This window comes from Pelodiscus sinensis, chromosome 14 (assembly GCF_052426305.1).
Source record: "Pelodiscus sinensis isolate ZL-2025 chromosome 14, ASM5242630v1, whole genome shotgun sequence".
NCBI classification, from domain to species: Eukaryota; Metazoa; Chordata; order Testudines; family Trionychidae; genus Pelodiscus; species Pelodiscus sinensis.
The window spans coordinates 38,330,423-38,836,656 of record NC_143065.1 but is presented as its reverse complement, the minus strand read 5'-3'; the positions used below and the strand labels follow the sequence as shown (position 1 = coordinate 38,836,656).

The following is a 506,234-nucleotide window of genomic DNA, read 5'->3' as shown; positions in this document are numbered from 1 at the left end:
GAGGAGTGCAAATGATATTTATACTTCTTCTAAAGCAGAAGTACAACTTCTTTCGCTCTGACTTTTTTTTACAAAAAAGCTTTTGTATGGAAGGGTCTGGTATTGAGAATTTAGTGGAGATAGCCAGCATCACCAAGAACTCAGAGTGTACCAATAACTGCTACACTACTGCTGCTACTTTTGCATGTACTCACCAGACCATCCCAGTGCATTCTGAAGTCTCCCTGAAAACAGAGTACTCTTGTAATTGAGTAACAGGCAATCTCCTGTGCTCACCTGTTTACCGAGAATCCAGGAATAATCCATCCTTGTACATGGTTGTCCAAATTCATTTGAGCTAAAGGTTAATAACTTTGGTAGATGAGCTATATTTATTCTGACCATAGATCCCACATTTTCCGGGACAGTCCCAATTGTAAGTCTTCCGTTCCGTTGTCCCCATAAAGCACTATCGTGTCCTGGAAATTCCAATATTTCAGCAGAGCGGGGGGGACCGAAAGGCTCCCCTCAGGATCCGGTTTGCAGGGAAGAAGCGCAGCTAGAAGCCACTGCATGATTCTGTTCCCCTTTTCTCTCCCCCATCTGGAGGAATAGGACCGCAAGGACACTTCCTGAAGGCTTTTCCCACTGCTCTGGAATCCAGCCAATAGGAGCAGTGGGAAGCAATGCCTGGGGCACAGTGTTGGGAGCCACGCACAAGCAAGTGGCCTTCCTTCCCTTATGCCCTGACCTCACACCTGCAGCCCACTCACTCACCGCCTCCACCAAGACCCCACACTAAGGATGTAAGAGGTGCAGTGGTCTAGAACCTGGTACAAGCTGGGACTGCTGAGTCCCGGCTCGAACCAGGTCTCCTGGTGCACCTCTGCCTTTTAAATGTAGTAAGAACCAGGCGGCTCTTACTATATTTAAAAGGTAGAGGTGCAGTGGTCTGGGGCCTGGTGTGACTGGGACTGCTGAGTCCTGGCTCGCGCTGGACCTGGATCTACCCCTGCTGAGGCTGCAGTTTAGGTCTAGTAGGAGCCAGGCTGCCTCCGTTCCCAGCTTCTACTACATTTAAGCTGCAGAGCTGCAGCTGGGCCCCTTGTCGACTAATCATGTACTCGATTCAAATTGTATCCAGTACACAGATAGTCGGTTACCCGCTTATTAACATCCTTACCCCGTACTCCCAGCCTGCTCACTCAGCCTGCTCATCCAAGCCCAGACCTCGCACTCCCAGCCTGCTCCTGCCTCTTCCTTTGCTCCTGCATCTGCCCCCTGGCTAGACACCCTATCCACCCCCAACCTGCTCCTCCACCCTACCTTGCTCCTGCACCCTCCTTTCTGGCCAGACACCCTACCCCCATCCAATTCCTGCCCCTCCTGTCCAGAGTCTGCCACCCTCATCCCCTCTTGCATTCTCCCTCCTGCACCCCTATTCCTACCCACTCACTGGCAGCCCTGTCCTGCACACTTAATCCTCATTTTTGACCCTACCCCGGAGCCTCTGGGTAGGGCACAAAATCCACTAACTCTGGACTCCAGAAGAGTAAATCTGGCCTGAGGCCTTGAATGTCAGTTCTCTTTGCCCCTCCCCACACCATAGGGCTGGAGCACCAGGGAGTGAGGTGTTTCAGCTGGGGGCCACATGAGAGAGGGTTGGGGTTTTTTGGAGGGCTGTTGGTGAGTGCAGTGGCAAGAAGGGTGGGGGGGGCCACAGCTCACTAGTTGTAAAATTTTATTTTAGTGTCAAAATGAGTGAAAAGGGCAAGAAAAGAGTGATTTAACAAGGCTTTGCAAAAAGAATATCTTTTTTTTTTTAAAGAAGCGTGACAATCCATACGTAACATTTTGCACCTAAAGTAGTCAGGAGTCATGAGGTAAATATTGCTCACGGTGAGAAATCTGACATTACTACACATATTCAATCAGAGAGACATCAGTTAGCATACACTAAATTCATTAGGGAGATGGCAATACTATGAAACAACCTAAATTCCTTCAAGAGGGAGTTTTAGGGTGCATCTACACAGCACAGGATCCTAAACTCAAAATAAGATATGCTACACAAATTGAATGTTATTTTGATTACTTTGTGAAATAGCTTATTTTGCAATTTGGCGTGTCTACACAGCGCCAAATTTTGAAATAATGCACTATTTTGAGACATCCCTCTAGCCCTCATGGAACGAGGGTTTCAAGGATGCCGAAATAGCACACCTGTTATTTCGAAAAATATTTCAAAATAATGGGCTGCTTGTTAAGACGCGGATTAGCTGTTTTGGGATACGGTATCCCAAAATAGCTGCACAGTGTTGACATACCCTTAGTGTTTCATTTTAAACAGTTATTTATCTTCCCACTGTTTATTTTATGTATGCATAAGTATCCCCAGAAAACATTCCAATCTGGTGTGAGAAGGGTCCTTTGTATGTTGGCTGAAATTAAAATCCACCCACATATTTGGTCTGCTGCTGCGTGAGGTGCAGGGGGACTGACCACTTCCGCCACCCCACACCAGACACTTCCGGTAATCCCTGAGGCCATGTTTGCTTGAGGGACAGGGCTTGAGGAATGGAACAGACAGCCACCCCACTTCCCAGGGCTACTGGGACAGATTTCACAATTTCTCCAGCAGGGGGTGGCCCGTGGGCCAGGAGTTTGAGACCTCTAGTCTATTTAATACTCATTCAGTTTTGCTGTCTTGAGAAAACTATTCATAAATGATTATCTGATTGTAACCTTAACTATTATTAGCTTAGTGAACTTTGCAACTAGAATAATATTAAGGAATAGTCTCTGTAAGTGCTTAATTGGCCATGGCTTAAGTCACCTCTTTTGGACAATAATATTGCACTCTGCTTTTTACAAAAAGAACATAGTTTGGTGTACAGGAACAAAAACAGAGTTCCATCTAGATTAGTAATTCAATATCCAGCCCTGTAGTGCAGCTGACTTTTTAAAATACTTTATCAAGAGATGAATGGCGTGAGTCTGGCTGTGAGGCATTAAAGTTGGATGCCACTCGTCACAAACATTAAAATTAAAGGGGTAAAACTATTTTGGCATGTTGGTTATTCCTGGGTTCCTGTTTAGTAAATAGCTGATCTGAATGGGATTTGTTTTATATATTAAAAAGATGAAGGAAGCTGCTCTCCCCGGCCAGCTGGCCGAAGTTGGGGAGGCTACAGGTGGTTATCAGTGCCAGGAGCTGGAATTGATTTGTTCTGGTTTTGAGACTTGTATTGGAGCAATAAAGCAAGCCATGAGGTAAGAGATGTGAAAGGGCTTATAGGTGGGACTTTTCTTTTTCTTTCTCCAGCTGATCATTCTGTGCACTGGCTTAAACTGTGTGTGACTAAACTTTTCATTCTTTAGATGAGTAGCCACTCCTTTATTTTATAAAAGCATTTCTGCTTGCTTCACTAACACTGTGGCAGTGCATAAAGTAAGTCTTTTCCATCAGCAGTACCTGAAATGACTCTTTTTTTCTTGTATGTAAATTTCCTTTGGATTTTGAGTGTGTTCTTCAATAAGATTGTTAAGGCTGTTCCTTACTCTGGCACTTTGAGTGCAGAAGGTGGGGCCTGGTAGGAGACCTTAAAATACTTTGCCCCTAAAGGCTTCTGCTTAACCTTCCCAAGATAAGATTCCCTAACTTTGTGTGGTACACTGTCACCACCCAAATGCAAAAAAACCTTGAAAGCCAGGAAGATGCACTTGGGAATGTCTTCCTGTGGGGTAACCCCAAGCTCTTTACCCTCCCTTAGAAGAGAGCTTGAAAACAAACTGTAACCTCTTAATAGCTGACTTTCAATCTCAGGCATACACATAGAACCACCTGGTTCTAGGACACAGGAATCAGATGTATAGTCTTACAAAGGTGATTTTGTTAACAAAACAAAGATCTATTTGGTAAAGCATACTTGGCTGTTGCAGAGCAACTGAAAAAAGGCAGATGTTTGTTTCCTTGGGATTCAGTTTAAAAGTTAGGGTATGTCTACACTACCCCCCTAGTTCGAACTAGGGGGGGTAATGTAGTCATCCAGAGTTGCAAATGAAGCCCGGGATTTGAATTTCCCGGGCTTCATTTGCATGAAGCCGGCCGGTGCCATTTTTAAATGCCGGCTAGTTCGGACTGCATGCTGCGCAGCTACACGCGGCACGAACTAGCTAGTTCGGATTAGGCTTCCTATCCGAACTAGCTGTACGCCTCGTGGAACAAGGCGTACAGCTAGTTCGGATTAGGAAGCCTAATTCAAATCCCAGGCTTCATTTGCAACTCCGTATGACTACATTACCCCCCCAGTTCGAACTAGGGGGGTAGTGTAGACATACCCTTAGCTACCTGGGTTCAGCACACAGTTCACAAACCAGAAAATAAAATATCCTGATCATGTCTGTCTAAATAATCCCTGTTCTTCTTACATCTCTGTTATTCCAGAGTTTAGAGATTTTTTTCCTACATGTGGATATTGCTGGATAATCCATGCCTTATTCCTGCCTCAGTCTATCTCTCTTCCAGTTCTTACACTGAACTCTTACACAAAGGAGACTGAAGTAGGTGCAAAACCGGTTTCATTTCAAATTTGTCACACTCTTCCCACTAGTCTGGGTTTAACCCTTTACAGGCAATTTAGGCTATGTCTAGACTGCAAGCTTCTTTTGGAAGAAGCTTTTCCAGAAGAGATCTTCCAGAAAAACTTTTTTCAAAAGAGAGCATCTATGCAGCAAAAGTGCAATGAAAAAGCAATGTGCTTTTTTGAAAGATAGCATCCACATCGATTGGACACTATCTTGCATTTATGTTATGATTACTTTTGATGGAGTGGCCACTAGGGCACCTGTGATTTTTTTTTTTTTCCTGGAGGCCTTTTCTTTCGAAAAAACACTCTCTTCCGTGTCCACACATGCCTTTTTCCAAAAAAGCTTTTTCGGAAAAAGGCTTCTTCCTCATAGAATGAGATTTATCGCCGTTGGAAAAACCCCTCCCTTCTTTCAGCTTTCTGTTGAAAGAATGCAATAGCAGTGTGGACGCAAGTATTGTTTTTCCAGAAAAATGGCCATTTTTCTGGGAAAACTCTGCAGTGTAGACATACCCTCCATTACTGAATGCTGGGATGTCTAGAAAATTGTAGCAAAATGCAGGACAATGTAGCACTTTAAAGACTAACAAGATGGTTTATTAGATGATGAGCTTTCGTGGGCCAGACCCACTTCCTCAGATCAAATAGTGGAAGAAAGTAGTCACAACCATATATACCAAAGGATACAATTTAAAAAAATGAACAAATATGAAAAGGACAAATCACATTGCAGAACAGAAGGGGGATGCGGGGGGGGTGGGAAGGGGGAGGAAGGAAGGTAAGTGTCTGTGAATTGGAAAATTGTAGTTCCCCTCCCATCTGTCATAAAGGTGAAATAGATTTTTTGGGGCACCTATTATTTTTTCTCTACCATCCACTGCCTAGTCTCTAGTAATCTTGTGTACTGCCTCATCCATACACATCCAGATTTTGGTAAGCTCAGAGAGCTGATAGGCAAGGTCCCATGGGAAACAAGACAGAGAGGAAAAAAGCTGAGGAGAGTTGGCAGTTTTTCAAAGGGACATTATTAAGGGCCCAAAGCAAGCTATTTCACTGTGTCGGAAAGATAGAAAATATGACAAAAGACCGCCTTGGCTTAACTACGAGATCTTGCATGATCTAAAAATAAAAAAAGAGTCCTATAAAAAATTGAAACTAGGACAAATTACAAAGGATGAATATGGGCAAACAGCACAGGAATGCAGGGGCAAGATTAGAAAGGCAAAGACACAAAATGAGCTCAAACTAGCTATGGGAATAAAGGGAAACAAGAAGACTTTTTATAAATACATTAGAAGCAAGAGGAAGACCAAGGACAGGGTAGGCCCACTGGTCAGTGAGGAGGGAGAAACAGTAGCAGGAAACTTGGAAATGGCAGAGATGCTTAATGACTTCTTTGTTTCAGCTTCACCGAGACATCTGAAGGAATGCCTAACATAGGGTGTGTCTAGACTACCTAGTTTTGTCGACAAAAGTGGACTTTTGTCGACAAAACTATACCAGCGTCTACACTACTGCTGAGTTCTGTCGACATAACGTCGACAGAACTCAGCAGTTTTGTCGACGCTGGTATACCTCATTTTACGAGGCATAACACCTTCTGTCGACAGAACTCTGTCGACAGAAGGTGTTATTGCCTGTAACGTTGCGTCCAGACTACGGAGTTCTGTCGACAAAGCAGCTTGCTTTGTCGACAGAACTCAATGTGTCTGGACGCTCTTTGTCGACGGAAGTTTTGTCGACAGTATCTGTCGACAAAACTTCCGTCGACAAAACGCGGTAGTCTAGACGTACCCATAGTGAATACTAGTGGGAAGAGGATAGGTTTAGAAGATAAAAAAGGAACAAGTTAAAAATCAACTAGAAAAGTTAGATGCCTGCAAGTCACCAGGACCTGATGAAATGCATCCTAGAATACTCAAGGAGCTGATAGAGGAGGTATCTGAGCCTCTACCTATCATCTTTGGAAAATCATGGGAGAAAGGAGAGATTCCAGAAGACTGGAAAAGGGAAAATATAGTTCCCATTTATAAAAAGGGAAATAACAACCCAAGAAACTACAGACCAGTTAGTTTAACTTCTGTGCCAGGGAAGATAATTGAGCAAATAATTAAGGAAATCATCTGTAAACTCTTGGAAGGTGGCAAGGTGATAGGGAACAGCCAGCATGGATTTGTAAAGAACAAATCATGTCAAACCAATCTGATAGCTTTCTTTGATAGGATAATGAGTCTTGTGGATAAGGGAGAAGCAGTGGATGTGGTATACCTAGACTTTAGTAAGGCGTTTGATACGGTCTCGCATGATATTCTTATCAATAAACTAGACAAATACAACTTAGATGGAGCTACTATAAGGTGGGTGAATAACTGGCTGGATGTCCGTACTCTGAGAGTAGCTATTAATGGTTCACAATCCTGCTGGAAAGGTATAACAAGTGGGGTTCCGTAGGGGTCTGTTTTGGGACCGGCTCTGTTCAATATCTTCATCAACGATTTAGATATTGGCATAGAAAGTACGCTTATTAAGTTTGCAGATACCACCAAGCTGAGAGGGGTTGCAACTAATCCGGAGGATAGGGTCATAATTCAAAATGATCTGGACAAATTGGAGAAATGGTCTGAGGTAAACTGAATGAAGTTTAATAAAGACAAATGCAAAGTGCTGCACTTAGGAAGGAACAATCAGTTTCACACATACAGAATGGGAAGCGACTGTCTAGAAAGGAGTATGACAGAAAGGGATCTAGAGGTTATAGTGGACCACAAGCTGAATATGAGTCAGCAGTGTGATGCTGTTGCAAAAAAAGCAAACATGATTCTGGGATGCATTAACAGGTGTGTTATGAGCAAGACACGAGAAGTCATTCTTCCACTCTACTCTGCATTGGAGTATTGTGTCCAGTTCTGGGCACCGCATTTCAAGAAAGATATGGAGAAATTGGAGAGGGTCCAGAGAAGAGCAGCAAGAATGATTAAAGGTCTAGAGAACATGACCTATGAGGGAAGGCTGAAAGAATTGGGTTTGTTTAGTTTAGAAAAGAGAAGACTGAGGGGGGACATGATAGCAGTTTTCAGGTATCTAAAAGGGTGTCATAAGGAGGAGGGAGAAAACTTGTTCATCTTGGCCTCTGAGGCTAGAACAAGAAGCAATGGGCTTAAACTACAGCAAGAGAGGTTTAGGTTGGACATTAGGAAAAAGTTCCTAACTGTCAGGGTGGTCAAACACTGGAATAAATTGCCCAGGGAGGTTGTGGAATCTCCATCTCTGGAGATATTTAAGAGAGGGTTAGATAAATGTTTATCAGGGATGGTCTAGACAGTGTTTGGTCCTGCCATAAGGGCAGGGGTCTGGACTCGATGACCTCTTGAGGTCCCGTCTAGTCCTAGTAGTCTATGATTATTTGATTCTATGATCCTTTCATAAGGCTGTTGTTACCAGTGGCCCACTTCTGTTTCAGCTGTGTTTTTTGAGATACAAAAATTGAGTTAAGAAAATGAAGCCCTTTCTATTTCAGAAAAGAAACTGCCCGTGCACAGGAATTACTGGCTGTCATCTGAAAAAAGCTGCAACTTCTTTCCCAAGCATGTGCTCACTAAAGTTGAAATGATGCCACACTAGTTGTGCATGCCAAAAAAGGGAGAAGGTGTGATCAGCCCACAGAAACAGTGCCAAGGTAGCATAATTATTGATGTTTGTATAACCTCCTCATAACCTGGCCCTATGCAATGCTATATTAGTCTATTACTGAGCCAGTTAGATTAACAAAGAAAGCAGACATAGTCATATCTCCTGATACAAAGAGAATTGGTTCCACAGCAGAGAATTCCTGGGGTTAGCCAAGAAAGGCAATATGTTTATATATATGCTCACTTAACGAAAGTGTTTGGTGATACTATATGCCTCCTAAAATGTCATTGAGAACAGCTTGCTGTCATAGGGTATGTCTACACTGCAGGCTAAAGTTGAGTTAAGCTACACAACGTCAGCTACTTTAATTGCGTAGCTGAAGTCGAAATAGCTTAACTCGGCTTTTGGCTCTGTCTACACTGCAGGAAGTCCAAGGAAGAACACTCTTCCTTTGACTTCCCTTACTCCTCGTGAAATGAGGGTTACAGAAGTCAGAGCAAGAAGCCTGTTATTTCAAAATTGTATTGAAATAATAGGCTTGCTGTGTAGACGCGCACTCTATTTCAAAATAACATGAGTTATTTTGAAAGAAACGTGCAGTGTGGACATAGCCATAGTTAAAACATCACAATACTGGACTTCTTTTCTGATAGCATGAGATATAATTGTGTTTCTGTATTTATACAATTTGTCCTTTGCACTAGGTGCAATTGAAAGCCCTCTGAGTCCTATTGAAGAGAACAAAACTACATTGAATGTATAGGAATGTGCAATTAATTTAATAACCTTTTCCTCCCAAGGGTTTATTTTATGTAAGTTTGTAATTAGCACATATGCTTGGGGATTTGGTATGATCAAGCTTTATTTCTTCACATAATCATTACACCATCATGACTCCAAGCAGTCTCTCGTTTCCATCTTGCATGCCCTGCCTAAGTAACTAAAAAATATTTCTTTTAAAAACTCCCAACTGCCACATCTGATTGCACTGTGGTGAATAGGAAAATTGGAGAGAGGCATTGATTTCACTATGCTCAGATTCCAAGTTTTATCGTCAGCTATTCATGTGAGAAAAATGATTATACACCGAATTTACGCATCACTTGCAGAAGCATGGTTGCTGTCTTGAACTAAACAGGACTGATCTATTGTGTACAGAATGCTGTCAGGCTGTATATGATAGAGGTCTATAAAATCATGACTGGTATGGAAAAAAATGAATAAGGAAAAGTTATTTACTTATTTACTTATTCACACAATATAAGAACTAGGAAATCAACATGGTAGTTTCACCACACCTGCATTCCGGCCCCACAACAAATGTCTTTGTCTTGGCACACCACACATGCAAGGAGAGGACAGTGCTGCTGCACACAAGCACAAGTTGCCACTTTGGGCAACTGGTGTTCAAAAGGGATGTGGAGGCCTTCTCTCACAGGCGGTGGGGCAGACTGAAAGATCAGTGAATAGCTTTGCCTAGTTGATGGAGCTGGCTTAGAATTGAGCTAGTTTGTTGTTTAGGCAATAATAACTTGATTTAATGTTGTAATGTAGTCCAAATTATTGTGGTGAGTGCTGTGGCAGCCGAGAAATGCTTTAAAAAGTGTTTAAAATTGATGTCTTCCATTTTATCTACTATATATTTGAGAGAGTTTGTCTGTCTGGTCAAGAACTCCTCCTAAACAGCAAGGCTGCGTCTAGACTGCGGAAAAACTTGCCAGCTGTCTACACTGGCCGCTTGGATTTGCACAAGAACACTGACGATTTAATGTAAGATTGTCAGTGTTCTTCCGCAAATACTATGCTGCTCCCATTTGGGGAAAAAGCCCTCTTGCGCAAATGTATTTGCGCGAGAGGGCCAGTATAGACAGCTAAAAGCTGTTTTGCGCAAAAAAGCCCCGATGGCGAAAATGGCGATCGGGGCTTTCTTGCGCAAAACTGTCTAGATTGGCACGGACACTTTTCCACAAAAAGTGCTTTTGCGCAAAAGCATCCATGCCAATCTAGACGCTCTTTTCCGCAAATGCTTTTAACGGAAAAACTTTTCAGTTAAAAGCATTTGCGGAAAATCACACCAGTCTCGACATAGCCCAAGAGTTAGGACCACCAAATCTGGTATGCAGCTTCTTATCATAACTTAAGGCAAGGTCAGGGTTTGGTTGTGCCAGGAAAATGGGATGTGCCTGGAATGGGAATGCTTCTCATACAACCATACAGAAAATAGACAGAATCATCAGATGAAAGGGGTTGGCTGGGGGCAACCCCCCTATTTGGGACTTCCCCAACCCCAAGCCTCCCACCCCCCAGGGACCCTTTATGAAGGGCAGGGAAGATGCAGCTTCCCCTTCCTGCCTCCAATTTGTACAGAAACATTGCTGGCTGCTCCCCTTCATCAGGGGGTGAGGTGAAAGTGCCCGCTTTGCTGAATTCCTCACTCTGGCTGGGGAGCGCAGGGGACAAATGAACCTGGACCTGCCTCAGCCAGGGGGCATGCACCCCTGTGACGGACCGGACTGGGTCTGGGCACGGCTGAGGGCATCGGCTCAGGGCAAATTGCTCAAACTCGGGGCTCCTTACAGCCCCTGACTGGAAGCCCTTCCCAAATAGGCCACAAACCAATCACACAGAGCACTTCAGCTGCCAATCTGGACAACAAGAAGCCTCACAAGCAAAACCCCTCTGACACCCCAGCTCTCCCTGTGCCCCAATCAGCCCCAGGCCTGCACACAGGTGAGGGATTATAAAACCCAATCTCACCTACCCCAAATGGGTTCTTCCGGTCCCAAGAAACCAGCCACAGGTCCCGATCAATTTACACTCTGGCTCTTACCCACAAGATCACGCTGAGCCAATCCTTTAGAATATAAAATCTAAAAAGCATGAGAGTAAGGTTGTTAAGAGATAATACATTATGCGCATCAAATCACCCAGTTCTCGATGCAGACTCTTAGCAGAGCTTTTATAATCTGCTATCTTAAAAGTGTCTGGAGTACATCCTATGTCAGGATGGGTCCACGGTTCCTGCTGGCTCGTTGTTCCCTGCAAGGCTGCATCTGGGATCAGGAGCAAAACTGAAGACCAAGATGGAGGGTGCCACGTGGCCCTTATATACCTCTCCCGGCATCTTCTTGGCCACAGCAGGTCACCTGGTCAGTGGCCTATCCCTGTGTCCCATGCTGGTCCGCAGGTATCAGTCACATTCCTGAGGTGAGTATTGGCACCTACAGATTCATTGTCCCCTTACTAATTAGCATAGCCATTGGCTGAGCATTCTTTGCCCATTGCTTAGCCACCGACAGAATTTTCTAGCATCCATACTGAGTACATGTTTATAACTCCACATGCAGATATTATACCGTTACATGAATAGCATATACAGAATCAGTAGAACAGAAGCTTTCATGTGACACCTCACATGGCCCCCTTTGTATACATTTGGGGCAAATACCCCCCCCCCCCCCCAGCAGTGCAGCAGTGATCTGGCTACTCTCCTTAAAATCCAGTAACATGACAACCCCTCCCCCAGCTTTGCCCACTGGAGCTGCAGTGGCCATGGAGAGGCGCTTCTCACTTGGCCCCAAGGTGCTGCAATGAGAGATGCCTAGGGTCATTGTCTCTCCATGGGGCAGCCTGGATACTGATCCCCTCCCCCCACCCTCGAGCAATGATTTAAATGAAGCATGGGCATTTTCATTTCATTTTCCAAGAAACAAAAATTACTTGGGTTATGGACCTGAGCAATGCTGGGTAAATCTTCTAGTTATCTATAACAATCTTGGCAGAATTTGATTTGTATTTTTTAAAATGATTTCAATGGATATTATCAATGTTTATTTTCAAAGCATTTTTTTAGATTTTTATCTATTTTAAATGTTCATAGTTGTGGGAATTTTAGGGTGGCACTGTCATTCAGAAAATTCAAGCTTTATCAACAGGCAATACACTCTGTCAACAGCACAGGTCAAAATATACAAAGTAAATATACTTACATCAACAAATCTTGCCTGTTTTTACTATTCATTCACTAGTCCGTTTGTAACAAGCCATATTTAAAACACTAGATTTGGATTCTCATAAGTTCTCACACCTCATTTTCTCACATTGTCTAGTGATTCATTTCAATTATTCTAGATAGAAATTTTTTTTTTGTTTACGACTGTGAAATCAACATTTACCAGTAAAAATATAATTCTCTCAAGCTTATCTAAAAGAGGCTTGAATTTCCTTGAGTCGAGCACAGGAGTTTGGGGCAAACGAGAGCAACAGCGAGGAGGTGGTGAATCAGGACATCACAAGTATGCCAATGACTATTAAATGAAAAGCACTGTGGTGACCAAATGATACATGCATCAACTTGCTCCATGCTTGCTTCCCTAACTGGGAAAGCGCCCTTAGATGTTCTGTTTGGCTCCTGGTCATGGGTTCAGATATGGAAAAAATTAGAAATAATTTAAGTTGCACAGCAAAGTTGCCTTTCTAGAGTAAACCTTCAAGTTACATGTTTCAGTACTGTTTTAGTTGGAATACTGCTCCCGGCTTTTTTTATAGCAGGACTGAAGAAATGAAATGCACCCAGCTCATAGAGGATGCTGTACCCCTCCCCCTCAAAAAATGGGGTTATAAACTCTTTGATCCAAACAACCCTGAGCTTTGGAGACATTTAGACCCTAGTCCAAATTTTGTGACTGTATCACATCTGCCTTTATTGCACTGAATGGGTTATTTTATTTTAGCTAGCAGAATTAGGAAGCAGAGGGAGAGCCTTCCAGACTCATTTCAGAGTCCAAACTCTGGAAGCCACAGGGTCCCAGTCCTTATTCCAGCAGGAGACGATGGTGCCTTTAAATTTCCAGTGATGCCATCAGTTCCAGATGCTGTCAGCTGTTTTGGGGGGTAAGTGGTGCCGAATGGTCTTTGACTGCCCTCCTATCCTAATTATAACTAGTTGTCATGTTTAAATGTTCATTTGAAGCAAAACCAAATTAGTAACAACATAAACATGTAGAGCTTGGTCCTCAGTATGTGTAAATCTGCACAGCTATGTGAATATCAATGGCAGTTTGTACTGTCAGAGCAGCTAGCCATTTGTTTGCGTATCCACTTGACACTGAGACATGAAATGTTCCATTATAAATATAGAAAAGGGAGTCCTTTCCCCAATTTGTATGTTCAAATCCACCCTGGAATTAGAAGAGCGGAGAGAGAGGCTCACAGGGACATCAAAATAGAACCTTTCTCCCTTTACTATGTTGAAACTAACAATGGAGAATACATACTGCATTACTACTCAAAAATTGCATCCGGTGGTTTTGCACAACATCAGGATTACCATCAGTCAGAAATCTTGAATTGCAGCTTTACTGGGTGGGTCTTTGAAGAATTTGAAGGCGTTCTGCAGATGGGGCGTGTTTACCTTTGAGAAAGTAGTCAGCATATGTACCTGTTCTTTGCTAACACACTAGCACCCTCTTTGACTGAAACACTGCAAAGGTAGGTAGGCATTTCTTCCTTTCACACTGAATATTGAGGATTTGAGCTATTAGCAGGCACTGGTTTCTAACATTGTCTGGCTCATAAAGAAAAACTGCAATTCTAACACAACTTACGACAAAGTGTTTGAATGAGCCAGATGTCTGAGATAAGTTTTAGCAAATCTTTATTTGAAAACCTTTTTTGTATGTTTTATGACTGATTCATTGGTCATGGTGTTCATATTTTGCAATAAGTTTTCTTTTTAAATTAGAGTGTGAAGGTTAGAATGGCAGATTTTGCTTTTTCTCCTATCTTACCAGTCTGATCACTATTTCATGAAGTTTTAATTGAACAATGTCAAATTATTGAATCAAAGAAGTAAAAAAATGCTTTTAACAGGAAAACTAAGTAAGCTAACTACACAGAGAATTCTGTTTTTCTTCTTGTATGTTTAAGGAAAATATTTGTATTCAAGTCACATGAAAAAGGTGGCTGATTTTTTTTGGAAGGGGTTGGGGGTTAGAATGGTAAAATAATTAAAAATTGTTTCACAGAAAACTGAATTTAATATCAGAACATGAGATGTCTGTTCTATATTAAGATCATTCTGACCAAAGAGCTGAAACAGGTGTTGCCAGACATTTCACATTGAAACAAGTCACCACAACTATTACTTCCAAAGTGATGGTATCACACTTCGCATGCTCTTGCAGAGAGCTCTTCATGAGGAAACACACATTTTTTTGACCTGTACCTTTTTTTTTTTTTAAGATAAGATTTTGTAATTTCCTAGCCTCAGTGTCAGGTCCTCACCTGGTATAAGCTGCCATGGTGCCACTGATGTTCTTGGGATTACACTGATTTACATCAGCTACAGATCTGGCCTTCAGCCCGTATCTTGATGTGAGGCAAGAGCTGGGAGCCAGTTGCTATGATGTAGATGGAAGGCCAGATGGTTGCATGATTATTATACCCACCGTGTTCATGCTGGTTTTGGTGTGGGTGGGAGAAGTATTGGCCGGGGAGAGGACAGCCAGCAGGAATCTGCTCTCATTTTGGTGTGACAGAATCTGTTGAAACGAGAGCGCAAGTCTGGGCAGTAGCCATAGGTAGCTGTCAGGCTGTGGGTTAATGCTGCCTGAAGCTCTTCTCCTCCTACATGCATCTTTGGGCAGCCTTAGTATTATTATTATTTTCTTGGTATTATTGTATTCATTATTGTTTGTCTAACCCTTGCTCCACAGAGCTCTCCGTGCAAAGGAGTAGAATAAGGCAGGCCAAGGAGGGAGGGAGATAATAGGGAATGAGGTTTGGCGGAGGAAGAGGTATACCTTATGTTGTATCTATTTTGTTGTACGTAGGAGCATTTCCCTCCTCTCTTCAAATTGCACAGCATGTTACTCCTTTGCTTTTGCATATGTTTAATTGGAAAATCATGGGGTGGAAACCTGTAGCCACTGCCTCCAGTAGGGCTAGAGTTGATTGTGGGTCTCGGTTCCAGCATAAAACTCCATCCAAAACTCTCCCCTTGTCACTCATCCCAAGGTTTGGCCTGACAGCCATTTACTGACTGGCTCAGAATGGAGGAACATGTATATCTTTCATTTCACTGCCCTCCTTCCTACTACTCCCCTCTCCAAATCAGGAGCTAGACTGGTGCCTCTCTTCTAGCCCTGTTGACCACTCTGTCGGACCAATAGCACTCCCACTCTGGTTTCCGTGCCAAGGATGCCTGCTCCAATAATCTGGAGTAAGATTTTAAGGATCCACCTTCATCTCCTTGCCGAGTAGTATTTTTGGAATGTCCTAGCTCAGGGGTGGACAATAATTTTTAAAAGGGGGCCACTTCAGAAATTTCTGAAGTGGCCCCGGACCACCCTGGATGGGGCAGGACCTTGGATGGAAGGGGCAGGGCCTGGAGACTTCTTGTGTTTCCCCCCCCCCCCCCCATCCAGTTGGCCTGGGGTGGGAGAGCGCAAGAAGTTTTCCCTCTCCCTGTTCCACCCTGCCCCCTAGAGAGTAACGCCAGCTGTTTTTAAACAGCTGGCATTCCCTCTAGGCGCAGAGTGGGAGGAGACCTCATGCGCTCTCCCTACCCCCAGGCCAATCAGGGCCTGGGGGTGGGAGAGCACGCAAAGTCTCCTCCCCCCCACAGTGGCTAGAGAGACACACTGGCTAAAACAGCCAGCATGTGTCTCTAGCCACTGTGTACCCCTAGCAGGGCGGGGAAAGGACGCCAGAGACTTTGCGTGCTCCCCGCCCCCAGGCTCTGATTGGCCTGGGGATGGGGGAGTGGCAGGGTGGCCATGGGCCGGCTCCACCAGCTTGGCAGACCAGATCCGGCCCACGGAGGGCCCTTTGCCCACGCCTGTCCTAGCTACTATATGCTGCTTGGGCTGCTGTGTTTTTGTTTTCTGTCACACTGGAGAGCAATCAGTGCTTCCAAGCCCTTGCCTTAAATCAGGAGTGGAGATCAAAAAGTTACACTTGTCTGCTTACAAAGCTCCCAAATTCCACTTCAAAAGTAACATAGACATTGATGGTCATCAAACACTTCAATGTCATAAAAATGGGGGGGGGGAGTGAAAAGTTGTCCTGACATTTGTAATGGGGCAGGGAGAAGGCAAGCCTATTTTTGACCAAAAAAACAACATCCACATTCACCCATTTCTTTTGATTAGAAATGTTGACCAACTCTACTGGTCGGCCCGTGAACCAATTTGCATGGATTTCTGGGGCTGTCCAAACATGGAACACTAGTCATGAATCTGGCCCTTCTGTATTGAACCACATTTTCTGCAGACCGTGCAGTTTGTATAGTCATAACTAAATGAATTCAAAACTAGTTCAGAGGTTGTGTACAATACTCCTTAGCCAGTATTATTTCAAATTTAAAATAGTAGCTGTTTTGGGCACCAATAAGAACACCTAACAAGAGTTGATTCCCCCCCCCCCCCACACACACACACTTTCTCAGCTAACTCAGTAGCGTGGATACAGTCAAACTTGCAAGAACAATTCACCTTTGGGCAGAGACACAGCTAAAAATGTTCAGTCTGAATGGTGACTCTTTCAAAAAGCTTTGCCCATGACCCAGTCCACAGAGGCCCTGCTGCTCCCCTGTCTCCAGGCCAATTAGGGCCTGGGGGGGGGGGGAGCAAATGAGGTTTCCTCCACCCTGTCAGGAGCACGCAGCTCCTGGTAGGCTGAGAGGAGACTTTGCATACTCCCCTGCCCCAAATCCTGATTGACCTGGGGGCAGGAGGAGTGCACGAAGTGTCCTCTGCCCTTCCCCTCACCCTGTGAGGAGCATGCAGCACTCAGAAGCACCACGCGCTCCTGGCAGGATGGGAGGAGACTTCGCGCACTTTCCACGCTCCCAAACCAATCAGGGTCTGTGAGTGGGGAAGCAGGGGAGTATCTTGGCCCTGCCCCTTCTGCTTGAGGCCACTCCCCTTCCAGTGCAGCCCAGGGCCACTTAACAAATTTCTGAAGTGGCCCCCAGCAAAAAAAATGATTGCCCACCCCCATACAGAGACATAAAAATCTTCAGATTCATAATTAAATGAAACAAATAAGAAGATGCTGCTGTTCAGATTTTATACCTATTTTTGAGGAAATTTGGAGTCAGAGGGCCTACAGCAATCGTAACTCAGCTCTGCTGTTTGCGTATTGCTTCATTCTGTTCCCACCATAAGAGATGCAGCAAGTTTGACAGTTTTACTCGGTTCTGCCACCAGTTGTACTTGCATATTCCTAAGGGTGCCATACATGCGGTGGCATAGAGCCCATGAGTGCAAAATGCAAATGGGACATAGTTACTACATAGTCAAGAACATAAGAACGGCCATACTGGTCCATCTAGCCCAGTATCCTGTCTGCTGACAGTGGCCAGTAACCAGGTGCCCCAGAGAGGGTGGACCGAAGACAATGACCAAGCAATTTGTCTCCTGCCACCCTTCTCCAGCCTTTGACAAACAGAGGCCAGGGGCACCATTCCTTACAACCTGGCTAATAGCCTTTTATGGACCTAACCTCCATGTATTTACCTAGCTCTCTTTTAAACTCTGTTATAGTCCTAGCCTTCACAGCCTCCTCTAGCAAGGAGTTCCACAGGTTGACTGTGCGCTGTGTGAAGAATTTTCTTTTATGTTTCAAGGAAACATGATGGGAGAAATGGTTTGGTTAGCACCCACCTATCGCCCCACATTCCAGCACTTCAAGTGTTAAAACATAGTTCAGACTATGAACCTGTCAACCAAAAAAAGACCCTTCCAAACCTGAGACTCCTGAAGCAGGTTGGGCCATGTCTTTATGGTGGACAGATGCACAGGACTTATCACTATCTAAGATTGAATTTGATCTGCACTGTAATGGCTGTTGGGAGTATATTTTAACATAAAACCTTATCAGTGGTTAAATTAATTTTAAAAGTGGAACTCCTTGCCAGAGGATGTGGCGAAGGCTAGAACTTTAACAGGGTTCAAAAACAGGCTAGATCCGTTGGATCATCAATGGCTATTAGCCAAGATGGGTAAGAATGGTGTCCCTAGCCTCTGTTTGTTTGGAGATGGGTGACGAGAGGGAGCACATGAGGATTACCTGTTGTGATCCCTCCCTCTGGGGGTATCTGGAATTGTCCACTGTTGGCAGACAGGATACTGGACTAGATGGACCTTTGGTCGTTCTTATGTTCTTAAGTTCTTAATGGTGGGAGGATGTTGCAGTGAAACTAAACATCAGTGAAGGGAAAGCATCTATAGGGAGTGAGTTTAGATCACGTGGAACTGCTCTGCTCTAAGACTTAAAAAAAACCAAATCATGGGAAGATTTCACTCAGGGGTTTAAAAAAATAGTCACACTCGTAGGGCTTGAACTTGTGCTTGTTGAAGTCAATGACAAGATTCCCATTAACTGCGGTAGTGTGGCAGAAATGATTGCTTGCAAAGAAAATCATGGAAGCGTGAAACGTAAAGAATCAAAGGAAGCTAGAAGAATGGATCATCTTACTTTCACTATCTTTTTTTTTTAGGCCAATCACATGATTTTTACAGGCTGGCTTACATTTTAGAAAATGTTTTTGGTGCTGGCAATGCTATTGTGAGCTCTGCTTCGGACATCTCTCCGTGATACATGTCATTTCAACAAACAGCTGGTTGGTCCTAATGGCCTCCCAGAATTTTCAAGCCCTGCTCATTGCTCAAAGCCAAAAGTTTGAGAGACACTAACCCTTATTAAGCCTTTTGAAAAGGGCCCTTTAATACGCCATGTGGCAGCCAGGCTATATATTGTCCTGCTGCTTTGGAGCCTCCTATCTGAATGATTAGATGTGGCCTGTGAAGTCTGGGGGATTGGTGTGGCTGGTTTATTGGAATTGCTCCTCCAGACGAGGCAGACAAAACAGTTTTAATCTTCTCATGATTTGGTTTTTTAGATCAGAGCAGTTAGAGCAGAGCAGTTCCACATGATCAAATCACTCCCGATAGTTGCTTTGCCTTCACTGTTGCTTACTTTCACTGCAACATCCTCCCATTAAATTTAATAATTAATTTCACCATTGATAATGTTTTATGTTATGGCTGCCTCATCAGGAGGAGCAATTCCAGTAAACCAGCAGCTGTGAATGACGCAGAGAATTGGGGTGAAAGTTTACGGACCCTGCTAAGCATACCTCACCCCAATGGCTCCCGAGAGTCCTCTTAGCTCACTTCAAGCAGCAGGACGCTTATTCTGTCTGAGGGGAGCACAAAATGCTTTATGCTACCAGGGATGTGGTGGCTTGCCTCATGGACGAGAGAACCCAGTGATGAGCCAGCACATGTTACAGGACGAAACTCGGCGGAGAAGGATCAGGTGATTCCTGTACAAAAGGAGCCGGACGTGGCAGTGAAGGAGAAAAGCCCAGCAAATGGTGGTTCTGGCAGTAGTCACAGCTAGAGTGAGGAAAGCTCTCTAGGAAGGGAGGCACCTTGTAGGATTGCCAGGTATCTGTTATTCACCCGGACAGACTGGTATTTTCAGCTCCTGTCTGGTAAAAAAAAATTCAGAGACTACCAGATACCTACAATGTCCGGTATTTTCTGAATTTTTCCCCAGCCAGGAGGCGAAAATGCCAGGCACCTGGCAACCCTACAAACACTCAGTGCCCGGCCTCCCCGCCCCCGAGTTCCTTCCAACACCCCCAGCCTCCTGACCCCAGCCCCCATGCTTACCTGGTTCCCCAAGGCTGCTGGCACAAAATAGCTGCTGACCAAAAGACCTAGGGAAAGCAATTCCCCTGAGTCTTAGTGCTCAACCTCTCCCCTGTTCCTATCCCTGCGCTTAAATGGGGCATGCTGTTTTAATGCTATTTTATTTACATTTAAATTAATAAGTCCTTGGAGTCTTTTTTTTTTTTTGCTCAACAACTTTGGTCTCTCCCCCCCCCCCCCCCTTTTCTTCTCCTTCAGAAGAATTTTTTCCTGGTGTTTTTTTTTGGGGTGGGGGGGGGGGAGTGTTTGGTATTTTTCTTTCAACCATCTGGCAACCCTATGTACAACAGGGGAAAGGCTGCAAAGGTCCAGCTGGAAAAGCCTGTGGAGAAGGACAAACTACAGGCCTGAGGTGTTTGGAAACGAGAGAGTCCCCCAGGGACATGGGACTGTGCCCTGCTGCACCTGAGATGAAGACTGAATTGGTGTTTGATTTGGGATGCTCACTAGTGAGAGAGACACCAAACTGGAGTTGGAGCTTAGGGCAAAATTCAGTCAACCTGACCCCAGGAGAGGAATGGTTGAATTATCTTTGGATTAAGTGAATTCTTAAAGGGCTCTGGAGATGGGGAAAACAGAGGCAGGGTGCAATAGAGAGATCCCTGACCTCAAGGCAGCACCTGGGAGGTAGCTACCTACCTCGCATGGTAGGTCTAGCATTGTTGCGTGTAGAAATAAAGCTTCTATTTAACAGGTGAAAGGTAAAGAGGATTTGGTGCAGAGATGGATAGGGTTTGTAAGGGCGGGAGCTGGTCTGCCAGGGGAGCCAGTCTGACATAGTGTCAGCAACATGGGGTGGAAGCAGCCCCTGTCCACAGGGGGTTAGAGCTCCTGCAGACTGATGCTGGTCCATGGCAGCAGCTTCTGTTCATGGGGAGCTCGGACCCCCCCAACATGAGCAGGGGCTACTGCCACAGATCATCCTCTGTCTGAGGCGGGCCCAGGCTCACCGCAGACCGAGGCTGCTCCGTAGGATGCCAGAGCAGCCTCTGTTTGTGGGGAGCATGGACTCCCCGCGGATGGGGGCTGCTGCCGTGGACCAGCCTCTGTCCACGGTGAGCCTGGGCTGCCACAGACCGTGGCTGCCTCACAGCAGCTTCCCCTTCACTCTGCCCCCGCAGATAGAGGCAGCAGTCTGAGGGGGGGCAGGCGGCACTGTGGAGCTGGTGCTGGGGGAAATCGGCTTTTAAGTTGGCTCCTCCCAGCCACCGGCTCCTGCTTGCCCCCACTCACTGCCTCTGTAGGAAGCAGGGGACGGGCAGACGGGCCCACAGAGCCGGCGCGTGACAGGAGCCTGCTTGAAAGCTGGCTCCCCCTGTGTATCGGCTCCAGACTGCCCTTCTCACCCTCCATGCTGCTGCCTCTCCAGCAGAGGAATAAACTGGAGTAAATTTCCTGTTGTGGTATCTCCATCATTGGAGCAGGTTAGACAAACACCTGTCAAGGATGGTCTAGATGGTATTTAGTCCTGCCATGAGGGCAGGGGATTGGACTTAATGTCTTCTTGCGGTTCCTTCCATATTGAGGAGGGTGTGGTTTTTTTTATTTATTTTTTGGTTTGGTTCAGCAGAAGGTTCACTTTGGTCTCAGGAGCACAACTGTCGACCATGGACTTCATCCTGCATTTTAGGCGACCTCTTAGATATGCTGGGCCCAAGGCCTTCCAGAAAAGGAATGCGTGTTTGTACTTGACTCGGTAGCCTATGGGAAGCCCATGGGAAGCCCATGAAGAGAGTGAAGAACAAGTCAGATATGCTCCTAGTAGCTAAGCAGACACTGCAGAGTTCTGTACAAGCAGGAGATTCCTAAGGGCTGATGGTTTTGTTTCTAGCTATACTGCGTTGCTGTAGTCCCGCTTAGGGACTAAACTGTAAAACTGAGGCCAAATCTTTGTCAGTGAGGATGGGATGGAGCCCTCTCTACTAGAAATGGTAGATAGTGTTGCTTGCAGATTCTGTTATGTGAGAGCTTTGTATCCAAGAACCACAGACTGAATCGACCCATGAAGCATGTAAACTGTGAACCAAAGAAAGCAACTCTGTTTCTGTGAACTCTCCAAGCACTTTTCTCTGCCCACCAGCATCACCTCTGTCTTGAGTGGATTCAGCTTGCATCAAAAACAATGTTCCGTTTCACTTTTTTCCATCCATGTGTGGAATAAATTTTGTTATGTGCACTGAAGCATATGTGGGCATGTACCACCAGTAGAAACACATGCTGCCGGCTGTGTGTCCTCTGCTTATCAGCTGGGTAGCATTGGAATCTCTCCTGGGTGGCCACCCAAGTGCACAGCTTACAGGGAATGCTGATCAAGAACATCCTTAGCTACTCACTGGGGAAAATAATGTCCCATCTATAGAAAAATGGTCTCCAGAGTCAGTGTGCAGCATGGTGGGGGAGGCAAGGTTGAGGACTGGTACGAGAGCATAAACGGGGGGAAATGAGGAGCAGTTCTTTAAGGGTGTCGTTTGATTGCAGAAAGAAGGGTGCAGTCACAGGTGTTGGCACCGTATTGTCAGGGGTAGTTAGAGAAGAGGTCTCTGAAAGCCTCAGAAGCTGATTGACTGGAGATCATGAGATGATGATGATGGAGTGCCCATTAAATGAGTCCAGAGTGACTTAGACAAATTGGAGGATTGTGCCCCAAGAAATCTGATGAGGTTCAACAAGGACAAGTGTAGAGTCCTGCACTTGGGATGGAAGAATCCCAAGCACTGTTACAGGCTGGGGACCAGCTGGCTAAGTAGCAGTTCTGTAGAAAAGGATCTGGGGATTACAGTGGATGAGAAGCTGGACATGAGTCAACAGTGTGCCCTTGTAACCAAGAAGGCTAATGGCATATTAGGTTGCATTAAGAGGAGCATTGCCAGTCGATCCAGAGATGTGATTATTCCTCTTTACGCCTCTCTGGTGAGGCCACATCTGGAGTACTGTGTCCAGTTCTGGGCCCCCAGTTACAGAAAGGATGTGGATGCATTGGAGAGGGTCCAGCAGAGGGCAACCAAAATGATTAGGGGGCTGGAGCATATGACCTACGAGGAGAGACTGAGGGAGTTGGGTCTATTTAGTCTGCAGAAGCGAAGAGTGAGGGGGGATTTGATAGCAGCCTTCAACTTCCTGAAAGGAGGTTCCAAAGAGGCTGGAGAAAGGCTGTTCACAGTAGTGATGAATGACAGAACAAGGAACAATGGTCTCAAGTTGTGGTGGGAGAGGTCCAGGTTGGATATTAGGAAAAACTATTTCACTAGGAGAATGGTGAGGCACTGGAATGGGTTACCTAGAGAAGTAGTGGAGTCTCCAACCCTAGAAGTGTTTAAGTCTTGGCTTGACAAATCCCTGGCTGGGTTGATTTAATTGGGATTGGTCCTGCCTTGGGCAGGGGGCTGGACTTGATGGCCTTCTAAGGTTTCTTCCAGCTCTATGATTCTATGAAATGGGAATGGCCATAAAGGACTAGTGGAGAAAGAGAGAAAGTGGCTGAGATGGCGAGACTCCCCAGGGAATGTCAAGCCAACAGGTGAAAAAGAGGCCATGAGTGGGGTATGAAGGGGATCAGCATGGATGCTGAACGAATTGAAATTAAAGGAGGGGGAGACTGCGATGAGAGAGGGAAAAAGGGAGGAAGCCAGAAGAGAAAAGGAAGGAGCCAAGAGACCATGTATGTTAGTGGTCTGGAAAAGAGAGGAGAGAAGAGCTGGATGGAGAGGGCTTCAGAGAAGGAAAATGTTGGTAGGAGGGAGGAGAAAGTATGGAAAAGACAAGGAGCATGTGGAAGACAGACACTCGGGATCAGAGAGAAGCTCACCCCAGGATTGGGTAACTCTGAAACCCTCTGAAGGAGATAGCTTATTTCGGTGTGTGGTCCCTGCTTCTTTATCCTCCTCCTCACTGGCTCTTTGGACATGGGGCATGAGTTCTATATGGAATGACAGTGGGAGGGAAGGAACCAGAGAGCAGAGAGATGGGAATAAGATTAGCAGGGAGAGAACTCCAAGGGGTAGCTGATGATAAAGGAGCAGACCTAGGAGAAGTACTTGTGTGGAACACGTACAGCCAGACAATGGAGTGAGGACAAGAATGAACAAGCAAGGGGCAATCAGGAGAGGTGGTATGGCTGCAGTGATAGGAGAAAAGAAGGTAACAGGACTTGTGGGAGCAGACTGGAGGGCAGGAGGGGGACTGTAACAGGTGAGAAGGATAAAGTAAATAAAGAACATGGACAACATCTGGAAGACATGGTGGGAACAAAAAGACAATGGTGCAAAGGAGTTACCTTCATCCAGTAGGCCAGCACATTGTAGCTTTAAGTGCTTAAGACACTGCCTCGCACTTCAGCAAAAACAAATCTGAATTTGCATCATCCAGGTTCATGCTTGTTTTGGGAGGTGTTCGTATTCTCCTTCTGATGAACACCAGGCGTGATACGCGATTTGTTTCTTTCACGTTCCCATGTACCATTGTGCCTTTGAAACACTTGAGAGTGAGACATCAACCATGTCAGAACTTTCCATTATGTGCATACTGTCCAGTCAGCTGATTACTGTCAACACACACTGCATTAATAATCCTGAATATTTTCTAAATGCCTTTGTGTTTAGCTGATTAGTTTTTAAAGGTACCTATTTTACATAGTGCTTTTGCTGCCCTCAGTAGGATAAGCGGCTGTATACTCTCACAGACTTCAGTTTGGACAAAACAGTTTCTCTTTTTACCTGAAAAGTGCTTGTATTCAGGAATCATAAAGGGAATTAACAACAGATCCTGGGATTTTCCGCTGTGAAAGATGTACTCTGGTGTGAGTAGGCCACAGTCTGCTGCTAAACCCCACAAGCAGCCTGCTTGTAGCCTTTGTTGCTTGTTCTTAAGCAGCAAACCCTGGGGTTGATGAATCTGTGTGCTATTTAGTCTTAGCCTCCTCCTCCCCCCCCCCCCCAGCCCTTTCCCTGTTTAGCATGGATGATTAATAGCTTGGAGTAACTTCACTATCTCACTTAACATCTGGGAAATACCAGTCACAGCTCTAAGTCACTGTACCAGGTTTTCCAGTCTTGTCACATAATTTAACCTCCCTAGTTCTTTTATTAGTCTGTGTTCTGCTGGATCTGTTCTGTCTCTGTCTCCTATTGTGCCCCACGGGCAGTCTAGCAAGATCCTTAGAGAAGCCATGTCTTTCTGGCCATGCTCAGGCAACCCCTGCATTCTCTGTGGCTTCTCACCATGTTAAAAGCTTAGGAAAGACACTCTTACCTACCCTTCTCCCAAACTCTGGTTTGGATACAGTATCACCTACCCTGAATCTGGTTTTGGCTTTGCAAAAGAAGAATAGCTCAACCAAGATTTTTGTAAAGCCCTTTTGATTTTTGTGGGAAGAGGACAACAATCCTAAATCGTCTTCTGTACTTTCCCCCGAGTTTGGTGGCCCAGATGCAATGGACCTTGGTTCCAAATAGCACCTAGATTTTGATGGGAGAAAACCCAACCAGTTAGGCTAAGGCAAATCGAAATTTGGTCTCCTTTGCAAAATCTCTTAGAAGCACAAGGTCAAAATGTTTTAACAGACCATCTCAAGAAGGCTAAGAAATAGATCTTTAAAATGAGCATCACTGGAGTATTCTCTGACTTACGTGTGTGCTTCAATAAGGGCACAGCAGCGTGAGTCTGAAATTCCTCCACCCATCAGTCCTGATTTTCCTGTCTTTGCAGCTGGTCATTAAAACGTGACTGAACAGGCCGGAGATGTAGGTCTTTCACTGGCAGTAGTGAATGAGTTTCCCTGATAGAATGGATCTAATGTCTAGGATTCAAGGGAACTTTTCAGCTTCCCAAAGTTTGTTTAATTCAGAGATCATGCTCTCTAAGGGCCCTGAAGTCAATGGCAAAGTGCTCAGTCCTGTCACTGAGCAGTAGGATTGGATTTATGGAGGTCTTTTCACAGGGGTTCAGCAGAGCCTAGTGCATTTGGCCTAACTTAATCCCACACCAAACCCCTCAGTCTGTTTGGTTGGTTCTGTTTGGAACTAGGAGAACAGAATGTTGAACGTAGCTTTGAACAAGCAGACTGTTCTCTGGGCATGCTTTCAAGATTCATGCAAGAGAATCAAGCATCTTGCGCTTAGCTGCTATAGGAGCAGGTTTGGGACTACTGTGGAGTGTGGGGGTGGGAAGTGTGAGTTTGATGCAAACAAAAAAAAGTGGACTTCCTTGGATGAATCAGATTCTGATCTCAGTTCCACTGGTGTAAATCCAGATACATTCCAGTATAGCTAGTGCAGAGACCTTAGATTTATGCCACTGTAACTACCTTGAACAAAAGTCAGTGGGATGTATCCATGTTTACACTTGTGTGACCTGCGAGCAGAATCTGGCTGTCACAAGTCCCATTCAGTCGCACATTTCCAGAGTGGCAGGTTGGATGGCAGCCTGAAACAAGCTTGTTGTGAAAGCCGTGCGACCAGAACACAAGTGCAGTCAAAAACCAGCAGGCCTGGGGGAGTGTGCTGACTCAGTCAGCGAATCCTGGGCTTTGTGGCCTCACAGCAGGGTTTGCCAGCCTCTCTGAAATGCTGGCATTTGGCAGTGGCCAGGTTTTTGCTCTGCTATATTTAGGGTTGGAACATCTCAATTCTAATCTTCTTAAAGTGGGTGTTTGCAATGGGTGCTCGTGCAAAGTGCCAGGTTTGCTGTCGTGGGGAGGGCCGTGCTCTGTCTACGGAATGCCTACAACTTAAGTATTAGTAGGGCGAGTGTCTCCATTCTTGCTCTGGCAATGTGCCTTACACTTGACTTGGACTGTTGTCCAGACATAGGGTACGTCAACCCTGCACTCCAAGGTGAGACTGCATCACGGGTAGGCTTGCACTAGCGCTGGCATGGCTAAAAATAGTAGTGTAGTGATGGCAGATGAGCTGTAAGAGCATGCTGGGAACTCTGGGTATGTATGGGCGCTGCTAGGATGGCAGCGTAGACGCTCTCATAGCTTGCTTCATTGGAACGCCTGGTGGAAGAGAGGCCTCAGCAGGCCTCTTCCATCCTCCTCACACGGGGCATCCAGAACAAAGAAGTGCGAGTGAGGGAGGAAGCAAGTGCCCCCCCAGCGCTGCTCCAGGTGACAGTGGGGCATGTTTGGATGGGAACATGGCCGTGTGCCAGCTTGTGGCTGCAGGGGTGGGAAAGGAGAGAAGTGCAGGCAACACCATCCTAGAAAGTGTCACAAGAAACACTGCATGTGCCCTGCCCTGTCCCCAAAGAGCCCTAGAGGCAATGGTGCTAGCTAAGGTGAAGGGAGTGCCCATTTTCGCCCCGGCTTTTCGCAGCCTTCAAAGCCAGAGGTTAGTCTTTGCTGGGCAAACATTACCCAGAGTGACTGGCAACAATAAAGCCATCAGAATACTGACCTGACGTAGACAATGAAGAGGATCGCCATTGGTGGGGAGGGTAGGGGATGTGAGCAAGCCTCAGGCTATGGCGGTGGTGGGCAACCTACAGCCCATCAGGGTAATCTGATTGTGGGCTGTGAGATGTTTTGCTGACACTGGCCATCCGCAGGCACCGCCCCCTTTGCTCCCATTGGCTGCAGGTCACGTTGCCAGAGCCCTGTGTGAGACAGGGATGTGACCTCGGGTGGCGGGGCAGGGGCAAAGGTCTCTGGGTTGCATGTGTAAACAGTTGGTAACCTATTGGGCAGGCACGTGGAAGCCCTGGCCACGCCGGAAAAGTATGCGTAGCTGGCAGCTCACAGGGCACCAGCCGGGGCAGGACCGTCCAAAAGTCAGGCGGATCGTGTTTGGGTGGGCCTTGCTTGCGTGTGCATGGGGTCCATTGACTGCGTGTGTCCAACATGGGGAGAAAAGAGGAATCTCAGTAGTTCTTCCTCCTCCAGCATCGGAAAAGTTGTATGCGTATTTGTTTGGCATTATGAGGCACTTCCTAGCAGAATAAGAGAGTCTGCACTTTGTTCGAATTGTGAGGCAGACATGGAGAAATGGGCCAGCTGGGATCCCATTCGTAGAGGCATGTTCCCATGGATGTGGGCTTACCGAGAAGGAACAGAGCCCATGAATCTTCTGCTGTGTGGCTCTAGCAGCCATTGCTGTGAAACAGGAAAACAGGAGCTGCGAGGACTACAGCGGAAGCCTTCATATCTGTAGAAGAAACTCCAAGAGATTGATTGTTCTGCTGCACAGCCTGTTTGGGACTGGACGAACCCTTTGACTTCCAGTGGGCAGAAGCCCCCAGAATTGTACTCACGTCTGGTGTCTGTATGGGTGTACGATTTAGAGCCAAGGGCCGGATCCAGAGCCCGGTGAAGTGAATGGAAAGATTTCCATTCACATCAGTGGGCTGTGGCTCACATCCTTACACGCTAATTCAGAAAAAGCATGCAGGCATGTGCTTAAAGGCTTTGCTGAAAAGGAATGTATTGCTGCATCTGAACCGAGCACAGTAAAATTAATAAACACTGCAGAAGCCGTAGTATTGGCACACAGTACTAGAAGAAAGAGATTTTAAAATCCCAAGAATCGAGTATAAAGATACATGTTGTCCTCAATATTTACATAATATTATACATTCCTGCATAAAATGGGTGTATTTAAAATCCTTGCTCCATCATTCGAAAGGTGTGTGAAGGACTTAGGTGCTCTTTCCACTGTATTACATCAGACTGGTCTCTTTTTACTGTGCATTGAAATCATTACAGCTTTTGACGGTTTGCAATTCAGTCTGTTTTTTAAATAAAACAAGGGAACATGACTGTATAATAGTCATCTTAGACTGCAAACATCTACGTCTGACCTAAAATATCAGGGTTTAAAGCTCTGCTTCATTATCATGAAAAGTCCCATTATAAATCCCTACTTCTGGAGGTTTATAATTCAGCAATAAAATTTTGCTTTGGGCCAAAGCTCAGCATGCAAGGTCCCTGCGCAGGAAGAACTGTGATTCCCCTCCCCTTTAGTTTGTACATATAAATATATACCTACACAATCTATGTAGTAGATATTTATAATCCCCTTTTGCTGTTTAAAAATACTAGAATCATAGAATCATAGGACTGGAAGGGACCTTAAGAGGTCATCGAGTCCAGCCCTCCGCCCTCAAGGCAGGACCAAGCTCCGTCTACACCATCCCTGACAGATGTCTATCTAACCTGTTCTTAAATATCTCCAGAGAGGGAGATTCCACCACCTCCCTTGGCAATTTATTCCAATATTTGACCACCCTGACAGTTAGGAATTTTTTCCTAATGTCCAATCTAAACCTCCCTTGCTGCACTTTAAGCCCATTACTCCTTGTCCTGTCCTCAGAAACCAAGAGGAACAAATTTTCTCCTTCCTCCTTGTGATACCCTTTTAGATATTTGAAAACCGCTATCATGTCCCCCCTTAATCTTCTTTTTTCCAAACTAAACAAGCCCAGTTCATGAAGCCTGGCTTCATAGGTCATGTTCTATAGACCTTTAATCATTCTTGTCGCTCTTCTCTGCACCCTTTCCAATTTCTCCACATCTTTCTTGAAATGTGGCGCCCAGAACTGGACACAGTACTCCAGCTGAGGCCTAACTAGTGCAGAGTAGAGCGGCAGAATGACTTCACGAGTTTTGCTTACAACACACCTGTTGGTACTAAATGGGTGAATTATTAACGTTTCAATACTGGTCACTCTGAATGGCCAGTAATTTCATTAAAAGGATCTGGATTATCACTGCTCCATACGACACAGTCCTGCGACACACAAGCTTTTCACAGGTCTGCTGGAAGGCTCCAGAAGAGATCATTCTCTTTTAAGAATGCTTCTCAGATCTGGACTAAGGTCTGAATCTGGAAAGTTGGCCGGGGTATGCTAGGCGGGATGTTACAAGCCAGTGCTGGTAGAAGCTACATGTGAGTGCAAAGTTAAGAGCTATGTGGTGTCTGCTGTACTGATTGATCCTTTACTCACGATTGGACAGAGAGAGTAAGAAGAAGGAATGGGCATGTCTGAGGAAAAGTGAGCTCACAGGCAATCGTCAGCATGCACATAAGAGGATAAACTCTTAGCACTCAATCCTGCACACACTGAAGACGGAAAACCACACTGTGGGGAGAAAGTACCACACTGTAGGTAGGGTTGGTCAAAATTTTCCCAACAGAGCACTTTCTGATCTGAAAAAGCACATTCAATTAAACTGATACAGTTGCTGCTACATTTGATTCTGGTGAAGGAAATGATGCATTTTGACCTTATTCAGGCATTCTGTGTTAACTTTTTTTTTTACTTCAAAACAATATTTAAATCTATTTTGAGCTATCATGAAAAATATTGGGGGAAACATAATGCTTCAGATGACCCAAAACAACATTTTTCCAAACTTTTAATTTTGTGGGAAATTGTGTGTGTGTGTGTGTGTGTGTGTGTGTGTGTGTGTGTGTGTGTGTGTGTGTGTGTGTGTGTTTGTTTTGGGTTTGGTGTTTGGGGCGGGGGGCCATTTCCTTCTTATTTGGAACTAAGGCAGATTTCAACATTGCAGAATTTCCCATTTAAAAAAAATAGCCAGAGTTTGGAAAGCTCTCATTTTATGGGGTTGCTCTCTGGAAATATGATGTATGGCACCCTGGATAGCTGTGTTTGCAGAATTAGAATCCAAAGTCTTTTGCAATCAGCCTACTAAGTAGGACTGACTTGGCAGCCAAACATTAGTACCCTCATCAATACAGACTTGGGTTCCCTTCTGCTCCATCTCATCTCCTTTTATCTTAACTTAATTTAGATATGCAGTACTCTGCAAACATGCTGTCCATCTCATCTTTGACTATTCATGTGGATTCAGTAGATTTGACTGATGATTAACTAAGCCATTAAAAACTGAAATGAGCCAGCACAGAGAGAAAATGGTAGCCAGCAAGGTCTCTTCCCAGAGGGACAATCCTTGTAATTCAAAATAAGCTCACATAAGGGGGACTTCAACTATCCAGACATATGTTGGGAAACTAACACAGCGGGGCACAGGCTATCCAATAAGTTTCTGGACTGCATTGGAGACAACTTTCTGTTTCAGAAGGTTGAAAAAGCTACCAGAGGAGAAGCTGTTCTGGATTTGGTTTTAACAAATAGGGAGGAACTAGCTGAGAACTTGAAAGTGGAAGACAGTATAGGGGACAGTGATCATGAAATAATAGAGTTTATGATCTTAAGGAAAGGTAGAAGGGAGACCAGCACAATTGAGGTAATGGATTTCAGGAAGGCAGATTTTGATAAGCTCAGAGAACTTGTAGGTAAGGTCCCATGGGAAGCAAGACTGAAAGGAAAAACAACTGAGGAGAGTTGGAAGTATTTCAAAGGGACGTTGTTAAGGGCCCAAAAGCAAACAATTCCGCTGTGTAGGAAAGACAGAAAATATGGCAAAAGACCAGCTTGGCTTAACAAGGAGATCTTGCATGATCTCAAAATAAAAAAGGAGTCATATAAAAAATGGAAACTAGGACAAATAACAAAGGATGAATATAGGCAAGCAACACGGGAATGCAGGGGCAAGATTAGAAAGGCAAAGGCACAAAATGAGATCAAACTAGCTACAGGCATAAAGGGAAACAAGAAGACCTTTTATAAATACATTAAAAGCAAGAGGAAGACCAAGGACAGGGTAGGCCCACTGCTTAGTGAGGAGGGAGAAGCAGTAACAGGAAACTTGGAAATGGCACAGATGCTCAATGACTTCTTTGTTTCGGTCTTCACTGAGAAGTCTGGAGGTGTGCCTAACGTAGTGAATACAAGCAGAGAGAGGGTAAGTTTAGAAGATAGGATACACAAAGAACAAGTTAAAAATCACTTAGGAAAGTTAGATGTCAGCAAGTCACCAGGTCCTGATGAAATGCATCCCAGGATACTCAAGGAGCTGATAGAGGAGGTATCTGAGCCTTTAGCTATGATCTTTGAAAAATCATGGCAGACAGGGGAGATTCCAGAAGACTGGAAAAGGGCAAATATTGTGCCCATCTATAAAAAGGGGAATAAGAACAACCCAGGAAACTACAGACCGGTCAGTTTAACGTCTGTCCCAGGGAAAATAATGGAGCAGGTAATTAAGGAAATCATATGCAAACACTTGGAAGGTAATAAAGTGATAGGGAATAGCCAGCATGGGTTTGTGAAGAACAAGTCATGCCAAACTAATCTGATAGCTTTCTTTGATAGGATAACGAGCCTTGTGGATAAGGGAGAAGCGGTGGATGTCATATACCTAGACTTTAGTAAGGCATTTGATACGGTCTCGCATGATATTCTTATTGATAAACTAGGCAAATAAAACTTAGATAGGGCCACGATAAGGTGGGTGCATAATTGGCTGGATAACCGTAGTCAGAGAGTTGTTGTTAACGGTTCTAAATCCTGCTGGAAAGGGATAACAAGTGGAGTTCCTCAAGGGTCTGTTTTGGGACCCGTACTGTTCAATATCTTCATCAATGATGTAGATATTGGGATAGAGAGTACGCTTATTAAGTTTGCAGATGATACCAAACTGGGTGGGGTTGCGACTTCTTTGGAGGATAGGGACATAATTCAAAATGACCTTAGCAAGTTAGAGAAATGGTCAGAGGTAAACAGGATGAAGTTTAATAAAGAGAAATGCAAAGTGCTCCACTTAGGAAGGAACAATCAGTTCCATACATACAAGATGGGAAGCGACTGTCTAGGAAGGAGCATGGCGGAAAGGGATCTAGGGGTCATAGTGGACCACAAGTTGAATATGAGTCGACAGTGTGATGCTGTTGCAAAAAAAGCAAATATGATTCTAGGTTGTATCAATAGGTGTGTTGTAAGCAAAACTCGTGAAGTCATTCTGCCGCTCTACTCTGCACTAGTTAGGCCTCAGCTGGAGTACTGTGTCCAGTTCTGGGCGCCACATTTCAAGAAAGATGTGGAGAAATTGGAAAGGGTGCAGAGAAGAGCGACAAGAATGATTAAAGGTCTATAGAACATGACCTATGAAGCCAGGCTTCATGAACTGGGCTTGTTTAGTTTGGAAAAAAGAAGATTAAGGGGGGACATGATAGCGGTTTTCAAATATCTAAAAGGGTGTCACAAGGAGGAAGGAGAAAATTTGTTCCTCTTGGTTTCTGAGGACAGGACAAGGAGTAATGGGCTTAAAGTGCAGCAGGGGAGGTTTAGATTGGACATTAGGAAAAAATTCCTAACTGTCTGGGTGGTCAAATATTGGAATAAATTGCCAAGGGAGGTGGTGGAATCTCCCTCTCTGGAGATATTTAAGAACAGGTTAGATAGACATCTGTCAGGGATGGTGTAGACGGAGCTTGGTCCTGCCTTGAGGGCGGGGGGCTGGACTCGATGACCTCTTGAGGTCCCTTCCAGTCCTATTATTCTATGATTCTATGATTCTAAGTGGAAAAGTAAACAGAAAGGCCAGTCTAAGGCCTCGTTTTAGTTCTGTGATCCTGAACATGGAGCCCAATTTCCATCTGCCATCTCTGTCTTCCAAACAGCCATCTTCAGAGCCTCTGAGCAGGAGGCGTGCTAGGCCACAGTTTACCTCTTTCTTGCCTTGAACAAGGAATGCTCTTTCAGCTGTTTCATACAGACAGCCAGTCAATTCCCAGTTGGTATTAAGGATGTCAAGTGGCAGTCAATTAGGTAATCGTGTAGTTGATACAATTGGTATCAACTACACAATTAGTCGATAAGGGAAGGCGCTACCCTCGCCGTGGCTCTGCAGTTTAAATGTAGTAAGAGCCGGGAGCACAGGCAGCCCGGCTCCTACAACATTTAAACTGCAGAAGTAGCTCCTGGACCCAGTGTGAGCTGGGAGTGAGACGGGCTTGCTCAGTCCCGGCTCATGCTGGACCCAGCAACCCCTGTCCCCGGTGGGTTTTAGCAGGGAGCTGGGACCCTCTCCCCGCAGACAGGGACTGCTGTAGAGCAGCCTCTGTTCATGGCCATCCCAGGCTGCTGCAAACAGAGGCTGCTCCAGCAGCAGCCCCTGTGCGCAGGGCGGCGGGGAGTCCCAGTGGGGAGCTCAGACACTCCCATGGACAGGAGCTGCTGTGGCAAAGCAGCTCCTGTTTGTGGCAGGTCCCAACTGGGATCCCCTGCAGACAAGGGCTGCTGCCAGAGCAGCCTCCCCTGCCTCCCCCCATGCTGCTGCCTCTGATAGACCGGCTTTTAAGCTGGCTTCCCCCGCCCCCCAGCTCCTGCTCCTGCTCCCCCATCCTTGCTGCCTCTGATCTAGGCTTATTGGGTAGTTAACTTATCAACTATTCTTCTACATCCCTAGTTGGTATAAGTCAGCACAGAGCCATGGAAGTCATGGGGTGACATTAATTTGCATCCTAATTTTTCATTTTCCATTTTTTATTAACCTTAGTCATCTACCCTAAACAATGTTCAATATGTTATTTGCTATGGAGATACAGGTGGTTTCTCTTTCATATCAGGACAAATTTGAAAATATTCTTCTACCTGCTTAGGATGGCATACATTTTGAAGACACTCAACAGCTGGTTCTGGTGGGAGAGCTTGTGGATGCCTGCCAATTGCACATGGGCAGATCTTGAAGACCGTGATGGCCTTGTCTTTCCAAAGCCATATCAATTATATGCCACAATACCATTTGCTTTTGTGATGCTGATGGCCCGATTCTTGATAGAAAGGTAAGAAATGTGCATGACATTTTACTTTGCTCCCTTCCCATTGCTCCAAGGATATTAGCAAACTAAAATGTGTTTAGATCTGTATGCAAATTATTTCAGAAAGATGGTTTAGCCAATAGTCACATTAGAAAGGTATATTACAGATAACACAGGAGATCAGAAAGGAAGAATAAATGGATAGGAGTTTTGCCATTATTGGAGTCATGTGACTCTCCACCACCTGCAGGTTGACAGTTTGAATCCTGCAGCCCAGTTACAGAAGTGGGAAGTGAATTTTCCCTAAGGTATGTTTAGAGACTAGAGTCTGTGAGTCTTAGAGGAGACCATAATTTCCTCCCCACAAGATGAAACCAACCCATAAAAAATTCTGATGCCCTTTACTTACCTCACATTGCCCTCCTGTTCTGGCTCCCCCTTCTTCTCCCTGAATCTTCAGATCAGGTGTATAGGACTGAGATATCCCATGTGTGCAAATCATAGCAAACCTATAGGTGCTGGAGGGCTCACAAAGTTCCATGTGAGCATTTCATGCACTTCTAGTAAAAATAATTACCAAAAAAAGATCTGGCACTGAACGTAGAACTGTTGCTGCAGCTGAAATCTTACAGGACAGATTGTGATTGGTCCTGTGAGGCTGAGACGTTACTATGATTTTGATAACCAATTCAGGGGAAAATGGGGATATTTGGAGAGTTGTATGTTGGACAAGTTTAAGACAAAATCAGAGAAACTCACTTGTGTTCAAAATAAGAAAGAATTGGAACAATCTGTTTATAACAATTCAGAGTCTTATTCTCCTGAGCAAATGCCTGCCCAGCTGTGCCTTGATTCACTGCTATTTTGAAGCTGCTCATCTGCTCAGTTAACCATCCAGCTGTCCAACAGTGCAGCTGATTTGAACAGGGACGAACCAGACCACTGTTCTGGTGCTAAGAACTCACTTTAAGCAGGACACCAGCAAGGGCGAGAGGGGCTTATTCCAAGCAGACCAACCTAAGTAGCTTAGCCATACTGGCAGCACATTCTGCAGCTGGGGGAGGTGGAACAGAAAGCAGCTGTTTCTGCCCTCCATTCCTGTGGGAGATGCTCTGTCATTGGTCAGTCAAATCACACCCACCACAGAAAACGTCAATTGGCGGATGGTGACCCGCCTAATAAACAAGGTGCCTTATTGACTTGAAGGGCCTAGGAGACTGTTTTGTAGAGGATGATCCCAGCTCTTTGTCACCACAATAGCTTGGGACCAGGTGAGAAGTGCTGTCCATGGCTGGTACAACTGCAGTGGGCACAGCCAGCCAGCCGCTGGGGGACAGACAAACTCTCTGAAATATATAGTAGATAGTTGTCCCTTTCTCCCACCCCTCCCCCCTGCTGCCCCAATGGGATTAGAGCTATCTTAGTCCCCATGTCTGGCTACTTATTGCTCCCCTGTGTTCATTCTACAGTATAACTATCCTTCCTACCAGACCCCTCCCTTTCCAATTTATGAGAAATAATCACATTCCAGGCATATCCCATTGCCCTGTCTCAACCAAACCCTGTCCTTGCTTTAAGTTATAAGGAGAAGCTGCATTCCACATTTGGTGATCCTAGCTCTTACCATTTAGGAGGAGTTCTTGGACAAACAGACTCACACATGGACAGACAGACAGGCACACAACATTCTGAAATATATAGTAATTTCATTACCATATTTAAATGAAAACCACCTATCAAGCTGTTTCACAAGCAGTAACATGCTGTTTTCTGCTGAATTAGGCTTTTGCTGTATGGATACTATTATCTTTTCTTAAGACAGCTCTGCTGAAGATGCACATAAATCTTCTACCTCTCTGATGGCAGATAAAAAAGATTTTGGGTTGAATTCCTTAGTATCCTCGTGGGTTAGGTGAATGCCATTAACCGTTGTGCCTTTTGAGAGATCTTTCCCATTGTGTCTTTTTTAGATATGTTGCTATACCTCTAGCAAAAGCTTTAGGTTTAAAGAACGTAACACGAGTGAAGCCTCAACCAAATGCTGTTCTAGAGAATTATTTCCGAAAATGCACAAAACTTCCATCCCAAGTAAGAATTTCAATTCTTTTAAGGTGCTTTGGGGGATGGAAAATCCCAACTCTTAATGTTTCAATCAGCTATCCACAGTGACTTCATGTGTCCAAGGGATGGGTTCCAACTGATCGGTGCATGATGTAATTCACTTGGATTTGTTTTACTACTCTGCTGGCAGGGTACACAGCATCCAAAATCTAAACTACAAAAACTAATAAAATAGTTTAATTTCTTGGCTTGTTATTGTAGGTCAGATTGTTAATGTTACTTCTGGTGAAGATCAGTAATCCATCACTGCACTTGGAGAAAAGCAGCAATGGACATCTGTTGGTTAAAAACAATATTATGCTATCCTTTAAGGGGGCAAAATTGAAACAATAGACTGCAAGCCTTCTGGTTGGCTCTTAGGTGTTTAGTCATAGGCTGCATGCAGGATAAAAACACCTTTGATAATCTGTGATTGGTTTTGAAACCCAAACAAGAGCAATTAAAATAAGATGGCAGCATTTTGCAAATGCAGTCTGTTGGTGTTCAAAAACACAGGGGGTGCATCTAGACTGGCAAGATTTTGTGCAAAAGCAGTTGCTTTTGCGCAAAAACTTGCCAGCTATCTACACTGGCTGCTTGAATTTGCGCAAGAGCACTGACTTTGTAATGTACTTGTGCAAGAGGGCCGGTGTAGACAGGCACCTTAATTTTTTGCGCAAGAAAGCCCGATGGCTAAAATGGGCATCAGAGCTTTCTTGCGCAAAAGCGCATCTAGATTGGCACAGATGCTTTTGCGCAAAAGCACTTTTTACGCAAAAGCATCCTTGCCAATCTAGATGCTCTTTTCCGTTAAAAGTATTTCTGCAAAATCATACCAGTCTAGATGAAGCCTAAACTTCTAAACAGCTCATGGCCAATGATTATCTACTTCCTAGGCCTTGGAGTGAGGAGTAAGGCTAGAACCACAACTGGTCTATTTCTGATTCTACCACTAGTTTACTTTCTCTTTACTCAGGTATGGCCAAAGATGGGCATGCTTATGTGATCACACTTAATTGACACATGCAAACTCTTCTGCCCTGGGCACATATCTTGACTTCTCTTCTTCATTTCCCCATCTGTACAAAAAAAGATGAATCCCATCTGTCATCATGGGAATGTGATTGATTAAAGGTAAAATTAATACAATGTGGGGTTAATTAAAGCTTAAAAAATTAAAACTGGGCATTTTATCTCCATCCAACAGATGAGAAAAGTGAGGTAGAGAAGGATTAAGATTTGCCCAGTGTCATACAGCAACTTTTTATTGTGAAAAGAATCCAGATCTACTTTGACTCCGAGGCCAGTGCCTTAACCACAAAAACATCCTTCCTCACTTTATACTGCATAACCAGTTCTCATTGGCTAAAGCCACTTTGTGGCTTCTAGAGTGTCAATGAGTAACTTACGTGGCACTGTACCAAATCCTCCCCACTCACATCTCATTCATAGCAGTAAATGCTTCAGTGATGAAAACCAAATGTTAACGGCCCAGATCCTCTGAGGCCAACAGAAAGACAATTGTTCTACTTCTAGGCCTATAAATCTCACATCTGCTTCATTTATATGAATGAGACCGAAGGAACTTGCATCATAAAACTGCACACTGTGTCCATGGTGAGGGGCAGATCATTGTGACCTTTATACAGAAACTAATTGACAGATAACATGTCAATGATGAATGTCCAAAAATTAGATCCAAAAGCTTTCAGGCAAACTGCAAATAGATCATATTAATTGTTTATTTTTAAATACATTGACTGGTCTTTAAAATGCCAAATCAGCAAAGCTAATAAACTGACGTAGATGTATTTTTTGGCTATTAACATTCTTCTCTCCTTTTGCAGTCTGAGATTCAAGGCCTGGCCAAAAAGTGTAACTGGACAGTTCATTTGGTGGAAAAGTGGTTTAGGAGACGACGAAATCTTGAGCTCCCAACGCTGCTTCGGAAATTCCAGGAAGCTTGGTAGGAAGAGAAAACTGCCTATTTTGATACTGGAGGCCTACATAGACTCATAGAATTGGAAGGGACCTTGAGAGGTCATCGAGTCCAGTTGCTTGCCCTCATGGCAGGACCAGTCACTGTCTAGATCATCCCTGACAGGTGTCTGTCTAACTTGCACTTAAATATTTCCAGTGATAGAGATTCCACACATCCCTAGGCAATTTATTCCAGTGTTTAACCACTCTGACGTTTAGGAAGTTTTTCCTAACGTCCAGCCTAAACCTCCCTTGCTGCAATTTAAGCCCATTGCTTCCTGTCCAATTTTCAAAGGAACTACTTGATTTTGGGTGGCCAAACTGAGTTCCCCTTAAAGTAGACGAACTTGCTGCAACTGCCCAGATATTTTGACCTGTAAGACGTGACAAGCAAAGCACTTCTAATCACTAGTCATTTTTGACAGTGTAGGCAGTACAGCTTTGGGGATCCCTTTAACACAAAGTATAACTTTGATAGGCCAAGTTTACACTAGGGGATAAGTTCGAATCAAGATATACAACTCCAGCTACGTTAATTGCTTAGCTGGAGTCAACGTACCTCAATTTGAACTTGGACACCGTCCACACAGTGGGTGGTCAATGGGAGAAATGCTCCTGATGACGCCCATTACTCCTCGGAAGGAGTAGGAGTACTGGTGCCGAATGGGGTGCCATCAGCATTCAATTTAGTTGGTCCTTACTAGACCCTGTAAATCAAATGCCAGAAAATTGATCTCCGGAGCATCAATCCATGGGTAAGTATAGACATGGCCTCAGATTGAGACGTTTTAAAAAAGAAAGGTAAGAATCATCCCCATTTTACATCTGGGGACATTGAGACATAGGAGAGTGAAGGAACGTAGCTAAGGTCCCATAGCAGAAAATTGATAAAGCACATAAAATCACCCCAGTCCTTTTCATTTGCGTGCTGCCAATGATGCCCAGATGGTTGGCATCACTCAGTTATTTTTGCTGCCATGGCAGTTAATGAAAGATGTATAAGCATTAGCATTACAACAAGTGCTAAGTAAAATCCTATTTCTGTCTGACATGTTCCACTAAATTCATTGGGCTTCCAAGCAGGATTTAGAGTGACCTTTTAATCTTAAAATTAATTATATGGTAGAATATTGCGTCTTCATTAGATTTCAGTAGCAATTTAGATTTTTTTTAAAATTCCCAACTCGGTAGGTCCTTTTTTCACGATGGATGGGATGAAAACTTGTATTCTGACTATGTTAAATTCTGGACTCCTCTCACTGAAGTTTAATTATCTTACCAATGACCATTTAATATACATATTTTACTTTACTTAGGTATGGCCAAAGATGGGCATGCTTATGTGATCACACCTAATTGGCACATGCAAACTCCTCTGCCCTGGGCATGTATCTTGACTTCTCTTTTTCATTTCCCCATCTGTACAAAAAAAGATGAATTCTATCTGCCAGCATGGGAATGTGATTGATTAAAGGTAAAATTAATATAATGTGGGGTTAATTAAAGCTTAAAAAATTAAAACTGGGCATTTTATCTCCATCCAACAGATGAGAAAAGTGAGGTAGAGAAGGATTAAGATTTGCCCAGTGTCGTACAGCAACTTTTTATTTTTGTGAAAAGAATCCAGATCTACTTTGACTCCAAGGCCGGTGCCTTAACCACAAAAACGTCCTTCCTCACCGCCAGGGTAGTTCCTAACTGTCAGGGTGGTCAAACACTGGAATGAATTGCCCAAGGAGGTTGTGGAATCCCCATCTCTGGAGATATTTAAGAGTAGGTTAGATAAATGTATATCAAGGATGGTCTAGACAGTATTTGGTCCTGCCATGGGGGCAGGAGACTGGACTCGATGACCTCTCGAGGTCCCTTCCAGTCCTAGTATTCTATGATTCTATATTTGTGTGTTTTCACATGCACTCAATGCTATTTAATATCAGTTCTCTTAATTAATAATTTTTTATTATTGAATCGTTACTGAAATGTTTAGCAAATAGTATGTAACATAACACAATGGTACAATAGTATGTACCATAACACAAAAGGGATTTTAAAAAGTACCTTTCTTATCAGTTATTTTAAGCTTTTAAGCAAATTGGTGTCTTCTGTTCTTCTGTCTCCAGAGTGGATTGATATTTTACTTCAGCAGATACTCTTCTTTCTTAAAGCAAGTTAGAATTCACCCTGGCATTTCACTGAAGTTTTCTGCTTTATTCTTCAGTGTGCTTAATATTTGTTTATAGGATTTAGCTACAGCACTCGCTGTCAATGGCAGCTTTCAGAGAATAGGAACAATTTTTCATTTGCAAAAAATGTTGATGGAAAGAGACATTTTTGTTAGTCCTTTTTTCCAGTGTGGCTGCTATTAGTGAGAGTATGACTAATGGATGCTCATGGGGAACAGGTTGTGAACATAAACTGAAATATGTTCACATCAATCAGACATTAATAAGTAATTGTGGGTGACAAAAATGTTCGTAAACAACAGAACCTGTGTGCACATAATTGCAAGTCAGACAAAGCATTTAAGGGTGAGATTTTCAAAAGGACAGACAGAATTGTCTACATTAGAAACTTTTACTGCCTTATCTATGCTAGTATAAGTGCCCAAAACTCCTTGGCTGCAGGTATACTAAGTAAAATGCTTATAGCATATACTTTATACTGGTTTGGGAACCAAAATAATGTATACCTCAATACAAGCACCTCTATGCCTATATAGCCCACATTCATATCAGGGCTGTTACTGGCATAAATATTTTAGCAAAAAGATTAGTTATGCTGGTAAAACTTGGCTAGCATAGACAAGTCTATAACATAAGAATGGATATACTGGGTCACAACAGTGGTCCATCTAGCCCAGTATCCTGTCTTCCAGCAGTGGCCAATGCCAGATGCTGCAGAGGGAGTGAACAGAACAGGTAATTATCAAGTGATCTCTCTCCTTTCCCAGCCTGACAAATAGAAGCTAGGGACACCATTCCTATGTATCTTGGCTAGTAGCCATTGATGGACCTAACCTCCATGAATGTATCTAGTTCTTTTTTGAACCCTGCTGAAGTCCTGGTCTTCACAACATCCCCTGGCAAGGAGTTCCACAGGTTGACTGTGAGCTGAGTGAAGAAAAATTTCCTTTTGTTTGTTTTAAACTTGCTGCCTATTAATTTCTTTTGGTGACCCCTAGTTCTTATATTATGGGAACAAGTAAATAATTTTTACTTACTCACTTTTTCCACACCAGTCATGATTTTATAGATCTCTGTCATATACCCCCTTAGTCTCCTCTTTTCTAAACTGAAAAGTCCCAGTCTTTTTAATCTCTCTTTACATAGTACCTGTTCCAAACCCCTAATCTTTTTTGTTGCCCTTTTCTGAACCTTTTTCAATGCCAATATATCTTTCTAAAGATTAGGCAACCACATCTGTATGCACCATTCAAGATGTGAGCGTACCATGGATTTATATAGAGGCCTTTTTGAATAATTCCTAACACTCTGTTTGCTTTTTTGACTGCCACTGAACATTGAGTGGATTTTTTAAGAGAACTATCCACAATGACTCCAAGATCTCTCTCTTGAGTAGTTATAGCTAAATTAGTTCCCATCATTTTCTATGTATAGTTGGGATTATTTTTTCCAGTGTGCATTACAGATAGTCCCCAATTTATGAACGAGTTACATTCCAAGCATTTGGTCATAACTTGATGTGTTCATAAGTTGGGCCCCATTCATTTCAATGGGACCACGCTGCTCGAACGATAATCCGCACTTACGTAAGTCAGGGCTGCGCTTAATGGGAGGTTGGTGCCATAAGTGCAGCTGGTCGTATGTCGATGCATTTGTAAGTGTGGGACTACCTGTACTTTACATTTATCAATATTAAATTTCATTTGCCATTTTGTTGCCCAATGACTTAGGTTTATGAGGTCTTTTTGACACTCTTCGAAGTCTGATTTGGTCTTAACTATCTTGAGCAGTTTAATATCATCTGCATATTTTTCCATCTCACTGTTTACTCCTTTCTCCAGATAATTTATAAATAGATTGAATAGGATTGGTCCCGTTACGGAACCTTGGAGGGCACCACTTGTTAGCCCTCTCCAGTCTGAAAACGTACCATTTATTCCTACCCTTTGTTTCCTGTCTTTTAACCAGTTATCAGTCCATGAGAGGACTTTCCCTCTTATCCCATGACAACTTACTTTACTTAAGAGCCTCTGGTGAGGGACCTTGTCAAAGACTTTCTGGAAATCTAAGTTCACTATATCTACTGGATCCCCCTTGTCCACAAGTTTGTTGACCCTCTCATAGAACTCTAGTAGATTAGTAAGGCATGATTTCCCTTTACAGAAACCATGTTGACCTTCCCCCAACAATATGTTTATCTATGTGCGCTTTTAAAATATTGGCATCATATTAGCTGTCTTCTAGTCCTGAGGTACAGAAGCTGATTTAAAGGATAGGTTACAAACCACATTTAATAGTTCTGCAATTTCACATTTGAGTTCTTTCAGAACACTTGGGTGAATGCCATATGGTCCCGGTGACTTGTTACTGTTAAGTTTATCAATTTGTTGTAAAACCTCCTCTAATGACACCTGAATCTGGGACAATTCCTCAGATTTGTCACCTAAAAAGAATGGCTCAGGTTTGGGATCTCCCTAACATCCTCAGCCGTGAAGACTGAAGCAAAGAATTCATTTAGTTTCTCTGTAGTGACCTTATAGTCTTTGAGTGCTCCTTTGGCATCTTGATTGTCCAGTGCCCCCACTGATTGCTTAGCAGGCTTCCTGCTTCTGATACACTTAAAAACATGTTGCTATTACTTTTTTAGTTTTTGGCTAGCTGTTCTTCAAACTCCTTTTCGCCTTTTCTTATTATACTTTAATTTGACTGAGTATATACTCCTTTCTATTTTCCTCACAGGGATTTAACTTCCACTTTTTAAACAATACCTTTTTATCTCTCTCTGTTTTTTTTTTTTACTTGCTTGTTAATCCACGGTGGCACTTCTTTGGTTCTCTTACTGTGTTTTTAAATTTGGGGTGTACATTTAAGTTGGGCCTCTATTATGGTGTCTTTGAAAAACGCTTCCATGTAGCTTACAGGGATTTTACTTTTGTCACTGTATCTTTTAATTTCTGTTTAACTAACCTCCCCATTTTTGTGTGGTTTGCCTTTCTAAAATTAAATGCCACAACATTGGGCTACTGAAGAGTTTTCCCCACCAAAGGAAAGTTAAATTTTATTATATTATGGTCATAATTTCCAAGTGGTCCAGTTACATTTAACTCTTTGGACCAGATCCTGCATACCACTCAGGACTAAATCAAGAATTGCCTCTCCCTTTGTGGGTTCCAGAGCCAGCTGCTGCAAGAAGCTGTCATTTAAGATATCAAGACATTTTATCTCTGCAGCCCACCCTGAGGTAATGTGTACCCAGTCAATATGGGGATAGTTGAAATCCCCCAGTATTACTGAGTTTTTTATTTTGATAGCCTCTCTAATCTCCCTTAGCATTTCATAGTCACTATCACTATTCTGGTCAGGCGATCGATAATATAGCCCTGCTGCTATACTCTTATTATCAGAGCGTGGAATTACTATCCTTGGAGATTCTATGGAGCATATTGGTTCATTTAAGATTTTTATTTTATTAGATTCTACATTTTCTTTCATGTATAGTGCCACTACTGTGTCTAAGTAACTTAGGAGCATAAATAACATTGTCTTTCATTTGAACCTCTGGATGAGTTTTGCTTTGGGTTCTGGGATTTGTTCCAACTCCAAATTCACTGTGGGGAGTAAATTGAGACTCCGGTCCTGCAAAGACTGGGGATATGTCTAGACTATATCCTTCTGTTACCAGAGGGATGTAAATTAGACATACCGACATTTCATATAAAGCGGGGATTTAAATCTCCCGTGCTTCATTTGAATAAAAATGGCCGTCGTGTTTTGCCAAGTCAGCAGTTTATCGGCAAAAAGTGGCTGTCAAGACGGGGATTGGGTAACAAAGAAAGCCTTTGTCGGCTGATCCCTTATGCCTCATAAAACGAGGTTTACAGGATCGGGCGACAAAGGCTTTCTTTGTCGCCCAATCCCCGTCTTGACAGCAGCTTTTTGCAATGTCGGTATGTCTAATTTACATCCCTCTGGTGACAGACGGATGTAGTCTAGACATAACCTTATGCATGTGCTGTCCCACCGAAGTTAGTAGGAGAGCACACATGCCTAAATCTTTGCATGGTCGGAGTCTAAGAGGTCAGTTCTGCAAGGTGCTGAACACCATGGCCCTGTGCAGGAATGTGCCCTTTGACTCCCTCAGGGGACTGATGGGCAGGATCCCCTGGGAGGCTAATATGAAGGGAAAAGGAGTCCAGGATTGCTGGCTGTGTTCTAAAGAAGCCTTATGTGCAGCAAATATGGCAGGCAATCAGCTTGGCTTAACAGAAAAATCTTCAGTTAGTTTAAACACAATCAGAAAGCTTATAAGAAGTGGAAACTGGTACAGATGACTAGGGAAGAGTATAGAAACATTTCTCACGCATATAGGAATGTAATCAGGAAGGCCAAAGCACAAGTGGAATTTCAGCTAGCAAGGTATGTGAAGGGTAACAAGAAGGGTTTCTACAGGCATGTTAGCAACAAGAAGTGAGGGAAAGTGTGAGACCTTTACTTACTGAGGGTATGTCAACACTAGAGAGTTTTGTCGGAAAAACAGCTTTTTTCTGACAAAACTTGAGGAATGTCCACACTGCAATTGCATTCTTCCGCAAGAAAATAGAAAGAACAGAGGGGGTTTTCCGGCATTGATAATGCTCATTGTACGAGGAAGAAGCCTTTTTGAGAAGAGCTGCTTTGAAAAAAGGCATGTGTGAACAGGGAAGAGGGAGTTCTTTCAGAAGAAGAGGAAAGAGGAAAAAGCACAGGTGCCCTAGTGGCCATTCCGTTCATAGCAATCACTGCTTACATGCAAGAGAGCATACATTCAATCTGGATGCTCTCTTTCGAAAAAGCAGATCAGTGTTTCGATGCACTCTTGCAGTGTGGACGCTCTCTTTCGGAAGAAGTTTTTCCAGAAGATCTCTTCCAAAAAAAGCTTCTTCCAAAAGAAGCCTGCAGTGTAGATGTAGTCTGAGTGGGGGAAAGCAACCTGGTGACAGATAATGTGGGAAAAGTGTTTTTTTTTTGTCTCCGTCTTCACAGACAAAGTCAGCTCCCAGGCTGCTGCACTGGGTGCAGTGGTGAAAAACAGGTTAAAGACTATTTAGAAAATCTTGACATGCACAAATTTATGGGGCCAGATCTAATGCATCCCAACATGTTGAGACAGTTGGTTGATGTGGCTTCTGGGCCATTATCTTTGAAAACTCATGGCAATCAGGGGAGGTCCCAAAGAATTTGAAAAATGCAAATGTAGTGCCCATCTTTAAAAAAGGGAAGGAGGAGAATGTGGGGAACTACAGACCAGTCAGCCTCACCTTGGTCCCTGAAAAATCATGGAGGGGATCCTCCAGGAATCTATTTTGAACCAATTGTAAGAGAGGAAAATAATCATGAACGTTCAACATGGATTCACCAAGGGAAAGTTATGCATAATCAAAATAATTGCCTTCTATGATGAGATAACTGTCTCTGTGGATATGGGGAAAGTTGTGGTCATGATATATCGTGACTTTAGCAAAGCTTTTGATATCATCTTCTTGCTAGTGGTCTTCTTCCCACAGTCTTCTTGCTACTAAATTAAGGAAGTATGGATTGGATGAATGGATTATAAGATGGATAGAAAGCTGGCTAGATTGTTGGGCTTAACAAGTAGTGATCAATGGCTCAATGTCTAGTGGGTAGTTGGTATCAAGCTGAGTGCCCCGGGTACCTGCTTTGAGCTGGGGTTCGACTAGATGACCTCTTGAGTTCTCTTCCCATCCTAATCTTTTATGACTAGCCAATCATAAAACGGGATTTTCAGGTCTCTCCTCCACCTTGGTCTTCTCTCCCGAGCCTCTAGTCTTGCTCCCTCTCTTTCTGTCTCCTCCTACTGCCTCCCCCCCCTCTCAGCTCTCCTCTGCCTCTCTCTCCGTCTCTTTCTTTCTCTTCTCCCCCTCCTGCCTCTCACTCTCCCTTTCTCTTCTCCTCCTCCTCTTGCCTCTCTCTCCCCTCTGTCTCTTCCCTTTCCTTTCCTCTTCCCCTTCCCCTTCCGCCGTGACGCTCGGCTGAGTGCTGCCTGCTCAGCTGGGTTGCCACAAGAGAGGGGGGTGGGGCGGTGACATACAAGGCCAGGGGGCGGGGCCGTGTACATCACTGTACCCTCCCCCTTGCCCTTCCACTGCGGGGGGAGCCCAAACGGCCCCTTGCACTGCTGGCTCTCCTGTGGCAGCCCGGCTGAGGGGTGCAGCACTCAGCTGAGTGCCACAGCAGGAGGGGAAGGGGGCATCACTGCCCCGCCCCCTTCCCCTCTATCAGTGGCGGCTCGGCTGAGTGTTGCACGCTCTGCCGTGCCACCGCGGAGGAGGAGGGGTGGGGCGGTGACGTGACGTACACGGCCAGGGGGCGGGGCCGTGTGCGTCACCGCCCCCCTTTCTCTCCCCCGTGGCAGCCTGGCTGAGGGGTGCAGCACTCAGTACCACGGCGGGAGGGGAAGGGGGGGTGGGGCGCTGATGTACACGGACAGGGGGCGTGGCCGTGTACATCAGCATTACAGACTCACAGACATTGGGCTACTAATTATATAATTTTTCTGATTCTAAAGCATTTAAGCACAGAAATAAGGCTATCAAAGTCAACAGGACTATCCACATATTTACAGTTAAGCACTTCACAGAATTAGTTACCAGCACCTTGCATGATCTGACCTGCCATGGGCTGAAAACTAGGGAAAAAAACCAACCCTTGTTATGAACTCCTGCAAACTGCATATGCTGGCTCTTTGGCTTCACCCCTCAATGGCTTCACACTGGATTTGAGCCAGGGCAGTGCAGATCAAGGTCAAGCTGCCTTTGTTCACACAGGTCTCTCATCTTGTGCTAATGTAAGTGAATTAGTATTAGGAGAAGACCATAGTCATCTTCTCTGTGTATGTCTGCATGAATTCTAGTGTAGGCAGCTTTCCTGTCAGGAGTTTATCTTGTCTCATCCTCTTCGGCATGTCAAATCTGCGTGATCATTCTGCAGCACTGTTTCTTCACAGCATTGTGAAACACTTTGTTTATTAACCAAATTTTGGGTCTCGTGTCTATCTTTACTCCCACTCTTGACACTTGAAATCAAGGAACATTTTCATGCTGGCTAATGCCACGCCTTGGCCATCCAGAGTTATTTTGGGGCAAGTTGGGGATTGAGTCAGCAAAGAAAATTACCATAATGTATTGCACTTCCATCATCTTAAGAAATAGGCATGGAACACCTCTGCCCAATTCTTGTTATTACAACAGTGCTTGACTGACTGGAATTTGTAACATCTCTTTACTAAATCTGTAAGGAACAGTACTGTTTCAATTGACTTTCAAGCTTTGTTCAGAGATTTCAGTTAATGTGTACATTGGTTTGGATGAAAGCTGTTTAATGGCCACCAAATGCCATGTGATTGTCACTCAAAACCAAAAATCAGGCTCATCAAAATGTTAACCCACCTGACCCAAGGGTCAACCAACATCAGGCAATGAGACATAAACTTGCTCACTTTGGACAGTTCTGCTGTTTTCTACCTTTTATGTTAAGCAATGAATAGAAGTTAGTTTGATTTTGAACTAAAACAAGTTAGTTATTGGTGCTCTGAATGCCACATAGATTTTCGTAGTAGTTAGTGGGCCTCACCACCTTGCAGACATAGAATTACGAGGGTGTTAGGGTTCAAGCTACCCCAGAGCACCCCTGTGGGGTTAGGAAAGATTTCCCCTCATTTGTGGTATAAAGAAGTTTAGTCAGACTTTCAGGTACTAAAGAATGTCCCCTTTGGAGGATCTCATGTATTAACAGACAAGGCCAGTAAAATCTTCATCCCCAGTATTTTAGCTGGGAGACAGAGTCAGTCTTAGTTTTTATCCCATCTGAGTCCATTGCTTTCCTCTGTCCAGGTCCTTTAACCATCAGGGTTCTCTCATTCTGTTCCTGGAGTCCGGTCTCTTGCCGCCATCTGTGAAGAATCTTTCCCCGGAGCCAGAGATCTGTGGAGACTGGCCAGCCACAGCTTTTTTCAGGGACAGCCTGTGATTTCTGACAGGCTGGCCTTCCTACCACTGTTTCGAGATCCCTTTCCTGGGACCAGACCTTCCTTATGGCCTTCTAACTGTAGCTCTCCCTTAGGGATGTCCTCTCTCTAGGGGCATACCTTGTAGGTCCTTTCTCCTGTGAACTCCCCTGACCAGCTTTCTGTCCCTGAGAACACACATCTCCTCTGTGGAAGACTTCTCTCTAGGAGCACCTTCTCCATGAGCGTATCTACCTTTGCTGAGGTAACTTTTACACTAGGCTCAGATGTTCATTTCCTAATTGTTTAATTAGACACTCAGGACAGTGAGTTATCCCCATTTTGGTCTTCAGAAGGCAGCTGCAAGATGATTGAGCTCTGAGTCCCAGAAAAGGGGCCAGTTACCCCCAACAAGAAAAAGTTCTTATTGAAACGTGACTATCTGGTAGTAGTGTAGAGAGACTATGCAAAGGGAAGTGTTGGGCAAATTTAACATAAGGCCGTGGTACCAGCCTCAGCTATAACAAATATATGTCACTTCAAATTGAATTGCCAGTTGCTATGGATGTTCATTTCATCAACATTTTGCCATTGTGAAAGACATTCTGTAAAGCCAGTTAGAAGAGAGGAGTTACTTAATCATAACAGAGAAATGTGCACACTCCTTCGCCATATCGTGGTTATGTAAAGCCCCATATCCTTGTTAATAATAACTATTAGCTAGCGCAAAGAGAAATATTTGCATAATGACAACTGAGAGATAATCATATGGTGACTGATAGACACAGCTAGGAGATTGCAGGGAGAGATAAAGGTGCATATGTTATGGTTCACTCCTTGGGCAGCCTCCAGACACACTGATTGGCTGCCACTATTTCATTTCTGGATAATGTCTCTGAAGGAGCAATAATGGTTCTGATTTTTGTTTTTTGTGTTGCAGCTGGCGATTTTCATTTTATCTCACATCATCCATTGCTGGATTGATATTTCTATATGACGTAAGTTAATTTAGGGGAGAGTTTTAATTCTTATCACTCTTTTTAACGAAATAAGGACATATTCCCAAGGCCTTTGTAGTCAGTGGAAGGTTAACCATTGACTTGGTTGGGCTTTGGATTTAGACCATAATGCTGTTTTTATCAAGTATAATAATCTATATTACAAACCTACTCTTTTCACTCTGATTTTTTTTACTTTTAAACTTACTGCAGGTTGAACCTTCCTAGTCTGACACTCTCTGATCCAGCAACATCTGTGGTCCAGTATGATTTTAGTTAGCTTGAAGTCCACTTATGGCTGTGGCCAAGTTTTTCACGGTCCCATAAAGTCTGTTTACAGCCACCAGTCCTAGCTCTCATTGTTTGGTGCTGTTATATAGCTCTAATTTACCTCTAAATGTCTTCTAAAAGCCCAGTAAGCAATGATGCTAGTAATGATGCTAGAAAATATTGACCTCCCGTGGTCCAGCAAATTCTCTGGTTCAGCATTGTTCAGGTCCCAAGGATGCCAGACTAGACTACGCTTCAACCTGTACTATGCTTTCTCAATAAAATGTAATTTTACTCTAACCAGCATTTTAAGGAAGAACTGCAGAAAGTATTTGTTAGGCAATGTTGTGTTCTTTCATCTCCGGGATGGAGGTCGGTGATGATTTTACAATGCACCTCGTTGATTCCATGTAATGTGACCAGATTTTTAAAATTAAAGTCCAGGAGACTTTTGATGCCACATTTTTTACAATCAGATTCCTATAAAACTCAAAAAGCCACTTTTTAAAAAAATGGTCACTGAGATTGCTGTTGTCAATAGGCAACATCAGCATGGGTGGTGTTCTTGGAATAGCGGATTTTCCCCTGTAAATTAATGTTCTGAATAGGTTTCCCATGAAACCCTGAACACATGTAATTCACATTTATTTTGAGCAAAAGAATAACTTTGATAGTGTTGGTGCCTGTTTGTTTAGCTTTTTTCTGTGCTGCAAGCACAGTACATCTTTCTGACTGCTCATTCCTCTGGAAAGTTTGTGCCTGGTAAAGACTATGCAAATTCTAATCACTGTAACAAGGCATCTTGAACAAACTGTATGTATAAAAGAAATCCAAAGTCTTGAATGATAAAATGGAAAACTGAAACATTTCAGATGCCCCAAAAATCTCCCAAGACATTTGGGATATCATATGAAGAACTGGGACTGGCCTATTAAAACTGGGACATGCTTTAAGGTACAGTTGGTAGAGAAAATGCAGTATGAGGAAATAACTGATAAGCCTGTTTCATCCAGAGCCGTTTTTTAAATATTTCTGAGCTAAGATTGACTAACTGCTCTACTTCTCATTCTTTGCATGGTTCTGTCTTTCACAGAAACCTTGGTTTTATGATATATGGCAAGTGTGGGCTGGCTACCCGTTTCAGGTGAGCTCTTGCAAACTGTTGCAATGATCAGCAGGGTATTTTTGCTGTTTTCTGCAGTGAGGGAAATAGCCCTTTCCGTTTGGATAGATGCATGGGCTTATCAGATAAATAAGTTGCTTCTGTGTCAGTTATCAGACATGTGGAAATGTTAACATTTCAATTTGTAAATAACAATGATGGGCTTGATTTATTTTCACTGGTTTGCACATAAATGCACGTGCGCTCTGCATACAGAGCAGCGAACTGCCAGGGAAAGCATGCTAGAAACTGGAGGTGGAGCCGCTAAATAACTGGGAGTTTTGCCTGAGTAAAGTATGAAAGATTTGGCTTTCAGAATATTTTTTTCCCCTTAATAAAGGTCAGAACATTATTTCTGTTTTCACATGCAGATTGAGAGGAAGGGCAAACACAGTATAAATAAACCCATGGTATTTTGTACTCATCTGTGGCAATGCATTGAAATGACTAGAGGGGAAAAAAAAGAAATATTTTCTTTCTTTACAGTCCTTGCTACCATCCCAGTATTGGTACTACATGGCTGAGATTAGTTTTTATTGGTCTCTGTTGTTTACCCTGAGTACTGACACCAAAAGGAAGGCAAGTATCTATGATTATTTGCAAGCATAATCTTTGATTCTCTTATGATTTATACCCTTCTGTTAAGGAAACACTGTGGCAGGTGCTGAAATAATCAGTGCTTGAACCTTTATGTCAGAAGCTAATTGCTGAATATGATATGGCCACAATGTCCCCAGACATTCTGTGTGGGGCGCAGTATGGAAGAGCCCTCATCCCTATAACAAGAAGAGGGGGGAAGAGGTGAGTAATGTCTCACCCACATAATAACCTGTCTGTGCCGCCAGGAGTAAACAACACCTCTGTAATATTCTCTGTATGGTGTGGGGGGGAGGCAGGGAGAAGGGACAAGGAGTAACTCTGACCCCTGTAATGTGTACTAAAAGAGAGAGAGAAAGAGAAAGAGAGAGAGAGAGAGAGAGAGAGAGAGAGTGTTTTGTGTATGCCCCTGCAATAAACCAACATCACAGTTAAATCAAATGCAACAAATAGGGGGTGAGACTAAAAGCTTGGTCCGTCCACTCCCAAGCCACAGGCTTCTTTTTATTCCTAGCTTCTGTAGAATTCCCACCTCTGGAAACAGTAACCAGTCTCATAGCCTCTCTGTGGGGTCAACCACTGGATCAGGGTTTCTCTGCCCATGGCTCTGGACCCAACAGTGGGTCACCAGAAGGTTTCAAAGAGTCACCCAGCAGCTCCTTGTGGCTCCTGTCCCAAAGGCTGGCTGGGCTCACCTCCCTGCCCCTCTGGGGTCCAAGGGCTATCCCAATTTAGTGCAGCTGGGTGGGCCAAATTTGAGTGAGCGGCACTGCCACCCCAGAAGCCAGGTCATAACTCCACTCCCGTGTGTTTGTTCCAGCCAACACAGCAGGGCCAAACCCCAGAGGTTGCATCACCCAGAGTGGGGAGCCAAGCCCAGCCCAGTCAGCCCCATAGCATAGGAGCTGCAGGAACTTCCACTGTTGGCTGAGTACTGTGCTAGGCAGGGCCTAATCTCTCCCCCCCTCCAGGGGCCAGGATCTGACTGAAATCACTTCAGGGCCTCCACCCCAGGCTATTAACATTGACAAATGGGTCCTGAGTCGGGACGTGAGGAAGCGTGTAACTTGGTAATCATGTAGCCAACAAAAATTGTATTGGTTACACGATTAACCGATAAGCGGCTCTACATTTAAAGACGCTTGAGAGCCAGCAGGTAGGCACACTGGCTAAATCCCAGCTCCTGCCAGGTCCCTGAAGCTACCCCCGCTGTGGCTGCAGAGCCACAGCAGGGGTAGCTTCTGGGATCCAGCACCAGCCAGGACTGAGCCAGTGTGCCTGCCTGCTGGCTCCCAAAATACTTTCAATGTAGAACCGCGGAGGTGGAGGGGGTTGCGTATAGCTGGTAGCATTAACTGATCGGCATCTGCTTATCAGTTAATTGTTTAACCAGCAACACTATTACATCCCTAGTCCTGAGTCCAGAAAGGTTGAGAGCTATTCAGGGCGGTCCTTATTTATGGGGCCCTACGCAGTACTATTAAACTGGTGCCTCTATGCCCAATGACACCCTGGGGAGGGGAGATAATTTTTTTTAGAGGTATGCTTTTATAATCTTCAGCAACACACTGATGAAATAGTTTTAAGGTAAAATTTAAACTCAGCTTCTGTAGACTGGCACAGTAAATTCAGAAACTGTCAGTATATACCCAGGGTTGACAAATGCCTGTTAAATGGCTTCATTACCACTGGAATGGCTCTTTCCTAAGTTCAGTGTTGGGCTAATAGCTCTGTCAGGCTTTTTCACTTGTAAGTTAACTAGATCCTCTCAGGAGAAAGGAGAGCCACAGAAGAGGAACATGAAGAGGCGGGTGGCCAGTAAGAACCAAGGGTGCCCCCAATTTTCAGGTGCCCTACACAGCTGTATATTCTGTGTATGGGTAAAGACGGCCCCTGGAGCCACTGACGGAAGGACAACATCACTCTAGAACTTGTACACCCAAAGCAAGCTTGTTGAATGCACTCTGTTCTTCTTCGAGTGGTTGCTCATGTCCATTCGAAGTAGGTGTGCGCGCTGCGTGCACCACGTCTTCCGGAGCGTTTTCCCTAGCGGTACCCGTAGCGCCGGCGGGGCGCCCCTTCGAGTGGCGCCGCCATGGTGGGGCATAAGTACCCCTGCCGGCGCTGCCCCACCTCAGTTCCTTCTTACTGCCGTGACGGTCATTGGAGCATCTCTCTCTCTCTATCGAAAAAGGAGCAATAGAGGGGGTCCCTCCGCATCTGCGGGGTAGGGGGTTTTACACCCGTTACTTTGTTGTTCCGAAACCAAAAGGGGGAGTTCGTCCTATCCTGGACCTGTGATACTTAAACAAGGCGGTTGTAAATCACAAGTTCAGAATGGTGACTTTGGCCTCGGTCATCCCAGTACTACAACTGGGCGACTGGTACTTGACTCTCGACCTAGAGGATGCCTACTTCCATGTGGCAATCAGGCCAAGTCACAGGAGGTTCCTCCGGTTTCTGGTGGGCCGTTGCCACTTTCAGTTTACAGTACTCCCCTTTGGGTTATGTACAGCACCAAGGGTATTTACAAAATGTATGGCTGTGGTTGCCGCCTTTCTGCGCAATCGAGGGGTACATGTGTTCCCGTACCTCGATGATTGGCTGATCCGAGATTACTCGTACAAGCAGGTAGAAGCTCACGTAACACTCATAAGAGCTCTCTTCTTAAGGTTAGGGCTAATGATAAATGTCGAGAAGTCATCCCTGATTCCCTCCCAGAGGATAGAATTTGTGGGAGCCCTCCTCGATGCGAAGGTGGCAAGAGCGTTCCTGCCCCACAGCAGGTTTCTCTCCATAGTGGAGCTGATCTCAGGGCTAAAACAGTCTCCCATCACGACACCTCAGGTCTGCTCCAGGCTCCTGGGCCATATGGCAGCATTCACATACACGGTGCGCCATGCCAGGATGAGAATGAGACCTCTGCAGGCGTGGTTGGCGAAGGTCTTCTGCCAATCCAAGGGTCTATGGGACTCCATAGTTACAGTGCCCCCGGACATTCTGGACTCCCTACTCTGGTGGACCCAGGAAACCGTGGTGCTCAGCGGGGTTCCCTTCAACGCCCCTCCTCCCTTACTGACGCTGGTCACCGATGCGTCTGACCTGGGATGGGGAGCACACCTTGAGTGCCACAGAACTCAGGGCCTCTGGTCCCTTTCCAAACGGACCCTGCACATCAACGTCTAGGAATTGCGGGCAGTGAGGAGGGCCTGAGAAGCATTCCTGCCGAGGCTCTCCCACCGCTCGATCCTGGTGCGTATGGACAACACTGCAGCGGTTTTCTACCTCAACAAGCAGGGTGGGACATGTTCGCCACCCCTCTGCAAGGAGGCCCTGCGTCTCTGGCATCTGTGTGTCACCCACAATATCACGCCTCAGGCGGAGTACCTCCCCGGGTGCAAAAACCTGCTAGCAGACACACTGAGCAGATCCTTTGGAGCCCACGAGTGGTCGCTCAAGGACTCTGTCCTCAGGCAGGTTTTCCACAGGTGGGGCTATCCCCTCCTAGACCTGTTCGCTTCGGCACGCAATGCCAAGTGCAGGAACTACTGTTCCTTGCTGGGGCTGGGGAAATTCTCCAGGGGCGACGTCCTAACGACCACGTGGCCAAAGGGCGTTCTCTATGCTTTTCCCCCGTTTCCCCTAATTTCCAGGGTATTGACCAGAGTGAGAACTTTTCGGTCCTCAATCATCCTCATAGCCCCCAGGTGGCCCAGACAGTTCTGGTTCCCCATCCTGGTGGACATGCTGACCCAAGACCCTATAGCACTCCCTCCAGTTCGGGACCTGCTAACTCAACCTTGGGATGGGGGGATAATGGTTCACCCGGATCTCCGGTCTCTTCACCTAACGGCCTGGTTTATCCATGGTTGAACCAACCGGAAAGGGAATGTTCCCAACAAGTACAGATGGTGCTCCTTAGCAGCAGGAAGCCCTCTACTAGACGGTCGTACGCTGCCAAGTGGCAGCGCTTCTCGTCTTGGGCGTCCTGGAGAGGAGTACACCCGTCCTCGGCCCCTATTCCAACTATTCTCGACTATCTCTTTCAACTCCGATCTAGTGGCCTGTCCTTTTCTTCTATCAAAGTCCATGTGGCATCTCTCTCCGCCTTCCATGTTGGTATGGCAGGAGCCTCTCTTTTTTTCTAACCAGGTGGTTAAAAGGTTTCTTACTGGTTTGGAGAAATTGTACCCCTCGGTGAGGGCTCCGCACCCTGCCTGGAACCTCAACCTGGTCCTACACAGGCTTATATCCCCTCCTTTCGAGCCATTGGCTACATGTTCATTGAAGCACCTTTCATTGAAGGTTGCTTTCATAGTAGCCATTACGTCTGCTAGAAGGGTATCAGAGCTAAGGGCGCTAACTATAGAACCACCCTACCTTGTTTTTTCGCACGATAACGTAAGGCTACAGCCTCATCCGGCCTTCCTCCCGAAGGTGGTTTCACCTTTTCACCTGTCACAGGAGATTTATCTACCGGTGTTCTTCCCTAAACCCCACGCCTCCCCTAAGGAGCGCGTACTACACTCCCTGGATGCCAAGCGAGCACTGGCATTCTATATTGACCGAACCAATCCCTTCTGTAAATCCCAACAATTGTTCATTGCGTTTGGGGATAAGGGGAAAGGTTCGCCTATTTCTACGCAAAGGTTATCAAGATGGGTGGTGCAATGTAAAGCAGAGTGTTATCAACTGGCTGGTAAAACCTCACCCAGGGTGAAGGCGTCCTCGGTGGCTTTTGGTGCCCAGGTTCCAATAACAGAAATTTGCAGGGCAGCCACGTGGTCTTCCCTCCACACATTTACAGCGCATTACGCGCTATCTCTGCAAGCTAGGGAGGATGCAGGTGTGGGTTCTGCAGTCCTCGAGTCGATACTGTAAATAGGTTAATAATGTCCTGTTGCCATTGTTCTAAATATGTGCCTTATAAGTGTTGGATTGTTCAAATAAATCAGTTTTATTGTTCACTTCTCTTCATGACTCTGCTGGTATGACTGCTCCGACCCCTCCTCCATGGGGTTAGCTTGGTAGTCACCTACTTCGAATGGACATGAGCAACCACTCAAAGAAGAAAAGAATGGCTACTTACCTGTAACTGTTGTTCTTCGAGATGTGTTGCTCATGTCCATTCGACTCCCACCCTACCTCCCCTTCGTCGGAGTATCCGGCAAGAAGGAACTGAGGTGGGGCAGCGCCGGCACGGGTACTTATGCTCCGCCATGGCGGAGCCACTCCAGGGGGCGCCCCGCTGGTGCTACGGGTACCGCTAGGGAAAACGCTCCGGAAGACGTGGTGCACGCGGCGCACACACCTACTTCGAATGGACATGAGCAACACATCTCGAAGAACAACAGTTACAGGTAAGTAACCATTCTTTTTCCAATGCACCCTCTCGTTTGGCTGCAAGCACTGCTGTGCCACGTCATGTTTTAAATGTCTGATTTGAAAAGTGTTCTGCTTTTAAGTGTTGTGATTTATTTCATTTGTAGGACTTTATGGCCCACGTCGTTCACCATGTGGCGGCCATTGTTTTGTTGGCCTGTTCTTGGTGCAGCAATTACGTTCGTATTGGGTCCTTAGTGATGATTATACACGATGCTGCAGACTTCTGGCTCGAGGTAAACCTGGCATTTAATTTTACTGGTCAGGTTTTGTTCAGTGGCAGGTTTTTTGTCACTCTTTCCCCCCTTTTCAACCTCAGTAAGAAATGTTTTCATAGATTTTTAAGGCCCAGGGGACCATTAGATCATCTAGTCTGATCCCTTGTCATTGAATAACTTTGGGCAGTTGAAAACAGACAGGAAGAGAAATCCCGTAGTGTAAAACTGGGGCTAAAATTTCAACTGTGTGCCTTTGATTGGTCTTCTTTTGCAATTAGACTGAAACAAAATAGGTCAAACTTTGGGTAGTTTGTAGTGATGGGTAAATCTCAAGAGGTTTGGTCTGGATTAGCATCTGTAATGTTATCCAGATTCACTTAACTTCTTAGGCATTTACCCCTGTGGGCTGACCCTTAGTGCTCTCTGTGTGTGGCATGTCTATTGAGTTCCACTAGGTGAAACTTGCCCCTTTGCAGCAGAGCCAGCACATAGTGGTGCTTTCATTGTGGAGTTACTCTAGATTTACACGTGTGTTACTAAGAGCAGAGGATGGGCCAGGAAGCTGTGTCTGCCCTTGGGAGCCCTGATTCAGTTATCTCAGGCCAATAATTGGGGTGCCTGCACTGGTTAGGTGTAGATCAGTGGTTCCCAAACCTTTTGGCATCATGCCCCCTTTTTGATTTTTGAGAAACCCTCATCTCCCCCCCCCCCCCCCGCAGCAAAACTTGTTGATCAAAAAAAAAAAAAGAAAGAAAAGGAACTGACTGGGGCCAAAAAAACAAAAATAGCAGCACAACTTGGGCGGGGGGGGGGGGGAATTGAGGAGGGAAGGGCTCGTGCCCCCCCTGGAATTTCTTCACACCCCCCAGTTTGGGAATCCATGGTGTAGACAAAGGCTAGCTGAGGCTTCATGAATGAGACAAACCTCGATTAATTCAATCAGTGGGAGACCCAGCTTTGGCCACTACACTAGATTGAACCAGAGGCTTCCAGCACTGAAGCATAAGCTCTAGAGTGTGAATTAAAGAGCCAAGCTGGAACATATCTTCTGTGCATCAGGCACTGAGGGAGACACATCAGCATGCCCTTATCCAAGGTAGCTGACAAACTTCGCTGGACCCTTGGCACGGTGCGGGGGGTGAGTCTTGGACCTGAAAGGGATTCACCCTTAGATGAAGGGGCAGGGTTGGGGGCTAGCTTTCCGCAGCCAGCTCTTCAGTACAGCCCAGGGCTCCAGTGGTGATTTAAAAGGCCTGCTGTTGCCGTGGTAATGGAAGCAGTGTCCAGGAACCCTGGGCCGTTGTAAATCACTAGGCTCTGGGACATCTCTCTCCTCCCTCATTGGCCAGCTCTGGTGCCACAGTGCTGATTGCTAGCCACTGATGGCTAAATAAGGGGCTGTTCCTGAGTTTGTAGCAGGGCCTGTCTCTCCCCTCTCCTCCCTGACTGCGGCCCCTTTAAATCTGGTGCAAACCTTGGGAATGGAAGGTCTTGCAACTAACTTAATGTTCTAACTAGAGAGTTGCTGCAAGGCCTTAGGCACAGAGACCTGTTCTTTGCAATGTTTGGTTATTGTTTTATCACATAACATTAAAACGGTTGCTTTATTTGTCACAAGGGATGGGAAGTCTCTTTAATCGAAACCCTTATTGATCAGAACTTACATAGGAACCTGTGACTGTCTCTGAACATGTCTGGTTGGTTTTTGTTCAATTTTAGTCAGCCAAAATGTTTAATTACGCTCGATGGGAAAAAACCTGCAATGTTCTCTTCGTCATCTTCTCTGTTGTGTTCTTCATCACACGGATTGTCCTTTTCCCTTTTTGGTAAGTACCATTTGGTTCAGTCACACGTCCTCGCTCATTTTCTCTTCAGATGGAGGTTGGGTAAGGTTTGGACGGGAAGGAAAAGGACCTGGCTGGGTTATGGCTTCAGGAGAACATCTTTATAATTCATTTTCAGAGGTCAAAATAGCAGCCATTAAATGATAAATACAATGGGGACAGTACCTAATCTTGGCTCATTAAAATTCTTAAGATGTGCATCGTAGCTTGAGTTTGCGACAGTGGATTTTTTCAGGGACACAAGATGGCTACAGGGTCGCCAATGGAGGAGGAGGGCAAAAGGAGCAACTGCCTCGGGGGGCCAGCAATTCAAAAGGGCCCAGGGTTCCCACTTGCCACCACCGGTACAGTGGCAGTGGCTGGACTCCAGGCCCTTTAAATTGCCATTAGAGCCCTACACAGCGCTCTCCAGGCTGTGCTAAGGGAGATTAATTCCAGCCCTGCCCCTTCTGCCCCAAGCACCACCCCTTCCTGGGTGCAGAGCTGTCCCCCCTCCTGCTTGGTCTGGGGCCTGGTCAGTCTGTTGACCCCACTGCTGGCTATATTAATAATATGCTTACATATTGATTGCCCAACCCTTTCTTAATTCTTTGTCAGTCTGTGTATTTCCAAAATGCCCCCAGCTTTTGTCTTTTTTGTCCTTTTAATTGCACAAGCAGTCTCCAGCAGGCATTTTGCTGTATGGAGTCTTGTGTCATCACTCTTAAGTTTGGAAAGAGTAAGGGAAGCAACTGAAGAGTATAAAAGAAAAACAAAAAACCTAGCTATGAAATAGAAGATGAGGCTCAAGACAAAATAAGCACATGAATTCATTAACAAAGAGACAAATACTAAATTCTTTCTGGTTTTCACTAGAAAGGATTTCAGGATTGGGCCTAGAGATCTGTGGGAATTACCATTGAAAATGGTGGAGAAAATCTTTTGAATAGCAATATGTGTCTTCTGCATACACTTTCCTGTTCAGAGATCATGGAATTTTTAAACCATATTAAAACCATTTTCATGCCACTCTCAAAATGCTTAGCTTTGGAAGACTACTTTAATAGTATACGGTGCATTCCAGTAGAGCCAAGATTTGTTATTGAATATTTTGTGTGTGCAGTTTTAAATATTTTGAGTTTATAGTAAAGTGATTATATTAACCAATAGCTCAGGCACGCACAATGGATTCCTTGTTTTGTAACAATTCTCTTTATTTTTCAGGATTTTACGTGGTACATTATATCTGTGTTCATATTATTCCTCCACAATGGTTATAGCGTATTTCATCTACAACGTGCCACTTTTAATTCTGCAAGGACTCCATCTATACTGGGGCTATTTTGTTCTCAAAATTTTGAATAAATTTATTTTCCTAAAGGTAAGTACTTGAAGCTTCTGTAGAAAGCTGTGAGAAATCCCAGACACTGAACTGTATCTTGTGTAGATTTACACACAGATTCTTACTTTTTCCTTCACCAGGAGGGCCAGATTTTCAAGCAGGCATCTAAATAAGGGAAAGATTTTCAAAAGTTGCACAACATCCACCAGCTCTCACTGTGATATCCATGGCCAGATTTTTATAAGAACTCAGTTCCACATAACCAGAGCACTTTTGGGAATCTGGTCCCTTATTTGCTGATTACATGGGAGCTAAACTTTCTTGAAAATCTGCCCCCAAAGCAAAGCTTTTTTGAAAATGTGGCACCTAATGTAAGAAATTTTTTAGCTGGCTTATGAAAATGAGCAGGTCAACCTTTTAAAAAAATGAGAGAAATAAAATCTTTCAGTGCTGTCTCAAGAAAAATAAGAAAACTTGCAACCAAAGTTCCACAAGTGTGTCTAGCTCTGAGCTCCAGTCCCTACATCTGCTATCCTTACCTATTATAATCTTGAATATTAGAAAATAAAAACAGATACTGCTTTATATCATGACACAGTAAATCCTTGTCTTTGCAACACCCAAGAGACCAACCAGACTAATTTGCCTTGTGGAAGTGCGCTTGACAGAAGGTTGGACAAACATGTGGAAATTGCACGGCTAAACTGGTTGATATAAGACACAACATGACTTACTAGAGATGGTCCTTAGTAAAGGCTGCCTTTTATAACCAGATCACGATTAATTGCCAGGTCTTAAACTGGCATAGTTCCATTGAAGCTCGTAATCTTACACCAGTCAGAGTACTTAGAATGCTGTTACTTATGAGATAAAAAAAGTTTTACAGAGCTCATAATAGGCAAAATTCACCTGTCAGCAGCACCCCAACAGAAAAACAATGCACCATTTTAAGGCTATAAAGTAGTTCCCCTAATAATGCAGGGCTCCTGTGTGAAACAGACAGCAAAGACCACTTCGTGAGGAGCCATGCCTAATACTGGGCCTGCAGCTGCTGTAGCAAACGGCAATCTTTTCACTATCGCCTAAGTAGGAAGAAAAGCAGTGCTAGGAAAAAGGATCTCTGAAGAAATGTTTGCCATTCTACCCATTAAGGGTACGTCTAGACTACAGGCTTCTGTCGACAGAAGTTTTGTCGACAGATACTGTCGACAAAACTTCTGTCGACAAAGAGCATCTAGACTACATTGAGTTCTGTCGACAAAGCAAGCTGCTTTGTCGACATGGTAGTGTAGACGCAAAGGACAGTTTACATGCAATAACACCTTCTGTCGACAGAAATTCTGTCGACAGAAGGCGTTATGCCTCGTAAAATGAGGTTTACCAGCGTCGACAAAACTGCTGAGTTATGTCGACATTATGTCGACAGAACTCAGTGGTAGTATGGACGCAGGTAGAGTTTTGTCGACAAAAGTGAACTTTTGTCGACAAAACTCTGTAGTCTAGACACACCCTAAGGCTAGGCTGTTCTATTGACACTAATGATTTTCTTGAGGTCCCAAATTATGTAACTTCAAAGGGCCAACAGCCTTACTATCTCAAACAGAGTGCGTCTACACTGCAGTATTTTTCCAGAAAAATGGCCGTTTTTCCAGAAAAACAATACTTGCCTCCACGCTGCCATTGAGTTCTTTTGAAAGAACAGAGAGGTTTTTCCAACGGTGGTAAATCTCATTCTACGAGAAAAAAGCTTTTTCGGGAAAAGGCGTCTGTGGATGCAGAAGAGGGAGTTTTGAAGGGAAGAGGCCTTCAGGAAATAACACAGGTGCCCTGGTAGCCACTCCGTCCAGACTAATCACAACTTAAATGTGAGATAGTGTTGACATTGATTGGATACTATCTTTCGAAAAATCACATTACTTTTTCATTGCGCTTTTGCTGGGTGGATGCTCTCTTTTGAAATAAGCTTTTCTGGAAGATCTCTTCCGGAAAAACTTCTTCCAAAAGAAGTTTGCAATCTAGATGTAGCCACAGTTAATGATATGGAACATTTTAGAAGGATAGAAATAGTCCATTCTGATTTCTTTATTATTTTACTTAGAAGAAAAATGTGTATATATGCCATGAATTAACTAGAAATAACTACAGGTTGAACCTCTACAGTCCAGCACCCTAGGGACCTGGCCGGTGCTGAACTAGAGAGTTTGCCAAACTACAGGATGTTGATATTGTAAAGCAGCATTACCAACACTTGCCCTGCTTACTGGGCTCTTAGAAGACATTTGGGGTAAAGTAGAGCTAAATAACAGCACAGAGCACTGAAATCCAGGACTGAGAGCTATAAACAAACTCTATGGGACCCCGGGAAATTTGGTCACACCGATGATAAGTGGACATCTGGCTAACTAGAATCATGCCGGACCACGGATGTTACTGGATCATAGAGTACCAGACTAGCGAGGTTCAACCTGTACTCAAGAATTCTGCAGGCGCAGATGTTAATTAAGAAAGATGCAGAAATCAAATCACTTATAAGCCATGAAATGATAGATGCCGGGAATGGAATACTGAGTGAAAATGACAAGTCAGAGCTGTTTTACGTAATAGGAGAGGCAGTAGAGCTGGAAGTGAGTCTACCAGAGTATGTCATGCGTTCCTTCTATGGGGGAGTTGAAGTAAAAGGAGAAGAGGGTGAAAAAGCACAGCTTTCCATTTTCTATTAAAATCTCCTCTCTTCTCCCTGCATTGGATAAGTACCATTTTGGCACAGCTCCACCTTCCTGTTGGCTGGTGCTATGGGAGGGCACTTCTGGAAAGTGCCCAGGGACAACAGTGATGAGGCTGGTGTAAAACTCTCCATAGAATAGAAGCAGTCCCTCTCTGCTTAACTGCTGATGTCTCTTTGTAAGGGATGGAAGTTTAAGTAACGATTGCCCAGGACTAGCCATCGTAAGCAACGGGAAGGTATCAAGCTGGCACTATTGCCTTGGATTTTTGATTCCTTACCCAGCCCTGTGAAAAGGCTGCGTCCAATGGCACATTTACAGTGGCGGTGGCAGTGCTAGTCCTTTTCAGCCCGGATGACTTCAGCTGGCTTGCATGCGGAGCCTGTTTCCCACAGCAGTGGCAAACCTGGCCGTGAAATCAGCTTGGGCACCCAAAGATGCAAAGCCAACTTTCAAAAGAACGCTGTTTGCAAGGCAGCATGGTGAAGGAGAAGCCACTGATAGAAGGGGCTAATACTTTTTGTAACACATATTTAATAGACACATACACTGTGCCAATAGCTGTTGCTATTTTAGTGGCATACTAGTAAACCGTCGCCCTTGTGTTAGCAAAGGTTTTCATGTCTCTGCCCAAAATGCGGGGGATTCATTCAGAAAACAGGCAGTTTGACTTTTTTAAAAGCAACAGCTTAGAATGGAAAAACAAAGTCACTTTTGAACCAGGAAGAAGCTGTAAGTGATGATCACCTGCATAGGGTGACATACTCTCGTGGGGGGGAGGGGAGCAGGGGAGGAGAGAGTAGGAGTGCTCCACATACCTAGAGCACAAAATGTCTCTAAATCACTTTTGTGCCCTCTGTGATCTGACCAGTTCTATGTGGGCTGGATCCCCAGTGAAAATTATAGCAGCTCCACAGTCAACAGCCCCAGGACTCTGTTCCAGGAACTAGGAATCTACCTACCTTTCGTAGGTCCTTATGACCCCCATTTCCAGCGTTTGAGCCACTTCATGATCTTTCATGGAGTTATTCTCACAGCACCGCTCTGAGTTAGGAAATTGCTGTTATCCTGACTTTGCAGACGGCAAACTAAGGAACAGAGCAGCAAAGTGACTTGCACAAGGTCACACAGGAAATCTGTGGCAGAGCATAGAACTGAAACCAGGTCTCCCAAATTCCAGGATAGCCCCCTAATAGCAGAAGAAAACTTTCTCTGGGTTGAATTGGTTAGGAGACCCTCTTTTCCGTACCCAAAACCTCAGAGCCGGCCCAATGTATGGGCCAGCCGGGCTACCGCCTGGGGCGCCCCACTGTAGGGGGCACCACGTGGGGCTGCTAGGCCGGGCGGGGGCAGCACCGCGCATGCTCCACTAGAGGTTCAAAACAGCTAAGGCCTGCCCAACCCTGGTTTACGCCTTCCTTAATCAGAGAAAATCGCAATGTAAAGTTCTTTTGGATGAAGATTAAGCACAAATCAGATTAAATATAAGAACCCCACATTAGCTCAGACCAATGATCCATTGAGACCCAGTAACATGTCTCAGTTTGCAGCCAGCACCTGAACTTTGGGGCAGTGTACAGAACAGGGCAGTTTTGGAGAGCAATACCTCTGGATGCCCTTCCTGGCTTCTGGCATTCAGAGTTTTATGGCCATCCTGAGCATGGGGTTGCATCCGTAGGCCCAAATTAGATTAGAACGGTTTGATTTTCCTTAGGAAACGTTTTGATATGCTATCTGAAGATGGGCATGGGGAGGTCGGTGAGCTGGTCATTAACAGATCTTTCTTTTACATGTTGAAAATACCCAGTGTTTGCATGTGAATCTACTACAGTTTTCTTGGGAGCTTTCCATCATGTAACAGTCAACTCCAAATTGGACCCCTTTCCTTTGGGGCCAAGTTTATTTTATAGTCTAACGGTAGGGAGCTAGACATCCAGGTCAGAGGGAGGCTCATATTCCCTTTTAACAGGAAATTACTTCCTGATTTTGCCTTTCTCTGATTTGCAATTTTTCCCATTCGGTGACAATAAACAGTTGAGTTAAGACCCAAGGTGTGTCCACAGGATTCATCTTACAGCAGGTGTGGGAAATGTAAGGCTTGCCTGATTCTGACCCTCAAGGCTGGGGGGCCCCCCTCCAGCATTGGGGAGCCTGTGCTGGTGCTCCAGTCTCCCTGCTTCTCACTGGTGTATGGTGCCCAACTGATTTTTCTGTGGGTCAGTGGCCCCTGACCTAAAAAACATTCCCCACCCCTGTCTTACAGGATTGTCAAATTTACCTGCAGGTGGAAAAGGAATAAAATAAAAACAATTAAGACCGATTGCAGGCCCAAGTGGTGTTCATCATGGCTATGGAAATAACAATAATGGGTGCAGGCTGTGTTCTTCTCAGGAAAGCTTATTGCTAATGATAGGATGCTCTGTGCCATCTGATACCCAGGTCTGTACTGCCCCCAGGCCTCCCTTTGAGCACACAGTCCTTGTCGTGGCTCCCTAACACACTGCTCCCCAAACTGCATCATACGAGAGGAGTTTGACTCCACATCCCCTTCACAATCTATAGGTATCTAGGCCATGTTGACAATGCCATGGTCCATCTTCTGGGGTTTGATTTAGCAGGTCTAGTAAAGATCTGCTAAATCAAACTCAGAGGGCACCCCCCATTGAGGCCATTACTCCTGCTCCTCACGAGGAGTAAGGGAAGCCGACAGGAGTGTTTTCTCCCATTGACCTCTCGCTATGTGGACAGTGCGATTTAAAATACACCGACTCCAGCTATGTAATTTACATAGCTAGAGTTGCTTATTTTAAGATGAACATCAGCTGTAGTACAGACCAGGCCCTAGATGGGGAGAAAATTTCTGATAGGTTGAGGGCTCTTTATCTAGCAGATAAAGGCATAAAAAATTCCCAAGGTTAGAAGAGGAAATGAGGGAAATTCAGACTAGAAATGCAGCATGACTTTTTTTACAGCGAAGGTAAGTAACCTTTGGAATAATTTGCCTTGGGATGTGGCAGATTCTCCATCATTTGAAGTCTCTGAAGAAAGCCTGGGTATCTTTCTAAAGATATGCTCAAAGTCAGTCATAAGGTATTGGTAGGGATTTGGGGGCCATTTGGTGAAATTCTGTAGCCTGTGTTATGCTAGAGGTCATGCTAGATGCTCAGAATGGTTTCTTATCTACCCACAACTGCATTACTTTGTCATGTTAATAGCTTTTTTAGGGGACCAGCAGCCAGAACTTTAATACACTTTTTCTGTAGCAGAGGAGAAAAACAAGCTATGTTTCTATTGTTATAGATAGCTCTTTTGAAAACTGCCTTTAACATACGAATTGCAAGAGTAGTTTTTTTGTAGCATACCTTGGACTTGGATTATTGTCAGTTATGCTCTAGCTATAGCTGAAGTTATGCTTTTCAGGTGCTCAAGAGGCCTACACCTGCTTGGGCTAAAACTGATGGCAAAAATGTAAGTCGCATGCATTGACTCTGAATGCTTAATCAAGAAATGGTCCATCTATCTTTGAAATTTATCTGGTGTCCTTTAAAATCAGACTGTATCTCCTTGTTAAGCCAGATAATTATACACTGACTTGTTTCCAACTGGTGTCTGTTCCAGGGTTTCAGATAATTATCTAATTGGGATAGCTCATTTGATTCACCTGAAAACTCTACAAAATCTCACTCCTTCACACCCTCTCTTTTGCTCCCCTCCCTTGCACTAGAAGGAAATCACTTTTCCCCCTCACCTTTTTAAAATGCACAAGACTGTAAATTATGATTCCATGACACTAATACAGGTTGAACCTCTCTGGTCCAGAACTCTCTAATTCGGAAACATCCATGATCCAGAATTATTTTAGTTAGCTGGATGTCCACGTTTCATGGGTTATGGTCCCATAAAATGTATTTACAGCCACTGGCCCTGGCTCTCAGTGTTATTTAGCTCTAATTTACCCCTAAATGTCTTCTAATAGCCCAGTAAGCAGTGGAAGTGTTGGTAATGGTGCTAGACAATATTGACCTCCCATAGTCCAGAAAATTTTCTGGTTTGGAACCGGTCAGGTCTCGAGAATTCCAGACTAGAGAGGTTCAACCTGTACTCTATTTCTGCTCAACCCCTGTGCCAGTTTTGGCTCTTGACTTAGTCTCACCTTTGACTGACAGGGCGACAGGCCTTTCCAAAGGTGGAATTTCAGGAGAGGCTGCTAACTGGACAATTTCAGCAGGCTGGTGTAGTCTCCTTTCTGACTGAAGACTCATGATAGGTTGCTGCTTCATAAAGGCTGAAGAGATTTCTAAGGTGGTTTCTACCACCCAGAGCTCCTTTTGACTGGCTAGCCTCACTTGCACGGGGTACCAGCCAAAAAGCCCACGCCGTAATCTCTGAGTGTGAGATAAAGATTCCAATGTAGTGTTTGAAGAAAATAATTAAGCTGATGCACAGGGCATTCCTGGAGTGCCACGAGATCCTTCTTTAGTAAGCACTTCATGACTGTGCTAGCACCCAAGACAAAAGAAAGATGTGTGATAGCAGGCCAGCATGTCTGGATAGCAGAGGGCAAAAAAGAAGAGAACAGCCTGTAATTGTTCCTCTATTTGTGAAATGAAGAAAGGTGAAAGCTAATTCCAGGCAAAAGGTTCCTGGCAATTATAGGCCTCTGACAGCAGTCTGTAAGAAGAAAAGTAAAGATGAAAACAGAAGTGTCTGCCACTGCTTGACTTTAAAAGTGGGCAAAGCATGTGATTCTTGTTTGGGTACTAAGAATGTTAAATAACTCAGAGCCCTCATGCAGAAAATCTGAGGAAACAACTCAAGCAAGCAGCATGGAACTTTGTACTCCTCCATCCAACAACTCTACAGTGTGAATCCCCTGTAGACAAGCTTTCTTTTTCAAGCTAATCTGGATTTAAAATAGCTTGTCTGCTGTGACAGATCCAGCTTGCAACACCAATCTAGGACACCATGGTAAAGGTTTTGGAGGAGAGGGTTTCAGAGGCTGCCAGGAGGCTCATCAACTCGGCTTGAAAGTTGTCCTCTTCAGACTTTGTTTTCACAGGAACTTTATAAAGACAGATCTGGGGAGTTTGTTCAGAATTCTTGCTTGTCACCATGAAATCCATTGGCAAGATTCTTATCCATCTGTCAAGGACTTCACAGCACAGTCCCATCTATAATAGATTTAACCTATCCCTTGTTTGCCAGCCTGCACTCCCTCTGAATTTGACATGTTCCTCCTTGTTCAAATCTGCAGAGGGAAGTACAGCTCTTCAGTTTATAGTGCAGCCTTCAGTCTTGTACAGGCTTCTTGGTTACCTATTTGTAGATCCATGTAGTAAGAGCAGCTATGGCAAGGAGGGCTTTTCCAGACTGCTACAAGCATGAACATCTTCTAATGTTTACCTGAACATCCCACCTTGCTAACAGGTGTTAAACCAGCTGGAAAATGAATGGGATTCTGCTGGCTGGTTGAAGCAGTTTTTTCCCCTGCTTGGTTATAAGGAGTGATGGGATTAGCTCTCTAGAAGGAAAAACACCTCAGAGATGTGAGTCATATCACTTCATGCTCACCTGGAAGGTGCTTTGATACCACAGTGATGGATGTAGTACAAGAGCCTGAAGACAACAGCATAAAAATTAGGCTGTGAGAGGAGGACCACTAGGAGCAGCCATGCCTGGAGAAGAGATTTGGGCTGGATTTTAAGGTGCTCCATTTTGAATTCCTTCTACGAATAAAATCCAGGAAGAGGGTAAGTTTTGAACTGCTGCTACTTGTATGTTAGGAGCTCACAGGCTTCAGATACGTGTTAACTTCAGAAACACTTTAGGAAGCTCTTAATAATTAGAGATGGTTTAAAAAAATAAACTTCAAAATAGTGAATCATTTTTCACTGGAATTTCAATTTTTGACCAGCTCTGTTAATAACCATCGAATCATAGAACACTAGAACTGGAAGGGACCTCAGGAGGTCATCGAGTCTAGACTATCCGATATAGATGTCTATCTAACCAGCTCTTAAATATCTCCAGAGATGGAGATTTCACAACCTCCCTAGGCAACTTATTCTAGTATTTAACAACCCTGACAGTTAGGAAGTTTTTCCTAATGTCCAACCTAAACCTCCCTTGCTGCAGTTTAAGCCCATTGCTGCTTGTCCTATCCTCAGAGGCCAAGGAGAACAATTTTTCTCCCTCCTCCTTGTGACACCATTTTAGATACCTGAAAACTGCTATCATGTCCCCTCTGTCTTCTCCTTTCCAAACTAAACAAGACCAATTCTTTCAGTCTTCCTTCATAGGTCATGTTCTCTGGACCTTTAATCATTCTTGTTGCTCTTCTCTGGAACTTCTCCAATTTCTCCACATCTTTCTTGAAATGTGCTGCTCATAACTGGACACAATACTCCAGTTGAGGCCTAATCGGTGCAGAGTTGAGCAGGAGAATGACTTCTTGTGTCTTGCTCACAGCACTCCTGTTAATGCATCCCAGAATCATGTTTGCTTTTTTGCAACCATCTCACACTATTGACTCATATTTAGCTTGTGGTCCACTATGACCTCTAGATCCCTTTCTGCTGTACTCCTTCCTAGACAGTCGCTTCCCATTCAGTATGTGTGAAGCTGACTGTTCCTTCTTTCGTGAAGTACTTCACATTTGTCCTTATTAAACCTCATCCTATTTACCTCAGACCATTTCCCCAGTAATGCTTTGTACTTCTTTAGCACTTGTCATCAGAGTAGCTCAAAGCACTCTATAAAAATCTACCAACTTCAGAATGTACATCTGAGTTAGGTATCATTATATCCATTTTATAGGTGGGTGGACTATGGCAGAGTGGCTTAGGGATGAATGTTCAAACAGTTCACCAGAGTAGCAGAGCAGATGGATGACAGAGGATCTGCAGTTGGATGAAGTAACCCTCCATGTTTCATTACACCACATTCATATTTTGCAAGAAGAGTTCTATGCCATGACCAATCCTCTGGCCTCAGCCCAGAAAGATGGATGTGAATGCCCTCAGTGTCTTTGTTTTACCAGCTGTGTCACATATGGAGTCATACAGACCTTTCATAGGAAGTGCAGCAAGCCCAGTTTAGTCTGATGTTTCCAAAGGTATTGAGTTGACTTCAGTAGGAGTGGCAGGCATTCAGTACCATGGAGAATAAAGAAGCATATATTTGTGGCTCTTTGAAGTCTACCATGTGTAAGGCCTAGCCAATTCAGCAGAAGTTTGTTTGGTTGATCCTGGGCCATAAATCAACACAACGCTAGTGAATTCAATGTGTCTGTGCCAGTTTTCTCTAGCTAAGGATCCTCTGGTCCAATAATCATGTGTGTATGTGTCTGTCTGTTGACACGAAACAACTCCTTTTTAATAAATCCCTGCCTGATCTAAAAATTCTCTGTATGTGAAAATTGTCATCCCAGAGACACTTGTTTTCCAAGTCAGTAATTGCCATTCTGCTCTCAATATTCTTTATGCCCTGGTACTAGCTGACAGCTTCAATTGTTGCTCTTTTGAGGGGTAATTGGTTCACTCGTGAGTTTTAATGTTCCAGGAGACTATTTATGAAATGCTCTCTTTACTGACTATATATTTTTAAAACCTATAAATTAGAAAACAGACACCGTCCCCTTCACAACAAACCTTCAACTCGAGCCAGCTTTTAGATCCTGCCGTTTATAACTCAAAGGAAATATGAAGAGACTGGGGGAATTTTTGAAATGTGTTTCCACTTCACAGCAGATAGTTAGGAACCTATTCCTCATATTTCCACATGAACTCCCAGTGAGACTATGCTCCATTAAGCTGAGTAAAAAGAGTTTAGGGGGAACAGTAGTTGTATTTAATTTAACCAAAAAGAAACTTCTCTCTTCTTGAAAATAGAAGATAATGCAGGTAAACTTCCCTCTTTCCTCCCCTCACTCTGGCCACTCTACACTTTTTGACTTTTTGAGTGGGGTGAGGTTTTTTTGTTTGTTTTTTGTTTTGGTCCTGGAGTAATTAGTGTAAAAGTGAGTGCCATGGTAAAACATAGACAGCCGTAATTTAGAATGACAAGGCACAAGCAGGTTGGGTTCCATCTACTACTTAATGTGGAAAGCCATTGTTTGCACCTCTGGGGGTGTCTACACAGCAGGGCTTAACTCAAAATAAGCTACGTAAATTGAGGTACATCAATTGTGTAGCTTACTTAGACATTGGGAGCATCTGCACAGCACTTATTTCGAAATAGAGCACTCTTCCTCCAACTTCCCTTACTCCTTGTATAATGAGGGTTACAGGAGTCGGAGTAAGAAGTCCTCCAACTTGACATATTTCAACATTATTTCGAAATAACTGCCTGCTGTGTAGACGTGGACTAAGTGATTCTGAAATAACGCTAGTTATTTCGAAATAATGTTGCTGTGTAGATGTACCCTAAGTAATTAACATGTAAGTAACCAGAAGCATCCTAATTGGTGTCCACAGGCCAAATAAGAACCCCAAAGTTGTGCAGAGTATTCTATTGTTATCATCATTAATACAGAGGTGCAGCCACTAGAGACCACTGCTTTGTGTATGTTGTGCTCTAACTTGATCCATATGATAATTTAACTTGACACAAGATGAAGACTCTTATATGGTGAGACCGGTAGTCTTGATGGGCTGTATTTTCATCACACAGTGGTAATGATGAGGCCAACTGTGGCAACGTGGGCAAGTATGGATGGCTCTGATATAAGTGCTAACAAAGGTGATTATTTTTGCAATGATCACATTTTGTGGGCATGCAGGGGTTCTGTAAGTATGTCTGTCTCCTGGAGTTGAATGATATGCTCCTGTATTAGGAAAAGCAGAAAGAAAAACATTGTGTAAGAAGGAGGCATTTGTTATTCAAGTGGTCAGATATTCTGCAGGCTTTGAATAGTTAATATTATTACAGGGATGATGTAAGAAGAATGCTCATAACTAATGTGTTGTGTCAGCTACTCAATCTAAAAGCATAGAATATGTTGTGTCAGCTACTCAATCTAAATGTACCTCACTAAGTACAGAAAATCGAGGTGCTGATAATCTGTTTTGTACTAATCAAGCATTCATATAAGAAATAAGAGGGCATGTCCTGATAAAGGTTCACAACACTAAACTCCTTGGCTTCATGCAAGTTTTTGTAGTAGGGTAAAAAAAAGTTCACTTTGCAAAATGGCATCAAAATGCTTATTAGATTGCTCTTTGTTTCTTTGCCAACTGGATTTAAAATTGGAATCATACAATACGCAGTGGGACATTATGACTCACTCAGTACCTCCTGGATTTTTGACATTCTCATAAAGCTACATATACTCCAATGGAAGCTTTAGGTAGTGGATTTCAATAACATAACCAGGGGATTTTATTGAAATGACAGAGAACCTGATTAATTGAAAACAATGGTTTATTTCTTCTAAACAATCAATATATTGTAGCCCCAGTTATGTTGTGCTGAGTGGTAATACAAGTGGTATTTGGTAAGAGAGAATTGATTCCATTATTGAAATAAGGGGCTTACTGTAACAGTTTGGTCTAAAATCTGTTGTATTTTACCTGGTTATTCTTTTCAATATTTGGGGAAGTAATGTAATCATTGTTTTAACTTTGTGCTCTTGGATCCTAGTTTCAGTACACCATGAAAACTCTTAATGGGAATCATTTGCAGTTGATCATGGCATAGAAGGGGAAGATTAAATTAAAGGCACTTTGTGGCCAAAAGATGCTCAACATAATGAGCATAAAGATTCTGCATCTTAATTTGAAAGCAGTGAAGGGAACAGACAATCCATCTTCCTCTGAGGATCAAAATTGGATCCTTGACTAGATCACTGACTACAGAATGATAAGCTGAAAGGAAAATAATTTGTGCAATAAAATCTTCCTTGCTGAAAATTTAGATCAATTTGCTTGAATCCAAATATATAGACTGCTTTCATTCCTGCAGAGACAAAAGTCACATGAAGTCGTAATGTTAGCTGATTTAAATCAATTGAATTATACATGCTGAATTTAGAGTTATGTCGACATTATAGCACTGCTTGTTGGAAAGTTACCCTCCTTTGTTTATTGGGACACGCTTTTTATTATCTCTCATTTTTCTCTTTGCACTGTAAGATGCAGTGGAATGTACTGCCCTTAAATTTAGAAAGTCAGGATCTAGTCAACACATATTTAGATTTTGAAATGAAAAAATGTTCTTAAGATGAAGTTAAAGTTTGAATAGATATCTGTTAAATTCAACCACCATCACTGAACACATTAGTGTTATAACAAACGGCAAACATTTGAAAGGTGGAAATTCATGCATAGAATGCAAATGTCTAAAGAAACATAATTGATTTCTAGTGCATGTGTGACTGACAAGAGAGTGTCTTGTACAGTGATATAACTGTGGCTCCTCTCCTGTACAAAGGTGTGAGAGAGCAAAGGGAATGAGGGTGCTGCCTGCTGGAGACTTGGAGCCTAGAGCAGGTTTGCTAAATGAGCTAACCAGAGATACCTGAGTCACAAGAAGCTAGCTCCTTATATGAGAGTGGAAGCAGTTGTTTGATGGAGCTGACTTTGGGAAGTTTACAGGAGTCAGCTGTGAGCAGGACTGCTGCACGCTGACCCCCTTGGTAGGTCACTAGTGAAAAAGGAAAGGGATTAGATGAAGGAGCCCTTTTGCTCACCCAGACTCCAAGGTAAGAGCTATGCTTTAGGGTAGATATTTGAGAGTTTTACTTTTGAGTTATTGTCTGAATAAACCCCTGCCCCCATAAGGAGAGTAGTTGAACAGGTAAGTGTGTGGAGTCTTTGTAATAGAGCCAGGAAGGAGGAGAAAAAAGTGCAAAGCAGAGGTACACACTACTCACAAGAGGCGGTATGGGGGTAGCCTACTTCTCTGCAAAAGAGTCTAGAGTTGATATGAGCACAATACATGTATAAACAGGCAACCTGTGACCTGGCTCTGAAGTATTAATCACCGATCAATAGTGAAAGAATGAATTGGGTAGGGTTGTGTATGTAGCCATCATTGAAACAGCAGTTAATATCCTGCCTGTAACTAGGTTAGGTTTCTAAGATAGTGGTTCCAATTTTCATCACTCTTAAATGTTTGTTCTTTAACCTTAACTCTAAATTTCTTATTTTAAACTGTGTAGCATAGCGGAATGGGGTAGTGCCCCTTTAAATAGTGTGTGAGCCCTCTAGTAGCCCTTCTTGTTTTCCACAATTCAGAAATGGCCAGAATCCTGCCAGAGAGCAGTATATACATATGTAGCTAGACCTTGCATGCTGTATTTCATTAGTAGACACAGATATTCAGACCCCATTGTGCCCATGTGCGTATGTGTGTGCACGCACACCAGTATATTAGTTGTTTTATAATGAGCAAAAGGCAAAGCAAAATGCAGGAGTTTCGTTTTACTTGTGAATGATGTTGTTTATATACAATCCATTTTAGGGGTGGATGGGTGTATATTTCCTATGGTTATCAATTTCAGGTATTTTAAACTTTATCTGGACAGTTTTTTTTCAGGAGCAGGCTGAATATTGATTCTCTCTGGCCAAAGATGGCCGCTTATGTTTTTGAGAATGATGTATAGGGCTTCCCTGCTATAAGTCCAAGATACATTCATAAACTATATGTCCAAGATACACTACATAAACTAATGTATACCGGGGCGACTTATAGCAGGGATGCCCTGTACCTAGTCTAGAAGTAGGACACAGAGACAATAAAGAACTAGTGCTCCCTTAGCTTTGGACCTTGTCTACATACACACAAGTGGTGTCACTTGAAGTATTCTGCACTACAATGAAAGCTGGATAAACCCCTTAGTGTGGCTGCAGTTATAGCAATATAAAAGTGTTTATGCTGGTTTAGTTCCTTGTCAGAGGGGAAGGGAAATAGCTGTACCGGTATAAGGCATCCTTATACCAGTATAACTGTGACCACACAAGAACTTTTACTAGTATAACAACTTGGCTAAAAAATCCACGCTCTCAACCTCATGGGCATAGAGCAGTCTTTGGGCCTGTTACCTCTACCACATCTCAGGAACTTATCTCTGATCCCAGACAGAAGCGAATACCTTTCTGAGGGCAAGCCAAAGATGGTCTGGAGATGAAATCTTGATATGTCAGAAGAATGAATAGCAGAACTTTTCTTTGGACTTCTCTATTCTGATCGCTTCCGGGCTGTATGAATCAAGCCTTTGTCTTGAAAGGCTGCTAAGACTAGTCAGTTCTTTCTTTTTCTTATGCCATCCTCTTCATGTTTAGGTCACAGATAGGCTGACAGTTTAAGATGGAAGGATGGGAATCTGACAATTTGCAACATGGTTAGGTTCTGTTGGACACAGACTGCCTCTGTAGGGTGGATGATGTACTTTTCTATTAATTGCCCGTACTCTTCTATGAGCTTTGATTCTAAGGCTCCATCATCATTCTGGTATCAGTGTTACTATGAGAGGTTTTTTTGCCTTGCTTACTGCTTTGGCATTGTCTTTACCTTTGCTTTTGTCTCTAGCACTTTGAATATTAGGTAGCAGATACTGGGGTCAAACCCTAGGGTTCATACTCAGACAAAGCTTCCCCAGTGGCTTTGATCAAAGAGGACAGGAAGTAAAAGCACTGCTCTCTATATAGCCGTGTCTGGAAGCACAATGCCCATGGAGGTTCGTAGTTGGCAGGGAGACTACTCATCAGATGCATGCACTTCACTGTGCTACCCGAAGTGCAATTCTGCAGCTACTTACCGATGTCATAGGCTCACTCTGCCCAGACAGTCCTTCACTTACATGGCAGGTGCTGCTTACAACACTCATACAGCCATCCCTTTCTTTCCCCTTCACTATGCTTACAAGCTTGCATCCCCCACCTTGGCTATTCTGGCAAAGGAACTTTAGGAATCAGCTATTCCATGCACTTTCCTCCTCAACCTACTGGCAGCCATAATTTGGTTCTAATATTCTCATGGTGCCTTGTCAGCAGCACCAGGCAAAATGCAGAACTATGAACCAGTTGGCCAAGAAGGTAAAGACTAGGTAGTGCTCACTTGCACTTTTAGGGTGCATCTACACTGCACCGTTATTCTGGAATAATGGCCGTTATTCCAGAAAAACAATACTAGCGTCTACACAGCAATTGTGTTATTTTGGGAAAAAAAACTCGAAATAATGGAGGGCTTTTTCTGATGTTGATAAACCTCATTCCACAAGGAATAACACCTTGTCCGAAAAAGCTATTTTGGAAGAGGGTGTGTGTGGATGCTCTACAGCTGCAATGTCGAAATAGCTCTTCATGAGGTCCATTCTAAGTTATTCCTCCCCAGGGCGTCCTGGGACTCTAAACTGAGGGGAGCCTGCCTCGGACTAATTTTGAGGCTTCCCTGTAGTGTGGATGCTCTATTTCAAAATAAGCTATTCTAGAAGATAACTTGCAGTGTATACATACCCATAGAGCCAAATTCCCATAGAGCCAAATTCCCATAGAGCCAAATTCACGACTGTTTTCACAGCCCTCTCCCTCCCTCCGACTTCAGTGGCATTTCACCCATTTACACCAGCAGAGAATTTGGAATCTGCTCATCTCTTCAGTTGTGGCCTCAGTCTGTTCCTGTGACTGTCCTGTGGGAGTTATGCCATTGGCTTCCGGGGAAGCAGGATGGAGCCCTTGTGGTATTTTATGTTCTTAAATATTTTTTAATGCAGTTTTTTTTCCCAGTCCGGAGGCATCACCGGGAGCTCAGAATGCCTTTGCTCTTCTTCTCAGTGCTAACCAGCTCTGATGATCAACGTGTCTAGAACACTGGTCAGGAGAGCATGTTAATCCCAGCTATTAGATCAAGGGGAAGGATAGTTAAACCACTGCTGACAACATTAGACATAGACATTACACTTTCTGGCAGATTTCTAAAGGAGTGCTTGCCACTCACCTTTCTAATTCTCGAAATGGAGACAATACCCAATATGAAGAAGATCTTTAATCTTGCACAGGAAAGTGTAACAAGCATGAATGGCTGGAAATCAAAGCCAGACCAAATTGAATTATAAATAAGGCACACATTTTAACAGCAAAGACGATTAACCACTGGAATAACCTATCAAGGTAAGTGGTGTGTTCTTCATTTATCGTGGGCTTCATAGTTCATATCAAGACTGGATGCCTTTCTGAAAAATGTGCTTGAGTCAAACACGAGTTCCTGGAATCGTGACAACAGTAACTAGATGAAATTCTCTGACCTGTGTTATACCGTAGGTCAGAGTAGATGATCTAATGGCCCCTTCTGACCATCAAATCTATGAATTTAAGAAACATCCTTCCTAAAAAAATTAAGATTTGGGGGAGGGGAAGTGCTCTTTTCCTTTGCATTAAGTGGGCAAATTTGGCCAGATTCTCACACCGCCGTGGATGGGGAGCGACTCTACATGTTTGGTGTAATCAGGCCCATTGTGTCGGTCAAAGCCCCTTTGCTGTTCTTTTCCTAGACTTGTTGCTAGCAGTTTGCATGATGCAAATTGAAACAGCCATCAAAAGGTAAAGAGCCAAAACTGATTTCACCAAGATGGTTCATTTAACTAAAAGAGGCAGATTGAGCAGCAGGTGGAAGGGTTAAACAAAAGGGAAAAGATTATAGAAATGTGCGGCTTTGGCCTCACTACAAATAACTCTTGGAGGCTTTATAGCATTAGTGTGCTTCTCATAAACTTTGAAACCATTCACCCATTTAGAAAAGATTAAATTGATTAGTCATCCAGAACATAAAATATACATGCCCATGATGTCTGTTTCCCCAAGCCCCTTATAGAAAATCCAGCCAATACGATGAAACTAAAGCATTGAGTGGTGGCCTCCATTCGGATAGCTACAATTTACCAGCTGTTAAATTTTTGAGAGTATCGTAATCAATCCTAGTACAACGGAGACCTTTTCTTTTGAGTTGGAAAACATGAGTATAATATATGATGTGCTGGAGTCAAATAAAGTATCTTGGAAGTAAAGCAGTGGAAGCCTCGGAACTGTTACGTTATCTGTCATTCTTAAAGGGTCAAAGTTAAAAGAAGCACAAATTCAGTTCACGCTATTCTAATAGCTTTATAGGAGTCCATTGTAAACAATCTGAATGCTCGATTATTTTCTAGTTACAGAAGAAGTTATTGCTGCTTAAAGTTCTGTCCCATCTTCACTTCCTGTGCCCTCCAGTTGCTTGCACAACTCTTCAGTACTAAAGAGAGGGTTTCCAAAGGAAGAGCTTTTGAAGTGCAATCAGTTGTTCAGAAAGTATTTGTGTGATTTAAAAGATGCAAAAGGGGAAGAGCTGAATCTATTTCAGTGTCAAAATGAAAGTTTATGCCTTTGCAGTTTGCTTCCATCTGGAGAGTGATCAGAATTTGAAAGGTCATAAACCTTTCCAGAACTGAACAGGCTTGCTCTATAGCCAGTTCTGTGCTTCAGAACATGAAGGAAATGCACTCTTGCTGTTCTGAAATCCTTAGGGTATTATTTCTCAGAGAACTTCATTGTGTTTCTGGATGAGAATTCCGAATCCCATATTTTGCCCTACTGTGCTTAGTACCTTTCACGGAAGGACTTCAAGCACCAAGCAAACATTGATTGATGTAGTATCAGTAATTGTTGCTCTCTCCATTTTATAGATGGAGGAGCTAAGCCACAAGAGGTAAAATGCCTTGCCCGAGTTCAGAATAAGTCATTCACAGAGCTATGAATGGAACTTTTTTTCCCAACTCCCAGTTACATGCTTAAATGCTAGTCTCCACTCCACCCTTGTAGGGAGTAAGAATGTCAGAGTAGATGTAGCTTGCATTTAGCACTCTCCACTGCGAGGTATTCCAAAGCAGACCACAAGCTATGACAGCTAATAGGGGGCAGATGGCCAAGGAAAGTACAGGCAGTCCCCGGGTTACGTACAAGATAGGGACTGTAGGTTTGTTCTTAAGTTGAATTTGTATGTAAGTCGGAACTGGTACATATTGTAGGGGAAACTCTAGCCAAACATTTCTCCAGAGCTCAGTTTTATTCTCCCACACCTCACTTCCCTCAGTCCTTTATTCTCAAGCTGAGGTGTCTGCTGAGAAAAGCCGCTCCGCATCTCTCTGGTCTGCTGGGGGAGGGGGGGCGCTAGCTTCACGTCTCCCTGGTCTGCTGGCGGGAAGCAGCTAGTGCGGGGTTGCCTCACATTGGATCCCTACTTACAAACGGGGTAAGTCGGATCCATGTAACCCGGGGACTGCCTGTACTAGCATAGAAAAGGGCAGGAATCAATGAGGGTTCAAGTGTGGGGTGAAGAGTCTTTGGCCAAGCATGCCAGGGCAAATGAAAAGTGGTATGAGATTGTTAATATCTATGTCCATTAGGAAAGGGCTAGAAAATAAGAAAAAAAATATCATAACACCGCTATATAAATCCATGGTATCCCCCACACTTTGAATCAAAGTGCAGTTCTGATCATCCCATTTCAAAAAAGGATTATGATAGAGGGCTACAAAATTGTGAATGGCATAGAGAAAGTGAATGAGGCAGTGCTATTAACACCTCATAAAAACAAGAAGCAAGGGTCACTCAAAGAAATCATTAGGCAGCAGTTTAAAACAAAAGGATTAATTCATAAAATCCACAACCAACCTGTGGAACTCATTGCCACAGGATATTGTAAAGCCCAAAATTGTAACACGTTTCAAACGTGAATTAGAGATGCTCTTGGGGGATAGGTTCATCAATGGCTATTGGCCAAGATGGTCAAAGATGTAACTCCATGCTTAGTATTTCCCTAACCTCTGAGTGCCAGAAGTAGACAACAGGGACTGGGCCACTCAGTGATTGCCTGTTCTGTTAATTCCCTCTGAAACAGCTGGCATTGGCCACTGTTACACGACAGGATACTGGGCTAGGACCATTAGTATGACTCCGTATGACTGTTCTTAGAGAAGACCAGATCTTGGTGTGTAAGCTTTCTTTCAGAAGATCCCATCCTCAAAGTCCATGATATGGTTTAGCTACCTTGGAAGGATGAAGTCTTGAGTGGAGGAGTTAGACTGATAAGGTAACTACTAGGGATGTAATAGTGTAGTTGATTAACCAATAAGCAAAAGCTTATAGGTTAATCCTATCGACTACATGCATTTCCTCCCCTTCCTCCTGGCCAGTAAATTTTTTAGCAGGATGGCCAACAGCCTATATCAGTCCTGGCTTGCGATGGGTCTGGGACCTACCCCTGCTGTGGATCTGCATTTAAGAGGCAACAGGCAGCTGCCTGGCAACCTACGCTGCTGCCTCTGATACAGAGGCAGCAGGATGGAGTTGCAGTGGGCTCCTCGAGAGTTGGGTCGGATTGCACTGGCTGCTAGCCGTGCCCCCGGGAACTATAGAACAGTCAAGTAACCGATAAGAATTAATGAGGTTACTCGACTATTCAGTTAACCGATATCTAACATTCCTGGTAACTACCTGTCCTATATTTAAAGATGTCTGTTTTTAAACTACTATATATACTTATGGAAAGGCCCCTGCACTATGGATCCTTTAGTACAGTAACATAACTCCTACTGAAGAAGCCTCCCACGGTGCCCCTGACGTAATTTATTTTGGGAAAATGAAGTGTGCTTTTGACTGCAAAGTCTGCAAAGCTATCCTGCTGAGGACCCTGTAGCAAACACTTCAGCAAACCACTGAAGTACATGCTTAATTTCAAGCATTTTTCTTAAGTACCGTTTACCTTCAGTGGGGCATAAAGACACGCTTAAAATTAAGTATAAGCTTAAATGTTTTACCTACATTGACACACAGTCTGGCTTCACCAAATCACATTCTCCTTTAGCATTCAGCTGCATGAGCCTTGATCGAAAGCCTGTTGACATCACTGGGGTCTTTCCATTGACTTCGGATCAAGCTCTCTATCCTGATTTGATTTGTATTTGTTTCTTAACTATTTCTAGTGGCAAAAATTAACCCTTCTGCCTTTGATCACACGTACAAAACACAGCACTAGCAGGAAGTAGCAGAGGTGATCCAAAGGAGATGAAACTTCATAAATTGCATGTGGGGAAAGATTGCTTTTCCTTTACTCTAACTGATGACATGCCAAGTTAATTCTACAGTATTTACACTAAGATTTGTTTGTTTTGGTATCCTTTACAAGTTGCTCAGGAAAGGACAAAAGAAGAGCCCCAGGAAGTTTATACTTTGTGACGAGGCCAGCGGAATGTATGCATTAATTTCTTTTCTAGTCTGATATGGTTTAATTGAAATTTAATATATAAAAGGGATGTAGGATTTCAGTTGCCGTAATGGTCATTTATTCTTATGTATGAATGTACTGCTTGCTGTAGGCCAGTGACAGACTAACAGTCTTGGGGAGTGAAATCATTAGGTATTCACAAAGCGGAAATGGGATGGGCAGAAACAGTGAAATCTCCCCCCCCCCCCATCCCTGGATCCCATGGAGAGATCACTACTGCAACTCCAGGCCTAGTCAGCCCCTAGGCTGAAATTCATAACAAAGGGAACCAATACATAGAGCCCAAATGTCCTCGCTGGAGGAAATGTAACCACGTGGCAAGAGAAGGTGTAGGGAGACTTCAGTGTGAAATTTGCCAAAATATTTCATGTGTGGGAACATAAACCAGGACTCCCTCATTGGGCAACATCTGTGGTCAGGCAGAACCACAGGTGTTCCTGGACCAGGGAGTCCTGGCTGAGAGCCCAAGTGATAAAAGGGCTGGCAACTCAGAGCTCGGTGGAGCTGAGGTTGGGACTGGCACTGGAGCCCCATAGCAGCAGGGGCCGTGGCAACCCCAGTAGCAGGGCCAGGGATGTTGCAGGTACGGTAGCAGAGCCAGGGCCAGAGATGCAGCAGCCCCAGTAGCGGGGCTGGATCCGGGGCAGCCTGAGCTGCTGTGGTCGCAGCAGCATGGCATCTCAGCGGAGGAGGCGAATAGGGCCAGCAATGGGGAGGGTAGGTGGTCTGGGAAGCCGGTAGCAGGAGACCTCCCGTTGTCTGGCAAATTCCCTCGTTTGGGACCATTCAGGTCCCCAGGGTGCTGGACTAGAGAGGTTTAGCATGTAATATTTAAACACATAGAGCCACGAAGAGCCACTATGCCCATTTATTTATAATGGCACTTCTGCCATCAAACATAGGGCTGTGCACTGCACACCAAATAGCTAGGAAACATAAACAGCAGCTTGCTGACCCGATTGCAAGCACCCACTTGCCCCTACCCCGGGACAAAGACCCCTCAGTCAGAGGATGTTCTAGCTCCACCAAAGTCATTACAGTGGTCAGATACTCCTCTGCCGAAACTGTTACGTTAAAAAGGAAGCAAATATTTGATGGTCCTAAACCAAACCTTGAGCCCGACTCCTGAAAACGATGATGTTTTGCTTATGGCGTGGTGAAACAAAACATAGGAAAGGAGTAGTTTTTAGGTATTATGCCAAATGTCATCACATTGTCATTGTATTCAGATGATTTTTGCTTAGCTCCTTTTAAGCCTCATTGTGATGCGGTGCAGCAGATGCCAGGCACCTGTTTTTAGCTGGCAAGAGGTAATTATTTACCAGCTGGCCTGGTTTTGATCATCTGCGCAGGAAGAATGAATGACAAAGTGTTCACCATTCTTCCTCTGAGAAATCTCCCACCCCCAAGCTATTTAGGAACAAAGTCCCTCCCTTGCCCATCTGCCCCTTACTCCAGGGAAGAACCCCTTCCTTTCTCACCGGCCTTTGAATAGTTATATTGCTACTGCACATACTGCAATTTTTCTAATAATAAATCTGGCTTGGTCAATCTGTGTAAGACAGGATTAGGGTGTTGGGGTGTCTCTTGCAAATGAGGAGGTGATCCATGTGCCATGCTGCAAAGAGAAGTATTTTCTGATTACTGCATTTCTAAGAATTCGGTTAACCCCAGGAGACATGGAGATGCAAACAGGAATTCTGGAGCTACAGTAGTTTACACCTATAAGTAACAAGGCTACCTTTTAGTACATGTCTCTTTGTTACAGTGTTGTTAATGCTGAGACCATACATAATGTTTCTTTCACCTTTCCTGCACTTCACCAGCATTAGTTAATCTGCACAATAACTGGCATTTCTTTTTACCATTTTCCTAACAGGAGAAATTGAAGCTAGACACCTGTCAGGCCAGGATTGGTTCTCTAACCTCTGTGAGATCCATCAGGATGAAGGTGTTAGCAGTGTGGGATCTGTCAGGATGAAGGTGTTAGCAGTTTTGAGTGACAAAGCAGCTTGGATACTTTGTAGAGTTTTCCGCTCTTCTTGCCTATTGGGAGATCTGGATGCGAGACAGACTGCAGTGACCTGTGTGATTGCTAGTTTCCTTCTGGTGATGAACACACACAAAATCTCCCTCCTAATTCCTCTAAACATGGCAGCAGTCTCTGATGCCATTGAACACGAGGTGTGCACATATACAATGTCTCCAATTGCTAATCAGCACCAAGGGCTCTTTTACGAGACATCAGAGGGGGTTGGCTTTCTTATGCCACTTGCTGGAAGATTCTGAAGTATTTTGGGTAATTGACACTCAGCCCTCCAGTCTCTCTGTATCAAACACAGATGATCTTTGAGATGTGCCCCCTCTCTTGGAGATGTTGAGGTTAACATGAGTTGGCTGAGACTGGCTCAGTCCACATAAAATGAAAAGGATGCTGGTTGACTCAGGGAACTGACAGGCGATGTTGGTCATCATGTCTACCCTTTTGATGGAGGAGAGTTATCCATTCTTTATTAAAAGAGCTCACAACTCTTGTTCCTAGATGTCCTGATATCTGCAGTGATAGAGAGCACTTTTTCATCTTCACATGAAAAAAGAAGGTTGTGTCCTTTCATATTGGACGGTGGGATGCACCACAGTTTTCATGCATGTATTACATCTTCATGGGATGACTGCACTATGGGTGGTACATGAAAACTACTTGGGCAGCATGTTTATCCTTAGGAGTATTTCATGCATAGTTCACATTATACTTGAGGGCCATATATATCACTAGCTTCCATTCTATTTCCAGGTGTGATCCAAGGTGTTGGTTCTAATCTGTTAAGTCCTGTGTGTATTTGATCCGGTGTCCATTAGGGGTGTCCACACACCTCCTGTGTGGGTTACATTTAGATCAGCAAGAACCAAATCCACCCAGTGGATTTCAATACCCAGTTGGCACTAAAATGAATGAGGCTGGCTTGTCCAAACTCCATAGTCCACTTTTGAAAATCTCAGCCATTGTCCTTACTGCCCGGATATACTTGGTATTTTGTGATAGTAAATATCTGCATGTGGTGATGATGCTTTCTTCTTCTGCCTAGGAGTTGAAAGATGACCGGAGTGATGATGAAGAGGAAGACTCTCTCACCGATAATGAAGAGTGCACTAAGAATGGCAGCAAGAATGGCTGTAACGTGAGCAGACGCCAACTCTTAAACAACAGTCATTAGATCCAAGCCTGCGCCACCTCTGGCAGGGCCGCTTGCAGTGTCCTTAACCCAACCTACAGTAGAGATCTTAAAGTCAACTGACTTATGAGAGTCTGTGATTGATTTATTCCTGGTTGCTAGTCATGGAAGGAAACCCAATTTAGAAGGGGGTGGAAAAAGCTGCTTAAAATGGCTAAAGGTGGTGTTGACCCACTTTCTGAATTATTGCATACAAGCATGTGAAAAACCTCCCAAGACTCTGCAAATCTCTCTTTAAAGTACTCAAGAATTTCAAAACTATCTCAGAACATTTTAACATCAATCGGATTTAACCCTGCATTGCAAACCTGAGAAAAGCCAGGCAACTTTACCCAATAATTTTGGTGGCATTTCCATGTATTTTTAGAAGTGCATAGGTGATGTGAACCTCAATAAAGATCAGAATTTCTCCATGTGGGAGAAATCTATGACACTGGGATATATCATCTAGCATTTTCTGCATGCTGCTTGCGTTTCTGCCCTCATTACTGGACTACTGCTTTGGAATTCGATTTAATTCCCATGTGGCTAAGGGATGCTAATAAGTACACTATGGGGTTATTATTTAAGTTTAGTGTTTGTGCCGCCCTACAATGCCTCCTTCACTTAAAGAAGCAGTTGTTCAAAAAAAAAAAATCTGTTCTTTGAAATGGTGTCCTTTGAAATCTCTCCAGGTATCTTCTGTTTCAGGGGAAGATTTTCAAGAAAGTGGCGGCAAATAAATAAATAAATCCCATTCATTAATGGTGTTTGTAACATTTTTCAGACTGGATTGTGGCACAGAGCTCAGCAGGAGGCTACCCTATCGAGCCACTCAGAAATTGCAACTAGTGCATAGTGCAATGGCTTCCCTCAGTCATTGAGCCTTGCACAAAAAGAGCACTTGAGCTCAGCTTTCCAATCAATACTCTGACTGTCGATCATCTTCCAGACAAAGTTTCAGATAGTACTGACTTATAAAGCCCTAACCTATTTGGGTCCCCTTGTAGAGACTTCTGCCATGTGGTTCTGCAGCCTTTGAATTGATCTGATTCAGTCAAGCTTGTAGCTCAGAAGAGACAAGAGGGGTTACTGGTACAGGGTTCTCATTGAGAGCCTTTCATTCTGAAAAACTCTTCTCTCCATTTGGTGACCTATAGGACATGCTGCAGAATTCACTATTTTCCCAGGCTTTCCTTGGAAAATGGAAGGATGAGTAAGGAGCTGGGATGGGAAATGTTGCTAGAGGCTTAGGCCTCATATTTTCATAGAATTATAGAACTCTAAGGGACCTCAAGAGGTTATTGAGTCCAGTCCCCTGCCCTCACAGCAGGACCAAGCACTGTCTTGATCATCCCTGACAGTTGTCTGTCTAACCCCTCTTAAATATCCCCAGTCATGGCGATTCCACAGTCCACCCCCACCCCCCAGCAATTTATTCCAGTGTTTAACTACCCTGACAGTTAGGAAGTTTTTCCTACTGTCCAACCTAAACCTCCCTTGCTGCAGTTTAAGCCCATTGATTCTTGTTGTATCCTCAGAGGCCAAAGGGAACAATTTTTCTCCCTCCTCCTTGTAACATCCTTTTACATACTTGAAAACTGCTGTCATGTCCCCTCTCAGTCTCCTCTTTTCTAAACAAGCCCAATTTTTTCAGTCTTCCGTCATAGCTCCTGTTTTCTAGACCTTTATTCATTTTTGTTGTTCTTCTCTGGACCTCCTCCAATTTCTCCACATCATTCCTGAAATGTGGTGCTCAGAGCTGGACACGATACTCCAAATGAGACCTAATCAGTGAAGAGTAGAGTGGAAGAATCACTTCCTGTGTCTTGCTCTCAACACTCCTGTTAATGCATCCCAGAATCATGTTTGCTTTTTTTGCAACAGTGTCACACTGCTGACTCATATTTAGCTTGTGGTCCACTATAATCCCTAGATCCCTTTCAGCTGTACTCCTTCCTAGACAGTCACTTCCCATTCTGTATGTGTGAAACTGATTGTTCCTTCCTAAGTGTAGTATTTTGCATTTCTCCTTATTAAACTTCATCCTGTTTACCTCAGACCATTTCTCTAGTTTGTCCAGATCATTTTGAATTTTGACCCTGTCCTCCAAAACACTTGCAACCCCTCCTAGCTTGGTATCATAGGCAAACTTAGTAAGCGTACTCTCTATGCCATCATCTAATTAGTTTTAATTTGTTATAATAAGCTACGGAAGTGGAGGGGAGAGGAAATTTGGTGATGTGGTCATTTTGATCTCTAAAATTATATTTAATTTGGGGGATAAGGAGTAGAGGTCCTTCGCAGCGGATGCTTTATTATAGATAAATGGAATTACACTAGAGAAGGAATCTAACCTAGTGGGTTCTGAAAAGAGCAGGAGACATACCAGGAAAAACATCAGTCATTGGGACAGTCAGTGCTGTATTTAGTGCTTACCAATGCTTGCACTGCTTGGGATGAGTAGCCAGTTATCTCAATGTCTGCTGTAGTCCATTGTACTTATTTGTACATACTGTAGGAAATACCTGGAACACTGCAAGAGATTGTATCTCACTGCCAGTATTTAAGTCACCAGCAACAGCTCTGATTCTGAGCCGTCCTTGTTTATAAAACTTGCGTCTAATAATTTAAATGCATTACAATGGCTTTTCTTAGCAAAATGTAAACCTAGGAAGTCCAGGAACGAACAGGCTATATCGTTTTTTATAAGAGCGGTGGCTAGAGTTATGGTAGGCAAGCTGGTGAGCTATTCTGGGAGATAGCCAGCACATAATTTTTCACTTTTGATTCAAAAATATTTCCTGTGTGCAAAAGAGAGGAACCCTCCCCCACCCCATCCCCAAAAAGAGAGAGTATGCTGAACTCTTCAGAGGAATAAGCCTGAATTTGATGCGAGTTGTTGCCAAACTCTGCCATCCTGGCTTGGGCAAAACTTCCATTGAAATCACTGAAAGTTCATGGGAGTTTTGCCTGGGTAAGAATTCTCAACTGCTCCTTAAGGCATATCTCCAAATTTTCCCAAGTTAGGAGGGACATTCCTCACATTAACCCCAAAAATGCCTCTCTCCCCCCCCCCCCCCTCGGAACTTGCGTTATTTCCTGAAAATTGTTAACACTCCCTGAAGCAAGAAACGGGCCTTTCGAGAATATGATCCGTGCTAAAGAAATGACTTTCACATTGCTTCAAGCTCTTTGCCCTGTCTTTTCCATGCCCCTCATTTTGGATCTTTGTGCCACAGCGTGTTCTGCATTTGGACGTTGGCACGTGGAGAAGTGTGACGTAATGGAGAGATTAACCAGTTGAAGTTGTGAGGATAACTTTGCTATTCTATTTTCTCCACATCAGCATATGAACAGTCAGTAGCACTATAGACGTGTGCTGAAATCCTGGCCCCCTTGAAGTCATTTGCCACTGATCTCAGTGGGCTCCAGATTTTACCCTCAGTCTAAAGTCAATAGTGCCATGAATTCATCCTTTGTTTTCAAGGAAAAAATCTCTATTATGCTGCTTCTGTAGCAGTTATTTAGACAGAAAAAAGATGGCTGGCTTAACCTAGTGTCCCACTTTGGACCAGGGCTGCTGACATCATGGGATTCACTGATAATGGGTCATTATCATGCTCTTTTATGTGATCACCATTTTTATACTTCATGTCGCTACTTTTGTCTGTCAAACATGTTCCAATCGATAAATAAACCTTTTAAAAATGTCTCCAAGTTTGAAATGCTCTTGGGCCTTTGTTCGTTTACCATCATTAGCCTCTGTGAGTAGCTGTTTTCATTAAGATTATTCCGAAATCTTGAAATTGCACCATTGAATTCTACAGCTGTGTGTGTGTGTGTGTGTGTGTGTGTGTGTGTGTGTGTGTGTGTGTGTGTGTGTGTGTGTGTGTATGCACACACACGTGTCCCTCTGCTAAAGCCCTTTGTACTTGGTACATTATGTCATGTTCAAGCATGGCTTTGGATAAGTAAAAAGCTACGGCTTTTAACATGGCAAATAAGTAGGCTTATTTTCCCTTGGCATCTAATAGCTGTAAAAGCTCAGTGGTCTCATGGGGATACATCCTCAGCTGAAGCGAAGCTGCACATCAGTGGTGCTGAGGGGCGTGTGTCTGTGTGCAGCGTGTGACGGACCGGGCCGTGTGTGGGCACAGCTGAGGGCGTCCGCTCAGGGCGAGTTGCTCAAATCCGGGGCTCCTTACAGCCCCCCGACTGGTGACCTCTCCAAACAGGCCACAAACCAGTCCCACAGAGCGCTTCAGCTGCCTGCCTGAAGCCTCCCGAGCAAAACCCCTCTGACACCCCAGCAATATCCGTGCCCCAGATGGCCCTGGGCCTCATACACCGGTGGGGGGTCTTAGAACCCAATCACACCTACCCCGAACAAGTTCTGTCCGGTTCCAAGAAACCAGCCATAGATCCCTGGTCAATTTACCTTCTGGACCTTACCCACAAATCACGCTGGGCCAATCCTTTAGCATCTAACATCTAAAGGTTTATTATTACAATAAAGAAAAGCATAAGAGTAAGGTTATTAAAGAATAGTACATTACATGCATCGAAACTCCCAGTCCTCGATGCAGGCTCTAGCAGAGATGTTACAGCTGCTGGTTTAAAAGTCCTTGTTGCACATCCTAGAATCAGGATGGGTGCACAGGTCTTTCCGGCTCTTCGACCCCTGCATTGCTGCCTCTGGGATGAAGTGCTGAGCTGAGAACAAGATGGAGACCACCACATGGCCTATTTATCCCTCCTTCCTGGTCTCTTCTTGGCTATAGCAGGTCACCTGGTCCACCTTACTCCTGTGTTGCCTGCTGGTAGCCCTTAGGTATGAGTCACCACTCATTCTTTAAGTGTGTCCTTGGCTCATTGAGTGCCATTGTCCCACAGGGCCTCGCTGATTAGCATGTCCATAAGCCGGGCTCTGCCCAATGCTCAACCACATGCAGGGAAATATTCAGTATCCATACAAGTACATGCTTATAATTGCACACACAGGCATTATACAAACACATGAACAGCGTACATAGGATTAGCAGACAGTAAGCTTCTATTCAACACCTCACACGGCCCCCTTTTATACCATTTTTGGGGCCAACCCCCCTCCCAGGGGTGCAGCAGTGATCTGGCTGCTCCCTTCAAAGTCCAGTAACGTGACACAGCGGTAGCTGTGCACTGTGCCCCCAATCTTGCACTGAGCCTGTCCCCCGGCTTGAACCCTTCTGTAATTTGTAGTGGCTGCTAACAGCCTCAAGGGGCTGCTCTATGAGCCAGAGGTTGTCAGGGTGCAAGGAAGCCCTAGACATACACTTTTTCTCCCACTACACACACCATGCTGGCTGTTAAGAGAGGAGGTAGTGTGAAAAACACTGTGGGGGCACCATCGGAAGGGACAGGCTGATCCTCCTTTGGCCAGCTCAGACAGCATTAGGGCAGACTTGCAGGGAAGTATCTGGTTCACTATAGCTGGAGAAGGAACTATAATGTACTGGAGACATTGCCTCCAGCCCTCTGACCAGGACTTTGGACTATCTGGTGAAGACACTGCCTCCAAAGAATCCTCCCAGGATTCCACAGATTACAGCAGATGTGGGGAGTTGCCGGCATGCTCTGTGAATGTGGGTATGAGGAGATGTCATACAGCTCATAGTTATGGACCTCACTATTTTTAAAACAGGGCAAACACCACAAGGAATATTTGGGGAAGTTTCTTCCACATGTGAAAATGAATTCACTGTGGCTGTGATGCTGCCTGTCATTTTATGTGAACATTCCAGCAAGTGACTTTACAGGCAGAGGTGGTGCTGCAAACAGCAATTCTTAATTGCAATTTGTGAATATTCTTCATAATACACCAGAACCTGAATGTTCCAATCAGAGTCAGGTGCCTATTTTACATCCTACTGTACAGTCAGAGTAAATTTCATTCCCAATCCAAACTAACCTACCTCCATGGAAAGCACATTTTGAGCTCTCTGAAATATGAGTACCACATGCTAGAAATCCAACTCTCTCAGTTAGTCATCCAATCAAGGATCAGAAACAATACCAAGTGACCTATGTGTCAAATAAAACCTAACCAATACCATGTGAATTGTGCTCTTCTAATTCTCACAACAAATTGTCTGAGTACCATTTACAGACGACGAACTGTTTGCTGAGTAGTTTTTAATCGCAAGTTAATTTGAGAAAAATCGGGAGCTTAGGCTTTGGCCTTTTTTTTTTTTTTTTTTTAAATTGAGGTAAGAAAAAGCTGTTTATGCAAGCTCCAGCATGTATTCCCTCCACCAGTGAATGGCAGATGGCTGGCCTGGGTTTGTCACAAGGTTTAATCTCTCTAATCTGGTGTACTCTGGTCTGGCAACATTGGTGGTCTGGCGTAACTTCAGTTAGCTGCATCTCCACTTATCATGGGTGTGGCCAAGTTTCTCACGGTGCCATAAAGTTTGTTGACAGCCTTCAGGCCTGGCTCTCAGTGTTCTGAGCTGTTACTTAGCTCTAATTTACTCTCCAATGTCTTCAAACAGCCCAGTAAGCAGTCGAAGTGTTGGTGATGCTGCTAGACAATATTGACCTCCTGTGGTTCAGCAAATTCTCTGGTTCAGCACCAGTCAGGTCCCAGGGGTGCTGGACTACAGAGGTTCAATCTGTACTTCAATGATTTAGGTTCTGAAGTACTTAATATAAAGACCATTTATGAAACTGTACATATTTGAGAGAGATTATAATCCAATGATGTGGTACTGTAACTTTATAAAAAAGCTTCTTTCTAGGAGGACTAACGTTCATACTTAGTTTATAGAGGTTGTCACCCCAAGTCAATAGTTACCATAATGTTAACAGAGATACCACAGTTATTTGCTCTTAGAAATAACAATGTTAACCCTATTGTTCTGTGCACTTCAGCTAATTTACAGAGATATTGACTACTTCAGTAGAGCTCTCAGCTGAGGATCAGGACTGTAATTCTTGTTCTGTCCACTTTTTTCTCCCTAGGCAAGAAAATCATGTGGGCTCTGAGCAGATACCAACTCAAGGGAGTTTCTTCTTTGAAAACACGCTATCCCTGATGACACCACTGCACACCTGGTGACTGAGCTTTGTGATTTTGTTTTCACCCACAACTATTTCCAATTTGGGGACAATTTATATCTTCAAGTCAGTGGCACAGCTACGGGCCCTCACACAGCCCCACAATATGCCAACATATTTATGACTGACAACAAATAACGTTTCCTTGGCTCTCACCCTCTAGCGCTCTTACTCTACTTGTGCTACATTGATGACATCTTCATCATATGGACCCATGGAGAATTCCACAGGGATTTTAACAACTGCCATGCCACCATCAACCTTACCCTGAAACAGTCCATACAAGAGATCCACTTCCTTGACACTACAGTACAATCAAATGACAGCCACATTTCCACCACCTTATACCGGAAACCTACCAACCATTACACTTACCTAGATCTCACAGACAGATACAAATACCTACAGGATCTGTGTCAGGCATTGTTTAAACTTAAATACCCTTCTGGGCAAGTGAAAAAACAGATTGACAGAGCCAGACGAGTACCCAGGCATCCGCTTCTTCAAAATAGACTCAATAAACAAAATAACAGAACACCTACAGTCCCCAACTTTAAACCTCTCCAGAGCATCATTAACAATCTACAACCTATCCTGGAAAACAACCCCTCACTCTCCCATGCCTTGGGAGACAGCCAGTCCTCGCCTACAGACAACCCCCTAACCTGAAACAAATTCTTTCTAGCAACCATGCAGCACACCTCATCATCACCCAGCAACCCACTCCTGCAATAAACTTCAGCGCCAACTCTGTCCACACATCTACACAAGTGACATCATCACAGAACCTAATCACATAAGCCACAATGTCAGAGGCTCATACAATTGCACATCCATTAATGTGAGAGAGGCCATCAAGTGCCAGCAAAGCTCCTCTGCCAAGTATATTGGCCAAACTGGACAGTCTCTATGACCAAGAATTAATGGACTCGTTAATGGATTTAAAGATGGCTATTCTCTTACAAAGTAATTTCAGGAATCAACTAGAGAGAGAGTCTGCGGAACTAGCCTTCATATGCAAATTTAACACTATCTCTCATGGCTTGAACAAAGATATGAACTGGATGGGTCCTTATATTCAACACCCAAATGACATCAACCGTTAAGTATCGGGCGCTTACAGCCCACTCTATTAGCCTCATTTAGCACAGACATTTTAATTGGCATATTGTTTTTCCTCTCCCCTCTTTTTCTGCTTTTTTATTGAAGCTGTGCTTCTTGCTCCATATTTGTCATCTGAAGAAGTGGGTTGTGCCCACAAAAGCTCATGATACCATCTATAAATGTTTGGTTAGTCTCTAAGATGCTACAGGACCATTGTTGGTTTTTTAAGTTTTTTTTACTTACAGACTAACATGGCTACCTCTCTGAAACTGTTAAACTGTGTCCTGCAGTCCAAATAATGAAGTGAGGCAGGGAATTTGGTATCCATCATCTGTATTTATTCACTTTTTACAATTCTGACTAACAACTGGGTTAGATAGAAAACAAATTGAGCAGGAATATGTGAGTTTTGGCTACAAGCAAGTTGCAAACTGTGAAGAAAAATACGTTGTGCTGATTTTGAAAGAAAACGTAGTCTCCACAGGCACCTTCCCTCAGCGGCAGGCACTTAGAACAACAATCAGCTGACAAAAATGAAAGTCCACGCTGAGTGTAAGAACATAACCTGGCCATAAAAAAAGCCACAACAATGACTTGATGATTCACTTATCAAAGAACTGGAAATCTTCCTCTACAGAGCAGCAGAGGAATTGGGAATCTAGTTTTTTGTCGTGTTTTGAAATAATTGAAACCATCACATTGCTTATATGTTCCAACTAGGACCTTCTTTGCTCTGGCTCCTTCCTCTTTAAAATCCAGGCTTGACTACAGCATGGAGGCTAAACCTATAGGGTCAGGTGTTCAGAAGCTGTCTGCATTGGCCTAGCTCTGCTCCCGTTTAAGTGAAGACAAGACTCACCTGCAATAAGTTCTGCACCTCATTGCATCCCATGGACATCCACTGAAGTAAAAATGTGTCCCAATGAGCTTTCCAAGTTCTTGACCCATTCTGGTTGCTCTTCAGCAAATGATGAGAGTTGCTGCAAAGTACCAAACTCCAAACAAGTGGTCTTAGAAGTACTCACAGTTGTGGCTTTTCTTGATTTTCAGCACTCCTACTGGACATACCTGACACAACTCCTCAGGTCGTTTTCTGCTGGCTACCTGCTTCCCAGCTCGGTTCCCTCTGTAGCACTTTCCAGACAACCTCCTGCATAGATTACACTTATTCCTTCTAGGTGCTATTGGTACCAGCCTGAAAAAATGGTGAGAAAGCTGAACTTTGTACCGGATCAGCTGTGGCAAAGCCTCTGTGCAAGTCCTAATGTCCGATCCTGTTCAGACATACCCTCGGCTGCTCAGGGCAGTGTCTGTAATGGTGTTACCCTGGAGAGTCTTTCTACCTTAGCAGGTTGCATCCCATTTGTTCCTTTTTGACATACCTATTGAGTGATTCTACTTGTTCTCAGTTGGTTGAAGGTAGGCAGACGCTTCTTGCTGCACCCCAGGGTGCCTGATATGTATCTCCTGATGTTAATTTAGGTTTGGCAGAGCAAATATACAAAATCTTCTGTCAGTACTCATGCACAATAATTAGCTCTTTCTCTTTCTGAAAAGTTGTGCTTGACATGACAGCTTGCCAGATTCCACTTTTCAACAGGAGCAATCTCTCTATTTCTGCTGGCTACATCTACACTGGTGGCTTCTTGTGCAAGAACAGCTGTTGCGCAAAAACTTGCCGGGTATCTACACTGCACGCGTGTTCTTGTGCAAGTAAAAATTTACAGTCTAGTGTCGGAAAACAGGGCTTCTTCCGGAAGAGTTATTTCTCTCTCCACAGGGAATAAGCCCTCTTGCGTAAGAGAGCAGTGTAGACAGGTGACATGAATTTCTTGCACAAGAAACCCCTATGGCTAAAATGGCCATCAGAGCTTTCTTGTGCAACAGAGCATCCACACTGCCTTGGATGCTCTTGCGCAAAAGCACATCTCTTGTACAAAAGCACATGCCAGTGTAGACGCGCTCTTGTGGAAGACTTTTTGCACAAGAACTCTTCCACAAAACAGTTCTTGTGCAAGAAGCTGACAGCGGAGACGTAGCCCTGGAGTAATGGGCTGGTTTTCCTATGTACAATGGGAACTGGGTCAAGTAGTTATACATATGGTATTCCCTTTTACTTGCAGGTAGCATTAATGTTTCAAGTGACCAAAGGACACCAGATGATCTTTAATGTGTTATGTCTCAGTTACAGTCCTTATAACTATGAACTCCACAAGCATTTGGGCTTCTTCAGATCTCAGTGTGGTAGTTGCAGTGCCTTACATAAGCAATTTTGCACATTGGTGGCATGTGCAATTAGAGAGGAAGCTAGATACTGGAGGGTAAACCATGCGATCTTATGATAAATGGGTCGTTATGCCCAAAGAAACTGGAAACACTTGCTAGAGATCAAGTGTAGCCAAGGCTGTATGTGCTTATTTAAGAACAGGGTGGGCAATAATTTTTGATGAGGGGCCACTCCAAGAATTTGGGAAGGTGGTTAGGGCCACATTCTTCCATATTAATGGAGTAGGGATGGGATCTGGGATGGAAGTTTGGATGCAGAAGGGAGCTTGCAGTAAGGGATTGAGGTGCAGGAGAGGGTGTAGTGTCTGGGAGGGAGTTTGGGTGAAGGAGACAGTTGTGACCTGGGTTAGGGAACTAAGGTGCAGGGATTTGGGTTGTGACCTTGGGCAAGAGGGGTTGTGACCTGGGGAAGGTGACGAGAGTCGGTAGGGGGTGGAGGGATTTAGGTTGTGAGTTAGGGCAGAGGATTGGGGTGCAAGATCTGGGAAGGGATATGGAGGCAGGAGGGGCAGAGGGTTTGGGTTATGTGGGATGGGGTGCAAATGGTTGGGGTGCTAGAGGCAGGCTCTGGCTGGGAGACTTACCTGCTTGACTCCCAGCCAGCAACCTTCTCATGACTCCCTGCCTGCCCTGCCCCCACACTGGCTGCAAAGGCCAGGTGGTTTGAACAGCTACGAGTCTGAGGGGCAGGAGCAGTCTGCTTCGCAAGGTGCCTGTTGACAGCAAGCAGCTCCAATTGGCCAGAAATCGGCCAATGGGATTGTGCTGGGGGCAGTGCAGTGCATGAAGCCTCTTTCCCCTCCTCTGGGCTTCCAGCTGTTCCAACAGAGCCCACAACAGCTGTTTTTTCTCAGCAGAGTGCAGGAGGCAGACAGGGAGTCTAGCAGCACGGACCGTATCTAGCAGCTTGTCAGGCCATAGCTGGCCCATGGAGGGTATTTTGCCCAGGCCTGCATAAGAAGATAAATAGGAGAGAGGAAGATTAAAAACCTGAGTCAAAGGGAGCTTAGAATTTGACACATAGGCAATTCCTTTCAGAGAAGTATTCTATTAGAGCATCGAAGAACACAACAAAGAAATAACCGCTATTGTTGTAGAAAACCCTCCAAAATAATCAGCTGGCATTTTTCAGCTTTAAATGGTAGCTTTGTCGTAGACAATTGACTAAATCCAACTAAGCCTCTCGCTGCGCTGCTGCCATGTAAAATCAGTCTGACACACTCAGCCATGAAATGGCCTTGTTAAAGAATATGATTCCTAATAACAATACCAGTTTCCTCCAACCCTGTCCAGCCAGAAGTTCCATATCCTCTGCAGATGTTAATCAGCCGGCAAAGTAACCAGGTGAAAGGCGCCTTATAAACGTGAGCGAGGGGGCCAATGTTTAGAAAGATGGGCTGGATAAGTAAGGAGAGCAGGAGTTGGCAGGTTTTTTGCAAAGCTCATCCCACACAAACTTCCCTTGCAGCTCTGACTGGACATTCTTGAGAGAAGCAGCCCCACATGATGTAGTCAGAGTGGCTATATTAAAGACCTTTTCACCAACCAAAACTTACATGTTGGCTGCTGCTCCTCCAGCCCAGCTCACAGGTAAAAAGCATATTCTGTCACTCTCCTGTCACTCCCATGTGTGCACGATGTTTCTAGGGACATACGGCTTGCCAGGCTGGATCGGACCAGCGGGTTCTTCTAACTCGCTGCTCCCCTTTATGCAGCTATGAGATCATCTGCCAGTTGTGGGCGTCTGATCCCAGCCTCTCAGAGCGAGAGAAATAGGAAGCTTTGTCTCCTGACAGGTCTCATTAGCGATATTCTCATCGATTCATGTGAATGTCCAACAAAGTTCACGCTAATGTTTTCCATCCACGTGCAGAATAAATTTTATGTGCACCAAAACATGTGTGGATGTGCACCACCAGTAGTGCCAGCTGCTGCCAACTGAGGGTGCTATGCTAATTAGCTGGGCAGCATTAGAATCTCTCCTGGGCGACCTCCCAAGCACTCAGCATAGAGGGAACACTGATGTCCAGTTGCTGTTTGAGTCTTCTCTGTCTGGTGAGAGCTATGTCCAGCATGCCTGAGATGCTACTTCATTCAACTCCAGACAATTTCTTGGTGCACCAACTACCCAGCCCACATGCATCTCAGATCCCTTGATGCTTCATGAATGGTTTGTTCATCTGCACAGCTGTTCAGCCCGGTCAGTTATCTCTGCTCTCTCCCCCACTCCGCATCTCTTCCAAGACTCTCTTGTAGCACCACTGTTCATATGTGCTGTGAGAGAAACCTTCTCTTTGCTAAATTGCAACCTATTCCTATAGATCACAGAGAAGGGGGAAGTGCCATAAAGTGCTATGACTGGACAGGATTAAAAGTCCTTTGGCCAAAAAACTAGGACACTAGGCATGGGGTGGGGGGAGGAATACTCCTACTTTTCATCCTGCCATCTGTGTCAGGATCTTAAGCAGTAGAGAGAAAGAAAAGCCCTGATATTATTCCCAATCAGGGAAATGGATTTGATCAAAAGTGGCCTAGTCTTCACCCCAACTGATCATATAGGACTCCAAGTTGAGCTCTGAGAGGCTTTTTTTTTTAAACTGAAGTCCGCTCTGTGGGATTACGTGACGTTGTTGGCTTGTTAGAAGACAAGGCTGAAAGAACTGGTCTGAGCCTCAACATATGACTTTGCAAATATAAAGTCATAACAATCTGCATAGGATAAACTTGTTGATGTTCTGATAGTCCAGAGATTTATGAAAATACCTTCTGTTTACTCAGCTGGAAACACCCCTGTTCTTCTGGAGTTTTGTTACCCCATAAAGCATTCAGAGGAGACCCCACAATCATTTCAAAGTCAAAAACATTAAGTGGAATAACAAGTAAGTAGTTGTGGCTTTGAAGTCCAAGAGGCATGTCTCATTATAGCGATGGCGTACTACTGTGCTCCGTGGAGAGGGGTGGGGGAAGAACTGGCCTCCAGACTGTTGTTTTAGGTGTAAATGGAAAATCCATATTTTTTATCACTCCAAAAAAAGCTGGCATAAAAAGTCAGATATGAGCAGAAAAACAATTGTAAGGGGCTGCTCAAATTCCGTAGGACTTTCCTTTGACATTGATGAAAATTGGATCACCTCTTAAAAAGTAATCAGGTAAGACAATAACAACAACCCTGCATAAAACTGAGTCTAGCTAGCAGTAACTGCCTTCTTCAGCACTTAGATCTGGGCTATAGGAAATTCTAAAACACTCCCATGTTTTTAAAGTGAGGTACGTGCACAAAATTCCCTCTTATCGTGTCCTAGGTGGTATAGCTTTCAACTGAACACTGTGCTTCCTAGGAAGGTCTTTGTTTCCAGAATCAGGTACCAGTCAGGTCCTAAGGTGTGTGTATCTGGAGAGGGAAAGAAAAAGGAGTGCTGAAGGGTGGGAGTCAGGAAGGAAGTTTGTGGGAATTAGAGGGAAGCAGCAAAAGAGATGCTTTGAGTCAGTATTTGAGTCAGGAGGAGTATTATTACACTTCTCAGGATCTTTGGCAAAGGAAGTGGAGGAGGAGGTGAGAGAGAAAGGATTGCAAGAGAGACTGAAAGGACAGGACTGTGAGGAGTAGCTACACAGGACGTGAGCAGGGAGAAGTCAAGCTGCTTAAAAAGAAAAGAGAACAGCACTGGGAAGAGAGAGAACTTTCAGTGCCAAGGTCAGGGGACCATGGTCAGGGGACTTTCTCCAAATGTGCTGAGCAGAGGTAGGAAAACTGGGGATAGAGCCAACGGTGGAGCCTCAAGGGGGCAGAGAGCATGGCAGGGATGGGAGTTAACACACTCCTGGGATGCCCAGAGGAAACTTTTACCTCAGCCAAGACTAGACTCTCCTCTGCACTGCATCCATGCAGCTGGAGGATGGCCCTGGCCACATGGCTGTCCTGTCTTGAACTTTCTCTCTGCCGTGTTAAACTCAGGTCTTTGCTTCTCTTCAGTATAGGGGAGGGGACTCTTCCTGTGGCCTTTGGGTGACCCATATAATTGGGCTGCTGGGGACAGGGTGTGGGTTTTCTTTTTAATGTACTAACCTTTAAATGTCTAAGGAGTCTGCCTGTGTGTGGAGACAGCAGTTGTTGTGTTTGTGGAGGGTGTGTGGGTGTCCTGCAGAGGTGATATACACACGCTGTTCTTTTCTGGAGCATCCACCCTGGCTCTTCTTTGTCTCATTGTTTCCCTGAGTTTGAAACAATAAATCAGTCAGACAGAAAGGATCTGAGTATGCCCTTGTGTACAGAAATTAAATCGTATTCTCCATGGGTGTCGGAGCTGCGTATCCCTGCTATAGCAAGGCCTAGGAAATCATACGCTGAGGTGCAATGTGGACACATGCTCTTGTTGTTAGAAATAGTTCGACAGTTAATATCAGTAAATGATTATTAAGCATGATAGGCTTATTTATTTATGAGGAATGGGGGATGCCTGAGAAATGTCCGTCATAAACCACTGTGCTAATCGCTGTAGACACAGAACAAAAAGAAGTCCCTGTGCCAAAGAGCTTACTGTAAAAGTAAATGGAGAGAAATAGGAAACAAATCTCTCAAACTCTGATTGCTGCTACCTAGAACCATCACTTAAGCCAGGTCTACAATAGGTCTGGAAGGTTGGCTTAAGAAATGCAACTCCAGCTAGGCAGAATACGTATCTGGAGTCGGCTTACCTTAAGCCAAGGTTGGCAGCGTCCACACAGTGGAAGCGGGGTTCCTCCTGTCCCTCCCTTACTCCTTGTGACTGCGAGGAATACAGATGCCAGCCAGAGCTGCACTCGGCATTCGATTTATGGGTCTATATTAGACCCACTAAATCAAAAACCAGAACATGGGTCTCCAGCGTGGCGAGTGAAGACATGCTTTCTGTGACTTTGCACCATTATAATCTCTCTAGGGCCTGATTCAAAGCCAAATGAAGTCAATAGAAAGATTCTGATTTCACTAAACTTTGGATCCAGGCCATATTAGGCTACACCTCCCCAAGTTCCTGTTCCAGGGCTGGCCTTACCATGAGGCTAACTGAGGTGGCCACCTCAGGCGCCAGACTCTGGTGGTGGTGGGGGGAGCACCACTAGGACCCAGAGAATTGAGACCTTTCCAAGTTTTGGCCCAAGCGAGAAGGTATGGGGGCGTCATTTGAGCTCCTCACCTCAGGTGCCAAAATGTTATGGGCCGGCCCTGTCCTGTTCAGCCAACATTTGGGGAATGGAAAATAAAAGGGAAGCTTCCTGCCTTTGATTGGAAATACCCAGTCAAGTGGGGGAGTTACTGATGCTGGAAGCTCCTTTAGTTAAATGCTGTGAGCAAAGCAAACGAACTCCCCCTGCGTCACAGAGCCCTGGGCATAAGGGCGTTTAAAACATGTCAATACAGTCTTTTTGATGAGTCCAGTAATTTACGTATTGTAATGTGAAATGGACGATACTCTGTCCTCGCAAAGGACAGACTCATAGATATTTAGAGAGAGCAAAGATTAAACAGATCATCTAGACCATCTTGCCTGCCAATGCAAGAGATATTGGGCATGTCAGGAAATAGATTTAGTTCTAGTTATTTAGTGTTGTGAGCAATACACGAGAAGTCATTCTTCTGCTCTACCCTGCGCTGGTTAGGCCTCAGTTGGAGTATTGTGTCCAGTTCTGGGCACCGCATTTCAAGAAAGATGTAGGGAAATTGGAGAGAGTCCAGAGAAGAGCAATGAGAATGATTAAAGGTCTAGAGAACATGATCTATGAGGGAAGGCTGAAAGAATTGGGTTTGTTTAGTTTAGAAAAGAGAAGACTGAGGGGGGAGATGATAGCAGTTTTCAGGTATTTAAAAGAGTGTCATGAGGAGGAGGGAGCAAACTTGTTCATCTCGGCCTCTGAGGATAGGACAAGAAGCAATGGGCTTAAACTGCAGCAAGGGAGGTTTAGGTTGGACATTAGGAAAAAGTTCCTAACTGTCAGGGTGGTCAAACACTGGAATAAATTGCCCAGGGAGGTTGTGGAATCTCCATCTCTGGAGATATTTAAGAGTAGGTTAGATAAATGTCTATCAGAGATGGTCTAGACAGTATTTGGTCCTGCCATGGGGGCAGGGGACTGGACTCGATGACCTCTCGAGGTCCCTTCCAGTCCTAGTATTCTATGATTTATCATCAGAATGAATAGTGAAGATCTGCAGGCTCTGGGGATAATGAAAATATACTTGGTGCCTTTACCTCAAAATACCTATCAGTTTAATCAAACTATTTATAGAGATTCCAGCTAAATTCCACCACCTTATACCTAGTATAGGTGAGTCTAGTAGAGATGAGCTTTCTTTTTCTTCTGACCACATTTATTTTTTGGATCTGATTAGCTGACTGTTGCTAAAACCTTCCACTAGATGGCACTGGAGTGCCATTGCTCCCCCCCACACACAAAAAAGTGGCTACTATAAAGCATATAGTATATAAAGTATATTATAAAGCGCCTACTAATTTTCTCTTCACAACCAAAAATAATGGTTTAGCTTGAGGTAAGAAAATGATTTTTATAGTTGGCAATCACTTGGCACAGCTGTTACTCAAAAGGTACTGTCCAGTAGCTCAGTTCCAGACTGGCACTGCACACTTTGTCTCTACGGGTGGGTCACACTGTGTATGTTTACATCAGGTGTTGTAGATCTCCACAATGTAGGCATGCCCCCTTCCAAAAGGACTCATGCATAGCGACTCTGCTGTCCCTCACAGTGCAGCTAGAGTCAGGAAAGCGTCTCTCTCAGAACAGCTTAGTAGCATTCCAACATTTATTCTCCTTCTCTTTGCTGAGGAAGAGCCGGATTCTGATGGTGATATGTTTAAATGCGTGTCACACAGAGAGGGTTTCAGGATTGAGCTCCTTGTCAGTAGAATTATTGTATCCGACTTGAAGACCTGCAGGGAGCAGAGCTAATAGGCCTGGTCGAAACTACGTGGGAAAGTCGAAGTGAGATATGCAACTCCAGCAACATAAATTATGTAGCTGGAGTCGACATATCTTACATTGTGTTTCCGCAGTGCCCACACAGTGGACCAATGGGAGCAAATGTTCCCTTCAGCTTCCCTTACTCTTGAGGAGCAGGAGTACGGGTGCCGATGGGGGCACCCTTTCAGTTCAATCTAGTGGGTCTATACTACACCCTCTAAATTGAACCCCAGAAGATCCACTGTGGCAGCGCTGATCTTCCATATAGTGGAGACATGCCCATAGTGAGTTAAAAGGGGGCAAAACAGAGGTATGAGCAGAAGGCCAAAGAAACCATTTTACTAACTGTGACTCCGACTTCAACCATGTGGGATTGTCTGGCATGGTGGCAGTAACTGTCTAGCTCCATAGCAACGCAGAGCTGTTTTGCTGATTCTCCCTTTGGTCAGACCAGGGCTTTGGGCTGAGATTTAGGAGACCCACATTGTCTTTTCAGGCTTCACTTCTTGACCTGTGTGATTCAGAAAAATCAGTTTTTCTCTCTAAGCTTCTTCTTTCCTCTGGTCCTTTGTCTTCTATTGAAACTGTAAGCACATCAGGGCAGGGCCTTTTTTTGTCTCTTACTAGCACAAAGGGGCTCTGGTCTTGATTGGGATCTATAGGTGTTACTGTGATGCAGTTAATAATAGGAATCTGAATAGAGATGCAGAGCTATTCTGCTGATTTCCTCCTGCCAGACAGCTGAGGTGATTCCTAGACGCTCCAGCCCAGGAGCTGAATGGCCCTGGCCAAGGTAGAGGGAACGCGAGGAAGGGCAGAGAAGATCCTGCAAAGGTTTGTTGGAATGACTGTTAATAACAAAGGCAAAGTTCAGAAAAGAGGTAAGTTTGGACCATCTCCAGCACGTTTCTGCCATGTCGGTAGTTCTCACCTGTGAGAACAAGAAATGGGGACTTCAATGGCAAACTGTGTGTTCTCAAGTCTGATGGGCAGGGCATTATGGCCTAGCATTTGAAGCACAGGCGAATCCAAAACCCCAGCTTCATGTAAAAACAACTTAACCTCTGAGTGTGTACACACACAACACCACACTCCACGCTCCCAGCCTCAGCTGCATAGGCATGCACAGCACATTTCATTGGGGTGTGCACCCAGGGTTTTTTTTTTAAAAGCGAAAATTTATTGAATACTCAATCATAAAGGACATTATTTTTATTCATCAAACAAACTAAAGAAACTAAAAGTTAACTCAACTTATTTTTTTTAAAATTAACAACTAAACTTTACTTAAAAAATACAAACTTAAAAAATGAGACCCAAAATACCAAATTTTTGCTGTAGTGATACCAGGCATATACAAAGATACCGTCAATTTCCATGATTTTTGTCTTTAACCAGATAATGAGCTAACCCAAATTGACCAAAACAGATTAAGGTTTCTTCATCTTCCTGTCCTAGAGAATGAGACATCGCTCACCAAGTGTTATGGACTTAAATTCCTCAATCACATCATTGTAATAAACTGACAAAGCCAATTCTTGTACAGTGTACAAAATCATGAGTGAGTTGAGACACTGTTGGGACATTGTACTTCTTAGTTTGTTTTTTACATGTGCTAGTTTCGAAAAGGCTCTTTCACGTGAACAGCTTGTAACAGGTAAGACTGCAAAGTATTGAATAGATTTGTAAAAGGCCTGGAACATGGAAGACCGATCCGATTTCTTTAGCCAATCTAACCACTCTCTGGTGGTGTTCGTAGTGCTACCTTTAGGAACAGATCCATCATAACCCCGAAGCAATCTGCTTCAGCTTCCAACTCATCCAAGGACACTTTAAATTTGTTGGCAATGATTCTCATATCACCCCTGCCAATGTCTAAGCTCAGCAGTTTTCCCATTGCAGTCACAATTTTACAAGTCTCCTGTTCAAATTGCTGGTCAATGCTGGTAATCGAGTCTAGGAGTGGATAAAATGAAATTATTCTCTCCTGCTCCTCTTTTGTATCAAAGTGATGCTGGGAATCAAACGCATCATCAATACGAGTGGACGTTTTTCTCTTCTTAACAGGGGGAATCGATATATCATTCTCTACACACATTTTCACACTCATCGCAGCCAAAGAGTTACGCAAGCGCTTCACCGCTGTCATTGCAGTAAGTAAGTTGAGATCTGGAGCTTGAAGAGCTTTACTCACTTTAACCACCATCTGGAGAATAGAGCACATCATGTAAAGGGCAAAGATGAACTTGAATTAATTTAGTTCATGGATAAGGCCCCTGGCTTTTATTTTAGCGTCAGTAAGGCAAGTTGTTTCGCTAATCTCTTGTAAAGCTTGCAAAACGATGGAGTAGTTTTGTTTTACAGCAGCCACTGCTTCTTCTCTGCACGCCCATCTTGTGTTTGATAGTGACTTCAAAGTCTTCAACTGGGATCCTACTTCTTGTGAAATCTTCTCCATTACTGCATGTTGCACAGGACTCCCCTCCATGAAGGCATAAAGCATCTGAATAACACCAAAAAAATCAAAGACAGTTCTGTTTTGTTTACTTGAAGTAAAGCATCTACTAGTAAAGCATCTACTAGGACGAGGTTCAAACAATGCGCATAGCAGTGTACATAGAGTATTTCACTGTTTCTTTCTTTACATTTCATTTGAACTCCCACCGTACATCCAGACATAGCAGATGCACCATCAAAACAGACAGACATCACTGATGACCAGTAAATTTTAAGAATGCCAAGGACATCATTTAACTGGTCAAAAATAGACTGAGCATCAACTGTTAATAGTCTCTGAACAGACACAAAATGTTCAATTGGACTATGTTTTTCATTGTCAAAATACCGCACCACAATGGACATCTATTCATGGTGTCCACAGTCGGTAGTGTCGTCGGCAATTATTGAGACCATTTTTCCATTGAGTGAAGACACAATCTTTTGTTGCACAATGTTGTGCAAGGCCACAGTTAAATCATTTTGGATGCGATTACTCAGATAGGTAGCGTTTCGAGGAGATTGTTGCACATGCTTTGCCATTACGGGATCATATTTTTGGAGTATATTGACAAGATTTAGAAATAAACCTTTCTCAAAACTGTCAGCTTTTTCATTGTGACCCCTGAATGGTCTCCCACCTTTTGCCAAACTCAGAACAATGTCAATCAGTCGCTCCATTACACTTCAGTTATGGCACCGTTCTTCTTCTTGTTTGGACAGATAAGCCTGCTTGCCCTCATCCTACAATACATCAATAGGTTTCCCTTCATTAAAACTTGACCATGAAGAACAGCTCAATACATGAGATTTTGACAGTTGGTGATTTTTAAAACATTCGTTAGCCCTATGTCAGTTTCTGAATCCCTTATCAATAAATGCTGGATCAGTGTGACCTTTGTTTGCTGCATCATTAGAGCAGAAGAAACGGCAGTAAAAGCAAAATGCTGCGTCCTTTGATGGCTATATTCTAACCAGCTATACTTTTCATACCAATCGGACTGAAAACTTCTTTGTTTATTCCCTATTTTACTTCTAGGAAACATACTCAATCTAGGCTGATAAGGACCACTAGATAATCAAGACCGGCATTCTAATCTATTTTTTGGAATATCACAGATCGGGTCATCAGATGGAATGTTTGATGGCTTTGAATAGGAACTACACTGACCTGAACTAAGAGACAAAGTCTATTTCTGTTGGTCATTACTCAGTTTATTGCACGCACTGCAACTGGTGGCAGCATTATCTTCATGTAAGTTTTTAACCAAGGAGTCCGAGGTATTTGCACTACTATCAGCACATTCATTATAATTCAGTTTGTCTGCTCCTTTTCTTATCTTAACAACAAACCGATCCATATTTTAAAATTAAAAGGGGGTATCATACAATTGAATTAAAACGTAAAGCCATGGGCTTGTTATGCTATTTCAGTAGAGTACACGCAACAAAGATTACAAACACTGTAGACACTGCGCTGGCCATGCCTGACGTGGCCGCTTATATAGGTCAAAGAATTTTCTAGAATAGTAGTCGGAGGGGGAGGGAAGGACCAATGGTAATGCGGAACCGCAGTAGTGGGGACACATGCTGCGAGTGAACGCGGGCTTTCTATACATTTCTACAACATCTATATTATGCAATTCGGCGCTTATTGCATAATACAACAATCCATACTTTAGAACTAAAAGAGCGTATCATGTGATTAAATTAAAAAGCAAAGCCACTTTTTTTGAGACATTGGGGTGTGCTTGGGCACACCCGGCATACCCCGTACGCACGCCAATGCTCAGCTGTGCTAACTTGAGGGAAGTTCTGGTCCCTCCCTGGCCATTATTTTGGAAGCCAAAGTGAGATGAGCCTGGAAATTTCAAACAAGGATTCCTTGTCTTAAGAACGCTGTGAATCAGTCTCACGGATGGTGAAATTCACCAAGTGGGACTGAAATGAGCTGCATCAGAAAGTTCCCAGAGTATATGATAATCTTCCCCAAGGGTCCTAGCTTCCCGTTTTCAAGGATTTCAATAACAACCGAAGAATAATTAGTTGGATGCCAATAGAGTATGGGTATAAGGGAGTTTTGATGCTACATTTGCTTTTTACTCAGCTAGGTAAAATGAGCTATGGCTGCATCCTACATACAGGCATCAGCAAGGGTAAACTCTTGTACCTACAGCTCCAAAAACACCACCCTCCACTGTATTGGTGGCATTTTCAAAAATACTTCATATTGGCCTTAGGCCAACACAATGCACTTTTGAAAATACTGCCTGGCTTTAGCCAGCCACACAGAGCTCACGTCTAACTGTAGCTGTGAGTAAGCAACGGACTGTTATAATCAGTGGAGCCACACACACGGTGTTGAAACTGTGTACTGGCACCATGATACCATGGTGATAGGTGCATTATAAATATGCAGCAGAGAGTGAGACCAAACTAAAACCTGAGATCCATAGGAATTTCCCCCAGGGACAATTGGTTGAGACCTTGAGGGGCAGAGGAGAAGCAGCAGAGAACAGTCAGCCTTCCTGGGGTGAAGCAAAGAGTAGAAATTACTCATTAGAACCTGCTGGTGAATCCATGATCAGTTTCCTATGGGGAAGACCTTTCAGATGCTGGTCCTAGCCAACTTCTGCTAAAGGATCCTGGAGGATTTTAAGGAGTAGCCGTGTTAGTCTGTAACTTTAAAAACAACAAATAGTCCTGTGGCACCTTAGGGTGTATCTAGACTACAGGGATTTTTCGAAAAAATGGCCTTTTCGAAAGAGGCTTGCAGTCTAGACGTAGCCTTAGAGACTAACAAAAATATGTATAGTATCATGAGCTTTTGTGGGCAAAACCCACTTCTTCAGATGTGCTTGAGAGCTTCATGCGCATCTGAAGAAGTGGATTTTGCCCACGAAAGCTCATGATATATATATATATGTGTTAATGGCACTGTAGAGATAGGAGGACTCATTGTTTTTAGAGGATTTTATGCTGTGTAAAACTATGGTTAAATCTATATTTAACCATATTTTTTATTTAATAAAAAATAAATACTTTTGATTGAACCCAGAAAATACACCAGGCCTTTTAATGCTGTCCTCAAGAGCTGGCAGGAAAAGGGGAGCTGTCACTGTAAACAAACATCTGTAATCGGTCATAAACAACCTCCTGTGTTATGTCCAGCACAGTTATAACTGGGTAGATCATTGGACTTTGTTTTGCTTTAATGTCAAGATGAAACATTTCCTTGTTTAATCTTTTTGCATGGGGGTGTGCGGGCGGATGATGCTCGGAGACAGACAACTTTATAGTTTGTGTGCTGGCATCATTGTTTTCCATTTCTACATCTCACAAAAAGCTCAAGCTCGCATTCTGATAGTGCTTTTTACTCTCCCACTTTTTACTTGAAACTCCCCGAGACCTCTTAAAAGCCTCTTGCGATAAGGGATTCTCCTGCTTGCAGCACTGCTTTTTTCCAGCACTTGTGATCATTTCTCGTTCAGAGCCAAACACTGGGGGGGTTTCACTCGATCCAGCTGGGGCTGAAGCGTATTTCAGAATAGAGACACAGTCCAGCACAGCCTACTCTTTCAGTCCCATAGGTTTTTAGAGTAATTTCTGTTGAACCCTATTGATTTCACCACTAATGAAATTCCAGCGTTCTTGTCCCAAAGGGGATATACGCCCTATTTGAGCACTAACTGCCCCAGCACATACAGAATTACCTTAATATTGGACTGTGTCCATTTTTGCAATTCTTTTCATTACAGGTCACTGAGTGTAGGATAGATTCCTGACTGTCCGCAGGCGTGATTGAGGGGTATCTCCTGACCATTTCCTGCCCCCCTTCTTGGCTTCCAAAGCAGGAGGGCCAAGAGGAGGTATTGATCTGGAACAGGTGATGCTCATAATTCTGTTATGTATCAAACAAATGATTTGATTGGATGTGCTAAGCCAGAGCTAATTGCGATCCCAGTTGGAAGGAGTGTTGTCTAGAGTTAGAGTAGGAGGGTGGTCTCCTTCCAGCTCACTGTCACAGTGACCTTGTGGATAATGATAATCTTTGCCTTGAACAGACTGAAAAGAGCCATTGGGGTACCCTATTGATTAAACAGTGGAACGTTTCAAACACCAGGAGGGGCAGAAACGTGACCTTCTGCCCGCTGCTTGCTGTAGTGAAAACAGCTCAAAGCAGCCCTAAAGCTATCCTATCAGGGACTAACCAAGAAGTTCTCCTGTTGTAAAGAATTTCCAGGTGTTAAAAAAACATGGTAGCCAGTTCTATGCCATCTACTGCTAGCGCCCTTCTCTTCTGGAGCATTCCAGAGCAGGGCCGGGGTTGGCCAAAGGTGAAAGGGGTGTGTCTGGAGTGCACTGCACTCCCTAGGGAATTGTTCCTGTGGCACAATTTATAGCATCCTAAAGATTGCTCTAAATTATTCAGGGGAATAAAATGGCTTCTGACTGGCCCCAGGATTGAGAGAGAGAAAAGACGGCTTAGAACTATTTTTCTACCACCTTACATCCTGTGGGGAATCCCTGGCATTGTGACTCCAGATAGAAAAGTTGATACCTTGAATTAAATACAAACCTTAAGGAGGACCGCAACCCAGTGATTGTGAGCAGGCTGGTATTTGTTATGGGTGTGGTTATCTAGATTGTGTAGTGAGTTTACTGCCACAGGTACAGCATAAAGGCCAGATTCTGCTGTCAATTGCAACCACCAGTGTGCAGCTTGGAGGAACATTTGCCATTTAATTTCTTGTGTATATAGTGGGAATAATATTTCCTCCAACTGGTGCTGTACCATCATTGGCTGCAGCTAGAAGTGCTCTGAAGGCAAGAAAGGTTGACCTGGTCAGAAGGTGGATGGGGGATCTCAGAGGAAATCTTAGGGCCATGCACTGGCTGTGTGTGGGAAACCGAGATGTTTCCCTTGAGTAGCTAGGCCCCTGGGACAAAAAGGGACATATGCCAGCTCATCGAGGAGACACGTGTGTTCCGGGATCGGAAGGGTGAGGCCACATGTCCCTAGAGTTTAGCTGGCTGGCTGCCTGAAGAGATGCAAATGATTCAGTAGGGTCTACTTCATTTAAAGGCAGTATTGCTCCAAAATCCCAGCTTATTCCTGGGGGCTGCGGTGGTGCTATGTACTGAAGCCCTGGTCTCTCATTGTCATTAAAATATCCTAGGGTTGGTGCTTTGGTTTTGTTTTCCTGGAGCAGGAGCATCAGCCTTTTTCTCCTGGCCAAACTCGGCAGATTTATGGCTGCATGCAGCATAAGAAAAGGGGAAGCAAAACACCACGGAACAGCAAGGGCAGTGACTTCACTAGCTGAAATAAGTCAAAGGGAAAACACAAATGTATTCCCCCTGTGATTAGAACCTTCCCATGCTATTGTGACTTATCCCTTAGGGTATTTGAAGCAAAATGGTGTTCGAGAGTTGTCTGGTTGCCTCCTGGTTATAGGGTATGACCCTTAGGGTATGACTGGGAGGATTTTTCAGAGGAGTGGGTGGGAAAAAAGAAGACTTTTGATTAACAGCCAAGTTAACCCTTAGCCTACTGGCATTTTCCAGGCTCAGCGCCAGCTGCTTGGGAAGATGTAGATAGCATATGTCTGCAAGTCTCCAAAGGGTTATTAACTTTGCAAAAAGTGGCCACAAAGCTTGGTTGGCCCAGGGGATATTTAAAACGGCAAAGAATAAAACATGAGCTTCAAAGCGGGGGAAGGGGGAGGGCTGGTTTTCTAGAGCCTGCAAGCCTGACTCTGCTCTCTATCCGATGGGGAAACGGGCAGGGGAACCCCCTGCGTAGCTGGGATGGCAGAGAACTGCAGATGCCCGGAATGAGCCCAGCAGGCTCCTCTTGACTCATATGTTATTCTTATCTGTAACAATTTCTGAACAGCCCGTGACATAAGGGAATAAGGAAAATCGGCCTCTCCTTCGAGTGTTGTTTGCTTGTCTTAGAGAAACCTCTCTCACTGGTAAGGTCAGTTCTTGTCCAGTAGGCACCCCTGGGAGGGCTCCCTCCTCATTTCCAGTTGCAGCCTCAAGGGCCAGTGCCAAGAAATGCTTCCCGGCTGCCAAGAGTGGAGGCTCTTGAGGCGACCCGGCGTTCATCCCTGCCTGGACTGGAGGCTGCCACTCGCCCCATCTCCCTAATCCCAACCCTATTCCTTAAACAGCTGCATGTGCTGTTCTCTTGCCCGGCCCTGCTGACTGAGGGCCAGAGCCACAATGAGGCAGCCTGCGCCTGTGCAGCCAAGCCATTGAGTAAGACCGTCTGTCAAATAGTCAATTAATCCCCAACACGTGCACCAGAGCCCGGCTAGATTGAAGTGGCTGACTTGCCAAGTGCCTCATTCCTAAGTATCGGGGGAGATAAAACAAATTGAGATAACAGAGAGAAACTGAGAGCAATAAACACAGCACATACCCATACTGAGACCTTGCAATGGCCACATCTATGCTAATTGCCCTAACTGTCCGGCATGCGTTTATATGACCCAAACATTCTGAAGAGTGCTACTCATGGTAGTTTCTTTGTTTTTCTCCCCTTCCTAATTTTGTGGGGATTTCCCCACCTCCCCACTTTTGCTGAGGATTTTGAATTGAATGAGTGGTTGGAGAAAAGATAAAGCAAATTTTTTCACCTAGTCAAAGCAGGGAATTGGGAGCAGCCCCATTGCAAAGCCAGGCCTGAATTATGCTGTCCTCACTGCTTCTGCCCTCAACCGTGTGCTCTGTGGGCTGAGACGCTCTAGGATATTTACCCAGCCAGTTGCGTAAACTAGAGGGAAAACTTGTCTGTCTTTAGAAGGGAAATGGGGGAAGGGAGAGGGAGGATTGTCAGCACTCGAGAGATTTTTTTTTGCCTCCATCCTGACTGCAGAGCAGGCACCTTTGCTCTAATCCACACCTCCTGGAGGAGCCAGCTAGTTAGGTAAAAAACACCTTCAAACTCGGCTTAAGGGTTGTGTAGGGATGGGAGTGGGCTAGTATCAGTGTTCACCATAAGATAAGCACCTGGGTGGCTGCCCAGGAGAGATTCAAATGCCACCCAGCTGATTAGCAGAGTGCCCACAGCCGGCAGCATATTTTTCTACTGGTGGTGCACATCTGCACATGCCTTGGTGCACATAACAAAATTTATTCTGCACGCAATTGGAAAAAATAAGAGGAAACATTGACTAATATTCAGGTGAACTGGGCAGGAAAGAAAAACCTCTCCTGAACATCTGTACACCTGGGGTTGAGACTATTTTATCAATAGCTGCATTCTGAGAGTTAATTCATCTTTTTTTGAGAACTTTGGGTGAGAAGTGACACTATTAAATAAATAATAATACTCAGTGATGTCAGAGGCACTAGACAGGACTAGGAGTTCACTGTCCCAACGTCAGCTTAGCTTTGATCATGTAGATACCCTAGGAAAGTGTTGCACTACAGAAATTACAGACTACGTCCTGTTTTTCTCCTTTTCTTTTTTTTTTGGCATCTCCTCAACCCTCCTTCCCTCCAAAAGCTTAAACGCCTTTCCCTCACGGCATGGGGGCCTTGGCTGTGTAACTGTTGATTACACGCTGAGAACGCGTACTCATGTTGCTCAGAGTTGACGCGAGCCGAGATGACTGGCATGCGCTGAAAGCAATGAGTTTGCTTCACTCTGGCGTTCCCGTTGCTTGGAGCTGCCTTACCATTGCCTTTAATTAAGGGAGATTACGTTGCCTCTTTTAAAAAAAAAAAAAAAAAAAAAAAAGCTTGGTGCTGATGAAAGGCTCCGGATTAACGGCCTTGCTAATCCATGGCCCATGGGATGGGGACAGTGATGACTGCAGCACGACGAGCTTCCGCACGCTGTCCCGCTTCAGAGGCAGCTGGTGGGATGAGGGCTGTTTCTTCCACGTGGCAATTCGGCCTCTCAGTTGAGTGCCAACAGAAGTGCCAGCTATTACAGGGACATTTGTCTTTGGGGGCATAACCACAGGTGGGCCTGAGTGGGCCGTGGCCCACCCACTTTGCATCCAGGCCCACCCCCACAGGGCCCCTGTGGCTCTCCTTCTGCCCCAGCTCTTGCCCTGCTCTGCCAGCCTACCCTGTGCTCCAGCTTGGGAACAGGATGGGGCTCTGTCCAAGTAGCGGGGCTAGAGCACCAGGGCTTAACCCCCACCCTCATCCATTGCTCACCCACACAAAGTTAGCGCCCAAGGTGGCCCCTCTAGCTATACCACTGCAAAGAATTGGTTTGGGATCAACAGCTTACTTCACACAGGCCACACTGAACGGCCATCCCCATGGTAACAACTCCAGTTGATACTGGGCTTGGGGAAGGATTGACTCTCCCAGGAAAATAAGGGGACTGAAATAGGAAGTAGGGGGGTATGATGTTCTGCCCCAAAACACCCCTAGATAAGGCAGGGGTGACCTAGCTGAGACCAGAGAATACAGATATGGGGGTAAAAAAGCCAGAGTCCACTTGCTGTCAGATCTCAGAACATCCAGACCCTGGGGTGCGTATGGCATTCTTAGAGTGACTTACATTCCCTATGTACAATCGGGGGCATTTCCCAGGAAGAGCTGTGGCTGGGGTTAGAAGGGCAGAATCAGTAGGGCCGGGGCAAAATGATGGCAAAGAAAGGCCTGGAGATGGCCTCTATGATTCCAGCTCTTCAGGAGCAAGGCAGTTTGAAACAGCTCTCAGAAAGAGCATTTGATCAGGGCTGCTGTGGTGTGTGACATGACATTCCTGGAGGGGTTAGGACATTTCCCTTCGTCTGCATGAAAATGTCTTTTCTCCTTAGCTGAGTGTGTGTGCTCCTGGCTCCCTCGCCTGTAGCAGCTGCTGAAGTGTCTACTAAGAAAGAACCCATCCAGGTGTCAGGAAATGATATTTTCAAAATCATAACCTGGGATGCTTCCCTTTCTCTGTCGATTTCACTAGGATTTTGTGTACCCAAATAGCTCATAACATGATTTCTTTTTAAATTATGCCTACCACTGTGGTAGAGTGACTAAGCCTGGGGTGAGAGAGCAGGAGCCAGAATACAAAACCCTCTTCCTTCAGAATAAAAAGATGAAATTAGGCAAGTCAGGTGATGCTTATTAATCAAACATTTCAATTAAGAGGATGCATATTTGCATAAAATCTCCAGATTTCTGGGCCTTCAGCCTTAACGGATAAGCAGATTTGAACAGTCCTGTATGTACTAATGTGCCTTCCTGAACTGGGACCTAAATAATTCTGCAGAAAGAGGAAAACTGCAGGACTTTCAGTGGGAATGGTGAGTATATCTTTAAGGGTAGGGCTCGACACTCACTTTTAATAGATAAAGTAGTTTGGGAGGGACCTGTTATGACATCTAGTAAAGGGAATTAGCACTTAATTAGGGAAGAGGAGAACCAAACTTGGATGTATAGTTGGTGCCAGATTTTATCCTTTAATTGGTCGTTTTATGGCTTGGTTTTGTTATTAATAATGTGGAGATTCGGGGGCACAATTTCAGTTTGTGTAGTTCTCAGAGCCAAAATCTGGGCTTTTAATAATCGTGCTTCACAATCACTTTTAATGGTCTTCTGTTTCTTCTTTTCTCGATTTGTGTTTTACTTTCACAAGCTTGAATGTAACACCTCTTATACTGTTCTTTCCCAAGTTGGCAAAAATGATTTCCCTTGCCTCATCCCTTGTTAATTTCAAGTTCTATTAGAAAAAAATATTTTAATTCAGTCCTACTTGTTTGTACATAAGGGATGTCAGGACTACTCTCTCTCTCTCCTCTGTATATTACTAACTGCTGTAGTAAAACCTGCAAGAGTAATTCACACATTTTTATGGGTCTTCCTTTGAATTCTTCTAAGATTTCAGCAACAAAGTGGTGATTTTTTTTTTAACAGAAGTTTGGAATCCAGGAGGCAGATCAACTGGCAACAGTTTTAAAGAAGGTAACAATTTGGGCCTTAGCTGCTTCCTGAGGATTCTGTCCTACCAGGGGCATGAAGCCTGATCTAAAGCCCTGTGAGGGTAATAAAAGATTTCCATTGCTTTTAGTGGACTTTGCATCAGGCCCAAAGTGGCCTTATTGTCAGTTAATGTTATGGGAAATGAGAGCAGCTGCTTGGAACTTCTCTGGAACATCAGAGAGGAGAAGATACTGTATGAACTGCTGATGGTCCTTAGGATAGGAACCACAGAAAACCTTCCCCTTAGTGATAATGCATTTCTCTTACACATTTTCTGTTTTTTTTCTCTTTGTTCAGCATTATGAATATTTTCACAAACCTATAAGCACATTGTCTATACGACTTTGTCGGCTCATGCTCTTTATACCCAACCACATCATTTTGCTGGCAATTCACTGAAACATTATAACCAGAAGATTAAGACGTCAGGTGGAGTATAAACTACAGGAAATTCAGGAACGAGTAATGTTCTTAAGAACTCAAGACCTTGTATATTAATTTTCAGCTTTGCTAATTAAGGAAAGAAAATGCAGAAAACATGGTATGACATCACGAATGTTGACTATGTAATGATAAGCATGGTCTATGTGTACTAGTACCTGATACTTGATTGAATCATTACCAGCTGTGTTTTAGACACTTGATAGAGATTCTTATTTAAAAGTGGCAAAGGACCCGTGATTTGCTGCAAGGAGAACTGAGTTTTAGCCCTGTGATGTTCAATGAGCCCTTGTGTGCAATAAATCAACAGAGGTTAAGTTCTAAGTGGTCCTGGATTTGTTACAACCTTGAAAGGAGGTTGGATACTTCAGGGCTACGTATACACTGCAGGCTTCTTGTGCAAAAACTTGCAGAGCATCTACACTGCACATGCGTTCTTGCGCAAGTATAATTACAGTAAAGTGTTGGAAAACAGGCCTTCTTCCGGAAGAGCTATTCCTCTCCCCATGAGGAATAAGCCCTCTTGCGCAAGAGCTCTTCCAGAAGAAGGCAGTGTAGACAGGCACCATGAATTTCTTGCGCAAGAAACCCTATGGCTAAAGTAGTCATCAGAGCTTTCTTGCACAAGAGAGCGTCCATACTGCCATGGACGCTCTTGCACAAAAGCACATCTCTTGTGCAAAAGCACATGGCAGTGTGGATGCACTCTTGTGGAAGACCTTTTGCACAAGAACTCTTCTGCAAAACAGTTCTTGCACAAGAAGCCAGCAGTGTAGACGTAACCCAGGAGATTGGTAGTGGAATATGGAGCTTTTCACTCCTCCAACATTTTCCAAGAAGTCTTGTAAGGTGCAAAATTACACTTGGATTCAGTTACGAGATACGATGGTACTGCTTAAATATAGTTGCCTTCTGATGTTTATTTGGCCAGTGCAAGTTTAATTGGTGGTCTCACTTGAGTCCTTACTGATAATATGACTACAACAAAAACCAGTCACACACACAAAATTTCACAGGTGCCACCAAGTTGCGTAATGCTGATGGTTTCCACACAGAGATGAAAGGGTGAGTTGGTCTGGAGACTGAAATCCTTTTTTCTACATTGAGGTGGGCTTTCCATGCTGATCTTTTAGGGTGTGTCTACACTGCACCCATAGCTTGAAAAAAAGCTATGCAATCTGAGCTATGCAAATTGCGTAGCTTATTTCGAGTAAATTTTCAAATAGGAAATTTCGAAATTTGGCACTACACAGCAGTTATTTTAAAATAAATCGCTATTCCGAAATGATTGCTATTCCGAAACATTCCTTACACCTCGTGGAATGAGGTTTACCGGGACATCAGAATAGTGAGCCTGTTATATTTTGAAATAATGGGTGTGCTCAAAAGATGCAGAATAGCTATTTCAGGGTACCCCGAAATAGCACTGCAGTGTAGACGTAGCCTTAGAAAAGGGGAAATGGGGGAAAGCTTGGAATCCCATCATTGCTGCACCTCCTCTATGGACAGTTTTGAGAATTGTCCCATCTGACCCTTGCTTATTACTGCATAATCACTATTCTCTGTGTCCAAACTGAGAGAAATGCATGATGTAAACAAAGAGCTGAAAGAGTGATGCATAAATAGAATTTAAAAAATGTCTTCACTTTTTGTAATCTGAGCTAGTGCTAGTAACCTCAGTGAATAAATGTGTGTGGCTACACCATGTGATTTTTTTTTTCAAAGTTGGCAATGGCACTTTAAAAGTGGGGTGGAGTATGAAGTGTTTCTGCTCTACTTTTCCAACATGCGTTTCCAAGAAGCCTTGACATTTTGCCCCATCTACCGAGTTTATGCTGATTTATTTATGAACAAAATCGGTGTCATGGAAAAATGTCTCCTTCTTGCTTCCACGATTTGTTCATTTTTTTCCTTACCTTTTAATTACCTAAAGTTATTTTTTTTAAAAAAACTTCCTTAAAGCTGGGAATCAGAGGTGCCGGGAATGTCTCCTACCCGCTGCAAAAAATGCTTTGCTTACTGTGGCAAACGGACCTTTCCACTTAGCATTCCCCTATGCTCCTTCCAAGCCCCAAACCATCCGTGCAGGTAGCTTCACCTCCATGACGCTCCCTGCAGCCTCACTCCCTGGCGCCACCTGGTGCCAGTCCCCCCGCCCTGCGCACAAACCACGTGTACCTCTCCTCCCCTTACAACCTAGCTATTTACTCCAGTGTTTTAAGCAGGGTGGCCAATGGGGAAGCAGGAGGTGTCTCTCCAGGAGACTGGGCTCCAATCACCACCTGGGACAGCACAGAGGAGGAGGGGCCGGACTTTCACCACGTTGGGTTTGTCCGCAGCGCTAATTAATTTTTCCAAAGGCTGGGAGGGCTTCACTCCAGCCCGGGATCTTGCTGCTGCAGCTGCTGCTGCTACCACCAGCCCTTCGCCTCCTCCTCTTCTGCACTGCACAGACCAGTCGCTGGGGCCCCTCCACTGCAATAAAATGTTTGACGGCTCCCTCCTGCCTCTCTTATTTCCTTTCCTGCTGCTCTGGGGACCGGACACCGCCACAGGTAGTGCTTTTCTCCCCCTTCCTGCCTGACCCCAGCAGCCCCCTCTCCCTGTGGCGCTGACAGCCCCTCTGGCCAGGGTGCGAAGTAGCCGGGACAGGGCGGGCATCCCGCTGCGTTTGCAATTAAGCACCGGGCGCGCGATTGTTCCTGCTGCTTGTGGCACGCAGTGGCTGCGTGTTTGTGGCGTGCGCTTTGCAGCCGCGGGGTCTGTTCCAGGGCTGCGATCTCCGTTTGCAGGAGACATTGCTCCAGGCTCTTATCCGCCCCCCCCCTTCTTTATTTTCCTGCCCTGTCGCTGTAAGGCTTCACGGGGAAAGCTGTTTACGGCTTTCACTTGCTCTGCTTTACCCCCCCTCCTTTTTTTTTCTCCCTGCAAGTTTTTATGGGAGCGGGTGCTCGTGGCTGTTGGAGGGCGAGCGTCGTGCCCCAAGTAGCGTTTTTAGCCTTTGCTTTGCCCCCCCCCCCCTCCCCTCTCTCTCCCCTTCCCTGCACACTCGGGGCTTGGGTCGATCCAGCAACTGAATCCCCCTTTTCCTCCTCTTCGCGCCGCAGCCTGCGGAGAATGCCCAGGGCAGGGGAACCTGCAGCTGAACCCAGCGGGGCTGAGGGCAGGGACGCAGCGGAATGGTGCAGGGTGCAGAAGGGGGGCGCTGCAGCCGAGCCGGGGGGGGTTGGTACTTTAGGGGGGGGGCTGTTTCTCTATAGGAAGAAGTTCCCGGCTGGGTCCCAGCGGCGCTGAGTGCTGGGGTTGAGGGGGTGGCCGGCACGGCTGACGGGGACCAGGAGGCCGAGGAGTGACGGGGGGGGGCTGGAGCAGCACCCCCCCCCCCGGACACTGCTCCCGGCCGGGCAGGCGGGTGGGCTCGGCCCCGCGTGACCCAGCCCCTGTGCTTCTCCCCAGCCGGCGGCGCGGAGCTGGAAGTGGCCATCCCGCAGCGAGTGGCGCTGGACACCATCCACCTGCTGCAGCCGGCCGGGCCCGGGAGCGGCCGCCGGCGCTCGCCGCCCGAGGAGGAGGCCGTGCTGCTCCGCCTGCCGGCCAGCGGCCGCGAGCTCTACCTGCACCTCCGGCGGGACCTGCACTTCCTCGCGCGGGGCTTCGCCGTGGAGCAGCCGGGAGAGGCCGGCGCCCGGAGCCGCCCCCCGGCCGAGCAGCTCTGCTTCTACACGGGCCACGTGCTGAACCGCAGCGACTCCTTCGCCTCCCTCAGCACCTGCGCCGGGCTGGTACTGCGCTTCCCGCCCCGCCCCGGCTCCGGGCCCGCTCTAGGGACCCCTGCACCCCGGCTTGGGGGGAACCCTGGGGGGGGCTGGCTCTAGGGACCCCTGCACCCCCAGCTCGGGGGAACCCTAGGGGGGGCTGGCTCTAGGGACCCCGGCACCCCCAGCTCGGGGGAACCCTAGGGGGGGCTGGCTCTAGGGACCCCTGCACCCCTAGCTCGGGGGAACCCTGGGGGGGGCTGGCTCTAGGGACCCCTGCACCCCCAGCTCGGGGGAACCCTGGGGGGGCTGGCTCTAGGGACCCCCTGCACCCCCAGCTCGGGGGAACCCTGGGGGGGCTGGCTCTAGGGACCCCCTGCACCCCCAGCTCGGGGGAACCCTGGGGGGGCTGGCTCTAGGGACCCCCTGCACCCCCAGCTCAGGGGGAACCATGGGGGGGGCTGGCTCTAGGGACCCCTGCACCCCCAGCTCGGGGGAACCATGGGGGGGGCTGGCTCTAGGGACCCCGGCACCCCCAGCTCGGGGGAACCCTACGGGGGGCTGGCTCTAGGGACCCCTGCACCCCCAGCTCGGGGGAACCCTACGGGGGGCTGGCTCTAGGGACCCCCTGCACCCCCAGCTCGGGGGAACCCTACGGGGGGCTGGCTCTAGGGACCCCCTGCACCCCCAGCTCGGGGGAACCCTACGGGGGGCTGGCTCTAGGGACCCCAGCACCCCCAGCTCGGGGGAACCCTACGGGGGGCTGGCTCTAGGGACCCCCTGCACCCCCAGCTCGGGGGAACCCTAGGGGGGGCTGGCTCTAGGGACCCCCTGCACCCCCAGCTCGGGGGAACCCTACGGGGGCTGGCTCTAGGGACCCCCTGCACCCCCAGCTCGGGGGAACCCTACGGGGGGCTGGCTCTAGGGACCCCTGCACCCCCAGCTCGGGGGAACCCTAGGGGGGCTGGCTCTAGGGACCCCTGCACCCCCAGCTCGGGGGAACCCTGGGGGGGCTGGCTCTAGGGACCCCCTGCACCCCCAGCTCGGGGGAACCCTGGGGGGGCTGGCTCTAGGGACCCCTGCACTCCCAGCTCGGGGGAACCCTGGGGGGGGCTGGCTCTAGGGACCCCCTGCACTCCCAGCTCGGGGGAACCCTGGGGGGGGCTGGCTCTAGGGACCCCCTGCACTCCCAGCTCGGGGGAACCCTGGGGGGGCTGGCTCTAGGGACCCCTGCACCCCCAGCTCGGGGGACCCTGGGGGGGCTGGCTCTAGGGACCCCGGCACTCCCAGCTCGGGGGAACCCTAGGGGGGGCTGGCTCTAGGGACCCCGGCACTCCCAGCTCGGCAGAACCCAAGGAGGGGCTGGCTCTAGGGACCCCGGCACTCCCAGCTCGGGGGACCCTGGGGGGGCTGGCTCTAGGGACCCCTGCACCTCGGCTTGGGGGAACCCTAAGGGGGGCTGGCTCTAGGGACCCCTGCACCCCCAGCTCGGGGGAACCCAAGGGGGGGCTGGCTCTAGGGACCCCTGCACCTCGGCTTGGGGGAACCCTAAGGGGGGCTGGCTCTAGGGACCCCTGCACCCCCAGCTCGGGGGAACCCAAGGGGGGGCTGGCTCTAGGGACCCCTGCACCCCCAGCTCGGGGGAACCCAAGGGGGCGCTGTCTCTAGGGACCCCTGCAGCCCCAGCTCGGGGGAACCCTGGGGGGGCTGGCGCTAGGGACCCCCTGCACCCCGGCTCGGGGGAACCCTAAGGGGGGCTGGCTTTAGGGACCCCCTGCACCCCCAGCTGGGGGGAACCCTAGGGGGGCTGGCTCTAGGGACCCCTGCACCCCCAGCTCGGGGGAACCCTAGGAGGGCTGGCTTTAGGGACCCCCTGCACCCCGGCTTGGGGGGAACCCTCTGGTGGGCTGGTTCTAGGGACCCCCTGCACTCCAGTTCGGGGGGAACCCTCTGGTGGGCTGGCTCTAGGGATCCCCCTGCACCTCCAGGTCAGGGGGCCCCGTCAGGGCAGGCTGGCTCTAGGGACCCCCCTGCACTCCCAGCTCAGTGGGGAACCCCATCAGGGCGGTCTGGCTCTAGGGATCCCCGTGTACCCCTAGCGCGGAGGGAACTCTAGGGTGGGCTGGCTCTAGGGACCCCCTGCACCCCTAGCTCGGAGGGAACTCTAGGGTGGGCTGGCTCTAGAGACCCCCTGCACCTCTGGCTTGGGGGGAGCCCTGTCAGGGCAGGATAGCTCAAGGGACCCCACTGCACCCCCAGCTCAATATGGAACCCCATCAGGGCGGTCTGGCTCTAGGGATCCCCCTACACCCCTAGCTTGGGGGGACCCTAGGGTGGGCTGGTTCTAGGGATCCCCCTGCACTCCCAGCTCAGGGGGAGCCCCATCAGGGTGGGCTGGCACTAGGAAGCCTTCTGGTCTCCCCAGCTCGGGGAGAGCCCTGTCAGGGTGTGCAGAAGCAGTTTGTGACATCCTGCTCTTTGCAGCAGTAGCCTTGATAAACTTAAGTACCGGACCATATGTTTGTCTTTAGCCTATATTCCTGTACTACTCATCTTAGCAGCTATTTAACTTCTCACTCAGTTGCTGGACAGTCACCCGCACTGTGGTATGTGACTGGCAGCTGCTCTGGCCAGCACAAGGCACCCTTAAAAAAATTCTCATGGAGAGGCAGCTCAGTTCAGAACTCAGCCCTCTGCTCAATTGATTAATCTCTGTTCCTGCCACCTGACTTGCTGTGTGGTCTTGATGAAATTGCTGTGTGAGAGCTAAGTCTCATTAGCGGGAGCTTGAGTCTATTAATTTCATCGTCTTGTGGTTGCACTTACCCCTTACAGTGTTTATTCAAAGAGACAACGCAAGTTTGGATTCTTTATTAAACTCCTTATCTTTCCCATTTCCTCACATCAGCCTTTTCCTACCCAGTGCACATGAAATCGGCTTTTCAGCACTGGAGCGGTAACTTAGAGATACCCGATAGCGTTGTCAGTGACAGAATAGCCTGTGGAATAAACTGCTTAATGACACTAAGATGCTTTTTGCACGTTGGGTGGCGGAATTTCTCCACCTAAGGATTAAGTGTTTGTACTTGCTTTTGTAATACAATATTAGAGCATTGTGCTGCCTGTGAAACCTGAGTTAGAAACTGATGGGGGGACTCCTTTTAAAGAGAGGTGCAGAGATAATTTTGGGGCAGACTGATGGCCTGCTGTTTAAGGAGCCTCAGTAATCTGTGGAATACAATTGGCATTGAGCTTAGCCATTCACTTGCCCTTCAAGCAGTAACAAGAATTCTTGTTAACAATGACTCTTTGGTTTCTTGATCTTTTACCTTGTCTGCTAGAGGTTTGAGTATTCAGGTGTGTGGGACACTTAATTTTAATTAGTGCTGGTAACTTTGAAGGTAATGCTGAAAAGTATAAAATATTTATTTGGACACTTTGCTTTGTGAAGCATATAGAAGAACATAATTTGTTGGACAAAAGTCAACATGGTTTCTGTAAAGGGAAATCCTCTTACTAATCTATTAGAGTTCTTTGAAGGGGTTAACAAGCATGCGGATAAGGGGGATCCAGTAGATATAGTATACTTGGATTTTCAGAAAGCCTTTGACAAGGTCCCTCACCAAAGGCTCTTGTGTAAATTACATGGCCATGGGATAAGAGGGAAGGTCCTTTCTTGGATTGAGAACTGGTTAAAAGACAGGAAACAAAGGGTAGGAATAAATGGTAAATTTTTAGATTGGAGAGGGGTAACTAGTGGTGTACCCCAAGGGTCAGTCCTGGAACCAATCCTTTTCAACTTATTCATAAATGATCTGGAGAAAGGGGTAAGCAGTGAGGTAGTAAAGTTTGCAGATGATACAAAACATTTTAGGATAGTCAAGACAGAAGAAGACTGTGAGGGACTCCAAGAAGATCTCACCAAACTCAGTAATTGGGCAGCAAAATGGCAAATGAAATTTAATGTGGACAAGTGTAAAGTAATGCACATTGGGAAAAATAACCCCGACTATACGTACAGTATGATGGGGGCTAATTTGGCTACGCCAAATCAGGAAAGAGATCTTGGAGTTATCGTGGATAGTTCTCTGAAAACTTCCACACAGTGTGCAGCGGCGGTCAAAAAGGCAAATAGGATGCTAGGAATTATTAGGAAAGGGATAGAAAATAAGACCCAGAATATCTTACTGCCCCTGTATAAAACTATGGTATGCTCACATCTGGAATACTGTGTACAGATGTGGTCTCCTCACCTCAAAAAAGATATTTTGGCCTTGGAAAGGGTTCAGAAAAGGGCAACTAAAATGATTAGGGGTTTGGAACGGGTCCCATATGAGGAGAGGTTAATGCGACTGGGACTTTTCAGTTTAGAAAAAAGGAGACTGAGGGGGGATATGATAGAGGTCTATAAAATCATGAGTGGTGTGGAGAGGGCCGATAAAGAAAAGTTATTTATTAGTTCCCTAAATAGAAGAATTAGAGGTCACCAAATGAAATTAATGGGGAGCAGGTTTAAAACTAATAAAAGAAAGTTCTTCTTCACACAGCGTGTAGTCAACCTGTGGAACTCCTTGCCAGAGGAGGCTGTGAAGGCTAGGACTATAATAGAGTTTAAAGAGAAGCTAGATAATTTAATGGAGGTTAGGTCCATAAAACGCTATTAACCAGGGGATAAAATGGTGTCCTTGGCCTCTGTTTGTCAGAGGCTGGAGAGAGATGGCAGGAAACAAATCGCTTGATCATTGTCTTCGGTCCACCCTCTCTGGGGCACCTGGTGGTGACCACTGTCGGTAGACAGGATACTGGGCTAGAAGGACCTTTGGTCTGACCCAGAACGGCCATTCTTATGTTCTTATTGTTTCAAGTATGGGTTTATTGGCAAATGGTTAATCTAAAATGACTTGGAAGTAAGAAACTGCTCTGCATGTGGACTGCACTTCAGCAGGGTCTCATTCTTTCCTTTGGAACCATATGAGGGCGCTGTGCCTCAGGTAGAAGACTGCATCCAAGATATTGAGTACTGGTATATTTATGATTGACACTGTAAACTGAGCTGTGTACCATCAAAAGCTTCTTGAAGTTTAAAACTGATGTCTCTGGTTCTAGCTTTTCATGGACATTGGCCATACGCTATTCTAGTGTAGCTAAAAAGTACAACAGGCAGAGAAGAGAACTTTTTTGAAAGGGGGGAACTAGACTAGCTAATCTTTGTTCATTACGCCACATATATTAGCCATAATATTTCTAGGGCATGTGTGAATTCTAAAGAAGTACCAAAATGACGCCATTGGAGGTAACTGGCATTAGGTTCAGAAAATCAGTAGGGTCTATAGAGGACAGTGATGTGGACATCCCTAGGGGGGAGGGATAGCTCAGTGGTTTGAGCATTGGCCTGCTAAACCCAGGGTTGTGAATTCAATCTTTGAGGGGGCCGTTTAGAGATCTGGGGCAAATCTGTCAGGGATGGTACTTGGTCCTACCATGAGGATTGGACTCAATGGCCTCTCAAGGTCCCTTCCAGTTCTATGAGATAGGTATACAGCTGGTCCCCAAGTTACAAACAGGTTACAGACCAAACACTTGACTGTAACTCAAAATGTTCATAAGTCAGACCACATTGAGTTACATTGCAACTGTGCTCTTCGTAAGCACAGATCACATTTGTAACTTGTGGACCACCTTTATGACCACTTAATGGGAGGTTTGGTCATAAATGCAAATGGTCATAAATCAACCATTTGTAACTCGGATTAAATATATGGATACACAGCCGGTGGGGGCCGGCTGTGTATCCATATATTTAATCAAAATTGCTACTTGTTTACAGGGGTACATTCAGGGGAGTTGCACATGCTTATACCACCTATGCATTCAGTGCTGGGAATGACGGAGACAAACATATTGAGACACAAAGTACATCCCCATACTGTGATTATCTGACATTCCTTTTCACCTCCTTAGCTGGGAGAGATGGAGAGAAGTATCTCAAAGCACTTTGCAAACATGAATGAATTCTGTAGAGTGGGAAACTAAAGCATTTATTTATGTAGAAATTACATCAATTAAATTTGGGTTTAAAACCGATTCACTTGTATTGATGCAAAACCCTGTGTAGACATTTTTATTTAGCTTGAGTGATTTATTTCAGTTGGTTAAACTTGTTCCTGATCAATTTAAGCTAATTTGATATAAGCCAAGTTTGCATCCATTTAAGAGTCCCCACGTGCCTTTGACATTGTTTAACTAAACACAATTTAAAATTGTACCCCTCATTAAACCAGTGCAGCCCTTTGTGTAGACAGTCCGTACCGTCACTAAGAGCATGTGCGACTTGAATTGCCCCAGTTCATACAGGAAGTTATGCCATGTATTAGAAGTCATGTATTCTCAATCTTAGTCTTTGGTCTTTTAACCAGGAGACCATCATTCCAGAAGTTATTTTCAAATTGCTATCTAAACCTCACCTGTAGTAGAAACTAGGCATTTGTAATTTACCAGCAGTTCAGCTCTGTGAATGATGGAAGTTATAGTGTTGATGAAACAGACTTGCTGAGTGCAGGGTTAGATAACCTGGTAGTAACCCCCCTGGCAAGTAGACTACACTATTGCTCCGGGCTTTGCTGGTGCTTACACACCAGTGGGAGTGTCCTGAAAATTGCCAGCATAGGCCTGTTTGATAGGGTTTGTAGATGCTCAAGATGCCTTAAATATAGCTTGAGACAAGATTGGTTTTAACACGGTGTCATTGCCCAACGCTGGCTCTATTTGTGTTGGACTGTGCTATAAATTACATATCAGGTGAGGATAGCGTGAATGGGGCAAGCAGAGAACTAATACAAAATAAAATCCCTCTCATGCTGGGAGAAAACGGAGCTAGAGCTGCATTTTCTGGTTACATAGAGGGCTGTTGCTAGCAGTTTCCCTACTAGTGATGTAAAATCCTATTTAATTACCTGTGGTAAAGTGGGCCCTGCGAGGCTGGAACAGCACCCTGACCACAGTGGGTGGGAGGCTGCTCCAGCTCCTACTGGTTACCTGGAACCATTAAGGGTGAGGAATACCAGTTAATGGTTGACCATTAACATTCCTGTTCCCTACCTAAATTATTTTTGGTCTGTTTATTTAAACTCTGCTTGTGCAGATAATATTAGGGATGATAAAATGCGTTTAAGTAACTGTGTAATTGCTGAAAATGCCAGTGGTTACCTCTGTATCAGAAGCAGCAGTGTGGATGGGGCAAGGGGAGGAGACGGCTCCCTGGGAATTGGTGTTTGCAGGGAGCTGTCTTTAAGCCGGCTCCCTGTGTGTACCGGGAGCTTATGTGTAACCATGAAAGGCTGAATGGTTACACTTTCCCGCCCCTAAACGTTATTAATCCTTACATTATAGGTTGTAACTGAGTTATAGGAGGATGCCAGACTGTTACAACCAAGTTAGGTGGTTGATTCACCTAAAGTTCTGCCTGCACAGTAAAACGTCCCATTTGGAGGCGCAGCTTCCAGCATGGTAGTCCCTCTTCTACTCCCATTCGTGCCTTCAGACTTGCAGCATATATGGGACACGTCTATTGGTTTAGCAGTATTCCTGAAACGTGCTCCCCACTTGGACTTTGCAGGGCTTTTCTGCAACTAGGGAGCGGGGTTAAATACACCCTTTGTTCCCAACTGTGCTGCAGTCAGCGTTAGGCACGAGAGACAGAGGACAGCCCTGGTCTCCTCTAGTGTGGGAATGCTCTATTTATTCATTGATACTGGTTAACTTCCCAGCTTTAGTTCATCTGTTCTTCTTCTGGACTGATCCCAACCCTCTAGCAGAATTTGGCAGAGCAGTGCCTGACTGCTGCCTTCTGGTGTGTGTGTGTGTGTGTGTGTGTCCCTCGCGCGCTCTCTCTCTCTCTCTCTCTCTCTCTCTCTCTCTCTCTTATGGTCGAAGCTATAGTATAGAACAGATAAGGCTTTTTAATTACCTAGCTTTCCATGTGTTTATTGCCACAGTGTCTTCACCGAGTGCTTGCAGGTTTATCAGCTGTACAAGAAAAGGTGTGCCCTGTCTGCAGGTGATTTTCAGTCATTAATTTAACTCATTGTGGCCAGCAGGGTGATGTTTCCAAATGTCTCCATTTGGAATTGGGGGTTTTCAAAAGTTACATTTTAAGTGTTAATTCCTTCCCTTGTGGTTCCTGCCAGCATCGCTCTGAACTGAAAGATTGAGACTGTTCATTCGACATGTGAGTAGTAGGTTTGCTTGCCATGTTGTCACTGAAGTACATACAGGGCAACGGTGAAGGTGATTTGGGTTACACACACCTTGAATTTTTGGCAGTGTTTAAATGATTGTGCTTAGAGATGATCTGAGCATGTCTATGTATTATGTTTTAGACTAACTTTTGGATCTCTTGTTCAAAGTGGTGTCTGTTCTGGTTTAGAATCCAGCCTGAAACCAGAAATCACTGGGCAGGTTTGGCTCCAGAGACTTGTCTATGTTAACCTTTCTTTGGCCCATTCTAAAATTCAGAGGCTGTGATATTTGGATTGAGATGATCGCTAGTTTAAATGCATATATTCCTGGAGCTAAGATGTAAGTGAAAGATTCAGCATTTCCCTCTGCCGGCATCGTTTATCTTCCTTTCCACACTATGTTTCCAGCCCCTTTGAGTTCAAGCAGGATTTTGTACAGCCTCCTTTGAGAGGAGTAGATCAGTGGAAGCAGATTACCTATAGTACAAAAGCTGATACAATGGGGACCTCATGGTTTTTATTCTAAGACGAATCAAAGTAATGGAGGTTACACTAGAAGGAATAAATTAAAAGCTGGGAAACCGTCAAGGTTTTCAAGCATTGTCCTCCATATTCAGTAGAGAGGACTTCTTTTCTTTCCAGCCCCATACACAAAAGGGGAAGAACAGCAGAGCAACAAGGCTGCTCCACCTAAGCTTTGGAGCCTTTTTACATGGGCCATTCTTCTTTAGATGGATGTGGACAAGCTTTGGCAAGTATGGACAAAAGGAGACGCTAGAGTCCAGCTGGACACTGTTGAAAAAGTGACTCAATCTGCATTGTTCTGGAAAGTTGAGTAGAGCACTAAGGGGCCCCAACCTTTGAGGGGTTAAGGATGCTCCACTGCTGTTGAATTCAGGATGAAATAGTCAAGCTACAGTAGAGACCTTGCTAGAAAGTCTCAGTTAGAGAAATGGAAGAGAATTTTTCTTTCCCAGCTTGCATGGGAGGAGCTGCGTGGGTGGAAATAATAAAGCTAAATGTGGCTTGCTATAGTGTGACGGCCATGGCCTCTGAGCAACAGATGAAAAGAAGACAGTGCATCCATAAGTTATCTGATTAGGTAGGAACATTGACCATGTCTCTATCGTTTGCCCTTTTCCCACTCCATGATTTCCTGTTTATTGGCAGACAGGAAGTTGCAGGAGTAACTAAATGCCTTGGAAAAGCCATTGAGTCTGGGTGATAGCGAGGGGGTTTGGTCTAGTCAAGATGCCCAGATGCTGGCTCTGGGGAGCCTAGCCCTGAAGTTCGACATTAGACGTACCCTAGCTGATCTCTAGTGGAGGACAGTGCGATGGTAGGGGGAAGAAGTGATCTATAGGAAATACATGAAAGTCCTGGTCAGCTGGGTTAACCCTTGGTTGTGCAATTGGAGTGACCTGGAGAACTAGTGAAATTAAAACATTGTAGAGAGAAAACTGAACAGTTGGGAAGGGAGTCTGTCAGACTGTTTAAAATCATGCACCCTTGTGTGTAATTAATTTCGTCTGCCTACTGAGCACACAGTGTAATTGTGTGAGATCTCTTCCAATAGTGTAGAGTAGATAAGGGCTTTGGGGTTGTCTGCACCAGTGGTTCTCAAACTTTTTGGCCCACCTTGCTCAATGCAAACCTTTCCGCGGACCACAAGCCAACCACCCATGATGACAATATGGATGCAGGATGGGATTGCGGTGCAAGGTCTGGGCGGAAGGTAGCATGGCAGGGTAAGGGGTCTTGGCATGAGTGGTATGGAGAGGGTGCTTACCTGGCTTTGTGCCCTCCGCTGCTCCCATTGGCCAGGATTCTGGCCAATGGGAGCAGTGGGGAAAAGCTCCAGGTGAGTGGTTTCCTGCACTGTTATTCCCCTAGCTGGAGGGAGGGTGAGTGGCAGCAAGCAGAGCCGCTTCCCGTCCCTGTGAGAGAGGCTCAGGGCTTCTTCCCCCCACAGTGGGAAGCCAGTGCTGGTGCTCCAGCCTCACTGGGGAGGGGGGAGAGGGGAGGTGCAAGGCTGGAGTGCCAGCATAGGGCTATGCTTTGAGAACCACTGGTCTACTCTGAAAAAGCTACAGCTGCACAGCAATGCTGCTGGGCTGCTTCAGTGTAGCCACTGATTATGCTGATGGGAGGGTTCTCTTACTGGTGTAATTAATAATCCACCTTTCCAAGAGGGGGCAGCCAGGTTGACAGCTGAAGTCTTCCAGCACCCCGGTGCACTCTACAAAGGGATGGGTGGGTTTAATTGCGCTCTTTTGGGATGGACGTGTCACACCCCGACTGACACAGTTAAACCAACCCACTTTTCTAATATTTGCCAGCCAGGCCTGGCCTGTAAGATGATGCGTAGATATCAGGAAGGGGATATGCTACTGGTAGCAGTAGAGTAGATTAGAGTGTTAGCAGATGTTTTCTGGCATGAATGATCGGTGTGTGTGTGTATGCAAGCCGCTGGGAAGCTCTGAGTGTGTTTGAACTCCTCATTGGTCACAGAACGAAATAACGGGGCTCTTTTCTGCTGGTGAGCCTTCTTGAGTTGATCAGAGTTGAAAGGTTGCATAGAAAGTAAAGGAAGGAGCCATTTGTTACTGGTGCCTCTTTATTTCATTTGAATTGACTTGAAAGTTCACTTGTGAGGTTGAAACAATTCCAGCCTTGCAGTAACTCCACCAAGTGGTTCTGTCAGTTGTGATGTCCTGTCATGCTAATTGTAAAAATCCAAGTGAGATTTGTACCTCTGATGACCGTGAAGTTCTAGAGCTTCTGTGGAACTGCAAATAAGCCCCCATGCTTTTTCTCTTCTGATCTGATAACTCTCATGTCTCAGGTGTTCGAAGGCAGTCTTCTAACGTCTTCTTGCCTTTCGGCATATCCAAGCTGGGCTATCAGCTTGATGTCATGGTGTAGCTTGTCCTATGTGATTGCTTACATATTTTCCTTGAGAAGAGCAGCAAAAAGACCACAGGAAGTACCTAAGATTGTGATTTTCCTCCCTTCCCATTACTTAGTAAACCAAAATTGACAGATATGAAACTTTATTTAATTGGAACGATTGAAGAGAATTCCAGAGTCAGAGACTTGAGAAAAAAACAGCTCTTAGCAGTGATGTTGCATTATTTGGCTTCAGTAACTCCAGAAGCCAGCTCCTAGTCCATACCTGAGGTAGACAGGCATAAACTGTGCTAAGGGTGGGTTAGTACAGTGTTGCTCTGATGCTGATTTTTGGTTTGAAGATTGGTGCAGTCAGTGGATTTTGGAAAGGTCAATCTGAACAACAGGCCCTGTTGCACAAAACCAAATTAATGGACTGAGTCAGTCAGTAGTCCAGGCACTAGGTCATTATGTCCCTGAGTGAACAGGAAAGCTTTTAAGCCCTCCTTACAGGTACATTTTGGGGGGAATGGTAACTTTCTTTAGAGATACTTGATTGGCCCAATTCTGCAAACTTTCCATGCCTCAAATGCCAGTTAATAAGCTTGTAGGATTAAAATCTATGTTCTTTCTTAACCTGTGCCAGGGTAAAGATGCGTAGCTCTTTCCCTCCATAGCTGAGAGGAAGAGAGTTTTCACAATTCCAGAGCAAATGTGAAACATAAGGACTTTCTAGTGGTTTAAATTATTTTCGTGCTTGATGCCAGAAAGTTGGGCTAATGTTAGGTGGTGATGAAACTGACTTTTTCTTACATATTTTTGGCCCCAGAGAAAATGACTGGCACAGTTTCAGGAGCTCTGGTGTGGTTTTTAGTACCACAGTACCAGATTTACAACCTTTCTCCTATATAATTAGAGCCTATATTTAAAAAGAGAAAAGGGGTGGGTCTTGGGGCTACCTCCCAGCAGGAAGGTTGGAATAAGGAATTCACGTCGTGGAGATCATCATAGGAGAAGCTAGAGTTATTGCTTTCTCAAAAAAACCCAAAAACACCCCAGGCCTGGCAAAGCCTACTTTGTTGTTAAAGATAAGAAGCTTGGCTCTTCTGAAATGCCAGTGTAGAGCAAGTTCCATGAATCTATTAGGTGTTTCGCAGAAGCAATATATAACAATAATTCGTGCACATAAATAAGCGTCAATGAAATTCTCCTTAGAGCTTTCTTTTGAGGTAGGGAAATCACTGCTTTTCCCGTGTAAGGATTGGAAAGGGCTGACTTGGGGCTCTAAGAGGTTTGAAAGCCCATGGTTTTGAAAGTGGCCTCTGGTCTGGGGAGGACACGGTGTGTGCTCAGTTCTTTGTAGCTGAAAGTCCTTGTAGGGTGATCTAGGGCCAGGCTGTGTCACTGCGATTGCTCAGATGTAAGTGAGCACAGGATCTGGTGCAAGTGGGTATATAATGTATGCTATAAATCATATTGGTGCAGTCAGCAGCTGTGTGTCCAGCACTAGTACGTACATGCCAAGTCTTTCTTTTGATGCTTGCCCTGACTGGCATCCAACACATTGGAAAAAACCCATCTAGTCTCCCTCCCTATACTGGAAGTGTTATGTATGTGTGCCCTGCAGAGAGAGAGGTATACAGCCTGAGCCCTTTTTAAGACCAGATGGCATGCACAAAAGGCATGTGTGCTGCATGTATAGGTGTCTTGCAGCTGACTCTAATAGAAGTTGTGTAGTGTACTTTCAAGGGATCCCTACTGGATTAAAAAGTCCTATTTTTAAAACTGTTTCTTTTATCATCAAATTAATTGATGAATCCGTGGAGTGAAAAAACTCTGTTATCTTGGAACAAGATTTTCAATTCACCTGTTTTCTTCCCTGTGTTAATAATCTCCAGTGGGGTTAGTAAAAATGGAGAGTTTTTCAAAAAGATTTAGGTGAGATTGAGATACTAACCTTACCCTGTGCCCTCTGTGACCATCAGAGGCCTGGCATGGCATTAAAGAGCTCTAAAAACATTATGGATCTGACTGGTAGGGGGTTCCCCTGGTGCGGGAATTGTAGAAGACCAATTTGGAACAGCCCTTTGCAAGCCCGGCATAAGGGTGTGTGCTGGTGGCAAGGCTAAGTTTGGAGCACTGCAAAGATTTAGGGCTGTGCCATGGGCCCAAGGGCTGCCTGGAAAAGCTGATGTTCTTCAAATAGGCCCCAGAGCCATCTGTGTTATTCCAGGGGCAGCAGAGAAGCTCATACATGGGGGGAGAAAAAGGTGGTTTAAATCCACCATAATCTCTCCTTCCTTAGACTCAGAATTCTGCGCTGCATCTTGCAGGATCACAGCAGGTAGAATCTCGCCCCTCTTCTACTTCTAGTGTTTGTTGACTTGGTTGCAGTTTGCTGAGCTGGGGCAATGAGAACAGTGGAATAAGGTTCGCTTTTGTTTACAGGCATTTTTGTGTCCTGGGTCTTGCGTGCTAGCAAAGACCAGTCGCTAACAATGCTGGAGAACAGTTTCAATCCAATTAAAATAACTGGTTTCATTGAAATGTTCAAAAATGATCCTTTCTGGTAGTGTCCATACAATGTAAAGTTGGGGTGCAGCACCTCTTAGGAATTATGCTTAACCTGGATTTACAACGTATGTCTGTACATCAATAGGTGGTTCTCACATGTTTTGGTGTCTCCTTTTTGATCTTTTCAGAATAGTGTAGCTATGTTCTACGTAGAACCATGTTCATACGAACTTTTTTGCATTGAAAACAAAGTCCTTCCTCGTTCCTTCTCTTTTCCCTATCTCCCTAATGTCTTAGATGAATTAATAATGTGCGTGATTTGGGGGGGAAAGGGGAATCAGGACTTCCCTGTAGTTCATACGCTGTCACTTTAAGACAGTTTTATTTTTGCAGTAAAATCTCGTGGTGGTTCTTGGCAGACATTCTGTTGACCTTGAGACCTTTGGTCCACCTATGTCCTTGTCAGCTCTGGGGCGGGATCTTTGTGTAGTTAATTTGCCTGGGGAGCAGCGGGGGGGAGGTGTTGGTTAAAACTGGTACTAGCCCATTTAGGGCAGGATATTCAGAAGGACACAGAGTTGGCCTAATTCTGCTTAAAATTACTTTGGAAATGGGAACTCCTTAAATTGAAAAATTTTAATCTTGGGTTTCTTCAGCTTTCATGGCAAGTCATACCTGGCTATTTTCCTTCACTGTGTTCAAAGTGCTTTAGGAAGGTGTTGGGGATCATTAGCCACATCATAAGGATGAGGAAACTGAGGCATGGAACCGCAAAGTGGGTCACTCAGTAGTCCAGTAGGACACTCAAAAAGAAGCCAGGTCTTTTGAGTCCCCGTCCAGTACTCTGTCCACTGAGATGCCATGCTCTATTAAAAAGACTATAGAAACTAACTTGTCTTCTGCAGTGGACATCACCTTAACCTTGTGTTCTAGAAATGAAGCAAAGCGGAATCGAAGAGATATGAAATGGAAGCACATAGACAGTGACAATCACATTTCATAAGAAGGGAAACCCACTATGTCATGAGGGATGGGGGATTTCATTCTAAGGCTATGTCTGGACTACAGAGCTTTTAGACTACGGAGAAAAACTCTGCTGCATCCAGGGAATGCATCTGCTCTTCCGACATTTTTATCGGAAGAGCAGATACGCTCTTTTGGAAGCGTTGTCTTCCTCGTTCCACGAGAAAGAAGGGCTCTTCCAAAAGAGGAGGGTTTTCCAAAATTTGGCCCAACGTAGACGGGCCAAAAAAACCTCTTCCGAAAAAACAATCGGAATAAGGTATGCAAATTATGGAGCGCAATTTGGGTACCTTTTTCTGTTAAGTCCGTAGTCTAGATGTAGCCTGAGTAACAGTAAATGTACAAATTTAGCATTTCAGAAAAAATCCAGGAAAGAAAATCCAATGGAGCTTATTACTACAGTCTTTGGCATTGTTTAAAAAAGAAGAGCCTGTGACCGTCTATATGAGTTTCAGAAGTACATTCAGGTTTACTCAAACTGTAAGAAGCCTCTTCCTTTCTATCAGCATTGATTTCTCAATGCCACCAAACTTTTTTCCCTTCCCCTGGCCTCCTGACTCATCCAACTCTTGTGTCCTTTCCAGTGCTTGGTGATTCCTATTTCTACCTCCCTTCTTAATCTCTAGCAGCATCTCCTCCCCCAGCTATTCCTGGTACATCACTAAATGCTACATCAGTTTTTGCTAGGTGAGACTCTGGCCCTGTATTTATAGTATACTTCGGGCACTCAATTGTTTTTGTCTAGCTCTTCTGAGCAATGTTCCCTCTAATCTTTTCCATCCATGTGCAGAATAATTTGTTTATGTGCACCGAGTCGTGTGAATGTGCAGCACTAGTAGAAACAAAAAACCTAGCTGTGGGCGCTCTGCTAATTAGCATTTGACTCTCTCCTGAGCGGCTGCGCAAGTCCACAGAATACAGGGAATGCTGCTTCTGAGCCAATTTGTTCATCCTAAGACCATATGTCCCTAGTCTGTTTCATCTTTGAAAGGTGTTAGGATTTGAACATTGAATTCTGTCTGTCCTCATCTGCTACCCCAGAGTGGTTCTGTTTGCCAGTACTTTCTCTCGTCTAGTTTTTACCTACTAGTGGAGCCTCCCCTAGCTTTCCCTACCCAGACCCACTCAGCCCTCCTTGCAATTTCTGAACCCTCAGGCCAAAAGGTTTGCCCACCCTTGTTTTAGATGCTACGGGAATACAAATAATTAATACTCATTCCTTCCACTTAAACACAATAAACAATGGGTGAATTTCTATGGCCTGCATCATGTTGATCAGACTAGATGTTTTTGTTGGTCCCTTATGGCCTTAAAATGTTTATACACTCGCAAATCAGCTTGAAAATGCATTCCTATGAAGTAATCTTGTGGGAATAAAAAACCCCAGAGTCAGCAAAAGGAGATATAGGAAATACAAATCGTTACAATGCCAAAGGAACTAATCATTTTTCCTCTTTGTGGACAGATTGGCTATATCCAGATTGGAACAGAACAGCTGCTAATACAACCTGTGAATATCTCTGAGACCTCATTCAGTGGAAGAGAGCACTTCATCAGGCACAAACGATCTTCAAAATCCAGCCATCCTGCTAAGTCCCCCATGCCCAAGGAACACTGCAAAGTCGTATCAGGTGAGTTTGAGAAAATGCACAAAGATCAGCTACGTGAATGCAGTTATGGCCATGATTGTTATTCTGTCAAAGGACTGTGTTCACCTGTGCTCCAGCTCTGAATTTTGAGATAGTAAAAAGTGGTTATGAATGACATGTGGTGATGGATCATGCTGTGACTTCGGAGAGAGTGGGTTTAAATGTGAGTTGCACAAGACAAAGAGAAATAGATTCATGCTGGGTATCATTTAAACACTCCTTTTAAATAGTTAAAAACTAAATATGGTAAAAACCTTCACTTCACTGGGGTTCTTTGCATTGCTCTGTAGCCAGAGAATATGAAGAGCAATTGTAAATGGATAGAGAACCAGGATACCTGGTGTGGAGATGCAGTCGGGGTTCCCCCATTCCTGCACCCCCATAGCAGCAAGAACAGACTCTGCCAGTTGTAGAATAGAGAGGGACAGGGCCCAGGGCCAGAATGCCTCAGACTCTAGGATTAGGGGTCCATCGCTCCTAGGCCCCCAGCTTAGCCTCTTCTCTCCATGCTTCCCCGACAGCCACTGACCCTTCCTCCCAGCCCTGCCCCCCAGGTGTTGGTTTCCGCCTTCCTCCCTTTGTCTCTGTCCCTGGGAGACTGAGCCTGGGTATCTGGGTTAATACACAGTTGGGAGAGTCAGCGAGAATCTCCCATCACAGCGCAGGGGGACCCCGGGTTACAGAGCAGAGAGCCCCCCCACTACGCCACACCTGGCTTCTATGCCTGTCTCCCAACACTCTGACCTAGTGACCGTCTATAGAAAGGGAAATAAGGACAACCCAGGAAACTATAGGCCAGTCAGCTTAACTTCTGTGCCAGGGAAGATAACGGAGCAAATAATTAAGCAATTTATCTGCAAACATCTGAACCCAGACTGTGCTCCTCGTTCCTATCTCTGGAATCCTTATTAGGGATATTAAGTATCGGTTAATTGAATAGTCACGTAACCTCATGAATTCTTATTGGTTACTCGACTATTCTATAGTACCTTGGGGCGGGGCCGGCAGCTAGTGAACTCTGGCCCCACTCCCAAGGAGCCCCCAGCTGCAGTGCGGGGTGCAAGGCTGGAGCTGGTCTTCAAGGGGAGCCAGTTTAAAAACCAGCTCCCCTCATGGACTAGCTGCCTGTCACCCTATGTAGCTGCCTTTGATACAGATGGGGAAGGTCTGAGCCCCTGGATCCAGCACAAGTCAGAACTGAGCCAAGCTGCCTGTCTGCATAGCTCCTAATGCACTTTAAATGCAGAGCCACAGCGGGAGTAGGTCCTAGGCCCAGCCTGAGCCAGGCTGCTGGCCAGCCTGCTAAAAAATATACCGGGGAGGGAATGTGTATAGTCGATAGCATTAACCTATAAGCTTTTGCTTATCCGTTAATCAACTACACTATTCCATCCCTAATCCCCATATACACATACTAGAAGACTTACCTGGTGCTCTCCATGCTCAGCCTGGAGGTGGAGGAGGGGGTCTGTAAAGGCTTGTTGGTGTGGGCCATGCTGGGCAGCCTGGGGGGGATGCCTGTGGGACCAGGGGTTGGGGCAGTGGCCTGCAAGTTGGTGAGCCCCATCCCCAGCTGGCCACTCCCCTCCTGGTGGCGCTACCCACAGTTCTCACTCAGCAGTTCAGCTGTTCCCTGTGCTTGTTGCCTCCAGTGGTGACTGTGCAGTATTGCATCCCTCCAATCAGCCCCTCCCTTTCCATGTTCTGGAAAACAGTCGCATTCCAGGCACATCCCATTTCCTTGCCATAACCGAACTCTGATCTTGCTTTAAGTTAGGATAAGAGGAAGCTGCATACTGAATTTGGTGGTCCTAGCTCTTACCGCTTAGGAGGAGTTCTTGAACAGGCAGACAGATGTCCCCCTCCCCCTCCACCCCAGATATAGATATAATGACTGAATGAGGAGAGATTTTACTGAAATCACTGGGTGATTGGAAAGTTTTGAATTGCCAATTTTTAATAACAGAGCGGGACAATGTTGAAACTATTTTTTATTAAACAAAAAGGATGCCAGCTGGGGATGTAATTATATAAGAAATAAACCCCAAGTTCTCCATTGGGATGAGCACAAGAATCTCATTTAATCGGTGGAACTTGTATTCTTAGCTAACACTTTTCTGCCTGTCGATATTTCCCCGCCACTTTCCTCACACCCCTTTTCCTTTTCAGCCTCCCTAGAGGAATAAAAGCCAAAAGTTTGGGTAAGTGTATCTGCTTGGAGAGTTGTGTCCCTGTGAGCCCCTGCAATTCCTCTCGGCCTTTCTGTCCATGGCAGCTGTACTGAAAATACTCAACAAATGCAGCTGTTCCCGCTGCCCCCCACCGGTTCTATTCTTTTGTTTGATGTTAATAAGAAAACCGCTGTTGATATTAAAATACACTCAGCGATTCCAAGAGGATGTATAAATGGGTGTTTAGTGACCACATCCTGGCATCTCCCATTTTTAAGTCCCAAGGCCAGATCTTCAGCTAGTGTAAATTGATGTAATATTGACTTCAGTGGAGCTCTGGCAGTTTACACTCACGGGGGATCTCTTCCCAAAAAGCTGGATGCACAGTTCTGCAAAACCTGGATACTCTGCAGAACCTGGCCTTGTTTCATAAGTGACATTATGGTCCATGTGCCTCTGTGTTTTGTTCCCCTCATCTCTTCCCCCGGACTCCATCATTCCTGCTCTCCACTTGGACCAGATGAACTTTGTGCTGGGTGGAACAGTGGTAGATAACTGCTCATGTTGTGTACAGTGCGTTGTCGTTGGGCAGTCAGGGAGGTGGTAGCCGTGGGAGTTGGGGGGATGAGGGGAGGAGAGTCTATCAGGAACTCTGGGAAGAGTAGAGATGGTCAGGAACTGGGGTAGTCATTGGATGTTCAGGGTGATGCCTACTGAACCCAGCAGGCAGTAGGAACAGCAGTTGCAATTAGAATGGGGGAGCTGGAGGGATTGCAGTGAGGTTGACAGAGGGCCTCTGAAAGTTTGCATATCCTCCTGTTAAAGGATGCCAAGTTTGGGGATTTAACCTTTGGACAGTAGCTCATTAATTTGGATTCAGCCTAGCCAGCACAGGTTGGTTAATTGTTGACAGAATGCAGTTTAAAGCGGGGGCCCTGTTTTTTGCGTTGTGTAGAGCTGAGCTCTAACCTCACCAGCGATGGTTGTTTGAGGGGTTCAGACCCCAACCCCTTGGCTCCAAACACCCTCAACTAGGAGTTCGGATCGGAATCGTGCAGCTTGGCACTGTCCCTAGAGAGGATGACCCCTCTCCTGCCACAGGTTGCTGTGGCACATCGAACATTTCGGAGCGCTCAGGCTTTCCAGGAACGACGTGACAGCTGTGACGGCAGCTCTGTTACTCGGAGGAAATACAGGGCAGAGATTTTAACTGCAGTATAAAATATAACGATCCATCTTCTTTAAATTGCACTCGTCAAGAAAACAGCCTGTGCTCATTCAGCTACACCTTCGTTCTTATAGCTCACTGAGATGCAGTGGATTGCGGCTGCAACATTAAAGACCGTTCTGCAGGATGTAGCGCTCCCTTCACTCCTTTGCTCCCTGGCAGTCCAGAGCCTTGCAGTACTGGGCTCCTTGTTTATTTATAGCGTGTTGATGGTGCTCGGTGCCGTGGCATCCGAGCTCCTTGCAGACCTTTGGGAAGCTACCCTCAACATTCCAGTGAGGTAGATCAGCCTGATGGAAGTTGCTGTAAAATCTCCCATTGTCTGAATGGGCTTTGAAGTTGATGCAAGGGAACACAGGGAGTCTGCGACACAGTCCCGACCTGTCGTGTATGTTGACCACAAGATGGTCCGTCTGCCTTAGCAAGGCTCATCTTGTGTGTGCTCCCTTATGGCATGGAGTTTGCAAACCTTCCAGGTGGAAATGAAACTCCGTGTAGGAATCTTCTGATCCAAGCTGCCGCCGCCACGAATTGCAGTGTCCTAAAACAATGGAATTGCCCATGGGCCTTCCTGCTTACAAGCAAACTCCTGAATGTTTCTCATTGTTGCAGGAAAGATGTAAGTCGTGGTTAATAGGCTTAGCACACTAAGGACCTAATTGACTTCTGCCCGCTTTGGATTAACTTTGGTGCACAAGGAGTTTAGAAACAGAGCAAAAATAATCCTCCCTACCCTACCGAGGTCCGTTCCTAGTGAAACAGCATGGAAATGATAAGCAAGCGACTTGCTTCCAAGCTTTCTCATGGGAATAAAAGACCTCATTACAAAGAACCGGTAACTAAGGAATTGTCCAGATTTCTGTCAGGGACCTCAGCTTGCAGTGACTTGTAACTTGGCTGTCAGATATCACACAGGCTGCAATTTTGGAATGCAAGGCCAGAGACTGCAAGAAATATGTTTAGACACTATTAATGTTATATATACGAACACCTTGTGGAACTCGTATATTGTGTATACATACCAACACTCATGCGTGTGTAAATACAAATTAAAGGGTTTATTGTTTTAGGCTCTGGGAGCACCATGGTTTTGAATATTTACCAATTCTTCGTTAGGTTCTTAAGAACACAAAGAAAACAAACAACATTACTTTCAAATTTTTTTCCTTCTGAACTTTCTGTAACTTGGCGGACAGTAAAGTGAACTACCACCACGTTTAAAACAAAATAAGTAAAACTTCACGTGATGAGGTTTTAAATAGCAATGATTGTACTTCCCAGCATTTCAAAAGGGTAAAGCAGGATGGGTGGTTCTTGCAGGGAACAGGAGGCCGCTGGTGGGGGAGAAGGAAAGAGGGGGGTTCTGTCTTGGTGCAGGACAGGGGAGCAGCAGCTGGTGCTGTCTCCAGGAAGGGGAAATTGCAACATGAGACATGAGGCAGTGGCTCCCATGCCGTGGGGCTGGCTGGGTTTGTCTCCTGGAGCGAGGTGTTGCTATCTGGTGCAGGGTCCCATTGCTGTGCTGTTCAGGTCTGGCCTGCCCCCCTTCCACCAATGGATGGGCAATTGGGCCAAATTTGAGGGAGTGGCACTGCGGCCTGGTGCACGTAGTCGCAGTGCCACTCCCTCAGATTTGGCCCTGTTGCCCTCCCTTAGCAGGGGCTGAGGCCGAGCCTGAGCAGTTCTGTGACCGTCTGCACAGCGCGGGAATCCAAGCCCAGCCACACTGAGAGGCAGGAAGGAGCCACTTGAACAGGGAGTTTTGAGGGTCAGAGCAGGAAACCCGGGGCTGGTTAGATACAAATTCCTGATCATATGCTTGGGCTCACAGCACAGTAATCAGTGCAAGTAGATATCCCCCTCCAGCCTTGTGATGCTCACGACGGAAAACGTAGCATTTTCTCTGAATTTCATGGCCTTTTCTTTGTGGGACTCTCCTTTTAGAAGTGGGTCTTTTGGGACAGTGTTCCTGAGGCAAGGGCCAGAGATGCTGTGGCATGTCCCGACCTCCCCCTGTTTCCTTCCCTTCCCTAGGATCCATGGGGTTTGTGGGCAGACCTTGGACTCCTCTTCCTCTGACGGAGCAATAGGGGAACTGTTTTTCTGCACTGGGGAGTTAGAATCATAAAATTATCTGTTGCATATTCTTATCCTGGGCCTGACTGTACAGTGTCTAGACACACAATTTGTATATGGAGCAAAACCTTGTTATAATACCCTGATCTGATTTATCCTGTCATCCCTACCCCAGGGTGGATGGCACCATCGAGTGGGCGGCACCAGATCATGGAGCCATTTTTTATTGACATTTTGTTAATGATTTGCATCACACTAGCGGCTACAAGCCCTAATCAAGGGCCCAGTTGCGGTAGGCACTATAATAATGAACAGATGGTCTCTGCCCTCATGTTTCCGTCATGTGCCCACCAAACAGGAAAACCGCAGCACAGCGGAGAAACCATTCTAATGGATGCAGTAAGTCGTAATCTAAGTACATTAGGAACCCGTCTGTTCTGTCATTGTTTAGGGAGCGGCACAGTTCTGGTTTATGAGTTTGTGGCATTCAGCATGGGAAAGCCAGTTGGCTTAAGCAGTAGCTGTCCTGTTGAAATACAGAACAGCCATGCAATGGCATCTCTTTTTAACCCCCCCCCCCAAATGTAACATCCCAGAGAGCTACCTGACTAAAATTAGCTTTTGCATCAAATTTTCAAAGGTCCTGAAATCTCATTTTAAAAAGTGGCTTAGCTCAGGGGTTTTCAAACTTTGTTTGACCCAGTTGAAGAAAATTATTGATGCCGCAACCCAACGTAATTTGACTAGGGTGTGGGCTCCGGGGTGAGGAGAGGGGGCTCTGGCTTTGTGGGGCTGTGGGTGAGTCAGGACTGTGGCAGGAGGAGCTTAGCTTGAGCGGCTCCCAGTCAGCAGTGCAGCGTGGGTGCTAAGACAGCTTCCTGCCCCTCTTGGCACCACAGACCATGCTGTGCCCCAGAAGCAGCCGGCAGCAGGTTCCCAGCCAATGGGAGTGTGGAGCTAGTGCTTGGAATTGGTGGCTGTGCGTGGAGCCCTGTGCACTCTCCACCCACACCTAGGAGCTGGGCCTGCTACTAGCCACTTCTAGGATGCAGCACAGTCTGCAGTGCCAGGACAGGTAGCACCCACAGGTCACCTGATCCTCCTGCAGCAATGAGACCCAGTGCCTGACATTCCACCACCCAGTCCTGAGTCGCAACCTGTAATTTGAAACCCCCTGGCTTAGATGCTGAGGAGCCTATGGCTTGTTTACGTGGTGAGTTACGGTAGAGCAAGCCAGTGATTCTACAGCATGTTGGTGTGCGGTGCAGTTATGTCCTTTGTGGAGACTGCTATGGTGCAGCAAGAGTCCCAGGGTGTGGCTTAGCATACTACAGTAGACTTCCGATAATCCGGAACCTATGGGACCTAGATGGTGCCGGATTATCAAATATGCCGGACTATCAGGAGGTACTATAAGATGGTTATATATATATACTGTATACATTATATACTGTATATAAAGTGTTCTTAACCCTTTTTATTGTACATACTGTATGCAGTATACTGTAATGTATTAGTTTTTTTTAAGCCTTTTTTTTACCCTTTTTGCTCTGTTCAACTGCTGCTGCTGTTTCCTCGTGACTCATTTTTTGCCAAAGCTCACTCACTAGGCTCTTGCCATTTTGATGCCGGACTATTGGAGATGTACTGTACTAGAACTCCCTAGGTAGTCTCATTGACAATCAGTTGTATTTAGCAGCCTATGTCAAAGTGCCACATTTCTGCAGGATGTTGCTTCTTAAGCGCGTGGAACTTTCGAAAATGTTGCCCTTTCCTGTGTGTCACTAGGTATTGTGTGATATCTGAAATGGCCATATGAAATGTACGCCTGGTCTATATGTTCTAATACTTATTTATGCTTTCATTACAGTTAATAGAGAGAGATGGGCAGCCCCACAATCATAACATATTGCATATAATCAGCCAGATCCTGTGTTAGTGCAAATAGCTCTAACTCCATTAATTTCAGTAGCACTAAACTGATCTAGACTAATTGAACACCTGGTTCAAGGTATCTTACATATTTCATATGCCATCAACATTCCAGTGCATGGAAAGGGATTTTCTCAAGGTTTCTTGCAGGATGGGGAAAAGCCCATGTTAAGATAGAATCCAACCACATTAGGAAAGCAAAACAGTATCTCTTAACCAGCCCATAAAATATTCTGTTTCTTTAAGAAATGTTAAGTTCTTTGATAACTTTTCCAAAAGTCTCTGGTGAGGTGACGAGCTTTCTCTATTTAGAAGGGACTTGATATAAAGTGCAGCCCAGAAGCATGAAAGAGAACAGATTGTCTGGAGGAAAGGTGCTTGTTTAATGTGTGTGACACAGACCTCATAAATTATTCCTAAATGCGAGTCTGTCTTAAAACTCGTTGTTCGTCTTAAATGAACCGCAGATTTCATTTAATGCCCACAAATGTGCTACGTGGAGAACAGCAAATAGAGGACAAGTAGGAAAATCAACATTTTCATTGACCGTTACTAACTCAAGTGCACTAAAAATAGAGCGCTGCAATGCAACTGGTATTAGCCATATTAGGAAGTCTTTGCTGCAATATTAACAAGAAGATTTCAGTGATAGGCAGTGCTGAAGGTGTAATGTTGTTAAATGTTTGCAAGTGTTAAAAGCATTTACCCTAGCACTAGCCAGACCCGGCAAACCTGGCGGGTAGGTCGTGAGTTCTCCAGGGCTTTTGCTTTCTGAGGAACAATTCTGGAACTGAAATAAGGAGTCTCTAACCGGATGCTATCAGCCGTAGGACCATTCATCACTTGGTTGGGAGTGTTACTTTCTCCATTAGGTGTGGTGTAGATTACTCGACCACCGATCCATGCTGTGTGAAACTTCCAGCACATGCACAGAAGTTACAGTGCAGAGCAGGGAGTGGCTCTGTGTTCTTGTCCTAGGCTAGACAAGTGTAATAGAGAAGCATCCAGATATAAGCACTGTGTAGAGTCTTTCCCACCCGCTGGGGATCTGCTCAAAGTAGAGCTGTGCTGCTCCCTTGCTTGGCTCCTAGTAGAAGTTAGCGTGAGATTCCATCATAGCTTCACAAACTTTAAACAGGCATTGGCTAATGAGAGAAAAGGTTTGGCGACGTGGTCTCTTTTTCAGGTCGCAGCTGTTGTTCCTGTTATCCTTTGGAATTGAAGAGCAGTCGGATGGGCCACAATGCAAATATTACACCTAGGCAGTAAATCCAGGGACAGGGAATCAGAACTCTTCTGGATTCAAGGCCATTGACTCAGGACCTTCAGCAGATCACTTGGACTAATCTTGAGCACCTCTGGTTTTGAATTGAAAACACTACAAAGTATCTGGGGTGCTTCCCCCTCCCCCCGAGAATCTTAACGGTGGCAGATTTCTTTGTTTGGAGCTATAGGTGCTGGGTCCCCTGGGTGTCTAATATTGGGCACCCCAAAACAGTGGCACTCAGAATCAAAGGCGGTTTTGAAAATTGGAAGCTTGATCTCTCTCTTGCTGAGGCCCAGTTTCCTTGTGTGCAAAATGGGGCTAATAATACAGAGCTGGAAAGGGTGTTGGGAAGCTTAAATAGGCCCTGGAAAGTGGCTTCATAAATTGGCAGCTTCTTTCTCCGCAGATCTGCTGCCTGTGTAATCCTACATCTCCGCTTACATTAGGGATTCAAAATAACTATTACACGAAGGCAGCAGAGCCAGCACGGTTATGCGAGATGAGCTGGATTCACGTCTGGCTTGTGCAGAAGAAGTGTTAAGTTTTGAGGGAAGGGCTTTCCGTTGCATCGCTGTAGCTCCAGGGAAGATAGCAGGGTGGTAGAGTTGCAGTCAAGGCAACCAGACTCTGCCCTCAGTTAGATGTGCAGCCTTTGGTTGGGTGGAATCTCTTCTGGCTCTCACCAGGTGTGATCATAGGTTGGCTTTCAGAGATTGGGATGAGTTTGTAGGGCTGACGCTTGCAAAAAGGCCCTTCGTAAATTAGGCACATTTCTTAAAGGCTCATAAGACAAAATAAATCTGGGACCTTGTGATCTCCTTTTTCCGGTCATTTTTCAAGGTATGTTAATATTAGTTGTAGAAATGTAGCCGTGTTAGTCTGGGGTAGTTGAAGCAAAATGCAGGACAATGTAGCACTTGTTAGTCTTTAAAGTGCTACATTGTCCTGCATTTTGCTTTAATATTAGTTAAAAGTTTTGAGATCCTTGGCTTTGAAGCCTTATGCAAGCACATTATTTATTGAACTACGAAGTCTAGGTTTGATGTTTCATAAGCTAAGCACTCCCAGAGCATCAAATGTTGTTGGTTTTTTTGTGTGTGTGTGTGGTAATAGCTCCCAAAAGCCTCTAGCCAAGATGGTCTCTTACTGCATATTTGTGCAGCAATCGGCACCACATCTGTCCCCAAACAATTTACAGTCCCATTAGATAGCACAGATGAATGGGAGGGGGAAACTGAGCCACAGATAGACAAAGTGACTTTCAGCAGGTCAGTGGCAGACCAGGAGTAGTTGTCCATGGGATTATGCTGCTGTCCTGTGTTAATTTTCACGTCTCCTCTGACGGTGCTCTTACAAGGTGAACTGTGTTTCTTGTTGGATCGAGGCCTCCAAAGAAAAGCTTTGTGGAATAGGAATAAGTAGTGCTGTTCCTCCAACCCTTCATTGGACCATGGAGGCATTGTGCTTACTGAAGTGCTGCTCTTTAACTAGGTCATGGTGACGAGGCCCTGATGGGCATTATGTTGAAGATGACCAGAGTAAGGCTGTTTGCTTTATTGTGCTGCCCGTCGTCCAGCTTGAGTAATCGGTCTCAAGACAATTTCATTTGCAGCTTGAAAATGGATTGCAGTGTCCTTTGCTTCCTGTCACAAACTCTTGGTGCTGCCATGTTCCCCCTCTGTCAGTAGCCAGCGAAGTGCTATGCAGAGGAGGCTACATTTATGAAGTGGTTTGCACTGAAAGTTGCGGTATAAAGAAAAATAGCGTCTTTTGATGTTTTTGGTGAGGGAGGTGAAGCAATTTACTCTTCTAAGGCAGAAGTGTACAGTAAAACAGCAGCGGGTCACCTGGGTTAGCCCCTGGTGGGCTGCTGCCACTATATTTACCTGCACCTCTGCAGGAATGGGCGATCGCAGCTCCCATGCCTTGGGAGCAGTGATCCGTGGGAACAGGGATCCCCATACCTGCAGAAACTCAGGTGACTACAGTGGTGTGGCAGACCAGATCCAGCCTGTGGGCCCCTATTTGCCCACTCCTGTCTTCAGGCCTAATCCAGCAAATTGCTGCCGGCTTAAAAGCTGGTTCGCCCCAGCTTCAGCTCTGTGGGAGGGGGCAGGGGTGCAGCGGCAGTGTTCCAACTTTGACATGTACATTTCAAAGGCGGAACGCTGTGCCAGTCCTTATCGACTAATCAAATAGTTGATGAAAATCCCATCGACTGTACAATTAGTTAATGAATCGAAATTTAACACCCCTAGCTCAGCCCTTTCCCCTTCCCCCCCACAGCTGGCAGGGGAGGGAGAAAGCCCCGAGCCTCACTGTGTGATCCGGCTCTCGGAAGAAGAGCTCTTCCTCCCCTGGCTGGAGGAACAGCAGCACATGCGCGTGGTGCCTGGAAGCTTTTCCTGCTGTTCCCATTGGCTAGAATCTAGCCAATGGGAGCAGCAGGAGGCTGTGCTTTGGAGCTACGTGGGGTGTGAAGGCAAGTAGGTGCCCCACCACCCAGACCCCCACACATCCAGCCTCCTCATGCAACTCCCCGGGCTGAGACCCCGTGCCCCCAGCCTGTTCCTGCATCCTCCCCTGCCCTTGGCCAGATTACCCTCCCCCCCAGCCTGCTCCTGCGCCCTCCCCCCTTGGCAGACAACCTACCCCCAGCCCACTCTTGCACCCACCCTTGCTCCTGCACCCTCCCTCCTGCCCACACACTGCACTTTTCATTTCTCTTGCCCCCTTCCCTGGCCAGACACTCTACTCCCTGCCTACTCCTGCACCCCACCTCCCACCCAGACCTTGCACCGCCATTCCTCTCGCTGACAGCCCTGTCCCACACACTGTACCCCCCATTTTTGTCCCAATCCCAGAGCCTAGCGGGAGTCCACAAAATCCACTGACTCTGGAACTCCAGAAGAGTAAATTTGGCCAATGGGGAGCCCTGAACCTCAGTCCTCCCTGAACCTCAGTCCTCCTCCAGTGGGGCTGGAGTGTCAGAGGGGTGAGGTGTTGGGGGGGGGGAGCACATCAGTGAGGGTTGAAGGTTTGTGTTCGTTTGTTTGGGCCTTGGTTGGTTGGTTATTTTTTGTTTTTATTTGCTTCTCACTTGTGTGGTCCCCAGCTGATTTTTCTGTGAATCAGTGGCTCCTGACCCAAAAAATGTTCCCCACTGCTACCACCTACTATAAATAAAGAAAACATGGAAACCTTTTGTGTTGGACATAAATTAATATTTTACTTTATTTAAAATGAAATTTGATAAACTAACATGAGAAAGTTGAAGTGCTTATTCCGTTTAATAATTTGTCAATATTTCCTTTCTTACTGGTTAAATTTAAACATTGTCCCTAGTTGTAGCACTAGCAAAATGACTTGGGTATAATTATGTAATTAACGGCGAGTTTCCATTAGCAACTGGTGGCCCACAGAAAGGTTTGCATTGAACCAGGTGGACTACAAGCTCAAAAGTTTGAGAACCACTGCTCAGGCTGCATTTTCCCTGCATCTTCTCCAACATTCTTGGCCCTACAGAATTGCATGACTTTCTTTAGGGACAGGCTGTCGGTAATCATGCCTAGTGGTTAGTCAGGAACCTAGAACCAGAGCCGGGGTCAGAGTGAGGTGCTAAGCTAAAGGTGAGAGCTGAAGCCGGGATTAGGGTAGGGTGTCAGAGCAGGACCTGGAGGGAGGAAGGGTCTGGAAACAGAGGACGGTCTGGGATAAGGAGCACAGGAATCAAGAAGGGAGGCCGAGCTCAGGAGTCAAGCGGGTAGCATCCACAGTAACAGCCAGGCAGGATCCGCTTAGTAGCCCAGGCATCTTCCTGGAAGCACTGCCTTCGTACCTGTGGGGCTGAGCTCAGGACCTGCGATCCCTCGTATCCCCTCTGTTTCCCCCCGGTTTTGGTCCTGTGTTATGTGACCTCTCTGAGGAGAGTTCATCTGGGCAGCGTCCACCGACAGCGCAGACACTTCTGAGGAGCGTTGGGTGCGGTCAGGTCTCTGCTCAGCGTCCCCTGGCGGTTCCTTGGTTTTCAGCCTTTGCTTCTTACTCTTGTTTCTGTTCTTTGATTTGTGGCCCCCGGATTCCAGTAGTGGCCCAGGTTCCGGGATTCCACAGTTGAGGGGGCGGCCCCTTAGTTCTGGGCAGGCCCAGCCCTGTCCCAGTACGTGCTGTGGGTGCAGAAAGCGTTACTTCACTTCCTTTTCAGCCAGAGGAAAAGTGCCAAGGGAGCACTTGTCAGGAGTGGAGCAGGGAGGAAATGTGCTCTTTCTTCACGATTGCTGTGGTTTTGGGTGGAAAAAAATCTCTCTCTGTTACTGTGTATGTGAAAACTGCAGCTGCAAGGTATCTGACATGCAGAAGACCTGATAGAAAGCCCAGGGGAACCAGTGGGGATCTTTCCGTTGACATCCCATGACCTTTGGATGAGATCCAGCGTGTATTGGAACATCTGCAGTGAAATTGGAATTCACATCTCTGTATCAGCCTGCGCTGTAACAGCCTTCCTTGTGTCTCCGGTAGAGCAGCACGTGTACTAGGGATGTTAGAGTGTAACCGTTTAAACAGGTAACCAATAAGCATTAGCTTATCGGTTACCCAAACGGTTGCACATGGTTCCTGGTTCGGTTCTCAAAGAGCTGGCTGCTACCCTGTGCTGCTGCCTTTGCACTAGAAGCAGCAGTGCAGGGTGACGTGTGGGGAGCCAGCTTAAAAGCCGACTTAGGGTTAAGAGCCGACTGCTGCCCCCTCTATCCGAGGCAGCTGCCTCCCTGCATACACCAGGCTCCCTGGGGGTGGAGGGTGGCAGCCAGGAGTGCAGTAGCTGCCGGCCCTGCTCCCAGGGAGCCAGAGTGTAACTGTGTAACTGCTAAAATTTTTAGTGGCTATATGGTTACAGTAATAACTATTTTTTAACATCCCTAATGTGTACTGACTTCCATTCAGTGTAGTAACATAGTCCGCTAGCTAAGTTGGGTTCTTTGGAAACCTAGCACAGGAGCCGAGTGAATCCATAGCATCTCTGAATCTCTTGCACTTATAAATGCCAGTAGTTAGGTACCCGGGCTGAGTGACCAGAGCATTGAGTCAAATGGCATTTGTGCATTCAAACATGAGAAGATTAAATCTCTGCATCTTTTGAAAATAAACATCCTCTGTTGTCTTTCTGGCAGCCCCATGGGATTATTTAGTCTAACAATGGAACATGTATTTTGTTTAGACTTTGCTTTTCCTTGTAAGTTTCCCTTTTGTTTTTAGTTCACTTCCCCTCCTGGCCCTCAAGCACAGCACCTGGACTGTCTGGGTTTCAAACACTGCTAGGGAAGGTAAAACCCAAACAAACTCCCTCTTGCCCCCACCTTTCTGTGTTTTAAATGGTTTTCAAAAACTATTTGCTGGATTTATATTTTTTAAATATTATTAGATTTTTGAAAACTTTAATTCTGATGTAAAGTTTAGCTCTAGGTGATGCCTGTATTAACTTATTCCACTTATATTGGATTTAGGACATACATTTGTGGGCTAGATTTTCATCTGTGGTCTTTAATCTTTTGTCCTCACTATTTTAAGCTGTTTGTATCCATGATACTTGGTTTGGGCATTCAGTTCGCATGCAGGTGGGGTACTTGTGCATCTAACTGCCCTAGTTCAACATACAGATGTTGACATGATTCAATTATGCAAGCAAAATTGGTTGCATGTGTGGAAGCAGGAACATCTGGTGAGAGTCCAGTTTGGAGCTGTGGCCTTGTGTGAGGTATGAACATATAAGGGGAAGGCATTTGTATAGAGAGGAACACTGCACAGATCAAAGGCAATTTCCAGCAAAGACATTTGTGGTTTAGTTTTCCCCTAATTTAGGGGATTGCTCTGAATTGTCCATTGGCCACAAAGCTCTTCATAGCTTGACACTGATTCCTGTGTCCCTAATATATTTCATATGGTAAGTTCTTGGTGAGCCTTAGGTGAGTGTGATAGCGTAAGATTCCAGATCTGTGTGAGGTCAGCTGCGTTTCAAGGTGCACCTGGTGGTAGGGGAGATGACATGGGGTTTGAGGTTGTTGATTCAAGTCCCAGCCCAGGCCCGATTTAATAGCAGCAGTCACTTTGAGCTATGGGGCAAGCAGGATCTCCTAAATAAAGAAAAGTTTTTGGGATAGCAAAGTATGTGTGGGGGGAGGGGGTTCTTGACAGTTCATTTAAGAATTCCACAACAGCCGCATCATAGTTGTGTCGCTGGCAAGGAACAAGTGGACATTGGATGCCAAGGGCTTCAGAATGCCAGCTGGGATGAGTGCCGGCTCTCTGAACACAGGATCTATTCCATTTCTCTGGGGCTGCTGAAGCTCACCTTGCATTACCCGGCTGTACGTTTCCTTCCCACCAGCTCTAGTGGGTAGTCTGAAAATCTTTGGGTGCCAACAGGGCTGCTGGCTTGGCATTACTCTTCCTGACTGCTGTGAAAGATTTTGTCATTCCCGGCTCAGATCTGCAGGACCTGGGCATGGGGAAATGAGCGCAGAAGAGGTGGGACAGGAAAGTGGGTGATGGTGGCTGGAAAGGGGCGTGGCCAGCACATGTCCTCTTTCAGCATCTCTTCAGTGACCTCCACGGATGCACCTTGAAACTGCCTCTCCACAGTAGACACTTGGAGGAAGGGCCACCCAGAGACTCCTTTTGAAATCCCCACCTCCACACAGCACCAAGGCTGGTGCAAGGAATTCTACCAGTCTCTGCCAGCGAGGTGATTCTGGAGATGCATTCCAATGAAGAGATTTTTCATTAAAGAGACACAGAAAAGTGTGCTTGCTGAAGGAGTGTAGGAGGAGAGATTAGACCCTCTTTTGCTCTATGAAACAGAACCTTTACTGCTGCTGAGGCATAGGGAAGCATCGGTGTACAGAGAATCTATAGAGCAAGGTATGCCCCTTTCCAAAAAGGGGGCAGAAAAAGGCTGAATGTTACCCAAATCCTTTGCAATTAAAAAGGCACCATAGCTAAATGTCAGCCTCCCTAGCATGTATTGTCTTTGAGTTGAAAGGTGTCTGCTGTCCAGGCAGGTAGATTTTAGGTGTACCTAGATTGTCTGGATTTCATTCTTTATCTCCTATGTCCTGTCTTGTCTTGTGTGAAACATGAGCCCCTCGGTTCTCATCTGTATGTTTAGAGAGCTTTTTTAATTTCATAGATCCTGAGAGAGATCTTTTTTTACCTTACCGGATTCCCTGAACCACAGAGTTGCTCATAACTAGCTCGTTGCTTCTGCATGCAGGAATTTCAAAGGTATTGTATTAAATACAATTTTATTGCAGAAACCTGCAGTCCAACTAATGCTTTATGCAGAAAGTACTGGGTGAGGATCTCTGGCCCTGAGCTATGCAGGCCATCACAGTAGGTGATCATAATGATCTCTTTTGGCCGTCAGATATCTGAATCGAATCCAATGCACTGCAGAGCTTTCCAGCAGTCTGTATTAGCTTCTTCTGTATTTTATGGCAACCATGTAAAAATGTTCTTGCATTTGACACTGGCCCACACTGCTATGTGACTTATATTTATAGCACACTTTAAAAGGAGTGTTTTTAATTTAAGGGGAGGGGGGATTAAAAATGATATAAGGACTGCTCCTGTGAGTTATAAAGGCATAGGGCCAGATTTTTAACTGGTGTCAGTCTGCCTAGCCCAGTGGAGCGAGGCTGATTCACACCATCTGAAGATTTGTCCCTTGAGTTCATTTGGGAATTGTAAGGACTTAGATTCTGTTGGGGAAATCCTGTTGCTTTCCAGGAAGATGCCACTCCCTGGAGGAGGTTCAGAAAGGCCAACTCGAACTTGAAATTGTGTTGTTGGAATAAATCTCCTGCAGCCCTGTGTGTATCGTTATAGGATAACCATTAAAACAGCGATTTTTAAAACTTTTTTTTCTCATGACCCAGTTGAAGAAAATTACTGATGCCCATGACCCGACATAATTAGACTGGAGTGGGGCTCTGGGATCGGGCTGAGGAGGAGAGCTTTGGACTGTAGAAGAGGGAGTCCAGCTTTGGGGGTGTCAGGTCTGGGGCAGGAGGGACTTACCTTGAGCAGCTCCCGGTCAGCGGTGCAGCAGGGGGGCTAAGGATGCTTCCTGCCGCTCTTGGCACCACAGACCATGCTGTGCTCAGAACCAGCCAGCAGCCGGTTCCCAGCCAATGGGAGTGCGGAACTAGTGCTGAGGGCAGGGGCACCCTGTGCACTCTTCCCTCCCCCCACTAGGCGCCAGGACAGGCAGGGAGCTGCCTTAGCACCCCCACGGGTCACCCTGCAGTCACGAGCCCCAGTGTCCGACATTCCACGACACAACACTTGAATGAAGTGTTGCAGCTTAGGACAAGTCTCTCTGGATGGACAGAGAACACAGAAGCTTATTCACTGTAGTTGGATGAAGTCATCTCCCTTTCATTGCTGGCAAGTCAAAGGTGTGCCGCGCTCTCCTCCTTTCTAGGATTCACAGTCAGTCCATTTTATTTTATTTTGCAGCACTCAAGCATGTACAGATTCCCTCCTCTGCAGGCAGTTTTGTAATGATTGTATGGCTTTCGGTAATGGCCATGAAGTCTTTGATACTACAAATCTCTGGAAGGACTTGTTTTCCTCTAGCTGCCAGCGGGTATTTCCTCGTGATTTGTGGGCACCCTGAAATATTGTATACCCTTTTGGCTTACACAGAGGCTCCTGTCTCTCGTGTTATCTGCAACAGGGTATTTCCAAAGTGCTTGAAAAAGACATTGAATGTCATGGCTGTTTTCTTAAGTTTAAAAAAATGCACCAAGTGCTGACAGTTGATGTCTGAGACAAAAGCCCGCGCAGAGCAGTTCTGGAATGACTGCCAGACAACTGGGAGCGCGGCTGGGATGAACATGTGTGAATGTGTGCATTGAGGAGATGGAATGAATGTATGAATGAACAGAAGTGCTGGTGTCAGTTTCAGGTGGGCATGAGAGAGCTTAACAATCATTGGTGTCTGGCAGTCTGAATAAGACAGATTCATTAAGGGGAAACAGACTATTGGGATGCTAGCATATTTACCAGATAGGTAATGTAGGGCAATTCTAGCTGTGTTATGTAAGAGAGCTAGTAAACAGATTCTGGAAAACCAGCATCATTGAATAAACATTGCAGAATGTTGCTTTACTAGGCAAATCCCACAATAGAAAATGCTCAGAAGAATTCTGTTTCTCAGCAAGTAAAGAGAGTTTTACTACACTCTGCTTTGGAAACCAAGGCAGTGTGTTTTTAGAATGCCCTTGCTCTAGGATTTATTTGCAGCTTGAAATGCGTATCCACTTTATTATACTGTATCAGTGCTTTGTATGGGAAGGTAGGGGCAGATTGTGCCACCCTGATGGGAAACTTTACTGCATGGATTGCGCCCATATTCCCCAAGTAATGCCACAATTTCAGTGGAAGTACTCACATGAACAAGGGTTTACTATAATATTTTACACCTGTAGCAATAAGCACAAGTGCTAATAATTTCAGTGAATGCTGGGATTTGGTACCTTGCACATTGCAAAATAAATTGGTTCTAGGGACTCATTTGCTTTTCTTTCATTTTACGGATGAAAACTTGAATACATTTTATGACTGTAATGAGGAATATAACTTTAACATCACATCTGTGCCCAGCTTGTCCCTGATTCATTTGTCAGCTGCTTTATACATCTCTCGCTGAGCTGTGAAATGAATTACATTTCTCACCTGTGAAGAGGGCAGTTTATGAATGTATTTGTCACTTGGCCTTTGCTTTAATTTCCTCGCTGAAGTGATTAAGTTCATACCATATAGTATTTATTTTTCCTTGTATAGTAGCTGACAATTGCTTCATTTCTGGGGTCCCTAAAGTTTTTTGTAGTTCCGTAGAATTTTGGGCCAAAAGGAATCATTCAGTTAATCTAGCCTAACCTTCCGTGTATTTCAGGCCATAAATTTCACACGAGGATTCAGAGCCCAACAATTCATGCTTTTCGAAAAGAACAAATGACTCCCAGTGATGGCAAATCTACCACATTCTGCTTCAGTGGCCAAACAACTATTTAACACCATGTGCATTTTTAAAGTGCACCAATCGTAATACCACAGGAATTTTTTACAACTTCTTTGGCTAAAACAAAACCTTCTGAGGGTAGAAGATAGAGGAAAATTTTCCCCAATGGTCATTCCCTGGTTTAAACTAGGGATGTTAAAATGCGTTTATTTAGGTAAATGTACATGTTTACGTGTGTGTGCCTCCCCGGCAGAGGCAGCAGAGAGGGGGAGGAGAAGCTGCACATAACTGTGAAGATTTACCAATGAGCTCAGGCTCAGAGGTTTACTGTGTACATGTTTACAACCCTAGTTTAATGCTGCCACAGTACTGTCCCCATCCTGAATCTGGCTTGTGTGACCTTTCTTCAGCAGACTTTCCTTGTCTATTGTTTCCTTGGCTATGTTCCATTAAAATGTGCAGATTCTTTTCTTTTTTTTCTCCCCCCTTAGCAGGATTTTCACTTTCTGTTCTTGCCACAGTGAGATTTCATTTCTGGTTCAACTGTAACTTATTCTCTACTTTGTGTTTTTCTTTTTAATTAACTCTCTTACAGTATGTCCATCTTCCCTCCCTCCCCTTGTCTCATTGCATAGATTTTCATGGTGTGATACAAATGCCCATAGACAGTGATGCATGCATCCATAATGGAAACTCCTGACTGGTTCTGCTGAGGGACAAATCACATGGAAACTTAATTTACTTAAAGGTCATTCCAGGCTGGATTTGGAGGGAAATCTCAGCCAGAGTACGATATAAACATGTTGCTGTGACCCGCCTGCTAGACCTAGAGGATTCTTTAATATCTACTTTATTTTCTAGAAAAGAAGAGACAAAAGAAGATGAAACCAGCCAATGACTGGAGGGAGCGAAGAAATGCTATTCGGCTCACTAATGAATACACCGTAGAAACCCTGGTAGTGGCTGATGCTGATATGGTGCAATATCATGGTGCCGAGGCAGCCCAAAGATTCATCCTCACAGTGATGAACATGGTACGTATTCGCTTGGCTCTTGGAGAATGAGCGAAGTGTTCTGATCTACAGTATGCTCCTCCTTGGGCTGATGGAAATCCAGTTGGTTTGAGATCCTTGTTCAGGTTGAACTACTCTTTTCCAGGGAAGCCTCATTCTCCACTCCAAGTCTGGGGTCTCCATTCACGGTAGCACATACTTGTCTTCTGAATATGCAGAAACTGTGTTCCCACACAGATTTGTAAGTGGTCAGAATATTGCTTCCCCTAGTACTTTTCTTTTCTAAACAGTAACGAGGAATAATTTGTTACTGAGTGGTGGTGATACATTGTCTTGTTTGTGCTTCCAGCTTCAGGGCCTCAGTTCATTTTACTTTGTGGATTTCACATCTGTATCACTTGCAAACACCCTCTTAAGACAAGCTGAGCTGCTCATAATTGTGTGTGCCAGTGTATATTACACCCACAAAGTACAGTTGGGCAGGGATGTGGCATAACTTTCTACTTGAGATAAATGTATTTTGGAATGCTCTCACTTTTGGCACTGCTCAGCGATCTCACTGTGAAATGCACACTTGAGAATGTTTTCCTTAAGAGCTTGGAAAGTTCTGAAGCCTTTCCTTTTGTGAGAACATTTTGCTTATCGTGTATTGTATGTTTGCCCTTTATGACTAATAGCATTTTTCCTTAAAACCATTGACACAGATACTTTCACCAGAGTTGTCTTGCTACTGGCAACTTCCCTAGCTAAAGACCTAGTCCCTTTCCCCAGCAGTTTATCTTGTCATCTCACAAGGAAACGTTTGTCTTCAGTTTTGGAAAAAATGAGTCGGGGCGTTTTAAAGAAACTGTTTATAACCCGATGTTTGTTTAGGTGGAGGAATGACGGAACAGGTCTTGAAACTGATCCTGAACCAAAATCCCAGATCCAAACTTTTGGGGATTCTGGTTCTGGAACTAAACTTGGTAGATGTGTTCTGTTTCTGTAATGGTCCAAATAAAATTCCAGGATACAAACAATGGAGAAGTTTGGATCCAGATTGGAAATCTGGGTCTTGGACTTCTATAGAAAGAGAAGACACAAAAATAACCCAACTGGAAATGGAATTTTCTACTGAGGGCAGATTTATTCCATAATTGTCCATTATGGGTTTGTTCTACCATGTTCTGAATGTCCTGGTTCTGGCCATAGATAGAGCTCTGATCTGATCTGCCATGGCACTTTGTGGATTCCCACAGATTTCCATGGATCGTGGTTTTGAAACAGAGTGGTAAACCAGAATAGTAATGTTGGTGTGGCGCTGTTGCCTTCAAACAAGGTCCTGGCCTTTTAGAGACATGGATTATCTCATACCTTTGATTTATTCTTGTAACAAGAATATCTGCTTCCTTTACCACCCAAAAGTTTGGTGACTTGTTTGCAAATTGAAAGCACACTTATTCCAGGTTGGAAGCAGCATTCAGCCAAATACCAGGGGATTGTTCACACTAAGCTAGATGGATGTGGTAGCACATCATAGCCGAGGGAGTTGTATTTCAAGAATTAGCTATTAATCCTGATGAGGTGGAGGAATCAGGAAGAGAAACTTTCACCTCTAAGTTGCTAATTCATATCAAGTGTGGCTATTTGGTGGCTCAGAGTGGCTAGCTGTTCTGGTGGCTTAAGAATTCAGTCTCAGCTGAGAGATGCTTGCACAGCCCCTCACGACTGGTGCTAATTTGCTCTCGAGAGTCAGTGCTCCCAACGGAGGTGGACATGGCACTGCCCACTCACAGATGGCAGGGGTCCTTCCATGTCAGGGTTGAGACATGTGAGCAAACAAGTGGTGGATGATAGCCTGAGCGCAGTTAGTGCAATCTCCCATCAGCTCTGTAGCAAGAAGAGCTGTTAATCTGTCACTTTTTTTTCCTGCTGCTCAAAAAAAAAAAAAAAAACAAAAACAAAATCTGGATGGTAATCTACAAACCCTACCCTCAAAAAGGAAGAGCTGAATAAGACCCATCTCAGTGCATAACCTCACTGCATAGCAGTGGTCTTTTTCTAAACAGATCTGTTGCTCCTTTAACAGGTGAACATAAGAATGGCTGTACTGGGTCAGACCAAAGGTCCATCTAGCCCAGTAGCCTGTCTGCCGACAGTGGCCAGCGCCAGGTGCCCCGGAGGGGGTGGACTGAAGACAATGATCAAGCGATTTGTCTTGTGCCATCCATCTCCAGCCTCTGACAAACAGAGGCCAGGGATACCATTCCTACCCCTGGCTAATAGCCTTTTATGGACCTAACCTCCATGAATTTATCTAGCTTCTCTTTAAACTCTGTTACAGTTCTAGCCTTCACAGCTTCCTCTGGCAAGGAGTTCCACAAGTTGACTATGCGCTGTGTGAAGAAGAACTTTCGCTAATTAGTTTTAAAATTAGGTGCTGATTCCATCGAGTCCTGTTGTGTTATGGAATCTTTGGCTGGTTGAACCCACAAGGAATTTAACTGATATTCCTTTAACAAGCTGACTATTATTATTATTATTATTTTTATTATTTATTGTTATTTCATCTTCTAGCATATTGTCAGACTATTCCCTGAACAAGGCTTCATTGTGTTTGGGCATTTATTTGGCTTGGTTAATAGAAAATGGGTTCTTTCAACAGATCTGATCTCTACCATCCCTTCAATATGAAGTGTCTTTGTTGCATTTCAGGATGTGTTCAGTTTGGAGCATAGAAAGGTTATTCTTCTTAATTCCACCCACAAGCTTTGCAAAGGGTGGGTAGAAACTGTTTCTCTGAACAGATCTATTTTTCAAGCTGTCTTTTGGTTGGAGGCAAACCTAGACGTTTACACTGGTTGAGCGTGATTACTCTCATTGGGATTACTTTAGGGCAAAATCTCTCCCCAGGGTCTAGTACCTCTTCAGGAGCAGTGGGTGGTAGCAGTGTGCACTAGCAGCTCCAGCTGCCCTGCTAAAATCCACTGTGTAATGTGCTGGGGATGTACATTCTCTGTATGGGCACCTAAAATACTGCCATTGCTCCATGCCAGTTTAGCTGTGTCTTTGGCTCCTCAGAGGAGAGAACATTGTTTTGTCCCTTTGTGAACAGATGTGATAGATGAGATGGCTATCTTGGTATTTACTGTATGTTCCTCCCCCATGGGTGACCTGTAAGCATGTCAAATTGCCATCCATGAATCATTGCGCTCTGTAGCGTTCAGTACTCGATGAGATTCAGGGCCAAATCCAACTCCCTGAACACATCCCAAAGAACTGAGTTGTACATAGAAGACTTCCATGAGGCTTTTCTTCTGCTCAAGGAGTGGAATAGCAGCAGAGCCTCTTTGTGAACATCAGATTGTAGGGAGTTTGCTATTCGCTTCACTGGGGCTAGGATAAGATGTCATCACAAGGAGTGAGAGATGGAAGGATGGACATGTGATTAGAGTACTGACTCTCACTTGGGTTAAATTCCAGGGCCTACTGCAGACTCCTGTGTGGCCTTTGAAAAGTCACTTTAATGACTCAGTGTCTCAGATCCCCACCTGTAAAATAAAACTGCCCTGCCACACAGGGGATTGTGGCGTTTTTCTGTGGAGATGGGGACCAGATATTTTCATAGGTACATAGTGTGGAAGATGTTCACACAGCTCACTGGTTCCTCGTGGTCTCTATATCCTACTTTTGGGGCCTGTAAGGCTTTCTGGGTATTGGTCGGGGATAGTATTTACCCACAGTATGTAGATTCTGCTGGTTCAGTTATACTCCAGAATGGCAAGCTGCCTTTAACAGAAACCAGAATATTAATTTTGGCATTGAGTCTCCTATTTGAGCAAATAGGACATGACTGGTCAAGAGGTTATTAGTTGAACTTGTCACTGTAAGACATTATGCTTCCTGTCAAACCATAAAATAAGCATTAAGGAGCTTATTAATGCCTGTTAAATTTAAATCAAGTAATCTGCCTTTAAAGTATTTAATATCTATTTGTGATACAAGAGTTTCTGGGGGGGAGGGGGAAGAGTCAGCATTCCAAAATACTATTTTATTGCCCCCACTGATAAATAACGGTCTTAAAAATATATAAATAACTATGAAAGCAAAAACATTTTGCAACAGGACAAACTCTGGATGATGCTCTCTTATTCTCTGTTATTAACGGCACACAGTGATCCTGCACCTTGAACAAACAATAGATTTCCGCTAAGATGAAGATGGTGGTGGTGGCGTTTTATTTGAGTGTGTGCTCATGTCCGTTCCATGTTTGCTGTGCATGCTCACCAGCTAGAAGTGTTCCCCTCAGCAATAAAGGAGTAGCTCTGGTGACCCCGGCAGGCTCTCAATACATTTAAAAAGCAGAGGTGCAGCGTCTGGGACTGGGCATGAGCCAGGAATCCCGGCTTGCACCCCGTCCCCACCAGCCTCTGCCTCCCTATCTTCCCTGCCCCCGTGGAGACAGTGTTGGGTGGAATTGGCTTTTAAGCTGGTTAGTCACTTCCGACCCCTTTGCTGCTTCTATCAAAGGATGCAAGGCAGGGTGCAGGAGCTGGTACTGGGTAGAACTTGCTTTTAAACTGGCTTCCCCCCAGCACCTACTCCTTCTTCCCCACGTTGCTTCCTCTAATCGAGGCAGCAAAGGGGTCAGAAATGACTAGTTGACTATCTGATAAAGCTTTTGCTTATTGGAGAGCTGACTAGTTGCTTACATCCCTAACTGAGGGCGCAGCCACATGCAGAGCTGTCAGTCCAGTAGCGCCTGGTTGTTGGGTACCAACCGTTTCGGATACAGATTGGGTATGGGACAGGGCTCCATCTCGGTGGGATAGCCTCCCAGAGTCGAGGTGGTTGGTCACAGGGAAAGCCAGGGACAACCTGGAGGTGTCTCCAAAAATAAAGACTCCAAGAGGCTGGACTTCTGCAGATGCAAGATTCATCTAGCCTACAGCTGATGGTGGCCAAAAGTTGTTCTGAGGCTGTGTCCGAGAATGACATTCCAGACTCTTCCTTGGATCCACTTTCTCCAGATTTTGGCAGCCACCTTTCCCGTTTCCTCCCGCTGTGGTCAGCGATAACTTTGTCAATTAGGTGAAGTGACCCGTTTCATTAGTGACTGACAAAATAAAGACCCATGCCTATATGTTATCTTCCTAAAACATCCCCTTACCACCTCCACCTCGTTTAGACCAAGATTGCTGATTCTACATTTATCTTTGTCACTCCTCATCTGTTTGAATCTCTTTACGGATTTCTTCCTTTTCTATTTCAAATTAAAGCCCTTTGGTCTCAAGGCTTTGCACAATGCTCCTGTACTGCGTTTCCTTGCCTCCTGTTTTCTAATTTGCATTCTCTGACTTAATTGCCATGTTCATCTCTTAGGGCATGTCTAGACTGTCAGCAGAGGGATGCAGATTAGGCAGGTGGACCTTGCAGATTAGGCAGGGATTTAACTATCCCGTGCCTAATTTGCATAAAAATGGCCACCGTGTTTTGCCGACTCAGCGCTTTGTCGGCAAAAAGCGGCAGTCTAGAGGGGGATCTGTCGAGAAAGAAAGCCTTTTTCGACAGATCCCTTATGCCTGGGAGGGATGCCGACAGAGGGATGCAGTCTAGACATACCCTTAGTGGGCTGTGCCCATGAAAGCTCATGATACTGTCTACGGCTATGTCTACACTGGCACCTTTTTCCGGAAATGCTTAAAACGGAACAGTTTTCCATTATAAGTATTTCCGGAAAAAGAGCGTCTACATTGGCAGGATGCTTTTCCAGAAAAGCCCTTTTTCCGGAAAAGCGTCTGTGGCCAATGTAGACGCGCTTTTCCGCAAAAAAGCCCCGATCGTCATTTTCGCGATCGGGGCTTTTTTCCGGAAAAGACTACTGGGCTGTCTAAACTGGCCCTTTTCCGGAACAGTTTTCCGGAAAAAGGACTTTTGCCCAAGCGGGAGCAGCATAGTTTTTCCGGGAAAAACACTGACAATTTTACAGTAAATCGTCACTGCTTTTCCAGAAATTCAAGGGGTCAGTGTAGACAGCTCGCAGCTTATTCCGGAAAAGCGGCTGCTTTTCCGGAATAAGTGGCCCAGTGTGTAGACAGCCTATGCATTTTGTTAGTCTATAAAGTGCTACCAGACCATTTTGGGTTTTTTTAAGTTTACCTTTTCATGGGTTTGCTGTGCTGTCTTCTTGGAAGCCAAGTGCCTTCCCACTATCTCTTCTGATCTCCACTTTAAAGTATATTTCTTCAGCTCATCTGTGCTGCCAGCTATCACTGTGTGCTCCTATTCTAGTCTAGTCTGAGCTTGCATTTTTCTCCATTAGAATGAAAGCTCCTTAGATCCTTTACAAGTCCACAGACGAATGTGTAAACAAGCAAAGAGCTGTGTTAGTCTCATTTCACTTTTTTTAAAAGCTCCTCAAGATTTGGGTTCATGTCTGTTTCTGTAACTATGAGACCATTAAAAACAACAAGGAGTCCTGTGGCATCTTCAAGACTAACAGATTTATTTAGGTATAAGATACTGTGGGTAAAACAGCTTCATCAGATGCATTGGAGTGGAAATTACAGAGGCAGGGGTAGAGATATGTACTAGTAATATCAAAAGAAGGGAGTTACTTGAGACCATTACGATTTTGTTTTCTTATTAACTACTCCTCTGTTTCTCTGAGTCTACTCATAGCAATAGCCATTTTGCAGGCAGGTGAAATTCAGCTAGTTAAGGAGGATGGACAGACAGACAGACACACCCCTACACCCTTCTTATAAAAATATTCCCCTTCTTTGTGTTTGGTTTTTTTTTAAATTACCCTTCAAAATAAAATGCCATTCAGGCTAACTGGAGATGCTGGTTCTTTTTGAATGGGGAAACCATAATACAGTAAAACTCCATTGGTCTGGCATCCAATGCTCCGGCACACCTGATGGTCCGGCACCATCAGGAACCCACAAGTGCTCTGGGCAGCCAGACAATTGGAGCTGCTCTGCGCCCGGCTTCCCCGATTCAGCCGCTGCTGAAACTGACCAGCAGCTGAACCAGGGAAGCTGGGTGCAGAGCAGCTGGGGTGCTGCCGGGTTGGTCCCCTAGCGCCGCCCCTCGGGGCTGTGGAACCAATCCGGCAGCACCCCAGCTGCTCTTGGGAATGCCTGGGACAGAGCAGCTGGGGTGCTGCCGGGTTGGTCCCGCAGCGCCGAGGGGCGGCGCTACAGGACCAACCCGGCAGCACCCAAGCTGCTCTACCCCAGGCGTCCCTGATTCAGCCGCTGCTGAAACTGACCAGCAGCTGACTCCAGGAAGGGGGGGCTATGAGGAGTCTGGGGTGGCATCCCCCCCACCCCACCCCAGACCCTTCATAGCCCCACCTTCCAATAGTCCGGCATATCTGATAATCTGGCACCCCCTGAGTCCTAAAGGTGCTGGATTATCGGAAGTTTACTGTAATGACTTCTTCTCTGACTTGTCTTCATAGCTTGTCCACCTTTTCAGAAGAAAATTGTGTGATTAAAGTGATTCTGAAATGCACAGCATTAGAAAGTTTGGAGCTTCTGAAAATGCTAGGATAGGCTCTCAATAGTAATAGCCGTGCTCTGAGCTTTAATGAAGGATCATATGTAGATCATCTGGTTTTTTTGGGGGGGTTTATTAATTTCATTTTGGGGAGTTTATTTTTCGCAATTTTTGCGTGTTATGTGGATGATGAAAAATTGTTCTTTCCCGGGCTTTCCGGATATATTGTAATGAGCCATGCATATATTACTCATTACAGTTGTACATAATATTAGAACTGGCACTACATTAAAGCTCACTAGGGAACCGTTAATGTGCACTTGTAGGGTCTTCATGGACCGATGGATTTACAACGTCTTGTGCACTTCAGAAATCACATCTCCATAGTCTACATTACTGCTCCATGTAGACAAAGCCCTTAGAAACAGGTAACCATTTATGATGTCTTTCTGGTGTTTATTAGATACGCCCGGATATTTTTGTATTGGGAGTGTCTTGTGGTATTTATTGGTTAACAGTTACGCTGAGGTGTACTTAAGGCATTTGACAATCTTCCAGAACTTACTGTAAAAATAAGCAATTTAGACTGATTCTGTAAGCATTTCTCGCTCTGTGGGCAGCCAGCTGTCAGGGGGTTTTAAAAACCATAGCATGGTAATTTAAAAGTTACTTTTATTCTGTAATCTCCTGGTTTCATAAACCATATTTCAGAAGACATATTTTCATTGTTTTTTAAATTTAAGTGCATTTTTGGATTTAGATTGAATGTTGATCGCAAGTTGGTTTTGAATTTGCCTCTTTGTCAGGAAGAATACAGCATGGGTAAGTAATTGTAGTGTGTAGTCTGAATTCTCCTGCAGCTGTTGCTAAGTCGTGTGATTAATGCAAAAGCCTCTTGTAGCAGCAAGCAGTAACATGAAGTTAACGATCCCTTGAATGTTAAGAGGAGGAGGTTTTTATATTGGCCTTTAGGAATAAAACTGGTTTACTCTCTGCAGTGTTCTTTTGGTCTCTGACATGCACAGTTCTCTTTTTTTTTTTCTTCAGAAATACAATCCTGCATTTATGATCTGTATCTTTGTGCCCATTTTCTGGAATATGTGGGCCCAGGAGTTCTCATAGATATTCGGCCACCTTGTACATGCCCTTAAGACCATGATCTAGAGCAATGGTTCCCAAACTTTTCAGCATCACGCCCCCCCTTTCTGATTTTTGAAAAGCGCACACACACCAAAAAAACTTGTTGCGGGAAAAGAAAAAAAAGGAACTGAGCGGGGCAGCAAAACTTGATGGGGAGGACTGAGTCACCTCACACCCCCCCTGGAATTTCTTCACCCCCCCCAATTTGGGAACCCATGATCTAGAGCCTTTTATGATGAGGGCCGAAGACATGAAGGGAACAAATATAAATACGTCACCATCGTCCATAGGTTCCTTTTCCCCTGATGGCTGGAACATCCTCCCACAGCTCTGTGAGAAAGTTTTACCTCAAGTAAACCTTGTAAAGAGACGTGCAGAGCGTTAAATATTAAATGTTTTATAGCGTCGCTTGTAAGCTCAGATTTAGGTGGGAGTTAGATCCCATGGCGCTTTTCAAAACAAGTAAAGGGAAACCTTGGTAACCTGGCTAACACTCTCGCTCATAAATGTGGTCTGACACCCAAAGCTATGCAGGAGCTGCTGTTTGCATGCAGAGCTTTGAATAGAGTCACATGACCCATACTCAGGCTTCGTAAAGTTGAGAACCTACAACACACAATCTCACACTTGTGCATGCTCCTTGGTATCTGCACCTCCCGTCAAGGGAGCTCTGGTGGCGTTTATTTCCTCTCAGTCTAAGTTCAGTCTGTCCGGGCTATGCTCTGTGCACGAGAGGGGAGGCCTGGGCCAGTTGGGCCAAACAGGCGTTTACTTTCAGTGTTACATCCCTGTCAGCCTCAAAGAAATAGGGAGAAACGGAGGCAGTTGTGGAACAGGACGCACAGGATGAGCCGCGCTTCCTGCCCCAGGTGGTTCACAATCTGAGCAAGACGCCAGTGAGATTCACTGGAGAGAGAGAGAGGTGGGGAGACGCTGGTGGAGGGTGCAGCCTTGAAGTGTTGGTGATGTGTAAAGGATGGGGCAGTGTTCTAGCAAACCTCTGACAAGGTTGTTTGCAAACTAGGAATTTGTAAATTACCCGAATAGGCAGAAGAGAAACTTCTTTTGAGACCTAGGTCTTATTCTTTTGTTCTTCTCTTGGTTTTGCTCTGTTCCTTCGTTGTTCTGTGCCTGCTTTTCCTTCTACAGTCCCCCTTCCCTGTGTGCTTTTGATGACTCCTCACGGTGTAATATAATCTATGCTATCATGTGCCGAAAGTGTTCGTCTGCTATGTACATTGGACAAACGTCTCCGACACTTCGCCAAAGAATCAATGTCCACAAAACAGACATTAGACAGGATCACAAAGAAAAAACAGTTGCTTGCCATTTCAACCAGAAAGGACACTGTCTCAATGACCTAATCACCTGCATCCTACTTCAGAAGACTTTCAAATCTGCACTTGAAAGGGAATCCTCTGAACTGGCATTCATGCTAAAATTCGACACTCTCCGCGGGGGGCTGAACAAAGACCCCAGCTATCTTACCCATTACAAAGATAGCTTCCCCAATTATCACCTCTAATACTATTAACTCACAGACATCTACCCTTCCCCACCTCTAATATCATTAACTCACAGGCATTCACCTTCCTTCCCCCTCCCCCCCCGCCCCCCGCATCCCCCTTCTGTTCTGAAATGTGATTTGTCCTTTTCATGTGTGTTCATTTTTTTAAATTGTATCCTTTGGTATATATGGCTGTGACTATTTTCTTCCACTATTTGATCTGAAGAAGCGGGTCTGGCCCACGAAAGCTCATCATCTAATAAACCATCTTGTTAGTCTTTAAAGTGCTACATAGTCCTGTATTTTGTTTCAGCTACACCAGACGAACATGGCTACATTTCTATCACTATTCCTCACAGTGTGTGAGTCAAAAGTGTGCCACGCGCGGGTTGGTTGCTTGTTCTCCCTCGGAAAGGGGCCAAAGGATGAGCACGACCCTCCATGGTCTCTTCTCATCCCTTGTCCTCAAGCCAGTGATTGAGAATCCTCTGTTGCTGTCACCATGTCTTCCTGGGCCTCTCCGCTCCCTGTATTTGCAATTCTGTAATTGCAGACAGTGATTATATGGTTAAAGCCTAGCGTGGTGATTCTTAAACTCTGGTGCCTGGAGCAGTTGCTGGTGGTCTGCAAAAAGCTGGCAGGTTATGTGCTGTTGGCTCTCCTTGTTCCAAACTGCCTGATTTTATTAAAAAACAGTAAAAATACAGGAAATGTCCTTACTTTTCCAGGCCAGGAATGGATGTGGTGGCCTCGGGGGTGTGAGGCAGTCACAGGTGGGTGGGAGGGTGGTCTGGGTTTTCACACAAGGGAAGTGCCCATGAGTCAGTCTCTGTATTAACACGTCGTCCTCACCCTGAGAGAACATGTGAATCTCCACACTAGGAAACCCAATATCCCCACTGTAATTATCTCCACCGTTGGTTCATATTGTGCCTATGGTCAGTCGGGCACAGTGAGTTAACATCTCTGATACTTATTTTAACGGCGGTTTCCCTCAAGGGTTAGGTGATTAAGGCAGAGGTGATGCTTGGTTTGGTATAGAGAAGACTTCCTTCGCATTAAGGATGTTAAATTTTGATTAATCACCTAATCAAGTAGTTGATGGAATTTCCATCGACTCCTCGATTAGTCAGTAAGGGGTGGGCACTCTATCCCAGCTGTGCCTCTGCCTTTTAAATGTAGTAAAAGCTGCCCATTGCTCTTACTACATTTAAAAGGGAGAGGTGAAGAGGGAAACCTAGGACGAGTGGGGACTGCTTGAGTTCCCGCTCACCCTGAGTTCACCTCTGCCTTTTAAATGTAGCAAGAGCACCGTGGAGCCGGTGTTGGGGGGAACCAGCTTTTAAGCCAGCTCCTTTCAGCACCGGCTCCTCCCATCCCCCCTTGCCGCTTCTCTCAGAGACGCAGCAAGGGCGAGTGGAAGCAACTAGTCGCATCCTTAGTCGACTGTCCGATAAGCTTCTGCTTATCGGATAGTCGACTAGTCGCTTACATCCCTGCTATAGATAGCTTGTCTCTGTGAGCATTGTAGAAAGTAGAAAGCCACTCACAGGTCTGAGCTCTAGATGTTTTTTACAGAGTCAATGTGGGATAATAATAATATAAGGACTGGTCTTATTTGGGTTTCTACAGCTAGAACTTCTTAAAGGAAATGTAGCTTCACATATCTGCCCGGTGCTCATATGGCTGGTGAAAAATATAGACTTTCCAGGCTGCTCAGAAGAAGGCAGACAGAAAATACCCAGTGCCCTGAATCCCTCCTTATTGCTGTCTCGAGACCGATTTAATATGATGTAGATTGTAAACTCTTTGGGACAGGGATTGTGACTTTCTACGACTGGTGTGAACTGCCTAGCTCTTCTGAAGCACTCACCAGTAAAATAATAACGAGAGTTCTTCCTGCAGCGCCAAGTCTGTCACATTAAGAGTTCAGTTTTTCTGTCAACTTGCCTGTGGTGTTGCAGCATTTTTGACTAGGAGTTTATTTGTTGGCCATGTTGAATTGCTCCCGTTCTCAGCTACCAGACCTTTGTGGATATATGAGATTTCACCTGCCTTTGGCTCGTGACCTTTCACTAACAACTGAAGGAGGCAGAGGAGGAAGACCCCTGGAGATGCTCTCTCTTCACTTTTGAACTTGTCTATTGGGAGAGAACATTGGAATTTTTTAAATGTGTTCTTCTAGTGTAAGTCACAATGCTGATGTCCTCAGTGGAGTTGAGCTGCTCTAATACACTCAGGCCTTGAGAGCAATGCCTCCGACTGGGAGCTTGCCTGTCCAGAGCTCCCCAGCCCTTCTCTGTGTCAAGAAGCCTTCAGCTTCCATGATAGTCAGGTCCCTTCACAGCTGGAGCAAGAGGGAGAGAGTGTCTCCCCCTCCCCCCTCCTCCAGGAGCCCTTATTTATACACCCCCTGCTGGGCCCTAATTGGCTATATCTGATTCAGCTGCAGCTCCATCATCTTAGCCGACTCCCAGGGCTGGATTTAACCCTTCTTAGGCCATTGCAGGTCAGATGCCCCGTCACAGGGGGAAAGGAGGTTGCTGTTGTTCTTATCTGCAGTAAAGTTTGCGTTTAAATGTGGATGTCTTTAGATGTATTTTAAAAAATACAAATCAAGAAATTGCAAAATGGTTTGTTCTTAATTGTGACTAGGGCCAGACAGAGGCATGGGTGAGCCGGGCAGCTGCCCAGGGCGCCAACCGATGAGGGGCGGCTCATGGCAGCTGTAAGGGGCGTGCGGCGTCCCTTACAGCTGCCGTCAGGAGCCTTGCGCCCGCTCTCGCAGCGCCGGCCAGCAGTGCTCTTCCCCCCACGGCTGCGGGGCCAGTGGCCGTGACCAGCCCGCGCATGCACCGTGTGCCCCAGGGGGCAGGCCCATGCTCCCGGGGGAGGGGGGGCGGGCCTGCGCCCCACAGGCGGGCCTGCACATGCACCCTGCGCCCAGGGGCGGCGCCGTGCTCCTGGGCCCAGGGCGCCAAAAGGGCTCAGGGCAGTCCTGATTGTGACACACAAGGTGGAGAGCCACATATTGGCCGTTCACGCCAATTCTGGGTACACTGGAAATTTCTGACTGGAAAATAAATCAAACCCTCTTGGAGGTGAATGGGAGTCACGACTGCAGATTATCTTGGTGAATCCCAGAACAGTTTGCTAGGCTCCATGCAGGCAAATCCCCTGCCCTCAAAGCCCCTCCTAGAAGTCTGGGGGGAACCTTTTCTGAGCCAGTTGGCCAGATTGGGACATAAGTTTGCCCTCTGTGGATGGAGCACTGGCTTTATCCCTTAGTTTATTTAATGATGTTACAAGGAGGAGGGAGAAAAATGATTCTCCTAGGCCTCTGGTGATAGGACAAGAAGCAATGGGCTTACATTGCAGCAAGGGCAGTTTAGGTTGGCATTAAGAAAAAGCTCCTAACCATCAGGGTGTTTAATCACTGGAATAAATTGCTTAGGGAGGTTGTGGAAACTCCATCAATGGAGGTATTTAAGAGCAGGTGGTTCTTCGAGTGCTTGCTTATGTCCATTCTGTCTAGGTGCACGTGTGCTGTGTGCACGACTTCTGGAAGCTTTTTGCTGTTTGCAGTACCCGTTGGGCCAGCCGAGGAGCCCCCTGGATTGTACCCCTGTGGGCCCCTCAGTTCCTCCTTGCTGCCCATGATGGTTGCTGGAAGGCTTAGCTTGCAGATCTTGCAAGTGCACCCTTAGCACCTTTTCTTCTCCTTAATTACTTGTAAATAGTTCGTTCATTTGTAAATAGATGGTAGTTAATTGAAATTTCAGTGTAGACTTAGGTGTTTGCACTTCCTGGAAGGGGCGGGGGAAATCTGGGGCCTCATGGCTTCAAGCCAGAGGGGTGCCTGAAGTGTCTTGGAGAGGGACATTTCACTGACTGCTGCAAGATTTGCAGGTCATTCAAGCCTAGGATCAAAAGAAAGCACGATTCTAGGCTGAAAGGGCTCTTGATGGAGCCTGCTCTCCAGCCTGTAGCACCGGCCTCTGCGCCGCCTGTGAGAGACGCCCAAGTTTTGGTTCATGAGGCAGGTGCCACACTGAGGCACTCTGTGGCGTCAGGCTGCTCTGTGGCACTGTGTCAGTTCCCAGTGCCGAGAATGTACAAGAAAGCATGGAGAGGAAGATCTCCGTCAAGAAGGGAGCATCCGCCAGGGGAACACCCGAAAGCTCCGTCCTTGCCCAGGCACGATGTTGCTCCCGTGCTGCATAGGCAAAGCTGGCTCTGTACAGGCAAGTAGTCCGGACGTCCAGGACCTGTCAGTCGAGGAGGTCTCCGAACCGTTGACCCTGGACATGTTTGCTATGGCCCATGAGATAATTGAGCTCATGTCCTTGTTGGGCCCAGCACCACATAGGGATGACTGCTGCAAATGGTCCCATACAGTGAGGCAGCCGGCACCGAAGCCTACGGCATGGAGGGCTTCCCCATTGGCACCAGCTGCCGTGCCCCTGACTCCATCGATGGTTCCGACTCAAGGACTGGTACCAGTCCCAGCACCGGTGCTAAGGATACAGAGCTTCTGGCAGTCATGCATGAGCGTGTGTGTGCACCTAGATGGAATGGACATAAGCAACACCTCTCGAAGAACAACAGTTACCAGGTAAGTAACCATATTTTAGATAGACATCAATTAAGGATGATCTGAATGGTGCTTGGTCCTGCCGTGAGGGCAGGGGACTGGACTTGATGCCCTCTTGAGGTCCCTTCCAGTTCTATGATTCGATGATGCTCTGTCTTCATTTATACAAGCCAATAATGTTTGAAAATGTATCACTTATTTCATGTCAAGCTGGAGAATAAATCTACCCAGTTTAACGCTGAGTCTCCATGTGGACCTGCTGCTGCACATGGAAATTGCCCCGGCTTGCTTTGAAATGGGAGTAGATCACAGTGCACTAGGGAAGTATTAGCGCAGAGCACCACAGTCCCTATGGCCAGTTAGTGTGCAGCAGGCTCATGTGGGGTAGATTTACTTCCCAGCTTTCTGTGAAATAAGTGTTCATGTGGACCTGGCCTAAGAGACTGTTAGACACCTCTATAAGTTAGGTAAGTAGGACCAGCAATTGTACGCATGGGTAAATGGGACCATAGAAAAGGAAGGTGAATTTACGAAGATCATGCAGGAAGTCAGAGGGTTAAATGTGGGTTAGTACTGAGGAGCTGCTTGATCCCAGTTTGGGCCTTGCTCAAAGCCACTTGACTTAAATACCATCTTTAGAATGTGTGTAAAATTAAGTCCACACTTGAGTGCTTTCATGAGTAGGGAAAATTCAGGGGTTTGAAAATGTGATCTTCCCCCCAGATATGTTCATCTCATGGGTTCCTTGCAGGAAGAAGAAAAAATCTGGTCTGCCGTTCTGTCTGTAGCCTGAATAACATTTAGAACCAGATGAGATTGGGGAACGAACAGAGCCAGATCTTCTTCTTGTTAGTCAGAAAAATCTCTTCCATGGTTTTGATTTTCTGTTTGAATAGGTCACGTGGCATTTGTCCCAAAGTTATAAATAGTTTAAAATACATTATAATATATAATTCCCCGCTTCCACCTTTTCTGATGTGGTCTAGGCAGAGCAGTTGTGCAATCTGGTGAAATGTAATTCTGGGATCAATTAGAGTCCCTGTGTTCTAACCTGTAAATGAGGTGAACTCTCTGAGCTAGAAAGTGAAATGTGGAGATAGCAGGAAGGTAGTTTCCGGCACTATTTTTGTATTTCCTGAGGCTTGTGTCATTATATGCTGACTTAGTATTATTTTCTTATATAAGATATGAAAACAACACCGGGAAATTGCTTTTCATTCTATTTCCTGAAGTCTAAAACACACCATTATTTCATTTTTGCATTTAGATAGCACAGACATTTTAAATTTTGAAAGTCTGAATTAAGCTACCATTTTTTAACAAGTGTTTGTTTCTCAGGTCTCTAGTTTCTTTTTGATGTTCTTGGAATATATTTCCCTTCCTCCATTCTCCACCATTTCCCTTTGTTACCCTTCTTAAACCACATTGGTTCTGGTTCTGTTTTTTTTCCCAAGGACTTGTTTGTTTTATTGGGTGAATCTGCCCTAGCTGGAAAACCTTGCTGGAGGGGTTGTGTGAAAAATTGTTCAGAGTGGTAAAGCCTAATGATATGCATTAGAGGAAAATGTATTTTATTTGACAGTTGCAGCTGCTGCTATATGTCATATACTTTGGGTTAAAATGGCATCATAGGAGTTCCTTTTGAGAATTCTATATTTGTGTTTAATATCGTGTGTGTTGGATTCAGCCAACTTTTTTCTTTATATTTAGCGGGGTCATAATTTTGGTCGTCATACGTCCTCTCATCTCTTCTAGTTATTTTTTTCTTTTTTGACATTCTAACATGTTGTCACATTTTGACAGGTGTACAACATGTTCCAACACCAGAGCCTCGGAATTAAAGTCAGCATTCGAGTGACTAAGCTTGTCCTCCTTCGAAACCGTCCTGTAAGTTCTTCAAAATGTTTGTACAGCGTCAATCACCAGATAGGCTGGGGAATCAGAAACACCGTTCTCAATTCTGTGAACCCTTTGGGCCTAATGCCCCTAAGGAAGATTGCTGCTGTTACTAGCTGAGGGCGTTAGTACTTTGATGCTGAAAGCTCTGGTGATGCACGTGTAATCACAAGTATAATTTTGAACTGCGTATTTGTCACCAGTGTTCCCTGTAAGCTGTGCGGCCTCTCAGGAGAGATCCAAATGCCACCCAATTGATTAGCAGAGTACCCACAGCTGGGTTTTGTTTCTACTAGTGGTGCACACCCGCACATGCCTCAGTGCACACAAAAATGTATTTCTGTAAAAATCCACACATGGGTGGAAAAGATTAGCGAGAGCGTTGTTTGTCACCTAATAATTGTATGCTACATAGACATGTGTGTCCCCTTGTGTGCTCAATCTTTGTGTCTTTGAATTCCTTTTTGTTTTCTAAAGGCAAAACTGTCCATTGGGCACCATGGGGAGAGGTCTCTGGAGAGTTTCTGTCACTGGCAAAATGAAGAGTACGGTGGAGCAAAGTATCTTGGCAATAATCAGGTTCCTGGTGCAAGAGATGATACCCCTACAGTGGATGCTGCTGTCTTTGTTACCAGGTACAGGGGAACCGTTTTCCACTGTGCTGATGTTTGTCCCTCTTTCATGCTAGCACGGGGCATGCTGGGTTGCATGTGTAAGGCCGACAGACCCAGGTCATTGGCAGTTACAATTGAACCTGCGGGATGAAAGCTGTGTGCCTCCCCTGCATGAGCTGAAAGCTAAATGAGCTCTCAGTTAAGGCTGTAGAGCAGACTTCACTCTCTTGTCAGTAGTCTCAGTGCTTCTGGGTCACGTATGGACAAGACAAAGCGGACTGCAGTGATTTGTCTCGATTTTTTTTTTTTTTTTATTCTTCTCTGTGCCAATGAAAGGTCTCGCTCCTCTTCCAGTGTTTTACACAGTTCATGTTCATCCCTGCTTCCTCTACATAACCCAACAACAATGAAAGGGACAGTTTGTAGGTGACGTGTGTAGAACTAGCACTTATTTACTTGCTTTACCGTCGCATTGATCCACCATTAGAACTTGCTTTCTCTGTTGGTACATGGCATAGATAGTAGTTTCCTTTTGTGACTATAGTGATCAAATACGCCATGCCAGAATAAGGTTCAAACCCCCGGGATGTTACCCATAGTGACCGATGGGACCATCTACAGCTGTATCTAGATTAATTCTCCCTCCTTGTACTTTTTTCTGTCTAATATGAATAGAAAAAATGTTTCCACATCTTCTTCTATTCTTTAAAAATTGCAGCTGTGATTATTAAATTAAAGTATCCGGGGAGAAGAAGGATTTTGAATGTCCATAGAAAGCAAAGATTTGTGACAAAAAAACGGAGGCTCTTCCAGTTCTGTATATGTACAATAGCGTCGATATTCTGTGGGAAATGATTTCCCAGTTTCCCAACGTTTTCAGTGCACCATAATGAATTTGCCTGGAGAAAATCTTCCTGTATCTTTATACATCATGGATCTAGATCTATGCAGAGCTACTTCACCAAAGTCCATGTGAAAAGGCGGCCATTATATAGCAACATCTCTCATGGAACTGATTTAGCCCAATGACAGTGCAAGACAATGACAGATAATAAATCAAGTAAGTAATTTCTCCTGAAAGGGATGCATTTGGTGAGTGCCAAGAGATTAAATGGTCTGTCATCTAAATTCGAACAGCAAGTTAACAGTTAAAAGCACAACTGCAAAAGATTAATTTCAGAGCACATCATTGTTCTAGAGTCTTATCTGCACAGGCATTTATTTCACATGTTTCCCAAACGTTTATGTAAATGGTGTCTCTCATTTATTAACAAGGGCCATTTAAAAATCATTTTTCTCCTCCTTAAAGTTGCTTACACAGTTTGAACATAGCTGAGGAATGAGTATTTTGACCTGGGTTGCACCATATGTATAGGGCTGCTGTCCATGTCAGAGAGCAGTCACAGGGGTGTCTACACAGCACAGTTATTTAAAAATAACAATGTGAGCGTCTAGATGCTTCATGGAGGTTAGGTCCATCAATGGCTATTAGCCAGGATGGGTAGGAATGGTGTCCCTAACCTCTGTTGGTCTGGAAATGGATGACAGGGGAGGGATCACATGAGGATTACTGTTGTAATCCCTCCCTCTGGGGTATCTGGTATTGGCCACTGTTGGCAGACAGGGTACTGAGCTAGATGGACCTTTGGCCTGACCCAGTATGGTCGTTCTTATGATCTTACAGCAATTCCGTTATTTCAAAATAAATTCATAATAACGGACGGCTTATTCCGACTCCTGTAAACCTCATTCCATGGGGAATAACTCCTCTTCAGAAATAGCTATGTTGAAATAGCTGTAGTGTGGATGCTCCACTATTTCTGTTTCGAAATAGCTCCTCCCCAGGGCCATTCTGAGTAATTACTCCCCAGTGTCTCCTGGAGATCTAAATCGAGATTGCGCGTCCACATTAGAGTAGTCTGGCTTGGACTAATTTTGAGGCTTCCCTGTAGTGTAGACACTATTTTGAAATAAGCTATTTTGGAATATATCTTCCGGAATAAGCATGCTGTGTAGGTGTACCTTAAATGAACAGGATTCTACAGTTTGTTTTCAGCAATTAGAGCATTTTTAAGTCCCTCCTGAAAACACTTTCTATTGTTTCTAGAGACAAGTTGAGTATGGTAATCATTTCAAAGTACCAGGGGATGCTAATGATTGTTGAATAAAACTGGGCTGTAGAATATACACTCAGTGATTGCTATGCCCGTTCAGTGGGCTAGTAGAGTTCCTCAAAATATGTCTTTATACAGGTTGACCCTCTCTAGTCCTGCACTCTTGTCTGGTAACATCTGTGGTCCGGCATGATTTTAGTGAGCCGATGTCAACTTAGCATGGGTGTGGCCAAGTTTCCTGCAGTCCCATAAAGTTTGTTTACAGCCACCAGGCTTGGCTCTCAGTGTTCCGAGCTTTGTTTAGCTCTAATTTACTCCTCAATGTCTTCTAAGAGCCCAGTAAGCAGTGGAAGTGTTGGTAATGCTGCTAGACAGTATTGATCTCCTATGGTTCGGCAAATTCTCTGGTTCAGCACCAGTCAGGGTGCCACTCTGGAAGGGTTCAACCTCTATATGATTGTGCAGTTTCCTCTGGAGCTGGTGCAGGATCCCCTGTCTGCTCTGTATTCAGTGCAGTCATTCATGCCTGGATCCAGCAAAGCACGTAAGTATACTCTTAACTTCTTAAGCAGGGTGAGTAGTTCCTTTGAAGTCAATGGGAGTAATACACATCCTGCTTATAGTTAAACATGTGCTTTATTGGATCAGGGCCTAAGTAAATACATAAGATATTTTAAACTCTCATCTGTGCATCCAGTTGTGCTAATTTCCAAGACCAATCTTTTGATCCTGTGTGACACGGTGAGGCATGCAAATCATTCTGATGGGAGTTGAGCATTGGCGCGGAGAAGTGGAGCATTTCGTCTGAGCCCTCTGTCTCTGCAGCTTATGAAATTAAATGCTTGGTGTCGTGCTAAACGAGTTGGAGTCAGAACTGTAAAGATGCTCTCTGGGCTAAATGAATTTGGAAGGTTTTGCTGTAATAATAGCTGGAAAGCTGCAGCTGCCTCTAGTTTGAATAATAGGCTTGAAGAACAGCTGATTGTGTGAGGGGAAAATTGGGCACAGGACCATTGGTGTTCCTCAGATGAACCACATCCATCCAGCACAGTAGGCCAGCAGCATGTAACTTCAGTGTTTTCCCATTCCTGCAGTTCGAACCCATTCCTGTTCCTGCAACATGAAGGTTGCTTGGAAGGTCTCTGATCCAGCAGTTCTGATTCACATAGCAGGGGAAATAAGTTTCTTCTCTTGGCATTAGAAGCATGCATGTGTGTCCCTGGATCCTCCCCAGACTGTGCAGATGGACCAGCCACGGCGGAGATGGAAGCTAGAGCATGTCCAGCAGAAATAGCTGAGCCAGAAAAGCAAAAGTTGGATTTTCAGCAGCTGCAGCTGCTTGAGAACTGAGACTCTTTAGGGTCAACCTCCAACCTCCAAAGAGAACTTTGGTTCCAGCCTGCTGGCTGTGTTTGCGAAAAGGAGCCATGAACAGTTTGCTTCTGGGAATTTACCTTTGCCTGACGACGCAGAAAATAGGTGTTTTTCCCATTTGTACTCAATAGTGAGGGGAAAATCCCTCGAATGGATTGGTGGGTGGCTTCTTACAAAGAAAGGCAGAACAAGGGATCACGTGATGGAAGGAATAGGCAGCAGGTTTAAAACAAACCAAAAAGAAGTACTTCTTCGTGCTACGCACAGCCAGCCAGGAGATGCTGTGGAATCCTAAACGATGACGGAGTTCCAAAAAGAATTAGATAAGTTCCTGGAGGTATTGTCAGGAATACAACTCCATGCTGTGGATGAAGCATCTGACTGCCCTATACTGGGATAGGACAACAGGGAATTGCCCTGTTCCTTCCATTCCCTCTGAAGCACTTGGCACTGGCCTCTGTCAGAAGATGGGATACTGGGCTAGATGGACCATTGGCCTGACCCAGTATAAGTATGTCCATTGTTATGTGCTCTCATTATGAAAGTCAAGTGGTAAGTATGACCTAATGCGGAATGGTTGGATGAAAGGTCCCGTGGCAGAAGGATAGTTTTTGGGGTTTGGGGAATGACCTGCCATGCTGCACATTGCAGATGAAATGTTAGATTTCCTTTCATTGCTTCACTTAAGAGCACCGCCACGACCACAAGAGACCAGCCCTCTTAGCGGTGAGGGATTTTCACCTCCATAAAGTTGGTCATAGTCTGTAAGTTGTGCTGAATTATTTACAAGACCGTTATTTTTGTGGCAATTTTTCCGAGTTGACTTAAACCACCCGGCACCATTCCTGGAAGAACTACAGCGAGCACAAGTGGCAAGACTTGCGCTGCATTATTTGCTATGATAGACAGTCCCATAGGAGAGATTCATTTCTAGTGATGGCCCCATGCCATCTACTAGTAGTTGAGCTATCTGTTGACACAATAGAAGCATCTGTTTGATTTACCAGTTTATATAACATAATAAATCCTTAAATAAACCTCTGTCAGGCTGGCTCTGGGAACTCAAGAATTGTTCTTGTGCCAGCTCGGTCAAGAGCAAATGTCAAGGTGTCAGACAGAGCAGTGCAGCTCTGAAAAATGAAATCCCCAGCCAGGCCATGGTGATGGCTTCCGATTATTATTTTTTCTGCCTGATTTTTAACCCACTGATGGTCGTAGTCATAGCTCTTTTGCCAGGAAATGTAAGCTCGGAAATATGCAGGGTGGTTTTTTTAATATGAATGTTGACAGTTTAATATGGATTATTTTCAATTTATTTATTTATTTATTTATTTGCCAGCTTAAGCTGGGAATTTTTTTTAACAATTTGAACAAAGGAGACTGGTGGTGGCATGGATCCAAGTCTCAGTGACCTGGAAGTTCAGGATCTAACTCCATTATTTCTTTCTGAAAAATCCCCTTTTTACATTTTTATTCCAGCAGGACATTCTCTTTACCTTCTCAAAAGCCCCAAACACACTACCCCACCTGTGGGTTTATTACCAGACACCCACAATACACGCGAATAACTTTTGCATCTACTTACCCTGGCTAGGACAGGCAGTCATATCTGTGACAGGGCTGTTGCTTCCTCCAGACTGAAGGGACTCTTGGCTCCTTATATCAGCTGCGGTACATTTGTTAGGTGCCTCAACTATAAGGCACTGCTCTGGGATAGCTAGCACTCTTTGCACGTGCAGGAGCTGAAGAGGAAAGTTCCCAGAGGGGAGGAGATAACCGTGGAGGTGCTCTGACACAACTAAAATGAGGGTGCAAACCTTATTTTATTTTTTTAAAAATACCATATTGGAAATTGAGCTGAAAAGTTTCTTGAAGGAATATTTTTGTGCTATTTGGATATTATTTAGATTGTAAGCAGTTTGGGGCAGTGGCCATCTTTTTGTTCCGTGTTTGTATCACATCTAGTGCAATCAGGTCTTCGTTTTGATTGAGGCTTCTGGGTTTTACTGTGGTACAGACTAATAATAATGATTAGGTTTCTATCCTTGTAAAACCCAGGTGAGACGTGAAGGTGGGAAAACAAGTTAGTTGAACTCTTTGGACCCTGGCGAATTGCTAGTGTCTGTTTCAAGTCTTGGATGAAAAATCAGGCTGGGTCCTATTTTTTTTTTTTTTTTAGTCCGTTTGTCTACCCTTAACATGAATATTTTACTTGTCTCTCCCCGCCCCCCCGCCCCTTGCTTCTTTCTTTAGCTTTTTCTTTTTTCTTACTGTGACGGTGAAGCAAGAAAACTGTTTCCAGACCAAAAGAATTAAATAGATTAAAAGGGGGAGTATTTGAGAGAGCAGCTTTTATTCACAAGTCACAATAAAAAAAACCCTTGTGAGCAGGTTTCAGAAGGCCCTTAAGCAGGCCCAGCATTAGACTTGCTGGGGCCAAGGCAGAAAGCAGAAGCCCTGCCACGTGGATCCAAAGTCCAGGGCTGAAGTCAACACCCGAACAACACAGCTTTGCATGGGGCCTTGTGGCTTGGGGTCCCGAGGCAGTTGCCCTGCTTCCGACCCTCTGACGCTGGCCCTGGCTTTTATATGCAGAAACCACTTTTGTGGCACAGATGGGCCATAAAGTTTTCACAGCCTGCTGGAGAGGTCTCAGTAAGAGAGAGACTGAGAACCCCTGATTCGGACCCAGCTTGTTCCCTAGGACTCAGTGCTACATACCTGTGTACATTGCCCCTGGATTTCTCCTCCCCCAGTTTTAGACTTTGCTGCGGGCTTGCATGACGACACCTCCTTTGAAGTGCAGTACTGTGTGAAAGTGAGTGGCCCCGTTTTAGTTGAGGGTTGTTGACAAGCTCTGATGTACTAGAAACATGTGGCTTCCTGCTTCCTAAGATGACCTTTCTCTCTTCCATGTCAGATCTTCAGAAGACTAGGTTGGATTTTGAGTGTAGTGAGTGGAACTATCAAAATAACTCTTGAAATAAGTCAGGGCTGTTACTTGCTATTGTTGTGTTCCTACACAGCAGTTAAGGGACCTTGATGTCCCTAATAGCTGGGAATGTTTCAGTGCTTGGGCTCGTAGACCACTGCTTTTCTGTAATCTGTTCCTGGAGCACAGCATACACCTGACTTGTGCTTTTTTTTTTTTCTTTTTAGGACGGATTTCTGCGTACACAAAGATGAACCCTGCGACACAGTGGGTAAGTATGTGCAAGAGGAGGAGTATGTTTTAAATTCCAGCTCTGTATTGAAATGACCAGCTTTCTGGGTGACTTCTTTGACTCTTGGATTTGTCCTTTTGCTTCTGTTGTTGATATGACAATGTGCCCATCCTGCAAATACGGATTAGTCTGCATGGACTTAGCAGCTGACAGACAATGCGTGCCAAGTGTCCTATTTCTGGCCTTAATTGCCTACATAACATTTAGATCTAAATGGCAGTTACTGTATATGCCTGATGCCAGAATTTGGCCAAGTGGGATTTTTTTCTGCTTCTTTTGTCTGTCTAAGATTATGGGACCTATGCCATCTCTGAAGTATTTCATTGTCTCTTCCCCCCTCTCCCGCCCCCCCCCCCCCCCCAGTATCAAAAAGTAATAACACCAGTAATGATATGTTTCTCCTTTCCCAACCTGGAAAAGAAGTGTGTAAGGGGTGGGTGTATCAGAGAGAGTAAAGGAAGAACTTCTCCAGGGAAATCCAGATTGGAGATCTTCTTTCCCACCTCTCACTTCCTAACTACAATGAATTGTATCTCAGCTCTGGTTTTTCATTGGAGGGCATCACTCCCTAGTCCTTGCATACTCTGATTTGCTTAGGTGGACTGCATCTCTGCTCTCCAACTTTTCTCTGGTCACCACAGAACCTGCTTTAGGAGGCATAACTCAAGATGCTGTTCATGATTAGCATATGAGCATTTTGCAGATTTGCTTCAAATCCTAACTGCCTTTGCCTCAGTTTCCTCATTGCAAGTGAATCTGGTTTCGTCGTTCATCCCTGCAGGTCTCAAACTGAGTTTGGTTTCTGAAAGCTGGCGGGAACATCATACTTCATGCTAATGGAGATAAATAGCTGGAGAGGGTTGGCTTGTGGGACGATAACTCTAAACATTCTTCAGTAGGAGGTCTGAGACTGTATTGTGAAAATCACGTCCCAGAACACATAGATTCTTCCGTGTTTGTGGTGTGGAGAATAATCATAGCAGATGAAGGAAGTAAACAGAGAATTGAGAAACATAAACATTCTCTGTTCAGATGTTAACAAGATCTGTGCTGTATCTCCTGACTTTCCAGTGGGAATTCTTCACAATGTACTTATTCTCTCAAAGCCCAATGGAGATGATGCTTCCACTAAGGAAGTGTTTAAACTGTGTACCTGAGTCCGGATGTGGCTTCTGTATAGTACATGGTCCTCTCTGTGCAAAAATAAAGCTGATGGAAGACACATGCTCCTACTTAACAAATGCATACTGTGTTCAAAGCTCGTTCCTTGTTTTAAAGACAGCATTAATGAGGATCCATGTTCAGGAATTTTCTTGCCACATTCAATCTGGCTGAGGAGATATGATGATGACGCATCTCTTCTGTTCTTGCCATATTGGTATAGTTTTTTCCTCTGGCTCATGTGGGATTCTTACAGAGATAGTGGAAGATAGAATGGTGTATTCCACTTTTGTTTCCTAGTCTTTGCAAGTGTGGTGTTTTCCCAGCCCGGTGAAATTTGAACATGCTGTCAAGAAAATGAAGCCAGTCCCATCTCCTCTGTGAAATCATTTCTTAATGTATTTATTGTCCACGCCCCTCTGGGTAACTTTTTCTTCCTCCTCCTGAGAGGGGTATATCCCACACTTTGGGAAATGGTTGTGCAGATCTTTCTAATATTAGGTTCTTCTTTGAGTACTTGCTCATGTCCACGCTACATTAGGTGTGCGTGCTCACCATGTGCACTGGTGTGGAAAGCTTTTCCCCTTGCAGCATCTGTGGGGGAGCAGCTTAGGCAGCCCTGGAGTGGTGCCTCCGTGGTGCGGTATAAAGAGCTGTGCACACTCCTCTCCCCCTCCGTTCCTTCTTGTCGGCAGTGATGGCGCATCAGAATTGCTGTGCTCTGGCCAGTTTGCCTGTGTTGTGAATGCAGTTGTCTTTAGTGTATATAGTTTCTCTCTGTAGTGATAGTTGTTTTTGTTAGTTATAGTTGTTAATGTCTGGGGTGTAACTTTTCTAACTCTGAAGGCCAAGGGGAGGCCTGTGGCCCATCTTGGACCTGAGGGGCCTTAACAGTCACCTGTGGAAGCTCAAGTTTTGCACGGTCTCCTTAGCCTCCATCAATTCTGCTCTGGATCTGGGAGACTGGTATACTGCCCTCAACCTGAAGAGCACGTACTTCACACGGCGAACTTTCCAGGTCACAAACATTTTCTCCATTTTATGGCGAGGCCCGATCACTACCAGTTTACAGTGCTTCCCTTTACCAGTTTAAGTTCTTCTGGAGTGCCCAGATTTACCCATCCCTTGATGACTGGCTGTTCAAGAGCAGCTCCAGGTCCCACATCCAAAGCAATATAGTGGGCCTTCTAGACACCTGTGAGTCCTTGGGGCTCTTAATTAACCACAAAAAGTCCATGTTAATTCCAGTTCAGAGAATAGAATTAATTGGGGCGGTGCTCGACTCGACTTGTGCAACACCATTCCTACCCCTAGATGGATTGCTAGATGGAAACAGGTGTTCCTGTTTCCCCTGATAATGGCCAGGCTCTGCCTGTGCTAATTGGGCCATATGGCCCTGTGCATATTGTGACAGGGTCAGAGCAGATGGGTACAAAAAAGTAGAGGAGGGAAGGTACCTTAAACTCAGACTGAGGAGGTCTCTGTTCCCAGGGTAAAAAGGAGGGGCTGGTCTAGAACCAGCAAAGGCAGTCGGGGCACTTGTGAACACCTGGGGCTAATTGACCAGGCCTGCAGAGTCAGGTGAGCCTGGGCTGATTAGGACACCTGGGGTTAATTAGGGAAAACCAGTTGAAACTGGTTATCAAAGGAGCATGCCTACAGTTGGTGGTGGGCGTGTGCAGCTGAGAGGATGAAGGAAAGCACCGCTGGGAGTAGGAGGAAAGAGACAACAAGTGGACACTAGGAGGCCGAACCGGAGAAAACGAAGGTGCTGGGGAAAGTGTGGAGAAGTAGCCCAGGGGTCCTGGAGCGGAGAGTTCTGGCTGCCCACCTGCCTGGTATCCCTTTATGCCCCATTTTGGGAAATGCAACTCAAGTGGTTGGCTGTGGAGCTGGAAGGGTGAGAGTCGCTTCTCTGGCCATCTGTTCTCCATCTGCCTTGATTAGGATTATCTCATTGTGTTATAATGCAGTGGTGTAGTACACGTTTTGAGACTGCCCCAGTTTTATGGGAGTATCATTTATAAGGCAGAAGTGATTTGAGAGGTTGGAGTAAATTCATCAGCTTGTACTAAAAGGGGTTATCAATACACTGAGTGAAGAAAGAGAGAGTTTCTTGATGGTTTGGCTGCACCAAAGACTCATATTTACCTAGAGATCACTGCCTACGTTTTTTATGGATAAACTTGATCCAATAGTGATTTTTTTTTTGCCCCCGTAGTAATTATATAATATTGGGGGGAGAGATAGCTCAGTGGTTTGAGTATTGGCCTGGTAACCCCAGAGTTGTGAGTTCAATCCTTGAGGGGGCCGTATAGGGATCTGGGGCAAATCTGTCAGGGACGGTACTCAGTCCTGCCATGAGGGCAGGGGACTGGACTCAATGACCTCTCAAGGTCCCTTCCAGTTCTATGAATAGGTATATCTCCATATATACTATAAGCTCCCTTTTTCCTCTCTTCACCAAAAGTGTAGTGGTGTAACTCTAAGATTTGTCTTTATTGGAGAAATTCACCCTGGGTATGTCTAGACTACATGCCTCTGTCGGCAGAGGCATGTAAAATAGGCTACCTGACATAGTCAATGAAGCGGGGATTTAAATATCCCCGGCTTCATTAAAATAAAAATGGCTGCCATGCTGTGCTGGCTGATCATCGGCACAGCGCGCGAGTCAAGACGCGAATCAGTCGACAGGGGAAGCCTTTGTCGACTGCTCCCTTATGCCTCGTGGAACGAGGTTTACAGGAGCAGTCGACAAAGGCTTCCCTTGTCGACCGATCAACGTTTTGGCTCACGCGCTGTGCTGACGAGCAGCTGAGCTGGCACAGCGCGGTGGCCATTTTTATTTTAATGAAGTCAGGGATATTTAAATCCCCGCTTCATTGACTACGTTGGATAGCCTATTTTACATGCCTCTGTCAGAAGAGGCATGTAGTGTAGACATACCCCCTGATGTAACCCATTCTTATCAGGGAAGTTACATCAGTAATTAATTTGTCCTTGTGGTGTTTGTGGGAGGTGCATCAAGAGTCATTGCAGAGGAAGAATAAATTACGTTAACGCTCTTCTACTTCAGTACGAGGCTCACCATTTAAATAACAGCATGTGAGCAGGTGGATGTGTGTGCCCACTGAAAGAAATTCATTCGCTTGAGTGAGCGGGCTGGTGCTCAGGGGTCACAACGCTGCTTCTGTTTGGCCCGGCTGCCCAAACTTGAGTGGCGCTATGACTCCACGCACCAGGTCGCAACACCACTTGTCCATTTGAGTGAAATTCTTTCTGCTGGTGTAAATCTGCTGTGGCAAACTCAATCAAGAAAAGAACACCCCTAAAATGAAAACAGCACAACACCACACACCATAGCCAGCCTCCCTCATGAATTTGGGCTCGTGGCACGTCCCGCGTTTGCCTGTGCATTAGTCTGGCCCTGTTCTTAGGTAAAAGCTTCTTTTAATGAGAGAAGTACCCACCAGTGATCATCTTGGAATCGATCAATGGTCCATCTAACCAAATGGACCCATGCTGTCTTTTGTATGATGCTGGCCTGTATTTCCTAATGCACTACCAGACTATGTATCAGGGAAAAGACTTCTTCCTGCCCTCCGCTGACAGTCAGTTAGTGCCCTGAAACCTGAGGATTAATGCTGCTGATGCAGAGAGAGCAGGGAGTCCAGAGTCTTCACCTCGAATCACTGAGAGACCTTATACAAGGTCACGTAAGCTCTGAATGCTTGAGTTTATCTCCCTTCATGGGGATTTTAATACATACCTCACAGGAGATATATAGACTAAGGATGTGACTGAGTAATCGGTTAGCTTAGTGGATACCAGTTAACCTGTGCCCAGGAGCAGTGGCGGGTGGGAGGCCGGCCAGCCAGCAGCTACCCCAGCACTGGGATCCCGTTTTAGTCCATTAGTCAGCTGAATATTACGTTTACCTAATGTTTAATCGGTTCACTGATTCATCGGGACTTTACATCCTTGGTCTAGACCAGTGTTTCTCAACCAGTGGTACGAGTACCCTTAAGGGTGCTTGAGAGAAGTACGTCAACACAACTGAAACTTGGAGGAAACTGAATTTTTGTTTTAAGTTTTACAGCGCTTTATTATTTTTGTACTTTTTACACCCAAAAATTTCATCGCCTGCTCAGCTACAATTAAGATGTTTAAACAAATGTGTTGCAATGGTAGAAAAAAAATTGTGTGTCTGAAAACTATAGGTACTGGGGGTACTTATAATTTTTTTTTTTAAAAAGGGGTACTTTATATATTAAAAAAAAAATTGAGAAACATTGGTCTAGACTGCTCTCCTATTCTTGATTACAAAGGATAGTACAAGTCCAGAGTACGCTGTTGCCCATCTGTGTTTAAGGGTGTGTATAAAGAGTGCATCCTGTCAAATAAAGTGCTCTGTGTGCTACAATAGGGAAGTGCAGCAGTGTTGATAACAATGGCATTTGAGCAGTGACTCCTTCATTTCTGTATTTTTATTGCTGCTCTAAAAGAACAATTCCTATTTGTGGGGTGGGAGGGAGTGGGCCAATTGGTTGACGATAGGTCTGTGCAATTTAAGCAAGTTACGAGAGGGCCTCATTTGAGCAGGAGAAGATCCAAATACCATCCCTAACGAAAAAGCTGCCTGGAACGTCTTCCTGCCATGCAGACGCAGGGAAAGAGAAAGCAGCAGCAGGAGGTTTGTATTTGTATTCTGGCAGAGGCTCATTGCTCACGCCAATTGCTCGGGGGGGACCGAGTTCAAGTTTTCTTGGCCCAGCTGCTACGGTAGCATCGAAGGTTACATAATGGCTGAAAGGAGCTCAGAAATGGTGAAAATGTGTAGGTACGGCTTGCTAGTATGATACCCCGAGGCTGAATCCCTTTTATTTTGGGAATAGCCTGTTGCAGTTCACTGTCCAGAGTTGGCCTTGAACAGATGGATTTTAAAAGGGGAGGAGGAAGAGGGAAAAAAATAATAACCCTCCCCCCATGCAAAACAATTCCATGAATAGTGTTTGAACAGCCGTGGCTGCTAGCACTGCCAGCATCCTCTGGGATCGAAGCAGAGGAGGTTTGGGTTATACAACACTGCCTTCCCTGTGGACACCAACTACTTCAGCAGTTTGCCGGCTGCTGCGTCTCGCAGCCTTGTCTCTTGTGATGTGACTTTAACCAGGTCTACTGTTTCCTGCAAAAAAAAAAAAAAAAAAAAAACCACCCTCTGTTCCAGCTGAGCTGCCTCCAAGCCAGCCAAACGGAGAGTTTAACGTTTAGCTATTAATATCAGGCTGACGCTTGGAGCCCTGCGCGTTGTCAGAATCCAACCTCTCTGTGACATAAGCAGATTGAGAATGTCCCTTTCGTTGGATATTTCCATCACTCAGTGCCAAAGAAGCAGCTTTCTGGTTCGTTTAGAATGAGCCTGAATATTTCAAACTCTGAAAGCTTTGCATTGACACCTCACCGTGCGCGTCCCCCCAGCTCCAAGTCGAAGCTTTTGTTGACTCAGTTAATAATAAAAAGTGGGGGGAAGGAGAGACGCATGAAATGGAAAATAAGTCTTAAATCTCCTTAGTTTTTCTGATTGAAAATGTCTTTTCCTCCAGCTTGCTCATGTGCATCTCCCGGCCTCTCTCTAGCTTGGTTCTGGAGAGGGGGAGTGTTGTATATGCTCAGTCTTAACACCTGTGTGGCCTGGGGTAGGACTCTGGAGATGAGGATTTCATTCCTGGCTCTGGTTCTTGTTTGTTGAGGGACCACCTCCCCTTTTTGTGCCTTTGTTTCCCTATCTGTAAAATGAGGATAATGATCCTCAGCTCCTTTTTATATAGCGCTTAAAAAATGGTATGAAAAATGCTATGCACATGCTAGACCAGTGGTGGGCAGCCTGTGGCCCATTGGGGTTCTATGCATGGCCTGCAAGACATTTTGTTTACTCTTGCCCTCATGCAGGTTTGCCAGACTGTGCTGGTTTCTGTCTGCGTAGTTTTTTCCCTACTGGTACTAAAGTGACACACTTGTAAAGCAAGGGCTCGGGAAGTAGATGCTGATTGCACACAACATTGACTGTGAGAGCCGTGCGCACACCAATCAGAGTGCTGCCATGGTTCAAGCTGCAAACCTAGCAAATTCTAGGTATGCAAGTGCTGTTAGCAAAACTACCCCATCTTGGAAGATCGTCTTCGTTAGAACAATTGTGCAGCCCACTGCGATGGAGGCTCACTCATTTGGCCCACTCACTGCCCTAGGTTGCCCATTGTGTGCTACATGGTATTGTTCGGCGGAGGGTTTTGGCCTCATCGTTGGCAAGCTTGGCAGGAATCTGCAAGGAGAAGGGACACCAGGTTTAAGCATCGCTGCTCTTCCTCCTCTCAATCACTAGCCCAGCCTAGACCCACTAAGCATTGAGGGGCCAAATGCAATCTTTTTGAGGGTGCACTCAAGAGCGACACCCCAGCCAGCCAGCTGGATCCTCAATGATCTTTCCCTCTACCTCTTGGCCTGTCATGGGGTACCTTGAACCCCTGGGTTCTAGTTAGAGTAGCTCTGGGATCTACCCTGCAGTTCATGGAGGCCCCTCCTTCCTACCTTCCTGCTTCCTCTTGGGCCACTCCTGGTTCAGGAGGTTGACGAGCCCTGCATTTGGAGACCATGGAAGTGGTGGAAGAGGATTCCACACCCAATAATTCCTAATCCTGAAGGCCCAGGAAGGCCTCAACTCAAACATATGCTGGTCCTGTGTGGCCTCAATAAGTCTCTCCAAAAACTGAATCTTTGCATGATTTCCCTGGCTTCCATTATCCCCTTCCTCAATCCGGGGGACTTAAGTTGTGAGCAGCGTAAAGGATGCTTACTTCCATGTCTCCGTATTCTTGGAACACAGATGGTTCATGCATATAATGGTGGCAAGATGCCACGACCAGTTCAGAGCACTACCCTTTGGCCTGTCCTTGGCTCTCAAGGGGTATGTCTAGACTACATCCCTCTGCTGACAGAGGCATGAAAATTAGACATACCGACATAGTCAATGAAGCGGGGATTTAAATATCCCCCGATTCATTAGAATAATGGCCACCGTGTTGTGCCGGCTCAGCTGTTTGTCGGCACAAAGCAACAGTCAAGATGGGGATCAGTCGGCAAGGAAAGCCTTTGCCGACCGATCCTGAAAACCTTGTTGTATGAGGCCTAAGGGATTGGTGTTGACAAAATGTGTGGTGCAGATAGTGGCTAATGTTGAATGTTGGGAAGGTCCAGATCTTTCTGAACCTTGATGACTGGTATCTGAGACAGGTGTGGAAAAGCCTCGATCTGGTGTACTCCACCCACCACGGCTTGGGCCTGTTAATAAACAGAGTAATCCATGTTTATGCTGGTATAGAGCATAGAGTTTATTGGAGGGGTTCTTAATTCCACACGAACCAGGGCCTTCCTTCCAGCACTTTTTCGGGCCATGGTGGAGCTTGTTACCTAGGAACAGACACATCTGATCACTGCAGCCCATACTCTCCTGTGGCTGATGTGCCACGTGGCAGGGACACGTGTATGTGGTCTGGAACATCTGGCTTCATCTGCAATCTCTGAAATGGTGGCTGGCAACAGTCTAAGTTTCCTGCAAGCATCCCCTTGACTCAGTGTCCAACACGCTAGCCACTAGTCACATGTGGCTATTTGGCCAGTTAAGTGTGGTTAGTTTGCTATAGCAGTAGTCATTATAGTAGCTACTGCTTCAGAACTGGTTGGACACCACAGCCCTAGACCAAGCGGTCAAGGTGTTGGACTGAGTCCTCTCGTCCCTGATCTGGTGGCTGGACCCCAAGTCCGTGCTGCAGGGAGTCCCCTTTGTGTCCCCATCAATGTTGTTCGTCTTCGTTTTGGGCATATCAGATCTGGGCTGAGGAGCCCATCTGGGTGAACTCAGCACCCATGGTCACTGAATGCAGCATGACCTATCTCTTCATATCCACACCAGGGAGCTCTGGATGGTGCACCTGTCCTGCCATCCACTTTTGCCCCACCTTGAAAAGCAAGGTGGTGCAGTTACTGATGGATAATAAGGCCGTAACGGTATTACATCAAAAGGTGGAGGGATGCCAGGTCTCTGGCCCTGTGTGAAAAGCATGGGACTTTTGCATACAGAACACCATCCACCTGTTGGCTGCTCACTTACTGGAACCAGGAATGTCCTGCCTCAGCAACGCCCCCTCCTCTTGTCAGGAGTGGTAACCCCTCCCCCCACTCGCAATCCAGTGGTGATTGACGGTATCTTTCAGTGGTGGAGGGCTCGCCAGGTGGACCGGTTGGTGTCCATGCAGAGCAGAAAGTGCCACATGTTTTATTCCCTATATGGCAGGGACAGGGGATTCTCTGCTGGGCACCTTCTGGATTCTATGGAATGCTGATGTGCACTTTCCCGCCAGTGTCGCTTACCCCAGAGGTCTGCGAAAGGTGAAGCAAGACAGCGTGGATCATTCTCATGCTGCTAAGTCTTTCGGTGGCCGACCCGTGGCGCAGTTCCCTCTCCATCCGTATCTGCTGTCCCAGAACCACAGCAATCTGCTGCACCCGAACCTGGCACCACTCCACCTGACAGCGTGGCTTCTCCTTGGCTGAGCACAGATGAGCGAGAGTGTTCCACAGCAGTCCAACCTGGTCCTGCTGGGCAGCCGGAAGTCCTCCGCCAGAGCTATCTCTGGCCAAGTGCAACTGCTTTGGGAGTTGGATCTTGGACAATCACATTTGTGAGGAGGCCTTGCTGCAGGTCATCCTGGACTATTTGCAGCACCTAATGCTCCCGGGCTGCTGCCTGTCTTCAGTCAAGGTGCACCTGCTGGCTATTTCTGCTTTCCACCCCTTGCTTCAGTCTGTCTTTGCCCATCCCATGGTTCCTGAAAGGTCTGGAGTGCCTCTACCTGGGACCTGAATCGAGTGCTCTTGAAGCTCATGGGCCCTTTCTTTAAATCTCTAGCTTCCTGCTCCTTTCCTGGAAGGCATCCTTCTTGGCCATCATAATATTGACATGGCGAGTGTCCAAGATCCGGGCACTCGTGTCACTGCAATGCTATACAGCCTTTTCTACAGGGGCAACGTCCAGTTGGGCCTGTGTCCAGCTTTTCTGCCCAAGGTTGTTCCACATGGGCCAGTACATCTACTTACCTCTGTCTGAGGCTTCATTCATCAGATGAAGAACACCAGTTGCATATGCTGGACGGGTGCCGGCCTTCTGCACTGATAGAACACAGCCGTTTTATAAGTCAACACAGCTGTTTGTTGCAGACAGGTTGAAGGGCTGCCCAGTGTCAGCCCAGAGAATTTCATCTTGGATCATGGTGTCCATTTGTCATGGCTATGAGCTGGCGAAAGTGCCCTGGCCAGCAATCGTGATCTCTCCTTCCACTATAGTGCAGGTGTCTTTGGCGGCCTTCTTTGCTCAGGTGATGATCCAAGAGATGTGCTGGGTTGCCACCTGGTTGTTAGCCCATATGTTTGTGTCGCACCATACCCGGACCTAGCATGTGTGGGATGACACTGGCTTTGGCAGAGCTGTGCTGCAAACTGCATGGCCGTGAACTCTGAGCCCACCTCCCCTGATACTGCTCGCAAGACACCTAAAATGGAATTGACAAGAGCAAGCACTCAAAGGAAAAACAGCTGCCTGCCTTTCATGACTGTTCTTTAAGATGTGTTGCTCATATCCATTTCATTACCCGCCTCCTACCCCTCTGAGTGGTTGACAAGAAGGAACCATAAAGTGAAACTAACTAGAAACAAAAGTGAAACTGACCAGTCTCTTTCATTAAGACAAAGGAAATGCAAAAAATAAACAAGAAGAACATAGCTGTTGGAATACCTGATATAACTCCATTTTTAACCTGTTTTTATAGTCTAGAAAGAGGCAGGTATGCCAGACGAAACAAACTGCATATTTATTGTCAAATGTCAGCCCTTTCCACTGATTTATGTGTAAATGTAACTTGTTGAGTATAGTGCTGACTATTTTATAGGGACCCTGTTTTCTTTTTACTGCTGTGGAAATTAGAGTGTTTGAGCTTCATTTATTTTTTAATTTGTTTTGCAGCTTGTTACTCTTGCTTAGTTTTGTCTTAAGTGGTACATGTGACTGTATCACACCTTCTACCCTTTGGGATGTATGCTGTGGATTCATTTGGATCAGTGCTCAACTCCTTGAAAAAATCAGAGCTGAAATGCAATTCCAATACTACCAGAGTGCCAGAACAGCATTCCGACTCCCCCCAAAAGTGCCAGAACACCATTCTGGCTCCTCCAAAAAAGTGCTTCAACGGTGTTCCAAAGCATTCCAGTGTGACTCAAGCCCTGGTTTGGATAGAGAGACACTTGCTGTTACTGCATGTAACCATGTACAGTCATTCTTGTTTGAGGGGTCTTTCAGAAGCACTGCAGTAGATTTCTATGTAAACCCAGTCAGGCAAATAGTTGGATGTGTAAGGTGAAGTATGTGTGCTTGTCTCCTAGGGTGCTTTTTTTAAATTTTCCTGGAACAGGCAGTTTGTGTACTTTGGATTCACCTGATGGACTGTGAAGAATTTGTAAATTTTCAGTTTTGGCTCCTGGATTGTTCCCTGAATGGATTAACAGTTTGATTAGAGCTGACTTCTAGAACGTTGCCGGAGCATCATGACTTCACCGGCGGCTGCGTTCTATTTCATCGCGATTTAAAGAAACCTGCTGTTTATCTCTGAAAACAGTCAGCTGCATATGCAGTCGGACATGCTGAAGGCAAGGCCTAATTGATGTCCAGCTAGTGCATCATGCCAAACAACTGTCAGGAAGAGCTCTGGAATCACTCCCAGCTACTGTATGCGTGAAGTCGAGAAGGCTTTGAGGCAGATGGAATCAGAATAACTTCAGTACATTAGGTCTGCAGGCAGAATATTCCAGAGGATGGATTCTAACTGCAGACTTTTTTTTAAATTATGGATGCCATTTGTCTCCAAAATTAGTTGGCATATACATAGAAATTGGTCCCTAATCAACAGGACTGGTTTTTTTTTCCGTTGCTTTCTTCAATGGATGGAATGCTGCCATCCTGTCCTAGTTCACCGACCCCTTGCTCTACCCTTATTCATTTCCCTCCTTAAAATTTGTACTCCTTCTGGAATGCTAATAAGTGAATTAATAACATTTAAAAACAAAAAAATTGTGCTTTCCTCCAGCTATCTAGTGCATTTCAACTTCTCTGTTCCTCTTTTATATGGTAAGCCTTTGAAAACAGAGATGCAGTCATGTTGTACAGTTCAAAGCTCGCTGTAAATGCTAATATAAAAGAGTGTAGAGTCTCCAGTTTAGATCCTGGACTCTTTGTGTTGTGCGCTGTACAGTGAGAATGAGAGAGAGTTGCCAGAGCTTGCAGTTGAAATTGGTGAGAGACACACACTAGAAGAGACAAATGAAGCATGTGGAGGTGAAGTGATTTGTCCTAGGAGATGCCACAGGTAAGTGGCAGAGCTAGGAATGGAACTCTGATATCCTGACTTCCATTGCAGACACTACCGTCCCAATTCAAATAATACCTGTTCTTAAAAAAATCTAAATATTTCATTTTATGCTGGTTAGAAATAGAAAAACTCTCTTGAGTAGCATGAACTGCTGATTGTAATGTCCTCTCAGTCTTTGCATGGAGCCATGCCTTCACTACACGAGAAGGTCAAATTAAGATTCATAACTCCAGCTACATGAATTGTGTAGCTGAAGTCGACATACCTTAATTTGAGTTTCTGCATGGTCTCCAAAGAGGGAGGTTGATGAAAGCAAACAGTCCCTATGGCTTCCCTTACTTCTTGCGAGGAGCATGAGTACTGGCACCGATAGGGCACCCTCTGAGTTTGATTTAGCGGGTCTTTACTAGACCCTCTAAATTAAACTCTGGAAGATTGATCGTGGCAGTGTCTATCTTCCACATAGTGAAGACACATTCTAGGTCCGCTCAAATCTTGCACAACAGATTCTTAAGTTCAACACATTAATGATTCAGTTCCCCAGCAAGTCAGTCTTACCTCTGTCCCTTCACACGCTGTCTTTATGTGCATCTTTCTTTGCATGTTTCATTCTGGTCAATCATAGGAGCTGGAAGAGACCTCAGAAGGTTATCAAGTCCAGCCCCCTGCCCTAGGCAGGACCAATCCCAACTATATCAACCCAGCCAAGGCTTTGTCAAGCCGAGACTTAAAAATCTCTAGGGATGGAGACTCCACTACTTCCCTAGGTAACCCATTCCAGTGCTTCACCACCTCCTTGTGAAATAGTTTTTCCTAATATCCAACCTGGACCTTTCCCACCACAACTTGAGACCATTGTTCCTTGTTCTGCCATCTGTCACTACTGAGAACGGCCTTTCTCCGGCACCTTTGGAGCCTCCCTTCAGGAAGTTGAAGGCTGCTATCAAATCCCCCCTCACTCTTTGCTTCTGCAGACTAAACAGACCCAACTCCCTCAGCCTCTCCTCATAGGTCATATGCTCCAGCCCCCTAATCATTTTGGTTGCCCTCTGCTGGACCCTCTCCAATGCATCCACATCCTTCTTGTAACTGGGGGCCCAGAACTGGACACAATACTCCGGATGTGGCCTCTCCAGAGCCGAATAAAGGGGAATAATCACATCTCTGGATCTTCTGGCAATGCTCCTCCCAATGCAACCTAATATGCCATTAACCTTCTTGGCTACAAGGGCACACTGTTGACTCGTATCCAGCTTCTCGTCCACTGCAATCCGCAGGTCCTTTTCTGCAGAACTACTACTTAGGTTGTTGGTCCCTAGCCTGTAACAATGCTTGGGATTCTTCCATCCCAAATGCAGGACTCTGCACTTGTCCTTCTTGTTGAACCCTCATCAGATTTCTTGTGGCCCAATCCTGCAATTTGTCTAGGTCACTCTGGACCCTATTTCTGCCCTCGAGTGTATCTACCTCTCCCCCTAGCTTAGTGTCATCTGCAAACTTGCTGAGTGGGTGAAATCCAGCCCCTCATCCAGGTCATTAATAAAGATATTGAACAAAACCGGTCCTAGAACCGAACCTATCCTGACATTGAGCAGTTGATCACTACTTGCTGGGCCCAGCCTTCTAGCCAGCTTTCTATCCATCTTACCATCCATTTATCCAGTCCACATTCCCTGAACTTTCTGGCAAGCATATTGTGGGACACCATATCAAAAGCTTTGCTAAAGTCAAGGTATATCACATCCACTGACTTTCCCATGTTTACAGAGTCAGTTACCTCATCGTAGAGGCTAATCAGATTGATCAGGCATGACTTGCCCTTTGTGAATCCATGCTGACTATTCTTGATCACTTCCCCTCTTCCAAGTGCCTCAAAATGGGTTCCATGATTTTTCCAGGGATCGAGGTAAGACTGACCGGCCTATAGTTCCTTGGATCATCCTTCTTCCCTTTTTTGAAGATGGGCACTATATTTGCCTTTTTCCAATCATCCGGGATCTCTCCTGATCTCCACAACTTTTCAAAGATAATGGCCAAAGGCTCCTCAATGACATTTGCCAACTCCCTCAGTACTCTCTGATGCATTAAGTCCGGACCCATGGATTTGTGTACGTTTAGCTTTTCTAAATAGTTCCTAATCTGTTCTTTACCCACCAAAGGCTGTCCATCTTCATCCCATCTTGCATCACTTAGCGCATTAGTCTGGGAGCAGACCTTGTCCATGAAGACAGAGGCAAAGAAAGCATTGAGTACTTCAGCTTTCCCCACATCATCTGTCACTAAGTTACCTCCTTCATCCAGTAGGGGCCCCACACCCTCTCTGATCACCTCCTTCTTGTTAACATGCCATAGAAATCTTTCTTGTTATCCTTCATATCCTTTGCCAGTCGCAATTCCATTTGCGCTTTCGCCTTCCTGATATCTCCCCGGCATTCTCGAGTTATACATTTATACCCCTCTCTGGTCATTTGTCCAAGTTTCCACTTTTTGTAAGCTCCCTTTTTGTGCTTAAGTTCACCAAGGATTTCCCCTGTAAGCCAATCTGGTCTCCTACCATGTTTGCTTCTCTTGCTACGCATCGGGATGGTTTCCTTCTGTGCCTTCAATAAGGCTTCTTTAAAATACTGTCAGCTCTCCTGAGCTCCTTTCCCCTTCATGTTAGCATCCCAGGGAATTCTGCCCATCAGGTCTCTGAGGGAGTCAAAGTTTGCTTTTCTGAAGTCCAAAGTGTGTATTTTGCTACTCTCCTTTCTTCCTTTGGTCAGGATCCTGAAATCTACCATCTCATGATCACTGCTTCCGAGGTTGTCACCAACCTCTACTTCCCCTATTAGTTCCTCCATGTTTGTGAGCAGAAGGTCAAGCTGTGCACGGCCGCTGGTCGGATCCTTCAGCACTTGTACCAAGAAGTTATCCCCAACATTCTCCAAAAGCTTCCAAAATCAGCCATAGGCTGAAGGAATCAGTTGCTGTTTAAGGAAGGATAAAGCATTTATATTTGAAAAACAGACGAAGTTTTTTCTTCATGTCAGTCCTACATGGTTCTTATCCAGCTGACTGCTTTTTGATGTCTTTACCCTTTACTGGCTCGAAAATGTGTCCAGTATCTCCCCTTGTTTTCGTACATGCTGTAGCTTAAAAAAACCCTCAAGCTGTGTAAAAAGACTTGTATGTAGCGGTGTAATGAGCAATGGGCATTTATGGAAATAAGTCATGATTACATTTCTCTTAACATGTGTCTCACTAGATAATGAAATCGACGTATTTCAGGTTGCACACATGATATATAATACTAACAGAAGGAAATGAAATACAGTTGCAAATTGTAATTGTAGATTTGTTTTGTTTTGCGGCTGCCAAGATAAATGCATTCTTGAGATTAGCAGTAAGATAAAGGAGAGATGAGATTTCATCAGTGATACACCAGGAAAAATCCATTATGTGCCAAAAGAAAAAAAAAAAGAGTATTACACACCCAATGTAGGTTGGTGGAAAAACTGCTTAGGAAAAGAAGCCCAGAACTAGAATAAGCTGATATTTGTTTTTTAACATTTGGTGTAATACATGTAATAGGATCACATTTGAAAGGCACATATCTTAGGCCTTGTCTACACTACGAGATTAGGTCAAGTTTATGAAGTTCTTTTTTTTGCACCTGATTTTGTAAAGTTGAAGTTGCATGTCCTCGCTATTTGCATGGGTTTGACGGAGTGCATTCCCAATAGGGTGGGTACCTTAGACTCTGACAGTGATGCATTATGCGTAGCTGCTCCTTTGCATTCTGAGGTAGGTTCCCACTGCCCCAAGGTACAAAAACATTGTAGTGGGTGGTCCATAGGGCACTTACTGCCTTCCTCGCCTCTTGCTTGAAAGCAACGGCAAACAATCTTTCTGAACTTTCTCTCTCTTCCCCCCCCCCCCCCCCAGTTATCATGCAGATGCGATAGCAGGGCAAGCATGAACCTGTCTATAAAAGGACACCGCAGAGGGTGCTCTCCAGCCGACCTTGGGGGGGCGCACTAGGCGCCTGAACAGCAGGTGTCATTGCCTAAACTTACAGAGTGCACAGTAGCTTAACTTTGACTAACTGCTGTTAATATTTGTTATATGGCAATAGGCCTGCCAGCTGTTAGTACCTTGTCAACGCGGACCATAGTGCCCAGTGGTGTAACATTGTACTGATCTCTGTTACCAACTGGTAGAGCTTCGCATTTGACAATAAACCTGCTCGACTGATTTCAAACCTTGCCTGCATCTGTCGTTTCCGGGGCCTCTCAGAGATCTCTTGTGTTGACCCAAGTGCACGGGGTCTAACACTCTAGATAAAGGGAGTACCGATTGTTACGCACGCAGCCGAAAGTTTAACAACGGAGTAGAGGTCCTGTCAGGAGCGCGCCAGGACAACCCTGACCAGACGACGCTGACACTGACAGTCCAGACCACCGAAGGTACTGAGGTACGAAAACACCGAGGTACGACACCTGCGCCAGATGCTTCTCCTGTGCCTCCACCAAGCACCTCAGAAGCTCGTGTTTGCTGCTCCACAAGCCACAAGCGGTCGTCCTGGATCCTGTGTTTGTTTCCTGCATGCTTTCCTCTCCTCAAGCTCTGTTCATATCACCTGCCGTCTTGTTCCCCTCTGTTCTTTTTATTGCGTCCTGTTGGTGCGGGCGGACTGCATTTGCTCATCAAATGGGTCATCCTGATTACGTGTTTTTCGCCTTCTAATCTGTGATAGCCGAAGTGCTGGAGGAACCAGGGGAGTGGGCAACACTCACCGTTGTACCTGCTGTAATGAAAAGAGTAAAGGGCAGACCAGGGCTGATTTCACCATGAGCCGAGCTGAGGTGGCCGCCTCGGGTGCCAGATTGTAGGTGCGTGCATGGTGGGTGGGGCGGGACACCACTAGGACCCAGAGTGTAGAAAATTGCGTCTGCTGGTGGCACATATGTATTATCTCTGCTCTAGATGCACAGAGATGGTGGTAGAGTAGAATAGGAAGAAGGCAGAATTGAGACCTTTCAAAGTTTTGGCCCAAGTGAGGGGGGCGTCAGTTGAGCTCCCCGCCTCAGGTTCCAAAATGTTGTGGGCCAGCCCTGAGGCAGACTTTAGAGAAGATATATTGCAGAATGCAGAAGCTAGTCTTTTACCATGAAAGAACATCCGTCCTATGCAATAGGACATGATGCTATGTACAAAGCTGCAGTTTTATGTTTTTAATTGCTTACTAGGCAGATAACACTCAGATCCCAAGGGAGAAGCGGGCCTCGATTTTTGTAGCAAGCATGGTAAGCTACAGGTTGAGGCTTTTGCTCTTTTAATTCCTCTTTGAAAGCATGTTCACTGTGGCTGTAAATTGCAGTTCTCACGCCTAGGCATGCATCTGCATTTGCAAAGGGGGCCCGCAGTCGCAAGGAGTTGTGCTGGACTGTATGTTCTCCACCCCCACCCTCACCCCCATTTGTCTTTTGAAGACTGTACTTGATTTGGTGATTGTCTTTTGGTTTTATGTGATGCAATCTGATTTCAGGCACGTCCCATTTTCCTGGCACAGCCAAACGTTTACGTTGTTTTAAGTTATGATAAGAGGAAGCTATATTTGATGGTCCTATCTCTTATTGCATAGGAGGAGTTCTAGAACACACACGCGCGCGCGTACACTCACCCACCCCCCAGCAAACTCTAAAATATATAATAGATTTTGAGAGCTAAAATACCTAAGAGATTGCAGGAAATGAGATTCACTGTCTGAATACTCTACACTGTACTTTGAATTGGGGAGATCTTTCTGACATCTAGAAGATCTCGGCGGGAGGGGAGGACTCTAAATAGAAATCACTAACATAGGCAGGAAAGAGGGCTCTAAAAAGAAAGTACAGCCTTAGACCCCAATCCTACATTAAAATGTACTTAGGCCCCCTCTGAAATCTCTAGATTTCTATATGGATGCAGGGGCCTTTCTGCACATATTATTTCAGGTCCACTGCCTTACGAAGTATAGCTCTTGGTTTGAAGTAGTTGAACTAATCTTTTGACTTTCCAATAGGATAATAGATGTATGTTAATTTTTAAAGAAAGCAACCCCCCAACCCATCAGATGTCTCTTTCTCCTTATATTTTCTTTTAGTACGGTTTCAGAAATGCTAAATATCTTTGTGTTTGCTTAGCTTGGGATTAGCCTTGTGTTTGTACTTTAGTTTGTGGTCATGAGCAGTCATCAAGTTCAAAACACTTGCTGACTTTGTGTCAGTGCTGTATTGGTGTCATATAGTTTTGTTCAGTCACTTTGACTGGTCTGTTTGCACTAAGTCTCCCTGTGCCTATAATGAGACTGCTGTGTACATGTTAACATGCTGCCGAGCAACTGTTTGGCTGGTTTAGTAATGTAATCCACTGACCCCTTGTGCATACAGTAAAATTAGCATGGTAATAAACAGGTATTATGTTGCAGCTACTTTAAATAATGGCTTCTTTTTGTCTGTGTGGGAAAAAAACTGACAGACCCATATATTCATTTTTAGCTTAAAAAGATCTGCTGTAAAAACTACATTCAACCTTTATGGTTTTCTGATGTGAGGGGAAAAGCCTAGAGATGGAAGTTAGATTTTCTTTAGCATTTATATCTACTGTTGTATGCTAATCCACATAATGTTTGTCCTACCTGATAACTTCTCAATAGTGGTGGTTTCCAAGAACTTTTTGAGAGTCAGTAAATGCATGGAGTCAGGTTTTTTGTGCTTGAACCTAATGGGTTAGTTAATACCCTGCATGGTCCTCTTCTCATGAACATGTTTTATGTGAGAAATTTTCAAATACTTACAAAGCACTCTACATCATCAAGGAACCTTAGAAACTTTTAATCCCCACATCCCACCTGTGAGGTAGAGGTTTAGATTTCTTTTGGCCAGATATACACAGCATTCAGCTAAGCAATTAGTGCCGGTAGTAATGCTTTGATGTGCCATGAATGTTTGGCAGTCAAGTTCAAAGGTGCTCCTGTGTTTTCTCTAGAATCCACAAAAATGTTGAAAGTCACCAGGTCTGTGAGGAGAACATGTGAGCACATATTTAAACCCAGCTGTATTCAGTACAGTGCTTAAGTGTTGTCCTTAATAGAAGTGCTTTGCTGAATATGGGCTTAATGGCTTATAAACTATCTCGTCTAGGAATTATTTGAACTCAGTCAATATGTTGAAACAGTGAGCACTGGCATTAGCTTCTTGTTGTGAACATTTTCTTTTGGGCTGCTGGTTTAGTGAAGTTGCAGTCTTTCATCTTTAGAAGAATAGAGCCAGGTGTAGTTCTCTGTTCGAGGCAAAGCCAGCGTTCTTGGGGTACCTCACACAACACCAAGAAAAAAATGCAGTCAAAGAATAGCCAGCTGGGTTGCCTGAAGACAATGAGTGTAACTCTGGTTTTGCTTACTACTCTTTAACGTGGTGCCAGTCCATTGTCTTCATTGGAGCCACTCATGATTCACGTTGATGCAAGTGAGCTCAGAATCAGGGAATAGGGGGGTAATCAGATATAGTCTGCTCCTTTTTAATGGAGAAGTCCTTGTGCTGTATTCACGTTTATGGGAGAGTGACTGCTTTGAGTCTTCCTTTCAAAAAGGATAAGTTGTTTTCCCTCCCCCTAGTCTTTCATCTGCGTGTGCTAGTCTACATCACTATGGGATAGTAATTGAAATTATGCGACTTCAGCAAAGTGAATGACATAACTGAAGTTGACGTACTTAGATCTGCTTACAGCAGAGTCTTCGCTTTGGTGCGTTGACAGGAGACACTCTCCCATCAGCTCTCCTTGCTCTTCTCATTGGGGTGGAGTCCCGGAGTCAATGGGAGAGTGATTGGCAGTCAATTTATCGTGTCTGTTAGACTTAATAAATCAACCCCTACTGGATCTATCGTCCTGTTGATCCAGATCGTAGTGAAGACATACCCTGTGACTGACTTTAAATAAACAAGCCTATAGAAAATGGAGTCATTCCCATAATCCTGTGCTCAATTTAAACCCCTGTGAGTGTACTAGAGAGAACCATGTGCTCACAGCAGGTGTTGAAGCTATATTTATTCCTGATTGCATTGCTGTCATTTTCTTTGCACAGTAGAGAGCTTTGCTACTTTGAGTCCTTAGGTAAGTGGTGCCAGGAGATTAAGTGGTATTTGGAGGATTGAGTGGTGATTGCTTTAATCATTTATTTTGGCTCCGGTGGGCTGTAATACTGTTCATTTGTGCCAGCGGAGCTCAATTTATCTGTTGCCATTAGATCCCAAATGGCATAGGCTTAGGAACTAGAGCTATGGGCAGACTGGGGGAGGAGGTTTCTGCAGCACTCCCAGTTTTTGATTGAGGTCCCGGCCACCATGCCCAGGGTCCCAGTGCTGCCAGCCCTCACCTGGGACTCTGCACTTGGCCCTGCACCTGGGGTCCCGGCTACAGGACCAGTGCCTGGGGCTCTGTTCCCAGCCCCGCATGTGGGGTGGAGCTCTGCATTTGGAGTCCTGGCTGCCACTGGCCTTGCATCTGGGGCTGAGTTCTTGGTTGCTGTGGGCTCCGCGTCCAGGGCTCTGTTCCTGGCTTCACACCGGGAGTCCATACATAGGGTCCTGGCTGCTGGTGGCCCTGCACTGGGGATTTTGCTCTCGACCTCTCATAGAGGGTCGCAGCTTTGGCTCCCCAGGTCTCTGTCCGCCTCCAAGCCCCAGCCCTACTTCTGACCCCAGCTCTGCGAGATGAGGGCTTGGATGGAAGTAAGGTTGGGGGGGGGGGGAGTTTCGGATGGGAACCACTGGCTTTCAGCATCCCCATAGTAAAACAACAGAAAACAAAGGTTCCAGCACCACTGCCAAGTGGTGGTCAAAGTTCTGCTAAGGTAGCTTTGGGCCATCAGTGCTTGATGAGCTGTGAGGATTAGTGCTCCCTGGAAGTTACTTGGTATTCTTATAAAGCTTGGGTTGTGCAGGTTTGTTGGACGTGCCAAAAGCCTCTTTGGGCTAGCTATGTTCAGAACCATAAAAACTCCTTTAAATAACACCATGAATGTCCCCAAATCCCCAACAGTGCGTGAGAATACATTTGTGTTCTGGTAGTGACTAGAGTCACCAGACAAGCTTAGACACATAGCAAGAGATGGTTCTTGCTGTAAAGAGCGGTCAATCTAAATAGACAAGACAGACAAAGAAGACAGCTCAAAGACTACTAGACAAAAGCTTCAGTGGGGTAGCTGAGTTAGTCTGTACAGGATAAACTTAAAAAACAACAAATATTCTGGTAGCACTTTAAAGCCTAACAAAGCATCATGAGGTTTCGTGGGCACCGCCCACTTCTTCAGATGACCGGAGTGTTGTATGTCCAGAAGCAAAATAAATGGGAGAAGGGAGGGGATGGGAGGGAGGGGAAAAAACAGGAGGTGGGGGGAACAAAAGGAGGCAGTGGGTTTATAAATATCAAAGGGAAAACCGAGCTGGTATGTAACAGGCAAAACTGGTCTATAAGTGCCTAAAAACTGGATAGTTAAAAGAAGTAGATAAGGACCATTAGTTACCAAGATAGCCAAACAGAGGTACAGAGAGGGGAGGTGATCAGTCCAAGATCAGCCATCAGGTCAGTGGTAGATTCTGGTTCTCTTGAGTCATGTAGTTCCCTATCTGTTATATCTTTCTGTAAAGGGAGGTAAACGTGATGTCTGATCCAAATAGCGTGAAACTTTGGAATGCATGACCAAAATGCACTACCACCAGCGGCTGGATCTCAGGACTTTCACCATCAGAATCATGTTTCTTCATGATTTGAGCTCATGGGCTAACTTAATAGATGGTAGTCATAATAGGTCTTATCCTTGATGTGGACCAGCCATTAGAATGAGACGTACAACACTCAACTAGTATGTTATACATAATTCACATCTTAGTTTTCTCATGATAGCCCATCAAGTCTTTATTGGTGGACCCACCAGGAGTAATGGATGCAGGAGTTGGTGGTTAGAGTGCTGTGTATGAAGCTCAGTACAACTAATTTCAATGGTGGCGTCTCTTGGCTGAAAAGTGTAGAACCATTTATAATCTTCTCACTGTCACTTTGGTTTAATATATCAGATTCAGAAACAAAGGCTACCATTTTCAACGTTTTTGTATACCTACTTCCATATTTCTACACCCGAGAAAGTGGACCAATTTCAGAGATGATGAGAACTCTCCACTCTGCTTGGCTGTATTTTGGTCTAAAATCCAAATGAGAAGAACCCTGGCAGACTTCAAGATTGTGAAGACAAGATACAATAAGGAGCGATCAATGGGCATGTTCCAAACCCCACTGAAGTCAATGGAAAGACATCCATTGATTTCCATGGAATTTGGATTGGGACTATAGCGAGCACGGTGAGTGGCACAATCAGATTGAGTATAATACGCATTCAGCATATTTTTTGTGTATGGTGAGAAGTTGTTTGTTGCCATTAATCCAGTGGATTTGTTGGGAAATGTCTGGCATTTCATCCCATGGCATCCAACACACGGGCTACCGCAACTGGACCTATGCAACCCATCCCCTCCAAACCAAACCAAAAGCAAAAATCAAAATCAAAACCCCAACCCTCCATCTGCCTATTCTGAATTTGCAGCTGTTTGATCTGCAAATCAGAGAGGTGCTGCTATCACTCAAGCAGCTGATGGCTTATATGTGGTTTATTCAGAGAGGGAAACTCTGCTGAACAAACAGATCCTGGAGATGGTTTTGGACTGAGGTACGTAGATGCTTCTGTGCTTCCTGAAAGGGTTCTATACCTAAGCATACGTGAATACAAAAGACATTTTACCTTTCTGTTCATGTACATGTGCAATCTGACAGGCTTAAAAATTGGATCTGCTGCTGCTTTTAATGACAAAAGCATAAAGCTGTAGCGGGTGCATGTGTGATCAAACATCTCCTGTTAGCATTCTGCAAGGTATCTGAGCAATGAATTTCCTCTGGTATTATTTACAGGAGCTGTGCCTATGTGAATGTGACAAACTTTATTTATTCTTTTTTTGAGCTTCACTTGCTGTCTTGTCAATAGACAATCTGTTTAGACTGTAAAGGCCTCAGGGCTGGGATTTTGTTTTGACTTGTGTTTAGGGATTCTTTCAATAACAGCAATTATATCGGTAGTCTTTGTCCAAATCTGTGTTTTCTTTTACAGCATCCTGAGAGGGAGCTTATGAGACTTTAATTATTTTTTCATGAAAACAGAAAGTTCTTAGTGCTTCTTAAGAAACTTTCTATCTAATTTTTAAGTATAAAATTATATGAAATCTGAATTTTGTTTTTAAACAGAAGTAGACAACTAATAAATGAGACGACACTTAAAAATATTTTCTTACAAAATCAGACATAAATATGCAAGTGTGACTATATACTATTATGGAAACATTGCTTACTTTCTTATTTTTACCATGTCATTTTAAAATAAATCGACTGGAATATAAATAGTGTACCTAAATTTCAGTGTATAGTGTATAGCGCAATATAAACAATTCAGTATCTGTTTGAAATTTTAATTTGTTCTTACTTTACTAGTGTGTTTTATGTAGTCTGTTGACAAATGGATAGATGAGTTGATGTACCCCCTGGAAAACCCTTTGTGTACCACTTTGTGGACAGATAACACTGGTGTCAAGTAACAGAGGGGTAGCCGTGTTAGTCTGAATCTGCAAAAGCGACGAGGAGTCCTGTGGCACCTTATAGACTAACTGAAGTGTAGGTGGAGAATCGCTAGTCTAATTCTCTAGCGGAAAAGAAGTAGTATCCCCTAAGGCAACAGAATTTTGAAATAAGACGTGATCCACTGGGAAAAGCCAGATAAGCATAACTTGCAGGGGCTGTACCTAAATGGTGGATGTGCTGTACTAGCCTTCAGGGGAAGCCTTGGGGTTCATTTTAGACAGATCTATTCAGGCATCTTTCTCGCTGCTTGTAAGAATCTACCATAGACTTGATTTGTCTTCACTGCTTCTGTGACTAGACAGCGTGTTCCTATCCGGTTGGTGAGCAGTGCTGTGTGTCTAGCCTGTTGTTATCCCCCTTCCTCCGGACTATGAGAAGCTGTCTCATGTAACACAAACCCTTTATGTTTCGTTTGGCCCAAACGATGGCCTCATTGCTCATACCTACCCCTGCCCCAATATGACCAGGAGAGTGGCCATCAATCCTTGAATTTGTCCTTACTCAGGTGAAACTCTTAATGGAGGCAAAGACTGCTGTGACTTAGGAAGGAACAGGTAAACTCCAATGCCAGTTGAGCCTGGGAAGGGTCGTATCTGCACGGGAGCAGAGAAGGGATTGAATTGAGACTGTGTCATGATTCACTACATGCTTTCCCCTTGTGCCAGGGGCAGGAAGCTGTGCCTGCCCTTGTCCTGGTGCAGTTGATATCCCTTTCTGTGCCAGCGTAGCTGTGCTGGCTGGTATATTTGGGGAATGAAGCCAACTCTGCATACGCTCCCTTTTCCCCCTTTTGCCTGCTTGTGAAACTGGTCTCCAGTGCACTGTGTTCTGACGGCTGATGCAGGGAGCTGTGCAGAATGAATCCCTCACTCCCTTAAACAAGTGTGAATATCCACTTGTGAGCGAACCTAGAGGGCACAGTCTCCAGCTGCAGTGAGCTCACACTCGGTTGGGAGGGGCACACACAAGTGGCACTAAGCTACCTTTCCTCCTCTCCTGGTACTGGGGCCAGCTGAGGCTAACCTGGTTCCTGGCACAAACCTTGTCTGGGTTCATTGACACCAGTGTAACAACAGAGCCTGGGCAGAGCTCAGTAACACAGTTGAATGAGTAAAACTGAGTTGGGAGCCCCCTTACGATGTGTATTATTTTACATGGAGAAGGCTGGTTGGCACGCCACACAGACAGCCTCATTTTGCCTCCCAAGACTGCTGTGTGGAAAGAATATCATTGAGATGGTCCTGTTACAGATCCTCCACACGTGCAGAATAATGTCCTCATCCTCTTATTCAGTGTTCAGTGGTCTCTCTACTGATGCCATAAGTGGAATTTGCAAGAAGTGTTTATTTTCCCATGGCTACCATTTCAGAAATCCGCATTCTCTTCAATTCTGTTGCATCATGTCCATTGAGAAACCCAAAGTCTGATTTAATGGAACTATTATCTGGCAGTACGCACCAGGCCTGATGGTCGTAGGAGGGTAGAAGCCTTTAATCAGTTGTTTTTTCCAGATCGGACAAGCTGCTGGGCTAGATCAGTGCTAAGTACAAACAGAGGCGCTGAATTGCCAAAGAGATTTGCTAATGTTTGTGTGTGTCTGTGTGTGTGTATGTGTGTGTGTTAACTGGCACCTTGACAAGTCAAAGTTAGGAGACTAAATGGGTTTGTAAGTCAGGATGTAGGAGATGTAATTGAGAAGTATCACAGAAAAAAAAGTATAGCAACATCTGTTCAAAGTTTGATTGTTACGAATCACCGTGTTGGGCTGGGGAATCTCTGCTCGTCACCTGAACTATTCCTGTTTTGCCACCAGGATGGCTTGGCAGGCAAGTGATGTCTAAAAAATAAAGGTTGCATTAGATATAAAAATCTCTTAAGAAAATTGATTTGTACAGTGTCTGACAATAGTAGGGCCGCTTTGTGCTGTCATTCTTATCCATAAGAACATGAAAATGGTTTAACCAAGACATACGGAAGCTTGCTTGTTGTCAATGTAGCACAAAAGCTAGAACATCTGTTAAGGAATTTCTGCATGTTGGCCTTTAAATGGAAGCCCTTTAGATACGAACAGACCATTGCTAATAGTTGTACACTGTTTAATGGGATTGCAGAAATGGCCATTGCTTAGGTAAGCTCCCTTGGAAAGCATGTATTTTAGTCCTATGGTGTAGTGGCGAAGCTTTTGAAAAGACCCTATTGATTTATCCGTAGCACCTGTCCTTGCCATTTCTTACAACTTGCAATTATTGTATGTATTTCCTTTAAAAAGAGAGACAACTGGAAGTGAATGCTGCATCCTGAGGATGGTGCCACTAAAACAAATGCTGTTTGGTACTGAATCTCCAGATTTTTTTTCCTGATTTATTGCTAAGTCTGACCAGGTATCTTCATTTTGGAAGAGACTTTTAGGGGATTTGAAGCCTTGAGGATTCGTTGCTGGTGAATTCCATGACACACTTTGTTTAGCAGTCTTGTATAAAAAAAAAAAATCTGATTCAACCCCCTTTCTCACTCCCCCTCATTTTTGCCAGCCAGGACATGTTATTGATACAGATGGTCCTGACAAATTGCAAGGAAAAGCTGACAAATTGGAAAGTGGGAGCCACTGAGCTCATCTTACAGAGCCAAAGAAAAATAGTCTCCAAGCTGATTTTGGAACCCAGAGCACTTTGCAAAGCAGCAGCTTTTGGAAGTACTGGGAGCTGTTTTTCCTCTTCTCTGAAGAGTGTAGAGCTTATGGTGAAACAATCGCGAGTATTGTCTATATTGACAGCAGCACCGTATCACTACAAGCATTGACTGAATAACAAAAAGAGGTGTATAGTCTAGTGGCTAGCAGATGGGCCTGTTTCTCCTTTTTTCTTGGGTATATCATGTATCTTTTGCCTCTGTTGTAAAATGGAGATCATGCCCATCTCCAAGGAGAGTTCTTAATGATTGTAATCTGTTCCGAGTGCAAATAACAACGTTGGGCCAGCACCAGCTCCTCAAATATGAACCCTGTTAAATTTCAAGGAAGGAGCTGGGATTTTCATTGAGAATCAGTTTCAAAAGTGGAAGGGCCTCCTTTTTTAGTTTGTGTTTGGATGCTCCTGAAATCTTTCAGGAGCAGTAGATCTCCCAACCTGTCTGCCAGTTTTAGGCTCTATCTTGAGAGAACAGCATATAGTATTTTGGTGCTATGTTGGCCTGATTCAGCTTCACCGCTATGGTTTCCTCAAAAACCAAGTCTGTACATCTTCTTGGCCTGTTCTCCTCCTCTTCCATAGCTATCTCTAGCTAAATTCTGTCATTTCTCTCTAATTTCTCCAAATCCACCCTTTCCTCAGTGTCCCCCTTGCTGAGATCCTTAATCTTTTCTTCCATTAAGGGTCTCCATAATCCTGTTATTAAAAACCTCTTCCCTTCCAGTCACAAAATCCTTTTGCTCTGCTGTTCACCAGGTCTCCTATTGTTCATTCTGCCAAAAGTCCCTGTATGCCTAGAGCAATCTTTGTCTCATCCACTAATCAGCCTCTTCTCTCCTATGCACTTTTCCTTTCAAACACTCTTCCCTTCCTGTCCTCCTCATTTGCCACTGGTGTCATGTGTCTTGTCTGTCTTAGGCCTTGTCTACGCTAACCCGCCGTCAATCTAATCTATGTGACTTCAGCTATGCAAATAGTGTAGCTGAAGTCAACCTACTTACCATGTTGTCTTGTGTGCGGGAAGGTTGGCGGGGGTGCTCTCCGGTTGACGCCGGCTATTCTTCTCATCCTGCTGAAGTACCAACATTGACAGAAAAGCACTTAGAGCTATTTATTGTGTCTAAATGCATGCAGTAAATTGATGGCTGATGGATAGATTGCTGGGTCATGGGTGGTGGAGACAAGCTCCAGGGAAGGAAAAGTCATTTTGTGTGTATGAGTATGGAGAGCGTGCAAACTGTAATGAAATACCTGGATTGATTGTCCAGATTCCTCGGTTGATTGACAACTCTTATTTTCCCCCCTTTTTCTTATTTGCTCTCTTTCTCTAATGAGTTTGGAACCAGAGACAATAGAGTTTGCATTTTAATTTGTGCAGGTGTATGGCTTTATTGCATGCTCGAGTATCTCCAGACCTCCTGAAAATCAGGCACTTTTCTCACATGGAAGAAGATGCCTAGTTTTGAGGCATCCAAGTATGGAAATCTTGGCTTGATTTGCCTTTACCCCTTTAACGTCCAAAGCTTTAAATACAGCAGTAACTGAAATGCAAAGCAAAGCTGTATTTATCTTCTCTGTGTGATCTGCTCTCAGCAGCACCTTGGGCTCCGATTTCTCTGGGTTTGTTAAGAGGGAAGGATAGTTTTGGAATGTGGTGATTAGCACATCAAAGTTGAGTAAACATTCCAGGATACTCTGCTTCCTGTCTTCTGGGTAATTCAGTAATTGAGGGAGTCATACTATCATGTCAGATTGAGTGGATTTATTAACTGGCTGTTGTCAGAGGTCTAAATAGCTAAGGAATACCTTTAATGGAATGGTGGATGGCTTGGTGAACAAAAAGATGTCAAATGGGGGTATTTATGTTTGTCTCTTCACTGAGCTCCTAGATCTCATGTTTTATCCCCAGGAGTATGGCTTACTAATCCCATGAGCTTTTCTTGAATTACTTTTAAAGGAAGGATTCTGCACTCACCCTCATTGTGAGTTTGGTGAATATTTCTTCCCGTGGCCTTATGCATGAGTAATGTAGAATATTGTTGGGAGCGAAGGCATTTTCCGACCCTGCCTGTGCTGACTTCTGGAGCTTTTCAAGGTAACCAATACTGTACCGTTGAGACAATGTTCTGAATAACGTGCTGTTGATAATACAGCATGTTCTGTAGGTGCAGCACTGGTGATCAGTTAGAGATTGGCCTGTGCTTGTTAGAAAAGTTAGGAACTTTAGAACATCCACCCTCCTGTCCTTTCTGCAGTGCAAATGGTACCTTTAACATGACCTACTCATCACCAAGCAGTTGAGAGCGCAGAGCTTTCTGTATTGCTTCAGAGACACCTTCCTCCAAGTAGGAGGCACCTGTGTCTTCCACCCTTATCTAGTTCTCTGTTAGGGGGCATGGCTGTAACAGAAGACTATGGGGTGAGGAAGCCAGGTGTCCCATAAGGAGAACTGTGAAGGAATTGTAAGGGCAGATGGAGAAGACAAAAGCCTAGAACTGATGCCTTTAGCTCAGAGGGTCAGATTCCAGTCTGAGCTATACCAGTGTAAATCTTGAGTGACTCCATTGACTGACATGACCTTCTGCTGAGTTCCAACAGCAGAATCTAGTACTTTGTCCTTAGCTCTGTGGTGAAGAGCACTTGTATTAGAGGCCAGAAAGAGTCCTGGGTTCCGTGCGCCTATAGAATGCCTGTAACATATCGGGGTAAATCATGGGAGACTCCCTGAAGTCAGTTGGTTTGCACAAGTGTACGGCTAATGCAGGAGAGATCAGAATAAGACCTGTGACATTTTGGGGGGATATTTGTAGGTGAGCATGTCTGCGAATGAGCAGGCCAACTGTCTATGGGTTCTGAAAGTCTTATGAAAGCACAGGAGGGAACGGAGGGCAAAACATAGCATTGCTAGGAGACTGAAAATGAAAGCAGGGGAATTTGATCTGGTAGGTGCGGGACTGGCTCCAAGCATTAGACTAACTGGAGTATGATGGGGGCCGTTAAGGAAAAGAAAGGCGTGGCAACAAAGTATACCCATCACCTTTCATAATTGGCACTATCCTTTCCTTACAAGGATCGCTATTTTACAAACATGACTGAATCAAGCCTCACAGAGCTCGTGTCAGTGGAGATGGTTAGTGATTGCCAGGGTTACACAGTATGTCTGAATCTAGCTCTCCTGAACCCAGATCTTGTGATACATACATTGTCTAGGGCTTTAACTGCTAGACCCAGCTTCCTGACAGCTATAAATGTTTCAATCTGCATTTATGGTTCTGTACACTTAGCTATTAAATACAATTTTTTCCCCTTTAAAGTCAGTCATCTCTTTGAACGCTGTGTTCTGAGAGGTATTATACTATCAGCTCTAGAAACATCTGCTTTTTGCCCATAACTGTTATCACTGAACATCAGGAAGAGCTTATATGAGTCTTTTTAAAGTTATGTATAATGAAAATCCCAGGATTCAAAAAGTAACTATATTTCTTTTTTAAACGATTTATTTTTCCTTGCTGGGTGTTCAGGGTTGTGACAGCAATTGTATGTACTGGCAGTGACAGTATTTTCAGGGTTGGAAGGAAAATGAGTGTATTAGGAACCACATGGCAACAGTTAGTCCATAGGGATTTTGCATAGACACAGAGAGTGTGCTAAACGTGGGTGAAGTGCTGGAGATGGCATGGACTTTTAGAGAAGGAGCAAAGTTTCTATGAAGATCCCGTTAAAATGAGGGGTGTGGCATGTTGCCTGGTGGTGAGAAGGAAAAGGTACTATGGTGATGGACACTTGTGAGAAGCTAGTTAGATACAGCGGTTCATATGGAGTTCCTGGGTTCCCATTTGTACCACTGACTCACATGATCTTATGGGTAAACCAGAGCACAGTGATCACCTGACTCTTCTGTAAAATAGCTGTAATAATACTGTGCTTACCTCAGAAGAAGGGGGTGAGTATTTAGTCAGTATTTGAACACCACTTTGAGTTCTGCGCATATAAAGTCCGCTGTAGCAATTTGAAAAACACGGGTTCCATAGAGTAGGTCTTTACAACCCCACGGGACCCAACTCCTAGTGTTGGACTGGGTGTAATTGTTATAGCATGGCTCTGACACGTTTGGGGGGCTAGTCATGGAGTCTTAAGTATTGGGGATGGCTGGAAAACATAAATTCTGTTTTGCAAACAAGTCAAGGTTTTGAACAAAAAATCTTTTTTTTTTTTTTTCCTGAAGCAAAGCTGAGACCTTTCAAAACCTTTTCAAGAGACAGTGGCCCAGTGGTTGGGGCAGGGGTGGGCAAATACCAGCCTGTGGGTTGGATCCAGTCTGCCAAGGTTAGCCCTGGTCAGGCCCCCCCCCCCCACCATATTTACCTGCGCCTCAGCTCCTGTTGGCTGCGGATTGTTGTCCCTGGCCAATGGGAGCTGCAATTGCCAGACCTGTGGTGGCGCAGGTAAATGAAGCAGCAGTGGCCCACCAAAGGCTAACCCTGGTGAACCCCCACCATTTTATTGCCCACCCTGGGTTAGGCATATGGAGAGATCCAGGTTAACATTCCTGCTCCAGATTACGCAGAGACTTGAACCTGGGATGTTCGAAAATCAGGTTGAAAACCTTGGTTGATTTGGAGTAAGAAGTTGAACTTGGGTTTTCTACATGCCAGATGCCCTTATGAGCAGGCATTTCACTAGTCTGAGGGGCAAGTCTCACTCTTTTCCATCTTGCACCTGCAAAACAATTTGTCAAAACAGATATATTTCCACAAAATGTTACTGTATCCACATTTGGGCGTATTCCAGGGGGGAAAAAAAGTTCAGTTGAAAAATTCCCAACCAGCTCTACTACTGACTTCCCTAATTGCTGCTTCCTCCACCACCTCCAAGAAAGAGATATCAGCCTTGCAACTACTGTGGGGGAGGCAGGTTGGTATCTGTTGGAGGGACTGGAACAGAGACTCGGGCTGTTGCCAGTACACTCTTAAAAACTTGCTTGCTCCATGGCCTACATTCCCTTTAAAGGTAAGTGTACAGTATATTTATGTCGGAGACAATTTGAAATCTGCTGTTCCCGACTACTTGCATGTTCCATGATAGGAGGCATCTCTGTTTTTAAAAGGATGATTGTCTGAACAGTTATTGCTACTTTCAGAACATTGTAACGTTGCGTATGGCATTTGGCGTGAATATTTCTTCCGACCCAACCGCAGCCGTCTCCTGTGCTTTGGAAACTTGCATTATAATTTCTCTTCTTCTGGTTCATAATGATTGTATTGTTTCCAGTGTGGTTTTCATTAACTCCAGGGACAATGAAAATTGTTGCTAAGGAAAACAGTTTCCTCATGCGAATGTTAAGCTGTAATGGAAACCATGTTGTTACTGCAAGAATAACAAAAATTGACATCTAAATGACTAAGGAGAACTAAGCCAAATTAATGTGGTGCTGCTAAAACTGCCCCGCTGGCTTCGAATTAGCACATGCACATCAAATGGGGAGAGAAATTGCCCCTCTAGATGGTCCCTCCCAACTGAGGCATGGGCTCAGTGGTGCAGCGGTGATATTTGACATGGCATTGCCGCTGCGCATGCTGTACGTATTGGAAGGGACCTGCCTGGCTGCTCTTTTCCTGATTCAGGCCCAGGTGTAGTATTTCTAAGTTTAGAGGAAGCATTGTTCACGGACATGGCTTTTGGGGATGGATCTCAGTTCCAGCACAGCTGTGTCAGTTTGCTGAACCTACCCTTCTCCAGCATTAGTAGATGTTTAGTTGCTTATCTGAGAGGCCACTTCTAAAAGGCTTGCATGCATCATTAAAGCTTGCAAAGTGGATGGAAACCTTTATGCGTAAGGTTCTATAGACAAGAAAATGATTGTTATTAAATCTCACAGTCAGTAGAGTTGCTGTTGGTGAATGACCGAATTGCATTTTGCATGCAGAGCAGATCACTGAAGAGAGGAGCCATGCATTACAATGGACCATGCCTCTAATCTTCCTGACCAGGATCTTTAGGTAGAGGGAAGAATAGAACAGAGGCTGCAAAAAAAGCTCAGTCTTGACAGTGTGTGAACTGCATGACGAGACGAGATATGGGAGGGTGTGCAGAATAACCATGTGTAAGTAACAGGAATTGCAAGGCATGGAGGGGATTGCCATGCAATGTGATGGCTCGGTATTTAAGCACGTGTGCTTCTCACACACTGATGCATTGAGAACACGGTACCCTTTCTGCGACTGACCAACGATTCACACTTTAAGGCAGTGGTTCTTAACCATGGGGATATGTACCCCCTTGGAATACTCAGAGGTCTTCTGGGGGTTCATCAACTCTTTTAGATATTTGCCTAGTTTGACAACAGGCTACATAAAATCCCCTAGCAAAGTGAGTACAAACTAAAATTTCATACAGTGTCTTTTTGTACTGTTCTATCTGCTATACACTGAAATGTAAGGACGGTGCAGGTTGGACCTCCCTGGTCTGGCACCCTCGGAAACTGAGCGGTCCTGGATGAGGGAATTTGCCGGACCAGGGAAGGTGGTCTGCTACCAGTCCCCTCAGACTGCTGCCCCTCCCCGCTGCTGGCTCCTTTGGTCCCACTGCTGGCTGGGCAACATGGCTACCCAGGCAACACGTCCCTACACATTGCCAGGTGTCTGGTATTCACCCGGACAGTCCGGTATTTTTGGCTCTTGTCCGGTAAAAAAAAATTCAGAGAATACTGGACACCTGAGATGTCTGGTTTTCTGAATTTTCCCCTGGCCAGGTGGCGAAAATGCCGGGCAGCTGTCATCCCTACAAACACTCAGCGCCCGGCTTCCCCCTCGCCCCGAGTTTCCCCCCCCCCCCCCACCGCCCCTGCCTCCTAACACCCCCAGCCCCTGACCCCAGCCCCCATGCTTATCTGGTTCCTCAAGGCTGCCAGCACAAAATGGCTGCCGGCCAAAAGACCTAGGGGAAGCAATGCTTTCCTCTGGCTCTTAGTGCTCAGCTGTTCCCCTGTTCCTATCCCTGCAGTCATTCTTAAAGGGGACATGCTGTTTTATTTTATTTTTGGCTTAAGCCCTTGGATTTTTTTTTCTCAACAACTTTGGGGGGAGGAGGGGGGGAGACCAACCTTTTTTTCCCCTTCAACAGAATTTTTTCCCGGTTGGGGCTGGGGTGGGAGGGTGTTCGGTATTTTTGTTTCAACCATCTGGCAACCCTAGCAACACAGCCTCTCCAGCCCCACTGCCAGAACAGCAGCATGCAGCCCTGACTGTGCTGTTGCAGCACCAGCCCTGCTGCTGGACTGCACATGGCGGTGACTGTGCTGCCCTGGTCCCAGCCGGGTTGCTGTGGTAGCAGCAGGACCAGCCCTGCTACCGGCCGGGCCAGCACGCAGCCCCGTTCAGCCTGCCTGGGCCCCAGCTGGGTTGCTGTGGCACCAGTTCCGCTTCCAGGCTCACACACATGGACTGCCCCAACCCCACTACTGTTGCTTGGCCCTACTAGCACCAGCCTTGCTGCTGTGCAGGGCTCTCAGCTGCTGGCCCTCTTGCCTCGGGGGTGCTCTCGTTTCGGAACATCCGTGAACCTGCTGGGCCACAGATGTTGCCAGATGAGAGAGAGCCCTGGTTTGGGAGGTACAAACTGTATTTATAGTCCAAGTGAGTTATTTTATCATTACCTGGTAAGAATGAGAGAGTTGGCGCATTGTCAGTAATAGTGTGCAGTGGCACGTTTTTCATTTGTCTGATGTTGTAAGCACACAGTTTTTATGAGGCAAAGCTTGTGGGTACATAAGACAAATCAGACTCCTGAAAAGGGTACATACAGTAGTCTGGAAAGGTTGAGTGCCACTGCTCTAGGGCTTTCAGACTCCCACCTTCTACCAGGAACAAATGCATTGACAAAATGCAAAGAACAGCTCAGGTTTTTTGTAGAGCAAGCCTGCTATAGAGAGTGTTAAGAAACAGAGAACACAGTTATAAATCAGACATTGCAAAGTTAAAAGCAGAAGTACCTGAGCAATTCACTTGCTGGGAGAGCTGATTATTCATTCCTTAGTTGTCAGCAATAAGCCCAGTGTATATCATTCTAGAATTAATTGGGAGTAATGTCTCAGAAGTTTACATCCTCCAGCTCTTGCTATCACCTTGGCAATTATGTCATGCCCTAACTACCTAATTGAGCTGGTAGGAGGAAAGTAATCATTCCCCTTGGAAACTCGTCTAGAAGAGGTCTCATTAGCTGGCAACAAGAGCAACAGCTGCAAACTGTTTACATGTGACAACTTTTTGGATAAACCAGAGTTTACACAGTTGTGTGTGGTTTTCTGTTGAAATCTAGATAGCATCATATGTTCAAACCCGAGTTCAGAAGTTACATACTGTAATTATGCAGTTTCCTCAGGGGAAGAATGAAAAAAAAATCAAACTAATGGTTCACAATAGCCCTGGCTTCACTCTCCCTTCAGTACTGGATGCTCCTGTTTGAATGTTTTTATTATTAAAAACGAAGTGGTCATGGCTTTTAGGGTGAGCGTGCGAGTTTGGATCACAAAAGAATGGTCCGTCCCTCTTCCCATCCAGACCTTAACTCCACGCTTGCCTCAGAACAGTATGAAGTTTGGAAAAGTTCAGCTCACTTACCCCCTTTTTGCATTTTCACACACCCCTGGCTTCCAGCCAGGGCCAGATGCAAACTTGCCAAATGACGAGAAGCCCCTAGTATTTCCAGCCTGGCTAGCCTCAGCATGTCAGGAATTTCATGAGTGAGCTGAATATATGGTATTTTCAGTCTAATTTTGGAAGCTCAAATCTGAATCCTTAGGGGCTTAATCAAACATTTTTTCATAGTGATATTTTTAGTGATTAAAAAATCAAACCAGATAAACATTCATCCATTGCAGAAGAGAACCAAACTTGAACAGAATCCAGCTGCACAAGATTGTACCTCAGTTGTAATTATAAATTCATTGGGCCCAATAATTCCTTGCCCAGTGTTAATCATATAGAGCAGTTGATGGCATGTAATTGAAATACTGGATTCCTGTTGAGTGTATCAGATACGTTTGTTGAATAAAGAACTCCTGTATTCATTTATGAATCAGTATTGCATCTCTACTTATGTTCTAAATGAAGTGTGAGGTCAAATATATGGGTCAAAATGATCAAACTAGGAGTCCTAGGCTGCTAAATTTCTGGTAATGGAACACTCAAAGTGTGTTTTTCATAATCCATTGTTGAGTCAATTTTTTTAAAATTATTTTTTCCAACTGCTCTAAGATTGATGCTCCAGAATAACTGTAGGTTCTGCAGGTGGTCCAAGCCTCTGAAAAACAAAACTTTTATTCAATAATCATATGGACTTAGGTGCCAAACTGCCTGTTGTCGTCCGTGCTGTGTTTGTACAGTGCCTACCACAATTGGGCTCTGAATTTCATCTGTTCTACTAACTGTAATTTACAGGTTGAACCCCTCTAGGCCAGCACTCTCTGGTCCGGGAACATCCATGGTCTGACATGATTTTAGTTAGCTCAATGTCCTCTTATCATGGATGTGGTTAAGTTTCCCGCTTCACTATAGAGTTTTTCAGCCACCAGTCCTGGCTCTGTGTTCTGTGCTGTTATTTAGCTCTAATTTACCCCTAAATGTCTCCTTTAAGCATGCAGTAAGTAATGAAAGTGTTGGTAATGTGGCTAGAGCCATGGTGTCTAACACGCTAGCCACATGTGGCTATTTGGCTGGTTGAATGTGACTGGTTGGCTTGAACAGTGTGGCTATTTGGCGGGTTGAGTGTGGCTAGTTTGCTGCAGCAGTAGCTGCTATAGTAGCTACTGCTTCAGAACTGTTTGGACACCATGGTGCTGGACAATATTGACCTCCCGCGGTTCAGCAAACTCTCTGGTTCAGTACCGGTCAGGTCCCAAGCATGCCAGACTAGAGAGGTTCAAACTTCAGTCTCTGTCTGCTTGTTGAAGAACTCCTAAATGGTAAGAGCTAGGACCACCAAATACGGTATACAGCATTCTCTTATCATAACTTAAAGCAGCTTAAGGGTTTGGTTGCGCCAAGGAAACGGGATGTGTCTGGAATGGGATTGCTTCTCTTAAAACCAAACAGAAAGAATCACCAAATCACGTACAGTCCTCAAAATTGACATAAATCAGTGGAAGTTGAAAGAGGGCTGTGGGCGGACTGAGGAAGGGCAGGGGCTCATGGCGGGTGTGCAGCGTAACCTCTGCCCACAGACCCCAGCATGGAGCTGCCACAGCAGGGAAGAAGGCAGAGCCCCTGCCAGCCCAGAATGGAGCTGTTATGGCAAGTCTGTGGGAGGGGGCACATATCCTCCACCTTCAGCCTTGTCTGCTCCACAGCCTCTCCCCCCTCTACCCTACCTCCCAGCCATAGCACTCAACCCAGAGCTGCCCTAGAGCTGCTGCTGCTGGGGGACAGCTGGTCCTTCCCTGGCCTGCACCCAGCCTGATCTGGACCTGCCCCAGCTGGGGGGATATGCACCCCTCCCCCAGATGTGCCTGCTGGAGCTGTGGTAGCCCGGGAGAGGAGCTTCTCACCTGACTCCAAGCTGCTGCAGTGAGAGAGGGCTGGGGTTGTCTTCTCTCCCCGGGCAACCTGCATCCTGAACTCCTCAGCACCAGCCCCACACCAGAATGATTTAAATGAAGCATGGACATTTTAATTTTCCAAAAAAAACCCAAAATTGAGTTAAGGGGAACCTGAGCAATGCCGGATAAATCTTCTAGTTGTTAATAATAACAAAGTAGCTTTAGGAACCCTGTCTTGGAATGTTGGTCATTGCCAATATTACGTAGAGGCCAAATCGAATCCATGTGGCTACTGAGAGTACCTGATCTCTTTACTTGAACCATATAATTCTCTTTTTCAGCCATCTGTATTTACAAATCCTTAATCACTGACAATTCTCTTGCTTTCCACCATCTAGTAATGAGGCCTTTAGCACATTCGAGTGCTGTTGCTGATTATTTCCAGTGGGGATTAGAATTGCTGAATGGCCTTCCAGCCTCGTGGAGGATTGCCATTTGAGGCCTCTACATCGTGTTCAGCTTTTTAATTGAGATTTATCCTCTTACATTTATTGCCAAAAACTATCACATTTTCTACCAGACCCCTTATCCAAATATGGTAATCCTGCCCCGTTCCATCCTCTGAATTAGCCCCTCATTGTGAAATGTAAGTGGTATCAGAATCTAAACCATAAATCATTTTAAACGATCTTAACTTACTTGTGTGTCAGACCGTTCAGGTATAGATGTGATATTCTCATGCAACAGATGTTCCTTAGAGTTGTGGTGTGCGTGGTCTTAAAGGTTTTGCTAATTTGAGGAGACGTATTTTTCTACTAAGATGGATAATTGGGAGATTAATGAGGAAGATTCGGGATTAGTGATCTGAATGAAACATTGCCTGGCTTTTAAGTAACTCCATTACTTTGATCATTTCACTGTCAACTGTACTTGCAATTGTTCAAGTGTTATAAAAACTCTGTCAGCTGTGGTGTATTTGTGTGATTCATCTGTGGTATATTTCAGTGGAATAGAATCTGCTTACAACAAGCAGATCCCACGTAATTTCTAAATCTCTTATGAGTGTGTCTTGATTTCAGCTGATTGCCCCAAGCACTTTGTCATGCAGCTATCAGTTTATATTCTAGAATATTCCAGGACAGGACAGTGGCAGGGCCATTCAGGAGTGGAATGGAATAGTCTGTGTGGCTTCCTTCATGCCACATAGTTCCATTACTGCACTTCCTAGTAATAGGAGTTGTATTCTGTCAGAGAGGAAGTATGCTTTTTAAACTGTTCCTCCTGAATCTGTCTTTAAAGGCAACTTGGTCATTAAGGCAACTTGGTCATTAAGGGTATTTCGTGAACTCTCATGAAGATCTCGGGACTCCATGCCACATGCCAGCTTATAGCATCCTTTCCTTGGTGATCTTTCATCCTCCCATGTGGAATTGTGGCACTTCTCTTTTTCATACTTTAATGCTAGTTATCTTACCCCTACAGTTAAAGCCCAGATCTCCTCTTTGGTGTCCTTAACTATTTTCTTAATAATCCCAGTAGATAACAAGAGGCCTGATCCAAAAATCCACTGCAGTCAATAAGTCTTTCTATAGGCTTCAAATCAGGGTCCGAAAATGTAGTGGTATGATATTGGGCCCATGAATGAGAGTTTTGCCATTGAGTTCAATGGGGTCAGGTGTTCACCCTAGATAGATAACATTTATAACCCCAATGGATGGTTTGAGATTTGTCCGTGATGCATTGAACTTTCCCCACACAACGGCATTAATTTTTTTATCTGATTTAGGAGTCAGAGCTCTCCTTTAGCATAATTCCCAAGTAACTTCCTTTGTGATGAGAGCCTTTTGAATTCCTACCTGCTGTCTTTGAAAGTGGATTGGTATGTCCAGTCAAGAGGCATGAGCATGCTGGTTCAAAAAGGGGGCTACTGGCATGGCCATTTCCAGACTTTCCTTGGGCTGCCTCAGCTTTGATTTACTAATGTTCTGGGCATAGTGCTGCATGCAACAATTCAACAGTTATTTGGCAGAAATAGGGCTGGATTGAAAACTCTGCTGGGCCTTATTGGTAGGGGACAATTCTAGAGAGGTCCCACATGCAGCAGAATAATTACTTTTCTCTGTGGTGGGTGAGTTGGGGGAAATCACAACAAAGGGTGTGCACCTCTTGCAGTGCTCAGCTGCAGGGCGAATCCTATGGACAATACAGAGAGATGGATGCTGCGTGTGCATTCTCATGACTGAGGGGGGACATGATAGCAGTTTTCAAGTACCTAAAAGGGTGTCACAAGGAAGAGGGTGAAAAATTATTCTCCTTGACTTCTGAGGATAGGACAAGAAGCAATGGGCTTAAATTGCAGCAAGGGAGATTTAGGTTGGACAATAGGAAAAACTTTCTGTCAGGATGGTTAAACACTGGAATAAATTGCCTACGGGGGTTGAGGAATCTCCATCACTGAAGACATTTAAGTGAAGGTCTGATAAGGATGATCTAGATGGTTCTTGGTCCTGCCATGAGGGCACGGGACTGGACTTGATGACCTCTCTAAGTTCCTTCCAGTTCTAGTGTTCTATGATTCTGTGCATATTAGGGGAATACAGATGGTCCCAAAAGTCTGCCATTATGTGGACCCTGCAGTCCCTTGTCCCCCATGAAAAGTGGGGTTGGCCATCTATCAGTGATACATACATCATCCTTTCTGCTGGAGTAGCAGCTGCAGAGCAACCCAGCAGCATGGCTGAAGAATGCCTCCTTCCCAACACCAACCAAGTTTTTCAGATCCTTGGAGAGGATTTAAGAATTCCAAAATACAGTATAAAGAATAGATCTGCACTAGCAGAAAGTGGCCTGGCTCATTCTTTTCAACTCCATCTTAAGTAACTACAAATTACTCAGTTTTCCCCCTTCCTGTGACCCAAAGCCTGGCAGCTAATCTTTAATCCCATACCTTCCATTGTTGGTTTTACAGTAAACTAGAATTTTCCTAAACTGCACTTTCCTGTGTGCAGAAAGTATTTTGAGAAGCTGTTGATTCCAAGTAGGCTGAGAAGGAGTAGACTGTAATCACTAAATGTATTATTGTTTTATACAGTGCCATGTGAGTGCATGGCGGTGGACTTAAATATAGTGAATTATCTGTTTCTCCCTTCAGGAAGATTAGAAACATGAGATACGTTGTTCACATCTACGGGCTGTGTGGTTTTCTTCTACCATCAGTTCTGTGGGCTAAATTCTCATTCCCTAACTTTGAATAGTACCCTATTCCTTAAGTTTTCCCATTGATTTCAATAGGATTAGTTATGACGTGCCCATTCTATGTGAAAAAAGATACCAAAATCTAGTCCTATAGCCATTGATCAAGACGAATAATACAGGAATTTATTCTGTTTGTGGTGGGTGGTTTTGTTTGTTTGTTTGTTTTGCATCTGCTAGGGATCTTGACTTTAACACTCCGTACATTTTGAATCAGCAATCATAGGCATGTGAAATTCTCCTTCCTCCGTTCCTACTGCTAATGCAAACATTAAGCCAATTATCCTACCCCACCATTCATTCCAACCCCCCCATGGACATAAATAATGATATTATTTGTCAAAACTTATAAAAAAGGAAGGGACAACTTCCAAACCGAATAATAAAGTTCTACAAAATTTCAATCCTGAGGAACTAAGTCACATGAACTTAGTCCTGATGAACTAAGTCAAATGCTTTTAGCTTTTGAGGGATAAAAATATGGTCCTACTTCAATAGCCCAGCTACTATCATTCTTTTGCTCTTATTATTATTGGCAGTTGAACCTCGTGCCACCTTTGTACGGGAGCAGCCCTTCACTGCAAGAAAATAGATCCCTTGTCTCCTGTTTTTTTTTTTTAATCTAAATCTTGAAAAAATTAAAATGCAATTATTGACGTTCTCTGCACTTCCCCTTTTTCCTCGCATTTTACAAGATCATAATTTAAGTGGAAATTTGATCCTCGGCATTTAGTTAGCTGCATGTTATTTGGGAAATCCTGCTTTTCATGCCAACACTTGGAATGTGTGCATGGTATTTCAGATTTGCCTGTTCAGCAGAAGTAGCTTAGGGAAAATTTTGGCTACATCGGACCATGTTCCACTGGAGCCCTGAGTCTTTGTGCAAAAATCCCATTGACCTAACTGGGAGTTCATATGCAGAGAGGTGGAAGACACTACTGGGACCCAGTTCTGTAAACCAGTGGTGCGCAACTCATGGGTTGCGGACGTCTTCCGGGGGGGTCGCCGCACCACGCAGCCACCAACGGCCAGGCCTAGCCCCCGGCTACCTTGGTCTAAGCACCATGTGGCCGCCCGGATGTGAGCCCTGTGCCGCATGGCTGCCAATGGCTGGGCCTAGCCATGTGGGTCGCGGTGGAAAAAAGGTTGCGCACCACTGATGTAAACCCTCACTTATAGAAGCTGGAGAGTGTAATCCTGTGAGTAAGCATTTGCAGGGTCAAGTCCTAAACACCACTAGATCGTTAGAAAACATTTGCCACCTCCATTAACTTTGTTCCTCATTGCATGTAGTGTGCCACCTTTCCTGACTCTGATTAGGGATGTAAAGGGTTAAGTGGTTACCCTCTAAGCATCGCCCTTACCAAGTGATGTTTCTGGGTAACTTCTTCACTGGTGGCCTGGCCAGACTGGAACAACCTCCCACCTGAAACGGGCAGGGGCTGCTCTGGCCAGGACTGCCACACTGCACCAAAGGCGGGGGGAGACCGCCACACCACACCACACCTCAGGCAGAGGGTGGTTCAGCCATGCTGGACTGGAGCAACTCCCCACCCACGGTGCAGTGGGCCTGTCTCAGCCTGGTGAGCCCCCACCTTGCGGCATGACAGGCTTGGCCCCGCTTGGCTGGAGCAGGCCGGAACGAGGTGGGCCTGGACGGGCTGGAGCAGCCCCCTGCCCATGGCTATGCTGCAGTAGGGGGTGCTGCTCCAATGTTATCCAGCTAAACCTAGCATTTAACTGCTTCACATTTTAACCGATATGTAACATGCCTAATTCTGACCTTGTCGGTAAGCACGAGAACAATTGTGCCACAAAGGGAATGGTTAAGATCTTTCTAAAGAGCCCTGGCTGTAGTGTTTAATTGTGTTTCTCTAACAAGATACTGGAGGGGAACAGAAAATTCCAGGTAAAAGGTGATTGAGGACACCTAGCATTGCCTTGCCGGTTGCTGCCGGTTCTGTAGAGAAGCTCATTTGGGCTAGTGAGGGTCTCTATTAATGATGAAATATATAGTCCAGCAAGGGGGATTTGAATTGTTTCTATAGGATTAAAAAATAGGGCTGTCAACGTGTAGACGACTACACGATTAACAGATAAATCATAGAATACTAGGACTGGAAGGGACCTCGAGAGGTCATCGAGTCCAGTCCCCTGCCCTCATGGCAGGACCAAATACTGTCTAGACCATCCCTGTTAGACATTTATCTAACCTACTCTTAAATATCTCCAGAGATGGGGATTCCACAACCTCCTTGGGCAATTTATTCCAGTGTTTGACCTCCCTGACAGTTAGGAACTTTTTCCTAATGTCTAACCTAAACCTCCCTTGCTGAAATTTAAGCTATCCTCAGAGGCCAAGATGAACAAGTTTTCTCCCTCCTCCTTGTGACACTTTTAGATATCTGAAAACTGCTATCATGTCCCCCCTCAATCTTCTCTTTTCTAAACTAAACAAACCCAATTCCTTCAGCCTCCCCTCATAGGTCATGTTTTCTAGACCTTTAATCATAAGCCTGGTCTTATCGGTTAATCCTGTCGACTACCTGCATTCCCTCCCCCCTTTGCTGCCTCTGTAACAGAGTCAGCAAGGGGGGACGGAGCCAGTGCCCATGAGGAGCTGGCTTTAAGCAGGCTCCTCACGAACACCAGATCCACCTGCCTCCCCACCTCCATGCTGCTGCCTCTGATAGAGAGGCAGCAGCGCGGAGGGTGAGGGAGACAGGTGGGAGCCGATATGTGCGGGGAGTTGGCTTTCAAGCCAGCTTCCCACACAGGCCGGCTCCACAGACCTGCTTGCCCCACCTTGCTGACTCCTACAGAGGCAGCAGGATGGGACAGGCAGGAATTGGTGCTGGTGGGGAGCCAGCTTAAAAGCTGGTTTCCCCCAGAACTGGCTCCGCAGTGCCCCCTGCCAAAAATGGCTTTTAAACTGGCTCCCCTCGCGGACTAGCTTCTGCCTGTAACTCTGCACTGCTGACTCTTAGGGTATGTCTACACTACAAAGTTAATTCGAACTAACAGCCATTAGATCAAATTAACTTTCATAGCGTCTATACATGCAAACCGCTAGTTCGAATTTAATTCGAACTAGCAGCGCGCTTAATTCGAACTAGGTAAACCTCATTCTACAAGGACTAGCGCCTAGTTCGAATTAGGTAGTTTGAATTAAGGGCTGTGTAGCTACTTAATTCGAACTAGTGGGAGGCTAGCCCTTCCCAGCTTTCCCTGGTGGCCACTCTGGGCACAACCAGGGAAACTCTTCTGCCCCCCTTGCCCCAGAGCCCTTAAAGGGGCACGGTCTGGCTACAGTGCTCACGCCAGTTGCAAACCCGCCAGCACCCAGCCAGCAGACCCTGCACCTGGCATGGCATGAGCTAGCCATCCGCTGCCCCCCAGCCCTCCGCCTCTTCCCAGGACCAGGCTGGCGGCTTCCAGGAGCCTGCCCGGGGCTGCAAGAGGCAGGAGCCTGCCTGGTCTAGTGCAGAGATCATGGACCTCATTGAGGTTTGGGGGGGAGACCTCCAACGTCCACGACCTCTGCACTAGGCACAGTAATGCAGCCTTCTAGGGCAGGATAGCTGCCAGCCTGGCCACCAAAGGCCACATGCGAACCCAGGAACAGGTTTGCATGAAAATCAAGTTGGTCCAGTGAGACCCCCGACCCTGAGCTTAGAACATAAGAATGGCCGTACTGGGTCAGACCAAAGGTCCATCTAGCCCAGTAGCCTGTCTGCTGACAGCGGCCAGCACCAGGTACCTCGGAGGGGATGGACCGAAGACAATGACTAATTGATTTGTCTCTGGCCATCCATCTCCAGTCTTCCACAAACAGAGGCCAGGGACACCGTTCCTACCCCCTGGCTAATAGCACTCCATGGACCCAACCTCCATGCATTTATCTAACTTCTCTTTAAACTCTGTTATAGTTTTAGCCTTCAAAGCCTCCTGTGGCAAGGAGTTCCACAGGTTGACTATGTGCTATGTGAAGAAGAACTTTCGCTTATTAGTTTTAAACCTGCTGTCCATTCATTTCATCTGGTGTCCTAGTCCTCCTATTATGGGAACTAATGAAGAATTTTTCTTTATTCACCCTCTCCGCACCACTCATGCTTTTATAGACCTCTATCATATCCCTCCTCAGTCTCCTCTCTTCTAAGCTGAGAAGTCCCAGTCTGTTTAGCTTCTCTTCATATGGAACCTGTTCCAACCCCCTAATCACTGTAGTTGTCCTTTTCTGAACCTTTCCAAGGCCAAAATATCTTTTTTGAGGTGAGGAGACCACATCTGTACACAGTATTGAAGATATGGAGTACCATAGTTTTATACTTCCCCTCTTCCTTCTTCCCCTGGCTTCCCCCTTCCAGCTCCCTCCTTCCAGGTTTCCTCCTCCCCTCTTCCACCCTCTCTCTTCCCCTCTCCTACCTCCTTTTCCCAGTCTCCCCAGAGGTTAATCCCCTGTGATGGCGCATTGGGGTTTTCCAGTCTCCTGCACCCCCGTAATGGCACGGACAGACTCCACCAGCCAGTAGAATAGAGGGAGTTTATTGCTTCTCCAGGATACAGCACAGCACAGATGTCATCTGGTTACAGGAACTGGGGCTAACAGGCCTCAGTGCCTCCCCTTGAGGTGGGGGGTGGCTGGGCCCTACAATCCCAGCCCCCTCCCTAGCTCCTTCTCCCCTGCTTCCCAGACAGAAACTCAAGACTGTCCCTTCCAGCCCTGCCCCCCAGCCAGGGGCGGCATTCCACCTTCCTTTGTTCCTCTCCCTGGGAGGTAACTGGTAGAACAGGTTACCTCCCTGTCCCATCAGCTACTCGGCTGGGCCGTGGAACAGACAGCAGCCAGTGGGGGTCACCCACAGCCCAAGCCTAGCAACCAGCAAGGTACCCACACTACGTCACACCCCCCTCCCCAAGTTTTGTTAAATAACGAGAGTTTCTATTTTTGAACACACGTGTCCTTTATTTTGTACATCAGGAAGGGGGGCTAGGGAGGGGTAAGTGGAAGGAGGTGAGGGAGGAATGGGGCATGAGCCCCCGATGGGGGGACTGGGGTGGCTCTGTGGGCTCCTCGGGGTGGAAGCTCTCCTGCAGGGCCTCCTGGATCCTGACAGCCCCCCCGATTTACTCCCCCCCCACCAGACGGCAGCCTGCAGCAAGTGCAGCCGGGCTGATGGCCAAGTGCTGTGAGGTGCCGAGTGCGGGCACTCAGGGCACTCCCGTCAGGACTGCTTTGCTGTCCCTCATCGAGTTAGACAAGGAAGCGGGGAACCCTGAGAACTGTCTGTCCGGGGTGGGGGTCGGGTCCCTTTAAGCACAGCCCTCGGCTAGTCCTAACCTGATGCCCTGCCGGCACTGGTTCTGGCCAGCCTTAACTTCCGTTCAGGGTTCACTCAATGTGGACATGCTATTTCGAGTTAGCAAAACGCTAATTCGAATTAGTTTTTAGGTCTAGATGCACTAATTCGAATTATCTTAGTTCGAATTAACTAATTTGAATTAAGTTAGTTCGAATTAGTGCTGTAGTGTAGACATACCCTTAGAGAGAGGCAGCAGCAGGGGATGGCAGGGGGCTCCTCAGTGGTGGGGCCGGAGCACACTGACTGCCAGCCGCACCTCCGGGGACTATCAAATAGTCATGTAACTGTTAAAATTTAATGTGGTTACACGATTATTCAATTACATGCTGTCTAACATCCCTATTAAAAATAGGCTGGAAGGTTTCACTCTGAAGGAGATCGTCAGATGAATTTCTGAACCAATTGTTTACTGTTCCAAAATCTTGCATCATTGTTTTACTGCTCTGTGTTTTGAATGTGAGCCATTTTGCCAGCACTGATGAGAATGTCCTCTGGCTTTCTTTTGCAGGGATAGCTTACCTAGGAGGTGTATGCAGTGCCAAAAGAAAGTGTGTCTTAGCTGAAGACAATGGTCTCAACCTGGCGTTTACCATAGCACACGAACTTGGGCACAAGTAAGATTTGACTCTAAGTTTCCACAATTTACAGGTGTCATATTTATGTTGCTGTCTTGATTTAAATTCTCACCAGTGGCTTGGAGTGACTGTTATGATCTCCTGATTCCAGTTCATCCCAGGAGTTGATCAACTGATGAATTGCTTAATTTTTAGGATGCTTTCTTGAGTACCCATTTCAGTGCACAGAGATCTTTATTGTTCAACCCTTCCCACAGATTTAAATACCGTAGTTAGTGAAAATAGTAGAAAGAAACCTCATTAGTTGAGCTGTTGATTTTTAGGGCTCAATTCTGTTTTCATTTAAACTTTTTAACCCCTGAACTTAATTCCTCATTCAGGACCAATTAGGTCCTGAGGATGCCAGACCAAGGAGGTCCAACCTATAGTCTCTTTATATCATTTTTATTAATGGTTTATTTTGGTAGAATAGTCTTCATGGCACATAGTGAGCTGAAGGGTACAAGAATTCATATTCAAAAGTAGAGTTGGGGTCAGCCAAATTAAGATCTGGATTTATCCTTTCCCAAAATATAGGAGTATTCCGATCTAATTTTAATTGGATCCAATGGGGAGAGTCAGCTGTGATGTTTACATCCAGACCCAAATTTCCAACAAAATGCAGGTGTGTTACTGTGCAGGGTTTTTGTTTTTAGATGAATGTGACTTGGTGGTGGTCATACCCTTACGTGTTAATTTTTTTCAGTCATCTGGGCAATCAAGTTGACTATTTACTGCAGTCAGATTTCAGAAGTTACATGTGAAATTGTTTATGGAAATTGAAGTTTAGATTTGAGATTGGAGGTGCTTGTGTGCTCATTTGATCAGGGGGACAGGAATAACAACATTTAATTTCTCAATTCAATCACAGCTAATATTCCCTCTAATTTTTTCCACCTATATGCAGAATAAATTGTATGTGCACCAAGACAAGTGTGGATGTGCACCACCAGTAGAAACACATACTGCAGCTGTGGGCACTCTGCTAATCAGCTGGGTAGTATTTAAATATCTCCCGGGGGGGTGGGGACAGGGGCAGAGTGTGGTTGGCTGGCTAAGTGCTCAGTTTGCAGGGAACCTTGGTCACACCTAATTGATATAGTTTAAACGCTGACTCTGGGAAAGTTGTAAGGAACATGATCAATTCACATACAAATCAAGATTTGCAAAACAAAATTTGTCAGATACTTTTAACTATCAAAATCTCAAGTTGCTTGTGGATGTTCCGTTGCAGGCTAAGAGGCTAATGTCACTAGATAAGTCATTTGTGTGAGCTATTCATTCAACTTTTTTCTTTTATAATGGAATGTGTACTTTGTTCACATTTCTACAATCTCCATTTAAATCAGGCTTGCTAGAATGCAAGTTATCAACATTCACTACAGAACACAATTAAGGTTCACAAGCACACAGGTGGGCTATTAACCTTTTCTCCCCTTCCATTAAAATAAAAATGATTGCACTGTGTCACCCTCTATAGTATTCCAGATCAAATGGTTCCACAGCCAGCTGCTATCCTCAATGGCAGGATTGTCTTGATGAAATCCCACTGTTTTTCCTTTTAGAAAGAATCTGTTCAGAAATTCTTGGATGAAGGTGCCTCCTACTTTTTATATTCTTGTTGAATATTCATTACCTACAATACAGATATTTGATAGCTAAACTAAAGGCAGTAAATCCTGTTAAGATTTTGGCCAATCCACTCTCATGGCGCATATTTGTTTTATGGAATTGTGTGGCTTCTGAAATCTAATTTGTGCCTTACATGGAAGGTATTTGGGCTGCTACCAAACCTGGCAACATTAAAATGAACCTCTTAGTCATCCTCCCAGTGACATCAAAAGCACTTGAGCCAAACCAAAGATAGTTTTATCAGGAGAAATTAAGAATGTTGGATTTTCTTTTATTTAAATTACATGCCAATAAGTTAAACTGATTTGACACCTAATAATGTCACCCACAGGTTAATTTATTAAGGGACATTCAGTTCTTATTTTGCAATGGTCTCAATAGAAGGAGAGGGTACTTGGACTGTAGGAAGTCGAGCTATATAGCAAAGGGGAGCCAGGGACCTTCCCACTGTGTTTACCAAGGTTCCCACTAATAGTGCCTTGAAAAAATTATTCTGTGCAAGCATATGGTGTGGTGAGTCATATCATATATGTCAACCTAAGTCCATTTTGTCTTGTGAGCATCATTTTGGCTGTAAGACTATAAGGTTTCTTCCCTGTTTTCTTTTTGCCTTCCTCTTGTGCTGAAAATCCAAGACAGAGAGTGAACAATGCAAAGTGATGAGTCACTAACTTGGAGGGACTCCTCTTTAATGCAAGCATCCATGAATAGTGAGTGAGCTTCCTTTCCTGTGAACTTTAGTAACCAAGCAACAAATCACCCAAGAGGGGACTTTGATCCCTTATGGGGAGGGGTGACTCTTCTGGTCAAGCTCAAAGCCATTTTAGAGAGAGAAAGGCCGAGAAACAGAGAAGACAGAGTAGGGGGAGAAGGTAAGGAATGTTCTAGAACCCTGAAGAGAAACTGTTCGCATCCCAAAGAACCCTTGGAATAGTAAGGAAACCGACTCAGGGGTTTGCATGTAGGGTTTTGTTATTTTTCAATAGCTCTGTGTATCCCTTGTGTTATCTCAGAGTAAAGTCTAAGTACAATCGAACCTCAGAGTTACGAACTAATCAGTCAGCCACACACCTCCTTTGGAACTGGAAGCGTCCAATCAGACAGCAGCAAAGAATCAGCCCCTCCCCCAATGAAGCAAACACTGTACAGTACTCTGTTTAAACATAAACTACCCAAAAAAAAGGGGTAAAGGTTTAAAAAATAAGTTTTGACAATGTAAGGAAATGGCTTGTGTGCTTGTTTCCTTTAAGTTAAGATATTTAAAAGCAGTGTTTGTCTTTGGCATAGTAAAGTTCCAAGCTGTATGAAGTCCGTGTTCAGTTGTAAACGTTTGAAAGGACAACCATAACGTTCTGTTCAGAGTTAGGAGTAACCTCGTTTACCCAGGGGTTTGTCAGAATTCTGCGGCATGTGTTTAGAAGTCTCTCCACAGAGGCTGTGTTCCTTGATTACATGGTTGCTTATCAAAGAGTTAAGCTACAAACTGGCGTGCCCTCGAGGGAAGAGTTGGGGCTCTTGGTACCTGCTCCTTTTTTTATTTTTAACCATTTTCAAAGCTTTTCACAAGGAAAAAGTCTAGAAAGTTTAGTCATTTGTGTTTAAAGAAAAAGCTGAGATTCGCTTTTCTGTTTCTTCGTGTGCCCCTCCCCCAGAAATTGAACTGGATGGACTGCAGCCCTGTTCTTCCCAGGCAAGCTCTGTCACCAAGGCTGTTTCCTGCAGCAGGCTGGGGCTTCCTGGAAGGAATGTGGGGAAATCTCCTAGTGAGTATAAGCTGAGCCCTGCTCTGCCTCGTGGTGAGATGACAGCCTGAGGTGGTCTGGCCAGTGGCCATAAAGCATCAAACACCCTGGGGAAAATGAAGAGAAAAAAACGGCAATAGGCAGAATGAAGTCTGTTGCCAGTGGAACGGACACCACATGGTCTCAGGCTCCAAAGCTGAACCAGATGAGGACAAAAACAAGCAAGAGATAAAAATCCGACATAGGCCAAACCAACCAGCATTTTATTTGGATCCATTGTGCCTGTTAACTGGGCAAGAGAGGATGTAAGGCAAGGCAGGTCTCTGTCATGGAGTCAGTGTGATTATTTGCTTTAGAAATTCCTGCAAACTCAGGTTGCCTGGATAAAATGAACTGAGGGTATGCAGTTGTCTTCTTGTAAACTATAGCCTCTGTGTGTAACGAATATCAAGAGGCCGGTGTTCTTTTGAGGGTGCTGTGTGCATAGAAACTCTTCAGTGAATGTTCCATTTGTAACTGGTATGTAAGCTGATAGACTTGTAAAGTAAAATATTGGCTCAGTACGTCTAGTACAGCATCCAGCAGGAAGATCCTGTCATGCAAATGACCATATAAAAATAGGAGTCGGGAAGGATGTCAAAACACTTGCAGGCCTGGAGGAGAGAAGTGGGAAGGAGGACTTGTCTTGAGCAGCTCCAAGATCTGTACAGAATTACATCCCAGGGCAGCTTGTATTTGCAAATTTGAGGCAGCGTACTGTAGGCATACAAGCAAACGGCTCAAGCCCCAGCACAGGAAGTTGAAAAAGCAATTATCCAGATGTGTGAAGTATGGAGATTTGCCTGTAATACATATTAAAAATTAAACATTTAATATGGAACCCGGGGAAAGGCCAGAGTAAACAGGAGACAGATTGGAATATTCAGGTAACTCTGCAGGCGTGGACAATAGGCTGGTGGGAGGCCATTTATTTTCCTAAAATGTAGTGGTTTGTGGCTCCAGTCAGTTCTGAGCAGCTGCTTTGCAGCCAGCCAAAGCACTGAGTAGAGCAGCAAGAGAATTTCTGGAAATGTCATAATAATGATTTTGGAACCTTTGCTGCTAATCTGCTGGTTTTATCCTGAGATTATGAAATATAGGATGCAGAAGGAATTAAAAAAAAATTCCCTTCCTCATTCTCTGCAGTTACAGCCTCACCCATCGCCTGACTTAGGCAGGGGAGTATCATTTATATTCCAGGACTGTTCCACCATCCTGGCGAACTTTAAACATTAACTCCTTTATTTATAACCGCTCCCACCTGGGCTCGTTTTTCCTTCCGTATGGTGCTCTCTGGACTCTTCGTTTTAATGATAGCAGAAACAGAGCTTCTTTCAAGCATTCCTGTAGAGCTGACTTTGAAAAGCACAAGCAAGGCACTGACCTACAAGTGGAAGCCCCAAAGCGTTTTATGATGCTGACAGCAAGATCAATCCAGGGAAAGAAAGACAGGCCTTGCATGTGTTCTTTAAAATTCATTGGTGATGTGAGTTCGTTCCATGGCTATCAGGCAAAGCCTGGTGTGAATTTAGGTGGATGATTCTTCCCTATTTATCCCATTATGATTGTAAAAAATACATAATTAATTTGCAGAAAGCAATCAATTAGTCGATCTTTTCCCATTATCATAAAGATCTAAAACCAACTTGATAACTAGGACTCTCAAGCGATTAAAAAATTTAATCGCAAATAATCGCGTGATTAATCGCATTTGCCTGCCCTTTAAAACGTCACAGCGGCGTTTCAACCGGGCAGCACTGCATGGCACCCAGAATCTGCTGGCGTCCCCATCTGACCCCAGGCTCCATGCAGCGCTGCCCCTTGGAAGCGCCACGGCGCCATCAGCTGGGGTCTACAGCTGATCCCCGGCTCCACTGTTGCAAAACCTCTTTGAAGCATCGGAGTGGCACTTCAAAGGGGCTTTGCAACAGCGGAGCCGGGGATTAGCTGGAGTCCCCAGCTGATCTCTGGCTCCTAATGCGCTGCCCCTTTAAAGCACCAAAACAGCACTTCAAAGGGGCAGTGCAGCATTAAAGCCTGAGATTAACATGTTAAAAAAATTAACACGTTAATCCTGTCCTGCATTAATCACAGGCGTTAATGCAGGTCAATTGACAGCCCCATTGAAAACATTAGTAAGGTTGCAAAATCAAGCAATCAGAAGATGGGTAATGCCAGTCCTAAGGTTGCCCATGCCACTTTAATTCTGCCCCCTTATAGGAGGTTCTGTGGAAAAGATAATATGTGAACATGTAATTAAAGATGATTATACTTCATATGCAGAAGGTGGCACAGGCAACCATAAATATGCATTTCCTGACTTTTTTTGAGTGCTTGATTATTAGCCTTAACATTTGTGAGTCCTAATTTTTGGAAAAATGCACAGAGATAAGAGTGGGGGAAGTGGACATCACTGGAGCAAAGGGGTCAAGGCTAATATGAAAAGAGATGCATATGCATTAGTAGGGAAGGACAGAGTTATGCAGGATTGTGGAGGGATTGAATCCAGGAAGTGGGGCGGGGGGAGGTTTAATCAAGTTAACATCCACGTAGAGAAGACTGGGACAATGGAGTAGGGCCCCTCTGATTTAAGGATGGTATGTCCGAAAGCTTAGAACAGGAGTGGGGAACCTGCAGCCCAAGCCACTGCTTCCCGTGGCTCCCATTGGCCGGGAGTGTTGAACCACGTCAACTGGGAGCTGCAGGACTCTGTTCCTGCGGACACTCAGTAAACAAACCATCTTGCAGCCCACCAGCAGCTAACCCTGGTGAGGTGCCTAGCCCACAGGTTCTGTGTTTGAACATAGGTCAGGGACCCTGATCATCTGGTTTCTACTCGCAGCTCTGCCATGCACCAGTGTCACCCCAGCCAAAGTTCATCTCTCAGGCTCAGCTTTCTCATCTATAAAATGAAGCACACCCTCTAGTGATGCCCAATTCTCTACTGATGCCAAGTAAAGGCCTTGGGCTTGGTTTTCAAAGGTACCCACAAATCAGATCCTAGCTGCAACAGTTTGCTTCCATGGTTGACCCACTGAGAGAGCTGCCCCTCTGTAGGCTAGTGAAGTGGCAGTACAGCATACTTGTTTGAAGGGGTTCAACTGTGGAACCAAAATACAAGAGGGGATAAGACAGCTTCAAAGTCTAATTGGACTGATGAGAGTATGCTGCAAAACCAAACTTTCTGATAAAGTTTTGTCTCTGCAATCACCCCCTAAACATGACACACAGAAAAAAATATAATAGTACTACTTAGGTGAAACTCATCTGGGACATATGCCTTGAGATCCCCTTTACATGTGCACTGCTTAAGTACTATGGCCTGGGCATTATAGAAAATCCTATGCTGCCTGATGGTTCTGGTTTGGGCTCACTTTATTCATGTTTGCAGCATGCTGTGAAACCCTTGGATGAAATGTGCTGTTGAAGTGCAAATTGCTCTTATAATTCTTTTCTTCTGATTTTGATGCCTAGAAAATCCCGTCTCCTTTTAAGCACAATTAATTAAAAAGAGTTAGGAGGTTCAGTATTGATTGGTGTTTGCAGTTTAAGCCAAATACATTGTTAGAAAGAGAAATAATAATAATGAAAAGAAAATCTGGAGGTAAAGTGAGGGCATTTAACTTTCCAGCTGGGTCTGCTGTGGTTAGGGTTGCCAGATAGTTTAACTAAAAATACCGTAACTCCCCCCCCCCCCCCCCCCCCACAAAAAAAAAAAAACCACTGAGGAAAAAATTCTGTTGGCCCGGGGGGGCGGGGGGAGGGGGAAGACCGAAGTTGTTGAGCAAAAAAAAAACCTCCATGAGTTAAGCAAAAAAAAAAAAGTAATTAATTAAAAAATAAAACAGCATGGCCCTTTCAGTGTGTACAGAGTCAGAATAGGGATAGGATCAGGGGAGAGGTTGAGCAGTAAGACCCAGGGAGGGCATTGCTTCGCATTGGTCTTTAGGCTTTTTGTTGACAGCCATTTTGTTTTCTTGATCAATCCAGAATGCAGCTTCCCTGCAGAACCAGGTGGGTGGGGAATATTGGGGCCTGGCGAGGAGGCCGGGGGCTGGACCCAGTTGCCGAGTGTGTCTTAGGGTTGCCAGGTGTCCGGTATTTTCGCCTCTTGGCAGGGGGGAAAAAACCCAGAAAATACCGGACATTTTAAGTGTCCTGTATTTTCTGAATTTTTTTTACCAGATAGGAGCTGAAAATACCAGACTGTCTGGGTCAATACCAGACTGTCTGGGTCAATACCAGACACCTGGCAACCCTAGCTGTGGTGAGTCATAGCTTCAGTTCACTCTGATGGGACATGTAGCTGTGCATGTTACCTACGAACGGTTATAATAAGTGCTGGTGGATATCGGTGTATGTATTGAAAACAGAAGTTAATAATAACACTTCCATCTGAGGACCTCCTGCGAGGCAAGGAAGTATCGTTGTCTTTGAGGGCACTGAAGCACTGGAAAAAATTAAGTAACTTGTCTTAAATAACATAATAAGACAGGAAAAGTGCCAGGGTTAGAATCCAGTTCTCCTGACTGTCAGTCATGAGTTTTTAACTTCTAGGCAGGGATGGGCAATAAGATGGAGGTGGTTCATCAGGGTTAGCTCTTGGTGGGCTGCTGCCACATTATTTAGCTGCGCCTCTGCAGGTACGAAGACACCGTTTCCCGCAGCTCCCTTGGGCTGGGAACAGTGATCCATGGCCAACAGGAGCTGCAAGCTCTCATATCTGCAGAGGCACGGGTATGTACAGTGGTGGCAACCTGCCAGGGGCTAACCGTGGTGAACTGCGTGCAGCCTACGGGACAGTTATTGTTCACCACTATACTATACTCTGTCCAGTAATGTGTTATAATATATTTTTTCTATAATTATGTAGGAGGAAATAATGACAGCTGAAATTCAAAAACTTCTAATGCTCAGATAGGCACTCAAAGTCTCAGTACTTTTTTTAGACCTTCTGGGCCTCTCAAACTGTCTGGTAAATTGCATGAAAACATGAGACATTCCCAGGAAAGGCACATTTTCTCTCTGGTATCAGTGAAAGAGCAGGAAATCTCAGCAATACAAGAGACTGTAAAGAAAAAGTGAAACGAATGTTTTGCAATCTGCCAAAGGTTTGGGCAGGAGTTTGTCTCAGTCCCAATCCTAATAAGAAACTAGATCCTGGTTACTCAGTAGATTAAAATGGTCCCTCCCTTGTAACTTTTAGGGGATATTTAAGCGATTTTGACTATTGATTTGGACATGGATAATGCTCTGTATTTTCAAACCCCATCCCTTTCAGCAGCATGGCAGTACATTGAATTCAGACGTTACTGTCACTAGGTTACATGTTTATGGCCAGAGGCAAGGAATTATCAGGAAATAGGCTATGCTGTTGAAGTCTGTCGCCTCTAGCAGCCCAACCCAGACTGAGTTTGAAGATCTTCAGGGCTCACTGTGAGATGAATTTACTCCCAGTTTTGAATGAACTTGACTAGAATTAGAGATGTCCCAAGATGCAAACCAGTAGACGCAGATGGAAAACTTCCTCAAGGAGAAGGATGGTTCAATTTCAGCATGTTATCCTGGTCCTATGGAGAGGAGCTAGCCATGAAGGTAGGAGCTGGATCCAAACTTCATGGACATTAGGAATTGTGGCTTAGGTGTAGACCCATCTCCTAGTGTAGAGGAGGGTGTTGGCAAGCAAAGTGTCTTGGGATGGATTGTTTTGTTTTGCAGTTGACAATGATAGATAGGGATATCAGTTTGCAGTGCTTTCAGCGCAAACCCTTCCAACTGAACCTGGGTAGTGACTAGCTCCGGACTAGAGATGCAAACCCTTCAGGAATGTCTTGGAGTCTTCCAGAATTGGCATCAGTCTCCTGGCAACTATTGAAAGCAATCTGGAGAAGTTAATAGACTATTTTAAGAAAACAACATTATGCCATATTGGGGGGGAGGGAGGACATCTCCCGGAATAGCTTTAGTCAGACGGCAAACCTACTCCAGACTAGAGATGTTCAAAGACGTTTAATAAGGTAACCATGTAACGGCTAAAAATTCATAGCGGTTACACGCACTGCAGGTTCTGCAGCATAAAGCTTCAATAAATAAGCTTCATACTGCAGTGTCCAAAGTGAAGCCTCCCTGGGAGCGGGGTAGAGTATTTAACCAATAATCAGGGCTTGACAAACCGCGGCGAGAGCTACTCGCCAGCCCCGCACTGTACATGCGCCAGACCGGCACTGCGCATGTGCGCAGCACTTGTGAATGCGGCGCGCGGAGTGACCGGCTGAAATCTACTCACCCATAGCAGTAGAATCTGCGGTTAATCGGTTCACTTTTAACATCCCTACTCCGGACACATTGTTCATTCCCTACAACCTTCCTTCCAGCACCTCATATCCCACTTATGTTAAGAATGAAGCGCCAGATCATGCTTAAAGCTAAGCATGTGCTTAAATGTTTTGTAAAAACAAAGGTCTTAGACAGCTGCTGTCATGGTCATGGCCATATTTACTCTTAGGAGGCCCAAACATGCTTCCAATGATCTCAAGCATTCTTGGACTGGGTCCTAAGGATGGCTGGAAATACTGGCAGCAGACAAGACCCACGCTGGTGCTGCCCATTTTATTTTCTGACATGTCTGTTGGAACTCAGTTGTGGAATGTTTCTCTTCGTTTCGGTTATTCATTATTCGGACACGGATAATTGCCAGCACGTTTTCACAGCCAAGTTGCCCTTTGAGTTCAGCTCCAAAACACTGGTTATTTCATCATGAGTCTTTGTACTTCTGAGTCATGCTGAACTGGGTCTAATCAGCTATGAAATAGCAAGTTCTGGTGGTGAAAGAGGCGCTGGCTTTAGCTTGACAAAGTCAGACGTGTATGTTACTCACTGGAGGTCCCTCACTGGGGGATCTGTATTATTAATGTGTTAGAATTGTTGCTATACCTAAGTTGTAGCTTGTTAAAGAGGACATTGAGGCGGCTTTCTCAGAAGCATAATGCTGCCTAGCATGGAAACAACTGCCAGTGATGAAGTGGAAGGTGTGGCTGAGAAGAATAATGGAGATTCTGCTAAATAAAGAGGACATGACTAGAGTTGATCAGGTGAAGGCAGTGATTGGACATTGTTGAATCTGTCTATATTAGCAGATCTGTTCAATACACACAGTACATCCATGATTAGTGCTTTGATGAGTTGTGTTTTGTGTGTCCTGACCAACTGCACTGCAGTGGGAACAGCTTCAAAACCACTGATGATTGTATTAGGTTCATTATTAATGCTGAAGTGAGATCAGAAGAGAGAAGAAGACTATTGAGATTCAGCTGAGTGGAGTTTAGAGAAAAGTGAAAACGCTGGGGGAAATTCTGGACAGCATCTAGTAATTAAGGCTTTGAGTGGTCACCATGGTAATTATAGAGAGTCACAGATATCTTCAGCCCATGGGGCACCTCAGTGAAGTTAAAAAGGATGATGTGGGCTTTACATCTTCAAAGAGTTATACGTATTATCTTGAGGCTCTTCAAAGTATAAAACATGAGTAACAGCAGAAGGCAGGAAAAATGGGAGAAATAAGAGGGAGAAGAAAGTTAACATGAAATAAAAGACAGTCGTGATAAAATGCACCTTTAGCTCCTGTTCCCATTCATCTGAGCCATCCAGCCCGCTGAAAAGCCATTAATCAATGGAGAGTCCACAAATTAAATGGAAGACTTGGCACAAGCCTTTCTAATTGGACCATCATATTCAATAAGCTGACCCAATTTCATTTTATTTTGGAGTAAGCAAATATTCCTCTCTTAAGCATCACTTTGAGCTTTGAATTCCTGTCAGCCGACGGTCAGGGCAGTGAGTGGTGTGTGTGTGTGTGTGTGTGTGTGTGTGTGTGTGTGTGTGTGTGTGTGTGTGTGTGTGTGTGTGTGTGTGTGCACGCACGCTATACACCCGAGACTTCAACTGCTGAGACCGGGGTCCCTTGCAGCGGGCAACCTGGAGGAGGTTGACGAGCGCCCCAATAAGTTTGAAGGGAGAGCTTATTACACTTCAGATTTTAGCTGCTAGAATCCATGATTCCTTCACAGCGGGCAGCCTGGGGGAGGCTGAGAAGTGCCCCAACGGATCTGCCACCTGGGAGTGACACAAATCCAAACGCCCAAGCTCTCCCTATATCTGTCCCTTAAGACCGGCTGAAGTTCTTTTAAATTGTGCTGGTTCTGTTACAGCAACTGAAGGAGTCAGGTTAAAGCTTAAACAGTTACAGGTTTATTGAGGAAGCTTATAAATCATATGGTTGCAATGGCTATTGTTCTATTTCTTAACTGCTAGCAAAATATAGATCTTAAAAATGGTTACAAAGAAGATAGATAGGAAAACAGAAATAATAGTACCAAGTAACAGCTTAATCTTTAAAGAGCTCTAAGTCTGTGTACATTTAAGACAGAGGACCACATCCAGGTACAATTTTTACCCCCTTCTGTGCCTCTCGACTCCAGCGTGTCAGGCCAGGGCCGGTCCCTCAATTCCTAGGAAAGATGAAAATACGAGGTGGGCGTCCCCATAGAACCTCGGGAGGTCAAACACCTAACCTGACCAGCAGGTAGAGGGTAGAATGACACTCAAAAGTGAGTGTGCTGCTGTACCCATCTTTATATCCATGGGGTCATGTATTTCTCTTTATCTGTGATGCCAAATGGTGCTGGACTCTCTTTTGTGAGACCAGTTCTTACAAGGGAGTTGTGAACTTAATTTACACTTGTAAGAGAGAGAACTAAATTGGAAGTACTGGGCATTCTTTTCTCAGTGGGAAATTCCTCTTCCAGGGACTGTGTGTTCGTACCAACATGGGTGCCAGCCGGGTACTTCTCGCAGCCTCAAGGCCAGCTTATTGCCTTAATCATTCTCTCCTCATATCTATGTTTTCAGCTTCTCAGGATCAGATGAGCCAGCATAGATTATGCTGATTTTATTGCTCCTTCTCTGCCCTGTATGCTTCGGGAACCTCAGAGAGGCAAATAAGATGGATGAGATTGGGGGGGGGGGGGGCGGTCTGGCTACAATTCCTTTGTGAGATTCCCTTCCCTCTTAGGATTTAACAACGTTGTAAAAACCACCTTTTTGCTGCTTCATAATTTAAAGGGCTTCCTGACCCTCCTCTCTGGGCTGCATACTCTGGGCATGGAGGTATTTTCCAATGAAGACATTGAATGGACTATTCTTGGTATTGCATCTTGACAGTCAAATACTTCTGCCTTCCTGGTCTCTAGTTTTATTTAATGACAATATTTTCCCAGGATATAACCTCATTGAAATGGGAAGAAGAAAATCCAATTTGCATTGCATTCTGGACTGCATGGTAAGAGTTTCCACTCTTCTGCTCAGAGTATTTCCCTGAGCATGTCTGTGAAGTTCCTAGTGAAATGACATGCTGTTTGTGTCCTGGTAACTTCTTTGCTTTAAGTAGCTTGTCCAACTTTGCTTCAAGACAGTAGAGTTGCACTGAATAGGCTCACACCAGTCCTTTAGAGACACCCAGCCAAGAAAATCCTAGTTTAATCAACGGTTTTGTGACTTTGCCAATTCTCTCTTTCTTTTTTCAGGACTTATTCTGCTGAGTAAGCCAAGGATACGTTAAATAGTCGGCCTGCAATGAGTTGGCAGGACTTGTGTGTGCTGCTTGCTGTGAGGGCTCTGGTTTCATACACCATTGGCTTTGCTGGCAGCGGCCACCGTACATGCAGTGACACAAAACCTAGGCTCTGTGACAACTCCGTGAACACTGATTATGCAACCTTCATGGTACCACTGACAGAACATATGAGCCTTGCTAGTACCATTTAGTAAGCAAACCTTTGTTTTTGTTTAAGGGTAACAGTCTAGCCCATGTATTTACTTTTCCCCTTACAGTTGGGTTCTGTTATAGACCAGGCAGCTTGCATGGCCAACTGAGTTCTGGTTCCAGGTAAAAATGACTGATCGTGCCCGGTAATGTGCCTGACGTACAAATGCACACTTCTGTTTATTTTAAAGCCTGCCTGAGGTTCATAAATCTGTATCAAGAGCTTAATTCCAAAATCCCATGCTGCTTGAAGGAGTCTCTATCTAGTAACAGAATGGCAGACGGGCTAGTGTAAAGAAGTTAACTTCTAGAAGTATTGCCCTGTTACAAGAGGCAGGGTAAGAAGTCAAACTGGACTGCATTTATCCTTCTTCTCTTTGGCCAAATACTGCACTTGCAGAAAGAAAAGAGGGGTTAACTAAAGAACCCATCTAGTAAAAACCAGCATTTTTTTGGTCCTCATTGTACCTTATCTACCATCAGAATCTGAGCTGGAACTGTGAACTGTAATTGAATTTGATTCAGGAACAAAATCATAGGAGTGGGTTTGTCAATAGAGTAGTTTATCTTGAAAGAAAAAAATTAATCCAGTGCTCTGGTTTTGGTCCATCATTAATTAAAATGAAGAACCATTATCATGTGTCTTCACTGCCCCCTTCTTATCTGCAGCATTCTCCCCTCCCAGGTTACAGAGTACAGAGAATGATATAGCTAACATTTTTGGCCTGCCCTCCAAAAACTCACCCCAGTCCTTGTGCTTATGAATGTGGGTGAACTCGTTTCCCCTTTAAAAATATCAAATGCTGGACCTCTCATAGTAGTTTTTTTTTTTTCAAGCCAGCTGCCATGGATTTCAACACCAGCTTCTATCGACCCCATAGAATGGCATGCCAGTTAGCAGTAACCTCTCTGCTAGAATTCATGCGTCTGTAGCTGAAATGGCCTCTGGTGAACAGCTTTGTCATCTCTATCGCAACTACCTGTCCGCCATGACTTGACTTCCTGTGTGTTGTGGCTTGCCAAGATCATTCCAGGATTAGTTGATGCAAGTGCAGGTTTTGTCATTTATTGTTTTTTATGTTCCTATGAATTATAGACGTTAGGGTACGTCTAGACTACAGGCTTTTGTCGACAGAAATTTTGTCGACAGATACTGTCGACAAAGCTTCTGTCGACAAAGAGTGTCTAGAATACATTCAGTTCTGTCGACAAAGCAAGCTGCTTTGTTGACGTGGCAGTGTAGACGCAAAGGACAGTTTAGATGCAATAACGCCTTCTGTCAACAGAACTCTGTCGACAAAAGGCGTTATTCCTCGTAAAATGAGGTTTACCAGAGTCGACAAAACTGCTGAGTTCTGTTGATGTTATGTCGACAAAACTCAGTGGTAGTGTAGACGCAGGTTTAGTTTTGTCGAGAGAAGTCCACTTTGTCAACAAAACCCTGTAGTCTAGATACACCCTTAGAGTTGGAAAAGATGCCTGAGATCGATTGTTTCCAGTCTCGTTTAGGCATGTGTCTTTAAAAGTGCACTGTTGGAAAGTGAGTTCTTCCATACTGAACACAACAAATACTTTAAATAGACAAGTGGAGCTCAGATTTACACTCAACACAACTCCCTGAGCTTCAGTGGAGCTGCCTCATGTATAATTTGGGGCAAATGTCATCCTTAGTGTTAATTCTATGATCATTAGGGATGGATTTGACCCCTATAGCAAATCACCTCAATTTGATGTCTTAAAATAGACAAGAGCCTGATCTTCAAACATAAGCATCATAACAGGCTATCCAAATTCCTGCATACTTAAATCAGTACATATCATGTAAATTCCCATTTGCTATCTTTGAACACCCATGTTCAAGACTGGGCCAAAGGGTCTATATTATACCTCTCACTCACGGTTTCTTTTTCCTTCTCTCTTTCTCTTTCATACTCACTCTCAAGTGAATTTTCAAAATGCTTTCGCAGGCGTATTTTTCACTTGCAAAATTTTTACATCTACAGGATGAATTGCAGGTACAAATCCCTGCTTCTCTTAATGCCAGAAAGGCCCCCTTAAGTCAAACACTCATGCAAAGTTGGCTGATGCAAATTGCTCACACAAACGGGAGACTGCCTTTTCAAAAAAAATGGCACTCTATTCTATTGCTTATGCAGAAATTCACCCTGGCTACCCCAAATGAACACGCCCTTCATCGTGTCCAAAAATCTTCACTCTGTTTACTGAAACAGCCTCACTCCCCTTTGTTTTACATCACGCATTGCTGCATGCAATAAAAGTGAACATTGTGATCAGAAACACATTGACCGTTTATTGAAAAACCCACCTGTACCATATCCAGAAAGCTGTCATCAGCTAAATGCCATGCAAACTTCACTCTTCAGCTGAAGGCCATCTAAGAGGTATCTGGTTCTGAAGATAACAGACCTTTTTTGTTTGGCTGTAATTTGTCTTCATATGAAGCTGTTCAAGCCAAAGTTTTTTTTTTTTTAAAGCGAAGGGATCTCTTTTCAAGTTGCTTATTACTTTTTTCATATAGAGTTTCTAACAATATCAAAAGCAAATTTGGATTCATTAGCTCTGAGGTTTATAGGCAAACAGACACCCCCTTTCCAAAGAATTCCATTTGTGGACACATCATTTCCAACTGCTTTGATACCAAGCCATAGTCTGCACTGTTTCTGTTTGGTATCAAGTCTCTCCCTGCAGAGTAAGGAAAGGAGACTGGGTGATGGCTCTGTGTGCTGAGCTATTAAAGTAGTTTATAAGAAGCCAAAGCTAAATGACTCCACGTTTATAAATTATTTTTCCCAGCTGTCCCTGAACAGTCCTAAGAAAATAAGGAGCTGGGAAGCAGAAGGAGCACTTAATAGGAACAAAGTGCCCTTACGGAGAGGGCGTGAGACTCATCCACTCAGAACGTGTCTCTGACATAGATGTCATCGAAACTTTCACACTGTCCTTGCAAATCTCTCCAGCTGGAGACTGGCCTGCAGCGTCTTTGCAGAGGGGTGTCATTTCTGATTTGGGAGGAGAAGTCAAACGGTGTTTGCCACAGTAGTGTGTGGGGAGAGATGGAGGCACAGAGTGCAGACTGAGGATAGCAGCTTCAGCAATGTCACTGAGCATGCTCAGTACAAGCCAACCAGCAAATCGGGTGGACAGGAAGGACAATTGACCCCGTTCACCCTCTCTCTCCTCCACACACATCACCTCTTTCCAGGGGCTTCTAAGGCACTTGAAAACTTAGTTTTTTGGCAGATAACTTAGCAATTAGCTGACAGGAGCACTGTATATAATTCCTATTTAAAAAATAATTACAAAATATTAGATCCACTTACTTCTGATACTAACATGTTCTGACATCTTGTGGCAAGTCACTTAAAGGACACTGGTTAGGCTTAAAAATGTAATGTATATTCTTACTTAGTACTAACTCTGCGGAGAGAGACAGACAGACACACTGTTAGGACTCCTGGCAGTGGTCTACAGTAGGGCATTATTTCAAAATAATCTCCTTTAGGTCAAATTTATAAGCAGTGTCTACACTAGCAAGCCCATTATTTTGAAATAACAGGCCACTTATTTTGAAATCTGTACTCCTGCTTTCCTTAGGGAATAATGCTAATTTTGAAATATTCATTTTGAAATGACGTTAGTGTGGCTATTCTGGTGCCACTATTTCATCTGAGGAAGTGGGTCTGGCCCACGAAAGCTCATCATCTAATAAACCATCTTGTTAGTCTTTAAAGTGCTACATTGTCCTGCATTTTGCTTCGACTTCCCAAAGTAATTTGAACTAATTACTCCCCAGCGCTTCCTGGGGCTCTACGTCAAGGTAGCACTTCCACATTAACTGAGCCTCCCTCGGACTAATTTTGAGGCTTCCCCATAGTGGGGTCATGAGATTTCGATTTGTAAAATTGGGAATTAAGTCAAATTTAGTTTTTCTGAAATAACTTCCTAGTGTAGACATGCCCTGGGCTCTATCTCAGCCCTGGGAAGAGAGTGAGATCTCATAGGTTACGGCAGGGGGCAGATGCATCTGGGTTCTATGTAAGAAACATCAGAATGGCCATACTGGGTCAAACCAGTCGTCCATCTAGCCCAGTATCCTGTCTTCCAATAATGGCCTATGGCAGGTGCTTCAGAAGTAATGAACAGAAGAGGAAATCATCAAATGATTGATCCATTCCCTGTTGCCTATTCCCAGCTTCTGGCAAACAGAAGCTAGGGACTCCATTCCTGCCTATCCTTGCTTGTAGCTATTAATGGATCTATCTTCCTTGAACTTTTGTCCTTATTGGAATCTTGTTATAGTTTTTTTCCACCATCCTCTGGCAAAGAGTTCCACAGGTTGACCATGAAGAAATAGTTTCTTTTGTTTGTTTTTAAATGGGTGACCTTCTTGTGTTAAGTTAGTGAATAAGGAAATGTTATTTACTTCTTCAATTTTTCCACATCATTCATGATCTTCTAGACCTCTAACATATCCCCACCCTTTAATCATTGCTTTTTGAAGTTGAAAAGTCCGAGTCTTTTTAATTTCTCTCCATGTGGAAGCTGTTTCTTAGCCGTAAACATTTCTGTTGCCCTTCTCTGTACCTTTTCCAAATCAATATATTTTTGTTTAGACGGGATGGATGGCTCTGCATGCAGTATTCAAGATATGGGCATACTGTGACTTTTTATAGAGGCAAAATTATATTTTCTGTCTTATTATCCATTCCTTTCCTAATGATTGCCAATATTTTGTTAGTTTTTTAGATTGCCACTGCACATTGAGAAGATGTTTACAGGGAACTAGCCACAGTGATTCCAATATCTTTTTCTTGAGTGGTAACACCTAATTTAGACCCCATCATTTTGTATGTATAGTTGGGATTATATATTTCCATATGCATTACTTTGCATTTATCAGCCTTGAATTTAATCTGCCCTTGTGTTGCCCAATCAATAAGTTTTATGGGATCCCTCTATAACTCTTTTCAGTCAGCTTTTGACTTAACTATTTTGAGTAATTTTGTATCATCTGCAAATTTTGCTGCCTCAATTATTTTTAATCCCTTTCCAGGATCATTTATCATAAGTTGAACAGCACTGGTCCACCAAGTACAACCCCTTGGAGCACACAGTTTACTCCTTTCCTTTGTTTGCTATCTTCTAGCTGGAGTACCTAGCAATGTTTTCATGATGATCTAATGATCCTTCAATTACTTGAATGACCAGCCTTTTGTTATCTTAATCATACTGCCTCCCTCTGTTTATAAACAAACTTCCTGCCTGAAGGCAAAGCAGGGAGCAGAACAAGCTCTGTCACTGTTAAGAGCTGCGTCTGGGGCTATGGCGCCTGCTTTAAGCAAACCTCAAGTATAAAATTCAGGGGGTTCAAAAGTCAGGCGGGGTGCAGCTTTCCAGACCCCTCCAAATCGCACTTCTTTTGGCGGGTGATTACTAAACCTAGCAGCTTACCTGGCAGGCAAGCTCTTGCTGATTGGGGGAGAAAAAAACATATTGTGCATGTTTGTAAGGAAAAGGGAGACCGAGCAACTGAGAGAGCGCTGGTTTGGGTCAGTGCAATCAACTTTCATCTTGGTAGGTCAGTTGCAGAAAAGCATCCAAAATGGCTGTCCTCTTTAACTGGGCTGAGTCAGCAGGCTATAGCGAATGCTGGGAAGAGTGAAAGAAAAGCCTAAGAGTGGCTTAGCATGTTGTATATGCATTCGAAGATGCCTCTACATGCTTCCTCAGCTATACAGGCATTCGTGGTGCATACCAAGCTGAGAATAACTTCCCATATAGGGCTTCTCAAGCACTTCTCATCTGCAGGAGCTATTCCACTCGTTACCCATAATTATTCACTCTTCTGATTCTGGTTGTCCCCCATGTCCATCCTCACAAGTGCAGATTTCTCCCAGAATAGAAAATAGTCAGAATTCCTGACTCCTGCTTTTCTCTGTGTGCCAATAACGTGTGTTGTTTCTTTGTTGTGCATAGCTGGATTATCTATTTGTACTGCTCTCCACTCTGCTGGCATGTCCCATGTTCATAGTTTTGATGTTGCAGGTCCCTGTCTGGGGTTAACCCTCAGAACTGACTTGGCTGATTAGAGGCATCTGTCATCGAGTCCAACTGCCAGCTAAAAGCAGAACCAACCCCAATTAAATCATATCAATCCTAGGATATTTTCCTGATATCCAACCTCCCCCATTGCACTTGAGACCATTGCTCCTTGTTCTGTCATGTGTCACCACTGAGAACAGCCTCTCCCCATCCTCTTTGAAACCTCCCTTTAGGAAGTTGAAGGCTGCTATCAGATCCCCCCTCACTCTTTTCTTCTGCAGACTAAATAAGCCTAAATCCTTTAGCCTTTGCTCATAGGTCTGTTGCTCCAGCCCCCTCATCAGGATTGGACTGAGCCATTCTGGAACCCCGGGCAGACAGTTTAATTGTGCCCCAGGTTGGGGGAGGGTGCATGCGTGGCCCCACCACCGCCTGGAACGTAGGGGAGGGCACACGGAGCTGGCAGTGGCAGGACACACGTGCCCGGCCTGACCCAGCCCGGCTACTGCTGCTGGCACAGAAGCCTGGCTGTGCAGGGCCCCGCGGTCGTGGGGAGAAAGGCGCTGCTGGCCAGCGCTTCGGGGGTTATCGCGGCCCCCGCCCCAGGCAGCTGCTGCAGGGTGGCTGCTGGGAGCTGCTGCAGCCCGCAATCTGGGCGTGTGGTGCCTGATGGCAGCTCTAAGGGGTGCTGTGCACCCCTTACAACTGCCATCAGGTGCCCCCCATAGGTTGGCGCCCCGGACAGCTGCCCGGCTAGCCCATGCCTTAATCCGGCCCGGCCCCTAATCATTTTAGTTGCCTTCCGCTGGACTCTCTCCAATGCATCCACATCCTTTCTATGGTGGGGGCCCAGAATTGGGGACACAACTCCAGATGTGGCCTCACCAGTGTGGAATAAACAGGAATAATCACTTCTTCTTCGAGTAGTGTCCCGGTGGGTGCTCCACTGTAGGTGAAGGGTTGCCCTGAGCCGCAGATCGGAGCTTTGTATAGCAGTTTCCCCTGTTGAGCCACGCATGCCCAGGAGGTGTCTCGAGCCCTTCCCGCCTCCTGAGGAGCATGACTAAACCCCCTCCCTTTCAGTTCCTCTTTAACCGCCCTCCTCAGTGGACGGAGCAGTCAGGAGCTCCCTGTCAGATTATCTGACTACTTTCCTCTTAGTTATTTAGGCATAGTTAGCTTCCCCTGTTTTATCCTAGTTACTCTTTCCTTGTTTCTTTATTTAAAAAAAAAAAAAAACCTAGAAATAGGAAAAATAGAATTAATTAAATCCCCCCCCTCAGGGGGCTTGAACTTACCTCAGACCGGGACTCCGGTGAACCGGCTTTCTCCCGCCTGTCAAACAAGAAACACATAAAGACTTTAAAAAAAAAAAAAAAAAAAAAAAGAAGAAGCAAAACCACATAAACTATAACAATATAGAAGATAAATATAATAATTTCAAGAGGGAGAGAGCCTGCAATGTCCGGTTCCTCAGGGTTTAAAAAGTGCAGTCAATGCCGGGCCCCAATGCTGGCTTCAGAAGGCCACTCGGACTGCATACGGTGTTTGGGGGTGACTCTCTCTCCCCACAACTGTACCCACTGCAATTCTCTGACGGCGAGAGCCAGAAAAGACCATGAGCTCCGCCTCAGGATGATTTTATTTGAAAAAGCTCTACAGCCTGCGGGAGAGCAATCTGCACCGCGGCAAGAGCCTCCGCCGCCTTCCAGAAATGCCCCGAGACCCAGAGCCTCTCCATCCCGCTCTCTTCCAGCCTCTTCCTCTCCCAAACATAGAGGAGAGGCACACCAGGCTGGGAAGTCCCCTGCCACTAAGGCTTCGGGGCGATCCTCCCACTCTGCACCGGTATCGGGGCGCTCAACAGCTGAGCGGCCCCGGGAGCGCTCTAAGCAGCTGGCACGGCATGAAAAGCCGGCGCCGCTTCAGAGCGCGGCACCGCTTCCAGCCCCGGCGCTGCTTCAAGCCTCTGCAGCGCCGAAAGCCACACCACGGCTTAAAGCTGCGGTGCCTCTTAAAGTCACGGCACCGCAGCAAAACGATGGGCAGCCTCCGAAGCCTCTGGCAACAGCTGATGCTCCGTTGGTCCTCCCACAGCCAGACAAGCAGCCAGATGAGGCTCCTAGGGACCAGCCCCAACAAGAGACTGATCCATACAGTAGGCATCATTATCTGTGCCTGCCCTCTACTTCTTACTCTCCTGAGGGGTCTCCATCAAGGCAATCCCCTCCCAGGTCGATGTCACCGTTGTCTCTTCACGATGCTCCCCTTCCTGATGATGACCACCACACGGTCTATTCCTCGCGACATCCATCACCTGGGAGGGCTCGCTCTCACCATTATAGGGCTCCGCCGCAACATGGCCCATGGCACCCATACTGGCCTGACCCACCTCCACCTTATCCACCGCAATGGGGACCGTGGGAACACTGGGAGCCATATGGACACTGCTCCCCACCTTGTTCCACTGCATCCCGGAGAAGTTTGCCTCAGCCACAACCCCTAACTCCAGCAAGTTTTTCGGAGGATGAGGTGGAACGAATTTCAAACGACGACTCAGATACTCATTCAGTAAACGTCACACACTCTGATGTCCTTGATGCACAACCAGAGGACGCCGTAGTACCATCAGACACTGGAACGATTGACGATCTAAAACAGTTCCAAGAACTATTCAAGAGAGTAGCGACAAGCCAGAATGTCTCCCTGCAAGAGGTGCAGAAGAAACAATACCAATTGTTGAAGAATCTACATCTGACACTACAGGGCAAGATTGCCTTACCCATAGACGAGGCAATCATGGAGACCTCAGAAGATCTGTGGAAGACGCCTGCATCTATCCAACCAACTAACAGGAGAATTGACAAAGTACTTTGTCCCCTCAAAAGACAACGACTTTCTCTTCACTGACCCACAACCTAACTCACTAGTCATGGACTCAGTACAACAACGAGTGAAGTTTCCACAGTATAGGATGGGCAATGCAGACAAGGACCACAAAAAGTTGGACTCCTTTGGCAAGAAAGTATACTCCTCCTCAACCCTACAACTCAGAATATCAAATTACTCTGCTCTCTTAGCAAATCACAACTTTGACAACTACTCAAAACTGGGAGAACTAATGGCGCATCTCCCCGACTCCAAAAGACCCATCTTAAAATCAATAGTTCATGAGGGCCATATGATCGCCCGCGCTGCTCTCCAAATGGCAATGGATGTAGCTGACACTGCAGTCCGAGTTACAGCTACAGCGGTGGTGATGCGTAGAGCTTCTTGGCTCCAGTCATCTGGAGTTCCACGCGAACTCCAGCCCAAAGTGGAGGACTTGCCATTTGACCAACAAAAGCTATTTGCAGCCACTACGGACGAAATGCTCCACAACAGCAAAAATTCTAAGTCCACACTTCGCACGCTAGGTATGGGCACGCCACTCTATAAATGCAGGCGATACACCCCATATAATTCATATAACCGATATCGGTATGGACAATACAATTGACCACAGAGGCCTTATGAAGACAACAGACCAAGACAGCGAGGTCCCAGAAGGCGACCCAACCAAGCCCGCCCGCTAGCTAACCAACCATCTAAGCAGCAAATTTGAACATTTGGTCGAGGGTCTGCAAGACCTCCCATTCGATCTCGCACCTCAACATGGCCATCTATTCAACCACCGTTTGCGTGCCTTCCTCCCACAGTGGGAATCCATAACATCGGACCGCTGGGTCCTAGAGATAATTCGAGTGGGCTATACCATCCCTTTTATTTCTATCCCCCCTACCCTTCCCCCTACCCCGTCCCTTTTCAGGGACCACTCTCACGAAACCCTTCTAAAACAAGAAGTCAATCGGCTCCTTGTCATTGGGGCTATAGAAAGGGTACCCCGAGAGTTCCACGGGAGAGGGTTTTACTCGAACTATTTCCTGACCGAGAAAAGAACGGGGGGCTGGAGACCTATATTGGATCTCCGCAAACTGAACAAATTTCTCAAGAGACAGCGTTTCAAGATGGTCACTCTTTCCGCAATCATTCCTGCGCTAGATCGAGGGGACTGGTTCGCAGCCCTCGACCTCCAAGATGCCTATTTCCATGTAACCATCCACCCCACCCACAGACGCTACCTACGTTTCACGTTGGGACTGGACCATTTCCAGTACAAGGTTCTTCCCTTCGGTCTCTCATCAGCTCCGAGGGTATTTTCGAAGGTACTGGCGGTCGTAACCGCGTATCTCAGAAGGCAGAATGTCATCATATTTCCCTATCTAGACGATTGCCTTCTAAAGGGATCCTCATACGCCGAAACCGCCTCTGATACATACGACCACAGCCCTCCTCAGTCGTCTAGGCCTTCTAATCAACCAAGACAAATCAATTCTGCACCCGGTTCAAGATATAGAGTTCATTGGCGCACACCTGGACTCAGTTACAGCCCGGGCATACCTACCTCAACAACGCTTTGCAACCATGCAAAAAATTATAAACGGGATGCTCACAGTTCCTACTACCACAATACTTACATGCCTCCGACTCATGGGACACATGGCTTCCACCACCTACGTAGTCCACCATGCTCGTCTGCACTTTCAATGTTTCCAGCTCTGGATTGCAACCGTTTATATCCCATTACGACACCCTCGAAACAAAACGGTTACTATCCCACCAGACGTGCTCGCATCCTTACGATGGTGGACAGTGCCAAACAATCTTTTGGCGGGGGTTCCGTTCCAACAAATCGAACCCACTATTAAAATCACCACAGATGCTTCCCTGCTCGGCTGGGGGGCACATATGGATGGTCACGAAGTTCAAGGCAGGTGGTCTCCAAACGAGACACTCTTACATATCAATCTCCTCGAATTGAGGGCAGTAAGAAATGCCTGTGCACACTTTGCCTCTGACATCGCCAATCACACAGTCCGCATCCTAATGGACAACATCTGCACGATGTTCTACATAAACAGACAGGGTGGAGCCCGCTCCCGCTCGCTATGCGCGGAGGCTATTTGCTTGTGGAACGCGTGTATCCGCAACCAAGTCACCCTTATAGCATCCTACCTGCCGGAGTGAACAATACCAAAGCGGACTCCCTCAGCCGAAACTTCACCGCGGACCACGAATGGGAGTTACATACGGAGGTGGCGAACTCAATTTTCCACCAATGGGGATGGCCATTGATAGACCTCTTTGCTTCTACCCAGAACACCAAATGTCCCCAATTCTGCTCACGTGCAGGACTTGGCAAACACTCTCTGGGGGATGCCTTCCTAATCAAATGGGCAGCCCCCCTACACTATGCCTTTACTCCCATACCGCTCATCCCAAGAGTTCTGCGCAAGATCCTGAGAGACAAAGCCCTAGTCATCCTGATTGCACCATCATGGTCTCGCCAAACCTGGTACCCATACCTTCACAGGCTAGCGGTCCAGCCACCCCACCCACTACCATACCGGATAGACCTACTATCTCAGGATGACGGCAGGATACTGTATCCACAACTCAATACCCTGCATCTTCACGCATGGATTCTCTCTGGTTCTCGGAGGTAGGAGAGCACTGCTCCCAGCGAGTAAAAGACGTCCTTCTCCATAGCAGGAGACAATCTACTCGGAAAACTTACCAACAGAAATGGACACGTTTCTGTCACTGGTGTCAGCGAGCCAAAGTGGAGCCCCATGCCTCACCACTAAATACCATCCTAGACTACATTCTGGAGCTTAAAGCATCAGGACTGTCAATCTCCTCTCTAAGAGTACCTCTCTCTGCAATAGCAGCATTTCATATCTCAGTAGACGGCTTCTCCATTTTTAACCGTCCTATTACAAAGAGATTCCTCAAGGGACTTCAGAATGTGTACCCACCACATAAGGCCCCATCCCCTCTGTGGGACCTAAATCTTGTTTTGAACTGCCTCACCATACCTCCCTTTGAGCCACTGGCAACAGTACCACTTCCCTTCCTTTTTATGAAAGTCTGCTTCCTATTAGCCATTACCTCCGTCAGGAGGGTGAGCGAACTCGGAGCATTAATGTCAGAACCTCCTTACACAGTTTTCACAAAGGATAGGGTCATACTGAGACCCCACCTCACGTTTTTGGCAAAGATCTGTACAGAATTCCATCTCAACGAACCGATCGTATTACCTACCTTTTTCCCAAAACCGCATTCTTCACACACAGACGCCAGCCTGCACACTCTGGACATCCGGAGGGCTCTGGCCTTCTTCCTAGAAAGAACAAAACCATTTCGTAAATCTGAAAGTTTTTTTTTATCTCCATTGCTGAACGATCCAAAGGGACACCAATATCATCGCAACGAATCTCAAAGTGGATATCGACATGTATAATCAAATGCCACTCTCTGGGCAATAGACCGCTACAACGCCCACCACGAGCGCATTCTACTCGAGCCACGGCTGCTTCTACAGCCTTTCTGGGCAATGTCCCCTTAAGAGACATTTACCGAGCAGCAACACGGTCTTCAGACCATACTTTTGCGAAACACTACGCTATCCTTCCACAACTCAAGAGTGATTCAGCAGTTGCCACAGCAGTATTCTCTACCACTGCTAAACAATGTCTCCGGCTCCCTCCAGCCTTACATTGAATACTGCTTTGTAGTCACCTACAGTGGAGCACCCACGGGGACACTACTCGAAGAAGAAGAAAAGGGAGTTACTCACCTCGTGCAGTAACGAGTGTTCTTCGAGATGTGTGTCCCCGTGGGTGCTCCACGACCCTCCCTACCTCCCCTCTGCTCAGAGTCAAAATTCTCGGGCGGAGACGAGGAACTGAAAGGGAGGGGGTTGAGTCACGCTCCTCAGGAGGCGGGAAGGGCTCGAGACTCCTCCTGGGCATGCGTGGCTCAACAGGGGAAACTGCTATACAAAGTTCCGATCTGCGGCTCAGGGCAACCCTTCACCTACAGTGGAGCACCCACGGGGACACACATCTCAAAGAACACTCGTTACTGCACGAGTTGAGTAACTCCCTTTTCCCTAGATCTGCTGGCAATGCTCCTACTAATGCACAGCAATATGCCATTAGCCTTCTTGGCTACAAAGGCACACTGTTGACTCATATCTAGCTTCTCATGCACTGTAATCCTCAGGCCTTTTTCTGCTGAACTGCTGCTTAGCCAGTTGACCCCCAGCCTGGCTTTGTCTTTACTTCACTATAATTAGCTAGTAGTGTATCCCCTTTGTACCTTCTGATGGAGCACATATTGCAATTTTAGGTTCTCCAACTCTGGGCATCGTTCTCACCCACGTTGGGCCGTTCCAAGATATTGAACGCCTAGCAAACATGCTTAATCCTCGGTAGAGTCTCTCTTACTCTCCCAATGCCATTTGTGTGCTTTCTGCAGACAGTACTGTGATTAGCGCCCAGCAGTCCTGCCCTTCAGACAAAGTGGCAATCTAATTCTCCTTCTAGCAACCCACACGTGATTTGGTCTATTCCCAGTCACCATGCACTTTCTGCCATTGAAATCTGTCTTATGCAGGGGTAGGAAATTGGCAGGAGTATAGTGATATCAGTGGTTGCCGTCAGTTCATGCTTCCCCAGCTGGACTTCGGCAAAGAGAGAGTGCAGTGTCCTGGTAGGCAACTGTTTCTTGCAGGTGATGAGGGAGGAGAGTTTTGCATTGGGTAATGGGTCTCCGGGAGATGTTACGAGGCAGCCGAGTCTGTAGCTAGTCCTGTGTTGGGCTGTGCATCTCCCAGTGCATCCACCTAATCATGACAGCCTCCTCCTGATCAATAAACATCTGCCAAAGAGAAACTTTCATGCACCTTCGGGGGTTTGCATAGCTTAGGAGCTGCTCTTGAAGATGTCACAGTTTAGTATATTGTTCATTTTTCTTTTTATACAATGTGCAAAATCCAGCCATTGAAACAGTCTGCTCTCATTAATGTTGTTTGTATATTCGGTTGTGTAGGAAACCTGCATAACAAAGATCTGTTGCTTCTTCCTTGCAGGTAGGTGGTAAACATCAAGGGAAAGGCAACAGGCATGCATAGTAGCCAAGAGAATGGATACTGTGCTGTCTCATAGAGCAAAAGGCAGGCATCTTCTCGTTGTTTTTGTACACAAAGGTCAGGTGGACTTTAGCTTTCCACAGCACTCTTCTGTGAGGCTGCAAGTTCCTATGTTTCTGGCAACTGGCTTTTTCACTTTCACACTGCTACTTACTTGTCACCTGGGGCAAGTTCTTATGAGAGCCTCCTCATGGGGAAAGCTCCCCAAACCAGCGTATGTCCATTCCCCACATAGCGTGCAGTCTACTTCTGCTGCATCTAGACTCGTAAGCTTTCCTCTGAAATGACATATTGTAAATGCATGTAGGAAAGTCCTTCACTGTGCCTGGATGCTTGTGGATTCCAGAGGCACTGACCACTATGCTGTGGTCTGGCTGCCTTGCTAAAAAGTCAAGGCTTTATTATCTGGGACTAATGCTGGAGTGAGAATCACATGAACGATCATCCACGGAAGAAATGGACAGCAGTTCAGACACAAGACAGCATTGCTGGTGAGAAGTTCACCAGATATTTCATCCTGTTTTTTAGTACCCTGATTTAAAGCTCATTAGATTTAGTGGAAAGGTTCACATTGACTTCAGTGGGATTGGAATAAGTTTGAGGAGAGAGACTAAGGTCTGAAATAGTGGGGGTGTTTTTGGCAACTCTGTCTACCAAGCCTGGGCAGTGCTGTATCAGGCTCTTGCATCGCAAGCTGTACGTGATGCCTTCCAGCTTCCATGGCAGAAAACCTCATTCTTTTGAAATGAAAAACATCAAGGGCAGGATCTGCCATGCAGCTGAATAAACCATGGCTTTCCATGCTGCAATTCGCCATAGTCGTTGTGTGTTCTCACGCTGTGCTGCTGACTTCTTGGCTATTTGATGAGTAGATAACCATATAAAATGTCGGGTTACTTCATTATTGCAGTGTGACATAAATGTGGTTATGAAAACAAGCATCAGTAGTCATGGCACCCATAAGATCTTGCCTCAATTGATTTAAAAAAAAAACCCCAAAGCTTGACCACCTCTGTTGGAGACCTTGGTCCCAGATCCCATACATACAAAATGGCATGCTGCTGCTAATTAATAAGAGTTACGTAGGTGTCTATAGAAGATGAGGATCCTCCAGCTTCTACAAGGCACCTCCTGACACATTCCATGGATGAGTTGCATTTGATTTTAAGTGCCTGTATTTAAGCATAACAAGCATCAGGTAGAAACCGTTTTATTCAGTGGTCTGAATGGCCACTTTTCTTGAAAACAGGTTGCAAGTGCTCTTCCATTATCTTCTTCTCAGCTCTACTAACTGTGTGCTCTCCCTTGCTTTTTTCTCCTCCTCCCAGCTCTCACTTGAACTCTGTGTGGGCTACTTTAGTGGTTTCTGCTTCTCATCAGTTACGTTGTGGATGCATTCTTTTCCTGGGTCATTCACTTCATGCTGTCCCCATCTTGCATTACCTTCCTCACTCCCGTTATTCTTCCACTCCTAATGAGCTGCCCCAAACCTGCCTCTGCTATGTCTCTATTCTAACCCGTCTGGGAGTCTTGGGACTTGCCAGATTTCAGCGTTTTATAGTGAAGTGCTAGACACATTGACCCTGGTTCAGAAGTCAAGCTTTCTTCCTGTGACATTGCTTCAGTTTCAAACACCTAATAAAAATTCCAGAGATGGAAATAGACTTGGGACTGGACAGCTCAGGGTTTGATAATGTGATGTGCTCTACTGCTTCTAGATTGCTGGTTGAAATAGTAGAGGATTGAGAATTGTTGCTCTGTCTGCCCTGGAGATCAGATTGAGTGTTGTGATCCTGGCTCAGATCACAGGGCACAGGCGTGCAAATCACAAAACCTTTCCCCACAACTGGCACCTTTATGGGCAAGAGAGAGAGGCCGAAGATTGGCTGGGCCTTAGAGACTGATCTCCTTTCTCATTCGAGTGATTCCTCCATGTTGAGAAGCAGTGGGGAAGATTTTCCCTGCCGTTACTCCTTTTGCAGGCTTCTTAGGGATAAACAGAGGGTGTCATTCCCAGTGCTTTCCATTTGGGACTGTTCCCCTTGTGCCCCGTTTACACACCGAAATATGCATGGAGATACGCTACAGCATCGCCTGTATGTTCTGTGGTTTTGCGAAGAGATAAACCTGGAGTCCTGTGGGCATCACTGATTGGTAACAACCTACTGCAATCCAGGATCCCCTTCTGGTGATCAGCCACAAGTCAGTGCTGGAGCCAGGTTTGCACCTGGGGGCCTTGGGTCAGTGGGTGCTCTCTCCCCACCAGCCTGATCCTCCTGGAGCACCTGCCTCCCCCATCCCTTGAGCCCAACTTCCCAGAGTGCCTGCCCCACCCTCTCTTCTTACTTGACCTTCCCTGGTGGTAAGCCTTCACCCAGCTGGTTCCTGGACCTGAGGGGCAGGGGGCTGCCCCCAGGGTTTCAAAGAGCTCAATGAATATAATGCAGAGATGTAATAAATGAGCAGGAAGACAGCTGGCGAGCCTCGTGTGTTGCCTATTTCAAAGCCTGACCAAGCGCTAGCTGGCCCTAATTTACTTGCCTACAAATGGAAGGGTTTGGTTGGATTGGAGACCACATGAAGGAGGCTTAGCTAGCAGCCCTTGTTTGAAACCAACAGCAGTTGGAAGTTCCTGGTGTTTTTCCCCCAACTAATTTTTCTGGCTTTCCCTTGGTCCCATCTTCCCACTTAGCCTCCATGGCCTCTCTTTACTTCTCCCCCTCCCCGCATTCCAAAATCTTGTACTTGCTGACAATACATTTCTACCAAACTTTCATCTTTCCTCCAGGTCTCTACCGTGGCCAGGTCAGAGGGAGGATGAGTGGAAATAATTGAAGGGAGTTCTCAAATAGCTTATTATCAACTGCAAAGTTACAGCTGTTCAGAGAAATGTCAGCCATCACTTATGTTTGTTCCTCCTACGGACATTCTTTCCCTCACCGCCCTCCAGCATTATTTTAAATTTCAGAACCCATGCTTTTAATAGGAAACCTAGTGAGAGCCAGAGTGGTTCTAGTGAGCACTTGTGTGCACGCTCCTGAGAACCATTAGGGCCCGCTCCAAAGCTTATTGATGTCACTGGGGGCCTTTCCACTGGCTTTGATGGGTTTTGGCTTTGGTTTATAAAAAAATAACTGGAATAAACAAGATGTGCAGCTGAGCTCTCTTAACTTCCTAGAGCAGAGTTATTGATGAATGGCTTGAATGAAACAAGTGCATTCATTTAGTATTGCGACAGGGAAAACAAATTCAAAGTGATTCCATTTAGACAAGTACGGTTGCATGGTGAGTTGGTGGAAGAAACCAGGAATAACACCGTGGAATCCTAGCTCCCATTCCCCAGCTCTGACCACTGCACAGTGCTCCACCATAGACCTTAATATATAACATGGAATACGGGGTAGACTTTTGCAAGGCGTTGGCTTTGTAGGGAGATAAAAACGACGTATGTTTTGAATTCCTAGTGGTGTGACTGTTAACATGTGGTTCTGCAGAGCAAATGATTGTAATCTGGGAGTTTCGTTATCCTCTCCAAGTGATTCCTGATGAAATTTGCTCCGTTACCTGCCGGTACAGGGATCGAAAGGTCAAGCTGCTTCTTTCTGGGCGGATGAATCCTCGACAGCAATAATTATTCTGTAGGCCAAACTCTGCTACCCTGTGCAACCCTCCTGTCTCTCTAGCTTTTATGATTGGTGTCATCGAGCGCCGAGAGGGCCCTGATCAGCAGCAGCCCCCCACCGTGTTGCATTCCGAGCAAGTCCAAGAGCTCTGATGTGTGTAACTGGAGGCCAAATTTCACTCCGTGTTTAAATCAGGGGTGGGGAGCCTCTTTTGAGTCGGGGGCCGCTGACCTGCAGAAAAATCAATCTGGGACCACACAAGTGAGAAGCAAAACGAAAACAAAACTGACGTTTCCCCTGCACACTATTGCTAGTAGATTTTGTGGCCCCCCTATGCTCAGGGATGGGGCCTAAAAATGAGGAGTTCAGTGTGTGAGAGGAGCTGCTGGGAAGTGGGCTTGGAGGATGGGGCCCAGGAAGGTGGTATGGCGTAGGAGTGGGCTAGGGGTGAGAGGCCGGGCTGGAGGTAAGGTGCAGGAGTGGAGTGGGGGGTGTGGGATCTGGGTGGGAGGGGGACTGCAGGGCTGCAGCGCCAGCTCCCCAGTGCTGGGGTGGAGAAGCACTGAGCCTCAAGAGCCAGATCCAGGCAAGCTGGGGGCTGGATCCAGCCCCTGGGCCATAGGTTCCCCACCCTTGGTTTAAAGCTTGGTTAAGCAGTTGTGTGCTGATGTATGATCCAGAATTTAATCTAGTTCCGTCTCAAAGCTGTACTGGTTCTGCAATGCTAACAATAATAATAATATCTAACGGATTTTGCTTTTGTCGATATATTAACAATATGGGACACACAAGGGGCAGAGCTGTTGAGTAACGTGGTGCCATTTTAATAGTCACTTCTCATACTGAAACCACACTTTATTCTCTCTGCTTTATGGAGGTTTCTGTTCATTTAAAAGTAGAACCCTCTCTGCATATTTCACTGGACCAATTAACCACTTCTAATTCCCTGTGAATGTCTGAATAGCAGGTAAATTAGTTGCTTACAAAGGAAATGCGAAATACCAAGTCAGCACTTGCACTGCTAATTAGTTATGATCTCACAGAGCTTTCCTTTTCTCGCCCCCCCCCCCCCCCCAATTTATTTCTCTTAAAAAGAAAGTCATTAGTGCAAAGAACCAGCATGGCATTTTATTTACTACGCGTTTAGGAATAGCTCTTCCCTTTGATGTACTTGGGAAAGTTGAACTTCAGAAAATAGGGTGTTAGCATGTGGGATATGTCTTAGTTCTTTCAGTCATTTAATCCATTCCTCAAGTGAGTCACTGTGAGATAGAGTAACTACCGGGAAAAGTTTCCCAGTGCCAATTAAAACAGGCTCCAAAGGTGTCCTGAACTTGTATTCCCCTAGAAATCCAGCACTGAAAGGTTAGAAGGAATTGCTTTGGAGCATAGAGGTCAGATCCCCCAGCTGCTGTAGATCACCATCATGCTACTGACTTCAATGATGCTCAACTGATTTAGGAACCGGTCTTTTCTGCCTACAACTTGCTGGACAGTTGCTGTTTACAATCAAAGATTTCTCCATAAGCGTGTCAATTAAAAAAAAATTGAATAAATCCCAGAACAAGTATGCAACCCCTCTGTCTGTAAAGTGATCTTGGTTTTGAATCCTTCTGCATGGGGATTTTACATATACCCTGTAGAACCAAAGCTGAAATGAATGAATTTTAGTCTCTACGATTCCTTTAAGTGAAACTTCCCAAATGCAATCAGTTTTTTTTAAACACATTAATAATAAAACTGAAGACAGGCATGACCTAATTAATAACTGCTCCTCATGTTTTCTGCCAAAGAAAAGAGCCAGTTTTTAAACATATGCTTAGAATAAATAAATACAAATTAATGAGAGAGCTACAATATATCTTGGCTAAATGGCTTCAGGTGCAACCCAGTTCTTCACACAGGATAATGAAAAGCTGACCATATCCTTCAGCGAAGTAGTGTTGGGAAAACAGGCTTTGGTAAACAAATGTGTCCGCCTTGACTGAAATAGCCTATTGGCTCCCAAGGTGCCAGTTGAATGGATTGCTCATGGTACTATATGTTTTGCTATTTCAGGGCCAGTTTTTCACCTTTATACTGTGGCCCATGCTGGAGAGTTTGAGGCTGGACCCAGTGCAGTGGAATGACTCAGGAGGGACTCTGGCCAACTCAATCAAAATCCCTCTCTGGGAGCTTCACCAGGAAGTTGCACCACTTCTTGTAGAGTTGTGCTGTCTCCCTTCTCGGGGCACGCAGCCCCTCTGGACAGTGCAGTGATGAGCAGAGATCTGGGAATAATGTCCAGCCCCTTCCAAGTTGCTAGTCCCTGTTGTGGCCCTAGTAGGGTCCAGTTCCTGCACTCACCCAATAGGGGTGTCAAGCTGTTAACCGATAAGCACACCAGTAAGCATGAGGCTCCCCAGTATGCTTACCGGTGCGCTCCAGTGGTGGCCAGACACGCTGGGCTGGAGCAGCCCATGCTGTAGAGGGATCACCGGGTCAGATAGTGAGACCCCACGGCTGGAGCGGGACTGTCAGCAGGACATCGTGGCTGCAGCAGGGCCAACCGACAGGCTCTGATTTAAAACAGTTAACTACCTAAGCACTAGCATTTAACTGGTTAATTGTTTTAACATCTTGATCACCCAGGCTTCATCCTTGACCCAGACTCAAAGGCTGAACTGTGTGTGTGTGGGGGGGGGAGGGGTTTTCACCCTGTCCCTAAAGTCTCCTGCAGAGTCAGGGCCTGTGGAGTTCTGGTTTCGATGTGGCACGATACTCTGAGCACAGTTGCATAAGAGCAGTTTAGAGAGGGACTTTTACCTCTATAGTACGCTGCCCAAACTGGCATTCCTCCCTTTTTGCAGGCATGCTGCACAGTATGCACAGCTCTGAATTGTCATATATATTCTTTTTATTGTTACTGATTTATTCTTGGAGTCGTCAGTTTGCTTGGCACCTTGGCCCATTGTAGGCAGGTTTCTGGGAGTTACAAACATGTCTTGATCCTGCCTGTGGGCCACAATATGTGCAAATGTTGTTTTTAAGTTCATGACTGACTATATTCACTTTGCAGGGGAGAGTGTTCCCTTGCTCTCCTCTCTTCATTCCCCCACTGTCCAACACCCCTCATTTTTTAACTCTTAACAGCTGGGGGGACGTTCTCAAAGAACCATTTTTACACTGGAAAATGCTGTTTTGTTGAAAGCTAAAGGTTGAACTGGAAACCTGTTGATTTCAATGAAATTTAATTAAAAAATCCCCAACGTTAAATGGAGCAATCCCATAATGTTCTGTTTAGATCTTTTAGGAATGGCACATTTTGGTTTTCGGTTTCAAAGCCATTTCGATTTTATTTCTATTACACAATATAAAAACACTAAAAAGTCTCTGTCAGCGTGAAACGTTTCAGTCAACGTGAATTACCCCTCTCCCCTCTCCTCCCCAGTTTCATGTTGTGGGAAGATTTGGCTTTTTTGGTTTTGCTTGGCTTTGGAAAAAATTCAAAATCACGTCATTTTCTGTCGAATGGAAAACTCAGTCTCTGACCACCTGTACGGTCCTCCCTCACCATTGAGCCGCTTGGCCCCACTCTGCATGAGGTGCTTCAGGCATTCCAGCTCCCTGAGTGCCTCGCTGGCAGAGCATACCCACTCTGAGTGGTAGACGTGGGGCTCCTGCTGCCCTATGTACTGCAAGAGTTTCTCTATGAGCAGGCAGCTGGTGCCAGACAACCCAGGGTTCCGTTTCATCCTTCTGCTGTGTCTGGTTTGCAGCTTCCCAGCATCCAAGGCCAAATAACATATTGTTTGGCTTCTTTGACACATGGAGTTTAGAGGCTATGAAGGCTCTAAGGGTGTGTCTAGACTACATGCCTCCGTCGACGGAGGCATGTAGATTAGACAGATTGGCATAGGGAAATAAAGCCGCGATTTAAATAATTGTGGCTTCATTTAAATTTAAATGGCTGCCCCGCTCTGCCAATCAGCTGTTTGTCAGCAGATCAGGGCAGTCTGGACGCGCCGTGGTCGACAAGGAAGCCTTTGTCAATGGGCGCAGGTATGCCTCATAAAACCAGGTTTACCTGCGCCAATCGAGAAAGGCTTCCTTGTCGACCGCGGCGCGTCCAGACTGCCCAGATCTGCCGACAAACAGCTGATCAGCTGTTTGTCGGCTCAGCAGGGCAGCCATTTAAATTTAAATGAAGCGGCGATTATTTAAATTGCCGCTTCATTTCCCTTTTTTGAATAAACTAATCTACATGCCTCCATCGACGGAGGCATGTAGTTTAGACATACCCTATTTGAGCTGCTCTCCCCACCCAAGCTCCAGTGGAACAAGCTCTGGAGCTATTAGGATAGTATTTGGCTTGTGGAAGAAGATGATCGCTCCCTTCTTAAGCCTGTAGGCCAGGTCTACGCTGGCGGAGAAGATCGATGCAAGATACCCAACTCCAGGTATGGGAATTGTGTAGCTGGAGACGACGTATCTTGCACTGATATTTCTGTAGTGGCACTTCAGCAGGAGGTCGACAGGAGGAAACGTTCCTGTTGACTTTCCATACTCTTCGCACCAGCATCACCCTCAGCATTTGATATAGTGGGTCTTTACTAGACTCACTAAATCGAATCCTGGAAGATTGATTACAAGAGCGTCGATCCTCCAGCAAGTGGAGATGTGAGCTAGGGAAAGTGGAGCTACTGAAAGATATGTGCTCTTGCAGATAGTTGTCTCTGAATCACATCTTGTCTAGGCCTTGTGGGAGGGCAACACCATGCTGTTTATGTAACATAGGGCTATCCAAATTTGGAACCCCAGGGCCCACCATGATACCCACAGCATATGCCAAGGACCACAGCTTAAGTGTGGTTAAGTATATGCAAATATTAATGTAAATATATTCAAATAGCTTTTCACATGGACGGGCATGAATACAAAGATTAAGGCAAGACTATACAACACACAGGCCCCATTTAAGTCAGTTCTGCTGATATTAATAAAATGCAACATTTACCCGATTTCCACCTATATGACAGCACCTTTAATGAACAATGACAGTCCAGGAATTTAACTACTAAAACAAATATCAACAGAAGACCATTATATTGACTACTCTTTTGTTTTAACGTCACAATTTTAACAAATCAAACAAAAACTGCCAATACAATATTTACTGAAATATAAGTACAAGCAATGTGAAGTTAAAGGCACCGAGCGGAAAAGTGGCATGGCTAGAAAAGGAACCCAGGAATCTGGATTCCCAGAATCCCTTCCTTTTTCCTGCCCACCCCACCAAGTACCAGCTCCCACAATCCTCACAGAGCAGAGACTAGAACCCCCAAATCTTAGCAACCAACCCACTGCCCACCTCCAGGAAAGGAAAGAAACCAGAAGTCTTAACACTCGGTTCCGTGCTCTAACCCAATGCACCCACCCCTCCCCGAGAGCCAGGCACTCTCCAGCCATCCTGCTCCAACCCAATGCCCTTCCCCTCCCCTCGAGCCAGGTACCCCTGCTGGAACCCACAGCGTCAAGGCAAGCTGGCACTATGGGCTGCATACAAACTGTCCGTGTGTTGAGTAGCCCTGATGTAACACATCCTCCACCTACCAGTAAATCAGCTGCATTTTTCCGGATGGAGTCAAATGTTTTATCCTTACCCGCTCATGCCTTAATCCTTGCAAATCTCTTGAATATGTCTTTGTCCTCAATGGTATTCCCGTTCCACATACCTCTCATTTAGCACTGTGTGCCTATTTCTTTCATGAGCCCATTGCTCCCTCTTTCAGATCATTAACGAAGCTTTGAAATAAGATCCAAGCTAACTCCTGTCCTTTTGCTGTCCCCTGCCAAATTCAATAGCCTTTATTTCTGGTCTTCTAGCCAGCTTTCAGTATACATAGGAATTCTTCTGTCAGTAAAGTGCTCATGGCTTTGTCTTGTTGTAAAGTGTCCTTTACCTTTTAGATGAAGGTTGCTGTACAATAGCACTTTCTTGTTAAAGTTAGGTTTATAAGTAGCTATTCAATTTAAATCCATTAGTATTTTGCCCTGGTCCTCACTTAAAGCTATTTTGGGGTGTACTTGTTTCTGCCCATTTTCCCAGTTCTTTGTATATTTTGGTTGTATTGTGTTGTTTTTATACTCTATGAAGAGTTACCTGTGGTCAAAACTCAGTGATGTCTTTCCTATAAGCTAGCCATGATAGACCCTTTCATGGCAAGTCAGTGATCTGGCAGATTTGTCCACTCAGAAGGGGCCGCTTTCTAATCTCCGTTAAGCAGTACTTGGATCAGGGTGTTTAAGATAAGTAGTTCTTAACCTTTTTTTCGTTTACAGACACCTGAAAAGGGAGGTGCAGACCAGCATTCCCTTTAAGCTGTGTGCTTGTGCAGAAGCTCAGGAAACATTCAGATATCTCTCAGCTGATTAGCAGAGAACCCAAAGCTAGGGTTTTTTTTTGTTTCTACTGGTGGTGCACATTTCACACTGCCCAGTGCACATAAAATTATTCTGCATATGGATGGAAAAAATTAGAGGGAACATGGATGTTCCAAAATTCCAAGTGATGGTATAGACCCCTTTGAAAATCTGTTGTCCGTACATATAGTTGAAGTCCGTTTTCAGTCTGTTGTTTGCGGACCCAGTCGACATAATCCGCCAATCTGCAGACCACAGGCTGAGAACCACCGTTTCAGACAATCCAGGGAATTGGAGAGTACCCTATGCTCCTAAACAACTTTGTTTAAATTAGTCAGTGCAGTGCCTAGTGAGCATTTAATGATTTGGGGCTAATAATGTCTGCTGGGAGCCCCTCTGAGCAAGGTCCTCTCAAAGCACAAGGAATTCCAGCTTACCCACCAGCAGCCTATCCTAGCACATCTGAGTTTTGATCCATGATTCTGAGATGTGTCCCTATTTAGGTCTGCAAGAGGACTCTGAAAGCTGACAGCTGGCATGCATTGCCTTCTCTTTCTGAGTGTGATATATGGATGGAGTAGAATGAATCAGGGAGGTAGGAGACCCTGCAGGGAAATCTTACAAACAGCCAAGCTTAGGCTGAGTTTTTTAATATGTGCTACTGCTTAACACCAAACTTTCTGCAAGGGGAAATAAGAAGGGCCGGAGTCTGCTGTCCTGATGCCCATTGCACAGTACCTTAGAAACAGAAATCACCTGTTTTTTCTTGAGGGGCTGAGAGATACTACTCAGTGGGACTTGAAGGGGTAAGAAATGGCTGTAACTTAGAATGTGTGGTTCCTGCTGAGGATGGGTTTAGGGCTCCGCCCCACGATAATTGTAATTGTATATAAGAAGATCATTCTTGCTCTGTTAAAAAACATACTGGGAAAGTCTTGGCTTGTGACACACAAGGTCCAAAAGAACGAAGATAAAAAATCAGAAAATTTGGTGTATCTATCTTAAGTCAGTATTGTGGGAAAATGGATGTGCCTCTGTAGGAATAAACCAAGCTTACCTTACTTCCTTTTTTTTTCTTTTATAACATTCACATCTCATTTCCCAAGGAAGGCCGCAGGTTTTGTGTGGAAGGGGTTGCACTAGACGTATACTGCTGGATCTGCCATCCTAGCTTGTGTTCAGATGTAATTTTATTTATTTATTGTAGAAGTAATGTGGATAAACTATCTTGGTTGAAATCCTGGCTTCCACTGAAGTCAGTTGCAAAACTCCCATTGAGTTCAGTGGGGCAGAAATTTCGCCTTCTGCTTTTGAAGTTAGAATTGCTACTAGATTGTTAACTTATTGTTGCATGTCAAACAGAATATGCTTGAGACTTACATTTTTGCTGCGTTCAAAACCCACCAAGGTTAAAAGACATGCATAACCATGGGCTTCTGATTCTAAAAATTATGCAAAGTGTAACCTTGTTAGAAATAATAACGTCCTTGGAGATAAACCAAAAATAATAGTTTCACTTTAAACTAAAAATAGAGTAAATGGAGGTTTAATCTAAGCCATAATTATCAAACTGCTGAAGATGGTTGCAGTTCATCAGAACTGGAAATTGATGCTGCATTTATGTTTTGAACATTTGAGTCCCAAAACTGCAGAGAAGCAAAGGCAGGGGAATGAGAACTAAATATAAAAACTACTGGAAATTCTGATCTGTAGAGTAATGTTGCATATCGGGAGTCCAACCTCTTGCCATCAAGCTGGATGCTTATACTGTAAGGTGCTCTTCTCCGAAGGAATAAACTGATATTCAGCTGAGATCACTGTTATCAACTTGCAGTCGGCAATTCTGAACTAGGGATTTTAAGGACTAGTTGACTAATTGCTCCCCTCCCCGCCCCACTGCCTCTATCAGATAGAGGTAGCAAGGGTTGGGAAACGGGGGGTACTTCAAAGCAGCAGCGCCTCAGGGAACCTGGGCTCCATGTAGCGCTATCGCTTTGAAACGCTGCGGTGGCATTTCACAGGGGCAGCGCCACACAGCTGATCCCGGGCTCAGTGCGGCTCTGCCCCTTTGAAACTCCATGTGGCGCTAAGCCTGGGATCAACTGTATGGCTGTGCCCCTTCAAAACGCTGTCGCAGTGTTTCAAAGGGGCAGTGCTACCCTATCGACTAATCGAATAGTCGATGCAAAAATGCATCGACTATCCGATTAGTGAAATACCTGATACTTAACATCCTAATTCTGAACCTAACGCTGGTGACTGTCGTTTTGCCAGCAGTGTGCCACTTGGCTTCCTATGAGAAACCTTGTGCGAAAATTCTTATCAGTTTCCATCTCACGTTAAGATCGGTTTGGAAACCACAGGAAACCCATTAAGACTGAAAAGTATTACTTATCAGAAAAGGGAGGAGTTTGCTCTCTCTCCTAACATAGTCTGAGCATGGAATTGGAAATTGATATTTCGAGCATCTGCCCATGGCTCTGCCACTGACACATTGTGTGAACTTGGACTAGTCACTTATTCTCTCTAGTGCTTGACATTTTCCCCTGGTAAAACACTGTTAGTAGCACATGGCCTCACAGGTGCATGGTGGGCAGGGGTAGTTATGTAACATTTGTCAAACTCATTTGAAGTCCTCAGCTGAACGATATTTTAATTTCTCAGTTGGGCTTGTCAATATTCAATGTACATTATTTGTTAAAGTGAAATACTCTGAGTCAAATGCTGTTCACATTTATATTGGGCTGGGCAGGGGTTGTGTCTTTGCATGCATTTGGACACCACTTAGCAAAGTGGTGCTAAGATTCTAGGTGGGACATCCAGGGGCTACTGAAATAAAGATATTTAATAATACCGTAAATTTGGAGTAATCACTTTTATGTCAATAGATTTACTCCAGATTTACACCGACATAAGAGCAGAGTTTGATTCCATGTTAGTAATACTCGGCATCCCCACTATATGTCCAAGGTAAGTTCCAAAAAACGTGGAGGTACAGTGAAACAACGTAAAACAGGGAATTCTTTTCCCATGGCTGACTTCCATTTGTGAATTGGTCTCTCTTTTTTTTTTTTTTGCGCAACATAAGAGCACGGAATGGGAAGACTTATAACACAACAGTTCCAACAAGCATCAACGATGTTAGTGCGGAACCGACGTATACTGTGGGGACACCCTGTAATTGTAATTCGGTATTTGTTGTCATTAGTTAACATGATTTTAGTTAATCTTATTCACTAGTTCTGGGCAAGTAATGCAAAGTTTTCCAGAGATATTCACTTTGATAGTCTGTGCTTCAGCCAGATTACTGCCTTTCTGAGCATTTGCTTCCCATGAATCCTTGAGTGACTGAGTTTTAGGGGGAAGCACATTTCAGGTTGCATGACCATTCCCAGAAACCACTTTTTGTATGCATGTGCATAAGAATTCAGTCAGAGGTAGTTGTGGATTCATCTAATCATGGAACAGAAGTAATGTGTGCCATATGATTTCTCAGAGCTGTCCCCGCAGTAGAAATCACTGGAGGATTTTAGAATATTGCTAGCAGAAATTCAAAGTGAAGTGTTTGCCATCAATCCAAGGAGCAAAATACGTTTTTGTTTAAATTGCAGCTAATTGTGCATAATTTGATCATATCTACTTTTCTGTTTGTTTCCCTACGATATTCAGTGTGTCATTATCAGGTGCAATGGGAAATGACAAACCAACAGTAAGACTTTATCTTTTTTTTTAACCAAACAGTATGGGGATGAGCCACGATGATGACCATTTGTCCTGCGCAGGAAGATCTCACATAATGTCTGGAGAATGGGTGAAGGGCAGGAACCCCAGTGACCTTTCTTGGTCTTCCTGCAGCCGTGAGGACCTTGAAAACTTCCTAAAGTAAGAATGTGATGAGCAGTGAAAACATCATTCTCTCTCCAAGAACTGGGATCCTATTTGAAATTGAAACCCAGAGCAGTGTTGGGGGAGGGCGGTGTACAATCACTGTATGGAAGGTTGAATCTGTCTCCTTCACGGTGCCATTCAACCTGGGAGCTCGCAGGGGATACTGGCGGAGAAGCAGAAAATGGATCCTCCCCAAATTTCAGCACACTGACTGCTTGAAAAGAATCCCAGTTCACTTCCACTTCCTGAATGAATCTTGCTGATGACAGGCCTCTGTCTCAGCGGCTGTACAGGAGGAAGTGCCCTTAAAAAACCCAAACCTCCCTTCACCATTTTCTGCCAGGCAATTGATTTTACAGAAACCAGAGATAACTCATTTCACAGGGAAGTTCATTTTGAGTCCTTCTCCCCTCAAAGTGAACGTGAACTTAAAGTTCACTGTGAATGAACTCCTTTTCTACAGCATCCAGGGTGTCTGGTTTATCCTCGTTGGTAATTCCGAAAGAATTTAAGCCAATGGTGGGCAACCTGTGGCCCTCGAGGGCCAAATGCCGCTCTTCAGGGTCCTATGTGTGGCTCGTGAAACATGCTGTTTACTATTGGCCACATGAAGAGTTGCCTGGTTCTGCTGATTGCCATCCTCATCGGAGGGCGAGGGGGGTTTTCCTACCCGTGTTATTCTAGTGACATGCACATAAAGCGAGGACATGTGCAGTAAGGTATGTGGTGATTGCACGCAACATTGACTGAGAGCCGCGCGGTCCCTCTGCATCCGATCAAAGTGCCGCTACGGTTCCATCGGCACATCCCGCAAATTCTAGGAGCGCAAGCGCAGTTGGCAAAACTACCGTATCCTAGGAGACAACACTCTTGCAGCCCACTGAGATGGAGGGCCACTCATTCACTAGCCTAGGTTGCCCAGTGCTGACTTAAGCCAAGCTGATGACTAGCACAAAGGCCATTATTCAACAGAGCACACACCAGCCTCTTCTGGATCCTCTTAGCTACAGGTTGGACCTCTACAATCTGGACTTCTCTCATCCAGCAACGCCCCTGGTCTGGCATCTGTGGGTTCTCTAGGGTTGGAGCACTCACAGGGAAAAGCTGGGCCCCGTGCTCAGCAACTCCTCCCCTGCACTCCCAGAGCTTTCACAATGTCACCAAAAGCTCATTTGCGGTGCTCACGCACGGTGTGGGGGGAGCTGGGATGGGGCGGGGCACTGGAGGAAGAAGAGTCAGGGCAGCTGTGGAACCCAGACGGAGGCAGCTATAAGCACAGCCTGGTGGCTAGCGGTGGGGACTGGGGCCAAGGACGGAGCTCCATGGCCCCTTGCCGCGCTTCCAGCCCCCAGCCACAGGGTTCTGCAGCTGCTCTTCCTCTTCCTCAGAGCCCTTCCCCTTCCATGCCTGCTCCAGCAGTGTCCCACAGCCGGCAGCACGAGGGGAGCCAGCGTTGGCCTCCCTGCTCTAGCAAATTCCCTGGTTTGAGACCAGTTGGGTCCCGAGGCTGCTGGACCAAGAAAGGTTCAACCTGTATCAGATATGTAGCCTCTGGGATGAGCGATGAACTTAGCATGGGAATCTTCAAATCCTAACCCATGGCACTCCATTGACATAAATGCAGTCACTCCTGTTTCACTGCCATGGGAAAGACCAGAGTCAGGTTGTGTGTATTTCGGGGGCTGTTGCTTCTAATACCATTTTAGATTACAACCAGTTGTGAAAGGACGCAGAGAGTATGATGTGGCTTGCCGTCTGTGCCACGCCACTTCTCTTGCTTTCGAAAAAGAAGCCAGCCTGGCCAGTTTTCTTTTGCTATTTACAGTCCCACATCTGCACTGGGTCTCAAGCAGTAGCACAAAGCCATGTGTTGGGGAAGCCAAAAACTTCATAAATCCGGAGTCCAAACCCTTTAGACCAGCAGTTTTCAAACTTTTTTTTTCTCATGGCCCAGTTGAAGAAAATTGTTGATGCTGCGACCCAACATAATTTGACTAGAGTGTGGGCTCTGGGTGGGGCTGGAGGAGGGAGAGCTTTGGGCTGGAGGAGGGAGAGCATTGGGCTGGAGGAGGGAGCTCTGGCTTTGGGGAGAGGGGGTCAAGGCTGGGGCAGGAGCGGGGTTACCTTGAGTGGCTCACGATCAGCGGTGCAGTGCGGAGTACTATGGCAGTTTCCTATCCCTCCTGGCACCGCAGACCTGCTGCACCCCAGAAGCAGCAGGTTCTCAGCCAATGGGAGGGCAGAGCTAGTGCTCAGGGGCAGTATGCAAAGCCCTCTCACCCTAGGAGCCAATCCTGTTTCCAGCTGCTCTTGGGCTGCAACACAGTCTGCGGTGTAAGGACAGGCAGGGAGCTGCCTTAGTACCCCCATCGGTCACCTGATCTCCCTGCAGCAAGGAGACCCAGTGCTTGACATTCCACCATCCAATGCTAGATCTCAACCTGTAATTTGAAAACCACTGCTTTAGACAAAGACCCCATGATCCCAGGTGCAAGGGAAGAAGCCACCTTCTCTGGGCCAGCGATCTAGCAGCCCCGTTTCAAAGTTCTTCCTTTTAAAGAGTTGTTTAATTCTTGACCTCTGTAGGTCCAAGGTGAGCACCTGTTTGCTGGTAACAGACCCCCGAAGCCGGTATGCTGTGCGGCTTCCTCACAAGCTGCCAGGGATGCACTACAGTGCCGATGAACAGTGCCAGATACTCTTCGGAACCAATGCCACTTTCTGTAAGAATATGGAGGTAAGCGTTCTGCTGGGTGCCAAGGGGGGAAATGGAGGCAGAGAATCAATGGAGAATAAAATGATTCAGTACCTCTGACTGAAATACACCCTGGGATTTTCAACCGTGCTCACCGTCAGCCTCATCCGGTCTGGTTGAAGTCAACAGTAAAGCTCCCTTTGACTTGAAAGAACAGAGTGAGGCCAACGCCGAGAACTTTTGAAAATCCCCCTCACAGTGATAAAGCTAAAATCCTCGATCCAGGCCCTGAGGTCCTTCAGGGTCAGTTTTCACTTGGGCAAAACTTCCATGGAAGCCAGAGGGCCAAAACACTGAGCAAGAGGCTGTTCTCATGATAGTCTTGGCTCACCTGGAATTGGGAGGTGGCAAGTGAGCCTCTTTCCACAAGACTTCGCAGCTCTGTGGACTACAGAGGTTCGCGTTGTGTGGCTTGACCTTGCGACTTTTGTTTTGAACACTGGCTCCAAATTATTTAACTACTGCTGGTAGGAGCTCTCTCTGACTGCAGTGTGAAGCAATGTTCATATACGAATCAATTGGTCAAGCAGTAGGTGATCTGTTCTTGCTTTGCATTTGCTGGGGAGGCTGTGTGGGCCAGTGGCTAGGAGATGGGTCTGAGCATCAGGATTTGTGGGTTCTGTTCTCAGCTCTGCCATCAACTCCTAGTTCACCTAGCTGCACCCTGCTTCCCTCTATTGTAGGTAGGGATTTTGAGTGCACATCTGTGCGTATATGCTAGGATAGTGACAGATGAAAAGAGCTGAGCACTGTTATCAAATGGATTATTTTAGCACTAGAACCATTTGGTGACATTTTACCCTACATATTATGTTTGACCACATCCTATTTTAGTTAGAGTGGCTCGTGCTTAACTCTTATTAACTAGGCAATAGGGAAAAAATGTTTGTTTTGGTAAATCATTTCTTCCTCTCGTCCCCTGTCCCTTTCCGCTTCTTAAAAACCTCTGGAACTTTAACCCTGTTATATTAAAAAAAAGTAAAAAATAATCAATTATAACTGGAGTGGCCAAATGAATAAAGCTGTCGAACACATGTGAGTGCTGGGAAAGAACTCAGAGTTTCACATTTGCTATTTTATTTACTTTGGATCTGGCAACTAGCTAACACAGAACATGAAAACAATGAGACACAAATCTGGAGAGGTTGTGTTTTCTGGATCAGTCAGGGAAATGCAGGTCATCTGGGCTCCCGGGCTGGAAGCAAGCTTTTAAAATGTGCATCCTTAAAGAGTACTCAGGAAGATTCAGGTACCTCCCTATGAACAGATGTCATGCCGTTTACTCGGCTTTTGGAAGATATTTGTTCTGTGTGGTGTTGCCGAAAAGAACTGTCATTCCTGGAGGTTTCACCCACGTTAGGAAGTGTTATTGTACTGTTAATGGCATCTTCAGAAATCACGTTCTTGAGACTCCTCATTCAGAGTATTTGTCAGTGTAACACACCACGGGCAGCGTACTCTGTTAAGCACAGGTGGCAGGTGTGTGGATCCGTTGGGATCTTTACTAGCCTTAGGGTGCGTCTACACAGCACAGCTATTTTGAAATAACTGACATTATTTCGAAATAATGTGAGCGTCTACACAGCGATTCCATTATTTTGAAATAAATTCGAAATAACTGATGGCTTATTCCGACTTCTGTAAACCTCATTCCATGAGGAATAATGCCTGTTCCGAAATAATGCCTGTTCCGTGTGGATGCTCCATTGCTGCTGTTTCGAAATAGCTCCTCCCCAGGGCCATTCAGACTAATTACTCCCCAGTGCCTCCTGGGGCTCTAAATCGAGGTAGCACGTCCACATTAGAGGAGCCTGCCTCAGACTAATTTTGAGGCTTCCCTGTAGTCTGGACTATGCTATTTCGAAATAAGCTATTTCGGAGTATTTCTCCCAGAATAGCTTATTTCGAAATAAGTGTGCAGTGTAGACGTAACCTTACTGTTTGAAATCTTCAGAAAAGAAGCAAAAAAACCTTAATACATGCTTGGAAAGGCTTAAGAAGAGAATAATTTCTGCTGAGAGGGCTAGGCTGAATAAAGTAAATTGCAAACACTAGTCAGATTAATTAATATATGTAGGTGTTAAGGATTATGAACAGAGCTCGACAAATAATAAAATCTACTCGCCCATGGAGAGTAGATTGGAACCCGGAAGAGCCGGGTTCGGGTGACCTGGGCATGCGCAGATCGCCGGACAGTGCGGCTGGCAAGCGGGGCTTTCCGCGGTTCGGCGAACCCTGATTATGAACATAGGCCAGGAGCAGGCAAGATATGGCCTACGGGCCACATTTGACCTGCCGGGCCACATTTGCCCGGCCAAGCCACTGGATCCGATCTGCAGGCTGCCTGATCTGGCCCATGGGCAACCCATCAGGACCCTCAGGCACAAGGCAGCCAGCCACTTCAGAGCAGCTGCATGCCGCTTTAAGCAGCTGACTGTTCCCTGTGGGCACCAGAGGCAGGGGGAGGCTTCACAGAAATCCAGAAATGGGAGCTGAGGGATTTTGCCGCCTCCTCGTCCCCCGGTGCCTAGAGAAGAGAGCCAAAGAGAGCAGCCAGCCATTTTGAGCAGCCCGAGGCTGTCCCAGGGTCATGCAGGGCTACTGGCCGCCAGCCCTCTGCATCCACCTCCTCTCCTTCCACAGGCCAGAATCTTCTCCTGCACTCCTACCCCCTCTCGCACCATGAACACCAAGCCCTTGCCACAGATCATAATCCCCTCCTTCACCCAAACTCCCTCTCAGACTCTCCCCCCCCTTTTCCTGCACACCAGTCCCTATCCCAAACTTCCTTCTGCCCTCAACCTCCATCCTAGACCCTGCACTTCCTCCATAGAAAAGTGCGGCCCTAGACCACTTTCCAAAATCTTGGTGTCCCACCCGCCCCCCAGCAAAAATTACTGCCTACCCCGATGTAGGCTGTGAGTGCTTCAGGGCTCGGTGTTGACGTTCTGTGAATATCTGTGCCATTAACTTTACACACCATGAAACCCTGGTATTATTTGCATGCTGTTCTGCTGCAGAGAGTTGGTGTTTGCCTGCAGTGAAACTCAATTCATTATCAGAAAAGATCAGTGTTAATTTTAAACTCTGGAAGGTTTTGTTACCTTCACCTTTATATTTCTCATGCCTCATCCACAGCATGCTTGTACTGTAAGTCTCTAAGCTGTCTGCGGAAATATGAACCAAAAAAAATTGGCACCAGTCTTTGGCATTAGTTATAGAAATTATTGGCAAACATAGCTGTCTCCTCTTTTAGCCAATGGTAATGTGGTATTTTTAATTCAATAAAGTATTATTTAAAAAAACCAAATGTACAAGCAATAAACATTTGACAGTAAATATTTGTTACAAAAAGGAAATAAACTTCAGGAAATTAGCCTGCTTAATCTTTTTATGTCTACATGCATCTTCTGTCTCCAGTCCTGTTTAATAAAGAGAGCTATATTATGACATTTCAGAAAGAGATAACTGAGTTCCATAACTGTGTACAGGAAACTAGAAAACCTATATTCCAAAATTCCCTATGATTTTGAAAACTTCCAGAGGACAGAAGATGTTTCCAGCCATCTTTAGGAAGGGCTTCAAAATCTTCCTGTTTGATAAAGCTTGATAAAAACTTTCTGCATGAGGGGCACTCAGACACTATAGTGAAGAATAACAATATAAATATCAGCAATAGCTAGTTAGTGTTCGAACATTCCACCTCACCTTTGTCGCTTTAATTTGTCACCTCCCCCCAACCCGAAAAACTTCCAAACATTACAGTACGAGGGCAGGTAGAACTTGTGTTTCGAAACACAAAATCAGTGAAGTGCTCATGGAGGATTGTTAGAAAGCCAGGTCCCATCCAGTGTTCCCACTTGTGCGGCTACCCAGAAGGGATTCAGATGCCACCCAGCTGGTTCACAGCGTGTCCACAGCCAGCAGTATGTGTTTCTGCTGGTGGTGCACATCTGCACATGCCTCAGTGCACATAACAAAATTTATTCTGTGCATGGAGGAAAAAATCAGAAAGGATCAGTGTTCTCTCTAAGGTTTGCTTGTCCTGCCCTCTCTTATCCTCATGGTTTGAACTGAGGGGGGAAAACCATTACTCCACAGTCTCCTGACAGCCCAAGCTGCACTAACCAGAGAGGCCAAACCTTTACTTCACTCAAAATAGATCTTCCTGATGCGATTGTCCCACTTCCTTCATGTGTACTTGTGTTCAGCAGTGAAATGGTGAACAAAGTTTTACAGTCCTATGCTGCCATCATTAGACTTCAGACTCGATGGCCCATTAAAATAAAATGTAGTGCTCACAGGCCTTTCATAGCTATTGCTTCTGCTGTCTACAAAGTTTGGCAGTCAACCTGGCATCAGTTTGCACTTGGTTTGAATTGTTAAGATTTTCTTTGGTGACTATGTGCGTTAAAGACTTGGGTAAAGATTTTTCCAAGAAGTTGGGCACCTGTCTCCCTTAGGCATGCTTGATAATCTGTCTTAATTTATTGTTCTAATGAGAGCATAGGTTCTGGCATGCAAAATGGCAGCCTCTAAAAATAAGAATATTTGCCAAACCACCATGAGCTGCTCTGAGCCTTCCTCCGAAAACACAGCACAAAAAGGAAGGCTCGTGAGGTAGCCACTTTGGGTATGTCCACACAGCAAAAATAGATACATGGAAGCATGTCTCAGTGGCTGGGTCAACTGCCTTGGGCTTGTGCTGCTAAAAATAGCAGGGCAGATGGGTCCGAGATCCTCTCTCCTCTCTGCATTTCAGAGCCTGGGTTACAGCCTGTAACCAAACATCTCCACTGCTATTTTGAGCCCACACTGCAACACTGAGGCAGTTGATTTGAACTCTGAGGCTCACAGCAGCAGTTCTTTCTTTTCCTGGGCTCAACCCTCAATGGCTACATTTTCGGTGTTACATGCTTCCCCATAACTCTCTCGGCATTTGGAAATCTGTTTATCTGGTGCTGTCCATTCACCCTTCTTTCTGAAAGCTCTGAACATTGTCAGGGAATGCACTGTATAGAATCGGATGATAGGTGTATCCAGGGACCCCGGATGAAATCCCAACTCCATAGAAGTCAATCAGAGTTTTGCTGTTGACTGCCACAGAGGCAGAATTTCACCCCAGATGTTTTCAGGAATTACTAACAGAATAACCCCTAATTAGCCTCAGCAAGGCTGGGTTTGGACACCAATCACATCTGGTTCAGGAATTTGTCACTCCCCTGGGACTGATCCTCATTTCCCTCACATTGGTGCAAATCACAAGTAACTCAGTTGAAGTTAATGGAGTTACACTGTAGTAATACTAGTGAGAGAGCAGAATCAGGCCCTTGTTTGTAGCATAGTGTTGCTTGTGGATGGAGATAGGGATGTGGGAGTGTAACCATTTAAACTGTTAACCGATAAGCATTAGCTTATCATTTTCTGTTACGGTTACCTCCCAGCTTCGCTTTGAGGAAACTGGTTGCTGCCTGGTGCTGCTGGCTCTGTATCAGAGCCTGCAGTATGGAGTGGCAGCTGGCTTCCCAAAAGCAAGACTGGTATAAGCCAACTTGTGGCACATACCGGCTCCCAGCCGCACTCCCAGGGAGCCATCTACGCTGCCGGCTCTGCAATATAAGCATTATGCTGCACAGCCCACTGCGTTTACATTTTTAACAGTTACATTATTAACCCATTTTTACATCCCTAGATGGAAGAAGGGCTTGTCGCCCCTATAGAGCTAGGCATGGTAATCCTTGTTTTACAGGAATAAAGCTGTTGTCATATTACCAAATACTGAACTGATTGAGTGACTGTTTGAACAGTGAGCACGTGGGGGGTGACAAAGCTGTTAAAATCCATGTGCTACAAGACAGCCTGATGTGCCATAGGAGATACGTAGGTGTTCCCCTTTCAAAACTCATTGTGTCATCCGTCCGAGCATTGATGCCTTATGATGTTGTGTTTTGACCATCTACATCCCAGGTTTTGTAAGGAATTTGACAGTCCAGCCTGACTGACTGCCATTTCTCAGATTCACCGCCAGGCTTGTAAGTCTAGTATTGTGAGTAGAAGGACTCGTGCAGAAGACCAGCAAGAAGCATAGGTGCTACTCAAATCCCATTTAAATGATCAGCATAGGATTTAAGTGATGGATAAGCCTTGTGTGTTTTTCTTTATTAATGCTGTCCACAAAATGGAGATCACCGAACCTTTGTGGCTGCATCTCTCACAGTTGAGATAACATTTCTGCCACAGAAACGCACAGGAACACATTGTTCACAAACTCATGTGAATATTCACTTGTGTGTTTAATCATGAGCACTGGGTTTATTTTTCAAGCTGGCATGCCTACTAACAGAGGCTTTTGGGCTGACATTATATTTATGGAAAAAATGTGATTTGTATCTCTCATATCCAGTGTTTGGCTTTCCGTTTTATGTGCCTTTTGGCTTATTTATTATTAGTGCATTTTTGCGGGTTTTTACATAACCATTATCTTTCAGTATTGTTTTGAGTCAAAATTGCGCTTAGACTAAAATGGCATGCGGAGATTAACATTGCTACAAAGAAATTTTCTGCTTAACAAGGGATGTTAATTCAAGTGTAGCTCAGAACTGAGATTTTTGAGTAAACAAGGTTTTAGAAAACCTGAGACCAGGAGGAATATTTTCCCTTAAATTGCAATTACTTTTAAACAAACAAACTTCCTCTGCAGCATCCACAGTCGAAACATGTCAGCACCGAGAACCTGAGAATGAAAATGGCTGTAAGCAAATATGAAACTGACTAGCCTATTTCCGCTGTCAAGTTGTATGAAATGGGGAGGGGGAAGTGTCAGCAAGTTGGATCTTAAAAACCCTTTCAGCTTTCCTAATCAAATGCTTGTTGAGAAACAGTCTCACTGACATCACGCAAATTTGCTTACCTATGTGTGGTCCTGATCCTGCAAAGAGATCTATGGGAATGAACCCCAATGAACCTGACTAAATCATTGGGGCTCCATGTGCTTGCAGAGTGTGCCAGCACAGAGTCAAATACTAAGGTATGTGGTGAGTACCAACAAAAACTCATAGTAAGATTTAGAGGGTTAGCCGTGTTAGTTTGTAACCTTAAAAGCGAATGATCCTGTGACACCTTAGAAACTAACCAAAATATATAGAATCATGAGTTTTTGTGGGCAAAATCCACTTCATCAGCTGTAGTGGGATTTGCCCATGAAAGCTCATGATTCTATATATTTTGGTTAGTCTCTAAAGTACCACAGGACCACTCGTTTTTCTTACTAAAGTTGTAAGCCAGTTGTATCTCTACAATGGCAGGATACGTATCAGCCTCCATACAGGCTGGGATTGTGTCTCCAGATTTGTCTGTAAAATAGATCCATACTGTGGGTATGATATAAATGACATAGAAGTAATAATAATTAATAATAGCACTCCAGTAATGGATGAGGTTGGTTTGGTTAGAACGTGCAGGCTACATGCCTGGCAATTGTAAAGTAAAATGAGATGATTTTCATTTTTTAAAAGTAATGTTAATAATTTACCTAATTGCTCTCCTATATTTTATAGTTTTCCTAATGCGGGTTGTTAAAAGTGCAACTATTTTCATTTTGCCTGTTTTATATAAAACAGAAGTGTCCTGTTTCACCGCTTCTGTATGTTGCAAGACAGACCATTTTTCTCTTTCTTTTGGGTGGAAATATTTTGTATTTTTTTCTAACGGGAGAAGCAGAGGGCCTGCCTGCACTGCAGAGCCCAGTTTACAATTATTGGAATGCCTCAGAAATTTTTGTACGTGTTTCATTTTGGAAGTCTGTCAAAATGCACTCTGGTGCAGTGGTTTTAAAAAATATATATATAAAAAGAGAGGAACTGAAATCAAATTATAAAAACACAATGTGTCAATTTAAGAATATAAAAATAATACATACTTAAATATAATAGAAGTGCCTATTAAGAATCAAGCACTAGGAGAGTTTGGAAATCCTTCATTTTCTTATAAAGACACAAGGTTGAGGGTGGAGGAAGAATTAGTGTAGCCTTGTGATGTGGCATCTACAGCTGAAGTCTGAACGTCAACTAAATTAGCCAAAATGCTATTGAATGTCAGCCTGCATACAGAGTATAACAAGCCTGCTCTCAGACTTCTCCCATCAGCCTCTGGGTACTTCCCATCTGCAAAAGACTTCAAGAGAAAACTCCCATAATCTTCCCAACCACATCTGAACATTGTGTGTTTGTATCTATATTTATTTTTACAACCCTTTTTCTCATTTCCCATGGCCATGAAACTTGATCTGTGACTTTGCTCTTTTAATTTCCCAGCTTTTAAGGGATCTTTGACGGACAACATTGCCTCTTAACCCCCCCCCCCCCGCACGCCCCACCCTGGAAAGAAAACTTGTACACTTTCTATGCTGCATACAGAGATTAAGAGGTTTTAGGATCCAATATTGAAAGGTCCTGGATATCCATCACTTCCATTGAAACCTATGGGACGTGAAGTCTCTGGGTATCTTGCACGACTGGGCCATATGCTTTGTGTCAGGGTTGCAAAGGTGGCTGTTAAAGTGGGAACCCTTCAGGTTGGCTGTGGGCCCTACCCACTGCCCGTTGCATAGACTGTGCCATGGGCAGGTTTCTTCTTCACAGGATACAGGCGCCTGAGTCGGCAGATATTCAGACATCGCCCATGCCTCTGACCCTGCCCTAGAATCCCCATGCTGTGGCTCTGGCCACAGGGAACTGCAGAGTGGGGATTTCAGAGGACAGTGATGTAATAGTTATGGGCCATCACCCTCTATGCTATGGCTGAAAGAAGAGGTGTATACTTATAAACTGTACTGTTCCCATGGGCTGCAAATATCTATCCTAGAACAACCCTTCTGGTTTTGACAGTGAGCCGCAGGTGGTCCACTGCACGTTGGACCTGCCTGATCTAGCAACTTTGGGACATGACCAGCCCTGAACAAGAAATTTTGTCAGACCAGGAGAGGTCAATTCCAGCCCCTCTGGGGTCTATCACCAGAGGGCCAGGCACCTCTCTGGGCTCCATGCTCCTTCCTGGTTTCTCTGCTGGCTGGTTTGGCTCCTGCCCTGGCTACCAACCTTCCTGCCCCAGGTAGCTGGGCTCTGTGCCTCCAAACAGGCTGCACTTCCGGGAGAGCCGGCCACCTGTACTGTCAGCTTCCTACCTCAGGGCCGGTTCTGCTGTCAGCCCTGGCACTCGGCTCCTGGCTCCTCTCCCCGCGGCTCTCTGGTCCTGCAACATCTGTGCTCTTGCTAGTCCATGGCTGTTGCCAGACCAGAGAGTCCTGGACCACAAAGGTTCAGCCAGTACTGGTGTATGCTATGATCAGAATTCTGTACTCGTAGGGAGAGGAACAAGCTTGCTTTGTTCATCTCTGATATCTACGGTTCTATGAATCCCGAGTGTAGGTGAGCTACAGCATAGAAAAGATCAGGGGCTTCCTAGCCATAACATTCCTTTACAGTCTCATTGACGCTATCTTTCCAGGTTTGGATTTTGCATTCATCTCTGGCCTATAAGAAATAGAAGAGAATTAGCTCCCGGAATAAAATAGTATGCATGGTACATGAGTAGATTTGTTTGCATTGAAAACCCTGCCACTCAGTAAAATAGGCATTGCTTTTCTCACCACTTCCCTCTCTGGAAAGGCTCTAATAATGGGGGAAATAGTCCTCGAGGTGTTTCAGAGTGGGCCCAAAACCGCTAGTCACTTCTGAAAATCTTGACCAGGCATGTCTTTTGTGTGGGCAAGCACAGTCTCTAGTAATGCTGCTAATCAGGGGCCCAATCAGGCAACCTTTGAGCCCTTGGGGTAGATTTAAGATGCATCTACACTGCAAAAAAAGGATCTTCTCAAAGCCTGGGTCAGGATCTCAGGGGTCATGCTTTGCATCTAAAAATAGCAGTGAGGATGTTCCTACTTGGGCCCAGGCTCCGACAGCTGCAGAGGGAGAAGGTATCAGAGCTCAGACTTCAGCCTAAGTCTAAATGTCCACACTGCTATTTTGAGCACCATAGCATGAGGCCTGCACACCTGAGTGAGTCGGCCTGGGCTCTGAGACTTGTTGCAGTGTTGTTTGCTTTGTAGACGTATCCTTACTGACTTCCCTGGGGTTACTCTTGCTAATAAAGCCTGGGCCAAATCATGTTAAATCAAAACAGTTTCTCTTCTGCAGTGTCACAAATTTTCACAGTAAATGCAGTGAGCTCCAATGTCTGAGCATAAGAATATCCATACTGGGTCGGACCAAAGGTCCATTGAGCACAGTATCCTGTCTTCTAACCGTCACTCATGCCAGGTGCTTCAGAGAGAAATGTTCCAGTACAGGCAATCTTTGCGTGACCTATCCCCTGTAGACACATCCAGATATTGGCCAGATGAAGCACAGAGACACTCGTCACATGGCGTTGCATCCCTACCCATCCTGGCTAATAGCCATTGAAGGACTTATCTTCCAGGAACTTTTATCTAGTTCTTTTTTTTCAACCCTGGTATAGTCTTGGCCTTTCCAACATCTCCTGTCAGAGTTCCACAGGCTGACCATGTATTTTATGAAGAAATAAAGGTTGAACCTCTGGTCCGGGATGCCCTGGTCTGGCAACTTCCCTGGGGTTGGGCGGGATCAAGGATGTTGCAGGACTAGAGAGCCCCAGTGGCAGAAATTGCCTGTGGCTCAGCACGGAGCCTGCTGGCAGGGCCAGCGGAGCCCAGGGGACACGAGAGCCTGTAGCTAGCGGGACAGGGAAGCTGCCTGGTGGGCCACAGCCAGCAGGCTGGGAGAGGAGTGCTGGTGGCTGAGTAAAGGCGTCTAGTAGGGAGTCTGCCCTACCCCCTCAAAACCTCTCCTGATCTGGCACATTCCCTTGTCCTGGTCCGGTCAGGTCCTGAGGGCACCAGACCAGGGAGGTCCAATCTGTACTTCCTTTTGTTTATTTTAAACCTGCTGCGTATGAATTTAATTGTCTGATACCTTTTATTATTTGAAGGAATCAATAGCATTTCCTTATTCACTTTCTCTGCACTTAGTCGAGATGCTATAGATGTCTGTCCTATCCCCCCTTTAGTTGTGTCCCTTACAAACTGAAAAACCCCAGTCTTTTTAATTTCTCCTCATATGGACATTGCCCCATATCAGCAATCATGTTATTTGCCCTTCTCTGTACCTATTCCAATTAGAATACATCTTTTTTTTTTTTTTTTTTTTTTGATGGGATGACCAGATCTGCACACAGTACTGTATTCAAGATCTTGGCAAACCACATCCTGTTCCTAACACTCTGTTTGCTCTTTTGCCTGCTGCTGCACATTGAGTGGCTGTTTTCAGAGAACTCTCCACAGTGACTCCAAGATCTCTCTCTCTTTTGGGGGGAAAGAGGGGCAGTAACAGCTCATTGAGACTCCATCATTTTATATGTATAGTTAGGATTACGTTTTCCCTTGTGCATCACTTTGCATTTATCAACACTGAATTTCATCTGCCCATGTGTTACCCAGGCACCCAGTTTTGCGAGATCCCTTTGTAACTCTTCACAGTCTGCTTTGGACTTAGCTGTTTTGAGAAATTTTGTTTCAACTGTAAATTTTGCTGCCTCGCTGTTCTCCCCCCTTTCCAGATCATTTCTGAATATGGTGAACATCGCTGGTCCCAGTACAGATCTGTGTGTGTGTGTGGGGGGTGGGGGTCACAACTATTTACCTCTCTCCACTCTGGAAAACAGAAAATCTATTCCTACTCTTTCTTTTCTATCTTTTAACCGGTTATTGGTCCATGCGAGGACCTTCCCTCTTATCCCATGACTGCTTCCTTTGCTTAAGAGCCTTTGGTGAGGGACCTTGTCAAATGCTTTTGAAAGTCCGAGTACACTGTATCCACACTATTATCCTTGTCTTAACGGGAATGGGGGAGGATCATGAGATGGAAGACAACCGCAAAAGGAGATACTTTTTCATTTTATAGAAAATCGTCAACTGTCTCAAACACCAACCCATGGAAACTTTCTTCAGTTCCCTAGAGTTTCACTATAATACAGAAGGGTGCAAATACCGGCCTACAGGCTGGATCTGGTCTGCAGGGTTAGCCCCTGGCAGGTCCCCACTTCACAGTATTTACCTGAATCCCTGCAGGCACAGGGGATCGCATTTCTCTTTGGCCACAGATTGCCCTTCCCAAAAAAATGGCTGTGATCTTGCAGAGGTGCAGGTAAATATAGCATCAGCGGCCCACCACGCCACATAGTTAATGTTATGTATTGGCTTTTTTTCCCCCCTTTTCTTTCTGAGCAGCTCTTATGAGAAAGGTTTTGATTGATGGGAACAGAGAAGCCCTTGGTATCAGTCCATGGAGCCCGGTATCTTTCATATGGCATCCATATGTTGCTAGCCAGATAAACACATGTAAAGTCTTCTAATGCAGAAGTCTCAGCTCAGCATGATCCCCTTCATGTTCACAGCATTTGTTTTATGTTTTCCCTGATAAAGAGCATTAAAAAGAGTCTAGGAAACAACTTTGTTGAATTTAGGCATTTCAGTGACTGAAATGATAGCATTGGAAGGCAGTCAACTAAAGGCCTATTTCTTCTGGAACTAAATTCATTCATGTAGGTGTAAATCAAGATTAACTGTGTTGAAATGAATGGATTTACAATGGTGTAAAACTAGTCTCAGAGGAGAAGCCACTATAGACTTGGCCCTTTACATGCAAAAAGGACAGCACGTGGGTGCACTTTATTTATTTCTCCAGAACATTTCAATCGTTGGATAGTGAAAATTGTGATGTTTCTTTTCTGGTGACTTCTTGGAAAGATTCTGTGATTGCTCTTCATCAAATGGGATGCATGTCCTCTGTGATTCACTGTCACACCACTGTGTAAGTTCTTCCCTTTTGCTTTGGTCGCTCAGAAGAAAAGGGATCCATTCTTTCTCGTTTACTAATAAAGGTCCCAAATGTGTGAGCCTCCTCGTTTGATGCTCAGTGTGGTGATGAAATACAAACTCAGCAAGAACCTATCATCACTGGGGGCTGAGGAGGATAATATACAGCTCTTCCTCAGCCTTCCCTTGTTTCCTCTGGAACAACAACTTTCATTTGTGATCTTTGCGCCACATGCCCTACATTGGAACTTCCACTGATCCCTTTTCAATATGAGCTCAGTGGAATTACCTCAGAGTGCTACTAGGGTGTTTATCCCCCCTTTGCCATTGACAGCCCACTTAGGCCTAAATTTTCAAAAGTGGCCTCCAGGTTTGGGTGCTTCTACTTTTAAGCGTCCAGCTTTTGACATTGAGGACATACAGTAGACTTCTGATAATCCGGAACCTATGGGATTATCTAGGTGGTGCCAGATTATCAGATATGCCGGACTATCAGGAGGTACTATAAAATGGTTTTAAATATATATATATATATATATATATATATATGTATACATTATATACTGTATATAAAGTGTTCTTAACCCTTTTTATTGTACATACTATATACAGTATACTGTAATGTTTTATTTTTTTAAGCCTTTTTTACCCTTTTTGCTCAGTTCAGCTGCTGCCGCTGTTACCTTGTGACTCATTTTTTGCCGAAGCTCACTCACTAGGCTCTTACCATTTTGATGCCGGACTATCAGGAGTGCCGGACTATTGGATGCCAGACTATTGGAGTTTTACTGTAGTTTTTAGTGCTGTTGAGCCACCTCCAGGTCTAACTTGAGGCAGACCCTTGTGGCTGCCTAATACCAGTCCCAAAGTGGCAGAAATTAGGCACCCCAAATTAGAAGCTGTGATAGAAAACATGGGACATGACTTCTCTGCACCAGTTTTCTCACCTGTACAATGGGGAGGTGAATTCCCACCTGTCAGCTATGAGAGGCTTAGAGACAGTATGTACAGAGCCTTGAAGATGTAAATTGCCATGTAAGTACAGGTTGAACCTCAGTAGTCCAGAAGTCTCTAATCTGGCAACCTCTGTGGTCCGGCATCATCAGGGACCCCATGGGTGCTCCACACTTGGAGCAGTGACGGGGAAAATGGTGCCGCAAGACCACAGAGCTGGGATCAGAGCCCAGGGGCTGGTGGCTGGAGTTGGAGCTCAGTGGAGGAGCGTGGGGCTGGTTGCCTTGATTGCAGCCCTGTGGTCAGGGCAGGGGATTTGGGAGCCAGAATCTGGCGGGCCAGAGCCTGGCAGCCAGATCTGGTGGCTGGGTGTGGAGGTTGGAGGCTAGCAGCAGAGTGGTCAGCATTGAGTTCCCTGCTCTGGCAAATTCCCTGGTTTGGGACCAGTTTGGTCCCCAAGGTGCTTTACCAGGGAGGTCCAACCTGTAGTAAGTGTCTCATTACAGCATTGTTTTGTATCCAATTGGCGTTAATTGGAATTCACAGCGGCAAACCCGTGAGAAACGTCAAGACCAGTGATGCTTCATTGAACCTGCATGTATGTTTCAGAGCGTTTGTGTTTGTCTTTCTGTCTCTGTGAATCTGATTGTTCAAGAACTCCTAAACTATAAGAGCTAGGGTCACCAAATTTGGTAGGCAGCTTCCTCTTATCCAGACTTGAAGGCCGGGGTTGGTTGTGCCAGGACAATGGGATGTGCCTGGAATCTAATTGTTTTCCATAACGTGGAAAGGGTGGGGTTTGAGAGCAAAGCAGTTATGACCAAAGGGGGCAGTGAGCACGGGTGGCGAAGGCAGGACAGTTAGGGTACGTCTAAACTACATTGCTCTGTCGATGGAGCCATGTAGATTTGTTTGTTCGGCAAAGGGAAATGAAGCCGCGATTTAAATAATCGCGGCTTCATTTAAATTTAAATGGCTGCTCCGCTCTGCCGATCAGCTGTGTGTCGGCAGATCGGGGCAGTCTGGATGCTCCCCTGTTGACATGAAAGCCCTTTATCAACCTCCCCGGTGAACCTCATCCTACGAGGCATAACGGGGAGGTCGATAAAGGGCTTTCAGGTTGGCGCGGGAGCATCCAGACTAGCGCGCTGAGCCGACAAACAGCTGATCAGCTGTTTGTCAGCAGAGCGGGGCAGCCATTTAAATTTAAATGAAACCGCGATTATTTAAATTGCGGCTTCATTTCCCTCTGGCTTCATTTCCCTCTGCCGATCAGCCTAATCTACATGGCTCCATCGACGGAGCCATGTAGTTTAGCCACACCCTTATACTACTGAGTGACCACAGGGAGGTGGCCACACCAGGAAGAGAGTAGCCAGCTGCTCTCCATATTGCCACCTGTTGGCCACATGTAAGTAGCCTCTCTGTCCAAACTCCCTCCACCTTAGCCCTCAACCACGGGGGGCAAGAGGGAGCCCTGCCAGCCAGCAGCCTCCCCCCACTGCTGCAGCTCTTGTCCTCCCAGGAGCATTGCTGGGGCCAGTCAGCATGGCTCCGGCTCCCCTCTCCCTGCAGAGGAGTTTCTCTCACCCCCTCCCCCTTCCAGGAGGAGTCACCAGGTGGGTCCAGGCAGCGCAGCCTCATTTCCCCCCCTCTCCCAGGAGGAGCCACTGGCCAGAAAGTGTGGCCCTGGGTGCTCCATGGAGCCTCCGTGCCGGAGCAGAGCTGCCTTCGCTGCTGCGGGCAGTCCCAGACCTCCTGGGCCTGACTCCTTCACCTCCCACCCTCTGCTCTAAGCCCCACAAGAACCCAAGCAACACCAGGAAAATCCTCTAGTGCTAATATATTTAAGAAGCTGTGTGTACGTTACATCGTTTTCTCTTCGCCTTCCTTGAGGCGATTTACTCTTTCTTAGTGCTTCATAATCCCTGCTCTGTGATGACCAAGTTGGTGTTTACCTCTAATGCCAGGAATAAGAGGTTGCTGGTTCCAGTGTGCAGTAGGCACCTGGAGCTAATTACTTCTCTAGAAAATGGGATCCTTCCTTTCTTTCCTAATCCAGGAAAATACGGAACGGTTAGCAGTTCCCACAGGATTATTTCTGAGTGGCAAGAAGAACCACATGGACCGTGTCACCATCACAGTTACTTCATGTGCTTAGGGACCAAATCCTGTGAGATTCTGAGTGCTTCCTGACCGGTACTGAGCGTGTTGATACTTGGTGCTGAAATGGGAGTGGCCTAGACAAGTAACCTGTCTTTTCAGAATTGGCCCATGCTACGTAAAAGATGGAGAATCAAGTGTGAGTAGGGAGGAACCACATTTCTTTTTCAGAGCATTTATCTATGTAATTATATATTGTATTTGTGTCAGTCCTAGCCATAAATCATATCTCGGTACAGGCCTTCTCTGTGCATGTCCTGTGAGCAGTCTCCACTCTGACCTTGAAGTTCAGTTAGCGTAGGAAGGATGGTTTTATGGCTTACAGCCCTGAACTGGGCACTCAAGGGATTTGGACGTAACTTTCCCCTCTGTCACTTTCGGCAAGTCATTTAATCCCTCTGTGCCTTCATTCCTCACAGGGCCGGCCCACAACATTTTGGCACCTGAGACGGGGAGCTCAAATGATGCCCCCCTCGCTTGGGCCAAAACTTTGAAAGGTCTCAATTATACCTTCTTCCTGTTCTTCTCCTCTCATGGTGCTGCTCTGCTACCTACATATGCACCAGCAGCAGACAATTTTCTACACTCTGGGTCCTGGTGGCGCCCCCCTCCCCCCCACAGTCTGGCACCTGAGGCGACCGCCTGAGTTCGCCTTATGGTAGGGCCAACCCTGATTCCCCATCTGTAAAGTGAGGAGAATACTGTCCTTATCCAGCCATTTTCAGCTTAGCTGGGACAGAGCTCTCATACGAACAGCACCTAACCTAACAAGGCCCCAGTCTCAGTGGGGTGCCACTCTGACACCTGTAATAAGAAATGTAATTTGCTTCTGGCTGGAGTACCTCCTCAGCTCTGATGCTTCCTAACAGTGTGTCACATAGGGATGTGAATGGTTAACCATTCATCTGGTAAGCAGCTCCCTCTTCCAGGTGATGCTTACTGGTTACAGTTTGGGAGCGGGAGCAGCCTCCTGCCTGATGCGGGCAGCGAGGAGAACTGCTCCAACCTGGCCAGAGCAGCCCCCGCTCACGGCGAACCTGGCCAGAGCAGACCCATTTTTTTCCAGACGGGTGAATTAAAAAGTTGCATTTTGATCACTTTGAAACATTTCATTTTTATTTCAACTTTCTAAAAATGACTTTTTGTTTTGGTGAAAAGCTCTTTTGACAATTTCAAAACTATTTTATGATTTTTTTTTTTTTACTTAGGTAACTGGTCAAAACGAACCCTTACCTGTGAACAGTTTAGGTAATTTGACATTTTCTAATGAAAAAATATGTTGGAACATTCCCAACCACTTTGTTTCCTAGTCAAAGATGTGTAGCGGAGACTGTGCATCATAGACAGACATACTGCCTAATGCCAAATGCTGAATTTACAATTTAATTGAAATACAGCAACTTTGGCCTGTTGTACAGAAATCTGTGCTCTAAATCACCACTCAAATATATAAACAACCTTTCTGTCAAGTCCTGCCACTTCTCATTTTCATAGTCCCCAGCAACACTGAACGCTAATAACTTTTTAATGTTTTTTTTTTTTTGTTTGGGACTATATTTTAGCTGACGAGGGTATGTGATCACTTTTGAAATGAACTATTAAGATGCCAGAACACCATAGCTACTGGTTTAATCTTTATTTGGGTATCTTTGTGGCATAGTAGATGCATGGAATGGCAGTAAGAAGATTTTAAGACTTGTAATGGTGGTGCAAGAGGACAGAGCTGCCATCTAGTTACTAGTATTTCTGTATCTTTCCTGTAGTATGAATTGTATTTATTTTTTAAGACTCAGAAATAAGGCTCTTATAAAAATCCTATTGTCCATACCTTAATTGTGAAATTTCAGGAAGGTTAATGTTAGAGATTTTTTTTAAGAGCATTTATCTGTGTAGGTATATGTTGTATTTGTGCCCATTCTAACCATGGATCATATTTAGGCACAGATTGAACCTCTCTTGTCTGGCATGTGACTGGTGCCGAACCAGAGAATTTGCCGAACCATAGGAGGTCAATATTGTCTAGCAGCATTACCAACACTTCCACTGCTTTCTGGGCTCTTAGAAGACATTGAGGAGTAAATTAGAGCTAAATAACAGCACAGAACACTGAGAGCCAGGACTGGGGTCTGTAAACAAACTTTACGGGATTGTGGGAATCTTGGCCACACCCATGAAAAGTAGACACCTGGCTAACTAAAATCATGCCGGACCACAGATGTTGCCGGACTAAAGAGGTTCAACCTGTATCTTCATTGAAGGAAATTCTGCCCATACACACGTACTTGTTTTGGAGGTTAGCTGTATCCACCCATCCCCTTGAGCTCCAGGTACATAACGGCACGTTAGCTTTGTTTATTGCCTACCATATTTTGTGAGATCTGGGTGAATTCTGGCTGGCAACTCAAATCATACGTAAGGCTACTTGATTTCTATGTTCTTTCCTCTGCCCATGTACACAGTTGTACACCTAAGGATAGGCTTTAGCTCTGTATAATTTTTATACCGTATGAGCCAGTGGGTGGAAATGAAACTAGACAAATGCAAGACTAGAAATAAAGCACAATTTTAATCGTGATGATTGGAAGAGTTTATCCGTAACACGAAATCTTTAAACTCAAGACTGGATGTCTTTACAGAAGATACAGTGTAGCTCAACTAGAAGTTATGGTCTTCATGCATGAATCACTGGATGGAATTCTCTGGCCTATGTTTTGCAGTCTAGATGAACGTAATGATCCCTTCCAGCCTTACAAATCTGTGAGCGTAAGGCTACGTCCACACTGCAGTCTATTTGCATCAGCATGTAAGCTACACGCCGCAGTGAAAATCTGGCTGCATCGACACTGCGGTATGTAGTTGCAAGTGTCAGAGAGAGACTTTAGCAGGGGGAGGGAGTGGGGAAAAGCTGTGGCAGCTGCTGCTGGAGCCTTTTCCCTCTGCCTCTCCCGCCAGAGCCTTTCCCCATTACTGGAGCCTTTCCCTGTGTCAGGGAAAGAGTCTGGCAACTGTGTGCTAAAAGTAGCAGTGAAAACAGGCCAGGCCCTGCTTGGCTATGTAGCGACCCGTATTCGGGTACATACCCACAGGGTTCAGGCATGTTGTTACTTGCCCAAGCAGCGCCTCACCATCAGCACTGCTGTGCTAGCAGGTTGGGCAGCGAGTGCTGCAAGGAGTGTGCTGTGGAGAGACACTTACATACAGGAAAGATACCCAAGCTCGGAGGAGAAGGGCCAAAGCCTATTCCAGTCAAAATGATGCCCGTGTCTGCATCCTTAAATCCATCACCTGCCATTTGTTTGAGCTAGCTGTCTTGTCCTCCAGGGACTTGGGCCTGGCAGTCCCAGAAACCTCCCTGCCCACAGGGGAGAAGAGTGAGCCTGTTGGGATGTGAATTCTTGTTTGTAAAGTTGGCCGTATTTTAACATTCGGTTCTGTTTATGAAGGGATGATAAATGATGAATAGATCTTCTAATAAATGATTAATCAATTGGCATCGTTTATAAAGTCCAGCAGGTCAATAGGTTGCCTAAAACCATAGCTTGTAAGTGCATATACAATACCTGCTAGTGCTGTGCTTACAATAATCTGTAAGTAATGCCTGTAATCTCATTTAGTTAGTTAACTGGTAAAACATTATGCTTACCCAGTTAACCAATTAAATGGAGGGGGCAGCCCCTGCTCCCACCACAGGCAGACTGGAGCAGCCCCCGCTGGTTAACCGTAACCGGTAAGCATCACCTAGTAAGGGTGCTGCTAGCTGGATAACCATTCACATCACAGACTGTAACATACGTCTAATCTATTAATTTACCAGCCCTTTCTTTAACCATTGATGAGTAAAATCATAATGTAAAGTGTGACCTATAAATCTTCATAATTTAGCAGTTCTCTAGATGTCAGTGTGCCATATAAAAACCAAATACAATAAGATATGTTAATACAATACAGCTTTTTAGATGTAAAGGAAAATACATTAGTTGGTATAAAGGTTTCATGATGCTTTCTGACAATGAAATGGACCACTAATCCACTTGAGTTCTAATCCTGTGTAACTCTAAGAGGGTTGTGTAGCAAAGGGACTGGGATTTGGAATTCCCTAATTATATTCTTGACTTGCTATATACCGTCTGGCAGTGAGTTTAATTTTCCCATTCCTTCATGTACTCATAAAATATGGCTAATACATTGTTCCTGTATAAGATGTTGTGAGTGCTAATTGATGTTTGCAAAATAATTTGAGGGCTTTGGAAAAAGTGATAGTGATAATTCAGTACAAATAGCAGAAATCTTCACTCCATCTCCTGTTTCACAGGAGACCATTCAAGGGGACATGGATGTTATGAAAACCTCTTTGGTTTTTATTTAACAAGTGTTTCGGTGCTGCCGATGGCAGATACAATTATTACCAAGCTCTGCTTGAGTTTTCTTGTATGTTCTTCTGCTTTAAATCATGCAACCTCCTCATTTCCAGAAGAAAATGTGAAGTTGAAGTGGGATGGAGATACAGGTTAAACCTCATTACTCCAGCATCTTTGCGACCTGACAGGTGCCAAACCAGAGAATTTGCTGAAGCATAGGAGGTCAATATTGTCTAGCAGCATTACCAACACTTCCACTGCTTCCTGGTCTCTTAGACGACATTTAGATGAAAATTAGAGCTAAATAACATCGAACACGAAGAGTCAGGATTAGTGGCTGTAAACCAGTGGTCCCCAACCTTCAGAGGCTCCCGGGCGCCCGGGAGGTGGGGCCACTCACGCGCCGGGAACCCGGGGGCGGGGCCGCTCGTCTGGGGGCACGCTAGGGGACTGGGATGCCCTTGCACCCGGCGCCAGCGTGTGCCCTAGGGCCGGGGCTGGGGCCGCCCAAGCGCCTTGTGCCATGGGCCCGGGGCCGGCGCTGCCGCCCGAGCGCCTGCATGTGCCCTGGGGCTGGGGCTGCCCGAGCGCCGCGCACCCAGGGGCCGGCGCCTGCCGTGTGCCGGGGGTGGGGCTGGCCCAGGTTGTCAGCGGGTGCCCACGAATGCCCTGGCGGGCGCCATGGCACCGGGCACCACGTTGGGGACCACAGCTGTAAACAAACTTTATGGGACTGTGGGCAGTACCCATGATAAGTGGACATCTGGCTAACTAAAATCATGGGTATTGTCAGACCAGAGAGTACTGGACTAGAGAGGTTCAACCTGTATCACTGTGATAACCAAGTTTATTTCAGTACTTTCAACCTCATCACCCTGTAAACCAGGATTTTTCTCTTCCATTTATCACACCCTGTGCTGTGCAAGCATATTTGATATATGCATACCGACATGTGTCTGCACACACATTACATTGTGGAAGAATCTTATGGTTCAAGTGTGTTGACTTAAACTATTTAATGAGGTGCAATAAATCTTGAAAAGACCAGCTGGCACTAGAGCCAAGCTTCTCATCTTTTTACCATTACACTGAAATGTGAACAATAGTGGAAAGAAATACAGCTTTTACTTATTTATTTTAATTTTTCTTTTTGTTTAAACATAATGTCCTATTTGAATCATCCATTTATATATAGGTTGAAGAGCAGGGTGGATATTTTGAGAAATATGAAAGATCTAAAAATCTTGGATTTCTCTCTTGGATTTTTTTTTTCTCAAATTCAGAAAACTTTTATTGCCATGACAGCATGGTGAAAATTAGTATCCCGGTAATAGCCAGGTAGTGGTAGAGTGCATTTCAAATCTGACGGTAGTGTATCTTTCTAGCCCATTCCTCCTAGTTCTCTCACGTCTCTTGGGTTCCTCCTCTTCCTCCCACACATCACATTCAAGATGTTTCTTCCGTCGTGATCTTTCATACCTCTGTTCCTCTGCTTTTCTCCTTTTGTATATTATTGCATTGCCCCTGTCATCCATAGCCCATTTCTCTCTCACAGCCTTCATGCTTTCTCCAATACCGCATGGAGGGCTCTCTCCAAACTATACAACGAGGAGGCTCCACACACTCTTAATGCAACTCCTCCCTCGAGACTCACTTATGCCATGAAACCTTTGGGAAATTGCTAGCTAATATTGGTGAGGTAGAAGCTCACTGGGGATTGTCAGGGATACAGCATATTCTGTTTATTTGTATGTTGTTAAACAATTAAGTGGTTTTCAAACTCTTTTTTTTCATAACCCAGTTGAAGAAAATTGCTGATGCCTGCGACCCAGCATAATTTGACTGGAGTGTGAGCATCAGGTTTGGGCCGAGGATGAGAGCTTTGGGTTGCAGGAGGGACTCAGGCTTGGGGGAAACAGGGGGTCAGGACTGGGACAGGAGGGATTTATCTGGAGCAGCTCCTGGTAAGCGGTGCAGAGGGGGGGGGGGGGGGCGGGCTAAGGCATCTTCCTGGCATTGCAGGACATGCCGAACCCTGGAAGCAGCCAACAGCAGGTTCCCAGCCAGTGGAAGTGTGGAGCTAGTGCTCAGGACAAGGGTGATGTACGCAGCCCTGTGCACGCTCTTACTCTCCACCCGCCCACCTAGGAGCCAGGCCTGCTGCACATTCTGCGGTGCCAGGAGAGGCAGGAAGCTGCCGTAGCACCCCCACTGATCTCCTGATCCCCTTGCAGCCTGACCCAGGGCCTGACATTCCATCACCCAGTACTGGGTCGCGACCCGTCGTTTGAAAACCATTGTACTAATCCATGCATGTAGCTTGACTGGCATAGCGTCCATGCCTCATTAATTGTACCTGCTTTATTCCTGTGAAAGGAAATGTCTTTAAATAGTGCTCTCTTTTCACACAGCTGCATGCATTGAGCTCTTCCATGTTTCCAGCTCTGTTGTTTTGCATCAGTTTCTCCTTTAAGAAATAATTGATTGAAAACCAAGCCGATGCCCCTGGACTCCCATTAGAGAGCCCAAATGAGCTTTACAGTATAGCCCCTGGTGACGGCTGACTCCAGAAGCAATAACTGTCCCTCTTGACCTTGTGATTGCAGCATTTGATGTGTGCTGGGCTGTGGTGCTTGGTGGAAGGAGACACGTCTTGTAAAACTAAGCTGGATCCCCCTCTGGATGGCACAGAATGTGGCGCCGACAAGGTAATCCGAGTGCTCCACAGCTGTTTTGCTTTTTATGATGCTGTTTATGGACTGATGTTTTTAGGATGAATCCATCAGCCCGTATTTTGTTCTGACTGATTTGTGCATGCTCCTAGATTAACAGCTGGATTAAATGGTATTACATTATTTTTCTTTTCTTTGGTGTATATGGTTGTAGCTTCTGGAGGTCCCAAGAGAAATCAAGGCCCCACTGTGCTAGGTACAAATATAGAAGAGAAGATAGTTCCTGCCCTGAAGAATTAACAGTCTAAGGACCATCTGTAACTCCCTGTGTAGTAAGATGCTCTTCAGTTCCATTGGTTTCAGTGGGACTCTTTGAGGCATAAGTTACTTTTCAGTATGATGTAGAGAAGCACAATATGGCCCTACACTTGAGAGGTAATATAACAGGTAGGCTTAAGCAGCAATTTATGGGAGGAGGAGGAAGGATGGGAGTAACGCCAATAAAATTATGCAGTTATGTAGCTCAGTGAGGATTTTATTTCTTTAAGACCTCTACCTAGGAATATTCCTAGGTTTAGTGGGCCCTGCAGACTTAACCAGATGGCTCGTACATATTTGGACTTTCCATAGTTCAGAGTACTGGAGAAAGTCGTTAATAGAAAATGAATAAAAACGCATATTAGCAATTGCTTGTCCATCATTCTCCACATACCTGACTTCTATACTAGAGTGTTTACTTTTGGTAGATTTTAGACTAGAAATTTCACCTTATATTGTATGTTAAGGGAGATTCATTTAGGGTAGTTGTGAGCAACAATTTTCTTAGGGGGGGTCACTCCGTGAATTTTGGTGAGTTGACAGGGGCCAGCTCCAAGCCTCTAGAATGGGCAAGGCCTTGAGCAGAAGGGGCAAGAGAGTGTGAGAGTGTGCGAGAGAGACTGTGTGTAAGAGCGTTTGTGACAGTGTGTTTGTGTGACACGGATTTTGTATGCTGGTTGCTATTGGGCAAGTTTCTGAGAGCTGTCATGTGCTGTCTCTTTAAGACAATGGAGCAGGATGGTTTTCCCTGTCTCTCCCTTCCTCTGCTCTGCAGAGATGAGGTGTATGGGGGCAGGAGAGTGTGTGTGAGAGAGATTTGGCTGCTGGAGAAATCTTAGAAACAGTGCCCTGACTCTTAAGACAGGCACTCATCTCAGTCATTCATCATACTTCAGACTGGCGCTGTTCCGCTGTGTGTCTCCCTCCCCCCGACTCCTGTTCTGCAGAGGTGGGATATGGGGCAGGGGAACTCCCTGACTTCAGCACTCCTCTCTCCACTTGCATAGCTAGTAGGAAGTTCCTGGTAGCAGCTGGGCTGAGGGAGAGAGCAAGGTGGAGGGAAGGGCAGCTGAGCACATATTGCCCTCATGCTCAGCTAATCATGATGTCTTGTGGAGTAGGGATCATTGTAATGAAAATGTTGTGTCTGGATGCAGTTTTTTGAACCTGCTTTCTTCAGAGAGTGTGGATTAAGTCCTAGTACCTGAATGTTGTTTACAGCTGATAAAGTGTGCAGGTGGCGCAAAAACTGGAGGGAGGTAAACGACAGAGGACAGGTCACAGATAAAGAGGAATCTGGCTGTCTTGGTAAACAGGTTGCAAGCCAACAGCATGCATGTTAATACAGCTGACTGTAGATTCATTCGTGTAGGGACAAAGACTGTAGCAGATACTTACACAATGGGGGATGGTGTCCTAGGAAATATTAGCTCAGGGAAAAAATTGGAGGTTGTGGTAAATAATCTATCAGCTCCCAGTGTGATGCTGGCCCAGGTGTGATTGCAGCTGAAATACAGTGTCCTTTTCTGGTGTCCACAATTCAAGAGAGGGTTCAGAGAGGAACTATGTGACTGATTAAAGGATTACAAATCCTACCCTATACTGATTCAAGAAACTCTGCCTCATTAGCTTAATGAAGAGAAGGTTACGAGATGACTTAATTGCAGTCTGTAAAGGGAAAATATTTAATAATGGGTTCTTCAGTCTAGCAGAGAAAGGTCTAACATGGTCCAAGGGCTGGAAGTTGAAGCTAGACAAATTCAGACTGAACGTCAGATGAGGCTAATGAACCATTGGAACAGTTCATAGAATCATAGGATTGGAAGGGACCTTGAGAGGTCATCGAGTCCAGCCCCCCGCCCTCAAGGCAGGACCAAGCTCCGTCTACACCATCCCTGACAGATGTCTATCTAACCTGTTCTTAAATATCTCCAGAGAGGGAGATTCCACCACCTCCCTTGGCAATTTATTCCAATATTTGACCACCCTGGCAGCTAGGAATTTTTTCCTAATGTCCAATCTAAACCTCCCCTGCTGCACTTTAAGCCCATTACTCCTTGTCCTGTCCTCAGAAACCAAGAGGAACAAATTTTCTCCTTCCTCCTTGTGACACCCTTTTAGATATTTGAAAGCCGCTATCATGTCCCCCCTTAATCTTCTTTTTTCCAAACTAAACAAGCCCAGTTCATGAAGCCTGGCTTCATAGGTCATGTTCTCTAAACCTTTAATCATTCTTGTCGCTCTTCTCTGTACCCTTTCCAATTTCTCCACATCTTTCTTGAAATGTGGCGCCCAGAACTGGACACAGTACTCCAGCTGAGGCCTAACTAGTGCAGAGTAGAGCGGCAGAATGACTTCACGAGTTTTGCTTACAACACACCTGTTGATACAACCTAGAATCATATTTGCTTTTTTTGCAACAGCATCACACTGTTGACTCATATTCAACTTGTGGTCCACTATGACCCCTAGATCCCTTTCCGCCATGCTCCTTCCTAGCCATGGTGGATTCTCCATCACAGCCAAGTTCCAAAGTAAGACAGGATGCTTTTCTGAAAGATGTGCTCTAGGAATTATTTGGGGGAAGTTCTGTGGTTCTCAGCCTGTAGCCCGCAGGCCACTTTCAGCCCAGTCAGTACAACTGCAGCCCATACAGGGCCATACAGGTAGTACATGTAGTGTATGGACGTGGCCCAAATAACACACAGGGATCTGCGTCTGCTGCCCACAATGGGAAATAGGTTAAGAATCATTGTTCTGTGGCCTGTTATAAAGGAGTCCAGGTTCCTTCTTGCCTTGTAATTTATTAATCTATGAATTACGTAGATACGTGTGTTATTGCGCAAGTTACAGTAGAGGGCTCCATCCTGCAGTCATAAGAACATAAGAATGGCCGTACTGGGTCAGACCAAAGGTCCATCTAGCCCAGTATCCTGTCTACCGACAGTGGCCAGCACCAGGTGCCCCAGAGAGGGTGGACCGAAGACAATGATCAAGCGATTTGTCTCCTGCCATCCCTCTCCAGACTCTGACAGACAGAGGCCAGGGACACCATTTTATCCCCTGGCTAATAGCCTTTTATGGCCCTAACCTCCATGAAATTATCTAGCTTCTCTTTAAACTCTGTTATAGTCCTAGCCTTCACAGCCTCCTCTGGCAAGGAGTTCCACAGGTTGACTACACACTGTGTGAAGAAGAACTTTCTTTTATTAGTTTTAAACCTGCTACCCATTAATTTCATTTGGTGTCCTCTAGTTCTTCTATTTAGGGAACTAATGCATAACTTTTCTTTATCGGCCCTCTCCACCACTCATGATTTTATAGACCTCTATCATATCCCCCCTCAGTCTCCTCTTTTCTAAACTGAAAAGTCCCAGTCGCTTTAACCTCTCCTCATATGGGACCCGTTCCAAATGCCTAATCATTTTAGTTGTCCTTTTCTGAACTCTTTCCAAGGCCAAAATATCTTTTTTGAGGTGAGGAGACCACATCTGTACATAGTATTCCAGATGTGGGCGTACCATAGTTTTATACAGGGGCAGTAAGATATTCTGGGTCTTATTTTCTATCCCTTTCCTAATAATTCCTAGCATCCTATTTGCCTTTTTGACCACCACTGCACACTGTGTGGAAGTTTTCAGAGAACTGTCCACGATAACTCCAAGATCTCTTTCCTGATTTGTCGTAGCCAAATTAGCCCCCATCACACTGTACGTATAGTTGGGGTTATTTTTCCCAATGTGCATTACTTTACACTTATCCACATTAAATTTCATTTGCCATTTTGTTGCCCAATCACTCAGTTTGGTGAGATCTTCTTGGAGTCCCTCACAGTCTGCTTCTGTCTTGACTATCCTAAACAGTTTTGTATCATCTGCAAACTTTACTACCTCACTGCTTACCCCATTCTCCAGATCATTTATGAATAAGTTGAAAAGGACTGGTGCCAGGACTGACCCTTGGGGTACACCACTAGTTACCCCTCTCCAATCTGAAAATTTACCATTTATTCCTACCCTTTTTTTCCTGTCTTTTAACCAGTTCTCAATCCAAGAAAGGACCTTCCCTCTTATCCCATGGCCATGTAATTTACACAAGAGTCTTTGGTGAGGGACCTTGTCAAAGGCTTTCTGAAAATCCAAGTATACTATATCTACTGGATCCCCCTTATAGTTATCCGCATGCTTGTTAACCCCTTCAAAGAACTCTAACAGATTAGTAAAACAGGATTTCCCTTTACAGAAACCATGTTGACTTTTGTCCAACAAATTATGTTCTTCTACATGCTTCACAATTTTATTCTTTACTATTGTTTTGACTAATTTGCTCGGTACTGAAGTTAGACTTACCAGTCTGTAATTGCCAGGATCGCCTCTAGAGCCTTTTTTAAATATTGGTGTCACATTGGCTACCGTCCAGTCATTAGGGACGGAAGCCGATTTAAAGGATAGGTTACAAACCACAGATAATAGCTCAGCAATTTCCCATTTGAGTTCTTTTAGAACCCTTGGATGAATGCCATCCGGTCCCGGAGATTTGTTAATATTAAGTTTTTCTATTTGTTCCAAAACCTCCTCTAATGACCCTTTTTAACCGTTTTGGTTTACGTTGATTGAAGACAAAGTTCAATTTTCCTTCCTTCCCTTCCCTTCCCTTCCCTTTCCCCCCCTCCCCCCCCCCCCCCCCCCCCTTCATAATCAAAGCATGTCCTGCTTTCCTTAGTCCTGAAGCTCCAAACACTTAGAATCATAGCACACTAGAACTGGAAGGGACCTCGAGAAGTCACCATGTCCGGTCCCCTGCCCTCATGGCGGGACCGAGCGCCATCTAGGTCAAGGGTGTCCAACCTCCTCACCACCGCTCTCAGCCCATCCCACCCACTGACAGCCCCACGGGTCAATGCCTCCTTCTCCTTTTCCTCCTGCCCACTGTGATCAGCTCTCTCTCAGTGGGAGACACTGGGGGAGGGGGGGGGGAGCATGGGTTTGACAGGCTCTGTGAAAAGGGTAGGAAGTGGCAGGATCCTAGGGGGAAAGGGTGGAGGGGGACAGAACCTAGGGCAGAGCTGGGGGTTGAACCGTGAACACCTGCCGACCCAGTGGAACATTGGAACCTGTAGCTCCAGCCCTGGATTTGGTACCTATGTAAGGAGCCACATATTAACTTCTGAAGAGCTACATGTGGCTCTGGAGCCACAGGTTGGCCACCCCGATCTAGATCATCAGGTCTATTCAACCTGCTCTTAAATATTTCCAGTGATGGAGATTCCACAACCTCCTGAGGTTGCACCTGTGCTTGGCTGTATGCTCGGGAATAGTCTTGTAAACACCATGCACAAGGATCTGCAGGACCAGGGCCTTAGCCTGTGCTGTGCTGACATTTTGTGTTTTCAGTGGTGCCGAGCTGGGGAATGCGTCAGTAAGACTCCCATTCCGGAGCACGTGGATGGAGACTGGAGCATGTGGAGTCAATGGAGCATGTGCAGCAGGACGTGTGGCACCGGCGCCCGATTCAGACAGCGGAAATGCGACAATCCCCCGTAAGTCGTCTCCTCCTCACGATGCTTTAACATGCAGTGCGCTGGGAAATGCAGGCACCAGGAGTGGCTGTTACTCAGTGCACATGAATGGCAAGGGTCTCAATAAGGAAAACCCAAGCATAATCGGTGGTGGGACTTCCCGAGCAAACAAGATGCAGAAGAATCAGCTTGATGTGCGGGGCTGAGGGGGTTCCCGTCTCAGACATCCTGTTGTCCCAAGTCAGACATAACATTAAATGTGATGCTGTTTGGAATGAAAACGAAACTCTATGGCCTCTTGATTCATGCACAGGCTGAGGCGGTGTCCCAGCATCAGCGCACAGATCAGGGTCTCTGCTCTGTGTGACTATTGGGTGGGCTGAGGGGAGGAGCAAGTGTTTTTTCCCCCATCTACAGAATGGCTCTAGTGATACTTAGCCCCCTTTGCAAAGTGCTTCCAGATTTCTCAACGCAGGAGTCAAATTAGGGGAGGCGCAGATATTCGTAATATGTCGTATGTCCTGCTTGGCTCCCCTCATTGGGGCTCGGATATCTCCTTGGCTGGTCCTTGGGCTTCTCACCCAGGGAGATAAATAAGCGATGGTATCTCTAAACACCAGCCACTTGTGGCACTAGAATGAGCCATCAGCTAGGTGGGTGGTGCAGATCTGGGGACCTTCCTCTCCTTACTCATGATAGGAAAGATGAAACCAGCGGTGAAAGTAACTCAGAATTCTTACAGGGACTGTCCTATTATAACCCGGGTCCCTGCCAGCTCTTGAAATAGCTCCCTGCTGGCTTTTGCCGCAGCTCAGCCAGCTCTTGCCGGAGCTGCCCACCAGGGTGCACCCACTTACTTTGACCTCTGGATGAAACGATGAACAATAGTGCCATTTAAATGATCATTGCTGAGTATCTGATTCATAATCCCTTGCAGGGAGGAGTAGGGCAGTTCATGTAGCTGTTGTAAGCACTTTGCTGACACAGTTCTGCATCGCTTACAGTTAGTTCATGTTTGAGGCCTTCTTCACAACCAGGACAGCTAGAGGCTGTTTTGTTGTTTTTTTTTAATGAAACCTGATATTGTGGAGAGCAAGACAATTGCTTCAGAGAAGTGATGTTGAGCTGTGATTACACTTCTGTACAGCCCCGCCTGGATTTTACCAACTCCTTTTGCATTCCACAAGAGCCCAATGTGGCTTTTTTGTAATCGGTTGAAGCTGATTTAACACTCTCCTTACCCCTGCTGCTGACCAAACCTAAACCTATTCATTGTCTCGCTCATTACATTACAGGGTTGACGGCCTCCAAGATGGCATGTTGTTTTTTAAATTCTTTTGCTCCTATACACTCTTGGCGGGGGACACACATGTGGTCTTTTCTCACTTTATATTCCTGGCTGCATCCCATAGTGTTCTGCATCTGGTTTATTCACTGTCCAAAACTATTGACTAGGGGATTTATTTTAATTTGTGTGTGTGTGTGTGTGTGTGTGTGTGTGTGTGTGTATGTGCCTGTTTGTTTGTTTTAGGAATGTTGTTTTCATATGGGAATATGTATTCTTGCCAGCTGACCTTTAAGCTGGGGGGGGGGAGCGACAATATTTTTTTAGATCCGTTGCTTTCCTGGGTGCAAGGTAGGGCTTTGTTGCTGCACATTCTAATTTTAGAGTTCTGCTGACTGGCCCAAAGCTTGCAGTGCCTTTGTGTGTTCCTGTAATATAAGAACTAGAGAACACCAAATGAAATTAATGGGTAGCAGGTTTAAAACTAATAAAAAAAAGGTCGTCTTCACACAGCGCACAGTCAACCTGTGGAACTCCTTGTCAGAGGAGGCTGTGAAGGCTAGGACTATAACAGAATTTAAAAAAGAGCTAGATAAATTCATGGAGGTTAGGTCCATAAAAGGCTATTAGCCAGGGAGTAAGAAATGGTGCCTCTGTTTGTCAAAGGCTGGAGAGGGATGGCAGGAGACAAATTGCTTGATCATGTCTTCAGTCCACCCCCTCTGGGGCACCTGGCACTGGCCACTGTTGGCAGACAGGATACTGGGCTAGATGGACCTTTGGTCTGACCCAGTATGGCCGTTCTTAAGGTCTTATGAAGGGGTGTGAGTGTCAAAAATAAAGGCTGAATTGGAGACCGGGCGGGATCTTTACCTCTGCTCCAGCCACTTTATGCCACCTGAAAGGGCGGAATGGCATAATGGAGTCTGAAAAGCCCTGGTTCCAGTTCAGGTACTGCAAGGAGACCCATGAGACTGGCTACCAAAGTCTGGTTGTAGGTGTGTTGGGGGCAATCAGGATGCTGCAGAATGGGCTCACAGCAAGCAGCGCGGAAGCCCGTATGGCAGTCCCAGAGCCCGTATGGCGACCCTGCTGGCGGAACTTCGATGGGCCCCAAAGTCTGTCTTAATTGTGTCTGGGACCTCTTCAGCGCTCAGAGCAGCTGTAAACCAGGTTGGCCCCCTCCCTTTCTCCAGGCTGTGAGTTAAGGGCTGTTCAAACTCTGCCTGGAGAGGTGGAAATGTCATGGCTACATCGTCACAAACTGAAAAGCAGCACACATGAAAATAATTTTCAAAGAAGCAGGGAGGGAGATACCTATATCATCACTGCTGATTTTTTTTTGTTTATTTCAGCGAGTCGTCCCCCTCCCCCTCCCATCCTGGAAGCAGTGAAACCCCCCAGTGTCCCCCATGTGCCAATGGAACATAACTCAGTTATAAATAAAGGACGTGAATTCTGGATTACACATAAACGGGTACTGCAGTCCTTATGTCAACAAGAACAAACTCAATCATTTCTCTAACAAACTTGGGCTCCATCTAGCCCCATTCCTGTAGCGTGTGAGCCCCCTATATAGAGGCAGGCAGAAGCAGTTCCAGGTTATTAAATCAAACCCAGTGCCATTTAACAGAATGGGTTCACAGCATGCAGCGCAGAACCTGTAGGCAGATTTTTATTTCAGAACCTGCTTATCGTTTGGTTCACCAACAGTATGTAGATAAGACCCATTTGTTCTGTATACTGGTAGACCAGACTAGATTTAGATTGGTCACACACTGTTAGTTTAAAGTGGGTCACAAATTCATTTTAAGGGAATCACTGATCTGGCATTAAACTCCCTGCTGCCTGGCTGAAGCCAAAGTCCAAGCATCTTAGCTTTGTGGAGGCTCCTCTTGTGTGGGTCTTTGGGAATTGCCCTTTTTGATACTCCCTAATGCTGGTCTTGAGTTAGATTACAGAATCTAGAGAGACACCAGGCACTGTGGTCATGTGCAATGTTCCTTCTAATCTTTCTCAAACATGCAGGACTTTTCTATCCATGTGTGGAATAATTTTATGTGTGCAAAGGCATGTGTGAACATGCACCATCAGTAGAAACAAAAACCTAGCTGTGGGTGCTCTGCTAATCAACTGCGTGGCATATGAATCTTTCCTGGGTGGCCACACAGCTTAAAGGAACACTGGTCATGTAGTAACTTTTGTTGTCAGACGTGGGTCTCAGTGTAATGAAGTCTGAGAATTGCTGGATTAGACTGCAAGTGACTTTTGTGTGCTTAGTGACCAGTGTTACTGTAGTAATATTTTTTGAAAACATCTTTGTAAAACTCCATTGTACTTCAAATTTCACTTTTCTTGTCCTGCTGATGCCTTGAGAACCTTGTGAACCCAGATCACAATGTGTTAAAGCCAGAACTTCTCTTGATAAGAGTACAGTAAATACATGTCCAGTTGTGTCTGGCTTTCTGCCGCTGTAAGCTTAATAAGCTTCTCTCTCTCCCCATCCCCTCCCTCCCCACCCAGGATGTGAAAGGTTTGGCTCGTGGGTCCCACCACAGACAGGGGCTGCAGGCAGGGGCTGCCCTGGGCATCTGGAGCAGCTCCTGTCCATGGCAGGGTGGGGGACTTCAGGGAGAGTCTGCTGCTAATTGGTTAACCGCTTAAAACTTCACGTTTAACCGATTAGCTAATAAACGGGATTTTACATCTCTAATATACACACAAACTCACAGATGTACGCACTCCTCCCCTCTCCCCCACACGCATGTAATATAATTTGCTGGAAGTTAAAGCATCTGATGTTTTATGTGAAGTAGGGATGTAAATACCCATTTAAAAAGTTAACCAGTTACTTAGTATAATGTTAATGGTTTAACCAGTTGATTGTGGAGGGCTGGGATCCCACGGCGGGAACTGCTCCAGGACTTCTGCAGCTGGGATCATGTTGGCCTGCCCACCGCAGGCAGGGGGCTCTTCCAGTCCAGGCCATGGTCCAGCTGGGCAGCTTGCCATGCGTGGAGGGCTGCTCCCACAGAGCCCAGACCTCCGGTTAACAGGTTCACTGGTAAGCAGTAGCCTTAACAGCCTGTTAACCCAGTAACCAGTTAACCTTTTACACTCTGAAGGTGAAGGTGAGATTCCTACAGGAAGGAACACTTGGCTGAGTGTTTTTAGTCAGCAAGGCTGAGTGTCTGCAGCATCCAGTATATGTTTAAAGAATTTAAAACTCCAGACACAAGTCCTCCCAGAAGAATTCAGAGTCAATCCAGCACATCTGATCCCTTTCACTTGTCTGTGGGAGACCAGACTTGTCACCAACAAGCAGACACTAGTTAAAGCCGTTGCTCTGATGACAGAATCTTAAATGTCACATAGTGATTTCTATCACTATTCTACATGCAAGGCACTACATTTAGCCGTTTGGAATGGAAATCCATCAACCATATGACAAAACTTGACCTAACCAAGTGAGTTATAAGATCAAGAACACACATTCCTGAGCATCCAGAAATATAATTTATACTATCATGTGCCGAAAGTGTCCGTCTGCTGTGTACATTGGACAAACGTCTCAGACACTTCGCCAAAGGATCAGTGTCCACAAAACAGATATTAGACAGGATCACAAAGAAAAAACAGTTTCTTGCCATTTCAACCAGCAAGGACATTGTCTCAACGATTTGATTACCTACATCCTGTTTCAAAGGCCTTTTAAGACTACACTTGAAAGAGAATCCTCTGAACTGTCGTTCATGCTTAAATTCAACACTTTACACTTAAGTTTGAATAAAGACTCTAATTATCTTACCCATTACAAAGATAGCTTCCCCAATTATCACCTCTAATATCATTAGCTCACATTTACCTCCCCCCCATCCCTCTTCTGTTCTGAAATTTGATTTGTCCTTTTCATATGTGTTCATTTTTTTTTATTGTATCCTTTGGTATATATGGTTGTGACAATTTTCTTCCACTATTTGATCTGAGGAAGTGGGTCTGGCCCACAAAAGCTCATCACCTAATAAACCATCTTGTTAGTCTTTAAAGTGCTACATAGTCCTGGTAAATGTCACAGTACCATTGGGGGGAGAGATGTTTGTTTTCCAAGAGTTTATAAGACCACTGTCAAAATTTGATCCTGGCTGAAATTTGTCTGTTAAAGTTCCCAAAGCTGGGACAATGCTTCTGTAAACTTTCCTTCCAGTAAGGTGTCCCAGTCTGCATGGAGCAGAACGCCATCAACAACCATTGACTTGTTACCTCACGAGTAGTGTTGAATGCCTGGTGGCATCAAATCTGAATACTGGAGGGACCCTTAGGTAACTTGGGGGGTGCAATCTTGCAGACAGTTCAGGGCCCAGTTCTATAGCCAGCATTTAACTTCACTGTGACAATTCTCCTAAGTAAATACCGGATCTGTCCTATAGTTTCTAATCAACCTAGTGCATGGTGCCTATAGGTTCACTCGTTTGGGAGGGAAAAACCTTTGGAATAAACTTCCATGCTGCTTAGGATTGAAATTTGGTCGGTGTCACCTATTTATGTACATCCGCTAAGCAAAAATAAGAAATTGACTTCAACCTTTGCTACTGCTGTTATAATTGTAAGGGTGAAATTTTATCCATTGAGGGATAGTTAGGAAAATATCTAGAGGACTTTGAAATCAATAGACGAGGGTGTTTAGGTGTCCGTGAGGCAAACCAAAGTCATGTTCAAGTAGTGTCCCTATGGATAGAGCCCTGCAAATCTGCGGGTATTTGCAAATCGTGTGTGGACTGCAGATCGGCTGCGGATACACGTTTTGTATCTCCACAGGGCTCTACTTATGGGTGCCCTTCTCAAGCCTAGGATCAGAGATTGTCGGTTAGCAAGGTCTCTTGCTTCCTTATGCCGGATACAGAGGCCATGTAGGGAAGTATGGGTGAACCACCCTCACTTCCTTCTCAGTCACCTTGGCCTCAGACAGAGCCCTGGTGTGTTTCCTTGAGTTTCCTCGGCTTTTCTAATAATTCCATAGTGGTTCAGACAGTCTGTAGAGTTATATAAATAGGAACACCTACAGCTGCCGCTGTCCACAGTGGACCCTGCAGGGCTGGGGCAGTGGATTGTTTTGTTCCACTCTTCCCCCTCAGGGGCATTTATTTTTTTCCTGGCAGGGCATGCCTGGCTCGACAGGTTTCAGATGCTGCCTTCCCTGCCAAGAGGCTCTACGTCTGAGCGACAGTCACGCTGTGCGTGTCCGTTGCTTGGGAGAGCTGCATGTCTCTGAGACATGCAGCTTCTTCCTGGCCCTCCAGTCATGACAAGGGAAAACAGGGAGCTGAAACTCAGACTGCTGCTAATCTTGGATCTAAGAATTCTAAACCAATTGGTAAAGTCTGAAAAGTCTAGGATAGTGACTCTGCTAAAATATTGAAAGGGACTGGGTTTTTGGCCATTGGCCTACCAGAGGCCTTTTCCATTGCATTGGAAATGCCTACGTGTCCCTGTAGGCCAGGATCATTTCCACTACCAAGTGCTTCCCTTCAACCTTTCATCAGCTCCAGCAGTGTTCTCAAGAGTCCTGGCAGGAATGGATGCTTATCTCCTACAAGAAGTGATCTTCGTCCTCCCCTACCGCAACAGCTGGCTACTTACGGGCCACTCCTGCAAAGCAGTGCTATTTTCCACCCAGATGTCCCTTCTCTGTTCCAGAAGTTGCATCTGCAGCTGAATGTAAAAAGTGTCTGCTCCAAACCCTGTACAGAAGGGATGTAGATGGACTCATTGACAGCCAGGGCCTGTCTTCTCTTAGATAGCTGCATAATCTTGTTACCTCTGGTACGGGCGGTTCAGGGGAGCCCTTGGACCACAATAAGGCATTGTCTCAACTCCTGGGCTGCATGAGGTTGACCACCATGATGCAAGCTGCCATGTTTCTGCTGCTTCCAGAGCTGGTTGAGACTGATTGGTTCTCCAGTCAGACACACCTCCAATAGACAAGTAAGGGTTCCTCTGCAAGGCAAGTGGAAGGATCAGCTGTGCAGATGTTTCTTTCTCTCACCCAGCCCACTAAGGGTGTGTCCAGACTCAGGGTTTTTTTCGGGAAAAGTAGCCTTTTCCCGAAAAAACTTCCCCTGCGTCCAGACTCAAGCCGCGTTCTTTCGAAATTATTTCGAAAGAACGCGGCTTTTCTTTCGATGGCGGTAAACCTCGTTTCACGAGGAAGAACGCCTTCCTTCGAAAGTTCCTCTTTCGAAAGAAGGCGTTCTTCAATGTAAAGAGGCCGTCTTCGAAAGAGAGCATCCAGACTCGCTGGGTGCTCTCTTTCGAAAAAGCGGATTTTTCTTTCGAAAGATCCGCGTGCAGTCTAGACGCGATCTTTCGAAAGATGCTCTTTCGAAAGAGCATCTTTCGAAAGAAGCCTGCAGTCTAGACATAGCCTTAGTGACAGATGAGTCACTGTCGGCGTGAGGAGCCCACCTCCACACACTCACAACTCAGGGCAGATGGTCAACTCAAGAAACCAGTCTCACCTCAATCATTGGAATTCAAGGCTGCCGGGAATGCTTGCTTTCACCCCTCACCATATTCTCCATGTTCTTTATCAATAGAGTCCTGCGCAGACACAAATTTCTACCTGTGGCTGTAGATCTCCACAGACAGAAATCCGTATCCTCTGTTCAAAAAGGGCTCCCAGGAGAGTAGTATGGTGCCACCGGCCAGTGTTCCCCGTAAGCTGGATGCTTGGGCAGCCACTCAGAAAAGATGCAAGTGCCACTCTCCTGATTAGCAGAGTGCCCACCGCTAGGTTTTTTGTTTGTATGGGTGGTGCACATGCCCATGCCTCAGTGCGCATAACATTTATTCCACACATGGATGGAAAAAATCTGTACATGGATGGAAAAGATTAGAGGGAACATTGGCCACCACTTTCAGGAGCCAACAGCCCATGTCAGGAGCTTCTGCCAGCCATGCAGCAATACTATCTCCAGCACTGCTGCTACCACATCACTTGCCTTGGGGCATATGGCCCTGTTGCTGGTGGGTCTTGAGGCAGTACGGTGCATGGTTGGAAGGAGCTGCGGGTGAGGGGCCCTGGCTCTTGTGGGTGGTGGCAACCGTGCTCCTCTTCTCTGGCCGCAGCATCTCCTGGGATTAGAGCCCTGCAGATCAGCCAATACCGATTTCTACCCACCAGTATCTATATCTGCAGGTAGAAATTTGTATCTGCACAAGGCTCTATGTATCAGGAAGCAGAATCCCCCACGCTGAGCTGTGAAGTCATGAAACAGTGGAATTGGTGCACTGCTCCTCAGATCCAGATTTCAGCGGCCTGCCTCCCAGGAATGCAGAACACCCATAGCTGAGGTCCTCAGCAGACACTTCTGCCAGGGTTGTGAATGGGAGCTAGACACCCACATTTTCTAAAATGGGGACTGCCTGCGGTGGATCTCCTTGCTACCTCTAGGAAAAAGAAGTGTTTTCTTTTCTGCTCAAAAATAGATCTGGGCCACCATTCTTGGGAGGTACCTTTCTTCTTTCTCTCGATAGAAGGTTTTTTTCTGTCTGTTTCTCCAACACCATTGATACTAAGGGTGATGAGTTATCCTCATTGTGTCAGTCTGTTTGAGACAAATTTGGTACCCGTTCTTGCTTCATCTAGTTGTCCAAGTGTTATTTAAGCTCCCAACCATTCCTCATCTCCTGTCGTAGGATGCTGGTCCTACCCTTTACCCCAGCCTACCAATTGTCTACCTCAGAGTGTGTCTCCTAGATTGTTTATGGGGTTAGATTCCTCCTCTTCTATGGAAGTGGAACAGGTGTTGTTAAATAGTAGAAAGAGATCAGCACTACCTGCCTGTGGAAATGGAAGAGATTCTTCTGTTGGGATTGTTGTTGCTACCTCCTGCTTGATCCAGTGTTACTCTGTCATCCTGGATGATCTGTTTGATCTAAAGATATTAGGGTTATCAGTTAGTTAGTTTGATTAAAGCTACAATATCAGCCTTTCATCCTCTAACCCTAACCTGGTACTCTTGCCTTATGATACTTCCATTCCAACCGATGGCTGGCAGTGTGTTTTTAGTAGCATTTGGATATAAAGGTGGCTTTTTAGTAGCCATCATGAGGGGCTTGGGTTGGGGAGATTGGAGCATTGGTGGCAAATTCCCCCTGCCACCATTGTTCTTCAAGAACAAGGTCTCTTTTCCTCCACACCCTAAATTCTTACCTAAGGGTCTATCAGAGTTCCACCTTTAATCAATCCATTCATCAGGGTTTATCTCAAAGCCACAGAGCTCTCTGCAGGAATCAGGACCAAACTGTTCAAGAAGTCACCTTAGTGTTTCATTTTCTTTGTGGAAAGATCCGCAGAGTCCTTTTGATCTCTATTGCGGTACTATCAGGAGGCTATAAGAACATAAGAACGGCCATGCTGGGTCAGACCAAAGGTCCATCTAGCCCAGTATCCTGTCTGCCGACAGTGGCCAGCACCAGGTGCCCCAGAGAGGGTGGACCGAAGACAGTGATCAAGCGATTTGTCTCCTGCCATCTCTCTCCAGCCTCTGACAGAGGCCAAGGACACCATTTTATCTCCTGGCTAATAGCCTTTTATGGACCTAACCTCCATGAAATTATCTAGCTTCTCTTTCAACTCCGTTATAGTCCTAGCCTTCACAGCCTCCTCTGGCAAGGAGTTCCACAGATTGACTACACGCTGTGTGAAGAAGAACTTTCTTTTATTAGTTTTAAACCTGCTCCCCATTAATTTCATTTGATGACCTCTAGTTCTTCTATTTAGGGAACTAATAAATAACTTCTCTTCATCCACCCTCTCCACACCACTCATGATTTTATAGACCTCTATCATATCCCCCCTCAGTCTCCTCTTTTCTAAACTGAAAAGTCCCAGTCTCTTTAACCTCTCCTCATATGGGACCCATTCCAAACCCCTAATCATTTTAGTTGCCCTTTTCTGAACCCTTTCCAAGGCCAAAATATCTTTTTTAAGGTGAGGAGACCACATCTGTACACAGTATTCAATATGTGGGCGTACCATAGTTTTATACAGGGGCAGTAAGATATTCTGTGTCTTATTTTCTATCCCTTTCTTAATAATTCCTAGCATCCTATTTGCCTTTTGACCGCCGCTGCACACTGTGTGCAAGTTTTCAGAGAACTGTCCACGATAACTCCACTATCTATGTGGATGTATTATCACTTGTTGTGATGCTGTGGGCATTCATCTTCCCCAAAGGGTGAAAGCACATTCAACCAGGTCTTGCAACATCTCCAGCAGGAGTTGTCAGTAGGCAGACTTAGGGTGGACCTCCAGATATTTATGAACAGATCCCAAACTCTTTACTTACTATCATTATTGTTGGGGGGGTATGCATTATTATATTTTCTACTGTAGAGTCTGGACCTTGACCAAGAAATATGGATCTTGACAAAGAAAAGACTACCCCAATCCACAGCATTACAGAAGAATGTACCAGTATCTGAAATATGCAAGGCCCCTTAACCAGACTTCAAGACATACATTTTTGGAACACGACACTATTATACATGCCGTTATATCCGAGATGGCACTTGGTTCTGCAGTATTCTTGTCAGCTCTGGACTTCGTTCCAAAGCTCCCTCCTCCGTCTGGGGATACTGCTCGGAAGCCAGCTGAAGCAGAGTACCCCCAGGGACACTACTCTCAGGAGAAGAAGAGGTTACTTGCTATGTTCAGTAACTGCAGTTCTTTGAGCTGTGTCCCTTTGTGGGTGCTCCAACACCTGCCCTCCTTCCCTTCGGTTATAGGGCCTTTGGAGAAGAAACTGAGGGCGGCTCACTTGTAACATCTTTTTTCCAGTCTGAAACAGGAATTAGAAGACAACTTTTATCCTCAAAATGAAAACTTGGTACGTTAGTTCCGGCCTGATGGGAGAATGGGGGAACATCTGTCGTGAGAAGTGTGTGGGCTGGGAAATAAAATACAAAGGGATGTTTGTTGTATTTCAATGTATCTTTGTGATCACATAGCACTGCACCCTGCATCCTCTTCTTGCTTTATGTTTGAATCACTGTTTCTCAAGGGGAAAAGTGCTTAAAAGAGAACGAAATGAGACTCCAAAAGGAGACTGGATATGATAAATGACAGTCTCGTAATGTGGGCTTCAGAAATCTTCTTTTGTCTTCTTAAGAAGTTTTGCTTACTAAGGGAAGGTAGTAGAGAGGGTGCCTCAGTGCTGCGTAACCCCCAGGAAGACTCGCATGGAGGCATGGGCTCAGAAATGATTTGGGTGTGGCTGACTGGTGAGCACACCAGCCTACGTGTGGGCTGTTTAATGACCACAAGGGCTAGCATCTTGGTTTTACATCTCATCCCAAATGCAGACCATACGGACAGCATTCTGTTTAGTCTGCAGAGCACGTAGTGCCAAAGACCTGCCTTTAGTATTGTTCCCAAATGGCTGTTTCTGATGAGTCAGCTGGATGTGCCGCACAGACCTAGTGCTGTCTTCAGAGGTGCTCCCAAAGCATGTGTTGCTTTTTGTGGGAGCTACTTGAACATCTGGAGGCAGAATGTGGCCCATGGTAAGTAAGTGTGTAGTTGGGAATCTCTGAAGGGAATGACACAATCTGTTAGCTTGGGGAGGGATAGCTCAGTGGCTTGAGTATTGGGCTACTAAACCCAGGAATGTGAGTTCAATCCTTGAGGGGACCATTTAGCGATCTGGGGTAAATCTGTCAGGAATAGTACTTGGTCCTTCTGTGAGAGCAGCGGACTGGACTCAATGACCTCTCAAGGTCACTTCCAGTTCTAATGATCTATGATTCTAGCTGAGCTGTCTTGGTCAGGGAAGGTTAAGCAGTGATGTACCTGTGAATATCTGTGCCTCTTCCACTGGATATCTGCTCTATCTTCTCCATTTATAGCCCTGGGCCAGGAGGCAAGAACTGCCGGGGAGCCAGTGTGGAGCACACCGTTTGTGAAAATTTACCCTGCCCGAAAGGAGCACCAAGCTTCAGGGACCAGCAGTGCCAGTCTCATGACAGATATACCAACAAGAAGAAAAGCCTCTTGACAGCTGTCATCATTGATGGTAAATTCGCCAACTTATTTCCCCTTTTTCTTTTCTTTTCTTTTCTTTTCTTTTCTTTTCTTTTCTTTTCTTTTCTTTTCTTTTCTTTTCTTTTCTTTTCTTTTCTTCCAGCCATTTTCGATTGAGCCTGCTGGCCTCTGTTTATCAGCAGAGACTGTTATGTGGTAACCCCCACAGTGCACACCTGGAGGGCAGTTAAAGGGAATTCCTAATTCTCACAACCCTCTTGTCTCCCTTATTTTTAGCCGCTCAATAAAATCTATTGGGCAGGCCAGTTCTACAGACAGCCTGTGGATGTAACCACAGCACTTGAGAGACTGTGGAAGAGGTTCTGGAACTAATTAAAATATCCCCATCTGACCAGGCAGGAGAATTAAAGCTTTCTGATCACTTTTAACATGAGGAAATGAAAGCAAAGGTTGGAATTGAAAGCAAAAAGGAGGATCAACCAAGGGATATTACTTACACGTTCAGCCCACTGCAGCACACTTGTATGTCTACTTTTATTTAAATTTGTGCTGTTACACAATTTTCCTTGGTGAGGCCTTGATATTTGCTGGGGAGGACTTAAAAAATCATTCTGAAATGGTTAGAATATATGAAAAATGAGATTGCACTAAGCTGGTTTCCAGAGAAACGGCCCCTTTTGTCACCATCTGCTGCTAAATGTCCAAGGCCGCATTCGTGGGAGTTGATCTTCGCAGGGTCACACTGAGCTGGTGCAGAGTAGGGCTTTTGAGTGGCACTGAGTGTGTGTCTATTGCAGGTCCTTATCCAGCAAGTCATTGATGAGGTAGTTTTGACTGAGTTACCATGCTAAGCATACCAGTTTAGCCTCAGCAAGCTGCCTGCGTACAATCCCATCCCAGACCCTGGGTATGCACTTTGGTGGCTAGCTTATGCCACAACCATACTTGTATTTATTGGGCGCAAATGTCTATCCGAGCTAGAAATTACACCTCCAACTGCTGGCTGCTCCTGTGCCCTTCAGATTTTAGTGCCCAACAAATCAGGTCTTATTCACGGTGCTCCAGCTCCAGAGTTTAGGGCAAGTGCAACCCTAGACCACTTACCAAAATCTTACCCTTCAAAAATTATTGCCTGCTCCTGGACTTGTTGCTGCACCACCAGGAGAAATTGCTGTTTGTGCTGAATTTGGCCTGCTCTGCCCACCTCCCCAAACTGTGTCCCAGGTAGAAAGCAATGCAGCTGAGATGCTTCTATGATAGCAGTCCCACAGCAGAAAGCCAGGCCTGCACCACAGCACAGTTGAGAGGACAGTAGTCCGTAAGAAAGGTTAACAGTGGACATTAGTCCTCATACTTCAGTCTTGGCTTATTTCTCGTCAAAGCCAACAACAGCAAATTTCTTTCACCTTATCCCAGCCTAAGTATAACTTTGCTTACGCAAACAACTCGGCGCTAGTTTGACACAGGCAGGAGTGTTCCAAGGATTCTAACTGGGCCCGATGTCCAAAAACAACTGGAATTCCATGGGATTTGGACACCTAGTGCCACTTGGTGCTTTTGAAGGTCTCATCTGGACCCATTTATTGAAATGATTTTTAAAAACCTTTTCTAACTGAAAGCTGCCTAATTATATGAACATTGCCTTGCATCACAAACATATCGCAAGTCCCCCCTCCTCACAAAGGAAGTCAAGAAAACTTCAGGGGATCCATGGGGAGGAATTGGGTCCCTCTGGGTGCCACCACTTGAAATGAGACCTGTGACTGCCATGTCCAGCCATCTAGCAAATAACCAAGGAGGCCAGAGGACCAGCAGATGTGATGGTGGATTGCAAACCCTGTAATCAGTAGGGGAATAGCAGATGCCATTTAAGGGTTCCCAATGCTGTACTGGCTAGTTGGAGTCCTGATCTTGCAAGAGGCTCGGATCCTTCTGAGCAGCACTCAGCACTTTGCAGGATCGTGCCCTAGCTAGGGACTTTTCAGGTCAGGGATGATGAAAAAATTCCTCTTGAAGTGCATCAAAGAAGTGATTTGCTTCGATAGTTTTTCTTATAGCTACTTGTCTAGCCTCTGTGCATGCCCTAATCCTAGCCTGGTTGTCCCTTATTCTTCTTGCCCTTGAGAGAGTTTTTGTGTATTACCTACTCTCTCATCTTAATTCCTGTAGGTCCCAATCCCATGCTCATTAAAATAATTTGGAGTCTCTAGTGGGTCTTGGATCAGGCCTGTTGTGTCTATTTCTTTCCTTTTAGTTGCTCCAGCATTTGACTTGAAGACCATCCCCAAACAAGTACGAAATGTTCCAGTCCCTTTTCATTCTGCGCTCTCACTGCTGTTCAGTATCTTCCCCATTTCTGTAATGTTTTCCGTTGCTCAGGGCAGGATACAAATTCCCAGCTGTCATTCTGTCAGTGCCTAAAAGCAATGAGTGACCCCCTGTGGCACCTTAGAGACTATCAAAAATATAGAGAGACTCGTGAGCTTCTGTGGGCAAAACCCTCTTCATCAGATGAATTGGAGTGGAAATAACAGAAACCAAGAGAAAGATAGATAGATCGATATAAAAGCAGGAGTATCTGTCAATTGTAGGACCAGTGTTAATTAGACTAATTAAGTGGGCTGGATGTGTCCCATACATAGCTTTTTATGTGGAAATGCAGATGTAAATGGCAGAAGAAATTTGGCTAAAATGCCTAAAAGGTTCAAAGAAACATCTCCTGTCTGTGCCTGTTAACTCAGGGCCTCCTAGAACCTTTGCCTTGGTTTGTTACTGGTGTTCTGCAAGCTCTTCACCCTGCAGGCGTTCAGCTTCTGTTCCAGAATCTTCCTTGTACAGGTTTAGACCGTCTCTCTAACAGCACAGTTCTCTTTCCCCTCCTTGCCCACCTCTGTGTGTTTTAGCTTTCTTCCATCTGTTGCTGGCGGCAGCCTGGCTCCTTAATGTCACCCAAAAACAGAGCTCCTCGTTGCTAGTGTGCACATGCACATGCCTGTCTGGGAGATGGAGCCCTCGCCCCACTTCTATAGTCCTCAGTTATTGCTAAAAACTAGATCAATACACAACCTGCCCTTCAGTACCATTAAAGTAACCATTCGTTTGTATTCGCCAATTTCTCGGACACTCATTGAGTTTTGAACCGTTTTGTCTTAGACCTGGCCCAGGTAACTGGTCAGTTATTCCAGTCATTGTAAGAACCCAGCCCCAGAAGTACCTTTCTTCACTTAACTTCCTCCTGTTGTGTGGTCTGCAGGACCTCCTGCTTAAATCCCTCTCCATGGGTCCACCAGATCATTTCCTCATCCCCAGGTTCCCCTGGGAGCTTGTTTACTTGGATTATTATTATTTTGGCATCCAGGAGGCTGTTTCACATGTTCCCCATATTATCTACTATCCCTAGTTACTCTCTACCTCCTCTTTAGCCCAGTTCTCCTCCCAGCTCCACATTGCTAGAAGTATTGGTCCAGCAACCTTGGCCCTTTGCTTCATCCCACTCCGATGCTCATACAACTTGTCTCCTATAGTCCCTTGCAGAAGTGAGAACCTCCTTAATGATTTCACTGTTTAGTTTACCATCCTGCCAACCACCACTTCCATTTCCCTCATCCATCCAGAATAATCTGATTCCCATCAGCTGTTCCGCATTGTAACAGTCCGAACCCTTCTGCTCTTGGCATGGTCTCTGTATAAACAGCTCATCTGTGAACCTCCCACTCTCAGGAATGTTGCATGCTGATGGGAAGTTTTTCTCTTAGGATTGGTCTTCGCTCGCAAGGTGATTCATGGTTTGGTATCACACGGGGCTACTTCCTCCTGACTCCTTCATTGAGGACGCTCCACATCCAATGCTGCATGCAAATCACGGGATTCCTTGCCTTTTTTACTCAGTGCTTAATGCACAGGGTCAAAGTGGTCCAGGCATAATTGTTGATTTCAGTGAAATTACAGGAGGGATGAACTTGGCCCACAGTCTTTTAAAATGTCACACACACACACACACACACACACACACACACACACACACACACACACACACACACACACACACACACACACACACACACACACACACACACACACCTGCCACCTGTTTATGCCATGCATAGTAACAAGATAAAGCAGAATTTAGGACAGAAAGATGGGGGAGACCCTAGAAAACTTGTGAAAAGAGCTGTGTACTCTGTTGATCACAGGTGTTCGATTGTAATAGGTGTGATACACAGGAGCACTGGGAGAGACTGAACTTTCTGTCCTGACCTTGGTTAGCTGACATGCCTGTATCCACTGACTAATGATTACGGTCAGACCCATATTTCCTACAACAGACAGCAACCCAGATGCCATGAGGGGCTCACCTCCTATGCTGTGCTGTGCTGGAGAACTGTTTGAATGCAGATGCCTAGGGGAAAAGGTTACCCGTTGAATCACTACATGGCTTCCTGCAGAACCAGGGGTGAAGCTTTCTGATCTACAGAGCAGCCTGTCTCCCATTTGACTGTGGGTAATAGGGTAACAGGAGAACACCTGAACTATTTGCACGCTTAAGGGTTTTTTGAGTGTATGTGTGTGTGTATATATATATATATATATATATATATATATATATATATATATATATATATATATATATATATATATATTCAAAACCCCCTATGCTTTGCCTACCCTGGAAGCAGCTGTCACCCACAAACTCTTCAGAACATTTCATGAGCTCTTTTCGAGAAAGCATAACACAAATCTCGGGAATAATTGCAGCCTGTGAAATTGCAACTCGGCACTTCTCAAAGGTTCCTGAAATCAAAAGGCTCCGTTGTGAAGGCTCCATGTGAGATGCACAGTTCCTGTGCTTCGCTTGCTGACTGCACTGAAATCCATCATAACTGCCTCATTCATAACGTTTGTGAATTCTTGGCTCTCAGAACACACTTCTAGGAAGGGTGTGCTTTGTGTGTGTGTTTTTAAAGAGACACTACCTCCCTGCAGGGATTCTGTTTCCATTGATGGTGTCAGCACCTCCAGAGGATAAGGAGTTTCATTAGGGAGCATTTGCAGAATAGTCTGGATACTGGGCACATTTATGCCACATCCTGAGCTAACATTTTTTTATTCTTCTCTTGCCGTATTGCTGCAGGTGCCACATCAGGCTGGCTTTAGGAGCAGCCAGAAATCAGCTAGGGCACTTTTCTAGGCCAGGAGTAGCCGTGGTGCTCTAGATGCCCCGTGTGAAAGAGATGATGGAAGAGCATGGTCTGTGCAGAGCCCCTCTCTGACCTGCACTCCCAGAGGTGTTGGCAAACACCTGAGGCAGCTGCATTCAGCAAGAGGGGAGGAATGTTGCCATGCTTTGTCCAGATGGAAAAATAAGGTGCTAAAAAGCAAAAGCTCTCAGCTGACACAAGCGGAGTTTGTGGCAGTTTATGAATGCACAGGAAACTGTATGCTCAGCCCCATTGTCTGCAGTATGGTTCCTAATGTCCACTGGCACACTCTAATACACAATAGAGAGTACGGCGTAGCTGACCTAAAGCTGTACATTAGAAATATCTCCCAGCCATTGAAGAGCCAGCACCCAAAGCTGTTCAGAGGCTGTCCAGAAGCTGCTGGAATGGCACTCCCCTAAGCAGGCCAGTCCTCCTACCGCTTTCCCAGAAAATGATCTCAAAATCCAGCTACTGAGAAATTGCTTTGATGCAAGGTTGTAGGGGAGAAGCAAGGACTTTGAGCCCTGATAGGAGATGCCTCCCCCAAGCAAGACGGCTGGGGGCAGGTTGCTTTGACTTTTCTTGGAGTGCCTAGTGGATTGGTTTAAGCATATAGAAAACTGCAAACAGCATTCTCCCATGACTTCTCCACCTCATGGACCTTTCTCTGGCTCCAGGCTTCCACGCGCTGGTTTCTTGAGCATTGGAATGCTTTGATGTGCAGTACAGGCAGTCCCTGGGTTACATGGATCCGACTTACATCGGATCCCTACTTACAAACGGGGTGAGGCAACCCCGCACTAGCTGCTTCCCCCCAGCAGACCAGAGGGACGCGGAGCGGCTTTTCTCAGCAGTCACCTCAGCTTGAGAATAAAGGACTGAGGGAAGTGAGGTGTGGGAGAATAAAACTGAGCTCTGGAGAAATGTTTGGCTAGAGTTTCCCCTACAATATGTACCAGTTCCGACTTACATACAAATTCAATTTAAGAACAAACCTACAGTCCCTATCTTGTACGTAACCCGGGGACTGCCTGTACTCGCTGCTGGCCCATAGTGACCTCTAGCCAGCCTTGGTTCTCCCTGGTGCTAGTACTCTGCATAGTAGAGAGAGGAGCTGCACAGAGGCCCATTCTTGATTCAAGGGGAATTTAGAGCAGGAAGGGACCTGTACAAATGGCCTTAGTGTTTCAAAGAACCTGGCCACCCATCTCATAAATTGAGCACTTCCGAGCTCTGGGGAGGATGCAGATTTCCAGGTATCAGCCAACACTGACCGCAGAATGTCAGTAGGTTCTTTTTCTATGCAGCTGCCACAGGCTGTGTTTGCAGCTTGATGATCTGATTTGTTCTGAATCTTTTAGGAAGCTTTTTAGTCCTTTATTCCTCTAGATGCACCCAGTTCCTCCCAAAGTCAGTGGCTAAACACATAATACTTTATTATTCGAGTGGGCAAATAATAGAAATCTTTTTCCAACAATATATGTTTGCTTTCTAGCAAGCAAGTTTGGTGGCAGCAATGTGCCGGAGGAACCCCAAATGTAAACTTAAGCAAATTTTAGCAACTATTTGTGCAAACTGAGTTTTAAATTTATGTACAGAAATGTTCTTGCGGGAAACCTGGTTTTAAAGGCTACACTTAGTCAAGAAACAGAAACAAATCATGTGATCTCTGTGTCCATGTAGAACTAGCTTGCGCAGCTTGGATTTTGTAAATTAAATGTTCACAACGAGCTGCTTGTGCCCATTCTACAGACCAAGGATTGTTCATTGGAATTAGGCATAAAAAAATATAAACGCAGTTCACAGAAGGAAATGAAGAAATTTGTGAAGTAAGTTACTTGTTCATGTCTAAAAAGACAAGTATTGCCAATGATTCCTGTCTCCCAAACCTCCCGCTTTTTAACCCTTTTTGCGTCTTCACATGAACAGTGCATCTTTGAGAGGTAAAATGATGGGCTTGAATGGAAGTGTGGGGCCAAACCCCCTTAAAGCGGAGACCGTTAGAATCCAGGCTCAATGACAGTTCTCAATAAGTATTTACTTGTCTGTGTTGTCCGATGGCGTCCCTATGACAAGCTTACTATTGTCATGCACCTTGTTCCCTCGGACGTGCTGGTGCTCTGTCCACATGCTGCTGTCGCTCCTGAATGAAGTTGCCGGTCTTGTGTATTTTTTCAGATAAGCCGTGTGAACTCTTCTGTTCTCCTCTGGGGAAGGAGTCCCCTGTGCTGGTGGCAGACAGGGTCCTTGATGGCACTCCGTGTGGGCCTTATGAGACTGACCTCTGCGTACATGGCAAGTGCCAGGTGGAGTAACTTTCTATTGTTTATTTTCCAAGTTTCTGTATTGTCTTGGGCTGCTGTGTCCGTTGTTTGTGGACAGGCCGCGTCCCTGACAGCAGTTCTGAGATTGCCTTTGGACTAACTATGTGGTTCTCTTTTGCAAAAGCAAGGGACAGAGTTTCCTAGCCCCAGGCTTTGGTGAAAGAACCAGGGTAAATTCCTGGGATGTCAGACCATGTCCCTGGGCTATAGGAAGTGTTTTAGGATGTGAGGCTGTCCCGTCTAGGCATTGGATTGGCTGTGTTTGAAGGGACTGCTAATGGGCCATCTAGTTTAATGCTTACATTTTGGCTGCTCTTTGGAGGAACCCTAAATGCCACTCGCTGGATTGAAATGGCCGCTAGCCTAGTGTACCTTGAAGGGCTTTCTCAGCACACGCTGGGTTTATAAAGCCTCAGACAGTTGCAAGCTGGTGCACAGCCCAGTTCAGCGTGCTGTGGGGCGAGGAAACTGTGCTGAGTGCAGCCGGGCTGAGAAACACTGCCCTCATCCCCATCCTTTGCTATGGGAGCCATTGACCCACATAGCCAGTGTACGAGTGGCCACTGCAGGTTCTGGATGGGAACAATGGAAAAGCTCGCTTCTCCCAAACAGCGCAACTCGGCTGTGCTTGAACTCACTGGCCACGCCCTTAGCATGCCCATCCCCCACCGCCTTGGGTCAGGAATTGAAATGGAGTGGAACTCTTCCCAACTCTGCCCAGGAGATACGCCCCACCCGTGTGAGGCACCGACACACGATGCCCCCTTCGGTTGGTTGTACAGATGCCCAAACTATGCTCACCCACGCTCAGCCGAGCTCTTCCTCCCTGGCTTCCTGTCAGCGAGCTAGCGCCCCGCTGGCGGGTCCTGAGACAGCGAGCAAGGGTGTCTCGCAAGCCCAGTCGCTGTGGCGCCACAATGAATGGCCACTCAGAGCAGAGCTTGTAGATCTGCATAGTGTGGTCCTCTGTCTCCTGTCCTACCTGCTGTGATAGATAACCATGTAGTCTTTTAAAGTATCTTCGCTGGACATTGGCGATAGGACACACTGAAAGATATGGGGCTATTTTCAAGTTTTGGAGCTGTTGTTTTGGGCTATTTGCAGATGTTTGTTACTGCATTGGTAACACTCAACTCACATTTTATCACTGTCTTTGCTCTCATTTTTTTCCATCCATGCACGGAATAAATTTGACGTGCACCACCGCGTGTGTGAATGTGCACCACATAGCTCTGGGCACTCTGCTAATGAGCTGGGCGGCATTTGAATTTCTCCTGAGTGGCTGCACAAGCGCCCAGCTTATAGGGAACAGACACAACAGCTAGGCGTTTAGAGTAAGGTTGGGTTTTTTTATATGAAACTGATATGCTGAAGAACAGGGACTCAGCCGGGAGCATTGCAAATATCACGTACTACTGCATCCCGGCCAGAGTCTAGCTGTAATTTAGAGACTCATCCCGGTGGTCTCCTTTGCAGTGTATGTGGGTCTTTGAGTCCTTCTGCGTGGTTCTTGCGTCATGGTAGAAACTCAGTGTTTCTTCTCTGTTAGGTCCATATGTGAGCTTGAAAGTTCATTGAGGAGTCTGCCTGTCAAGATATGCGGGATCTAGCATCGCGGCCAGAGTGAGACACCAGAGCCAGGGTTCAAAACTAGAGGATGGGGACTGGATACCAGAATGGGAGGAGGGGGAGGGGGCGTCATCATCAAGCTGGAGTCTGTAGTCAGGAGCCACAGCGAGGGGCCAAAAATGGGGGCCAGGAACTTGAGCAGGGCTCTAGCCTGGGACAGGAAAGTGTCCCGGGTTGGGTACAAGGCAGCAGCAGCAGCAGGAACAAGGTACTGCAGATACCGTAATGGGCATGAGTATTGAGTAGCCAGCAAGCTGCTGGCTGAAAAGCTGCTCTGTTGTCCTCCGCAGCCAGTCAGGTTGCGTGGCTAGGCAGGCAGCTGCTGCCGGCCAGCTGTACGGATGAGCCTGGCTGGGAACTAGCTCTGCTGTAGGCCCTGATTCCTGGCATTTCCCCAGAAATTAGATTGGCACAAGACCTGGTGAGTCAGACGTTCCATCCCCAGCCAGTGCTGGATTGTTCCCTTCACATCATCTGCCAGGTTATCTGGTCTAGTTTTACACAGGCCAAGTGATGGGGCTTGCACCTTTTCCTTGGGAGACTGTTCCTCCGTCTGGCACACCTGCGGGGACATCTTTCCTCACGTTTAGCCTGCATCTGCATTGTCTTCCCTGGAGCTAAGCTGATGGATGCCAGCTGGCAATCTGCCCCGGTAAAGTCAGCCCCATTCTAAGCCCTGTTGTGTATCTCCTACGTCGTGGTGGTGAAGGGGCACGGCACAGGTTGTTCATAGCGGGGCGGCTCCACTGACCGCACTCCCTTTTGCAACAGCTCTCTGCTCCCTGTGCAGAAGCAGGAGGACGACCTGGCAGGGTTTGCTCTCACTGCCACGTTTTGACCTTGCCGTGTGGGGAGCACATGCAGGGCCGCTTCCTGCCTCTCTCTGCCAAATGGCCGGGAGAAGGGCATGTTGAATGCAGCCCTTCTCTTTTACTCGGCAGAAGAATCAGTAACAGCCCGTTGCTCGAGAACAGGCAGTTTTATTTTCTTTGTAAATTAGGTACCATGGGGTACCCTGGCCACAGGCAGGTTCATGGTACATCCCCATTACGCATTTTCTTTCCTTTTCAACCACTTCCAAAGAAATGCTATTACTAACCCTTTTATAGTACGGCCAGCTGTGCACCTCCCAGATGCCTGCCAGTGAGCTTCACACTGGCCTAGCCAGTGTATACCTAAGGCTGTTCAAAATCAGCAGGGAATTCTCAGTCAAGTGTTACGGCAAAGCCCGTTTCCTTCTTTCTGGGAGTAGAAGCCTGCTCCCCCTCCTCCTCCCAATGAAAATCTTTAGTCTTTTGGAGATACACCATGAAAAATGAATTACACGTCAGCTCGGGGGCAGCTGCTTTCAACTGTGCGGAGCGGTGATGACAGCTGCAGAACATGGAGGCGGTTTGCATCTGGCTCCGAGAAAATGCCTAATGATCGATGCAACCCGGGAAGACTTTAAAGACTCATGAATGCCTTTATGCTGGTCGTCTGTGTGAGTAGCTTAGTGTAATGGATTGCTGAACATGACAGCGCATCCCTGTTAGGTCCTCTGCTAACTAGCTGTCAGACAGAACAGTTCAGTGTTTGTATTAAATGCTGGTCACAGACGGGGCATACGAAGGCTTGAAGCTGTGATGAAATGAAAGGCAGGTGCTGTGGAGATGTAGTTTTCATGCTGTGTAATGCCTCTTTCATCAGAGGCTATAGATGGCAGAGATGACACGTTGCCTATGTAATGTGCCCATTTTCAGCAACCACTGCCCACGAGAACAGGAATTCCAACAAACAGCCCCTTCCCTGTTTCCTTCAACAGTAAACTCTCCTAACCAACTCTCATCTTTTCTGGCTGCAAAAAGAATTCAGATTGCATCAGCAGAGTCACTCGCGTTGGAGGAGTTTTGGGGGCAGAAAACCTCATCACAGCTAATAAGTATTAAAATATCCCTGCACCTGTTAGGAGTCAAAGTGAAAATTCTGTTTTCATTTTATGAACATGTAACTGTCACTGTACGGAGGGGATCTGAACCTGGGACCTCTGGAGCTGATTGTTGGAGCTGCTACAGCTTGAGCTATAAAGCATGCTGGCGTGCAGCTTAGTCTGTAGAACGCCCTTGTTTTTATCTCTGGCTGAAAGTGGTCTAAGTGCTACCATATGAAACAGTGAACCATACTTGTGCTACATCTACACAGCTTCCCTCTTTGGCAAAAGCCTATGCAAATGAAGCATGGATTAGCATATTGTCATGCTTCATTTGCATAATTAGGAGCCGTTTTTGCACAAGAGCCGTTCTTCCTCATTTTTTCAGGAAGACCGGCTCTTATGCAAAAGGGGGTTTTTGCTCAAAAAGGCGCTATATAGACGGCGCCTTTTTGCGCAAAAACCTCTTGCGCAAAAACAGCTCCTAATTAATTATGTAAATGAAACACAGCAATATGCTAAATCCACACTTCATTTGCATAGGCTTTTGCTGAAGAGGGAAGCTGTGTAGACATAGCTTAGGTGTGTGGGCTACAAATGCAGTTGGCTTCCAGCTTCCTTTGATAGATGTAAGTTAATTGGAGTCAAATCTGCATAATAGCAAAGGAGCATTTTTCTTGGCCAGTTTCATCAACATCAAAGCAAAGCCATCCAGAGTAGGCCTCTGTCTACACTGCAATTAGACCCCTGCAGCTGACTCAGGCCTGGAGGGCTGTGAGGTTTAATTGCAGAATGGAAATTCCAGCTTTGGCTGCAGCCTGAATTCTGGGGCCTCCCAGCTTACAGGATTCTAGATCCTGGGTCCAGCCCAAGCCCAGACTTCTACTCTGCAGTCATATGGCCCAGCGGCCTGAACCTTATGAGCCTGAGTCTGCTGGCACAGGTCAGCCATGAGTTTTAATCCCAGTGTGGACGTACCTCCCACTACCAGCAGTGCCATGTAATGTCCTGCCAGTATCTTCTGACTGTAGTGACATTAGTGAATAAACACCATGGTAATACAGCAGAAAAATCAGGAGTCATAGTCACACAGATAGTGTGTGATCACCATGGTATACACCAGTGGTTTTCCACCCGTTTGCCCTATGGGCTGCATATGCTGATCTCCAAGGGTGCGTCTAAACTACATGGCTCCGTCGACGGAGCCATGTAGATTTGTTTACTTGAAAAAGGGAAATGAAGCTGCGATTACTTAAATCGCACCTTCATTTCCCTTTGCCGTCCTGCCTAATCTACATGGCTCCGTCAATGGAGCCATGTAGTCTAGACACACCCCAAGTGTTATGTGGTCCATAGCCAAGCTCTCTATCTATATACTATCTGTATGGCCTTGAGGCTGTCACGTGGGCCTCAGCTGTGTGCTGATTGGGCTGCTGGTTGAGAATCCCTAGTATACACAGTATGTACCAGCTGCTGGAGCCAGCAGTAAAAAAGAAGCACTTTAGAACAAAGGGGCCATGGTTTATCAGCCTGATACCAGACATATAGCTGCTGTAGTGGCTTTCCCAGTTCCAAGATCTATGTTTGCCTTCATCCTTTCTCAGGTTTTCCTCAGCAGGCCTGTGAGCCAGCAAACTTGGTTTTAGCCACAATTTCAGCATCAGCTTATTTGGTGGTAAACTAAAGACATAGACATGGGCGATTTCTCTGTGCCCTTTGTCTCTGTTCCCATTTTCTCCTGCTACTTGCTTTTTCTGCTCTTCCCAGGCCTTTCATCTTGCTACCCCAGTATCTTCCTTTCCCACTCTCACCTTTGTGCAGAGAGCATCTGGAAAGAAACTTTCCTACTCCTTTTCTCCAAATTGTTGCTTGCTGTATGGGTTGTGGGTTAGTTATATTGATTGGATATACAATTCCCATGTAATGCTCTGGGGTCTGATAAGTTCTTGTTGCAAGATCAGGCCCACGGAGTTATTATTCACTTGGGAACCTCCACATGTGCAGTTGCAACACACACGCTTAGGAAAAGCCGTCTAAATTTGTAATGGTTTTATTAATACAGTTGGTAAGGTTACAAACACTGTGGCTCACCAAGATAGATAGAATAAAGAACGTGCATCTAAGTTTCCATACACACGTATCATCAGTATCTTCTTTGTTGTCTTCTTGGTCACTATCGCCGATGGTCGTCATCTTCACATCTCCTAAGAGCTACCTCTCCCAAAACATGCAGGCTGGGATACAGCTTTTCTGAGGCATTACACCAGTAATACTATTTTATATTCCAGAGGGATTTCAACTCCTTTTCTTTATTTGCATTTCCTCACCATATTAATACTGGGGGTGCCCTTTTCTCACAGCTTACTAGTCCATTTACTTCAAATCTATTAGCATATATGTCGATCAGTTACCATGGTGTTCTGATGGTCAGGCATATGCTGATGTTCCTCACCTTAAAATATCCCAAGGTGTTATAATCTAGCACCATGTCGTGGCCTGTTGGCAGCAGTCATTGCAGCATTTTGTCTTGTGACAGCTTATGATTTAGGGCTACTCCTTCTTAACTACTTATGCTAAGGTTCTTTGGGTCTGATACCTTGATTAGCTTAGCTAAGCTATTGTCTTATATGCCTTGAGACCTGCAGGCTCATTTCATTACCACTTTAACATATGCCTGTGCTGTAGTTAGCAAATACTTGTACCCGTAGGCTACAGAATCAGGATTTTGCTTATCCTTAAATTGCTCTCTCTAAAACTCCCCTTCTCAAGCAAACCCCTTCTTTCTCGCAACTGCTGTGACTCCCGGCCTTTCCTAAACTGCTCTCAGCTGTCATCACAAAAACATCACAGTTATCACAAAAACCTTGCGTCTCCTTTTCAGAAGTGTCTTCAGTGAGAGTTAGCTGAAATATCGCTAAAAATCTGGCTGTTGGGCACTTAAGAGCTTAAGCCTCATTGTAAGTAGGATACCAAGGCACCTTTGATACTAACACTTGGGTTCCTAAATCACCTAGACTTAAACAAAATTGTACTTATCGTAGCAAAATGCTACAGCCCAGTTTTATTTTCTTACTTAGAAAATCTCTTTGTGACTTTGCCTGGTTTCAGGCTAAGTAAAAACATAAAAGTGGCCTCAGGAGTTGGTCTTAAAACTGAAGAGAGCAGTATAAAACCATTACCATCCAGATATATTTTATAGCAGTGATAAATGCATTTGCTAGCAATGTTTCTTGAGCAGATTAGAGACATTGTTCAGTGTGTGTGTGCAGGGAATTGCCATTTTCTGCTGGAAAATGCATTTAGTCTGCTATTAAATGCAGTTCCTTCTTGCCGTTGAGTTCTTGGCTGCTGGAAATCTGGATATCTGCAAGAGTCTCAGGTGCACGTGATAGTGAACAACATCTGTGTAAAACTGCAAACCTTGCACATGATTCCTAGTGCTCTAATTAGCTGGCTTTCACTGTCGGTCTTCAGGCTATACTGGAAACAGCCTGGAAATTGTACAGGTACAGGAGAGTGTAACCTGAATCTCAGATTGTTTTCATGTCCATTACATTTTTTTTTTAAAGCAACAGCAAACCTATCCTGAAAACTCCATGAACTGGAGAATGCATAAGATTTTGGCTCTATATATGGGGGCTCTGCGATTTCTGAGGCATTTCAGTTGCTTGCTACATTGATGCTGCTGGTGTTTGCATTAAGAAAGTTAAAAAGTGTTTAATATGGTAACCACGTAGCCGCTAAAAATCTTAGCTGTTACATGGTTACATGCCTTGCAGGTCCTGCAGTGTAAAGCTTAGCTTAACCCCTGCTGGCCTGGCTCCTGGGGAGGAGGGTTCATTGCCCTGCCTCTGTGAAGCCACCTCCCCAGGAGACAGCTGAGTGTCACCAATTCCGTTAACCAAGAAGCATCAGCTCATTGGTCAAACGGTTATCCGTCTGCACTCTCACATCCCTAGTTAGCATAGTACTGATGGCAGGAGCAATAGTGGGAAAACCTTGTGTTGTGACACAAGTGTGCCAGAGAGAAAAGATGAGAAATAATCTAGCAGCTCAGTCACCCACATGTTGGGGAGCGTATGGTATGACTTTATCTTTGGCCTCTCTCAAGCATGTCCTCCATGATCAGCAAGCTGTCACAAGCCTCAAACACAATAAGGAAGAAAACCTGTCTCATGGGGTCTGTATATTGTACTTCAAGATGTTTTATAAGACCCCTTTGAAAACCAAATCCTTTATAAGAGTGGGATATGGCTACAGATCAAAAGCAGTCTTTTCTGCGATTTAACAATTTATGACGTGAGACTGTTTGGGCTTTTCCGTGACCTTCTTATAAAGTTCTTGCCGTATTGTGCATTCTCTTAGTGTACGTCCACACAGCAATGTTATTTCGGAATAACTGGCGTTATTCCGAAATAACATAGTCCGCATCTACACTACAGCCTTTATTTCAACATAATGTCAAAATAACGTTCAACTGGAGGACTTCTTATTCCGACTTTTGTAACCCACATTTACAAGGATTAAGAGAAGTTGGAGGAAGAGTGCTCTTTCTCGGTCTCCCTGCTGTGTAGACAGTCCCAAAAGTCGAAATAAGCTATTTCGACTTAAGCTACACAATTGACCTAGCTCAAGTTGCATAGCTTATTTCGACGTTAGCCCTGCAGTGTAGACGTGCCCTTACTTGCTAGCAAATCTAAAGCGTGTTTCTTAAACTATGTTCTGCGGAACACTAGTGTTCCGTGAACAACTCGCAGGTGTGCCGCGACCTCTTCTTTGTTATTGTTACTTCTTTGTTTTTGTCTTTTTTTTGCGTAACAATGTTTTTTTTTTTTTTTTAAAGAAAATTTTCATAGATGTTCAGCATAAAAAAAATTATTGTTTGGTGTTCCGTGGTCTCAAAAAATTTAAGAAACACTGATCTAAAGTAATAGGCTACGTCTACACTGGCATGCTTTTGCGCAAATACTTTTAACGCAAAAGTTTTTGCGTTAAAAGTATTTGCGCAAGAGAGCGTCTACATTGGCATATGCCTTTGTGCAAGAGATGTGCTTTTGCACAAAAGCATCCGTGCCAGTGTAGACGCTCTCTTGCGCAAGAAAGCTCCAATGGCCATTTTAGCCATTGGGCTTCCTTGCGCAAGAAATTCATGTTGCCTGTCTACACTAGCCTCTTGCGCAAGAATAGTTGTGCAAGAGGGCTTTTTCCTGAGTGGGAGCATCATAGTTCTTGCGCAAGAAGCACTGATTTCTTATATTAGAACATCAGTGTTCTTGCGCAAGAACTCCCTGCCAGTGTAGACAGGCGGCCGCTTTTGCGCAAAATCTTGCTAATGTAGGCAAAGCCATAGAGATGCAGCCGTGTTAGTCTGGTCTAGGTGAAACAAAAGACAGGACTATGCAGCACTTTAAAGACTAACAAGATAGTTTATTAGGTGATGAGCTTTCGTGGGCCAGACCCACTTCCTCAGATCAAGTTGTGGAAGAAAATATGATCTAAGGTATACTCACTGATAAGGCATTGCTGTCTAGGGGGCAGCAAATCCATCATTACAGGACTTCATTATAATGATTGTTGTCCTAATGTGTTAAGGGCAAAAAAAGCTAGTTTTGCATAAATGGGCAAATTTTCAAAATTAGGGTTCTTAAATTGTAGATGCAAAACACATTCAGGCAGGCACAAAGGGCGCATGCAAAATAGCTCATTGCCTGCACCACCTGGTGATAGGAAACACTCTGTGTACATCAGTACCTCTTGTTTGCATTCATCTGCATATTTTTGCGCACACAATTATCCGTGTGCATCCTTACGCTTATTTTCCATGCAGTACGCATGTTCCTGCATTTCAAACTTTGGCTCCTAATGCCCTTCGCACCATACTGTTCTGTGACTTTCCTCAGTTGGGCTTTGGTCTGTGATAATGTAACCTGAAGACTAGGAAACAAACCTAGTGGTGAAAACAGAACAGTGACAAAGGGTATGTCTACACTGCATTCCTCTTTTGAGAGAGGAATGCAAATGCAGCCCAGCAAAATTGCAAATGAAGCGCGGATTTGAATTTCCCGCACTTCAGTTACATAATCGCGTCCGGATGTTATTTCGAAATACCATATTTTGAAAAAAGAAATGCAGTCTAGACACGGTTATTTCGAAAGAAAACTCTTCTTTCGAAATTACCCTTACTCCTTACAAAATGAGGTTTAAGGGTAATTTTAAAAGAAGGGTTTTCTTTCAAAATAACCGTGTCTAGACTGCGTTTCTTTTTTCGAAATAGAGTATTTCAAAATAGCAACCGGATGCGATTATGCAAACGAAGCGTGGGAAATTCAAATCCGCGCTTCATTTGCAATTTTGCTGGGCTGCATTTGCATTCCTCTCTCAAAAGAGGAATGCAGTGTAGACATACCCAAAAAACAGAATCTGTGCTTTCTAAGACCTGCCACTTTTTAGTCTACAGTGGAGCACAGCAAATCTAAACCAGACTATTTTTCCATCAGTCCAGCTGCCACTCCCTGATTTGGGAAGTAGGTGACTCAGGTTAACTCAGAGAATGTGGGGCAAGTGAGTGATAATCATTTTATTGTGATACTTGGATGCTTTCTCCTTTGCTTTTATGATCTCTGGAGCTAGGCTAATCCTGCAAAGCAGCCATCTCGCATTCAGCTGCACTTCAGAAGAGAGGATCATGTTGAATTACTTTCTGGAGAAAAACTGGTGGTTGAATAAGGATAGGCTTGGGAGACTGCTAAGCAGGTAGGCAATATTAATGCACAAAGATACATTCAGTGGGTAAAGATCAGTGGGTCTCCTTCAAACCAGGGTATTGCCAACTTGCCTACCCCTAGGGCACCCCCAGCTTTTTGAAGGTCCAGAAAATGCTGCTCAATCTCTTGAACTATAAATGGACATTGGATATTACGTAGAAAAGTTGGCAGTGCTGATGAGTCTGGCATAGCCAGCATGTTCTGCACATGATTAATTTGCAGACTGGCACACGTTGCGTCAATATTTATAGTTGATCCATTGAGAACGCTCATTTGGTTTAACATCTGGGAAGCATTGCAATTCTGTGAACATGTAATATCAAGTCTGACACTCTGTCTTGCTATATAAATACAATTATTATTCTTATGTATATCCACCCAAACACCCAGAGGATCTTCTATAACCCTTCAAAATACAAACAAAAATATTGTTAAAACAATGCCCAAATAATATAAAAGCCAGCCCACATGCTTAGGAATCCAAATAACATGGTCTCATTAAAAAGGAGAGAGGAGGGTTACAACCGGGGGGCCAAAAATGATTGAAATGGAAAATGTCCCCCATGAAGTATGTTTTCAGACATTCAAAAAGGGAAGAGAGGAGCGGTCTGAAGTGACTGTTAAAAAAGCATGAGTTCCATGTCTTATGGCTCACTTAGCACTGGACACAATCACTTACCAGCATAAGTGGTAATTAATTACTCCTGATAGTGGGTAGCATCAGAGCACAAGACCCACCCGGATGTGCCCTATTAAGGGGCCTTTCAATATAGCCACTTCTACATTTTTTTCCTCTTATAATAAGAATGTGCCAGTTTTCATTCCGAGGGCAGGGAACCTGTTTTATCCTTTTTAAAAATTCTGCTTTTTAAGAAACTGTTTACAAGCCCCAATCCCAAGTGGTTTGTGATTCCCAGAATGTTCCTGCCACTGAGATGAGAGGCACTTTTCAAGGCCTCTGGAGACTACATTGCCCAAGGGTAGTCACCACTTGCTACACCACAATGCTTTCTATGTTGCTCTGATGAAGGAGCACAGTACAAGTTCCAGGAGGATCCATTTGCTAAATCCTCCAGCAGGAGCCGGGGTGGCATGGTGGGGAGCAACGCTGTTTGCACATTCCTCTTTTCTGTGTAAGGGAGAGACAGAAACCCAGAAAGTGACTTACTCCATCAGCTTTGCACCTTATGACTTGTTGGATGTGCCCTTTCCCACCCTCCATGCACTGTGACTTGCGGGACCATCCTGCATGGCCTGACTCATGGGCCGTTAATTAGGTAGCATCCCTTTGTGAAAATTTGCCTTAAAAATATGAGGAGGACATAGCCATCTATTCTTTATCTTTACTTGGCCATCACACATTACCCTTATGGTTTAAGCTGTATGAAGGACCATGGGGTAGATATAGAGATCTGGTCCTTTACATTCCTGTATTTTTGATCCTCTTCTCTCTACTTGTCTTCTCTATGTTCCTGTGGACTGGTTTCATAACACGCAATGAAGTTGGACCTACTGATGATAGCACAACAGCCTTGACGCACAGCTTTCCTTGTAACTTGACAGGGTGGTAGGCAGGCATGTATTTCCAGCTGTGTTTGAACAACTCATCTCATCAGTCATAGAGTTATTTGATAGAAAGGGTCTCGGCTAAGACATTTTCCCACTTTGTGCAGAATCAAATTCAGTATCCCTAAATCGTCCCTTGTGGGGACGATTAGCCTTGCATGTCTCCGGTGCTGGAGGCACTATTATAAAGGTTGGCTGCATGCGATCCATCAGGGTTCTATATGAGCCCCAAGAGACGTTTTATTTACTGTTGCCCACATGCAGGGTTTCCAGATTTTACTAGCTTTCGTCTGTGTAGTTTCTTTCTTGCCGGTATTACTAACGTGACACGCACATAAAGCGAGGGCATGTGCGGTGAGGTGCGTGCTGATTGGACGCTAACCGTGAACACCGTGCGCTCCCTCTGCATCCAATCAAAGCGCTGCTAGAGTTCAGTCGGCACCTCCCACAAATTCTAGCCACACAAGCGCATTTAGCAAAACTGCTCCATCTCAGGAGGTAGCCTTGGTTGTGACAATCTTGCAGCCCACTGAGATGAGGGAGGGCCACTCATGCAGCTCTTTCACTAGCCTAGGTTGCCCATCAATGCTGTGTGGTCTTGCTTCACATTCGCTAGCTCCTCTCTGCATGTCTTTTTGGCCCATTGCTTTTTGTTCTGTTTATAGACGAACACAAATAAATGGATTGCTTGTTTTCGCTCACATTTTCTTAAATATTTGAGGAGTTGTTGCCCTTTCTCCTTACTTCATCTTTCCATAGAGATGGACCAGTGACAAACAATAGGTCATAACTCACCTGAATGCTGGCAGAGTTTGTGTGACGCGTTTGAACTTCAGGGCTGGCCAATATCTTTGAAACAGAAAAAGTTTGGGTCCAGATCCAGATGTATTCCTTAGACCCTTTTCAATCACAAATGAACATGCCAAGTTCTTTTAACCTTTCCCGTAGATGTTATTTTTCAAAACCTGTATTTATTATTTTAGTTGCTTTCCCTGAACTCTGTCCAGGTCTTCTGTCTTTATTTTAATGTGGTGCCCACAAGCCCTGTTCAAGTACATTATTGTCAGTAAACAGTGTGTAAATTCATTTGCCAAAGACAAGGCTAGACAGTGTTTTCCTGCAGAAACAGAAATCCTACAGTTTATTTTTCAGTGGTAAAATCTCAGCTAGTAAGTTATTAAATGAGAACTCTTGTATCTGTGGAAGTTTATGCTTCCTTTAAGAATGGTTTGTTGTTTGTGATGTTTTTTTCTTTTACAAAAATGTATACGAACCAAAACTACACCACCATGATATGGCCTGATCCTTTCTCAACGTTGCAGCACTTAGTTTTGGTGGAATTATTCCTTCAATACGTTGGTGTACACAGAAAAACATCAGGCTAATAGTTTTCCGAGAATTTAATTTTAGATTGTAGAAGTTGAATATATTCTATAAAGGAATATTTTATATTCTATAAAGTATTTTATATGACCTGACTTTAAAATAGATAGCATGTCTAGCGATCTCCAGAAATACACTGATCATCATCATCATCATCATCTTTATCAAATGCTTGTGTACCTAATGCATTATTTTTAGAAACCAATCTTTGTAACAAAAGAATGGATGAATTTTTGCACACACAGACTCTAGGCCAACCCTCTTCTCCCTGGGTATATAAACACCAGCCCCAGAGAGGAAATACCCATATTCAACCATACAAACCAAATCATGCACCATGACCATGCTTATATCAGCACTCTGACAAAACTCCCCATACTCGCACTTCAACCATATGGACAAAAGATATTTTTGATAAGATGCTCTAGAGTTGAGAACTATTCTTGATGTCATCCTTACCTGACCCCCAGATGATCTTTCTTGACTACTTTTTTCTCACATCTGGATGGTGGTGACTAAAGACAAGTGGGTTTCGGTTGTCATCTATTCTAGCTGTTCCATTGAATTTCTCCCACCCACCCTGTCCAAAGCCTCCTTCCCCAACCTCCTTCAGGAACCATTCTCGCAAGGAGATCCTCTTCTGGGAGGTAGAATTTCCGCCATTAAAGAGCAAAAGAGGTGGTGCGTCTTCAGCATCAGGGAGCAGGATTCTATTCAAAATATTTTCTAGTTCCCAAAAAGATGGGAGGGTCGGAGACTCCTCAACATGACAGCCTGCGCTTTTATTTGCAAACTATGATTCTGCCTGGTTCCACTGGCCCGGGTATTACAATCTCAGGAAAAGGGCCCCATGGTTCACAGCTCTTGCTATGAAAGATGTGTACTTTCCTGTGGCCATTCGCCCTTCCTACAAAAGACTCCTCAGATCTGTGATGGTTCCCAACCACTATCAGGGCAGGGTTCTTCTGGGTCAGTAGTCTCGCGAAACTGTTTCTGGCAGTGGCAGCGCAGCTTAAATGGAGCAGCTCCATCATCTTCCTGTATCTAGGTGACTGGTTTCCCCATGGTCAGGACATGCTTGAGAGTCCTGACATCAGCCTCCTCCCTGCTCCAACTCCTGACATCCCAGGAAATCTGTGTGAACATGGAAAAAATCTATCCTGACTCCGTTGTGAATTAGGGATATAATAGAGTAGTCGATTAACTGATAAGCAAAAGCTTATTGTTTAATGCTATAGACTACATGCACTGCCTCCAGCCAGCATAGGTGTGCGCAGGGGGTGTGCCAGATGTGCCTAGGCACACCCTAACGTCTCAAAAAAAGTGGCTTTTCATTTTAATTTAATCTCATGATACGCTCTTTTAAGTAAAGTTTAGTTGTTAATTTAAAAAAAAATAAGTTTAGTTAAGTTTTAGTTTCTATAGTTTGGTTGATGAATAAAAATAACGTCCTTTATGATTGAGTATTCAATAAATGTTCGCCTTTAAAAAAAAATACAATTCCATGGGTGTACACCCTAATGAAATGTGCTGCGCACGCCTATACCCGCCAGTAAATTTTTTAGCAGGCTGGCTAGCAGCCTGTCTCAGTACTGTCTTGTGACAGGTCCAGGACCTACCCTTGCTGCAGCTCTGCATTTAAAGTGTATTAGGAGGTAGGTGGGCAAGCATCCCGGCTTACACCTGAGTCCAGGAGATCAGACAGCCTCCAACCCGGACAGGGGCTACTGCCACTTCTGTATCAGAGGCAGCATGGGACAACAGGCAGCCTCTCTGTGAGGGAACTGGTTTTTAAACTGGCTCCCCTCGTAGACCAGCTCCCACCTGGCACCCTGCGCTGCTGCCTCTGATACAGAAGCAGCAGCGCAGCATGGCAGGGGGCTCCTCAGGAGTGGGGCTGCATTTCACTGGCTGCTGGCCCGGCCCCTGGAGACTATAGAAGAGTTGTGTAACCATAACTGATAAGAATTCATGAAGTTACTTAACTATTCAATTAACGGATATTTAACATCCCTGTTGTGGATTATAGCATTTATAGGAGCAACTTCAGACTTGTTAAGAGCCAGGGCAAATCTTCCCTTAGACAGATAACTCTCCTGGGGCACACGGTGTCATGTATTTGCATAACACTGCTTGCCAGACTCCACTTCCATTGCCTCCAGGCTTGGCTTGGAACACTGTATACAGCAAGCAAACAGAGCGCGCGCCATGGTGACTGTTCGCATCGAGGTGAGAGCCTCATTGACTTGGAAAGATCCTGCACCAGCGTGTGTGGGCGTTTTTTTTTCTGCCCCCCTCCCCGTGCCTGAGAAAACAATAATTGCAGATGCCTCCTCGCTGGGCTTCAGGGAAGGGGGCTCACAAGGATACCGTAGGATACCAGCACGTACACACAATTCGTGGAACTCTGAGTGGTCCAAGCCTCCTCTGCTGACACTTACTTTGGGACGGTGGTTCTGCAAGCGGTCACACCACTTACACTCTGCTCCTCTCTGGGTACCTCTCTGTAGTCCCCCACAGTGAAATACCCATAGGGGCTGGGACTTGAAGAGATGCGCAGTCCCTGTCTGTATTCTACTACCTGCCCTTCCTCCCTTCTGTTTTGGAGCAAGGCTGTTTAGCAATAAGAGAGGGACATCAGTCTACCTTGCCCTTGATACCTTTGGCACTAAGCACGAGGAGAACAGGCATTTGGGCATGGAGCAGACTAGGGATGTAATAGTGTAGCCAATTAACAGACAAGCAAAAGTGTATAGGTTAATGCTATAGACTACACGCATCTCTCCCCCCCACCCGGTACATTTTTTAGCAGGCAGGCCAGCAGCCGGGTTCAGTTCTGGCTCATGCCGGGTCCGGGACCTACCCCTGCTGTGGCTCTATATTTAAAGTGTATTAGGAGCCAGGTGGGCAGGGAGCCCAGCTCAGTTCCGGTTTGCGCCAGGTCCGGGATCTCAAACTCCCCCACCCCACCTCCAGACAGGGGCTGCTGCCACCCCATGCTGCTGCCTCTTTATCAGAGGCAGCAGCACAGGGTGACAAGCAGGCAGTCCACAAGAGGAGCTGGTTTTTAAACTGGCTCCCCTTGTGGACTAGCTCCCCTGCCTGGCACCCCGCACTGCTGCCAGTCCCTCCCCCACGGACTATAGAACAGTTGACTAACCGATAACAATTCGTGAAGTTACTTGACTATTCAATTAACCGATAGTTAACATCCCTAGAGCAGACACTACTTGCAAAAGTTTTGCAGTCTCTGGCACACATAGGGTGCATCTACACTGCAATGCTATCTCGGGATACCGGAGTATCCTGAAATAGCTATACTGTGTCTTCACAGCAAGCCTGTTATTTTGGGCTCGCTATTCCAACATCCCTGTAAACCTCATTCTACGAGGAATAAAGGACGTTTCAGAATAGCGCTCTATTTCAAAATTTGGTGCTGTATAGACAGCGCTAAATGATTAAATACGCTATTTCAAACTAGCTTTGAAATAAGATACACAATTTGCGTAACTCAAATTGCATATCTTATTTCGAGTTACGGTGCAGTGTAGATGCAGCCATAGTAAATGGGTATCCACAGTGGGGTACAGATGGGGACCACCCATCTTGGAGAATATCAGTTGCATGGCATTCCGAAGTGCTATGACAAAAATGCAGTGCATACAGTGATAGCAATATTTGGTTACGGAGTGAAATGGTAAAGATTTTTAGTGGCAACTGCTTTAGGCACGTATGTGAAATCATGACTATCGCTACAATCCAAATGCCTTTTCAATGGAAGCATTAGATTAAATACTTTAATATCTGTAGGGTCATTGAGGCTCCAAAATGTCAAAACGGAATACAGTAGTAGCATGAGCAACATGTCACATCTGTGCATGTATATAGCGACTAGCGGCTAGTACCTGTGAACCTAAATTCCTCACAACGTGTAAATATGGGTTTCTGGGGTTCAGTGAATGTCCGCTGACAACGTGGACCTGAATGTTAGCATCCTGAGCCGTTCAGTTCAAATAGTGAAATCGTAATAGAGGCTGTGTTTTCATTGCTGAATGTTCGTGTCCTCAGGGAGGTCCTGGTCCAATGCCCATTGGCTTCAATGAGCAGTAAAACAGGACCCAAAGCATAATCTTGGAGGAACAGGTGGTTAAGATATAAAAGTAGAACTCGGGACACCTGGATTCTGTTCCTAGCTCTGCCTTAAAAAGCTGGGAAAATCAGTGAACCTCTCAGCCCCTTTCTTTTCCCATTTCCAAAACGGGACTCATGGTGTATACTTGTTTCACAAGGGTCCTAAGAATTAATATTTGTCAAGGCATTTGAGATCCTCAAATGGAAAGTGCTGTAAAATACATCGGTAATATGTAAACATGCTAATGCAAATACTCCAATGTGCTTTGGAGAGCTGGGTTTTTATGATGCTGTTTACAACAATGACGTGCATTTTGCTATGGAACAAGAGTGTTTTGCTGACTAACCGTAGTGACGGAACGCTGCCCTGACTCAGCGTTTCTTTTCCTGTTCAGTTTTTAATCACATTTTATCCGGGACTCAGCCTAGTTTAGAGATGTTTGAGCCCTGCAGAGGAAATAACGGGGGGCCTCTGATTGTTGTCATTAGAAAATCGGCTGCGATGGGATCATTGGCTCAGCCGCCAAAGAGGACCGCTGCGGAATCTGCAATGGAGACGGCAAAACCTGTAAAGTGGTGAAAGGAGACTTCAACCACACCAAGGGGATGGGTGAGTTGCATTCAGCAAAAGCTCTCTGCCTTGGTCTGTAATGCTTGGCATCTAGGACTTCGAGATTTAGTGGCCGCTCTTGTCCTTTAAAAGGAATTGAGCCACACAAAATGGTCCCTCATCCAATAGTCCTTGTACATTTAAAAAAAGATTTTAAATTAATATTTTAGAGGTTGATAAACGGAGCGTGTTCGGGCGGTCCATGAGATTCAACTTTTGCTGACACCAATGGAAGTTGGGGGCGGGGTGAGAGTTTTCCCCATTTTTACAGTGGAATGACTTTAATTACGTTGGTATTTTTGTTACATTTTGTTGCCTGGAAGAAATCTGTGAATCAGTGAATAATGCTACAAGGGTAAGATGGTCAAATCTCCAGTTACTAACTATGCATAATCTTGTCATGAAGTTTTTTTCAGAATAATTGTTTAACCTGTAAAAGTTCCTGTAAGGGTCCAATTTTGTGAGGTGCTGAGTCCCTCTTGAGAAGGGACGTTGAAGATGCTCAGGGCTGCACAGGGTCAGGCCTGTTGGTGCTGTATAACACTTTTTTGCTATTGCGTTTCCTTAACTGTGTTCTATTTTTATTAAAGATCTGGTTCCACATGTAGGGAAGCAAAAGCAAAGCACATTCAACATGGGACCCAGCTGAGCAATGCCGTTCAGGATGTCCTTGAAGCCCATTCTTGAGCTCCATTGAATTTGTGATTAAGCACAGGCTCAATTGCTTTGCTAAAGCAAGGCCTCAAAGCTGGTGCTCTGATTTTCTTTTCTAATTTCCACCATCCCCTTCCCATACTTTTATCTATGAAGCCAGCTAAGATCTATCACCCCCTGTGGGTGCAGGTGGAATTGGCAAACTTTAGGAAGACTTTCTGGAATTCCTTTGGGCACGTTCATTGTCAGGCCGAATGTCCATCAACTACTGGTCTAGTCGATAGGCAGTTCCGCATTCTTCCTTTGAAATGTACAACAGCCACTGCTGGGGCCCTTGTACATTTCAAAAGAGGAATGCGCAGCTCTGCGTGCAGCCCGGGGCCATCAGGAAGTCCCACTTACTGGGCTGCATGTGGGCATGCCTGCTTTGAAATGTACAAGAGTCCCCAGCGGGGGCCCTTGTGCATTTCAAAGCCACAGCGCCTTCCTGGAGCCCAGGGTCAGCAGGGGACTCAGCTGACTTCCATCATCTGATAAAATGGGGTTTTGCCCACAAAAGCTCATGATACTATATACATTTTTGTTAGTCTCTAAGGTGCCCCAAGACTACTTGTTTTTAAAGTTACAGACTAGCACGGCTACCTTGCTGATACTATTTTTGTTATTTATGGATCAGAACCACCATGAAACATTCTGCAGCAAAAAGACTTGACCGAGACCAGACAAACTTCTGGTCCTTCCCCTGAATTTGAAAGTGGTGTACATCTGCTTTTAGCTAGGTGGACTGCTCTCCATACATGCGGTGACCTTTCCCCATGGCAGATCTCTAAACATTCTCCTCTAATTATCAACCAGCTGAATACAGCAGGGGTTTTCCCCCATCTCTAGAGATGTTAGGTAATCAAAATGGGATGTCAGGGCAGAAGCAACAGCACCCACTGTATTGATCATTGATATTACAGTGTACAAGCATTTATTGCACTCTCATTCTTTACTGAATATCTGGAGTGAGAGAAGCATCAATTGTGTCTAAAGTGTTGCTTCACCAGTGGTCATAGTCATTCAAAATACTTCATCTGCCCATCTTACATAGCTAAATAAATAAGGATTTGTTCAGCCATTATACGGTATTCTGAAACACTAGCTATGCTTTTATTTTCAGGAAAAGAGTAGATTAAAATAGAGTGGTAGTCGTGTTAGTGTGTAACTTTAAAAACTAGTAGTCCTGTGGCACCTTAGAGACTAATAAATATACAGCCGGTCCCTGAGTTGCGAACGGTCGACTTACGACCGTTTGCAGTTACGACTGAAGCTGTGGTAAATGGCGGAATCCCTGTTACGAACGCGATCTGCGCTTATGAACAGCGCAGTCGCGTGTATCTCTATGGGGTCCGACTTACGAACAAACCGAGTTACGACCAATTGCTTGGTCCTTAACCGGTTTGTAAGTCAGGAAGAGGCTGTATTTTGCTCATGAACTCTCATGGGCAAAACCTACTTCCTCAGATGAGATGGTTTTGAGTGACGTAATCTGAAGAAGTGGGTTTTACACACACACACACACACGTGCCACAGGACTCCTCATTTTTACATTAAAACAGTAAATGAAAAAACACAAAATATAGAGGCTATGTTCGGCAAAGACATATCTTCGAGTATGTGAATCATATTTGTTCATATTGTAAACCATTTCTTGCCTGTGTCACTGATAACTTAGTGCAGTTAGACATGCTAGTTTCATATACTGTTCCAGACCTTGATTCTGCTTAATTTTTTGCCCTATGTGTTAATCCGTGGTGTTCAATGGGACTTCTTAGTGTAAGTGTTTTGTAGGATCAGGACATTAGTCAGTTTCATGCTCTGCGTCCCATGCACTGGCACAAAGATGCAGTGTTCAGGTTGCAAAAACTACAAAAAAAAACCTCATGTTTTTAAGAAAAATCTGTGGATTTTCATCTAAAATTAGCCTTTTAAAAATGTTTAAAATCTAAGATTTTACAAAACTTAAATTTGGGGGCAAAAGTGACTAAAGAGCAGAAGTCGTGATAGCGGAATCAGGGCCTGGATATTGAAATCGTTACGGAAGTGAGCGGCATGTCCCTCACTGACTTGCTTTGATTCCAGTTGGGCCCGAAGTCCCTGTGGTCAGTGTGCTAATTTATGGTTTCAGAAGAGAATAGCCGTGAAATGTCCTGACAATGGTTGTGAAGAAGTATCAGTTTGAGAATTGCTCCTACAACGTTTGGGCCAGATCCTGCAGCTGCTTTGCAAATGGGACTCCACTGAGTGCAGGATCAGTCCCTGTATGTCCTATGATTGCAAACCATGCTGTTGAGTGTTATTAACTGAACTAAACTCATGCCAACTCCTTTCTGTTTCTCAGTAACCCATAGTCATTGTAAGAAGGTTTCCACGTGTGTGATGGCAAAGGCAAAGGCTGTTCCCAAGTGTTTCTCGTGTAAGATGCCTGAACACTGTGTGGTATCACTGGGGAGCTGTTGTTTGGTGTTGGTTTTCTGTCCTCCTTCTCCTCCTGGTTGGATTGGGTGGGAAGCCTGCATGGTACAAAAAGCCATGGACACACTTTAAGGCCTTCTACCTTCAGCATCACCTAACCTGAATTGGAGACACAGCTCGCGGGTCCTTTGACTTTTAAAGGAGCTGCTTAGCCACCCGAATAGCATGTTTGTTAGCCCATTATCAAGTTGTGACCCTATTTCTTCTCTTCCAGCCCATCTCTGAAGTGCCACAGTTTTCAGAGGTTCTGCACACCGGTCACCTGTCTCAGTCCTATGGCTGCTGGTCCCTTTGTTTTCTGGGAACTAAATTTATTTAAAAAAACCCAAAATAGTGCACAAATTGTGTTTTCAAATTCACTCTAACCTTCTGATGCCATTCCCACGTGGTGTTCAGCATTCTGTTCAGTGCTCACTCCTGAGTAATGCTGATTCCCACCAACTACATCTTTGCCCCGTCTCCTCCTTTTTGTAAGATTCCCATGCAGACTCCCATGCTATACAGGTAATGCTTAGAGACCTGCCGCATGTGTGCATCTGTACTCTCCCCGTGCATACAAGAAAATCCTATTAATAGGATATACGGACAGGTGATGAGAGGCAAACAGAAACACAGAGCAGTGGGGTACTTACCAGGTTTGAACAGACTGTCTTTTATAGGAATCACCACCACCAAATTGACATGTATCACAATATCAGGAGGCATTGAAATTTGTCCATGGCTTTGCGATGAACTGATGTTCCTCCAAGCTAACTACCCCTTGGCTGGAAGTAATCCGTGGTGTGTAGGCAGTGTGTGGTGAGAACCTGCAATCGGCAATAGCCATGATTCTCATGCGCACAAGAAAATAACCTAGTCATTAGTCTTCTTTTATTTTCTGATCAGTAACAAGAATTTCATTCCATACAAAATCTGGGAAGCAGGACAGTGTGGGTACATCTAGACTACAGGCTTTTGTCGACAGAGGCTTTGTCGACAGATACTGTCTACAAAGCTTCTCTCGACAAAGAGCATCTAGACTACATCCAGTTCTGTTGACAAAGCAAGCTGCTTTGTCGGCATGAGAGTGTAGATGCAATAACGCCTTCTGTCGACAGAAGGTATTATTCTTCGTAGAATGAGGATTACCGCTGTTGACAAAACTGCTGAGTTCTGTCGACGTTATGTCGACAGAACTCGGCGGTAGTGTAGACACAGGTATAGTTTTGTCGACAAAAGGCCACTTTTGTTAACAAAACCCTGTAGTCTAGACACACCCTGGGGTACTGGGAGGATCAGTAATGAGGGATGTGATGGTTGACCTGTAGGACAACAGTTGGAATCCAGCCCCAACAGATGGTAAGGGCAAGTCATTAGCTTCTTCTGATTGCTCAGAAAATGAGTTTTTCAAGCTCCGCCCAGTGTCTAGTGAACACATTTCCATGGCACCACTACAGTAAATACCAATGGACATACATGGCAAAGGGAGTGAGGACTGGAAGAGCCATGGAGACTGCAGTGTCCTGGCCATCCTAGGGCAGCGAGATGTCTGTGCTGTATGTTTTCAATAGATAAATAGGGGAGCCCAGTCTTTACAGCTCTCAACTTGGGACCTTTCATCAGGACATCAGCTCCAACTCAGGATAGTACAAGGGCATGGGTTTTACTCTACCCACACTGTGGTTTACCCCCAGTAGAAAGATACAAGGGTACATTATGTGGAGATCTGCACTTGCAGCCATGGGGTAACATCTCTACCCGAGAGTTCATCTTACAGCCACACCAATTTTGTAGTACAGGTTGAACCTCTTTAGTCCAGCACTCTCTGGTCCAGCAATATCCGTGGTCCAGCATGATTCAGCTAGCTGGATGTTAGCCATGATTCAGCTAGCTATGGGTGTGGCCATGTTTCCCGTAAAGTTTGTTTACAGCCACCAGTCCTGGCCCGCAGTGTTCTGTGCTTTTGTTTAGCTCTAATTTACCCCTAAATGTCTTCTAAGAACCCACTAAGCAGAGGAAATGTTGGTAATGCTGCTAGACAATATTGACCTCCCATGGTCCGGCAAATTCTCTGGTTTGGCACCGGTCAGGTCCCGAGGGTGCCGGACTAGAGAGGTTCAACCTGTAGTTCGGTTCCACATTGAAATTCATTCTAACTTCCCTCCTCTCTCTGGGACTAATAATCCTGCCTAGCAGTGGGTTCTCCTGTTTGCGCCTGCTTTCCTCTTGTAAGTCTCTCCAATGTTTAAGTGAAGATACAGTAGCCATTGTACATGTATTAATCTGCTTGATGACAAAGCCGCCTCTTTGTTCTGGTGTCTCTCCTAATACAAGTTCACTATATAACTTGTGTCTAGGACTCACTTCAATCACGGCTTTACATTCCTGGGACACTGATGTAACACAGATTATGCAGAAAAATTGTTGCATGCCAAAATAGCTGCTCCCAAGGTGGAGTACAGTAAATACAGCACTATTAATGACCAAATAATGAAATTCTCCTGTTATGCTTCCCAACCTTCATCTTAAAAGACTGACTTTTGGATGCAGTAACTAGAACCACTGCCTTATTGTTGCCAGCTCTCATCAGTTGCTAAGCCTCTCCTCACCTAAACAGAATTTTAACCCTACCTTGCTAACCCCACTATTGCAAACTGTTACCCCAAGGTGACCTGACAGATCTTGGAGAGTCTCTTGGTTCTGCATCGACATTGATCTTTCTGTTGTGTTTAACAGCTGATACTATTGGATAATCTTTCTGGCAATCTGCAGTTTACAATTTGTGGTAGAACACATGCCTCAAAAGCAACAGGGCTGTTTGTAAGGGGCAACGTTCTCCAGTATTGGGATTATAATCACTTGTGCCACAGCATGTCACTAGCTCTATAGCCCGGGAGGGAGCAATCTGAGTTTATATTTGTGGTGAGTTTGCATGGATGGTGCATTTAGTGCATTTGCAATAGGATTTTGACCACTGATTTACGGTGTCGCTTGCGAAGAGCTCAAGACACTTTCTATGGCACATGCCCAAGGAATCTGCTCTGTCCCCTGAAAGAACATTTCAAAACGGCGCAAGTAAATGCTAGTGTAGAGCGCTGCTTTGTTCCTTAAAGAAAACAATGTGTAAATGGCTGGTTCTGGGACACCTGATCTTGGTAAAGGGTTGGGGATTTTTCTTATTCAGGAGCTGTGAATACAACTCCTGGTGCCATCAGTCAGGATTAGAATTTACATGAGGAGAAAAATCTGGTATCAGCCCAAACTAAATAGTCTCCAGAACTAATACCCTGTTAATAGCTTAAACTCAGCTATTTACCATTTCAAAAGTAACGTACAAGGCAGCGTTTCCACATGGTATTTTCTCGCACCGCAGTGGTGAAATGAGAGCATATTTGTGGCACTAGCAGAACCTCAAGAGTAACGCCATGCCTCCCTCGCTGCAAAACCAGCGGGACACAGTCCAAGCTACCACTGCCTTAGGGGGTCTGCTCTGAAACCCAGTAAAATCAGTCAGAGCCTTTCCATTAACTTCAGTGCTTTTTTGGATCCGATCATTGCAGGAGGTAGCTCTAAGCCTTTAATTTAAATAACAATAATAATAATCTACAGAAAATACATCAACAAGTCTGTGATACTTGGGCATGTTCCAAAGTGGCTTCCTAACGTGGTGGCCAGGTGTGTTCCTAGGGTATATTTACCGTGACAAACTGTCATTAATCACTCTGCTGTGTGTTCATGTCTGATCGTAATTGTTGGCTGGGTTTGAATGCAGATGCATGGGTGCAACGAGGGATATTTGGCATTTTGGAATGGGTTGCTCTTAACATGAATTATTCTCTCAACCAACAAAAAACCAACTCCCAGCAATATCCAGGCTAAAGCCCTGACATCTGTTTTCTTTGATTTTTATGGATTTCACAATTTGCCGTAAAAGCCACGCCCTGAATAAGTGAGTGTTACTGATGGACCATGCTTTATAATTATCAGAATGTGGAATTCACCGGCCTGACATGAGCGGAGATTCTTTATTCAGAATCCTGTTGCCCCTTCGTTTTGGTTCCTCCTGCAAAGGGCTGATTGATTGGCTTTTGGAAGGAGCCTGAGAAGGGGAGAAAAAAAAGATGAGAGGCCGCTGGGGTGGGGTAAAAGGAAAAGGACCTGGGCTGAGGCAAGCAAGGCGAGGTGGTAAAATGCCACTACAAATTAATGAAATGTGCCAGAACAATATGGGCTTCCTTAAAAGGATGAGATGCTCAGGAAAGAGATGGTTCTCATTGGCCAGACCATCTCCCAGTCTAACATCAACATCCCCAGTGTAAATGTTTTGCACAGGTGGGAGTGGGAGGGAATCCGTGTGCCCCGTGAACCCCTTGGCTGTGCAGCTGCTTCATGGACACTATTGTGGTTGGCTAAGCCCATAGGCTGAAGCCCATGAGTGAAAGGCTCGCAGGCTGGGGGTTATAGTGATGGATTCACTGGCCTGTACCCAGGCCAGGCTACAGGCTACCACCTGCATAGTACAGGCAGCCACAGAGAGAGAGAGGCCCTTTGTTCTCCAATATGTAGTGCTCTCTCACTTGCTCTCAATCCAGCGCAAAGCAGAACCATGGCAGGTCAGCTGCCTTAAAAAACCAAAGTGCTGCCGAATTCCAAACACTATTCTTACACTAGTGATTGTCCAGCACCGTCATATTGGGGCAGGCCTGGAACAGGGCTGTATCATTTAATGCATATAACAACAGAGGAAAGGTAAAGCATACAGAACAAAGAGCTAACTATTTAGTGTTTCAAAAGACTAGGTGGGAAGGAGGAGGAGCCAAGCTACACACTGAAAAATAAACCAGCTGGCCAATTAAAAAATCAAATCGTAATCTCCGTAGTTTCCAAGGTAGTTTCATTGCATCGTATTTGCAAACAGCAATCAATTTACTAATACCATTCTCTTAGATGAAGGGTAGGGCTGAGCCTTGATTTGGAGTAGCACGCACGCACACACAACTCCAAAGATCAAGAGTGCTCATGTCTTGAGGTTTTCGTTGTTTGCCCATTTTTGGGGAGGGAGGGAGAGTTTAAAAGCAATCAGTAAACCACGTGTAACTTTAGTTGTTTGCCCATTTCTGGGGTGGGGGAGGGCGTTAAAAGCAATCAGTAAACCACGTGCAACTCACAAGTAACTTTTTTTATTTTTAAAATAATGTTTATGTTCTCTGATAATTAAACATTAAATCCTTATGGAGATAGCACATAATTGTATAAGAATAAAACCAGTTGGAGTCTATAGAAATTTCTCTACAAATGTAGACGGTCAGATGCCCAGTTAATTTAAAATGGCATGGCTCAGGGATCTGGCCCATAGAAATTAATGCAATTTTTTTTTTTTAGATTTTTTTTTAAATCATCCTGTACGATTAAATCCCAATTATAGAATTCTGCAGCTTGGTTTAAAAGCTCTGAAAGAAGGAGACTTTAGCCTATTAAATTCTATGGGACTGTTTCATGGGGTCTGGCATGCAAGTGAAAACAAATAGATGTATACCAGTTTTCATCATTGACTCCTGCAATGTGTTGGTTTTAGCAGTCTCTCAAAAAGCTTGCTCTTTTCCTTAAATATATGAACGATAAGGCAGGTTACATCCCAAAGAAAGCTTTTTCATAACAACTAACACCAGAGTTTTAATTTCAAAGCCCTGACTCCTCTGTTACCATGAAGTGCATTCTAACTACCATCCAGCACGCCTCTGCTTCAGCTTTCAATAGGATCTTCACATATTTTGGCAAATACCACACATGAACAAAAACGATGCAAGGGGAACAGATTGAATAGACCCAACAACATGCCTGAAGAGTAGCATTTCAGGAGTCTGCACACCTTTCTTCAAACTGTACGGATTAGTCCTGTGCAAGTCCTAGCGTTGACATTTGGCTGCCAGAACAGCTACCACCTTTTGAGTGTTTCCCAACCAGTGCCGAAGCTGGAGTGGAGTTGATTTTTTGGGGGGTGAGACTAAATGGCAGAAAGCTTCTGGCTGGCTGTGGGGTACTTTCATCCATGTGACTTTTTGTTGCCGTAGGTTACATAGAAGCCGCTGTCATCCCTGCGGGTGCTCGACGGATCCGAGTGGTTGAGGATAAACCTGCCCACAGTTTTCTGGGTAAAAATGCGAAATGTGTTGATTCTAAACTCTGTGTACGCTTTTGTTAAGCTGGCTTTTGTCTAAATCAAGGGCTTTCAAACGACGGGTCATGACCCAGCACCAGGTGGTGGAATGTCGGGCACTGGGTCTTGTTGCTGCGGGGGGATCAGGTGGCCAGTGAAGGATCCTAAAGTAGACTAAGTTGTGCCCTATAGGGCTGTTAAATATCGGTTTACTGAATAGTTGATTAATCCCATGAATTTGTATCAATTACTCAACTATTCTGTAGTCTCGGGGAGGGGGGGGGGCGGCAGCCAGTGTGTTCCAGCCCCACTTCCAAGGAGCCCCCCTGCCAGGCAGCAGCATGGGATGCGAGCGGGACCTAGTCCATTTAAAAACCAGCTCCCCTCGCAGACCGGCTGCCTGTCGCCCTTCACGGCTGCCTCTGATACAGAGGCAGCAGCGCGGGGTGGCAGCAGCCCCTGTCTGAGGGGGTCGAGCTCCCGGACCCAGTGTGAGCTGGAACTGAGCCAGGCTGCTTGCCTGCCAAGCTCCTAATACACTTTAAATGCAGGGCCGCAACAGGGGTAGGTCCCGGATCCCTCACAAGTCAGGACTCAGCTGGGCTGCTGGCGAGCCTACTGGCATGGGGGGGGAGGGATGTGTGTAGTCCTTAGCATTAACCAATAAGCTTTTCTTATCGGTTAGTCCATTAATCAACTACATTATTACATCCCTAGCGCCCCAGAAGCAGCCAGCTCCAGGCCCAGCTCTGAGGTGGGGGGAGGGGAGCGCACACAGGGCTCCATGCACAGCCTCTGCCCCGAGCACTAGCTCTGCGCTCCCAGTGGCTGGGAACCTGCTGCCGGCTGCTCCTGAGCGCAGCATGGTCTGCGGTGCCAGGAGAGGCAGGAAGCTGCCTTAGCCCCCCTCACTGCACTGCTGACTGGGAGCCGCTCAAGGTAAGTCCCTCTTGCCACAACCCTGCCCCCTGCAAAGCTGGAGCCCCCTTCTATACTCCAAAGCGCTCGTCCTCAGCCCACACTCCAGTCAAATTATGTTGGGTCGCAGCATTAACAATTTTCTTCAGCTGGGCCATGAGAAAAAAAACTTTGAAAACCGCTGGTCTGAAATGATCCATAGAAACTACCAGGCTGCAAGTTCATCATTTTCAGGAATTGTCTGTTAAGGTTTCATTCTCATGGCGATGGCTCGCCATTTCTTTGGCTGTTTGCTCAGTGGGTTTTGCTATATGACACTGATAGGCCGCTATTCCTCCCGAAGGAATCTCCGAGCATTATTACACGGGTAGACGCAGGGGCGGCCCGTAGGCCTAGGCAAACTGAGCAGTTGCCTAGGGCACCACTGGCCCAGGCGCCCGATGATGATGTCACGGGGCGCCCCATGATTACATTATGGCCATTGATGGCCGTGCAGGTGGGGGTGCCGATTGTGCCTTCCACCTGGGGCGCCAGCTGCCGCAGCCGGCCTCAGGCCACTCTTGGGTAGACGAGTCTCTGACGTACACTTTGCTCTGGGGTGGAACAGAGGAGCTGCCTCACCGCACACAGCAACGCTGCTCCCCAGTTCAGGGGCAGGAATAAGGAAGAATGCGCTGTTCAGATGAAACAGCAGTCATTTAGACAGAAAGAACATAGCACCCAGCAGTGACGTAGTGGGGGGTAACCTGCTAACTCTCTGGCTGCTGTCTGTAGTTCCACAGAGCAGACAAGCGATGAGTCACTATGCAAAGAGGGTATCCCAACTGCTTTGGCCAGCTGACCCCCATGGAGAGGAACAAAGGAAGGTGGATGCTGCCCTGGCTGGGGGGCAGGGCTGGAGGAGAGTGAGTTAGTTCCTGGCTGGAAAGCAGGGAAGAAGGAACTGGGGAGGGGGCTGGGATCCCCCCATCTCAAAGGGGGCACTGAGGCCTCTTAGCCCCAGTTCCTGTAACCAGATTACATCCGTGCTATGCTGTATCCTGGAGGAGCAATAAACCACCCTCAATTCCACTGGCTGGTGGAGTCTGTTCGTGCCATTTCGGGGGTGCAGGAGGCGGGGGACCCCACCGCGCCGTCACACCAGCTCAGACTAGAAGTAAGGCAGGACAATGCAGCTGACTCCGCCAATACGTTTACCAAACTGACAGTGCCCACTAGGTTGTCGTTTTGCTTTATATCCAAGACCCAGCCCAGTTGAGCCTGTCTTGAGACCGCAGCTCAAGGTGGGCTGGCCACAGCCATCAAACCAGTGCTTGTATTATTTATTCCGAATGTCTGTAAGGCAGCCAACTGAAATAATGGGCTTAGTCTCCCATTCATTTACACTCCTGTAGTCCTGCTGAAGTCAGTGGCATTACACCTGTGGAAAGGAGGGTTTGGCTCTGGCAGGGAGGGGAGCAGGGCTGGAGCTTGGGCTATTGCAGGGTCAGCAAATTTATTATTAAATAATTAACCCCTGTATTTAAGGATGTGTAGGTTACTTTTAGAATATAACTGGCTAGCTACAGAAGCAGATACACTATCGTTACCTTTACGGTGATACATCTATGGCCCCATTCTCCTGTCACAAACTTTAATGCATTTATCCTCAGAACACCCCTTGTGAGGTAAGGATGTGCTGCAATCCCCATTGCACAGATGGAGAACTGAGGAACAGAGAGATTAAATGGTTTGCCCAAGGCCCTGCAGGAAGTCTGTGGCAGAGTAGAGAATCAAATCCAAGTCTCTGGCTAGCACCCTAACTACCAGACCATCCTCTCAGCCAAAGATCTAGATAGGTACGCGGCCATGTAGAAACACCATTGCAAGCAAGGCAACAAACTTACCTGAGCTTTAACGTCTCAATTGTTTTGTGCTGCGCCCACAGTTCCACGTAACGTTGACGAGGATGATCAAAGCAGTCTCTTACTTTGTAGAATCTTTGTGGCTTAAAATTCCGAGCTGGTTCACCTCAAGGTTTTTGTTGCTGTTGATAAGCACGTATATCTTCAGAATCCTTTATTTTCTATGGGTATGACTACGTTGCAGAGTTTTTCAGAAAAACAGCTCTTTTTCCAAAAAAACTTAACTTGCACCCGCACTGCAATCGCATTCTTTTGAAAAAAAATTGAAAGAAAGAGGGTTTTCTCCGGCATCAGTAAACCTCTTTCTATGAGGAGAGCTCTTTTGGAAAGAGGCCTTTATGGACAGGGAAAAGGGAGTTCTTTCAGAAGAAGAGGAAAGAGGAAAAAGCACAGGTGCCCTGGAGGCCACTCTGTCCATATTAACAACAACTTAAATGCCAGATAGCGTCCATTCAGTGTGGACTTCTTCCGAAAGAAGCCTGCACTCTAGACATAGCCTATCTGTCTGCCCATCAGTTTAGATGGCTCCCTTCAGCACAATCACTGAGTGCTTCCTCTAGCGCGATCCTCTAGCCTTTCCTCACCAGGGGCAAGCTGGGATTAATGCTCATTTGGTTCTCACTCCCACCACTCGGTGCATTACCACCGTACTTACATGTTGTACCTCTTTCCCATTCACCTGTGCGGTCTCTTCCACTGTGAGCTCATTGGCACAAGGACTGTACCCTCTCTGATGGCGGGTGCTACCAGAACACCATATAGAGAATGGTAGTAACTCCACCTAAGAAAACGAGCATTTTACAGCTCGTTTTACAGAAGGTGAAACTGAGGCACATCAAGGTGATGTGACTCTCGCCTCGGCCACAAAGCGAGTCAGTGGCACATCTTCAAAAAGAACCCAGGCCTCCTGACTCCCATGTGCTCCTTCATCATAACCCTCTTCCTCTTAGATGCCAATTGGATTCAAATTTCCAGGATGATGCACAAACCTTTTGATTGTCCCCTTTTTTCCCCCCGCTAGTTCTTCAGTTTGCCTGTGTCTTGGAATGACATCAGAACTGGTAGGGAACACTCTGCAAGGATGCTTCCCCTTGGCTGTCACCTTATCTGTCCTGTTTGGCTTCATAGTACATGCAGTGATGAATAAAGCTTAAATGCTATTTTTAAAAAGCAGCTCCTGCCATTCAGCTCTGAGCTGGGCTGTACTATAAAACTGGCATTTGTGCCCTCATTCCTTTAAAGGAAACATGTGTTGCTGCAGCTTTTATTTCTGCTAATGCGGCAGCCAGTTTTCTGGAAGGAGATTATACCTACACATAAAGTGTTTGACACAGCAAACCATTGGTGCAACCGCAAGAGCCAGTGTTTCCTCGAGTTTTATAAATACTCTGCTTTTGGAAGCCAATCTTGTTTAGTTTGTTGCAGTGGGATTCACAGAGTGTTTCTCAGGTGGAGGTTTAAATTGGAGACGCCGGCACTGAATATTTAGGGCTAAAGTTGGCTCTCCATTACAATGCTATAACCGTGATTATTTGCACAAATGTAATCCCAATGAGGGCTACACCAATAGTTTATACCAGAGCAAATTTTGGTATCCAAAGATAAGACATACAGGTCACATAAAATGAAACTGGTTCCTCCCAGAGAGCTTCCTCCAAAACTTCAGCCAAACCAATTTGGATATTCGTAAAGGTCCAAACCATCTTTCCCCATTTATTTTCACTTTTTACGCAGCTCTGGCTATCACACCTGGGAGCAGGAGTGGTAAGGCCTTGAGACAGTATCTTCCCATGCAGGGCTGCTGCAGATGGTGGTGGGGAGGGAACAGCTGCCCCAGAGTCCAGGAATTTAAAAGGGCCTGAGGCACCAGGCCACTGCAGGGGACTGGTTCCTTTAAATCTCCAACAAAGCCCCAGGTGACTCATGCCTGGTAGTGCTGAACTGGGCTCCTCCCCCAGACCCTGAAAAATCTGTCCTCAGCCCTCTTTCCATGGTACTTGCAGTCTAGGTTTTCAGTGATGTAAATGTCTTCACCTTTCAATAAAGGGCCAGGAAAGTTTCTCCAGCTGCAGTGCATGATGATGCTCTCACTACATTGAAGTTTCCCAATTTTTTTTTCAGCTCTGTAGTTCATGTTCAGTAGCCAGAAAGATCTTGTCTTCCGAAACTGTTTGCAATGTCAGTGATCAAACAGGAAGAAATATGCAGTATCTTGTTAATCCAAGGGAGGGAACGTAAGGCCCCCCAGCTTGCCTGGATTCCCCCACCACCATTGGGGAGCCCATGCTGGCACCCCAGTCGTCCCCTCCATCTCCTGTGGAGCAGGAGCGCACACAATCTACTAGCCTAGACCCCACCTAGGCTCTGGTGTGCAAGGGGAATGTGGGGAGTATCTTGCTCCTTCTCAATTTGGGGCTGTGTCAGTGAGGGTTTGGTTGGGGGTTTTTGCTACTCATTTGTGTGTGGCCCCTGACTGATTTTTCTGTGGGTCAGTGGTCCCCAAACCAAAAAAAGGTTCCCTGTGGTAATCTAAGGCCAAGGACAGTGGGGGTATACAGGATCTATCGGAAAAGGCTTTCTTTAGCGAAAGATCAGCCTCTAGACTACCGCTTTTCTCCGACAAAGCTCCATGCTGAAAAAAAGCAGCAGCCATTTTTATGCTAATGAAGCATGGGATATTTAAATCCCCACTTGATTAGCAATTTCGACCTGTCTAATCTACATCCCTCTGCCGGCAGAGGGGTACAGTCTAGACATACCCCAACAGTGGGTCTTCAACAAGTTGCTAATTGGGGGGAATCTGATTCCGGTCACTGTAGCTTTAATAAGGCACAGGGGCTCTGCACTTATTATATAACACAGGGTCTAATTTAGGAAAGGATTCCTGTGTTAATTCCACTCTTAAAGTTTAGTCCAATCAGTCCTTGTTTCCATTCAGGGCTGGGTGCAGCACTTTGGAGCCCAACTTCTTTTGAATCATTATTCCATTTGCTGGGAGCAGTTCCGGAATAACTTCCCTCCACCCACGTTCAGCCCACGCTGGCTGGCTCGACTTGCTTTCAGGCTAAAGAACCACCTTGAACAGGAAACGCCTCTGCAGCTTGTGTCCATGGGCTGGGAAGTGAGTTGGAGCTACTGCAAGTGGAAAGAAAGATCTAACCGGATGCCAGATTTAGGAACAGCTTGATTGGTTGGTTCCTGTCTTCCAGCCGGAGAGGAAAAGAGACGTGAAGGGCTTTTCGGTTTTGTCTTAATCCTCTACTTTATGATATTGAGCCACAAAGCCTAAGAATGAGCCCAGGCTAATGTCTGCTACCTCCTGCATGAAGCTACATCCCAGTGGAAGCCTGACCGGGCTCCTTACAGTTACCCCGTCCTGTAGATATGTTCCCTCTCCCCCAGACACAATCTAAGCCAGACATGGGATTCAGGTCAGGTGGGGGAAGAAGGCTGGTGAAGAAACTTGGTTTGATTATTGATGAGCCATCACTGTTGTAGTGAGAAGATGCCTGAGGATTTTAGTGTTTGTGAATAATTGACTGGCTATTGAAAGGCAGCATGTCAGGAGACAATGGGTCAGATTCTCTGCCCTTTCTCCGGATCCTTTGTGCTGCAATCTGACCACAAGTCTGGTGAGAATTCTCCTGGACGAAGAAAATGGTTTGACACAGTCCCTGTGGTCCTAGATTCTAGTCTGACAATCAGACGCTGACGTTTCCACAATGCCACTGGAAGCTTAGGCTGGGTTTTCCCTTCAGAGCCCCATGAAATTGGGCTTTGCAGGAAGTCCTGCCCAGCAGGATTTGAATGGCAGCCCCTTGCGGCTGACTGATTTGCTTGCTGTGTGTAATTTTTCACTTGACCCGGCTTCCTGATGTCTTGACTCTATCTACCTGCCGCCTGTAACTGGCTGTCTGACCCCCAACGTCCTGCTTGACCATGACTCTACTACTCCTTGTCTGACCACAACTTAGCTACTGACTGGTGCTCACAGCCTGGCCCCAATAGGTATTAAGATGGTGGATGATAAGCCATCTACCACGCCCGCCTTGGTGAAGGAATGGTGTGGGGAGAGTTATGTTACTGTCATTCACAGCAGATCTCTTCCTGGGAGCACCACAGCCTGCTGCCATAACACAGAGCAGCCTTTAGGCTGCCCTAATTTAGACTATGGACCGAGCTAGCTGAGGATCAGGTTCCTGATTGAGCTTGCCTGCCCACATTGTCAACAGATCTTGGCTGAGAAGAGAGTCTGCTGCCTTGTTTCTGTTCACAACTCAGATCTGCCGGGTGTCTCTGTACACATCTCCTCACCTCTCTGTGACTCAGTGTTCCTGTCTATAGAATGGGAATAAAGAAGCTTCCTCTTCTTTCCAATGTGCTTTGAGATCCCTGGCTGCAAGAGCTAAGCGTTGTTGCTGTTCCTTAATGTTCATTCTGATTGGAAGCTCAGCAAGCGTGGATTAAAGCCTGCCGACCATAAGACTCCCAGAAGGAAAACATGGCCATTCCCCAGATGAAAGCCCCCAGAGATTAAACATGGAGTGCTGGTGTTTCCACAAGGAAGGGGTGGTCTTCCTTCTGAATCAGAACTGATGCCTCATCTTAGGGAGGTCCGTATGCTGCCTTTCTGCTCATTAAAGTGCTCGTGGATCTTTTGGCAAGAATACTTGTCTCTGTATCTCAGTAAGTAGACATATTTCATTCCACCCATGCCTTTACTTGGATATGGTATTATCCCTGAACTGGTCTTGGAGCATTGGCATGTCATGCCAGTTTCAGTCTGCAGCCGAGGTGGATGCATTTTGGTGGTGGGTAAAGAGGTCCCGCCGCAGCATCTGTAAAGTTCTTTGTAAAGTTCTAGGGTTTGCAGAAAGCATTTGCTAAACCCATGAGCAAGAGTTCCGTGGGGTTAGAAAAGCAAGCCAAAGAAAGGCTTGTTTAGCTGTGCAGCTGGCAATGTATCAATACCAGGAGCCTTTCAGATCTGTGCATGGCAGGGATGGGTCTTATGAGAATCTTTCCCCCCAGTCAGGGAGGTGGGAACAAACCCCCCACGTACCTTGGATTCCGTGGGGCTGAGCAGTGGACAGTCCATGGTGGAAGTGAGTGGGTTGGCAGGCAGGGTTAGGGGAGAGTCACATTCTCCCCCTTCTGCCTCTCAGAAATCAGGCCTGAAAAGTAATACAGCCTAAGGCACTCCATTATAGAGGATCACAGCATATGTGGAGTCACCAGTCCTCTTCCTGGATCTCTTCCAGCCTTCTCCAGATCCTCTGGATCCAAAAAGTCAGAGACCCATAGCCAGTCCCAGCAGGGGAGTAAACTCTGACCTGTCAGTACGCTGTGGTAGGAATCCCCACCAAGGAGAACCTCCCAGAAATTTCCTCCTGCTCAGCCCTTCCTGTGTGAGAGAGTGGTCTGGCCTCTATTTCCTTGAAGCACAACTCTAGTAACAGACACGTTAGGACCCTCAATGTGGCCTGACTACTAAGCAGCCACAAGCCAGGGCAGGTCTAAAGGCAATGATCTTGTGTCGTTACAGACATGACTCACACTAGATTAATGTGCTAACCACACATGCGCACAAAAAAGGCAAGTCAGCTGTGTCTTGCATTTGATGGGAGGTTCATATCCTGACCTTCTCAGCATATTAAAGAACAACATGGAGAGGAATGAAAATCTCCAATGCTTGCTAGTTGGTGGGCTTGATCAAAACCCAAGGAAGCAAGTGGAAGCCATTTCATCAACTATTCTAGGCTTTGGGTCATACCCCCTGCTTATTTAGTTAATTAGAAGCAAGGGTCATAAACTGAGTCTTAACATTTTCTTAACGTTTAATGTTTATTAACAGTCTGGTCAGGAGACACCGTTAATCTTGAAAATAGAAAACTACCCAGTGGATGAAAAACACTCATTGGCCACTCTGTTCAATATATAGTATCTAGAAGGACAGAAAAGTTTGACTACATGGCACTTGAACCTTCACAGAGATTGTGCCTGGAATTTGGTTCCCATAAAATCAGGTTTTTGCCAGCTTGCCCCTCTGCCTCTCAGTACATTGGCTTTCATCCAGACCTCCTGAGGAATCTGCAAGTCCCAACAAGTAATTTGAAAAGTTGCAGTTGCTGAGTCTCCCTGCAGACGGAGTCATCTTTCAGTAGCTGGAGAGTTGAAGTAGCATTTGTATGTACAGTAGCCTTTTCTGGAAGGAAATGGATGAAATTCCAGATACCTTTGCCTCTCAATAGTAGTTTTAAATGACTGACTTCCTGCACTAGGGTCTGCTTTGCTTTTACAACTGGATTATTTTAGGGAGGAGTTTTCTTTACTGGTGCTGTTCTGATGCACACAGCCCTTCTATTAACTTCAGTCGGATATGAAATGGAACCGGGATTGGGCCCTTTGGGTGTGTCTACACTGGACTCTGAGCCCTCAGGGACTCTGAGTCAGGTTTGAGTCTATGCACACACGCACACCCCCCGCCCTCTGTTCACACACAAATCAATCTGACCCAGGTTCTGTGATCCCGCTGAGGGGTAGGAGCATCGGAGCCTGAGTCCCTGTGTGTGCATCTACACAGGGATAAAAGACCCACATGGCACAGCTGAAGCTGGCCCAAGTCAACTGACACAGACTATCGGGGCTTGGTCTGCAGGGCTAAGAGTTGCTATCTAGGCTTTCGGGCTTAACCCAGGCTTGGGACCCTCCACCATCACAGGGTCCTAAGCCTCCGACACCAGCCCAGATCTGGACATTTACTTAGCAATTTTTCATCTCCAGAGCTCTTACCTCACTGAGCCTGAGTGTTGCACTAGGCCAGTATGGGTCTTGTCTACCTGTGTAACCACCTTTCTGAGGCGCAGGTCCAGGCCCTGTCATTCTGCAGTGTGGACACAAGTCGTGGCAGACCCAAGTCACAAGTTCTCCATGCTGCAGTATGGATGCATTAGCATGGCTCAGAGGCCCAGATCCCAGGTTTATGATGCAATGTGGAGGTAGCATGGGCTTGGAAATACAAACTCCACACAGCCGGGTCCCACCACATAGCCTCAAACCTGATGTATTTGTTGGCGGATGGAGGCCTTGCTGATTCTTGGTGAACCCTTACATGGGCCTGATGCTAATTCCATGCGTGTCAAAAGAAGGACTTTGGTGGGCTTTCGATCAGACCCCAACTCAATAATCTGAATCCCTGTATCCATTCCTGCTGCAGTGTGCCCCAGACAGCAGAGTATATACACAACACTGGCGTTGAGTGAGAGATTTCACCTAGTAAACCTACACAGGTTCAGGCTGTGGCCAAAACAACCCCTTTCTGTCCATCCAAAAGGATGCCTTGGGTTCAAAAGGCGTGTCAGCACACCCAGGAAGGTGGAAATTTAGCCCTGAGAGGACTGTCAAGGGTCTAGCCCTGCACTGCATATGCACGCATGCACCACGCAGATTTTTTAAAGTAGTTTTTGGTCTCCTAAGCTATGTTATTACCTGCTGTGTCTACACCTTTACAGCCTGGGCTGCTTCCAATTAGACCAAGAGTTGCCAAGGTATCACATTCCTTAGCAGCCTGCATTGCAGACCCGAGAACAGATAGGATATCCAGCAAATAAGCTTGATGTAGATGGAATGGAGAAAATGGCTTGAAGCCACGTCTCCATTTCCCTGATTCTAGGTCTTCCTGGACCAAAATGGCCTCTGGCATAATTTAGAGCATTCTAAATTGTGCTAGCTGGAATGGTCCGATAGAGGTCACATACCTGACTGAGGATTAGACAGAACACACTACACTCTCCTCTCCTCTTGCCCCCAATACATCTTGACCCCTTCCTTATGATTCAGCTCTCAGACTAAGAGTTGGATTAAAGAATCCATCCAACCATCTTTATTATGGAAGCCCACAAAGCCATAAAAATGTATTTGGTGCTTGCAAATCTCCCATTTCTGGACCTTCTACCCTAGTTACCTTTTGCCCAAGGAAGGTTCAGGAAATTATTTTTCAAAAGTTAATTCTTCGGGGGCAAACTTAAAAAATACTCTGCAAAATTGTGTGGCTGCAATTAGAAGGAAAGGTAAGAGTTAACTGAACGATAAGTGTTCTGAAAAGGGTTGGAGTTCTGAATACATTACGCTATTTACTGAGTTCAGCAAGAATTTCTTGGCCCCAACTGCTAACCTGTCAGACTTCAATCAGTTGCAAGATGAGCAGCCTAGATAATAATGTACAAGTCTTGTCTCATAAACCAGGAGTCTGTTTAAAGCCAGCAGTGTTTTGATTCTTTTTCACTCTTCCGCTGCCAATTTTCATAGCTTTGAAAGTGTAACATAGCAAGTATGCAAGCTTCAAGGAGCGGAAGGAAAACATGAGATTAGTTTATGGCTGCTATGCAAGCCTCTAATAATCAAAGAGGATCAAATAGCTGTTCTGTTCTATCAAGTTCTTTACATTGTGCTTGCAGCTTTGGTATCTGTGTGTCTAGATTTATCTACTCTACTGGCATCAATAATCTTTCAGAGGTTAAGAAACAGGTGCTGAGACTGGAGGGTAATCTTTATAATTAAGTTGTTGCTTTGAGTGGAAGAAACATTAATTTCCAAAATCCGCAAATGAGGGAAGGTTGCTTTCTAGAACAATTTCATTTACAGTGCTATTTTAAAGTGCGTGTGTGGATATAATATAAATGTAAATCGACACTACAGTTTGTTTATATACACACACATCTATAAATAAATGGAATGATACGATACCTCTAAAATGTAACTTTTTTTTTACTAAGTAGCACGTTTGCCCAGCGTTGCTTGGGTCCTTAAGGAGAGGTTCTTGGCAGGGGACTCTGTATGTGCCTGTGTAGGGGACGAATAGGAGGGGGGAACTGAAGCCCCTGCTCACCCAAGACTCATACTAGGGCTATTTGCTCTTCCCCTTCCTATCCCTATCAGGAAGCGATCACAAAGTGCACAGTTCGTCTGTCCCCTGCACTCCCCAGCCAGAGTGAGGAATGCAGCAAACTGTGCACTTTCCCCTCACTCCCTGATGAAGAGGAACAGCCACCAGTGTCCCTGTATGAATCAGCAGGGGAGGGGAGGCTGAAGGCCCCCCCTCTCCAAAGGGCAGTCGGGGAGTGAGAAGCTGGGGCAATCCCAGCCAGCCCCCTTTCTCCTTTCTGGGGATTCTGTCTCTTTTCTGTTTGGTTGTATGAGAAGCAATCCCATTCCAGGCACATCCTATTGTCCTGGGACAACCAGTCCCTAGCCTTGCTTTAAATTATAGGGGGAAGCTTCATAGCGAAGTTGATGGTCCTAGCTCTTTCTGTTTAAGAAGAGTTCTTGACCAAACAGACAAACTCTCTCAAATATATAGTAGATAATTTTAGATGCATATAATGATTTCAATAACCATCTGATTGTTCACTTATTATCCTCTCTGATCCCTGCTTGCCCTTCAGTCAACTAGAACAAGAAAAATCTGCTAGCAAGTTCCATTCTTTTTCTAGTCAAAGCTTAACCATTTAAGCACTGGCTCTTGTGTCCCTTACACAATGCTCCAATACTCCAAGGCTATGTTTAAACCCATATGAAAGCTCATTTCATTGAAAGTTAATAGAAAGATTCCTAGTCATCCTGGTTGTTTTTATAGAAGACACATTTTGGACAAACTTTTGTGACATATCAGGAGATTTTTAATATATATGGTCTTCTGATATGCACTCAGGGGGAAATAAATTGGACACTTTTGCTCATGTTGGCGAATACTCACTCTGATTGCAGAGTTATGACTTTGTTAGAATTGGGCCATCTGGTCTGATTGTCTATGCAAAGCTACTACTATTACTATCGTTTTTCCTTCCATTTCATTTGTAAACTGCTGCTGCGCAGCACTGCTTCCTCCTCCTCTTCCCCTCCCCCTTTTAATTTCCTGGCAAGGGAGTGACAGAAAAAATGTCTCGATGTTTAGACTCCAGAGGACTTTGATTGTTTAGCAATCAGATCCAAACAATTTTCAGGTAGTAAAATTTCAGCATTTCCTGTTTACATGGCATTAATGTTATATAATAGCCATTTTGATGTAATTAGAGATGCCTTTGTAGACTGAAATGCAGAATATCCACAGTTTTAGCTACCTTGTAACTCCTCAGCTAAAACTAAATGTTTTTCTTTAAACTCACATCTGTTAAAAGGCTACTGCATCTTGCAGTTGCAGTGGGCTGATGTTGAATCGCAGTGGGTCTCTTGTTTAATTATGGTGTTGTTTTCATTTCCTTTCATGGTGTTTGATTCTTTCCAGCTTTAAAAGATTCCAGTAAGAGATCCATTAACAGCGACTGGAAAATTGAGCTTCCTGGTGAGTTTCAGATCGCAGGAACTACTGTCCGGTACGTGCGAAGGGGTCTATGGGAGAAAATGTCTGCCAAAGGACCAACTAAAATACCACTGCACTTGATGGTAACTTTATATCCTTTGTTTGTGTTTCTTAAGTGATGCAACATAAAGGGTTTATATCCCAGCTCAAAGTTCAACTTAAACTATTTGCTTCCTCCCCAGGGTTTTAAGGAAAATCTATTGTCTCTCCCCCTGATTTCTTTTGCAGGATTACAAGGGTCAACACTTACATCTCATTTAAGATCTATTTTGTGTCCGCTTTCAGTCTCCACAGAAGCATCACACTGTGATGTACGTTATATAATGAGACATAAAGACACTGGTATGGACTCAGTTTTCCAGGGGCCTGTTTTGTGCACATAACCATTTGCACATGTAAAAGGACCTTGGCCCAACTTCTTAGTTGACTCACAACAGCGCATATTTCTCTGTTTACATCACCTTTTGATCACACAGATAATAAAAGATGCACATTTCATGTATTTACAAAACACACGATCTGTGCAAATTTGGCACGTTGTATTGATTTTAGTTGCACACACAAAAATCATCTTAAATTATATATGGAATAGTTTGATAACTGTTACATTTCTTTGCTATGGGTCAACACAGTCTTTCCATTTACACAGGATGTTATTTTATAAACATTGAAGCAGTGTGAGTCAAAAGACCTCTGAGGACAGGAAATTAAGAATCTTTTCCCAGCTCTGTCACTGACTCTATGTGTAACTTTGGGCATGTCACTTAATCTCTCAGTGACTTAATTTTTACATCAGTAAAATGGGGATAATCAACACACGAGTGTAACTATGTAAATATTTGCAAAGGACTTTGCAATTTTGAGATGGAAGACTCTGGGAGCACAGCATATTGTGAAGTATGTATTGCTACCTCTCACTTCTATTGTCTGTCCACTGTAATTTTTCTAGGCACTATTTCATTTCTCTCACATGCTTGCCAGTCATTTCTTCACCACTGCTAAAAGTCAAATCGCTTCCTGCTTTTCCTCACCTTATCTTTTAGAACAGGTCCATCCTTAGGATTTATGGGACTGTCTGCAGTACTATTAAACTGGTGCCCCCGTGGTTGATGGCAGCCTGTGGGGCAAATGGTGAATTTTTAGAGATGTGACTTTATAATCTTCAGCAACACACTAACACATATTTTAAAACAAATTTTAAACATAGGTTCTGCAGACTAGCACAGTAAATTCAGAAGCTGAGAGTCTATAGCTGGCATTGGCACATGCCTGTTAAATGGTTTCATTACCACTTGAATAGCTCTTTCACGGGTTCCATGTTCTGCTAATAGCTCTGGCAGGTTCTGTCACTTGTAAGTTAACTAGATCCTCTTCTGAGGAAACAGAGCCACAGACCAGGGATAGGAAGAGGTGGGTGTGTGGACATTAAGATCCAGAGGCGCCCCGGATTTCCAGGTGCCCTACACATTTTCTGCATATAGGTGAGGACAGCCCTGTTTAGGACCTCCTGTTAAATCTTCTTTGAACTGCTCTAGTTTCCATTTTCACAGTTCGTAGAGCTCAGAACTACCATGAGCTTTTCACAAAAAAATTTATAAGAATAATAATTCTTCCCTCTTTTCAGCGCTTTCCACATGGTGCTCTCAAAATGCTTAACAAAGGAAGGGATGTGCTATTATCCTCTTTTTAGGGAAGAGGTGTGGAGTGACTTGCATGAGTCACACAGAAGGCCAGTGGCAAAAGCTGGACTCAGAGATTATCCCTCATTATTCAAAAGGGCATATTTGGGGATTCCTGCAATTCCCTAATGCATTCTCTAAACTCATGGTTTGTGCGTGTAAGCTAAACATGCACAAAACACTTGGGTCTATATTTTCTACTGGTACTTTTTAAAAGTCAAATTTCCACTGCGACTTCTTCAACATTAAGAATTCCCGCTACACAATTTGACTTTGAGCCAAGCTCCTGGAACCAACCCTCTTACAAAGTAGCATGTATATTACTGAAGAACTGGCTGTCCTCAGAGCACCATATAAAATATGGATTTGTGTGAGCTCAGGTTAGTGAAAATGTTGATTCTTGACTCTTTTGTGGCTAAATCTGAATATTCCGAGATGGATTTTCCTTGGTTTAAACTCACTACAATAGATTCTGGTGCTATCATTTTCGAAACTTGAGAGTTGGTATGTATCTTTTTAATGGGAACACCCCTCCTCCCCCAAATCCAATGAAAGAACAAAAATAAGGATCATATTATTAGGAAGCTTTTCCATAAGCCCTATTCATTATACAGTATAACCTCAGAGGTACAAATAATTCAGGAATGGAGGTTCAGAACATTGAACAAAATGTTACGATTGTTTCAAAAGTTTACAACTGAACAGTGACTTCATACAGCTTTGAAATTTTACTGAGCAGAAGAAAAACGCTGCTTTTAACCATCTTAGTCAAAATAAAACAAGCACAGTTTCTTTGTCAAATCTTTTTTTTTAACTTTCCCTTTTTTTTAGTACATTCAAACCCAGTAGGATACTATTTTTGCTGCTGTTGTGGTTTCTGCTGCTGCCTGATTGTGTACATCTTCTCTGAGTGCCTGCTCGTGTCCATTCCATGGAGCTGTGGGCGTACTGCATGCATGGTCTTTGGAAGGTTTTTCCCCTTGCAGTACACATCAGGTCAGCTGTGGAGGCCCCTGGAATCGCACCTTAATGGTAGAGTATGTAGGTCCCTCTTCAGTTCCTTCTTATTGCCAGCGATGGTCATTGGAGCAGCTCTTTTCTCTTGTTACAGCGATCCCCTAGTAGACTTTCACTTTGTGTAGCTGTAAATAGTTAAAAACTTGGTATTTGTGAGCTTTCAGTAGTTCATGGTTAAGATAAGTTTTAGTTGGGAGTTCTCCTCCTTCCCCCCCGCACCATTTATTTCCTCCCAGGGAGCAGGGCATGTCTCAGTCTTAGGGATTCAGATGGTGCGTGTTCTGTCCGAAGGCTGCGATAAAGGGAGACATGACACCTGCTTAAAGTGTTTGAGGGAAGCCCATCAGATTGAGAAATGCAAAAATGCAGGGGCGAAGAAGGGGAGGGAATGTGGGCTAAAATTGCTCCTCATGGAGTCAGCCCTTTGCCTCCAGCAGGCACAGGCAGTGCCCAACCCCCCAAGCCCAGCACTTCCGTGCAGAGCACACAGGCATCAGCAAAAGAGGCAATGTTGATAAATGCAAAGTAATGCAAAAAATCCCAGCTATGCATACAAAGTGATCGGGACTAATTTAACTATAACCACTCGAGAGAGATCTTGGAGCCATTGCAGATAGTTCTCTGAAAACATCCGCTCAGTGAGCAGCTGTGGTCAAAAAAGCAAACGGAAGGTTAGGAATCATTAAAAAAGATATAGAGAATAAGACCGAGATTATCTCATTGCCGCTGCATAAATCCATTGTGCACCCACATCTTGAATACCACGTACAGGTGTGGTTACCTCATCTCAAAAATGATATATTGGCATTGGATAAGGTTCAGAAAAGGGCAACAAAAATTTTCCCATATGAAGAGTGATTAAAAAGATGGGAACTTTTCAACTTAGAAAAGAGGAGACTAAAGGGGGATAAAGAACTAGGGGTCACCAAATGAAATTAATAGGTAGCAGGTTTAAAACAAAGTGAAGCATGTTTTCATACCTGTGGAACTACTTGCCAGAGGATGTTGTGAAGACCAGGACTTTAACAGCGTTCAAAAAATAACTATATAAATTGATGGAAAGTAGGTCCATCAATGGCTATTAGCCAGGATGGGTAGGAATGGTGTCCCTAGCCTTTGTCAGGGACTGGAAATGGATAACAAGAGAGGGATCACTTGATTCCCTGTTCTGTTAACGCTCTTTGGGGCATTTGACATTGGCCACTGTTGAAGGACAGGATACTGAGCTAGATGGACCTTTGGGCTATGTCTATAGTTGCGGCTTCTTGCGTGAGTAATATGCAAATGAGGCTAAGGGTGGAATATTGCTGAGCCTCATTTGTATACCTAATGAGCCACCATTTTTTTCAGAAGAGGCTCTCGTGCAAGAAGGAGCATCTACACTGCCCCTTCTTGCTCAAGAAAAACCCTCTTGCGCAATGCCGTTCTTCCTCCTAAGAGGGTTTTTCTTGCGCAAGAAGGGGCAGTGTAGACGCTCCTCCTTGCGCAAGAGCCTTTTCTGAAAAAAATGGTGGCTCATTAGGTATGCAAATGAGGCTTGGGGATATTCCACGCTTAGCCTCATTTTCATATTACTCGCGCAAGAAGCCACGAGTGTAGACATAGCCTTGGTCAGAACCAATGTGTCCATTCTTATGTTGAGAGTCGATCATGCAGGACTACAGCTGCCTCCAGCACCCCAATCTAGAGTCTGACCACTTCACAGCATTTAAACTCTGTAGCTAAACCCATTGGAGTTCACATACTCAGACTCCATTAGGGAAATTCTCCCTGGCAGCAAGAAACCAAGAGATCCTCCACTTGATCACTGCAAAGGGACACTTTGCCATTCCTGTCGCTAATTCCTTTCATCCTGTGTTATTTACTGCACCTAAAACATCAAAGCCTGGCAGTGTCATCTATGCAGCTGTATCTGGCCACCGTCTTGGCTTTCCATCCCAGTTCTTCTGTCCAGTCAGTCTTGGCTAACCCCACGGTTGTCCCTTTCCTCAAAGGACTAGACAGACTGTACCCTCAAGCAAGACAGTCGATCCCACTGATGCTCAACCTGCTGCTCTCCAGGCTGATAGGTCTTTCTTTTGAGTCCCTGGCAACATGCTCTTTCCTCTACCTTTCCTGGAAAGTGGCATTCCTAGTGACAGTAACGTCAGCCAGAGCATGTCTGAGCTTAAGACCTTGACGACTGAGCCCCCTTATACTGGTTTTCTGTATAAGTATAAGGTACAGTTGCGGCCACATCCAGCTTTCCTCTCAATGGCAGTTTCGCAATTCAGATGAATCAGGATGTTTTTCTTCCACTGTTCTCCCCTAAGCCACGTGCTCAATTCTCTGGATATCAGACAAGTGTTAGCTTTTTACATTGATAGGACAAAGCCATTTAGAAAATCACAGCTCTTCATCGCAATTGCTGAGCAAATGAAAGGTCTTCTGGTATCATCCCAAAGGCTCACTTTGTGGATCATGGTCGTTATCAGGACTTGCTACGACAGAGGTGGGCAAGATATGGCCCAGGAGCCAGATCTGGCCCATGATCACCCTGCTACTCCCCCGCCACTCTCCCGCCCCCAGGCCATCAAGACCTGGGGGCAGGGGAGTGTGTGAAGTTTCCTCCCCCCTGCCAGGGGCACATGGCACCAAAGGAAACCACCAGCTGTTCAAAACGGTTGGCAGTTTCCTCTGGGTGCCATGCACCCCTGGCAAGGTTGGGGGGGGGGAGAGTGTTTTCGTTCTCCACCCCACAGGGGAGCACACAAAGTCTCCTCTCCCCCCACACATGCAGTGCCTAGAAGGAACCGCCCCTTCCACCCGAGGCCCTGCCGGTTCTGCCTAAGGCCCCGCCCCCTCTGGGGCCAGCCCTCAGCTGCTACCAGCGTTGGTGAAATGGCCCCCTACAACATTTAGTACCCACCCCTGTGTTATGACCTAGCAAAGATACCTGCCCCGGAATTAACATCCTACTCCACAGGGACGCAGGCTTTCTTGGTGGCATTCCTGGTGCAGGTGTCCCCATTGTGGTCATCGATCCCAACTTTTATGTCGCACTGCGCCATCACTCAGCAGGCTAGCATTGATGCTGCATTTGGGGAAGCAGTGCTGCAGTCTGGGACTCGGTGAACTCCAGCCCCTCTTAGGAACCGCTCAGAGTCACTTACTTGGAATCGACACGAGCAAGCACTTGACGCAAAAAAAACAAAACTGCCGTTCGTAGCTGTTGTTCTTTGAGACGTGTTTCTCATGTTCGTTCCAAGAGCCACCCGCTTTCCCCTCTGTCAGTACTCTGCCAAGAAGGAACTGAAGAAGCAGTGCATCGCCACAGGCTTGTGTATGCCCCCCCAAAGGCACGGCTCCATGGGGCTCCATTGCTACCCGATGGGTACTGCTAGGGGAAAAACCTTCCAATGAGTGTGCACATGGTATATGCACACCTACTTGGAACGGACATGAGCAACACATCTCAAAGAGCAACAGTAACATAAAATAGCAACAGTTATGAAAGATGGATAGTTGTTTTTTTCTGTTTCCAAATGAGATGTGTGGTTGACCAGTCAGCTCATAAGTCTGGTGTTTATAATGTTGAAGTTCTACTATTATACAGACTGACTTTTTTCAGTCAGATAATAAGGGTAATTTTTCCTTTCTCTTCACCTTCCTGGGAGATGCTTTAAAAACAGGAGAGAGACCACTACCAGACCATTAGAACAAACATGCAATCCAAAATCATTGGGAGAGAAATAAATGAAGTTCACTTAAAACAGCATGTAATTTATTTGAAACTTTTCCCCCTGAAATATGATAGTGGTTTTAATTTTTTCAACACAGGAATGAAAAGGATGGTTACCGGTTACCTCTAAATAGAAAACTGTTGTCCAAACAAGGGTGGAATACACTTGACTAACAAAGAGCCAGAAATCTTGCTGAATCCATTGTGACCTGCATTTGAAACCAATTACACACACACATGCACGCACGCACATTATATGTGGCTACGAAATTGCATGAAATTGGTTTCATATGGGCCCTTAGATTCACTTGTTTTGTTTCCATATTGAGATAATAAGGATCTCTTTTAAGGAGCTGTTTTTTAATACTTGGGGCATGTCTCCAAATGTGTTACTCTAAGTATATTTCTTGGATAAATGAATGTTTGTGTAGCTAGGCTTATACTAGACCTCCTCTTGGCAACAAAAGACAACCAAACACTCCCAAAGTACAGAGATGCTTTAAACATGACTGTTTCCTTAGTGCAATAAGATGAACTGCGCATATCTCACATGCTTAAATAAAGTCCAGGCAGGACTTGAGTTCTCTGCTGACTGTTGCCTGATGTTGTGGATTCTGCAGAGAGCTTTGTAAACATGATGGCCTACCATTAACTTTGACTTCAAGCTAAGAAGAAAAAAAGCTTATTAGTGATTGACTTGAGTGCAATTTATGTAGCTTAACAAAGAAAAGGTGGCTTGATGACTTGATTATAGTCTGTGGAGGAGAGAAATAATAATTAATCAGCTCTTCAGTCTAGCAGAGAAAGATCTAACATGATTTGTGGCTAGAAATTGAAGCTAGATAAGGATGGGAAATAAGGCATCTCTTTTTAAACAGTGACAATAATTAACCATTAGAACAATTTACCAAGGTTCATGGCAGATTCTCCAGCACTGACCATATTTTAAAAAAGATCTGCTCTACTAATTATTTTGGGGCAGAAGTTCGAGTGCTTGCTCATATCTGTTCCAATTAGAAGTTTTCCCCTAGCTGCTACCCATTAGGTTGGCTGTGGGGGGCCCCCAGAATGGTGCCGATGCAAAGCCCCTATACATGACCCTGCTGAAGCAACTGCCCCAGTGACGGCTGTTGGAACGGTGGCTCTTATGCATTGCAAGTGCCACGCGTCTCTAGCCTTTAGAGTTAGTTTGGCTGACAATTGTTAATAGTAGTTAGCATTTATAGCAGCAGAAGTGAAGGGGTTTTCCCTTCTTTCCCATCTTCCCTCTGGGACCTGGAGCAATCCAAAGTCCCAGGGATTCCAGCCCTGCAGCTCTTGGCAGAAGACTGTGCCGACAAGCAACCCCTGTCTTTGGTGCCTGTGGGAAGCTTGCCAAGTGGGTAAGTGGAAGATCTGCAAGGCCTTCAAGCCTTGGACCAGAAAGGAGTGAGACTTTCGTCTGAAGCAGCTGCTCCTGGAATCTGCTTCATGGTCACAAGGGCAAAACATGGCTCTGAGTGCTTCAGTACGGAGCACACCACCTTCTGTCCCAGGCCTCAGTCTCCGGCACAACCTTCTAAAGAAGCCAAGTTCTCGCTGGCAGCGCTGCCAGCCTTCATTCCCAGGGATCCTGATGGTCTTTGGCCCTGAGGCACGGCGGTACCAGACTCTGCACGTATCCCAAGCCCAATCATCTTGGACTCTCCAAGGGTGAAAGCCATGCTGGTCGGCCAGTCCTCCATGCCAGACATGTTCAAGGCTGCTAGGAGTCTTATCGAGATGACCCAGTCTCCTCTTAGGAACAGGCCCTCCACTACCCACCAGACTTCACAGGAGAAGCGCGCCATGCCGGACCCTCTCGCTCTGGCTCTGGTACCTCTCCGCTTGGCATCCCGGCACCACTCTGTTGAGCACCATCAGTCTGACTTGTGGTGTCGGTCACAGTCGCAGCACCACTCTCGCAACAGGTCCTCTCCGAGCTATTCCCGCTTGAGAGCCTCAGTGGCAAGCAGATCCTGGTTGGATTCAGAGTTGTCACATCACTCCAACAACTCCTGAACCGACTGACATCGAGGGGACTGACAGCACTGTAGATCATGGTCTCGGCCCTGAGTTTGACACCGCTCTTCGGGGCGCGGACGTTCCCCAAGACATGCAACTTTGTCCTGGCACCGCTCCTCATGCCCCCCTCATTTGGGTTCTCCCTTGTGCCCCCGAGGGATCCCTCCATGGCCGCAGACAAGTCGATGCCACAGGCCCTTGCCTCTACAGGGATTAAGGAGCCCTACAGTGGCCACCACAGTGGCTATTTTGAATGCAGTGGGCATTCCACTAGGCCCAGGCCACGTTGTCCCACAATGCTCCATTGTCACTTCTAAGTGCTGGGTCCCGGAGGCAACCATCAGTCATCCACTACCTGAGCCAGCGCCTCCTGCTATGCCACCACCTGAAACCTGGCCTAGCCACTTGGCACATACTCAGGCCCAACCAGGGATGGACAGGACATAGGTCCCGTAGTGGTCACTTCATCTTCTTCCCTGGATGAAATGGTGATGGTCAGCTCTGTCATAGGTCCTCCTCCAATGGACTATAGGGCCTTGCAGGACCTACTCTGCAAAGTGTCCCTTAGCCTTTAGCTCCTGGTGGAGGAGATACTGGAACAGGTTGACCCCATGGTTAACATCCTGGCCCCTGAAGGCCCTTTGAGGGTGGCACTCTCAATCATCAAATCTATCCTGATTTTGGCCAGGACTATGTGCAAACCCCTGCCTCTATCCCCCTGATAGCTAAGGAGATACTTTGTCCCCATCAAGGGGTTTGAATATTTGTTTACACCCCCCCCCCCCCCACACACACACACCCTGTGTCCTGATGGTGGATGCCATAAATGAAAAAAGAGGGCCAAGGCCACCAGGCTCCAGTGCCTAAGTCAAAGAACACCAAGCACCTCTACTTGTTTAGTCGAAAGGTTTTCTTTAAGTGGTGACTGCTACTCTGGATAGCAAACCACCAGCCATCCTGAGATGTGTGGTGCTGCTGGAGTTCAAGTCTACCCCCATCTGGACAACTGGCTCTTATGGGGCCACTCCTACCAACAGGGGAGATGCCTGTCACCTTTATTCGGGCCCCTCTGCAAAGACTGGACCTGCTCCTCAACCCCAACAAGTCGACTCTGGTGCCATCACAAAGGATCAAGTTCATCAGGACAGTGCTTGATGCCAGAACAATTCACAGCACTAAACCAGCTGTTGCCATCGCTCGCCAACTTTCCGGTTTCCACAGCCAGGACGTTTCTCAAGCTCATAGGGCACAAGGTGGTGCGCACATATGTAGTTCTGTTTGAGGCTCAACATGCAGTCTTGGCTTGGGTTGACAATCAACTGGGGCACGAAAACATCGACATGGAGATCACGGTGCCTCGCCACATGATACTTGCCCTCCGATGGTGGCTGGGTCCCTGGTCAGTGATGGTGTTCAACTTCATGCTCCACAGCCCATGGTGTCTCTTGTCACAGACATGTTTGCTTTGGCTTGGGGGGCTTACCTTGAGGTCCTCGCCACGTAAGCTATGTGGTCGACAAACTGTCGCTCCACATCAACATCCATGAGCTTTGTGCATTCCTCCTCACATGCCTCACTTTTCCACCATACCTTTGGGAGCGGTGTATGGCGGTCATGACAGACAATACCATCGCCACGTACTACCTCAGCAAACAGGGTGGAGCCCAGTTGTCCTCTCTCTGCCTGCAGGCCCTTCATTTGTGGGAATTGTGCATAGCCTACTCTATTTGCCTGAAGGTGTCGTACCTCCTGGGAGTTCAGAACCAGCTGGCAGATCGCCTCAGTCGCCACTTCTTTGCTCATGACCAGTTGTCCCCCACACCATTTTCCAGAAGTGGGGGGTTTTCCCAGCTTGACCTCTTTGCCACTCAGGCCAATTGGAAGTGCCCGTACTTCTGCTTGTTTTGAAGCCTCAGCCCAGGGTCCATAGTGAATGTGTTCTTGGTCCCATGACGCACCAGGCTGACGTATGCCTTTCCCCCATTTCTGTTGATTCACCAGGTGCTTCTCAAGCTTCTCAGAGACAGGGCGAACATTATCCCGACAACCCCAGCCTGGGCCTGTCAACACTGGCACCCCTGTCTCTTGGAGCTGGTGGTATAACTGCCCATCCACTTCCTGAGACCCCCAACCTCATCACCACAGGCATCTTCACCACCCAGACCGCCACACCCTTGACCTCATGGCATGGCAGCTTTGTGCTTGGAATAGGTTCAACAAGTTCTCCTTAGTAGCAGAAAGCCCTCTACCAGGCTCACATACTTGGCCAAATGGAAGGAAGCCTTTCTTGAGTTAGTGCCTGCAGCAGCATCTGGACCCTTTGTCTACCTCTCTTCCACAGGTATTGGTGTATCTGGTATCCCTGAAGCAGCAGCGTGTAGAAATTTCATCACTTAAGGTGCACCTGGTGGCCATCTGGCTTTCCACCTGAGGGAGGCTGGCCATTCTATCCTATTGAGCCCCCTAGTAGGGCACTTTCTCAAGGGTAAGGACAGACTTCACCCTCTGGCTTAGGACCCTGCCCCTGCTTGGGAACTTAATCTGGTCCTCTCAGTGCTTATCAGTCCCCCCCCTCCCCTTTGAGCCCCTGGCCACATGCTCCCTGCTTTACCTCTCATGGAGGGTGTCTTTTCTGGTTGTGCTCACCTGCACTCGGCGGATGTCGGAGCTCTGCGCCCTGACATTGAACCCCTGTACGCTGTCTTTCACAAGGACAAAATCCTGTTTCTCCCTCATCTGGCGCTTCTTCCAAAAGTATTCTCCATCTTCCACACCAGGCAGGACATTTTCACCATGTGCCCTAAGTCCCACCAGTGCTTTCAGGAACAAAGACTGCGCTCCGCTGATGTGAGGCACACACTCGCCTTCTACACTGACCTTTTAGCAAGTCCTCGTGGCTCTTCATGGCGGTGGCAGACTATGTAAAGGGACAACCAGTCTCCTCACTGCCTCTCCTGGCACATTCCATGTGAGCGTAGGCCTCTTCAGTGGTTTTCCTGGATCATTTATCACTCCAGGAAATCTGTAGAGCGGCACCTTGGTCTACATACCATCTCATTGCACTACGCCATCATGCTACAGTCCAGACAGGACACGGCTTTTGGTGCCACGGTTCTCGAGTCAGCCATGCTCTGACTATAACCCCTCCTCCTGGGCAAGGCTTCTGATGCTCCTAATTGGAATAGATATGAGCAAGCACTCGAAGAAGAAAACACGGTTACTCACCTTTTTAACTGTTGCTCTTTGAGATGTGGTGCTCACGTCTATTCCACATCCACCCTTCCTTCCCCGCTGTCAGAGTAGCCAAGAAGGAACTGAGAGGCAGTTGGGTTGGTAGGGTTATATATAGAGCGTCGCACTGGTGCCACTCTAGGGGGCTCCATAGCTGACCCAACGGGTAGCAGCTGAGGTAAAACTTCTCAGCAGCCGTGCCCAAGGCATGCGCACACCTATTTGGAATAGATTTGAGCAACACATCTCGAAGAACAACAGTTATTAAAGTGAGCAAACCCTTTTTTCTAAGGCCTGCGTTGTGCAGGAGCCAGTCTAGATTATCACAGTAGTCCCTCCTGGACTGAGAATCTATGCAAAATGAAGTTTTTTGTGTAGCCAAAACTTCCCACTCTTCATGGAAGATGCTTTTCTGTCCAGACTTTTGTGTCGTGGAGATTAACTATAAGGTGTGATGTGCCTTTTGCACTTACAGTGCTCATTGGACAGACATATAGGGAGGCAACTGCTGCACCTCGAGTTGAAACCCAGCCAGATTTTTCAGATAGTTCATTCACTGAAGTGCTGTGTTGAGTTGGCTGAAACTATTGGCGAATTTGAGTCTAATTTATCAAGTAATTTTGTCCGGGAAAAAAATGGGGATACATTTTTCACAGCAGTCAAAACATGTTGCTTCAGTTTTTATTAGAATGAAACTTCTCGTTTTGAAATGTCGCTGGCTTTATTTAAAAAATATTTAAAAGTATGGAATCAACAAAAACAAAATGAGGAAAAAACAATCAATCATTTCAGGACAATTTGAAATGAAATTTTGTGGAGAATTTTTTTTTGGGGGAGGGGGAGGGCTCCTGGATCAAAATATCAGTTCTTCAGACAGCTCCAAACTCAAGCCCAGGCTTCCAGCATAGGTACAGTCATGTTTTTCCCTGTCCCAGGTGCTTATAAACACTAAGGCTACATCTAGACTACAAGCTTCTTTCGAAAGAGGCTTTTTCGAAAGATACTTTCGAAAAAGTCTCTTTCGAAAAAGAGCATCTAGACTACAACCAGTACTTTCAAAAAAGCAAGCCACTTTTGTGAAAGAGAGAACCCAGGCAGTCTGGACGCTCTCTTTCGAAAAAGCAGTTTGCATTGCATAGCACCTTTTTTCAAAAGAGCACTTTTGAAAAAAGGCATTATTCCTCATAAAACGAGGTTTTCCGCGGTTGAAAAAACTGCCGCGTTCTTTTGATTTACTTTCGAAAGAACGTGGCAACAGTCTAGATGCAGGGAAAGTTTTTTTGAAAAAAGGCCACTTTTTTCGAAAAGCCCTGTAATCTAAACACACCCTACCTATATGGGTGCTTGGAGAGGATTGAAGATGTGTTTCCAGAATGATGAAGAGTCAGAAAGGAGCTTACCTATGAGTGACTGGAAGGTTCCTGATCAAAGTATTGTTTTAATGCTACTGGGGTTATGTTGTAATAGTAATTGTCTTTTTTTTTTTTTATATAATCGTGGAGGGTCATTGATGTAAATTGGCATAGGTTCATTAACTTTAAAGGGAGATACTCCAATTTTCATCCACTGGGAATTTGGTCCAGAAAATAGATTTACTCGGAGTCCGCCTCCCACTTCTCTTTTTCCATTGCACAGCAATTTAGATAAAAGATGCAGTGGGTCTATTTCTTGTCTCTTGCTGGTTTTACACTAGTAGGACTCCCTTTACCACAGTTACTCCACAAATGTGAGAGCCAAATCTGGCCCAGTGTGTAAATCGAAGTAGAATTGGGACTCCCTGCCCACGATGACTAAGAACGAGGCATTCCCTTTCAGCTCTCCTTTTGTTTATTGTAGTCCTTTTAGTGAACTTCACAGAGTAGGGAAGCTGAAGAGGTCAGACATGATCCTGTTAGAAGCAGGTTTCACACCTCGGCATCACTGCAGCAACATCGTGGCGAGGTGAGAACTTGGATGGAACCACTGATATTGGTGCATGATGTGAAAAAGCCCAGCACCCTCTTTGTTTCTTAGAAAATACCTGTGTGTAGGGAAGCACAGACAGTCCCCTCCCAGTAGCAGGGTTTGTCTCTTAGCAGCAGACTAGATTTGTTCTTGTCAGCACGTTTTCTCGTGGTGATGATTTGACTTGTTTATTGATTAAGCTGTTAAATGCGCCTCTCTGCTGCTCCAGACACATTAATAAATTCCTGTGCCATTAAAGTGTGAAGTGATAGGAAGTTAAACTCAAAACAATTCTCTCTCCCAGCCCACTCACCCTCCCAGAAGGTTGAATCCATACATAGGCTTGCGGCCAGGCCTAACGCCCCTTAACAAATTAAGACGCGTATAATGAATGGTATCTTAATTCCATGCGATCATTAATTTAATTAGTTACTATATGAACATCAGTCTGATTTAATGTTTCCTGCTGTCAAATCATTTCCGTTTTGACGCCAACTCGCTGCATTTGACACCAAAAAAGCTTAGGCCAATTTTTTTTCAAAATTGAGTGCTTTCAACGTTAGACACCAAAGTCTGGTTTTGGACACCTCCATAAGTGTCTTGATTTTTTTCAGACCCACTGAGCACTTACAGCTCCCATGCCTTGGCTCAGCACCTCTGAAGATCAGGCCACTTTGATTTTGGGAGCCTTTCTCGAAGTGCTCACGTTTGAGTGCGTTGTCCTGAGACACCATCACTTGCTTTGCCATCTTTGCACTCGGTTGGCTTTTCCAGTGCAGTGTATCATAACAGCCCTTTTTTCTGCTGCGGACCCAGGTGCTGTTATTTCACGACCAAAACTATGGAATTCATTATGAATACACCATTCCTGTAAACTATACCGCTGAAAACAGAAGCGAGCCAGAAAAACAACAGGATTCTTTGTACATCTGGACACACAGCGGATGGGAAGGATGCAGTGTGCAGTGTGGAGGAGGTAAGGCCAGGAGGGAACGTGGTGCGATTTGTTTTGTACAGTGTTCGCCAAGGCAGGCAATAAAGAGAGGTGAATGCAGAACACAGGCTGCAGTGCTGCCAAAGCACAGACATCACGAGGAGGGCTAAGCTGCGGAAATGGCTGTTGGCATGGCAATTGGGTGAAACGAAAGCTCGCTTTCACCAGATCTGCAAGTTAGCAGCAGCCCTGCCGTCTGTTCTCAGTCGGCGTTCTGGCTGGGCTGCTGCTTTGTGGGTTCATTACTAGGTAGTGGAATTGCACCTGGTTTAGTGCTTCGTGGATAGCTCAAGGCACTTGTATGCAGCCCCATAGCTCAAGGCCCGGTCAGATTCTTGGAGCGGGAGGTTTTGCAGGGATGCATGCATATGTCCTTGAAAGAAGCTTCCTTCTCTGGGGAATCAAATAGGAGCAGTCTCACTGAGAATTTGCTGTAGATTGCATCAGAAACAGTTAATCAACTATGGCATTCTGCCGATCACACTTTTCAGAGGGTTTTTCCTGGGCCATTCTGGGATAGATTCGTGAAGCCAGAGAACCCCACAGAAGACTGTTAATATTGTCTCTGCCACTATCCATCAGCTTTATGTCTATGGGAGAGACAGTTTTAATTCTCCTAATGGAGTCAGGCCACTTCCCATACACCCTGACCAGGCTCCTTTCACAACTAACACTGGGGGGTGCCAGCTCCAACAATTCATCCCAACATGAAGATACCACAAAGGTATTAAGGAGAGCTCAACTTAAGCCTTCACTGCCTGTCACGTTGCCACCCTCAGGATCCTCCCACCTCAGAATACTGAAAGCCTGTAATTTTTTTTTTTGCTTATAAAAGAAATCGATTTAAAAATGGACTCGTTTCCTTTTCTTTCACCGTAACAATTTCTCCGATCACTGAGCCCTCACAAAAGCAAATCTTAAACCCGTGGGTCTTAGGTACAATATGCTCCCCACATGGTTAGAGGCACAAATATCACCTTGCGGCAACATGGCTCCCACCATCAACGGGCTCAGATTGGTCAGTTCTTAAGCGCTTTGGTTTTCAGACACATTTCACTACCTGTTCTTTGTGGAAAGGGTTTCTTCCCTTTGGCACTTTGTACAAACTCACTTATGGTTCTTCGAGTGATCAGGGACTTAATTCACACCGGACTTTCCAGTGACAGGATTTTGTGTTGATTAGTCATACATGTGAAAAGCAGCCAGAACTAAGATTACAATGGGAGATGCTTGAGGAGTATCCCCCAAATAAATATCATTAGGGTAAGTTTGCATGGTGAGAGGGTGACTTTAAATAGTGACATCATGAGGCTGACTCACTATGTTGAACAGCAACTTTCTCACTGTTGCAACACAACATCTTCGTGTCAAAGTGGATTATTGAGCCCAAGGGGCCATGTTCATCCACAGAAATAAGTCCTGTCTCCTACCCTCTCCCCTCCCTGCCCTCTTCTTAGCTGATGCAGAGACATAGGTTGTGTGGAAATAGCATGGAGCATGGTGTCTTGAGCCTGAGAAGTTCTATGGAGGTTGGATGACAACCAGACCAAGCAACTGAGATTTGGGGGAAATGTCCAGCTATATTACAGAAAGTGCACAAGCAGCTTGTGGCCAGAAGAAATGAGAGAGATTGTGTGGTAAGTAGATATGGTGGTGGTCCAGTGATCTGCAGGAAGCAAAAAAGAAGAATGAGGATGGCAGAACGTAAAAGTGATGGAAAGCTATTAGGCTGATACAGAACATAGCTAAATGAGTGATTGCAGAAGCTAAGGGTCAGGCATTTAGAGATCTGCTCAAATGAAGAAGGGGGAAAGGAATATGTCGAGTAGCCAAGAAGCACAGAGAACTTGGGAGCTATGAAGTGTGTCAAAGATGAAAATGGAAGATGGTGAAATCATTAGTGGTGACGGCAGTTTTATGAGAAACTGCTCAGTGAAGAGAATGTGAAGACACCCTGGAGGGAAGTGTGCACAAGCAAAAACCTGAGAAGACCTATCACTGCGATGGAGACACAGACAATGCTAAAGACAATGAAAGGCGAGAGGGCGGGAGGAGCAGGTGATATACCCAACTGGGGCATTTAAAGCATTAGGCCTGAAGGAATGGTGATGATGTCAAACTTTTTCAACTTAATTCTTCACACTGGAAAAATCCCCAGCGGGTGGCAGAAGAGCAAGTTGGTCCCTAACTTCAAGCATAAAGGAGATGTGCAAGCGTGTAGTCATTGCTGAGCGATAAAGATGACGAGTCGCACAATGAGGTGTCTGGAAAGAATTATTGAGAAAAGACTTTGAGAGGGGCTAGAACGTCAATTAAGCGACAACCAAACTGGGTTTGTATCAGGAAGGCCAACAATGCATCCCGGGTTTGTACAGGAAAAAACAAAAAATGGTCTGGTAGCACTTTATAGACTAACAAAACATGTAGATGGTATCATGACCTTTCATGGGCATAGCCCATCTGTCCTGTTAGTAATTGCAATGCGCACCTTGATGCAGGAGTTTAGTAGAGAGGCTCAGTGGAGCATGCTTTTCACCAACACTGTTATGTTGCACAGTGAAGAGCCATAAGAATTGGAAATGGACGTGGAGCTAATGGAGGTCTGCAGTAGAAGCAAATGGCTTATGCGTCAGCTCACAAAAGGTGGAGTACGTATACTGCTTTGAGAGACAACCGGAAGCCAATGAAACTAGATGGGGTCAAATTGATGTCCATGCAACAATTTAAGTGCTTTGGGTGAGCAAAGCCATGATCGGAAAGAGGACGATGATATTAGGAGCCCCGTGAAAAGTAGTTGGTAGAAGTAGAGGGACTGATAGGAATTATTTGCAATAACAATATGTAAACTAAACTAATGAGCAAACCAAATTAAGAGGTGGATTGGGCCAGCTATGATGTACAGGTTGGAATGCTGGCCAGGTTGGAAGAGGAAGGACAACTACCTCCTCCAAATGCTGAATCAGATAAGAGCTGATACGCTATGCAGTGAAACAGTAGGAGCCATGATAAAGGTAAACTCCCCCCTACCTCCCATCCCCATGAAAAAGCTGAGGGAATATTAGCTGGACCGTATGAGATGATGAGTTGCAGGATATATTCCCCAGAGCCTGGATGAGCTAGTAGTCACAAGAAAGACCTCGAGAAAGACCTTGCCGAAAGAGGTGTGAGACACTAAGAGAAGACTTGCAAAAGATGTGAGCTTGTAAGAGGCAATTGACAGGAGCACTTGGAGATGATGAACAAGAGCCACAAGCTCCAATTGACAAGATAAGAACGACCATACTGGGTCAAACCAAAGGTCCATCAACCCCAGTGTCCTGTCTGCTGTCAGTGGCCAATACAAGATGCCCCGGAGGGAGGGAATGCAACAGGTAATCTTCACATGATCCCTCCCCTCTCATCCACTACCAGGCAAACAGAGGCTAGGGAAGAAGAAGCAGAGAAGAGACGACTCTTGAGCCTGCTGTTTCTAATTGGCAGCACTTTTTAATAATAATATAATAATAATATAAGGTGCTATACCTATCTCATAGAACTGGAAGGAACCTTGAGAGATCATCGAGTCCAGTCCCCTGCCTTCGCAGCAGGACCAAGTACCATCCCTGACAGATGTAGTACATCGCAGAGGACCTGAGGGCCAGAAATGGTTTATATTTTATCTGCTTATTTCATTCCCTTGTAAAATCTGAGTAAGCCCAAACTGCAGCCTTTGAAGCCTGGTCCCTCCTTTCAACATTCTTGTTGCTGTATTAAGTGAGTTGGACGTCAGTCAGTATGAAGGGGAAGAAGCAGGAAACTCAGGCTAAGTGATAGATCTCACATCATTATTAGTCATCCCCAGAGGTGGTGCGTTATCTGGTTCCACTTTATTTCCCAAGGGAATCTGTGATCGGTGATATGTCGGTTACAGCAACACATGGAGGAGGAACCTAAATCAATGCAGTTTGCTTTCCAGGTTGTATTTGGGTTAAGAGTTGAAAGCTCAGGGTACTAGCACTGCTCAAGCAGTCACCTTCTTGCTCATCATTAGGGCCCTACCAAATTCACAGTCATGAAATATGTGTCATGACCTATGAAATCTGGTCTGCTGCATAAAATAACATTGATAGGACGTAGTGAGCCGCCTCCAGTAATGAGCTAGTTTACTGGCTTCCCATTGTTTTTGCTTTTGACTTTTAGGGGAGCGTAAAACCATTGTGTCCTGTACAAGGATCATCAACAAGACCATGATGCTGGTGAATGACAGTGACTGCCAGCGTGTGATGCGCCCTGAACCCCAAGTTAGAAGATGTAACACACATCCCTGCCAGTCACGGTAAGGTGCTTAGAAAACAAAATCAGCCTCCTTGTTTCTTGCAACTGCCCTTCTCCAAGGCACCTCTCCACTGAAAACGCTCAGTATATTTGGAGACAATAGGGCACATGGTTAGCTGCAATATCCAGCTATAACACTTGTTGAGCAGACCCGATTTTCATTACCTTAGAGCACATTTAATTTGTGATAGGTACATCAGGATTCCCTGCAGCCTATATACATGTTCTTTGTGTTTTTTCTTCCCCTAAACTGCATAATCTGGGAGACCAAATAGTTTACTGAATTTAACTAGACAGTGTTGCAGTGATGGCATACCTAATCTAGTTTCTTTGTTCAGTGCAAATTAGGACTTGATTAGTTGTCACACCCTGATGGAAAGAGTAACATGGCCTTTAAACCTTACCTAGTGTGAGATACCAGGGTGCAGCCCAGAGCAATAAGGGGTGAGGTCACCCATGCCCAGCAATCATGGATGCCTTTTTACAATGCCTTCTTTAAAGTAGCTGCCCACTGAGTCCCTCACAAGCAGCCTTCCAGCGGAAAAGCCAGACCCTAAGTGTCTGCCTGTAGCTGCAGCTTGCCAGCCACTCTTAGGTTACACGCTAGCTCTTACTTGGTTATTCTGCAGGGTGATCCCAACACAGTTCTAGTCTTGTTTGATCTGTTATTTCCTGAAAAGAAATAATATGCCCTCAATTTGTCACCCCAAATGGAGTTTCCCAGGCACTTCAATGTCAACCCACTGGATTAGAAAAAAATAAGTTACTACGAAGAGAATGATTTCGAGTACAAGGAATGAGGCATAAAGGTCAGAAATGATTACAAGAAAAATAAAGATAAGACATTGACTATAGTGCCTAACTCAACAAATTATCAACAAAGGTTCAAGAAAAGTTTTGCACATCATCTGCTTTCAGCTGTCTTTCTGACCAAACTCCACAGGTCATAACTTCTCCCAGAGTCCAATAATTTTTTTACTTCAGATGGCATGAGGGGTGGGGGAAGAAAGAGGTGTCTTGTTGTGTTCCCCCATTAAGAAGCATTTCCAGTTGGGAGCAAGGTGACAGGCATGGAAAGGAATTCCTTGATGTTTCTTTGCTTATATATAATTTTTTGCCCTCGCTCTTATTCCTGCCTAAAGAATAGCCACTTAGCAGGTAACAGTCCATAGGCATTGTTTACATTTGAGGTGTCTGTTTACTCTTTGTTTCAAAGGGACTGGTTTGGCCATTCCCCAGGCTTCTCGGGGAACTCAGAATCTCATTTTACATCTATGACTTAACAGATAATACTGCTGTGAGCATTTTGCCTTGATACTATTGATCAGCAAAATATAAGTTTTGAAATGGCATTTTAGAAGACCTATTTTGTGTAACACTCATTACAGTAGTATGTAGGATGTGAACAAAGGGATATACACAGTCTCATCTGGTCATATGCTTTGTGGTCATATGCTATCTGTACCACCTAACTAGTTTAGACTGCAAGCCCTTTCAGTGTGTCATGTTGCTCTGAGCTTAGTCTTGATTCAGAAAAGCACTTCCACACCTGATGAACTTTAAGTACCTGCTTAGGTGTCATTATGTCTTGTATAGCATTTTTTCAGGACTGTGCAGTTACTGTGGACATGTCTAGACTTGCTTTCACTTTTGAAAGAAGATATGCAAATTCGGAGCAATCTTGCATATCTTCTTCTGGTCGCTTTTTCGAAAGTTTCGAGAAAGAAAGTAGTCTAGACGTGGTTCTTTCGAGGGGGAAAAAAACCTTTTTTGAAAGAACTGTGTAAACCTAATTTTTTTTAGGAAGAACAGTTCTTTCAAAAAAGATGGTGTGCTATGTCCATGTAGGCCATGCTCTGCTTTGGGTGAAGAAATGTTGTAATTTTGCCTGGTCTCTGCACTATTGGCATTGTAGTCACATTGCTGTTTAAGTAGATATCTCTCAGACCCCAGCACAGTGACATCATGGGATACCACGTACACACCTGGAACTGTGAAAGCAGAGGCCAGACTCCCAAAACACTCAAAGAACTGTTCATAATTTCCACAGGGAAATTGCATAAACTCCGTGATGTGGTGGCTTTTCTATACCACTGTCTTAAGCAGGAGGTGCAGGTGAACTCTCAGCTCGTGATCCTAGCTCAGCAAGAAAAGATGGATCTTTTGAAAAGCCATTTGGAGTTGCTTGGAGTGGAGGCAGACAAGTGTGTGTGTGTGGGGGGGGGTGGAGTTGGCACCATGTCTAGGGACCTAGAGGCTGAAATAAGCAGCTGACTAAGTTCTGGAAGCAATGTTCTGTCATCTTTCACCACCAGCCAAGTGCGCTGTGGGACCCAGGTGGCTCTGTGAATTCTTGGGAACATGTGCATTAAGAATGTTATATTTAGATTCATCAACTAATCGAATAGTTGTTGTAATTTGCACTGACTATTCGATTAGTCGATAAGAGCACCTCTGCCTTTGAAATGTAGCAAGAGCCTTGCCCTCTCTTGCTACATTTCAAAGGCGGAAGCACTGTGGGGAGCACAGCCAGCAGGGGACTCAAGCAGTCCCCTGCTGGCCCTGTGCTCCCTGCTTTGAAATGTACAAGAGCCCTCCCGGCTCACCCCAGGCTCACCGCAGCGCTTCTGCCTCTTCTCCCCACAGACACGGTGCTGAGGGGAGCCAGCTTTTAAGCCAGATCCCCCCCAACACTGGATTCTGCTCCCCCCCTTAAGTGACTAGTCGTCTCACTAGTTAACTATCCGATAAGCATTTGCTCATCGGATAGTCGACTAGTTCACTAGTCACTTACATCCCTAGTGCGCATATCGTTCTGCGCCTTCTCTTCCCCACCTTGTACATTCACAGCTCTATAAAAATACTGAGCAATAACGATGGGCTGAGTTAAGGATGGAGTTAAATCATACGCTCCCATGCTGCTGAGAAAGGGCTGTTATCGTGGTACGTTCACATTGCCTCACTTGTTTAGCCCCTTAATGTTCTTCCAGGAGAGTTGTTTTTCTGTCTGGAATTAAAAGGCAACTTATAAGCACAGTTAAGCACAGCTTAACCTCAGAAGCAGTTTAGCGAGACATGGATGTTCTCATCAGTCCATTTTGTCAGAGCCATGGCAACAAACACCACATGTGCTTAATACCCAGGAAGGCCACAAACTCCAGCTGATGATGTGACAGACCACATACTCTCTTTCGCTCCATGTAGACCACACTTTCACACTTCACATGCTTTTGACTGGAAACATTTGCAGAAGCACATTCTCTGTGCCTCTGTAGAATTGAAATTTCCACTTGTGTTTGCCCACCCAGCTATTAGAAATGCATGCTTAGCATAGTCTCTGACCAAGAACATCTTAAAAAAACCCATTCTCTTTTACCATGTCAATGCTTTTTCTTTATGAGCCCTGAATTAGTTTTAGGGTTTCAAGTTAAATTGTTATAGCATCTTGTTACAGTAAGGTGCTTTCCCATTTCCGCTGGGCACGCCACTCTAGACTGGAATATAGAAAGGAACAATGGCTTCTTTTTTGTAGCAAATCTTTTTTCTCCCCGTTGCTTTTGATTGAAGTTGCACAGGGTTTCTAGCCGTGGATGTTCCTGACCCTGACTTCGAATGTCAGTGGCTGGGAATTGGGCAGCAGGAGGCCTGGGAGCCCAGTGGGGCTGGTAGCAGCCTGGCAAGGGAGCGGGGTTTGCAGCCTCAGCAGAGGGGCCAAGGCCAGGGCAGCAGCAGCCCGGCTGGGGAGATGGGGCATGGCAGCCCGGTAAGGAAGCCATGGCCACCGCTTTGCAGCACCCCAGTAGGGTCACCAAATTGCAGCAGCTCAGCAGGGGGCTGGGACCACAGCAGCCCAACAGACCAGCAGGGAAGCCTGGGCCAGCAGCAGGCAGCCTGGTGGGAGGGTGACCAGCCAGGGTGTGAAACTGAGCCAGCAACGAGCTGGGGGGGAGGGGGGGAGCTGGTGGTAGGGGACCTCCCCTTGTCTGGTAAATTCCTTCATGTGGGGCTGGTCAGGTCCCACGGCTGCTGGAGCAAGGAGGTCCAACCTGTACTAACAATAATATCTTTCTTGCAAAACAATCCCATGGTGCTTTGCAAATTACATCCCTTTGAAATGCAGCCACCTCTTGGGAGAAACAAATGGAGTAGGGCCAGGGGCAGTAATTCCACACAGCCCGGGAGGAGGTTGGAACCCAGCAACTCCAGTACAGCATCTGTAAAAGGTGCAATGAAATCCCGAATGAGGAGTTTGACACACTGCATTTTCAAATTAAATGTCAAAGAATAGAAGACATTTTAAAAAATTGTTGAAACCGGCACAGATAAAAGGATCTTTCATTCTTTATTAGTGTTACTCTTTCACCTATTAAAAATGCCTCTTTTTCATCTGTTTCTTGACCTTCTTTTTCCATTAAATGATTTATTGCTTCCTTTCCTGCCCCAACTACACCCTATTAGCACCTCTTTTTTCTAATCCTCTGCCTGGGCCTATAGATATTTCTTTCAAAACCCTGCAGTAAGCATATGGAATCTGAATTCTTGCATGCGGGTTGCTTCCAATATACTGAACAGCAGAATAAATATATAGGAAAACCCGGCATTGGCATTGGCATGAAGCTAAGAAATCACAGATCACATCAGCGGTTATTATTGAAAACACAGGTTGGCCAGTGGCCACACACTTGCATTCATGGTCAGGGTCTGTGATCATTAAAACTACTCTCCCCTAACAGTACCAGAATCAATAAGGCCAGGACTTGCGTTGGCCTACATACAAGCAGGGTTATCTTGGGTTGGAGGGTAGACAGCTTAGTAGATGTTCAGTTCTTGAAGGAAACCGTTGGATTTGTTGCTGCTCCTGGGCAGCTAGATAGCAACAGCAGCCAAAAACGTCATCTTTCATCTACGGCTAGATGCGGTAGGAGACTAAACCAAGCTGCAGTCACGGCTTCGGGGCTAGCCTATATATGGCTCAGATACTGTGGTGTTGCAGACTGTAGGAAAACTCAGCTAGCTGGACCTGACAGCAGATGCCACACAAGTCACAGCAGGTTCAAGCTAGGGATGTAAAAAACTTCTAAAACTATTAACTGCATGGGTAACTGAGCTCTGTGGGATCGCAGCCCCCAAGGACTGCCAGCCCCTAGGGTTCCCGCCTCGCTGGCCTCTTGCCCACACGCACTCCTGGTCGCGTCAGCTCCTGGCCACCACGGGCTTTCGGCCCTTGCAGGCTCCTGGCTTCACAAGCTGGTGGTGGCACTGGCCCCACTAGCCCCCACGAGCTACTGGCAACCCAGGGCAGTTTAACCATTAAACAGAACTTTTACATCCCTAGTCCAACATGTGGTAGCTTCCCCTAAGCAAGTGTGCCTGATGGGAACATATTACACTGATGCTCCAAGCCCTACAGTGCTTCCCTGTACAATACCAGATCAAGTTTAGGATTCTTGTTCCTTGTCTGAGCCCTTCATGAGCAAGGCCAAGCTATCTCAATGGCCTGCATCTGCTAGATGGGAAAGAGGGGATGCTGTGGCTGATTGTCCCACATGTGCAGTTGTAGGCTGGGGAAGATACTGAACAGTGCAGTGCCTCACCGCCAGAGAGCAGTTGAACTACAGTGGGTCACTCCCTTTCCCCCAGCAAAGGAGCAGCGAATAAACCTCATAGCATTTCTCAAAGAAGATGGATGCTCAGATGGAACCATGGTGAACGTGGTCTAAAACCTAGAGAGCCAAACCTGCATTAGAAGTTAGAAAAGCAATATTTATCCTTAGATGCTGTATAGAATGGATAGTTACGCTTGTGAGCATACATTAGAAATGCATAAGGACAGTTAAATTGATTCGTTAATGTAAGTACTTGCTTTTTGTGTTATTGCTTATGAATATTATTTTGGAGGCTCATCGTATGATTTATAAACTCTATATACAAAAGTCATGTCATCACTGGAATGTAACTGGAATAGAGTTGGTTTCGTACATTCACAGATTTTAAGACCCGGAGGGATCATTAGGCCATCTAGTCTGACTTTCTGTATAATACAGGCCAACGAAATTCTCTCAGTAATTGCTGTATTGAGCTAACAGAATGCTTGACGAAAGTATATCTTCCAGTAAGGCATCCAATCTTGGTTTGGAGACAAAAGATGGAGAGTCCACCAGTTCCTTTGGTGGTTTGTTCTAGTGGCTAAGCACCCTCGCTGTTAAAAATTTCTGACTTATTTCTAATTGGAATTTGCCTGCTTTAACATTTAATCTTTGGTTCTTGTCATGCCACCTTCTGCCAGATTAAAGGGCCCTTTAGGATCTGAAAGATTCTGCCTGTGAAAGCACTTGAACTCTAATCATATCATCTCTAAGTCTTCTCTTTGTTCCACCCCATCAGCCTGTCCCACCTCAAATTCTCTTTCCCCAGAGTCTTGTCTTGCTTTGTTTCCTGTTTTACACTAGCAAGGCAGAAAAGGAGGACTGAGAAGGGTTAAGGTGTGGAGGGAGAGAGCTCTGCACAACTTCACGCAAGAGGGCAGCAACCAGCAGTACCCACTTTGTGTGCAAACCTCCCAGTTGGAGGTACCAGTGATGGTGCAGACTGTTTCACGAGAGTGCTCAGACTTTTTCTCTTGTCAAGAGTGACAAGCTGTCTCTGCCCAATAGCTCTACAGTTGTTAGCCCGGCCTGTCATCCCTGAATAGATTTATCAGAGAAAGATTTGGTTTCTGAAGCGTGCAAGAGTTTCTGAAAAGAAAGATTGCACTGGAATAAAAGAGTAGATCCCTTCTAAACAATGTGCTCCTGGAAGTCTTACTTGAAATGTTGTAATGTAACTACAAGTTGAACTCTCTAGCCCAGCACCCTTGAAAATTGAGCAGTGCTTGCTGAACCACAGGAGGTCAATGTTGTCTAGCAGCATTACCCAACGTCCACTGCTTACTGGGCTCTTAGGAGACATTTATGGGTAAATTAGAATTACATAATAGCTCGGAACACTGAGAGTCGGGACTGGTTGGTGTAAACAAACTTCACAGGGTTACAGAAAACTTGTCTACATAAGTGGACATGTAGCTAACTGAAATCATGCTGGATTACGGATGTTCCCAGACCGGAGTGTGTCAGACTAGTGAGGTTCAACCTGTACCGACAAAAACACAACTTCCACTATAATAGAGCTAATTTTGAAGGGAATACAGAACGGTAGAATTGGAGTCTATAGAATAGAATAGTTTATAGAACTAATACTTTCAGACCATATGTACGTAATGTTTGAGCTATAAATGTATGAGTGGATAATGCAACCTTCAAGTGGCTGGCCCATTGGAAGAAGAAGGGACCTGCTGCTATAACCATCTACAGTCATTCTCCTTTAGATCAAAAGCCGGTAATTTTGGAGCATAAGATGAGGACTGTAGCCCTGGTCATCCATGTGTATGTAATTTATTCCTGTGAGCATATCTGAGGGGGTTTTTTTTTTCAGCACATGCATTTGTTATACGTTGCTTTATAGTCCAACCACTAGAAGGAGTCATAGTAACATTAAGTCCATTGCAAGTCTGTTGAGGCCAGTGTCCATTGGCAAATATCTAATTTTTCAGAGGAAAACCAAAAAAAAATCTGGCATAAGTTGCATGACTGGTGAGGCACTGCTATAAATGGGAGTAAGGGAGCAATTTCTGGGCCTGTAGGTGGAGTTCAGGGCTTGTTATTAAAGGTTAGTGGTTTGACATTATGAATCCACACTGCAAAATATCAGTTCTTGCTAAAAAAATATGGGGGGAGGGGGCAAATAGGAGTAGATGGACTTTCTTGGCTAGTACTAGATACATTTACGCCAAATCATGTAGGATGACTGGCTGGAGATAAAACACGTTCAGCGTTCTACAGCACACAAAGTCATGGGATGCTCCCCGGTTTGCTTTGGGATAAGACTCGGGCTAATTGTAAACCCCTCTATAAAATACAACTTCATGTCACCACAGTTAAGCATCACAAAGGCAAAATGATCTATGTATCCCTGCATGGCTTGAGTCTCCATGGGCTGAGCTTCAAACCTAATCCCCAAGGGAAGATTGGCAGGAGAACAGAACATGTTTCATTATGGGGGGAAATTCACTCCCACACTGCCAAAGACCCCTGCCTTCCTGCAGGTTGGAGGGGTCTCTCGACACTAGCCCCCTGTGGTGGGGGGGGCGGGATGCATGTGGCCAGGGATAATTGAGTGTGAAATAAATCTGGTGGCAGAGGTGACAGAATCTTCCTAAAAGCGGGGAGGCCATCCTCTGCAGTGCCTCTCCTCCCCTCCAAATCTCGCTTTTCTCCCGCCCACCCCACCCCAATGGGGTGGCAAAAAGGGGGCGCATTCCCCCCATGTGGTAACACTGACATTCTCTTCTGGTGTGGCAGAGAAGCTGCCACTGTTGTAGTGGGAAATAAGACCCCCAACACCCCTGTAAATTAGTCGGTGTTATTGACCCCGTACTCTCTGGGAAAATAACAAAATCTGTCACAATGTCAGTCGCTAAAGAGAAAAGAAACCTGCCTAGTGAGAGCTGGCAAGTGTGTTAGCAGAATGACTACTGTACTGGAAAATTACTGCGTGCTGTTTATAAAGGCAATCAGACAGGAATGTTAGTCTTGGAGTCCCGCTTTAGACATCAGCAGCTGTATTATTCTACTAGATTCCTGGTATTTTTTATTCCCTATGCTTTTAGGGACTGGGTGTGGCACAACCTGTTACCAGAATCAAGGTTCACCTGATTATTTTGACGGCATGTGGCACTTGATCCAAAGAACAGTTTCAGGTGTGCCATATAGCGCGCAGCTACATACTCATTTATGTCTGTTTGCTTACATACATACATTTAGTGGAACAATTCAGATATGCACATAACCAGCCTATGCAGGGCTCAAGACAAGTAAGAGAGTGAAATGTCATGGCCTATGATATACAGCAGATTAGACTAGATGTTCTAATGGTCCTTCTGGCCTTAAACTTTAGCATGAATCAATGAAAAGTAACCTCATATTCTTTTTGTCGCCTTACCCCACTTTCTCACTTCTTCCCAACATTGGTTGACATCTTTCATTGCCTCTTGTCCAGATCTTTGACTGTAAGTTTTGCAGTCATTAATAGTTCAGGCAAACATTCAGCTTTCCTAGATTTCAGTATAAAATACTGTACACACAAGTTTCTCCCCCTCACCTCCCAAAGGAACCTGGGCATTTCGCATACGAACAAGAAGGCAGAACAGCTATTTCAAAGGTAATGACTAATCCAGGCTCTAGAAAGATCAAATAATCATCTGATCCTCCACAGCGAGTTTAAAGTTGGCTCCAGGGGCCTGTCAGACAAATGTTGCCAAAGCAGATTAGACAAAGAACCTCCCAACTCCTCAGAAGAGACAGTCAGAGGTCAGAGGGTGAGGAAGACTCAAGGGGCAGAGATGTAAGACATCCCTCTACTCAGGTTGCAGGGCCGCCCTGCTCCGATGGCACTTGGCCTTTCAGAATCTGCAGACATAACACCCTTGCCATTCGGTAGGTTAATATCTTTGCTTAAAACTCCAACATCGAAACCCAGGGGTCTGACATTCCCGGCCTGCCAGCCATCCCCAGACAGAGAGATTGCACAATTGGCCTAGGACTCCCAGCAGGCCGGGAGGGGGTGGCTGTATGTTGCCAGCCTCCATGTGCTCCTTCCTGCCATTGCCCTTCCCCCTCCCCCCACATAGCACCCCAGGATACAGTTTGGGGGATTGCGAGCGAGGCCTAGCACCATGCGCAGGCAGGAGCTTCAAGGGAAACAGAGCGCACTGAGCAAGTGCACCTGCTCCGCGGTGCTTTGCTCACTCGTGGCTCCATCTCCCAGCGAAGCTTGTCTTCATGGATGGGGTGCCATGGGGGAGAGGGCGGGGCAATGGCAGGAAGGGGGCAGGGCTTCCGGCTGGTAACAGACAGGGCCTGCCCCACCCCTGTCTGCTGGGAGTCCAAGGCTGAATTGTGCAATTGCTCCTGCCAGGGATGGACCACGGGCTGCGAGTTTGAAACCCCTTGTTCTAAACAGAATCAGCTTTTGATTTAAGCATCCAGCTCACAAACCTCTCGTCTACAGTACTCTTAACAAAAACCCCCGTCAACAAAACCCTCCCTAGGATTGTGAGCGAGATGAGTTTTTCTCACAGAAATAATGCAGGCCTTATTGGAAACGGGGTAGAGGCTCTCAAGTGACTGTCTATAGCACTCCCATCTTTAACTGAAGATTGTTATCACCCAAAAGGGGGAAAAAATGAATATAAAAGGGCTACAGTGTCAAGCAATCGCTGAGATTATGTTACAGGCTTAGATACTGGAAGACAAAGGCTATATTTGATGGACGCAGCTGGCCAACTTAATAACATAGGTCTCTCCTGATTGTTTGAAATTAGAGCATTTGATAAGCAAAAGTCTACATTTTAAAAAAAAGCTCATCCTGAAGGTGCATACGGGTATGTGCATTGGGTTTAATGACTCCAGGAAAGGAATCATGTCTGGTTTGTAATTTAATAACAACTATACAGGAATGCTATGTTGTATGTCACTTGTTTTGTTTGGTGCAGGAAGACACTACTTATTGGGCAATCTGTTGCTGATGGTGATTATGCAAATTGAGTCCTTCACATTCTTTTAACAAGTAAGAAACTGGCAGCAATCTTCATATTTAATCAATTCTCTTATCGATAAGGACACAATCCTTTGTATTTCCACTCTGGCTCCGATCAGTCCAATCGGGAGCCACACTCTTGTTGCTTCTGTTCGGTGTCATGCACACTAGAAATTATTCTGGATGACTGATTTTAAAGGACATTGGATTGGTATCTGGACTTGTCAATATTACACACAGGGCTTTTGTCTAGAAGAGCTCCTTTTGATCCTCCCTCAAAACTCTTAACAAGGATCTTGCCACAAAAGTGGTGTCTAACAGTGATATTTTCATTATGATCAATTAGCCAGTTCAATCTGGAATCTCCAAACCCAGCAAGGTGCTGTAGTGATGTATTCATTATCCAGCAACTGTGAGGTGGATGTAAAATCTAAATTAAAAACACCTCTGGAGAGGATGAAGAACCAGCATGCTTATACAACGAGAAATGCCAAAGGCAGCTATTCTAGGACTTGCCACATTAAAACAGACCAGTGGTTCTTCATTTCTTGAATCCTATTTCTGACAGTGCCCAATGAGGATGTTACAAAGGAAGGCATAAAACTGACATAATTCATCTACTAGTAATTTTCCATGGGAGAAATATCTTCTTAACCCAGTCTTGTGCCCTAAAGCACACGTTTTGATAATCCTTCTAATTGTACCAAACCTAGCGAGAATGCAGATGCTGGTTTTTCTCATATGATATTTCACATTTACTTAAGAGTCTCTCAGATCATAAAGTGCTTTGGAAACCTTAAAGAGTTAAGCCTCACAATATTATTTTGAAGAAACAATGGTGGTTTATGGAAGCATAGGCTAAAGGAAGTAGGTTATTAGCTGCCCACAGAGAATGAGTTTTAGACATTAATGGAGGAATACTGCAAAGTATCTCAGCAAGAATATAACAAAGAAAATAATCACTATAGTGGCTACTGCTATAGCGAACTAGCTACACTCAACGGGCCAAATAATCACATGTGGCTAGTGGCTAGCATGTTGGACAACCCAGATTTAGAGGGACCAGTAACCTGGTTACATGTAACAATTTACATGTGTGAAATGTTGTACAGGCGGCCCCCGACTTGTGACATGATTGGTTCCCGGGAAAGTGTCGCAAGACCGGGGCGTCGTAACTCGAACCCTCATTTACGATAGGTGCCGTGCGCTGACATAAATGTGTGCTTAGGACGTATGTCGAGGTGTTTCAGCCCCTTCCACACTTACAAAAATGGTTGTAAGTGCAGGGAAATGTTACTCGGGTAGTCGCACTTCCGGGGGTTTCCTGTAGTTATCTCTCTTTTCTTGTTTGGCACATTATATCATTACCTCTTGTGTCCAGAAAATCAGAAATAAAACTGAATCTTTTTTTTAAACTGGTCAGGGTTAATGGACCATATTCAGAGTTGATGGGAGTGGATGCAGCTCCATTGGTTTCAATGGAAATGCACCTGCTTTCACCACATCTGAAGTTGGTGCATAAATTTTAGCAGCTGATGAATTTGCAGCAGAAATCATCAATCTGTTTTCATGTCAGAGTTCCCACAAATTGAACCCAGAATATGGTTACTGCTGCAGTCCAAGGATTCTACAGTCCAAGTACTGTATTGTTGAACCAGAATCCCTAGCTTTGGCACCACAATAAATAAGCAACTAAAATTCTTGGGTACATAATTTGCTGAGAGCCATAGTTAGACTAATTGTTGCTTCTTAGTGGCTCTCAGTGGGTTTACAGAAAGAACATCTGCTTGGCATCTGCTTTGGCTTTGTTTCATCAGGGTGTGTTAATCTTTCTCTGCAGTGAAAGGAATGACATGAATATTTTATCGTAGGTTTACCCAATGTAACTTTTTATAGGGATCTGGTGCTTGTTTGACTAAGTACCGCCATTAATTACATACTGTATCTCTGGATTGTGCTGCTTCCCAGAGTTTATGGTTGTCCCAAGAAATGTCTTGTATTACAGATTGTTACTGCATATGCTGGTCTTAGAGAGTATGGCTGGCACGCTGGCTCCTTTAGAAAAATAAAAAAGTTTGCTACCTTAGATAGGATTAGGGCAGACAATGTGCCCTGACTCTCTTCCACTGCTTTCTGGATGGTCTTGGGCATGTTGCTTCTCTCCCTGTTCTTCTGTTTCCATGTCTGTACAATGGGGACAGTGACACCTATCTTCTGGGTACAGCACTTTGGAATCTCTGGATGACAACTGCTAGGTAAGAGCTAAGTATTATTTTTTACCCAGTGGTGGAGCAATCTGCATAGTGTTGAAAATTTAGGTATAGGATTTTGCATTGAAAGGGTTCCGTTCTGCCACCTTTATGTAGGCTGAGAGGTACCCTGTTTTGAACACAGCCCTCAGAAAACTGGTTGTTGTTCGTTTTTTGGGTTTTTTTTGAAGTGCCCAGAGTAGGGATGTAAGTGATGAGTCAGATGCTTATCAGATAGTCGACTAGTGACTCAACTAGTTGCCCTGCTTCCCCCCACCCCCGCTGCCTCTCTCTCTCTCTCTCTCTCTCTCTCTCTCTCTCTCTCTCTCTCTCAGAGAGAGAGGCAGCAAGGGGGGAGCAGGATCCAGTGCTGGGGGGAGCTGACTTAAAAGCTGGTTCCCCCCAGCACCGTCTCTGGGGAGAAGGGGCAGGGGCGCAGCAGGGCACTGGTGGTGCTTCCACCTTTGAAATGTAGCAAGGGCTCTTGCTACATTTCCAAAGCAGAAGTGTTGCGGGAAGCACGGGGCGAGCTGGGGACTCAAACAGTCCCCTGTTGGCCCTGCGCTCCCTGCTTCTGAAATGTACAAGAGCCCCAGGACCCCCCGGCTTTACTTTAAAAACTCTAAAATGGGGCCAAACCAAAGCCTCATTCCAACGGTCCCTGAACTTTGAAGATGTTTGAATCCAAATCCAAACTTCCTGACTCTGGTCCAGTTCACGCTGTGGCTAGAACTAGATGGATGCTGAAAGCTCAGGAGTGCAGGATTGGTTCATTTCAGTATTGGAACCGATTGCTGCTGATGGCAGCAGTGTCAGAATAGGTGTACATGGCTCATTTTTGCACTTAGGGACAGTTCATAGGATCACTTTCAGCTAACTGTTTCTGCACTGCTTATAGCATTCCCTCTTAAGGATGTGGTGAAGACCAGGACTTTAACAGGGTTCAAAAAGAGCTAGATCAATTCATGGAGGGTAGGTCCATCAACGGCTACTAAACAGGATGGGCAGGAGTAGTGTCCCTAACCTCGGTTTGTCAGAAGCTGGCATGGCTTACAGGGGAGGGATCACTTGATGATTTCCCTGTTCTTCTGTTCATTCCCCCTAGGACACCTGGTATTGGCCACTATTGGAAGACAGGCTACTGGGCTAGATGGACCTTTCATCTGACCCTGTATGGCCGTTCTTATGTTCTCTTACTCTCCCTAGGCACCAAGATGTTGCTTTTTAGATCATTGGAGAAGGAATTTTTATAACAACGATCTGTGCCTCAGTTTCTTCATTTACAAAACGGCAGTGCAGATTCTTCCTAGGATCACAAAAGGGTGACAGAGGTAGTGAGGCTTAATTCATTTGAGATTCTTGAAGAGAAAGTGCTCTAGAAGAGGAGAGTACTGTTGTTGTAATAAAATTATGTAATCCATTTATGCTTTAATGATCTTTTAAAAAGAAGCCGCATATACAAAAGCTACTCAGGTGGTCTTAATAATAGATTGTGGTGATATAATCAGTTGAAATTCATTAGTCAGTGGCACTATTATGAAGTTTGTATTCCTTTGGGAATGTGTTTGCACCTTTTGGACCTGGAATGGACAGTTCAGTTTGCTGTTGCCATTTTTATGTTTTCGATCTTTTAAAAATGACCCTTTATCTTTGAAATCTTCAGAGAGGTAGCCAAGTTAGTCTGTAACTGGGAAAACTTAAAAAACAACTAATAGTCTAGCAGCACCTTAAAGAGTAACAAAACATGCAGATGGTATTGAAGAAGTGCATTGTTGGCCGCTGTCTAGTGTAGACCTTGAAGGTTGGGTTAATGTATCCAACTCCAGCTATGTAAAATACGTAACTGGAGTCGACTTACCTTAAGCTGAGCTTGGCACCGTCTTCACAGTGGGAGGCCAATAGGAGTAAATGCTCCTGTAAGTTTTCTTACTCCTTACAACTGCTAGGAGTAGCAGTGCCAAATGCAGATGCCCTCAGTATTTGATTTAGCAGGTATTAACTAAACCTGCTAAATCAAATGCCAGAAGATCACTTGCTGTACTGGAGATTGAAGACATTGTCTTAGTTATACTCTGTCTGGGGCATGCTGGCAGCCACAGCATGAAGGAAAAGAACATGCCAGCAAGTACTAAGGTGAAGGACAAACTGATAAGAAATATGGCATTGTTGCCTACTGTAAAAAGCTGGTCAAAATCTCCTAGTTTTGCTTTCTAAGGTGTTTGTGATCAACCTGGCAATGAAACCACACCAGCAAAAATTACCAAAATAAAAACTTAACTTGAAATTAGCAAAAAAAAAAAAAAAAAAAAAATCTGAAATTTGACAGTTGCACCTCCCCGGCCAAGCCCGGCCTTTACTGAGTTGCAGGCATCACCTGTTTCAGGGGGCAGTTCAGAATAGAACAGGGATGTGGAGGAACTGAGGGCTTCTCTCAAGGACCCATTGAGAAAATTACTCATTACCTTGAAGGAAATGCCTCACCTCCCCTGGAATCTCTCTCAGAGCTATTCTAGGCCCTGCCCTTCTGTGACAGAATAGATTTTTGCCTCATTTTTTCAGGAAGAACGGCTCTTGCGCAAGAGGGGGTTTTGCAGGAAAAGGAGCTGTCTACACCGCTCCTTTTTGCGCAAAAGCCTCTTGCGTAAAAACAGCCCCTAATTAATTATGCAAATGAAGTGCAGCAATATTCTGCTCCGCGCTTCATTTGCATAGGTTTTTGCAGAAGAAGGGTGCAGTATAGACGTAGCCTTAGAGAGACACTGTTAAGTCTCTCTTTGCCCAGGGGCCACATTTGAAATATTAAATGTATGAAAGGATCCCAAGGGCTTTCTATTGACTTCAGTGGTCTTTGGATCAAGTCCTATGTGACTATTCATCTTCTCCCAATGGCATTTATTGTTTCCTATCACTCGCTGTTATGTCTCTGTTAGAATGATGCCTAAAGAGTCCACTGACGGGACTTTCAACACCTTGTCAGAGCAAGGGAAAACCTAGATTAAAAACTCCTTTCTTTTCCTTAGAAGAAGATCATAATCTGATTGTTTGAGGCATTTCAGGAATACCTGGCAGGACACTCACTGCCCATCCTACAAAGAAAGCTACTCAGAGCAGCTTCTGCCAAGAATGTATTTTTATCTTCGGCTTTCTCCTTTGCTGTCATTCCCCTTTTTTTGCTTCCCTTTGCCAGTAGCTCTAGTGACTACAGTGCTCCTGTGCGTATTCAGTGCAGCCATTCCCAATCCTGTGGCTACTTTAAATGAACAAAGCACAAATAATTTTCTTTCTATCCATCCCTTTGGGGAGCAGCGCTTGGGACCGGACAGGCCACCTGCACATTCTGCTCCTATAGGCCCCATGCCAGCTGGCTTTGAAGTCAATAGGAAACTTTTTGTTAACATCAGTGGATGTCGGATCCTCCCCGGATAAACCGGATGTGTTGGTCTTTTGTCCCCCTATTAGATTACAGTTGGCCTTATCGCACTCCAGATCCAAAATGCCAAGCAGTCAGATGCTGGGATGCACCCAACTACTCCCCTCCCCTGAAAAATATAAAAGCCCTTTCAGTGTTTTCTAGCTGCTGTTACTCCTGGGGGGAAATACCTTTGATAGGGAAGCTGCAAGACCAATCGTGCACCATTCCCCAGCATTGCAGATACAGCTTTTCAAGCACCCAGAGCAGCTGGCAGAGAATACAACTCTGCAGGGCTGGGGCCACCCAGCCAGAGACTCCTGCCTTTAGCTGGATCAGCTGCTAGTCCTGGCTGGGCTGGGACAGTGTCAGAACGTTCCCCCCAGCTGCAGGAATCTCAGCCTCCTCCCTTGCTTCCTGCCACCCTGGCTTCTCAGCTGTGGGTGGCGGGGTCATTAACCGGGGAGCTGCTCCTCCATCCACCCAACCCCTGTGTGTCCGGGCCTCCCAACCCAGACGTCCCTGCCAGCCCTCACCCGGTACATCCAGAACCTCCCAAGCCTTCCATGGCAGCACCCCACCCACTGAACCTCAGCCCCTGCACCTGCCACCCCTCTCCACCGCCACTGAACTCCCTGCACTCACACCCCCATCCTGATGACCCCCACTCCTTGCATCATCCTGAGCCCCCATATGCAGGCCCCCACACTGCTGTTCCCCAACTAGCTGTACTCAGCTGTACCCACCCTTCAAGCCTCTTCAAGCACCCAGATTCCCCCACACTTAACTCCCTCCCCAAGCTGCCTGCACTCAAATTGTCCCACACAGAATCCACTCACCACACGCCTGGGTAATCCCCCACGCACACTGAGCCTCTCCACACTTGGATTCTGCCTGCCCCCCACCCGGTGCCCCTGCCAGCGAGGGGCAAAGCCCCAGAGCAGGCCTGAGCCTTGTCCTGTGTCAGCGTCTGGTGCTGTCTCACCACTGAGCCCATGTCCTGGGGTTAGGAGGTGGGCGGGCTGCAGGGTGATCTCCCACATGTGGGCAGCCTGCACTCCCCACTGCCCTGGTGGAGCCTCTGAATGAGTTTACTGACAAATGGAGCTTGAAGAATTTTGCAGGATTTTAAAATACTGTGTGCAAAATGTTTCGTGACTTAGCACGGCATTGCCCCCGGGAATACTGTGGTGGTCACCAAAGTGAATGAAGGTGTCAGCCGCCTTAACACACAAAAATGTATGTCCCTGTTGTGCACAGGACAACTGGCAAAGCTGTGACCATGTTGCCCATCCCGTTCTCCCCCCAGCTGGCTTCTGCCTTCACTGCAGACGTGATCGTCAGCACTATAGACCTATGTTAGCAATGGTAACGGATAGGGGTGCAAAAGGTTAACGGGTAAGCCTCACTCTTAATGGGCGAAGCTAGTTAACCCGCTCCACACCCACCCCAGGCAGGGGCCTGCTTCAGCACCACAGGGCCCTCGGGAACAGCCCCTGCCTGACCACCCCCACTCCCCACCCTGCCGCAGGCTGGCAGGTTACAGCCCACAGCGATGCTTCCCTGGGAGCAGGCACAGCAGCAAAGCCTCCTCCCTGGCGTGGGACCAGTAGCCGGAGGCTTTATAGGCTCTGCAGTATACAGCTGTAATTGTTAGCGGTTACACAGTTATATTTTTAAATGCATTTTTACATCCCTAATAACAGCCTGCAGATGAATTAATGAGAACTAGCAGGTGAGGCCCATGCGTTGACCGGATAAAGTCATTTTACGTCAATTACACTTACAGGAAGGTTCAAGCAATTAAATAGATGTCATAGAACATTTTATTAATGGCCTTGCAAAAGGGAAGTAAAAGAACAGTTTTAAATTTGTAGGATTTCTACTTCAAACATTATTCATTTTATTGAGTAATTACCATACATAGTAAATTTGAATCAGAAACTCGCAAAGCTCCCATTACTCTTTCCGTGTCTAATTTGAATGGTTTTGTGATTTGTAACAGTAAAAATGTTCTTTGCCCTAAAATGACAGTTGAATAGGCAACTCGATTTTAATTTTGTTAGCAAATATTTTTTATGAACTCTAATCCTAATGGTCTTGACTTTTTTCTGATGAAAACCAAAAATAATTGTTTAAGCCTTTCACCCAGCATATTGCGGTTTAAAAAGTTGTGCATTCAGCTAATTTAAATGGCAGGATTATGTATGCAAAAATTTGGTATCTGCAGCTAATTGTGATGTATGACTTTATTTTTCACAAACAAATCCACAAACAAACAAACTCATCAAAATATATAATAGATTACACATGACAATTATATTTTTTATGTTTTATGGGCTGTCTCCCCCGAACAGTAACATTTGAATTTTTTGCAGTGTTGATTCCTTTTGGAGACACAAATCCTTAGACAGCCTGTTTTCAAGTCTTACTCTTAACTAGGCATCTGTGCTTCCACTCTTGGCCTTTCTGCCAAACAGATTTTTTGCCTCCGAGAAAGTTTCTTACCTATGTGAGCCACAACAGATGAGCCCAGTGTTCAGTAACTCAGGTTCACGTGACAAGGGAAAGATTTATTTGATTAAGGATGTTAATCTAGATGACAGTCCTAAATAATAGCCTGGAAGGCTAACTTCCCAGAGGAGCAAAGATGATTGCTTTCCTGTGCTCACACACAGAGCTACAGTTCCAGTCTTTCACTTTGTCCAGGAATTACTGTAATTACAGAGAACATCTTCCTCAATGACAGATTGCAGGAAGCTGTAAGATGGATGCTTTGTGTGTATTGTATAAAGCATCCTTTCTGCTCACCTTCTAAACCGGATTCTTCCCAGACAGAAAATGAAAGGGCATAAGGGAGCAAACTCGTCCAAACTGGAACATTCAAACCACAGACAGGTGCTTTAAATCGCTCTCATGAGAGCTCTTTTATCAATGTCACCTTGTATTTTTAAAGGCTGCTTGTCTCTTGGATGGTTGTTTAAGGTTGGATTTGCCAATCAGAGGAATCTTGTTTGTTAGCCATCATTTTTAAGGCCCACATATGCCTTGAATTTCAAAACACAAAGAGTGCCCTTGTTAAACCACCAGCCAGCCACAGAGTGATGGAGAGCAACATATTTACTTCACACGTGAAAAGATGAGCTCAAAATGACACAGTTGAGGCCTGCATGCAGGAGGGATGTGAACGCATCCCCTCTCCCCCATAGTCCTCAAATAAGCAGAAGGAGCTCTGTTAGGGCGGTGGTTCTCAAACTGTGGTCTCCAGCTAGCGCAGGGAAGCTCTCTAGCTCTCCAGCTAGCTCTCCAGCTAGCGCAGGGGAGAGGGAGGTTGGAGGACCAGTGCTGGCTTCCCCTTGGGGGAAGAAGGAGGATCCCCACTCCTCCCTGCCAGATCCGCGTCCTGGGGAAGAAGCATTGCCAGAAGGATTCTGCGCACTGCTGCTCCTCCTCTTCCTTCCCCAGCTGGCAAAACAACAGTGCACTTGATATGCTTCCTGGAGGATTTCCCGGCTGCTCCTATTGGCCAGAATCCAGCCAATGGGAGCAGCAGGATGCTGTGCCTGAGACATGATGCCTGGGAGAGGCGTGGGGCACAAAAGCAAGTAAGAGCACCCTGCCCCTTCATGCCCAGGCCCCCCACCCCTACTGTGCTCCTGCACCGCACTCCCGCCGAAATCCTGCACCTCCAGTCCATTCCTGCACCCTCCTCCCGCCCCAGCCTGAAATCCCATCCCCTGCCTATTCCTGCACTCTCCCTTTTGGCCACACACCCTACCCCCAGTCTGCTCCTGCACCCTCCTTCTTGGCCAGACACCCCATCCCCAGCCTGTTCCTGCACCCTCCCCCCTTGCCAGACACCCTACCCCCACCTTGCTCTTGAATCCACCCTTGTTCCTGCACCCTTCCTCTTGGCCCCACACACTGCACCTTCCCTTGCTCTTGCCCCCTCCCCTCTGGCCAGACATCCTACTCCCTGCCTGCTCCTGCATCCTATCTCCCACCCAGATCTCATACCCTCACCCCCTCCTACACACACACACACACACACACACACACCTGACCAGATCCTCCACCCCTATCCCTATTCCACTCACTGGCAGCCCTGTCTCACACATTGAACCCCTCATTTTTGTCCCCACCCCAGAACCTGGACAGTCCACAAAGTCCACGAACCTCAAACCCCCAAAAGAGTAAATCCAGCCCATGGGAATCCCTGAACCTCAGTCCTACCTGTCCCTCCTTCTTGCCCCATGGGGCTGTAGCACCAGAGGAGTGAGGTATCTCAGGGGCCACATCCGTGAGGGTTGGGAGTTTTGGAGGATTTCTTTGCTTCTCACGTGTGTGGTCCCCAACTGATTTTTCTGTGGGTCAGTGGTCCCCAACCCAAAAAAGGTTCCCCTGCCCTGCCATAAGTAAAGAAAACATGGGAACCTTTGTGTTGGACGTGAAGTAATATTTTACTTTATTTAAAATGAAGTTTGAAAAACTAACATGAAAAAGTTAAAGCTCTTAATGTGTTTAATAATTTAATACTTCCTCTCTTACTGGTTAAATTAAACTGCTCTCCCTAGCTGCAGCGCTAGCAAAACGGCTCAGGTATCGTAATGTAAATAATGCCGAGTTTCCATTAGCAACTGGTGGTCCACGGAAAGGTTTGCATTGAGCCAGGTGGGCCACAGGCCAGAAAGTTTGGGAACCTCTGTGTGAGGGGGATGGGAGAGTGCTGTGTTGTGGGGGGATGGGCGGGCGAGGATGGGGGCACCAAGGCAGGGCCGAGGGAATGGTGCTCCTTACCCGCGAGGAGCGAGCCTATGCCCGACCCCGCTGACCAGAAGCCCAGCCCACACTCACCCAGCACTGGCCTCACCGAGCAGGTAGAGCAGCAGCAGGCAGAGGTGGCCGAGGGAGTGGAGGGGGGCATGGTGCTGTCCGCCATAATCCCAGAAGGTAATTTCTATAAAACCTTTATTACTGCATACATTTTTAGTACATTATAACGAACTCTTTTTACCAATCACTGTTTCCACTTAAATGTGTCATTAATCTCTCATTGCATAACTATTTTGAACTCCGTTATTTTTTAAATTGCTGTGTACACACACACACACACACACACACACACACACACACACACACACACACAGAAATTCCTGCATACGGACCTGCCGTTACGCCAACAGTTTGCTTGTGTGCTGTTCTAAAGAAGCATTATGTGCAAGGCAGCCCTGACCAGAGGAGAGGGGTTTTTGCGCACAAGTTTTGTATTCTCTTCAAAGCAATCCTGAGTGAATTAGAATCATTGTCCTGCAAGGCACTTTCCAGTCCCCACCCAATTCAACCCAAGAAGGTCCATGGTTATGATGCAGCTAGTTCACAGAAGCCACTGCCACATTCACAGGCCCAGAACAGGAGGCCCGTAGTCAGCGTTCCCAAGCAGGGATGGCCCGTGAGCCTAGGTGAGCTAGGCAGCTGCCTAGGGTGCCGCTGGCCTGAGCGCCCGATGATGACATCACGGGATGCTCCGTGGTGACATCACAACCATTGACGGCCGTGCAGGCAAGGGTGCTGATTGTGCCGCCCCACCTAGGGTGCCAGCTGCTGCAGCCGGCCTCAGACTGCTCCTGTTCCCAAGGGATAAGCACAGTGCAGGATTCCACCAGGTCTTTTTGATGTTTCTTCTTGGTTTTCTTGACAGGTGGGTGGCAGGCCCTTGGAGCTCTTGCTCTGCCACCTGTGAGAAAGGCATCCAGCACCGGGAAGTGACTTGTGTTTACCAGCTGCAGAATGGCACCTATGTTAACACCAGAGACTTCTACTGCCTTGGCAACAAACCCACACCAATACAAAGCTGTGAAGGCCAGGACTGCCTTTCGATATGGGAGGCATCAGAATGGTCCAAGGTAAGATATGGTCTGAGGGGGAAATCAGAGCTCTCCCTAAAATCTCTTGATCCAGACAGATACCGAGTTCTCTTGCCCTGAGTCAGTAAAATACTTAAAGTTAAGCACATGCCTCCGTGCTTTGCTGGATGGAGGCCAGAATGCTCAGTGACTAGCAGATCCGTGACCAGTCTGTATGATTAGGCATGCAGAAGAGCTGAGGGCGCTGAGCAGTTCTTTCCCTACCCATGAATTATTGCAGTAGGTGTTATAAACCCAGCTGTATTGTGTGTATCTTTCCAATCTGCAATCACGGCCACCCAGGAGAAGCAGCTCAGTGACCTGGGAGGAGGACTTCAACCGCTCCAATCAAGTGTCTTTTGAAATTAATATCTGATAAGCCATCTGGCAAGGAGTTGTGTGTTGGAGGATGTGCTGGATCACTAGATCTTTGAGACTCTTCTGACACTAGCTAGTTAGGATCCCATAAACACAAACTACTGCATTTATAAAGAGTTTGTAAATGGTTAATAAATTATTAATAGACGTGCAGGCGTGTCACAGGCATGAGTAGCACGTTACAGAGGGTTATAAGCACCCTGTGAACCTAGAGGAGTCTAACAAGGTAGAGCGATGAACTTCGCCTTGTCCTAAAATGTCTGTTAATCGCTTATCAGACATGGTATAAACTATTTAGAAATGGTTCCTTAATATAAAATGTGACCAAAAAAATCCAATGAGGCCATGAAGATATTCCATTTTTATACTAGAAATATTGCCCTCTTGTTTTACACATGAATTGATAGGAATTAGGCTGGGCCATGTGCTATGATGTAGGAATAAACACTCTCGAGGCTGCAGCTTTCAAGGAGAACAGACATCGGAAAGAATTGACGTGTCCAATAAAACCCCCTCCTGGCCCTTAGAATTCAATAGCAAAATAACAATAGCATTGCAACATTAGCAGTGAATGAAGAACAGAACCACTAATTACCGAATTAAAATAATCCGAAACAACTCCAGAGCAAGCCCTCCGGGTTCATATGGGGTTGCTAGCCTGCACTGAAGTCCGTCTGCCATGTCTTCCCGAGTCCTTGTTACATGCACTGGCTAGATTAAAAGGTAGTGCAGGGTGTCTGCTTACTCACACCTTCATTGCTAAGTGGCTCGTGCCCTGAGAGATGGGCTGTGAATTAGATTCATTTTGGATTGGGGACATCAAAGAAGAGGTTTGATGATCTTGTATTGATTTCCAACATATCAGACAATGGCAATGAAATTGTGGCAGATCTGTACTGATAATTGTCGGGCTTCATATCCAGCAGGGTATGGCCTGGCCCATACGGCCACATTTCAGATAGGCCTCAGGCCAACTTCTGAAATTAACCCTGCCGATTTGTGTGCACCAGTTTCTGAACCTGCCATCTTCTAATACGAAAATGTGTATCTGTGCATGCAGCATTTGCCAGGGATGGAGCAAACACAAACTGACATGGCTGTTATGCTGGGGGAGGGCGAGGAGTCTTGTACTGATTTTTTTACTTGGCAAGCTCTGACTTTGCTCTCAGATAAAATCTGCTATGATTGAAATGCCTTATAAAAGCAGCCCAACAATGCCCAGGTTTTCAGGGCTGGGAAAGGAGAAGAGACTGACTGACGGGTGGCAGATCTTCATTTGCTGGCGCAGGCGTCTACAAGAGATACAAGCCTCCATTTTGGTTGAGTCAGTACTTTCCCGGTAATCGTCAAACTAATTCCTGGCCTGCAAAGGGCACGTGGTAGTTTGCTTCATCATCTCGTGCTCTCCAGTGAGGCCCCTAGCCAAGTTGGTCAGAATATGTTTCATGGCCATCGTTAACATTCCCAACGCGACTGGAGTGTGAGTGTTGACATAATACCTGTGAGACTCATCATCAATGATAAAAAGTTCATTTCCCTTTGGCCATTGCACGTGTGGCTTTACGGGCATAACTCCAGAATGGTTGTGTTACAGGGCAGGTCCAGCCCCGGGGCACTAGGATGCTTTTTATCGGCCCTTGTTTCGCACAACTTACTTTGTTTTGTTTTGTTTTTATTGCGGTATCAAGTAACTGGGAAAATAATGATCTAACAACTGTGTTTACACTCCTAGAACTTCAGGATCCCAGCTGTGTTACAGGGACAGTGGGTGTTTTTTTCACAGGGATTAAGTGTTGTTCAGTTGTAGTCAGGAAATATCCAACACCCGAGATAATATTCCCAAGTTCCAGAAGAGCATGTTATTGTACCATTCAGCAGGACGCTATCTACATTCGCTGGTGCTTGAAACTCTTTTCTTCCAAATCTTTTCATCTTTTTTTCCCATTCCCCAATGGAAGAAGCAAAGTTTTAGGGATTTTGGAATGTCTTAAACAGGTTGGACTTCCCTGGCCCAGCACCCTCGGGCCCTGACCGGTCCCGAATGAGGGAATTTGCTGGATCAGGGGACATTCCCCGCCACCGGCCTCCCAGGTCACTGCCCCTCCCTCTTGCTGGCTCCGCTCCAGCCCTGCTGCTACAGGGCTTGGGGCTTAGCTCTGGCCTACTTCTGTCATCTGGCTGAGGCTGTCGGGGGACTGAGCTCCCCAGACACCACGGCCCTGCTTCTGTCTCGCCCAGCCGGGGCTTGCCGGGGATGGGGCCCTGTGGCTGCCCGCTAGGGTTGGAGCTCTGTGGCTGCCTAGCAGGTGCCACACCCAGATGAGGCACCCAAGGCCGGTGCTCACCAGTCCTGATGGTGGGGCTCTCCCGCCATTGGACTCCCAACTGACTCTCACTCCCGAGCACCGGGGCTTTCTGGTCCAGCAACATCTGTGATCCTGCCGGAGCACAGATGTTGCTGGACCAGAGCGTCCCGGATTTAGGAGGTTCAACCTGTAGTTCTTTCTACATCATCATTTCGGATTATCCATTCTTTTTATTTTTATGGGGAAACCTGCTTCTAGATCCGCTACGTTGTAGAAAGGCTCGTTTGTGTACGGTACTGTTGTCACTGTGGCTTCCTGAAACTCTTGCCTGTTTCAGATGGGCAAAGCTCATAAACTACTTGTGTGTAGTCTTTTGTCACCAATCCATTTCCCAATTAGAAGAGTGATTGCCTCTTTCTTTGGTTAAATGAATGTAATTTGAGCTACATGAGGGATTCATCAGAGCAAAAGTCAACTAAACAGCTTCATGACAAATCTGTATTTTTTTACATTATCCGAAAGTGAGAGATTTATTTTTCCTTTAATACATTCCTCCAGAGTTTTGGGCTCTAGATTATTCAGTGCCAGCCAATTGGTTTTTGAAGTTCTTTTTCAAGACAAGCTTTTGCAATCGTATAGGCCATATTGACTCAAGAAAGACAATTTCATATTGTATCAGTCTGAGCACATTTTATATCCATAAACCTTTCTTGGCTGGAAAGCAATTAAATCCTTAACATTTGAAACTGAAGTTGTGGGGGAAAACCCACAATATCACAATGGTGATATCATTTTATAAACCAATTTTCACATACATTATTTTGTTCTTTTGGCTCCAAAGGGGAAAAAATGGAATAAAGTGCATGTCAAAGTCTGGTCTCCAATGAAAAAATATGTTCTCAAAGCTAAATCCAAGACAGTCTTCACTGTGGGGGAGAAAAAAATGTCCTTTTTAATGCCAAGCGCTTGGAATTATTTGGATAAAGTCTTGCTCAACCCATTTTTAATGACTCCGAATAGAGAGTAGTTACAGAAGGTGAAAGTTTCTACTCTTCAGGAGCTGGGATAGTATCTGTAGAAAAATAGGCTGATTTGCTTCTTCTAAGGATGCACCTAGACAGCACCTTTCTGTCAGAATAAGCTACACAATTTGTGCTATGCAAATTGCGTAGCTTATTCTGAGTCTAAATTGAAAGAGCTTATTTTGAAATTTGGTGCTGTCTACAAATTTCAAAATAAGGCACTATTCTGACAAATCCCTTAACCCTCATGGAACAAGGGTTACAGGGTCTCTGGAATGGCGTGCCCTCTATTTCCTGAAATAGTGGGCACTTTTAAAGACATGGGGTTGCTATTTCAGGCTACTTCTGGTAGCCAAAAGAGCAACACAGTCTAGACGTAACTTAAGAGGCCTGTAATGCAATGTGTAACACTCCTGGGTCAGGCAGGCCAAAATGCCGGCCAGATAAGTAGCAAGTGGTCCAATAGCTAGCAGGTCCAATTCATGGAGAAGACACAGATGCAGCTAGCAGGGTCTGGTGAGGTAGTAAGGCAGGATCTGAAGAGGCAGCAAGGCAAAGTCAAGATGGGTCACAGAGAGGAGCTGTGAGGCCATGGCAAACTCTGACAAAACAAAAGGGTGCAAATAGAAGCAAATACCAGGCAAAAGGTTGTTGCTCAGACAAGGCCAGAAAGGAAGCCAGAAGTTTATATTTGGCTACCATCCAACCAGGGTCAAGATCATGTGGCCAATCAGGAAGCAGGTCCTGGAAGCTTTCCCAAGCAAGTCTTTGAATTCTCTGGTGATTGAGCTGGTATGGCACAAAGGCCAAGGCCGCTTCTTGGGAACCAGGATTCTTGCAACGTTTGTCGATGGAGTTGTCTCTTGACTTTTGTCCCATTTCTTTATAAAATCTTATGAGGTTTGGTCGGGGGTTTGTTAATAAACTAAAGATGTATCCGGCCTTCTGATGTAATATGGACATTCCCTAGTTGCAAATGGTTTCTGTAGAGTCTTTGTAAAATCCATGTACTAAAAAACTATTCTCAAAGGTCAGAGGAGTTGAGTAGAGGAATGAACTTGTTCATGAAGTGGTTGAAATGTACCAGCAGTGGCACCACTACAGAGCCTCTGATCACAGACTGGAATCTCTTTTTTCCAACGCTGTTTTGTTGCCTATTTGAAAGTGAATGTGGTGCAGATTTGTGGATGACTTACAGCCTCAGGCAAATAAATGCTTAGTGTTTTTCCAACATGCTTTCTACTGTGAGATCTTTTACATTGTGAAAAGGAAAGGAGAAGCCTCTTGAAATATGCTCAGAAGACCTCACAGGATATTTCATACTTCTGCTGTAGCTTGCCTCAGTTTTAGCAGATTGGATGATTAAAGGGGTTAAATACGTGATGAGACCTTGAGGAATTCATCCTGTCGCCTTATGAAATCTTCTAGCTCAGTCAGGGACACTGTTTGAGAGTTCAGAACATTCTGCATCAATCCATTGCTTGTGGGTACACAGCTAGAGAAACACAGCTTGAGTCGCTGCAGCCTGAAGGAATTTATCCCAGTAGCTTGTGGAATTCGATGATCGTGTTCATTATAAAGACGTAACTTCCATAAGAAGGTCACGCAATGAGCAGCACACAGTAAATTAAGTGGAAGGTTTCCCAGATTTTAAAGAAGTCACTTTGTAGTGCACTGTGAAGTATTTAAAGGCATGTCTGTTAGCCTGCCAACTCATAAACACTTGTCATTCATGTCCTTAACAAGGCCAGCAGGTCAAAACCGCCTGGATTGTATTTTTAAAACAGCGAGACAGGCATGCTGAGCTTTGTCCATTTGATGTAACATATCAAGCTGATGCATGTTTCCAGTGGAGACCCCCTGAGAGGAGAAACCTCTTGGAATAGGCTCAAAACGCCTCTCAGGGTATTTCATAGCTCCACTATTTATTCAGTGTCAAGTCAACTGTCTCTTCCTCACCAATCCCTGAGGGGGAGAACTTGACGCTCAAGAGAGGGTTCGTTGTTATCTCAGTCGGGACGTAGAACATTTTTCTACCCACCTGTCCCCTGCGGGCGTTCCGTGGAAACGGGCATGTAACCATTGCTGCAGCAGGAAAGAACAACACACATGCTGCTGTGTATAGGTACAATTTAAATGGGCTTGACAATGCCCCCACTTCCATTGCCTCTTGGTCGAAAAGGTGGTGATCTAAAGCAATGTTTCTCCATCTTGGAATTAGGACACCACCCTGCCCTCCTCCAGGGTGCAACCCGACAGGAGGTGAGGCGAGGCGCTGAGGTCCTAGCAAATTCTCAGACAAAACAAAAGTTCTCAATCTTCCTTCAACTTGGGTAGTGATATGATGCTCACATTTTCCTGTGTGCGTACCAGTCCTGGCGGACTCCAACTCAAGAAGTTAAAATAGACCCTGCATGCCCACTTGTGTGTGTGTGGATGACATAGTCCTGGTACTTGTAGCCTTGTCTCTTCTCGTGGCTGCTCCCAGTAACTACAGGATGGACCTCCCTGGTCCGGCACCCTCGGGACCTGACCTGTCCCGAATGAGAGGATTTGCCGGACCAGGGGAGGTCTCTCCCCTCCTGGCCCATGCTAAGCTGCTAGGGCTTAGCCCGCTTCACTGTTGCCTGATCACCCCCTGGGCCGGAGCTCTCTAGCTCCCGCTGGCCCTGCTGCTTCCGGGGCCAGAGCTGCAGGGCTGGGGCTGGGGCTGGAGCTCTCTGTCCGCCACGGGACTGGAACTGTGCAGCCGGGGCTGGAGCTGCCTGTCCGCTACTGGGGCCGGAGCCAGAGCTCCCTAACTGCAGCTGGGGCTGGAGCTCCCTATACCTGGACTCAGTGGTCCTACCGGACCACAGATGTTGCTGGACCAGGAGTCCCAGTTAAGGGAGGTCCAACTTGTACAATAGTCATCTGCTCTCTCACAGCTAAAGAATCTACCCCTTCTCTCGAGTGGGAGAGGCCTGTGGTTTTGGTGTTGAAAAGCCTGTCTTTGAGCCCTGCTTATGACTCAGGTGTGGGGATGGGGGAGAGGGAGAGAGAATAGCCATGTTTGCTGGATGTCATTTTGAACTGATCGCAAACCGTGAGGTTGAGGTGGGTGAATGGAAATATACCGGCATACTACCCGTTTCGGATTATGTGTACTGTGTGACTAACATGCATGGTCATCAGGGCCAGACTAAGGGGTGGGCGAGCGGGGCAGCTGCTCAGGGCGCCTACCTATGGGGGGCGCCTGATGGCAGCTGTAAGGGGCGTGGAGCATGCCTTATAGCTGCCATCAGATGCTGTGCGCCCGGCTCCCACAGCACCAGCCCCCCCATTCCTGTGGCGCCAGCCAGCAGCGCCTTTCCCCCCCACGGCCACGGGGCCCTGCACGGCCAGGCGCAGCCCACCCCAGGCTGCACGCCAGCAGCGGGGGCTGGGCTGGGCAGCGCATGCACCGTGCACCCTGGGCTGCGCGCCAGCGGCCATGGCCAGACCGGGCAGAGCATGCGCCGCCCGTCCGGGCCCGGGACGCCAAAATGGCTCAGGCCGGCCCTGATGGTCATAACCTATGGTGGGTAGCATTATGAAACAAATAGAAACGAGCTGCATGTATTTGTCATTTGCTCTCAACGTCATTATGAGAGAGCACACTGAACAGAATCAAAGAGACAGCGTGAGCGTATGCATTAGCTGCATCACAGAAGCACCTTGGGGCAGGGTTTCATGAGCTGGTATACCATACCACTTCGCAAATCCCACTGTTTCGCCAAGAGGCTGAGTTGGTGCCACTGTGATTTTAGAAGGCTTCATTGCATAGTCATGCACAATCAAAGAATGTAGAAGCTTCCCCCTTGTGTACTCTGGTGTGTTGGTACTTTTCCAGAGTTGATGATAATCTCTTAAATAAAGGGGTTAAAAACTACAACACTGACTTCTGTTTGGAACTTGTTGACATTTTTCAAATAAAAGGGGGGGGGTTAGGTTGCAAAATCGCTGTTTTTCTGAAATGTTTTTCCACAAAATTGTCAGATGTCTTGCTTTTTTTTAAACATTGACTGGAAAAAAATCAAAGGTGTCCTAAATATTGTTTTTGTTTCCATGGTTTTGGTAAATGTGAAATATTGATGATGCTTTAGGTAATGTAAAAATTTGGTACGGGGGAATTATTAAAACAGCTAAAAAGAATTGGAAAAAATGAACCCTTCAAAATCACAAAACAGCTTTGAATGTTAAAATGTTTGAATGAAACTTTTTTTTCCTCCACTCTGCTTCTGCAGCCATGATAACAATCAGCTGAGAGGGGTAATCGCCTGTATTGTTAATGGGATCCTGGCCAGAGCTTTTCCTGTTAGGTGCCCTTGTGCAGCAATTGAGGATAACGCCTTTTGTTTTTCAGTGCTCAGCAGATTGCGGCAGGGGAACCCACAAGAGAACAGTAACCTGCACAAACTCTCAAGGGAAATGTGATGCAGCCACCAGGCCGAAAGAGGAGGAAGAGTGTGAGGACCACACAGGCTGTTACGAGTGGAAAACAGGGGACTGGTCTAAGGTAATGGTGAACTCTGAGCAATGTTTGCTCTCTAATTGGCTTTTAAACAACCCTTCAGCCTGTATTCAGCATGCAGTGCTGGTATATATAGGATGTTTGTGTCCCACATTTAGAAGTCATCAGTTTTTAATTATACTCTTGAATAGGAAATCGAATTATTTTCATGGTTTTTTTTATTTAATTTCCACAAAAGTGATTTTGGGGATTTAAACACCCTGTCGCAGCATTGACAATGCAAACGTTGCAGCTTTGCACCAGACAGAGAATGTCGGTTTCTGTTGTCTCAGCTGAGCAAATGGCAAAAGAAGCAGCAGAACTTGGATTTGGAAGGGTGCGGGGATATATCTTCCAGGGCTAACAGTTGCAGGTGGCATTAGAAATGGGGCAGCTGGGGAGTAATGGGATCCTGAATGGAGGATAGTGTGACCCATGCTGAGGTGCTATGACTGCTGTATGACCCCCAACCCTCACAGGTTGTCTATGCTCCGGGCTGTGTGCCACACTCACACAGTCTCCACCATGGTGTTGTGTTGGGTGACAGACCTCTTTCAAGGTCCCTTATGTATGGGGCTGAGAAGAGCACGAAGAAGCTGAGCAGTCTGCAGGTACCCCAGGCTGGCTCACAGTTCAATCTCGGAGCTCTCCACCCCTTTAGGGGAATCAGTGGGGACAGGGCACAGTATGAAGCCCTGTAATCTGTTCTCTTCAGCTTTCTCTCATTGCCAGGAGAAGGTGCAATCTCAAGGCACCAGAGGGCAACATGAATGGCAGAATCTACTCAGAGCTATTTGGAGGGGGAATTCATTGGCCTTGGATTCTCTCCTGTACTGGGCTGACTGTCTTCAGGGCCAGGCAGGCCTGTATGGAGCCCCACACACAATAGTGCAGACTTGAGGCTGCCCTACCTTTCGCACACAAAAGGATCAGGCTGGCTCTGGACTTTGGATGGACAGAGAGCCTGAGAGGGGAAATGAAACAAAGTGCTACCTAAAAAAAGGCAGGTTGACCTAGTTAATGTGCTCCTGGCTGACACAACCAAAGGCTTGAGAGAACTGATGTTAAACAGATCGTGTAAAGCTGGGATGGCAAGAGAGTGTGGGAATTTAAAGGATTTTTTTTTTTTTTTTTTTTGCTCAACAAGTTTTTGCTCAACCAATTTTTCCCCCCCCTCCATGTTTGGGATTTTTTGTGAAAGTGTCTGGCAACCCTACATACAAGTAGTCTCGCTGACACCAAACAGAATCTGGCACTTTTATCATGACAAAGATGGCTCCAAAGATGTCCAGCTGTACCTCCCTTAGCCACAGGCATCTCAATCGCCTGATCGCCATTGTAAGAAATATGCTGCACAATCTGATCCCTGATTCGCCCTGACCCTCTGAAGTGAAAATTAGTCATTGATTTAAAAATAGAGCCAGAATTCTCATCCTCAGAGCCATACTCTATCCTCAGAGCCACATTCTAGCCTTACTTACACCATCGTGAAGTTTGAGCCCCTTGAGTGTTGTCAGAAGATTTAATCCTGACGTACCCCGATGTAAGTCAAAGCAGAATTGGTGCCTGAGTTTTCACTCAATACTTTGGCCACAAAGGCAGTTTTGTCTGAGTCAGGACCTCAGCAATTGGCCAAGCTGTTCATAAAATCTCTTCACATTGCTAATTTCATGGTTGCATGGGGGGCTGAAATTTCCCAGGAATATTATATTCCAGTCCTGTTTTATCTTATCTTTGTAACCGTACCATTCTTTAAACACAAAGCCGACTTTGTGTTCAGGAATGCATGGTATGTGCAGAAACCACTGGGATACAGTAGTTTAATTTTGTTTTCCAAAAATGCAAGTTTAATTCTTGTTGTTATTGATCAGACTCCAGTGAAGCAGAGGCCAATCACAGGAAATGGGCTTACCTGCCATAGCATTTTTAGATGACAATCGGTAATAAAAATATTGTAAATAGATCTCTGCACGTGACAATTATATGTGAACTTCAGTGTTGTTAATGCTAGGGAATGCATCAAGAACCTGCCATATGCAATAAGTCTATAGTTATGTGGAGACAAGAATTTATATCACAGAATGTTTAGTGTATTGAACATTGTTTTATTCTCAACTTGGCACACAGAACACAGGAGCACTGGCCAAAATAAACTGTCCCCATGTATTCACAGATGCAATAACATTTTTTTAAAAGAATCTTAAAAACATTTCAGAGTAGGAATTGACTAGGGTTCTTTTTATAGCGGGGAATATGAAATAGTTGCGAATTCACCAGTTACATGGATTCAGGGATCCAGAACCACTAAAACCATCATAGACCCGTCTTCATTCGAAAAAAACACTGCTGTGTAGTAGGGATGTTAAATTTCGATTAATTAACTGATCGAATAGTCAATAGGATTTCCATCGACTATTCAATTAGTCAATAAGGACTTCCGCGTTCCACCTTTGAAACAGGGGCTCTTGTGAATTTCAAAGATTGAAACACTGTGTGGTGCCCAGGGCCAGCGGGGAGTCCCACTGACCCCGGGCTCTACACAGGTACTTCTGCTTTGAAATGTACAAGAGCTCCCACTGGGGACTTTTGAACATTTCAAAGTTGGCTCTCCACGTGGAACCCGTGCCAACTTAGAGGCAGCAAGGGGGGGAGCAACTAGTCAATTAGTCGCTTACATCCCTACTGTGAAGACGTACCCTATATGATACAAAGATGTTAGGCATAGAAACTCACTCAAACCATCTCCCATTCACACCATTTATCCACATAGAAATTAATTTATTCACATAGGTTGTGTTACTCACCCAGGTAGCATGCAGATAAACATGAATCTCACTTAGTCACCATCACTTGAAGAAGCTCTGTATTGACTGAAAATGGGCCTAAGGTCTTTATCATTTAATATTAACATGTCTTTTTTGTATGTTTATTGCTCTGCTTAAAGGAAAGGATCACGTTTGCTCATTTTCCCAGCACTTCACTAAGAATAGATTTTAAAAAAAAATTATTCTAACGCCCTAGTTATTCCAGTGGTACAGAAATTCATTCTTTTTAGGAACCAAGACATTAATGAACAATCAAAGACGGATGAGCAAACTTTCTGGGATGCATTAGCAGGAGTGTTGTGAGCGAGACACAAGAAATAATTTTCTGTTCTACTCTGCACTGATTAGGCCTCAGTTATTGTATCCAGTTCTGGGCACCACATTTCAGGAAAGATGTAGAGAAATTGAAGAGGGTCCAGAGAAGAGCAACAAAAATGAATAAAGGTCTAGAAAACATGACCTATGAGGGAAGACTTAAAGAACTGGGTTTGTTTAGTTGAGAAAAGAGAAGACCGAGAGGAGACATAACCATTTTCAAGAACATGAAAAGATTGTTACAAGGAGAAGGGAGGGGAAAAAAATGTTCTTCTTAAGCTCAGAGGATAGGACAAGAAGCAATAGGCTTAAATTGCAGCAAGAGAGGCTTAGATTGGACATCAGGAAAAACTTCCTGTCAGGGTGGTTAAGTACTGGAATAAATTGCCTCGGGAGGTTGAGGAATCTCCATCATTAGAGATTTTAAGAGCAGATTAGACAGACATCTGTCAGGGATGATCTAGTTGGTGATTGGACCTGCCATGAGGGCAGGGAACTAGCCTTGAGGACCTGTTGAGGTCCCTTCCAGTTTTAGTATTCTATGATTCTATAACTACAATGTCTAAAAATATATTGCGGACTATCTTCAGTAAGGGCTAAATTATTGCACTCCTTTAGAAGATGTAGGCAGTTACTATACAGATTGTATTGTTACATACACCACTTACTGTACAGTTGAATAGTGCACATGATTTATCCCGCTTTCCTGTGTTAGGCTGCATGTGAGGGAGTAAGCCAAAGGACTTTGACCTTGACCTTGCATCCAGGGTCTAATCATGAGTCATGTACTGAAAACGTCCATCCTGAATTGATGCAGTGATGCGTTTGAGTTGGCTCGGGAGCTTTTTGGGTGGACCATCGGTGCTGACAAACGTGAAGTGTTGCCTGAAGCTAAACAGTGCTGGGGGTTACTTTTCAGCTCCCCAAGTCTTCCCCTAAACTTCTGCCTCTCCTTTACTCCCCTCCTATTGTAGTAATGAAGAAGCAGTGAGATCACTCAGGTACAAATCAGCATATGTGGGATTTTTTCATGTTCCTTTTCCCCAGTTGACCATTGGACTCTTTCAGGGTAGAACTGGAGCTAGGACTATTTAAATAATCAGAAAGTCATTCACTAGTCTTCTGGCAGGAGGGGTTAGTTGTTTGACTAGTTTATACATCTTAGTGTTTCCTGTTTCTGTCTTAGTTTAGAGATCAACAGCACGATCAGAGTGATTCTGGGTTCTCAATTAAGTTATATTGTATCAACAGGATTATATCCGGGAAGGTAGAATTAGGGGTCGGAGGGTATGAAAATTTGTTAGTGCTATTGTCAAGGGTCCATTTTGGGTAGATGCAGCGTTTAGACATGCAGTTTGTTTTCCCAGGCAACAAGCTAGCATGTTACCATACCATACTTCAAGTCTCATGAGGAGGAAAGATGCAGCTGATGGATCATATTCTAATCTTCTTTATAGTGATATAAATCCAGAACACTTGACTATTATGGTCCCCTACAAAACCCAAGGATCCCGCTCAACTTAGTGGGTCAGATGGCAATCTCAGTTACAACCGTGTAAATCCAGATTAATTCAGTCAGGTGAGTTACTCCAGATTTACATCCTTGTAACTGAGATCAGAATCTGCGCTACTGTGATGAGCAAACCCCTGGGGTTTTGCACAGTCAAGTCCTGGTTCTCAGGGCAAATACAAATATCTGAGCCAAGGCTGTACTGAGTGGGGAAGAGCAAGGGCAGTGAGCACACAGTCTTCTCCCACTACCAGGGGCATGGGTACCTAGAGGGAACCACCAATGGCTGGTGGTTCTCTCTGGGGGGGGGGAGGGCAAAGACTTTGCATACCCCCCATCCCCAGTCCAATCAGGGTCTGTGTGAGAGAAAGCAGAGAAGTGCCCTGGCCCCGCCCCTTCTGAGGTGGCCCCGGGGCCACCTCAAACATTTCTGAAGTGGCCTCTGGTCAAAAATTATTGCCCCCCCCCCCGCCCTAGTAGGAAACGCCTGGCAAAATGTGATGTTAAGAATTCTCTTCCTGCCAAATAATCAGTGTAACTTGCCTCCCCCAGCCCTACCGTTACCCATTGCCTTTGTCCTTCCTGATAAAGCACTTTTCAATAATTACCTATAGCCACCTCTCGTCTCTGGAAAATGTCCACTGCCAATTTCTTTACAGTCCTTTTCTGAGCCTGTGAAATGCTGACTGCAGGGATTCCTCTCAAGAGCATGTTTAAAATGGGAGGGGGAGTCTGTTTTTCTATGAGGATAGTATTGCTTTTGTTCCAAACATTCAGATGTTTCATACTGAGGACCAGGGATGATTAGTCCTGATTATAGCAGCATGGGCTTTCTAATTGCAAATTGCAGTCAGTGGCCTTTCCTAAAAGAAATAAAATTACAGCACAGTGAACAGAGTCCTTCTTTCAGTGACTACTGTACAATCGATCCTTTCTTCCTAATTCTACGGAAAGACGTGTTCTTTGAGTTACAGGTGTTTGGGACTGTCAGGTAAAAACAATGAGTAGTCCTGGAGCACCTTATAGACTAACAAATATCATGAGCTTTCAGGTGCAAAACCCACTTCCCCAGAATCTTTCTATACTCCTTGCCCTTAATGATTAACTCACATTACACAGTAAAAGGAACAAATCAAGAACAGCTGTTGTTTAGAAGGGACAGTCAAAGCTGTTGTGACTAGAAAAGCAAACTGTCCTTTTTTACACCATTCATTACATACTCACAATTTGATCTGCCATCTGTTTAGAATAAACCACAGACAACTTGTTAATTCTTGATAAAGGTCACAATCAGGAATTCATTTTCTTATGCATTGAAGGAAATAACTTTTCTTCTTCAATTCACCTTTCTAGATAGAAAATTACAAGGGACAGATAAAAAACAACAAATAGTCTAGCAGCACCTTAAAGTCTAACAAAACAAAGGACAGATAGTAATTTAGATCTGAAGCTGACAACCCATTTCGGCACATACAGCTAATGCCCCTGCAACAATGGGTGCGTGCCCATTTTTGTGTAGGCGCACAATTATGGTAGTTCTTGCACACATATTTGCATGCACATATTGCTGTTTGCACATGCAAAATAGTTACACAGAAGCTGATGCTGGAAACTGGCCCATAGAAGTGTCTGCTGCTAGCTGGCTGTCCTAAGAGGCGTGCAAAACACAGAAATCGATATGACATGCATGTGGTGTGCTGTGTAAGACCCAGCTGTGGGGCGGGAATGTGATTCTTAGCCAACTTTCCACTTCCCCAGTCCTGGGGCTGACCAGGAGCCAAATCAGCCTCCCATGTAACATTGCAAAGCCTAGTTATCAACCCCAAGGGCTACTCTTAGGCTATGCTGGGAGTAATAGTCCCCTACAGATTATTCTACTAGCCAGCAATCGCAGACGCTCAAGCAACAAACTTTCCTGTCATCGGATTGCCCCCAGCATTTCTCTGTGCCAGAGGGCTGGGAGCAAATGGCACAAACCTGGATGTGTCAGCTTTACACCAGGTAAAGGTCCTCCCCGGCTGAATATGTATACAGAAGGGAGGATGGAATGCTGGCTCCATAGGCATTGGGAGCAGAAAGGAACTATTTTACATAGCAACAGGATTAACCCATCACCATATATTCAGCGTCCTTTGGGGGCAGGTTAGGAGTACAAGCGACCTGGCTCTTAGCCAGCCATCGCTTTGGTTTTACAAAGCAGAAACCATACCTGGCTTTGCCCAACTCTGCTTTTATAGTAACATGGATTTTGTTAATAACGCTGAACTCCCAGTGGCTTCGTTGCGTTGAGGCTTTTGGCATGTAATAGGGATGTTAACGGGTAATGAGTTACCTGCTATCTGGGGAGCATACCCCCATCCACTGCCGGCTCTGCTGGCCCCACACAGGCTTCTGCTTCCAGCCCTGTTTGGGGCCCAGAAGAAGCCAGGCTGGAGTGGCCCCTACCCAGGGGCATGAAATCAGAGTTTTGCACACAAGGATTGTTGCTTAGACATGATGCTGCTCTAGGACTGTTGGTGATTTTTGTCTCTTCTTTGCTGTCAGTGGAGTTGATACTGGAATTTTTTCCTACTGACTGCATCCTGCGTGTGCTGTGTATCCTTTTCTGGTGCTTTACTGCATGAAGCTTATGTGAAATCCTGCATCTTGCCAGGGGGCTAGATTATGTAACCCCTGCAATCCCTTCTCTGGTTCAGTGATTCTATGAAATACACCACTCTGAGCCTAAAATAAGGGCCTCTACACAGAGACTTACGCCAGTTTAAAAACACTGCTGTAGTCAAATTAGCGCCTGTTCCTAAGGAGGCAAAGCCTTTTTCTGCAGATAGCCCAGCATGATCTCAGCAATCCTGGAGACACCAATCATCTTCAAGGATTTCCTTTGACGTCTGAGGCTACATTTACACTACCTTGGGAATTGATGCTCTGAGATCGATCCCCAGGTGGTCGATTGTGTGGGTCCAGTGAAGACCTGCCAGACTGACTGCGGCTCGCTCATTCTGCCCTGGATGAGAAGAGTAAGGAAAGTTGATAGGGAAGCTTTTCATAGAGAGAGATTAAAGATAATAGAGTTTGCCTATCTCCTAGAACTGGAAGGGACCTCGAAAGGTCATTGAGTTCAGTCCCCTGCCTTCACAGCAGGACCAAGTACCAGCCCTGATGAATTTTTGCCCCCAATCCCTAAATGGTCTCCACAAGGATTGAACTCACAACCTTGGGTTTAGTAGGCCAATGCTCAAACCACTGAGCTATCCTACCCCAGATGAGAAGAGTAAGGAAAGTTGATGGGGAAGCTTTTCATGTCAACCCCCCCAGAGTATCTAGACCTCAGGTAGGCTGAATCCAGCTACGCTATTCACATAGCTGGAGTTGTGTACATTAGGTCGGCTTCCTGCGGTACTGTAGATGTAGCCTGAGTACACTGGATGTGAGCGACTGATTGGCGCACACTCCATGCTCCTGCTGTCACTGCAAAGCTCTGTCTTCCCAAGTTATTTTGGGATGTTTCCTAGCCAGCCCCAGAGAGGTGCTTATTCTTTAGAGGATACACAAGAATGAGGGTGTGAGCTCCCAGAAATGCTTGTTTCATCCAAGGCATTGCTGTTAACTAATTGCTAAAACTTGGGCTTGGACTTCAAGAGCTGCTTTTGTGTGGCAGTTCCCACAGTCTTCCATGAACGTGCTTGCTTCCTCGGCTGATGTGCTGAAGGATTTCTGAACTGTCTGTTCTGGAGCTTGCTTCTCTTTCACCAGGGTCTCATAGTCAGTGCCTGTGAGATATTTGCACCTTAGAAACCATCCCTCAGAAATGCGTAATGTGCCATGCCGCGATTGCAATCAGATAATGGTCTGAGCCAAAGAAATGTCAGATGTGACTAGCCTGCTAACAAGTACAGCTGATTGCATTGTTGTAGACAAATTGCTGTATTTAGAGGTAGCTTTAGCATCTTTATTAGTCCGAGCAATTTTGGGTTTAAAGACACCATAATAACGTGTGTTCTTCCTTCTACATTATCCCAGGGGCGTTTCAGCAGGGATCAGAGCCAGTGGCTTGTTAACACTAGTCTTGAGAGAGAAATCATTCTTGGAGATGAAAAATGGGTGAGGTAGCTGTATTTGTAACTTTAAAAACAACAGGTAGTCCCGTGGCACCTTAAAAACAAATGAAAATATATAGTATCATGAGCTTTCGTGCGCAAAACCCACTTCAAGCTCGTTTGAGGAAGTGGATTTTGCCCATGAGAGCTCATATATTTCGTTAGTCTCTAAGGTGCCACAGGACTACATTGAAAGATGTGGTAGACATTTGATACTTTTGCTGTAAAGGTGCAGCTCTAAAGAAGAAGAAGAGGCTGGCATTCGAAGGAAATCAAAAGATCAGGGTTGTATTCCCACCTCTACCACAGACTTCCTTTGTGGCCTTGGACTTCTCTGTGCCTCAGTTTCTTCACAAGCAGGAGCAGTAACACTTGCCTACCTTGCAGGAGTATTGTGAGGTTCTCGGATATAATGATGACGAGCACCATAGAAGAACTAATGAATGCAGGCATGAATGTACTTTGCAGTAAGAGAGCCTAAGACTTTTCACACTGAACATTGAAAAATGAAATGGGCAAAATGCACAGGTGCAAAACTGAGCCTGACGTTTTAATGATGAGGTTGGAGTTCTTCTGAAAATGCAGCCCTCAGGCAAGTGATTGGACAATGATGAATGTATAAAAACTCCTTCTCTGTAACTCTGACTTTCCTGGGTGACATGCTGGCCCTACTGAAGACAATGGACTTTTACCATTAATTTCCAGGGGGCTGGTATTTCCCCCTGCCTTTGGAAAGAAAATAGAGGGACAGAGAACAATAGAGGGGCAATATGAAGACACAGGGCACTGGTCCTGAAGTTAGGAGACCTCGGCTCTATATCTGACTCTGCCACTGACCTACTGTGCGACCTTGGGCAAGCCGTTTCACTTCTCTGTGACTCTTGGTTCCCCTCTCACTCTTTGCCTGCCTTGGCTGTTTAGACTGCAAACACTTTGTGGCAGAAAGTGTCTCCCTTTTGTACAGTGAGGCCCTGATCAGCAGTCAGGGTGCTGAGTCCAAAGCTCATCATACTGACCATTACTGTTTCATAGTTTCCTTGTACTCCCCTGTCAGTGTCTCTGTAGCCCTCTGTTGTTTTATACTTAGATTACTGTCAGCATCTTAGGACAGGAACTGTCTTTTTGCTTTTTATTTGTACAGCACGTAGCGCAGAGAGGTCCAGGACTGGGGCTCCTAGACACTATACTAATACAAATTACTACTAATAGATGCTGTGCTATTATTATTACTAAAGTATTATTATAATAATAAATATTATAATATTATAATAAAGTATTATTATTACTAATAAAGCAGTAGGATTGTTACCCATGTGACGGCCATTAGTATTTCATTTGAAGTCGAGCATATCCTAATGCAGTGTTGCCCTATGGGATTCTCGGAGATGGGTTGTGATTTCCAGTAGAACATTCTGTTAATTGTGAAGAACTGTTGTTCTAGATAAAAAGTCTATTTCATTCAGTGCATTTTGCCTGCAGAGAATTAATGACTTGGATTGTGGAGTGGGAAGTATGCTTCTAAAATGTGTGAATGATACTCAGTGAGGAGGGGTGGTTGGCACTTTGGAAGATGGTATTAAAATTCAAAACCACCTTGACAGTTTGGAGAATTGATATGAATCAACAAGATGAAATTAAATAAAATGCAAAGTACTTCACTTTGGAAGGAAAAATCAAAGGCACAAATACAAAATGGAGAGTAACAGAGTAGGCAGTAGTATTGCTGAAAACTATCTCTACGTTAGAGTGGATCACAAATTGAGCCAGCAATGGGGTGTGTTAACAGGAGTGTCATGTGTAAAGACATGTGAGGTAATTGTCCTCGTATGCTTTGCTCTAATGGGGCCGCAGCAGAATTACAATCTCCAGTTCTGAGCACCATATTTTAGGAAAAAGATGGACAAATGGGAGAAAGTCCACGAGGAGAGCTACCGTAAAGATTAAAAGGATTAGAAAACCTGACTTCAGAGGAAAGGTTTTAAAAAAAACAGTTGTGTGTAGTCATGAGAACAGAAGACAGAGGAGACCCCATGACAGTTTTAAAATATGTTACAGGCTGTTCTAAAGTAGATAGTGATCAGTTGTTTTCCATGTTTGCTGAAGGTAAGACAAGCAAGGGAACATTAAGAGACATATTAAGAAGAAAGGATCGTTAATCTCTGGAACAGGCTTCCACAGGAGCTTCTGGGACCCCGCCAGTGGAGGTCTTTGAGAGAAAACAATGGTGAGGGAAGGTTCAGGCACCTACTTGGTCCTGCCTCAGTGCAGGGGGGTGGACCAGACCTCTTGACCTTCCAGCTGTACGCTTCTGTGATTGTTTTAAACCTCTCTCAGGATCCGTGGATTTCTTAAGGAATTTCATCACCATCATTACAGCTTTAATCACAAAAATAATATATAAAGGATAAAAAAATGTGTAAGAGGGAGAGCTCGTTAATCATTAGCCTTCTGTTCTAATTCTTGAGTTATCCTGCAATTCTGGTAAAGAATTTAGGAAAAAAATTTTCAATGGTAGGTATGTGCAACAAGTAAATTCACCATTTAACACTCATGGTACCCAGCCTGAGGGCTGTTATGCAGATTGAAACCCCATGATAATCAGTGTCTCTTCGTACTAGTCAGACAGATGTTGCACGTACAGATGTCTTCTGCAGAAACATCTGTTGGCGACTCTCTGTAATTTTGAATTCTTTCTATCAGCCTTTCAGGATTTATGATGTGCAAAGAGAAATTAAGGAAGCAATTTTTGAGAACACCTTTAAGGAACAGCTAGCATCCAATCCTTGGTCTCACTGTGCTCCTAAGCGTGGCAGTGCAAGGACTAGCAAGCAGTGTTTCAGCGTTATCCATGCTGAGCAGCAGCAGTCAATGCTATGGTGACCGGAGGAGGGGGCGGGTTGGGATAAGGGAATATCTGTGCTACATAGAAGGTGAAGCTAAACAGTGTCATGCTAAATTCAAACACACCCAGCAGAATCTTGAGGTTAAATTCTCAGTTGTTTGTAAATTGCAGTTAAGTACCGTTAATTAATAGATAAGTCACTAAAGTGAGTGTTCAGACTAGCCCAAGAAATTCTTTATAAGATGAGACCTGTATTCTTCACTGGGCAAATCAGCGTGACTCCATTAAAGCCTTGCAGATAGGGGACCAAAGCCAACCCTGGCTTTGAGACCTGGCCTGACCACCCACATCCTGGTCTCTAAAGCTGTCCTTAAAATCTACTAGGAAGGCTCGTAAGTGGTAAATTGGGCTTTCTTGGTAGAGCATATTATTGCCCGTACTGCATTTTGTGGCACTGTTATTTCCCCACAATGTCCATGGATTTAAACCCGGTCTCTTTCTGCCGCTGAACTCTGCATAACTCTTCAGAATGAGGAAGTCTAGCTGAATTATGCATTGAGACAGGCTGGAAACGCTGGTCCTGTTGTGTTTTGTCGGTCATCCGGGCTTCAGTTTTGAAAGCACAGCTCTAGGCAGTTAGAAAAAATTATGCCTCTTAAAGTTCGGAGATACTGTCACATCCGCCATGAGCATTTCTGTTATAATTTATTGTTTCTTCCCACTCAGTTTACTGAGTTAGAGGAGCAGACATTTTTTCCTTGATTAAATTAAACAAACCAGTCACTTAACTGAAGTCCTCAAATGAAAGATTGCTGCTAACAAGACCAGATCTGTTTTCTGAATCCCTCCCCCCCCCCCATGTGAAATATTGAGAAATCACTTACAAGATGCTCTGGGCTAATTAGATCTTATCAGTGGAAAGAAAGAAGTTTCATTCTTTAGTGCATAATTAATGAGACAGCAGTGGAAGTTGCCCTGAAGTGTATGCACATGGATTGCTTGCTGCTGCGTTGCTTTGCAGCTGAAGAGACTAAATCTGCAAAGTTCATTATAAGCCTGACAGTATGGGACTCTCCTCCTCCACCCCCCACACCGAGGGTGGTTGAAATCCAAAGAGCACAGAGTCAGCAAGACATTTGTTAGCACAAATTTCCTTCCTGAAACTCACCTCACTTTCCTTCTGCCTTTCAAAGGTGCAGGACTATAGTAGCTTGGGGGGATGGGGGAGCCGTCCATTCTTTACTAAAATCCTGAAGTGCTTGAACTCTGGAGCCAAGATCTATGAAATGTTACAGACCTCGCCACAGAGTTATCCCTTGGCTCCACTAACTTGTAGAAAAATTAGGAAGGAGCAGGCCTCCTGACAGGGGTGGGCAAAGGGAGCAACTGCCCCAGGACTGGGGGCACAGTGATTCAAAGGGGTGTGGGGCTCTGGTTGCCACTGCAGCAGCGGCAGAGCCCTGATATCTTTAAATCACCTCTGGAGTGCCACGCACTGCTCTAGGTGGCTCTCACCGCTGCGTAGGGAGGTGTAGGTGCCAGCTGCGCACTCCAGGTAGCACTGAGGGGAGGGGCCGTGGTCCCGGCAGTGCTGAGGGTCTGCTGCCATTGGCCCCACCCCTTGTGCCCTCAGCCCCACCTCTTCTGGCCTTCCCACCTTGCCCAGGTGCCCAGTGTGGCTGTCAGCTCCCCTGGGAAGAAGCAGACAGTCAAAAACCTCCTCTCAGTCATTCACCCACCAGACTGCTTGAGCTGGGAAAAAATGGCAGAAGTAAATGTCAGGTAGCCCCCTCTGGTTGCTAGATTTCCCACTACCAGGTGACTTTATTGGTGGGCCCCAAAAACCTGATACACCAGTTTTTTCTGCTTGCGGAGCTGCTGTCTGTTGTTTAGAGCTGTTCCAGTAGCCATGAGAGAACACTTGTCCGTGACCCTCTTTTGCTGCCCGGCTTTGGAATTTCAGCTCAACCCGGTGGCAAACGGACTAGACAAAAGGCAAATTTCAGAGGTAGCCATGTTAGCCTGTTTCAGCAAAAGCAACAAGGAACCTGGTGGCCCCTTAAAAACTAAAAAAAGTACATTCGTGCTTAAGCTTTGTGAGATACAAACCACTTCCTCAGATGCTCAAGGGGGTTCTCATGCGAACCGGTGTTTGCAGCTTGGTAAAACTGCCTACTGGGAATTAATGATCTCACATCAAATTCATCCATTGTACAGGCAGATAAGGAGGTGATATGTGGGAGGGACAGGAAAAGCCACTTGCCCCTCCCCGGCTGGTAGGGGTACATTCAACAAAGAGCTGCCACATGGACAGGAGCAGCTGTATTGCTGCCAGCCCTTCCACAAAACAGCTTCTCCTGGGGTGGGTGCAGCCTCACTAGAGGACATGGCTGGGGGCGATGCAGCCGCGCCAGAGGAGCTGCGGGAGTGGGCCTGCCCAGCACCCCCTGGTCTGCTCCTTTGGCTGCTGCCATTCCCAGGAGAGTGGAACTGAACTACAGTGGTAAAAGCAGCAGAAGGGAGCTGCTCTCAGGAGCCGTCCCTCCCCCCTCAGCACCATCCTCTGGCTGGACTGCACAGACCCCCAGAGATGCAGCGGTGCAGAACCACTGAGGCAGGCGGTACAGCTGCGCCAGAGAAGCTGCTGGCCCCAGTTCTGCACCTTTCCCTGCTGTGGTGCCAGAGAGCCCTGCAGCTCAAAACTGTGTCTAGTTCATCAGGAGGACAGAGCCCCTCCTTCCCAAGGAAACATGGGACAGGGAGAGCGCAGGGTCCCCGGCCCGTGATAGGGTAGGAAGGAGTCACATGGAAGGGTCTCGTGCCTCGTGTTAGCTGGTGCCCCCCCTCCTCCCCAACCATTTGTGTCCCTCCCATGAGTCACCTGGCTCCAGTATGTTTCTGCAGAACTGGAAAGAAGCAGACTCCTTTAAACGCCAGAATTCCAGGCAGTGGGTGGTAACCAACTAACGGGACTTGTTTTCAAAGCCGTCACCACCTTCTTGAATTATCTCATTGGGGAACAGGCCAGTCACGTAAGAATGTTGCCGGCAACAAACTCAGTGTATTGGCAGAATTGGTTGAGCTGGGAAACCCTGATCCTTGTGCTGGCAGAAGTACCTTTTGGAAGCAAAGCCTCTGCCAATGACGTTTGGGGCGTTGGTGATCCTCAAGGCAGCCGTATATCTGGCTAGCTGGGTGCCGTGGGTATTCTATCCCAGTTTCTCTCTCGATATGGAAGCAAAGGCATTTTAAAGGACAAGGATGATCTAGTGCAGCGTCCCCACTCTTTTTCCCCATACATGTGCAGAATGACTGTTGCTGTGTGCACCAATAAGGAAGTGGTATGTGACACATCACCTCCATATTGGGGCACATAACAAAATTCATGTGATGGGGTTGAGGGGTTCAGAATGTGGGCTGAGGCAGAAGGTTAGGATGCAGGGGTGTGAGGGCTGTAGCTGGGGGTGTGTGGCCAGGGGTGAGGGTTTGGGTGCAGGCTGCACTGGGGTTATGGTGTGGGGAGAGGTTTCCCTCCAGCTCTCTCTCCCTGCAGCACCTGGTCATGGGGGAAGAGACGTCTCTCCCCCACGGCAGTAGCTCTGAAGTTGTGCCGTGGGATAGGTGCCCCTCCCCTGGCAAGGGGCTGAGTAAGGCCTCCCCCTCAGCCCGCCACAGCAGGTCCAAGTAGGGGAATGAGAAGACCCCTACCACATCCATGGCAGGTCCTAGCCGGGAGAGGGGTGCCTGTCCCCTGGCTGCAGTTTGTCCGGGGCTGGGTTTGGTCCAGGGGAGGGGTCCCGCAGAGCAGCTTCCCTGAGCGCCTGGCTGGTGCTTGTTAGGTCGCTGAGCAGCCACGTGTCCATGCAGCTTCCTGGAACTCCGGCAGTGTGGGAGTCAAATGACAAAGGCTGAGGAGCTCTGGTCTGCACCTGGCTCTGTCACTGATGCAGCAAGTTTTGCGAAGCCTTTCACCTCCTGTAAGCCTCAGTTTCCACATCTGTCTAGACAGCCGGGCGACTTGGACTTCATCAGAGCTTGTCAAGCCTCTCGATCCTCAACAAGATGCCCCGCATGTGCGAACTGCCTGTGGTTTTGCTAATAAGAATGGAATGAGTGAATCAAGTCCAGTGTCTGCTGGTAAATATTTTAACCATGCTAAGCACAATGCGTCACCTCTGGTGTGTGTGTGTCTTCAGCAGGGGCTCCGCATCCCACCGGGCTTTTGCCTCTGCTGCCCTCCTCTGGTGCAGCGGGGAAGACGCATGTAGCGGCACCAGGTGAAAGGAGCAGGAGTATTTATGGGAAGCATCACTTCGAATTTGATTTCTCTGCTACTTTTAACAATGTCCTCTCTTCTGAATGCAGTACAGTATCAGTAACCAATCCTCCTCCCCTTATGTAATTTCTATCTATTCCTATTTCCTATTGAAATTCCTTTGTAGAGAGGCTATCCAAGTATAGAATTGAAAATTTCTTCTTAAAATAAGCCAGATGTCCGAGCCTACTTTAGCTGCCAAGCCCAAAGAGTTCAAGAAAGATGTTAAAATCTGTCTTCCTGGCTGTGAAAGACTAATTGCATCGCATAGGTCTTGATCCCAGTCTCCCAGGAGAAGGAATCAAACTGCTTAGGGCAAAAACTCTGCTGTTATTTGTCTAAGGAGGGGAGTTGGCCATGTCTGTGGAAAAAGTTTCATGGCCTACCCTTCTTGCTGGCTTACAGATGCAGACAGAAACACGCGCACACACACTCTCATGAATGTTTGCAACACAGCGACTGAAAATATTTAACACACTTTGGCCGAAAAAAAATCCATTTTTGGTAGAAATATTAAAAAATAGAATAAGCAAAAAAAAAAAAAAAAATAGACTCAGGGGGGGAGAGAGAGAGAGAGAGAGAGAGAGAGAGAGACAGGACATGGAGAGCCATGGAACAGCCATGTTCTTACCCTCACAGAAATCTGTGGCTTTGCAGAGGTCATTTTAATCATTATGTATCTCAGCCTCTCCAGCTGTCCGATGGAGATAATATTCACTTACCTCACAGGAGTCTGGTGAGAATTAATTTTAATCTTTGGCAAGCACCTGTCTGATTACAGTGGCGGCTGATTATTGTTGCAGTTCATTAGATGAGCAGTAATGACCATCTAGTGGAATCCGAACTAGATTTTAATTTCCCAAGCCCTAAGAATGCAAATAAGCCAGTAACGTCACGTTACCATCCTCCAGTTCAGTAGAAAGTAACAGAGTGTATAAAGCACTTGGAGAGGTCAGTGGCTGGCAACCAAATGCAATGAACTCTTTGCAGTTTGAGACATCACCCCCATGCCTATAAACTGGTGAAATGTAGCCATTGACTGGCTGACACCTGAAATGGTTCCTTCTGAAAGCAGCTAGAAGTAGAGCTCCCAGGAGGGGAGGGGTATTGTTAGTTAGTCCTAAGCAACATGCAGGAGACAGTACAAAAAGTAACTGTGGTTGAGCCATCAAGAGACAGTGGCCATCTTATAACTGACTCGGTGCATCCTGGTACTCCCCATCTGTCTGTCTTTATCCTTCTGTTTAAAACCCTTATATGTGGCACGGATGCTGCTTTCAGGAAGCAATAATAGAGTCTCAGAAAGCATGCATTCCTCAGAACACAAAGGGGCCAGGATGGCAAGGAATACACCAATGGGGCTAAATGGTAAAGGCCAAGAGGTTACTCAAACCAAACAGAGATCCTTTAGAAAATGGAAATCCAGCCTTAGTCGAGTCAGTGAATAGGAGTGTAGAAGATGGCTGGCAGTACATGAGGAGGAAGTAAGAAGGCTAAAGAGGGATTTGAAGAGCAAACTGTTAAAGGCATAAAACCAAGCAAGAAGAAATGCTGTGATTGTATCAGAAGCAGGAAAACTCTACAACAATGGTGGGCATCCTGCGGCCCACAGGCTGCATGTGGCCCGTTATGGTTCTGTGTGTGGCTCGCGAGACTCTTTTTTGTTACAGTTGCCCACATACAGGGTTGTCAGATTTCCCTGGTTTCCATTCCCATCAGTTTTTTTCCTACTGGTGTTACTAAAGGGACCTGCACATAAAGCAAAGGCACATGAAGTGAGGTGCATGCTGATTGCACACGTTGACTGTGAGAGCCGTGCGCTCCCTCTGCAACCAAAGTGCAGCTATGGTTCACCCAGCTCACCCCGTAAATTCTAGGTACAGACACACAGTTAGCCAAACTACCCTGTCCCAGGAGACTGTCTTGGTTACAACAATCTTGCGGCCCACTGAGATGAAGGAGGGCCACTCATGTGGCCCATTCACTAGCCTAAAAAAAATGAGGAATCCCGTGGCATCTTAGCAACTGACATTTATTTGGGCATAAAGCTTTCGTAGGCAAAAACCCACGTCATCAGGCGCAGCCTTGTAATAAGATGCATCTGATGAAGTGTGGGGTTTTTTGCCCATGAAAGTTTATACCCAAATAAATCAATTAGCCTTTAAGGTGCCACGGGACTCCTCGTTGTTTTTTGCGGACACAGACTAACGCAGCCACGCCTCTGATGCTTGTCACTAGCATAGGTTGCCCATTGCTTCTTGGCAACAAGCAGTGATTTCACTGGGCCCCCAAGGGAGCCATTAAAGAATATAAGGATATTGCTCGAATCTAAATGATTCTCCAGAACAAATGATGCTGGAAACAACTCTTTCCTGGAAACAAAAATAAGGCCTTTCCATCACTGCTACACCTGAATGCCGAGCAATTCAGAAGAACTGCTTCACCATGCCTATTTCCCATGGCTCTACTTGAAGCCAGGTTGAATCACCCTTCAGTGGTCAGCAAGGAAGGGAGAGAGTCTAAGAAGCCTTCCCTCAAAAAATCTCTTTGCACTCCTACCCGGGGACCAACCCGCATTCCTTTTGCTGGGCATTCTCTGAGCAGAAGTACCTGATGATTCTAGCAACACAGGCAGGACAACAGGACTGGGACTCTGCTCTGAAGTTCTGCAGCAGACGGAAGTCAGGCAACCCATCATGTACCATTTCCAGGGTGTAGCAGGGGCTGTATTCCCATAGCAGTAAGGTATAGAACCATAGAACACTAGACCTGGAAGGTACCTCAAGAGGTCATCAAGTCCAGTCCCCTGCCCTCATGGCAAGACCAAGCACCACCTCGACCATCCCTGATAGGTGTCTGTCCAACCTGTTCTTAAATAGCGTCCGTGATGGAGAATCCACAATCTCCCTAGGCAATTTATTCCAGGGCTTAAACATCCTGACAGGAAGTTTTTTCCTAATGTCCAACCTAAACTTCCCTCGCTGCAATTTAAGCCCATTGCTTCTTGTCCTATCCTGAGATGTTCAGGAGAATAATTTTATCTCCCTCCTCCTTGTAACACCTTTTTAGATACTTGAAAGTTGTTACGTTCCCTCTCAGTCTTCTCTTTTCTAGACTAAACAATCTCAATTCTTTTGGCTCCCGTTGGCCAGTGCATCTCAATATGGTCCCTACTCTAGGGAGTGGTTTAAGGCAGTGGCTTGGTTTTTTATGGTACTTCTGTCAATCAGTCTTTCTATCCCTATGTCTTCATCCCACCTGAAGTGTATCCTTCTTTTGACTTTCTTAACTGTTGCGCTTTGACAGTGAGTATCTTTACCCTGACTGGCACTTGGCCAGGGGTAGCTGTGCCACGCCAGCAATGCTCAAGAAACCCAAAGAGGACTCAATTTGCCCTTTGCCATATCTTCCCAGCATCACCTCAGATGCCCTCCCCCCTTCTGCCCTCTTTGTGTGTGGCACCAGCAGACATAGGCCCCCTGCCAAAGGCTTGCAACCAACCCATTGTTTCTTTATTTTAAATACAATGGTCTTTTATTAACTCCAGCTGGGGCACCACACTCTCCTTGCTGCGTTCACTTCATTAAAGTTGCTCAGCTTGCGAAAAGGACATTGTCAGCCACAAGTGTGGGGCAGGAGGAAAGGGGAGGGGGAGGTGCCCATTGCATGACAACAAAGAAAATGCATAAATGGGCCTCTCCTTCCATGGAAAATAAAAGCCAAACTAGTGGAGAGCAATTTCCAGTGGACTCCCTGGAAGGCAGACTAGCGCCAGAGAGATTTGCAGGGATAGATGGGGCTGAATACTTGGATAGATGATATTTCCTCTGGTGTACTGACACACTGCCACCTTTGTGGGCCCAACAGGACAGGCCTTTGAGTGCTCGGGGTGCCCACCTCTGGTGCAGTCCTTTGTTCTGTAGAGCCATGCCCTCTGAGAGAGCACGGTGTGCTGTGAAGGACAGACTCTCGCATGGTGGGGAGGTCGCCCTTAGAAACTCGGCCAGTAGTGTTCCCCTAGAGCAGGGGTGGGCAATCCTTTTGATGGGGGGAGCCACCCCAAGATTTTTGTAAGTGGTCAAAGGCTTCACTTTTGTATGGAGAGGCGATGGGGTCTCTGTGGGGTCTGGGATGAAGGTTGGGTGGGGAAGGGAGCTCACAGTAGACACTGGGGTGCAGGAGAGGGTGTGGGGTCTGAGGGGAAGTTTGGGTGAAGGAGGGGGTTGTGACCTGGGGAAGGGGATTGGGGTGCAGGATCTGGCAGGGGGTATGGTTGCAGGAGAAGATTCTGGCCTGGGGAAGGGGCTGAGGTGCCAGAGGCAGGCTGTAGCCGGGAGGCGGTTACCTAAGCAGCCTGGGTAGACACTCATGTTATCTCAGCTATCTCAGCTCTAGGTGGTGCTGCTTGGGCTCTCAATGCCACTCCTCACGGGTGGTTAACCCAAACACCTTCTAGAGCTGCAGCATCCACATGGCTCTTTTTAACAATCTAGCTCCAGCCCAGCTCCTGCGAGCCTGCCTGCTCCTGACTCGCCCCCTGCTGCCGGATACGTGTACGTCCACACAGCCCCCCCAAAGCGAGCCTCCCCGCCCGAGTCGGCGGGCTCAGAGTAGCGGCCCTTGCTGTAACGCGCTAGACATCGCTGCACAGACGGCACTCTGAAGCCCACCCCCCACCTACGGCCTCAGAACCTGAGCGGAAATTTAAAACACCAGCTACACAGCTATTTTAGAGCACTCCCCTGAGCCCCACTAGCCCAGGTGTTGACTCTGGATGGGGGGCCTGCTGCTCGTGCTGTGTAGGTGGACCCAGAGAAAGAGGAGGCGGAGGAAGGGGGGGAGGAATGGTGCCACAAAGGCAGTTGCCCACCCCCTTTCCACATAGCCAGGTGCGCCTCTCTGCACACAGGCCTAGTGAATGTGATCCAGCCTGGAGCCTCCACAGGGGCAAACGTACTAGCTGAAGGACATGCTGCTAGCCGTTGTCGAGGCTCTTGGGCAGAGTTTTGCTGTGGGTTCACTGTGCCCTTTACTCCGGTCACTGATTTGGTGGTTAGTCTGCCTTTCCAAGCCACGGGGGCTGGCCAGTGACTCGATAAGGCAGTGGTTCTCAACCCGTGGCCCGAGCACCACCCAGCTGCATCCTATGTAGGCTACATCTAGACTGCTTTCCTCTTCTGAAAGAGGAAATGCAAATGAAGCGCTGATTAGCATTTTCTTGCACTTCATTTGCATATCTTCTTTCAATCCTTTTTTTCGGAAGAGGTTTTTTTTGTTTTGGTTTTTTTTTTTAAAGTAGTCTAGATGGAGGTTTTCAAAAACTCTTTTTTTGAAAGAACCCTGTAAACCTCATTTTTTGAGGAAGAAAGGTTCTTTCGAAAAAGGGGGGGGGTTGTACAAAAAACACCATCTAGACTCCCGCCCCCCCACCCCCGAAAAACATCTTCCCAAAAAAGGACCGGAAGAGGATATGCAAACGAAGCACAAGAAAATGCTAATCAGCACTTCATTTGCATTTCCTCTTTCCTCATTTGCATTTCCTCTTTTGGAAGAGGAAAGCTGTCTAGACATAGCCTATATGACAGCCTCAGTGCCGAGCAGCTGCGAGCCGGGTACCACGGAGCTGCATATGCCACCCACAGTGGTAAATAGGCTGAGAACCTCTGCACTAAGGTGTCCCTCTCTTCTCCAGTGCTCCTCAACATGCGGGAAGGGCCTCCAGTCACGTGTGGTGCAGTGCATGCACAAAGTCACCGGCCGCCATGGCAACGAATGCCTCATCCTCTCCAAGCCAGCAGCCTACAGGCAGTGCCACCAAGAGGCCTGCAATGAGAAGATAAACGTCAACACAATTACCTCGCCCAGACTTGGTGAGTGGGGGGTGAGGAGCTACACTTCTTGGGGAGGTTAAATAATCAACCTGAAGCCATGAAATGCCATAGCCTATATCCTGCCCTGATATCTGGGAAACCTAGTCCTTGGGCTGCATGTTACCAAAACAAGTTTCTAGATGGGGTGGGCAGTAATTTTGTATGAGGGGTCACTACAAGAATTTGGTAAGTGATTGCGGGCCACACCCTTCCATCATATTAATGAAGGAAGTGTGGGGCCTGGGGTGGAGGTTGTATGTAGAAGGGAGGTTGGGGTAAAGGACTGGGATGCAGGAGGGTGTGTAGGATCTGGGAGGGAGCTTGGGCGAAGGAGGCAGTTGTGACTGGGGCGCTGGACTGGGTTGCAGGGGTTTGGGATGTGACCTTGGGCAGAGGATTTGGGTACTGAAGGGGGTGCAGGGGTTTGGGTTGTCACCTAAGGCTAGGGATTGAGGTGTAGGAGTTTGTGTCCTAGTGCAGGAAGCAATTGTGATTTGGGCAGGGGATTGGGATGCCAGATCTGGGAGGGGATATGGGTGCAGGAGGGGTGCAGAGAGTTTGGGTATAGGAGCAGAGGGGGCAGGAGTGGGGGCAGAGGGTTGTGGAAGGGAGGAGCTGAGGTGCCAGAGGCAGGCTCTGGACAGGAGACTTACCTGGGTGACTCCTGGCCAGCGGAGCAGCATGTTTTCAGGCAGCCTGCCTGCCCTGCCCCCACACAGACTGCTGGGCCATGTGCATGTATAAATAACTATGAGCCGGAGGGGGGGGGGGTTGTGATGCTTCATGGCTGCTTGTTATTCAAACAGGTAGCTCCCATTAGCTGTTTTCTGGCCAGAAACCAGCCAATGGGATTGTGCTGGGGGCGGGGACAGCACTGAAGTCTTCCCCACCTCCCCTCCGGGCTCATAGTTTTAAAAGCAAAACAGCCGGCAGCCACTTTTGTGAGCAGTGTGTGCGAGTGGGGTGAGATAAGCAGGGAGTCTGCCTGGGGCTCCCGACTGCATCTGCAGGCCGGATCCAGTGGCTTGGCTTGCCGGATTCACCCCGCGGGCCTTATTTCTGCCCAGGCCTGTTCTAGATAGCTCACCAGAGACAGAAGCATGGAGACCATCAGAATCTCTGAGCAATTAATGTTCCAGAGCAGAAAGATTCTTTATTCTTCATAGCTCCGCTTGCCTCACAGCTCTGCCAGGCCAGAACTCTTAGAGCCACGTTCCCGGACTGACCAATCGGAGCAGGCAGGCATATCTCCGAGAGAAGGGGTTGGGCGCCGGCATTCACCCACACCCAGTCCCCATTCCAAGCTTCAAACACCTTGTCACATGATGGTGGGATGGGGTAAGCAGAGAATGTTAGAGATTTGGGTGGCATTTTCCTTAGTTCATCAGGTTGGCAAAATGAATTGAAATGGAAAAGCCGGGCAAATCTCACTTGCCTCTCACTACGATAAGTGATGATAAGTGCAATAAGATTCCATTCCCCTTTCCAAAAAAAATTGATCTTGACAAGTAGAATTTTCCAGGTTTGTAGCATTTTGGAAAGGTGGTTCTTTTTGGTGGGACAACGGATCCCTCCCAAATTAATTGCTGTCTTAAGAATGGGACGTGGGTGAAATCTGACTGGGTAGGGGGAAAGGAGTGAGAGTCTCCAGTTTTACTTTTTTCCCCGACCCCTTAATTATCTACCCAGGGGCGGCCCGTGAGCCTAGGCGAGTTAGGCAGCTGCCTAGGGCGCCACTGGCCTGGACACCCGATGATGACATCATGGCCGTTCAGGCAGGGGCGCCGATTGCGCCAGCCAGCCTAGGGCGCTAGCTGCTGCAGCTGGCCTCGGGCCACTCCTGTCTACACCCCTATTTGCCCTGCTGAGATGAGGCTGCTGGTAATAAATTGTCTATTTGCTAAAATATCATAACTGTCTGCAGCAGGCCCGGCATCCACAGTCACCAGACAGGCTGCTCTGGTGGGGGACTGGGAGCCAGGAGCCAGTGGCAGCCTGTCCCCATGCAGGAGCTGGGAGCCAGCAGCCTGCCCCAGCACAGTCCCAGAATCCCGTTTAGTTGCTTAACCAGTTAAACATTAGGTTAAACATTTGGTTAACCTAACATTTAACAGGTTAACTGGGATTATACATCTCTAGTCACCAGGATACATTAGGTCATCAACTACACTGGTGCAATGCCACTGCCTTCTGTTCGTGGCCGCAGTGCACTCCCTTTTCCTCCAGTGCCACTGGCTGGACTTTAAACAGTTCTGCTGATGGGGGCCCCAGAAAGGACCCAGCCCTCACTCTCACACTGTGCAGGACTCCCAGACGTAAGAAGCAGCACTGTTTATTTTTGGCCCTAAGGTCAGTGCCTCAGCTTCTACAAACACACACCGAGGGCGGCTCTGATTAGTAGGAAGGGAGCTATTTTTACAAAGTCACTTTTGAGAGTAGGACCATTCATAAAACTAATCGTGAGCCTTCTAAGCAAGAATTTGTTTCCCTAGCATCCGTAATTGAGGTTGGACCACTCTGGTCCAGCACCCTTGGGACCTGACCAGTCCTGAATAAGGGATTTTGCCGGACCAGGAAGGGTGATTTATGACCCCCCTGCCATCAGCCCGCCCCAGCTGCTGGCCTCCCTGTTGGTTCCCCTGCTGCCCTAACAGACTCCCAGCCTTGCTGCAGTAGTTCAGTTCCCAAAAGGCCTGCCAGAACCCTCTGATGCTCCATCTGCCCTGCCACCAGCCCAGCCAGACTGCCGCAGCAGGGCTCTCAGCTGCTGGCCCCCTGCAGCCAGCCCAGCTGGGCTTGCGGCCCCCACAGGGCTCTTACTTCCAGCCCTCTACTGGGACCCTCTGGTCAGGAAACATCCATGGTCCTGCCAGCCCCCGGATGTTGCTGGACCAGAGTGTGCTGGTTTAGAGAGGTTTAGCCTGTACTTTTAATAGCAGCTCTTTAAAATACGACAGGATACATTTTCTTCTCTGTGACAAAAGTGCAACTCAGAATGTCGCTGGTCCAGCCAAAGAGCTTCAAAATGCTTCTAAATCCTTTTGTTGAAAAAGAAAAATGAGTCTGTTTCCCAGAAACGTTAGCACTTTACAGTAAGTCCTAGCTCGGGGGGCCACGGGGGAATCTTTTCATTTGAAGAATAAGTCTTTGACCCACCAATGAGATGAGGAATCTCTTCTCATTCACATTTCAGCCCAAAGCAGAGCTGAGTAGAGCTGTGCCCTTCACGTCCCTGCAAGTGATCTGCAAGTAATTTGGGATGCTTATGTTTCTGAACCTGCCTAGGAGGAATCACTGATGGCAGCAACAATGATACTTGAGATCAAGAAAAATATCTACCAATTATCAGCACTGAGCATTTTGCTTTTCTTCTGGATAAACAAGTTATGCTTTAGTTATCTTTAAACAGATGTTTTTATTTCCCAGTATATAAGCCTCATTAATAAGAATTGTACAGGAATATACGGCAGTATGCTTCAGAAACCCTCCAGAATTAGACCCTAAGCCCCTTGGGGCAGGGACTGTCTTTTTGTTCTGGGGTCATACTGCACTTGGTACAGCGAGATCCTGACCAGGACTAAGCCTTCTAGGAGCTATGGTGATGCAAATAATCCGTGATGGCCATTGGAAAATGCTGCCTGGTCACTGCTCTAGGCTGCAATAGTTTTGACCCCGGGTAACATTTTCAGAAGTGCTAAGGATCTGTCTGCACTGCATTTAAACACCTGCCGCTGGCCCGTGCCAATGGACGTAGGCTGTTGGGGCTTGGGTTATGGGGCTGTTTAACTGTGGTGTAGCCCTTCAGGCTCGGGCCAGAGCCTGGCCTTGAGGACCTTCCCCCGCGCCTGAGGTCCCAGCGCCTCAGTTCTAGGCTGAGTCTGAGCAACACCACCTTTAAACAGGACCTTACGTCAGCTGGTATAGGCCAGTCACGGGCGTCTCGTTGCAGTGCAGCCATACACAAAGCGACGTAGGAACTTGGCTCCCTTTCTCAAAGGTGACTCAGGCATATAGGAGCCTACGCCCCGCTGATTTTTTTTAATGCAATCTTAAGTGCCTGAGCCACATTTGAAACTGGGACATAGCCTCCTAAGCAGCTTAAGCCCAGCTCTTCAGTGGCGTTTAGGTGCTTAACTCCCATCGATGTCAGTGGAAAGTAGGGTCCTCGGTGTCTTTGAGCATCAGGGCCTTAGGCACTTTTGAAAATGGCACTCCATGGCTGTAGAAGATTGCAGTATTTATCCCAAAAAGGGGAGCTGCACTGCACCCTCACCCTGCACTGTTCAGGGCGTCCCTGCTGTAAGTCGCCCCGGTAAACATCCGCTCCGCACTAAAGTCGTGGATGCTTGTAGGAACATTCTGAATCCTCCCATTCCCTGCTCTCAAGTCACGTGCAAAAAAAGCACACAACCATTTGCGCAAAGAGAAGTCAGTCACAGGAAAAATATTCCCTGCTTTAAGTTGTTTCGCTATAAGTCCACATTTTTGGACTTTCAGCAAGGACGTCCTGTAATTGCTAGGCATGACCGCAAGTGGCTCCAATGTCCCGCTTTTCTCTCCCTGTGAATCTGGCTTTTAACACATTGATTTTTGAATTGGCCTTTGCCCCTCTGCCCAGGCTGTTCTAAATACGCTAGGCAGCATTGTTGCCTTTAATGTTCTCCATATGTGTGCGGAATAAATGTTCTTATAGGCACTGCCACATGTGCGGATGTGCACCACCCGTAATACATACTGCCAGCTATGGGCACTCTGCTTATCAGCTAGCTGGCACCTGAATCTCTCCTGGGTGGCCGCCCAAGTGCTCAGCTTACAGGAAACACTGCTGGGCAGCCTCCTTCGTGATTTTTCCATTACAAGGCTTCTTTCCCCTGTTGCTGCAGTATCTGATACTTGTGCACATACGTCACTTTACGCATGTTTATAGCCCCGCTGACATTTCACCTGCTGGAAGTTAAAGCATGTGCTGCATGTGCTTTGCTCAGTCAAGGCTAGAAACAGGACAGTGTAAGAAGTGGTCTGATCCAGGGTGAAAATTCCTAAGGGTCTACAAGCATATGCCCAGCTGTTGCTTGCAATGCTCTTCTCCATGGTAGCTACTTCCCATTGCATTGGTCCTGTTGGCTGATCATTTCAGCAGCAACCCTACTTGGAGTATAAAGCATGTGACCCAAATTCTATAAAACATGCCTCCCCCCAACTTAAACCTTATCTACACGGGCACGTTTTGTCACCAAAAACGGCCTTTGGTTGACAAAACAGTGAGAGTGTACACACTATAATGCAACTTTTGTTGGGAAAAATACCCAGTTTAGGTGCCCAAAAACGTACACTCTGCGAGAGACTTTTGTCTTTTCCCCTCCCTTTATTGTTGACAAAGAGCCAGTATCCCACAGTGCCTGCCCTGATGGCTGTGCTCAGTGTTTCGTGATTTCTGCTGCCCTGCAGGCATGTGCCCCTTCCCTTTCAAAGCTGCAGGAAGTATTTGACAGCTGTGTGAGCCGCTCCATTTGGAGAACAGAGAACAAATCTTTGGGATGCTCCTGTTCTGCCCTGCACTAGAAAGACAGCAACAGGCAAACTATTCCTACAGGGGGATCATGGAGAGACAGCTGTGCTGCTTTGACATTCTTCAGCATGGAGAGCTCGCAGAGCTAGGAAAGCGTCCAAAGAAGCACAGGGATCAGCTCAACACTGTGCTGTGGGATGCTTTCCCACAGTGCTTTGCTATCCACAGGGTGCTAGCAATGTTGGCCATGAAATGTGGACAATGGGAAGCAGAAAAACTGGTTTGACCGGTTTTCACTTTTGGCAACTTCTGCATGTCGACAGCACTTTTGTCATCAAACCTTCCCAGTGTAGACACAGCCATAGGCCATCTCTCCCCTCATATGCTGCTGGGGTTGTTTTGCTCACACAGGGGTTGCTTCTCTCTAACGTGCTGGCTTCTTCTATTTCTGTCCGAAGCTGCTCTCACATACAAGTGCACAGGGGACCAGTGGACAGTGTACTGCAGGGTGATCCGGGAGAAGAACCTGTGCCAGGACATGAGATGGTACCAACGCTGCTGCCAGACATGCAGAGACTTTTACGCAAATAAGATGCTGCAGAAGAGTTAATGAATCGGTGCTGCTTCTTAGGGTATCCCAGCCATTTGTATGTAAATCACAGACTAGTAGGGTCTGAGTACTGGAATTACAAAGTGGTGGATTCCAAAGCATATCAAATGAGACTTGAAACAAATTCTGCAGACTGGCAGTACCAAAGGCATCCGCTCGTCCACCTTACGAAAGAATCATCTCAAGGAGCCAATCGCATAGAATTTTATTGTGTTTTGACATCATTACGTTTTTCATTAATGCTTTTTACTTTAATATATTACCAGCCACTGGATGGCTCGCTACCATTTTGAAGAGGAAAAAAAAAAAAGGACGAGAGTTGTAAAGTGATTAAATTGACTAAGGTCATGTGTACCTCAGTGGGGGAAAGCCTCTGGCAAATAACTCAGCAAACGTGCAGACATTACTTAATACTGCAGCCTTGGCTTCCATCGCAGGCTCTTAATTCCCAGCAGTTAGCATGCTGCGGGGTGGGCTTGGAGGGACGCACACAAATGAAATGCTTAATTTAAAAGGGGGATTTGCTATAAAAGCTTGTGAAAACCGATAGCAGAGGATGGATGTCTCTGAAATTTCTGCAGAAAGCTCAGAGCAGTTTTATCCAACATTCCATTTAATGTAATTTAAAAAAAAAACTAATTGGGAATTCCTTCTCCTGTCTGGTTCTGCAAACATACCCTCCTCTCTCTTTTTTAAAAACACATATGTTTTCTTTTATGATGCCTTAGTCTCCTCAAAGAGTTTAAAGAAATGGAAGCTAATTAACCTAAGAGCAGAAAGTTAATTTTAAGCCAGAACCACATGCATGAGAGGGAAATAGCTGGAAATCATTTGAATATAGAGGGTTTGTTGGAGAGGAGTTGCTTGACCTCCTCTTTCCAATTTTTTGGGATTCAGTCTGAGGGTGAGACAGAATGCTGTTTCTTACGGGGACTGTGAAACCAGCTAGTGTTGCACATACCAGAAAGAGAGCTCAGAATAGCACTTGAAGAGGGTGACTGAGAGACCAAATGGACCTTTCCCCTCTCTGAGGCGTATAAAGCATAAATCCTTTTGGTATAGAAAGAGAGCAGTGAGTAGACTTTCAGGGTAAAATTCTGGGCTAATTGAAGCCAAAACTCCTGTTGTCTTCAGTAGGGCCAGGGTTTCACACTCAATCTTGTCTCCTTTGCTTTGTTGCCCGGTGTTCTTTTTATCAGGACACTTGGAAAGTGCTGTGCAAACAGCAGAATGTGGTTCCCTGAATGTTACAGCACACAGTTCAATGTAGCTCTGCCATATCTAACTCAGACGTGTATCCTTTTCCCTCGCTAAGCTCTGCTGCCATGCATGCTGTGGGGAGGTGGCATTTAGGCGCTGAGACATCAGCAGGGCCAGAAAGGTGAATTATAGCTTCATACTCACTCAAGAGACACATATTAATATGTATGCTGTGGAAATGGACACAGGAGAAGATCCAGTCCCCTTGCTGAACATTGGGGAAGTCTGGATGGGAATGTGAGCATTGCGGCTCATGCCTCTCTCTTGTGTTATTGCTATTATTGTTTTGCTCTCACAGGCTAAGGGATAAAGGCATTTAGTACTTACGATTTTTAAACATCTTTTTCTCACTTATTAAGAATGTGCCAGGATCCAGGAACTCGGTGAAATAATTCGTTATGGTTTATTAAGAGCTGAGCTTTCAGACATCAGACTCTAACTTCCATCTGCAGACTGGTAACTGCATTGGCATCCACATTTGCAGGGGCAGAATGTGTGTCTGCTTGTGCAACTGCACGTTCGTGCAGCCAAGCGCCTTGAGCATGCTGAAAGGCACATGGTATCTGTAAGTGCTTGGCCCTAAGAGAGCTATATTCACATAGATGTGCCAGGGAAACGGTTCTAAATTGGTAGCTGTTGTTATACCGGTGGCCAGGCCTGCTGATGGGGGGGCTTAAGGGGCAATTGTCCTGGGGCCTGACAATCCAGTGGCCTGAGCCCTGGGCACTTTACATCGCCACCAGAGCACCAGGCATGCTCTGGCTGGCTCTGAGGGTCAGCTGGGGGATGAGGAGAGGGCACTGCACATTCCGGGCAGTGCTGAGGGCTGGCTGCCCCAACCCCGCCCCTTTACCCAATGCCCCGCCCCTTCCAAGAGTATAGAACCAGGCACCTCGCCCTTTCCCCACATTGCCCAGGACCCCAACAGTCCTGTTGGCTGCCCTGCTGGTGGCACTTTTGCTAAATTCCTTTTAAAATCTGAATCAAACCTTTTCCTCATGCTTCTAACCCAGGGTCCAAATTCAGAGGAGGCATAGATAGTTATGTTACATTATCCAGTAGCGTAATTCCTATAAAATGGTGTCGTTAATGGTGAAAGAGAGGTGGGAGAGAATGTCGCTGGTTGATCCCATGGTGTGAAAAACAAAATTAACAGAGTAGGTAGATAAGCAAGTAACGAGAGAGTGCACGGAGGTATCAGATAAAGCAGAGAGCGCCAACTTTATCGTAAGACCTGCTAGTAGCTTTTCCTAGCATACTCTTCCCATCCAGTCCCTTAAGATGTACCTTTCCCCCAGCCCGTTGACACACACTTCTCTCCGCCATTCATGGCCCCCGTTGTAACGTGATTTGTGTCCCCGTTAGGGGTTTGGTGTTTTCTTAACGGATGACATTTCAGCTCACGAAGTGGCTTGACTGTGAAATGCCACATCCTAGCATGTCGTTTACAACAGCACGTTGCTCGTGTTGGAGGTCATGCTGTTGTGGGATTTACCTCAGACCCCTTCATTCTCTTCCGAGTGGTAAGGAATGGGTTTCTTAAGTAGTGGGAATTTTTTCACCTCCTCAGGGCCCTATCTAGTCAATAGAAAGACTCCCAGTGATGTCCATGTGGGTCAGGCCCCAAGTTTTCATCCCTGCAGTGGCACATGAATCTGCTAGCTTAATGGAAGGATTTCTTTTGAATGTGCAAAAATCGCCAGGCCAAGCTGTGCCGTTCATTTCTGAGCAGAAATACTCATGGCTTAAAAACGGATGACACAAGAAACCCCCCCTTTGTATTACTTGATCTGCTGATTACTCTAAATCCCCTCCCATTTAGTAATGGCCCAAAATAGCAACAATGTTTAATTCTGCACTTTTGCTTTATATCATTTTATAGGTGCTTTTACTATGAATTTACAGCTATGCTCTGTCCTCATTTTCTGCATACCAGTGGAAAAGAAAGCTGTTTATTTCAGTGTAGCCATGGCGGTATTTTTGTTGTTGTTCATAAGAGACTGATGCTCTTTGTGGTGGTATTTCCATAGTGTAAACAACACTCTTTGTACTGTTCCTAAAGTACTGTACATTTCTAGTTGCACAATTGTGTTACTGAGTATAGATTCTCACTATCTTATGTATGGTGCTATTTTTTGTGTTGTTGGTGGAAAAGAAATCTTAGCAGTTGTTTATTGCTTGATATTTTATTATAATACAGGGATATATCCTCTATGGCAATAATATCATTTAAGGTTTTCATTACAGAGTGAAATGTATATATTTTTCCATTAGTTAAATTACCTATGTACTGTATCCATGTTTTAAAAAAAAAAATGTGCTGGCTATAAATAGGAAAAAAAAACCTAGTCAAGCAGAATGGAACTAATTGTAAATGAAAATCAAAAAGAAAAGGTTGTTCCATTTTGAAAGAGATTGAGTAGATTTAATAATAAATTAATTTTTTCCATAACAATCTTACAAAGTTTATGAACTTGAAAAAAATGCAAAGCAAAACCAAACAGCTAACTGTGAAAATAAAGAAGTAGTAAGTCTGTAAGTAATGCATGGTGCATCTGTCTAATACTTGACTGAGACTTGGATTCAAATGAGTCCAGGACCCACCATTGACAACTGTGGTCGGTGTAAAAGGTCATTTGTCAGTGAAATACTGGCTGCTTGGGGTTCCCAGTGTGCTAACAAATCATGAACTGATGGGTCTCGTCCCAATGTGGTTGCAAAATAACATACAGGGAATGTTAATATGTAGCTAATGCCAAGTGAGTTCTTTGGTCGATGACACAACAGCAGAAAATGCCTGGCTGGAAAAACTGATCTAGGCTCCATTGGGGGAACGCTACATAGGTTTTAGGAGGCTATGGGGAGGGTAAAGCTTTTGCATGGGAGCAGGGGGGGTTATAAGTGCATTTCAGAGAATTTTCTTTCAATGTATATTAGAGTCAACGTGAACGGCAGCCATACCGGATGTTTAATGGCAACTGCAGTGCGAAAGCAGCCTAATGATGAAGGTTGCTGAAGTTGTGGAAATTATATTGGAGTAAAAACTGTCCAAACCCTTTGAAAGGTACCTAGGTAACTTAAGTGGCACTCTTCCTGGGGGTGAATAAACAGAATTATTCAAAGTGGAGCAGTTTCAGATGTGTTTGTTGTAGACACAAGAAATAACGAAGTATGGATGGAAGAAATGGACAGAACAAACCCACAAACGAGTCACAATAAAAATGTAGAAGGTGTTTATGAAAGGAAGTGAAAACCCTTCAAAATAAAGCAAGCCTCCTCCGCCCAGACTCTCTTCTTATTTTTCTTTCTGCTTCCCTCCCTTGCCCCCTACAGCAATTTACAGCCACTCTCTGTCCCCTGTCTAAACTTATTTCTTTACATTTTATTAAACCTAATAGGGCCTCTTCTGTATACATGGATTTTTAAGACCAGAAGGGATCTTTAGATCCTCTTCTCTGACTACCTGCATAATGCAGAATTTCCCCATTATCCCTGTATGGAGCCCAATAACTTTGCTCAACACATATTCCAGAAAGACCTTCAGTTTGAATCTGAAGACAAAAAATGGAGAATTCACTAGTTCCCTTGGTAGTGATTAAAGACCCTCACTGGCACACAACTTGTGCCTTTTCATTAGAATTTGTCAGGCTTTAACATCTTATCCTAGTTCTTGCAGTTCTTTCTCCTCTAAATTAGAGAGTCCATAAGTACCTGTTGTAATCTCCCTGTGACAGTACTTGTATTACTTCATCAGTCGCTTCTCAGTCTTCTCTTTGATAAACTGAGCAGATTGAGTAGCAACTGTTTTCTCCTAAAGACCTTAACCATGGCATCCATTAAATTCACCTTCCAGAATTTAAATTCTACAAGAAGGGGACAAGTAATGTGGGTGGGTTATTTAGATGATCTGTTTGAGTACCTCTACACTCTGGGACAAAAAGTTGAAGTTGAAGTCTACACTCTGGGACAGAAAAGTTGAATTAAGATATGCAGCTTCAGCTACCTTAATTGGGTAGCTGAAATTGAAGTAGCTTAACTCCACCTTTGGTGTTGTCTATACTGCAGGAAGTCGAAGGGAGAACACTCTTCCTTCGACTTCCCTTACTCCTCATGAAAGCAGGCTTACCGGCATCGACCGGAGTGCCCTTTTCACTTCGAATTAGCCGTCTTAACTAGACCCGCTAATTTGAACGCTGGAAGATTGACAGAGCGGCTTCAATCTTGATGTGTAGTGTAGACGTACCCTTAGGAACAGCGGGGTAGCCGTGTTAGTCTGAATCTGCAAAAAGCGGCGAGGAGTCCTGTGGCACCTTAGAGACTAACTGAAGTGTAGGAGCATAAGCTTTCGTGGGCCTTAGGAACAGTGTTTTATATTCATCTGTATTTGGAGATTCAAGGACTTTTCTCTCCGACATTATCACGTTTCCATGGTTATCCTTGGAATACAAGTGGAAATGTGGTCCCGGGGAAATGGACTGACACCAGATTTGCAGGGCAGGACTCCTGAACTCTGTTCCGAGCTCTGCCATTTACTTCCCATTTAATCTCAGGCAAGTCACTTCACCTCTCTGCAGCTCAGTTTCCTAGTAAAATGACTAGAACTTATCATATTTAGCATGTTCATGAGGATATTATAAGGAGTAATTAGTGAGTTTTTAAAAGATATTAAGATGGCTGTTATGAGTCATACCCTCAGAGTTTTTGTTTGGTAGGAGACCCATTAAGGCAGCCACCTGGGGTGATGATGAGCTGTTAAAATGAGAATTTCCTTTGCACTATTCCAAACTATCCAGCGGAAATGTGGCTATCTTCAGATAGAACACAAACTGAAAGACTGCCATCAGCACACAGAGATTACTCATGCTACAGCACAGCTGGCTTATGGGGCTCAGCAGCAGCTTTCATGTGAAAAGCCATCTCCTTACTGGTCCATTTGAACTTAGTCATGACATACAGGTCACATTAAAAGAGCTGGTGGGGGACAAACCGCATATAGGTGATTCACTAAAGGCTTGTCTTCACTACGCGGTGGATTGATGCTACAGTGATCAATCCACTGGAGGTCAACTTATTGCGTCTTCTTAGACATGCTAAATCAATCTCCGAGTGCTCTCTCACCAACTCGGTTACTCCACCAGGAAGAGTAGAGTAGCTGAAGTTGACAAGAGAGCCTATTGGCCCCACTGACCGTACTGCACAAAAAACACCACAGTAAGTATGTCGACTTCAGCTGTGCTATTTTTGTAGCTGAAGTTGCATAGGTTAGAGTGAGCAGGGGAGAGGAGGTGTTAGTGTAGACAAGGCCTAAGGAAGCTCTGTTTTTGCCCTATGGAGAGGGCTTTCTTCTACTTACCGGAAAGGACCTCATTGTTCAAGCAAAATGCAGGACAATGTAGCACTTTAAAGACTAACAAGATGGTTTATTAGATGATGAGCTTTCGTGGGCCAGACCCACTTCCTCAGATCAAATAGTGGAAGAAAGTAGTCACAACCATATATACCAAAGGATACAATTAAAAAAAATGAACAAATATGAAAAGGACAAATCACATTTCAGAACAGGAGGGGATTGTTCAGACTGACAATTGGAGGCTTTTCTTTTACAGGTTAGTTCCTACAGTTTGCCACCCAGATTAATATGTTGTAGATCTGGTGAAACATTCCTTTAAAATATAACAGGTAGCCCTAGCACATATGGAGAGTCACACTTGAACATGCATGATCTTTTTTCATTTCTCATCACAATAAAGACAATAGCTTCTTTTCATACGCAAGCTGGGTTCTTCCATGTGTCCCTTTTCAAGGGCAAAGTTACTGTAGATAGAAGTAGTGCTCTGCTAGAATTCTAAAACGGTGACAATACTGGTCCCAAAATTATTTCCAGAACTTTAGCATATATAACATACACAGTGCTAGACTTTAACATCCTGGTTGTCTTCTCCATTTGCTAACCTCACACTTAACAATTCATTCATTAATGGTGTAAGTGACTAGTCGCTTCCCCCACATGCACACACACACACACACTTGCTGCCTCTATCAGTCCCTACTGGGGATCTTGTATATTTCAGAGATTGAAATGCTGCATGGAGCCCGGGGTCAGCGGGGGACTCCCCACTGGCCCCTGGCTCCACATGGATTTCAGTCTTTGAAATGCTCAAAAGCCCTGTTGGGGCTCTTGTGTATTTCAAAGGTGGAACACCATGCTAGTCCTTATCGACTAAGGAAACCCTATGGACTATTCCATTAGTTAATTAATCGACAGTTAACATCCCTAGTGTAACCCTAATGTAAAATATGAAAGTACTCCATTTAGGAAGGAATACACAGTTTCACAAATACAAAATGAGAAATGAATGGCTAGGAAGGAGTCTTGCGGATAGAGTTCTGGGCGTCATCGAGAACCATGACCTAAAGATGAGTAAACAATTTAACACTTGCAAAAAAAGCAAACGTCATTCTGGGATGTATTAGCAGGAGTGTCATAAGCGAGACACAAGAAGTAATTCTTCCACTATACTCTGCGCAGAGTATTGTGTCCAGTTCTGGGCACTGCATTTCAGGAAAGAGATGGGCAAACTGGAGAAAGCCCAGAGAAGAGCAACAAAAATGATTAAAGGTCTAGAAAATATGACCTATGAGGCAAGATTGAAAAAACTGGGCTTGTTTAGTCTGGAAAAGAGAAGACTGAGGGGGGAACATAACTGTTACCAAGAACATAAAAGGGTGATACAAGGAGAAGGGAGAAAAAAAATGTTCTTCTTAACCTCCGATGATGAGACAAGAAGCAATGGGCTTAAATTGTAGCAAAGGGAGGTTTAGGTTGGACATTAGGAAAAACTTCCTAACAATCAGGGTGTTTAAGCACTGGAATAAATTGCCTAGGGAGGTTGTGATATCTCCATCATTGGCAATTTTTAAGAGCCGGTTAGATAAACATCTGTCAGGGATAGACTAGAAGATAATACTTAGCCCTGCCATGAATGCAGGGGACTGAACTAGATGATCTCTTGAGGTCCCTTGCAGTTCTATGAGTTTATAATACCAGTCTTCCTATTCTCGAGAGGTGGCTTAGGAGATAGCAGTTAAAACCACCTTCTGGGAAGGCTATAAAACAGCAGCCACATTCTGTAGACTCTGTCCCCAGGTTGCTATATATTAACACATCATCAGGATAGTGTATTGCGCAGTTGACATGTGATTGTAATTATTGACCTATTTAAGCATTAAAACGTTGCTGCAACTCTACTCGGCCAAAAGACATTATATTAATTTGGGATATGGCAAAGGGTGGGAGGGAGGCTGTAGCTAATGCTGTAATCACTTTGGCTTCAAATGTTCACATTACTTGCCAATGTCTCTTCTATAAATCCAATGGGCTTTTTATGTATTTAGTTTGCCTGTTGGCATGTAACAATTTGTTACTTTTTCTCCACTTGTAGCCTGATCGTTGAAAGAGCCGGGCAGTTTAGGAAACACCCTTTGCTCTTCCATTGTTGTCTCAGCTTTCCCTGTTAAGAGTCCATAGTCAAGTTCAGCAGGGCAGGTGGAGACACACTGCTCAGCTGCTCCAACGTGACAAGAGGAAAGCATAATGTCTGCTCAGCTGTTTGGAACGCGGCTCTTGCGCCTCAGATTCCACCTGCTTCCTCCGCTCACTCTCAAGCCCTAATGCTCATTGTCAGCTTTGGCTGCCTCTTGCATCCTGACAGCAAGCTAGCTTGACCCTATTTACTAAATGGTTTCTCTGGAAGGGAATTCCTTTCCAATAAGTTAGATATGGAACACCTTCTCCTCGTTTCAACCCCAGATGCTACCAAGAATGTTACTGGCTGGGGTCCTCTCTACTCTGGTGGAGTAAGAATCACTTTTTCCTTCATATCTCCCAAGAACACAATGTAGCCCTTTGGGAATCACTTTTTTTTCCCTGGTTTTAGTGAGAATCTGTGGACACTGATACAAAAGCCAACGTCGTATACAATCCACAGTAGATAAATTGGCTTGGTGCTGTTATGCAGCCGACTGCAGTACAACAAGTCTTCATGCCAAAAGGGGTCTTAGTCCCATTTCTGCTCTCCTTGGATTCGAACTTCTGTCACATCTTTGAAATACTTGACAAGACTATCTAGCAATTTAAGAGTTCAGTTCTGCAGCCCTAAAATGTCGTTGTAAAAATATCACCCCACCACCACCAGAGGACAAATGACTAGTATTATTTGACTGCAGTCACACTGCAGAGAAAGAAATCTAAAGGTGAGATGAAATTTTAAAGCTGAGACTTGATTTTTGGATCACTTGAAACATTATCTTCTGTAGCATGGAAGCCTTGTTGTTCAACAATCCACCAAAGTTTGCAGGTGATATACAGTTATTCAGGATTAGCTTTGGATTTAACTATCCTGAAGAGTTACAGGGGTAACCTAGGTGACTGGACAAGAAAAGAGCAGATGAAATTTGATAATTGCAAAGTAATTCAGTCTTGAAAAATAATCCCAACTACATATGGGTTCTAAATTAGAATGGTGAGTTCTAAATTAGGAAAGAAACGATCATGGAGTCATTGTGCATAGTTCTCTGAAAAATTCAACTCAGTGCACAGAAGAGGTGAAAAAGGTTATGGGAATGTTAGAAAGTATTAGGAAAGGCATACAAAATAAGACAAAATATAATGCCACTATTTTAATCTATGTTGCACCTATGCCTTTTAAATACTGCATCCAGTTGTGGTCATCCCAATTCAGAAAGGACATAGTGGAACTGGAAAACTGTCATAGAAGAGCAATAATGATGATCAAGGATAGGGAAGGGCTTCCATAAAAGGAGAGGCTAAAACCACTAGGGCTGTGCACCTTAGGAAAAAAAAACAGCTGAGGGGGGATATTATGTCTTCAAAAATCATGGTGTGGGAAAAGTGAATGGAGGTGTTCTTTACCCTTTCCTAAAATACGAAAACCAATAGTCACCCAATGAAATGAATAGGCAGGAGGTATAATCACACAAGCAGAATTACTTTTTCACACAACTTGTGGAACTCATTGCCACAGGAATGGCAAATGGGAGGCTGAGAAAAAGAACTAGATAAGTTCATGGAAGATAAGTCCATTAATGGATGAAGTTCTGGTACAGGCCACTGTCAGAGACTGAATACTGTGCTATATGAGCCATTGTTCTGATCCAGCCTGGCAGTTGCTGTATTGTTAAACTACTGTTTCTGTGGGTGGAGCAGTCTGTGTTTCAATCCACTGCGCCTCAGGATAGTTTTTGCAGTCTCTTACCCCAGCTCAATAAGTTCTGGCAATTTTCAGTCAGGCCAGGAAGAAGTCACGGGCCATCTCCCTGTCCAGATGACATGCACCTGGCAAAAGGTTGATTGTATGAGCTGCTAATCGACAGCATTTGGATTCCAGACCTATTTATCACTGTGCTGGCTTCTCTCACATCCTTCTGTCTGTTAGTAGGGCCAGCTGGGGAATCTTGTTGTTGTTCTGTACACTGTTCATGTTGGAACCCTGTTGCCTATCTTTAATGGGATGTTTCGACAAGGGGTAAAAGAGGACCCTACAAGATACACCGAAGTTCTTTTTCTACCCCATAGTGCTGCATTGTGTCCCTCCCTGGCTGCAGACAGTCCTCAAACCCACCTCTCCAAGAGCAAATATGTCCCCAAAGCAGACACTCAGGCTACGTCTTCACAGCTTCCCTCTTCCGCAAAAGCCTATGCAAATGAAGCGTGGATTGGCATATTGCCTCACTTCATTTGCATAATTAATTAGGAGCCGTTTTTGCGCAAGCAATTTTTGTGCAAAAAGACGCCATCTATACCGCACCTTTTTGCACAACAACCCCCTCTTGCACAAGAGCCGTTCTTCCTGAAAAAATGAGGAAGAATGACTCTTGCGCAAGTGGGGGGGTTTCACAAAAAGGTGCTGTGTTTTCCGCAAAAAAACTCTTTAACAAAAACGGCTCCTAATGAATTATGCAAATGAAGCGCAACAATATGTTAATCCACGCTTCATTTGCATAGGCTTTTGCGGAAGAGGGAAGCTGTGTAGACATAGCCTTCATGTCTTTGCTCATATTGTCTAAGCTATGCCGCAGCATGGCTCCACAGCTGCTTAATGAGCTCAACCCTGTCATGGCCACTCTGATCGTGGAGCCGTAGAACCCTGACTGGGCGGAGCTGTTTAAACAGCTGTAGTGTTGTGCTGCTGCACACCTTAGAGGGTTCCTTGCTCTCAGGTTCTTTTTCCATTGTTTCACCTCTGGGCTGGGGAATTGTATTTAATTCCTATGTCTCATTAATTGAAATCTAGATTTTTAAAAAAGACCTCGTCAAGAGAGAGCTCCCTAATTTTCAAAGTGTTTTTTTCCTTCAGAAATGTTCCTAAACAGCCAGTGCAGAACTCTCTGCCCTCCCATGACGATGAGAAATGCTCTCATTTTGTCTGATTTTAGACGTAGGCAACTATCAGATGTTGACTGACACTCAAATGTGAATGGCTTCATGCTGTTATGGAGAGGCTGTTAAGTAGCAAGAGGCAGGAGAATAATGGGATTGAACCAGTAAATGCCCTGTAGAATACTAATAATGATAGTGAGGTTTAAAGCAGCATTTTTTCTGGATCTATATAACTGAGGGAGTTAGAGGGGGGTTACAAACCAATACGCATTCTGCAGCCCTCTCCCCTCCCCAAAAGAGTAGCTGGAGAGCACCTCCAAACCTCAAATTCTGTGAGCCTTGCCCAGCTTAATCTCCAGAATATGTCCCTTTCGGGTTACAGAACCTGAAAAGAATGCATAGAGACCTCGTTGTGCTAGATTTATTATCATGTTAGAGCTGTTACGTTTGCCAAATGGTGGTCAGACACTCAAACAGACTTTACCAATTAGCAGAGTCCTTCATCGGATGTGTGTCCTGTAAATGCCCACCGCAGAGACTCCAGGAGGGAGCCCTCATGACCTGAAGTAGCTGTCAGCTCTAATCTCTGGCTAACAGAACAACTTGTGTGGAATAGGCAGTCGCAGCACCCTCATCTTGTTTGGCTGTAACCGGCTCGTGTATTATTGTTTCACCATTCATAGGACCCAGCAAGGCCAAAGTTGTCAGCATGGTTCATGTGGGTCATAGTGAAGGAATTGGGTCCCCTGTTAGAGATCCCAGTCTCTGCACATGGCCTGCTGGGCGCTAGCAGCATGGGCAAGCCCGTAGGGACTTCTGCCTTCAGTGTCCTACGACCTGAGTTCTAATGATTCCCCGATCTCCTGCTCTTCCCTTTGCATCCCCACCTGCCTCTTCAGCATCTCCCTTCAGACATCCCAGTGCCATCTCACATTGACTTCACAGCTGAAACCTTGGGGCCACTTTCATCCCCAGTGTATTTGCACTTCCCCTCCGCGATGCTACTGAGAGCTCCGCTGCAGTTCTAGACAGACATGTTTGGTGTAATCACTGACCCTGCCTGCCACAGGCAGTGTCTCTCGCTCACTCTTGCGGCTGTGACTGCTTTCACATCCCCCAAACCTGCCCTTTCATAGATTGTAAGTGCAAAAGGGATCATTGTGAGCATCTATCCTGACCTCCTGCGTAACGCTGGCCGGAGAAAGCCTCCCTCCCAGATAATTCCTAGAACAGAGCACTTAAAAAACATCCCATATTGGTTTAAACTTTGTCAGCGATGGAGCATCCACCGTAGCGCTGGGTAAGGTGTTCAGTGATTAATTACACTCGCCATTAAAGATGTATGTCTTACTTCCACTCTGAATTTGCCCAGCTTCAACTTCCAGCATTGGATGGCGTTAGACTTTTCTGCTAGATTGAGGAGCCCATTATTAAATATCTGTTCCCCATGCAGTTACTCTCAGAGCATGAGACCGTTACTGCTAAGCCCTCTCTTTAAGTTAAATAGACCAAGGCCGTTGGGATAGATTTCTCGCTAGAAGGCAAGTTTTCTCCCCCATTGATGGTTGTTGTTGGTCTTCTCTAATGTTGCTTTTCTGGAACTGTGAGCACCCGAACTGGATACGGTATTTCAGCCGCGGTTGCATCGGTGCCAGATTCCTCTCTGTCTCGGCTGCTGAAGTCTGGTCATGTCTGCAAGTAAGTCTTTCCTGTTTCTGTCGCACATCAGCTGTCCCCAACCCAGCCTAGCCCAAAGGCCTGAGTCATCTAGCCCACCTGCCGCACTGACCACATCAGTACAACCCTGGAATTCTGACCTGGGCTCCCTGTGAATAAGTATGTTGTAGTCAAGCTTCATTCCCTGGTATTAGCACTGTTTGTGGTAACCCTGGGAACCTTAGTCATGGACCAGGATCTTCTTGTACTTGGTGTTGTACAAGATACAGAACAAAAAGATGTTCCCTCCCCCACAACTTCCATTCTCAGCCCTCGCCCTCAACACTGCTCATAACATCGCCCCCACCTAAATCTTGGCTGCTATTTCCCCTGAGTGCTGCTTTGGCCCTCCCAGATACCTTCCATTTCCTCCTCATTCCACTTCTCTGGGTGTGTCTACACTGCACCGTTTTTCCAGAAATAGCGGCCGTTAATCCAGAAAAACAATACTAGCAATTATCCACACAACTATTGCATGATTTCGAAAGAAAATCAAAATAACAGCGGGCTTTTTCCGATGTTGGGAAACGTCATTCCGCGAGCAATAACACCTCTTCCGAAAAAGCTTTCCAGACGCTCCACTGCTGCTATGTTGAAATAGCTCCTCACCAAGGCCATTCTAAGTTATTCCTCCCCAGTGCTTCCTGGGACTCTAAACTGAGATAGCACGTCCACATCAGGGGAGCCTGCCGCGGACTTATTTTGAGGTTTCCCTGCGGTGCAGACACTCTATTTCCAAATAAGCTTTTCCGGAAGATATCTTCCCAAATAGCTTATTCTGAAAGAATAGGGGTTACAGTGTAGATGTACCTGTGTCTCATGCTGCCTTACATTCAAGACTGACAGATTCTTTAAGGCCCACAGGCCCACTATGACCTCCACAGACCAGAGGCTTCCTGTTCTTCTCCACCACACACTTTTACTTTCTTCCCTTAGTCTTTCCTTCTAAAATGCCCCTCTCCTAGAAGTCCTTCCTGTCCTCTTCCCATTATCAAGACCTCCACACCCTTCCTGGCATGTGTCTCCACTGCCTATTTATTATTGTTGCTTCAAATGTACATTGCAGCAGCCCCTAGAAGTCATAATCAGAGTTGCCCGAGGCTCTGTGCAGGCACATACTTAGAGTCCCTGCCCCAGAGAGTTTACAATGATATGGCTTAGAAAGGAAGAAAACCCAAATGTCTTGAGCTGCGGGGCTAAAAATACCAGGTAGACATTCCCACATGGCCTGGATGTAGCACTCCCAGATGTTCCTCTTCCCTGGGTTTCAGAACCTGAATATGTACAGGGCAGCCCGAGATTGTGCTCTGTGGTTTTTGACTTGTCTTCACAGGGTACGTCTATGTAGCCAAGCAACATGCACAGCGTGTGGAGGAAGGCGTACATTTGAACGTCTATACGGGCTTTGTGACAAATGCACCTTTTCCCTCTCGTTGTAATTAAAGAATAAAATCCACAGGGACCTACCTGGGCCAATTTGATTGCAGAATCCAGGGCCTACGCTCCTTACAGCACCCTGTAAATTTACAATGCAACATAAGTGACTTTTAATGACATAGGAAACATGCCCATCTGGAGGGCTGGGTTTGTTCCAGCAGAAAGTATTTGCTGTACAATGATCAGTGACAGTCTGCTAAGAAGTCACTATATCAAATTAATTGAGACAGGATTGTAAAAAAAAATAATCCAGAAGACCGCCAGGAGAACCACTGTGAATATTATACATGTAGCAATAAAAAAAATGAAATTGCCAGCAGCACCTTCAGTGAGGTTACAAAACAATTAGTTACAACCAGTCCTCTAAAACCATGCAAGTTAAAACTGGGTGCCTCTCTTTTTTATTGTATATAATATTGTTGGGCTGTCGCCCGGATCTCTTAGCCCCATTTGATATATTTTTTCCAGCTGTTGGCTCTGATCTTTCTAAGTCCAGTGATATTCAACCAGTTTTCAGCTTCTTTTGGGTGGCCTCAACCTTCTAGACTTATCCATTAGGCCACTTGGACCCATCCAACTGCCCTACCTTCAGCTGATGCCTTTGCCTCCCTATCATCAGCTCCAGCCAAGAGAGATTTTATCACTTGAGGCTTTGGGCCAGATCCGACTGCGATGGAAGTCTATGACACTATTAACCTTGGTTCTGAACGGAAGCCGAATCAACCTGGACCCCTTCATAAGTTTTTGAGTAGAAACAGATTTGAGTCACCATGATCTGGCCCAGACTTAAATGCTCCAAAACTTCCCTGATTCTGCAGCTCATTAGTGAGAAGGAGGCTGGGAGGCACGTCAGATTGGAATCCGTATTCGCACGTGAAATTCCCCAAATGGCGGAGGAGTCCAAATCTGGGCAGAGAATGAGATTATTTCAAATGTGTCTCTAGTCCTTGGATTTGCCAGCTGCGATTTGTTTAATATCAAGCAAGTGCTTAGGGGTTGCCCTAAAGAATGATGTTTTCCAGAATCAAGGTCTTATTTCTTCATAATCATTGTTAATCAACAATCCCCATCTGAAAATAATATCATGTAATTTTTCAGTTCTTCTTTGAGTGCTCATATCCATTCCACATAGGTGACTGCGCACTGCCTGCACACATTGTCAGAAGTTTTTCCCTTAGCAATACCCGTTGGGCCAGCAGGGGAGCCCCCTGGTGTGGCGCCCCTATATCGGCCCTGCTGGCCCTCCACCTCCTCAGTTCCTTCTTACCGCTTGTGACGGTTGTTGGAACGTGCTTCTGCTCTTTTCTCTGCAAGCGCCTCTTAGCAGTTTTCTCTCATTCTTCAGTTAGGGTACATCTACACAGCAACATTATTTCAAAATAGCTTAGTCCGGGTCTACACAGCCGGCAGTTATTTCAACATAATGTCGAAATACTGTCAAACTGGAGGACTTCTTACTCTGATTCCTGTAACCCTCGTTGTACAAGGAGGAAGGGAAGTCAGAGGAAGAGTGCTCTGTTTCGAAATAAGTGCTGTGCAGATGCTCCCAATTTTGAAATCAGCTGCTGCAAAATAAGCAATGCAATTGACTTAGCTCAATTTGCATAGCTTATTTCAAGTTAAGCCTTGATTTGCAGATGCACCCTTAGCTAGTTAAAGTTTCACAGTTCATTGTTCTTATCTAGTTGTTAATAGTTGTTGAGTGTAGCTCGCTTCGTGTCCCTGGTGTGTCCGGAGGCGCATGCCAGGGCCCGAAGGCTACAAGCCCTGCGAGAAGCACTCTAGATGTTAGAAGAGCTTTAGCGGTTTATTTGGACAGGACAAAGCCCTTTCGTAAGTCCCCTCAGCTGTTTGTGGCGATTGCGGAACAGCTGAGGGGGCAGCCAGTCTCGGTGCGGAGGATCTCCTCATGGATCACTTCATGTATTAAGGAGTGGTATGATCTGGCCAGGGTGCCAGCCCCTCCCCTTACAGCCCACTTCAGTAGAGCACAGGCCTCCTCTATGGCCTTCATAGCCCGGGTCCCTATACTGGATATTTGTAGGGCCGTCATGTGGTCTTCAGTCCATACTTTTGCCAATCATTACGCACTGGCCCACCAGGCTAGGGAGGATGCAAGTTGAAGATTAGAACTCCGATCCCGCCTCCTGGGGTTTCTGCTCTGGGTCGCCTACATGGAATGGACATGAACAATCACTCGAAGAAGAAAAACGGTTCCTTACCTTCGTAACTGTTGTTCTTCGAGACGTGTTGCTCATGTCCATTCCAATTTCCGCCTGCCTCCCCTTCCTCGGAGTAGTCTGGTAAGAAGGAACCGACGGGGTGGAGGGCCAGCATGGGAATATATGCGCCGATATAGCAGTGCCACTCCAGGGGGCTCCCCTGCTGGCCCAACAGGTACTGCTAAAGGAAAAACTTCCGATGACATATGCACATAACATGTGCACACCTACATGGAATGGACATGAGCAACACATCTCGAAAAACAACAGTTACGAAGGTAAGTAACCGTTTTGGGGTGTTTTTTTTACCGGGCCTGATTCTCCTTTGATGCTCCTGGTACATCACTCACTCGAGTGTAGATGAGAGGAGATTCACATCTATTTCACAAGTCCATCATCTGCATGTGAAATTCACTGGGAACTGCTGTGTTCTTCCTGGTTTTCCATCAGCTCCCCCTCCCCCGATTCATGCGTGTGATGAAAAACCACAGCAATGAGGCTACTCTGACATTCAAGTTTCTAATGAAGCCCAAAGTCCAGATGAGTTTTGTGGAAGTTTGGTTTCCACGTGAAACTATTCATTTAGCACAGCTGAACTTGGTGTGAGCAAATAAACTGATGTTTGCTTCTGCTATTGGGAGGCCCTTCTGTTTGCCCACAATACACATTTCTGGTTTCCCTCTTCATTTCACGTTTCTGCCCAATGGTACCACACTGCACTGAATCCAATTAATGGAATCAATCAAACTTTCTTTGGGCTGAATTTTCTCTGACATATTTTTTCCCAGGATGTGTTTCGCTAAAGGACAAACTTTAGAGGAGAAAAGTCCACCTTCTTTTGTAAACAATGTGGGAAAAGACTTCAGTGCATTCCCAGTTATTTATATACTGTTCTCTCTGTTCACAGTGTTGCAGACTCTCATGTGCCTCATGATAATAATTGTTTTCCTTAAAGCACCAGCCCCTGGAGTCAAGTGGATATGTGATGATTTCAGTTATAAAGAAAAAGTAATCTCTATCCCTAAAGGCAATGGAGACTGTGACCCTATTGCACATAAAGGATTAAAAAACAGAAGGCAAATAGAACACCAAAATCTATTCATTTTACATAATCTCTTAGTTTTAAAGTCAATCTCATGGTGTGGTTTTTTGTTGTTGTTGTTTGTGTGTGTGTTTTTTTTTTTTTTTTTTTTTTTTTTTTTGAGGAGTCTGATTAATGATTTTTGAACATTTAGGGTTCGCATTGGAGAGGGTCCAGTGGAGGGTAACAAAAATAATTAGGGGGCTGGATTATGATGAGAGGCTGAGGGATTTGGGGTTATTTAGTCTACAGAAAAGAAGAGTGAGGGCGGATTTGATAGCAGCCTTCAACTCCCTGAAGGAAGTTCCAAAGAAGATGGAGAGAGGCTGCTCTCAGTGTGACAGATGACAGAACAAGGAGCAATGGTCTCAAGTTCCAGTGGGAGAGGTCTAGGTTGGATATTAGGATAAACTATTTCACTAGGAGGGTGGTGAAGCACTGGAATGGGTTGATGGGTTCCCTAGGGAGGTGGTGGAAACTCCATCCCTAGAGGTTTTTAAGTCCCGACTTGACAAAACCCTGGCTGGGATGATTTAAAAGTTTCAGAGGGGTAGCCGAGTTAGTCTGTAACTGGAAAAACTTAAAAACAACTAATAGTCTTGCAGCACCTTAGAGACTAACAAAACATGTAGATGGTATCATGAGCTTTCGTGAGCATAAGCCACTTCTTCAGATGAATAGAGTTATTGAAGGTCCAATTTCTAAATAAATAAGGGGGGGGGGAGGAAAAAAAGGAGAAAAAATAGTTCTAGGATTCTATGAATACAGGTTCTGTGTAATCAACATGGTTGACTGAACATGAATGGTGAGTGTTATGGTAAGAGCTGCATGTTCACTAGCTACATTCACAAGAGTAGTATGCTTTTCTACTAGTAGTGGAGGTTGAGTTGTTTGCAGTGGTGAAGGTAACTTAAAATTTCTTACAGGTCCTGTCCTATTGCAACCCAGGTCCCTGCCAGCTCTTGAAATAGCTCCCTGCTGGTTTTGCCACAGCTCAGCCAGCTCTTGCCGGAGCTGTGCACCAGGGCGCACCCACTTTCTTTCATCTCTGGTTGTTTGTATGCAGAAAGGCAATTGCTGGGTTATTGAGGTTTCAGTCATTTTACTAGCACATTGTAGAATCTGCTGTGTGTGTCTTTTCACAGAATGGAGTCCTGGCATTTGGACTCCACACACCCCTTGTAAGAGCTAAACCTACACCTACAGCATTAAAAAAAAAAAGATTTTTCCCAACCTTTCAATTACAGCTGGTTGGGAAATGGGATTTCTTTTTCTCAGCAAAAAACTTGGATGCAAATGTTCATTGTTTTAATCTAAATTGTCTTTGAATTTTGGGAGGAGGGGTTGCTGAGAACCCCCACACCAAAAATGTTTGTTTCTAGCAACCAAAAACCGGGGAAAAAAATATTGGCTCCAAACCAACTTTTTTCCCAAGTTTCAACTAAAACTCTTTAGTGTTCAGGTTTTCAGATTTTGATGAAAAGCCAAAAAAAATTTGCAAAACCCAACATTTCCCACAAAACTTTCCATTTAGTTGAAAAAACTGATTTTCAGGCCAAAAAATAAAACATTTTGACAGAAAATGTTTGGCTTAGCTCTACTCACCATCCTCTGCCAGCATCTGGGAGTCAAAGCAGCCTGGTTTCCACAGGTGTATACGGGCTGAAAGGTAGGAACATGGAGCCTGTGGTGAGTACCGAGCCTGTTGGTTGTCACTGATCTGTGTGGAGATGGCTCTTTTCATAGGTGGTTTCAGCAGCGCAACCTATGGGCTCCCATCCTTATGTAGAATTTAATTGGCTGCGCTGATGAATCCCTTTTTCAGCCTCTTATTTGTAGCGTCAGTGTATGGAAGTACTTAGCCAAGGAAAGATGCCCTGGTGCGACACCAAAACGGGGAGAGAAAGATAGCAAAGGAAGGCAGCTCTCTGTCACAGAACAGCTGCAGCAGTTCCAGGGCAAAACTTTAGCTGGCCATCGCAACCCTCCATAGATGCATGAATGCGCTTTGAGGGCTGTAGTCTCATGGTGATTAATACCTGCCTCCCCTGCCCAAGAGGCATCACTGGATGCTTGGCAGAGTTGGGCCCTCAGTAGCTTTTTGTCCAAAGCACCCCTGGGTGCTCTGCTCTTCAATTAGTTACATCGGCAGCTGCAAATGGTCCATGGAGTTAGCCTGATGTTGGGAGGTTGGTGGCTCTCAACAGGGGGACTGGCAGGACGGGCATCTCTCTGCACTTGAAGGGGGGCGAGATGGGTAGGTGTGTCTGATTTTTGTCAGAAGAAAGAAATGGGAGCAGGGGAAGTAGCCAAGTGACTGATTTTTACAGAGAGGAAGGCCCCTAACTCCCATGGATGTCAATGGGATTTAGAAGACAGCTAAATATCTTTGAGGATCTGGGCCCAAGCTCTGGCCGTGTGAGGAACTTGTGTGGGTTGATGCCTGGAAGCTAAGGGCACTTACCTGCAAAACGGTGATAAAGGTTTCCTCCTTCAGATAACATTCACAGAGTGCTTTGATATCTCTGGGGAGGGGTGTTTTAGAAGGGCAAGTTATTGGAGTATTGCTGGTCTTTGATGAGTGCAGAGAGTTAAGTTAGAAACAGGAAACAGTGGCTAGAGGAAAGCCATGAATATTAAATTCCATCTTTTGGCAGATAATCTTGTGTTATCGTTGTTCCTTCTTGAAATACTTTCCAGTTTTCTTTACAGGGCATTTGTTATACGGGTAGCAACTGAGGAGAGACAGAGAAAGGCTGTAACTTGGCACAACTCTGCCGGCTTTGCGGTAGCCATGCACGTGTGTGCCGGGGGATTTGAAGAATTTCCTCTGACTCTAGAATCGGTGTGCAAACAGTCAGCTGTACAGACATCAGTCTGTCCAACAGACGTGCAGCATGACCTCAGAAGTAAGGCAGGTGGTGGTCGTAAGCAAAACAGCAGTGAATGGTGAAAGTCCGGAGCAAGCCAGTGCATTTTACTATGCCCGGGACATTGGCATCCTGAATGAATCCTCAGGTAAGGAAATCGGGTGTACATTCTCTATAACACAGTACCCACTTGGATTTCCCAAGCAAAATGTTTCATTTTCACCAAGAAAAGGTTACCAATGAACACGAGAGGAGAAACCTAAACAGGCATCGCGACAGTTGTCTGCCAGCAATGAAATCTGCCGAGGTCACCACTCAGCCTTCCAACATACCTTTTGTCTTTGCATGATCCCAGACCCTTCTAGCCAAAGCGACTGAAGCAGCTGGCTTAGCAAGCATATGCTGCAAGATTATTAACCCTCTAGATCCTTTAAAAACCGGTCCGTCATTAGACTATATCTCGGACACTATCGTTTGTGCTGCACTTGCAATCAGTGATTACCTGATGAGGATGAAAGCAGAGCTGCAGCAGACTGCTGGGCTAACCATAAAATTGGGGTTCTTAAGTTTCCAACTTTGGCACTCTGGCAGGTCTCTTCCGATGATGCTTCCTATGCAGTCAAGGTGAGTGAGGTAATGGCTATTATTGGACCAACTTCTGTGGGTGATAGAGCTCGACAGAGCTGCTCTTAAAGACCTGTGGCCCTCAAAAACTCGTCTCTTTCGCCAGTCTTCTCTCCTCGTGTATCCTGGGACCAACAGAGTGACAACAGTCCCATTCCTTCCTAATAGCCATGAGACCGTATGTCCCCTCCATACACTTAGCTATTCACAGGCGAGGTGCCTGTAAATCGTACCCTTTTTTTTAATCACAAGAGTGACTCTCAGGGCAGCTTGAATTCCCTCTAGAGCTAAGGAGCAATTTTTTCCTAGCCAGGGCGATGAAGCACTTGGAATAATAGACATAGGGCGTGGTGGAGCTCCATTGCTTGAAATCTGAATACAGTGGTAGGTTAATACACACGTGGAGCTTTTAGTCCACAGTAGGACATAGGCACAGGCAGTAGGGTTGTGAGGGGTGCTGGAGCAACCCTTCTCGACCAGCCTACAGGCCAGGGTTCCAGCTGCCAGACCCATGTGCCACAGACCTAGGGTTTTGCTCCCAGCCTCACTTGGGTGTGTAGGTTGGACAGAAGGAAGGGGTCTCGGCACCCCCCCTTTTGAAAATGTTCCACTGCCACTGCAGTAGCAGGATCCATCATGGCGACTTAGGGCTCGGCACTGCAGACCGCTTTGCTGTGTACTTAACTGTCCGTATAAACAAGCCCTTTTGCAATGAGGTCCTCAGGAGCAGAGACCATTTAGTTCTTATCTATGGGTGTGTCTACACCACACAGTTATTTTGAAACAACTGACGTTATTTCAAAATAATTTCGAAATAACGGACGGCTTATTTCAAAATCTGTAAACCTCATTCCACGAGGAATGACGCCTATTCCAAAATAGCTCTTTCGGAATAGCGGTAGTGTGGACGCTCCACTGCTGCTATTTCGAAATCGCTCCTCCTCAGAGCTGTTCTAAGTAATTACTCCCCAGCGCCTCCTGGGGCTCTAAATCAAGGTGGCGCGTCCACATTAGGGGAGCCTGCCTCAGACTAATTTTGAGGCCTCCTTGTAGTGTAGATGTGCTATTTCGAAATAAGCGTCCTATGTAGGCATCCCCTATGTGAACAGTGCGTAAGACAGCAGGGCCATAACAGAAGCTCCTCAGCTCTAATGTAACACACGGAGCCTTAAGTCATGAGGCACTTTGCCGTGTAGAATGGTGATCTAAAACAACCACAGGAGGGGGAGAGAAGACCACAGAGTAGGCTACGTTCATTAAAATAGAGGGGCGGGGCTGGCGGTTCAGAATCCTGGCTTTTCCTTCAGGCAATGGCAGCTTCACTGAGGTTTGACTCCTCCCGTGGTGGCCACTCTGTCTTTCTCCTTCAGGCTTGACCCATTGGACTCTCTGACCCTCAAAGGCCTCAGGCCTGCGCTTCACGTGACCAACCCACCTCAGCCTGCTTTCTCTCCTTTTCCCTTTTATGGGTGTATGAGCATGTCTCTGACCCGTGAGGCCGACAGATTCACCAGGTCCTGGGCAGGGTGTGGGTGAGGGCCCAGGCTGTGTGCCCCGAAAGGGGAAGGGCCTAGGGCAGAAGGGGTGAGGCCGGGGCTAACCTCCCCCAGGCAGCCCTCAGCACTGCCCAGAGCGTGCAGCAGGAGGCTCTGGGCTCTATTTAAGGGCCCAGTGGCCAAGAGCACTGGGCCCGCGAGCACTGACCTCCCGGACCTCCTCTTCCTCGGTCAGCAGGCCTATATCTAACAGGTGCTCGCCTTCTGTAGCTTTCCCTGATTCCACTGCTCATCCATCTCAATATTTGCATTTCTGCTGCCCAGCCTGCTGCACCAGGATGCCTCGCAGGTTTTAGCCCCCGCTCAGCCGTTGGCCCGATGAGTGTTCTTGGGCAAATTATGGCCGTTCCGTGGCTCAGTTTCCCCATCCATAAAATGGGGCTCATGGTCCTGGCCTCCTTGAAAGCTGAGATCTATGGGGCAAATCTGCTAAAGGAGAGCTAGGGATTCTTTATGAGTAAGCTGAGCTCTAGTCCTTTTTCATAGACATCGTGTTCTTCTCTAGAGGGACACAAAATGTGACTTCCCTTTACTTAGGAAAGAAGTTTTATGAAACAATCATTCCCCCGCCCTTTCTATTCTTTTTGGTGACTGGGAAGCATTTGTCCATTTATTTATGGGCTTGGTCTCTGCTGCCCCTCTCTGGGAACATTTTAAATTGCACCAAATGTGCAGTGAAAGAAACTTTTTTCTCTTTCGGACCAGACAGCGGCTTCCGTTCTTGCTCCTGCTTTGTGTGCTGGGTGCAGTGCGCCAAAGGCTTCTTTCTACCACAACCCTGACACCACCTTCTCCATCCAAACAGCTTGTGAACACACAGTCCTTGCTATGCGACCATCCAGGATCTGATTCCACAGCCCCTCCATGTGCACATCGTCCCAGTAGGACCAGCAGGGCGAGGCACTTGTGCGAGAGAGCCAGGGTTGTGCAGTGTAGACAAAGCACCAGTCCTGGTGTCCTGTCTCTGAGCTTCCTGTTACCTCACTCAGACAAGGTAGCCAGTGACTGCAGCTTACCAGTAAGTACAAACTTTTGTTCGTTGTTATGCTCCCCAAGTGTGCTGAGTTTGTAACATGTACATCTGTAAAATGGGGATAATGATTTTTACTCCCTTTGTAAAGCACTTTGAGAGCTAGACATGAAATGTACTAGATAAGAGAGAAGTTTATTTTATTTTTTTTATTTTATTGTAGTGCCTTAAAGTGAAAGCAAAAATACCAAATCATTCATTATATGGGAGACTGGGAAATAACTTTTAAATGCAACTCCAGCAGCAACCCACTTTCGGACCCAGGACGTCCCAAGTAGAACTGTATCTTTCTCTTATTCGTAAACAGAAATGAAGAAAGGCCCAGTCCCATAGGTATTTACCTTTCAGGATCTGGGTCAAAGCCGTTCTTTGCTCCCAATTGCAGTTTGGTGATACCGCCTCTTTGCACGGTTTCCCCTTCTGTCTCCGAATCATTCTGAAATTGCTCCACTCGAGCGTCTTGTCAAAATGCCTTCCCCAGTTTGTTGATATGCATCCAGATAGGTGAGCCAAGCAGTTGGGCGGCCACCTGGAAGAGATTCGCATGCTGCCCTGCTGATTAGCTGCACACCCACAGCAGGCAGCATGTGTTTCTGCTCAGGCCTGTAAGCAGGTGGGGTGGCGGGAGGTGAAGGATGTGGAAGCACCTTCCCAGGGTCCTCCAAGTAAGCAAGCTCTGATCAGCCAGGAAGGCAGGAGTGACACGCTGCCTGAGCTTCCCTCCCCCATGCTCTGGCCGGCCGAGGGAAGGCTGGGGCTGATTTCCCCACTTACTTAGCGGACCATGGGGGGAGGGGTGCATTCACACCCTTGTGATCCACATTTACCAAAAAAACACCCCCCCACACACAGAAATTCCTGCATATAGGTTTGCTAGTGGTGGTGCACAGCCACACATCTTGGTGCACATAACATTTATTCTGCACCTGGATGGAAAAAATTACAGGGAACACTGATCCATTTCAGACCAACTTTTTTTTTCCTTTCTTTTTTTTTTAATGTGGTACAGCTGAGTGAGTGGCACAACTGTTGTCTGTAAACTAAATGATCTTCCTTTGCCAATAACGGGCTTCTGTTTCCTCTGCTAATGTGATTCCTGTTGGCTTGAATATTGTCTGTGTCTTTTTTTTTCAGGACATGCACGATAAACTAAAATGAACTGTGATACACAGAGAGTTAGTTATTTTTTAACAAGCAGCCTAGGAATTTTTTTTTCCACTAGCAAATTCAACCCAGCTACTCTTCGTTGTGCCGACTGGTTGCTGCTGCTCTGATTCACTGGCTTTGCATCATGCATAGCAAAGGGAGGAGGAGATTGTGTTTTGATTTTGCAAGCTCTTGGTCTTTGCATTTTGGGTTCACCTAGTTCCATGTGGGTCTGGTTTTGTTGCTGTTGGGGGCAGGACTGTGGCATGACACTTAGCAAGTTTCCCCTGTTCACTCATGTAATTTAAACTCAAATCATCATCATTTCTTTCCCATAATCCTTGCATTGCTCCTAAGACAGCAAAGTGGATACCTCTCCTTTGACACAGCCTGCAGCATCCCAACTAGGGGTGTTAAATATCGGTTAATTGGATAGTCGGTTAACCTCATGAATTCTTGTCAGTTACTCAACTATTGTATAGTCTCCGTGGATGAGGCCGGCAGCTAGTGCACTCCGGCCCCACTCCCGAGGAGCCCTCTGCCAGTCCACGCTGCTGCCAGTCAGGAGCTGGTCCACGAGGGGAGACAGTTTAAAAACCAGCTCCCCTCGTGGACCACTTGCATGTTGCCTCAGGCTGCTGCATCTGTTACAGAGGCAGCAGTGTGGGGTGGCAGCAACCCCTATCCAGACAGATGGAGGGGGGCTGAGCTGTTGGAACTGAGCCAGGCTGCCTGTCCACCTGGCTCTTAATACACTTTAAACGCAGAGCCACAGGAGGGGTAGATCCCAGACCCGGTACAAGCCAGGATTGAGCCAGGCTGCTGGCCAGCCTGCTAAAAACTTTACTGGTAGGGGCAGGGAGGAATGCATGTAGTCTATAGCATTCACCTATAAGCTTTTGCTTATTGGTTAGTTGGTTAATGGACTGCACTATTACATCCCTAACCCCAACCCAATGAAGCCTATATGTGCTGAGGCTTGCTTTTACACAGTGGCTGTGTCTACACTGGCAAGTTATTCCGGAAAATCAGCTGCTTTTCCGGAAAAACTTGCCAGCTGTCTACACTGGCCGCTTGAATTTCTGGAAATGCACTGACAATCTAATGTAAAATCATCAGTGCTTTTCCGGAAAAACTATGCTGCTCCCATTTGGGCAAAAGTCTTTTTCCGGAAAACTGTTCCAGAAAAGGGTCAGTGTAGACAGCACAGTGGTATTTTCCGCAAAAAAGCCCCGATCATGAAAATGACAATCGGGGCTTTTTTGCGGAAAAGTGCGTCTAGATTGGCCACGGACGCTTTTCCGGAAAAAGTGCTTTTGCGGAAAAGCGTCCTGCCAATCTAGACATGCTTTTCCAAAAATGCTTTTAACAGAAAACTTTTCCGTTAAAAGCATTTCCGGAAAATCATGCCAGTGTAGACGTAGCCAGTGTGTTTCCATTGGGGTCACACCAGTTTCAAACCAGAGTAACACACTGGTGAATCAGACCTACATTTTAAAATGTCTCAACTCAGCTGTACCAATAGCCTCAAAAGAAAACAGGCTCCAAGGGAAAATGTGAGCAAATTCAACTAAATTACCTTCCTACATAAATCGATTTATCTATAGCAAAGATACTTTGTGACTCTAGGTGATTCACTGAGTATTTTGTTGCTTTCCTCTGGAGTACTTTTAGTGCAATCTAATCTGTCTGTATTTTTACCCTTTAAATAGTTTGACTATTTTGGAGGAGAATCCTATAAAACCTTCTTTAAAATCTGTCTTCTGTGTCTAGGCCTCGTTCCTTCAAAGACATATGCCTGTGTTTAACTTACTCAGGGTATGTCTACACTACCACCCTAGTTCGAACTAGGGTGGTAATGTAGGCAACCGGAGTTGCAAATGAAGCCCGGGATTTGAATTTCCCAGGCTTCATTTGCATATTGCCGGCGCCGCCATTTTTAAATGTCCGCTAGTGTGGACTCCGTGCCCTGTGGCTACCTATTCCGGACTACCGTTACTCCTCGTTCCATGCTTGTCCCCTTCCAGCCAAATTCCTGAAACCAAGCAAATTATTTTTTAGAAAACCCTCCACTTTTCTCCAATTTCTTTCTCACCAAAATGGAGCGTGTTTTGTACCATGTGCCAGACATGCAGAAGGTACCTAATTAACATCACTAAATGTGGGAATAAGAAATGTCAATCACAGATTTATTAGACACTCTCATAGCTGACATTCAGGATGCTTGCAAATGCCCCAAACTCCTCTCATTTATCCTGGAGAATGCAGAATGGCAAGCACCAGTCCTTTCTTCACACAGGCAAACAAGTTGTCTGGCCTCGCCCTGAGCTGGCATTTGCCCCCTGAGAGGAAGAAAATGACTAGAATCAGACTGCAAAAGTTGCCACCTCATTTTCACTTCTTCACACAAACAAGTGAGGGCTTCCTAGGTTGATTGTTTCAACAGCAGTAAGCACCTCAGACAATTCGACACTTTACACCTAAGTTTAAACAAAGACATTAATTATCTTACCCATTACAAAGATAGCTTCCCCAATTATCACCTCTAATATCATTAGCTCACAGACATTTACCTTTCTCCCCATCCCCCTTCTGTTCTGAAATTTGATTTGTCCTTTTCATATGTGTTTATTTTTTTTAATTGTATCCCTTGGTATATATGGTTGTGCCAATTTTCTTCCACTATTTGATCTGAGGAAGTGGGTCTGGCCCACGAAAGCTCATCACCTCATAAACCATCTTGTTAGTCTTTAAAGTGCTACATAGTCCTGTTTTTGTTTCACCTCAGACAATGAATAAGAATTGCCAAAGAATATGCCAGTAAAATTCAAGCTGGCTGCCGCTTTAACCCATTCAGCTCACAGAATTAAGAAAGTAAAATGTCCAACTGAGGCAGCATGATGGTGCCAGCTTTATGTATCAGACAGGCAGACCCAATATCCCCAGGGGTGAAGGAACCAAATCCCCAGCCCTGTTCTCACCAGGCAAAAGTAATCTCCCAACCACTGGGAAGAGCTGAGACTGTAAAGAGTTGAGACCTATCTTACCAATAACTTCTCTTTTCCTTGCCACCACATCCCTCCTCCCTCCGCCCCATCCTTTCTTCCCTCCACACCTCTTTTTCCTCAGGCTCCCACTGCTCAAGATCACTGCCCTCCCCAACCAAGAGCTCCCTCTGCCCTGACCATCACAGAATTTGAACAAGTAAAAAAAAAAAACAACAACAAATTGCCCCAACTCAGGCCTCCGCTTACCTGTAGGAAAGCTCTGAAGGGCTCCTCTGGCCCAGGTGGAAGGGATTCCATTCCTCTTGGCCATTTATTGTTCTGCCCAGTCCCACTTAGCAGGCCAGAACAGGGTGCCTGCTGCCACAAAGGATCCAGCCCTCCCTGCAGCACACACGCTTGCTGCAAAATCCCCATAAGGCTGGCCGGCCTACCTGCATCTTTGACTAGCCCTTTGGGAAGTGATGCTGGGGGAGGCCTGGTGGAGTCCTGCTCTCACTGCCCCTGCTTCTCCTGGCAAATTGCTCCAGCATCACATAATGGGCGGAGGAGTCATCCCATAAAGTCCCCAATGGCAATTCTACTGTGGTCCAGGAGCAGTGGCTACGGCATGATTAATGCAGAAAGGTTTTGAAATTGTAAAAAAACCCAACACTTTGCAAAACTGCACTTCTCAGCACTTTCCGTCTGATGACATCAAAACACCAAACTAGAACCGATGAACGTACACAAATGCCTGTGAGGCAGGCAAGTACTATTAGTCTCCCTTTTTTCAGGTGGAGAAACTGAGGCACGGGGTAATTAAGTTCTTTATGTTGTTTTTTAAATCAGTGGGAAAACTCTCCTTGAGACCAAGCCTTAAATGGTGGGTCCTACGTTCTACTGGACGTCTGTGACAGGAAGGCCATTAAGAAAACTCCTTATCTTCACATTTCTAGCAGAGGGGTGCACAGGCCACTGGCTGCACTGGGGTGGGGAGATCACCCTGAAACCCCAGCCTCCCCCAGTACAGGAACTCACAGTGAGGCTGTACCTGACCCTAACACAGTGTAAAGGCTGAGCTCCCAGCCTCTGGCAACCTCTGTGGCTGGGACTCTCTGGTCCAGCAACATCTGTGGTCCTGCCAGACCAAGGACTAGAAGAGCAAGACACCTTGGCAGAACCATGTGTGGGCACCAGCTTCTGTATCTGCCAACACCATCCTTTGTTTTAGCCCAAGCTATCCATATAACTGTTACGAACACTAACATTGCCCATCCCCTCCCCAAAAGACGGTTTAAAGGAAAAGAAGGTGGATGCTTCAATCTCTCTGGTTACAGCTAACAAACTGAAATGATTCCTGGCAGTCTTTTCCTCTGCCCGAGACTCAGAATGTCATAAGTCTCCACGTTTCCTGGCATTCTGCCTGACTGAGTGGCAACAGAAGTTTTACATTTAAAGCTGCTCCGTTGGCTTCAAAGTCTCTGCTCAACTTTGAGAGATGCAGTTCGGCAGTTTACATACAACTCCCACACAGCAATCCAATGCCTGTCCCAGCTGTGTTCATTAACCAGGGTCCCTTGTATCCATTGCATTTTCCAATTAAAATAGCTACTATAGCTAGAGAGAATGGCTTTTATCTGGGGGTTGACTACTTGTTGTTAATCTATGCATAATCATTCAGAAGGGTTGTTTTCATTTTCCATCCCTCATTGGAATTAGAGGCATACCCATCATTTCTGGTGACTGGGTTGATTCCTGATCACTCTCCTGTTTCTTGCAGTAGCCTGATGTTTCCAACAGCAGTCGAAGACTTTAAAGCCCCGGTTTGGAGTTTGTCATACGATGATGCCCATCGCTAGGTATTAGCATCAAAAGCATTGGTTAGGATTAGCTCTATGATTTCCCTGAGCAGCAGACAAGGGGTGCGGCTCTGAAAATGATGCTGCCAAGAATGGCGGGAGCACTACGTTACAGCTTCTTCGCTGTCTGAAAACAGGCTCGTTCTGCAAACATCACTTCTGAGCTCATCAGAACCAAGCTCAGTGCTTTGTTCACCATCTGGGCTGCTGCACCTCAGAGAGGATAAATGAGGTTACATGAACGCTGAGCTGTGGCTAGTCTACTGAGACACAAAGTAAGAGTTGCTAGCATGTACGGATAACTTATTTAGACCTACTAGATCAGTGTTTCTTAAACTGAGGCAGTCAGAGGTGTGCCAAGAACAGAATTCAAAATGGCCGTCCTTAAAGGGGCAGGCGACTTTTTTTTTTTTTGCTCAATTACTTTCCCCTGGCCTTTTTTTTCCTCAATAACTTTCCTCCGATGCCCCCCCCCCAACCTTTTTTTTTCCTCAACAAAAAATCCTTGGTGTTCCTCATAAAAAAAAATTATTGTTTGGTGTTCCTTGGTCTTAAAAAGTTTAAGAAACACTGTACTGGATACACTTCCCTACCTTCCCCATTATTTTTCGTATCAGTAAGCCTGTCACAACTCAGGTGAAGTGTTCCCTAAAATTAGAATAATTTTGTGTGTCTCTACAGCCTGGTTCAAGTGAGGATCTCCAAGCACCTCGCCAGCCCTCCATGAGCTAGAATATAACAGTATTATAATCCCTCATTTTAAGGATGAAGTAACTGAGGCACAAAGAGACTCTGTGACTTATCCAAGGTCATTTGATAAGTCAGCAGCAGAGCCAGAAATAAAAGTTCTCAATTTCCTGACCCTCGAGCCTCTGCTCCCACCATTAGACAGCACTCCCTCCCTTACAGGAAGGATCATTACTCCTTCCTCAAGTAAACTGGGAAAAAAAGGTTTCTCCCTTTGTAGTCAGGAAGTCAAATAAGAACATCAAACAACAGGCCCAAGTTGCTGAAGGCCAAATTCTGATACCCTTACTCCAATGCTTAATTTATATGAGGGTTTGCCAGGGCCCTGCCTGGCATCTTTGGGCCTGGCTGTTCATTGCCCCCAACATCTCTGGACTTGCTGCATCTGTTATGAATGTAAAAAAATTGCTTGATCTTGGCCCCCTAATTCCTTAAGACCCAGCATCCCTTTCGTTACAAATTATTCATTGCCTTTCTCACACTGAATAGGATAAGTAACTCAGCGACACCATAGGATTATTAAGGTATCTAACCCATTGTGAGTCATTGTATCACAATCTAGCCCTGAAATTGTAATTTGGCAAGATTTACTGTACCAAAAATGCTGTTTTTATAAAACTAATACAGAGTAACCCAGGGATTTAAGCAACTGGAGAAAGAATAGGCTAAAAGAATTGAGCCCTGGCTTTAAAGTCAGATGTAGACTATAGCTATAAAGCCAGCCTCCAGCTGAGAGGGGTATGGTGCATTGTAATGGTGACACCTCCTGGCAAACTCTCACTACAGCGCCTGCTTCCGCGCTAGAACACGTCCAACTCCTTCCATCCCAGCCTTCCAAAGTGCAAGCCTCTAGATCAGGCATGGGCAACCTCAGGGTCGGGGTCTGGATCCAGCCCCTGAAGCAATGGGGAGCCCATGCTGGCATTCCATCCCGCCCCTCTTTCACCATGGGGCTGGAGTAGACAAAAAATACTAGGTGAGGCTTCCCTTAGCTCGGCTGTGTGAGGGGAATGTGGGGAGTGTCTTTCTCCTTTTCAGTCTGGGGCCACATCAGTGAGGGTTTGTTTGGCGTTTTTTTGTTTTTGTTTTTGCTTCTCGTTTGTGTGTGGCCCCCGACTGATTGTTCTGTGGGTCAGCAGCCCCCGACCCAAGAAAGGTTCCCCACCACCCCCGCTCTAGATCCGTCCCCAAGACGCAGCGTTGCGCAGAGTGGGCACCATCTGCTTGCATTGCTTCTTAGGAGCAGACAACCCAGTTAGAGGCGTCCTCGTCCTAAAAATGTCAGGTTTTGCCTGGCTCCTGTGCTGAATGCTGCCTTCACTCACCGGTCATTTCTTGAGTGGGACATTTTTCTGTTAAGGTGTTGGGTTTTCTCACAGCCTGGGTCTTATTCTCATAAACTACATTCTTTATTAATTATTATCATTATCATCTAATATGCATAGTACAGTAATGTCTAGAGGCCTCAGACAGGTTGGGGTCCAGTTGTGTGAAGCACTGTACCGAGAACGGTACCTAACCCATTGCGAGTAACTATCAGAAACTAGTCCTGAATTTGTAATTTGGCAAGATTTACTGTATCAAAAATGCTGTATATATCTGTCAGACTCGCATTTTTATAAAACTAATACAGAATAATGAAGGGGTTTAAGCAACTGGAGAAAGAACAGGCTAAAATAAGAAAGCCCTGGCTTTAACGTCAGCTATAGACTATAGCTATAAAGTAAATTACCATCCCAAAAAGTTTACAAGCTCAGGCCTTGATCCTATAAATTCTCCATGAGCAGACTGTGGCACCCACATACAGTCTGATTGGCTTCAACAGGGCTTCACATACATGAATCAGTCAGCCTCCATCCAGGAAATTGCAACATCGGAGCCTCCACGAGACGTAACAGGCGGATGAGACAAACAAGTGGGGAGGAGGCAGGAGAGCTCAGTAACAAAGGAAAGGCACAGTAATAGACTGGGTCTTCTCTTAAAACAACTTATGCGTGACTGTCAGAACCTGGAGGAAAACCAGCTGTAGTTATCAGGCGGTATGAGATACTGTCACAGCATGTTTCAGTATCACCGACGGTGGCAGCAAAAATCCAAGCTGAGCTGTCAAGAGAGAGAATTCTTGGTAAGTTCAGCTGAGACACTAAGGCCCCAGGGGGACATAAGAACATGTATATGAATGTCCATACGGGGTCAGACCAAAGGTCCATCTAGCCCAGTGTCCTGTCTGCCAATAGTGGCCAATGCCAGATACCCCCGAGGGCGTGAACACTACAAGTAATCATCAAGTGATCCCTCTCCTGTCATCCATTTCCAGCCCTGACAAACAGAGGCCAGGGACACCGTTCCTACCCAGCCTGGCTAGTAAGTATTGGACATGGACTTGATGAACAAGGTGATACTTTCATTAACCCATCCTTTCTCCAGGGTCAGCACAAGCCCTGTCAAGGCCACACTTTGTGGCTGGGTAACATATTGTTCTCCATACCAGACCAAGGACAAAGGATTCGGCAAGATTACTGTATTTTAGCGAATATAACCCATGGGTTATATTCGTTTTTACAAACCCCGCACCTCCCCTATGGGGTATATTTGGATGTGGGGTATACAACATTTTTTTACACACCAGCTCACCACCCGGTTCCTCTGCAGCCGTAGGACGGGGCAGGGGAGCGCTCATCCGGCTGTGCAGGAACCGGGCAGTGAGCGCTCCCCAGCCCGGTTCCTGCACAGCCTCTGGGCGGTGAGCGCTCACTGCCCAGTTCCTTTGCAGCCGTAGGACGGGGCAGGGGAGCACTCATCCGGCTGTGCAGGAACCGGGCAGTGAGCGCTCCCCAGCCCGGTTCCTGCACAGCCTCTGGGCGGTGAGCGCTCACTGCCCAGTTCCTTTGCAGCCGTAGGACGGGGCAGGGGAGCACTCATCCGGCTGTGCAGGAACCGGGCAGTGAGCGCTCCCCAGCCCGGTTCCTGCACAGCCTCTGGGTGGTGAGCGCTCACTGCCCGGTTCCTCTGCAGCCGAAGGAAGGGGCGGGGGTAGCGCTCATCCGGCTGTGAAGAAACTGGGCAGTGAGCGCTCCCCCGCCTGGAAGCTGGCAGCTGGCGGCTGCGCAGGAACCGGACGGTGAATGGCTGGCTAATTCCCTCCCCACCTCCTCCTGCACCATAAATATACCCCCAGCACAGCCTTGTATCCCCCGCAGGTTATACTCGTGCGCGGGGTATACACAATTTTTTTAACTCAAAAAGCAAAAACCGCAGGGTATATTTGGGTGCGGGGTATATTCGGGTGCGGGCTAAAAGAGGGTATTATTTTGAGGCAACCGTTCATTTCATTGTGCCAGCAGCTCTGCGGACTGGGGGGGAATTGCCCTCGTGATCATAGATTCAAAGGGGCCCGGTACTTCCAGCCATTGCCACTGCTACTGCGGCGGTGGTGACGGGGGCAGCCCCAGGCCCCTATGAATTGCTGCTGGAGCTCTACTTGGCAGCATCACGCTGCCCCGAGGGCTGGGGAAGGGGGACGCAATGTGGCTCCTTGCTAGCACCTGTGCTGCACAGCTCCTGGCTTGAGATGCAGCCGACACGTCCAGCCCCATGCATCCATTGGCTAGGACAGGGCAGAGGAGGAACTAGAGTGACTCTCAAGCACTCAGCAGGCCTCACATGGCACTTGCCTCTCCTGCTGCTCCCTGGCCCTCGGGGAGGTGTGTGAATCCCCATCTCTGAGTGCTGGGAATGGGGCTGCACCCCACATCGCTGCCTCCCTCCCTGTCCCACCCTCTGCATCCCCATCCCTCCCTATATACCCCTGTGTCCCCCACATCCTCATGAACCTGTAGCCTGCTGCCTCCCCCTGAACCCCTATCCACCCCATATATCCCCTTTTCTCTTCTTCACAGCTCCCTCCCACCCCTACCCTGCTCTTGTCATAGGCCTCTTTCCCTCTCCATCCTCTCTTCACCCCCACATGTTTCCCCTGTGCCCCACCCTCCTCCCTTCCCCGCTTGGTGACTTAGGCAACACCTGGCTTAGTGTGTGAAAAAGTGTCTTTGTAGGCAAGTGTGTGCATGCCTGCTGTGACACTACCCCCAGATTTTATGGAAATGTGTTTTGAATATGCTTTATGCAAAATGGGGCAAGTAAACAATCATTCAAGAGCTGGTAATCCAAGTGTGAACTTGTTTATTAATCTAAGTTTTCCAGTGAAAGCCATTAGTGGTACTCCAGGAACTTAATGGCCCAGTGCTCAAGACAAGGATCTCAGAAGAGTCTTGTGTTTCCTGAGTCTAAACTATGGTTGGTCCTACCAAGACGTAACCATGCTACCTGATGCTGGAATCCATCTTGAATTTTGCCTTTTGGTGGAATAGGATAAATACATCCCATCCTGAGGAAATTCTGTTTAAGAAATGGGACACAGACAATGATTGTTTTCCACTGGCTTTGCAGACAGCTGCCTCTCTGAGATGACACCCAATAAGACCTGGCAACAAACTCTAACAACAGGGGCAGAAATGTCCTGCTGGACCCAAGTCAGAAAGAATAGCTCTGGCTTGAAAAGACTGCACCAGAAATAAGAACTAAGGTGAGAAATTATCATTTGTAACATCTTCTTTTAGTGTACTAGGCTTAGATGGTCTGTTTTGTTTTATTTTGGCTAAGTAAAGGTATGTCTACACTAGCCCCCTAGTTTGAACTAGAGAGGCTAATGTAGGCATTTGAAGTTGCAAATGAAGCCTGGGATTTAAATATCCTGGGCTTCATTTGCATCTTCCCGGGCACCACCATTTTTAAATGTCCCTTAGTCCGAACTCCGTGCCCGCAGCTACACGCGGCATGGAGTAGGTAGTTCGAATTAGGATCTCTAATTCGAACTACCATTACTCCTCATTACTCCATGCCTAATTTGCATAATGGCAGCCGCACTTTCTTTCAAAAAAGGGCTTTTCGAAAGTGAAACCACCATCTAGACATTGTTCTTTTGGGGGGGAAAAACTCTTTTGAAAGATTCTGTAAACCTCATTTTTTGAGATTGTGAATAGGAGCGGTTAACAGGGAGTTTGGAGGGGGAGTTCTCCAGATAAAGGAGGAAGCTAATACAGGACCCTTAAGGGAAGTGGTCTGTCTGTAGTGTGTGTTTGTGTTTTTCTTGCTGTGTGCTGAGCTTGTATTTGGGGTATTTTTTTCCCTTCCCCTCACTCCTCCCCATCCCCCATGGAGTGTGTGCTGTGGCTAGCAGGTGGAAGCTGTGAGCTTCTAATCAGGGTTTGAAATCTAGAAGCCTCTGCTCATTAGTTGAGCCTTAAGCAGGGGGAGAGGCCATCAGGCAGTCTAGGGCTTTATAAAGAAGTGAGTCAGCGACCAGGGAGCTTGCAAACAGGAGCTGTTAACAGGGAGATTGGAGAGGGAGTTTTCACTACTCTCCTGCCCTTCAGGGAGGCATTGAATAACAACTGAGGAATCTCTCAGAAGGAAGGCAGATATGGATGGTGCTAGCTGTGCTGTTGTTACCTGCACAGCATGTGCCATGTTTGTCTTCCTCCTAGAAGAAAGGGAATTTCATTTGCACTAAGTACAAGCTGGTCGCCATTTTGGAAGAAAAAATTAGAGGACTGGAGGCCCAAGTATCGACCCTACATTCTATCAGATGATCTCAGTTGGGGTCTCTAGGCACTAAACAATAATTGTATTATTAAATAATGCAGAAGTGTATGTGTTAGTGCATGATAGATGGGTGGGCATGTGTATCTGGCAGTAGGGGTGAGAGTCAGTTTCTACAAATTTATTTATATAGGTATCTGGACAGGCATGCATTTTAGTGGTTGTGCTCCACGGATTTGTATTTGGGCTTCAGGAGTGGGCCTTTAATGGACCCATTGCAGCTGTGATAACGTGTGGTCCTAATTCCACATGTAAAATTACAATAAGTGTAGTGAGCAAAGAACCTGGAGCCGGATATGAAAAATAGGATGAGGGGATGGAAAGAATCACGAAAACCTTTTGAAAATTCATTTTTTAATTACCCTTTTTGACTGTTTTGCTACCAACTCTAGCATCCTATAACAAATAAAACCTGAACTTTGCATAATATTGCGAGTCCTGTGGCACCTTATAGACTAACAGAAGTGTTTGGAGCATAAGCTTTCATGGGGAAAGACCCACTTCATCAGATGCATCTGACGAAGTGGGTCTTTGCCCACGAAAGCTTATGCTCCAAACACTTCAGTTAGTCTATAAGGTGCCACAGGACTCCTCGCCGCTTTTGCAGATTCAGACTAACACGGCTACCCCTCTGATACTTTGCATAGTACGTCTGTCAAAATGATAAACACGCCTGACTGAGCCTTGCAGTGAAATTGAGCATGTGGGAGAGGATGGGGGAAAGCAAGCAACGGAGGGAGGGGAGGATGGAGTGAGTTGGGGGTGGAGCCTCAGAAAGGGGAGGAGTAGGGGTGTGGCCTCAGGGAAGGGATGGGGCAGTGGGTGGGCCAAGGGTGTTTGGTTTTCTGGAATTAGAAAGTTGGCAACCCCAGCCACTGCTCACCATGCTGCCACTCGTGCCTACAAGGCTTTCTACATGAGCGTGCTGCCTCCTGCTACAGCACTAGGCCTTGAAGTGTTCTCCCATCCCCTGCCTTCAGAGCGTTCTCACTGAGCTAAAACTGCCCCTTCCTTGGGGATTGAATGGGAAGCAGTTTGACTTCCTTTGTCAGGCAGCTGATAAAAATATCCTGACCTTGCTTCCCATTGACCTAACTGCGACCAGTATGAAGCCCATGGATAGGGGGCCGACAAACTTGCCAGGCCCCTGGGAAAGGTGGGGGGCCAGCTCCGTGCTCCTGGAAGGGGTGGGGCTTTGGGCAGAAGGGGCAGGGTAGGGACAGCCAGTCCTCAGTGCCATCCAGCGCGAGCCCTCAGAGCCACTGGGAGCACACTGCACAGAACTCCAGCGGTGATTTAAAGGGTCCAGGGCCCTGGCCATCACTGTTTCCATGGGAGTGGTGGCAGCCAGGTGCCCCACGCTCTTTTGAATCACCAGACCCTGGAGCAGCTGCCTCCCTTTCCCCCCACCTTTCCCCCCCCACACACACCATCCACGGGCTTACCCATGCAGAACGACAATCAGATGATAGCAGCCTTAACAATTACCCTAGCAAGGGCTGCTGGAGAGTAACCTTTGGTTGCATATTGATGTTACCTTTGCCAAATGCCTGTTGGCCACAGCGCTCATTAACAGCTGCAAACAGAGCCATCCTTCATTTGGATATTGTCCCTAGGCTGCACTGGACACCTATTAAAGCTCTCCGAGAACATCTGAAGGGGAACGATATGCGTTGGCAGCACTTAAAAGATCCAACGTCGGGGATTGCAACCACATGTTTAGGTTATTCAAGAAATGTTTGACTTTTCTTCTGAATGTGATTCAAGATGGGTTTGCTCCCAAGAACATTCCTGCTCTTCAGAACTTACCAATAGCTCCAAAGCGGGGGGAGAGAAAAAAAATTGGATCTTACTAAGATGTATTAGTGGTGAAAAATATGATGGGCCAACTCCGAAGATCCTTACCCAGGGCAGATGCCGCACCCTGTCAGTGCCAGGTGTTTCGGTTAAATAAGGACTCCAGGGCTTGGGACAGTCCCAAGAAAAAGTGCAATATAAAGTTAAAAACCATTTTGTAAAGATTTGTTTTTAAAAAGACAGCTAAAGACCATATTTCTTCCTAAAGTAGTTCAGCCTCCGCGAGCAGTTATACCAGACACATGTGGGAAAAGATGCTACTTGGGAAAGGGCCACAGGCCACGTTTCCCCATTAAAAAAAAAACATGACACACGCACTCTTAAAGAGCCAGCTGAAGCCAAGTGGAATGGGCCCGACAGATAGTCCAGCATGGTAGCCGTGGTAACCCACCCGTTTTCTCACTCACTGCCCATTGCCTTGTGCACTCAGCACTTTGGGAGGGGCTGGCCATGGATGAGCTAAGAAAAAAAATCCTACAATCTCCTCTTGATTAGATTCTAGATGTGGGTGGGATTGAGAAAAGGTCACAGCCCTGGACCCACCTTTTTGGGGGTGTGGAACATGCCTGACCATGCTAACCTACCTCAAAACTCTAGCCCAGAACGGGAGTTCCCAGAGCCCTATTACCCAAGCACTGACCAATTAAAAAGGATATTAAAGTCCATTATTATGTATTTTATTAGTTATCATGGTTAGATATTAAAAATCTACAAATGACTGATAGCAAACTTACCAGCCACATTGCAATCAAATGATATCAGGGACAGATCTCAGTAATGTATACTCCATATCTACACTGCCCTCTCTTGTGCAAAAAATATGCAAATGAGGCAAAGCAGTGAATATCGGCACGCCTCATTTGCATACTTAATGAGCGCCATTTTGCACAAGGGACTTTTGCGCAAAAAGGAGCCGTCTACACCGCTCCTTTTTGCACAAACCCCACTCTTGCACAAGAGCCGTTCTGCCGCTTTTTTCAGGAAGAACAGCTCTCTGCAAAAGTCCCTAGTGCAAAAATGGTGGCTAATTAAGTATGCAAATTAGGCACGGCAATATTCACCGCTTTGTCTCTTTGCATGTTCTCTTGCACAAGAGCAGGCAGTGTAGCTGTAGCCATTAAGTATGAAAATGAGGCAAGGTGATATTCGCCACGTTGCCTTATTGCATATATTTTTGGCGCACGAACGGGCAGATGTAGTAAGTAAAGGATCTTGTCATGTGAGCTAAAGGAAAATTACCACCAAGCATGCTAGTAATTGAGCTTCCGTTCTCTGGGGGCTCCAGCCACTAGAGCTATCTACTTGAGCAGACTTGATGTTCCATACAGCAGCAGTGATATTTAGATACTAGCCAGCTACAACAAGGTGAATTTTTTTTCCAGCCAAAGCATTTATCAGAAATGCAGCATCTGGTTTCCTGAAACATGTTGCAAATTAATTATCAAAGGCTACATCTATACTGCTTCCTTCTTGTGCAAAAGCCTATGCAAATGAAGCATGGATTAATATACTGTCACTTCATTTGCATAATTAATTAGACATTTTTGCAGAAAAAGGAACTGTCTACACAGCTCCTTTTTACATAAAACCCCCCTCTTGCACAACAACTGTTCTCCCTGGAAAAAAGCGGTAGAATGGCTCTTGCGCAAGAAGGAGCTTTTTGCGCAAAAGCTTCTTGCGAAAAAACGGAGCCTTATTAATTATGCAAATGAGCCGTGGCGATATTCCACTCTTGGTCTTGTTTGCATATTTTTTTGCACAAGAGAGGGCAGTGTAGTCGTAGTCAAAGTGTTTCTGTCAGAAACAATAAAAAACATTGTTTTTGAAAATACAGAAATGTTTTTCAGTTTGAAACAACTTTCAGGTTTTGAATTTTGAATTTAATTTCTTTACAAGGCTAGCGACATTTTTCCCCCTGATTTTTTTCAGTTTGCTCAGCAAATCAAAAACCTGGTTATTCCACAATGCTCATGACCAGTCCCTCAAATAAAAAAGGCATAAAAAGAGCCGAGAGGTAGCAAGCTGTTAGCAAACATGCAGCAGCTCATTCTACTCTCAGAACAACAATTGTGATTTTTTCCGTTACAGACATATGCTTACGTACTTCAATTCTATCCATGTAAAAAAGAGATTCTCTGCCTAAGAGGCATTCAATTAGTTCTGTTGGGTTAAAGTAATCTCTTTGGTTTCCTTAGCTCTACATTTTGTGCATAGCAATGGTGCTGGAACTATTTTTGGGGTGGAGGTGCAGAGGTACACCCCCCTTTAGACCTGTTGAGATCGGTTGCCAATTTTCCCGGACTGGACTCCGCTGCTTTAAATGGCGTTTGGTCCTTCCAATCCGAGAGAGTTGGCAGCCCTCATCATCCTAGTCTGGGGCCACAGTGGAGGATCGCTGCAGAGCCCTGAGCCAGCAACAGGATTCCGGGGCTGGTGGGGCCAGCAGACTATGGTGCCCATGATGGGGGCAGCAGGATCCCACCGGGGGGCTGCCAGAGGCAGGGACCTGGGGCTGAAGGAACTGGCAATAGGACCAGCACCCAGATGTGGGGAAAAACCTGAGGCTGCAGGAGCACCCCCTGCATCCATACTCCCTGTGCCGATGGGGCATACCCAATTTCAGTGCTCCAGTCATTGCGACTTAAATAACTTCATCAGATGTATACACATTGCCCATCAGAGACATGTCTTGACGGAGACTATCAATAGCTTAGATTAGGCATCTGCATGGATTTCAGAGAACCTGATTTGAAGCTCTGGTGAAAATCAGGAGTAATTTCACTTAATTCAGTAGAAACCAGAGCAAAACCCAGAATTTGTATATCTTGTAAATAGTGTAATAACCTGCATGATTCTTGTGTTTGGTTACTTCTCCTAAGTTCTTTGGTCAGGAAGATTTCAGTTTCGTTGGAATTTTGTGCAGAACAAAGTGATGGAAGAGGCATAATATTGCTTCTCTTCCCTTGTGCACAGTACTCCCAGGCAGCCAGAATGCTTCAAACAATGACTAGGAAAAATAACACCCCCCTGAAGCATACTGATCACACATTGACAACTGCAATTTGTACAGGGTCTTGCTTATAGTTTTCTACTATTAGGAAAAACGTCTCAAAGAAATTTCATGTTCATAGACTATCACAAATTAGCACCGCTGCATGTAGTGCACATCCCCACAATCAAATCGTGATTTAGCAGCTGCCAAGCTTTGAACCAACCAAATGGATCCTGGACAGCCTCTAAAAAGAGGTGCTAAGAGAGGCAGATACGTGTTAGAAAAGCAGCAGAAATCATACTATTCTAAGGACATTTGACACCAAATGCTTTGAACCCACGTTTTAATTTGCCTCAGAGGGGTAGCCATGTTAGTCTGTATCTGCAAAAACAATGAGGGGTCCTGTGGCATCTTAGGGTACGTCTAGACTACATGCCTCTGTCGCCAGAGGCATGTAGATTCGGCTACCAGACATAGGAAAATGAAGCGGCGATTTAAATAATCGCCACTTCATTTAAATTTACATGGCTGCCGCGCTGAGCCGACAAACAGCTGATCGGCTCAGCGCGATAGTCTGGACGCGCGGGTGTCGACATCAAAGGTATTTGTTGACCACCCAGGTAAGCCTCCTGGGATGAGGTATACCTGGGTGGTCGACAAATACCTTTGATGTCGCCACCCGCGCATCCAGACTATAGCGCTGAGCCGACAAACAGCTGATCAGCTGTTTGTCGGCTCAGCGCGGCAGCCATGTAAATTTAAATGAAGCGGCGATTATTTAAATCGCCGCTTCATTTTCCTATGGCTGGTAGCCTAATCTACAGGCCTCTGGCAACAGAGGCATGTAGTCTAGATCCGTGGTCCCCAACACAGTGCCCGCAGGCGCCATGGCGCCCGCGGGGGCATTTCCATGCACCTGCCAGGTGCTCGGGGCTGGCCTGGCACCGGGCGCATGGCGAGGGGAGGGCCAGCCCCGGGCGCGCGGCGCTGGGCGGGGGGAGGGCCGGCCCCGGGCGCGCGGCGCTGGGCGGGGGGAGCGCCGGCCCCGGTCGCGCGGCTATGGGGGGGGGCCGCCCCCGGGCATGCAGCTATGGGGGGAGCCGCCCCCCGGCGGGCAAACGGCCCCGCCCCCTGGCGCCCGGCGGGCAAACAGCCCCGCCCCCTGGCACCCGGCGGGCAAACGGCCCCGCCCCCTGGCGCCCGGCAACCTTGAAAGGTTGGGGACCACTGGTCTAGACGTACCCTTAAAGACTGACAGATTTATTTGGGCATCAGCTTTTATTGGTAAAAAACACTTCGTCAGAAGCATCGTTGTACGTTCTAATTTGTATAAGAGCTTAATGCTAATGGGTTTTATTTTCCCCGCTTATTTACTGACTGTTCACTATCCAAAATTTTTCTTGTTAATAACCCGTACGGCTAAGTAAGGCCACTGCACTTGCACTGAGATGGGAATATGATCAGCCTTGGGAGACATTCATCACTTGCTTAGAAACACAAGCACAGATTCACAGTGTATCTCTGTAGCACATAGAAACCTAGGGCCAGCTTCTCCTCCCATGAATTGTAGTAGGAGTCACTGGAGTTACAGTCTGGTAAGTGAAAGAGGAATAAGACCCATTGAGCTCACTATTGTGATTATTGTTATATCCTTGTTGGGTTTTATGGGCATTTCGAAAAAAATTGTACTCTTGGAAAAATTGAGGTGTATGGGTTCTTTCGAAAAAGGGGTTTTTTTTCCCCGAAAGAACCTTGTCTAGTCTGTGGGGGTTTTTTTTCCCCAAAAAAGTGTTTGGACGCGATTATGCAAATGAAGTGGGAGATTTGTAAATCCATGCTTCATTTGAATTTTCGATCTGCTTCATTTATATTCCGCTTTTGAGAGAGGAATGCAGTCTAGATGAGCCCTGTTAGTTCTCTAAGGTGCCACAGGACTACTCATTGTTTTTAAACTTACAGACAAACACGGATACCTCTCTGAGATTTATTTGGGCATAAGATTTCCTGGGAAAAAAGCACTTCATCAAAAGCATTGTTGTTTATTCTAATTTGTGCAAGAGGTGAATGCTTATGAGTTTTATTTCTCCCAATCATTTACTGACTGTTCACTGTCCTACATTTTTGTTGATGATAACCCATATGGCTAAGTAAGACAAGAAAACACATCAGTGATTTCACTGTGCCTTGTTTTTATTAGTCCCAAATCATGGATCAAGTCAGATGTAATTGTAGTCCAAATGATTTATAGGTTGCAATATTTAGTTCCACTAGCACTGGACAAGCATATAATTTCATATGCCAGCCAGAACATCTATAGCCCAAACTTTAGCTCACACATCAATGAGCAAAGTGCATATGGAAATGTAAAATGGCCCCAAGAGCTTTCATGTATGGCTGATTTAATTGAATACCAATACATCTGAGACGGATGCTACTTTTTCATGTTGCACACAAGTTATTAGTTCCCCAACTGTAGAAAACAGAGTATGGTTGAATGATTTAAAATCCAGATGAGAGGGGTTTATTGTGAAGCTTAAAAAGCTGTTTAAAGAGAAAAAAGAAATAGAAATGAAGTTCAAGCATCCCCAAAATTAGCCCAAAAAAGAGAAACAAAACAGGCTCAGGAAAAACAGTACAATTCTGGATCAGTGCTGGAAAACATGATAATCTCAGCAATTAGAGCAACAATGGGCAACCTAGACGAGTGAATGGGACAAATGAGTGGTTCTCCTTCATTTCAGTGAGCCACAAGATTGTCGAAACCAAGATGATCTTCTGGGATGGGATCATTTTCACTGCACTTGCGTACCTAGAATATAGAGGGTGTGTCAAATGAAGTGTAGCAGCACTTTCCTTGGATGCAGTGGGCGCACAGTCAGTGTTATGTGCAATCAGCAAGCACCTCACTTCACATGCCCTGGCTTTACATATGTGTCACTTTAGTAATACCAGTAGGAAAAAACTGGACAGAAAGCAGCAGGAGCTGGCAACCCTGTGCGTGGGCAATGGTAAACAAACCATCTTGTGGGCCACACAGGATGCCCACCACTGAATTAGAGATAGAAAAGACCTCCATATTATGGCTAGGCCCAAATCAAACCAAACTTTTGATCCAAACACTTTTCTGGATTAAAACCTGGACCCACATGGAATGGCTTCAGTCTGTTGTCTCATTGTTTACTTGTGCTTCACATCTGCCTATATCTATCCGTTGTGTCTGACTCAGAACATAGAATCATAGAATACTAGAATCAGCCGCTTTTCCGGAATAAGCTGCGAGCTGTCTACACTGGCCCTTGAATTTCCGGAAAAGCAACGATGCTCTACTGTACAAAATCAGCCACTATTCTGGAAAAACTATTCTGCTCCCGCTCGGGCATAAGTCCTTATTCCGGAACACTGTTCCGGAAAAGGGCCAGTGTAGACAGCCCAGTAGTCTTTTCCGGAAAAAAGCCCCGATCACGAAAATGGCGATCGGGGCTCTTTTCCGGAAAAGCGCGTCTACATTGGCCACAGACGCTTTTCCGGAAAAAGGGGTTTTCCGGAAAAGCAGCCTGCTAATGTAGACGCTCCTTTTCCGGAAAAACTGAAAACGGAATAGTATTCTGTTTTAAGCATTTCCGGAAATTCATGCCAGTGTAGACACAGCCGATGTGTAGGCTCCGGGGTGGGAATGTGGGAAGGGGTGAGAAGTGCAAGCTCTGGGAGGAAATCTGGATAAGGAGGTGGATAAGGAAACGCTGGCTGGGGGGGGGGGGAGGCTCCAGACCGAGCAGTGTTGGGGTCAGATGTAGGGTTAGGGTACTAAGCAAGCCACAGACTTCTGGATGTGAGGGTTCAGAAATTTGGGTTGGGGTATGTGAGGGGCTCAGAGCTGGGGGTTCCAATGTATGATAGGCTCAGATGTAGGGTCTGGGGGGGTGCAGGAGTGTTATGATGCTGTGGCCAGATGGGGGCTTGGCCCCAATTGGGGGGTTTGTTGGCCAGGCTTCATTTTCAAATAAAATACTATGTCAGACACAAAAAGTTTCTTCATTGTCTTTATTTCTGAGAAGGGCAGGGAACCTGTTTTGAGTCAGGGGTCACTGACCCACTGAAAAGTCAGTTGGGGGCCACACAAGTGAGATGCAAAAAAACCCTTCTCCAACCCCTCTCCCAGCTTCACTAATGTGACCCCAACTGTGTTGGTGGGAGCAGGGGTCATAGTAGTGGGGAAGGGTGCTAGTGGGTGCTTTGGCAGGGGACAGGGTGCCAGTGGGGACAGAGTTCTGTGGCTGGGGGCGGGAGAGGGGAGAGGGGACAGGGTGCCAGTGGAGAAAGGTTTCTGAAGCTGGGGAGTGGGGAGAGGGAGCTGGGGTGAGGGAACAGGGACGTGCAGAGAGGGAACAGGGTGCCAGTGGGGAGAGGGAGCTGGGGAGAGGGAACAGGGGCGTGGAGAGAGGGAACAGGGTGCCAGTGGGGAGAGGGAGCTGGGGAGAGGGAACAGGGACGTGCAGAGAGGGAACAGGGTGCCAGTGGGGAGAGGGAGCTGGGGAGAGGGAACAGGGGCGTGGAGAGAGGGAACAGGGTGCCAGTGAGGACAGGTTTCTGCAGCTGGGGACAGGAGAGAGGGAACAGGGTGCCGGGAGGTCAGGGGACAGGGTGCCAGTGAGGACAGATTTCTGCAGCTGGGGACAAGGGAGAGGGAACAGGGACGTGCAGAGAGGGAACAGGGTGCCGGGAGGTCAGGGGACAGGGTGCCAGTGAGGACAGGTTTCTGCAGCTGGGGACAGGGGAGAGGGAACAGGGTGCCGGGAGGGCAGGGCATAGAGTGCCAATGGGGACAGGTTTCTGAGGCTGGGGAGTGGGGAGAGGGAACAGGGGAGTGGGAAGAGGGAACGGGAGAGGGGAAAGGGGAGTGGGGAGCAGTGGGGGCAGAGTCCCCTGCACCCGCCTCCTCCCAGGACTCTCCCCCCACGCCAGAGGGAAGCCGGCTCGTGCCTCCTCCGGGGCCGGTGCGTGCCTCACATGGCGCAGCCAAACCCCCCCCTCCTGTGGCGCAGCCAAACCCCACGGGCACTTGCCCCAGGGCCAAACCTCCTCTCGGGGTGCAGCCAAGCCCCCGCCCGTGTCTTCCCCGGGGCCAAACCCCGGGGCCGATCCCCGCTCCCGTGGCGCACGGAAACCCTTGCACTCGACTCACCTCTCCTGCGGTGCAGGGAAGCCGCCGCACTCCTCCTCCAGGGACGACGCCCTCTCCCGCAGTGCACCAGGTACACCACAGAGCTGTGGGAGGGGAGCAGCCAGCGCACTTCCGGAACCTCTGGAAGTGGCGCAAAGCTGCAGGCAGGACTTCCGTCCACCCCGCAGTAAGCCGGCAGTACGCTGGAGGTAGGTAGTGGGGCTTCTCGTGGGTGGGGGGATAATGGAGGGTGTGGGGGCCCGAACGCCTTGTGATCGACTGGTTGAGGCCTCGCGATCGACCGATTGGTGACCACAGCTCTAGACCTTTAATCATTTTTGTTGCTCTTCTCTGAATCCACTCCAATTTCTCCCCATCTTTCTTGAAATTTGATGCCCAGAACTGGGCACAATATTCCAACTGAGGCCTAACCAGTGCAGGGTAGAGTGGAAGAATCACTTCTCCATGTCTTGCTCACAACACTCCTGTTAATGCATCCCAGAATCATGTTTGCTTTTTTTGCAACAGTGTCACACTGTTGACTCATATTTAGCTTGTGGTCCACTGACCCCCTAGATCCCTTTCTGCCGTACTCCTTACTAGACAGTTGCTTCCCATTCTGTATGTGTGAAACTGACTGTTCCTTCCTAAGCGGAGCACTTTGCATTTGTCCTTATTAAACTTTATCCTATTTACCTCAGACCATTTCTCCAGTTTGTCCAGATCATTTTGAATTATGACCCTATCCTCCACAGCAGTTGCAACCCCTCCCAGCTTGGTATCATCTGCAAATTTAATAAGCATACTCTCTATCCCAAAATCTAAATCGTTGATGAAGATATTGAATAGAACCGGTCCCAAAACAGACCCCTGCGGGACCCCACTTGTTACACCCTTCCAGCTTGATTGTGAACTCTCTGAGAACAGTTACCCAGACAGTTATGCACCCTCCTTATAGTAGCCCCATCTAAATGTCTACACTACAGTAACTACAGCTGTAGCTCTCTACTGTAGACAATCCAAGTAATCTGTGTCTCTGAGAGGTGGCAGATAGGTTGATGGAATATTCTTCTGTTGACCTAGCTAGGTTTGTAGTGGGAATTAGATTGACCTAACTACATCAGGGTATGTCTACACTACAGCACTACAGTTGTTTGATGTACCCCCCAGACTTCTCTCAAGTACCCCTGAGGGTATTCATACTACTGGTTGAGAAACACTGGTTTAAAGCGGTGTTTTTTATAAAGTACCCCATTTAAAACATTATGGCTACGTCTAGACTGGCATGATTTCTGGAAATGCTTTTAACGGAAAAGTGTTCCGTTCAAAGCATTTTCGGAAAAGAGCGTCTAGATTGGCACGGACCCTTTTCCGCAAAAGCACTTTTTGCGGAAAAGCATCCGTGCCAATCTAGACGCGCTTTTCCGCAAAAAAGCCCCGATCGCCATTTTCGCAATCGGGGCTTTTTTGCGGAAAACAAAGCTGAGCTGTCTACACTGGCCCTTTTGCGCAAAAGTTTTTGCAGAAGGACTTTTGCCCGAATGGGAGCAGCATAGTATTTCCGCAAGAACACTGGCAATCTTACATGAGATCGTCAGTGCTTTTGCGGAAATTCAAGTGGCCAGGGTAGACAGCTGGCAAGTTTTTCTGGAAAAATGGCTGATTTTCCGGAAAAAATGGCCAATCTAGACGCAGCCTGGTTGAGAAACACTGGTTTAAAGCCGTGTTTTTTATAAAGTACCCCATTTAAAACATTATAAGTGTCCCCAATGCACCCACCCTTCCCCCAGATCCAGGCATCCCCAGCCCCCCCCGCTCCAACCTAATGCCCCTTCTGCCCCAGAACACCCCCTCCCCCGCTCTAATCCAATGCCCATCTCCCAGAGCCAGGCACCTCCTGCTTCCCTGCCCTAGCCCAATCCCTCTCCCCCTTCCTCAGAGCCAGGCAGGGTAACCTACCTTTACAGTGGCTGCTCCTGCCACTTGGCCCTGCCTTGGAAGCTTTGATTGCACAGGGAGCACGCGGCCCGACAGCTGCTACCTTAGAGGGAGCATTTTCTAATCGGTATGATTGTAAGGAAATGCTCCTATAAGAAACTGCTATCAGAAGTAGCACAATCCTACAGGGAGCATTTCCATACAGACCAGGTTTGCCACAACTCATGGTGCTGTGTGCTCTGCTCCCACCCCAGCCCAGCACCCCCCCTCCCCAGTGTGGCGCCCGGGGGCAACTACCCCCCCCCCGTCCCTTCCCCTCACTATGCCTCTGCCTAGCGTGGTGCCCAGGGGCAACTGCCCTCCTCCCCCGCTCCCCCCTCGCTACGCCTCTGTGCCGGGAGCCCGGAACATCCGGCTGCATCCTCCACCCAGCCCGGTCCAGGGCTTGTGGGACCCAGCACTGCATGGGCACTCTGGAAGCCCGGAGCACCCTGGCAGCCACGCTGAGGCCTGGTATATTTTTCCCGCAGCCTGGTACCAGGCTGTGGCCCATAGTTTGGGAAACACTACCCTACTCCATTGTAATGAGCCTAAATGAGTGGACTTTTAAACTAATAAGGACTCAAGTGACTTTCTTTGCCGATATGTAAATGTTGATAGGTGTCGGTGGAAAATCGAATCCTTCCAAGCCTAATTATAAGCGATAGGCTGCATATAGCGTGCCAAGTCATAGCTGTGCTAAGGGAGTCAGTGCATTGCAGCAGAGGAAAGCACCAGAGGTATTCTCCCACTAGAGGACAGAGCAGCCAATGCCTCTGGGATTGAGCATGTTTTACTGTGCTTAGTGTAACCCACACACCTTCTGGGTGTGGTGCACTGTCCCATCTAGTGGCACTGAGATCAGTACAGAAAGAAGAATGAGTCTGTTCTACAGCCTGTACAGCCAGCTGGCTTTTAGCTCATGCGGGAGAGACTCATGCACTAAGCTGCAGAAGTCCCACCTTCAATTCTGCCTTTCTATGTTGCACTTCACATTGTGTAAATAGTTCTTAATTTTCACTCAATTAAAGTGCATGGAGTGGTACTCAGCAGCCCAGCAGAGGTATTTCAACATCTAACTTTTACTGGTTACAATGCGAGTAAGGTGCCCAAGTACCTCTGAAGAGCTGGGCCAGGATGATTACTGTGATTTTTAAGAGAACACAGCCTCTCCCCCCACAACTTCTAACCTCTCTGTGCTAGCAGGCTCAGGAGGGGTGCTGGCTTCCTCCCCTCCCCCCAGATGTTTAATGCTGGTGCTGGTGGTGGTATGTCCTCACACCTTATGCTCATGGAGGATTTGAGTTGCTCTCAGCACAAACGTACCAGAGGAAATGTAGAAGGGGGCTTCACAGTTGGGTCTCTCATATGGGACTGCTAGAGCTACTATAACAGCTACCACCAAATTCTGAGGTTGTAGAGACTTTGAATCTGAGGCCCAGGGCCTGACGTTAGGCAGTTGCCATATGGTCAAGTTAGTGGGCTCACTAGCCAATACAGTATAGAAGAATAATTCCCTTCAGTGAAGGAATTGCTGGGTGAAAGTCTTTGACCTCTGTTATGTAGGGCAGTGGGTCTCTGCCAGGAGTGCCCATACCTTTTGGGGTACCCAGAGGTCTTCCAAGAGGTACATTAACTCATCTTGACAGTTGCCTAGTTTTACAACACTGCATAAAAAGCACTAGTGAGGTGTACACAAACTAATATTTCATACAGACAAAATAAGAAAGCAAGCAACGTGTTGAGTGATAGCGTGTGGTGACACTTTTGTATTCTTATGGCCCATTTTGTAAACAATGGGTTTTGAAGTTTAGGTGGACGCAAGACAACTCAGACTCCTGAAAGGGGTACAGCAGTCTGGAAAGGTGGTGAAACACCGATATAGGAGGTCAGATGAGGGGGTTATCAGGGCTGTCCTTAGGATTTATGGTGCCCTAGGCGGGATTATTAAACTGGTGCACCTATGCCTGACTTGCTCTTCCACCCCCAATCCCGTCCCCTTCCCAGAGACCCCAACAGCCAATCCCTTCCCTCAGGCTGTGCTTCAGGCAGCGCATTCGGCTCTCTCTAGGACCCAGAAATGAAGGCACTGGTGTTTCCCAGACCTGTCTGCCAGGGAATTCCTGATCCTCAGTGATTCTTAGTAGTGTCACAATTGGTCCCTCCAATCCAAGAATCTTCTCCCCCAGCAGACCACCAACCTGTAGTTCCTGCCCATGAAATCCTCTCTGTCTTCATGGCACATCCACTGGAGGTCCCTGCCACTGTTCCATCACTGGCCATCCTAAGATCACACAGCACTGAACCTGGAAGGAAAGCATCTAAACACCTTCTATACCCTCCAAAACTCCGGTTTGATGCCTCTGCGCTCAGCTCTCTTTCAGGGTCCATGAGCCTCCTTCCCTGGCTCCGGCGAAAGGTGAGAGGCGGGGCAGTGATGACGGCCAATAAAACAAACGCACAACACCCGTTGTCGGGGGTCTGGAGCTGCTTTCTTCCACCCCAATATGTGAAGAGAGTCTACCTTGATGCTACAGGAATCACCCTTCAACAACTCATGTTGGGAGGAGAGGGGCTAATTCATCCTCGCTAGTATCTATTATCATGCTTTTTAGCCAGGTGGAGGTGTTTGGAGCTCAGAGTTGCAAAGCAACTCCCATTGCAGTCCCTAGGAATTAAGTCCCCTAAACAGTTTAAGGGTGTAAGCCTGGGTGCTCTGTCCTTTTACTTTCTATCAACAGCTCAGTGGCAACCATTAGCTAGGGAAGACCCATCTGTCCCAGTCTGACTGCCATGGGAGCATCTGGAGTAGCACCATTAAGTATCTCTGTTGCACCTCCAGGATGTGATTCCCCAGCATTTGGCTCCCAAAACAGGTGGGGGGGGGGGGACTAGCAGAGCACGTGGGGTTAAAAGCAGCTTTCTGAGGGTAAGTCTGTCTGGCGGAAGGTTTTTCTAAAGCAGCAGTCCCGGCGCTGAGTTAGCTCTAAGCGGGAGTTCTTCCCTCTTGGAAAAGAATGCGGCCTCTGTGCTTGTGGAATCCAGCGGTTCACAGAGCTGTTATGTGCATCACTGGCTGAGCGAGGGCACAGCTGAAAGGAGTTAACTGTTTCCAGGAGGCCAGTGATGCAACCTACGCATGTTTGGGGAAGGGGGGGGCAAAGAGGACACCCAGATTCCTCAGGCCCGGGAAGAAACCCGAAGGCCCTGCCGGGGGCATCTTTGCTCTGAGCTGCATGTGGAAACGCAGGGCCCGCCTGTACATTGCAACCCACCCCGCGCGTAGGGCTAGTCTAGCCGCCCCCCAAAAGGTGGTGCCTGGCATGTGGAGCTTGTTAAGGGTTTATACTGAGCTTGTTTTTTGAACAGGGTGGGCCAAAGGAAACATACCAGTGCAGAATACACCTCATCAGCTCCCCCCGACCGCAGGCACTCGCCTGGCTGCCGCTGGAGCCAGTTAAGAGCAGTGAGTGGGAGAGAGAGAGAGGGAGGTGGCATTGCTGGAACACGAACTTGGCAGCGGAGAGCTGCAGCTGCTCAGGCCACCCCTCCCGTGGCCATACCTGACTGTTAATTCTTGTTCAAGAGCAGCTGAAGGAAGCCCAAGAAGGAAGCCCATTCATCACCGCTGGCTCCCATGGCCAATGCTAATACTGAAATAACAGGGAAGGCCAGTGTGGTTGGGATTAGCGCCGCTTGTTCCGAAAAGCCAGGGCTGTCAGGCAAGAGGGCAAATCCGTGTATGAGCTGATGGCAAATGGAGGGTTGAAGTATGCAGGGGTTAGTCCTAGACGGCTCTCCTCCATCTTTCCAGTGTACACAGCTGGGATGTCTGTACTGCCCCTTTAAATGTCTCTTGGTTGGACTCCGCCGTTGGCTCAGACGCTCAACCATTTTGGGTGCATTTCAGTGCAGACTGTTACAGATAACGTACACTCAGGCCCCGCACCCTCCTGGGGCCCCTGCTTTTGTTGTGCTCTTTCCATTGCTCTTGTAATCGCACACAAAGACTGAAAATATCTGTCAAATTACGCATCCCCAAAGAGCAACGTCAGGGTTTCTTTTAAGATGGACGTGAATTCCGGACTCAACGACACATGGCAGAACGCCCCAAACATACAGACCTAAGAACTGCCAGCTTGAGCAGTCTAGCTAATCTCAGCGACTAGGCCAGGGTCCTAGCCATACTGGCTCAGCCCAATGGTCCATCTAACCCAGCATCCTGTCTTGGGACAGCGTCAAAAACTTCAGCAGGCATACACAGACCAGAGCTATTTCACATGATCTTTCAGGCCCATTTCGTGGCAGTGGAAAGTTTGGGGACACTTGGAATATGGGGGTTCAATATCATGTGTCCTAGTGTCTTCACCGTCCGGGAGTGTGCGTCTGCACTGAGCTTGGGCTAGATTCAGAGCTTCCAAAGGGGTCCCATGTAGACTCAGGTAAAGTACTGGATAATGTTGCCAAGACCTGTCCGGGTGTGGGGAGGGGGAAGGAAGACCCAACCAAAGCGTTTGCAGGGCCCAAGGTAGCACATTGACAGCGGGGCCCAGCCGTGCATAAATGTGACATCATGGTGACATCACCCAGACACAGTGCGGGACCCTGAGGATGCGGCATTTTGGCCTAAGGCTGGGGCCTCACAGGTGGGCTCTGCCGAGGTGAGCCGGCTCCCAGCTTGATGTCTACCCGGCTCTCTGGGGCCTGCTTACAGCCCACCCTCTGATTCCGGCTCCAAGCAGCTTCCCCTGCCTTGCGGATCAGGCCAGCCCTGCCCAGCACTCTGCTGAGGCTGCTCCAGCCACTGTGCCTCAGTTACTCAGGAACCGAGCCGCCTGTGCTCCCCAGCCAAGCCCACCGCCAGAGCCTGTCTCCGCTTTGGCCCTCTGGCTGACGGGGCTACCCAGCCGTGCAGCCGCCTCCCTGCTCCCCACGCAGCGAGCCCACCTGGCAGTTGTGCAGTGGTCCAGAAAGCAGCGTGCACCAGCACTGCCACCCCCCAGGCCAGGTCAATAGGCTCAAACCTGGGGGAGAGGGAAGGCTTTGTGCAGAGAACTGAACATCAGGCCCGGCCAAAGAATCTGTACATACACAGAGCAGGGCCCAAGGCAACCGCCTTGCCCTAAGGCTGGGCTGGGGGAGAAGATTGGGGAGTGGTGTCTAAGCCGGGTTGGGGAAACCTCAAGCCGGGGTGCCAGATGTGGCCCAGGGCTTGTCTGGATCCAGCCCCTAAGACACAGTCCCCCTCCCCGCCATAGCATTGGGGCACAGGCACTGGCGTTCCAGCCCCCTGCTGGCCTCGCCTCGTGGGGCTGGAGCACACAAACTCTACTAGGCTGGGCCCCTTTAGGCTCTGGTGTACAAGGGGACGCTGTGTGTGTGTGTTGGGGGGGGGGGTGTCTTCCGCCTGTGTGTGTGTGTGTTGGGGGGGGGGGTGTCTTCCGCCTCAGTTGGGGGAAGGGGGCACATCAGTGAGGGTTTTGTTTTCACTTGTGTGTGGCCCGCCCCCCTCGATTTTTTTTGTGGGTCAGCAGCTCACAACCCAAAAACGGTTCTCCAAAGCTTTTGTCAAAGCCGCCACGTGACCTCACACTATGGCTTTGCCTCAGCTGCCCATTCTGGGCTGCCAGTTGGTGTGGGGGGTGGCGAGAAGCTTAGCACTGACTCATGAGCGCGGCGGTGGCTAACGCGGTAATATTTACAACACAAGACGCTGCAGCCGGCATGTTGGAACCTCTCCCGGCCTGCAGCGTGCCCCACCTCTGCTCCACCCGTTGCTCCCAAAACCCCAGCCTGCCTCTTCCCCAGAGGCCCTGCCCTAGCTGCTACCTGTCCCTTGCTGCGCTTCCCCTCCCCTCCCGCCACACAGCTCAGGGCTGGGCTCAGCAGCCACCGGACTCAGGTAGGGAGCTGGCATGGATGATGAATTTGTGCCTCCCTGATAACTGGTCTTTGGGGGGGGGGGGGGAGCACGGACACCCTCCGTGGGGCCCTGGGTAAAGTGTGTGTGGGGGGGGGCAGAGCTTTGGGTGGAGAGCACCAGGCCAGCCTCCCACAGGCAGCCCAGCGCACTGCCCAGCGCATGCTGTGCCCCCCCCAGCCCCGGGGCAGCTGCCCCAGTTCCCCCACCCCGTGGCAGGCCTGACACTGGGGGGCGGTGAGAGGCGCTGGCTGGGCACGGCCCGGGCTCCTTGTCAAGCAGCCTTGCTGGGGCCAAGCGCGTTTTGTGCACGAGGCAAAATATTAATTGCGGCCCCCCCCCGCCCCCCAGTACGATGCACCCGGGCCCCCCCCCCCCAGTACGATGCACCCGGGCCCCCCCCCAGTACGATGCACCCGGGGCCAGCCCCCCCCCAGCCCCGTCCTTGTGCCAGCCTGCAGCGGGGCTCTCGGCACAGAGCACCACGGGGTGCCGGCCCCTGCGCGCTGCAGGCCGGTCAGTTGCGGGGGGGCGGGCTCCAGGCGCCCAGCTCTGCCCGGCTGGGGGCGGCAGCCGCCGGGAGGGGAGCGGGCGGGCACAGGGACCCTGGGGAGACGCGGGCCCTTTAACGCTGCCCCGCCCACCCCGAACACGGGCCAGCGCTGACCGCTCAACCGAACCTCACTCCCCCAGCGCCCCGCCTGGCTTCGGCGCTGATTGGCCGCGCGGCGCCCCTCTGCCCCGCCTTGCGCGGGGCCGGCCAATCGGCGCGCCTGGCGAGGCAGACAGCGGGGGTGAGTGTGAGTGGGGCCGGAGCCGGAGAGCCGAGGCGCCGAGGGGTGGTAACTCCTGAGTGGGGGCTGCCCCCGCCCTCAGGGTAAGGGCTGAGCTGAGGGGTGGGGGTCCGAGCCCCCCCCCGCGGGCAGGGCTGATGGGATCTCCTTACCCCCCCCCAAAGGGCTGATGGGATCTCCTTACCCCCCCCCAAAGGGCTGGTGGGATCTCCTTACCCCCCCCCCCCAAAGGGCTGGTGGGATCTCCTTACCCCCCCCCAAAGGGCTGATGGGATCTCCTTACCCCCCCCCAAAGGGCTGATGGGATCTCCTTACCCCCCCCCAAAGGGCTGGTGGGATCTCCTGTTCGTCCCCCCCCTCGCGGGCAGGGCTGATGGGATCTCCTTACCCCCCCCCAAAGGGCTGATGGGATCTCCTTACCCCCCCCCCAAAGGGCTGGTGGGATCTCCTTACCCCCCCCCCAAAGGGCTGGTGGGATCTCCTTACCCCCCCCCCAAAGGGCTGATGGGATCTCCTTACCCCCCCCCCCAAAGGGCTGATGGGATCTCCTGTTCGTCCCCCCCCTCGCGGGCAGGGCTGATGGGATCTCCTTACCCCCCCCCAAAGGGCTGGTGGGATCTCCTTACCCCCCCCAAAGGGCTGGTGGGATCTCCTTACCCCCCCCCGCGGGCAGGGCTGATGGGATCTCCTTACCCCCCCCCCCCCAAAGGGCTGGTGGGATCTCCTTACCCCCCCCCAAAGGGCTGGTGGGATCTCCTGTCCCCCCCCCCCCCCACGGGCAGGGCTGATGGGATCTCCTTACCCCCCCCAAAGGGCTGGTGGGCTCTCCTGTTTCCCCCCCCCTCGCGGGCAGGGTTGATGGGATCTCCTTACCCCCCCCCCAAAGGGCTGGTGGGATCTCCTTACCCCCCCCAAAGGGCTGGTGGGCTCTCCTGTTTCCCCCCCCCCTCGCAGGCAGGGTTGATGGGATCTCCTTACCCCCCCCAAAGGGCTGGTGGGATCTCCTGTTCGCCGCCCCCCCCCCTCCCGGGGCAGGACTGGTGGACTCTCCTGCCCCCCCGTGGGCGGGGCTGATGGGCTCTCTTCCCCCGCCCCCCCCCCCCCGCCCCACACACTGTGCTGGAGGCGGAGCCAGGGCTCGGCCTAAGCGATGGTTTAAGGCCCCCAGCACGTGGTGGTGGGGGGGGGGGATTTGCTTGTTTTACTACGTGGCAGGACCCCCCAACCTGTTCATCCTTAGGGCCCGATGGGACCTTGCTCTGCCCGGCGCTGGGGTGGGGGTTGGTCCTTGGTTCCTCGCGACAGGGGCCGGGACAGTTGGCTGGTCGCTCCTGTCCTTCTGGGAGCTGGAGCAGGGAACTGGGAGAAGAGGGCGGGGGGAGTGGTGGGCCCCTGCGGGCAATGACTTATTTCCTAAGAGGAGCATGCAAGGCTGGGGGAACCACACCCTGTTCCCTCTTGCTTTGCCCCAGCTCTCACTGCTCAGTCCCCCCCTTCCCCCCAGGGAGATGCTGGTCTGGTTTCTCTGGTGCCAGGCCCTGCGTGCCCGCTTGGTGCCAAGCACACCTCAGATTACATCACTGCCTCAAGCATGCCCCCCCCAATCCGCTGTGCTTTATGCTGGCTGACCTAGGGAGTTGAGGGGCTACCCCATTAACCGAGCCCTCTCCAGGGCCATCCCCAGCTACAGCCTTCCCTTTAGCAGCTTCTACGGGTGACTTCTCCCAGCAGGCAGCGGTGGAGAATGGGCTAAAGTCCACCGGGGTCACACCCTGTGCTCTCCCTCTGTACTGAGTGGCTCCCACACCGCCCTGCTGAAAGCCACATAGGAGTCCCAGACAGCTTTGTATTAAAGGACAGGAGCAGGAATCAGGACTTTGCTGCTCTGGGAAATAACGAAACTGAGCAGGATTAGAGCCCGTCTCGTTACCAGACAGGGGTGACTTGCAGGGCTTTGTGCAGGTGCAGGCTGAGACAGAATTCTGCCCTACACTGGCTCACACTGAACAGAAACACCCTGGCTTGTTTTGAGTGCGCAGGAACAAATTCTTACCCTACAGGGAGAAATCACACACAAAGTCCCGGTGGCTGAAAGAACGCTCACAAGAAAGTGAACTTAAATCGTGGATACATCACTCCGCTCTGCCGGTTTGCTTTCCTTATTGCTTCTCGGCCAAAGGTCAGACTCTTAAAGAGGATCTTTATATATTGCGCAATAGGATCCTACTAGAGCATGACCTTTTGTAGCAGGTTTGTGTGTGTTTGTAGAGTACCTCATACGTGGCTCTTTGAGAGCTACATGCCGTGTTAATAATGCAGAATCATAGCCTGAAGTAGGAAATTTATCTCTGCACAGACCCATTAAAGTTGGGGGATCAGCATGAGTTTAGAACAGGTTTTGTTCCTACCCATAATTCAGGAAGCAATAGATTTCTATTGCAATCCCCAACTAGACCAACATTGGTTTCACAATCATTTCAGCATAGTTGCTTTGCCCTCAACACACTTTTGGGGCAAGCACTTGTTTTATTTTACTTAATTTGTAAGGTGAAATAATCTTGATTGCTTCAGGCTGATGTTAAATATCAATCATATTGATCAGATCAAACTGCTTAAAAGACACATTCCTTCCCCATACATGTAAATGGGGCTGGGTGCCAGGAAACCACCAGTCAGCATTCTGTGATGAAGCAGCCAAGCCAGGACGTACAAAACGATCACACGGCTGCATGGGGCTGCAGTCGAACACGGTGACACTAACAAACCCGCGCTAGGTTCTAGGGATGTAATAGTCTAGTCGATTAACCGATAAACAAAAGCTTATAGGTTAATGTTATAGGCGACATGCATTTCCCTCACCCCACCCGTGCCTGTACATATTTTAGCAGGCAGCACTGCTCAGTTCTGGCTCACACTGGGTCCAGAACCTACTCCTGCTGTGGCTTTGCATTTCAAGTGTATTTGGAGCCAGGCAGGCAGGCAGCCTGTCTCAGTTCCAGCTTATGCAGAGTCTGGGAGCTCAGATCCACCTTAGACAAGGGCTGCTACCACCCTCCGCTGGGAAATAGGCAGCCGGTCCACAAGGGGCGTTGGTTTTTAAACTGCGGACAAGCTCCCACCTGACACCCTGCACTGCTGCCTTTGATACAGTGGCTGCCAGCCCCAGCCCCGGGGACTATAGAATAGTTGATTAACCAATAAGAATTCATGAGGTTACTCGACTATTCAATTAACCGATATTTACCCTGCTAGGTTCTGGAAACCTGATGTTTTATCCTAAGCAAAGTCATCCAGCCACAAGATCAGCAGGACGCTAGCCTAGAATTGCTGGAATGAGCTCCTATGAAAAATGAGCATGGTAGCAGTATGGAAAGTTGTCCTGGCAGTGAAGAAACCTTCCAGGCTTCATGAGTTGTAACAGTGACAGTCTCCCTTACTGAAGTAGACACAGACGTCACTCTGAGTGATGCACGTTGCCGAGTATTGTGCTGCTGAGAGCTGTCTATCAGCTGTGCCCTGGCTTAATGGTGCGCATCTCTTGCCAGGCTGCTGTGCTTTTGAGCTCTGGTCACGGTTCTGCCTGTTGGTAAATAACCCTTTTATATCATTACAGTAAAACTAAAATGGCTGTTTTCTCTGACTGGCCCTAGGCGACAACATGCGGCTCTATGGGGGACGAAACAGATCTTTCCAGGCTCCCGTCACTGTCCATAATTATCCAAGCAGCCACGTTTACGTGTTTCAAAATGGCCACCTGGATCCGGATGAGTCATCAGAGGAGGAATCTGACTTCATGGAATTACGTCCAAGGGGCAAGGAGCCGCAGCAGTGCAGTGCTGCCCAAGAGAAAGGGAACGTGGTGCTCCTGGAACGAGAGCTCATGGAGGGCGATAACCTCAACAAGCTAGCCCTGCAGTATGGCTGTAAAGTAAGAGCCACAGCTAGAGGAGGCAGCTGCTTTCATTTCTGCCCTTAGTCTTATTTTTCTATTTGTTTCATGCTTAGGGCTTGTCTGAACTGCATCCCTCTTTCGAAAGAGGGACGTAAATTACACAGATCAAAATTGCAAATGAAGCCAGGATTTGAATTTTCCACGCTTCGTTTGCATAAGGGCTTTTCGAAAGTGAAACTGGTGTCTAGAGGTGGGGGTTTTTTTCAGACTCCCCTCCCCTTTTTCGAAAGATCCTGTACTCGTTTTTTGAGGAATATAGGATCTTTTGAAAACGGGCTTTTTCCCAAAATCCCCGTTTTCGAAAGAACACGTGGTGGCCATTATGCAAATTCAAATCCCGGCTTCATTTGCAATTTCAATCTAATTTACATCCCTCTTTCGAAAGAGAGATGTAATTTAGACATAGCCTTAGTGTCTATGCACATGAATGTTCCAGTGGTCTGACCCAGAAAGGTGACTCTGTGTCCTGTATTTATTGATTTGATACCTGGCTATAAACCAAGGTGATGCAGGGTGCAAACAAGGCTTATAACAACACAAGGAAGGTGTATTCAGCCCCAGACCCAATATGAGTAGTGCTAATGATAAGGAGCTTACATTCTGTTAGTTTAACAGAACAATAGGCTCTAGCTCATAGGAATCTCATAAACCGAGGTGGCTGGGTAACAAAATGGCAGATGAAATTCAAGGTTGATAAGTGCGAAGTAATGCACCTGGCGGGGGGGGGGGGGGGGGGAGAAATACATTTACACAGATAGACTCCAGATTAGCTGTTACCACCAAGAAAAATCTTTGGCTTACTGTGGCTATTTATTTAAAAACATCTGCTCAGTGTGGAGCTGTGGTCAGAAAGGGTAACAGTGTTAGGAAGCATGAGGAGAGGGATGAAAAGAAAACAGACAATGTCATAAGGGTGTAACAGAAATTCATGGTGCACCCACACCTTGAATATCGATTCTCAAAAGCTCCACCTCAAAAAGCACACAGCAAAACTGGAAACAACAAAGAGGAGCAAGGACATGGAAGGATTTCTCTACAAGGAGAGTCTAAAGAGATTTGGGCTGGTTATGTTACAAGCAAACTACGCACGGGGATATAAAATCATGAATGGAGTTGAGAAAGTGAATAGAAAAATAGGTATCCTGCTTTCTCCTCTCCTCCTTCTGTCGCCAGCTGCCACCTTACCGGTGCGGATCGCTGGCTTGTATCGTCAGTGCTGGCTGCCAGCCAACTGGCAAAGAAAAAGCCATTGGGCATCCGCTACGCTGATAAAGGGACTCTTGCTGCAGCGGCTTCCTGTGATGTATTTACATATTTAAAAATGAGGCTGTACAATACCTGGCCCAGGCAACGAAGATGCAGCTGATGGTGCATATTGGCTCATTTAGGAAGAAGAAAGGATGGTGCTTTTTTTTTTTTTTTTTTTTTTTTTTAAAGAGGAATTTATTGATTTCTTAGACTGATTTTCAGGGCAAAAATGCGCAGACCCTAGTGCGGTAATGGGTCTAGCAGAGACGAAAATAATGCTTGGAAAATGCTGTGTGTCAGTTGGTGAATTTGTTACATTGCCCTTCTAGTCGGTCCTGCTCCTCCTCCCCCACACACTTCTGATCTTGAGGCACCTTTGTGCCTCCCCCAACTCTGGTTCCATCCATCGTTTTTGAAGATGAGATGTAGGCTCCTTGGTTAAACAACCAGCACAGCACTGAGAACAGCAGTGCTTAAATACAGGTGGGACCGCCCTGGTCTGGCACCCCAGCACCTGAGTGGTCCCAAACCACAGAGTGTGTCAGACTAGGGGAGGTCAAGGCTGTTTCCCAGCTGTCAACCTTGCACCTGGGTGCGAGCCCCAGCCACGGGGCTCTGCTCCTGGACCTGGCCAGGGCTGCGCTCTCCCCTGTGCCAGCCACGCTGCTGCTGGCATGGCCCCCACTGCCAGAGCAGCACTCGAACCTGGCCAGTTCTGTGGTGCAGCTCCTGGATGTTGCCATACCAAAGAGTGCCGGATTTTAGAGGTACAACCTGTTCTTCAAACAGCTAGGCCAGGGTCTGAAAGATTTCCCCAGCTAAGTTAAGACAGGAACAATAAAAAACCTGGGGATGGGAATGACAAGGCTGAAAACAAATACAACCGATGGTCCCTTGAGATATTATGGAACATGTCTTGAAGGCTCCATCTTTCCATATGTGAAGTACTATCACTTATAAGATTTATTGGGGTCTTAAGAGAGATTGCTAGGAAATCTCTGCAGATTTAGAGGCTACCAGAATACCATCAGGACTGCAACCAGACTCCTGCTTGTAGGTTTCAGTCTCTGTTTTCGCTCTTGATGTTTTGTATTTTTCTGCTTTGTTCTTGAGTCAGAGTGGAGAAAGTATTGTGACGTGTTTCTCCTTTCTGATTTCCATAGGTTGCAGATATCAAACGCGTCAACAACTTCATCCGCGAGCAGGACTTGTATGCTCTGAAGTCCATCAAGATTCCTGTCAAGGCCCACGGGCTGTTAACGGAGATCAGCAACGAATTAAAATCTCAGAACGCGCCTTCCCAGGCTGGGCTGACACTCATTGAGCTCCCGGAGCCTGATGCAGGAGCCACAGGCAGCAGCTGTACTGAAAGCAGACTCCTGAGTGACTACTTTAAGGGGATTGACCAGAATATTGAGAATGCTGTGAAATCAAAAGCCCATTTAAACACCGATTATTGCACAGAAGCACCAAACGGCCCATCATCCCGTTCAGTGGGGCAGAAGGAGCCCAGCAATGGTGCAGACTGTGGAATCCAGTGGTGGAATGCAGTTTGTATCATGCTCCTGATCGGCATAGTCTTGCCAGTATTTTACATTGTCTATGTTAAAACACAGCAGACTGGAGCGGCAGCCCATACCGCAAACGCAACTTTTGCCTCGAATAGCCCCGCTCCTGAATTGGTGGGGAAATTGTCACAGCACCTGGCTGTTGTAGAAACCCCTCAATGGGAGACACGGCACACTACTGCCTCACCTCTCGACCCGGATGCCCACAAACCAGTAACTCCAGCACGGCTGGATTCAGGTGGCTAATTTTTTTCTAAGTGAGCAAACGCACGTGACTGAACATGGGGTGACATAGAATCATAGAATCCTAGGGCTGGAAGAGACTCGAGGTCAAGTCCAGCCCCCTGCCCAAGAGACATGTTTTCTCTGAATGAATAAAGATGTTTTGTAGCTTACTGAGGGTAACAGCCAATTGGCTCCACGTTGATAAACCCTTCCAAGGGCAAGCTGCTTGCCTCAACTTATTCTGTGTGGCAGGTACCTCTCATGAGTGGCCTTGTCTAAAAATCTGAAGTAGGCAGATAGAACGGTGCTCTGGAATACTGTAGGGTTTATGGATTGGAGTGATGCAGTCTCAGTGCTGGTGAGAAGACACTGCTTGTATAGATGGAACATTCCTCCCCCCCCCCCCAAGAACTAAAAGCAACATTTTGCATCTGGCAGAAGCGAGGGGCCTTGCCTATTTAGCCCCCCAGATGGCTTTGTAGTGGGATAAAGTAGCTGTGGTGCTAATACAAACCAGGACACTTGAAACCTTCATATCACTTTATTCTGATCTATGCCAGTATTAAGCTACCGTGAGCGCCGTAAAGGGTCTGTCTGTACACGGAGTCCCTGTGACCTCAGTAGGGCTCCACACAGGTACCTGGTCAGGCCAGAACTTGCTGCAGAACTGGTACTTAAAGGCTGTTAATGAGGGATAACTGCCCTATTAAACCATGATAGCAATAGTCATGTTCAGCCACATAGTCCAATCCTCCAGCAACGTCTGGCTCACTTGCCCCCCAGAAAGCTTGAAACTAGTGTCAGTTGGTCTGGTGGCTTTAGTACCTTCATGCACTTGTGGGCAATCCATACGTCTTTCTTTGCACAATTGGCTTCCTCAAACACCGCATTTCAGTCTAAACAGTGTGTCCCTGCTCTTACAAGGGGCAGGGAGGAGTTTTCTATTTTGTACAGTAATAAAAAGGCAGGGGAAACGAGCCCCCAGTATTTCAGGAGTTTAAAAGAAGCAGCATAACATGTAGCTTGGGGACTGAAAACCTACCCCAGACAAATTTTAGCGCCTGTGTAGTTAGCCATGTTTCTCATCTCCATCCTAAAGTAAGGTCTCTTGAGTGACTCATGGTTATGACAGACTAAGAAATTCTTGATGCATTCTGGCCCACAGGTTTCAGGTGTATTTTTTAAAGACTGATGTACAGTAAATGTTGAATTCATGAAAAGGCTCCTTGCAGTATATGCTCTGAATGTGGATGAAGACTAAGCTTTGGGTAGTTTGACTCTGGAGTAAAAGCCTCTTAAATTGATGAAGTGATTTTTAAAGTCAATGCAGAACTGTATCTCATGGCTACAAACTGCCGTAGAAATTGACATTTTATACAGAAACAGTGCGCATAACATGAGCAAAATCCCCATAACATATTGCCTAGATGTAAGCTAATGTTCAGTGTAACGAAAACTTTAAGGAAGTTAGACTTTTCTCCAGGTCTAGATTAGGGATGTGAAAGATGAACCAATTAACAGGTAAGCATCATCCTAAACAGGAAATGCCTACCAGTTCCGGTAACCAGCAGGTCTGCCACTGACAGGAGCTGCTCCGGCATCCAGAGCAACCTCTGTCCACGAGGACACCGGGCACCCTGTGGGCAGGGGCTGCTCTGCTCTGTCTGTGGGGAGCCCACACCTGCTGCGGATAGGAGTGTGGGGTTGGGGGGCAGGAGCCCTATGGGCTGGAGTAAGGATGTTAAATGGCGTTTAATCGGTGTTATAGAATTAGTACGGTTGTAACATTGTGCAAATCACAGATTAATAAGATGCTCATTAGAAAACACATAAGTTTAATGCAAAATACAGAGAAAGGTTTTTCTCTTTCAGCTATTCAGATACAAGAGTCAATTTAAAAAAATCTAGCAACATTAAGCAGGAAAGGATAGTGTGAAAAAATAACTTCCGAAATGATTTGTTGGATGAATTGCCTGCTGTTGTCACTAGAGGGCACTGTTGTCACAAATACTCAAGTGACAAGGCAAGCTGAAGGAAACTTGTATCTTAAACTTATGACAGTGTTAGTACCAGCCATTTGTCTCCAACTAATTCAAGTGCTGATGGATAGTCTTGTCTAAGGTTCTGAGTTGCGTGTTGAAGTTAAAAATCAAGAGAGAGAAATTATGTCTCGTTAAGATATTTATTGCTGACACTATCGTCTCCTGGCATGAGGCAAATACACAGACAGCATTTACACAGTTATTTGTAATGACTCAAATGAAAAGCATCTGAAAAACCAGCTTCTTGCTGCAACAGGAGCCGGAAAGTACAATGAATCAAGTAAACAGCACCTTTCTATTTGTTTCTTGGTATCATGGCTTAACACTAATTCTTCCTGTGGGAAGCTCTTTAGGGTTCATGGGGGTTTGAGGTAACAGAATTTCTTTTACAAAGGTACCTAGAACATCTGATGTCTTCAAGCCAGCTGTATCCATTTACAATAATATTTTTCTTCTGTGAAGGAAGAAGGGTCTCTTCTATGGGCTAATGTTACATTTCTAAATGAAGAGAAATTCAATAAAAGCATAATGGGAGCGGTTCTGGACTGCTGTCTGTTACTTTCACAGCATTATCTGAACAGTGCATGCATTTTATGTCACAGTTTGCCTTATAAAGAAAAGCAAAATGTAAGACAGAACCATGGCTAGACATGGGTCTGATGAAGAATGTCTTTCAATTGTAAATATTTACAGCAACACTGTAATCACAAAGAAAGCAGAATACTACGGTCATTATGTGTGGGAACAAAATATCCTTGCAAATCCAGTTCCAAACTGCAGAATGCTGGCTAAAAATCTTAAGTGTATTTAGTATGTACATTCCTGTTCAGTGCCAACACGGAAAACATCAAATTCAGACCCGAGTTTCTCACCGTAGAACGCAGACCGGAACGTTGACAGTTCTGCTCTGAAACAGGATTATAAAAATCACCCTGGTTTGCTGTGTTGCAGTGACGTCTTATCAAGCATCTTCAGTTTTTAAAGTCATCTGTCAAACTGCCAGCCAGGAGGAAAAAAACCAGCCTAGCACTGCAGAATCAGGCTGGATTCCTCCTTTGTCAGAGACCACCACCTAACATATTTGCAGGTTAAATTGTCCCCTCTTTGATACCTATGCTGTCAGGGGTCTTGCCTTCATGGAGTTACTTGGGTGAAAATATTTGGACACCCGGAAACAATTCTGTTGGCGCACACAGAGGAACAGAATGTAGCACAGGTGCTCTCGCCCCCGCTAAGCCAACATGGCTAACAGCAATACAAAGTAGCATATTTGAAGCAGTGGATTGCAACTGTGGCTTGCAAGGTGCTTGTGGCCCAATCAGCACAAGCGTTTGGCCCATGTGACAGCCTCAAGGTCAAACATGTAGTCGGATGTAGACCCACCTAACACACAGAGCTGCATATAAGGCCCACAGTGGTAAACAGGTCGAGAACCGCTGACTTAAATACTGTGGAGGCTCAATGGTGAACTGAGCTGCTGATGTAGGTGGTGCCACTTTCGCAGAACTGCTCTTTTGGGATGATAATCCCCATTCCTAGGTGTGAGTGCGCCACGCCCATCTCCTTCCGCCATGACCAGATCTGTTACAATAAAAGCGGCTTCTCCAAAAACCTCTCTCAGCTACAAACTAAAGAAAACAGCTGTCTAGTACCCCCACAAAAAAGTATTTAGAAACACCTGAACTACCTTCCCGGGAACTATATCCGGCTCAGCTGTGTTGCAGCCTTCCTTAGCGCTGAAGGTTCTGTATTCACCAGCATAGGTGTTACGAACTGTTCAGCTGAACACCTTGTCCCAGGCCCTTTCGGAGAGCGCTTCTCTCTGGCACTGCACCCCCGGGGAAAACAATTACCTGTGCTCCCTGCCCCCCTGCAGAGCAGGATTCCCATCTGTCCATAGTGTGCCGCAAGAGAGTGTCACTGTGACTTGGCCAGTGGCCTACTAGGTGGGGCTCAGTTTACACCATGCAAAGCTGTAGAGCAGTGGTGGGCAACCTCCAGGCCACATGTGGCCTACTGGGGTTACACTACAGCCCATGCAACCTCTCTCTGCCCCCTTCCCTCATGCACTGGGGAACTGGAGCTCTGTCCCCTCTCTCCCAGCACTTCCGGAGTGTGCTGTGAATCAGCTGATTCTTGGCATTGCAGCTCTGGGAGGGCGGGGGAAGAGCAGGAATGGGGGGCAAATCAGCAGATTCATGATGCTCGAGAAGTGCTGGGAGGAAGGGGGGGAGTAGTAGGTAAGTGGGGGCTCCAGCGCACGAGAGGCATGGAGGAAAGGGGGCAGAGAGGGGGTGCACAGGCCACAGGTGGAACCCCAATTGGCTGCAGGTTGCCCACCACAGGATTTCATTCATGCAACCCACTGAGACAAAGGAGGGCCACTTATGCGACCCACTTGGCTGCTGTGGATGCTACACACCACATAGGGGTGCCAGGTGTCCGGTATAGACCCAAGCAGTCTGGTATTTTCGCCTCCTAAAATGTTCAGTATTTTCTGATTTTTCCTGGCCAGGAGGTGAAAATCCCAGGTGCTTACCTGGTTCCACAGGGGAGCTGTCTGGCCCGGAGCAGGAAGACAAGATGGGGGACAGCTGCCAGCAGCCTGTGAGGGCCAAAAAGCCACAAAAGCATTTCTTAAAGGGGCCAGGCTCGTTTTTTAATTTAATTTAATTTAATTTTATTGCTTAACTCTTTTTTTTTTTTTTTTTTGCTCCACAACTTTGGTCTCCACCTTTTTTCCGGCCCCCCCCCCCCACAGAATTTTTTCTGCAGTGGTTTTTTTGGGGGTGGGGGCGGGCAGTGTTCAGTATTTTTGGTTAAACCATCTGGCAACCTAACACCATACATGGAAGCTCCTAACTGGGTTCAGTGCACGATTGCCAAAAGCTCCGCTCTCTCTCCAAGCAACATTCCCTGAGGGCTCTTTTTCTGCTACTTTGGACGCCCAGCAGTGCTGGCATTACTTTCTGGCTCCCCCAAAGTGGTAGGGAAAGGGTTTGTGGAGACACCCTAGCAAAAGTCATCAATGGGCAGAGGCACCAACAGGCCCAATGCAGCCTCAAAGATGCATGCTTCGAAAACTTAGTAGCAGCTGACGATAGGGTAAAATGCAAACTGTAAAGCAACCACACCTGTCAGGAGTGCTGCACCTGTGATAATGGTGCTGTGTTGAACTGCAGTATGTGGATGCATTTTGTAAAGCTACCAATACCAGGAGACTTAGGCAATGCATCTCTTGGGCCTGCAGACACAAAAATGGTGGTTTACTTCACGAAGAACATGGCACATCTGGGTACTGAGCAACATTTGACTGAGTTGAAGTTTGACCTCAGCCTGAAAACGAATATACCATGAGCACCAATCCTCATAATTTTCTGGTGTTTCCACATTTTGCAACCTATTGACTTTCTTGCTCTCAGGGATGCTGAGGCTGCAACGCTCCTGTTCACATTTAATTAGTGGAGGCCTTACTTTGGTGCAGTAAACTGGCAGGTTTTTGTTTGGTATTTTCATAATTTACTTGCAACAAACTGCTAGATTAAGGATCAACACTGCACCTTTTCACTGACTATTTCTGAATGTGGCCATTAGAGCACACAGTGGAGAAAAGAGAGCAAAGGCAGCCCAGACATGAGAGCAGCCTGTGCTAGCTGTGGTTGTCAGTTGACCAAATTCAATTCAATTTATTTCAGGGAAGCAGAAACAGTCCCACTGCCAGGAATATCCTGGGAATGTACTGCTGGTAGGGAGGAGGTGATTGTCATAGGGCCATTAAACAGAGCTTGTTAGGTACCACCAGATAAAGTTTTACACCAGTGTTAGGCTCATCATTACAGAAAAACACAAATATATGGGTAACATTATTTCACTTAGGATGTACTGGGCACTGCCATAGTCTTAAAACCCTGGCTGTCAGCCATCACTCACTACTGCATTCACCTTAGATTCATTACCTGGTTATGCTGTAATTCCCTGACAGGACAGCACAGAAGTGAAAAACTGTATAACAAGCTTCCTGGAAACATTCTATAAGACGACGGAAGATCCCTTATCCAAAAAGGCACTCCAGCTGGTGTCTTTGCAATACTAACCCAGGCACATAGAACAATGAGGCAGTAATAAACTGGCATGTCACCACCTCCATGTTCATGTCATGTATGCTGTGCACCATGACCAATACAGTGGCTCCCTCCCTGCCACATGCATGGTACACAGGTGAGTTGTCTAGACTACTGAAACCAAACCCAAACTACAGCCAACCCCTCTGTCTTCTGAAAGTAATTGCCTTACGGTGTAGTTTCTTGAGAGCCACAGGGCAACAGAGCCACAGATGTCTTAGGGTGCTGCAGGAGAAGATGAGCAGGGAAATCTCTTCAAACAATACTATTACCAAACAGGAAAACATTGCTCCCATTTTAGGTTTCCAAACCCTGGCAGGCTTTGCGCATCCAGGGCTTAACACAATTGTGCTTAGTTGAGCACGTAACCAGACTGGAGTAGTTAACACAGTTGACCACCAGTAGGTGCAGTGATGATTGCCATTTCATTCTATTACGAGGTGTCCCTTTTGGTACTCAATGCCTGCCTTTTCATTTAGTGGCATAGTCATTCTTAAGGCTACAGTTGCTTAACCAGGCCTACAATACTATAGCATCTGACTGGATGACACTTCTACCACATGATTTGTAACACCCTCCCACAGAGAAAACTCAGCTTTAAAAAAACATCATGAAGCCGGGAGCCAGGTACTTGTAGAACCTAATTAGGAAATAACAATGAATTCGTTTTGAGCAGTTGTAGCCTCACTTTGAATATTTTTAGCCATAACATTCAACCAGCTTTCAAAACCTGCTAGTAAGAGCTCTCTGTCAGTCAGGAATTGAAATGAGCCCCCAGACTCAAGCTTGTAATGGAATGAGAGAGCCAGAACAGTTGCTGATTATGGAAAACCAGGACAAGGAGACACTGAAGTGTTTTCAGAGGTGAAGTGCAGAGTTTAGCCCTGTGGAACAGATGAGCAGCTTTTTTTGGAGGGTGTTGGGATGCGGATAGTAGCTCCCTGCGAGAGATTCACAATCTAGCCCAGAGGCTGAAATTATGAGATAGGGCAGTGAGGGGGAAAGAGGTTTCTTCTGCTTGGTTAGCAGAATGATCAGTAGCAGCAAGTGGACTCCTTACCAACTACCCTTCTTCCAGCCCAGCACCAGACATTGTGCCACAATTGGCAAGTTGTGAGCTTTCACTCTTCTATTGCCATGGCTGTACTGAGTTCTCCAGAAATTAGAGGCAGCAGCAGAGATCCAGGGGAACCAGGATGAAATGAAATGCAGGGTGGAGCTGTCAAGGTGTGTGGGCAGAAGCTTCCAGAACAGAAGCCTGGATCATTTGGGGGGTGCTGCCCTAGGGAGGAGTTCCGTCCGAAGGGAAGAGCAGCCAGCAGAAGAGCCACTTTCTGTGGTGCTGAAGAAGAGCATCACCTAAGGTAACCTGCAGGACAGCTGCAGAAGTAAGGCAGAGAGAATGGATGAAAGCAAGGTCACTGTCTGCTACAGGAAGAGTGAGCCAGCAGCAGCACAAGAATCTCACATGAATTTCTCCAGGGGATTTAGAGGCTCGTATACATGTCACCAGATTTTATTTCCAAAACACATTTAAATCTTCAAAGGAGGGCTTTTTCCTGTCCCTCTTCAAATGCATCAATATTTTTTTATTTGAATATACCAGCAATTCAGCATTCTTGAACATCCTTATGAATGCCAATCCAGTGTACCAACACAATGGAGGCGCACACAGAGGAAGGAAACATG

At 45.8% G+C, this 506,234-nt stretch overlaps 4 protein-coding genes and 1 pseudogene across 8 annotated transcripts; 4 read left to right on the top strand and 1 right to left on the bottom strand.

The window, feature by feature from the left end:
• The first annotated feature begins 13,567 nt into the window (after positions 1 to 13,567).
• On the top strand, positions 13,568 to 86,846 carry CERS3 (ceramide synthase 3). 2 transcript variants are annotated; one of them, XM_006129209.5, is made up of 12 exons: positions 13,568 to 13,688; positions 34,381 to 34,563; positions 36,510 to 36,627; positions 38,487 to 38,605; positions 49,745 to 49,802; positions 51,166 to 51,216; positions 51,721 to 51,813; positions 57,321 to 57,449; positions 59,151 to 59,257; positions 60,479 to 60,635; positions 66,740 to 66,787; positions 84,661 to 86,846. In XM_006129209.5, exons 1-12 carry the CDS (start codon positions 13,633 to 13,635, stop codon positions 84,787 to 84,789), a joined length of 1,248 nt encoding a protein of 415 aa, XP_006129271.3. In that variant the 5' UTR covers positions 13,568 to 13,632; the 3' UTR covers positions 84,790 to 86,846. The 2 variants fall into 2 exon arrangements, with proteins under 2 accessions (XP_006129271.3, XP_075753065.2); XM_075896950.2 differs by lacking the exon at positions 66,740 to 66,787 and having other exon boundaries at positions 13,569 to 13,688.
• Positions 55,137 to 56,712, top strand: LOC149523611 (uncharacterized). Its single transcript, XM_089781867.1, is given in 2 exon segments — positions 55,137 to 55,963; positions 55,965 to 56,712. Coding segments are annotated over 2 exon segments (1,575 nt in total).
• A 16,455-nt stretch (positions 86,847 to 103,301) lies between the features above and the next one.
• LOC149523610 (uncharacterized) lies at positions 103,302 to 104,720 on the bottom strand (annotated as a pseudogene).
• Positions 104,721 to 117,463: 12,743 nt separating this feature from the next.
• ADAMTS17 (ADAM metallopeptidase with thrombospondin type 1 motif 17) lies at positions 117,464 to 440,478 on the top strand. Of its 3 annotated transcripts, none has more exons than XM_075896951.2 (24): positions 117,464 to 117,671; positions 118,573 to 118,898; positions 135,000 to 135,165; positions 154,740 to 154,912; positions 171,421 to 171,504; positions 171,991 to 172,148; positions 178,775 to 178,818; positions 225,519 to 225,624; positions 266,722 to 266,862; positions 269,455 to 269,605; positions 292,594 to 292,695; positions 298,371 to 298,516; positions 310,689 to 310,855; positions 318,204 to 318,331; positions 336,221 to 336,341; positions 339,379 to 339,453; positions 345,563 to 345,643; positions 358,753 to 358,910; positions 373,279 to 373,438; positions 377,636 to 377,771; positions 399,759 to 399,963; positions 408,054 to 408,206; positions 429,797 to 429,974; positions 435,942 to 440,478. In XM_075896951.2, the coding sequence occupies exons 1-24, from the start codon at positions 117,602 to 117,604 to the stop codon at positions 436,091 to 436,093; spliced, it is 3,381 nt and encodes a 1,126-aa protein (XP_075753066.2). In that variant the 5' UTR covers positions 117,464 to 117,601; the 3' UTR covers positions 436,094 to 440,478. The 3 variants fall into 3 exon arrangements, with proteins under 3 accessions (XP_075753066.2, XP_075753068.2, XP_075753067.1); XM_075896953.2 differs by lacking the exon at positions 435,942 to 440,478 and adding an exon at positions 433,168 to 435,931; XM_075896952.2 differs by lacking the exon at positions 339,379 to 339,453.
• A 49,956-nt stretch (positions 440,479 to 490,434) lies between these two features.
• On the top strand, positions 490,435 to 500,963 carry LYSMD4 (LysM domain containing 4). Of its 2 annotated transcripts, none has more exons than XM_014576617.4 (3): positions 490,435 to 490,577; positions 495,040 to 495,317; positions 497,753 to 500,963. In XM_014576617.4, the coding sequence occupies exons 2-3, from the start codon at positions 495,048 to 495,050 to the stop codon at positions 498,401 to 498,403; spliced, it is 921 nt and encodes a 306-aa protein (XP_014432103.2). In that variant the 5' UTR covers positions 490,435 to 490,577; positions 495,040 to 495,047; the 3' UTR covers positions 498,404 to 500,963. The 2 variants fall into 2 exon arrangements, with proteins under 2 accessions (XP_014432103.2, XP_075753070.1); XM_075896955.2 differs by lacking the exon at positions 490,435 to 490,577 and adding an exon at positions 491,352 to 491,472.
• Positions 500,964 to 506,234: the final 5,271 nt, after the last annotated feature.

Coding starts and splice junctions, on each gene's coding strand:
- ADAMTS17 (XM_075896951.2), top strand. CDS start 117,602: ATGTTTGACGGCTCCCTCCTGCCTCTCTTATTTCCTTTCCTGCTGCTC. Junction 172,149..178,774: donor GCTGCTGTCTTTGTTACCAG/GTACAGGGGAAC, acceptor TTTTCTTTTTAG/GACGGATTTCTGCGTACACA. Junction 266,863..269,454: donor GACCTTGAAAACTTCCTAAA/GTAAGAATGTGA, acceptor TGACCTCTGTAG/GTCCAAGGTGAGCACCTGTT.
- LYSMD4 (XM_014576617.4), top strand. CDS start 495,048: ATGCGGCTCTATGGGGGACGAAACAGATCTTTCCAGGCTCCCGTCACT. Junction 495,318..497,752: donor CCCTGCAGTATGGCTGTAAA/GTAAGAGCCACA, acceptor TGATTTCCATAG/GTTGCAGATATCAAACGCGT.
- CERS3 (XM_006129209.5), top strand. CDS start 13,633: ATGTACCTGTTCTTTGCTAACACACTAGCACCCTCTTTGACTGAAACA. Junction 38,606..49,744: donor CGGAAATTCCAGGAAGCTTG/GTAGGAAGAGAA, acceptor TTTGTGTTGCAG/CTGGCGATTTTCATTTTATC. Junction 49,803..51,165: donor GATTGATATTTCTATATGAC/GTAAGTTAATTT, acceptor TGTCTTTCACAG/AAACCTTGGTTTTATGATAT.